The 534,013-nt window shown below is 43.2% G+C and overlaps 8 protein-coding genes, 1 long non-coding RNA gene, 3 other non-coding genes and 2 pseudogenes across 32 annotated transcripts; 6 read left to right on the top strand and 8 right to left on the bottom strand.

Annotated features, from left to right (window-relative positions):
* Positions 1–16,612: 16,612 nt before the first annotated feature.
* On the top strand, positions 16,613–29,919 carry LOC138446840 (uncharacterized). Its single transcript, XR_011259571.1, has 3 exons — positions 16,613–16,839; positions 16,934–17,110; positions 28,201–29,919. It is a non-coding gene; the product is annotated as an uncharacterized lncRNA (long non-coding RNA).
* A 6,670-nt stretch (positions 29,920–36,589) lies between these two features.
* Positions 36,590–41,244, top strand: PCDH8 (protocadherin 8). 2 transcript variants are annotated; one of them, XM_069602165.1, is made up of 3 exons: positions 36,590–39,431; positions 39,616–39,823; positions 40,283–41,244. In XM_069602165.1, the coding sequence occupies exons 1-3, from the start codon at positions 36,804–36,806 to the stop codon at positions 40,657–40,659; spliced, it is 3,213 nt and encodes a 1,070-aa protein (XP_069458266.1). In that variant the 5' UTR covers positions 36,590–36,803; the 3' UTR covers positions 40,660–41,244. The 2 variants fall into 2 exon arrangements, with proteins under 2 accessions (XP_069458266.1, XP_069458267.1); XM_069602166.1 differs by having other exon boundaries at positions 36,721–39,137.
* Positions 41,245–115,393: 74,149 nt separating this feature from the next.
* Positions 115,394–116,025, bottom strand: LOC138446970 (nuclear cap-binding protein subunit 2 pseudogene; annotated as a pseudogene).
* CNMD (chondromodulin) lies at positions 115,445–204,661 on the top strand. Of its 2 annotated transcripts, XM_069602168.1 has the most exons (11): positions 115,445–115,569; positions 118,404–118,462; positions 118,575–118,735; positions 120,707–120,864; positions 171,259–171,950; positions 172,383–172,523; positions 177,902–178,042; positions 188,161–188,274; positions 193,311–193,464; positions 199,072–199,241; positions 204,070–204,661. In XM_069602168.1, exons 5-11 carry the CDS (start codon positions 171,561–171,563, stop codon positions 204,283–204,285), a joined length of 1,326 nt encoding a protein of 441 aa, XP_069458269.1. In that variant the 5' UTR covers positions 115,445–115,569; positions 118,404–118,462; positions 118,575–118,735; positions 120,707–120,864; positions 171,259–171,560; the 3' UTR covers positions 204,286–204,661. The 2 variants fall into 2 exon arrangements, with proteins under 2 accessions (XP_069458269.1, XP_069458270.1); XM_069602169.1 differs by lacking the exons at positions 115,445–115,569; positions 118,404–118,462; positions 118,575–118,735; positions 120,707–120,864 and having other exon boundaries at positions 171,294–171,950; positions 204,073–204,661.
* On the top strand, positions 127,674–127,745 carry TRNAG-UCC (transfer RNA glycine (anticodon UCC)). Its single transcript has one exon. It is a non-coding gene; the product is annotated as a tRNA-Gly (tRNA).
* Positions 204,662–219,355: 14,694 nt separating the features above from the next.
* Positions 219,356–259,587, bottom strand: SUGT1 (SGT1 homolog, MIS12 kinetochore complex assembly cochaperone). 4 transcript variants are annotated; one of them, XM_069602170.1, is made up of 13 exons: positions 259,484–259,568; positions 259,062–259,243; positions 258,910–258,967; positions 251,861–251,930; positions 250,781–250,851; positions 248,315–248,368; positions 247,928–247,944; positions 247,108–247,142; positions 245,497–245,593; positions 243,522–243,629; positions 232,285–232,375; positions 228,044–228,225; positions 219,356–219,481 (listed from the first exon to the last, which is right to left on the bottom strand). In XM_069602170.1, exons 1-13 carry the CDS (start codon positions 259,551–259,553, stop codon positions 219,380–219,382), a joined length of 1,137 nt encoding a protein of 378 aa, XP_069458271.1. In that variant the 5' UTR covers positions 259,554–259,568; the 3' UTR covers positions 219,356–219,379. The 4 variants fall into 4 exon arrangements, with proteins under 4 accessions (XP_069458271.1, XP_069458273.1, XP_069458272.1 ...); XM_069602172.1 differs by lacking the exon at positions 259,484–259,568 and adding an exon at positions 252,573–252,663 and having other exon boundaries at positions 259,062–259,313; XM_069602171.1 differs by lacking the exon at positions 243,522–243,629.
* Positions 259,588–269,089: 9,502 nt separating this feature from the next.
* Positions 269,090–386,901, bottom strand: ELF1 (E74 like ETS transcription factor 1). 4 transcript variants are annotated; one of them, XM_069602177.1, is made up of 10 exons: positions 355,028–355,178; positions 348,288–348,512; positions 329,549–329,848; positions 298,057–298,237; positions 291,166–291,273; positions 289,497–289,664; positions 281,806–281,889; positions 280,854–281,046; positions 278,913–279,356; positions 269,090–271,140 (listed from the first exon to the last, which is right to left on the bottom strand). In XM_069602177.1, exons 3-10 carry the CDS (start codon positions 329,618–329,620, stop codon positions 270,546–270,548), a joined length of 1,845 nt encoding a protein of 614 aa, XP_069458278.1. In that variant the 5' UTR covers positions 329,621–329,848; positions 348,288–348,512; positions 355,028–355,178; the 3' UTR covers positions 269,090–270,545. The 4 variants fall into 4 exon arrangements, with proteins under 4 accessions (XP_069458278.1, XP_069458277.1, XP_069458275.1 ...); XM_069602176.1 differs by lacking the exons at positions 348,288–348,512; positions 355,028–355,178 and adding an exon at positions 386,324–386,901; XM_069602174.1 differs by lacking the exon at positions 348,288–348,512 and having other exon boundaries at positions 355,028–355,314.
* Positions 312,712–317,509, bottom strand: LOC138446848 (molybdopterin synthase catalytic subunit-like). Its single transcript, XM_069602193.1, has one exon. The coding sequence runs from the start codon at positions 313,337–313,339 to the stop codon at positions 312,737–312,739; it is 603 nt and encodes a 200-aa protein (XP_069458294.1). The 5' UTR covers positions 313,340–317,509; the 3' UTR covers positions 312,712–312,736.
* Positions 318,254–318,326, bottom strand: TRNAK-CUU (transfer RNA lysine (anticodon CUU)). The gene has a single exon. It is a non-coding gene; the product is annotated as a tRNA-Lys (tRNA).
* Positions 360,115–360,237, top strand: LOC138447023 (small nucleolar RNA SNORA70; annotated as a pseudogene).
* On the bottom strand, positions 386,222–386,293 carry TRNAE-UUC (transfer RNA glutamic acid (anticodon UUC)). Its single transcript has one exon. It is a non-coding gene; the product is annotated as a tRNA-Glu (tRNA).
* Positions 386,713–409,560, top strand: WBP4 (WW domain binding protein 4). 12 transcript variants are annotated; one of them, XM_069602188.1, is made up of 11 exons: positions 386,973–387,145; positions 388,057–388,129; positions 388,285–388,390; positions 390,528–390,590; positions 390,680–390,803; positions 392,720–392,887; positions 394,110–394,156; positions 394,614–394,689; positions 396,492–396,697; positions 400,847–401,064; positions 408,296–409,560. In XM_069602188.1, exons 5-11 carry the CDS (start codon positions 390,743–390,745, stop codon positions 408,504–408,506), a joined length of 987 nt encoding a protein of 328 aa, XP_069458289.1. In that variant the 5' UTR covers positions 386,973–387,145; positions 388,057–388,129; positions 388,285–388,390; positions 390,528–390,590; positions 390,680–390,742; the 3' UTR covers positions 408,507–409,560. The 12 variants fall into 12 exon arrangements, with proteins under 12 accessions (XP_069458283.1, XP_069458282.1, XP_069458290.1 ...); XM_069602183.1 differs by lacking the exon at positions 408,296–409,560 and adding an exon at positions 405,583–407,464; XM_069602178.1 differs by lacking the exon at positions 386,973–387,145 and adding an exon at positions 387,960–387,984.
* A 31,119-nt stretch (positions 409,561–440,679) lies between these two features.
* LOC138446849 (kelch repeat and BTB domain-containing protein 6) lies at positions 440,680–445,375 on the bottom strand. 2 transcript variants are annotated; one of them, XM_069602195.1, is made up of 2 exons: positions 445,268–445,375; positions 440,680–445,069 (listed from the first exon to the last, which is right to left on the bottom strand). In XM_069602195.1, the coding sequence occupies exon 2, from the start codon at positions 444,779–444,781 to the stop codon at positions 442,955–442,957; it is 1,827 nt and encodes a 608-aa protein (XP_069458296.1). In that variant the 5' UTR covers positions 444,782–445,069; positions 445,268–445,375; the 3' UTR covers positions 440,680–442,954. The 2 variants fall into 2 exon arrangements, with proteins under 2 accessions (XP_069458296.1, XP_069458295.1); XM_069602194.1 differs by having other exon boundaries at positions 440,680–445,371.
* Positions 445,376–522,749: 77,374 nt separating this feature from the next.
* LOC138446443 (kelch repeat and BTB domain-containing protein 7) lies at positions 522,750–527,305 on the bottom strand. The gene has a single exon (XM_069601222.1). The coding sequence runs from the start codon at positions 526,040–526,042 to the stop codon at positions 524,000–524,002; it is 2,043 nt and encodes a 680-aa protein (XP_069457323.1). The 5' UTR covers positions 526,043–527,305; the 3' UTR covers positions 522,750–523,999.
* Between the last annotated feature and the right edge of the window lie 6,708 nt (positions 527,306–534,013).

A 534,013-nucleotide genomic window follows, 5' to 3' on the forward strand; every position in this document is an offset into this window, starting at 1 on the left:
TTACTCCTTGGAAGAAAAGTTATGATCAACACAGATAGCATATTCAAAAGCAGAGACATTACTTTGCCAGCAAAGGTCCGTCTAGTCAAGGCTATGGTTTTTCCTATGGTCATGTATGGATGTGAGAGTTGGACTGTGATGAAGGCTGAGCGCTGAAGAATGGATGCTTTTGAACTGTGGTGTTGGAGAAGACTCTTGAGAGTCCCTTGGACTGCAAGGAGATCCAACCAGTCCATTCTGAAGGAGATCAACCCTGGGATTTCTTTGGAAGGAATGATGCTGAAGCTGAAACTCCAGTACTTTGGCCACCTCATGAGAAAAGTTGACTCATTGGAAAAGACTCTGATGCTGGGAGGGATTGGGGGCAGGAGGAGAAGGGGACGACTGAAGATGAGATGGCTGGATGGCATCACTGACTCGATGGACGTGAGTCTGAGTGAACTCCGGGAGTTGGTGATGGACAGGGAGGCCTGGCGTGCTGCGATTCATGGGGTCACAAAGAGTCGGACACGACTGAGTGACTGAACTGAACTGATTCTTTCTCAAGTTCTTCTCCCTCTTAGATTGTTCCATAACATTGAGCAGAGTTTTCTGCCCTGCTCAGTATCTTGACTCTAAGGTCTCACAAGCCACCTCGTGCTAGGTGGCCATTATCTTTGTCCATCCACATCCTCTTGTTATCCTTTGTTCAAGAATCCATGGTAGGGGGACGTCCCTGATTGTTCAGTGGTTAAGACTCTATGCTCCCAATACAGGAGGGGTGGGTTCAGTCTCATGGCAGGGAACTAAGATCCCACATGCCACACAGTGTGGGAAAAAATAAAAACATATTTAAGAATCCACGGACAGGACTTCTGTTTCCCATAACTAATCTAGACTAGTCCTCCTGCCAAAGCACTTTAAAACCAGAAAAAACATTTGCTGCAACTTGTTTTCACAAATCACATGTGTGAGTTAGTTGCTCCAGTCGTGTCTGACTCTCTGTGACCCTGTGGACTGAAGTCCACCAGGCTCCTCTGTCCATGGGATCTCCAGGCAAGAGTACTGGAGTAGGTTGCCATGCCCTCCTCCAGGGGATCTTCCCAACCCAGGGACTGAGCCTGCGTCTTTTACATCTTATCTGCATTGGCAGGCGGGTTCTTTACCACTAGTACCACCTGGGAACACATAGAAAATCACAAAGCTGATTTCTTGAAAGAAGGGAAATTCACAAATTTGCCCCAGCTCTATATCAGGGAAGAGTTTCCTAAATGGGTGGCAGTAAGCAGGAGACCAAGCAGAGTACAGAAGTCCCCGTGAGCTGAGTAGACAGAGGCCAGAATCTGGAGCAATGGGGTGGACTCTATGAGGCAAGGCACAAATTGAAGAAGCCGTACAGAGGGGACCTCAGAAGTCCATGCAGAAATCCTCACACGTGCTGAGCCAAGAACTGAACAGCACATGTGCAGAAAGGGCTTACCTAAGGGGAGCCAGAACTCAGCTATTCTGGGGTTGTGAGCAGAATAGAAATACTCTTAGAGGATAAGGAGAGGTCATGTCTGTTGTCAACAAGTGTGGACAGACCTTAATAACACCACTCACAGCCCAGGCACCCAGCTGAGATGCTAGAAATACTACTCCTCAGGAATAAGAATCATGCCCCAGAGTAAAGGTTAAAGAAACCTGTCCTAATAAAGTCTAAAACCAGAAGAAACAATAAATCTGTGAGTCCAACAAGTTATAGTTTTTTGCTTTGAAAAATGTTGGGATTTTCACAGAAGTATTTTCACCTACGAAATCAGAAAACCAAGCCTTGAAAAGTGAAGTATTAGTCCTTCCATCATGTCCAACTCTTTTGCGATCCCATGGACTATGGCCTGCCAGGCTCCTCTGTCCATGGAATTCTCTAGGCAAGAGTACGGGAGTGGGTAGCCATTTCCTTCTCGAGGGAATCTTCCTGACCCAGGGATCAAACTCAGCTCTCCTGCGTTGCAGGCAGATTCTTTACCATATAAGGCACTAGGAAAGCCCCCAAACCAAATCTTACACAAGTTCAAAGCCAAGTCATTCAAGTTCAAGGGTGATGTGCCAGTAATCCTGCTACCTACTAAAACAAAAATCAGTAGAGGAACATCACAAAACCCACTCTGGACACTGATTAACCCACAACACCCAGTATTCAAATAAAAATAACTACACATACACAAAGTGAAATTTACTGCCTAGTCAAGAAAAAATATCAGGTAGTAGATGTCAAACTGGAAGTATTCCACATGAGTAATTTATGAGACAGAGAAGCTGTTAGAAATATAGTCAAAGAATTAAAGGAGGACGCATCCAAATCATAAAGGAAAACATGGATTTAATCAATGAAAAGATAAATAATCTCAGCAGAGAAAATGGAAACCATTAACAAACGGAAACTCAAGAACTTAACAGTATTAATAACAGAAACGAAAAACTCACTGCAAGCACTTTAGCGATTTGAAAGTGGCAGGAAAAAAAATCCAGGGAACTTGAAGATAAATCAATAGAAATTATCCAATCTGAAGAAAAAAAAGAGACAATTAAAATGAAGTGGGCCTCAAAGATCCAAGGATAATAGTAAAGAGTAACATGTGTAATTGGAGTCCCATAAAGAGAAGAAGGGCTTCCCAGGTAGTACCAGTAATAAGGAACCCACCTGCCAGTGCAGGAGATGCAAAAGACACAGGTTCGATCCCTGGGTCAGGAAGATCCCCTGGAGTAGGAAATGGCAACCCACTCCAGTCTTTTTGCCTGGAAAATCCCATGGACCGAGGAGACTGGTGGGCTACAGCTCGTGGGGTTGCAAAGAGTCGGACATGACTGAGCAGCTAAACACAAAGATGACGGTGGAACTGAAAGATCGTCTGCGGAACTGTCAGAGTGTGGCTGAACTGGGGGAGAGAGAGCTGGGTTGTCTGGTGTCGGAGAAGCAGATTAAAGCAGTGAGCCCAAAAATGAGAGAGTTAAGCCTTTAATCACTTACTATGATGGTATAAGCAGGAAGTGAAATCTGGAGCAAGGAGAAACTCTCCTTTATTTTTCTCCATGAAATGGCATAGCAGGCAGGGGTCAGGTGGGTCAGAGCAGACACGGAGATCGTCTCACTGTGGAGAGAGGCTCTAACACAAGCCTGCAATTTTCTGGGCCTTGGGGTCACGTGGGAAAAGCCAGGACTAGAAAAATACTGGGCAGCGGGTCAGAATGGGAAAAATGTCTCCAAGGTTTTTTTGTTTTTGTTTTTTTTTAAATCTTGGCTTCACACGGAGAGTTCAGCAAACGCAAGTCCTCAGATAAACAGATCCAAGAGTGAAGGTAGGGCCGGGGCACAAATATTGAAAGCATGACTGGCCAGGGAGCCTGGGTCCTGGGATGCAATGCCCTCTAGGTTCCAGAACGCACTGCCCGCACACCACGCACGTCTGGGCAGAGAAGGCAGCCTCTGCAGAAAAGCATTTATGATGGTCCAGGGTCAGCTCTGAAAAATCACACCCAGGTTTTTAACCATAAGTTGGACTCCTCAGAAATAATAGCTGAAATTTTTCCACGTTTGCTGAAAAGTGTCAGCTTGAGGATCCAGGAAACTCAATCAGCCACAACCAGATTAAAGACCGAGAACACCACGCCTAGACACAGGCGTACTTTTTTTTATTTCAGTTCGTTTTATTGAGCTTTGTATGTATTGCGTTTTGTCACAAATTGAAGGTATGTGGCAGCCCTGTGTCTAGCCCATCAGTCAGCACCACCTTTCCAACAGCACTGGTTCATTTCATGTCTCTGTGGCACAACTTGGTAATTCTTGAAATAGTTCAAACTCTTCATTATTAGCTTTGTTGTGGTGATCTGTCATCAGCAGTCTTTGCTGTCATCGTCGTAACTGTTTGGGGGTGCGACAAACAACACCCATACCCGTTGGTGACCTTAGTGGATAAATGTGTGTGTTCTGATTGCTTCATCATTCTTCCCCCATCTCTCTCCTTCTCCTTAGGCCTCCCTAGTCCCTGGACCACAGCAATATTGAAATTAGGTCAATTAGTAACTCTACAATGGCCTCTTCCTTTTAGAAGAGTCACACATCTCTCACTTTAAATCAAAAGCTAAAAATGATTAAGCTTAGTGAGGAAGGCATGTCAAAAGCCAAGAGAGAGGAAAATTAGGCCTCTCCTGCTAAACAGCCAACTGGTGAAAACAAAGGAAAAACATTTTGTGAAGGAAATGAAAAGTGCCACCCCAGTGAACACACAAGGGATATGAAAGCAAGACAGACGTATCGCTGATATGGTGAAAGTTCGAATGGTCTAGAGAAAAAATCCGATCAGCCACACACTCCCTTAAGCCCAGTCCTAAACCAGAGCAAGGCCCTAACTCTCCTCAATTTTAGGACTGCTGCGGGTGGTAAGGAAGCCACAGAAAAGTTTGAAATTTGCAGGGGTTGGTTCCTGAGGTCAAAGAGAAGAAGCCATGTCCTTAACTAAGGTAAAGCAGCAAGTGCTAACGCAGAAGCAGCAGTGAGTTACCCAGAAGGTCTAGTAAAATAACGAAGGTGATTGTACTAAACAATAGAGTTTTTATGGAGACGAAGCAGCCTTCTAATAGAAGAAGATGCCACGTATACAGGGCTTTTATAGTTAGAAAGGGAAAACCAATGCCCATCTTCAAAGGATAAGCTAACTCATTAGAGGCCATTGCAGCAGCTGAGGTTAAGTGGAAACCAGCACTCATTTACCATATTGAAAATCCTAGGGTCTTTTTTAAGAATTATGCTAAATCTACTCTGCCAGTGCTCTACAAATGGAGCAACAAAGCCCGGAGGATGGTGCATTGATTGACAACGTGATAGACATTTTAAGCCCATTGCCACTCAGAGAAAAAGATTCCTCTGAAAATAATGACAATTACTGCTCACTGACAATGCATCTGGTCATTGAAGGATTTTGATAGAAAAGTACAATGAAATTAATGTTTTCAGTCCTGCTAACTCAATATCCATTCTGCAGACAAGGAGTCATTTGGACTTTCAAGTCTTACTATTTAAGAAATACATTTTATAAAACTATTGTTCAGTCGCCGAGTTATGTCTGACCGTTCATGACCCCATGGACTGCAGCATGCCAGGCTCCTCTGTCCATGGGATTCTCTGGACAAGAATACTGGAGCGGGTTGCCATTTCCTTCTCCAGGGGATCTTCCCGACCCAGGGATCAAACCTGGGTCTCCTGCATTGCAGGTGGATTCTTACTGTCTGAGCCACCAGGAAAACCCCTATAGGACTATAGCTGCCAGAGATGGTGATTCTTCTGACGAATCTGGAAAAAGTAAATTGAAAATCTTCTGGAAAGGATTCACCACCCTAAATGCCACTGAGAACATTTGTGATTCATGGGAAGAGATCAAAATAGCAACATTTACAGGAGTTTGGAAGAAGGTGATCCTAACTCCCATGGATGACTTTGAGGGCTTTGAGATTTCAGTGGAGGAATAACTACAGATGTGGTGAAAGGAATAGGAGGCCTAGAATCAAAAGTGAATCCTGAAGATGTCAGTGATCTTGCTGCAATCTCATGATAAAACTTCAGTGGCTGAGGAGTTGGTTATTACGGATGAACAAAGAAAGCGGTTTCTTGAGATGGAAACTATTCCTGGTGACAATGCTGCAAAGATTATTGAAACGACAGCACAGGATTTATCTTAGTTCACAAAAATAGCTGATGAAGTAGCAGCAAGTTCTGAGAGGACTGACTCCAATTTTGAGAGGATTTCTGCTACGGGTAAAATGGTACCGAAAGGCATTGCATGCTACAGAGAAACCAGTTATGAAAGGAAGAGTCAACTGATGCAGCCAACTTCACTATTGTCTTAGTTTTTTTTAATTGCCACAGCCACCCCAGCCTCCAGCAACCACCACCCTGGTTACTCAGCAGCCAGCTGAGGCAAGACCTTCCATCAGCAAAAAGATTATGACTCACTGAAGGTTCAGGTGATGGTTAGCAATTTTTAGCAACAAAGTATTTTTAATTTAGGTATGTACATTGCACACTTATAATAATACACCATAAACATAGCTATTGTATGCACTGGGAAATCAAAAACCTCAAGTGACTGTCTTTATTGTGATATTCACTTGACTGCAATGTACTGACCTCAGAGCTCAAGAGAAGAGTAAGGAGAGATAAGAAGGCCTTCTTAAATGAACAGTGCAAAGAAATAGAAGAAAACAATAGAGTGGGAAAGACTAGAAATCTCTTCAAGAAAACTGGAGATATCAATGGAATATCTAATGCAAGGATGGACACAATAAAGGACAGAAATGGAAAGGACCTAACAGAGGCAGAAGAGATTAAGAAGAGGTGGCAAGAATGCACAGCAGAACTGTACTAGAAAGGTATCAATGACCCCGGTGAGCACCATGGTGTCGTCATTCAGCTAGAGCTGGACATCCTAGAATGTGAAGTCAGCAGGCCTTAGAAAGCATTACTACAAACAAAGCTAGTACAGGTGATGGAATTCCAGCTGCACTATTTAAAATCCTAAAAGACAGTGTTGTTAAAGGGCTGCACTCAGTATGTTTTCCCTGCCAGCTCAGTCAGTAAAGAATCTGTCGGCAATGTGAGAGACCTGGGTTCAATTCTTGGGTCGGGAAGATCCTCTGGAGAAGGGAATACTTGTATACTCCAGTATAACTTGCCTGGATAATCCCATGGACAGAGGAGCCTGGCAGGCTACAGTCCATGGAATCGCAAAGAGTCAGACACGACTGAGCAACTAACACACACACACACACACTCAGTATGTCAGAAAATTTGGAAAACTCAGCAGTGCTCACGGGACTGGAAAAGATCAGCTTTTATTATAATTCTGAAGAATGGCAATACCAAAGAATGTTCAAACTATTGTATAATTCTGTTCATTTCGCATGCTAGCAAGGTAATGCTCAAAATCCTTCAAGCTAGGCTTCAGCAGTATGTGAATCAAGAACTTCCAGATGGACAAGCCGGGTTTCTAAGAGGCAGAAGAACCAGAGGTCAAATTGCCAAAATTCACTGGATCATGGAGAAAGCAGGGGAATTCTGAAAAACATCTACTTCTGCTTCATTAGCTATTCTAAAGGCTTTGATGGTGTGGCTCACAACAAACTGTAGAAGATTCTTAAAGACATAAGGGGTCCCAGACCACATTACCTGTCTCCTGAGAAGCCTGTATGTGAGTCAATAACCGATGGTTAGAACCTTACATGGAACAGTTGACCAGCTCCAAATTGTGAAAGGAGTACAACAAGGCTGTATACTGTTGCCCTGCTTATTTAACTTCAACACAGAGCACATCATATGACATGCCGGGCTGGATGCATCACAAGCTGGAATCAAGATTGCCAATAGAAATAACAACAACCTCAGATATGCAGATGACACCACCCTTATGGCAGCAAGTGAAGAGGAACTGAGAGCCTCGTGATAAGAGTGAAAGAAGAGAGTGAAAAAGCTGGCTTGAAACTCAACATTAAAAAACTTAATCACAGAAGACTTAAACATAGAAAGAGAAAAAGTGGAAGTAGTGACAGATTTTATTTTCCTGGGCTCCAAAATCACTGCAGGCTGTGACTACAGCCATGAAATTAAAAGACACTTGGAAGAAAAGCTATGACAAACCTAGACAGCATATTAAAAAGCAAAGATATCACTTTGCTGACAAAGGTCCACATAGTCAAAGCAATGGTTTTTCCAGTAGTCATTTACCAATGTGAGAGTTGGCCCTTAAAGAAGGCTGAACACCGAAGAATTAATGCTTTCAAATTGTGGTGCTGGAGAAGACTCTTGAGAGTCCCTTGGACTGCAAGGAGATCAAACCAGTCCATCCTAAAGGAAATCAGTCCTGAATATTCTTAGGAAGGACTGACGATGAAGCTGAAGCTTCAATACTTTGGCCACCTGATGTGAAGAGCCGACTTACTAGAAAAGACCCTGATGCTGGGAAAGAATGAAGGCAGGAGGAGAAGGCGACGACAGAGGATGAGATGGTTGGATGGCATCACTGACTCAATGGACATGAGTTTGAGCAAGCCCCGGGAGACGGTGAAGGACAGGGAAGCCTGGCGTGCTGCAGTTCATGGGGTTGCAAAGAGCCAGACACGACTGAGCGGCTGAACAACAACATATAATACATAAGTATAAATATTTCTTACATTATGTTTTGTTAAAATGTGTTTATTATGATGTACATGGTATGATATGTTACCTTCTAATCTACTGTATGGTGCTCCCTTGATAACTCAGTGGTAAAGAATCCACCTGCCAATGCAAGAGACGCAGGTTTGATCCCTGGGTCAGGAAAATCCCAGAGAGAAGGAAATTGCAACCTACTCCAGTATTCTTGCCTGAGAAATCCCATGGACAGAGGAGTCTGGCAGGCTACAGTCCATGGGGGTGCAAAGAGTCGAACATGACTTAGAAACTAAAGAACAGTAACAATTTGCTGTATATTATTGATCAACTATCGTAAATCACAGAATTTCTACCATGGGCTTGGGGAAAAACAGGCTTGTGACAGACAGTGAGAATTCCCAGCAGTCAACGCAGCAGTAAGCACACAGAGGCTCTTCACCAGTTCTTAGAAGCTAAGCCCTGGTTAGTGTAACCTGGGAGGAATAATGGGATCATGATGACTAAACATTAACTCAAAACTTGAAGCAAAAACAAAAGAACTTGCTGGTCAAACGCACAGAAGCAGAGAGTAGAAAGGCGGTTTCCAGGGTCTGGGGGAGGAAGTAATGAGAGATGTTGACCTAAGAGTACCAATTTCAGTTGTCCAGTATGAGTAAGTTCTGGAAATCTGCTGTACAGCACAAGGCCTGTGACCAACAACACTTAAAAATTTGCTGAAGGGATAAATCTTAATGTTACTACAAAAGGAAAACAGCAAAAGTCATATGACAACAAATAGATGAGGGGAAACTACAGGAGGTGACAGAAATTTACGGTCCAGATCCTGGTGATGGTCTCACAGGAGCGTGGTGGTGGTGTAGGCGCTCAGTCGTGTCCGACTCTTCTGACCCCATGGACTCTAGTCAGCCAGGCTCCTCTGTCCAAGGGATTCTCCAGGCAAGAATACTGGAGTGGGTTGCCATTTCCTTCCCCAGGGGATCTTCCCAATCCAGGCCTTAAACCCTGGTGTCCTGTACTGCAGGAGGGTTCTTTACCAACTGAAGTACCAGGGAAGCCTCACAGGTGTATGCTTCCCCGCAGACACGTGAACTTGTACACATTACACACGTATAGCTTTTGTATGTCAATCATTCCCCAAAAATAGGGCTGTGACTGTGCTGGCGAGAAGTTGCTGTGGAGCACAGGGAGTCTGGCAGTCTGTGATGACCTAGAGGGATGGGGCGGGGAAGGGAAGGGAGGCTACCGAGCGAGGGGATGTATGTATAACTACAGCTGATTTGCGTCGCTGTATGGCAGAAACAACACAATATTGTAAACATCTTTTTAATGTATTTAAATTTAAAAATAGGAGAAAAGAAGTAATAGTAGGCCAGGAGAACTGAAAGAATAAGTGAATGAAAAAATGAATAAAATACGATGTACAATGGCCAGTACCCATCAGTCAAGCGTATCCCGATGTGCAATGGCCAGTACCCATCAGTCAAGCGTATCCCTTTTGTCTACCTTCTCCTTCCCCCCATCAACTACACCAGTCTTCCCACACCCTTCTTCACTCTGTCCTCCACCTACTCACCAGTCTCTTTCTTGTCCATTTCGTGGTTTCCCCAGATCTCTGCTCTGAGCTTTCTATAAACCTTAACTCCATCCTCCCCTGGGGCCAGCCATTATTTCTCAGAGCCTTTCAGATCCAAGTTCATAATGTGACCCCTTCCCGAGAGACCATCCCATTCCGCAAATATAAATCTGCCACCATGAAAGAAAGATTTAGGTTTTAATCTTTCCCTTTCACTCTCTGTTCCTGACGACTTTGTAACTGGAGGCTGGTGAATTCTCTTAACAGTGTGTCTGTGCCTTGATGAGTCTGTTGTTTTGATGACGGAGAGAACTCCAAACATTTTATGAATAGCCCACTTCATTTGGCCGGCTTTTGAATTCCCTAGATGTCAGGGAGCCAGTTAAAATAATTTCTGATGGCCTGAGCCTGTTATCACTTCAGGCCTCGAGCCCAGACCTTTGCAAATCAGTCAGCAGAGCCGGCAGCTTGCCGTTTCCACTTTCTAAGGTTTCTTTGGCTGATACAGTCTGACCGAATTTTTTTTTGCTGGAGAGGCGTGAGATCAGTGTTGAGACGTCTGACAACAGCTTTTCTTCATCGTCCCCAGGTGTCTGGGGAATTGATGGGTGAACTCCGCCTGCACGTCTTCCCGCTTCCTGGCTTTCTCTTGCTGCCTCTGCCTCCAGTCATTTCCAGGGCCAGAAAAGGGAGGGATGCGGAGGAGGGCGGGCATCATGTCCTTTCTAATCTCTACCTATTTTTATTTCTCTCCTGTGAAGTGTGCGTCCACCCACTTCTAACTCATTTTTAGCTTTTGGTCAATAATTTCCTCAAATATTTACGGAGCATCTTCCAGGCACAGGCATTGGGCAGCAGCAAATCAGAGCATGCATCACACGAGGAGGAAGGGTGTTAAACAATGAGCAATTCCATTAACAACCGTGATTACAGCGGTGAGAAGGGTTAGATGGGAAAGATTCGATGAGTGCAGGTGAGCCCTGTCAGGAATTTCAGGGAGGGCTGCCATGAGGAAGTCACTCTGAGCAGAAATTAAGGAGCAGAGATGCTACGGGAGGAGACAGAGGGAATCAGAGGGGCAGGGCAAGAGGTGGGAAGGAATGCGGCCCTTGGAGACCATGAAGCAAGGGTCGGGGGTGGCAAGGGTGCAGAGAAAGGGGAGACTCACAGGACAATGGGGTGAAGCAGGCAAGGGGCAGGTTCTGCAGCATCCAGCCAGCTAGGCTAAATATCTGGGACTCTCTCTGAAGTAATGAAATTTGAAAGATTCCCAGTCATCCATGTCATCAATTTCAAAGTCAGCTCAGTAACCAAAGAAAACAAACCCACGGATGCTGAGACATTGCCCAGTTCCTAATGCCACTGACAGTTCATAGGGAACTCTAAATTCTGAAGCAGCTGCAGCTCCGAGACTCTGCTACCCTGCTCAGAATGTTCGAGGTTATCTCGTGCTAACTGAAACAGTGCAGTCGACTGTAGCCTGGCTGAGGAGGCTGAGTCTGGTCCCACCGTGGCTGGGAATGAGATCTGCCATCGAGCCAGCATCACTTCTCAGTAAGCCTCGCTCTCTAGTGCACAGCTGGACAAGTATAGTTAATGACACATTGTTCAATACTGGAAATTTGCTAAGAGAGGAATTTCCATTGCTTTTGCCAAAAAAAAAAAAAAAGATAACTATATGAGATGATATGCAAATTGGCTTGACTGCAGTAATCATTTCTCCTCATATATGCTTATCAAATCATCATATTGGGACTTCCCTGGTGATCCAGGGGTTAAGACTCCCGTGCTTCCACTGTAGGGAACATGAGTTTGATCCCTGGTTGGGGAACTGTGACCCCACGTGCCCCAGAGTGTTTGTTGTTTTTTTTTTAATCTGTACCTGTTTCTACTTTTTCCCCATCTATTTGCCACAAAGTGATTGGACCGGATGTCATGATCTTCATTTTTTGAATGTTGAGCTTTAAGCCAACTTTTTCACTCTTTCACTTTCATCAAGAGACTCTAGTTCTTCTTCACTTTCTGTCAAAAGGATGGTGTCATCTGCACCTCTGAGGTTATTGATATTTCTCCTGGCAGTCTTGATTCCAGCTTGTGCTTCATCCAGCCCTGCGTTTCGGATGCTGTAATCTTCACATACGTTAAATAAGCAGGGGGACAATATACAGCCTTCTAATTAGAAGGCTTGACTACTCTATTTCAGCCTTGACGTACTCCTTTCCCAATTTTGAACCCGTCGGGTGTCCCATGTCCATTTCTAACTGTTGCTTTCTTGTCCTGCATGCGGGCTTCTCCGGAGACACCTTAGACTTATGCAATGTGTACTCCCTAGACATACACATTTCTTTTTTAAGTTACTTTAAATTTTGAAAGGAGGTAAAAGTCATCCACCTCCCACCGAGGGCACAAATAGCTGCTCTGGTTGTCGTTTAACACCTGGTCGCTGGACAGCCCCGCTCCACAGCCGAGCATCACTCGGAAGGGAGCTGACTGCTGGCCGCAGGCGATCCTCCCTGGAGAGCAGCGGGAGCATCTCCGGCAGCCTGGCTTCTGAGCAGGCCACCTTGCTTCAGCTAAGAGCCCGTGGTCTCTCTGGCTTCTTTCCACGCCGGCCCACGTCCCCGGTGCCCTCCAGCCCTCGGTGCGTGTATCAGACGTCTTCCGTCCACTCCTCTGGATCCACTGTGCCCCTCTCAGCCCGTCTCTGCAATGGGGAGCCCTTTCCCATGGAGACGAGACCGGCGAGACCCCTTGCCCTCTAGTTTCCAGCTGAAGTCAGCCCTCGGGAAGCCGCAGCAGGAAAGAAGAGAATGAGGCTGAGCATGCCCTTCCGCCCTGAGATGTGTGTCGCCTGGCCTGACCGCACCCTCGGTCGAAGCGGACTCTCCATACAGCTCCCGCCCCTGCTCCGCGGGGACTGGGGACGGTGATGTTTCTGATGCCGCTAACCCCTTGAACACGGCACTGCCCTTCTTGCTCTCCCGACGCTCCACCCTCCTCATTTTTTTAATATGATTTTATTCCTTTATTTATTTGGGCCTCGTTGGCCTTTGTTGCTGCGTGGGCTTTCCTCTAGAGGCGGTGAGCGGCGGCTCCTCTCTGGTTGCGGTGCGCAGGCTTCTCATTGCGGTGGCTTCTCTCTCGCAGGGCACGTGGGCTCAGGAGTTGCGGCTCCCGGGTTCTAGGGAACCAGCTCAGGGGTTGTGGCGCCGGACTTTTTATTGCTCCCCGATATGTGGGATTTTCCTGGACCAGGGATCGAACTCTCATCTCCTGAACTGGCAGGCGGATTCCCCTCCACTGAGCCACCAGGGAAGCTCTACCCTCCTCTTTGTAAATAGTCCTGGGTGCTTGGGTGCTAAGTCGCTCCAGTCGTGTCCAGCTCTTTGCGACCCTATGGACTGTAGCCCATAGGCTCCTCTGTCCGACGGATTCTCCAGGCAAGAACACTGGAGACGGTTGCCATGCCCTCCCCCAGGGGGATCTTCCTGACCCAGGGAGCCAACCTGCGTCTCTTCTGTCTCCTGCATTGGCAGACAGGTTTTTAAGACTAGCGCCACCTGGGAAGCCCCTTTTGTAACCCTTATGTAACTCCCCAGGCACCTAAGTGAAGGGGCCCTGCTTCCTTCTCTACCCTGACCCATTCAGCAACTGACTCAGAGCGCAGAAGTCTAAGAATTCCATCCCCATCTTCCGCCAGTGACTGCCTTTCTTTTCTTTTGGGGCAGAGTTTGACTCAGATTCTCTGGTGACTGACCTGCGCAGACCCTCCAGCGGGCTGAAGGGATTTAGCGAATGTGGAATACAGAAAGACACGTGGATGACGCTCTGCCCCGGCCCTTCCTTCAGAGACCCCCCCCAAATCTCTGCGCGCCCCCTGCCCCCGACCACACCGGTCCCGAACAGCAGGCACAACCCACCTTAGGCTTCACCATTCTTGTTCCCTCTGTCCGGAATATTCTTTCTCCGGAAATCCTTGTATCTAATTCCCTCATCAGCTTCTGATCTTTTCCTCCAATGTGACCTTTTCCACTAGACTTCCCCGCCATCCCTCCTGAAAGGAGTCCCCACCCCCAGCCTCTTCATCTCCTTCTCTGCTTTATGCATTCCATTCTTCAATTTCCAATATACTCTTTCAGTATTTATTTTATTGATCACATGTATACACCCTTGAATAAACCCTCTATGAAATGTTCCACGAAGGCACAAATTTTTGTCTGCTTTGCACAATTATATCCCCAATTACCAGAACATAATCTCCTATGCTATTTTTTGAACAAGCAAGATCCTGTTTCCAGAGGGAGATATAGATTCCAGAGGGAGATAGAGGGTAGAAGGGATTCCACCCCAGTGACCATTTTTGTCTCCAAACTTCTGATCAGTCTCCACAGGAAGCCGCTTCCTGCCAGTTGAGTCTGCGCCTCACCTACAACTTTCCACAGAACAGAGAATGAGAGCTGTGCTGAGTGGCATGTCCAGTCACATCCAGTTTGGCTGCACCCACGAGGAGCAGATGAGTCGCTCTTTCTTGTCTCCATTTCAGAAACAGACGATGTGCCGGAACAATAAAGCCTCTCTTCGTCTGGGACTATGACCCCACTGACACTGGCGTGAAACATACGCTTTGAGCAGATAGCCCCGTTCACACTCTAGTCATTTTGAAAGCTCCTACTACATTCACGGCTTTGCGCCCGAAACTGAGGAAGCAAAGATGAATAAAATATGGTCCTTTCCCTCTGGGGGTTCTGACATACCATGCCAGACTTCTATGAGGTTAAAATATCAAAGCCTTTCTCTTCTGTAATGCAGAATCCACACACTCAGCTTAGCCACCAACAGGTGATGCAACATTACTAAATGCATGGAAAAATGTTCCATACCCAAAGGAGCCAAGCCTTGACCCTGACTCTCCAGGCTCTGAGAAATCAGAGATGAGGTCCATTCCAACATCAGAGACCCAGGGAGAGAAAGCCTGAAGTTGAGTGGGTTGTCACCACATTCTGGAATGCGCAAAGACTACAAATTCCCAGAGTTAGAACCAAAATCATTCCTTTGGCCCGGAAGGGGCAAAGTCACTGTCAAAGAGATATTTGTCAAGTGAGTGAATGAGTGAATAAATGAATGAATGAGAAAAAATAAAAGAGCTAAAGTAAGTGGCAGGGTAAAGTCTCCGGTAAATCCAATAGTTTGTACCTTGTCCACCCTTTCTAAACTCTAATATCTGGGGTTGCCCATGTGACCAATGAAATTGGTGGACTGAAAGGCTGAGCCAAAGATGGGTTCAATATTAGGAGACTAAGCTCAATGGTAAAGATGAGCAACAGAGAACAAATCAGTGAATTTAGTTCAGGGTTAGTGTTTGGCCCCTCAGGTGTCAGCTGAACATGGATTATTCATTAGATAATACAATTGCTCTCAATAAAAGGCACAGCAGGAATGCTGGATGGCTTTCAATATCCTCGTTTGACTATTTGGACCCTTTGGGCATGTGTGCTCTGTGAGAAACTAAATGTGATTTCTCAGAAAGTTTGCCCAGATACAGCTTTTTAGCATAGCTATCAAATTGGCCCAAATATATCAATCTTTTCGCATGCTTTCCATTCAGTTTCGGTAACTGTCTCCAAGAAGTTAGATTCCAAAAACCAGAATCAAGGATGCAGGCTCCTCAATGGCCAAGGAATGAGAGGTGGGTCACCAGGAGGCCTTGTGCGGTGAATTCATTCTCCAAATGCTGGGCCCAGCCCCCCCGAAGCCTGGGTCCCACAAGCCACTTCCGGCACAAGCCTGCACAAGCCACTTCCTGCACAAGCCTGCACAAGCCACTTCCTGCACAAGCCTGCACAAGCCACTTCCTGCACAAGCTGCACAAGCCACTTCCTGCACAAGCCTGCACAAGCCTGCACAAGCCACTTCCCTACTGTTGTTGACTTGTCTCTGCTGTTCAGATGGGTTGATGAAGACTCTTAGTCCTCTGCATCTCAAAGTGGCACCAGGAGGACTTCCCTGGGGGTCAGCGGATGGGAACCCACCTGCTGGTGCAGGGGGCACGGGCTCAATCCCTAGTCCGGGTAGATTCCACATATCGCAAAGCAACTAAGTGCGCCAAAACCACTGAGCCTGCTCTCTAGGGCCCGAGAGCCACGGATATGGAATCCAAGCACCGCAACTGCTGAACCCCTCAAGCCCTGGAGCCTGCAAGCTGCAACTCCTCAGCCCAGGCGCTGCAGCTTCTGATGCCTAGGCACCTAGAGCCCGTGCTCCACAACAAGAGAAGCCACCGCAATAAGTCCATGCTCCACAACTGGAGAGTAGCCCCCAGCTGCCGCAACTACAGACAGCCTGCATGCAGCAAAAAAGACCCAGGCAACCAAAAAAAAAAAAATTTTTTTTAAGTAGCACCAAGAGGTCCCCAGGGGTCCAGTGGTTAAGACTCCATGTTTCCACTGCAGGGGGCACAAGTTCAATCCCTGGTCAGGGAACTAAGATACCAGCAGGGCCAAAAAAAAAAAACAGTAGCCCTAGGAACCTGGTTATCAGGTAACTTATATGGAAATGATCATTTCATGTGCAAGGCAGATGTGTGTGCTTCTGCCCTGCCTTAGGCATATGCAAAATTTACAGAGTATCAACACTGCAAAGCCACTCTTTAAAACACAGTACCTGCTCTAATTCTGTTCAAATGTCCGAAATGATGGTTGGCACAGTCCTCCTGTAATTGATTCCAGAAAGCTCCTATCAACTCCCTTGCAGATGCTTTCAGTCCTGAGTATTTCCAGAAAGAATGGGACTTTTCTCTGAACAGCCTGCCAGCTGGTCTGAGCAGAGCAGCTGCAGATTTTTAAATGCCATATGTACTCGAGTACCCTCCCAGCTTCCCCGCCTCCCCTGCCACAATTTTGAGAAGGGAGTTGTTTTTTATTTTCTTCTACACCAGTTTCGCCAAGACCGCTCTGGTCAAAAGCAAGTTACAAAAACAATGAAAAGTGTTAATGCTTTTAGTGATTTGAACATCAAAGTGGATTTTCACCATTTTCTGCCTGAACTGCTGTCTGTGTTCGAGGATCCGTCTAACCCATGAAGACTCACCAAGGCTGTTTTGGTGAAGGTAAGAGGAAAGGTAATGTCTATTTCATGGGACAAGTAGCCTAAGAGGCTTCCCCGATGAATCAGCGGTAAAAAAAAAAAAAATCTGCCTGCAGTGCCGGAGATGCAGGAGACTTGGATTCCGTCCCTGAATCAGGGAGATCCCCTGGAGGAGGAAATGGCGACCCACTCCAGTTTCTTGCCTGGAAAGTCCCACAGACAGAGGAGCCTGGCAGGCTACAGTCCACGGAGACACCAAGAGTCGGATATGACTGAGCAACTGAACACAAACGGTAGGCTGAGAATGACCTTGTGTGTAATTGTCTGTGCCCTCCATTCTCCTTGGAATAACTGAGGCAGGGAGCTGGGTGGAATATTGCTTTGTGGTCTTGGCATCACCGCCTCCTACCAGCACACGAGATTTTTCCACTTTGTGCGGGAATGAAAATAAAATAGCGAGGTCCCAGCTATCTCTGATACAAGTCTAGAATAGCAACTAGAGGAATAAACAGCTCCAACGACTCTTGCTTTGCTCTTTCAGGTAGAATCCTATTACATTTAAAAGTATCCTTTGAAATTCTGATTAGTTGGAAGCCTTTGAAAGTAGACACTTATGCAGCAGCTGAGCTAAAGCAGAATTCTTTTGCCATCTGACAGCTCCCCAGCCTTTTGACCCTATACTCTCTGGAAGCTTCTGGTCAGCCTCCTGTCTCCAGGACCAGGCATCTTGGAGCTCACTGAGGTCCAAGCCCCCTCCTGATGGACATAAGACCCTGAGGGCAAAGGGCAGAACTAGTCATGTTAGGAAAATCGTTATACAAATAGATCTGAGAGAACAGATAGTTCCAATCTAAACACAACCAAAGGGACCGTCACTTATCCATTCATCCTACAAATGTTCACTGAGCATCTACTACTCACCAAGTCCCGAAAGGATATGATATAGAGGAAACCAGATATGGCCCCTGCCCTCTAGAAACTTACAGTCTGGCGGGCGAGACAGGTATTATGCAGGGGATCCCATAAACCATGAATAACAGCTGCCGAGGCTAGAGTGACAAAGCGGGGTCCATGGGGTCCTAAAGGAAATCAGTCCTGAATATTCGCTGGAAGGACTGATGCTGAAGCTGAAACTCCAATACTTTGGCCACCTCATTTGAAAAGACCCTGATGCTGGGAAAGATTGCAGGCAGGAGGAGAAGGGGATGACAGAGGATGAGATGGATGGATGGTATCACCGACTCGATGGCCATGAGTTTGAGCAAAATGCGGGAGTTGGTGATGGACAGAGAGGCCTGGCGTGCTGCAGTCCATGGGGTAGCAGAGAGTCGGACACGACTGAGCAACTGAGCTGAACGGATGAGGTCCTGAGTGTATATGCTGAGGGTTTTAACTGAGCCAGGGAAGGCTTCCAGAGAAGGCTCTGCCCTGAGATCCAGAAGACGAAGACAGGAAGGAAGGAAACGAGAAGGGGGAAGGCCTTCACAGTGGAAGATGTCAAGGTCCTGGGCGCCATCCAGCCTGCACAGACGCCAGATGCTGACAAAGCTGCCTCCCTTAGGCTGACAGTCTGAACTGCCTGGGGCTGACGGCATCTCAGCTGTTTTTCCTCGTATTTTATAAGCATCTGCTCTGGGTAAGACACTTTATGCACATTATTACATCCATTCCTTACAGCATCCCTGGCATCTCAGCAGTGCTCACATATGCCAGCCGAAACAGGTGGAGGATTGGATTTGGCTTGTAGGTCATAGTCTGCAGGATCGTGGCATGGGATACATGTGTAGTGGCTGGAGTGAGAGCAGCCATCTCCGACCATGAGGTAAAAGTATCTACCGAGGGTGTTAGAGAAATAAGCTAGAAGGAACCCGATTCCCTGGTTCTCACAGGGCTACCCTGTGAGCCAGGGAATGAAGGTGTAGAGAGGTTGAACAGCATACCTGAAGCCAACCAGCAAGTGAGAGGCTGAGCCAGGACGTGCATCTGGGCCTATGTGACTTTGTAGTCTGTGCTAAAATATGGGCAACAGTTTATCCACAACTGTCTTATTAAGTACTACACACACACACACACATGTATATACACACACACACACCCCCTTAAATGCTAGAAGACTGGCCACATCAACACTCCACCTTCTCCTCTCCAGGAATAACAGCCCCAAGCCTCCAAGAAAGCACCCCGGCCTGCACCCTGGAACAGCCGCACCATTGCCTGAAGCACAAGAGTGGGCAAAGCTCCTAGCAAGGGATCAGCTGCAACTGCCGGGCAATGGTGCAGTCAAGTTGCAGGGTTTTCTCACAGCTCTTTAATTTTCAATTACTGTGTTTCTTCCAATTTGACTCCCAAATTTTACAAGCTGGGCTTACGGATTTACCCAAGGAATTCAGCAGTCAGTCCCTCGGACAGAAGACATGGAGTCCTGGGAAGAGTTATTAATACTAAAGGGCGGGAGAGGCTCACCCAATACCACTGATTTCAGGGACAACGTCTGATTGAGACCTAAACCCTACCCCATTCCCCAAAAAAAGTGCTAAAACTCAGAGCACCTGCATTCACACTTTGTAAAACTCATTAGCATCTGTCTGTGCTGAGTTCCTGTGTGTCTAGCTGGCAGAGAGGTGGGACACTGCGTCCTGCCATGCCCAGAGCTTGTCAGTGACACTGACTTTCACTACAAGCCCCTCACCGCCTGTGGGTCACACAAAGGTCAACCCAAACTTTTAGTTGTGCCCTCAATTGATCGAGATGAGTAGAAAATTTCAGAGGTATATAGAGTATACTCACGGAAAATGCATGCTTCATTCCTAGTTAGATCTCTGATCTTATATTCTTCAATAGTCTCCTGAGCTGGTGAGTTGGACTTAACCACGTGTGAACGGTGTATTAGTCAGGATTAAACTTATTTGCAACTGACATTGACTTAAGCAACATAGAACTTTATTTCCCTCACATAAATGGAAACAAGAGGGCTCACAGGGTGGCTTTGTGAAAACCAGGCACTCAGGCTCCTTCAAGCTTATTTCTCTGCCATCCTCAGCACATGGCTTCTACCTCATGGCCCAATATGGCTGCTCTCCCTCCAGCCACCAGATATGCATCCCAGACCAGGGATGGGCAACCAATCACCCCCAAGTTAAATCCAACCCCCCTCAACCTTTTTTAGTAAATAAGATCTTCCTGGAACTCAGCCATACCCATTTGTTGACATATAGTCTGTAGCTATTTTCAAAGTTCAACACCAAAATTAGGTGTTTGCAACAGAGGTCATAAGGCCCACAGAACTGGAAATACAATCTGCTCTTTTACAGAAAAAGTTTTCTAACTCCTAGTCTAGACAGAAAAAGAAAGAAAGACAAACAAGGTCGTAAAAGCTATCCAGGTCATTTCCACAAAATCACACAGGACACTTATTCTCATATGCCAATGCCAGAACTTAGTCTTATAGCCATATCTAGCTACAGGAACAGCTGAGAAATTCTAGATGGCCATGCACCCAGCTAAGACTTAATGTTAGTTGCTCAGTCCTGCCAAACTTTTTGCAACCCCATGGACTTTGGCCCACTAGGCTCCTCTGTCCATGGAGTTCTCCAGGCAAGAATATTGGAGTGGGTTGCCATTCCCTTCTCCAGGGGATCTTCCTGATCCAGGGATCAAACTCAGGGCTCCTGCATTGCAGACGGATTCTTTACCATCTGAGCTATCAGGGAAGCCCAGCTAAGGTTTAAGGGTTGTATTACTGAGGCAGAAGCGGTGAAGGGATGTGAGACTTTGATTTGCCCAACTCACCCTTCAGGGATATTGTTTGTGCCTCAACTCAGGACCTGAACAAAGAGAGGCTGATCAGCCTTCTTGGCCCCCATCCCTGGTCCACAGACTGATTCTGGCCCCTGGGTGTTTGCTCTGAGACAGGGCAGAAGGCATGGGAAGAGGTCTGCATGAAGTCAAGCCCCTGGCAGAGCTGCCCAGCTGGCTTCTGAGCCACTGCTGGTTTCGCCTGGACTTTACAGAGAGGGTCCCCTCTTGTGGCAGGCGACCGGGACCCAGACTCTCACATCAGTCACATGGGAGGAACAACTTTAAAAAGGAGAGGATCTGGGAGGTGCAGGCAGAGATAGCTAGAGATGCAAGAGAGAGGCCTGGAGACAGCTTTAAGGTGAGTGTAAAACTCTGTACACAAATACAGGTGTCAAAGATCTCTTCTGTTTTCTCCTTTAAGTTCAGCTCTAAAACACCGTCCTCCTGAACTGGTCAGGAGCTCCCTGAGGTCAGAATTGGGTGTCCTCGGCAGTTCAAGCAGAGGTCCCTCTGGCTTCTGCAGGCATCGCTCACATCAGTGAGTCACATCAGTTTCAGCAGGACATCAGACACTGGGACATCAGCTAGTCCCTTCCTTCCGGTGAGGCTGGCAGACCCAGAGAGCCAGCCTCTCCTTGCCCCCCACGGCGTGATCCCCTCCCAAGGGCCTGGCCGCCTGTTTGTTCGCTATCAGAGCGACACCACCGAAGGCACCCCCATCCACACCCCCAAACCTACCCCTCTCTTTCCTCTCTGGTTCTTCAAGCAGCTTCTGTTTTCTGCCCAGGTTTGCACCTCACAATCAAGGAAACACCACGATCTTGACTTGTGTAAACAGAAAGTAGTAAGAAAAAGTGTGAGTGTGTGTTCCTCGCCATCGGTAGTGTCTGACTCTTTGGGACCCCGAGGAAAAAGAGTAAAACTTGGTTTGTAGAGAGAGTGAGGGCCAGGTTTAACATCTGTGTTTTAGTATCTCCCCTAGGCCGTATGTGCCGGTGGCTCAGAGGTTAAAGCGTCTGCCTCCAAAGCTGGAGACCCGGGTTCAGTCCCTGGGTTGGGAAGATCCCCTGGAGAAGGAAATGGCACCCCACTGCAGTACTCTTGCCTGGAGAATCCCATGGATGGAGGAGCCTGGTAGGCTACAGTCCGCGGGGTCGCAAAGAGTCAGACACGACTGAGCAACTTCACTTTCACTGTAGGCCGTATGTAGACCATTTGCATGTCGTTGTGGATCTCCTTCGGAGAAGGCAATGGCACCCCACTCCAGTACTCTTGCCTGGAAAATCCCGTGGACAGAGGATCCTGGTGGGCTGCAGTCCATGGGGTTCACTAAGAGTTGAACACGACTGAGCGACTTCAGTTTCACTTTTCACTTTCATGCACTGGAGAAGGAAATGGCAACCCACTCCAGTGTTCTTGCCTGGAGAATCCCAGGGACGGGGGAGCCTGGTGGGCTGCCGTCTATGGGGTCACACAGAGTCGGACACGACTGAAGTGACTTGGCAGTGGCAACAGTGGATCTCGTTAGGTCTTCACCCCAGGCTGGATGTCCTCCTGCGGGTGTGTGACTGTGTGAGGTGGAATGACGGAGGTCCAGGGGAGCGGCGGACAGCTCGAGCGCCCCCTGGAGGCATGTCTGCAACCAGCCTGGACTTGCTCGGATTGGTGGGGGCGGGGGGGGGGGCAGGGGGGCGGAGAGGGTGGGTGTGAGTGTGAGTGTGTCTGTGCGTGCGCGCGCGCTCAGTCACTCAGTTAAATTTAAGCCTATCCTAAAACAGTCATTTGTATTTCAAGTCCTTGTTGTCAACAGAAATTGATGACTGCTAAGTGGTAAATATCCAGACATCATTGATAGATGGGGCGGGATCTCAACCTGCGGCGTAGCATAAGCAGAGTTCATATTCAGCCGGTGCACAGCAAGAAAAGCCATGCCAGCTGTTAAAAGACTGAAATCCACTACACGATGGGTAAACATCCACTGCTGTGGACTTCCGAGGGCCACCCTAGCCTCTTCCCAGGGACCCCATGGTTAGCAGTTAAAGAATCCTTGTCTGCTCAGCCAGAAGCCTGTAGATCCTGCTCCCATTCTGATAGGTCAGTTGCCAAATATTTTGAAATAGCCCTAGATGAGAATGTTTGGAAGAGGGAGAAACTTGAGGGGAGGAGAAGGCTCATTTCTGGGGTCACCATGCACAGTTGTGCAGGCTGTTCGCTGTACAAGTTCTCCTGACTGAGGTAGCCAACGGTGAACTGAGTTAAAGCCTGTGCTCTGCTTGCCAAACCGTGTGCCCTGACATGGGCCTGCATTCATCCAAAGAAAGGAGAGCCTTTTTCTCATCTGCACAAAGGTGCTGTGTGTTCTAGCAGCCGGCTCCCTTCAGACGCTACTGTGTTTCAATCATCCAGGCCTGAGTGGAAGAGGCCTCGCCTAGGGGGTGCTATAGATCTGGGAATCAGAAGGAGACACAAGAGAATTTTGGAGCAGAACAAAACCCTTCAAAAAGATGATGGTTGCAGAGAATGAAGGAGCGCGAGCATACACAAACCTGAGTCCTACCTGGGGACTGAAAGACAGTTTGTTTACAACAGAGAGAATGATGGAGCGGGGGAGAACCAGCTGGAGAAGTGACAGGATAGCTTTGTTTCCTCCTGCTCTAGGAGATCATAGCTGGGTCTCCAAACAAGGTGCCCAACTAAAAGACACAGAGGAACGCTCAGGAGAGGGGCCGGGGCTGGCGACGGAGAAGCTGAGGTCTTCACACGTGGAAACCTCAAAGAGCCCCCGGGAGGACAAAGGGACCAAAGGAGCAGATGTTTCTGGAGAGCGAGATGATGGTCAAGTTGGGGTATAACTCCATATACTAGAAAGTGCACCTTTAGAACTGAATTTCACTGTTTCCCTTCCCATGAACCAGCTGGGAGCCCTTGCAGGCATTATTTAATTTCTCTGAGCCTCAGTTTCTTTGAAATTTGTCATAATAATATCTGCTTTATAGAGCAGTTGAATTAAATTAAGTATGTGAACGGCCTAGCACAATATGTGGCACGAATCAAGTGTTCCGCACTATAACCATTATTAGAAATATGACTGCTGTTATTATCGAGGGCTGCATTCTAAGTCTTGGGAATACCTGCAGAGCAGAACAGGATACACGGTGAGCCAGCCAGGACATATATAAAAGGATGCGCAATAAGGGACAAACATTCCGAGACGCGTGCAGGCCTGGGTCCCATTCTCCGAGAGACGAGATTTAATGTATGACGGTGATCTTGATAAATGGCATGTAATATGAGCTTATCTAGGAATGAACTAGAATCACATCTAAGCCAGGTTTGGCATCAAGAGACCTGAGAACAGGGAAGTGGTGACACCAGAGAAAACCTGATGAAGAAGACAGACGCCGATGACCAAGCCCAGATCCTGGAACTGCCTTGAAGATCCCGGAGCTGCCAAGGGATGAATGGGAGGCAGCCAGCCCTGCCCCAGGGAGCTGGAATCCATCTGCACGTTCTCAGGGAAGAGGGGTGAAACGTTTCCCCGGACGGAACCCGGAGCAGGTAGAAGGAGCAGGCCATCCTTCCAGTCTGGAACTGAGGCATTGCATCGGTGGCATCCCGACTTCCTGGGAGCGCTGTCCAAGGCCCAGCTGCCTCTTGTCCTGGCCTGAGCAGACTTGAGATGTCACGTCATCGTTGGGTTGAACCTCAGACCCCGGGTCTGCCCTGACGACCTCTCCCAGTCCACACTTAATTGAATTAACCAGGAGTCTTCGGTGTATGTGTGGGAGTAGGGCAATGAAGGACATCTGTTTCATTTATTCATTCCAACACAGATTTATTGGTGACCTCTTTATGCCAGACTCTGAGGATACAGCAGTGAGCAACCCCCTCTCTGATGCCTGTCTGGCCTCTAGCTCCTCCATCCCCAGCTGAGCAGATCTGTGCCTGCCTTCCTTTACCTGCCCCCTACCTCTTGGAGCGAAGGCACTGAAAACCTTCCCGTGGACTTCAGCTCTAACCTGTCTCTTGCCTTTCAGCAGCTGTCCAGCTACTTCCCTGCCTTCATCATCTCCTGCTCACTACATCTGTCTGAAAAACCAGCCCAGCGTCCCTTTAGTTTAAGCCTCCCCATCAGCGTAAACTGGACTTAATGTACACAATGCTTCACTATTGGTGAAGGGCTTCTGTGTTCCTTATATTGCAGAACCCTCACCTCAACTCTGAGATCGGTGGGAATTACCCTCTTCATTTAACAAATTCAGAAACAAAATGCCTAGACCAGGATACCAGCATCCTGGCTCCTCAAATTCTCTACATTCTAACTTAAAATAATGTAGCGCTTCCCAGGTGGCGCTAGTGGTAAAGAACCCTCCTGCCAATGCAGAAGACGTAAGAGTCAGGTTCGATCCCTGGGTCAGGAAGATCCCCTGGAGAAGAAAATGGCAGCCCATTCCAGTATTCTTGCCTGGGAAATCCCATGGACAAGGGAGGCTGGCAGGCCCCAGTCCATGGGGTTGCAAAGAGTCGGACACGACTGAAGCAACTTAGCACGAAAGCATACCTCACCTACTTCCAAAAAAGATGTGACTATTATATTATTCATCTTGAATAGGAGATATTTTATTTTCTGGGTCTTTTAGATATTGACAAGTAGAGTTTGGGAAGTACACAGTGGCAGTTATCCCTACCCTATGCTTATTCCCAAGTCCCAAGTCTGGCCTAAAATGACCCCTCTTTCTCACAAGGAGCTCCCCGAGCCAACGCCTCACTTTTTCCCTCATGTTTGCTTATTTATTTGGCTGTTCCAGGCCTTAGTTGCAGCATGTGCAATCTAGTTCCCTGACCAGGGATCGAACCTGGGCCCACTGCTTTGGGAGCACACAGTCTTAGCCACTGAATCACCAGGGCAGTCCCTCTTCCCCTTTCTTAACTGAGCTCCTAGAACCTGATCTTCTTTCCTGGGCATTTAGCTCTATTATCATCATATATCATCATGCTATCATTTTATTATCACTATTTATTACTAACCCATCACACTGAAAGTATGCAATAATACAGCCGTCCTCCCCACTAACCATTAACATCTCTTATACCCCAGGGCCTCCCACGAGAGACAGCACCACAATAATGACCTAAATACTCCTGGTTCGGTTCTTCCTAAAAATCACTCATGATCCCCTCTTTATTGACAATCCTGCAAGATAAAAAATCATTCATTCTCCAAAGTTTCCGGTAGTGCCCACACCCACATTCATATTGTGCTCTGTATTTCTTTGCCTGTCCTGACCACATGATCATAACCCCCAAAAGGCAAATGGTTTAACCCAACTGCTAAGCCCGCAGCAGAGCATACTTCCACACTCTGAAAGTTGCTTAGTAAAATGTTTTTGAGCCTGGTAGTCAGTTGACGGTGGTAAAAGTAAAAGCCATTAGGACTGTGATTAATGAAGATACCTATATGCAAGTTTCCCCAAGCACCAGTGAGAGGACGTGTAATTCCATTACCAATACTCAATCTTTCACTCTTGGGGGATTTCCTCACTAATTAGTCTGAAGCTGTAATTTAGCCTATACTTTAAGGAATGTGGCACATGGGGACACTTCTAATTTATTTCTGACCTTCCTTGAATTTAGAGGCACATATGCCTTTGACCGGCATTTCTCCCAACTGCTATTTTCTTGCTACAAAAAAAAAAAGTAACAATTGTCCAATACTTGAGAAAGGGAGACCAGCTCAGACTATGTACCCTGGCACTCAGCCTGTCTAAAGGTTTTGTCCAGCCCTCTTGCTGTTCCTTCAAGCCTGCCATCTAATAACCATGCAGAATGAGATCTGTACTAGATTACAGGGTCTTTGAAATGAAAGAGGAAATGTAAGCAGAAGTGAAGTCGGCACACCAATGCACAATTTGCTGTATTCCTTCTTCCTTCTGCCGTGTCAAGGAGAAAGTTCCAGATGGCGGCTTCTCCATCAGTCTGGGTCCCCAAGGAAAGACAACAAATCCCCCAGCCTTACTGAGATGGATATGCAGAGTAAGCAAGAAACATACCTGTGGTTTTAAGTCACTAAGATCTGGGGGGCTGCTTGTTGGTGAAGCGTAACCTAGCCCATCCTGACTGCTACAATTATCCCAAATTAAGGAACTCCCATCACAGACTTCAACAAGTTATATTTTGCTATTGCCCCCTGAATTTCCTCCTGGAAGCCTAGCTCTTCACTTGACCTCAGTGAGCAGCCTTTCTCATCCCTATAGATTCTACAGCTCCTTAGCACCATAATCCCCCTCCAAAAATGTTCTACTCCTGATAGTCCACTCCTGGAAAAAGCCACTCCAGTCCTCCTCTTCCAAAAGTCCAGCAAAAGCCTCCACAGGGTTAGATGGAAAGGTGTATAATCCATCACATACCCTACATTGTTCCTTCCCCCTAGCTCCCAGCCCTGGAGGGTCCAGGGCCCGGCAGGGCCCCCCGCCACACAGGGAACAGGAGTCACCCAGTCGCCATGTCCTGACAGCTTGTCACATTATTTTGCTCTGTGGGAGCTCTGATCCCTCCATCCAATCCCTCCATAGACCACGGGCCATACAAGTCCCTTCAGGGAAAGCAAAGCAAGATTGATGCCCTGCAAACGGCCAGCCATGCCCAGGAGGGCTCTGGGTTCAATGCACGGAGAGGCCCATTCTTCCCCACCTCAGGTTCCCACACTGGAGGCCAAAGCCGGAGCTCAGAGCCAGGACAGCAAGAATTCAACCTTTATTTATCTTGGAACACAAATAAGCCACCACACTCCCCTAACCACTCTAGCCCCCTCCCCTCCCCTCCTCAAGGTCACTCTGAAGGCCCTGGGCCTTCTTGAGCTAACCAGTGAGTCATAGTGCCCTTTGCACAGAGGAGCGGGATCAAGAGAGGATTCTGAAAGGTTGGGGAAGAAATATACTCATTTCCACATTGGCTGCAGAGCCGCCCATCTCTTAATCCTACTCCCACCAGTGTTCTTCTTTCTCCTCTGTGCTCAGTCGTGTCTGACTCTGAGACCCCGTAGACTGTAGCCCTGCAGGCTCCTCTGCCCACAGGATTCTCCAGGCAAGAATACTGGAGTGGGTTGCCATGCCCTCCTCCAGGGGACCTTCCCAACCCAGGGATCCAACCTCTATCTCCTTTCTTGCCTCTCCTGCATTGCAGGTGGATTCTTTACCGCTGAATTATGGGGGAAGCCCTTCTTTCCCCACTAGTCCCTGTTAAAGCAAATTGTGTATGAGCCCTGAGGCTGAGTTAGGCTGACCACAGATCAGCATTAATGCCCCTGGTCATATGCATCTCAGTTCCTGCAGTTAAAAGCCGCCAATGGGTTTAAACCTAAGAGCAGAGTGCTGGGGACCGTCAAGCAGTACATATAAGAATGACTTCATCTAAATTCCCTGAGAGATTTCATAGACCAAAGCACCTCTGAAGGACAAAAAGACAACTGTAAAATTACCTGAAAATAAATGCTTCTAAAGTGTTCAAAAAGAATCCAGGGTGAGGGGGACAAGGAGGCCGATAACTAATCCATCAGCTCATTTTTTTTTTTTTATCCCACCTCTAGACTTTTTTTTTCCAAGGCCTCAGCCTGTCACCATGCAGTTTATCAGCTGTCACTCCATCTCGATTCTGGGTGACATGAGATCAATGGCCTAAAACTGCTGTCAGATCTGCAGAGAAATTTATAACACCAGGCTCTGCCGTATCCTGCCTGGGCCCGGGTCCCAGGGCTCTGAGGGAGAGGCCGACTTCATTTCCATTTCAAAAGTGGATTGTGACCCACTTGGAACCAGAGAGTTCAAGCCATCAGATGCAAAGGAAGGCCTGGGTCAGAAGTCTTGCACACTTACACTCACCAAACAATGACTTTGAGGAATGGAAAAAAAAAAAAAGACTAGTCAATGATTAAAATTCTCTCTGCCTGGATAAGGCTCTAGCTTCCTGCTTAATTTCTTTGGGGATTTATTAATATCAAAAGCTAAAATTTGCAGCAACATGTTTTAGACTCTGAAAGCAATTAGTTCATCCCATTTATTTAACTGCAGAATTCTTGTGCATGATTTGAGCAGAGATTTATGGGGGTTTTGCTTCTCATGGAAGGTTCCTTTGGTTTTCTATAACCTTTCTTTTCCATCATAAACTCTGTAATTGGTTTTAATTTGGTCTCAAAGTGGCCAGGCTTCCCTGGTGTCTCAGATGATAAAGAATCCATCTGCAATGCAAGATACCTGAGTTGGGAAGATCCCCTGGAGAAAGAAATGGCAACCCACTCCAGTATTCTTGCCTGGAGAATCCCATGGGCAGCGGAGCCGTGGGGTCGCAAAGAGTCAGACACGACTGAGCGACCAACACTTTCACTTTACAAAGTGCCCATGAACCAGAAACAAGATCCCAGGAGCCCAAGTCATATCCCATACCCCGCACTTTCTAACCAAAGGGTTCCAGAAAAAAAATTTTTTTTTATCTTGGCCACGCCAAGAGATGTGCAGGACCTTAGTTCCCCAACCCACGGGTGTGATCAAACCCATGGCCCCAGCTTTGGGAGCTCTGGCTCAGAGTTAACCACTGGACCTTCAGGGAAGTCCCTCCATGGAAATTCCAAATGCCTCCCTGCCATAGGAAATCCTGGGGTGATAAGGGGGAGGCCAGCTCTCTTCCCTCAACCTCACCCCAAGATGACGCCAGCTATGGAACCGCTCCATGCCCACCACCATTTGGCTGGACAGATGCCCAACAGAAGGCACGCTGAGGGGACTCCAGACTTGCCCCTGGCTAAACCCAGAGAAACCTCAGCTTTCTGAGCAAAAAGAAAACCCTCCCTCTCACTGCTATCCACCCGCTTTCTGCTTGCAACCAGACATCCAAGAGGAGGTCCCCAGAGGAACGGTATTCTGCAGAGGACCAGTCATGGCTGGAGCTTCACCAACCAGCTCCTCCCACACCACTGGCCTTGGCAACCTCTGACTCACAGAGAAGGCAGCACTGAACCATCAGGAATCATAGTCCTCTGGCTGAACGCACACAGCAGGCACCATCTCAGCCCACACCTCCCTGTGCTGAGTCTCATGGGAATCCGCTGGAACGCTGACCCCCAGTTCACAAGGGCACCTTGAGACAGTAGCCTTTCACCTTCCTCCCAGACCAAAGTCCACCAGTTCAGGCTTATTGCTCCCTTCCCTGCCTCTCCTTCCCTCTCCCTCTGTTCTGGTGACCCCTCTGATCTCAGGGGTGACATCTTTCAACAGCCCCCCATTGCCTTAAGAATAAAAGTGACATTCCTTAACGTGGCGTGGGAAGTGCCTGCACACCCGTCCTGGCTTTCTTCATCTTTCTGCGGTACCCCAGCCCCTCATGGCCCCCTGCACTCCAGCCCTCCGACCCTCGTGCCTCTGAGTTTGTTGTTCCTTCAGCAAGAAGTCTCATTCACCTCCACTCTGCTTCCTCCCTTTCTACCCTTTAGCTAATTTCTACTTATCCTTCAAAACGCAGCTTAAATGTCACCTCCTCCAGGAAGCTTTCCCTGAGTGCCTCCAGTTCCCAGTGCAGTAAGCCCCGCCCCCTTCCCCTGGGCTCACCGGGCAGGAAGTGGGCCCCTGCACATGACCATGTATTCCACCCTGAAAGGACTGTGCGCAGCACCTGGGGACAGCAGCTGCACTTCTCACTCCCGTTCTGTCTCCTCCCTCTTGTCTCTCCCCTGCCTCTGGACTGGGCAGCAGTTTCTATCATTTCTTTTCTTCTTTTTCTAGATAACCTTTATATTAAAACCATTTCAATTTACAGGAAAATGGTTATGATAGCACAGAGAGTTCCCCTCAACTCCACACCGTTTCCCCTGCTATTAGCATCTTACACTGGGATGGTACAATGGTCACAATTCATGAGCCACGCTGATACATTGTTGTCATCTGAAGCCCATCCTTTACTGAGGTTTCCTTGGTCTCTCACTGGTGTCCTTTGGTTGTTCTGGGGTGCTCCATTGCCCTCAGTTGTCATGCCTCCTGCCCTGTTTCTCTTAAGAGGGACAGCTTCTCAGACTTCCCTTGTTTTTGATGACCTTGTCACTTTCGAGGAGTCCTGGTAGGGTATTTTGTAGGATATCCTTCAGTTTGTGTTTGCCTGATGTTTTTCTTATAATTAGACCAGGATTCTGTGTTCTGGAGGTGAAGCACCATTTTCATCGCATCTTATCAAGGGTGCATACTACACACATGATCTGTCCGCGCTGATGCTGACCCTGATCTTGCGGAGGAGGAGATGTTCTTCCATTTTCTGCGTGTAAAGTCCCTCGTTCTCCCTCCTTCCCACACTGTCCTCTTAGGAGGGACGTGCACAGCTCACAGCTGAGGACGGGGGCTTCTTCTCAGCCTCCTAGAAGGGAGAGTAGCTACATAAACTACATGAAAGATTGGTCTCTTCTCTCCCATTTATTGATATCACTGTGGATCGTTTGTTTCCTTTTTTAAGTCCCTTGTCCCATGACACATACCAGAGTCTGGTACTGAGTGAGTTCTCCATAGGGTTTGTTGAGAGAATGAGGGTATATGAAGCCAGTGATCTGTGTCCCTTCAAAATTCTTATGTTGAAACCCTAGGTTCTAATACCACAGAATGTGGTGATATTTGGAGCCTGGGCCTTTAGAGAGGTTTTTCAGGTCAAATGAGGTCATAAGGGTGGGTCCTAATCCAATATAACAGGTGTCCCCTGTAAGAAGAGGAAGAGATACCAAGCAAGTGCACACAGAGAAAAGACCAGGTGAGGCTCCGCAAGCGAGGAGAGAGGCCTCAGGAGGAAGCAGTCCCACCTGCACCTTGATCTTGGCCTTCCAGCTTCCGGAACTGTTAGGAAATAAATCTCTGTTGTTTAAGCCGTGCAATCTATGACATCTGTTAGGGCGACCCTAGGAGGCTACACAGGATCAGACATCGTATCAGCTCCACGTAAATCATAGGAGGTCACCATGCTTCTGGGCATCCTAGGAGGGGCAGTCCTTTGGAATATTCTTCCCCCCTCCCCGAATTATGGATCACTGTCCATTAAATATTTGTACCTGTAAGTGGTTTCAGTGATGACACAAGGCTTCTGTGGAAATCTGTGGTGAAAAGTTTACGGAAAACTCCTTTCTTGCGACCATCTGATCTCTTAAACCAGAGAATAAGGCACCAAAAGATTTTGAAATGACATGAGGGCTCAAAAGTTACTTGAAGCCTCAATGACCATCTTTTTCCTTCTGGGGGATCTGTGCACCTACTACTATCTGTACACCTAATACTATCTACTATTAGTTCCAGAAAGGGGTCCAGGGTCAGGGACAGGAAACCAAAGCAATGTAAATAGGAAATGGGAGAGGTTTTATTTTTCTCTATTTTCTGAACAAATCCCTCACCTATAAGAGACTTAAGATTATATGGCCTATGATTTTTCTTCCCTTTTGCTTTAAAAAGAGATAATAACTACCATCATCAGGGTTTCCTAAGTACCTGATACGATATTATCTTACATAGTCCTTAAGACAGTCTTGAACATGAAAGTGAAATTGCTCAGTCGTGTCCGACTCTTTGCGACCTGGTGGACTGTAGCCCGCCAGGCTCCTCTGTCCATGGGATTCTCCAGGCAAGAATACAGTGGGTTGCCATTTGCTTCTCCAGGGGATCTTCCCAACCCGGGAATCGAATCCAGGTCTCCTGCATTGCACGCAGATGCTTTATCCTCTGAGCCACCAGGGAAGCCCTAAGTCTTACAAGATACTGTTATTATCCCCATTTTGCAGATGAAGCAACTAAGATACAGAAAGATCAACTAACTTGCCCAGAGCCACACAGCAAATCAATAGTCACGTTCATATTGGAACCTAAGCAGGATGATTGCAGAGCCTGCAGTCAAGAGCCATGTTTTGTTTCTTTTCAGGTTAAGTGGGTATCCCAGAACATCCTGATGCACAAAAGGATGAGTGGCCCAGGACCTGGAAATGGTCTAGGGTTTGTGAGCATCTGGCACTGGGATCAATCCAAAATCAGAGTTTAAACACCACTTACCTTCACCCCCACACTGTCTCATTATCTGACTGCTGAGTTTCAATCAGCATGCTGAGGAGTGTGTTGCCCTGTGGTTTGGTATAAATGTTTAAATTCACTATGCCAGTTTTGACAGACCAACAAATGTGGTTGGAGGGGGGTGTGGATCTTTCTTTAAAATACAAGTAAGCAGTCGAAGGAAAGAGCTTGGTTGCATTTCTAGAGACCAAACCCCAGTAAAACCCAGCGACTGAGTAATTCTAAGAGATGTCTACAAAGTGTGCTTTAGTTACAAGAATGAATTGGATGCCTCTGAAGAGCTGCCTCTGTTCTCTGTTTGGACAAACACTTTCTGCCAACTTCCCTGGAAGCTTTATCTGATAGAGTGAGCCTGTTGGAAAAGAAACGGTGGGCTCTAGCTTTTTTCTTTTTCTTTTAAGTTAAAAGGCTAAAAAATAACCCCTGTCTCCATCCATCCTTAGAATTACACTTTCCTGCACAGTTCTTTTCCTGGTAGATATAATCCTAATTAAAAATAAATTACATGCTGTATAGAATTTGAAAGGGAAAAGATAATCCTATTACGTATGAGAGTATATCCCGATTTTCCTTCCCGCTAAACTGTGGGAGATATCAGATCTGGCTGCACCCCCCCATTGTCGCGGCTTTGAAAACTTTCCTGGAGCCCTAATCCGTCACGTGACGCCCGTGTCAATCTCGGGGACTGCACGCGAGTTTCACAAAGCGGGCATTAGGCTGGGTCCCGGGGGCGCAGCTCGGCGGGGCCCGCAACATTTGCATGCCGAGAAAATGCCGCCATTGTGGGGTCGCATTTGTTCTCAGGATTGCGAGAGACAGTTGCCGGCTAAGTTGCTAAAAGCAGGGGCTCCTTTCAGCCAGTCCCGGCCTTTGGTATGAAAACAAGCGGATTGGAGAGGCTTTGTGGGCCGGTCGGCGCCCGGGGAAGGCGAGCGGCCGCCCCTCCGCCTCCGCCTCCAGCCCCACCTCCCAGGACATTTTGCTTCCCGGGGGAGGTGCGGTAGGCGCTGATGTGCTGTTTAAATCGTATTTCCATAATCTGGAGGCTGCCGGCGGAGGGTCTCATTCTGCTCGCGTGCCTTCACACCCCCACGGCCCAGCTCGGAAAGGCCTCCGCGCCCGCCGCGGCGGCTGCTCGCAGCCCTGCTCCCGGGCTCCCGACTCCCGGCTCCGCTCTTCCTGGCGTCGCGGCGATCGAGCCGCGAAGGAACCGGCCGTGGATGAGATGCTTTTGGCTCCTATCGTCTCCATACCACTCCTCCCGTCCTTTGGTCTTTCCCTCTTCTCCCTCGTCCCCGACCCCACCACCTGCACGCCCTTGGGCCACCAGCCCAAGTCTTCAGAAGGAACATGATGACGTGCAAGCGCTTTGACTAAAAATATTGGGGAGTTCCCATTCTCCAGCCAAGCCCCAAACCCAAATTTAAACAGCGCGCCCTGGGCTCCCACGGTTCAGCCCTGTACCGACAAGTGCGGGGGGCGCAGGGGGGCGCGGGCGTAGGGTGCGGCTCCCAGCCACTGGGCAAGTGTCTACTCACGGGAACCGCCGGAGAGATCTTTTCTCCGCGACTCGGACCCCGATGCCCTCATCCATTCGCCCCCTAACCCCCTCCCCTGTTCTTGGCCCTGCCGCCCCGCAGCAGCCCGGGGCGGATCGGAACTCTCTGGGTTACGCCGGGAGAGGCCGCTATCCTGACGCCGAGTTCTGAATCTGCTCGCTTGGCGTCCGTGCCGGCCGGGAAGGGGACGAGGAGCGAGCGCGAGATCCCGGGAGTGCCAGAGGTCACCAGTAGGACCCCAGGCCGGGGTGGGAGCCCCGCTCGGGGAGAAGCCGGGAAGGGGTTTTAACGTGCATCCTCTCCGAGAAATCTCTCCAGGGCCGGAGCAGAGAGAGAGAGAGCGAGCAAGCTACGAACTGGCAGTGGGAAGGGGGAAAGTGCAAGAGAAAGCTGGAAATCGGGCTCCGGTAGGGGGCGTCGCGCTTTCCGCGTTCCTGCGCGGCTGCGTCTCCGATGCATGCTAAAACCTCTTCGCTTTTGGCGTTCCTAGGGCAGCAGGACGGGGCAGTTTGGGAAGGGAATCGAGAGGCACGATCGCGCTGCACGGTCCACCGCACAGGGCACCCCCACCTAAGTCTCAAGAGCTTCTACGAGGCCTAGGGCTGCATCTTTTGCTCTCTGGCAACTCCAGAGCCCCCGTTACCCTCACTGCCCAGCGAGCTCCTCGGTCTCCCTGCTCTGGGAAGACTCTTGTATCTCTTCCGAAAAGACCCCAGATACAACCCCTCGGGTTTAGGGGGAAGGAAAACACAGATAGGCTGTCAGCAGGACTATAATCAGGATTCAGAAGAACGTTTACAAACTCCAGTCTGCTTATCAAATCTTTCGCCGTGGAAAAAATAAAGAAAACTCCCTGTGGGTGACTTTTGTTTTTAACCTCTTGTCCTTCGTGTATATTTGCACACCCTACTCAATAAATCTCTTCAATAAGCATCAGTAAGAATCTGTCTTGTGGGTGACTGGAGGCCCATCTCCCAGATCTTTGGGGATGCTGGGGGTTGGGGGATACCTGTGGGTGCAGCGTACGCCTGGGGCCAGCCGGGCGCGGGGGCGGGGGGGGGGGGGCGCCGCCCAGCTCAGAGCTGGCAAAGCCAAAGCTCCACACTTTCGCAGGCAGATGGTTAAGTTTCCCCCCAGGTTCGTGCCAGGTTTCAGCGTCCTGCTGTGATTTTGTTCTTCTGGAACGGGATGAGTATTGCTTCCCAGAGTGGCCCTATTAGAACAAAAAGAAAATCCTCTAAATAGGCGGAACAAGGCATCAGGAGGGAGAGTTCTCTAAATGCTCTTTAATACGAGCTGGGTATTGTGTGGAATTCAGCGCCCATCACCGTTTAGCAGGAGAGTTATGGCAGTGATTGGGGATGAATAGAGGAACATAATGGATACATGTGGCGTTTGCTCATTATATTCAAGTTAGCCCAACTCCGCTGTGGAAACTGTTCAACTTTCTCTCCCCTTAGCTTGTCACAGTTAAATAATACAGACATTGGGGCCTCCAACGGGATCGCCTGCCACGCCATTCTATTTCCACTACTAACGAGGGCTTCATAAGCCTTTGATACAGTCTGATCTTTGAAACCTTTCCAAATCTCCTCAAGCTTATGCTAAATCCTATTTGGAACTTTTTTTTTTCCCCCTTGCCTGCTAGCGCCCAGGGCTTAAGAAAGCCATTTGGACAGTGACATGCATACTAACACGTCTCAGAGCTCTTTTCTGAAAAGGAAGGGGCAGCTCCGATCACCGGGGCTCACACGAGCAAAACACAATTGCGTACACAAATTTGAATAAATCAATTTCCCCTTATCCTTCGAGCTCCTCAATCTAGAGGCTATTTCCGAGCGCCGTGGGAAGTTGGGAAAGAAGGCGAACTGAGCCTCAGCCGGCAGAGCAAGTATGAAGGGGGGGGGGGGGGGGGCCGCGAGCGATTTCAAAGCCTCTGGGGCTAAAAACAAAAAACAAAACAAAAAAATACAGAGTGGGTGTGGGGTCTCAAGCCACGAGGGCGAAATCCCAGTGCGATTGCTCTCGGTTCAAGCGGCCGATACAGGAGGGGCACAATTAACAGAACCATCCGCTCCTGTAACGCCGGCGACCTGTGCCAACTCCTCTGCACGCAGAGCGCTGACAGGAGATGAAAAAAGCCAAAGGAGTTAAAGAAACAAAGGAAAGATTCTCTATTTTCCCTTTCTTGTTTTCCCCTCTAAGCCCCTCCACCGTAAAGCGATCGTCAGGGGCTGGCGTAGCGGCAGCGCTAGAGCCAGGCCGCCATTGGCTGCCCAGCTCGGGTGATTTGCATTTCGGCGGCTATAAAAGCGGAGGCAGCACACAGCCGCGCAGCTCCAGCCCGAAGAGTGAAGGGGAAGGTGCCGAGTGTGGGCGGGATCCACGCGTCCTCCGAGCCCGCCGGAGCTTCGGAGCTGCAGCCTGCAGACTTCTCCTGCACACGGCTCGCAAAACAAGCGTGCACTTGGGAGCCTGGGACTCAAGCCCGGACCTGCAAACCACAGAGGAAATCGCTCGCTCAGCATTTTGGAATAGCGCTTGGGGCTGGCGGCATGAGTCCAGCCAGGCGCGGGGGCAGCCCCTGCCTTTTCCCCTTGCAGCTCTTCAGCCTCTGCTGGGTGCTCTCGGTGGCCCAGAGCAAGACTGTGAGATACAGCACCTTCGAGGAGGATGCCCCCGGCACGGTCATCGGGACCCTGGCCGAAGACCTGCATATGAAAGTGTCCGGAGACACAAGCTTCCGCCTGATGAAGCAGTTCAACAGCTCGCTGATCCGAGTGCGCGAGGGCGACGGGCAGCTGACCGTCGGGGACGCGGGCCTGGACCGAGAGCGGCTGTGCGGCCAGGCCCCTCAGTGCGTGCTGGCCTTCGACGTGGTCAGCTTCTCCCAGGAGCAGTTCCGGCTGGTGCACGTGGAGGTGTCGGTGAGGGACATCAACGACCATGCGCCGCGCTTCCCCCGGGCCCAGATTCCCGTGGAGGTGTCTGAGGGCGCGGCGGTGGGCACGCGCATCCCCCTGGAGGTGCCCGTGGACGAGGACGTGGGCGCCAACGGGCTGCAAAGCGTGCGCCTAGCCGAGCCCCACAGCCCCTTCCGCGTGGAGCTGCAGACGCGCGCGGACGGTGCCCAGTGCGCCGACTTGGTGCTGCTGCAGGAGCTGGACCGCGAGAGCCAGGCCACCTACAGCCTGGGGCTGGTGGCCCAGGACGGCGGCCGACCGCCGCGCTCCGCCACGGCCGCCCTCAGCGTGCGAGTGCTGGACGCCAACGACCACAGCCCGGCCTTCCCGCAGGGCGCCGTGGCCGAGGTGGAGCTGGCTGAGGACGCGCCAGTGGGCTCGCTCCTGCTAGACCTGGACGCGGCGGACCCCGACGAGGGCCCCAACGGCGACGTGGTGTTCGCCTTCGGGGCCCGCACCCCGCCCGAGGCGCGCCGCCTCTTCCGCCTGGACCCGCGCTCCGGCCGCCTCACCCTGGCGGGGCCCGTGGACTACGAGCGCCAGGACACTTACGAACTGGACGTGCGGGCGCAGGACCGCGGCCCCGGGCCCCGCGCCGCCACCTGCAAGGTCATCGTGCGGCTCCGCGACGTCAATGACAACGCTCCGGACATCTCCATCACCCCACTGGCCGCCCCGGGCGCGCCTGCTGCCTCGCCCTTCCCCGCCGCCGCCGCCGCTCTTGGTGGGGCGGAGGCCACCTCGTCGACCGGGCCTGGGACGCCAGAGGCGGGCGCCGTCTCGCTGGTGCCGGAGGGGGCGGCGCGCGAGAGCCTGGTGGCGCTGGTCAGCACCTCGGACAGGGACTCGGGCGCCAACGGGCAGGTGCGCTGCGCCCTCTACGGGCACGAGCACTTCCGGCTGCAGCCGGCCTACGCGGGCAGCTACCTGGTGGTGACCGCCGCGTCCCTGGACCGCGAGCGCATCTCCGAGTACAACCTGACGCTGGTGGCCGAGGACCGCGGCGCGCCCCCGCTGCGCACAGTGCGGCCCTACACGGTGCGCGTGGGCGACGAGAACGACAACGCGCCGCTCTTCACGCGGCCGGTCTACGAGGTGTCAGTGCGCGAGAACAACCCGCCCGGGGCCTACTTGGCCACGGTGGCCGCCAGGGACCCGGACCTGGGCCGCAACGGCCAGGTCACCTACCGGCTGCTGGAGGCCGAGGTGGGCCGGGCTGGGGGAGCCGTGTCCACTTACGTCTCCGTGGACCCAGCGACAGGGGCCATCTACGCGCTGCGCAGCTTCGACTACGAGACGCTTCGCCAGCTCGACGTGCGCATCCAGGCGAGCGACGGGGGCTCCCCTCAGCTCTCCAGCAGTGCCCTGGTGCAAGTGCGGGTGCTGGACCAGAACGACCACGCCCCGATCCTGGTGCACCCGGCGCCAGCCAACGGCTCCCTGGAAGTGGTGGTCCCCGGGCGCACAGCGAAGGACACGACGGTGGCGCGCGTGCAGGCCCGGGACGCAGACGAGGGTGCCAACGGGGAGCTGGCCTTCGACCTGCTGCAGCAGGAGCCGCGAGAAGCCTTCGCCATCGACCCCCGCACCGGGGAGATCGTGCTCACCGGCGACCTCTCGCAGGAGCCGCCCGGCCAAGTCTTCCGGGCACTGCTGGTCATATCCGACGGCGGCCACCCCCCTCTCTCCACCACTGCCACCGTCAGCTTCGTGGTGACGGCGGGCGGCGGACGCGCGCTGGCGTCGCCGGCAGGCGCGGGGAACCCGGAGCGCTCTCGCCCGCCCGGCTCGCGGCTCGCGACGTCGGGGCCGGCGCTGCAGTGGGACACGCCGCTGATCATCATCATCGTGCTGGCCGGGAGCTGCACGCTGCTGCTGGCCGCCATCATCGCCATCGCCACCACCTGCAACCGCCGCAAGAAGGAGGTGCGCAAAGGGGGGCCCCGCCGGGAAGAGCGGCCCGGGGCGGCGGGCGGCGGAGCCTCGGCTCCCGGCTCCCCGGAGGAGGCCGCGCGGGGAGCCGGGCCCAGGCCCAACATGTTCGACGTGCTCACCTTCCCTGGCAGCGGCAAAGCGCCCTTTGGCAGCCCCGCGGCCGACGCGCCCCCGCCCGCGGTCGCCGCCGCGGCGGAAGTGCCGGGCTCGGAGGGCGGCGGTGCCACCGGGGAAAGCGCCTGTCACTTCGAGGGGCAGCAGCGGCTCCGCGGCGCGCACGCCGAGGTGAGGCCTTCCTTCGGCCGGGCGCCGCGCTCGGTGCCCCGCGGACAGGCTGGGGGAAGGGACTGGAGGGGCCTGGGGGTGCGTGCGCGGGAGACGCCTAACCTGTCGCACTTGTGTTTTTTTGTTTTGTTTTGTTTTCTGTCCAACCCTCACCCCTGCTTGCTGCCCCCATTCCTGGCTGCAGCCCTACGGCGCCTCCCCCGGCTTCGGCAAGGAGCCGGCGCCCCCTGTGGCTGTCTGGAAGGGACATTCCTTCAACACCATCTCCGGCCGGGAAGCAGAGAAGTTCAGCGGCAAAGACAGCGGCAAAGGGGACAGTGACTTCAACGACAGCGATTCCGACATCAGCGGGGACGCTCTGAAGAAGGACCTCATCAACCACATGCAGAGCGGTGAGGGCTCCTCCTTCGCGCCGGTTCAGCGCGCCCTCCCCCACGCCCCGCCCTTGCTTTCCCGCGGGGCCTCTCTTCTGCATCTCGGTTCCCAGACCCCCGCTCCCCCCGTCCCCGCATTTTTCTGTCCTTGAGTTCCGGTTTCCAGGCTGCCTCAAACGGTGAATGCCAAAATGCCACGTTGAGACAGCGCCACCGCCTAAATAAACCCCCCATCCTGTTAAGTTATTAGCTGAGAAGGGGAATTCTTTAATTTATTTATTTATGCATTGCTTCCCTAAAGCGTAGGTAGCTTCGTATTAAGGTGGCCTTACAGGAAACAGGGCTCATTTCAGATCTAGATCAGGGCGTTCATCTTCTTACACGCTTCCCTTCTCAGCCGCCCTGCCCCTGACCGTTCGTGTAACCTCAGTAACCATCGTGCTTGTGTTTCTCCCTTGCGTTTCTCTTTTCTGTTAGGCTTGTGGGCGTGCACCGCGGAGTGTAAGCTCCTGGGCCACTCTGACCGCTGCTGGAGCCCCTCCTGCGCTGGAGGGCCCAGCACACACGCCTCGACTCACCCCCCAGCCCAGATGTCGACCTTCTGCAAGAGCACGTCCCTGCCCCGGGATCCTCTGCGCAGGGACAGCTACTACCAGGCCCAGCTGCCCAAGACCGTGGGACTGCAGAGCGTCTACGAGAAGGTGCTGCACAGGGATTATGACAGGACAGCCACTCTGCTCTCCCCACCTCGGCCAGGGAGGCTCCCAGACTTGCAGGAGATCGGGGTGCCCTTGTATCAGTCCCCCCCTAGCAGGTACCTGTCCCCAAAGAAGGAAGCCAATGAAAATGTATAAACCCATGCTGCATGTTGTCACTCATACACAGGCCACTCCAGAGACGTCCCTAAGTTATTGACCGGTTTCAGTGTTGTATATAGAAATATGCAAGATGTGCCTTAAAATGAAGTTGTTGGAAGCTATTTCCAATCACATTGGTACTGTTTGGTATTTGCAAACAAAAATGTAGTTAATGTAATTTTTATGAAATGTGTGCAGTATTTAATTTTTTCTTATCATGCTATTGACTTTCATTTCCCTTGCGGCTTGCCATTTTCTTAGTGTTTTTAACCTGTACATGGTGTAATGTAATGTTTGTATATAATGAAATTTTGTTATATTTTTATATAATAAAAGCTAAAGTGGAAGTTATTGCCAAAGGAACTGTCTGTTAGACAAAAAAAAAAAAATATGTTGGGATTACTTAATGGAAATTTATCTTTCACCTGAAACAACCTAGTGTTTGAGAAGTTTTGCCTGGCCAAGTATAACTTGTATATCTTGAGTCTGTGGTAGATTTCAATTGTTATTTAATTACATTTGGTTTTCTGTAAACCGTGTCACTTATAAGCACAGTAATAAAGGATTTGTCATGTGTTTGAAGAATCTGCTAATTGCTTTTCCTACAGTTGCCTACAGTCAGGCTTTCACAAATAATCTGAGTAGCAGAATTAAACTTTTTTTTCAAGTGCTAATTATTTGGGCATTATTAGTGTTCACAGCAACTTTAAACCTGTGGGATTTCAAGTATTGGCATCTCAGTCAAGTATATTGGTTGCTTTTGTAAAACAAATGCCTCTCCGTATATGTCAGGCATGCTATAAAATTCCTGCCCTCATTGATTTACTCAACAAATGTTTACGGAGCATCTACTAAAAAGTGGAGGAAAACTGAGTTTGGACTGTTCTTTCACTAATTAAGCAAACCTCTGTAAAGCTTTTACTAACTGGTATAGCTCCTAAGAACTGGGGTTCAAGATTAAGATGAGATAGTCCCAAGAAGCTCTTAGCTCAAATATTAAGGATTTCAATACCAAAAAGAAACTCAAACTTATGGGTGAAATGATGCTTGGGATGTGTTTTACAATAGTCTGGAGGAAAGCACAAGGCTACATGTCACAGACTGAAAACATACTGGTCGTGGTCAGTGCTAGCATGGGATTATGTGTGTGTATTTGTGTTTGAAAATGTACGTAATGAAGGTTTTTAAACACACACACTAAAGACTTACACCTGTCTTATCCTCTGTGCATTCATTTTATTAGAAATTAATAATGAGAGCTAACATTGCCTGAATGAGCTTTTATATGAGTGGAGCTCCTTACAAAGATACTCTGCATCTCATTTAATCCTCAAACATCCTCCATGAGATGGGAACTATCATTATCTCCACTGTACAGATAAGGAAGCAGGGACACAATTTAGATAAAACACCCAAAAGTCATGAAGCTAGTAAGTGGCCAGGATAAGATTTAACCAAGATTATTCAAGGCAAGAAAATAAAATGAAATAATGAATTTCTTTTTCTTTTTAACTTGAAAAAAAACAAAGAGTTAAGTAGAACAGTCCCAATGCACTGCCTTTACTGCCTGATTATTGTTTAGCACTTTATATTTGTGAAGTGCCTGTGTTCCTTTATTACTAATTATAGAGAGTGAGGCTCTGTAATGAATAGTGGAGCCCTCAAAGCTGCCTGTTGAAGTCCTAATTGAAACCAGTGGTGGCTCCAAGCTGAACAGCAGGGTGGGCACACACAAGCGCCCTGCTCCTCATGGCCTGTGCAGAGTTCAGTGGTTTCTGCCAGCAGTTGAGCCGAAAATGCACTTGACGAGCTCGAACAGCCCAGACAGACCTAAGCTCCTGGAACAAAATGCTAGATGTGGCCAGACCCCAGCTAGACCTCCCATTCCAACATCCAAAGCTTTCTTCTTGAGCCAGTCTCTTCAAACGCAGAGCAGAAAAATGAATAATCCCTTATTAGCAGCCTAAAAGCGTCCAATCTCTGAATGCATTTGCCAGCTCTTCTCCTTCAAAAGCAAAATAGTGTCATTGTCGTCTTATTTCGTTATCTTATTTTGTGCTCTGCAAACTTGTTTCAATCCCCCCTAGATTTCGTTTTCAAAATCTCTTTGACTTTACTGTCCTATCTTTCCCTAGAGGAATGACCATTACAAGACCTGAAGTTGCTTGGAACTTAAAAAGAAAAAATTTAAAACAAAATTCAGCCCTTAAAATTGTCTAAATGAAAAAAAAAAGAGAGAGAGAGAGAGAGAGAAGGTTACAAGGGTACTCATCTAAGAGTTACCAAAGTAACTCTCAGAGAAACAAGAGCTAGAGGAAAGAAGCGCTCTGTTTTTCCTTGAGAAATTATAATTCTCAAGCATATTTGTCAGGAAGTATATTGCTTTATTAAGTTAAATGGGATAATATACATGCAGAACACATAGGACCATGTCTGGCCTATAGTAAAACATCCTGTCTTCCTCCTTTCTTGCCTTCCTCTGGAGCCAGTCTCTACTATATTAGTGCAGCCCTATCTGCAATGCGGGAGACCTAGGTTCCATCCCTGGGTCAGGAAGATCCCCTGGAGAAGGGATTGGCTACCCACTCCAGGCTTCTTGCCTGGAGAATCCCACGGACAGAGGAGCCTGACAGTCTATGGTCGATGGGGTCACAAAGAGTCAGACAGCACTGAGCGGCTAACACACACATCCATCCACTCAGGAAGAGAAAACAGACTCGGGATGTCTGGTCTTGTTCAGAGAAGGGTTTGCAATCTTCGTCTCTTCCAGTTTCACTGTGGAGACCAGAGCCTCATATGCAAGTATGGCTAAAGCAAGTATGGCTTTACAAGCAGCACTCTTCAAGCAAGTATAGCCCTCAGGTTTGTGATGGTTCCACAAATCCGTCTTTGGAGGTGGAGGCCTACAACCCTGGAGTACCTCCACAGTGGACATTGGGATCTGGAAGGCGCTTGGGGACGTGGGAGGTCACCTTGATAGAGAACTAGAGCCAGACTTTACCTATCTCACTTTTTTTGTCTGGCCCCATTGACTTGGATGTCCTACACTTCCTATAATAAAATATCCATCAAAGAAACCACTTCAGAAAATTAAAATGTAAGTGGTTTCCACATCTATTGAAAAATACATTCTGAAATAGAGCGAAAACAGGATGCATGTCTCTAGATACAAATATACATGTACATGGAGAGGAAGAAATATGCATGTATATAAAATCAGGACGAGTTCCGTGCCACAATTAGCTAAATATCTGGTTTATCGCACTTGGCAAATACAAGCTTTTATCATCTAAAACTTCTACTTTAGAAAATAAGCATATTCACTTTAGTCCTGGATTCAGTAACCACAGGATAATTGGAACGCTGTTAAGTTTCGAAGGCAAACTGAAGCAAAGTAATATAGTACTTGATGGGGCACTGTGCTTTGCAACAATTCCAAAGGGCTTTGAAAATGCTGTCTAGTTTTCAACAGCCATGCAACAACTCAAGAGAGTATTTATCATTCCATTTCTTCAGAGGGAAATAATCTGCAGTGGAATTCGCCAACAGGTTCAAAGTCACCTAATAAGAGAACAGCAGGCAGAAAGAAACAACAGGCTGGTTTAAAAGCCATCACGTAAACCACCAGATTAAATGCACTTCTGCGGCAGGGGCAGGGGAAATCGTCACTCATCAGCAGAATGCAAGGTTTGCTCCCATAAAACTTGTTTCAGAAAGTTCAACATATCAAAGTGAAGCCTGCATAGTTTAATGGGGAATTAGGAAAATTCCATTTGCCTATCCAGTATGACCCTTGGCTAGATCTCAGATACCTCGAACTCAACACGTCCAAATCAAAATCATTCTCCCTTCTTGGCCACCAAAAACTACCCCTCTGGCAACTGTTTTAAACTCTGCATTTTTCAGACCAAGCTAAATATTTGGTATTTAGACCAAATATTAAAGTCATTTTAAGTATTTAGACCAAACAGTAAAGTCATTTTAAGATGCCACCGAATTTCTTACTTCTGCTCACCAAGATCCAGTGATTCCATTTCCCAGCTACTGTTGAATTGTTCCTTCGCTCCACTGCAGCAGGTAGGAAGCCCTGCTTACATCCCCGCCGCAGCCCTCTGTGTTCGCTCCAGCTTCTGCTTGCCATGTGAGTCTCCATCCAGACATTGGCCTCTGCAGCCTGAGACTTTGCTGAGAGCTTGGGGCCCCACCAGTGTTTGGGCCCACAGAAGTTTATTCAAACTGTGTACAGAGAAGTCTGGAAGTACCAGGGATTTAAGACCTACAGAGGCAACCCTCAGCTTATCAGGGACAGGCGTTGGTGGATAAATACCCCGGCTTTCCCACCCCTTGGAAGGACAACTCTGAGCTGTGTTCTGTACAGTGTCCCTGAGGGTCGCAAGAGAATCCAAACCTGGGTGGCAACTCTCTCACTGCCTGTCTCTTTCCCCACTCAGTCACTTGTGCTTCCTGGGATCAGCTCCCGAACAAACTTCCTGCACTCCAGTTTTTGCTTCAGTGCTTGCTTTCAGGGGGACTGTCCAAATCAGGATGGATGCAAAAGAATAAGAGTAAGGACTCCAGTTTTTAGTGATCACTGTGTTTTACGCACTGCACCAAGCCCTTTACAGAAGTATTCTTGCCTGGGAATTCCCGAGTACAGAGGAGCCTGGAGGGCCATAGTCATGGGGTCGCAAGTCCGACACAACTTATCGACTACGTCACCGGCTTACGTATGGGGAAAGTGAGATTTGAAGGAGTGCGGTAACTCGTCACAGGTCACACAGCTACTATTGGGAAGAGTTGAGATTTTAAAAAACTCTTTCTGGTCCGAAGTGAAGGCACACCACCTTAGCCACACTCTCGTCGCTTCTCTCCCGGGTTGCAGCGTGAGTCTCCAACCTGCTCACCCTGGATTCACTACCGGCTTCCCTCTGTTCATCCTCCGTGCTGGTCATGAAGACCCTTTCTAAAATCTGCTTTCATCACTCCTCTGATTACTGCCCTCCTGACTTCCCACAGCCTTTCGGATAAAGTCCGCAGTGCTCCATGGCATCCCAGACCCCCAGTCCTCTGGCCCTGCCTCTGGCCCCAAGCTGGACCCTGCTGCTGTCCCTTTCTGGTCCACCCGCTACTCCATCCCATCCCTACACCCCCCACTCTCACTCCAACACCCACCCGGCGCTTTGGCCAGAAGAATCTGCTTGTGTTTCGCCCTGCTCCCTGATCCCGCTGCCTGCAATGACTTTCAGCTCCTCTTCCTCTGTCCCCACCCCAGGCTTTTCCTCTTCTCCAGCCCTTTCTTCTTATCCATCAGAATTATTCACGGATCACGCCAGCCCCTCTCCCAGCCACCAGCTGTGGGCTTCCTCAACACTTACCAAACTGTCCCTCACCTATGCTGCCCCCTCCTCAGCCCCCACCAGCCCATGAAATCAAGGACTGTCTGCGTCTTTCATCTCTCCATCCCCAGTACCTGGTGCATTGTCTGGTACATAATGAGGATTCAATGAAAGCACTTGCTGAATAGCATGATTCACTGAGCCAAGCACAAAAGGTCGTGGTTACACTCCACAGCCAACAGACTCTGCATCTACAAGTTAACAGACTTTGCCACAGGGGGTCTGGGCTAAATATGCCTGCAGCATCAGAAGGGACCGAGAAATTCAGCATCCTATCCACCCAGCTAGTCAAGCGAGTGCTCAGAGAAGGCAGAAGTTGTCCCAGCCTGACCATGTGTAACGTCTCCTTACCTTCTGAAGGCGAGGCCCTCCCCATCTTCCTGTCTCAGTCCCTAAGCAGCTAGCTCCCGTTTCCACACCAGGCAAAGTGGGTACCAAAAGACCCCCAACCAGGGACATAACTCCACCCCTCCCCATAGAAATCTGTGAGCACCAGAAGTGTGTGAGCCCACTACCTCTAGAGACTTGATGTGGTCTTAGTCCCCGCTGATACCCGAAGCCACGTGGCCGGAACACTCCAGAGAGCTGTCAAACCTCCACTTTGTTCCAGGCAAACACAGCAAACAGTGAAGCTGATGAAAGCACTGGCTCGCTTATTACGCTACTAACTATGCCTTTCGGCGGCTAGCATGTGATGGTAGCCTCTTATTTTATTGAATCTGTCTGCTTGGCCAAATGTTCTCCCTGTCATTCCTAGGAATGCATGAATGCGTGTGAGTTCAGTCGTGTCCGACTCTTTTGCCACCTCATGGACTGTATATAGTCTGCTAGGCTCCTCTGTCCATTGGAATTTTCCAGACAAGAATACTAAAGTGGGTTGCCGTTTCCTACTCCAGGGAAACCTCCCAACCCAGGGATTGAACCTGTGTCTCCTGAGTCTCCTGAATTGGCAAGCGGATTCTTTACCAGTGCACCATCTGTGAAGAAGCCCTTATTTTATTAAGCCTGTTTTGCCAAACTTTCTCACTATCAGTTCCAGGAAAGTAGTGTTGAGGTGCTGCTAAAGAATGTCACTAGAACCTCAGAGGAAAGGCTGAGCTGGTGGTAATGGTGAATAAGGGAGTGAGAATGGAGTCTCAATTTTATTCAGCAGCTAACTCTCTGCCAGCACTTAGCCTCCCTGTGATTCTTTCTGCTTATCTACCAAAAGCCCTTTATCACCAGCCTCACTGGAGGGTGAGAACAAGCCCATGAAGTCCAGCAAGAAGGCTGCGCCCTGGGTCAGCCATCTTCCTGCACCAAAGAAATTCAGGGTCACCACTCCGTCCATGGAGCTCCTCCCTGTGCATCCGGCGGAGCATCTCTCAGGCATGCAAAAGCTAGTAAAAAGCACATTCTCCTAATTATCTAGATAAGTTTAGGTCCCCATATGGGACTCTAAAACATCTTCATAAATCCTTGGATTCTTCCCTTTTCTTGGGTGACGGTCTTAACTCACATGGGTGATTGAGTCAAGTTGCTGAGCAGCACAGCTTGTGATGGGGAGTCTCGCGAAAATCATTTATTGAGAAAATGCTCTCAGAGGAGGAGAGAAGCCAGCAGGAGACCGCAGAGAAAGGGAGCTTCAGCACAGTGGTGTTCTGTTTCAGCCTGGTCTCATGGGAGCTTGGGAGCACAGATTGGGCCTCTCTGGAGACAACAAGCCAGCCTTTCCTACCTTGTATCAGTCATTGATTTCTGGACAGAAAAGGGGGTACGTTGCATTACCTTCCATAACAAGGAGGCTTCTGTTAGGGTGGGGGTAATTCTCACGAGAAGGGACCCATTCTGGAGGCTTCGGCAGCCTTACGGTAGCTAGGAATGAGCATACAGGCTACACGTGGGGGGGGTGGGTGGGGCAACAGCTTCCCCTCTATTTGTGGGTTTCAAATCAGAATCACCAGGAGGGCTTGTTAAAATAGATTGCTGGGCCTGAAGCCCAGAAGTATCCGATACAACAGGATTGGAGTGAGGTCCTATACGTGGAGCCCTAGGTGGAGGTCAAGGGCAATATATCCAGAATTAGCCAAGCTCATGGTAACCATCGTCACGAGCCACCCTGTCCCTAACCAGTCAGCTCCCGTCTCCACTTTAGGCCAAGTGGGTACCAAAAGACCCCCTAACCATGACTTCACGCCTCGCCTCCCCATTGGAGTCTTCTTTGTCCCGAGACTATAAAAACTGGCTGCAAGCCCACAGAAGGGGTCCGCGCCCCCTGATCTGTCAGGAAGTCAGCCCACTGTCCTCGCAGAGCCCCTCACTACCTCAGCCCTTCGTGTTCAATAAATTCTCTCTTTTCTAAAATACTCTGTGTCTGGAAATTCTTTTCCAGCCGCTGCTCGGACTGCCACAACACCGTAGTTCGCGTTTCTAATGTGGTCCCGGTTCTAAGAAGGCCTAATGCTGCTGGTCCAAGGGCCGCCCTGCAGAGCCGCTGCACTACAGAGACAGTGTGGGGCTGGGACATACCTCCTGACCTGCTGCGACCCTGTCAGCACTCACCCGGGAGAGTTTCAGACTAGTATCATCAACCAGCATCTGCAGAATGTTCAACTCTGCAGTGACCACAAACACAAAAACCAGGCCTACACCCCGCGCAGAGAGAAGGTAAAAGGGTAAGAGTGGAGATGACAGCTTAACAGGCAGGGCCCTGTCTCACCTACCAAGCCGTCATCGACACCAGGTTCCCTGCCTCACCCTCCTTCTGAACAGCACACAGGTGAGGGTGGGACAAACGGGGGCGGGACCCAGGCTGCTGACAGGTGGTTAGGCTCCCTCTAGAGCGCTGAGTGATACACCTCACCAGGGACCCAGACCACTGGGCATATCCAAAGACGATGGCTTAGGAGACAGGTGGACTTATTGCAACAATGTTTCATGACAGAGAGTCAGTAAACAATCTATCAAGATGCAAGATACTCAAAGGAAGAAAGGCTACCTTCAGTTCAGTTCAGTTCAGTCACTCAGTCGTGTCCGACTCTTTGCGACCCCATGAATCTCAGCACGCCAGGCCTCCCTGTCCATCACCAACTCCCGGAGTTCACCCAAACCCACGTCCATCAAGTTGGTGATGCCATCCAGCCATCTCATCCTCTGTCGTCCCCTTCTCCTCCTGCCCCCAATCCCTCCCAGCATCAGAGTCTTTACCAATGAGTCAACTCTTCACATGAGGTGGCCAAAGTTCTGGAGTTTCAGCTTTAGCATCATTCCTTCCAAAGAAATCCCAGGGCTGATCTCCTTCAGAATGGACTGGTTGGATCTCCTTGCAGTCCAAGGGGCTCTCAAGAGTCTTCTCCAACACCACAGTTCAAAAGCATCAATTCTTCGGCACTCAGCTTTCTTCACAGTCCAACTCTCACATCCATACATGACCACAGGAAAAATGATAGCCTTGACTAGACGGACCTTTGTTGGCAAAGTAATGTCTCTGCTTTTTAATATGCTATCTAGGTTGGTCATAACTTTCCTTCCAAGGAGTAAGCATCTTTTAATTTCATGGCTGCAGTCACCATCTGCAGTGATTTTGGAGCCCCAAAAAATAAAACCTGCCACTGTTTCCACTGTTTCCCCATCTATTTCCCATGAAGTGACGGGACCAGACACCATGATCTTAGTTTTCCTTGAGAGGTGGAAACTCCTTGTCACTGGAAGCTTTCAAGCAAAGACATGACAGTCAGCTGATGGAATGAGTGGGGTAGATGATCTGGATTGGGATTGGATCCAGCAGCCTTTAAATGTCCTTCTAAGCCTATTATTAGTTTATGCAAATTCCTGCCCTTTCTTCCACTCTGAAGATGCCCTTAGAATTCTCTCCTTCTCTACCTGATCCTCAAATGATAGAATGTTGAGCCTGCTAGCTCTTATTCCAGTTGGCTCGTAAGAGCCCCTATATCCTTTCCCGTTTTCTGAGAAGAGTCGGAGTCATTCCTGCATCCCTGGTTGGAAGTTTAGTTGGAGACTATGTCTGCTGTTTCCTCCTTGCATGGTATAAAGCCCAATGCTTGATGCTGTGAAGTTGCCTTTAATTTGTTGTAAGATCCCCTGGAGAAGGGAATGGCTATCCATTCCAGTACTCTTGCCTGGAAAATTCCACGGACAGAGAAGCCTGACTTTGGGGCTTCCAAGGTGGCGCTAAAGAACCCCCCTGCCAATGCAGGAGATGTAAGAGACGCAGGTTTGATCCCTGGGTCGGCAAGATCTCCTGGAGGAGAACATAGCAACCCACTCCAGTATCCTTGCCTGGAGAATTCCACAGGCTAGGCGCCTGGCAGGCTACAGTCCATGGGGACCCAAAGAGCCGGATACAACTAAGCAACTTAGCAAGAGCAGCCAGCCCCTTTCTAAATTACATGGCTCACAGTGACAGCCTCCTGAGAGCAGATCATGACGAGCGGCTTCATTTTACAGTGAGGGAATCTGAGCAAAAGGTCACCAGGACCAGGTGTCTTCCCAGCCCCTTCCCTAGCCCTACCACCTCACCCCTCTCCTTATTGCCTGTTAAATGGTGATATTTATTCACAGTAAGTCCCCAGGCTTATGTTGATTTTAAATCATTTAAGAATTGAGTCACCAGTGCTGTGTTTTGACCGACCTCCTGCATTCACTCATCCTAGACCCATGTTCTAGAATACAAAGGTCTGGTGATTCATTTCTGCTCTTCAGCTTCACTAATCAGAGACACCCATTGCTCTTGCCATGCGCTGAGTGATATAATGGACATTTCTAGGCTGAGGGCATTAGATTCAGATGCAGCAGGAAAAAAAAAATTGTCAGGCAGCTTGATTTACTGTAGCTGGAGAGATTGGGAAGAAAAAAAGAGCAAGACTGGCTTGTTTGTGCTCTCTCTTACTCCTGACTACAGACTCAGACAACTGCCAATTTGCTTGACCAAGTCATCCGTGTGGGCATTGCTAAGACCCCATAACTCCAGCCAGAAAAAGGAGAATGAACAGGCATGGGCAGTGCACAGAAGCTCAGTTTATAAGGAGCATCAAAATCCCCATGAAATGCAACTAGATCTGGAAAATCATAGTTTCCAATTTGCTGTTGTTGTTTAGTTGCTAAGTCATATCCGACTCTTTCGAGACCCCATGAACTGTAGCCCACCCAGCTCCTCTGTCCTCCACCATTTCCTGGAGTTTGCTCAGATTTATGTCCATTGAATCAGTGATGCCATCTAGCCATCTCATCCTCTGTTGCCCCCTTCTCCTTTTGCCTTCAATCTTTCCCAGCATCAGGGTCTTTTCCAGTGAGTCAGTTTTTCACACCAGGTGGCCGAAGGATTGGAGCTTCAGCTTCAGCATCAGTCCTTCCAGTGAATATTCAAGGTTGGTTTTGACTGATTTGATCTCCTGACTGTACTAGCCTCTCACACGCAATTGTAAAAGAGAAAGATGGACAAATCAAAGTATGCCCTCTCTACTGCCTTTAAATTCTTCCAGTCTTCCCCCACCACTGCACCACCCACTTGGCCCACTTCTTTTTCCCCAAGAGTGCTACCCCCACCCTGCCCCTCACCTTGTGCCCCTGCCATTCAAGGCCAGCCCACCCAGGAAGCCATCAGAGCCACAGTGGCCTCTGGAACCCCTGCACCAGTTTCCAGATCTCCTTTAAAAAGAGTCATGCGTGCAATTGGCATATTGGGATGTGGAGTGGTTCTGGTGTGGACTGGGGAAAGATCAGCTGCTAAACTGCCTTCTAAGGAGCATTTATGCACTGGCTGTGCTTTCTGTTTGCTGAATGGGACAGTCAGGTCTGGGGAGAGCTGAACGGCGGGGAGGAGGAGAGAGTAACTGTCCTTCCCTGCCCTTCCCTCACTGCCATCCTTCAACACAACCCTGAAGTGAATCCTTAAAGGACATAGCTTAGAGAGACTTCAGTCTTGTTTGTGATGTCCTATTTCATTTATTTAAGTAGATCTGCAAGGAATACGACAGAAGATTAACATTTGTCAATTCTGGTCGGTGAGGCACAGGCATATTTATTCTTTTTTTTTTTTTCTTTGACTACAGCAAAATAATATGGCTTTGAAGAATCACTCTATATATCGACTTGCCTTGGGCTTTTGTGTGTCTTTATCCCACAAGATTACCACTGCCACCATCCCTAGCTGCTTGTACTTCTTGCCACTGCCACCATCCCTAGCTTGTACTTCTTGTTCCCAACTGAACACTGCTGTGGGCAGGATTGCTGTTGTTTAGTCACTAGGTTGTGTCCAACTTTTTGAGACTGCATGGACTATAGCCTGCCAGGCTCCTCTGTCCACGGGATTTCCTAGGCAAGAATCCTGGGGTGGGTTGCCATTTCCTCTTCCAAGGGATCTTCCTGACCCAGAGATTGAACCTGTCTCTCCTTCACTGGCAAGCAGATTCTTTACCACTGAGCCACCAGGGAAGCCCTGTGGGCAAAATAAAGATCGACATGTGAGTGGTGACTACAGTCACAGACGTACGGACGTATGGACTCCGTGGGCAAAGAGAAGCATATAAGGGTCTGAGATGCATGGATAATGCCTCAAGCAACTCACCTCTCTAGAAGGGACCAACTCACAGTCACCAACCTATCTGACAACCAGCTAGAGGAGAGGGGACCCCCGTTATTAGGCAGTGTTCACGCTACAGTGGGCTTGGGATCAGGCCAAGATCTCTGTGGCCAGTAAGAGCTCTGGCAACACAGGCTAGGGTGTTATCTTAATAAATTTTTAATAGTCTTTAAAAATCTTAATCAATTTTGAGAGCATAAAGAGGTTGAGACCAAAACCTTTGACAACCACTGGATTAGGGCATTACGTGAAGACTTAGTTAATACACATGAAGTGTGTGACTATGAAAAGTGCTCAGTTATAATACTAGACGTCTGCACATATTTACTCTGTATAGACATTGTTAGAAGTGTTTGCTTAATCCTCACACGCCTCTATAAGTAGCACTATTGTCTAAAATGAGGCACAGAGAGGTTAAGTAACCTGCCCAATGGTGGGTCTGGAATTGGAACCCAGGTAGTCTGACTCCAAAATCTGGGCTTTTGGTCCCTGTGTGATACTGTTGATGTCAGTAGTGGTAACTTAGATTCTTTGGTTTCAGGTTACTAACTGTAATTATTTTCCCCAAGCCTTTTACGAGGTCTTATTTAATATTCCAGATCATTCTCAAAGCTACTACGGGACTGGAATAAAGGGATGATATCAATAGAGAGATCAGTACCCTCCCACTCCTGAGACAGAAGCACTATGCATTCACAGAGCTCAGAAGAATCAACTGAAAAGTCCAGCTGTCCCTCCTTATGGAGAGATTTCCCCTCCACAGTCAACCTAAAGGACCCGTATTGCATTTGTTAAGTAACGTGGTACTCGGTCTTTCTACGTGGACCAAAGCCCTCCAAGAAATGACAGTCTAATTGAAGGGGATAAAACAAATACATGAAGCAACAGCTAGAACAGATGACAGTTCCTAATTAAGTGCTAAATTACAAGAAACCAGATTGAACTTTTTTTTAGAAAACTTCTCTTAGAGGATTCAGAAGATACTTTAGGATCTACAGTGCCTCTGGGTCATAATTACGAACAGTAATTATTACTGTACTTCTGATGTCACCCAACTCTGAATTAAAATTTTCTCACATTTCAGTTTGGCGAGCCTTTCCCCTCAACTACAGATCCTGGCTCTGATTTTCAGTTTCCCCCATGCCCACAATAAAATGTTATTTTCTGGGACATATTACATCAGCCACCAGCCCTGCACTCAGGGGAGCTTTTTCTGTACTCCTTTGGAATATTGTTGAGGACTTTCATTATAACACACAAAGCTATTTTTATAGGTGATGCCTGTTAGGCACTGGTACCAACAAGGGCTGGGCGTTTCTGGGCTATTTTTCTTTCATGCATATCATGGATTCTGTGTCTGACCTGATCTCCTCTGTTTTAACAAACATATCTTTAGAGCCAAGTTCGTGGTTTGCAGTCTTCTTGGTATATGTTTCTGTTTTGACTTCATTCCCAGGTCTTCTTAAGCTGTTTGCTTGCTGTTTTTGCTCTTCATCGTCATTTTGCTATCTTGTGCTTTAGTTAACCTTGTAAACTAAGTCGTTTGCAAGAATAAGGTGGGTTATAAGAAATAATGTAGACAATCTTTTTTGCCTTTCTCTGGTGGCTCAAGATGGTAAAGAATCCACCTGCAATGTGGGACACCTGGGTTCGATCCCTGGGTTGGGAAGATCCCCTGGAGGAGGGCATGGCAACCCACTGCAGTATTCTTGCCTGGAGAATCCCATGGACAGAGGAGCCCAGGGGGCTACAGTCCAAGGGGTCATAAGGATTGGACACGACTGAGTGACTAAGCACAGCACGTCTATTCTGCCACCCGCTAGCAACATGGCCTGAGCCAGACCTCCAGCTCTGGGCTTCTGTCTGTAAAATGCTCACCTCCAAGGGGCCTTCCAGTTCCATTTATGACTCTTAGTAGTGGACAATGGAGAATTAGGGCAACCAAGATGTTTCAGGGCCAGGGTTACAGACTGAAAGGTTCACTAAGGAAGAACTTGCTGGGTGTCACGGGAGTCCAAGCGTGGGCTGGAAAAGACTTTCCGGACACAGAGTATTGGAGGAAGGAGTGAATTTGTTAAGAACAAAGAGCAGAGATAAAGAGGGCACTGCCAGCACCATGGGCCAGCCTCCTGACAGGCTAAAGAGGGCCGACTATTAGGACAGCTGGCCGGCTCAAGAGGGAGCCGATGCTTTTCCTGGGTTAGTAGCCAATTTTCACAGCCTCGAGACAAAGGAAATCCCTGCTGGAAGGGTGGCATTGGGTGCTTGGTTAGGGCATTATGCCAGGGTGGGTATTTTTCATAATATGGGGTCAGCAAGCTGGCTGGTAAGGATCAGGGCGGCTTTTGGCAATGGGGCTCAGTCAGTTCCAAAGATGACTTTGGTTCTGGGCTCTGCTCTCTGTGATCTTGGTGTACGGCTCCACACCAGCGTCCTTCTCAGATATTACCAACCAACAAGTATCATCTGGTTGTTTGTTTTAGTTGCTAATTTGTGTCTGACTCTTTTCTGACCCCATAGACTGTAGCCCGCCAGGCTCCTCTGTCCATGGGATTTCCCAGGCGAGAATACTGGAGTGGGTTGCCATTTCCTTCTCCAGGGGATCTTCCTGAGCCAGGGATCAAACCTGTCTCCTGCACTGGCAGACAGGTTCTTTACCTCTGAGCCACCAAACGGTTTTCTAGACAAGGATGCAGAGAGCAGAAGGTGGAAACCTTACCGCCACAATCCTTCCCTCTTGTCCTGACCTGTGCCAAGGACATTTTTGCTTGTTGAGCACCTACTTTGTTCAAGGCAGGATGCTAAGAGCAGAGAGAGGAAACAGAGGAGGATCTGGTCCCCGCATTTGAGAAGCTTGGCAAGTAGCCTGGCCTTGTGTAGCCTATCCCTTCTCCAGGGGCATCTTCCCGACCCGGGAATCCAACCGGGGTCTCCTGCATTGCAGGTGGATTCTTTGCCAACTGAGCTATCAGGGAAGCCCTTCGGCAAGTAAGGGAGACCAGCTCTTGGGAAGAGAACCCAAGGAGGGTTGATGTCGGGAAGAAGTGTCAGGTGAGGGCTGCTTAAAGGGCCAGAGCTGCTCTAGCGCGGCCAGCCCTGACTCCCCAGACTGGGAGAGCAGTGCCGGGTGGGGGAGAGGGCCCTGCTTGGCCGCCCTGAGGCCGCAGCAGCAGCGGAGCCCCTTGGGGGAAGGAGGCTTCTCACCTGGCTGCAGGTGTCGCACCTCCGCTCCTGCAAATCCACAATAATCGTAACTTCACATGCGAGTTAACTTCTCTTCCCCCGCTCTGCCAAGCTTCTGTGCCAGATGGTGCTTGCCTCTCGCATCTGATTTACTGTGGGGCAGAGCAGCTGTGCCTCCGCCCAGGGCAGGCCCACATCTGGCGAGCAGTTGGTAAAAGTCTCTGCAGATGACTCTCTCCCTCACAGCCTATTCCTCGGGGCAAGTCTCTGTCACGGATTTTTATATGCTTTCCTCTCTGGGCTTATTTCTAGGACTGAGTTGAGGATCTGTCAGCCACAGATCTGCGTAAGCACCTTCATGCTGAGGAAAGGCTCTTGCTGCGATATATACACGGAAGGCTACTACCGTATTCTGTAGGAAAAACACTCATGGAGAAAGTGCAGAGACAGACGTGTTGACTTCCTACCCAAGAGCCATCCCTCCCTTTTTCCCTGTGTTTGTGGGACCCTGATTTTATTTCAGGAGGAAGTTTGCTCCATCCAGAAAGGACCTCAGCCCCCAGCTTCAAAGGATGAGAACTGACTGCTTCAAAGTGACCGCATCCCTCTTTCCAGTAATTGGATTGGGGGTGTGAAGATGAAGCATGAGTAGCCAGTGCTACATAAATGAAAATCTGCTGGGAGGCTTCTGCGAATAATTTCACTCTATCTCTAAAAGAGAGAGAGAGACGCCAAGATAAATAAAAACATATGTGCACACAAATACTAGTACCTGAGTGTTCATAGCAACTCTATTCCTAATAGCCAAAAACTTAAAACAACCCAAAAATCTACCAGAAATTGAATGAATATATACAACTCATAGTATATTCAGACGGGCTTCCCTGATGGCTTAGCAGGTAAAGAATCCACCTGCAACGGAGGTAGACGTGGGTTCAATCCCTGGATCAGGAAGATCCTCTGGAGGAGGAAATGGCAACTTTAGTATTCTTGCCTGAAACATCTCATGGACAGAGGAGCCTGGAGAGCTTCAGTCCATGGAGTCAGAAGAGTCAACATGACTAAGCACGTTTATTCAATGAAATTAATTAATCAGCAACAAAAAGGAGTGAACTAACTGATGTATGCAAAACATTGATGAATCTCAATGTCTTTATGCAGGATGAAGAGTCCGTACTCTGTATTCTATTTCCATGACGATCTAGAAAATATAATTTAATCTATAGTGGTAAAAAGCAGAAAATAGTTACTGGCCCTTGGTGGGGGGGTTGACTGGGAAGAGACTCAAAGAAACTTTTAGGGATGATGTTCTATGTCTTGATTGCAGCGATGATTATACAGATGTACATATCTGTCAAAACTCCTCTGACCATACACTCAAAGTAGGTGCAATTTATAGGATGAAATTATATCGCAATATATTTGAAATCAGAAAGAAACAGCACTCACTTCAGCAGCATCGATTATAAGGGGGAAAAGTCAAACCAAAAAGAGAAAGAATAATCTACGTGTTCCTCAGGAACCCTTTGAGTTTCATTTCTGTGTATTTGTATGCAAATAGCTGTAGTTGGTATGTGTGAAGGAAAAGTTGCTCAGTTGTATCTGACTCTTGTGAAGTCCATGGAATTCTCCAGGCCAGAATACTGGAGGGCGTAGCCCTTCCCTTCTCCAGGGGATCTTCTCAACTCAGGGATCGAACCCAGATCTCCCATATTGCAGGGGGATTCTTTAGCAGCTGAGCCACCAGGAAAGCCCAAGAATACTGGCGTGGGTAGCCTATCCCTTCTCTAGAAGATCTTCCTGACCCAGGAATTGAACTGGGATCTCCTGCATTGCAGGTGGATTCTTTACCAACTGAGCTATAAGGGAAGCCCCAGTTAGCATGTGTTTCTAAAATAAATGCAGCAGCTTGTAACTTGATTCTTTTCGTTTATACTCCCTTGGAGAGCAGGGACTGACTGAAAAAGAGCCGAGTGGTATACAAAAGGGCAAGTCAGCACACCATAGACACAATAAAATTTTTTTTAATTTCTAATAATTTTGCTCTCTTTCTCTGCTCCAATTTTTGCTCCTGTTTTTTGCTCTCTAATGTCTTAGGGACTTTTTGGAAAACTACTGCTATATATTGCGTTGTGTGAGTATATTATTCCATTGCTGACGGATATTCAAAGGATATCCAGTTTTTAAGATAAGCATCATTTTGGTAAATATCCTCATAAATTGCTTTCACACAAGGTGCCATTAATTCTGTAGCAATGATGCCTGGGAGTGATGATTCCAAAAATGTGTCATTTTTATGTTTTGAAAAATACCAGGACTTCTCCGGTGGTCCAATCGTTAGAATCTGCCTTCCAAGGCAGGAAACGAGGATCCAATCCCTGGTCAAGGAACTAAGATCCCACGTGCTGCTGGGCAGCTAAGCCTGCGGGCCACAACTACAGAGCCTGCACGCTCTGGAACCCACATGCCATGTGAGAAGGCCACGTGTCACTACTAAGACCCAACACAGACAAATAAATAAATGTTATTTTAAAAAGAAAAATATCAAATAACTGTACCAACTCTCTCTCCCATTCACATGAGAATACCAGTTTCCCATGTGCTTGTTAGGAACGTCACACTGATCAGCTTCTCAGATGAAGAGGATAAATCCAAGCAAGTCCCCTCCTGAGACGGACTTACGGCTGGGCAGGGGACCCAGTTCTGGGCTAATGAAACACAAAGAGGAGTCTGCCCAAGGAAATGTCGGGGAAGATTTCCTCGTACCTAAAAGGGTCACAGAAAGATTCCCCCTTCCTCCGAAATTGATCAGGACTGACTGTGCTACCTGGAATTGCCTCACCCTTCTTGCCACTAAGGGGAGTAACCTTAGAAAAATAACTTAGGCAGAGCAAAGAGAAGGAACCCGGGTTCCTGATGTTATGACAAACCAGCGAAGTTACCATTCCCGGAGCTGGCTGTCCCTCTAGACTTTTGGTTATGGTAGATGACAAATTTCACCAACTCCTCAAGGCAGTTTAGGTCATTTTGTTGTTATTTAGTTGCTACCTCCTGTCCGACTCTTTTGTGACCCCATAAACTGTAGCCAGGCTCCTCTGTCCATGGGATTTCCTAGCAAGACTACTGGAGTAGGTTGCTATTCCTTCTCCGGGGGAGGTTTCAGTCATGTCTTTATATTATTACTTGCAGCCAAAAGTCTCCATGGGCCCTTATAGAAACGTTTTCACTTTTTAAAACTTTTGTCAATCTTATTATGGGTATAAATATATATCACAGTCTTATTTTAATTTGCATCTTCCTTTTATTAATAATGCTGAGTATTTTTTGCATGCATAGTGACCTTTTCTATTTCTTCTATTGTGAATTGCCTGTTCATATCCCTTCCTCAATTTTCTGTGGAATTTTCTGTTGATTTATGAGTTAAGTATTATGTACATTAAACTTTTGTGTATTTATATCTTACAAACTTTTCCTTCACAGAGAAGTAAGGTTGTTTTTTTAATGTAGTTAGATCCAGCAATGTTTTCTGATTTGTTGGTCTGTGTCTTATATAAGAAGGCCTTCTTATATAAGCTTTTATGATTTATATTTTAAATATATTCATATAAATTATATTTTATGATTTTAGATTTTAGATTTAGATTTTATGATTAGCTTTTTAATTCATCACTAATTTACTTTTGTGATGGCAGAAGATTGAATTCTAACTTTCTTTTCCTGGATGAATAGTTTATTATCCCAGTGCTTTTGAGTATCATTTCCCCACTGACTGTATGACGTTTTTATCATAAACTCCTATAAATTGATTCATCTGTTCCCAGATCTCATATTCTGTATTAGTGATGTATTTGTCAGTTTTTACATCAACACCACACTGTTTTAATTTTTAAACTTTGGGAGCATATTTTCATATCTGGTGTGGCGAGCCATTCTTCCTTTACTTAAAGTATTTCTCACACTTAAAGGGTCCTCCTGTTTTTTTTCCTCCCATAATAATTTTAGAATAAGTTTAGCAAAATCCTGGGATTTTTATTTGGGTTGTACTGACTTTGCAGGCTGACTGGGGAGAACTGTCAGTTTTACAATGTAGAGTTCTTCCACTTAGGAAGTATGAGTCTTTTTTTCATTTAGGGTTTGTTTAGTTTGGCTTAACAATGTTCTCGGTTTTGTCTTATATTTCGTCTCTCATTACCAGCCTGGCCCGTTTCTGGTTAAGATTACTGTGTCAGTATTCTTGGTATTTTCTGGAGTTTGTTGCTACTGTGAATGTTACTTGAATCTTTCATCCTTTTAATCTTCTAATTGGTTATTATTACAAGCATATTAAAGAAGCTATTAATCTGTGCAGGTTAATTTTGTATCTTGTCCCCTTACTGACTGCCCTCATCGGTTCAGTTGATTTGCTTGTGCTTCCCAGCTGAAAGGTCATGTAAAATATTGTTTTTGATTCACTTTAACTCATTTGGCCTTGAATTTTTTTATCTGATACTAATATTACCATACTTGCCCTTTGTGTCCGTCTTTCCCTGGGAAATATTTTCCCATCCTTTTATTTTCAGTCCTAGTGAATGTGCGTGTGGTGTGTGCAGATTGTTTGATTTAGCTCTAGGTTTTCAACAGAATTTTTTAAAAATGATCTTAGAATATAAGTCCATTCATTCATTCAACAAATATTTATTGAGAGACGAGGCACCAAGCAAAAAACCAAGGAAGATCTCTCCTTCCTGGCGGCCATGCTACAGCCTGTAACCTACTCACCCAAGGGTCATGGTTTTTCCTTGTTTTATTACTATCTGTTTTTTTTCCCTCTTTAATGATCTGGAAATCACACTTCTTATTTCTGTTTTTCTAGTGGTTGCCATTAAATTTTGACGAATCATCAAATTTTTCTATCAATGCCTAGATTTAGCATCTGTGCTACTGCTACTGCTAAGTCGCTTCAGTCGTGTCCATGTCCAACTCTGTGTGACCCTATAGACGGCAGCCCACCAGGCTCCCCCGTCCCTGGGATTCTCCGGGCAAGAACACTGGAGTGGGTTGCCATTTCCTTCTCCAATGCATGAAAGTGAAAAGTGAAAGTGAAGTTGCTCAGTCGTGTCCGATTCTTTGCAACCCCATGGACTGCAGCCTACCAGGCTCCTCCATCCATGGGATTTTCCAGGCAAGAGTACTGGAGTGGGGTGCCATTGCCTTCTCCGTAGCTTCTTCCTAATAATGTAAGAATCTGAGTACCCAACAGCAGCTCCCTGTATGACATAGTTATTCAGACTCTTCGTTGCAGGCTCTTGCAGATATTGTTGTATTATGCATCAGTATATATTCAGATTAATTATAACCCTTGCTAATGAGTTTGTGCAATATTCTTTTCCGTATTCCACCTTTCTACTCCTTGAATTTATTTTTTCTTTTTGCTATTATACCTCCCTGAGGAATTCTTTCAGAGAAGTTCTGCGAATAGAAAACTTTCTGAGTCATTCCATGTCCTAAATATCTATTTTGTCCTCACCCTGGAATGCCAGTTTAAATCTACCGTCTAGGTTCAAAGTTACTTTTCCCTCATTAACAACTGAATAAAAAAGAAAACCTAAAATAATTTTAAACTCCTGAGAAACATTATTTTCCCTCATAATGTTGAATGTTTTTCTGCATCTGCAGCGTTTATCTTCTAGCATCTGTGTAACTAGTAAGAAACCGGGGGTCTTCCCTGCTGGTCCAGTGGCTAAGACTTCACCTCCCAATGCGGGGGGTGTGGGGTCAATCCCCAGCTGGGGGGCTAAGATCCCACATGCTCTGCAGCCCCAAAAAACAAAGCATAAAACAGAAGTAATACTGTAACAAGTTAAATAAAGGCCTTAAAAATGGTCCACATTAAAAAGATAATTTAAAAAAACAGAAGTGGAATATTTTTTATTTTCATTCCTTTGCAGGTATACATTACAGAAACTGAACTCAAACTAGCTTCGACTAAGTTGGGATTAAGAGATTCAAACTTGGGGAGTCGGAGGTGGAGCCAGCCTCAAACATGGCTGAAAACACTGGTCCAAACCACGTCACTGGGGCTCTTTGCCTTGTCTTGTGCCTCCATTTGTCTGTTCCTTTCTGTAAATTGGGCTCATACTGCACTCCTGTGACAAGCTTCCTCTACCAAAGGGAAGATGGCTACACACAGTGGCAGCCAACACCCCTGCAGCCGCAGAATGCAGAAGAAAGGGACCAGTCCTCCATTAACACCAGCAGGAAAGCCTGGAGGGAACTCTGAGCAGCCTTCTGAGTCACCCGCCATCCTGAGCTGCTCACACTGGCCAGGAAATGAGATTCTTTAATCGATCGAGTCAGAGTCCCTGGGTCCCAGGGTCTGAGTTTAGCTGGGGCGATGCTGTAAATTGTAGTCCCTGAGTGGCGTGGAGAGAGAAAGAAAGAAAGAGAAAGAGGAAGGAAGAAAAGAAAAGTAGGGAGGTACGGTGCTCTTCCTGGGAGGGAGAAGGAAAAGCAAACGAGAAAGGCAAAAGTATACCTACCATTGTCCGCTTTAGTACATAAAAGGCCTTTTCTCACTGAAAGTTTTTCATACTCTTCTTTTATCCTTGGGTTCTGTTAATTTCATCAGGGTTTGTTGGTATGGATTTTTTTTTTTTTTAACAGTAGTTCCACTGGCTTTCACCGGCTCCTTTGAAACAGATGGGTTGTTTGTTCATTTGTTTATTTCCACATGAAAAGCTCATTAGGACCTTGGTTGAAGTCACCTCTCTCTATTTAAAGACTCAGGTGAGAGGCTGAGAATGAAAAGCATAATGAGGTCCTTTGTCTTTTTTTTTAAGTCAAATGTGTCTGTGTTTTATTTATATTCTAATATAAGAGATAGATACACTGTTTAAAATAGATATTTATTGTTGACGTTTGGGGAAATCTAAACAAGGGACAAAGTAGAATAAGATCGTCTGCAGTTCTGTTACTAGAGATGACTGCTTTTAACATTTTCTGTACAAAAATAGATGATTCTTCTCCCTCTTTAGCTTGAAACATTTCCTCCATTTTTTCCTTCTTTCCCATGTATCTGTTCTCTGGAATTCCAGTTCAACTGGTGTTTGAGGCCTTCCTTAACCATCTTTGTCCATAAACTTTTCCCTGTATTTCCATCTCTGTGTGTGTTTGCTCTAAATTCTAGTCAATTTCCCAAGCCTTATCTTCCAGATCACTAGTTTGGCCTATTCTTTGCTGAGTTCCTTCACTGCATTTTCCACTTCATTTTCTTTAAAAATTTTATTGAGGCATAGTTGCTGTTCCAGTTCATATTTTTAACTTTCTAGAACTATTTCTTGCTCTCTGGGTCTTGCTTTTCAGAGCAGCCTATTTTTGTTATTGTTTTAGCAAGTGCACGTCCCTCACAGTGTTTTTTAAAATTTCTCTTCTGTTTCCTGAATTGTCCCCTTTTCCTCCTAGATCAGCACTTCTTGTTAATCTTGGTACTTCTTTTTCACGCTATTGGTTTTCCACAAATAGCTGATACTTATTCTTTGCCCCTTCACATTTTGATGACTGTGGTAGCTGGCAAGTGTTTCTTCTATGATTGTGTTTGATTGGTTTCCCCAAAAGGCCTTTCCCCTGAAAAGGTTCTCTGTGAAGAGGACACCCCAGCAAGGAAGTCTGGGAGGCAGACAGGCTGGGGACCCCTCCCCAGCTGCCTAAATGAAGAGGACTCTACTCTCTCAGTGAAGATCTTCATGAATCCCCTCCTGGGAAGGGTGTCTTTCCTTCTTCTCTTTCCTTTGCGCATGGATTCTGGAACTTTCTTGAGATCCTCTTGGTTATTTCACTCCCAGGTCCTCCAATCGCCTGAGAAATCCCCCTCTCACACACACACACGCACACATACACACACACACACACACACAGGGTACTTAACTTTCCTGTGGTTTTGGGGGGTTTTTTGGTATGAACTCTCTCAATATTTTATTTAGACAATATTAAAAGTTATTGCAAGATAATGACTGTCCTCTGTGCTATATATCATATTCTTCCTGCTTATTTATTGTATATGAAATTGTTTGTATCTGTAAACCCCATTTCCCTAATTTTCCCACCTTGCTCCCCTCTTTCCTTTGGGAACCACTAGTTTGTTCTCTATGCCTGGGGTCTGCTTCTGGTTTTTTTTTCATGTATATTTGTTTGTATATTTTTTAGATTCCACAATTAGAGTTATCATTCTCTATTTGTCTTTCATTCTCTATTTGTCTTTCTCTGTCTGACTAATTTCACCAAGCATAATATTCTCTAGGTCCATCCATGTTGTTGCAAATGGCAAGATTTTGTTCTTTTTTATGGGTTATATATGTGTGTGTGTGTGTGTGTGTGTGTGCGCGCGTATTAGTTGCTCAGTAGTGTCCGACTCTTCGCAATCCCTTGGACTAAAGCCCACCATGCTCGTCTTCCATGGGATTTCCCAGGCAAGAACACTGCAGTGGGTTGCCATTTCCTTTTCCAAATATATATGTATACACATACATGGAGAAGGAAATGGCAACCCACTCCAGTGTTCTTGCCTGGAGAATCCTGTGGACAGAGGAGCCTGGTAGGCTGCTGTCCATAAGGTCAAGCAGAGTTGGACACGACTGAAGCAACTTAGCATGCGTGCATGCATTGGAGAGGAAAATGGCAACCCACTCTAATATTCTTGCCTGGAGAATCCCGGGACAAAGGAGCCTGGTGGGCTGCCGTCTATGGGGTCACACAGAGTCGGACACGACCGAAGAGACTTAGTAGAAGGAGCATCACATACATTTTATATATATATACACATATACATGTATTTCCCCCTCAGTCAGTCTCTCCCATCAGGAAGCTTCCATAGCCTCTTATCCTTATCCGTCAGAGGGCAGACAGAAAGAAAACCATAATCACAGAAAACTAACCAAACTGATCACATGGACCACAGCCTTGTCTAACTCAGTGAAACTATGAGCCATGCCGTGTAGGGCCACCCAAGACAGATGGGTCATGGTGGAGAGTTTTGACAACACGTGGTCCACTGGAGAAGGGAATGGCAAACCACTTCAGTATTCTTGCCTTGAGAACCCCATGAACAGCATGAAAAGGCAAAAAGATAGCGCACCAAAAGGTGACCTCCCCAGGTCGGTAGGTGTCCAATATACTACAGGAGATCCGTGAGGACAGGAATGAAGAGACGAAGCCAAAGCAAAACAACACCCAGTTGTGAATGTGACTGGTAATGGAAGTAAGGTCCAATGCTGTAAAGAGCAATATTGCATAGGCGCCTGGAATATTAGGTCCATGAATTAAGGCAAATTCGAAGTGGTCAAACGGGAGACGGCAAGAGTCTCCCCTAGAGTCCCGACGTTTTAGGAATCAGCTAACTAAAATGGACTGGAATGGAGAATGCGCTGGTCGTAGAAAACACCCTCTTCCAACAACACAAGAGAGGACTCTACATATGGACATCACCAGATGGTCAACAGCGAAATCAGATTGATTATATCCTTTGCAGCCAAAGGTGGAGAAGCTCTATACAGTCAGCAAAAACAAGACCAGGAGCTGACTGTGGCTCAGATCATGAACTCCTTACTGCCAAATTCAGACTTAAATTGAAGAAAGCAGAGGAAACCACTAGACCATTCAGATATGACCTAAATCAAATCCCTTACGACTATACAGTGGGAGTGGCAAATAGATTTAGGGGATTCGATCTGATAGACAGAGCGCCTGAAGAACTATAGATGGAGGTTCGTGACACTGCACAGGAGGCAGGGATCATGAAAATCTCCAAAAAAAGAAATGCAAAAAGGCAAAATGGTTGTCTGAGGAGGCCTTACAAATAGCTGAGAAAAGGAGAGAAGCTAAGGCAAAGAAGAAAAGGAAAGACATAAGCATCTGAATGCAAAGTTCCAAAGAATAGCAAGGAGAGATAAGAAAGCCTTCCTCCGTGATCAGTGCAAAGAAATAGAGGAAAACAACAGAATGGAAACGACTAGAGATCTCTTCAAGGAAATTAGAGATACGAAGGGAACATTTCATGCAAAGATGGGCTCGATAAAGGACAGAAATGGTACGGACCTAACAAAAGCAGAGATATTAAGAAGTGGCAAGAATACACAGGAGAACTATACAAAAGACATCTTCAGCACCCAGATAACCACAATGGTGTGATCACTCACCTAGAGCCAGACATCCTGGGATGCGAAGTCCAGTGGGCCTTACGAAGCATCACTACGAACAAAGTTAGTGGAGGTGATAGAATTCCAGCTGGCCTAGTTCAAATCCTAAAAGATGATGCTGTGACAGTGCTGCACTCAATATGCCAGCAAATTTGGAAAACTCTGCAGTGGCCACAGGACAGGAAAAGGTCAGTTTTCATTCCAATCCCTAAGAAAGGCAATGCCAAAGAACGTTCAAACTAAAGCACAATTGCACTCATCTCACACACTACTAAAGTAAAGCTCAAAATTCTCCAAGCCAGGCTTCAACAGCACATGAAACGTGAACTTCCAGATATTCAAGCTGGATTTAGAAAAGGCAGAGGAACCAGAGATCAAATTGCCAACATCTGTTGCAGATGAGAGTTCCAGAAAAAACATCTACTTCTGCTCTATTGACTACACCAAATCCTTTGACTGTGTGGATCAAAACAAACTGTGGAAAATTCTGAAAGAGATGGGAATACCAGACCACCTGACCTGCCTCCTGAGAAATCTGTATGCAGTTCAAGAAGGAATAGTTAGAACTGGACATGGAACAACAGACTGTTTCCAAATCTGGAAAGGAGTACGTCAAGGCTGTATATTGTTACCCTGTTTATTTAACTTATATGCAGAGTACATCATGCAAAGTGCCAGGATGGATGAAGCACAGGCTGGAATCAAGATTGCTGGGAGAAATATCAGTCAACTCAGATATGCAGATGACACCACCCTAATGGCAGAAAGCGAAGAACTAAAGAGCCTCTTGATGAAAGTGAAAGAGGAAAGTGAAAAAGTTGGCTTAAAATTCAACATTCAGAAAACTAACATCGTGGCATCCAGTCCCATCACTCCATGGCAAATAGATGGGGAAACAATGAAACAGTGGCAGACTTTATTTTTCTGGGCTCCAAAATCACTGCAAATGGTGACAGCAGCCATGAAATTAAAAGAAGCTTACTCCTTGGAAGAAAAGTTATGACCAACCTAGACAGCACATTTAAAAGCAGAGACATTACTTTGCCAACAAGCATTCATCTAGTCAAAGCTATGGTTTTTCCAGTGGTCATGTATGGATGTGAGAGTTGGACTATAAAAAAAGCTGAGTGCTGAAGAATTGATGCCTTTGAACTGTGGTGTTGGAGAAGGCTCTTGAGAGTCCCTTGGACTGCCAGGAGATCCAACCAGTCCATCCTAAAGGAAATCAGTAGTGAATATTCATTGGAAGGACTGATGCTGAAGCTGAAACTCCAATACTTTGGCTGCCTGATGTGAAGAATTGACTCACTGGAAAAGACCCTGATGCTGGGAAAGATTGAAGGCGGGAGGAGAAGGGGACGACAGAGGATGAGATGGTTGGATGGTATCACCAACTCGATGGACATGAGTTTCAGTAAGCTCTGGTAGTTGGCAATGGACAGGGAAGCCTGGTGTACTGCAGTCCATGGGGTCACAAAGAGTTGGATACAACTGAGCAACTGAACTGAACTGATATATATATATATATATATATATATATGTATATATCATATCTTTATGCATTTGTCTATTGAAAGACTCTTGAGTTGCTTCCATGCCTTTGCTATTATAAATAGTGCTGCTATGAGCACTGGGGCACACAGATCCTTTCATAGTGATGTTTTCATTTCTTCTGAATATACACCCAGGAGTAGAATTGTTGGACCCTATGGCAGTTGTATTTTTATATCACCTCCATACTGTTTTTCACTGTGGATGCACCAGTTTACCTTCCCATCAACAGTCTACAAGGGTCCCTTGTCGGTCATACCATCTGCATCCTCTCCTGCATTCTTTAGCCAAACTTGCTGCTTGGCAAGAGGATGGAGAAAACTGCAACTATCTTTCCTGGTCTGAAAGCAGTTCTAAATTCAGCTCCTAATGATGCCTCTAGAACTCTCTTCCTGCTCATTGCATCTGCTGAAGCTGAGCCCAGAGTTTTCCTCGTTCAGCCCTAACTTAGTAGTTTTCCATGAGGTGGCTTTGGACTACGGTTTTCTTGGCTCTTCCCAATCCCATCCATTTGAGGAACTCCTCTCAATTCCTGGTGTGAACCTCCTTTCACTGCATTCAGAAAGAGAAGTAGCCTCCCATGCTCTGACCCACTCCTCTGTGTGTTCCAAAGTATCCATTACATAATTATTTTATGCCTGAACTCCCCAGGAAACATTGAAAAGAAACCAGCTTGCAAGGATTTGATTTGTATACACAGGAGATATGAACAAACTCTTTTTTTGTTGTTGTTGCTTTTAATATGCAGGGAGTGTCAAATGTCATGCTAGTCATTTTATATGTATTTCCCCATTTAATGTAATTCTCATTTTAAAAATGTATGTAAACCAGAGATGAAGGCTGAGACGGGGAAGATGAAGAAACCAATGATACACAGAGCAGTTGTGTAACTTGCCCACAGTTACGCAACTAGTAAGTCACAAAGACAAACTCCAAACCCAGATCACTCCAGTGAATACCAAATTCTATATATACTATCTCTAAACACATGGCCAGATTTTTTTCCAAGGGGGGAGCAGACTTACATGATAATGTAATGTTACCATCTGAATGTTGAATTCAAAGAATTACTCACTGAATTAAGTGAGTTAGAAATTAAAAGACGCTTACTCCTTGGAAGGAAAGTTATGACCACCCTAGATAGCATATTCAAAAGCAGAGACATTACTTTGCCAGCAAAGGTCCGTCTAGTCAAGGCTATGGTTTTTCCAGTGGTCATGTATGGATGTGAGAGTTGGACTGTGAAGAAAGCTGAGTGCCGAAGAATTGATGCTTTTGAACTGTGGTGTTGGAGAAGACTCTTGCGAGTCCCTTGGACTGCAAGGAGATCCAACCAGTCCATTCTCAAGGAGGTCAACCCTGGGATTTCTTCGGAAGGAATGATGCTAAAGCTGAAACTCCAGTGCTTTGGCCACCTCATGAGAAGAGTTGACTCATTGGAAAAGACTCTGATGCTGGGAGGGATTGGGGGCAAGAGGAGAAGGGAATGACCGAGGATGAGATGGCTGGATGGCATCACGGACTCGATGGACGTGAGTCTGAGTGAACTCCGGGAGATGGTGATGGACAGGGAGGCCTGGCGTGCTGCAATTCATGGGGTCGCAAAGAGTTGGACACGACTGAGCGACTGAACTGAACTGAACTGAACTGAGTGTACATGTGTCTGCTATGGAATTTAATTTTTTGCAATAGCGCTTAATGGAGTCTGCAAAAGAAGGCCTTCCAGTTCTCAATTATCTGACATGTAGGAGAGTTGGAACATGCAGAGTGTTGGGAATTAAAAGCAAATTAAGTTCTTTTCCTCCTCGGGCACTTTTGCATCTTTGAGTGCAAGTCATCCTCTCTCTTACTCTTGCCTGGAAAACCCCATGGACGGAGGAGCCTGGTAGGCTGCAGTCCATGGGGTCTCGAAGAGTTGGACACGACTGAGCGACCTCACTTTCACTTTTCACTTTCATGCATTGGAGAAGAAAATGGCAACCAACTCCAGTGTTCTTGCCTGGAGAATCCCAGGGACGGGGGAGCCTGGTGGGCTCCTGTCTATGGGGTTGCACAGAGTCAAACACGTCTGAAGCAACTTAGCAGCAGCAGCAGCATCCTCGCTCTGCTTAAAATACTTTTTAGCACATCCTTCCCACCACTTTTTCATGGTTGTTTCCCGCAACCTCCACTAAGGAGTCAACTTCTGGGAGCAGTCTTGCTGTGCATGGGCACTTAATCACTCAGTCGTGTCCAACTCTTTGCAACCCCATAGACTGTAGCCCACCAGGCTCCTCTGTCCATGGGATTTTCCAGGCAAGAGTCCTGGAGTGGGCAGCCATTCCCTTCTCCAGGGGATCTTCCCTGCCCAGGGATCAAACCGGGGTCTCCCGCATCCACAGACGGGTTCTTACTGCTGAGCCATCAGAGAGGCCCTGTCCTGTAACCGCGCCTAAGATGGGCTCCCCTCCTCCTCAAAGCATCTCTCTAACTCAACACAGTGTTTCCTCTCTTCACGCAGCTTGTAATTATTTTGTTTACTTGTTTTAGTTTTTTTGTTGTATGTGTCTGTACAGGGTTTGTTTTTTTCTTAATCTGTCTTTCCCACTAATGTGTAGGTTCCAGGAGAGAAAACTACATTTCTTACATCAGACCCTGTTAAACTATTAGTTAAACCACAGTGGTTATTAAGAAATAAAGTGAAATGTTTTTTCCCAAACCAACAGGCAATGGTATGGTTGAGGTTAAGAAAAGAAGAGAGATGTAACAGCAAAGGACCTGGAAAATTTGCAAAAATCATTTCGGAAAGGGTCAAGAGTTAAATGTTGAACCAGAGATGTACCATTTCTGTGCCCTCCGGACATTTTCTTTCTGAGAATCTGGTCCCCAGCGCCCTCTGAGACCCAGCCAAAGATGATTAGTCCAAAAGGGGTTGCCATGGGACTTCCTTGGTGGCCTGGCGATTAAGAAACCACCTTGCATTGTGGCGAGTGTGGGTTTGATCCCTGATCAAGGAACTAAGACCCCATGCACCACAGGCAACCAAAATGCCATGTCCCCGTGTGCTGCACCTAGAAAGAAGCCTGCGTGTCATCATTAAGATCTGATGCAGCCAAAAATTGATCAATAAATATTTTAAAGTAAAATAACATTGGTCACCTGACTGGACCATGCTGGTTGGACCGATTTGGTTATCATCTTTGGGCCAATCTAAAGGTCAGTCAGCAATGGCACCCCACTCCAGTACTCTTGCCTGGAAAATCCCATGGATGGAGGAGCCTGATGGGCTGCAGTCCATGGGGTCGCTAAGCCGGACACGACTGAGCGACTTCACTTTCACCTTTCGCTTTCATGCATTGGAGAAGGAAATGGCGACCCACTCCAGTGTTCTTGCCTGGAGAATCCCAGGGACGGGGGAGCCTGGTGGGCTGCCGTCTATGGGGTCGCACAGAGTCAGACACGACTGAAGTGACTTAGCAATAGCAAAGGTCAGTCAGAGCCACTGATCTGGGGAATTTGGCCTTGGAACCCTGTGCTAGACCAGAGAAGGGGAAGGTACGCTTGGTACACGTGTGAGCAAAGGAAAGCAGCCACCGGAGGAGAAAAGTGAGTCAGGCCAACAGAGGGGAGCCGAGACCCTGCCCTGAGCAGCAGAACGGACATGAGTTCCTCGACTCAGCCCCTCGACCCCAGCCTGGGAGCCCCACTGCCATCCCTGCTTCTGGACTCTGTGAGACAAATTCTCCTCTTTGCCTGAGCCAGCTTGAACAGACAGAGCAAATGGTCCCTAATGAAGACAAATGTAAGTGATTGTTATTCCTCACCTCCTTCCTCTGTGCGTGTGTGTGTTGAGCGAGGGACTGTTCAACCTCACTCCAGAGGCCTCCCTATTCACCAGATGGAGATGACGAGATGTTTTCCTGCAATCAAATGCTGTCTTATGCACAAGCAATGTTAAGCCATAGGCTATGAGTGCTGAGATCCCAAAGGTCTTTTGCCCTCTCCCAAACTCCACTACAAAAATGGCACCATTATAAATGAGATCCTACTGGAGAGGACAGGGAACTTATTCAGTACAGTGATAAACCATAATGGAAAATAATATAAAAATGTATACATGCATATGTATAACTGAATCTCTTTGCTGTATGCCAGAAATTAACACAACATTGTAAATCAACTCTACCTCAATACAATTTTATTTTTTTTAAAAAAGCTGCACCATTGCCGGTTAATTCTTGGGCTTAAGCCCTACTTTCCTGAAAAATGGTAGCACACCCAAAATACAGTGGCTTTCTGATAAGCAGAGACTGCTGCTGCTGCTGCTGCTGAGTCGCTTCAGTCGTGTCCGATTCTGTGCGACCCCATGGACTGCAGCCCACCTGGCCCCGTTCATATTTAAGTCTTCACTGTATATAGGACGGCACAGGAGTAGAGCCTGGCACACACTCCTGCTGGAATAAATGAATCAAGTGGGGAAATGTGAGCAGAAGGGAAAGGGGGCAGCAACGAACTGAGATGTCTTCAGCTTACCGTTTTGAGCAGGGTTAGTTCCAATCATAGAGGAGCTGTCAGACGACGGTTACAAAGAATTGAAAAACCCTGAACTACATGACAGACTCCACAGTCATCTGTGTGGTTTCCATTTACTTTTTACAAGCATTAATGCCACCTGGCCAGATTCATTTCAACCAAGAGGAGCAGAAAGGTTTACATGTTCTGGGAGATTGAAAGGCAGAGAGGGGAAATATAGGAGAATTGCCAGGCAGAAAGGCGGAGTTGTCAGAATCTTCCCCTCCTGCTTTCTCCTTTCCTATCCTGGCTCTATTTTGTAAGTTTCATTGCTGTCCTGACATTATCCAAATTATGATTGGAAATGCACTCAAGCAGATGAGTTCGTGGTTGTATTTGTAAAATTTGAAAAAGCAAATTTAATTTCTTTCTTAAGAAAAAAAAAAAACTGCAGTGTTATAAATACAACTAAGGGATTTTCTTGCGCACCCAGTGACTGGAACAAGCAGATACATGGTTTTAATATCCATTTTCATAAGCCTGGAGGTTAGCCTCCCAACAGTACTCAACAGGATTCCATGCCATCTTCTCAAAGCGCTTCCATAATGAGCTGCCATCAGCTGTGCAAATAACCCTGTGAGAAGGAGGGAAACTGCAGCAGTTCCGTTTACAAATGAGAAGCTTGAGATCTGGGGAAAGGAGCTGAGTTTTCCCAACTGCACAGCCGACTCGTGGTGAGTCTCAAAGCTCTGCGATCCCCTGAGCCAGCTTCCTACTCGAAATGAAACCCCCTCAGGCAATTAATTCTTAGATTCTAGCTGGGGGGAGGATGGACACAGAAATGCCACAGGTAGAGATTTAAAGCATGTGTTATACAGCATCCATGCACATATACACATTTAAACTATTTTTTTCACATGGTTCATGGACAGAGGTTTTAAGAAAAACCATGGCGGTCTCAGGAAACGCCTCCCTCCTAATGAACACCAACGAGACATTTTCCGCCTGTATGTAGGGCCCAAAGAGTATTTCTGTGTGCTATTCTTGGTCTAGCACAGGATGTGAGTCTAATTGGAGCTGTTTTGGTCCACATCTCGAATTTTCCAATGAATAACCCATTGCTTAATTGGCCCCTTGAGTTAAGCAAGTGGTTGCTGTTTTGATGACTGAGTTTTCCCTTTCAGTAACAACATTTTACTCCATCCAGTTCCACATAACGTTTGTGGGCAAGGAACAATGCTGGCTGTTGGTCAAGGCAAGAAAGGAGAGAGGAGATGGGGAAGAAAGATAGATGGTCTGTTCCTCCAGGAACACAAAGTCCATTTGTATAAGTAACTCACTTAGTTATAAAGCAAATGGAATTAGATGCTACCAAAGAGAGAAAGTTATCAGAAGGCGGGGGAAGAACCAAGGAGTGTTTTAACAGGATGGCAGCGGCAGGGGAGGCAAAGTATGAAGCTTCATCAAGGAGACAGCATTTGAGTTGGGGCGTGAAGAATGAACAGAGCATCAGTGGAGGCAGATGAAAAGGGGATTCCAGACAGAGGGGACAGCATAGCAAGGACAGAGCTGGAGTAGGAAGGCAAAGACTGGGTAAATCAGAACTGCAGGTTAGGGCCAGGTTGTAAAGGACCTTGAATTTGGTTCTGTAGGCAGTGGGGAGCTATCAAGGGTTTTAAAGGAAGGAGTCAAATGTTCGCCTGTCAGCCTGAAACAACTGGGTTACTTCTTTATTAAATTCATTTTAACACCAAAAACATTTTGTGTCAGGGTGTAGCCGATCAAAAATATTGTGGTAGTTTCAGATGCACAGCAAAGGAACTCAGCCATACGTATACATGTATCCATTCTCCCCCTAACCCTTCTCCCATCCAGGCTGGTACATAACATTGAGTTCCACGTGCTATACAAGAGGTCTTTGTTGGTTATCCATTTTGGATATAGCAATGTATACACGGCCTTCAACTGGGCTACCTCTCATGAAGAAATAAGCTATCTTATTTAAACCATGGTATCTGGGGTCCTCTTTGTTACAACAGCTTAGCTTTACTGTCCCTAACAAAAATGTCCTCATTTTACAAATGAGGAACCTGAAGCTTGGAGAAGACCAGCGCCTTAATTAGCATCATGTTACCAATCTGTGGCAGAAAGAGGACCAGATAAGAAAATTTAAGTTGGGAGAGCCCTCTGCTTCAAAACATGTGGTGATGGGGAAATTCCCTGCTGGTCCTGTGGTTGGGACTCCGTGCTTTCACTGCCGAGGGCTTGGGTTCAATCCCTGGTCAGGGAACTACGATCCCACAAGCCTCGCAGGGTGTGACAAGGATGGTGCTGATGACGACGGTGGTGATGGCAAAGATAACGATTGTGAAGGCGACGGTGGTGACGGAAATATGGTGATGAAGATGCTGATTGTGGTGGTGTTAGTGATGATGATGGTGGTAAAATACTGATGCAAACGACGGTGGTGGCTGTGGTGAGAGTCTTTCTTTTTGATAAGCCGATGTTTGGCGGTTTTGTTTTGAATCTCCTTCACATTTTTCTATTTTTTTGGTGTAAAGTCACACAACTGATCATCCACGTAAGCACTTTAATCAATTATCTATGAGTGACAACTTCCCTGAAAGTTAATTAGCAAAGTTGTTTCCTAGACCAACATTATCCTACAGCATCATCTAAAAGTAGCCTCAGAAAGACAGAGTAATTCATTAAAAGTCCTAATGTCTGCAGGGTTTAAAGAAGCAACGTGCTCATCTGGAGAATGAGAAAGCGACGCACACCGGCTCTCGCCGTCCGGGTTTGTCATGCTCTGTGTGTGGGGAATGACTCAGGTTGCTAAGGCCCAAGTTTAATTAATATGCTTATTCTGTGGTGGAGCTTCCATTCTAACAAATTAAATGTTTAAACAGCCAGTGCAAACATTTAGATCTAAGTCAAAATTGTTTGCAGTCTGCCAGTTTAGGCATTTAATTTATTATAATCCTTTCCGTAATACATGCCTTGAAAGTCATTTTTTGCACTGAAAAATATCGTTAGTATTTCAACTGATGGTATTGAGTCTGAGACTCTCAGAATGTGATGTGAGAACTAATTTGAACTGTAATCAGGGGCAATGAATGAGATGAGAAGCGAATCTTCATCTGTCCTGACGTCCCCAATTGACTAGGTGATAACCATGGCAAGTACCAACACGAGGCCTGACTTTTGCCCCATAAATCTCCACTCTGCAGAGAGCTGAGACAAGGATCTTGCAAGCCTCGCCAGCATTTCATCTTGAGAGTCCTTTCCTAGATCCTGACCCCTTACCTCCCCACAGATAATTTTTCAGGATATCGAATTTTGCTAGCTTTCAACAGCTTCCCCTTTCCTGGGGCCAAAGAAAGGGGAAAATGCACTGGAAAGAAAAATGCTAACAAAGCTCCACGGACACCATGCTGACTGCACGGACAAAGACCTCAAAGTAGCCAGAGAAGTTTGACAGACAGATGCTACCGAAGCGGTGACTCTCCGTGGCTCCAGGGACCACAAGGTGGCAGTGGAGGTCTTCTTCGCCCTGCCCATTGGCACCGCCCCCCAAACCCTGAACCTCAGACACCTGGCCCCCTCCCTCCATCTCCCAGGGAAATAGATAGGTGTACCCAGATCTGAAGAGCTGACACTTTTACATTTTTAATAAAGATGCTTTTCTTTTTTGATATGAAGAACATGGAGACTGGAAAATGGTTGGAAATTCCCTCAATAGCTCTTGCTTGAAGAAAATGGAGCATCGTGTTGGAACCAAGAGGAAAGCATCAAAGAGTAATAGATGCTGGTCACGCAAACTCATTAAACTAAGCTTCCTCATCTGCCGGGTGAGGCTGTTGACCCCTCTCATCCCTGAAATTTCTTGCAGTGGTCCTTCCGGACAGAGAATAGGAGGGATCAAACTCATGGAGAGAGGAAGAGGGTGAATGCCAGGAGACAGACAGCCAACAAACTTTGCTGGGTGCTAATCAAGGTCACCAGAAACTGAGAACCTGAATTCATTCATTCTCTGGCTTGTCAGCCTTCCATTTCCTGCTGGGAAATCTTTCAAGGTCTTCCACAGAGCATTCCAGATTGTTTAAACCTGGAGACTGAATCACATAGAATCAGGCTTGGTCAGGTTTCATAATGAGATTATATCTATCCCAAAATTGGCTGATGGGAGTAGGGAGGAAAAAGTTGAATTTGGTCAATTTGTTATTTCTAAAAGCAATCAACTCAGATCAGTCCAGCTTTGTTTGTTTCTCCAAATAGTTTGGGATTTTTAGACACTCAAGAGCATTTTCTCACGGAACAGCTCCAGAAACTACTCATTCAAAAGGCTCTGTACGATGAGGGTGAATGCCTGCCCCTCCTCACATATTTACCATTTAAATGCTGGGAGAGTTAACTGAGAAATAAATGATGAAAATAATTTCTCATTGAGCACTTATACAGAGGCTTTTAAAATTTTTTTTATTAGAGTATAGTTGATTTACAATGTTGAGTTAGCTTCAGGTGTACAGCAAAGTGAATCAGTAATGAAAGTGAAAAGTGAAAGTGAAGTCGCCCTGTCACATCCGACTCTGCGACCCCGTGGACTGTAGCCCACCAGGCTCCTCCGTCCACGGGATTCTCCAGGCAAGAATACTGGCGTGGGTTGCCATTTCCTTCTCCAGAGGATCTTCCCGACCCAGGGATCGAGCCCAGGTCTCTCGCATTGCAGGCAGACGCTTTAACCTCTGAGCAACCAGGGAAGCCCTCAGCAGAGTGAATCAGTTATACATACTCGTATATCCACTCTTTTGAAAGTGAAAGCATTAGTCACCCAGTTGCGTCACTCTTTGGGCTTCCCAGGTGGTGCGAGAGGTAAAGAACCCACCAGCCAATGCAGGAGATGCAAGTTTGACCCCTGGGTTGGAAAGATCTCATGGAGGAAGAAATGCTTGCCTGGAGAATCCCATGGACAGAGGAGCCTGGAGGGCTACAGTCCATAGGGTCGCAAGGTGTCGAGCGCGACTGAAGCAACTTAGCACACACCCTTTTTTTGCTGAGTTTTAATGTCTAAGGGTTATAAATAAATGAGGCCTTAGCTTTATAAAACCATTTTACAAAAATTAATCATAATAATAATTAGCATTAAGTCCTTACTGTGTGCTAGGTGGTATGTTAAACACATGCCTCATCAATTCTCATTACAATGTTGCCAGGAAGAAACTGACTTTTTCCCCTTTTTATAGATGCAGCAACTGAGATTTCAAGGGATGACGTGACCTACCCAAGGTCATGCAACTGGAAAGCGGGTATGCACACATGATTGCAGTGTCCCAGCATTTTAGCAATTTATTCCGCTCCAATTTTTAGTTTTTTCTCATACCCCTCAAGGATGAGTTCCTTTTTCTCCTGGGACTGGGAAATTGAATTCACTTAACATTTCTAAAGTGACACCCACTCATTAAGCTTTGCAATGGGAAGCCCAGACTACTTATGGTGAAAAAGATACCAAGGGTCACTTAGGGTAATTCTTGGCCTCAGTGCCAGTTACTTGTGATGGCTGTTTGTCCCTGGCTTTGCTTCAAAGTTAACACTGAAGGAGATGTCACACTCTCAGAGGTAAGGAATCCACTCTGTCTTAGTCCATTCAGGCTGTTATAACAAAGCACCATGCTTATAAACAATAAGTGTTTATTTTTCACAGGCCTGGCAGCTGCAAAGTTCAAGATCATGGTGCCAGCAGATGTGGTGTCTGGTGAAGGCCCTCTTCCAATTGCAGACTGTCAAATTCTCACTGTATTCTCACATGGCAGAAAGCAGGAGAGAGATCTCTAGGGTTTCTTTTATAAGGGCACTAATCCCATTCATGAGGGCTCCACCCTTGTGACCTAATCACTTCCCAAAGGCCCCATCTCCAAATACCATCACACTTGACATTAAGATTTCAAGATATGAATTTGAGGGGAAACAAACATTCAAATCATAGCACCCACCAGTAGACTTGGCTATCAGTTAAGTGCCTTTTCCTCCTCTTGTCTTAATGCAGACATGGGTTTGATCCCTTGGTTGGAAAGATCCCCTGGAGAAGGAAATGGCAACCCACTCCAGGATTCTTGCCTAGAGAACCCCAAGGGCAGAAGAACCAGGGGGACTACAGTTCCTAGGTTCACAAAGACTTAGACATGATTAAGCAGGCAGACATTTTTGATCCCCTTGTCTTACTTTTCAAAGGACACAGAGAACCACCAACTATCACATTCTTTCTGATACTAAACTTGCATACTATCAAGAAAATACAGAAATCCTGAGCCCGATATGATGTCAAGAGGTCCTCCAGTCCTGTCTTCTGTTTTCTGATTCCAGATAGAGACTGTATAACCAAAAACAAACGTACAAATTACAAGATATTAACAATAACTACTAACTTTTCTGAACATTCGCTAGAATGCAAAGAACTTTAACTGTATTAACTGATTTTACAGAGGGAGAGACTAAGGTATAGAGAGGTGAAGTCACTTTCCCAAAACCACCCAAATAGAGAGTGGTGAAGCTGGGGCTGTGAGTGAACTCTGTGTGTGTGTGTGTGTGTGTGTGTGTGCGCGTGCACACGTGCACGCACCTGTGCCTGAACGTATACGCTCAGTTGTGTCCAATTCTTTGTGGATTCCCTGCCAGAATCCTCTGTCCAAGGGATTTCCAGGCAAGAGTACTGGAGTAGGTTCCATTCGCTTCTCCAGGGGATCTTCCACGGACTGAACCCGCATCTCCTGCATTGACAGGTGAATTCTTTATCACTGGCACCACCTGGAAAGCCCGCGAATGCATTCTGCCCTGTATTTAATCTGTTAAATCCCTGCTTCCCTTCCCTGGGCTGCACTCAGGCATAGAGGGCAAAGCAGGGCAACTGCAGTGATAGAGTCTGGGCAAAGCACAGAAATGGATCAAATGACGCTGTTTCTTTACCTGAGTCCCCTCACCTATCTGGGTCTCTGATTTCTCATCCTCCAAATTCCCTAAGGACCCTTTTTAAACTCTAGAATTCTAGGATGGAGGTTCAAAGAGGGTAATTGAGTTGAGAAAAAGAGGCAGGAAAACAGCAAGTTGGGAAACCAAAGGAGCAGCTGGGGCCATAGCTTTCCTGTTTATTCTGCAGGAGTTTTGTGCCAGCCAGGAACTTTTTCTTCCATCCTCCACATTACGCATTCAGCATTAGACCTCTGTTTTATCTTCAGCATGTTAGTATTACACATTTATATTTTGCCAGTTATCTCTTCTATTAACCCGGGCAGTCCGCAAAATGACTTGTCATTAATAACGTGAACTGGCTTTTTCAGTTTAGACAGAAAGGAAGATATGGAATTGAAGGAACCATGCTATCTAATGCATTTTCAAAGAGATTTGTTTGGAGAGAGCGTTTGTGAGAAATACCTAAGCAGAGAGCATCACATCTTTGACAAAACATATTTTAGAAATATTGCTTAGAGGACTTTTGGGGATTAAAGTCTACCAGCATGCACTGCTTTAAATTTCCTGACAGCACTGCAGCAGCAACTGTATTAGAATCTTATAACCATCAATGCCAACGCCTAAATCACCGATGTCAGCCATGGTGGGTGTGGATTCGAGGGTGCATTTGTCTAGGGAGATAGTTTTGGCTTCTTCAGGCCACCACTGCCATCTCTTTAGGCTGCTGACAAAGGTCCGTCTAGTCAAAGCTATGGTCTTTCCAGCGGTCATGTATGGACGTGAGAGTTGGACTATAAAGAAGGCTGAGTGTCGAAGAATTGATGCTTTGGACCTGTGGTGTTAGAGAAGACTCTTGGGAGTCCCTTGGACTGGAAGGAGATCAAACCAGTCAATCCTAAAGGAAATTGACCCTGAAAATGCATTGGAAGGACTGATGCTGAAGCTGAAGCTCCAATACTTTGACCACCTGCTGCAAGGGCCAACTCATTGGAAAAGATCCTGATGCTGGGAAAGATTGAAGGCTAGAGGAGAAGGGGGAGACAGAGGATGAGATGGTTGGATGGCATCACTGACTCAATGGTTATGAGTCTGAGCAAACTCTGGGAGTTGGTGATGGACAGGGAAGCCTGGCGTGCTGCAGTCCATGGGGTCGCAAAGAGCTGGACATGACTTAGCGAATGAACAATAAAAAATTTTTGGCTTTACTGTTTAGCTTGTTTACTTACTTTTATAAAGGCAGGCACCGAATTTTAGAATTGGGAAGGATGAGGTAGATTACTACCCAATCCCCTTGTTTATAGATGAGGTCCCAGATACAAGAGTGTCTCCGTGTCTCCAAATCACCTCCCTAAACAAATGCACCCTCAAATCCACACCCACCAAACAATGCAAAGCCTGTACTCAAAGCAGCTGCTTGGCTCCTAGGCCCTCACTTTCCCTGTTCTGCCAGCTGTCATGTTCCACAAAAGGACAGAGCCAGTGTAAAAGGGCCTCAGAGGACAATGTATTAGTTGTCATCTCTGAGCTTAGAGATGGAGGTCCCATGGTGCTTGTCGGACCCCCAGAAAAGGGTAAATAGATCTGATCCAGGGAAGCTCTGCAGACTGGGGAGCAGCTGGAGGCAGGGGCTGAGCCGGTACCTGACACTTCAGGCGGAGACCAAGCCTGGTGACCCACTTGGAAACACAGAAATATCCAGAACACGCATCTGATCACAAAGCTGTCAGGCCCTTCAACAGCAATGCCGTGTGGAAACACTGGGACGTGGAGTCCTGGGAGCTGTGACCGTGAACCCTACCTCTGCCTCGCCCTGCCTGTGACCTTGGGCCATGATTTCACCGTATCCCTCTGAGCCTCAGCACCCCCATCTGCAAACTGAGCCAGTTCTGTGTGCTGTACAGCTGGGGATGTGTGCCTTTTAGTATGTGGCTTACATCCGTAAGCTTTTATAATGCAGTCAGCAACCAGCCAACCAACTGCGATTTGCCTTCATTCCAAGGGCACAAGCAGCAAATTCTGACTCACGGAAATGAGACTGGGCTTGGATTCCTGCAACCAGAGGTGGCCACAAATTGTGCAGTGTTGGCCTGGACCCCCAGACCAAGCTTTCCCTCCCAACCACCAGCTGCTCTGCCTATGTTTGTTTAAGTTAATTCAAACACCACCCAAGCCAGGGAAAAACACGGCCGCTCTTGTAAGGAAGCTTGGGACTAACGGAAAGAATGCACTGAACATTCCTGGCGGGCGGCTGGGCTCTGCTGTGCATGTGCAGGGGCGAGCCTGCAGAGGCAGTTGTCCCCCATGGGCCGGAAGGAGCCTGCCATGCCCCTGGGCTTGGGGGCACACAAAAGACAGCTGGCTGCCCTTCTTGAAGCACAGCCCTGTAAGACCCCACTGTTAGGCTAGGTTTCCACAGAGAACCCAAAGACAGCCCCAGGCCTTTGGGGGTCACATCTGCTTTCCACGTGCCTGTGTGATGTGTCAGCTATGGAAACCAGGAGACCTCAACTGCAGAGCCTGTCTGAGGGCAGATAATGAGGCAGGAAAAAAGGCCAAAGGGATCATTAAGCCCAGAGGAAAAGCCCAGAAAACTTCACAGACTAGTGAAGGGTCATTGCGTTAAAAGATAAACTGAGGCCTATTACAGATGATAAGAGTTTGCTTGAGCAAAAAAAAAATCAGATCAGTCCCAATCAAATCCAATCCCATCCAGCAGAGAGAAACGGACTCCGAGGAGCTCTATAAAATGAAAGACATTTATAGGCAGAAGGGAGCAGGACGAGGAAGTTCTGCTAGAAAATTCTTACGCTAGGTTGTGACAAGGTCACTTTCCTTTAGGAGAAGGTAGGAACCTATCAGGCTTCCCAAGTGGCATAGTGGTAAAGAATCTGCTCTGCATTGGGAAGATCCCCTAGAGTCGAAAATGGCAACCCACGCCAGTATTCTTGCTTGGGAAATCCCACAGACAGAGGAGCCTGGTGGGTTACAGTCCATGGGGTCACAAAGAGTTGGACATCACTGAGCAGGCATGCACAGGAGTCTATCAGGCAAATGACCTCGCAATTATGCTGATTCCTAATTGACTCGTTTAAGTCTTCATTTCTTGGAGAGGCTGAAACTAATCAAGTTAAGTCTGGGTTTTGTCAAGTGGGGTTTCGCATAAGTGACTTCATTTGGGGGTCAGTTTTCTTGTTTTTAACCATTGTCATGGAAAGATCATTTCCCGCCTGGTAGAAAGCCTGCAGTCCTAAAAAGACCAGCCCACACAATGGGTCTCGGTGTTTCTCATACATAAAAGGCAAACCCTCAACTCTACCATCTTTTGGTTATTTTTCAGCTCTCACACCAATTGTGTCCCTCATTCTAAGTAGAAAGAAACATACCAGTGGTAAGCAAGCTAAACAAGTGAGTCTGAAATATTAATCAGTCACGCTTTTCTTTTTTGTGACTCTTTCTTGATCAGTCACAGTCATCCGTGTGGCCCCAGGGAGAATTAGAAATGCATTCGTGTGGATGCCAAAGGAAAGAAATATCTTTTTACTTTCAAAACGAGCTTTTAGATCTCAAAGTGAAGCTCCCAGGGAAACTGGGAAGAGTCTTTGTTATAACAATGGGTTGGAAAGAGGACGAGTGGTTACTGGGTGAGGAGTTACCTGAACTGGGATAGGGATCAAGATCCGGGATCAGATATCAGATGGGGTCAAGAGGACTGCAGGCTAGGTGGGAGGGGACAGCACCCCAGGAAAGCAGTTGTCATCATAAATGGGGACCAGACCCAGGGAGTCTTGTGGAAGCCAAGCTCTCCTTGACTCCTGTCTTCACTCACACCCCACACTGACTCCATCAGGAACTCCAGACCTACCTGCAAAATGGATCCAGGATCTGACCGCCTCTCACCACCACTGCTACCACCCTGGTCCCAGCCACCAGCACCTCTCACTTGGTTTATTACATACCTCCCAGGGGGTCTCCATATTTCTCTCCTTCCTCCCTTCCATCTATTCTCAGCACAGCAGCAATCAGAACTGTGTACAATGTAAGTCCGATCATGTGATGCTTCTGGGCAAATCCTCCAATGACTCTTCATCTCAAAGCCCACTTAAGACCGCCTTGGGACTCCTGTTACCTCTGTGACCGCCTGTCCTTCTTGCTGCAACCTGAATGTGATGGACACGCTCTCAGCAAGGGCCTTTGCGCCAGCCCACCCCTCTGTGGCTGCTCCTTGCATATCCTCCTGGCACTGGCCTCACCGCCTTCAATCTCTGCTCAACTGCCTGCTCTCCTCCTGTGGCCAACTGCCTCCTGAACACTCCTAACTGGGCTTGCCCTTCTCCTATTGTTGTCGTTTAGCTTCTAATGTGTCCGCCTCCCTGTGACCCCATGAACTGTGGGACACCAGGCCCCTCTGTCCTCCACTGTCTCCCAGAGTTTGCTCGAATTCATGTCCATCGAGTTGGTGATGCATCTCATCCTCTGCAGCCTCCTTCTCTTGCATTCAGTCTTTCCCAGCATCAGGGTCTTTTCCAGAGAGTCAGCTCTTCTCTACTTTCCCCCTTCATGCAGCACTAATCACCTTCTAACATACTACACTATTTAAGAACTCATTATATTTGTATGGATGTTTGTCCTTTTGCTTATAGAGATCTTTTTTTTATTCACTAATGTATCTCAAGTGCTTGATAAATATTTGTTGAATAAATGAAGGAATGAAGACCATCCCGTTACTCGAGCATCATCTGTGTGACCCAGGCAGAACAGCCAGGAAATCACTGCCGGTAGGAACCTTTAATAGACAGCCTCTCATAGACTAGCCAGTATGATGAGGCTCACCTGGATGCCGAGACTTTTGTGAACCTTGTTCAAACTTATCCTTTATGAATACTCCCCATTTAACTGCTCAAGAGGCTATGGTAAGGAGGAAAGGAGGCAGTCTGGTGATGAAGCACATCCCAAGGCTTCATGTCTGATGGTGCCCTTTTGATCTATTTTATGCAGGAAAATTTTACTGACTGTGGAAACCAGTAGTGCAGTGGTCAGGACTATGGAGAAATTTTTAGTTGAGTCCACACCAGAATATATAAAGGGCTCTTGTAAACCAAAAAGGAAAATCCAATAGAATCCAATAGAAAAGAGGGCAAATGACTTAAACGCTCCTCAGAATATGATGTCCAAATGGGCAATAAACATAAGAAAGGTGTCCATTAGTCATAAAGGAAATGCTGACTACGGCTGCAACGTGATACCAGTAGACCCCACCAGAATGACAAAAATTAAAAGCAGGAAATTGCCATGAGTTGGCAAGAGATCAGAGCAACTGGAACTCTCATACAGTAATTGGGGCAATTACTTTGGAAACTGGCAGTACCCTGTAACAGCAGATATGTTCATACCCCGTGGCCCAACAAGTCCACGCCTATGTATGTCTCCAACAGAAGTGTGCCTCTGTGTTTACCAACACTTAGGAACTTAGACTGTTCACAGTGGCACTATTTGTAATATCATAAAACTGGAAACTACATAATTACGCATCCACAGTAGAATGAATAAGTAAATGATGGTCTAGTCACACAGCGAATACAAAAAGCATGGCCTACAGCTACATCAAAACAGAGAACACAGATGATTCTCTCAACACCCAGAGACAAAAGAGCACACACTATGTGGTTTTATGAGCAGATTATGAGAGTGGGCAAAATTAATCTGTGGGAGTGAAAGTCAGAATGGCGTTTCTCCTGATGGGGTAGTGGCCGGAAGAGAGCGTGAGGGGGATTCCAGAGCACTGGTTATGCTGTTTGTTGATCTGAACACTGCTTACACAGGGGGGATAAGCTTGTTAAAGTCCATCAGAGTAGCTGCTCACACTGTGTGCACTTTTCATTGGTAAGTATACTATACTTGTTAAGAGAAAACCTCAGGTCCAAAATGGTGTCCCTTCCGCTAAAGCCCATGACACCAAGCCAAGGCTTAAGCCCAGGACACCAAGCCAAGGCTTAATGCATGACTTAACCAGAAATGTCATCTTAGTCAACCAGTCTGGAATTTTCTGGGCAGTGCCATGTGGGCCCTCTCCGTCCCCTGCCCCCCACCCAGAGGAGGAAGAGCACTCTGTCTGCTGACATCCATGCCGTTCCCTCCTCCCCTCTCCCCATGAAGAGATGGCCTGAGCTAAAATTAATCCTTTCTCTCTTTTTTGCTAATAGCGCCCTTGCCCCAACCTTCTTCCTATAGAAACCTTCCATTTTGTACAAACGCCTGGAGCACCCTGCTGTTTACTAGATGGGGTGTGTGTGTGTGCGTACGCATACTCAGCCATGTCCAACTCTGCCACCCCAGAGCCTGTAGCCTGCCAGGCTTCTCTGTCCATGGGATTCTCCAAGCAAAAATACTGGAGTGGGTTGCCATGCCCTCCTCCAGGGGATCTTTCTGACCCAAGGATTAAACCCAGGTCTCTTCCATCTCCTGCACTGGCAGGCAGGCTCTTTACCAGCTGAGCCATCAGGAAAGCCCCTTACGAGGTTGTATGCCACCCATTCAGGGATCATTGAATAAAACCAGTTAAATCTTCAAATTTACTCAGTTCAATTTCTTTTTTTAACATCAGTCAGTTAGTCAGTTCAGTCGCTCAGTTGTGTCCGACTCTTTGCAGCCCCATGAATCGTACCACGCCAGGCCTCCCTGTCCATCACCAACTCCCGCAGTTCACTCAAACTCATGTCCATCGAGTCAGTGAGGCCATCCAGCCATCTCATCCCCTGTCGTCCCCTTCTCCTCCTGCCCCCAGTTCCAGAGTCTTTTCCAATGAGTCAACTCTTCGCATGAGGTGGCCAAAGTACTGGAGTTTCAGCTTTAGCATCATTCCTTCCAAAGAAATCCCAGGGCTGATCTCCTTTAAAATGGACTGGTTAGATCTCCCTGCAGTCCAAGGGACTCTCAAGAGTCTTCTCCAACACCACAGTTCAAAAGCATCAATTCTTCGGCACGCACTCAGCTTTCTTCACAGTCCAACTCTCACATCCATACATGACCACAGGAAAAACCACGGCCTTGATTAGATGGACCTTTGTTGGCAAAATAATGTCTCTGTTTTTCAATATGCTATCTAGGTTGGCCATAACTTTTCTTCCAAGGAGTAAGCGTCTTTTAATTTCATGGCTGCAGTCACCATCTGCAGTGATTTTGGAGCCCAAAAAATAAAGTCTGACGCTGTTTCCAAGTTGCTGTTGTTTTTTAAATGAATTGCATGTGGCAACTTCCTTCTGTCAACTGAACAAAAAGGCACAGTGTGAGAGTTATGAGTTGTTTTATTTGGGGGTAAAATGAGGACTATAGCTTAGGAGACAGCCTCTCAGATAGGTCTGAAGAGCTGCTCCAAAGAGGTAGGGGGTAAGTCAGTATATATGTGATTTTGATGAAGTGAGATACATGTAATCAGCATATTTCGGCCGAAGATTGCTGCTAGCCACGAGGAGCTAATTTCAGTGCTTTTCTAGATATGAGGAAATTCAAGAATTTGAACTTACAAAATCTTCTCTTGAAAATATCTAACTATCTGAAGACCTGTTCTGACAGGTTTTCCCAGAACACAGACTGCCTCATTCCTGATCTCTGCCCTGAACTCCTTTCAAGGTGTATTGAAGGTCAGAGACTGCAGTGGCTAGTGACTTAATCTCTGAAGAGGCAGACAGCAAATATCCATTTTTACTTTAAAGAATTCACATCTAAATAGAGCTATAGGTGTAGGAAATACACTTATGCTTACCAGGGGTAAGGGTGGGGGAGGGTTGGAGATTGGAAGGTTAGGATTGACATACACAATCTATTTTATATAAAATAGGTAGCTAATATGGACCTACTACTTATTGCCCAGGGAACTCTCCTTGGTACTCGGTAATTGCCTATGTGGAGAAAGAATCTAAAAAAGAATGGACGTATGTGTATGGGTAACATTTAGTTTGCTGTACCCCTGAAACTACTGTGTGTATGTGAGTTCAGTCACTCAGTGGCGTCCAACTCCACACGACCCCAAGGACTGTAGCCCACCCAGCTCCTCTGTCCAGGGAATTTTCCAGGCAAGAATACTGGAGTGAGTTGCCATTTCCTTCTCTGACACCTGAAACAAACACAACATTAAATCAACTGTACTCCAGTTAAAAAAAAGTTTCATAAGTTAATTTAAAAAAAAAAGAAAGAAGTCACATCTTAGGAGAGGGACAGACACACGGGCCACGGGCCGTGCTGTAAGGAGGAGCGAAGTCAGCAAAAAGCGCAAGCAAGTGATGCAATGAGAAGACCAAGGATGGGGAGGGCTGCTCTTAGAGGAGAGGCGGCTCACGCGGGAAGCCGGGCTCGAGAAAAACACAGAGAACAGACGAGCAGAGAACCAGGCAGAGCTACGCGTGCAAGGGCCAGAAACACACCGTGGCGCCCAGCTCACGTGTGGACCGAGCGCAGAACGAACAAGCTGGAGCAGAGGGTGGGCAGGGGAGAGAAAGCGCACGCAGGCCACCTCCTTGGTCCTGCTCACCCCAACACTCAACACCTGCCCCTGCGCCATGTGCCAGCTCGCCCTGACTGCTGTAGAACCGCGGCACGCTCATAAGCACTGAAAAAAACCCACACTTGGCCAAAGACATTTAGAAAACACTGTCCAATGGGTCGCGGGGAGACTGATAGCCCATTTGAGCCTATAAAGTCGGTGCCATCCTGCAGCCAGGAAGCCTGTTGAAGTCAGTGTTTCCCTAATGTAGCTGGCCAGCAAATCTCTTTTATTTCTTTTTTATAGTGTACTTACTAAGGTACTGCCCTGTCACATCGAGTGCGTTTGTTAGGGTAAAGCCAGCTGCTGTAACAAGAAGCCCTAAAGTTTCGGTGGTTTCCTCAATAAAAGTTTACTCCTGACACACGGCGCTTTTAGCACAACACAAATGCTAGTGCTCAGTGGGTGCCCTTCACGAGGTGACCCAGGGCCCAGGCCCTCTTCCAGGCTTTTTAAAAAATTGAAGTACAGTCGATTTACAATGTTATCTTAGTTTCAGGTGCACAGCAAAGTGATTCAGTTATACACATATTTTTTAATATATTCACATTCTTTTTCAGATTCTTTTCCATTAGAGGTGATTACAAGATATTGAATTGAGTCACCTGCGTTATACGGTAAATCCTTGCTGCTCATCTATTTTTTATACAGTAGCATGTATCTGTTAATCCAAAGCTCCTAATTTATCCCTCCCCAGATTACTTCCATTTTATGGCTTTTCTCTTGCCTAGGGTGCAGAATCCTCAGAATCCAAGTTAAGCAGATGTGGAAGGAAAGAGAAGCAGACTCAGCTCTTGAACACTATGCTGCTGCTGCTGCTGCTGCTAAGTTGCTTCAGTCGTGTCCAACTCTGTGTGACCCCATAGACGGCAGCCCACCAGGCTCCCCCATCCCTGGGATTCTCCAGGCAAGAACATTGGAGTGGGGTGCCATTGCCTTCTCCAATGCATGAAAGTGAAAAGTGAAAGTGAAGTTGCTCAGTCATGTCCAACTCTTCACGACCCCATGGAGTGCAGTCCACCAGACTCCTCCATCCATGGGATTTTCCAGGCAAGAGTACTGGAGTGGGGTGCCATTGCCTTCTCAGCTTGAACACCTCAACTAGTACTAATCACGTGGTCCACCTATATGCAAAGGCTCTAGGGAAATATAGTCCTGGCTAACCTAATCTATGGCATTAAAGAAACAACACAAATTTTAATGCCCTATCTCTACCAGATCCAGCAACTGAATACATGCCCTAAAGCATCACTGTTTATCATCCTGCCTTTAATCATGTCATTCCTCCCGCCTAGATAGCCCTTTATGCGCGCGTGCTACGTTGTTTCAGTCGCGTCCGACCCTGTGACCGTATGGCCTGTAGCCCGCCAGACTCCTCTGTCCATGGGATTCTCCAGGCAAGAATACTGGAGTGGGTTGCCATGCTCTCCTCGAGGGGATCTTCCCACGTCTCTTTCGTCTCCTGCATTGGCAGGCAGTTCCTTTACCATTAGTGCCACCTGGGAAGCCCAGATAGGCCTTCACCTCCCGCAAATCCTCTTTCTCCAGTGGGCAAATTCTTACCCACCTCTGGGGCCAGCTGAGAGGTCAGTTACTCTGGGAGCCCTTCCTGGACTTTGACTCCATTTCTCTTCTCTGTGTTCTTATAAGACTTTGGAAAGTGACCATCAAAGCCCAGCATCTATTTCCAATCAAAAGGGGACTCCTATATGTGCAGGCTCTCTACCTCAGTCACCTTCATATTGCCAGTGCCCGGAGCTGTGTTTGATGAAGAGTAAGCCTGGAAGGAAGGAGCAAGGAGAGGAAGAACATGTGAAGAAGCCTGGAAGGAGGGGGGCAACACCCTCCTCTCTGTCACTCTGTAATTAACAAGGGCAAAGCATTTTTTTAAATAAGAGTTTTACTCTGCTTAAGAGCCCAGGAGTTAAGCATATGCCACTGTCGGCAACTTATGCTCTCATCCATTTTTTCTGTGTGTATTTTTATAGATGGCCTTTAACACGATGCAAATGAGTGCCCCTTCGTTCTTTCAAACTCGTGATAGATTCAAATGTAGTGAACAATTGTTGAAGTTCCATATCTGGACGATGCCTGGGCTATTGTTTTGCTCTGAATGCAGTCAGCCTGAACCTGATGGTATGTAATTTGAAAAAAAAAAAAAAACATAAGTAAAAGAGGTTGAAAAATATCTGGACCAGATTTACTGCTACCAAGAGAAGCCTTCCGAATGCACTCTCACAATCTCTTGATTGATATTCTTGAGATAAAATATTACGCCCAGAGAGGGGTGTCAGTCTCTCTTCCCCACTTACCAGAGAGGCACCCGACCCAGGGGCCTTGCCTGCCTCAACCCAGGGTGACGTGGGAGCTGGCTGTCCCCACCCATTCCATCCCCCAGAAGCCTTGTTCCAGATTCAGAGTGCATACAGATCAACCAGGATTCGAACCCAGAACCACAGAATGAGCCCTTGTCGGGGCTTACACTGAGTTAAAGATGAAATAAAAAGTGCAGGTCCCGAGGCCAGGGAAGTGGGCGATGGGATTCCTGAGGGGCGGCGGGGAGAACAAATCAGGTCCTGGTCTTGGTCCTGAGCTTCCCTGGCCCTATTTCCCTCATCTTTAAAAAGGAGCTAACTGGGAATTCCCTGACGGTCCAGTGGTTAGGACTCAGTGCTTTCACTGCCGGGACCTGGGTTCAATCCCTTGTCGGGAACTAAGATCCCTCAAGTCATGTGACACAGCCGCAAAAAGAAAGCTAACCATTAATATATCATTCCTTCCAAATCAGATTGTAAATTTACACTAAGTCAGGAGAGACCAGGGGCTTCCCAGGTGGGGCTAGTGGTAAGGAACCCACCTGCCAATACAGGGGATATAAGAGACCTGGGTTCAATCCCCGGGTTGGGAAGATCCGCTGGAGGAGGGCATGGTGCCCCACTCCAGTGTGCTTGCCTGGAGAATTGCATGGACAGAGGAGCCTGGCAGGCAGTCACATGGAATCACAAGTGGGATCACAAAGAGTCGGACGCGACTGAAGCAACTTAGTATGTAAGCACGCAAGAGAGACCAGAAAGAAGGGGCGAAATATCCAGATATCCTTCCAAACAGGGGAGCGTGCCACCCTCACCCACCCTAGAGCGTCCCCTCTGGCATCTCTGTTTCTACCCATCCACACAGAAACAACCCATTCAGAAGTTCCACCATGAACAAGGAGCCTGACTTGATTAATGGCGCTCAGAACTGACAGCGGATGTGTCTGACCAGGGTGTCATGCGGAGCACTGCTGATAGCGGCATCCTTAAGGCCTGATCCCTCATTCCACATCTTGACCCGATTTTGAACAGAGCCATCTACCAAACAAAGTCAGTTTGGTCTGATGCTTGATGCCTTGTTCTCGGCAGCTTTTCTTCCCAAGACACACTGGCTTCATTGATAAGTGTGGCTAGCTCTTTATCTACATCATTTTAGAATAGGTTGCCAAGGCAACAGGATACAGAAATGATTCTCATTACTGTACATTCCCCAACAAATGAGTGTCTGCATTTATGCGGTCTCAGCAGGCATTAGCTCTCCCCTCTCTGAGATAGAATGCCAGCGCTTACAGTTTGCAGCACACAATTCAATGTGTAATTATACATTGTCTCCTAATAATTATACATTGTTTTAGTGAACAAAACAGCTGCGGGTACCCATGCCAGCCCACATTAACACCTCCTACATTAACACCCTCCCTCCAATGGGCCAATAATACACTACTTTCAGATGCCATGAAGAAAAGTGAGATATTCCTAAGAGTGTGTTTATAGACCAAACCTGCGCTCTGATCCCTGAGCACTGCCTCAGTTTCTATTATGTGAAATGCTATGATTCCCAGTCCTGGAATGGACCAAAATTTTTACTGTTTCCTTTTACTCATTGCTTTCCCTAAAAGGAAATAACATTGCTCTTGGTGTAGCCAGGGTTTGACAAAGACCTAGGGAGCCAATTCAGTCTAGGACAGATTCTTACATATTTTCGCAAAGTATGGAATGGGGCTGAAACCACAATGTCAAAACAGCCTCCAACGCCATTGTGGATGCTTCATTTGAGTCACGTGCCTGCTCTGTACTCCAGACTATGAAACCCACACTAGTATCTAAGAAACGCCACTCTGCTTTTCCTCTCCTCTGGGCTGTCAAGGAAATCCATGGTGACAGTAGAGCTGAAGGGGGAAAATAAAAAATAATTTTAAATCTCTCTGTAGATTATAATACAGGTCTTTCTCTCTCCCTTACCCTTTTCCTCCCTTTAAAAGCAAGCTGAGAAGGAGATAACCAGGCTACAGAAGGTCTGGGGTTGTGAGCACTGAGTTGCATTTTAAAAGAATTAGTGGCTCCGGGTCATTTTAATCAAGTTGCATGTCAGCTTGCAAATTTTCCAAATTAGCCATAGCTGGAGGAGAGCAAGATGCTGTTCTTTCCTAAAGAATAAAAACAGATTGTTGTGACATGTTCTCAGTCATAATGACAGATTGGAGCCGCTGTTTGCGGTACAAGTCAGAAAACAAAGCAACTTTTTCCTCCCAAAATCGTAACACTTGATTGATTTCTGCTGAGATTTGGGCATCTCTCACTTTGTCAGCGGTGTTGATGAAGTTCACAAAAATCTTGCAGGCCAAGTGCAGACACAGAGGCTGCTTTAAAATGAGGTTGATTTTTCACGGGGAAAAGAAGCCCCTAGGTCTTGAGGACAAGGCTCGGGGATGCTTCTGTTGGATCGCATTGCTCCATTGAAGAGAAAGGAGGGTAGTGAAGAGGGGATCACTGACTCCCCCTCATCCCAGGTGCCTCTCTGGTCCTGAAGCAGGAACACTCCTGACTTGTTTGTCAGTTTCAGCCATCCTGAGTAAGGATGGCTCTGCATACCACGTGGAGGGTCACTGCCCAAACAGGGGTCTGAGAATTCTCCCCTGGCTATTCAAAGGCCAATCCTACATCACATCTAATCAACATGGCCGGGGCACAGATGATGGGTTTTCACAAACCAAAGAGGAAGGATCTAGAACTGTCATTCATCACTCAGGCAACCAGTAAACAACATAGCTTAAGACTATGGTTCCAGAAGCCAATAAAATGGAATGTTTAATTAATACTTATATAATGTAAGACAGGAAACAGGAAGCCAGGGAATGAATAACCATGGGATACACTGGCACAATCCCTTAAAGTGCTGAGAAACTCAGATGTAAACTAGCTCTTTCCGTATCGTCTATATCTCAGTTTCCTCTACCAACTAAGTCTTCTTAAACCAACTCCGAGTCCCAGTCCAGCCCTCTTACTCACATACACCTCTTTGCCTGAAGAAAGCAAAGACCAAATCTCATGGAAAATGCAAGGGTTTTCCTTCTTAACTTTTTGTATATATTTACAGTGAATGGGAAATCTGATAGTTTATTATTTGGCCAAATTGCTAACAAATCTTTTTTAAAATGTATTTTTATTGAAGTATAGTTGACTTCTAATGTAGTGTTAATTTCTGCTGTAAAATGACTCACTGATGCACATATACATCCTTTTTTATATTATTTTCCATTATGGTTCATCCATTAGTGAAGGATTGACTAAATATAGTTCCCTGGGCTATACAGTAGGACCTTATTGTTTATCGCCAACAAATCTTGATTGAGATTGTACTGGAAGCAGCACAACCTTCTGGTAGATGCTCTGAGGGTATAAAGGAATGCAGGATACAGTCATTACGCTCAAGGAGCTTCCAGTCTTTGGGGAAGACTGGCTTCCACTGACCAGACAATTGTACATGATCAAGTCCATTAACAAAAGTCTTGGAGCGTGAGTGCTGCAGGCATTTGAGTGTTGGTGAATTACCAAGGGCTTAAAGAGATACTAGGAGCATGAGGAGGAGACCTCGTGGGTGAAAGGTGAAGATGGATATGAGCAGGGTGTGTCTGTAGAACACAGAACCCACCTGGAACAGAGTGAGCAGGTGAGGGATGGGATAGCAGATGAAGAAGACAGGTGTGGATTCAGATCGTGGAAAACTTTCTCCTACAAAAAACAGTGAAGACATGAAGAGCAAATAAAACGAAGGCTCGTAGAATATTACTCTTGCAGAAAAGTGCAGGCTAGATTGAGTGGAAAAGCCTAGAAATAAGGATACCAGGTCAAAGCCAAGTGCACCAGCCCAGCCTGAATCACTAGGTAAAGCTGAAAGGCTCGGAAAAGGAGGTGTGAGATGCGGACACAAGATGGGATGCAGGAAGGAGAAATATGTCCAGAAAACTCGAAAGTCTTCAGAATATATGGTCAGTAACACTGACCAGGCACTAGCCAAAGACCATTATGCGTATTTTTTCAATTAATCCTCACAACAACCCTGTGAAGTCAGTTTGACGATTGTTCTCATTTTACAGACAGGAAAACTGAGGCAGTGAGGGGTTCAATAATTTGGCCTCTATCACATGGTTAGAAGGGCAAGACAGGCTTTGAACATAAACAGCCTGACTCAGCGCTTACACTCTCAACCATTCCTCTTCCTGACTTGACGTGATAACTGTGCTGTGGATGAAGTCAGCTCAGCTTTGACCACCCGCACCTTGTGACATGTTGGAAGCCTACCCATGTGGAAAGACTCTTGGAGTTTTTTGAGACAGAAGTCCATAACTTGGAAAATAAGTCAGACTAGAGATATAGCTGGAGAAGGCAATGGCAGCCCACTCCAGTACTCTTGCCTGGAAAATCGCATGGATGGGGGAGCCTGGTAGGCTGCAGTCTATGGGGTCGCAAACAGTTGGACACGACTGAGCGGCTCCACTTTCACTTTTCACTTTCATGCATTGGAGAAGGAAATGGCAACCCACTCCAGTGTTCTTGCCTGCAGAATCCCCAGGACAGGGGAGCCTGTTGGGCTGCCGTCTATGGGGTCACACGGAGTCAGACACGACTGAAGTGACTTAGCAGCAGAGATACAGCTTGGAGGGTCACCCACCCACAGGGCTCGTAGACATGAGTTTTGAATGAGAGATAAAACCAGTCAGAAGTTTGGAGAGAGCTCAGAGTTGAGTGTCATAGAGGCCCATGGAGGAAAGAGTTCCAAGGAAGATGGGTTGTTAAGAGTCTTCATGGTTATAGAGCACTGAGTGATGAGCATGGGGCAGCTCGACCTTTGGAGGGACACCTCTGACCTTCAGAGGTGCCATTTGAGTAGATTCTAGGGGAGGTAGCCATTGAGGGTCTGAAGGGGTAAAGAATCCATCTGCCATTGCATGAGACATGAGACAGGCTCGATCCCTGGGTTGGGAAGATCCCTTGGGGAAGGGAATGGCACCCTACTCTAGCATTCTTGCCTGGAAAAACTCCATGGCAGAGGACCCTGGCAAGCTACAGTCCACGGAGCCACAAAAAGTCAGACCCCACTGAGCAACTGAGCGTGGACACCAAGGGGTGAGAAAGCCATGGCAACTGCTGCGGGTGACTAGTTAAGCGGACAGAAAGTGAGACTATTCAGCCTAGAGGAGAAAACCCAAGACCTAGGCCAAAAGAATGGCATCAGAGGCTGCCTCTGGTGAAGCGAAGGCCTGCTTCATCGTCTAAACCTGGAAACATTGGGGAGAGGGGGATGATAAACCAGAGATGTGCTATAGTGGAAGGGCGATGTCCAGGGATCACTCCAGAGAGTCTCAATCTTCTTGGGAAACCAAAGGCAAGGTCATCTGCTGAGGTGGGACTGAGTGAGAAGTACATGGTGAGAAGGGAACAAGTTTCCAAACACCTTGGACGGAACAGAATGGAAGGTGCCAGAAGAAAGTTATAGCATCAGACGGTGAGGATCAGATGAAGAATCAAAGTGAGCTGAGTAGGAAAATAAATACATTTTAAAAACTCAAAAGATCAGCAGTGGAAAATACTCCCAGGTTCCCCCCACCCCCACCCCCTACCTCCCCCCACACTTCCCACCCTTCTCACACTGGCCTCCAAGGAGGGCACCATCCAATCTTGCCTCCTCGTGGCCAATAACTCAGGCACACATGGGCTGCCCCTCGTCCGGGCTCAAGCCCTGGACTCAAGCCTCGGTGAGTCACCTGCTCCATATTCTCCACTTCGGGCCCTTGGCTTTCTGGGACCTCAGTCCACTCAGCTGCAAAATTGACTTAGGGGATCATGTCAATCGCCAGCTGCCGCAGAGCAGACCCAAACAGGCTGATTTCTGCAGGTGAACGAACTGCCTGAAAGGAAATGAGCAATGATTTCCCAGGGAGTCTCTCCTGAAATGTCGTTATAATGTCAGCTTCTGACAGCAAAAACGATTTCAGCGGAGACTCTGGAGTACTCGGGCAAGTGCTGGAGCCTTATTAAAACGATGTCGGTGCAGGCCCCGTTTCACGGCTCACACACATCAACATCCCAGGGTGGGAGAACTCAGCCGCTCCAACGAGCCACCGTGATGCCCAGACCCTTGTGTGCATTTGGCTTGTTTTGTCCACTGTTGTCCCTCAGAAGTCTCAGGGGAAAGACCATCAACCCTAGGCTCAGAGAGTCCGCCAGCCCAGAAGGGGGCGCTCTCGGCTTTAGCGCCAAACGCCAGTTTGGGAGAATATTGTGAAGGTCTTCCATTTTGCCGCCACTGCATTCTTTCCGGGCAGTAGAGTATGGGCTGTGCTCACTGTGGGATTGGAAACTTATGTTGAGGGACTTCTTGGCAGGCTCTGCTCTAAGCTTTGCCTACATGAGCTCATGTTATCTTCACCACCATCCCATGAGGTTGATATTATCATCCCCGTTTTCACAGACGGGGAAGCTGAAGCTCAGGGGGATAACCAGTGAGGGGAAGGATTGAATTGATGTCTTCCTGACATCAAAGTGCCTTCTCTTACCTCCTATGCTCTGGAATCATGATGCCATGGTGGGGGCGGGGGGGGGTGGTGGGCGGTAGGTCCTCTTCTTGGGTGGGGGTGTATGAAACCCAGTACTCTGTGCCCTCTGAGAGCTCTGCGGCCACATGCACGTGAAAGCTATCCGAAGATGCTGTGTGAAGCTTGTCAGGTCCCCTAGGATCTTCTAGCAGGGGAAAGTGAAGTCGCTCAGTCGTGTCCGACTCTTTGCAACCCCATGGACTATAGCCTGCCAGGCTCCTCTGTCCATGGGATTTTCCAGGCAAGAGTACCGGAGTGGGTTGCCATTTCCTTCTCTAGAGGCTCCTCCCGACCCAGGGATTGAACCTGGGTCTCCCGCTTTGTAGGCAGACCGTTTACCATATGAGCCACCAGAGAAGTCTAGCAGGTGAGGGAGCGCCATCTGTAGTAGGATCTTGGAGAATCCCAGGGACGAGGGAGCCTGGTGGGCTGCCATCTATGGGGTCGCTCAGAGTCGCACACGACTGAAGTGACTTAGCAGCAGCAGCAGTGGGTGAGGGAGCACCGTCTTGTAGTAGGATCTTCTAGCGGGTGAGGGAGCACCGTCTGTAGTAGGATCTTCTAGCAGGTGAGGGACCGCCGTCTTGTAGTAGGATCTTCTAGTGGGTGAGGGAGCGTTATCTTGTAGTAGTGTGTCTGTCCACGAAAGGCCTGCCCCTGGTGGGCACCAAAGCTGTCTGCATCCCAGGTCCCCAGCGTCATAACGTCTGTCCAAGGAAGGTTCCTGGCAGTCCAAACACCAGTTGGAAAAGAATTTCCAGACGCACAGTAGTGCAGAAAAGGAGTGGGTTTTTTAAGAACAAAGAGCAGAGATAAGGAGGGCACTGTGAGCACAGCCAGCCGACCTCCTGACAGACCAGGGAGTATCCACAGGACACTGTTAGAAGTGTCTCTCAAGGGAGAGCCGATGCTTTTCATAAGTTAGTAGCCAATTTTTATAGCCTGAGACCAAGAAAATTCCTGCTGGAAGGGAAACATTAGGTTAGGGCCTATAGGATGAATACCAAGGGCACCAGGGTGGGCATTATTGCCTAATATGGGGTAAGGACCTGGCCAGTGACTCTTGGTGGGGGGGCGGGGGGTGGGGGTGGGGATGGCTTCTGGCAATAGTGACAAAGGGTCTCAGTCAGTTCCAGAGATGACCTTGCTTCCGGGCTCTGCTCCTGTGGCCTTGGTACAAGGCCTTGCACCTATGACCTTGGAGTGGGACTCCACGGGAAGTGGATAAGGTGGGCTAGACTTGGAATCTGAGTACAAGCAGGTTGCCATCCACCCCCGAGGTGTCAGCTTAACTTCCCCAGAATCCCAGGGCAGCTGTGAGCAGCCCCAGCCAGCTAGGCCTGGGCACGATGCCTCCCTGCCCAGGACTCACATGTGCCCTCTTGGTATAAACAGGCAGCAGTCCAGAGATGCTGCCGCAGGGCTGGGCAACGGGGTCCCCTGTCTTCGGCAATCAGGAGAGAGAAGAAAAATAGCATGTGCAAACACTTGGCAATATCAGCCCGTCTACTCTCCATAGCAACCGGGAGGCTATTATGGGGACTGTAGCATTAATGATGAGGAAATGGGGGCTCAGAGAGGTGGGATCATGTGTCCAGTGTCCCCCAGCTGGTCAGTGATAGAGTCAGAGTTTAAACCCTCAATTTTCTGGCTCCAAAGCCTAGAGCCCCGGTCCCATTCTCACCCTCCCCGTGTTGTTGTTCAGCCCCTCAGTCATGTCCAACTCTGTGACCCCATGGACTGCAGCTCGCCAGGCTTCCCTGTCCATCACCAACTCCTGGAGCTTGCACAAACTCCTGTCCATCGAGTTGGTGAAGCCAACCAACCATCTCTGTTGTCCCCTTCTCCTCCCACCTTCAGTCTTTCCCAGCATTAGAGTCTTTTCTAATGAGTCAGTTCTTCACATCAGGTGGCCAAAGGATCGGAGCTTCAACTTCAGCATCAGTCCTTCCAGTGAACATTCAGGACTGATCTCCTTTCAGGTGGACTGAGCCTCCCCATGGACTTGCCAAAAATTCAGCTCAGCTCAGAGGCTCCGTGCTCACTCTGGCCTTGACCTTCGCCCTTCAGGAAGTGGACTGGCCTAAGATGAGCTAATTCAGTATCTGCGTCAACTGCTCAATAAAAAACTGATCTTTTTTTTCAAAGCACCTTCCAGGCTATGAGGAGAACCCAAAAGAAGTGATTGTGTGTTGCTTGAGTCTAAACAGGTGATGCCAGGATGCAGGGCACAGAGTGGCACGTGGAAACAAAAGAAACCAGGCTGGCACTGTGTTCCACGGGGCTGGGTTGGAGGCGGGCGCAGAGGTTGGGGGTGCGAGGCGGGGGCAGGTGTTGTTTGGAGAGTCAGCAGCATGTGGAGGAAGGTGATTGGAGCAGGGGTCTGGGGCCGGGCCCTGACCTGGAGGGTCAGCAGCAAGTGGAGGGGGGCAGATGGGACGGGGTGCCATCAGCCCTTCAATATGGCTGTGCTCCACTTTCTTGGGGAAGGTGGCATGTCCCAGGGATGCAAATGACTCTGGGAGAAAAGAGGATTTAGGGGCAAAAGGTAAATAGTGTAAAAGAGGACCAAGGAGAAGGTGGAGGCAAAGAATGACAGGGACAGGGGAGAGGAAGCTGAAGGAGGGAGAGAGAAAAGGCCTGCCCTGGGAAAGACGTGAAGGACTTGGGATTCAGTCACTGAGCTTGTGTTCTCAGTGCTTCAGCCGCGGGGAGGGGGGCAGAAGCTTTTTTCTTCAGAAAAGTGCAAGTGAAGTCACTCAGCCGTGTCCAACTCTTTTCGACTCCATGGACTATAGCCTACCAGGCTCCTCCATCCATGGCATTTTCCAGGCAAGAGAACTGGAGTGGGTTGCCATTTTTCTTCAGAAGTGGGGGCATTTGTAGTTTCCTTCTTGTCTCTAGGACACCTTGAAGTCTCCTTGCTCAGAGAAGATTCTTGTGTTGAATAATTTGCATGCCTGGGCACTGACCACTCAAGATCCATCCTGGACCTGACAACCCTACAGCCAACCAGGGTGTGGCACCCCGCATTAGGCCTGGCTGCACATGTGCCCTGCACACACGTGCACACACACACTCACACACACATTCATAGCACTCATGCAGGAAACGCTACCCCAGCTTACTCATCACAGAAGGACTGAATACCACACACATTTCCTCCAGTTTAATTAAGTGGGGCTTTGCGATTGTCTAAAATTAATGTTTCAAGTGAAGGTTCTTAACCCTCCCGCTGCATCTTTTTAGACACAGCTCCTCTGACCTTTTCAGATTCTTGCTACACAGTTCGCCTCTTGCTCAAATAATTTGCAATTACAAGACACCAACTGGTTGCTGATAAAGGCTAAATGTAAAACACCCACGGTATCCAACTTCAAAGTGGGGCTTAAGATCAGAGTGGTTACTAACAGTAACTACTAGGACCAATGAGATGGAAGAAAAAACCTTGAGTTTAATGATCTATGAGTGCCTCACAGCTCTAAGACATGTGCCCCAGCTACCAGCAAAAGAACCCAATATCACCCACTCTCTGGATGGCAACTCAAATCCATAGGGTGTATATATAATACCAGTTTTCTTAGGCTTCCTGGTAGCTCACATGATAAAGAATCTACCTGCAATGTGGGATGGACCCAGGTTTGATCCCTGGGTCAGGAAGATCCCCTGGAGAAGGGAATGTCTACCCACTGCAGTATTCTTGCCTGGAGAAGCCCATGGACAGAGGAGCCTGGCAGACTACAGTCCACGGGGCCACAAAGAGTCATAACTGAGCGACTAACGCAACACACACAGTTCTTAGAGCTACGCTGGCAAATTGCTATTAGACTAGTTGGAAAGAGCAGACACTGGGTGCCTGACCCGTGGTTTTCTCATTCCTCCACCCTCCTGCCTTCCCTCCTCTCCTTCCATGTTTCTCCTTCTCTTCTCAGTGTCTCTCTCTGCCTCTCCCTCTTTCTCCTTATTTTTTGCCTGTGTTTATAATTAGGTGGGTGCTGTACTAGACAGTAGGGATGTAAATAAGAATAGCTATTCCTGCCCTTGAGGAACTTGCAGCTACTGGGAGGAAAAGACACAGGAAATTCAAATACCATTTGAAGTACAGAGACCTCCAGGAACACCGAAGAAAGATACCCTAATCAGACAGTAAGGTCAAGCTCTGGCATAAGGGAAAGCCCCTGAGGAAGGCCCCAACCTGAGAAGGCTCTGGAAGGACAAGCCTGCACTGAGTGCTGTGAGCACAGGGCTCCAGGCTCTGAAAGATCTCAGAAGCAGAGGCAGAAGGCAGAGGTACCACCAGGAAGATGCTTGGTGTCCTCAACCCAACCTCCAAGGCGAGACAAAGCCCAGTCAAAAGCAGCAGTGGGGACTTCCATGATGATCCAGTGACTAGAAGCTCCACGCCCCCAGTGCAGAGGGCCCAGGTTCGATCCCTGGGCAGCAACCTAGATCCCACATGCCTCAACTAAGGATCCCACATGCCTCAACTAAGACCTGGCCCAGTCAAATAAGTCAATAAAGATTGAAAAAAAAAAAAATCAGCAGTGCCCAACCACTGCAGCAGCCCTACCCAATAGCTCTACCAGAAAGCTTCAAGGTATCCGAAGCAGCAACCTTCTGTATCTGGAAGGTGACAGAAGGCTGAAAACATGGTGGAAACTGCTGTTCCATCTGAAATTCCACCATTGGAATGTCATTCTTTGGAAGGGAGAAGACTTGCTTTAATAAGCCTTTAATTAGGCAAAGTTGCCTGGACAGCCTTGGCCTCAAGTTAAGAGAGGATGCCCCTTGAAGAGGTGAGCTGAGAACAGTGAGACTCCAGGGACATCAGAGACACCTAGGAGGGTCCTTGGAGGAAAAGAGGAAGCTGGGCAGAGTGGGTTGGGCTAGACGTATATTGGGTTGGCCCAAAAGATCATTCGAGTTTTCTCTTCAATCTTTATGGAAAAACCCAAAAGTACTTTTCAGCCAACTCAATTCCTTTGGAAGCCAACATGAAAAGAAAAGGCATTTTTCTATAATTTCAAGAGGTGTTTGCGTGGGTGACAATTTGTAGTTCTCCCCTTTATCTCCACCTGAAGCAAATTATAGAAGCTTAAGTCTCACTGCTTCGGAGCACTTCATCCTGCAGACTTTATGCAGCACCCACCATGTGCCAGGCTTTGTGCCAGGGGCTGGGGGCAGGAGCAGGGGTGTCTGGAGGGCTTCTTCCTGCTCTCCCATCACTTGGTGGGGTTGAAGGGGCCTCACGGGGACCCAGATCAAAGGTGCCATGGTCGTGGGTGGTGCCCTGCAGACAGGCTCCCTCCAGATGACCTCTGCGAGAGACCACGCTGAGAGCACCCAGCAGAGAGGGCTGGCTGACCACGGGACGCATCTGAACTCAGCACTTTGTCAAAAGCCTCACCTGAAGCCCAGTGCCTGCCGGTTAGAAAAATAAACCAACAGGTGAAATGAACATTATAGCAGCAACCTGCCAAGCCTCTTAATCTGTCACTTATATGTAGAGCTTTCAGCTATAATTGAACATCCTACTGAGACTATTATGAAGAGGAGGAGGAGGAGGAGGTGTCGAAGTTGCGGCTTAGGAGGGCGGAGGAAAATAAATTTCCCTTCAAAACTAGTCAATAGCAATGCCTTTGTGTTGAAAGAATGGAGTGCTGGACCCGTGGCTGCGGAGGAAAACAATACATCCGCAGCACTCCGGAGGCAGCTGAGTCACTACCCAGGCTGCCAGAGGAGAGCTGAGAGCCCCCGAGACTGGAAAATTACCACTGCATCTTGAAAACCTTAGAAAGAAGCAGCTTGGGAGATGGCTATAAGCATGCTGTTGTTTAGTCGCTCAGTCGTGTCCGTCTCTTTTACAACCCCATGGACTGTAGCCCGCCAGGCTCCCCTGTCTATGGAATTTCCCAGACAAGAGTACTGAAGTGGGTTGCCATTTCCTTCTCCAGGGGATCTTCTCGACCCAGGGATTGATTCCACGTCTCCTGCATTGAAGGTGGATTCTTTACCACTGAGCCACCAGGGAAGCATGTTATTAAGAAAAAGAAAGAAAAGGAGGAAAGGGAAGGATGGAGGGAGGGGGGAAAGGAAAGAAGGAAGAAAGGATGCGCTACATCATATATCTTCAGAGAAATGCGAATCAGAACAGCAATGAGATCCCGCGAATGGCCAAAATTTGGATCACTGCAAACACCAAAAGCTGGCAAGGATGTGGAGCAACAGGAGCTCTCGCCCATTGCTGGTGGGAATGCAAAATGGTCCTGCTGTCTTGGAAGACCTCTTGGTGGTTTCTTATAAAACTAAACATACTCTCAGCATACAGTCCAGCAATTGGGGTCCTTTGTGTTTACACAAAGGAGTTGAACGCATATCAACATGAAATCTGCACATAGATGTTTATAGCCACTTTATTCATAATTGCCAAAACTTGGAAGCAACCAAGATGCCCTTCAATAGGTAAAGGGATAATGGGGTCCATCTAGACAATGGAATTTTAGTCAGTGCTGAAAGAAATGAGCTCTCAAGCCAAGAAAGACATGAAGAAATCTTAAATGCATATTGATAAGGGAAAGAAAAGCTGAAAAGGCTACATACTGTATAATTCCAACTACATGACATTCTGGAAAAGGCAAAACTATAGAGACAGTGAAAGGGACTGGAGGGGAAGGGAACAATGACTAGGTGGAGCATAGAGGGTTTGTAAAAATATTTATTTGGCCGAGTCAGATCTTAGTTGTGGCACACGGGATCTCAGTTGCATCATGTGGGATCTTTCACGGCAGCTCACTAATCTCTGGTTGTGGCATGGGCTCCAGAGCATGCAGGCTCAGTAGTTGCCATGCACAGGCTTAGATGCTTAGTCCTAGATCTTAGTCCTCTGCATTGCAAGGTACGTTCTTAACAATTAGGCACCAAGGAAGTCTCCACAGAGGGTGTTTTAAGGCAGTGAAAATACTCTGACTGAGAGCATAATGATGTCACTATACATCTGTCCAAACCTATAGAGTGAACACCACCAAGAGTGAACCCTAAGGTAAACTAATGACATTGGATGATTATGATGTGTCGATGTCAGTTGGAACAAATGTTCCACCCTAATGGGAAAGGTTGATAATGGGAGAGGCTATGCAAGTGTAGGGGGCAATCTCTATACCCTCCCCTCGATTTAGCTGCAAACCTGAAATTTCTCTTTTTAAAAAAGCTTCAAAAAAGAGAAATGGAAGGGAAGGGAAGGAAGAAAAAAGAAAAACTCTCAATAGAAGAGAGCATCAAAAACTCCATTTACTAGCTCTGAGAAGATCACAGTGTGTGGGGATGGTTTTGTGAAGATCGAAGACCATCAGGTTAATTGCACCCAGCCTCCTGGAAATTCTCAGGTGCCTCGCCTTCTGGAATAAGAGGGACTCTTCGAAGCATCCCATCCTTCTGGAAAGGCAGTGTGACATAAAGACAGGAAGCAGTTATGGTGCCTGTATTACTATTATTAGTGGACTGAATTGCCTTTGAGAGATTGTTCTGCTGACGAGGAGAGAAATTAGACTGAGGGGTGAATTGTTTCCCAACATTTCTTCTTTAGAGAAATCGGGCTCCTGGGGTCTGAAGAGGCATAGTAGGAGGGCCTGGCAGATACCTCAGCAGGCATATTCATTGTTTCCTAATCTTCACAGAGAACCAGCCTGAGCGCTGGATGCCTGACCTTGTGAGAAGTTGGGTGGAACTCAGTTCGCTGTCACTCTTCTCAGAAAGGATCCAACAGCAGTTCACTCCTCTTATCAAAGCTTCCCCCAGGAGCACCAAGCAAGGGCCACTTTCCTGCCCATCCACAGTCGCTGCCTTTCAAATGACCAGAGCAGATGCTGAAAAAGTCCAGATTCGTGGTCTGACTCAAGGCTAGAGGAGAGCTGGCTTCCTTCAACGCTCCTGTGAAGAAATGTGAGCCACTCAGAACACCGCCCTCAGTCCTCAAGACAGAAATACAACTGTCAGTGGCTTGTACACAATTCAAATCTTAATTCTCACCTCCTATAACACCTCATTGATTCCTTCATTGTCAGGGGATGAGGCGTTCTGCAGGAGTGAATGTGCCTTGTAGTTTAGGCTTACCTGTTAAAGCACTTAATCATAAAAAAATAAGAAGATTGGCTGAACTGCATATTTCACTGCTAGAATAAACAGTACCTTTCGTACTTGAAATTTTATGATTCAGGCCATCATCTTGATTGAGAACTACATGGTGTGGTTGTAATTCATATATGGTAGGTAATAAAAGGTTAAAAGCAGTGGTGATTTCTGCCTGACTGGCTGATGCTTTCATGTAAATAACTTGATTTCTAAGGCATTACGTGTTATTAAATTCTTTTCTCTATGTCTGCTTCAGGTTTATCAGGGTTTGTGAAGCAAGTGTTAAAAAGACATGTCACAGGTAAGGGGCTGCATTACAGAGATTGTAAACTGTGCTAGTCATTAGTTTCCAAGGACATCTGAAAAAAACGTTCTTTTCTATAATAATGGTGGTGGGACAGTAAGTAAGTGTATCAGCTATGATTCTTGGGTGTAAGCAACAGAAACCAACTCTGAGTAAGTTAAACCACAGAAGGGGTGTATTGAAAGAATTCTTAGTAGGTCTCAGTGCTGGCCCTGGAAGGACTGAATCAGGGCTGGCCCAGCGAACTCTAGGGCTTAGACATTCTCTGACTGCTCCCTAGGCACTTCCAGGGCCTGTCTGTCTCCACCCTGGAGACAGCTGCTGGGAGGAAATGACCTAACTGATCCATCTAGGGTCATGGGTCTACCCCTGTGGCCACGTGGGTGAATCCTGTGAATCTTGTGCCTGGCAGCCCCTGAAAACCCCGGAGAATGAAGCAGGGAAATTTCCAGCAAAGAAAGGAATGCTGGGTGGACAAAAACAGCGGTCCACTAGAGACAACCTCATCAGCCCAATATATACATAATCACAGTGCCTAGGGTCCAGTTGCTCGTGGTTTCATAAGAGTATGGCTTCCTGTCCCAAAAGTTTGCCGATGCCTACTCTGCCCTAGAGGCTGCAGGAGGCAGAATGCACCCCTCCATGTCCTAATCCCCAGGGTTTGTGAATGGGGTTCTATGAAGATGTGGTTAACAGACTATAAAATGCAGAGATTTGCCTGGATTATCCAGCTGGACCTGTCATCATCACATGAATCAGACAGGTGCAGCAGAAGAGGAAGTTGGAAAAATTCTTAACTGTGGTTGGGACTTGATCCCCTGAAGTTGCAATAGGGATCACACAGAAAATACAAGAAGAAATTCAAGCAGCCTCTAGCAAGGATCTCTAGTAAAGATAGGCCTCTGGCTGACAGCCAACACAAGGACCTCAGTCCTACAACCTCAAGGAACTTAATTTTAGCCAACAATCTGAATGGCCCTAGAAGAGGGTTCATACCCAGAACTTCCAAAAAGGAGCTTGCTAACTTCATGTTTCATCATTTTGAAGCTCTAAGCAGAAGACTTAGTTGAACCACACTGTGCCCAAATTTCTGACCTACAGAACTATGTCACAATAAATTTGTGTTTTTTTAAGCCATTAAATTTGTGGTTATTTATTCTGGCAGCAATGGAAAATCGATGCAGAGCTCATGAAGATGTTTTACCTTCTGCAGCATTCATACTTTCGTCTTATGATTTTCTTGCTGACAAGCTGGTGGGTTAAGCTCTCTGGGTTTATCAACCTGGCCATAGTTCTTTTGCATCTTCGGCAATTACAACAGTTGCCAATTTTGTTTAGCCATTAAGTCATGTCCAACTCTTTGTGACCCCCATGAACTGCAGCCCTCCACGCTCCTCTGTCCATGGAGTTCTCCAGGCAGGAATACTGGAGTGGGTTCCCATTTCCTTTTCCAGGGGATCTTCTCGACCCAGGGATTGAAACTGCGTCTCCTATGGATTCTTTACAGCTGAGCCACCAGGGAAACCCTATCTTCAGCAATAACAATTTTTTAAAAAGCAACCGAAAAAGTATTTACTCAGGGCCTATCATGTGTTAAGTACTTTATAGCCTTTACCACATTAAATCATCGCCAAAAAAAAAAAAAACTTTTTAACAGATTAAAAGGCTCTGCATATCACTGCATCCTGGAACATGGGAAGAGTGCTGATACATACTTCATCAGACTTTTCTAAGGACTGAATAAGATATTGATACAAATTTACACAAACAGTAAGAAGTAGAGCTGGGATTAGAGCCCTATTCTGTCTGACCCAAACCCTTGCTCTTTCTACCACACTCAACAGCACCACTGTGAAAGCACCCAAAAAATCAGTTCAGTTCAGTCGCTCACTCATGTCCAACTCTTTGCAACCCCATGACCTGCCACATGCCAGGCTGCCCTGTCTGTCACTAACTCCTGGAGCTTACTCAAACTCATGTCCATCGAGTCTGTGATGCCATCCAACCATCTCATCCTCTATCGTCCCCTTCTCCTGCCTTCAATCTTTCCCGGCATTAGGGTCTTTTCCAATGACTCAGTCCTTCGCATCAGGTGACCAAAGTATTGAAGTTTTGGCTTCAGCATCAGTCCTTCCAATGAATATTCAGGACTGATTTCTTTTAGGATTGACTGGCTGGATCTCTTTGCAGTCCAAGGGACTCTCAAGAGTCTTCTCCAACACCACAGTTCAAAAGCACCAATTCTTCAGCACTCAGCTTTCTTTATAGTCCAACTCTCACATCCTTACGAGACTACTGGAAAAACCATAGCTTTGAATAGACGGACCTTTGTTGGCAAAGTAATATCTCTGCTTTTTAATATGCTGTTTAGGTTGGTCATAGCTTTTCTTCCAAGGAGCAAGCATCTTTCAATTTTATGGCTGCAGTCACCATATGCAGTGACTTTGGAGCCCAGAAAAATAAAGTCTGTCCCTGTTTCCATTGTTTCCGCATCTATTTGCCATGAAGTAATGGGACTTGATGCCATGATCTTAGTTTTCTGGGTGTTGAATTTTAAGCCAGCTTTTTCACTCTCCTCTTTCACTTTCATCAAGAGGCTCTTTAGTTCTTCTTCACTTTCTGCCATAAAGGTGGTGTCATCTGCATATCTGAGGTTATTGATATTTCTCTCAGCAATCTTGATTCCAGCTTGTGCTTCATCTAGCTCAGCATTTCTCATGATGTGCTCTGCATATAACTTCAACAAGCAGGGTAACAATATACAGTGTTGATATACTCCTTTCCTGATTTGGAACAAGTCTGTTGTTCCATGTCCAGTTCTAATTGTTGCTTCTTGACCTGCACACAGATTTCTCAGGAGGCAGGTCAGGTCGTCTGGTATTTCCATCTCTTGAAGAATTTCCCACAGTTTGTTGTGATCCATACAGCCAAAGGCTTTGGTGTAGTCAATAAAGCAGAGGTAGATTTTTTTTTTTTTTTTTTTAGGAACTCTCTTGCTTTTTCGATTATCCAGCAGATGTTGGCAATTTGATCTCTGGTTCCTCTGTCTTTGCTAAATCCAGCTTGAACATCTGGAAGTTCACGGTTCACGTACTGTTGAACCCTGGCTTGGAGAATTTTGAGTTTTACTTTGCTAGCGTGTGACATGAGTGCAATTGTGCAGTACTTTGAGCATTCTTTGGCATTGCCTTTCCTTGGGATTGGAATGAAAACTGACCTTCTCCAGTCCTGTGGCCGCTGCTGAGTTTTCCAAATTTGCTGGCATATTGAGTGCAGCACTTTCACAGCATCATCTTCTAGGATTTTAAATAGCTCAACTGGAATTCCATCACCTCTGCTAGCTTTGTTCATAGTGACACTTCCTAAGGCCCACTTGACTTCACATTCCAGGATGTCTGGCTCTAGGTGAGTGATCACACCATCATGACTATCTAGGTTGTGAAGATCTTTTTTGTACAGTCTTTTTCTTGAGGATGGTCTTGATCACTGCCTTCTGTACAATGTCATGAACCTCCATCCATAGTTCTTCAGGCGCTCTGTCTATCAGATCTAATCCTTTGAATCTGTTTGTCACTTCCACTGTATGATGGTAAGGGATTCGAGTCAGGTCAAACCTGAATGGTCTAGTGGTTTTCCCAACTGATTTCACAGTGCATGCACAGGACCTTTTGAAGGAGGTCGCCATTATCTTCATCACCTCCGCCTTGGCCTCAGGTCAAACAGCAAGGAGGGAACACAGCCCCGCCCATCAATAGAAAATTGGATTAAAGGTTTATGGACCTAACAGAAGCAGAAGATAGTAAGAAGAGGTGGCAAGAATACACAGAAAAACTGTACAAAAAAGATCTTCATGACCCAGATAATCATGATGCTGTGATCACTCATCTAGAGCCAGACATCCTGGAATGTGAAGTCAAGTGGGCCTTAGGAAGCATCACTACGAACAAAGCTAGTGGAGGTGATGGAATGCCAGTGGAGCTATTTCAAATCCTGAAAGATGATGCTGTGAAAGTGCTGCACCCCATATGCCAACAAATTTGGAAAACTCAGCAGTGGCCACAGGACTGGAAAAGGTCAGTTTTCATTCCAATCCCAAAGAAAGGCAATGCCAAAGAATGCTCAAACTACCGCACAATTGCACTCATCTCACATGCTAGTTAGGGAAGTTGCTCAGTCGTGCCCAACTCTTTGTGACCCCATGGACAGCAGCCTGCACCAAGCTCCTCCCTCCACGGGATTTTCCAAGCAAGAGTACTGGAGTGGGTTGCCGTTTAATGCTCAAAATTCTCCAAGCCAGGCTTCAGCAATACGTGAACTGTGAACTTCCTGATGTTCCTGCTGGTTTTAGAAAAGGCAGAGGAACCAGAGATCAAATTGCCAGCATCCGCTGGATCATGGAAAAAGCAAGAGAGTTCCAGAAAAACATCTATTTCTGCTTTATTGACTATGCCAAAGCCTTTGATTGTGTGGATCACAATAAACTGTGAAAAATTCTTCAAGAGATGGAAATACCAGACCACCTAACCTGCCTCTTGAGAAATCTGTATGCAGGTCAGGAAGCCACAGTTAGAACTGGGCATGGAACAACAGACTGGTTCCAAATAGGAAAAGGAGTACGTCAAGGCTGTATATTGTCACCCTGCTTATTTAACTTCTATGCAGAGTACATCATGAAAAACACTGGACTGGAAGAAACACAAGCTGGAATCAAGACTGCCGGGAGAAATATCAATAACCTCAGATATGCAGATGACACCATCCTTATGGCAGAAAGTGAAGAGAAGCTAAAGAGCCTCTTGATAAAAGTGAAAGAGGAGAGTGAAAAAGTTGGCTTAAAGCTCAACATTCAGAAAACGAAGATCATAGCATCCGGTCCCATCACTTCATGGGAAATAGATGGGGAAACAGTGGAAACAGTGGCTGGCTTCATTTTTCTGGGCTCCAAAATCACTGCAAATGGTGATTGCAGCCATGAAATTAAAAGACGCTTACTCCTTGGAAGGAAAGTTATGACCAACCTAGATAGTCAGAAGCAGAGACATTACTTTGCTGACTAAGGTCCGTCTAGTCAAGGCTATGGCTTTTCCTGTGGTCATGTATGGATGTGAGAGTTGGACCGTGAAGAAGGTTCAGTGCCGAAGAATTGATGCTTTTGAACTGTGGTGTTGGAGAAGACTCTTGAGAGTCCCTTGGACTGCAAGGAGATCCAACAAGTCCTTTCTGGAGGAGATGAGCCCTGGGATTTCTTTGGAAGGAATGATGCTAAAGCTGAAACTCCAGTACTTTGGCCACCTCATGCAAAGAGTTGACTCATTGGAAAAGACTTTGATGCTGGGAGGAATTGGGGGCAGGAGGAGAAGGGGACAACAGAGGATGAGATGGCTGGATGGCATCACTGACTCGATGGATGTGAGTCTGAGAGAACTCTGGGAGTTGGTGATGACAGGGAGGCCTGGCGTGCTGCGATTCATGGGGTCGCAAAGAGTCTGACACCACTGAGCAACTGAACTGAACTGAACTGAGCATGGCCTCTCCCATCAGAACAAGACCCAGTTTCCCCCTTAGTTAGTCTCTCCCATCAGGAACCTTCTATAAACCTCTTATCCTTCTCCATCGGAGGGCAAACAGACTGAAAATCAGTCACAGAAAACTAACTGATCTGATCACATGGCCACAGCCTTCTAACCCAAAACAATAAGCAGCTATAACTGACAGCCAGTGTCGCATCATGGCCTCGAGATTCTCTGGGGCCTGCAGTGCATGGGGCAGTGGGGTGAGCACTGAACCAGGAGTCGCCTGGCCATGTCCATCCCTCTACCAGTTAGATCTGTGTGGGGCTGAGAAACTAACTGGAAGTTGCAGTCAGATCTCAGTTCTCCTTGATGCTCGGTGTTCCCTCTCCTGGATCTCTCCCACGCCTGCATAATGGCCCAGTCCAGGAACACATGGAGAATTCTCCGAACTTCTCTGTAGCACTCTTTCATCTCCAGGACTTTCCCAATGAAATGTCTGGCAGGGCTGCCGCTCACTCCAGCCAAGAGCGCAATTTGGGGTTAGCAAAATCTCAGGTTTTCCTCATTCATTCCCTTTGGAGTCCTCCACTTTCAACCAGCAAAAACACAGGATCACACACACACGCACACACACACACACACACACGCACGCACGCACACACACATATATGCAGACACCAAATGGAGTCTGTCCTTCCTGCAAGAAAATTGCCCGTTTCATGGCCGGCCCCGCACTCTGAAAAGCACAGCGCTCTGGCCAGTCTGGCTGGCAGAAGGACCCGGCAGGAGCCCCAGGCCAGGAGGCCACAGTCTCCTGCTGTGCTCCCCCAAAACTCCAGCAGGTTTTCAAGAGTAAAAGCTTGTCAATTTGTGTGCTTCGGTCAATTTACAGTGCTTTGAAATGGTTGTTCTGGAGAATTTTTCCAGTTTTATGCTCATTTCATAGAAAGGAGCCACCGATGCCCAGGCCACTGTTTCCGGAAATCTCTGCCCCCAGCTTCTCTCAGAATGCTGGTACGAAGACTCAGGAACTGCCAGCGCTGGGGCTCCCCGTCTGCCCCATATGCCTTTGTATCTGGCCAGATCTGCCCCAAAAACTGCTCCAAAGAGGTCCCTGGCCTTCAGAACCTTCTGCTGGGAACTCCTCTTCGCACATTTCCAGCTCTGCGGTGGGGGAGGCAGGACTCTGTCGCTTGAATTCCTTCCATCATATGTATATTATCCAAGCTTAGAAAACGCACAAGTCTGGCTGCCTAAGCTTCAGCTTTGACTGTCACTCTGTGACAGTTTTTGGCTGCAGTTAATGAACCCTAACTGCCCCCAAATACTCCGGCTTTCAGACTATCGGAGCCAGCATTCCCAGCTGGATATCGACTTACCATTGCATTTATATGGAAGAACAAGAAAGAGCTCTGTGTGTGTTTTTTAGCTACTTAATCCTCATTCCTTTTGGCTGAGAGCTTCTCCTCAGACCATTTCAGAGAGAGGACCAGAGGGATTTAGCCTGCTGATCCTTTTTATTTTTATTATGTTATCTCTGTATTAGTATCTTCCTTTTGGAATGCTCAGAAAACAAGGGAAAACAGCAACAACCCCCTCCCCCATGGACATGAAAGTCATCTAGCAAAGTGATGAGTTATCGCAAACTGTTCATGAATCTAAATGCCAGCCAGACATTATTTGAAGTCTGAATGAATCATATAGGTACAACTGCTTTTTGAATGCATGAGCATCTCCTTTATAAACTGCTGGTCTGTATACAGTAGCTAGTATTATTGTACATTTTCTTTAACGTTGGATATCTATACATAGGCTGCAGAATCTATATCATCCTGGAAGTGGGGGACTGAAACTTATTGATGTTATTAATAGAAAGTATTCCTCACTCTCAAAAAGATGGGGAATCGCTACTCCCTAAAAAAAGAAAATAAAAATAAGGAATTCTCTGGTAGTGCAGTGGTTAGGACACCGTGCTTTCACTGCAGGGGTCAGGGGTTCAATCGCTGGGGAGGGAACTAAGATCCCACAAGCAGCATGATGTGATCAAAAAAAAATTCTTTTAATAAAATTAAAAAAGAACTTCCTAGGTGGTCCAGTGGTTAAGAATCCACCCACCCACGCAAGGGATGTGGGCTTGATCCCTGCCCTGAGAGGACTGCACATGCCGAGAGGCAGCAAGCACCCCGTGCACCACTGACTGCTGAGCCTGTGCGTCCCGGAGCCTGCACCCCGTAACAGGAGCAGCCCAGCATCACAGCTAGGAGCAGCCCCTCTCACCGTGACCAGGGAAAGCCCACGCACCGCCATGAAGACGCAGAGGAGCCAAAATAATAAAAATAAATAAGTAAATGGATAAATAAAATTAAGAAATAAAAATAGAGTTACCGTACAATTCAGTAATCCCACTCCTGGGCATATATCCAAACAAGAAAAAGATGAAAACTCTAAATCAAAAAAATGCGTGACCCTAATTTTCAGAGAAGCACTATTTACAGTAGCCAACACACGGAGGCAGCCTGAATGTCCACCTACAGATAAACAGATAAAGAAGATGTGGTGTATTTGTACAACGGAATAATACTCAGCCATAAAAGCAGTGAAATAATGCCGTTTGCAGCAACGTGGATGGACCTAGAGACTATCATACTAAGTGAATCCAACAGAAAAAGACAAATGTCACCTGATATCACCTGTATGTGGGCTCTAAAATATGACACACCATGGCTTATTTACAAAACAGAGATATATTCACGGACATGGGAAACAAACTTACGACTACCAAAGAGGGAAAGAGGAAGAGGAATAAGCTGAGAATTTGGGATTAACAGATACACACTTACATAATAGATAAAAAACAAAGTTCTACTGTATAGCACGGAGAACTATATTCAATATCTTTTAATAACCTATAATGGAAAAAAATCTGAAAAAATATGTATGTATCACTGAATCAGTTTGCTGTATGCCTAAAACATTATGAATCAATTATAGTTCAATATATATATATTTTAACTGGGAATCACTGTTTCAAGGAAATTGGATCTCTAGCAAACAGCCTCTCTCCCCTTTATGGGGAAGGAAAATACCAGAGACAAGTCCCTTCTCCACCCCCCACTGGCTCATGCTCATGACCCAATGCTCATTGGCCCAATGTTGGGTGTGGTGCCCTCGAGGAACAGGCAAGCTACTGTCTGCATGTCTGAACATTCAACTCCTACTCTGAGGTCTGCTATTGACTGGCTAAAATATCTTGGGTTTTTCACTTCACTTTCATGGGCCTCCATTACTTCATCTATAAAATGATTTCACAAAAGGTGTCAAAAACTCTTGCCAGCTCAGCTATTCTTTGACTCAACACATTGTAATTCTAGGCACCTTGCACACATGTTACTGCTCATAAACCCTAAAATGGCCACAGGTCCTTTACAGATAATTGCATTTCCCAGCTAAGAGCCAACAGGCTCTTCATTTGACTAGTGACTTAAAAAAAAAAAAAAAAAGATGCAAAGGGCTGAAAGGATTAGGGCTCAGGCTAAGGAACATGCATTGCCTCACATGTTCCAAAAACAGCCACCACCTACCCAGCACTTGCTGTGTGCAAGGCACACTGAAAACACTTTCTGTGGATTAAATTATTTGATCCACGAGATAACCTTATGAGATATCATCTGTTACTTATCCCCCTTTACCAGTAAAGAAGCCCAAACCCTTCTCTGGTCCAATTCTGTATCATCTTTGTATCTTTGAGATCATCTTCCCCTTACTGAGAAATAAGGAGTATATTTGTTCTTAGAATGTAATTCATAAACACATAAGCCATCACCATGTGGGTCTCCATCATGAAACGCAGCAAGATGCAAGAAAGAAAATAAAAGGCTCATTTAGCTAGTCCCATTTAATATTTCCTTCTCTGAGACAAACATTAAGTGTCTGTGTAATTATCCTGAACTCTCACTGGGAGAAGGGAAGAATTCAATGATTCAAAGTTTGCCACTTTTTTTTAGTTAATCTTAAAGGGAGAACACATAAAACAGTGGGAAAGACTTAAATTGGACTAAGTTCTTGGCAGCTAGAGGCTTTCAATGATGAGAGAAACCTTGACCTGCATCCAAGTCAGCCCCATCCGTAACCTTTTTGCTACCTGGCTCACCAGTATCCAAGCCAAAGAAAACTAGCAACACATTATACATCCTAATTAGAGCAAACATCTGCAAAAAATATCAACATACTAGGTTGGTGACATTGCCATAAAAAGCCACCCTCCGTATAGCATTCTTGGGTATATAATATGTATATGACTAGATTGGTGCAAATTTTGGAAGCCAAAATGACAAAACTAAACAGTTCTCAGCAAGGCCACTCCTGAATGTCTATCCTTAGAAAATATACCATAGAAATACATCAATAAAAGCAGAAAGAGGGCTTTCCGGGTTGTCCAGTGGTAACAGTTCATCTGGCAATACTGGGGACACAGGCTCAAGCCCTGGTCTGGGAAGATCCCACAGGCCTCGAGTCTACTGAGCCTGTGCTCCACAGCAAGAGAAGACACCGCAATGTGAAAGCTGCGTGCCACAATTAGAAAGTAGCCCCTGCTCGCTGCAACTAGAGAAAGGCCCCCACGAAACAATGAAGACCCAGTGCAGCCAAAACCAAATTAATTAATTAAAAAAACAACAGGAAGAGTTATACATGTGAATGTCCATTGCAGCATTATCTACAATAGCAAAATTGTAACACAAATACAATTTTTTCAATGTTTATCGAACAGCTATTTTGCGCCAGGCACTATGCTGGACCCCAACACAGCAAACATGAGTCTCCTAAAGTATTGTGCTGAATAGGAGGCTGTTTTTCTTTCTTTTGGATCCTGTTCTTAATCATTTTTAATAGGAAAACCAAGAAGGGGCTTCCGGCTCAGTAGAGACATTGATTAAAGCTTGGTAAAAAAATGGGCAGACGTACAGATCTTGGGTAACACAGGTCAAAGTCAACAGACCAGAGTGCAAGTTTTTATGATGGAATTCTCACCACCCACTGGTTTGGGGCCGGGTTTTCATAGCCACCCCGCCCAGCGTCATAGTCCTAAGGATACTCACCTCGTTCCTGGCTCCCGGAACTCCCACGGTCAAACTGCCTGCCCTCGTTAAAGCCCGCATCCCAGTCTGCGAGAATGATCGATCAACCAGGTAAGTTCCATTAATGTACCGCGTGGTATTTTCTGCATCTGCTCTTGAATCGTATCCCACAAAGCAGAACACACACGCTGTCTTCTTCATTTTATCCAGGCCCAAGATGATTTTCTTTATGTCACCACTTTTGCTGAAGAGCTTGTAGGTTTGTTCTTCAGCTGTATGAAAGGAAAGATCTCCTACATACAAGGTGCCGTTTTTCTTCAGTAATTTCCCCTGTTCTTCACTGTCACCCCAGGAGGGCTGGTCTCGGTATTGGCTCAGGTCGACATAGAAGTTGCTGGGCAGTGCCTTCAGGAGGCCACCTGACTTCAGTGCAGACAGGTGGCCAAGGGCACCATTTGGAGAATGAGGCTGTTTTGGTTTTTTGTCTGTTTATTTTGAGAAGTCTGTATTCACTTCTTTCTGGTTCTCTGGTGTATTACAGGGTTGGGAGGAGGTTGGGAACTCCATGGTATATGGGCTCCGGGATGCAATGTGAATTCTGCCAACAATGTGTGTTTGTATGAGATTTGGGAGGCAGAAAGAAGGCGAGAGGACCTAGTCTTCTTTCTCCAGAATGGACACATGAGTTTTGTCAGATGTGAGTTTTTGCAGAAACCAGTGAAGCTCTTAGCAACCACCTACCTGGGTGTTGTGGGGCAGCTGGGACTGTTGGCATTTTCTTGCAGCTTTCTGATCTTTGCTCTAAGCAGTAACCCCTGATTCTCTGAAAGTCGGCAGTAAATCTGAAAACCAAGAAAACCCATCCCCCACATCCACTTCCCTGCTGTTGATTTTTATTCCTCCAGTCTTAGCTTTGTAAGCTCCTAATTCCCTGTGTTAAATCCCTCTCTGACTCAAATACCTAGAGTGAAATATATTTTCCTTAATCCTTAACTTATTGCAGTGAAGCAACAATCTAGAACAGCTCTGCCCAGTAGGAAACTAATGTAAGTCACACATGGGAGACACGTGTAATTTGAATTTTTCCAGCAGGCATATTAAAAAAAGTAAAAAGAAACAGGTGAAGTTAATTCAACAATATATTTTAGTTAACCCAATATATCCAAAATATTATCATCTCAATGTGTAGTCAATATGAAAATATGAATTAGATCATTTCCTTTTTGTACTGTCTTCAGTATACAGTGCATATTTTATCTGTAAAGCACTCTCCAGACCAGCCACATTTCAAGCACTTAATAGCTACATGTGACTAGTGGCTCACCTACTTTCTAACATAGATCTATATAAGGTGTGCATGCGTGCTAAGTTGCTTCAGTCGTGTCTGACTCTTTCTGACCCTATGGACTGTAGCTTGCCAAGCTCCTCTATCCATGGGGTTCTCCAGGCCAGAATACTGGAGTGGATTGCCATGCTCTCCTCCAGGGAATCTTCCCGACGGAGGGATTGAACCCATATCAATTACCTCTCCTTCCTTGACAGGCAGGTTCCTTACCACTAGCACCATCTAGGAAGCCCTCTGGCTCAGTCTGCCTGAAATCCGGGAGACCTGGGTTTGATTTCTGAGCGGGGAAGAGCCCCTGGAGAAGGAAATGGCAACCCACTCCAGTATTCTTGCCCGGACAATCCCATGGATGGAGGAGCCTGGTAGGCTACAGTCCACAGGTCGCAAAGAGTCGGACACAACTGAGCGACTTCACTATAAAGATAATAGAGTAAAAATGATAGCAGATTATTGTACTGCTATTTGAACTTTGGGACTTAGTAGGGGACTGTGTTTCTGCTAGGTTTGGCTTCATCTCCCTACCCAGTCCATCAGGTGTGTGTCAAATAAGATCTGGTTCTCACCCAAGTTGAGTTGAAGGCAGCCTTTTGGGTGGGGAAGGATGGAGTGCTGTAAATGCCCCCAAACTGCATGGGAAGTGGCATTGCACAAGAAGGAGCCAGGACCTGGGTCCGAGACGGGTTTGCCTTGGTCTGGGGTGAGCTCAGTGTCCGGGTGGGAACGGGGCAGTTCCTGAGCTGGGTGGCTCTGCGCTGAGACAGCAGACGCACCAGTGTGAGGGCCTCCATCATGCCCGCTGGGAACAGGTGGTGCGATGAGAGTCAGCAAGACTTGTGCTGAGAGGTGCTGAGCCGGCCACATTCGCCCAGAGCAAGAGCCTTATTTAGAGGCAAGTCCAACTGCATGAGCAAGAGAACTCAGCTGTGGAGGCCTCTCTTGCCAACAGTGAATCTGAATCAGAAAAAGGAAAAAAAAAAAAAGATGTGGGATGGATCCTGGAAAGAGCCACAGTTCCCAAGGTCAGGGGCAGCCAGGGTGGATGCATGTAGACGCTGGACTCCAAGAACAGGAGAACTGAAATACTGCCCGCCAGGCCAGTAAACAAAGGAGGTTGCAGCCATCAAGCCGTTACATTACAGCCTCCCTGATGGTGAGCCCTGAGGGAACTCAGGACGAGACCAGCGGGCTGCCCACTGCCAAGCCCATCCAGCAGCCAGCCGCTGCAGCCTCCCCTGACAGTGAGCCCTGAGGACACGCAGGGTACTGGCCCCAGACAGCTGAGGTGCGTGCCAAAGGAATGGCTTCAGCCGGCCCAGACTCTCGGGTCTTCCCATATTCACAGAAAAGAGCTCAATTCCTTAACTTGAGAGATCTGGTTTTCTTTCATTAAAAGTGATCTTTTGATCTTCTGACCGCTTGGTGTTTTTGCAAAAAGGCCTATATATCCCGGCTTCCCGTCACCACCCCCCTCCCGCCCCCTTCCTCTTGGAAGAGATTCTCAGTGTTATCTGAGATACCACATCCCAGGCCTAAGTCCTCAGATCTGTCCACCAAATAAAACATAACTCTCAACTTTCAGGCTGTGCTTTTTTTTTTTCAGTCAATAAACAGAGGAAGAGCAACTGATGATCCAGCTACTAGAAACGATTAGAAACCAAGGCAAGTGTGGATGGATCTGGGTATGTATGTGTATGGCCTCCCCGAGACTCGATCAGGCAAGGCGTGTGGCCGGAGGTACCTGTTTCTGCCAGCTGCCTTTGTGTTGTTTCAGCCTCAAAGACCTACGCACAGCTTCTAACACATAATAATAACGATGGGGAGCTTATTTCTTACTGCAATCCAGACACTGTGGCAAAACTTTGCACACACAATCCCAGCTGGTCTTCGGTGAAGCCCTGTGAGGAAAGTGCAACTATAATCCCCATTTTAGAGGTAAGAAGACAGAGGACTCAGAACCTTTTGTTGTTGTTCACTTGCTCAGTCCTGTCCGACTCTTGGCAACCCCATGGACTGCCCAGCCTTAGGGTCTTTTCAGAACCTTACTTGAGGGCATCTATTTAGTGAAAACGTTAAGCTGCAGTCCAAGCGCAAAACCCTGACTTGGGGAGCCTGGGCCTGGTTGCTATGCCAGCGCCCCCTTTTGGTAGCACATACACTAATCCCTCTGCCACAGTGCTTCAGAGACTTAAACTGGAAAAGGACAGATGTGAAAAGCAGGGAGGTAAACTGCCAGAGTCCCATTTCGCAAATCCACAAAGACTGTGTTCAGCTTGGACCTGGGCAGGGGACAGCGAGCAGCGACAGGAACGACACTGTCCACCGGGACCGCGGCACACCCCGCCCCCAACGTTCCAGAAACGACCGCCTGCAACCACAGCGACCTGGGCTGGGGGTGGGGATTGCAGGCACCGCAGGCCTCCTGAGAAAAAGGAATCCTTCTCAGGTAGGAGAAGGCGCCGTTGCCATGGCGACCACAAAACCTTGGCCCAATCCTAGGGCAGTAGCCAGAGTTTTCAGAAAAATAAAATGAAATTGAAAAGAATCAGCCTCTCTCGGCCACGGCAGCCGTCCGCAAAGACACAGTGTCTCCGTCGGGCCCCAAGTCTAAACAGATGAACCTCAGAGGCCCGGAGGTCGATGAACCTTGCGCAGGGTTGAAGCATCCTTTCATACCGGGCAGTCCCAAGGCCGGGGCTCAGCACAGCTCTGCCAGGCGGCTGCCAGGGTAAACACAGCGCACCTCTCCGAGCGGCCCACATTCCAGCCGCGGGCCTCCCGCAGCAGCCAGCAGCCAGCTCCTCACAATGCTGGCTTTTTCCCTACGCGTCAACCCGCATTTCCCCCACCCGGCAAAGCCTCGAAGCCCCGGGTGACCCCCTCCTCAGCCCTCCCTGAAGCTCAACGCCTGCACTTTTCAACAGTTTGAAGCTCAACGCCTGCACTTTTCAACAGAAAAGTGTCAGTCGCTTAGTCGTATCCGACTCTGCAACCCCAAGGACTGTAGCCCCCCTGGCTTCTCTGCCCATGGGATTTCCCAGGCCAGAATACTGGAGTGGGAAGCCTATCCCACCTCCAGGGGATCTTCCTGACCCAGGAATCGAACCGGGCTCTGCCGCATTACAGACAGATTCTTTACCGTCTGAGCCACCAGGGAAGCCGGTTGTAATTCCTCTCAAGCAATGGTTCCCCGATTAAGGCCCACACGCGGAGTCCTGGGGCCACCGCCCTGTCCCCGAGGTCACCTGCTCATCGCCAGGCACAGGCAGCACTGTGCCCACACGGGGAGGGGACTCTCAAGACCCGGACCCACACTGGAGAAACTCTCCACCGCCATCATGCTGCTCCAGGGCACGGCCACCTCCCAGAAACTGCATAAACCCTGCCCTGCGCTAACATCCTTTCTCCCTGCAGTGAGGTGCTAGCACAGAGTACTCAATGCCTAGACTGAAAAAAAAGACAAAAACAATGAAAACCTACCCAAATCCTAAAGTTTCCTGTATCTCAGAGGAGTTCAAAGGACTGACGGATGCCATCTAGTTAGAACCTGTTGATGATAGGTTTCATTATCCTTTACTTTTACATTATCTTACATTTTTTTTTAATATTTATATTAATTATTTGGCTGCACCAGGTCCCAGCTGCAGCCTGCCGATCTTCTAGTTGCATGTGGGATCTAATTCTCTGACCAGATATCAAACCCCAGACCTCCTGCATTGGGAGCTCAGAGTCCCAGCCACTGGGCCACCAGAGGAGTCCCTTTATATTTATAGTTTGTTTCATGCAGAAATTATGGAAGCATTAAGCAGAATTTTTAATAGGTGAAAGAAAACTGTGTATCCCCCAATGGGTTAAATTACTTTCGTTTGTCTGCATTCCACTGTTGTTGCCTTTTTATCTTTCCAGAGAACTTAGACTATTATATCCTGGCTGAAGTTTAATTAAGCTCATCAGAAGAGAAGAATCAGCATGATTACCCCCATTCCATAAAAGAAGCCCCGGTGACATAACCAAGGTCAGAGGCCCAGCTGTTCTCTCAAGATCGGGACCAGAGCACAATCTAGGTGAGTCTAGGTTTCTATCCAACTTTCCAGAATACCCTTTGTATCAGCAGGGCTCCTGTCCTGAGCTGAACCGAGGCCTGAGAGGATTAGGGAGACAGGTTTCCTTTCATAAACGGGAACAGTGATTGCTGATGAAAGGGGAACCGGGTAGCTGGAGCCTGGGGTGAGGGGGAGACTTTCTTTTCACTGCCTTTGAATTGTGTACCATATGTACGAACCAACTCTTCAGAAAATAACTAACTTTTAATTTTAAATGTTAGCTTAAATGTAATTTAAAATTTAAATTAAGTTTAAAACTTCCTTTTATAAATCAATTTTATTCTGCCCCCAAACTAATGGAGTTGAAACGTACATTGTGAATACTGTGGTTAGAGCCGTGCCTGGGAGGGCCCACAGTCAGGTTCAAAGGGAACAGACTGGGACAGGAGATCCTGGACCCAGAGTGACCCCTCTACATCCTAAAAGGTGCATTCTTCAGTGAAAATTAAATAGCCAGGTCTCGATTATCTGTGTTAGCATAGAAAAGTCCTGGCATTGGTAGTTTAAATGTTGTTGCTCAGTCTCCCAGTCTCTTTGTGACCCCATGAATTGCAGCACCCCAGGCTTCCTTGTCCTTCACCATCTCCCAGAGTCTGTTCAAACTCATGTCTATTGAGACAGTGATGCCATCCAACCATCTCATCCTCTGTCGTCCCCTTCTCCTCCTGCCCTCAATCTTTCCAACCATCAGGGTCTTTTCAAATGAGTCAGCTCTTCCCATCAGGTGACCAGAGTATTAAAGCTTCAGCTTCAGCATCAGTCCTTCCAATGAATGCAAATTAAAAGTTATATTTAATTTATGTTCCGCATTGAGTGTCTCTGCATACCTTAGAATATGGATCTCTTTCATGCCTTGAACTTAAAATGCTGCAAACTGAAAAAAAAAAAAAAAAAAAACGAATAAAAACACCCAAACACTGAAATACTGGGACACTGTCCGTATTTTCCCTTCGTATTCATCAAAATGATCTTGGCTGCAGGAAACAAAACTCCTGACAGAAGCTGACTTAGACAATGGGGAAATTTACTGTCTCACGAAACAGAGAGAACGCAGGTTTGCTGAAGTAGCAGCTCCGCAGCGTCCTCAAGGCCCGGCCCTCTGCTCGGCTGTCCTCGGGCCGCCTCCTCCTCAGGCTTTGGCAGGACTTCCCGGCATCTTCTCCAGACACGACAGGCTCAAGGGGAAAAAGGGAAGCAGTCTTTCTGTAGAACAAGGAAAAAGCCCATCTTTCCAGAGGACAGGGAAGCCTTTCCCAGAATGTTCCTGCCCCACATGACCCCAGATGTCCCCGCAGGCCTCGTTTCCCCTGCGCCAGAGCCAATCACTAGTGGGGGGATGGGGTCACTGTGATGGGTTTAGACTAATCAAAGGGAGGAGAATGGATGCTGGCCTATAAAACAGCATCCGCTGCCTACACAGTCATTCCCCCAAGAAGCCCCTTCCTACAGCCACGTCAGGAGAGGCGTCACAGGGGAACAGGCTGAGGTTTTTGAGTAACACTAAGTATCAGTTTGGGCTTCCCTGTTGGCCCAGACGGTAAAGTGTCTGCCTGCAGTGCAGGAGACCCGGGTTCGATTCCTGGGTAGGGAAGATCCCCTGGAGAAGGAAATGGCAATCCACTCCAGCACTCTTGCCTGGAAAATCCCATGGACGGAGGAGCCTGATAGGCTACAGTCCATGGGGTCGCAAAGAGTCGGACACGACTGAGCGACTTCACTTCAAGTATCAGTTTAGATCAAGATGCCTCCCTCCCACGTCCTTCTGAGATGGGTTGGGACCTGGGACCCTTTGCTGCAGTGCCTGTACCTGGACAAACATCCCCTCAAGCAACAAAGTACAAAACAACTGTAAGAGACTAAAAAATAACCTCGAACTTCCCTGGTAGTAGAGTGATAAGAATCTGCCTGCCAATGCAGGGGACATGGGTTTGATCTCTGGTCTGGGAAGATCCCACACGCCCTGGGGCAAGCAAGCCCGTGGGCCACAGCTGCTGAGCCTGTGTTCAAGTCCTTTCTACCTGTGTGATCGATGTGATAGGTAGGTTTGGTCACTCAGTCATATCCAACTCTAGTGATCCCATGGACTGTAGCCCACCAGGCTCCTCTGTCCATGGGATTCTCCAGGCAAGAATACTGGAGTGGGTTGCCATGTCCTTCTCCAGGGGATCTTCCAGGACTGAACCCGGGTCTCCTGCATTGCAGGCAGACTTTACCGGCTGAGCCACCAGGGAAATCCGTAAAAAGAAAGACAAAGCTCACATCACTAAAAAAAAAGCAGCTTAGGTGGAAAAAGTGGAAGTTTAGTAAGCCATTAAAAGCAAGATTCACCATGAGGGAACACAGAAAGCCGCCAGCCCGTGTTCAAGGTGAATGTGTCTATTAAGATGGGTACCATGTTCATTATTGTCATTTCCCAGAAATCTACCTGAGCCAAACGTATCTTTTAAGGCTACTGAAATGTGTCAGATGAAGTGTGTAGGATCCAGGTATCAGAAAAGCGCCTCATTGACTCAAAGGTTCATTGTGCTGAGGTCTCGCCCTTAGCAACTGCACCCTCCCTAGCAGCTCAGAAGTGGATGCTTAGGGAGTGCTCTCATTAAAGGCATACAGCCCCTGGGAGAGGGGATGGATTGATGGCTGGCTGAGATAACAACCACTTCTGCCACACAGAGCCCCAGTTAGAGGTTAAGAAGAGAATTGCCTACAAGCAATTTACAAGGAGCAGCTAGGAAATAAAACACAGTGTCAGATGGGCCTTTGAAAACCAATGTGGGAATCTGTTCCTTTTTTTTTTTTTTTTTCTGGAAAGAAACAGAAGGTACAGCCACTGGCTACATTTATTTTTGGAGCAGGGAGAAGGGGAAAGAAAGGGAATATATAGAAAAAGATGTAGAATATGGATTGATCTGATTCAATCCTGGAGAAAAACATCCATCTCCATGTGTCAGGGTTAAGGGTCACATACTCGTGAACTTGCTATCAGAAATGCATGGCTTAGTCTTATTTTTTAATAGCAGAAAAAGCAAGAATGCTGGCATGGGGTCATTCCAGAATCAAAAATGGAAACATACGAATGCCTGATTCATCTTCCACCTTACACAGCCACACTGTGTTCCAGAGCAGTATTCCTCAAGATTTACTGTATAAATCCCCCAGGGACCTTGTTCACATACAGATTCCAACTCAGATGTGGAGCAAGACCCAGGATTTTGCCTTTGTAGCTGTTCCCAGGGAATTCCCTAGCAGTCCAATTGTTGGACTCTGCGCTCTCACTGCCGAGGGCCTGGGCTCGGTCCCTGGTCAGGGAGCTAAGATCCCACAAGCCAGACTGTGTGGCCAGAAAGAAACCAGGTTCCCCGGGGATGCCGATGCTGCCAGCCCAGGACCACATTTTGAGTAGCCAGGTTCTCACTGTGATTGAGCATAAGGTTTATTGAATTAAGAGTAGGTGTGATTTTAAAATGCCTAAAGGTTAAAACAGAGAGGAACCTTTAAGAAAGTCAGATAAGTCAGGTTACTACCCAGCGTATGTAAATAACTCCTACAACTCAACAGCAGTAACAACAAAAATTTTTAAATGGGCAAAACTTGAACAGTTATCACTAATCATTAGGAAAATGCAATGAGACACCACTTCATATATGTTAGAGGGGATGTTATTTCTAAAAAAACAGAAAATAACAAATACTGGGAAGGATGTGGAGAAACTGGAACTCGTGCACTTTGCTGTCAGGAATTTAAAATGGTATGGCTTCTATGAAGAACATTCTGTAGTTTCTCAAAAAAATTAAACATAGAGGATTTGGGGGAAATGGAGACATAAGAGGCACTTGATATGAAGAAATAACTCATTGGAAAAGACCCTGATGCTGGAAAAGATTGGGAGCAGGAGGAGACGGTGTCAGAGGATGAGATGGTTGGATGGCATCACTGACTCAATGGACATGAGTTTGAACAAACTCCGGGAGAGAGTGAAGAACAAGAAAGCCTGGCGTGCTGCAGTCCATGGGGTCACAGAGTGGGGCGTGACTTAGCCACTGAATGATGACAAAGAGGCATCAGGAGAAAATAATCTGAAAAAGAACATACAGATTCTTTTTTAGATTCTTTTATATAGATTGATAGATATATCTGAATCTTCTTGCTGTACACTTAAAACTAACACAACATTGTAAATTAACTATATTTCAATTTTTTAAAAAATCAAATTAAAAAAAAAGAAGCACCAGGAATATTTCTCTTCACCTAGACAACAACTGCGCTGGCAGAATCTATCTGATACAACTATTTTGGAACTCTGGAGTCTATCGAAGGCTTGCAAATTCTGGGGGCAGACTTGGGTGGTAAATTGCAGTTAATTGCAGTCAATTTCAGTTTGCAGCAGCAGCAGCAGCTACCTATCCGCCAGCTCCAGCCATTAGGCAGGCAGCTGTGCGTGTGTTCCTGGCGCAGCTTGGACACAACTTCCTAGAGCCAGGGTGGGCAAAAAGGAGCCTGCCCTCCAAATATCAGTGCTCTGTGCGTGGGTCACCGACTGCTGCTTCTGATCACAGAGGTGCAGGCAAGAGACAGGCAGCCCTAGCTGTACCTCCCTACCCCCACTGTTGCAAGCCCCTCCCTCTCCAGCGAAAGTAACCAGGGAACTTAAAGGGCCAAGGCTCTTTCCCCCACGACCTTCATTTCTCTCTTTTCTCGTGTTTGGGAGCCAGCCATTAAAGAGTAGGATGTTCAAAAACAACTGCATATATGAAGAAAATTAGAAGGTAAACTCCACATACCCAGTAAAAGGCTCAGAAAAGACCTAAGAAGGTTTTTAGTTTTCACCTCAGGCTGATTCTCCCCACAGAGACAACTTGCAATAATAAAAAGCAATAACAAAGCCTGGAGAAGGGGGAGGATTTGACTTCTAGAATTACCTCATTATTAAATTCAAATGTCCAATTTTAAAAAAAAAACACAATGCATGCAAAGAAACACAAATCCGTGGTCCATTCAAAGAGGTAAAAAAATCAACAGAAATTGTTCCTGAGATAGACCTGATAACTAATTAACTAAACAAAGATGTTAAAACAATTATCTTAAAAATGCTCAAACGAAGTCAAGAAAATGATGTAAGAATAAAATGGAAATATCAAAAAAACAAATAATAAACCTAAAAAGAAACTGAAAAGAAATCCCAAAGCTGAATAATACAATAATTGAAAAATTCACTTGGGGGCTTATCTGGTTGCTGAGACAGTAAACAATCTGCCTACAATGCAGGAGACCTGGGTTTGATCCCCGGGTTGGGAAGATCCCCTGGAGAAGGGAAAGGCTACCTGGAAATGGCTAATCTTGCCTGGAGAATTCCATGGACAGAGGAAGCTGAAGGGCCACAGTCCATGGGGTCATGAAGAGTTGGACATGACTCTCTTTCACTCACTCAGAAGTAATTCAAAGGTGGGTTTAAACAGGCAGAAAAAGGAAGCAGCGGATGTGAAGCTGAAGAATATAAAAAGTGAACAGAGCCTAAGGAACCTGTGGAATGCCAGCAACCAGATCAATATACACATTGAGTTCCAGAAGGAAGAAACGAGAAAAATATGTGAAGAAATAATGACTGAAAACTGCCCAAATCTGATGAAAGACAGTACATACTTACAGTGGAGCGTTGCTCAGCTTTTCAAAGCTAGGCACTTCTGCAATATGCTACGACATGGATAAGCCATCAGAACATTCCACTCAGTGAAATACACCAGTCACAAAAAGACATAAACTGCATAGTTCCAATTGTATGAGGCACACAGAGTAGTCAGAGGCGCAGGCAGAAAGTACGGTGGTAGTTGCCAGGGGCTAGAGCAGAGGGCGACAGGAGTTAGAGGTCAGTGGGCATAGAACTGCACTTTGGGAAGATGGTAGAGTTCTGGAGATGGATGATAATGATAGCTGTACAACAATGTGAATATACTTAATGCGGCTGGAACTAAAAATTGTTACAAAGGTGAGTTTTCTGTTCTTTAAATTTTACCACGGGGGGAAAAAAAGAAGGTTAGCCAATTTAATCCCCCAGTTTCATGTGTGAAGAAGGTAAGACAAAAGATTATTTTGAATGACAAAGAAGATGGCTTAGATCAATTCATAGGCATAGCTGGCTGGTGATGGAACCCTGAGACCTAACTCCCAAGTCCAAGGTCTGACCTCAGAATTCTGATGCTATGCTGGTCTCGAATGGGGCACAGACACAAGCTTGAGTAGTGAAGAGAGAAAAGTAAGTCTTGAGTCCAGCTATAATTCTGCCATTGTTGACTGTGACACATTAGATGAACCCGTGACTTTCCTGGGAGAGTCCTCTTCTCGGTAAAATATAGACGCTGATGACATGCTCATCAGCAAAGTGAAGAGAATATCTCCCAAAATATTTTGCTGGAGATACTGGTCTCAAGAGATATCTGTGAGCAGGGGCAGGGAATATGGTTTTGTAGTCAATATTTGAGAAATTCTGCAGACTGAATCTCTCTTGGATAGTCACAAAGTACATTAGCATGTTAAAGACTCTGGAAAGTTCTGTAGTAAAGAAATCTGTTTGTTTTTTTCTTTAATCAGCAATTTTACTTGGGACTCCCAAAGCAGATGATGAGACAAAGATTTGAGTACAAGCAGTTGATTTGGGAAGAGAAGGGAAAAAAGGTAAGGAGATTGAGAAGCAAATAGGGAAGGGAAGGCATCCTTGAAGGAGGCATTATTAAGCCAGCTGCCACTGGGGGCAACTGGACCTGAGTCCCACTGGGACTTCCCTGGTGGTTCAGTGGTTAGGACTCTGTACTTCCACTGCAGAGGGCCTGGGTTCAATCCTAGTCAGGGAACTTAGATCCCACATGCCACATACTGTAGCAAAAAAAAAAAGAAAAGAAAGAAAGAAACTTAGGTGATGCCTGTTCATAGCTAAATTATCATCTAGTCCTAAACATTGACCCTCCTCTTGCATGCTACAGAAGGCTGACCTCCTTCAAGGGCCCATGGCAACAGACTCCATCCAGGCTTGGCAGGTGGGAAGTCTCAGAAACAGGCCCCGAGCTCCCATCACTTCATCCCTGGGATGTGTGGGTATCTGTTTCTCAGGCTTTCCTCCCAGAGGTGACCCAAGAAAATAAGCCATCTCATCTTTCACCACATTCATCCTTTGAAATGGAGAGGATTCATCTAGGTTCTCAAGCTTGCAGATTTGATTTTTTTTTTTTCAGTTCTATGTGGACCACCTGAACTATTTGCTTGTGTTGACAGAGAGAATTCTTACCTGAGCCTGTGGAAAATCTGAGGTCAGAGATCAGTAACTCAGGGCTAATATCATAGCTGTTGGTACCAAAGAAAAAAAAGAAGCACCAGTCCTTCATGAAGAAATGTGGTCAGCCCTCCAGACAGATGGACGGCCCCTAATGAAGCATCTGCTGAACAGTCAGTCCGTCCAACACCGCTGTCAGCGTCCAACCTCACAGCAAGGCAGCCAGAGCCTCACTTTGGGTGGAAAAAATTACACTGGCCTCGGTTCAAGCCTCCTCACTCTCTTTAGCTGACAATTTTAAAACGAAATCAAGAACCAGAAAGAATTAGAGGTTTGCCAATTTTTTTCCTCATATCCAGAGGCTTTCCTGCTCCTAGGAAACATGAGGTTCATTTTGAAGCTCTGTTTCCGCCCTGCACAAACATATCAATAATCGTCCAATGATACACATACCTTGACTGTATTTACAAAATGTGAATATGAATTACCTGGCAAATCATATTAATGTGAATATACTTAAGGATGTTTGAGTGAGACAATGAACGGACCTGTTTGTAAATACCAGATCCCAATGGGCAATCACTTCAGTGGGTTCATCCAAGAGCCTGATGCTGCTGTGCTGAGGGGTAAGGAGAGAGTAGATTAGCTTCCTTGGAACTGCTGTTTCTGCAGCAAAAGAGGGTCAGAAATCAGCCATTTAGCACATTTCAACTTCACACAAAAGTGAATGACACAAACCCTGGGTTCAAGGAGTCAGTGGCTCAGGAGAAGAGATTAACATGTTAAAAAGCCAAATTTGGGACTTCCCTGGCAGCTCAGTGAATAAGAATTCACCTGCCAATACTGGGAACACAGATCTGATCCCCAGGAAGACCCCACATGCCTTGGAGCCGCTAAGCCCATGCACCACAGCTACTGGGCCCGTGGTGTTGCAACTACTGAAGTCCTCCCTACAGCCTGTGCTCCCCAACAAGAGAAGCCGCCGCAGTGAGAAGCCCACACACTGCAATGAAGAGTAGAAGCCCACACACTGCAATGAAGAGTAGCCCCCGCTCGCCGCAACTAGAGAAAGCCTTTACAAAGCAACAAAGACCCAGCACAGCCAAAAATAAATAAAATTATTTTAAAAAGAAGTTGAGGACATAAACAAGAAAAAAAAATTTGATATAAGAACTTAGGTACAGGCAGCATGCTGAGGGTCTGGAGAGTTGATGGAGATGTCCTAAGGAAGTAAAATTTTTGCCTTTTTGTAAAAAAAAAAAAAATCAAATGTTACACAAATATTGAGAAAAGAAAAAGTTTGCCAGTCTTAACCTCCAAAGATGATTCATGTTACCAATAGTTTGGTGCATTCTAGACTTTGCCTATGCTTTTATTCTTTAAGAAAGTTTGTTCTTATAGCCCATCTTGTTTTACAGCATGTTTTTCTTTCACTTGACCATACATCTTGAACATTTTTCTCTTCTGTAGCAATCTCATTTTTCTCTGACTGTGCATGGTCTTCCATTGTGAGGAGGCGCCGTGACTTATTTCACTCTCCCCTACGGATGGATGTTTTGATTGTTTCCACTTCAGGACATTTCCAACAAAGTTGCAGTGAACGCCCTTGAAAGGACATGTCTTTTTCTGGTTTAAAATCCTAAAAGTAGGTTTGCTAGATCACAAGATACAGACGTTTTATGTGTAACTAACATTGTCAGACTAGAGGAAACAAATTTTAAGTTGGCCTTGAGGATCAGAAGAAATAGGGGAATCAGATTTTTCAGACTTAGGTCAGTGTATGAGAAAGGACGTAGAGCTGAAAGACGAAGCAACAAGCCAACTCCTGTGACCTATGATTTGGGGCAGTGGCTGATGAGACCAAAACAGTAGTTTGGAGGCTAATTGTACATGGAAGGACTGGGACCCTACAGCTCCTCACTGGACCATTTCCATCTCTGCCTTTTCCTCAAAACTCACACCCACCATCAGCGCTCATACACACTAAGCTGTGATCACTCTGGAACAGTGGACGTGGAGAGGTGCTAGATATATGATGACTAATTTTTCGTGTCTGTTTGGCTGAGCTCAGGGATGTCCAGACAGCTGGTAAAAGCATTACTTCTGAGAGTCTGTGTCAGTGTCTGCAGAAGAGACTGACATTTGAATTGGTAGATGCATCTCCATCCCCAGTGTCAGGGGACATCATCTAATCCACTGAGGGTTTCAGTAAAACAAAACAAAACAAAATGAGGAAAGGGAGAATTTGCTGTCTGTGCTTGAGCTGAGATATCCGTCTTCCGCCCTTGGCCGTCAGACATTAGCCCTCCTAGTTCATCGGGCATTCAGATTCACACTGGGATTCTCAAGTTTGTGGACCTGAACTTAAACCATTGGTTTTCTTGGTTCTCCAGCTTGCACAAAGCAGATTGTAGGAATTCTCAGCCTTCATAATCCCATGAGCCAATTCTTCTAAGTCTCTAAGTTGTGTCTGACTCTTTCCCATGGTTGTTTAGTCAGTAAGTTGTATCTGACTCTTTCACGACCCCATGAACTGAAGCCCACCTGGCTCCTCTGTCCATGGGATTCTCCAGGCAAGAATATCGGAGTGGGTTGCTATGTCCTCCTCCTGAGGCTCTTCCCAACCCAGGGATTAAGCTTGCGTCTCTTCTGTCTCCTGCCTTGGCAGGCAGGTTCTTTTCCACTAGCCGCCTTGGAAGCCCACATCTGCCTATCTCTATCATGCTGGTTCTGTTCCTCTGGAGAGCCCTGTCTGTCGCAGGAGATGTCAGCCATGGCGAAGGGTTAATGAGACAGACGGCAGCTTGCCTAGCCCCCTTGTTTTGCTTGAGGGCTGTGTAAAGGATCTTTCCTTAAATGTGAAGGAGGAGAAGGTATTGAGAGAAAGAGAATTTGAGAGACAAAACGTAAGTGATGATACAAACGCTCAGGAGTGCATGGGCTCTGAGCAGACGGACTTTGAAGAGAGGGTGTGTGCAGAGAGCCCTCTTTACCATGGAGCCCGAGTCTTGGGTGAAACAAAGACTTCCAGAGGGCACGTGGGCACAGATGGTTTAGGCGGAATGCAGGTCTGTGCTGGCCACTGCCGTGCAAACTCCTTCCTGGAACTAGTCTGCCCGAGTTTGTATCTGCAGCTAAATACCCTGGAGGTTTTCACTCCCCACCTCGCCTTTCCCAAGCGCCCATCTCCCATTTTTAGCTCTTATTTTGTCGTTGTTAACCACTCCCTAAGTGCCTGTATTTTCTATGTTGGGGCATGATTTTGCGCAGAGGGGAAGTCTTGCAAGATTGCCACAGGGAGAACGAGAAATGGATGTGCTCGTAAATGTCAAGAAGCCAGAAGAGGTTTTCTGGCATCCTGGGTGTGGTGAAAAATAGCCAGATCAGGCTTTCATTACACTCCGTCTGATCAGCGTATCAGAAGGGATCCTAACACACAATGGGCTGCATTCTGTGATCCATGAGAAGTTGTCAAAAATGATTTTTTAAATGAATTGCTTAAGCTACCTTGTGCCCTGAGAAAAATGGCCCTGTATTCAGAAAAATCTCATTTTTTAAAGAGGCAATTTCAGTAGCTAAATATTTGAACGTGGTTAAATATTTATAGATTCACAGCGTTAAATATTCAGGTTCCCTCTGGTAGGCAGATGACTTTTATCCTCCGTCATAGTCTCACAAACTCACGTATCTCTCATTACCTGCTTCCTTAGCTATTCTTGTTAGCCCTTCTGAGTCATCTAATTGCTCCAGCAACCAAGACATTTCTATCAACTCCTGCTCATTAAAAGGCTTGGCTTCCAATGATCCATGCCTCGAGCCAGAATCAAAGCTACAATGAAGTATCACCTCACACCGGTCAGAATGGCCATCATCAAAAAGTCTACAAATAAATGGTGGAGAGGGTGTGGAGAAAAGTGGACCCTCCTACATTGTAAGTGAGAATGCAAATTGGTGGAGCCGCTATGGAAAACAGGATGGAGATACCTTAAAAAACTGAAAAATAGAACTACAGCAATCCCACTTCTATCTGGAGAAAACAATCATTTAAAAAGATACATGCACCCCAGTGTTCATTGAAACACTATTTACCATAGCCAAGACATGGAAGCAACCTAAATGTCCGTCAACACAGGGATGGGTAAAGATGTCATACATGTATAGAATGGAATATCACTCAGCCACAAAAAAGTATAAAATAATGCCACCTGCAGCAACATGGATAGACCTAGAGATTATCATTCTCAGTGAAGTAAGTCAGCCAGACAAAGACTAATATCACATGAGATCACTTATATGTGGAATTGTTTTTTTAATGACTTCCCTAACTGTCCAGTGGTTAAAACCCTGCACTTCCACTACAGGGGGGCGAGGGTCCATCTCTGTTGGGGACCTAAGATCGTGTGTGTTTTATGGCATGGCAAATTTTTTTTATTTTAAATAAAAATAAATGCTATAAATGAACTTATTTACAAAACAGAAACAGACTCACAGAATTTGAAAACAAGCTTATGGTGACCCAAGTGGGAGGAGGGATAAGTCAGGAGCTTAGGACTAATATGCATGTGCTACTGCATAGAAGCTAGATAACGAACAAGGACCTACTGTGTACCACAGGCAACTCTACTCAATACTCTGGTCTGACTGTGTGGGGGAAAGACTCTGAAAAAGAATGGATATATGTATAACTAGCTCACATTGCTCCATGCCTAGACCCAGAGTTAGCTCTGAACTGGAACCTTCCCTTCCGCTTTGCCCTTCATCCCCACCCCCACTCCCTGCGTCCACCTTCACCGTGGCCACCAGCCAGCTCCAGCTCCCTCCCTAGCTCTCTGCTGCCCATTCCTTCTAAAGCTCCTACACTCCTCTCCATCTGAAAAAGGAAGGGACAGCCTGCCCTATGGGCTTGCTTCCTCCCCAGAAGCCAGAAGACATGATTAGGGACTCTGAGGAGTGTCAAATAAATCTTGCGGTTTGGGCCAAAAGTAATAGGATTGAGACTTGGCATCAACTTAATCACCTTAGATGACCATGTGTGACCCCGATGAGTCCCCACACACTCTTTCATCCTTCTCTTTACTCAGCCTCCCATCTTTTTTTTTTTTTTTAAAGTTATCTCCCAAAGAGACGCAAGATAAGTGGCCATCAGGGTCCGCCGACATAGAGACATGTTGAGTCCAAGTCGGGAGGCCCCTGAAACTATCTGCTTCATTCAAGCTCCTCTTCCATTCTGCGGGGTTTCCCTGGGGGCTCAGCTGGTGAAGAATCTGCCTGCAATGCAGGAGACCCTGGTTTGATTCTTGTGCAGGAAGATGCCCTGGAGAAGGGATAGGCTGCCCACTCCAGTATTCTTGGGCTTCCCTGGTGGTTCAGCCGGTAAAGAATCCACCTGCAATATGGGAGACCTCAGTTGAATCCCTGGGTTGGGAAGATCCCCTGGAGAAGGGAATAGCTATCCACTCCAGTATTCTGGCCTGGAGAATCCCATGGGCTGTATAGTCCATGGGGTTGCAAAGAGTTGGACGTAACTGAGTGACTTTCGCTTCAATTCACTTCCATTCTGGAAACCCATGTCCTTCCAATAAGTCCCCTTTCTGTCTAGCTGGGTTGAGCTAGATTTCTGTTCATATTCCACATGCTATAATAATCCATGAACGTGTGTGCAGTGTAGAAACTTCTATTCTTGGGCTCTGTATTCAATGTCATTATTGTTCAGTTGCTCAGTCATGTCCGATTATTTGAAACCCCATGGACTGCAGCACCCCAGGCTTCCCTGTCCTTCATCATCTCCCAGATTATTCAACATCTTATGATAAACCATAATGGAACAGAATATATATATATTTGTATATGTATATATAGCAGAAAGTAACACAATATTGTAAATCAGCATCAGTTCAGTTCAGTCGCTCAGTTGTGTCCAACTCTTTGTGACCCCATGAATCGCAGGACGCCAGGCCTCCCTGTCCATCACCAACTCCCAGAGTTCACTCAGACTCACGTCCATCAAGTCAGTGATGCCATCCAGCCATCTCAACCTCTGTCATCCCCTTCTCCTCCTTCCCCCAATCCCTTCCAGCATCAGAGTCTTTTCCAATGAGTCAACTCTTAGCATGAGGTGGCCAAAGTACTGGAGCTTCAGTTTTAGCATCATTCCTTCCAAAGAAATCCCAGGGCTCATCTCCTTCAGAATGGACTGGTTGGATCTCCTTGCAGTCCAAGGGACTCTCAAGAGTCTTCTCCAACACCACAGTTCAAAAGCATCAATTCTTCAGCGCTCAGCCTTCTTCACAGTCCAACTCTCACATCCATACATGACCACTGGAAAAACCATAGCCTTGACTAGACGGACCTTAGTCGGCAAAGTAATGTCTCTGCTTTTGAGTATGCTATCTAGGTTGTTCATAACTTTTCTTCCAAGGAGTAAGTGTCTTTTAATTTCATGGCTGCAGTCACCATCTGCAGTGATTTTGGAGCCCAAAACAATAAAGTCTGACACTGTTTCCTCTGTTTCCCCATTTATTTCCCATAAAGTGATGGGACCAGATGCCATGATCTTCGTTTTCTGAATGTTGAGCTTTAAGCCAACTTTTTCACTCTCCTCTTTCACTTTCATCAAGAGGCTTTTTAGTTCCTTTTCACTTTCTACCATTAAGGGTGGTGTCATCTGCGTATCTGAGGTTATTGATATTTCTCCCGGCAATCTTGATTCCAGCTTGTGCTTCTTCTAGTCCAGCGTTTCTCATGACGTACTCTGCACAAAAGTTAAATAAGCAGGGTGACAATGTACAGCCTTGACGTACTCCTTTTCCTAATTGGAACCAGTCTGTTGTTCCCTGTCCAGTTCTAGGTGTTGCTTCCTGACCTGCATACAGATTTCTCAAGAGGCAGGTCAGGTGGTCTGGTATTCCCATCTCACTCAGAATTTTCCACAGTTTATTGTGATCCACACAGTCAAAGGCTTTGGCATAGTCAATAAAGCAGAAATAGAGGTTTTTCTGGAACTCTCTTGCTTTTTCGATGATCCAGTGGATGTTGGCAATTTGATCTCTGGTTCCTCTGCCTTTTCTAAAACCAGCTGGAACATCAGGAAGTTCACAGTTCACGTATTGCTGAAGCCTGATTTGGAGAATTTTGAGCATTACTTTACTAGTGTGTGAGATGAGTGCAATTGTGCAGTAGTTTGAGCATTCTTTGGCATTGCCTTTCTTTGGGATTGGAATGAAAACTGACCTTTTCCAGTCCTATGGCCACTGCTGAGTTTTCCAAATTTGCTGGCATATTGAGTGCAGCACTTTCACAGCATCATCTTTCAGGATTTGAAATAGCTCCACTGGAATTCCATCACCTCCACTAGCTTTGTTCATAGTGATGCTTTCTACGGCCCACTTGACTTCACATTCCAGGATGTCTGGCTCTAGATGAGTGATCACACCATCGTGATTATCCAGGTTATGAAGATCTTTTTTGTACAGTTCTTCCATTTATTCTTGCCACCTCTTCTTAATATCTTCTGCTTCTAATTTAAAATTTTCTATTCCTTTATAATCACACTGGTAGAAGATCTAAGGGGGCCTTAGTTTTGTTTCCCCACAAAACAGTAAGGTACTCACGAGATGCACTATATGCCAGGACTGCAGATGTGAATGATACTCGCTCGGTGGCGCTCGTGGTAAAGAACCCACCTGCCAATGCAGAAGACACAGGAGACGTGGGTTCAGTCCCTGGGTCAGGAAGACCCACTAGAGGAGGAAATGGCAACCCACTCCAGTATTCTTGCCTGGAGAATCCCATGGACAGAGGAGGCTGGTGGACTACAGTCCATGGGGTAGCAAAGAGTCAGACACAACTGAAAGACTTAGCACGCAGGCAGCACGCACCAGAATCCACAGATGTTTTCTGAGGGCCTGGTGAAAATCACTGCCCTCATGAGCTGGCTCACCAAAGAGGACCCTCACCGTGAATTACGATATATACAATGAGAGAGGAGCAAAAGATTTGCCATGCTAGTTCAAAACAGGAAAGATGGTATCCCACTGTGGGGACAGGAAAGGCTTAGGGAAGGAGAAGCCATTTTTAGCCAGGTCCTAAAGATAGCTAGAAGGTTCCAGAAGGTGAAGACCATGAGAAAAAAACATTCTAGCCAGAGGACTTGAAGAAGCAATTAAATGCAAAGAAAGCTTCCAAAACAGTGAGTACCCCAGCGGGCGGAAATGTTGGGTGTGTGACTGTGAGCTGCGAAATAGAATGTAGGAAATGGAAGATAGAGTGCAGGGGTCTGCCTCGCATCATGCCAAGAGTGTTTGCTTCATTTAATAAGCAATTTAAAAGACGTCACAGAATGTTTCTGAGCCAGGGAATAACGTGGTCTGAGCCGCACTTAAAGAAGATAAATCGGGCAGCATTATAAGGCACAATTTCAAAGGCAGAGAGAAACTAGTAAAAACGCAGATGCCATCATCTTAGGCAGGAGACAATGAGGGGCTCAACTGGGGTGGCAGAGAGGGGAAGGGGGGAGGCGATGGATGGGAGAGAAACCGCAGAGGGCGAAAAGCAACAGGATCTGACACCTCTGAGTAGGAAGTCCTTCACAGATGTGTGGGCCATTTGTATTTGGTGTTACTTAGGGTGGTCAAGATTCGCAGACCATCTGTCACTGATGCAAAGGAGAAAGTCAGCTTTCATCCCCACTGAAAGCAGGTTGTCAAAAACCAGGGAACCCAAGGCTCACAGGATCGTGCGGCAGGGAGGAGTGGCAGAGGACCTGTCGCCTCCTCAGTGCAATGCCTGGACCTCATTGGACCTTCTGGACCTTCAACACACCCCTAAGTGGACCATCTCCCTAGGTGCCAGAGCTATCCCGGTGTTCATGAATTGTGCAGGGCTCCTGTAGGGCTGCGTTGAACTCAGACACGAACCTGCTTCAGAGGCCCGCAGACCCAGGGCTCCGGGCGGACAGAATATAAAGGAGGTGGGAAGAATATTAGGAGATGAGAAGTAGGGCTGTCTGTATGTTACCCGCTCCCCATCACCAGCACAGAGCCTGGCATATCACAGATGCGTGGTCCATGGGTACAGGAATGATCCAGTGACCAAATGACTGAAGGATTCCTGAACTGCTATGGAGGCTTCAGTGGCTCCACCAGTAGGGTGGCACGCCCCGTCCCTCTGAAGCTCCCCAGAAAAGCTGAGCTCTCCGTGGCTTCAGCCACACCCCAAGAGGGGGCAGAAGGGGACCCCAGCTCTGGGGGAGAGGAGAGGGAGGTGGCAGGTGAGCCTGACAGAGACTCGCATCCAACACTCTACCAACTGGGAAGGTCACAGCACTGGTTCTCAGGAGTAGACAGAGGAACGCAGCACATTAAATAATCATTTTTTAATTTCAGTCCGTAAAGCAATGGGGAATAGCAGTAGCGTGAACCATTCTCACAACCAAATAACATCCCAGGCGCCCACCACGGTAACTGCTGCTGTCTCAACACTTGTTTCCTTCCTTCTCATCTCTCTATTGCTTCCAGCCACGATTTGATGAATCTCTGCACCAGAGAAAAACAAAACTTATTAAAATTATGCTGTCAAACTGTTGTAATTTTACTTCGTCTTGCTTTCAGCTGTTCTTTAAAAAAAGAAAAATGTTCCCTCCTCAACCCTAGAGCTTTAAGCTTAGAAATGACACCTGCCTCAGGTCTTTCTGCTTCTTTCTTGCACAAACAGAAGTGTCTCCTAGATAGTGGGGTCTATGCGGGTCCAGAGAGAGAAAGCTTTTTTCCTCCCCCATCCTCTGACTCCATGAGGATTTTTGTTACCATGTGTGTGAGGCATTTTAAGATTGAGAAATTACAGAGATCAGAATTCTGCCACACACTCCAAAGGTGTGTGTCTCTGTGTGTAAATATATATATTTATATAGATGTGTCTGGTGGTGGTTTAGTCGCTAAGTCGTGTCCAACTCTTTCGAACCCATGAACTGTAGCCTGCCAGGCTCCTCTGTCCATGGGATTCTCCGGCCAAGAATATTGGAGTGGGTAGCCATCTTCTTCTCCAGGGGATCCTTCCCACCGAGGAATTGAACCCAGGTCTGTTGCATTGCAGGCAGATTCTTTATCAACTGAGCCACAAGCGAATCCCCGAAGTGAAAGTGTTAGTCGCTCAGTTGTGTCCGACTGTTTGTGACACCATGGACTGTAGCCTACCAGGCTCCTCTGTCCATGGAATTCTGCAAGCAAGAATGCTGGAAGGAGTAGCCATTCCCTTCTCCAGGGGATCTTCCCAACCCAGGGATCAGACCCAGGTCTCATGCACTGCAGGCAGATTCTTTACTGTCTGAGCCACCAGGGAGTCAAATAGATGTGTATACTCCAGACAAAATGGGCTTCCCAGGTGGCATTAGTGATAAAGAATCCGCCTGCCAATTCAGGAGACACAGGAGATGCAAGTTGGATCCCTGGGTCAGAAAGATTGCCTGGAGAAGGAAATGGCAACCCCCTCCAATATTCTTGCCTGGAGAATCCCATGGACTGGGGAGCCTGTGGGCTGCAGTCCATAGGGCTGCAAGGAGTTGGACATGACTGAAGCTGCTTAGCACATAAGACAAAAGTCCAAAAGCCTTAACCTCTGTTGGGTCGTGGCCATGTCAATGACCTTGGTCCTGCAGATGAGCTGAATGGAAGAAATTCAGTAACAAGCAAAGTGATCCTACTGGATATGGACAGTGGAAGGTATGGGGCCTGTCAGTCCCTTGCAGGTAAGAGGGGACCGTTCGATATTAAGCTGTGATGGTGTCCTCCTTGGGGATTACGTGGCTGCTGTTGGAGCCTCAAATTTCATGATCGATGAAATTAAAACTACCTACAAGTAGGACCAGTCTCAAGAATGAGCTTGGGAAAGCACCCCTGGGAAATCATAGCAACTGATTCAGGCGAAAGAAACAAAAATTCTGAGGGCCTGCCAAACAGTCTCAGCCAAATGAGTCGGCGAAGCCAAGATAAGGAATCAGCAGTCTGTGATCACGTTCATTTCCTCAACTCTTGTGTTTCTCTGTTGTCTGGTTGGGATTTGCGTTTCCATGCATTTCCTAATATGATTCCTTTAGGGAAAGTCCAGCTGAATGAGAGGATGAAAGGATGCAGAGAGCTGGGCCAATCACCACCAGAGCTGCTCGGAGCAGTGGTGCCCACAGCTGCAGTTCAGCTGGAAGCAAGGTGCGAGGGGGAGGAGGGAAAAGTGGGCCCCGGGGTGCTGCCTCTCGCCTTCTTAGCTCCGAGTCTCTAACCTTCACTGCCTGTACTAAAGCATGTGGCCTGCGGACTGGGGAAGAGGGAAGAGTGTTCTAGGCATGGGCTTGGCATTCATACAGATGGACTCTGAACGGTCACGCTAGACCCAGTCACCTGGGACACGATGTGGAATGTCCCCAAGCCTCGATTTTCCTCATTTGTTAAAAAGGAGTAACAGCAGTCGTTTCATGGTTGCTGGAACTGTATGAGACAGTAGTATACGCAAGAGTTGAGTGGGATTCTATTTCTCAGCCAGCCTCTCACCCCATCTCCCCTGAGAAAAGCACCCTTACTCTTTCAGGGAACTAGTTAGAGGAACTAACAAATCAGTAAATCCAGAGCACTCTCATCTTAAACAACTGGTTTGTTAGTACCTATAAAACAAAAGTCAGATTAACCTAAGAACTTTTTTGAATGAGAAAAGCTGGTTTAGGAAGCTTCATTGAGGCCTTCTCAATGGGCCTTACAGATGCTAATAAGAACAATTAAGAATATCAACAAAAACTTGAAAAAACAAAAAAGGTCTAGCTATCATTTCAAAGAGGCAAAAAAAATTTTTTTTCCTTTGGAAAAAAGGAGTTACCTCAGGTGAATTAAAAAAAAAATTCTTTGGATGGTTATTTAGAATGAGATAAATAAAATAGACACTTATGTGATTAAAGCAAGATTTGATATTACTGCGCCACCTATAGTTGGCTTCCCTGGTGGCTCAGACTATAAAGAATCTGCCTGCCAATGCAGGAGACCCAGGTTTGATCCTTGGGGTCAGAAAGATCCCCTGGGGAAGGGAATGGCAACCCACTCCAGCGTTCTTGCCTGGAGAATCCCATGGACAGAGGAGCCTGGAGGGCTATAGTCCATGGGGTCGCAGAGTCGGGCATGACTGAGTGACACTTTCACTTTCCACACCCTCACCTTGGCGTCCACATGGGAGTCGCTACCTTTTCCCATGACCTTGACCACAGTGACTAACCAAGAGGTAATCTCCCTTCTAAATTATGCCAGACACAGTAGGAACTCCTTAACTATAGTGATTGATCTAGGGATGGGTGTGTGTCCCCAGCAACTCCCTGGGACTCTTCGAAAGAAACAGGGAACGCACATGTTGAAGTCCCTGGCTTCACCCCACCCTTCCACGGTCTGGCTATCTGCTGATGTGAATTTTGTTTGTGTCCCATGCAACTAAAAGAATTCTGTATAAGCCAAGAGTGGAGAGTTCAAAGATCCTAAAATGTGCATGGTCTGAATTACGGTCAGTATGGGAGTTCTAAGGTATGCAAATTCTTGACATGCCTTCCATCAGGAGGAGAATCTGTCTGCTTCCCCTTGACACTGAGCCAGGCTTGGTGACTGCCTCGATGAACAGAATATGGCGGGAAAGACAATGTGTGATTTCTAAGGTTAGGAGGAAATGAACCAAAGGGCTTCTGCCAGTTTCTTCTGGGACACTAGCCCCAGGAGCCTTCAGTGGCCGCATAAGAGGTTCGGATTCCCAAGGCTGCCAGGTGGAGCGACCACGAGGAAAGAGAGCTGCCAGAGTCCCAGCAGTTCCAGCCCCAGTGACTGGAGTCTTTCCAGCCCCCCAAACCCCTTATAAGATAAAGATACTTCTGAGAAGACCCCAGCCCTGGCCATTGTCTGAGACAGTCAAGACTGTCTCACAACAAAAGTGATTGTTACTGGCTTAACCACTGGAGATGGTTTGTTGCTTGGCAACACTTATAAAGGCAGTCAGGATCCCTTCGTTTTGTCTTTGGTGGGAATCAGTTAAGCTGTTTGTTCATCGATTGCGTGCCGTGTCTGGGGACTCACCCGCCTGAGACTATAGCCTTGGGAACTTGGGTAAGTTCAGAAAGATTAAATGTTCATGTTGCCTGTAAATTACAGGAGCAGAAGAAGCTATATACAGAGCTGATGAAAAGGAGTGGACATCACCGACGATGTGGAATTGTGGAATGGTGCAGAGTAGTCGGGAGCATTTCAAAGGATGAGGAGATAAGCGTGTCTGCAGTTCTGCATAGGATAATTGCATTTTTGGAAATGTCTCAGATGGAGAGAAGAGAGAGGGGACGAGAGAGAAACAAAGAGAGAAAGAGAGGGGAGGAAGGAGCGCACATCTGTGTGCATACATGCCTAGGTACTGAGCAGCCAGGGGTGGACTGTAATGGGTCTGTTTTTCTCTTTGCCCAGCATTCCTCTCTCCCTCCTCCCTTACAAGGGTCCTCCCTCCCTCTCCTCCTTCACTCTGAGGTCTGAAGCCACCATCACCATCTTCTCACAATACCCACCTCACTATCACCATTGATCACGTGATCAATGGGTGGGTAAAAACCTTACCCACACCAGCCATTGTGGGCCCTTTCCCAGCCTTGCTCACATTTGAACAGGGATGGGAACAGCGGGGTTTGAGGGAGAGATCGCTCCTTTCTAAACTCTCATCTATAAAGATGGAAGACCAGATCTGACATTTGAAATTGTTCTAGCCTCATGTTGAACGGCGTCTTTGTGTTGTTCAGTCACTAAGTCGTGTCTGACTCTCTGCAATTCCATGTACTACAGCACGCCCAGCTTCCGTGTCCTTCACTATCTCCCAGCATTTGCTCAAACTCATGTCCACTAAGTTGGTAATGCTATTCAATCTTCTCATCCTCTGTCACCCCCTTCTCCTCCAGCCCTCAGTCTTTCCCAGCATCAGGATTTTTTCCAGTGAGTTGGCTCTTCACAACAACTGGCCAAAGTATAGAAAGTATAGTGGCCAAAGTATAGAAAAGAGTTAATGAGAGACCACGGAAGCCTGTACGGTGCTTCAGTCCCTGCCTTTACCATTATTTATTGGTATTAGCTAAAAATTCTTTACCAAAGCTGTTTGATCCTATCAGCTGGAACGAATAGAGTCCTTAATTCAGTCCCAGGAACATAGAAAGCAGCCAATAAGTGCTTTTCACACTCAGCTGTTTCTCATTGCTGTGCTTCCAGCAAGAAGGAAAGAAGTCAACTGTACATGAAAAAATTGCTCAAAGCCACACTCCATTGGGGCCCAGTGAGCCACCGATTCGGCTCACTGCATCACTCTACTGGGAGCCCTCAAATTGTAGATCACTTCAAGAAAATTAGAGATGCCAAGGGAATATTTCATGCAAAGATGGGCACAATAAAGGACAGAAATGGTATGGGCCTAACAGAAGCAGAAGATATTAAGAAGAGGAGGCAAGAACACACAGAGGAAACTATACAAAAAAGATCTTAATGACCCAGATAATCATGATGGTATGATCACTCACCTAGAGCCAGACATTCTGGAATGTGAAGTCAAGTGGGCTTTAGGAAGCATCACTATGAACAAAGCTAGTGAAGATGATGGAATTCCAGTTGACCTATTTCAAATCCTAAAAGATGCTGTGAAAATGCTGCACTCAATATGCCAACAATTTGGAAAACTCAGCAGTGGCCACAGGACTGGAAAAGGTCAGTTTTCATTTCAATCCTAAAGAAAGGCGATGCCAAAGAATGCTCAAACTACTGCACAATTGCACTTATCTCACATGCTAGCAAAGTAATGCTCAAAATTCTTCAAGCCAGGTTTCAGCAATACATGAACCAAGAACTTCCAGATGTTCAAGCTGGTTTTAGAAAAGGCAGAGGAACCAGAGATCAAATTGCCAGCATCCACTGGATCATCAAAAAAAGCAAGAGATTTCCAGAAAAACATCATGGCATCTTGGCATCTGGTCCCATCACCTCATGGCAAATAGACAGGGAAACAATGGAAACAGTGACAGACTTTATTTTCTTGGGATCCAAAATCACTGCATATGTTGACTGCAGTCATGAAATTAAAAGACGCTTGCTCCTTGGAAGGAAAGCTATGACCAACCTAAACAGCATATTAAAAAGCAGAGACATTACTTTGCCAACAAAGGTCCATCTAGTTGAAGCCATGGTCTTTCCAGTAGTCATGTGTGGATGTGAGAGTTGGACTATAAAGAAAGTGAATGCTGAAGAATTGATGCTTTTGAACTGTGGTGTTGGAGAAGACTCTTGAGAGTCCCTTGGACCGCAAGGAGATCAAACCAGTCAATACTAAAGGAAATTGGGTCTTCCCAATCCAGAGATCTAACCCAGGTCTCCTGCATTGCAGGCAGATTCTTTACCAGCTGAGCTACCAGGGAAACCCTATAGAAAGTCAACCCTGAATATTCATTGGAAGTACTGATGCTGAAGCTCCAATACTTTGGCCACCTGATATGAAGAGCCAGCTCATTAGAAAAGACCTTAATGCTGGGAAAGATGGCAGGCAGGAGGAGAAGAGGATGACAGAGGATGAGATGGTTGGATGGCATCACTGACTTGATGGACATGAGTTTGAGCAAGCACCAGGAGATAGTGATGGACAGGGAACCCTGGCATGCTGCAGTTCATAGGGTCACAAATAGTCGGAGATGACTGAGCAACTGAACTGAACTGAAATTGTAGGCGCATCCAGATGCTGCCCCAGGCTCCTGCATGAGAATCTTCAAGATGGGACCTGAGTACGGGGTTATTGTTAACATTCCATGGATGAACTTCTGATACAAAAACACAGGTGTTTATCTCCACTCATCCTAAAGCCTGATAAAATGGCAACAAAAGAATCAAAGAGCTAAAAATATTACAAAATAGGAAAAAAACGGAAGAGTCAACAGCAGATGAGAAATGTCAATAACGTTCTGTTGTTGACAAGGAGAGTCAAAAAAGAAGGCTGAGACTAAGTGCCTGCTGGGGAAGGCAACCAGAGGCAAGTGCATTGTACCCTGGGACCACAGAAAGGCTCAGGAGTTGATAATACCAGGTGCCCCTGAAGGCAGAGGTGAAGAAGGGGACGACCGATGGGAAGGCAGCGTAAGAGGAAGTTCGTGCGGCAAGTGCCCGTCCCTTCCAGGCAGCCAGGTAACAGCTCTTCCTGAGCCAGGCAGAAAACAAGGTGCTCTCTGGGAGGATCACCAAGCTGGGGCCAGGAATCTGAGGCTTAGGCACAGATGAGGCCAAGATGAGCTGCCTCTAAGAAAAAGTGAAAGTATTAGATGCTCAGTCGTGTCCAACTCTTTGTGACCCCATGGACTGTAGCCCTCCAGGCTCCTCTGCACATGGGGATTCTCCAGGCAAGAATACTGCAGTGGGTAACCATTCCCTTCTCCAGGGGTATCTTCCTGACCCAGGGATTGAACCCGGGTCTCCTGCATTGCAGGCGGAATCTTGACCATCTACACCACCAGGGAAGCCCAAAAGGAGAATTAAAGCAGATAGTGCAGGCCTCAGGGACAGAACCACTAGGCGCTTTCCTTTCTTGAAATGGAGCAGGACCCTCTGGTCCTTGCCCCCGCCCCCAACCATGGCCTCTGCCTGCCTTTTGTCTGTGGAAAAACTTTAGCCAAAGAATGAGTAAAATCAGAGACGTGAGAACATCCCGAAACAAAGGAAAACAGCCAAAGGAGGCCAAATAATAATAACGTAGTCATGAAGCATAGTCAAGGATCTTTAGTTCCTTCTCATGGGCTATAGATGATGTTCTGAATCATATCCTGGGAGCTGTCTTGTAGAATCTGAAATATCCAGGTGGAAGAAGTTAACTACCTGATGACTAGACTGTAGCCGTGACATAAGCAACCACAGTTCTGAGAACTGACCTCTAGGAAATAGGAACAAATTGACCAGGGAACTAAAGTTTAATTATACTTCAAACAATCAAGATGGCACTGGTCAGACCACCGATGATCATTCTGAAGAGGACTGTCAGAGGTGACTGTGCTGTTTCTGCATATAACCCCCTCCCTCCGTCCATAAAAGCCTCCTTGATTGTCAGGGAGGGGAGTCAGCCTTTGGACAGGCGTCCACCATTCCTCTTTCTGGTTGCCAGCATGCAAAATAAAGCAAACTTTCCTTTCCATCAACCTGGTCTCCTTACTGGCAATTGTAGAAACAGTGATTGAGCAATCAGATACCATTTTCAGTTACATTCTTGTTTCCCAAATGCTGGAACTAAACTGGAATTCTCAAGAGTATATAGAGGAATCCTAGCTTCCCTGGTTGCTCAGATGGTAAAGAATCTGCAGGAGACCTGGGTTTGATCCCTAAGTCAGGAAGATCATCTGGAGAAGGGAAAGGCTACCCTCTCCAGTATTCTTGCCTGGAGAATCCCATGGACAGAGGAGCCTGGTAGGCTACAGTCCACGGGGTCGCAGAGTCAGACATGACCGCGCGATTAACACTTTCTTTCTTTTCTTGTCTCCAAGAAAAGTTATGGGCCCAAGGGAAAACCCCCAGATAAAAACATGTGGGTGTTCCTGACAAAAAACCAAGTATCCATTCATCTTGCATATCAGCTGATAAGTCCTGCTCATACACAGGGAGCTGCCATTCAGTTCTTAGGACCTCACACTTGAGTGGTGTCAGTGAGAGCCAAGGATACCAGATAAGTGAGGAAAACTACTACAGGAAAGGAGGGTCTAAACCAACACACCAGACGAAGAAATCTGGAAGAAATAGACAAGGCAGGGAGGAGAAGAAAAACACCTTTAAAAACTGTAATTCATATCCCCACAGATAGAAAAGAAGGTATTACAGCAATGAAATTAGACCAAAATGCTATTTTTAAGTATCATTTGAGAACAAGAAATATGATAGCAGACTAAAAGAAGTGGAAGATAAAGATGTGAGAAATTCACTGAAATTAGAATTTTTAATGGGAAATAAAAATGATGAATGATCATTCAAAAGATATTCCAAAAAGTGGAGACCTAGGGAGAGTAATCGACCCCGAAAAAGGACAAGAAAAATTCTTCGAACTGAAGAATATATGTTTCCCTTTTATGATGCTGTAGGAAGCAGTTAACCCAATCTCAAAACCCAAAAGTCACTGGATGACTGTTCGTCTTATCTCTACAACACTTACATTCACAGGAAATGCATGGGAATAGCAAAATAGCTGTCCTTACGAGGGCTTGCTCTATGCCCGGTACTTGCTGTGTTTTCTATTCCTTATATCTCATTTTATCCTCACAGCGATCCTATTAAGTAGGCACTATTATTTTTCCCACTCACAGGTGAACAAACTAAGACTCAAAGAAGTTAAGTAACTTCGGGAGCTATGATTCAACCCAAAACTGTCTGTCCTCCTAATGACTACACTCTTCTGCGTCTTGTCTGTTAATGACACCAGGGTGTACGTACACAAGACAAAACACACACACACACACGCAGATCTTTTCTCCCCTAACTTTTAGTGGGTTTTATTATCGTTTTATTATTATTTTAAATTCTCCACTCCCCCAACTCTATGCCACTGTTACCAAATTCTTTTTTAAACCATTCCAACTTTAATAGAAACAATTTAAAATCAATAAACCTCTACTATTCAAGCTTAGTCATAAGTGTAAATTTTCTCTTTTTTACTAGTATATTTATTATTTAATTTAATTTAATAATTTAATTTAATTTAATAAGTTCATATTGAAAACATGCAGTATAAATTCTACCGTCTTACAGTTTATCCTAAATTTGTTATTCCACGTTATGCATTATTGAAGAATAACTTTTCCTCTTTTAGAGACAGACCCAGGTCATACCCCTAGAAGTGAGCGCCTGTTCATTGACCTCTGCCTCTCCTCGGGACGGTCCCTCATTCAACGCACTGTTTTGCTCTCTGAGGCTATGTCCATTGACCTCAGTCTCTCCCGAGACCAGATTCTTTTGTTTTTTATTGAGTTGAGGTTAATTTAAAGACTGTGTTAGTTTCAAGTATACCGAAACAACCCTTAAATATATGCACATATATTCTTTTTCAGATTCTTTTCCATTAGAGGTTATTACAAGATATTGAGTATAGAGTCTGTCCTAAGCTGTGTAGTAGGTCCTTGTTATTTACCTATTTTATATATAGTGGTGTGTATATGTTAATTGCGCCCCCCCCCACACACACACACATAGATCTTTATCTATGCCATCCTTTGCTCCCTCCACATGGGTAGAAGCTAACAAGTCTTATTATGTGCTTTTCTGGTGGTTACTTTACTTTTCAAAAAGGCGTAGTCTTTTGTGCCCCTTTATATTTTCAAGTTTTAACTAAATTGCTCATTTTCTGCTTTTCATTTGGGAGCAATGTGAAAAACAGATCAATCCTTGGGACAGTCACATCAGCTCATATGGCCTTTTAACCTCCCAGTCATTTCTTGGAAGTCAAAATCCCCTAGAAAAGAAAAATCTTTTTTTGTCCTGTTTGGTGAGGTAGGAAGCTGCTAAGGGACGGCTTTACAGGGACAGAGAAAAAGTGTAAATGCTTGTCCCCCACATTCTCTGTGAAAGGCAAAGACCAGCTTGGCAGCCGGTATTGATAGATCTTGGAATAGAAGCAAGACCGCATTTCACCAAGGACTGTTTTATTGAAATTGCAAAGATAATGTCAACAGTGTCTGTCTCTGGACTTTCTTCTGAAGGAAGAGTATATGTTCAGCTGGGCTAAGCCAGCCCTCTCCAGATAAAGGCAATAATGACAGACTTTCAAGACATGTTGGCTTTTATGGAGCACTATCCTGCATTAGCCCTGAAAAGCATGGAAAAGCTCATAAAATGCCTCAAAGGCTACATTTCATGATTATCTTTAACCCTCATTTCACCTTACGCATTCTTTCTTTCCATCAGTCCCTCAGTGGGGAGCTATATCCTCTGTCATATATTCAGAATTTATTTTTAAATATTTTCAACTTTATTGAGGTTACTCTTTACACAACAGATGAAGCCATTTTAAGTGTAAGTCAATGAATTTTAACAAATCGATACATATATCATTCTCACAGCCAAGCCTTTAAAGATGCTCCCATCCAAACCAGAATCTTTCTTTGTGTCCCTATGAAGTCAATCTCAGCCTCAGGCTGCTTCCTGTTACTGCAGAGTAGACATTTCATTTCTAAATTTCTAAAGTTTATTAATGGAATAATACAGTGCTGACTTTATGTCTGGATTCTTCTTCTGACTATAACCCTGTAGAGACGTATCCATGATGATACACCCATCAGCAGTTAATTCCTTTTTATTGTTGAGTAGTATTCCGCTGTCTAGACATGCCACCATATAGGTATCCATTGACCTACAATTCTCATTGAGTTGTTTGCAGTTTACTGTGAATAAAATTGTCAGTATTCATTGAAAAAAAAAAAGGACTGTCTTCAAAGATGCACATATATGCAATTGCTTACGTTCTGTCTGTCCATCAAAGTGTTCTGAGAATATTTGTTTCCATAATGTCTCTGATGCGTTCCTCCACTCCCCAAAGGTTCAGCATAAGCAATGCCCGACGGCCAACAGAGACCATCTCTTCCAATTCTCAAAGGGTGGAAAGAGCCATAAAGGAACTGGAGTTGGCTCTGGGCCAGTATGGACCAGTGTCTATTGCTGAAGCAGATAACAGGGAGACTAGAAAATAGGATACAGCTGCCAGAAGGAGAAAACGTGGGTACAATGATAGCCGGCTTTCAAGAGGTAATTGCCCTGTGAGGTTTGGAAAGCAACTTTTTGGTAACACAAGAAAATTATTTTCTTAAGTCACTAAACTGTAATTATGACATTGACCACACAAAGGATTATTAGCATCTTGGAAATCACCTGTAGATGCAAAGAATAGAAATAATTCAACCATCTCCAAATGGACAACACTCAAAGGCATTTCACTTGAATATTTTTAAATTAATTTTTTTAAGTTGCTAAAGAAAGTAGGTTGCTATTTACCCAAGTTTTTCAAGTTATTTCATTTTGAGTTTTAACTTTATGGACTGGAGAGGCCTGCCTTGACTCTCTCCACTTTACAAAGAAGGAAACCAAGGCTCAGGAAAGCTAAGAGGTTGACTCAAGTTCCCACAATTAGTAAGAATAATGGCTAAATTAGTACAGTACTTTGCAAAACACAAAGCCCTTTCAAATGTGTCATATTTCATGCAACGCTCCTGTCATGTGAGAATAATGTTACTGGTAGACTCATTGCTCAGAAATAAACTGAGGCTTTGAGTGCTGAGAAGGATTTTCAGGGTTGCTAACATTGGTCCATACAAGACCCACATATCATATTTCAAATCTCACCCTCTTTCCATTCGAGTTCAACCCCAGCTCTATCAAGTACAAATCCACTTCATTTTCTGCTAAACCATCCACCCTTGAAGAAGACAGAGAAATAAATCTGTTTCCTCTTTAACTGACAATAGTTGAGTCAAATGTTTTGAGAGCTTTAGCATCCTTGGGTTCTGTGTTGACTCTTTCAGCTCAGAGGGTATTGAAGCAATAGTCTACCCAGCAGTCAGTTTAAACTGATTTACAAATGGAAGATGCCTGGGAAATTGTTGAAGTCTTAACATGCCCTTATATAGCACAATATTTGGCTTTGAGATCTAGCCAAGACTGTCTCTGGCTTTAGAACAGCTAAATGTGTGTTGGAGGGCCATCACTAAGCTCTGAACCAGACCAACATATTTGAAATGAAAGGGGGTAAATAAGGTGTAAACTAAATACAAACCTACAAGTTGTGAACTTTCAAAGGTGTGAACACGCATTGGCAAGTCCAATCACGTAAGTCAGTTCACGGGTCTGGCATACACTGTCACATGCGTGCATCCTCCACAGGTGGCTGTGCTCTTGTGAACTCTGCTGTGCAGTGCCGTTTGGTGTACAGCAGTACAGCATCTTTATTTCAACCCCGGGCTGTCCAGAAACCTGTGTAGCAGCAGTGGCGACACAGCTGGGGCCGCAGAGAGGAACCAGCTCTTATACTCTGAAAGTGAAAGTCACTCAGTCCTGTCCGACTCTTTGCGACCCTATGGACTATACAGTCCATGGGATTCTCCAGGCCAGAATACTGGAGTGGGAAGCCTTTCCCTTCTCCAGGGGATCTTCCCAACCCAGGAATCCAATCCAGGTTTCCCACATTGCAAGCGGATTTTTTACCAGCTGAGCCACCAGGGAAGCCCAAGAATACGGGTGTAGGTAACCTTTCTCTTCTCCAGTGGATTTTCCTGACCCAGGAATTGAACTGGGGTCTCCAGAATTGCAGGCAGATTCTTTACCAACTGAGCTATGATGGAAGCCCATTATACTTCACTACTGTACTTTTCAAGATCCTGCACTGTAAGATTAAAAGTGTTTTCTTTTTGTGTCTGTTTTGTGTTTGTTTTTTATAATACTTTTTGTGTGAATATTATTATAAACCTATTACAATACTGTATAGCCAACTGTGTTAGTTGGGTACCTAGGCTAGCTTTATTGGACTTACAAATTGGATATACGAACGCACTTTCAGAATGGTACTTGTTTGTATGTAGGGGACTTACTGTACTTTCAAACCACACGATACTCAAATGGCTATGGATTAAATGCCCAGCTGTACTGTGAACCCCCAGACACCCTTTTCTTTAGAGTAATCTACATTGGGGTCCAGTGTGGGAGCAAAGAGTGTGTCCCTACTAACAAAGCCCAAAGGTTATTAGTCTTAACTTGGCATCCTGTCACTTTCCTTATTTTCTCATTCAGAGTTAACCTTATTTTGGCATTGATTTTGGTGTCTAATTTCATTTTTCAAGAAAAATTTAAAGACTGTCATTTCCACACACATGCACCCCATGAGAAACAGCTCTGGTGACAACTTCTTTTATTAAATTTCCTCGTGACCAAACAATAGTGCTTCATTCATCTGAATTGAAAGACGAGGTTGTCAGAAAATCTGTAAGCTATTTCTACACAAATCCTGCAAGTGTTGTGAATAGACCCTCTGTCCAGCCCCCTCCACAGATCTGGCATTGGCACAAAACTTGGCTCAGTGGGTTTCTTAAAACGAATCCTGAGCTGCCATACATGCCCGGTGGGTTTTATATTGACTCTGAAAATACCATATGTTTACCTTGCGTTTCATCTTTTCATGCAACACCCTCATTGCTTCAGTTTCCACATTCCTGAAATATTAGAAGTTTTGGGGGTGTTCAAGTTCCACTTTGAGACATTAAAAGTGGCTGCTTGCTTTTTTAAGTCCTGTACAAAACAATAAGAGCACTTTCAGCATTCTTATTTTCCTAAGCCACGAGAAACCAGGACGAGAAAAGGAAAACTTAATATTGAGTTGCAAAAGTCTCAAGTTTTTCTCTTTTTGTTTATGGAGTTCTTGGGTAACTATGAAGAGAGTCTTTGAATTCATGTCGAGTCTCAAAGTCAATGGAAATCTTAGTCCCAGGAGAATTGCTAGGGCTTTAAAACAGAAAATGGTTCCCATGACATGTGTAGCTGGTTTGAGTCTGAGAAGCCAGCTTATTAGGGAAGTTACTCTTTGAATCGTAGCAAGAAAGGCTGCTCTCCCGGCTGTTCAGGGAAGGTAGAATGAGTGCCTATGGTGATTCTCAGATTATGCATTTGATATATTTTTTGCAATTAAATAAGAAGTCAGGAGCCTCTTGATTGCTCGAGTTTGCTTTCGGTTCAGCTGCTCCCAGGAGCAGCGGGATCTTCACCATCTGTGAATCAGCAGCAACTCCCAGCTTTACGTCGTAGCATATGTTAGCAGCCATTTCCTGTTGCTGGTGCACTTCATATGTTCCTTGAAACCCCGTCTAAAACTCACTTCTCCTGTGCTTCTGTGTGTGTAAGCCCACCACCTTGCTAGTGGGTCACTATCGTGTGTCTCCATTTAATTTCAGTTCAGTTCTTTTCAGTCGCTCAGTTGTGTCCGACTCTTTGCGACCCCATGGACTGCAGCACGCCAGGCCTCCCTGTCCATCACCAACTCCTGGAGTTTACTCAAACTCATGTCCATTGAGTTGGTGATGCTATTCAACCATCTCATCCTCTGTCGTCCCCTTCTCCTCCTGCCTTCAATCTTTCCCAGCATCAGGGTCTTTTCCAATGAGTCAACTCTTCACATCAGGTGGCCAAAGTATTGGAGTTTCAGCTTCAGCATCAGTCCTTCCAATGAACACCCAGGACTGATCTCCTTTAGGATGGACTGGATGGATCTCCTTGCAGTCCAAGGGACTCTCAAGAGTCTTCTCCAACACCACAGTTCAAAAGCATCAATTCTTTGGCACTCAGCCTTCTTTATGATCCAACTCGCACATCCATACATGACCACTGGAAAAACCATAGCCTTGACTAGATGGACCTTAGTTGGCAAAGTAATATCTCTGCTTTTGAATATGCTGTCTAGGTTGGTCATAACTTTTCTTCCAAGGAGTAAGCATCTTTTAATTTCATGGCTGCAATCACCATCTGCAGTGATTTTCGAGCCCCCAAAAATAAAGTCAGCCACTGTTTCCACTGTTTCCCTATTTACCATTAAGTGATGGGACCAGATGCCATGATCTTCGTTTTCGCAATGTTGAGCTTTAAGCCAACTTTTTCACTCTCCTCTTTCACTCTCATCAAAAGGCTCTTTAGTTCTTCTTCACTTTCTGCCATAAGGGTGGTGTCATCTGCATATCTGAGGTTATTGAGATTTCTCCCGGCAATCTTGATGCCAGCTTGTGTTTCTTCCAGTCCAGCGTTTCTCATGATGTACTCTGCACAAAAGTTAAATAAACAGGGTGACAATATACAGCCTTGACATACTCCTTTTCCTATTTGGAACCAATCTATTGTTCCATGTCCAGTTTTAACTGTTGCTTCCTGACCTGCATACAGATTTCTCAAGAGGCAGGTGAGGTGGTCTGGTATTCCCATCTCTTTCAGAATTTTCCACAGTTTCTTGTGATCCACACAGTCAAAGGCTTTGACATAGTCAATAAAGCAGAAATAGAGGTTTTTCTGGAACTCTCTTGCTTTTCCGATGATCCAGTGGATGTTGGCAATTTGATCTCTGGTTTCTCTGCCTTTTCTAAAACCAGCTTGAACATCTGGAAGTTCGCAGTTCACGTATTGCTGAAGCCTGGCTTGGAGAATTTTGAGCATTACTTTGCTAGAGTGTGCGATGAGCCTGTTCCTCTCCGTACTCTCAACAACCTTCAAGGATAGGCTTTTTTTCATGTTATTGAAGTATAGTTAATTTACAATACTGTGTTCATTTCTGCTGTACAACAAAGTGATTCAGTTAGACATACACTCTTTTTTCATATTTTTTTCCATTATGGTTTATCACAGGATATTCAATATCAGACTTGTGGTGTATGTACGTATATATATGTATAAATGGTATATATTCCATATGGTATATATGTTCCTTAGTGATGCCCCAGGTCTGCCTGGAGCAGGAGAAGCCTTATGAACAATGAAAAGGCTCAGCCACATGTGTATAAAAGTCACACAGATAATGAGTGATGCTCATAGATTTGTATATACTATGGTATATACATATATATATAGTGGTTTATACCACCATATATGTCATTGTTTATCAGTTCTATATATAACAGCTGTATCTGCTAACCCCAGATTCCCAATCCAGCCTTGCCCTACCTCTCACACCTTTGGGCAGCCAGAAGTCTTGTCTCTGCGTCCGTGAGTCTGTTTCTGTTCCATAGATAGGCTCATTTGTGTCATGTTTGAGAGTCCACATGGAACTAATATCATATGGTGTTCATTTTTCTCTGTCTGACTTCCTTCATTCAATGTGATAATCTCTAGGCCCATCTGTGTTGCTGCAAAATGGCATTATTTTATTTTTTATGACTGAGTAGTATTCCATAGTGTATACAGGTACCATATCTTTTTTATTCATCTGTCGATAAATATCTACATTGTTTCAATGTCTTGGCGGTTGTGAACAGGGCTATTGCGGACATAAGGACACGTGTATTTTTTTTGAACTATATTTTTGTCTGACTATCTGCCCAAGAGTGGGACTGCTGCATCATCTGGCCACTCTAGTTTTTTGAGGAACCTTCTTACTGTTTTCCATAGTGAGTGCACCAACTTACACTCCTTCAGGGATAAGTTTTGATGTCCAGGTTTGATAGATGAGCAAATGGAGGTTCAGAGAGGTGAAGAGTAACTCAGCCACAGTCACAAAGCTTGTCAGTAGGAAAGCTGGAGTTCGCCCTCCGAGTCCACCTGAACACAGGGCCTGGCCCAGCCCTTCCCACGCTCTGTTACTTAGCAGCCCCCCAGGCCTGCCCGCGACAGGAGATGGCCTGTGGGCAATGAAGAGCCTCAGCCACACGTGTATCAGTCACCCAGAGGACACATAAGGCTTATAGACTCAGTCAAGCTCCCAGATCACCTAGTTCAAACTTCCACCCCAATCAGCAATTCCCTCCACAGCAGTCCAGGTAAACAGTTTCTCAGCCTGTACTAGACTTGTTTCTAAATGAAAAAAAAAAAAAAAAGATGGTAAATGGCCATGGCGAGGATCACATTTGCGTATAAATATTCACCCAGTGTTTGCGTTTCTGTAGCAACGTTCTATTTGGGAACAATTGTGCAAACAGCCACGATCGGGCTGGATCAGCGTATTCCCCCAGCAGAGCCAGGCCCCCAGGAGAGAGCCGGCAGTAAGGTATAATCAGGAATCACAGTTCTTGGTGCTGTTTATGTGCCTTCCTGGGACTGACAGTCTCGAAAGTGGACCCCAAAGGGCGGAACAGTGTCCTCTTGAAACTGCACAATCAGCATGACAAACAGCACACAAATGCCCCAAACAGAGCAAACGCCCTCACGTCCCCACCAGCAGCGCTAATCACCTGTTTTCACTCTCCTTGCTTCCTGCTCATCCTCGCCATGTGTAAGCATGATTTTTCGGGCTGTAACGAGGTATATGTGCAATTGGCTATTCCGCTTTGCGTGCTTAACATCATATCATAAGCATTTTCTGTTGCTGCACAGTTTGCCTGATTCTAATTTGTAGTGACTGCATGATAATCCATCAAATTGACACAACGTAATTTACTTAACTACTCACTCTTCGGCTGTTGCTAGGTTTTCTTTATTATTAATTACTCCACAATGATCATTTTCATTTTTATTGACTTTTATTGACTTTTCCTTCTTTCGGATTCTTTCCTTGGAGTCAAGAATCCATTAGGCTCTTTAAAAAATAAAGTCAATGCGAATGGATTCTGGGTTGACTCTTGTGACATATGACAGGTGAAAATCCTTAGTAGAATTCACATCAGGTGTGGTTGTTTGTCCACATATTACTTCGTATAAAGGTGTCTAATCACTTGTGTCATAGATGAATAAAATTCTGCTCACAATGAGCTTACTCTCTAAAGGAAAGTAAAAGGGGAGTGGTTTTTTTTTTTTAAGACTAAAACAATTTTCAACTCTCCCCACCCACAAAGAAAGGTTTTTAAAATTTCTGTTATCTTTCCTTTTTAACTTCTATCGGATATATGTCTTAAAGCTTTCAAGCACAGTTTTTTAAGCAGGAGGATGGGGTCATTGGATCCGCTATTCAGACAGATCATTTTGTCCCCAGCATGAGAGGAGGCCTGGGCAAGGTAAAGGAATAGCAGGGGTCCAGTTAGGAAGCCCCAGCAATAGTCCTGGGAGGGCAGGGTGAAGCTTTGAAGCAGGTATAACATATGTGATGGGGGTGTTCAGGAGGCCAAGGCAGGTGATGCTTAGAATGGTCAGGGCTTGAAGGCCAATCAGGTATGCAGGGTGGACAAGTGAACCAGTTGGCAGATTTTGGGAGGTTTTCAGATGCATGCTCCTGCCTTGGCTTAGGTATAGGAAAGACATACACCTGCCAACTTGAAGTCCTCTAAGATACCCCCCAATCTGAGGTCACCGGCCAAAAATGCTGCCATAGGAGAGTCACTCATTGGAGTTGACACCCTTCTCATCAGCCTTCTCTCAGGTTACGAGGTGACCTGCTTTTGGGTGAAATGACACATTATGACATTATCCACAATGTGGGTCTGGGAAAGGAGTGCTGGGCTAAGCGCATCCGAGAGTGGAGTCCTCATCCTCGCTGTGTGGTCACGGGCAGTCACTGGCTCCTGCCAAGCCTCAAGTTTATCTTTCTGTAAAATGGGGATAACAGGCACTGTGCTTCCTGTTTCACAAGTTGGTTTTGAACATCATGAGAGATCACACGTGTGAACTCTCTGTAAACTCTGATATCCAGCACAGATGCGGGAGGGTGGGAGGGCGAGAAGGGGAGGCGGGAAGCTGACTGTGTCACCAGCTGATGCTGAAGGGCAGAAGAAGAGCTTTCAGTGAGTGAGATACGGGACAGGAGATGCTGACGGGTGTGCCTGGAGGGTTGTCTGAAGAGTATCTGTTGAGGCTGCCACGATGAAACACCACCGTCAGGGTGGCTTAGGTAACACACATTTATTTCTCATAGTTCTGGAGGCTGGAAAGTCCAAAAGCAAGTTGCTGGCAGATTCCATTCCTGGAGACCCTCTTACTGCCTTGCAGATGGCCTTCTTGCTGCGTCCTCACAAGGTGGAGAGTGAGCTCTCCTGTCCCTTCCTCTTCTTGTAGAGTCACTGATCCCATCATCGGGCCCATCATCATGACCTCATCCAGACCTAATTACTGGGTTATCCAAAAAGTTCATTCAGGTTTTTGTAAGATGTCATGGGAAAACCCAAACGAACTTTTAACCAACCCAGCTGCTTTCGAATTGTGGTGCTGGAGAAGACTCTTGAGAGTCCCTTAGACTGCAAGGAGATCAAACCAGTCAATTCTAAAGGAAATCAATCCTGAATATCCACTGGAAGGACTGATGCTGAAGTTGAAACTCCAATACTTTGGCCACTTGATGCAAAGAACTGACTCATTTGGAAAGATCCTGATGCTGGGAAAGGTTGAGGGCAGGAGGAGAAGGGGGCAACAGAGGATGAGATGGTTGGCTGGCATCACCGACTCAATGGACATGAGTTCAAGCAGGATGTAGGAGATGGTGAAGGACACGGAAGCCTGGTGTGCTGCCATCCGTGGGATTGCAGAATCAGACACCAGTTAGTGACTGAACAGCAAAAACATACTTTCCAAAGGCCCTGCTTCCAAGTACCATCCCATGGGGACCAGAACTTCAACATGTGAACTGGGCGAGGGGGAACACACAACGTTTAATTCATGGCAGAGCACTGGAGACGGGGGCACTAAGAGAGACAGAGCTAAATGGGAGGCGGATGGGTCTCTGAGCATCTGGAACATGGGGATGCCTGAGGATAGCACATAAGGCTGGAACCCTGGCTCTGTCACTTTCTAAAGCTGGGCAACTCAGACAGGTTACTAACTGTGCCCCACCTCAGCTGCCTCCTCTAAAATGAGGACTCAACCATTCAGCCACCGGATTTTATTAAGCAGCTACTATGTGCCGGGAACTATTGTAGGTATGAAGGATAAACACGTAAATAGAAGAGTCCTGGGAAAGCATAAATCCCCAAGGGATGGTAACAGTGTCCCATGGGGTTACTCTGAAGGGTCCTAGGTATAATCTGCATGGCATTGTGATTTTGCAGACCAAGTGCACTAGAATTGTTAGCTGCTGTTATCTCATCTGTTTCGCTATTTTTCCTTGGATAGGTCCTGTTAAGGTGCTGTTTTAATGTTAATAGAACAAGCGGATAGGAATCAGGGGCAGTACCCAGAGGTCCATTCATGCGTCGCATCTGTTTGTATTTGCTGCTATGGATTGGACTTCCAGGGTCACCCCTACGCCGCTCATCTCCCTGGACAGCCAGTATCCATGCAGTGTGAACATTCTCTGGGCTCCCTTCTCCAGCGAGTCCAGAAGGGCATTGCTTATTTAGGGAATGACATGTTCCCAGTTATTAATACATTCCAAATATTAAAATTTCAGTCGAAGCACTGGGAAAATCATGGCAGGCTCATAATTTAGGGAGGCCAGGTGGCTAATGAATGCTTGGTGCCCAGGAATATCTTAATTCCTCTGCCCCTCTCTCCCAATTAACAAAAGCGCTGATGATCTCAGGGCTGTTTCTGGCCATCTGGGATAAATCAGCCTGCTGGCAGCTGCCCAAATGATGTATTTTAAGGGCACAGGCCATGTGGCTCTCTATTGCAAAGCAATTGGGGTCACCGTGTTTGCATATGGATTAACTTGCTGTGCAGGGATCCTACCCTCTTACTGCACCCGCTGTGGGCTGACCCGCAATAGCTGTTCAGCAATGATAAAAAGGAGATAGACCTTACGACCAACCCTTCAGGATGCCCCCATCTTCACTGCTCTCCATTCCTGTTTTTATTACTCTCCACAAAGAGACTTCAATTGGCTCTCCCTATCTATTTCCACAGTCCTCCTTCTTAGAAGGAATTTCCCACAATTCATATGAAGACGTATCTGGATGAGTATGGCGGGAGGACCATAAAAACCCATATGGATGGGACTTGAAAGTCACCAAGTTACTTACCAAAATCAGTACGGTCTATTTTCCTTAGTGATGCCAAGGCAAGGTGTGTTAGAGTCATTTTAAAGAAACTATTAATTGGATGAGCCATTCTCTGGGGGGAAACCCAGGGCAAATCACAGTGAATGGGCCCAGGTGGTAATTGCTCTGTTGTGAAGAGTGTCTAGAAGCTTCTGAGTTTCCTGTCTCCATTGCCCTGAGCAATTATGTTCAACACAGAGATGACAGACTTATTCCCTATTCAACCATCATCAATAAACATTTACCAATGACCTACCATGTTCGACACACAACACTGAACACTGGAAGGGTCCAGAGATGTACAAGACAGTCCCCAGCAACACGAGGTCGTACAACTTAGATGCCAGTTGCTCCCTGCTCCTTGTGATCCATGATCATAGGTCCTGGACTTTTTAGGCTAGTTTTAATACTTCATTTTCTATATCGTTATCCCCATAAATCACTGAAGCAGTCCAGTAGTCAGCATCCAAACTACATCTCTCAGACTACCTTGGTATCTCAGACTACCTTGCCTATAGCAAGGTAAAAAATTCTATAAAACCACGAGTTCTGGCTTTTAGCTAAATCTGATGTTCACTGAACACACAAGTAGCTCCTGCCGTAAGGTCGGTGACCATTCATAATTCTACAAAGGCAATTAGCGAGGAGCATGAACCTTTCCAGCAAGATTTTCTAAGGTATGACTGGCCCTTGCACGGCTTCTCCCTTCATTAATTAATTAACTATGCACCTATCCAATGAACGACAGTGAGTAAGACACAGTCCTGACCCCTGAGAAGCTGACATGACTGTCTGGTGGGGGAAACAGACAAATAACGAGACAGAGAGGCAATGGGGAAAATGGCCAGAATCTTGGATGTGCTTTGAGGGACGCTGGACTTGACTCTGGGCACTGAGACCCACTGTGGGTCTTGAGCAGAGGTGGGAGGAGATGTGAGTTGCACTTTAGAAAAGCTGATGTAGCTACGGGGCAAAGAGCTTGAAGGGGGCAAGGCTGGAGGGAGGCAGGCAGACACACAGGACGTTCCTACTCTATCCCAGGGCTTACTGCCACATAAAGCTCCACTGAGGGAGATTTCAGTTCTTGAGAGTGGAAAGGTGAGGCTGAGCCAACGAGCCAAGAAATAGCCGCCTAGAGAGGCGGAGCGACAGACTGCAGCTCCGGTTACCTATACACGATGCTCGGCATGTCTTCTGGACACGCTGGTATTCAGATGAGGAGAAGGAGGTGGCTTAGGGGTGAGTAGTTAAAAATCATTTGAAAATTAACCTATCTACATGGACCAAGGAAAATTCAAGAGACTCAAAATTGACTAAAGGGAAGGTCACCCTGCTTTGCCGATCCCAAAAGGCAGATAATAAACCCACCCCTCGTATTTAGCATTGGAATGCAACTTTTTTTTTTTTTCCTGGAGCGTATCTGCCATCAATGCATTTTTTTTTTCGTCAATATAAAAATATTCCCCACACTAACTCCAGACTGGCTGGACAGCAGGAAGCGAGAGAGGAAAAGCAGACAGAGCTCATGAGCCAGTCCACGAGCACAGGGAAGCAGGGACTGGAACGCTGTGCCGAGAGTTGACTGCCCGTGACAACTGTGACCCTCTCAGCCCCCTCAGTGGACCTCAGTGTTGTCACTAGAAAGTTCTAGAGAGGTGCCAGCTGCCTGAATGGAGTGATTGTGTTTTAGTGACACCATGGAATTCCTTTTTTCCCAGTTTTGTTGAGAAATAATTTTCACACATCAGTGTATGAGTTTAAGGCAAACAACATGGTGGTTTGGCTTAAATATACTGTGGAGTGACTGTCACAATAGGTTCAGCCAACATCCATCTTCTTGTATGGATGCAATAAAAAGAAAAGGAAAATCATTTCTCCTTGTGTTGAGAATTCTTAGGCTATACTCTGCATTTGTCTTTATTTGTTGTTTAGTCTCTCAGTCATGTCTGTTTTGCAACCCCATGGACTATATAGCCCACCAGTCTCCTCTGTCTCCAGGATTTCCCAGGTGAGAATACTAAAGTGGGTTTCCCTTCCCTACCCCAGGGGAATCTCCCAACCCAGGGATCTAACCCATGTTTCCTGCAAGTCTCCTGCATTGCAGGCATATTCTTTACTGCTGAACTACCAAGGAAGCCTCTGTTAATATTGGGTTGACCAAAAAGTTCATTCAGGTTTTCCATGGGGTCACAAAGAGCTGGACACAACTTAGCGATTGAACAAGAACAACCACCACCATCATCTCTTGCTTGGACCACAAAAGAGCCTCCCAAAATATCTACCTCTTTTATTCTTGCTCCCTCTCCAATTTAGACATTCTAGTCCACAGAGGTCAAAATGATGTTTCTATTATCTTTTATTTTTTTATATCTATGACTCTCTATATGGAAAAACATAGACTTACAGAAGGTCACCAAGCCAGGCTTCAAGAATACATGAACCATGAACTTCCAGATGTGCAAGCTGGTTTTAGAAAAGGCAGAGGAACCAGAGATCCAATTGCTAACATCTGCTAGATCATCAAAAAAGCAAGAGAGTCTTAGAAAAGCATCTATTTCTGCTTTGTTGACTATGCCAAAGCCTTTGACTGTGTGGATCACAACAAACTGCGGAAAATTCTTCAAGAGATGGGAATACCAGACCACCTGATCTGCCTCTTGAGAAATCTGTATGCAGGTCAGGTAGCAACACCTAGAACTGGACAGGGAACAACAGACTGGTTCCAAATCAGGAAAGGAGTACATCAAGGCTGTATACTGTCACCCTGCTTATTTAACTTATATGCAGAGTACATCATGTGAAACGCTGGCCTGGAAGAAGCACAAGCTGGAATCAAGATTGCTGGGAGAAATATCAATAACCTCAAATATGCAGATGACATCACCCTTATGGCAGAAAGTGAAGAGGAACTAAAAAGCCTCTTGATGAAAATGGAAAAGAAGAGTGGAAAAGTTGGCTTAAAGCTCAACATTCAGAAAACGAAGATCATGGCATCCGGTCCCATCAGTTCATGGCAAATAGATGGGGAGATGGTGACAGACTTTATTTTGGGGGGCTCCAAAATCACTGCAGATGGTGATTGCAGCCATGAAATTAAAAGACACTCCTTGGAAGGAAAGTTATGACCAACCTAGACAGCATATTAAAAAGCAGACATTACTTTGCCAGTGGTCATGTATGGATGTGAGAGTTGGACTGTGAGGAAAGCTGAGCACTGAACTGTGGTGTTGGAGAGACTTTTGAGAGTCCCTTGGACTGCAAGGAGATCCAATCAGTCCATCCTAAAGGAGATCAGTCCTGAGTGTTCATTTGAAGGACTGATGTTGAAGTTGAAACTCCAATATTTTGGCCACATGATGCAAAGAACTGACTCATTGGAAAAGACCCTGATGCTGGGAAAGATTGAAGGCAGGAGGAGAAGGGGACGACAGAGGATGAAATGGTTGGATGGAATCAGTGACTCAATGGACATGAATTTGAGTAAACTCCGGGAGTTGCTGATGGACAGCGAGGCCTGGTGTGCTGCAGTCCATGGGGTCACAAACAGTTGGTGAACTGAGCTGGTCACAAAGAGTTGGTCGCAACTGAGTGAGTGAATGGAACTGAACTGATAGAAGGTCACAAATTGAGAAGTTTTTAGACTTTCCTTTCATCGTAAAGATGAGAAAAAAGAGCACCAAAGAAATGAAAAACCTTATTGGAGGTCACACCACAAATATATGGCAAGTCTAGGAAAGAAGAGAGGCTTTTGAATTTCAGGTGGAGCCCTGTTCCATAGTCAGGTAAAGTATTTCCCTATATATAGCCCAAGGCCTAGACTACCGGGAAAAGGTGTCTGAAAACATACAAAATGATACTAACAGAAAGTATTCAGGTAAAAAATGTATCATCCGTTTGTGTGGGTTGTAATAAAAACGATGCTTTTAAAATGCAAACCTGATTATGCCATTCTGCTGTTTCAAACCCCTTGGGACCTCCTAATACCAAGGGGAAAAAATCCAAACCTTAACACGGTCTTGTCTGAGATGACTGCCTCTCTGCAGCCTCGCCTCCTACCACTCTTCCTCTCATTCTCCAAAGTCCAGCCTCTCTTCTTTCAAATGCCAAACTGTTCAGCACCGCCAGGCCTGCTAACCGTCTCTCCACGCTTCCCACACCCCGCCCCTGCCCCAAACTCAGAACGGCTGCTCTTCCTTCAGTCCTCACCCAAAGCACGCCTTCCCCAAGGACTGCCCCACCCGAGGCAGAGCAGAGGTTACCTATCTCGGGGTACCTATACTTTTTCCTTTCATTGTTTTATTTTTATTGGAGTATAGAGTTATTTTCTATATCTATTTCTATATTTATCTATCCATATTCGGTCGGTTCGGTTCAGTCGCTCAGTCGTGTCCGACTCTTTGCGACCCCATGAATCGCAGCACGCCAGGCCTCCCTGTCCATCACCAACTCCCACAGTTCACTCAGACTCACGTCCATCGAGTCCGTGATGCCATCCAGCCATCTCATCTTCGGTCGTCCCCTTCTCCTGCTCCCAATCCCTTCCAGCATCAGAGTCTTTTCCAATGAGTCAACTCTTTGCATAAGGTGGCCAAAGTACTGGAGTTTCAGCTTCAGCATCATTCCTTCCAAAGAAATCCCAGGGTTGATCTCCTTCAGAATGGACTGGTTGGATCTCCCTGCAGTCCAAGGGACTCTCAAGAGTCTTCTCCAACACCACAGTTCAAAAGCATCAATTCTTCAGCGCTCAGCCTTCTTCACAGTCCAACTCTCACATCCATACATGACCACAGGAAAAACCATAGTCTTGACTAGATGGACCTTAGTCGGCAAAGTAATATCTCTGCTTTTGAATATACTGTCTAGGTTGCTCATAACTTTTCTTCCAAGGAGTAAGTGTCTTTTAATTCCATGGCTGCAATCACCACCTGCAGTGATTTTGGAGCCCCCCAAAATAAAGTCTGACACTGTTTCCACTGTTTCCCCATCTATTTCCCATGGAGTGAAGGGACCGGATGCCATGATCTTCGTTTTCTGAATGTTGAGCTTTAAGCCAACTTTTTCGTTCTCCTCTTTCACTTTCATCAAGAGGCTCTTTAGCTCCTCTTCACTTTCTGCCATAAGGGTAGTGTCATCTGCCTGTCTGAGGTTATTGAGATTTCTCCCAGTGATCTTGATTCCAGCTTGTGTTTCTTCCAGTTCAGCATTTCTCTTGATGTACTCTGCATATAAGTTAAATAAGCAGGGTGACAATATACAGCCTTGATGTACTCCTTTTCCTATTTGGAACCAGTCTGTTGTTCCATGTCCAGTTCTAACTGTTGCTTCCTGACCTGCATACAGATTTCTCAAGAGGCAGGTTACGTGGTCTGGTATTCCCATCTCTTGAAGAATTTTCCACAGTTTATTGTGATCCACACAGTCAAAGGCTTTGGCATAGTCAATAAAGCAGAAATAGGTGTTTTTCTGGAACTCTCTTGCTTTTTCCATGATCCAGCGGATGTTGGCAATTTGATCTCTGGTTCCTCTGCTTTTTCTAAAACAAGCTTGAACATCAGGGAGTTCACGGTTCACGTATTGCTGAAGCCTGGCTTGGAGAATTTTGAGCATTACTTTACTAGCGTGTGAGATGAGTGCAATTGTGCGGTAGTTTGAGCATTCTTTGGCATTGCCTTTCTTTGGAATTGGAATGAAAACTGACCTTTCCCAGTCCCGTGGCCACTGCTGAGTTTTCCAAATTTGCTGGCATATTGAGTGCAGCACTTTCACAGCATCATCTTTCAGGATTTGAAATAGCTCCACTGGAATTCCATCACCTCCACTAGCTTTGTTCATAGTGATGCATTCTAAGGCCCACTTGACTTCACTTTCCAAGATGTCTGGCTCTAGATTAGTGATCACATCATCATGATTATCTGGGTCGTGAAGATCTCTTTTGTACAGTTCTTCTGTGTATTCTTGCCACCTCTTCTTAATATCTTCCGCTTCTGTTAGGTCCATACCATTTCTGTCCTTTATCAAGCCCATCTTTGCATGAAATGTTCCCTTGGTATCTCTAATTTTCTTGAAGAGATCTCTAGTCTTTCCCATTCTGTTGTTTTCCTCTATTTCTTTGCATAACAATCATGAATTCAGACTGATGTCTCTAATTACAATTCATTACTACGTGGTTTATTTTAGCCTTCCCTTTTTTTTATTTGTCTATAGACTTACTCTATATAGTCAAAATGCTGGGGGTTTTTTTTCTTCTTTTTTTTCTTTTTCCTCTTCTCATTGGGTGAGTTCCTTTATACTATCTTCCAGCTCACTTTTGTAATTCTGTATGAATTTTAAGGGCTTCCCAAGTAGCTCAGTGACAAAGAATAAGCCTGCCAAGCAGGCCTGGGTCAAGAAGATCCCCTGGAGAAGGAAATGGCCACCCACTCCAGTCCTCTTGCCTGGGAAATCCTAAGGACAAAGAAGCCTGGCGGGCTATAGTCCCTAGGGTTGCTAAAGAGCCAGACACGGCTTAGCAACTAAACAACAGCAATGAATTTTCAGATTGTTTTATATCTGTGAAACATTTTATAGATATTAAATTGGAATTTTTATAGGGATTGCATTAAACCTGTAGGAATACAGTTGATTTAAAATGTTGTGTTACTTCCTGCTGTACAGCAAAGCATATCAGTTATATATATATATACACACTTTTTTAGATTCTTGCCCATACAGGTCCTTGCAGAGTATTGAGAAGAGTTCCCCGTGCTATATAGTAAGTCCTTATTAGTTATCAATTATATATATAGTAGTGTGTATATGTCAATTCCAGTGTCCCAGGTTAACCCCTCACCTTTCCCCCCAGTAACCATAAGTTGGTTTTCTACATCTGCGACTGTATTTCTGTTTTGTAAATAAGTTCATTTGCATCCTTCTTTAGATTCTGTATGTAAGTGATATCACGTGATATCTTGTCTTTCTCTGACTTACTTCACCCAGTATGACAATCTCCGAGTCCACCCCTGCTGCTGCAAATGACATGGTTTCATTCTTTTTTGTGGCTGAGTGATGTTCCCTTGTATGTAGGCACCACACCTTTATCCATTCCTCTGTCACTGGGTATTTAGGTTACTTCCCTGTCCCGGCTCTTGTGAATGGTGCGGCAGTGAATCCTCGTTACCGTTGATCAGGAATGTGGGGACACCATTATTTTGTGACTGCTTGCCTTAAGATTGTCTTTTCCACTCCACCATAAGCAGGGTGGCGTCTCCTTTGCTCAGTGTCAAGTCCCCAGACCTGGCAGAGTGCCTGGCACGAGGGCAGAGTTGGGGCCTGAAGCCCAGGAATGAGCCCAGGGATTAGAGGCAGGAGGCGGGTGGGCAGAGGGGAGTGCGCCTGTGAAATGGGGACCCCTACACCCCCCTTCACCCCAGACCTGCTGCTAGGCTGCTGTTTCTACTGTCTCTTCATCGCTCTGGACCGTCATCGTATAAATGTGTAACCTAACAACTGTTGGAAACATGCCACTTTCGGAGAATGTGCTCAGAGAATGCAAGCGGTCTCCCTGCCCACCCTTCCCCCTGTCTTTTGAGCTCCGAGCAGCTACGTTCGGGGCCGCCCCTGGAACAGGCATCATCTGTTGTGTGAAGGAGGCAGGGTCCTGCAACCCACCCCACTTCCCACCCTCTCCTCAACGTCACTCTCCTCAGACCAGGAGTCCCCTGAGCATCCACATGGTCGCTTACTCCCCCAACCCTCTCTCCTTCTCAGGGCTGACCTTCTTGCTTATGTTTGGGTCCATCCCGTCCTTTCCCATCCCCCTTCAGCTTTCAAGTGTCTCTCCACCTGGGAAGGCTGGGGAGGATGTCCTTGGCCCTCCAGCTCCCTTGGTCTAGCCCCCTTACTTTCTTCTCCTTAAATCCAAAGTTCTTAAAAGAATTGTCTCCGTTTGCAGCAGTCTCTTCCTGCCTATTCACTGTTATTTGTTATTTTATTCACTCATTTTTTGGACAAATTTAGATTTTATTTTTAATTTATTATTTTTAATTAATTTATTTTAATTGGAGGCTAATTACTTTACAATATTGTAGTGGTTTTGCCATACATGAATCCTCCACGGGTGTACACGTGTTCCCCATCCTGAACCCCCCTCCCACCTCCCTCCCCGCCCCATCCCTCTGGGTCATCCCAGTGCACCAGCCCCTAGCACCCTGTCTCATGCATCGAACCTGGATTGGTGATCTGTTTCACACAAGATAATGTACATGTTTCGATGCTATTCTCTCAGATCATCCCACCCTCTTCCTATCCCACAGAGTCCAAAAGTCTGTTCTCTATATCTGTGTCTCTTTTGCTGTCTCACATATAGGGTCATCATTACCATCTTTCTAAACTCCATATATATGCATTAGTATACTGTATTGGTGTTTTTCTTTCTGACTTACTTCACTCTGTATAATAGACTCCAGTTTCATCCACCTCATTAGAACGGATTCAAATGTAATCTTTTTAATGGCTGAGTAATACTCCATTGTGTATATGTACCACAGCTTTCTTATCCATTCATCTGCTGATGGACATCTAGGTTGTTTCCATGTCCTGGCTATTATAAACAGTGCTGCCATGAACATTGGGGTACACGTGTCTCTTTCTATTCTGGTTTCCTCAGTGTGTATGCCCAGCAGTGGGATTGCTGGGTCATATGGCAGTTCTATTTCTAGTTTTTTAAGGAATCTCCACACTGTTCTCCATAGTGGCTGTACTGGTTTGCATTCCCACCAACAGTGTAAGAGGGTTCCCTTGTCTCCGCACCCTTTCCAGCATTTATTGTTTGCAGACTTTTGGATCGCAGCCGTTCTGACTGGCGTATGCACCCATCTTTTGAACTGTCAGTCCGTGCTCACAGCACAGAACCCACAGCGCTCCAAAAGGCACGGAGTGGAGCGTCTTTCTCCCGTGGGTGTCCCCGCGCCCCTGTCTCTCCCCAGAGGCAGCCCCCGCCGTCGGCCTCTGTGAGTCTTTGCAGAGGGCGTGCGCACTCTCACGCTCTTTTTATTCATCTGTTTGGCGCACTGGGGTTCGTTGCTGCGCGCGGGCTTTCTCTGCTTGCACTGAGCGGGGGCTTCGCTCTAGCTGTGGTGCTCAAGAGTCTCACTGCGGGGGCTTCTCTGGTTGTGGAGTGTGAGCTGTAGAGGGCAGGCTTCCAGAGTCGCGGCACACCAGCGCAGTTGCCCTGCAGCGTGCGGAATCTTCTCACAGCAGGGATCCAACCCATGGCCCCTGCATTGGCGGTGAATTCTTAAGCACTGGACCACCATGCAAGCCCTGCATACGTATGTTCTTGTTTGTTTATTTATTCATTGGCCATACCATGCGGCTTGTGGGGTTTCAGTTTACCAACTAGGGATTGAACCAGGGCCCTTGGCAGTGAAAGTGCAGAGTCCTAGCCACTGAGTCAGCTCAGTTACCCCATGGACTACAGCACACCAGGCCTCCCTGTCCATCAGCAACTCCCGGAGTTTACTCAAACTCATGTCCATCGAGTCTATGATGCCATCCAACCATCTCATCCTCTGTCGTTCCCTTCTCCTCCTGCCTTCAATCCTTCCCAGCATCAGTTTTTCCAGTGAGTCAGTTCTTCGCATCAGGTGGCCAAAGTATTGGAGCTTCAGCTTCAGCATCAGTCCTTCCAAGGAACATTCAGGACTCATTTCCTTCAGGATGGACTGGTTGGATCTCCTTGCAGTCCAAGGGACTCTCAAGAGTCTTCTCCAACACCACAGTTCAAAAGCATCAATTCTTCAGCACTCATCCAACTCTCACATCCACACATGACTACTAGAGAAACCATAATTGGACTGGACAGACCTTTGTCAGCAAAGTAATGTCTCTGCTTTTCAATATACCACTGAACCACCAGAGAATTCCCCTGTTTGTATTTTTTATACAAATTTGGCCACTTTGGCCACCGGATGCAAAGAACCGACTCCTCGGAAAAAACCATGACACTGGAAAAGATTGAGGGCAGAAGGAGAAGGGGACAACAGAGGATAGATGGTTGGATGGCATCACCGACTCAATGGACATGAGTCTGAGTAAGCTGCGGGAGTTGCTGATGGACAGGGAAGCCTGGCGTGCTGCAGTCCATGGGGTCACAGAGAGTGGGACACGACCGAGCGACTGAACAACAAATACAAATGGAGGCATTTAGATACATTTTCTACCCTTTGCCTTTTTCACTTAAAATATCTTAGGTGTGTGTTCTTACATCAGTATATTCAAAGCTGCTTCATCCTTTCAAATTGTTGCCAAGATCCCTTTGTGAGGATGTGCCAGGAATTCTCTGCTGCGGACACTGAAACCGTTTCTAGGCCTTTGTTCTAACAGACACGCTGCAAGGAGCAGCCTTGCATAGAGAGGATTTTTCCAGCCTGTGAGCCCATCTGTAGGATAAATCCACAGAAATGAAATTACACTTTGCATTTTGGAATCAAGTTTTCTCCATAAAATTTGCACCAGTTCAGCCACGCACAGCAACGTAGGCCTCATTTCCCCTCATGCTCTCCCATAGACTGTTCTAACAAGGGTGTTTATTTTCACCAGCCAGATAGGTGCAAAGGAATACTTTAAATGTGCATTTCTTTTTATAAGTGCTGTCAAGCATTTTTCTTATGTTGAAGAGTCATTTGAATTTTCCCTTCTGTGGAATCTCTGTTCCCATCCTTTGCCCAGTTTTTCCATCGGTGGTATTTTAATGATTCCTCGGAACTCTCCTGGTCTGCGGTATGAGCTGCAAATACTTTTAGTCACAATGATGCTTTGGAGCATGTGTTCTGTGCCCAATAAATGGAGCAAACCAAACTGCTGTCTTATTGGCTCCGGCGCCCCCCTCACTGAGGAGTCCCAAGGCCTTTCTGTGTATTCTCTCCTTCTCCCATGATGTCAGCATCTGATAGTGCGGATCCATCCTTCCTGAACTCGCCTTTTCTTCCTGCATCACTACTTCATCTTGGGTCTCCTCCCACTTCTCTGGCTGGGACTTCTCTTATTCCTTCCGAAACGCCCATTACAAGCGCCCTGGGGAGAGGAGGTCTTGAACTCAGCATCAGTGCCTCCGAGGGCTGAGCCTCTGCAGGCTGTAAGGAGGTTTTCCAGCGCCTTCCACCTCTTGGAAGATGCAGCCAGTGGCATCTTGTCTGAATCCAAGGCAGGCTCAGGATGGTCCCCGGGCTCTTCTTTACCAGCCCCCCATGATGCTTTCAAACTGGTGTTGGAGAAGACTCTTGAGAGTCCCTTGGACAGCAAGAAGATCAAACCAGTCCATCATAAAGGAAATCGGTCCTGAATTTTCACTGGAAGAACTGATGCTGAAGCTGAAGCATCTAGTACTTTGGCCACCTGATGCGAAGAGCCAACTGATTTGAAAAGACCCTGATGCTGGGAAAGATTGAAGGCAGGAGGAGAAGGGGACGACAGAGGATGAGACGGTTGGATGGCATCACTGACTCGATGGACAAACTCGATGAGCAAACTCCAGCCACGGTGAAGAAAAGGGAAGCCTGGTGGGCTAGAGTCCACGGGGTTGCAAAGAGTTGGGCACAACTGAGTGACTGAATATCAAGTTCAACAAGTCTGAAATTAGTCTTATATCGGCTCTCTCACAACTGCTCCTCCCAACGGCCTCCTCTCCCCTGGGCTCCCACCACTCTCCCCGTCCTCCTAGGCCTGAAGCTTCAACCTCCCCAGCCCAGCAGCAGAGACACGCAGTCATTTCCACCCCTCAGCCCTGCCCGGCCCCGCTGTCAGCACACCCATCTCCAGGTGCCCCTCTCATCAGCGGGAGCCCACACTTCCTCCTGCCGCAGCCCTGCCCAGCCCCCTCCCTCTGCTCAGGAGACCCGGGCCCTCTCCTGCAGCACCCCCTTACTCCTCAGGCGGGGACTCTGCACACAGCTAGAACCTGACACCAGTTCATGAAGCCTGGATTCACATGAGGTTACATGTAGCCCTGGTGGGCTTCCCAGAGGCATCTAGTGGTAAAGAACCCACCTGCCAATGCTAGAGACCTAAGAGGTGTGGATTGCATCCCTAAGTTGGGAAGACCCCCGGGAGGAGGAAATGGCCACCCACTTCAGTGTGCTTGCCTGGGGAATCCCATGGGCAGAGGAGCCTGGCAGGCTACAGTCCATGGGGCCGCAAAGAGCCGGACACTTCGGAAGGGACTTAGCATGCACACACGTAGAGTCCTAGTACTGGCAGAAGGCATTTCCAAAAGCAAAAAAATGTCTCCTGTTCTGCTGTTAAAATACATATTAATACTATATATCTCTCTATATAGTATAAAATGTATACTATATATATAGTATACTATGTGTGTGTGTATATATATAGATACTTGGCTATTTCTTTAGACATAACAGTGTTTTTGGTGTGTTTGTTGCCATTGTTGTTTTTATCTCTTTGTTTAACTTATTTAGTTAATCAGCCAGAACCTATTACTCTTTCTCAGCTTGGCTTCCAGTTTCCCTGCTGAGCCTCCTGCTAAGGCTCCCAGAGAAACCTGGGACGAGAGCCCATCGCTAAGACCTGGGTCCCGGGTCCACCCAGCAGGACCCGCCGGGCGTCAACCCCGCAGACTTTGGCCGGCGTCCCCCATCCACCCCACGACCCCGCCGTCTGTGTCCTGTTCCGCCGGCGCCCCCAGCACACACACAAGTTCACTGCGGGAAACGGGCCTCCAGCCAGGCGCCCAGCAGAGCCTCAGACACCCTGAGTGCTCCCGGACGGTGGAAAGAGTCCCGGGAATCCGGCATGTCGTGGGGTCGCGGGGCTCAGCACCCGTGGATTCCTCCCTCTCCCCCACCCTGCCACACTCAGACTCACGAGGGGCTTGGGGGAGGGCGTGCGCTGCGGAAAGCTGGGCGCGTCCACTGCTGCTCCGGGGCGGGCGAGGGGAGGCAGGGCAGAGGTGAGGCGCCAGGAGGGGTGGGGAGCTCTGGGCCGGCCCAGGCGGAGGGCACGGTGTGCGCGCGCGTGCCCCGCGTTGAAATGCCCGGCACGTCGGGGCCGCAGGCCAGAGCCCAGGGCGCCAGCCGAGCCTCCCGGTGTCCTGCTCCGGCGGCCGCGGTCATGACGGAGAACTCGGACAAAGTGCCCATCGCCCTGGTGGGGCCCGACGACGTCGAGTTTTGCAGCCCCCCGGTGAGTACCGCTCGGGGGCCCCCAGGCCTGCGGGGGCCCGGACTCCGCCGCCCCGGGTCTACGATTTGCACCGAGCTTGGGAGGTGGGAGCCAATTCGGGCGCCCAGATGTGGGCTTGGGGTGGCGCCCCACGCGGGTGCGGGTGCAGAGGCCGGGGCATCCCCAGATGCGCGCGAAGAGGACGGTGGGCAGGGAGCGAGAAGGGGGCGTCGAGGGGGGAAGACATGGCAGACCCGCGGGGCGGCGACCTTGAACCGCGAAGAGTCTGCTCAGCGCCCATCCAGGCCTGAGGACCAGGGACCCGCGGCGAGGGGAGCGCGGAGAAACGGGGCGCCCGGAGGAGCCCGGGGCGCTGTTCCCCATTCCCACCCGCGCCCCGATGCCGCGGTCGCTGCGCGCAGCCTTGACGCGTCCTCTCCCGGCCGCCCGCAGGCGTACGCCGCCGTGACCGTGAAGCCCTCCAGCCCCGCGCGGCTGCTCAAGGTCGGAGCCGTGGTCCTCATTTCGGGGGCGGTGCTGCTGCTCCTGGGGGCCATCGGGGCCTTCTACTTCTGGAAGGGGAGCGACAATCACGTAAGTCCGGAGGCGCACGGGGCGGCCGGGGCCCCTGGATCACTCGCGTGTCCCCCCGCGCGGGGGCCTCAGCAGATGCTGTCCCCTCGGGGGCCTCCCGGGCACCTCGGTCCCTTCTTCCATCCAACTCCACGACGTGGCTTCCCACTGACAGGCAACTTTGCAGAAAAGCCAGTCTGGGCTTCAAAAGCTGTGTAGCCGGGGGATACAGTGGAGGGTTTCAGGGAAGTCCTTCGCAGGGAAGGCGCATCGCAGCCTGGCGCCTCCACTAAGCAGCTGAGGGACCACCTAAGGCACGGCCCTTCTGGCCTCGCCTTACTCACCCTTAGGAAGAAATGAAACTATGGCCTCTGCCAGCTGAGAAAAGCTGTGAATTGAAGAATCTGGGACAAAGGTAGCGGAGGAACATTCAGACCTAATAAGGGGATGAACCTGACCTCCCACTAGCGTCCTCTTTTTCTCTCTCGCTCCCTCCTTTTCTCTCCTCTCTCTCTCTTTTCTCTCTCCTCTCACTCCTCATGCTTTAATTTGCCCTACTCTCTCGCTGTAAGGGGAAAAAAATCTAACTTCCTTAAAGATAGCCAATATCTTTAAAAATCATTTCTGGCCTGGTCACACGTGACTTAATGGTCAATGTTTTACTAACTCCCGCCCTACTTTCTATGAACGCCACTCTTTATGTTAAAGCTCGCTTGGCTCTCAAGGAATATAAAAAGTGCTTCTGACCCGAATGGGCAAGATTCCAGGGTGTTCATTAAATACTCGGAATTTTGTTCACTTATCTAAAGGAGGAGGAGCATTTTATCTTGATGACCATTGCCAGGCCTGGTGTAAGCTGATTTCAACTAATGGAAAAGAATTCCCTCTCCAGGGTGCACACAAAGGGCTGTTTCTTAATCACTCCCCTCAGAGAAGCCGTGACTGCTGTTTTCCCCTTTCTCTCCCACCATGAAATTCAAAGCATGAGCGAATTCCAGTACTTAGAGAAAATGGTGCTGAAAGCAATTCAACCATTTTACACACCACATCTTCTGCAGCCACTGCATAATTTGTATTTTTAACTCAAATGCCTAATGTAGATAAGCATGCCATTTAGCAGAGTCTGTTTTAGAGACTATATCAAATTTACAAGCATCAATTTGTACGATCAGAATTGCACAGTGTTTTATGTGTATTTGAAAAGTGCCTTAATGTATTTGTGTATTTTAAATATAGAAGCCGGGCCAGATGCTCATATTTGAAAGCAGCATATCTGAACATTTCTGTATCTCCATCTCCATTAATAGCAGGGTTTAGACTGTCACCCCTTGGGAAATGTAAATGCTATCTTTTAGATGACAAAACTTCCATGGTATGAGTCCTTTGGGGACAAAAATAGCTTTGCTTTTTTTTTTTTTTTTTGGTAAAGATTTGGGTCATGATATATATTTAAATGGGTACCGTTTGGCATTTAATTATTCAAGGCAAACAGGGTTAACTGACAAGCTTCTAGAAAGAGAGATTGAAAGATCATCCAAAATGAGTAGGGCCTCCTTTTATCATAACTTTTACTTCACTGCAAGATGGTGGGTTGTCTGGTTCGAGAGAGTGGTATTAAATTCTAAAAATACAGAGGAAGAGTGAATCACGTTTTATTGCCAACAATACAAGTTACTGCTGTCTCTTCTGCAGGTAGGAGAATGAAGAAAATGGTGGTAGGGTTTTTGTGTGTGTGTGTTGTGTTTTTTTTCAACTCCCAAAATATTCCATGCTGATCCATATTACTTAAGTCTGAAAAACAAATCACAAAATACTAAGTAGAGTAAATTTGGTACCATCTACGCATAGCATATGCACAGGTCTGCTGAATTCAAATCTAAATGGCCCGAACGAAACATAATCAGAGAAGGTCAGTCTCTGTCCAACAGACAGAGATATCCACAGCCAGTGCAGCACCCACTCTTTGGAGATTACCCATGCCTCTGTCCCTCTGTATTGGTTTATAGAGGAGAAGCAGCAGTAATTCACCTCCTGTGCCTTTCATGTGGATAAATCCCCTTAGGACAGGTTTACTGGAAATCAGCTAGAGGACTCTGAAGCACTGAAGTGTTAATAATGAGGGGACAAGTGACTGGGCTCAAATATTGAGGTCATGTTTCATCCACATTATTGTCAATGGAACAAGGCATTGAAATATGGGAAATTCCCACCAATATGAGATAACTGACAACCCAAGAGCCTGGGATGAGGGGATGAGATCATTGCTTGGGGCCTTTATTCTCAGCCTGATTTTTTGAGACGTTGGTCCCAAACATGATGTAATTATCTTATGAACCCAGGCTGTATTAGAAACTCATTAGCAAATCTCCTTGGCTGTAAAAGGCACCATATTGAGCAGAATTTTGGCACATAATAAACTTTCTTTGTGCTTGAATAGAAATAGCCTTAGGTGCTAACAGCTCCATCAGTTTAGAGCAGATATTGTGATTACTGCTTCACCAACCCAGCCTTCTCCTGAGCTTGGGGCTCAGTACTCTTTACCAGTCTCCAACCCCAGGCACTTCAGGAAGACACAAACCCCCTCTGCTGCTCTGGGGCAAGCAGGGGCTGCAGCTCCATTAAAAGGATGCAATACCCAGGCCTGGTTAGGTAGGGTGTTTTGTTGAGGGGGAAGGTGGAGAAGGGTGATGATGGAAGAAAGTCAAGTTAGACGCACAAGCCACTGTTCCAGTGTTACGATCTTGTCTCCTTAAGATTTTCTAAGAATTTGGAAATAGTTCATTTCTTAAATCCAGGATCACTTTAGTAGTAAAAAGTTTATGTGCAAGGCTTAAAAAAAAAAAAAAAAAAGAGCCTCTTATCTCCTGAGTAAAGGACGGACACTTGTGGCAGCAGAAACTCACACACGCATTGTCCGCCTCGCACGCCTTAACAGCCAAAATTAACTCAGATGAACAGTGGCTGCTCAGAGAGCGCAGGGGCCAAACAGAGCCCGCTTTCTGAGCCTCACCTGCAGGGAGCCCTGGCTCAGCCAAAGAAAACAGGTTTCCCCAAACAGGCTGATGGTGAGCACCACCAGGGTGCAAAGTGAAAAGAGATTGGTGGGCTCCGCTCCCACGCCCCTAAACCAGAACCCCTGGAAGTGGCTGTCATGATCAGCTGAGCTGGGGAGACAGTGTCCTGCAGGAAGTGAAGTTCATCAGAAGGAGGGGAGGACCTGTGCTCAGAGGTGGTGAATGCCGGGATTTTCTACCCGGGTAGAAAAATGCCTACAAGGGTACCAGCTACCGTTTCTACATCTCTGCTGATAAAACAACGCTTTGTGGGTCTTGCAATAATGAGTTTTCTATAAGTAATGATCCAATAACGACAGATACTTTCCCCAGGGTTTGTCCATGGGGGCAGTCAGCTATTTCTCATAACTGACTTGAATTGAATTTTTCAAGTCCGAAAAATCTGACTTGAATTGAATTTGAGCTCTTTGCAGTTCTGACCTAGGGACCTGACACTAAGTAGCTAATGGCCCTCATCAGTTCCCACTTCTTCTACTTTGAAGAGTGTATATCTTATACAACACATAAGAGATACATTATGTACCATATATGGGCCTCCTTGGAGGCTCAGATGGTAAAGAATCTGCCTGCAATGCAGGACACCTGGGTTCAGTCCCTAGGTGGGGAAGATCCTCTTGAGAAGGACATGGCAACCCACTCCAGTACTCTTGCCTGGAGAATCCCATGGACAGAGGAGCCTGGCGGGCTACAGTTCATGCGGTTGAGAGAGTCAGACACAACTTAGCCACTAAACCAGATATCATACATAAGACATAGTGTGTTAGTCACTGAGTCATGTCCAGCTCTTTATGGCCCCATAGACTGTAGCCCACCAGGCTCCTCTGTCCATGGGATTCTCCAGGCAAGAGTACCGGAGTGGGTTGCCATGTCCTTCTCCAGAAGACATAAATATATACATATATATGCTTCTAAGTCAGAAAATGGAAGAAAAGAGAAGAGCAGCTCACCTCCTACCCCACAGCACAGAGAAGGTTCTTGCAGAGCAGCAGTACGCTGGTCAGGAGCAGCGTGTAAATCACTTTTTTAAATCAGGGTCCTAACCAGATGTCTAAACTAAGAGAGCCCCGTTGAGGACCTCCCTGGCGGTCCAGTGGCTAAGACACCATGGTCCCAAAACAGGAGGCCCAAGTTTGATCCTGGTCAGGGAACTAGATCCCACACGCCTCAATGAACATTGAGGATCCTGAGTGTCACAACTTATTTGGCACAACCAAAGAAATAAATAAATATTTTTTTAAGAGAGAGTAAGAGAGCCCTTTGGATCCTGTAATTCAGTGGTCCACTGTAAAAAGGGTTTTTCGAATGGCAGGATTTTAAACAAGATGTTACTCAGAAAGGCAACATGTGAAACAGATCAGAAGCAAAGCTGCTCTGGTCAAATTGCAGATGAACCACTGGTGGGAGGGACTCAGATAAAGGAACCTCACAGTCTGTGAACCTGCTCTGGGCTACCTCTGTGACACCCTGGAGCTCTGATGACATAAATGAAAATCCCCTTTGAGGTTCCCACTTCATTATTCGGCATTCAAGGCAACTCCCAAGAGGCAGAGCTAAATGGTGTAGCCAGCTGTTTTTCTGATTCCTGGCCCAGTGCTCCTGCACAATGCCAAAACTCTCCCCCTCCCCCCACACATCTCGTAACAACGCCTTATGACACGTTATGTCTGTCCCACAGCATCATTAATAGGGGTCCCTCTTATTTTGAGCGAAGGCAGACATACACGTTGACCTTGCTCTCTGTAATGTGGCTGTATCTCAGGCATACCCTAGTCCTGTCCACAGTCCTTACTGTATACCACCCTCCATGCCAAGTCTTGACTGAAGGATTTTTTAAAATACCTTCACATTGAGGTGCCACTGCAGATTTGTTTGGTTAACAGCCCAGGGAACCCTCTGCCTCTTCAACGTCCATTTATCCATCAACAGATCTCAACTCTGGCTGCAGAGTAGAATCGACCTTTAGAGAAAGAAAGATCTGTGCTCAAGCCACATCCCCACAGGTTGTGATTTGATCCATCCTGTGGAGGCAACCCTGGTGTGATAGCTGAAGATTCTCCTTAGATGTGTCTATGTGCCGCCAGGATTGCAAACCACTGAGCTCTTCAGATTAGTATCAGAGACGATCAAAGCCTTTACGTTCAAGATATTGTTTAAGAAATCATTGTATTAAGTGATTGGTGGATGAATGAAGTCCTCCCAGATAAATGTCTTACTATTAAGGATGATTCAGTGTATCTCTGAGACACAGGAATGCTAATTTATATAAACATAAGCCCTGAATTGCTCTAAGAGGAAAACATCACTAATTCTGGTGTTCACTTCCAGATTTACAATGTCCATTATACCATGAGTATCAATGGGAAATTACAAGATGGGTCAATGGAAATAGATGCTGGGAACAACCTGGAGACCTTTAAAATGGGAAGTGGAGCTGAAGAAGCGGTTGAAGTTAATGATTTCCAGAATGTAAGTATATTTCATGCATTTAGGAAGTTTAACTAGGCAAGCCTGGGAGATGCCTATTCAGGGAGAAGGCAAGCCCCTCACATACACCAAATGGGAACTGCTTTTTATGGCAGTAATGGTGCCGCTAACCTCCTTGAACCATGTTGCCTGTTCTCTCTGAGAAAGGATCACTGTCTGTCCTTGACATTTTCAAAATGAAAAAACAATACCTTAGCACTGAAAAAAACAAGTTCTTGGAGCTATCAAAAGTCTTGGCAGAAAGACTTGCAAGAGCTATTTTTCTCTAAGCAGCCTTCTTAACACAGTGAATAAAATGCCCAAGGTCTCCCAGAATGTGGCAAGATCTAAAACTGGCAGTTATCGAGAGGAGGGAAACTTTAATGACCTAATAATCTAATCAACAGCAGGTGGGATCTATTTACACACGTCTCAGTGCTCCAGATTTCCCGTTTAATCCAGAAAATGAGCATGGAGAAATTCGCCTAGTGTATCATCTGCTGTTTGAACAGAGCCCATTACAGATGAAACATTCACGTCTCCTTTGCAAAGGACACACATGTTTGTTTTCAAAAATTCAATTTACAGACAGTTGGAGACATCAAGCCATGCATGGATGCTCAGTGGACATCTGTGAACGCAAGTGTCACTCCAGGCCTCCTCTCTGGCTGGCCACCATAAATATCTCATCCTCTTTCTTGTTCTAGGAAGAGAAAGAGGCATCACTGTTTGTGCTCTCCTGTTAAATCTATAGATGGAGTAGGTGAGACTTCCTCATGAAAAAAGGCTCTTAAAAATAATGTCTCTTCTGATAGTTTATTGGCCTACAAACATCTCACCGACTTGTCTTCCTCTGATTGATGAGAAAAACTAGAGATGCTTTTCATTTGAATGAAAGAACTCCCCTTGTTGATACCCAAACACACTTCACAAGCCCTTTTGAATATCAAACAGAAGCTAACCTTAGAGCTCGGCTGATATTAGACATTATTTGGTGATGACAAGGGCTGGCTATGTTTGGCGTGGGCTCTGCCCTGGGGACAGGCTCTGCAGTCCTGTGTGTGCCCAGCTCCATTTCGTTTGGTCATAGCTTTGCAAATGGTTCTGGTCGAGTCCCAGAGATAATTTCTCTAGACCTATTAAAGGCTTTTACTGCAAGACCCAGGACAAGGTAAAAGGCGTTTTTTTCTTTGCACTGCTCAATATAAAATCATAAAATGTGACTCCCACACATACATCTTTCATTCAATCCAGAACAAAATTGAATACGCAGGATATGCTGCAATATCAAGATATGCGAAGGTAGCTATGCAGATAAATAAGAAAAGATCCATCTCGCTCAACATGTGTATATATCAGGAATGTCCTTTTAAAATATTTAATCCCAAACGTATATTTCTGTTTTATAAACCTTTGGTTCTAATAATGGTATTGATTGTGTTTTGTTCTTAGAGGCCAATGGGGCCACAAATATTTTATAAACTGATCAATTCTCTTTGATAGCTTCCACATTTCTCTAAGTCAGAACTGGTGAGCAGAACATTTTTTTGATGGATAGAACCTGTTATGGGTTTAAATAAGCCTGGACTTCTGAAAACACATGAATCAGCCACTGTGGTACTTTCTCCTGTATTACAAACCGTCAGTCAAATTCAGGAAGCGTGTGCGGGAGCTGACTATCTATGCGCAAGGGATGGTGTGAAGCACAGAGTATGCAGAGACGACTGACACTTGTCCCCTCTCCCAAGGACATTAGGAGGTGGGCATCCACAGAGAAGTGGCTTCGGGTCAGGCTGGGAAGCAGCTATGAACAGAGCTGGGGGGGCCTCGTGGAGGAGACCATCGCTGCCCGTGAGGGGGTGGAGCAGGTTTTGCAGAGGTGGCAATGAAGCCAAATCCAGCCTCTGAGCTCTTAACACTGAATTAATATTCAGAGACAGAGTTCTGAGTGAAGTAGCAAAGGGAAGCTGCTCGCTTTGCCAGGCAAAGGGGACCACAGTGGACTAATGCCCTCAAAACTGTGTGTCCCAACCTGGAGGGGCTAGTGAGAGGTTTCAGGGTAACGGTTCAAAGAGGGTGTGATTGGCTATGGGCATTCTTTTGATTGGTTGGTGGTAGGGTAAGTGGGAGTCAGCATCATCAACCTTCTGGTTCCAACTGATGGGGTCTCTGTACTTGTGGGCAGCCCACCAGGAAGGGGTTTCAGTATATGCAAAACGACTCACAGATATTGTTATGTGTATCCCTTGAGGGGGAGCTGGACCCTGCCCCAAGGCTGCACCACTGTTTCTCTGGACTGTCCCTCCCTGGCGTCTGCATCCTCTCCCTTCCCTAATTAAAAGCTGTTTGAACCCGCCCACTGGAACTCAGGGAAGGTCCTAGAGGTTGAATGAAGCCTATTTCCTGTAGTCAGAGAAATGGGGGACACGGAAAGCTTTTGTGTGCAGGAGTCCTGCATGGTCCTGCTCGCTATCGACAACAGTTGAACCGGGTCTGGAAGAATGGTTAGGATTTCAAACAAAGAGAGGCAGAGGCAGGGCCTTCCAGGCCCAGGGAAGGATACACCATACCTGTGCTCAGGTCTGCTCCCAGGGTCTAAGCAGGGAGCTTAGAAAGTGAGGAGGGGGAGATGGAGATGCAGATGGGCCCAGAGCAGGAAAGTTTCTGAACTGTAGGTGAGCAGCCTCCCCTGCTAACCCCACCAAGACTGTACGGAGCCAATGGTGGGAAAGAGCCCCCGAAAGGGAATTTGCACTGAATGAAGGGCTCCAGGCCCTACACCATTGGAGAAAACAGTTGTTCGGGTCCCTTGTTGCAGAAGGTAAGGCAGGCTCCATTCAAGGGAGGCTACCACTGTGGGGTTTTGTAGTCAAGGAGAAAGAGCGGGCTCAGCTCGGAATACAGTAAGGAAAACGGGTGTAATAGCCACAGAGCAGGGTGGGGTGCTGGTGGATGGGAGATTACTGAGAGGTACAGTCATCCTTCGCTAAACTGACCTAGCGGGATTTTTGCTGCAGGCAGGTCAGGGGGATCAGATGTCCAGTTTGATCAGACTAAGGCTGACTCAGCAGGATTCTTGCTAAAATTGGAATAAACCGGCCAAGACAGAGCCCAGGGTTGGGGCCTAGAGGACTCAGAGGTGCCTGACTGGAGTTAGATCAAGAGAATCTCTGTCAAAACCCTGAGGAAGATAAAAGCTAGTTCTGTTCATGATGTATGAAAGTTGTACCCTCAAAAGTATCAATGCTGTTGGTTTAAGTCAACCCTCTCAGCCCTAATGACCCACAGATATAACAGAAATCCTGGTTAGAAATTAAGATAGTTCTCCAAGAAAACACCAGAGCAGGAGAAAATAGAGACAAAGAAAATGGCTTCCAATTTTGGAAGATACATTTTCATAAATATTAAATAAATACATCTAAAACTAAGAATAAGATAGAATGGTGGATATAAACAGATTTTCACTATACAATTCTTTTGACCTCGTGTATATTTGAAATTTTTTAATTTAAAAAGCTGGAGGGAGGGACTTCGTTGGTGATCTAGTGACTGGGACCCCATGCTCCCAAGGCGAGGGGTCTGGGTTTGATCGCCAGTTGGGGAACTCACATGCCTCAACTAACACCTGTTGCAGCCAAATAAATTAATTAGGTAAAAAAAAGAAAAAAAAAGAAAAGAAAACTGAAGGGGAAAAAATGGACAGCACAGCTTATCTGATAGGTAAGTAGGTTATTGGTTTCAAGAATCCATTTGGCACCTAAGTATAACACAAAGAAAAAATAAAGTGAAAGTAATTTATAATACAGTTAGAACTTGAACCTGATGTACCTTGAAAACGTCATAGTCACATGCTTGGGTCACTGTCTGTGTCACAGCCTAAAATGCAGACTGACCTAAGTGTGTGCTGAGAAATTAAATATCAGGGACTTTTCTCTAAATGGCTTCCCTAGTGGCCCAGTGGTAAAGAATCTCCCTGCCAATGCAGGAGACGCAGGTTCCATCCCTAGGTCGGAAAGACCCCTGGATAAGGAAATGGGAATCCGCTCCAGTATTCCTACCTGGGAAATCCCATGGACAAAGGAGCCCGGCAGACTATACAGTCTGTGGGATCACAAGAGTCAGATACGACTTAGTGACTAAACAACAAAATCTTCTCAAATAGTAAACAAAAGTAACATTTTCTCTCCATTTTCATAATAATTCCATTCCTAGGAAATCCTTTGTACGTTAAGACTGCCAAAAATCATGTTACATTTACATATAAAACAGTGTTAGGTTCCAGGCTCAGGTGCTTACAATCCAGGTTTTCAGCCAAGATTCTGGGCAGTTGGTCCTGCAGAATTCCACCAGGCTGGTCAGGACCCGGCACCCCTGGGCCATGCCCAACAAAGGGCCAGAGAGCTCCTAGTTTCGTGACAATAAAAAATTCCCTCAAAAGTTTCCAAATCACCCCCCTGGGGGAAGATCCCCTTACCCTCCTTGGGAATTTCTAGTTTAAGCCACAGAAATAAATGAGACCCCTAGAAAGAAAAAACTGTGTGGCTAAAATGAGATTAGCTGACTTTGGATAAAAGGATGTTAGAACACTGGGATCCTCACTCACTACCTTTGTTAGCAAACATCTTCATTATCACCAGCTTCGAAGGTCTTGTTTGTTTGCAAAACCAGGAGATTTGCCTGCCTTTCTTATGCCGTTCCCTTCCCTCTGTTTAATCTTTTTTTTTTTTTTTTTTAGTTTTTTATTTTTTAAATTTTAAAATCTTTAATTCTTACATGCATTCCCAAACATGAACCCCCCTCCCACCTCCCTCCCCATAACATCTTTCTGGGTCATCCCCATGCACCAGCCCCAAGCATGCTGCATCCTGCGTCAGACATAGACTGGCGATTCAATTCACATGATAGTATACATGTTAGAATGTCATTCTCCCAAATCATCCCACCCTCTCCCTCTCCCTCTGAGTCCAAAAGTCCGTTATACACATCTGTGTCTCTTTCCCTGTCTTGCATACAGGGTCGTCATTGCCATCTTCCTAAATTCCATATATATGTGTTAGTATACTGTATTGGTGTTTTTCTTTCTGGCTTACTTCACTCTGTATAATTGGCTCCAGTTTCATCCATCTCATCAGAACTGATTCAAATGAATTCTGCAAGCAATAAATGCTGGAGAGGGTGTGGAGAAAAGGGAACCCTCCTACACTGTTGGTGGGAATGCAAACTAGTACAGCCACTATGGAGAACAGTGTGGAGATTCCTTAAAAAATTGCAAATAGAACTACCTTATGACCCAGCAATCCCACTTCTGGGCATACACACCGAGGAAACCAGAATTGAAAGAGACACATGTACCCCAATGTTCATCGCAGCACTGTTTATAATAGCCAGGACATGGAAACAACCTAGATGTCCATCAGCAGACGAATGGATAAGAAAGCTGTGGTACATATACACAATGGAGTATTACTCAGCCTCTGTTTAATCTTTTAGCGTTTCTGGCTGCTTGATATGGATTTGTAGCTAGATAGGGTGGTTAATAGGTGTGAATTCCTTCCCACGGGACCCATCCCCATGGGGTTACAGTTTTCTTTGCAGCCTGTAGACTGACTGTCAGAACTAACTCAATACTAGGCACATTCAGTGCTGGGAATCCTTCCATAGTCAGTTCTCCCCCTGGGGATATGGTCATGGCTAGACGGTTTCCTCCCCAGCATCTCATCTCAGAAGCTACAACGGTTTGAAGTCAAGAGAAGATATAACATGGGCGGTGGGGGGTGGGTGGCTGGCCAAAATCTTGGCTTTCTCCTCTCACCAAAGCCAAATAAAAAATATGGGTGGAGTTTGGAGGAAATAGAAAGGTGACTGTAATTCCCAGCTGGTAGAGAGGGGAACACAGTAGGTTCACGCCTCAAGTACTGTGCCCACTCTCCCCTCAAGAGGAGTCTGTGGGCTTAAATAAGATAAGGACTCCCATTTAGGAGCCGGTGATGAGGAGCAAAGGTGTTAGCATCTTGATTCCTTCCTCTTTCATTGTTTCAAAGACAGTCAGTCATAGGCTGGCGTCGTTAACCCAGCATTTGAGTCTGGCAGTTAGGTGGCTCTGTGGCCTTCTTTCTGATATGTAAAAAGCTAAAGCTAAAACTCCAATACTTTGGCCACCTGATGCGAAGAACTGACTCATTGAAACTTGACTCATTTACCCTGATGCTGGTAAAGACTGAAGGCGACGAGGGAGACAAGACTGTAGGCAATGAGAGACTGAAGGCAAGAGACTGTAGGGGACGAGAGAGAATGAGATGGTTGGATGGCATGACCGACTCAACAGACATGAATCTGAGCAAACTCCAGGAGATAGTAGAGGACAGAGGAGCCTGGAGTGCTCCAGACCATGGGATTGCAAAGAGCTGGACGTGGACAAGACTGAGCTACTGAGCACCAAGCAACAAGAAGGGGAAGCGCGTTGTAAGGGTAAACACCAGATACAGGGTGTATTTAGCACAGAGTCAAAGGAAGATGGTGTGGAGTGTAGTTCTTGCAGAGTTAGGGGGCAGAAAGGCGAACTTTGTTGCAGACATGCAGCGTTCAGTTCAGTTCAGTGCAGTCGCTCAGTCGTGTCCAACTCTTTGCGACCCCATGAATGGCAGCACACCAGGCCTCCCTGTCCATCACCAATTCCCGGAGTTCACTCAAACTCATGTCCATCAAGTCGGTGATGCCATCCAGCCATCTCATCCTCTGTCTCCCCTTCTCCTCCTGCCCCCAATCCCTCCCAGCATCAGGGGCTTTTCCAATGAGCCAACTCTTCACATCCGGTGGCCAAAGTGTTGAGTTTCAGCCTCAGCAACAGTCCTTCCAATGAACACCCAGGACTGATCTTCAGAATGGACTGGTTGGATCTCCTTGCAGTCCAAGGGACTCTCAAGAGTCTTCTCCAACACCACAGTTCAAAAGCATCAATTCTTCGGCGCTCAGCTTTCTTCACAGTCCAACTCACGCAGAGTTAGGAGCAGTTGAAGTAAAAAACTAGGAATGTTCAGGCCTGCTCATTGTTTTCTTTATCTTCTTTGTTCTCAGGAAAGGGAAAGAAAAAAACCCATTCCTCTTTTTTTTTTTTTTCTTTTCACTGCAACAGAGGCAGTGATCCCCCTCCCCAAACTTTCATTTTTCAAACCATGTGCCATAGATTTACATGTAGAATAAGCACAACTGACCTTGGGGAGACAGCATGGTGGAGAGCAGTGGTTCCCCAAGTGTGTTCCTTAGGCCACCAGCAGCAGTCGCACCTGAGAGCTGCTTAGAAATGCACGGTTTAGCGCTCACTCCAGACCCCCGGATTCAGAAACTCTGGTTGGGGGACCAACACAGTATTTTGTTTCATGAGTCCTCCAGATGATTCGGCTGCAAGGAAAAGTTTGTGAGTCACTAGTACAGAGGGAACTTGGGTCCAGACGCTGTGCCTTAGTGCCCCGAGGCTGCTACACAAATTACCGTGGGCTAGGTGACTTCTACACGACAGAAGTGTGTGTCTCATAGTTTGGAGGCTGAAAAGTCCAAGTGCCAGCAGGTTGCCTGTCTAGGGATGGTCTTGCTTTCTAGCTCATGGAAGCCTGTCTTCTCACTGTCCTACTCACGAGGCAGAAGGGGAAGGAGCTCTCTGGGGAAAGGACGCTAATCCTATTCACAAGGGCTCCACCCTCATGACCTCGTGTGTTCTAAGTTGCTTTGGTCGTGTCCAACTCTTTGCAACCCTATGGACTGTAGCCTGCCAGGTTCCTCTATCCATGGGATTTTCCAGCAATAATACTGGAGTGGGTTGCCATTTCCTTCTCCAGGGGATCTTCCCGATCCAGGGACCAAACCTGAGTCTCTTATGTCTCCTGCCTTGGCAGGTGGGTTCTTTATCACTAGTACCACCTGGGAAGCCTCATGATCTCTCCCTTCCCAAAGACCCACTTCCAGGTACCCCTATGGGGCGTTAGGTTTCAACATACGAATGTAGGTGGGGCTGGGAGAGACGCAAACATTCGGTGCAGAGCAGGCTATTTCAGTTACTTTAAATCTTTGTGGATTCGATCCAGGGGTCAGGAAGACCCCTGGAGAAGGAAATGGCAACCCACTCCAGTGTTCTTGTAAATCCCATGGACAGAGGGGCCTGGCAGGCTACAGTCCAGGAGGTCCCAAAGAGTCAGACACGACTAAGAGACCAAGTGCACACACACACACAGACACACACACACACACCCAGAACAAGTCTCTTTCTCCCCAAACTGGGGGTCCTCAACCCCAGCTGACATCATGAATACACGGGGAGCTTTTAAGCATGCCAATGTCTGGGCACAGCCGCAAGCCCGTTAAATGGGAATCTTTTAGGAGAGGCCCAGGCATCTGCGTTTTTAAAATCTCTCCATGTGATTTTGGTGCAGCATCGAGAGCCTCTGCAGTAAGCCCAGAGCTCTTCCTCTGTCGAGGTTTGGGGATGGGGGCTCATGCCTCCTCCTCCCTCTGGGTGAGAGGTGACGCTGGGAGGAATGAGATGCGTTACACACGCGTGTGGTCGGTCAGGCCGCAGGAGAACTGACGAGGAGCTTCAAGAGGAAGGAGCCGCTCCTTCTCCCGTCTGTCGCCCACCCACGTCTGCAGGACGCCTGGCTCTGAGATTCCATTCGGTGTAACTTTCCATGAAGACCCTCCAGCGTGACTGACGTGTGACTTCATTCTTCCTTTAGGAGGGCTGAACGCTGGGACTTCTCTGCTGGTCCTGCGGTTAAGACTCTGAGCTTCCACCGCACAGGGAACAGGTTCAACCTCTGATCAGGGAACTAAGATCCCACGTGCCACATGGCAAGGCCAAAAGAAAAAAATATTGGAAAAAAAAAAAAGGAGGGCTGAATCCTGCCCCTCGATTTCTAAAGGCTTTTCTTCCTCCCACTCCCTGGTATTGATATATTAGAACAAGCTCTGTGTCTTCCTGACATTCGTCTCAACCCAATAGAAGACTGACCAGCTGAGAATTTCAGATTCGTGTTGGTGCCTACGTTGTTATGGCATATAATTTGTAGATCTTAATACTGGTTCTGGCCACTCGCTAGTCATGAAATTAACCAGAAATGAAAGTAAACACCCTTGGGTCAGAACATAACGTTACGCCTGAGGCACTCTGTGGGCAGAATCGGTGCCGAGCTGTCAGCTAAGACCGGAGCCTTGCGGCTGAGATTTCCCTGGAGGCCAGTCCCTAGGCAGACGGGGAGACATTGTTTATATCTCACGGGACAAAAACAAAACATCCAAGTCCTTGGATAAGCTCTGGGAGCAAACTTCAGCTCCCAGTGTGATAGAAAGCTACTGTTTCCTCTGGGTTCAACAACGTTAAGAAGAATCTGAATTCACAGAATTCGTTAATTGGACCAGCATCTTCTGAGAACTTCTGTGGGAGCATCAAACGAAAACAAAAAAGAGATTCAGGTTGATCTCAGGCTTAGAGATGAGTACGGAGGTGACATTCACAAGACACAAGGGCACTGAGAACTGAATGCCAAATGAGGGGGGGAGATGGGAGGGCTTTCGGAAAGTCAGAGGAAAGGGAGCCCCCTTAGCCCGGGCTGGACAGAGAAACCTGTAGGGAGAAGATGGCATTTCATCTGAGCTTGCGGGATGAGTGAGCAATGAACGCACTGCCTCTCGGCGCAGAGTCAGACCTTGACAGAAGCCTCCCCGTTGGACTGTCTAAAGGACCATTCCTAGGACGTTCCTGGCAGTCTGGTGGTTAAGACTCCATGCTTCCACTGCAGGGGGTGCATAGGTTCGATCCCTGGTTGGGGAACTAAGATCCTACATGCCTCACAGCATGGCCAAAAATAAAAAATAAAGCACCATCTCCTGTCACTCCTATTTCCACACTCTGCTTTATTTTCTTCCATAGCACTTAACGCCACCTGACTTTATCTCTATTTTTTGTTTTTGGTAAATAACACTGAAAGGTAAGCTCTATGAGGGCAGAGATGCCATCTGTTCTGTTCATCCCTGTACCTGGCACCTGGAATAGTACGTAGCTCACAGTAGATGCTCAATACACTGCATAAATGAACGGATGAATAGAGGATGGATAAACTTTTGTTTCCTAGGGCATCACAGGAATCCGTTTTGCTGGAGGGGAAAAGTGCTACATCAAAGCGCAGGTGAAGGCTCGCATCCCGGAGGTGGACACCATGACCAAGCAGAGCATCTCCTCTGAACTGGTGGGTACCAGCCGGCTCCACACAGCAGGCATGTTGGGCACACACAGAAGGCACACCCCTCCTGTCTCTAGTTGCTGGACAGGTCTGTGACCAGAGCATAAGCTCTCTTTCCTCCCTGACAAAGAACTTAAATTACTTTGGTCCTACTCGTTGGTTCCAAGTGATCATTCTTACATGAGGTTGTGTAACTGAAGGTTCTGGAAAACCAGATTTTAAAGTACATAAAGGGTAACGGGTCATGACATGGCCCTTATTTGCTGATGCTAGGATTTCCCTGGTGGCTCAGACGGTAAAGCATCTGCCTACAATGCGGGAGACCCAGGTTCAATCCCTGGGTTGGGAAGATCCCCTGGAGAAGGAAATTGCAACCCACTCCAGTACTCTTGCCCGGAAAATCCCGTGGATGGAGGAGCCTGCTAGGCTACAGTCCATGGGGTGGCAAAGAGTCGGACACGACTGAGCGACTTCACTTCAGGGACTTCCCAGGTGGCACCTGCTAAGGAAGGAGATGTAGGAGACTCGGGTTCAATCCCTGGGTGGAGAAGATCCCCTGAAGAAGGAAATGGCAACCCACTCCAGTATTATTGCCTGGAGAATCCTATGGACAGAGGAGCCTGGTGGCCACATAGGGTTGCAATCCATAGGGTGGCAAAGGGTCTGACACAACTGAAGTGACTTAGTGCGCACGCAGGGGACTGATCAGTGGTTAGCACAACTTAAAGGACTTTAGGTGTTGGGATCATTAAGGGGCTCAGGAGCCCGAAGCCTCACTCTGGCCTCAGTGCAACTTAGCCGGGGGAGAAGTCTTCCTGAAAATTCCCCATAGCTGATCACTCAGCCTCTGCTGGAAGCATAGACCAGGCTCTCCTTTCCTGTGTGTCAGGCAACATCTTGGGAGGAAGTTCTAATTGCTTTGCCAACATTGAGCTGAATGGCTCCCCCTACAATTTCTTCCCACCAGTTCAAGTTCAGCCCAATGAGGCTATTCAACATATATAGAATTCCTTCCTATGTATCAGGCTTGTGAGGTTCTTTAAACATATTTCATCCATTTATTATTAATAGCTTGCCTTTGAGCTTGGTTTTATGAACGCTTGCATTAAGAATTGCACACAGCATTCTAAAGACATATTTAACAGTAATACCTTACACTGATTCGGTGCTTTAGGGCTTACGAAGTAGCCGCATTCATTGTCATCTTCCATTTGAGTTGTGGCAGGGCAGGGCCTAAGAAAAATGGACTTTGGAAATCCAATGTGGGTTCAAGTCCCAGCCCCGACACTTGCTGTGAATGTGGCATCAAGTTTTTAAGCCTCAGTCTTGTCGTCTGCAAACTAGGGTGTGCACTCTGTCCCCATGGCCCTGCACTCGCTAGATAATGAGTAAACGGATGCTGCTTTGAGTCTTAATTTTATTATGATCACCTCTGATCCTTCCAGGATCCCCAAGAGGGAGGTGAGCCAGGCATCAGCTCCCAAAAGGCAGGTGAAGAAAACTAAGAGTAAGCAGAGGTGCCTGGAAACTGCTCAATTGTTTGCTCTCCTAGGAGTAGGCCCAAGTGTCTCAACACACTGTGAGTTTTTCAAGTTGGCCAGCATGTCCTCAGTATCTCCTCTGCTCCCGACTTCTGCAGCCATTCACCCCTCCCATCACTCTCCTCTGATCACGAGCTCGTTTGTGGCCCCTGAACTGCACCATTCGGGACACAAGTCTAGACCCATGCATACAGAGTCTAGAAATGAGACTGAGACTGCCTATTCTGACCTTGCACATCTCTTATCGCATTACGTTTTCAATGGTCTTATCACTCAGCTTCTGTTATGAAACCTTTAATGAACTGTAATCCTCAACGTTTCCCTCATGAGTAGACATAAAGAGCCAATTTCCCAACCAGATCTTAACTGACCAAGATCTTATCGTAAGTTTGCAGCAGAACAGGGACTTCCCTGGTAGTCCATTAGTTAAGACTCCACATTTCCAGGGCAGGGGCGTGGGTTCAGTTCCTGGTCAGGGGAATCAAGATCCCGCATGTCCTGAGGTATAGCATAAAAAAACTTTGCAGTACATTTTCGGATTTTTTTTTTAAAAAAAACAAGGCCTTGTTTTGGTTTTTTATTTTTCTGATTTTTAAAAACAACACTTTGTTATTATAGAAATTCAGGAATACATCAAAGGAGAGAGTAGAAAGTCACCCAGAGATACAAAATCCATGGATAACTAATATTAGTGTTTTGGTAAACTTTCATGTACAATGTGTGTGATATGCTTTTTATAATTGAAGTTATACTGCTGCACATCCTTATTAGTTTCACTTAACTTTCAGTTCAGTTCAGTCACTCAGTCGTGTCCGACTCTTCGCAACCCCATGAATCACAGCACGCCAGGCCTCCCTGTCCACCACCAACTCCCAGAGTTTACCCAAACTCATGTCCATAGAGTCGGTGATGCCATCCAGCCATCTCATCCTCTGTCGTCCCCTTCTCCTCCTGCCCTCAATCCCTCCCAGCATCAGAGTCTTTTCCAGAGAGTCAACTCTTCGCGTGAGGTGGCCAAAGTACTGGAATTTCAGCTTCAGCATCAGTCCTTCCAAAGAAATCCCAGGGCTGATCCAACCAGGATGGGCTGGTTGGATCTCCTTGCAGTCCAAGGGACTCTCAAGAGTCTTCTCCAACACCACAGTTAACTTTAGGTCTTCCAAAATGTAGGTGATAATGGATTATTGTATGTTATCATATGATTATAATTTCTAATCGATATTAAAGCTTGCCTGGTGTTCCAGTAGCTAAGACTCCAAACTACCAATACAGGGGCTATGGTTTGATCCCTGGGCAGGAAACTAGATCCCACATACCGCAACTAAGACCCAGTGCAACCAAATAAATAAATATTTTTTAAGCATTTATATGAATGAAAATTTAAAATTATAATCATATGACTATAATTTTAAAAGGCTTTTGCTCTTGAATATCGGTATCTTCAAGTTTCCATTCTCTCAAAAATAATAATTAAAAAAAAATTTTTTTTGAATGCAGATATAATTCGCCTTGGTGAAAGGCTTTGCACTTAAATCTTTGTCTCTGATTCTTTACTGAGGTCACAGAGGTGAATTCTGTTCCCCGTGTTTTAGTTGTTTCTATGGGGCGTGGTGGACAAAACCAAATTCAGACAACATGTTTGCATGAGCTAGGAATGTGTTGGCTGCCAGTAGCTTCCCTAGGTGTTGCAGTGGTAAAGAATCTGCCTGCAATGCAGGAGATGTGGGTTGGATCCCTGAGTCAGGAGGATCCCTGGAGAAGGGTGTGGCAACCCACTCCAGTATTCTTGCCTGGAAAAGACAGAGGAGCTTGGGGGTCTGCAGTCCATGGGGCGGCAAAGAGTTGGACACGACTGAGCTTGAACACACACACACACAGCTGAGCATGACACTTAGAGATTGTTTTTTTTTTTCTCCTTGGAAGTAGGTGACCCCAGGCATTGTCTCCATGGCCAGCATCTCTTATTTTTGCAGCCTTTTACTTCCAGCTCTAAACATCAACCACGCAGTCAAGTAAGGAAGGCAGGAAGATGCTGAACAGCGCCAACCATGCTTTCTCTGGACCCAGGAAAAGCAGACAGCTTCACATTCCCTCCACACACTTTAGCATGGATTGCATTGTCTAGAACTGGTCACACGGGCACCCTTAGCTGCCAGGGAGTCTGAGAAAGCAGGTGTCTCTCCTGGGGCCTCAAACAAAAGCAGGATTGTGTTGCAAGAGAAGGGAAGGAGGAAGGAGATGGGGTAGCAACTGGAAGTATGTGCACGGACTTTTCTTTAAGGCTCCTAGCTTGTAGGTTTCACGCATATGCATTCTCCCTATCACCCCACTCTGTCCCCATGCACTTCAGATTATGATGGGGTAGATTTATGCACCACTAGCTCTCATGCATTTTTCATCAGTTTTGTATAACTTTTAAAAGCTACTCTACCCAAAGAGCATTCATTTCCTGGATGGAGCCATTTAATTTCAGGTGAATAACTGGATTACCTGCGTGTTCGCTGCCTCCAATAACTTTAAGTTGTTTTAATGCTGCCAGAAGCCTGAGGGAGAAAGCATAAATGAAGTGTTGCTTTTAGCTAAAAAATCAGGAGAAAACATTTTAATTTCTCCAACCTATTGCAAACTAATAAATACATGAAAGGCGCAACCTGGCAAAATAAATTTGTCTCCCGGGCTATCCAACCATTCTCAGCATCTCGCTGCAGAAGAAAATCCAGGGTTTAGCTTTGAAATCTCAGTGGTGCGCTTGATGCGAAGAACATCTGAGATACGTTTTGTTATAGCTGGGAAATGCAGAAATGGTTTATGTTAAATACTACTTTGAACTGAAGACATTAAAGAACCAATCACTGGCTCTTTCTATTGTGGTTTGGAAGCAGCAGAACAAGGCCCCAGAGGACGTTGACTTCACACGAAGGACGCCTCTCTCCTCTATTGGATTCTAGAGTCCGTTCAATCGCTTTTCCTCCAAAGCATCTTTGATCAGAAATATCAGATTAACTGAAATCTCAAAGTTGACATCAAGTAATTTTCACTTCTACTTAAGACACTCAGATTCACACCTTCGAATTATCCAAAGGCAGGATGGCATGAGGGCTGTGGAATGTTGTGAAGAGAGCTACAAAGAGATGAGGACTTCAGAGTCTGTGTGTGTGCATGCCTTTGGAATCTCGTGAAGTTTTCTTCTAAATTTGATTGAAGTATAGTTGATTGACAAAGTTGCGCTAATTTCTGCTGTACGCAAAGCGGCTCAGTTATACATATATCGGTTCTCTTTCCTACTCTTTTCCACTGTGGTTTATCACCGGATAGAGAATATAACTCCCTGTGCTCTACAGTAGGACCTTCTTGTTTATCCATCCTGTATATACTAGTTTGCATCTGCTAATCCTGAACTCATTTTTATAGGGCAGAATAACCTTTTACCAACACACGAATCTTCATACACAGCGTGTTCCTCTGCCCTCTCTGATCCACGCATTTCCTTTTCATTTACAGGAAGGCAAGATCATGCCAGTTAAATACGAAGAAAATTCTCTCATCTGGGTGGCTGGAGACCAGCCCTTGAAGGACAACAGCTTCTTGAGTTCCAAAGTCTTAGAACTCTGCGGCGACCTTCCTATTTTCTGGCTTAAACCAACCTACCCAAAAGGTAACGTTTTAAATGCTCTGGAAGCTGCTTGGACCGCTCCCAGCCGGCGTGGGTTTCCTGTGAGCCCCTGCACAGGTTCGAGCACGTGACAAGGAGCTAAGCCAGGCGCACCGCTCAGGGTCTCAGTAATCAGCACAAGACACCAAAAAAAGGGAGGGAAGGGCGGCTGTGACTGTCACAGGGCAGGGCCGGAGCAGCGGGCAACGGGATGCAGGTGGGCCCGGGACCCCTGGGCCTTACCTGTGGGCTTTATTTATGACACTCCCGCTACTTCTGCTCTGCCTGCCTCTCCGTTATTGCACTTTGCAATTTTACATTTTTTTATCCCTAACGCAGAGAATCAGGGGACTAAGAATCTAGCCTACTGCCACATCTTTTTTTTTTGGTAAAAGATTTATTTAATTATTTTTTGATTGTGGTGAGTCGTCATTGCTAAACGCGGGCTTTCTTCATGGCGGTGCATGGGCTTCTCACTGTAGTGGCCTCTCTTGTTGAGGAGCACAGACTCTAGGCACACAGGCTTCCCGAGTGGCAGCATGCAGGTTTAGTTGCCCCGTGGCCTGTGGGATCCTCCTGGACCAGGGATCGAACCTATGTCCCCAGCCTTGGCAGGCAGATTCTTAACCACTGCACCACCAGGGAAGCCCCTGCCAAATCTTAATTATGCTCAAACCTTGCATGGTGGGATAACCACAAGCAGCTGTGGACACAGGCTGAGATTCCTCAAGGCTTGTACAACCACTTCCAAGTCCAAGAAAAATAAATGAAGGGCTCCTGGTTTCAGAGCAGGTCGGAGTACACCTGGGGCTGTTTCCAGGGCAGGTGAGCCCTGCAGCCAGGCTCCTCCCCGGGGTTCCGTCTGTTCCCAGCGCTTGCCGTTGTTTAGTCTCTCAACTGTGACGGACTCTCTGTGACCCCAGGGACTGCAGCCCACCAGGCTCCTCTGTCCATAGCATTCTCCAGGCAAGAATCCTGGAGCGGGTTGCCCTGTCCTCCAGGGGATCTTCCCAACCCAGGGATCAAGCCCAGGTCTCCTGCATTGCAGGCGGATTCTTTACCACTGAGCCACCAGGAATATCTACTGTCTTGATTTCCACCACAGTCACCCCACTGACCTCCCAAAGGCCAACTTTGCACCTCCGGTTTATTGGTGGGGAAAAGGCCTTCTTCTTAGCACAGCTTAGATGGGCTACGTTCTCAGAAAGTTACGTTGAACACAGAGAACAGCATGGAAATACAGAGAATTTGGGGATTAGAACCACCAGACTTAGGAGAGGGGGACAGGCAGTGACTGTTTCATGCGTTCGGCCTTCAGTTGTGCAAGATGAAAAAAGCTTGGGACATAGATGGTGATGATGGTTGCGGAGCAGTGTGAATGTACTTAATGCCTGACTGTATCCTTTGGTTAGGATGGTGAGTTTTGTATATATTTTACCACAATTGACAAACACACACCAGGCTTAGAAAGTCCCGGCTTCTCATTCTGCCATGGCTAACTCATTCCACCAGTTCACAAGTCGTATTCAGTTCCAAAGCCTGGATAAAGTGGTTACATTTTAGTCCAGGCAAAGCAAATAGGATGCAGTTTGTAAGCCACTGGCAGCAGCTGTCTGGAAGAGCAGGTTCAGAATTCTGAGGCCACGGACAGGCTCAGTGAGAGAGAATCCTCTGCACAGTGTCTGCTGCACCCTAGGGGACTGGGAAGGAGGGCTGCCAAACGGACCATTGCTTTTGCTGTCCTGGGTCTAACCCCGGACAGAATCCCAAGGACAGAGGAGCCTGGTGGGCTACAGTCCATAGGCTCGCACAGAGTCAGACATGACGAAAGCAACTTAGCACAGCACATCCTGGGTGTTGCTCCAGTGAGTGTTCACACCTCTGGCCACTTACAACTTCTGGCTTTTTATTCCCCACCTGTCTTCACATGGAATGTGCCTTCCATCACCCAAGAACTCCTTCTCCAATACCTTGTCACCTTTTCCAATCAAGGACAAAAGTCTCGGAGTTTCCCTGGTGGTCCAGTGGTTAAGACCCTGCCTTCCAATGCAGGGGGTGCAGGTTCAACCGCTGGTTGGGGAACTAAGATCCCACATGCCTTTTGGCCAAAAACCAAAACATAAAACAAGCAATATTGTAACAAATTCAATAAAGAGTATAAAAATGGCCCATATAAAAAGTCTTAAAAAAAAAAAAGGACAAAGTTTCCAACTCTGCCACCATGTAGAGCTCTCTCTAATCACTTTCTGTTTGAGGACATGCCTCTTACCCAGAGACTTCATTCATTCATTCGACGGTGATTGGCACATCTATTATGTGCCACTTACTTGTTCTAGGCACCTGGAATGCACTGATGAACCAGGCCCCCTTGGAATTTTGCATCATAGCTAGGGGAAACACTGACTATACACCGAAATATGAAAATTGTTCAGTACAATCCAAGGTGCTATGGGGGGGCTTCCCAGGTGGCACTAATCATAAAGAACCTGCCTGCCAAGGCAGGAGATAAAAGAGACGTGGGTTCAATCCCTGGATCACAAAGGTCCCTGGAGGAAATGGCAACCCACTCCAGTGTTCTTGCCTGGAGAATCCTGTGGACAGAGGGGCCTGTGGACAGGCGGGCCATAGTCCATGGGGCTGCAAGAGTCGGACACGACTGAAGCAACTTAACACACACTGTATTCTAACAACTGTCCAGGTAACTCCCCATTTATAGATGAAGAAACGAAGGTCAGAGATTGAATCGCTCTCTTGAGGTCATTGATTAAAAGAAGAGCAACTGATTTTTTTTTAATTTAATTAGAAAAAAAAAGAAATCACAAAGTGTTGGACACGACTGAAGTGACTTAACGCACACAAGGTGCTATGGGAAAAGGACAGAGTGGGACAGGGGGTCTGGGGGCAGAGTTGGGAGGACGATGCTATTGGCACTGCTGAGGATGGCTGATAAAATGAGAACCTTCACCCTCTGAAAAAGAGCTGTGACTTGTTTCCTCACACTCCAACAGCGTGATCCCTTCTGAAATATTCAGTAATGTATCATTAAGTATTAATCACACATCATAGGTATTCAATCATCACCCCATCCATCCAAGAATTACACATATACACAACGGCAGAAAAGCAGAAATCACCTAAATGCCCCCAGATTTGAAAAGAATTAAATTAAATGTTGGTGTAGTCACAGGATGGAATAACATAGACATTAAAAGTGAGGGATTTTCTTTCCAGTCTCTCATAAATGCAGTGTATTTTACAAGAAAGACAACAAAATAAACCCTTTCCGAGGATGCCGGGATGCCCCCCCCCCCGCCCACATAGTTCTAATAGAGCCTCTCAGCACCAGGGTCCAGCAGCCCCTGCCCTCGGAGCTTCATGCTGGCAGGTCGTCAGCATCACAGAGCTGAACCGTCAGAGCCCTGGGAGTGACCAGACCAGCTCAGAGAGAAGTGGCGGGGAGCTGAGGTCTGCTGCCCGTGGGCTGTGTGCCACAGCTTCCCATTTTGTCCTTATTTCATCTTTACCAACAACTACCCAGGCTTCCAGGTGGTGCTAGTGGTCAAGAACCCGCCTGCCAAGGCAGGAGAGGTAAAAGACGTGGGTTTGATTCCTGGGTCGAGAAGATGCCCTGGAGAAGGGAATGGCAGCCCACTCCAGTGTTCTTGCCTGGAGAACCCGTGGACAGAGGGGCCTGGTGGGCCACAGTCCATGGGGTTGCAAGAATCGGACACAACTGAAGCAACCTAACACACACTGTATTCTAACAACTGTCCAGGTAACTAGTCATACTCTTTGTTTATAGATGAAGAAACTAAGGTCAGAGATTGAATCGCTCTCCTGAGGTCATTGATGAAAAGAAGTGGAGGTGATTTTAAAAAAATTTTTAATTAGAAAAAAAAAAAAGAAATGGAGTCTGAGATTTGAATCTAGGTCTCCCCAATGCCTCTCCAGCCCTGCCTGAGAAACCAAGAGGCTACCCTTGGAAGCTATCCACAGCTGGGCACACAACCACACCCTCACAGATAACATGGCATCATATCATCATCCCCTAACATTCGAGGGCTTATTCCATGCCAAACACTATGCTAAAACCCTGAGACAAAATTCTCATGACCTCTGTCGCTACCCTGTGAGCTAGATACTACTATTATCCCCATTTTAGAGAAAAAGAAACTGAGGCTCGCAGAGACACCAAAGCCACCCCTGTGGTCCTCTCTCCATTCTTGTTACTCAGCGGCCATGAGGACCCACAAGGCAGAGTGGAGAGCAAAGGCACCGAGCTGGAAGCCAGAGACACTCACGCCTGCCACCGGTTCTGTGATCTCGGCTGAGTCACTTGGTCTTTTCAAGCCTAACAACTGCATCTTCTATTCTGCATCTGCTAATCGGATGCCTTTGTGTATAAAAGTGTTTGCTTATTCTACCCCAGAATTTGTAAAAGAATCAACCAAGGACTTCCCTGGTGGTCCAGTGGTTAAGTCGCCCGCCAGTACAGGGGACACGAGTTCAGTCCCTGGCCTGGGACGATCCCACATGCCGTGGCCAACTACAGAGCCCATGAGGAGCAACAAGAGAAGCCGCTATAACGAAGAGGAGCCCCCACTTTGCTGCAGCTAGAGAAAGCCCAAGAGCAGCCGTGAAGACCTAGCACAGCCAAAAATAAATAACTTTTTCAAAAAAGAATCAACCAAAATAATAATAAACCTCCTGAAAAAACTATAAATTTAAAACTGTAAATTATACATATATTGTAAATCCAGGAGGAATGCATAGGGCTGCAAATAACAGGATAGCTAACCAACAGTGATTTCAACAAATACATACAGGTTGACTATTTTCATACAGCTAGAACCCTGGAGGTAGGTTTTTGGCACTGTCATCAACTCTCTTTGTAGCTTACTGTCTGCTACGTGAGGCATGCTGGATTGTCATCCTTCTATCACTTCTAGTCACATAACCCAGATATCACGTCTACATTCAAGGAAGGTAAACCAGATGGAGGAAGCTGTGTCCATCCCGTTCACCAAGAGAGCAAACACTTTCCTGGAAACTGCAGTAGCATATTTTGCTTAGGTCCCATCTGGCCAGTCCTAATTGCAAGGGAGGCTAGGGGGAAAAGTGCTACTTTACTTTCTCAGCCCCTAAGGAGAAGCAGGGGATTCCCTGGTGGCTCAATGGTAAAGAACCCACCTGCCAAAGCAGGAGACTCGGGTTCAACCCCCGGTCCACGAAGATCTCCTGGAGAAGGAAATGGCAATCCGCTAGTATTCTTCCCAAGAGAAGCCCAGGGACAGAGGCGCCTGGGGGGCTATAGTCCAAGGGGTCACAAAGAGTAGGACATGACTGAGCCACTGACCAAGAAGTAGATGCCTTACACCATCTGCCTCAGCATTATAAACCAAAGTCTGGTTACCTGATGTTAAACCCCAGCCTGAAACGTGCTTCGGTCTTAAGAAAATGTGTATATTTAAATAGGATAGGATCTACTCATGTGTTTGTTTTTATATCTTTTTCTTATGCTTTTCACCCTGATAAACACAGAATTTGCTTAACGAAATAAAGGAAATAACTCACAGCAGTTTTATTGTTGTTGTTTTCATATTTTTGTAGAAATCCAGAGAGAAAGAAGAGAATTGGTAAGAAAAATCGTTACCACAACGACCACAAGAAGACTACGCAGCGGCCCTCGGGGCACCCCAGGCCCTGAAAGACCGAACAATGGAACCAGACCCAGCATCCAGGAGGACGCAGAGCCCTTCAACCCAGACAACCCTTACCACGTGAGTGCCGGCGTCTGCCCCACAGCTCACCCAGGCGCGTGAAACCCAGCGCCAAAGCTGCGTGGCGCTGCTTGAGAGCTCAAGGCACTCAGCAGTCAACGGAGACTTCTATTCGATTATTTCGCATACATCTTAATTTGCCTATTGCAGAGTTTATAAGTGAGGGTAACATCACTTCTGTAGTGTAAAATCCTGATGGGTTGTACTCCTTATTCAAGGTTGTTTTCTGGGCTCTGCTCGTTTGAGTCACAGGCAAATTCATGATGACCTATTCACATCAGGAATTTGATTATTTAAAAATATTTCCAAGCATGTGCCCTGCAGGCAGCACACAGATTGAAATACTCTTTCCCCCTATGTCCACGATAGTCATCCAGTCATCAGATTTTTGCTGAGAAACTGCTCTTTTCCAGGCCCTGTGCACACAGGAGTAACTTCTGCCCTCGAGGGCACTCAGTCCATTCGGGAGACAGACTCACACAGGGATCGAACGCTCCAGACAGAAACCTTGAGAACTGGTGTTTGTAAGGATGACACCAACATGCTAAACACTTCTCAAATCTTCAACAAAGTGTAGTTTATCATTACTATACTTTGTAGGGAGTGAAATCAGAAAAATAAGTACTTATGTGTAACTAGTGTTTTAACTAAATAATAAACTAGTATTTTAACTAGTTAGCAAAAAATACATGCATTTATTTTAAATGTATACAATGAAAAGTGAATTTACCTTCTACCACAGATACCCTCCTCCGAGCAGTCTATTAACAACGGCTGTTTGCCCACTTCCTCTGCATAAGTGTACACACACACACACATTTTTAACACAAAAGAGCGTACATAACTTCCTTACTTTGCTGTCTCTCCAGTTACAATACAGCATTTTAGGAATTCCACTGTATCTCTTACATGGATCCACCTCATTCATTTTAATGGTGACCTTGTATTTCATTGTGTGGATACATGTATAGAAATTTAAACAGTTCTGCTTTGGTGGGCATGTAAATATTCCTCCAATACCATTAATAGGATATACCTAGTACCTCCTGCACAGGGTATGGGAAAGAAGATGTGAGGTCATGCAGATGAAGCTGTTAGCACAGTGCTCGGCACATAGGAAGTACGAACTTGCTCCCTGTTAGCTATTAGTCTTATCCACACTTCTTGTACATGAAGGGAGTATATCTTTAGCACAAATGGGGCTTCCCTGGCGGTGTGCTGTGCTTAGTCGCTCAGTCGTGTCCGAGTCTTTTCGACTCCATGGACTGTAGCCCGCTAGGCTCATTTGTCCATGGAATTCTCCAGGCAAGAATACTGGAGTGGGTTGCCCATACCCTCTTCCTCCAGGGGATCTTCCTAACCCAGGCATCAAACCCAGGTCTCCCGCATTGCAGGCGGATTCTTTACCAGCTGAGCCACTAGAAAAGCCCTTCCTGGTGGCTCTGTGCTGTAGGCATTTAAAAAACTGCAAGTGCAGAGAGAGTCTTTCTCTGAACTCCCCTTATCTGCCTAAAGACAAATCCTCCAGAAGGAATTCTATTGTCATAAATCCCCTCCCCGGGAGTTTCATTAACCAGGGAAGATGGACTCATCACAGGAGGAGAGTGGAAGTCAGCACCACATTCAGACAAACTTCATACCTCCAATGTGTTCTTCTAAGGGTCCACTCGTCTCTCCTAGAAGTCACTGACCCTGCCATAAGAGATCTACATCCCCATCTACCCTTTCCTATTCAGATGATATTTAATCCTGAATTTTAAGCTGCCTGGGAGTTACTCTTGTCCTGGGTATCTTCCATTCAGACGGTAAAGAATCTGCCTAAAATGCGGGAGACCAGGCTTCGATCCCTGGATTGGGAAGATCCCCTGGAGGAGGGAAAGGCTACCCACTCCAGTATTCTTGCCTGGGGAAGCCCACGGACAGAGAGGCCGGGCAGGCTACAGTGCATGGAGTCGCAGAGTCAGGCACGACTGAGTGACGAGCACTTTCTCACTTTTTAGCGCGAGTACTGACGCATGTGGGTTTACTGGGTCACAGTAGATGGGAATTTTGCATTTTAATGGAGGACACTAAACTGCCTTCCAGGGAAGGCAGCTGCAAGTCTTCAAATGTAATGCAAGGCCTCATTTATTATCAAACTTTGTAAACAGTCTTGGGTGTAAAACTGCGTCTCCTGCCTTGGCTAGTCTTCACTCATCTGTAAGGCTGAGCATCTTTTCACACACGGAGAAGTCATTTGCGCGTTTTCTTTCCTGTGTAGCCTATTCAGTCCTTTATCGTATCACGTGTTGCAAGTTATTTTCTAGTTTGTCATTTTAGACTAATATTTTAAAAAGACGTAGAGCAGAAAGTATTTTTGAAGTAACCCAAGGCTTACTAGAAAATTCAGGACGCCACGGTACTTCCTTCGGTAAAGCTCAAAGAACAATAAAGGAATTGAAGAGACAAACAGAAGTTGGTTTACTCTCCAGGCAGCTGGCCTCCCTGCACCTGGGTCTAGGAGGGGGCTTCAGCCCCTTTACAGGAGGTGGGTAGGATGCGACTGCGCCCTGCTTCTGGACTTCAGGGATCTGTGTTCCTCAAAAACTTCCACACAGCAGTTTCTTCGAGCTTGTAAGCAGGAACATCTCCCTACGACTTCCGTCCTTCCCTTATCCCTTTAAGGAAGTATCTCAGAAATATCTCAATAACCAGAGATTTCTGCCAACTTCTTAATCCTAACAAACTTTTGTTGGCCCCTCAGGTCAGATGCCTCAGCCGGCAGGCTTGTTGGCTCCTCCCACCCTGTGTGTGCGCGTGCGCTCAGCCGTGTCCGACTCTGCAACCCCGTGGACTGGAGCCCACCAGGCTCCTCTGTCCGTGGGATTTTTTAGGCAAGAATACTGGAGTGGGTTGCTGTGTCCTTCTTCAGATCCTCCCAACCCAGGGACTGAACCTGCATCTCCTGAGTCTCCTCCATTGGCAGGTGGATTCTTGACCACTGAGCCACCTGAGAAGCCCCTCAAATCGGGGTTTTTTTTATTTTGGCCGTTCCAGGTGAACCTTTTCCAAGATATAAAGCTGGAGGAGGAAAGTCTGCAGAATTTGAAAAAACGAAACAAAACAAAAAACCCTGGTGTTAGTAAGACAAATACTTTGATGACAAAATGTGAACATAAGCTTTATTGGATGGTGTTGAATTGTTAAGTCTTGTGAGGTGTGGTAATGGCAGTGTGGTGCAGGAAAATATCTTATTTTGGAGAAACATTCTAACATATTTATGGGTGAAATGTCACAATGCTCTCTTTAAATTTACTTTAGAATTTTAAATACTTTAAAAAAATCAGATTTGACAAAAGGTTAGCAATTGTCAAATCCAGATGATGTTCAAGTACACAATTTTCTCCACTTTTCAGTTTGGTCTGAAATGTCTTATAATTGAATGCCCCCCACCCCTAAAATAGCTGAATAAAAAAAGTATACCAGAAAAGGTGATAGGGTTGCTCAAGTTCACTTGGCTCATTGAAGTCTAACCTACGTTGGTGCTTTGGTGCTGTCTCCCCACCAAGTTGTTCCTCCAGGAAAGAGCTTTAAATTGAATAAAGTATTTCCATTATTGATACAGACTCCCCCCCACCATTGTAATGCAATGCCATAATAAAGAGACTATAGAATCTATACCCCTAGAAATTCATGAAAAGGAAACCCAGATACACAATTTGGCAGGTGCCAAATTTCTTCCAGTTCTGTGGTCTTTCCAGCAGTGAAAAGGGCTCTGTAGGTGACCCTGGGACTTCCCAAGTGGCTCAGTTGTAAAAGAATCTGCCTGCTAATGCAGGAGACAGAAGTTTGATCTCTGCATCGGGAAGCTCCCCTGGAGAAGGAAATGGGAACCCACTCCAGTATTCCTGCCCAGAGAATCCCACGGACTGAGAAACCTGGCAGGGTACAAACAGTCCACGAGGTCACAAAAGTTGGACACCACTGAGCATGTGAGTAACAAGGTGACTTTTAACTTCGGTACAAGTTTGTAGTTAACTATCATCATGGCACACACAAACTAGCAGGTAAAGTTTGAGGTCTTCAATCTTTACACAGTAAATGGTGCCCTTTCCCGAGGGTAACAGACTCTTACATTACACGAAGGCAGAAGCGAGATGACTTGCTAAGTGTTCTCAGCCAGTGCAAGTGGAATGGGAATCTGTTGTTAGCCTGGACCAGTGAATTCCAAATATGCTCCCCAGAGCCCTGGAAACCATCATTACAAGATGCCAGGGGGCCTCAGCAGCAGCAGAAATGCTACTTTTGAATCAGGCTTCCTTCCTATTTTCCTACTTAGGACAAGTTGAGCCACTACTGAGTGGTAACCATGGCTCACTGAAGGCGTAAGGGAACTTCACGCGTGCCGAGTCGCTTCAGGCATGTCTCTTTGTGCCCCCATGGACTGCAGTCCGCCAGGCTCCTCTCTCCATGGGATTCTCCAGGCAAGACTGGGGTGGGCTGCCATGCCCTCCTCTAGATCTTCCTGATCCAGGGATGGAACCCCTGTCTCTTTTGTCTCCTGCATTGGCAGGTGGGTTCTTTACCACTAGTGCCACCTGGGAATGGAGAAACTTTACCATAACATTAAAAAAAAGATTCTTCCTGTAAGTGACCGATCAGGCAGGGTGGAAGTTCCTTCATGTTAGAAGAGTTTCTGAATGATAAGGTTTTAAAGATTGAAAGCGCCTTACGGAAAACAGTGATTGCTGGTACCACCAAGACATTTAAGACCTTATTTTAAAATAATGTGTGTGCTATAAACGTCTCCTCATGAAGGAAACACAAGTAATTCTTCCTTATTTCACAGCAGCAGGAAGGAGAAAGCATGACATTCGACCCCAGACTGGATCATGAAGGAATCTGCTGTATAGAGTGCAGGAGGAGCTACACCCACTGCCAGAAGATCTGTGAGCCCCTGGGGGGCTACCACCCATGGCCCTACAACTACCAGGGCTGCCGTTCAGCCTGCAGAGTTATCATGCCTTGTAGCTGGTGGGTGGCCCGCATCCTAGGCATGGTGTGAAAGCACTTCAGGGAGCAGGTGCTGTGAAGAAGTCAAACTCCAGAGACAACCAAAGCTTGGGGCATCTTGAAGCTAAAGGGACCATCAAGTATTTTATGTTCCATCTGAGCAATGTTATTCGAGACACTGAACAGAATACTTCTCAACTGCTTTACAGAACTTTATTCAGAATTGCACATGTACTGAGAGGGTAGTTTTAAGTCTAAAATATCATAATAATCCTTTTATTACTTGCTATTGTTTTGCTTTTCTTTGCCAGGAAGGTCTGCTTTTAAGCCTTCCTTACCAAGCTATTTTGAAATAACCATGAAAAATTACTTACAATATATCTCAACTGTACACTTGAGTTCCTTTTAAATCAAGTCACTGACTAAAACGATTGGCTTCTGTTGTTATTTGCTCAGAATTCCTCAGTTTTTCTTAATCTTTACTGTTCTTTCCTCGTCTTGCAAATGTGCCCCCCGAGTTCCCAGATAAAAATAAGAGACAAAATAAGATATCTAATGAAATCTACCTGGGAGTAAACCTAACCCTGAAGGTGGCAGCTCACGGGAAGTCCTGGGAATAGGAGGCTGGCCTGTTGAGAGTCACGTCCAAGAGGAGAGCACCAGGACAAACAGCAGAGTGCAGAGCAAGGCTAACCAGACTTGTGGGGCAGCACCTGCACCGACATTCTGAAACCAGGTCTGCACATCCCTCGCAATCTGCTTTCAGTTACGTGGTCTTCAGGCTCGCAGCAGCATAATGACTTCTACCTTTGTAGCACAAGCTGGGCTGCTGACATAGTTCAGTTACCAGCTGAGTTACTCTCCTAGTAACACGGGCAGCGCTGTCTGATAGACACGGCTGAGGAGGGATGGCAAATCTCAGGACCAAGGACTGTCTTTAAAAATTGAGACATCAGGAAGATGAACAGGGATTTTGTATTTTTGACATTTTAGTTTTGACCCTCATAGTTTTAAGAGATTAAAAACCTTCCTAAAGAAAAGTTTTCCAAAACAATGCAAAGATTCAGAGAAATTAAAGGTTGTGATACCACAACAGTCCCATAGTCTAAAGACACCTTACTATTGTACATCTAGTTTTCAAACTTGGTTATCAGACGAATACCCATATACCTACATTAAATGGGATGAACAGCAAGTTAGGTCTTTGGAGAAAAAAGGGATGAAGGACAGACACACTGACATGTATGGCCACACTGTTCAGGGGGCAGCAACTTCCTGTAGCTACAAATTTTACATTTTCAAAATGGCTGCCCCTCTACTAAGCAAGTCAGTGCCAATGGTTATACACACCACCTCCCACCTCATCACCCAGCAGCCTGTATGTCCTTGCCTCTGCAAATAAAAGAGGAAAAAAGACAGGAGTCAGTGATCCCACCCCAAAAGTGCTTGCGCTCTCATGAGGCAGATGACTGGGCTGCAGTACACCGAAGGCCTTGATAGACTTGGGAGCACTGGGCTTCTGGGGAAGAGAAGGCCTTCAATGGGTCTTCGAGGATGAGCAGGAGTCGGCCAGGCGGTGATGGGAAGGGCATTCCAGGGAGAGAGAGCAGTTCCGGTAGAGGCATGACGCTGTACGGTTAAGCAGGGACGGAGCATTCAGGCTGAGGCGGGCGTGTCAGGACGGAAACAGAGGCAGAAGCTCCAAACAATACTGCATGTCAACTTTGAGTTTACTGGGGGAAACGGCAGCCCACCCCAGTACTCTTGCCCGGAAAATCCCATGGACAGAGGAGCCTGGAGGGCTCCAGTCCAGAGTCACCAAGAGTCGGACACGACTTAGCTATTGAACACATACACACAGAAGGCAAAGGAAACCAACGGAAGGTTTTGGGCAAGGAGGGGGCTGGTCGTTTCCACTTTACATGGAGCCCCTTGGAAGCTTTCCATGTGGGAACTGAAGGGTGCCAGACTTAGCGGGGAGGGCGGGTCACAAGGGAACGAAGGCTGCCTCCTGACAACGTGCTCCCTCTTCAAAGCACCACAAGTAAATGAAATATAGGTGCATAACTTATTTAATAGATAATGGGATTATGCTGTTATGAAAGTCACTTGGCACCTAAGGAATTCAACACAGCATGGATATTTTAAAGACAAAAAAGAAAAAGTGTAGTTGCTTGGTTGCGTCCAACTTGGTGACCCCATGGACTGTAGCCCACCTGGCTCCTCTGTCCATGGGATTCTCCAGGCTGGAACACTGGAGTGGATTGCCATGCCCTCCTCCAGGGGATCTTCCCAACCCAGGGATCAAGATCAGGTCTTCCACATTACAGGCAGACTCTTTACCATCTGAGCCAAAGCTCTGAGCTTTTTAAGGACAGAGGGGAAAGTCAAAGTTGGATTAAATGCAGGAATGACAAAGAGACTCAAATTTTTCAGTGAAAAAAACCTAAAGGTCTACTTTGAAAGAGAAGAATCGAGTGTACAAAGAATATTTGGTTAAGGGAGAGAGGACACTGCAGAACACAAACTTTTCACAAACTGCTCCTAATCCCTAAGGGACCTCCGACCTGGTCAGTCCAAAAGCTGCAAATGCTGCCCAGTTTGCAGTGCTGAACCTCAACCTGTCCTTTAGCTAGTCCTCAGTGGTGAGGCAGACCAATCCTTAGGACACCACAGGTTCATTTTCAAGGTCCTCAAGTCCCATCTTGATTCAGTCGCCTTAGATGTGATGGGTGCTGCTGTGTCAGCAGAGAAGATGAAGAAACAGTACTGCTGGGTTTCAGCAAGTGATCCACGTCACATTTACATACCTCATTGAACAAATTTCCTCTGCAACGTTAAAAACTTCCTTAACCTCATCCTTAAACCTCCTTCCTACCATCACCTCAAATAACTGTTGACACTAAAAAAGCAAATATATTCAGAATAATCACTTAACCCACTCAACAGTTGTTCTTATACCAGATTTTATTACAGTCTGAAATACAAGCTACATTTTTACAAAGTAGAAATTCCTTGTGTGGGAATAATTTTTATTTCTGCATAAGCTGAATATGCTGATCTGATTTGTTTTATGTACATTTATTTTATAGAAATGTCACATTTTCTCTTAAGTTAACTGACTTATTGAGGGGAAGGAGGGAGTCAACAAAAATCTACATGCAGATAGCCCCAGTAGCATATGCAGACAGAAAGGTGCAAATTTGAGTCAACTATGCAAACTTTAGCAAAAACGTTTTACAAGCAGAGTGAGTTTTGCTGTTTATAAAAGAAAGCTGAATTCCTTTTAAGGGCTTTTGTACATATATGCATGCTCGTATTTTATATGCATATACAGGTTTCACTTTGAAAAAGCCCAGTATGTTAGAATCAAATTTACAGAACCGGTTAAGTTAGTATTGACTGAGTCAACCACAAATTTTATTTAAAATGCTTACATTCAGAAGTAATCAATTTACATACAATTTTTAGGTACTTCCTGTGTAAAGGTAAGTACATCTATATATGCATTTGCGCATGTATTGATGTAGCCTAACCTAGCAATAGCTAATGCTATTTTCTAAGGTATTTTGGTTGACTGAACCTTTACTATGTCTTCATAGTTTTTAAATCAAATATACAAGAGTCAGTCTTTATTAGGATCTATGTTATTACCATAGGTTGATAAAGATCAGTAACAAAGCTATGAAGAAGTCCCTAGGTTAACCACCAAGTTATTAAATACCATTTGTTTTAAGAAGCATACCCCACTGTAAGCTCCCTCTATGAGTTTGCTAGTAACGTTACAGATGTCACGTCACATTTCTGTTCTGTGCTTGCTCCTGTGCAAAAATTCTCTTCCTATCAAATTTCTGCAATTGAATCAGTCTCCTTTTTCTCATCTGTAACATGGCTGCAGAAATCTTAACAGCAATAAGATAGTCTGGAAGAAATACTCTCTATACACTTTTTCTTAAAACTAGCATTATATTTGCACATTTACTTGCAGTTTCTTAAAAACATGATTTCTGTAGCTTCCTGTTCTTCAGCTTCCCAAGGTGTGGATTATTTACCAAAAATTTTCTTTTCAATCGCCTATTTATTTCCTTAACGTAGACCATTATCCATCTTTTTTATGATGGATTTACTTTATACTGACACAGTCAAAGACCTGGAATAAACTTAACCAGCATAAACTTTCTCTCAGCAGGAAATTATGCTTTTAAAGGCAAGTGGTTTCTTTTTCATTAAAACCATACTCCTGCCTAGAAGGTGCTCAGGAAACTACAGCTACAAAGTGAGAAAGATCTCCGCTCCAGAAAGCTCTCCCCTAACACACATCCTACTTGACTTAATCAACCAGCATTATAATGTTTAATTCATTTAGCACCTATGTGTAATCATACAACATCTGAGAATATTCCAGTTGCTAAAGAAGTTGCCTTATTTAAATCAATACTATGATATTCCATATATACTCCATGGATACTGACTACTCTAGTATTCTCTGCTCCATTTTAATAATATCTCAGCAACAATAAATAGCATATTGTCCAAATGGTCTCAATTTGCTTCACTCGACTGAAAAAGATTTTCATCATGTGCAGCACCACATGGTTATATGGATTCAATGACTTGTATCATAATGACCGTAAGGTTCTGTTGACAGAGGAACAAAAATCACCACTAAGCACTCCTCTGCCTCACATCTACATAGAGGGAAACAGATTCTTCACAAGGACAAGATTCCATGTAGCTTTTCACCTGTCTCTATAATTTTTCAGAAATAAGACATCAGAGATGAAGAGCGCTAATAACATCACTTTTCAATCTTTTACTCTATGAAATCGCTTTCTTAAGGGTAAGGTCCCAGGTCACATACTTTGACGTCACCAGGTCACAATAAACAGATTTACTGGGCCCTACAAACCTACTGCGTCAAATCTCAGGAGGAAAGCAGTGAGAGCCTACATTTTAAGAAACAAGCTTCCCAGGCAAAGGTCGTTCACCCTCAAGCTTATACAGAATACCTTCCCAACGGTGTAATTTTTAGTTGCCTGGCATTTGGGACAGTTGTCAGAAGATGAGCTCAAGACTGGGGTAAATAGCTTAAGTTTTACATAAGTTAAATTCTATCTGTGTAAGTGAAAGAACACTTATGAAGAAAGTATATGAGTGTGTCTGAGAAAAAATTTCTTTGTAAAACTAAAGATTTAGACTAGTAAGTATTTAAGATTCATTCTGGCTCTAAAATTCTGATTTTTGTTTTGTCTCATGTTGACAAGGAATGGAATGCAAATACATGTTTAAGGGAGTCTAGGTCCCAAAACTACTTCTAGTCTTGCCAGATGGCCCATAAAAACATGCCTGCTGATCTTTGACAATTCTATTCAACATCTAATCCTGTACCACACTAAGTTTCTCTTCATCATCAGCTGTTCTAATTAACCCAATTTCACCTCAGTATCTAGTCTTCTATACTTAAGACTCCAGAATAGGAAACAGCTTTGCTAAACAAAGATTAAACTGAAATGTAATATCACCTATAATGTGAAGAGAACAGAAATAAATATTTCAATAAAATACTGACTCTAAGGATTTCACATATAACCATTAAGTCATAAACTGTAGCTCAACTTCATTCACAGCATCAGGTGTTCAGAGTAAACTTCCACTGCAATCCCCGTTAGATTTATAAACTACATTTGACTGCATGTACATTTAATAAAACTGAAGACATAAACTGTGACAGCACCGAGAACAACAGGGTTCCACATTACGCTGGGGCGAGCCCTGGCATTAGCTACCGTCGCCTCACCAGGACCACCCGCAAGGCCCTAGGTGATGGAGGCCCCCACCACCTCCACCCACCCCATCTCCCCTCACTCACTCCGCCCCAGCCCCGCCGCCTCCCCAGCAGCCGCTGCTGGCAGTGCTGGTTCTCAAGCATCTTCCTGGCTCCCTCCACTTCCTTCAAGTCTGTGTTTAGGCATCACCTGCTCACTGAGTTCTCAACTGGGCTCCTACATCAAGTGTCAACCACCGACTGTCCTCTTCGCATATGCAGTTTTCTCCCTTAGCATCTAGTTAACACCATTAACATGCACCCTGCCTATTTCCCCCATGAGCTAGGCTCCATAAATGCAGAGAATTCATTCACCAGTGCATCCCCCTGGTTTGGAAACCGTGTCTGGCACATACCTGGCCTTCAACGTTGATAAGAATGGGTATGATGCCATGAACATGAAATTTTCACTTATCTATATTACCCTACATATTATTCCATTACCTATATTACAGTGAAAACCCACCCCAAGAAAAAAAGTATGGCTTTTGACAGAAAGACTGCAAAGGTATTAATATTGTTTACAAAAATAAAGTATGCAATTCTCACCAAAGTGGTTCATATAGTATTCAGTATCTCAGCATTTCTCTGGGGGTTTTCCAGAAAAAAAAAGTACTAGTAAGCAGTTCAAACGTTCACCTCCAGAAGCTGGTATGCTTGTAAGTGAAACTGCTTGATCCACTCTTGGTTTCTAGACCTGTGCACATCTCCACACAAATTCCTAAATTCGCAAAACTCTGGCCTCTTTTACTCTACCTAAGTTTCTTGGGCTCAAAATCTCTTCTCAAAGAATAACTAACCTAGTAAGAAAGTAAACGTCAGTCCATTCTTTCAGGAAATCCACGTATTTTGGTTTTAAAACACTGAGGGGAAAATAAAAGGAAACTAAAAATTTACATTAATCACAAAAATACCTGAATATCAAATGGATTTTGATTAGTTACGTAACTGCTATTCCCTCTAGTGATGAAGATAACCGAAGAACAAATCAGATTTTCTCATGACCAGAGGTTAATCATGTTTTAAAAATCACTACTTTATATGCAGATGAATAAATAATATCAAGGTCACATATCAAAAACAAAGTACAATTTTAAAAAACTGTTTAGTCTAGTGTAAAACAACAGCTCCAACACTTGCATATCTACTACGTAAAAGGCATTATGCTCTGCATCAAAGATCCAAAAGTGAGTGAATAATGACGTAGGACACACAGGGTAGAACAGATACCACACAACTAACCCTAAAAGCAGTGAAACTCTGGGAGGCGCCTTACAAAGGCATCCCTGAGGCACCTCACATCACAGCTGGAGCGGCAGTGAATGAGCGGGTGCGGAACGGGTGACTTCACAGGACTAATCTAACTGAGGACACTTAAAGAATGAAGAGAAGAAAATAAGGACATTTCTCTCTGCAGCGTGCACCATGAAGACCATTTACCAAACTGTGAAGGGTTCTTCTCTATGCACCAGGGAAGTACTGCAGATACAAAGCTGGAAGCCAGCCCACCCCCCCCTCCCCAAAGCAGCCCAGTCACATGAGCGAAGAAATGAGGCAACTGTAGTGACTTGATAAAAGGCAGATCAAACTCGCAAACATGTTCACATGCTACGGTGGTTTTGGTTTGCTCTATCAATGGCTCTAACAGGTGCCTCAACCGTAAGCAAACAGCCTGATCCAACTGCTGCAAAGCCAGTGGTGGACAGAGCGGCCCAAGATTACACAGCCTTCCTGGAGGCAGCATGGGAGACAAGTTTTGACACAACAGTAGGCAACAGGCTTTCCAGGTTGGGTGGAAGGGGTAAAAACACACGGGATATTGAGAGACAGCAGAAGTCTGCAAGCTAAAAACAAGAACATGCAGTCGTCTTTATGTGGCACACACAGTCTAAAATATTCACTATAAGGCCCTTTACATGAAAAGCAGGCAGGCCCCTAGCCTATTCCTGTGTGCCTGGATCTTAGGTACACCGTGAGGCAGTGAGAGATACAACTGAAGAAATTTGTATATTTATGGCTGAGGCTCAATTACAAAAGCCCTTGAACAGCACAGGTAACAGATTGGTTACCTTCTTCTTAGGAATTCCAATACTCAACAGCACTGAGGGGAAAAAAATTAATCAAGGACTTTATACTTAACTGGCACTTGTTGGCCACACTCTTTTTGAGTCAGGACAACTGAGCCCTCACAGCCCTGTCAGGTAATCAGCATCCAGGGCAAAAAAAGTTCAGAAGGGTTAAGTCACTGTCCTCAAAACACCATTATGAACATCAAAATAGGGATTTTAAGATTTCAGATTCATGTTTTAGCATCCTTTCTGCTGTAAAAGATACCTCTGTGGTAGTCAAAATGAAAGAAACTGATCACTTTGCAACTAATAAACAGCAAAAGAGTTAAGTAGTAATTCCAAGGAAATATATTCAATTTCTTAGCATATTTCATAGGCACTACATTAAACCAGCTAAATTAGCCAAGTGTTCATCTGTAGTAAAATGGGTCACAGAAAGGGTCAATGCTAGAGTACAAATGATTGACAAGAAGTGGCAGTTGAGAGAGAAGCCCCCTGAACTTGAGTCTATAGTTGAGTATACAGTGTATATACAAGGTACTGCACAGACATTCTGCTCCCCACTGACCATCTGAGGGGCAGGGAGCAGGGGAGAGAAGGAACAGACCAATGAACTAACTCTTGCAAAAAGCAACTGTCAGCCTCTGTACACGGATGGAAATAACAGGACAGAATGTGTGGGCTCCAAGGGCTGTGATCTTGCAACTTGCTTTTATAAGCCCTAATAGTTTTCTTGTCTTGAGATTTAAATTAAAATGGAATTAAAATCAAAGAACTTCTGAAAGGAAGTCCCTTAACGGTCTACACCCAGTCCGTATATTCTGGCCACACTTCGTGATTCTTTTTAAAGCAGTGCTGACAACACGTGCATATTTAAGCTCTGCTTAAGTAAAATAACTACTGATTCAAAATAAAAGTTTTTCAATTAACTTTTATGCTCTTGCTGTAATTTTTTAAATTATACTAATTATTTTTAACTAGCTGATATACCTTCTTCAGACAGAATCCTGAATCTTGAAGGACTGAACTTAGGAAGGCTTTCTATAGTATTTAAACCTCTCAGCCTAAAAGCATGTTGATGTTATCCGCAACATTAAGCAACCACTCTCTGCACTTTACATATATAAGTACATATAACCCGATTCAAATACTTTGGGGCCAGATGTGTTTGTGAATTCAGAGATTTTAGAATGTAATATAGATATATTATGTATTCTGTAATAACCTCAGCAGGATCTGCAGTAGCATTAGCATTCTGTGAACAAATGAGTATTTCTGCAGCAAAATATATGACTATCCATATTGTAAGTTTAGATTTTATTTTTAACCATTGAGTCACACACACACACACACGTTTAGTTTTTAGAACCATCTGGATTAGGAGAAACAGTTGTAGAATTATCAACGCCCACGAGATGGGTACTAGCCCAGTTTCATAAACAGGAAGACTGGGGCGCAGAGACATTAAGCACTGGCCGGCTGTCACACAGCTGGCAAGCAGTGTAGTCAGGACTGATCTCAAGCAGGTGCTCCTCAGAGTCCATGCATTTAACCACGATGCAGTACTGCCACTTAGCGCACTGAACGGAGCATCAAGCACAGAGTATGTGTACTAGTTTCCTGCTGTTCACAGCTTTCACAGCTTGTGCTGTGGAGCAGTATAGATGCAAATGCCCATCTACAAGCACTGAAGACTATTTTAGTCCTATTTTCCTCCATGAAGACATGGAGGAACTTCTGAATGACACAAGGCTCTTGAAAAAGTTTAAAAAAGGCAAAATTACTGAAGAGGAATCTGAGAAGGGGCTGTTGACAAGTGGCAAAAGATCAACGAACACAGCAGATTTGGGGATCTCAGATCTCGGAAGATGACTGCTGATTCCCACCCCTCAGGTGAAACACACAGGAGTGGGGAATGCGGGGTGCTGGTCCCCCCTCAGCAGAGAGCTCAAGCTTCCTTCTACTGAACATCACAACTTCGGCAGCCGTTGGGGAGCTGCTGTTGCAGAAACGGCAGATGTGAGGGGTTTCACACTCCTGGGCATTTTACTAAAAACATACCAGCCGTGAAGTCTTAACAAGAAAATGTAAATTTACTTAACCATAAGTAACAGGTGTCAATATTTACTTTGATGGGTTACTTATTTGGTGGCTACTTTATATTTATTAAACTTACTTAATATAAAAAAATCATTTTGGGGCCAACAATACTGTTTTTGAAACATTTTTTTATAACTGAACCTTGTAAGAGAAAATAAAGTCAATGAGATATGTATGAGAAGTCTCAATGCATATGTAAGAGTTAAAAAAAACCTAATTTGAAAGCACAGTAAAGGTATTGGAAGATTCCAGACAAGCCAAACTTCAGAACATATGTAAAATGCTAACATGATTGGAGCAAATGGACTAAATCTGAATCATTTCAATTTCACTGAAAAACTCAGGGATTCACTGATCTTAATATGTGTAACTAGGTAGGAGAAAAACCTTAAGACAATTTTAGCATTTGAACAAGGAAAACTAGTGTGAGCTCCCAAGTTTAATGAACAAGAATATGTCAGGAATAACATGCTAGACTTCTTTCAACTGTATGGTTGTAAGTATATCTTGTTTCTCTGTAATTATCTGCATTTGAGAAAACAAAAATCTTCCACACAAGTCAGGACCACTTGCTTCTAATTACCTCCTCAAAGGGCAAGAGATCTAGACTCCTAGTAACCTTCCCTACTTAAGTAACTGATGATGATACTCTGATCTTTAAGAAATATACTTCCCAGCCCATTTATAAGAATTTAAAACTTCAACTTGCACATTCTCCGCTTCACTGTCAGTCAGTTGATGCATTAATAAAAATCACTCAGTTACCCAATTCATTCAGCTGTAAAAAGCGTGAGAACTCAAGTCTGATGGGCCGTGCTCCGTTCAAATTCCAGCTCCACCGCTTGTCAGTGGCGTGAACGAGGCAAAGAACCTAACTTGGGCCTGACTTCTCTGATCTGAGAGGATGGCATCACTACCTCACAGGACTGCTACAAGGCAGGATAGACAGAACACACCCAGCCCGTAAACAGCCCGAACAGCTGGCACTGTTACTGCCCTCACGGCTGAGCAATGTGTATGACTTTGGCTGATTTGGGGGCATAAGTTTACTGAGGGAGGAAGAGAGGCTAAGAGTTAAATTCATTTCAGAAGCAAATCGGAAGAGTAGCCCCCAGTAGTTACCCTTTTGAGTAAATCACTATTTCTGATTTACCCACAAGTTCCCGAGTGTTTCCAAAGTAAAATCTCGGGGTACGTCTACGATGATTTTACAGGAGAATATGCACTGTTAGAGAAAAAACCACCTGGATCAATGCTGACAACCCCTCATGTAGAGCCACACATGGGGTCTTCTCTGCTATTCCGGTGGCTAAGGCACCCTGCTTCCATTTCCGGGGGAGCTGGTTCGGTCCCTGCTTTCGGGGGAACTTACGATCCCACATGCACACAGTGCAGCCGAAGATAAAAACTGACGGGACCCTCCTGGCACAGAAATCACTATTTTGTCCTTTCAGTCCTTTTGGCACAGAAATCACTATTTTGTCCTTTTAGCTTTTATATTTCCTCCCCCTTGGTTCCTCCAATGCAGAGATAATGGATATATACATATATGTATTATTTTTTTTGGATGGAGGATGCAGTCATCAAGATATCCATAACTCTCATGGAGCTAAAATAGCAGGCAAGAGTGTAAAGGTAAACTTTTTATAGCTAGCTGGTACAAAAAAAAGCAGCTTGAGTAACAAACAAAAACACACACGAAACACCCAGAAATGTTCACCTGTTTTTGGAAATGTCAGTTAATAGGGACAAGTCAGAAACACGCACTCTAATTTGGATAACGAAGGTCCCCATAAAATGAAAGTTCACTGGGCAGATCAGAGGTCATTTAATAGGCAATACTGCTCTGGGTCAATGATGTATAGCTCTCAGATCAATGACCTAATCTGATGTGTAGATAACTAGGGAAGGAGAGAAAGGTAAAAGAGGAAAGGAGAGCCAAAAAATATTTCAGTATTAAATTAAAATGTCTATCTAAACCATTCATAATAGCATAGTGACATAACTTCATTTTAAATGTTCACTTGAAATTTATCTAAACAATTTATTTAGGACAGGTCAATTATTTTCTTCCTTATCCTATACAGTTAACCTGCTAAGAACATACAAGTTTTTCCAAACTCAGGGAGACAACAGCAATGATGAATCAATGTCTCGCGGTTAGTGACCACCACAAATCAAAGGAATGAAAATGCTGGGGTCAGAGGAAACTATAATAGTTATTAGTACAAACCAATCTTTTTCTTCTCTCCAAATAAAGATAGAGAAACCAGGTTATTAAAGGAGCCACTAACTGCCTTTGTTAAAGACTTGAACTTGCTAGTTAGTAACTCTGAATCATTAGGACACAGGACAGCAAGTTACCAAAACTGACCCTGGTGTTTCAAACCTGTTGGTGTAGCCACCTAAAGAGATTACTTTATAGCAAAATTTAAAGCAGCAGATTATCCCATTCAACACTCTTTGGAGACAGTAAAATTCTGGGAAGTCATCAAAGTGCAATTAATTACAGAAATTAGGAAAAGAGAGGGGCTTCCCAGGTGGTGCTAGTGGTAAAGAACCTCCCTGCCATGTGAGAGATATGGGCTCAATCCCTGGGTTGGGAAGACCCTTGGAGAAGGGACTGGCAACCTGGAGAATCCCACATTTGGACATGACTGAAGCAACACGCACACGCACACACACACACACACACACACACACACGAGATAAAGAACCTAAGGAAAAAAAACATATTCCAAGACTAAACATCAAAAAAGAAAACACATGCTAAGAGGAAAAAAAAGTATGTTCTGAAAAAACAAAAGCATAACCAGAGTAGGAATGAAGACCTGAGAACTGAAATAGGAGTGCCGGGGTTTCCTGGCAGCTTAGTGGTTAGGACTCCAGGTTGTACAGCCGTGACCCAGGAGGGAGGGGAGGGGGAGAAGAGGAGGGGAGGGAGCAGGCAGGGAGGAAGAAAATGGGAGCCTAGAAACAAAGTGGGACCAATTAATACCCAAGCTGAGAGAGTAGACTGTAAGTTAAGAGGCTCAAAATGAAGATTTTTAACTTTCTGGAGTCATAAATTTTCACTGCACAGAGTGGTAAAAGAGAAGCAGTACTTTAGCGTGTTACTTTAAGGCAAGCCATCCAAACCACTGCTTAAAATTCCTTTCTTCACCCATAAACCTACTGTATTTAGACTAGGCATTGTGTAACACAGTCACGTATATTAGGAACACCAAGTGGCTCAGCAAAATCCTGAATCCCACATCGTTAGGCAACAGAAAAACAAACTTTAGATAATACATCCTTCAAAATGCAAGCAAAACTATTAATAGTACTAGAACCTTTTCAAAAACCTGACTTCTGTTCTAACAGTGTCATTCCTAAAAAAGCAGCTGCTTTTAGGAGGCAAAAATGCTTCCGTATTTAGAATCATGGACTTCTAATTAAACTTTAAGACCCTATAGACTATTCACAGATTAAGGACCTAAGACACAGGAAGGCTGTCAGCCTGTTAAGGATTTTAGAGCTAACGGGTGGCAGGGACTTGCTGGAGCCAGGAGTCTCAGCTCGGGGTTGTGCTGCAGGCCTCTGACTTCCTAACTTTGCAACGAGAGCCCCTGAGGACTAATGGTACTGAGAAAACATCACTGGCTTGTTTCCCAAGCAGAAAATCTTAGAAATTCATACATGCAAGAACTTCATTTTGCCTCTTCTTTCAGTGTTCAAGAACAACAAAAAAAGGAGCCCATAACTCGAAGGGGCAGAAGGACAAGTGAAAACTGCGGCATGCATAAACAAGCAGTGACGGCAGGCCGAGGTGTGGCCAGGTATCACCCCAACTCACCTTCCTCGAGAACTCTCCTACACATCACGTCAAATGACTCAAATCAAAAGGCTGAGAACCCACTCTCTTTGGACATGATGGTTAATCTGCCTCCCATTTACGCCATCCTCTGCTGTGAGGGTACATGGTACTGCTTTGCCACAAAATGTCAGTAAGACCTAACAGACACCAACCTCGAGGGCACTATGGCTCCGAAACCACAGCGGGAAAGCCGATCAGGGCTACAGGTCATCCGTGGCCTCTGCTTTGCAACAGCTTAGACTGCCAAGAATTTTAATCATGGAACACTTTTTTGATCTCACACCTCTATTTATAAGTTCACCATTCAACCATTCCTTCATGAATGTTAATTTTCTCTCTCCACTAGATTATAAAGTCTTTGAAGTTAATGATCATGTCTTTTGGTTTTTGTATTCCCGTGGTATCTATCTATTCTAGAAACAGAATACACACTAAATATATACATATTAATTTACCCTCTCAACAGCTGCCCTAAACCACCAAAAGTAATCATGGGGCTGTGAGAAGAGAGATTTTCTAATAAAGAAAAAAAACATAAAAACCAAATCAAGCCACCAGTGCTGTAATTTCAGGAATCCTGCTGTGGCAAAAGCAGCAAGAAGTGGAGCGGGGCTCTTCTAAATGACTGTGTGACCCAGATTTACAGATTAGACTTCAGTATAGTTAATTTACAGAATAGAAAACTCAGGTATCAATGTTTTACACAGGAATTTGAAAGGTAAGGACCAAAATTCTCAGTGCAATTACAAATATTTCTCATAAAAATAATCAAATGGGAATTCCTTGTGATAAATAATTTCTCAAAGTTTTCATTAAAAACTTAAGAAAAAGGTAAATAAACCAAACTTTTTCATAGAAAAATTGTATTTACAACTCCATTCAAAAGCAGTTTTTAAAAGCAAACAATCTAACACTGAAATTGAGAAATCTATGCTCACCCAAAGTTGCCAGGTCTAATAAATTATTAATAGAATACTGCATCAAAAATAAGGCAATAACCCAAGATATAACCATTAATGATTTCTCCACTCCCACTACTAGGTAGAAATAATTTGTCTAGTAGCAAATGATACTTCACTCCATTTTAGCATATCTGAAATCCTTAAGGACAAAAGTGATAAAATGCAATCTTCATTAGACTTTCAGAACACTAGAAAATAATTTCTAAAGCACAGAGAGGTAAAGAGGTATAATCTCTGAAAAGATGTACTCAGTGTTCAAAATTCAAGAATGCAATATTAATACACAATGGGCGTTAGGTGAATATACGCAATACAGTGATAACAAATTAATTTATTTAGTACTTTTTCCATTCCATATCATCAGGAGGATTGATTTCAACTTTCCTTTTACCTACATCAGACCAGTTGGTACTCAAAACTGTACCACCAGACTCCATCTGCAATAAGAAATAAAAATAGATTAATTCTTGGACCATATAATCCAAACGATTATTTTTCAAAAAATGTTCCAAGCACAGAGCACCAAACACAAGCTATGTTTGGCTCAACACATACAACACAATATGTTAATGTTAGGCTTTCCAGGTAAGTTACTATACTTTGTAAAAATCTGAAAAGGAAACTCTAGTTATGTAGGAGGACCATGTCCACAGACACTGCCATATAGAACACCATGTCTCCTTGCGGATCAGCATAGAGGTATATATGGAAAAACTACCTTCAGATGAAACTGGCTCCCAAGGAAAATGATGATATAATCTCTTTTGCAGAGCTTAATAAAGATTTTCCAAACTAAACTCTTTCTGGTTGGACAGAACTCTAGGAGTCTCTTAATGTTCTATGTCAAATACATGCAAGTGTACACTGGAATTATTTTTGAATCAAGGTACATACACATACAGATATAGTGTCTCAGGAAAGAATCTGCCATCTATTTACTACCCACTGACTATTACAGCTACCAACAATCTTAGCATATTCATAAATACATTAAAAAAATAAAGCTCTAGATACTGTTATCTTGGGGCTTCTCAGGGGGCTCAGTGGTAAAGAACCCGCCTGCCAATGCAGGAGACACAGGTTCAATCCCTGGGCCAGGAAGATCCCCTGGAGAAGGAAATGGCAATTCATTTCAGCATTCTTGCCCGGGAAATCCCATGGACAGAGGAGCCTGGCGGGCTACAGTGTATGGGGTCACAGAAGAGTTGGACATGACTTAGTGACTAAACACCACTACCATTTATAATCTTACTGCAATTAAAAAAAAAAAAAAAAAAACACTGACTTGGATCACAGCAAGTAAGCTGCTAAAAATCTACACATTTAAAAATAACCAACCTGTGTTATTGGTGAATGTATAGTTGTACAGGCCACCACTACAGTGAAGCCTCTAAACAACGCCAGTGCCCCACACTCTCTGCCAAGCTCCTTCCCCTGGGTTCCTCCGCACGGATGTTCTTCTCCCACGGAGAGAGATGCGTGACATGTCATCCTCCAAGCTTGACATGGCACTGTCTCTCTGTGGCCTCCTTTGACCCTATTTAGGACTCTAGCTACTTCTTCTCGTAAGATTTGTCTACTGGGTGAGCAATATATAATATAAATTGGATGACACTGCATTGTTAAAATTGTAAGGATCTGCTTTCTTACACCTGCTTCCCACCCCTGGCTTCAAACTAGAGCTGAGAGTTTCTAAAAGGCAAGGAGCATATTTTACCAATACTTACATGCTAGATCAATACTTCAGCATACATATTTTTTACCATATATTACCAATACTCAAATGCTAGATCAATACTTTACCATACACACCACACATGGTTATTAATACTTAAATGCTGTAGCCTGGCACATAGTAGGCTTCAAATAAAATACTGAATAAAATGGGACAAGTCTGTATAATAAATTACTCCTAAGAGAACTGAAAACAGCTTTAATTTATAACCTGATCATGTCTGCTGATGACATTTATCTTCCCCTTTCTGCTATGGACTGCAGTGCATCTGAGCACTTCCCTGATTTATTCTGTACACTTGGTCTTCTTGCCCAAGTAGACTGAGAGATTACAGATGAGACAGTTTGCTTCTCTGTACAGGCAGACCTTATTTTATTGTGCTTCCCTTTATTGCACTTTGTAGATACTGCATTTTTTACAACTTGAAGGTTTGTGGCAACCCTGCATCAAGTGAGCTGCTAAGTCACTTTTCCAACAGTGTGTGCTCACTCCATGTTTCTGTCACATCCTGATAATTCTCTTCTATTTCAAACTTTTTCATTGTTATTATATTTGTTATGAGAATCTGTGACCAGTGATCTTTGATGTTACTCCTGCAAAAAACTACAACTTGCTGAAGACTCAGATGATAAAGTTAGCATATTTTAGCAATAAAGTATTTTTAAATTAAGGTACATACACTGTTTTTTAGACATGTTATTACACTCTCAACAGACTATAGCATAGTGTAAATGTAACTTTTATACAAACTAGAAAACCAAATGGTATGACTCACTTTATTGCAAGATTTGCTTTAAAATGGCAGTCTAGAATTAAATCCACAGATCTCCAAGGTATGCCAGTATTCCCACAAGGACAGAAGCCAAGTCCTTGCTATGTTCCAGATCAATGTTGCCAGACAGAGGGCTTATTTATGCATGTGTATAGTTCAATTACAATTAGCAAAGTTTCTATATGAAAACGGACACAGATTCCGTATCTCTGAAATTTTACACATTATTTTGTCTAGCAAGCTCTTAAAAAGTCAATATTTAATCTAATTTCTGGGAATTACCTGGGGGCCCAGAGGTTAGGATTCCAGGGGGCATAGGTTTGATCCTTTGCTAGGAAACTAAGATCCCACAAACCACCGAGTATGTGTGTGTGGCAGGGGGGGTACTGCTTTCTCCTTCTGGAGGCATTAATATACTTTTTCCTATTCTTTCTACTAAGTACAACTAAAAACCTTGAATGTCATTTAAATAACAAATGTAAGAGGACACGTCAGCTAGAGACCCTGGGACCCAAGGAACAACATGGTGGTGAGTTCTTTGGGTTTTCTTTTGCCTCATTTTTTCAAGAGTTGGAAGTGAAGAAGCTGGAAATGCCAAAGGGTATGACCAAAAAACCTAACAAAAGGCTGCTTTCTCTAGCCAAAGGATGAAGACCAATAGGAAAACAGAAAGCTTTTAGACAGTAATCACTCCAGTCAAAACCACAGTGAAGACTGTGGTCCATCTCCACCCAGGCCAGCACCATGAAGAGCCTAGACTTTGACCCATGCTATGGTACCATGATCTGGCCTCCTCTGTTGACCGGGCTCAGTGGAAACCACCTGGGCAGCTGAACAGCTGCCTATTCCCAGCAGTAACAAGGAGTGGCCCTGGGGGGTCTACAGAGGCAGAGCGGGATACATGGATTTCTACCTCCACCTGGCGATAGTGAAGTGGTTAACTTCCCTTCCTTTGCCAGAGTGGTCGTCAGAGAAAGCTCCTTCACAAGGAAGGTTTAAATAAGATCTACAGTTTTGTAACATGAAAATGTCCAGGTTTCAACTAGGTACCACTTGGCACTTATGAAAAACACCAAGAACCAGAAAGATTTCAGACTATATGTTTAAAAAGAGAAGACAACCAACAGATGCTAACACAGAGATAACAGAGAAGTTAAAATGATCTGACATGCTTTTAAAGCAGTCAGGGTAAAAATGTTTCAACAAGAATCATGAACTAGCTTGAAACAAATGAAAAAACAGAAACCTCAGTAAACAAAGATATAAAGAAGAACCAAATAAAAGTTTTAGAATTGAAAAATACACTTGAAACAAAAAGATTGGTGAACGGGCTCAAGAGCAGAATAGAGAAAACAATCAATCAGTGAACTGGAAAACAAACCTATATAAACCTGAGTGACAGAGAAGAGAGGTAAAATGAAGAGCCCTAGGAATGTGCAGTGCTGTAACAAACCATGCAGTATCTGTGTCATCAGGTTCCAGGGAGAAGAAAACAAAGAAGGCAGGTCTGAAAAGGTACTCGATACAATGAATGAAAATATCCTACAAGTGGCAAAAAACATAAATCTATGGTTACAAGAAACTGAGCAAATTCCAATCAGTATAAACCCAAAGAAATCCCTGCCAATACAGAGAGTTTGTCATGGACAGATCTACTCTGAAAGAATGCCTTAAGGAACCTCTCTAGACAGAAAAGAAACAGTAGAAACCAGAACCCTGAAACGCAGTAAGGAAGAAAGGCCACAAGATGGGGGAAGACAAGAGAACTTGCTTTTCCTCTTGTAAGTTTTCCAAATTACTACACTGTATGATGTGATTTCTAAATGTATGCAGAGGAAATATTTAAGAAATTATAAGTGAGAAAAGGTAAAGGTACATAAAGAGAGGTAACATTTCTAAATGTCACTCAGTTTCAAAAAACGATACCAGGAGACTAAGAGAAGTATAATATAGCTAATATAAAATCTAGAGCTACCACTAAAAATGCTATACAAAGAAAACACTAAAAAATACTACATAACTCAAGATGAAATTCTAAAAAATGTTCATGTAATCACAGGAGAACAGGAAAGACAAAAACAGAAATACAGAGCAAAGAGAAAACTTCTTTGGCAGACATAAGTCCTAAAGTATCAATAATTAAACGTGAGTGGTCCAAATGCATCGATTAAAAGAGACTGGTAGAGCAAATTAGGAGAATGAAATGGCCACCCACTCCAGTACTCTTGCCTACAGAATTCCATGGACAGAGGAGCCTGGTGGGCTGCTGTCCATGGGGTCGCAGAGTCAGACTCGACTGAAGCGACTTAGCAGCAGTAGCAGCAGAGTAAATTAGAAACATGACACGAATACATGCTGTCCAAGATACTTTACCTATGACTTAGGAATCTGAAACAGAATGAATATGTGTGTGTGTGCATATACAGCTGAATCACTTTGCTGTAAACCTGAAATTAATACAACATTGTAAATGAACTGTACTCCAATAAAATTTTTAAAAACGAAAATTTAAAAAGTATGACTTAGGCAGACTGAAAATAAAAGGATGGAACAAGATATATCATGCAAAAATTAAACAACAGATATAATCAGCTATATTAATATTAGCAAAAAAATTACCAGAGCTAGAGAATGACATTGTATAATGATAAAAAAGCAATCCACCAAGAAAATGTAACAATCCTAAACACATATGGACTAAACAGAGCTCCAAAATATGTGAAGCAAAAATTCACAAAACCTAAATATGAAATCAATAAATCCATGATTATAGCTGAAGACCCTCTGTCAACAATGAATAGAACAGTAAGACAGAAAATCAACTCAGAATATTTTTTAAAAATTCAGTAAGAATATCAATCAATAGGATTTAACTGACATCTATAGAACACTCCATTCAATAAGAACAGAATATACATTCTTTCAAGTGGAATATATACTTAAAATAAGAAGTTTCAAGTGAAATAAAAATATATATTGAACTGAATAAAAATGAAAATATAAAATAAAAATTTGTAGGAGACAGCTAAAATTCCTGAGAGGGAAACATAGAGCATAAACACATATAATAGAAAAAAGAAATTAAAGGGTTGAATCAATAATCTAAGCACACATCTAAAACCTATTAAAAAAAGGAATAGCAAAATAAACCCAAATCAAGCATAAGGAAAAAAATAATTAAAAGCAGAAATAAATGAAATTTAGAATAAAAAACAGGAAAAATGTAAGATCTACAAAAAAAGGTGATTCTTTGGGGGAACCAAAAAAAAAAGAGGGTGAAGTCAGTAAAATTGACAAACCCTAGCAAGACAAAGAAAAAGAGAGAAACGACAAATTAGTATCACAGGAATGAAATGGGTTATCACTACAGACCCTGCAGCCGTCAAAAGGCTAAGAAGGAAATCATACCAACTAACAACTTGAACAAAACAGACCAATCCCTCAAAAACAAACTACCACAAGTCGCTGTATGTAAAATAGATAACCCGAACAGTCCTATAAGCTATCAGGATAATGAAATTCATAATTTAAAACCTCCCCAAAAAAGAAGTATCAAGGCCCAGATGGCTTCATTGGTTTAAAGAATCTTTAAAGACAAATTATCACTCATTCTACAAATCCATTCCCCTCAAAACAGAGGACTGGGCACTTTCCCATTCATTCTATGAAGCATTACCCTGATACCAAAACCAGAAAAGAATGGCACCAAAAAAGGGAACACTACAGACCAATGTCCCTCATAAATACAGATACAAAAATGCTTAAAACATCTGAAAACAGAACTGAATAATACACCACAAAAAGAGTCACACACTGACCAAGCGGGGTTTATCCCAGGGGTGCAAAGCTGGATCCATGAAGAAAATAATCATAGTAATCATATAAAATCACTACTTAAACAAGTTAAAGGAACGAAAAACCTACCTAATCATATTGATTCAAAGCAGAAAAAACATTTCACAAGTCAACAGCCATTCATGATAAAAAAAATCTCAGGAAAACAGAAACAGAGCAAAACTTTCTTAACTTGATAAGCATCTACAAAAACCTACAGCTAACATTATACTTAACAGTGAAAGATTGAATAGTTTTTCCCTTAAGATGGGGAACAAGGCTTGGATGTCTACTCTTATTCAACGTAATAATGGGAGGTCTAGTCAATCAGTACAGCAATAAAAGCAGATAAACAGCACACATATCAGAAATGAAGAAATTAAACTGTCCCTATTTGAAGACTGTCTACACAGAAAATCACAAGGGATCTACCAAAAAAATCTCCCAGAACCAGTGAGTTCAGTAAGGTCACAGAAGACAAGATAAACATTAAAAAAAAAAACACCAAAAAACAAAGTCCTGTATTTCTAGATATTAGAAACAAACACATGGGTAAGAAAATTAAATATATAATTCCATTGACAATCACTCAAAGAAAGAACCAAATACTTTGGTGTATCTAGTAAAACACACACTGGATTTACATGCTGAAAAGTGCACAACAATGATGAAAGAAATCAGGGATCTAAATAAATGAAGCTGGAAGATTCGGCACAGTAAAGATGTCAGTTTCTCCAAATTGGTATACAGCTCAATGTAATTCCTAACAGGACTTTTTCCACATTAGACAAACTATTCTAAAATTTATAGAAAAGCAAAGGAACTGAAATATCCAAAACAATTTTGAAAATGAAAAATAGAGTAGGGGAAATAAATCGGTCCAATTTCAAGACTTAAAATAGCAACAGTAACTTAGACTGTGGCATTAACAGAGCAACAGACACTCAGAACAGTGGAACAGGGACCCCAGAAACAGACTCAACGCTAATACGCTCAACTGATTTTTGAGGAAGATGAAAGGCAATTCAAGGACGGAAAGACAGCCATTTGAACAAATGGTGCCAGGGCAACTGAACAAATACAGGTCAAAAAAAAAAAAAAAGCTTACCCTGCATCTCATACTTCATATAAAAATTAACTCAAAATGGATCATGGACTAAGATGCCATAAGTAAGAAAAACCTGTATTAAAAGAAAGAACGCAGGGACTTCCCTGGTGGTTCAGAGGTTGAAAGTCTGCCTTGCAGTGCAGGGGATGTGGGTTCAATCCCTGGTCAAGGAACTAAGACCCCACATGCCACAGAGCAACTAAGTCTGTGTACTGCAACTACTGAAGTCTGCAGACCCCAGTCAGAGAGTCCATGTGAGGCAACGAGATATCGCAGGATGCAACAAAGATCCCACACAGCCAAATAACTAAATTTTTTTTTTTTAAAGGAACACAGAAGACAATCTTTGAGATCTAGAACTAAGCAAAGAGTTCTTAGAACTCGACACCAAACCCATGATCCATAGAACAAAAATTGATACATTGGACTTCATCAAAATTATACCTCAGTTCTGCTAAAGACTGTTAAGAAAAGAAAAAGACAAGCTACAGACTGGGAGAAAATATTCGCAGACTCCATATCAGACAAACTCGCCAGATTAGTGGCTGCCATGGGCTAAGGACGGGTAGGAAGAAAGGGTGTGAACATGGGTATAAGATGACAACGATGAGGGAATCCTGTGGCAACAGAAATGTTCTCTATCTTAACTGTCAACACCATGGCTGTAATATTAATTCTGCCAGATGCTTCCACTGGGGAAATCTGTAAAAGCTAGAAGGCATCTCTTGTACCTTCTCCAACTGTATGGGAATCTACAATTATCTCAATGTAAAACGTTTAATATAAAAAAATTCTAAAGCAATAGTGAAAACCACAGTCATGATCAGTTACCACATGGTAACTTGATATGGAATATCTCAGCCTCAAACACACTTATTACCTCAAACACATTTATTAATTAAATGTTAGTTAATTTTAATTATTAAATATTAACTTTAACTTTCTACTGTAAAAATAAATACCTTAAAAGACAGTGACATTTTCAGAGCTACAGGCGAAAGTCCAATGATTACAGCTTCAAGCAAAATCTACATGGTTCTACAGAACTGAGGCCTAATTCAGGTGGTATTCATGCCCTGGCAAAGAGCCTGAATTTTCCTAACAGAGAAATTATTAACAAACCAGTGGATAATCAACGTGCACCGACCACTTGCCCAACACTGTTCTGGAAGTCTCCCTTCTATATTCCTCATCCTTGACACTGAGACTACATATGGCACTAGATGGAGAACACTGGACGCCCACTCAGCTACTGTGATAAATCTGACTAGAGTAACTCCTAGCGCCCACGCTAACCTTGGGATCTCAAGTCTCTCAAGTTCTAACTCCCTGTTGAAAAAATTTATGTGGACTACATATACCATTTGTTTCTCACCTCTTCCACAAGTTTCCAACTTTCTCATAAAGTTTCAAGCAAGAAGAAGTGGTCAGACAAAGCCCATTTAAAATGGTCTCCCAACTACAGTACATATAATCTGATCTCTTTACTTATATTTTTAATTTCTGAAATTTACAACTATAACAGATTTTCTTAAAGTTTATGTTCTTACAAATGATTTGTTCATGGCACGTTTCACTTCATCAGAGCCATCTGAATAGATCTGCTGAAATAATTTGTTTAAAGCTGCATCTCCCTCCAACTTTTCATTCTTTTCTTCTTCTTTGATCTCACCGACCAATTTATCCCAATTTCTTGTATAATGAGATGATGATGGATATAGGTTTTTTACATCTATGGAGTAAAAAAAAGAAGTGATTAATCAACATGTGTCGATTATGTCAAGCACACGTAACTTTGTGACCATGGTGTTTACATCTCAGCAAATAGTTTAAATCATTAAATTTCATGTTTGTAATAAATGTCTTCCTGACATATAAATCAATAATTAACATTTAAAACCTCTAAAGACTGAATTGGTAAGCATAATGTAAAATCTGGAAATTTCTTTTGAGCAAAATAACTCATAGTGTAAACTTTTGGTACATTATGCAAAACTAGATTAACAAAGAAAGCCTACATGTTACTAATAGGAGAAACTGTGAGGAGCATACAGGAACTTCCCTTCTAAGACCCACTATTTTTACTTATTTCTGACTGTGCTGGGTCTTCACTGCTGCAGGCTTTCTCTAACTGCGGTGACTGGGGGCCACTCTTGCCGTGTGCAGGCTTCTCACTGCAGTGTCTTCTTTTGTTCCCGAGCTCGGGCTCTGCGCATGCGGGCTTCAGTAGTTGTGGCAAACAAGCTCAGGAGTTGCGACCCATGGGCTCTAGAGCGCTGGCTCTGTAGTTGTAGCTCACAGGCTTAGCTGCCCCACAGCATGTGGAATCTTCCCAGATACAGGATCAAACTTGTGCCCTCTGCATTGGCAAGCAGATTCTTAATCACTCACTGGACCACTAGGGAAGCCCACATACAGGAACTCTTATGTTTAGAGAAAAGGTGCAAAGATTGTACCAACAATTCTAAAAATACTGACTTTTTAAAATAGATGCTTCATTAACAAACTGTCTCTAAACACAGCTTTAACAAATGTTAGAAAATACAGTTTCTAGGGCTTCCTCAGTGGCTCAGTGGTAAAGAATACACCTGTCAACGCAGGAGACACCGTTTCTATCCCTGGTCCGGGAAGATACCACATGCCACGGGGCAACTAAATCTGTGCACCACAATTACTGAGCTAGCGATCTAGAGCCCGGGAGCTGCAACTACTGAGCCCATGCTCCTCGGCTACTGAAGCCTGCCCACCCTAGAGCCAGCGCTCCCCAAGAGGCAAAGCCTGCGTATCACAACTGGGGAGCAGCCCCCACTCGCCACAACTAGAGAAAAGCCGTGCGCCAACAAAGACCCAGCAAAGGCAAAAATACATGAAATGATATTGATGTGTGTGTGTGTGTGTGTGTATAAAGTAGCTTCTCCTGAGGTACTTATATCTTTCAGAGTAAAATTAAACTGAAAACAATGACATGCCATTTGACACTGCCATGCCATCTGACAGTGAGTTAAGACTCCATCCTCTCACCACATTAAAAATATCAGATTACTTCAGCAGAAGAAAACAATAAAGAATTCTTGAATGCTGAAAAATAGTACACGATGACCCAGAGGTCAATGCCCACATCACGTGCACACAGGAAATAATATTACTTGGAGGACACATTGGGATTAAACAGAGGCTGCTTGCAGCCAGAGAGGCAACCAACCCAGGGAGATTCAGGGCACTGCCAAAACTGCCCCAAAGACCAAGGGAATCAAGGTCTTGACACACAAATAGTTTAAAAGAAACTAACCAGATTACATAAGAACTATAAGAGCAGATCTGTTCATTATTCAACGGAAATATAAGCCACAAATATGAGTCACAAATATAATTCTAAAATTTCTAGTAGTTTAAAAAAACAATCAGGTGAAATACATTCTAAAAATGTCTTATTTAGCCTAACACATCCAAAACAGTATCAGTTCAACATGAAATCAATATAAAAATATTAATATATTTTATATATCCTTTTCACACTAAGTTTAAAATCTGGTATGTATTTTACATTTAGAGCACATCGCAATCCAGACTAGTCATATTCCAAGTGGTCAATAGGTACAGGTGGTTTGCAGCTACTACACTGGATGGTACAGCTAGATAGCCTAAAAAAAAAAACAAAAAAAAAACAACTTCCCTATGAATTTAGAATTTCCCTGTGAATCAGGACACATTATGCTAGTCTACACATCCCTCTTCCACTATTGCCACTATATGTCCCCCTTCTCAAAAGAGATGAGAAACGAATCGTTCACTCTGTTTTCCATCCTTTCTCTTCACCTCTCCCCCTGCCCATCTCACCACCCAATCCCTAACAAGACAAACGACAACACACCAGTTTTATAGAGGGCAAGCAAACTGTTTTCCAAATTCTATCCACCTGTCCTCCACCAGTAATCTCTTTCTTTTGTACATTTTCACTAGGAGCCAAGAAAACAAAAAAACGCATGCCAATGGTAAATTAAGAACTTAGGACACACGGGTTTAATTAATCCTAATGCTGATCTGCCAGATGGGACCACAGTTCTCATCTCCATTTTACAGATAAGAAAGCTGGCACAGATAGGTTAACAACTTGCCCTTATCTGCCCTTATCTGCAGTCTCCAGCTTGTCAAACAATCTGATAAGCACATTAACCCCTTACAAAAAATATAACCGGTCAGGAAGAATACCATCTTGAATATCCAAGGCATTGAGTTTAAAAAGAGTTTGTAACCATAACACCAAAAAAATCTTTAATCTCAGAAAAACATTAATACCTGCAGGTGGCAAATGAACTACTCAGAGACAGGTAACCTAACTTCTTGCTTATTCACTCTCACATCAACTAACTGCAAAGCTACTCATGTCAGCAGAGACTTCCCACTGTTAGAAAACGCAGCAACAAGCAGTATCACACATGGAGTACAAGAACCAGACCCAGACTCTGAAGACCTGGATTTAGTCCTGGACAATGAAAACTGCGGGGTAATCTCAGGCAAGCTGTTTAACCTTTCTGAGCCCGTAAGATCAGAGGAACAATACGAGGTCACTTACTATACAGGGCTGCTGCTAAAACTAGGTGAGATACTACATTTAAAATATGTCTTAAAAACATGCTTTAAGCTATATATAAACCTCAATCCAAAAATCTCTGGGAATCAACCCCATAAGAAGCATATAACATCTTTACCAAACCTTTCACATACAGCAGGGCACAGAAGCTTAATAAACAGCTCATATACCAACCTAAATCATTTCGATTCCTAAAAATTATCTGGGAGGGTAAATTTCCTGGCTCTGCTAATTATGCTGTAGGTTAGCTATGACAGTGTCATGCAGGGAACTGGGTGAAGGGTACATGGGAACTCTAAATTTCTGCAACTTCTATTAGAACCTAACGTTATCTCAAAATAAAATTTGAAGATGAATGCTCTACTGGTAAACTTGGCATTTTCTACAAGGTGCCACAATGAAACTGTATTTTATACTACAGAAGAAAGCAGTGAAAAATCAAAAAGTAGCTGAAACAAAGTTACCTCATTTTGGTCATCAAATCAGAGCATTATCTCTAATCAAAAGGTAATCTCTCTCCATTCATTAATGAGGTCATTGCTATAAAACAGCCTTAGACTTTAGGTCTAAGCGTGTCCCACAGATTAATCACTGCGTTAGAAAAACACCTGTCTACTGCCTATGCTTAGAACTGACCCCAACATAAAGCAGTCTTTTCCTTAAAGGATTAAGCAATCAACCCTTGTTTTCTACTCTACTCATAGGCTTGCCTTAGGCCTTCGTCAGCTGTCTGCCTCCACCTCTTAGAAAAATAGTGAAATGTGCTAGATACTTTTCTCTGGGAAGCCCTGAAATTCCAGGAAATTAAGAGTTGACTATATTAGAAGAAACAGAAAGGCATAAATAAGAGGGGAGAAAGGAAGAGTGGGAAATTTATCAGCAGAGTAAAACTATTACACATAAAAAACGGGAAAGGCCAACACACAAAAACAACCCCCAGCCAATGTCACAAACTGCCACGGTAAACAATGAACTCCACTTCCCTCTGGGCTCTGATGCCATTCATTTGTATTCTTATGGAGTTTAAGAAGTTAGAACCACCATTAAGAAATAGTTTGTATTCATTACAGAGCAACATTATACTCCATGTATTTTATCTTGAGAACATAAATAATGAAGTAGAAAGAATACTCATCACTATTTAATTTCAACTATATAACACAACATGAATCCAAAGCGCATCAAGGCCAGAAAACAAACCTGCTATGAACGGTTTGGGGTTAGGCACATCTCCTTGCCCCTCTAGCTTTTCCCATCTCACAGCCTCTGGCTTTTTCATTTTAATTTCAATCTGGAGGAGACACCAAAAAAAATCAATTATTCAATGTAAAATACACAGAACAGTTTAAAAAAAAAAGCAATTTCCTTCAGTTATCAATGTTTCATAAGAATTAATAGTGTCCTTGCTTCCAAAGCTAAATTACAAAGCTAAATTCGGAGAACTCTGAAACAATTACTTTGTTTCTACTTAAAAGCCACCTTCAAAAACAATATACATACACACTCTAAACTACAATTAAGAATCTAGAAATCCACATGCTTTTCTTCTTTTAAAGCAGTGTCCTCAACTGGGGTGATTTTGTCCCCGAGGGGATATTTGGCAATGTCTGGAAACACTGTTGGGTCATCACAACTGAGGCACAGGTGAGGAGAGGCTGTGTGTGTATCTGCTCAGTTGCTCAGTCCTGTCCGACTCTGCAACCCACAGACTGTAGCCCACCAGGCTCCTCCATCTAAGGGATTTTCCTAGCAAGAATACTGCAGTGGGTTGCCAGTTCCTCCTCCAGGGGCTCTTCCCCACCCAGGGGTTGAACCAGTGTCTCCTGCATCTCCAGCATTCGGAGGTGGCCTTTTTTTTTTTTTTTTTTACCACTGAGCGACCTGGGAAGCTCCTAAGGAAAGGCAAGCGGTGCTACTAAATATAAATATCCTATAACATACAGGGTAACACCCACAACAAAGAATTACCCAGCCCCAAATGTTAACAGTGCTCACCACTGTTCTAAAGGAGTTACTATGTATGTGTATACATTAACCTGTTTCAGAGTAGAAAAACTTATTTCATTGTATAAAAATATCAAAACAAGTAAAACTAAGTCATGAGTTAGATCCCTTAAATTATAACTTGCTTAATAATAACATCCTGCAACTTGCCTTTATTGACTAAAGTCACTTTAATTGTTCTTGCAAATTGCATACCCTCCAAGTTTCATGTAGCATGAAGACACTTTTAAGCACCCACTATATACAACACCTCCGATGTATGGGTCATTATATTAGTGACCCACTGGTGAAAAACCAACTGCAGTTTTGGACCATGAAATTTTTTTTTTTTTGACCATGAATTTTAAATCATTATAACTAGGTTCAAACACATCTGTATCAATCAAAATAGGAACCATTACAATCAACACATTTTTGCCAACAAGAAATAAGTTTGTTTATTCCTGTACCATAAAAATCAGTGCTTCAGGATTGAATGAACTCTTGAAAGCATGTTCTGCCTCCTGCTGGTTGTGGAAGCATTTTTCCTTCAAAAAGCTGTCGAGATCCTTGAAGAAGTGGTAGCCACTGGTGAGTGGCCAGGTGAATATGGCAGATGATGCAAAACCTCACAGCCCAATTCGTTTAATTTCTGAAGTGCTGGTTGTCAATATGCAGTTGGGCACTGTCATGCAGACGAACTGGGCCCTTTCTATTGAGCAAAGCCAGCTGCAGGCACAGCAGTTTTTGGTGCATCTCATCGATCTGCTGAGCATACGTCTCAGATGTAATGGTTTCAGAAAGTTATAGTCGATGGACAGGCAGCAGACCACCAAAAAGGGACCCTAACCTTTTCTGGTGCAAGTTTAGCTTTGGGAAGTGCTTTGGAGCGTCTTCTTGGTCCAACCACTGAGCTGGTCATTGCCAACTGTACAAAATCTACTTACCATTCGTCACAATCCACTGAGAAATGGTTCACTGTTGTTGCAAAGGATAAGGGAAGATGACACTTCCAAACAATGGTTTTTTGATTTGCAGTCAGCTTACGAGGCACCCACTTATCCAGTTTTTTCACCTTTCCAATTTGCTTCAAATGCCAAATGACCACCGAATGGTCGACACTGAGTTCTTTGGCAACGTCTCACATAGCTGAAAGAGGATCAGCTTCGATGTACATCCATTAGCAGTTTCTGGGCCAAATGAGTTGTTGATTTGAGTTGTCTCTGCAGCTTTATGACCCATTTTGAACTCAAATAAGATAATTGCTCAAATTTTTCTTTTTATCTAACATCATTTCCCTAGTCTAAAATAAATATAAACAGCAAGTAGTAAGTCATTAGCAAAAAAAAAAAAAGGGAGAAATGTGCATTAAAATGATGTATAACATATCCACATTTATATAAGAAGGTGTTCTAATATCAAAAGGCAAAGTTCAACAATTCAAAACCACTATTACTTTTGCAGACGGTAAAGCATCCGCCTGCAATGCAGGAGACTGGGGTTCAACGCCTGGGCTGGGAAGATCCCCCAGAGCAGGAAATGGCAACCCACTCCAGTATTCCTGCCTGGAGAATCCCACGGACAGAGGAGCCTGGTGGGGGGCTACAGTCCATGGGGCTGCGAAGAGTCAGACACAACTGAGCGATTAACACACAACAGTAATGGCAACTTTTCCTGGAACATAGAGCTAGTCATGCCCAGGCCACTGACCATTCAACTGGGGCTCCATGAGTGTTTGACCTCAGAGGGCCAAAATATGTCACCCTCAGAATATGCTAATGCCATTTTCTGAACATGCATCTCACGAAGAAACGTGTAACTCAGATATGCCCCTGCAGGACACCAATGACTTCACTTTATCATCCTTCCCTTCCCCCACCCCTCAGATCACCTTGCTTCTTTATCCCATAAATATCCCAAGTCTGTCACCTCTGGAGAGGCAGATATAAGATTTTTTGTTGTTGTTCTCCTGTCTCGTCATTCAGCTGCCTCAAGAATAAACTCTCTTTTGCAAATATCAGTGTCTTAGTGTTTGGCTTATTGTGCATTGGACCTGCTTTGATAACACAAGTAATGATAACATTTTTACAATCATTGGTTCAGTAATCATCAAACATCTACCGTGAGCAAGGTATAGCCTTCAGAAATGTGAGGGATTTTTTTACATATTAAAAAATAATATGTGGTCATCCCTGACCACTCAGTAGTGTGTGAAGCACTTGAAGAAAGGCAACTAAATGTTCTAAACACTCAGGAGAGATCACACTGGCTGTGAACAGGAAGGTTTCCAGGCACCTTGAGGGCTGTGAGAAGCAGGAGCATTTACAGTGATGGCAAGGGTCTCCAGAAGCAAAGCGAACTGTCAAAAACTGGAGCCCCGAGGTGAGAAAGGACAGTGTTATCAGCCAGTGAAAAGATCAGTTTGTCTCAAGTCCAGAATTTTTGTTAAAGCAGAGAAAAATACAAATGGAAAAAGGTGTAAGACAGACTATGAAGAGCTTCTGAGTGCTAAACTAAGGCCGCTTATTACAACGAAATGTTAAAAGCTTCCTAAAAGAATCCTTTACTCTCTAATCAAGGCTGCTCCCCCAGAATCTACCTAACACACACTCACAGAGCACTTATCACCTTACGTTCTCCTTATTCAAATAATGCTCAGCCCCAATTTGAGCCTAGCAAAAATCAGCATTTATAGTGCTGGTAAACACAGTAATAACCATTATGCAAATAGTTTTAAGAATCAAGTTAGAATTTTATATTCTAATGTTTCTTCTAAGAAAATAATTACAACTTTTTAAGTAGGAAAAAAACCCCAAAGACAAGCCTATTATGTCCACTTTGGTTCTTTGATCTTTTTGGTGAAGATGAGTCATTTAAAGTAGCAATTGCTGGTAATCTTTCTACCAAAAGAGTTTAGGGAGAAAATCCTTAAAAATCTTCATTTTAAAATACTTTAACAAAACACTAACAGTAATCTGCCAGTATTTTCAGTCAGATATGAAGTGATGGGTATAAAAGGGGTGTGGACCTTTTCTTAAGGTGCCCAGAAATGTAACAAAAAATGTTTAAGAGAAAAAACATGAGACAAATCTCACTGGAAAAGAAGCAAAACAATCAGTCTTTTACATGTAATGTATGTATTTTAAATTCTACATGAATAAAAACAAACATTTACAAGATCTCCAGAATTCTGTAAAGTGAACTATGACTTAACTTTCATAAAGCAAAATACTACCAATATTTTCTCATACACAGTATGAGGACTCTGGTCATTTTCAGTTGTCACTGTTGAGATCTTTATCAAAAAGGGACAGAAATCCAATAGTCAGGAATGACACAAAATCAATTACTGAAAAGGACTATTAATATACTAAAATTTAAAACTGCATCTAACTGCATCTTGCTCCTTTAATTTTCAACTTATCTAGAAATGGAGACTTCACAAGCAGTGTGTACATCACCAGTATCCTTAACTGACTTCAGTCATGGGGCACCCCATGCTCACACCACGTTTTCCTGTACTAAGAACTGCCTATAAAAAGTCCCTCGCTTCACCTGAATAGCAGCACACACTAGCACCGGCATCTCTGAAAGCCACTACAACCTGAGTAATTGTGCATTATGAACAAAGAGGCCTTTATAAAGCCAAAGTCAGAGCTCTAAGTAACAACCTATTTCAACTGAGACAAGCTGCCTTGAACTTGAAAGTATGCTTACTCCATTCATTAAAAGAAATGCACAGAATAAAGCATTTAAAGCGGCTTTCTTAAAAGGCAAAAGGGGAGAGACTAATTTTCTATGAATTCCTTTTTATATCTACTTCACTTTAATGCTTATATATGCTCTTAAAAGTGATTCTGACAGATACTTTGACAGATACTTTGCAAAATACCACCAGTCCAACTTCAGATATTTTTACTGGGACTATTAATCAGCCATTCTATTTTCATTTAAGTCAAAAGTAATTTAAAGATAACTTAAAACTTTGATGATTTGCGTGAATGCAGCTCTCATAGGCACAGAGAAGGCTTTCAATGTGCCACAAGGTCCCAAGCAGTACTAAGACTACTAGTAAGAATCCCTGTGTGCTGGGTTGTCAGTGTTCAATATTATGCGTACCACCCCCCATTTCTAAGCTCTCCTTTGCACAGCAGAAAATTTAATTTTTTCCAATGAAAGGAAATTTAGATTTAAAGAAAAGCCATTACTTCTAAAGGGTCACGGCATCCAGAGACCATCTTCTTAAAAAAAGGTGAGTCTTTACTTACTACAGATTGATGGTGAAGGAATCTTTACCAGAGACTAGAGAGCTGTGCAGCTTACTGGTCAACTTTTTTTTTTTTTTTTTTGGCAAACTTTTGAGAACCATCTGTTTCAAAGATCCAGTCATTAGTGTTCCTTGATCTTTAGAACGCAGCTTTCCCAATGTTCTCTCACTCAGCTCTTTGCACATTTAACTTCTGTATCAAAACTCTTAGAATAGCTCAGTCTCCCTGAGGCCAGAACGTACATCTGCTGTCTTTATTTTTATTTTCAAATCATTTTATAACGTTTTTAATGCAAAGGATGGTAATGCATGAATCACCTTCCCCAATGTTCTAACAGCACAGCTCAAACGAGTACTGAGTGCCTACTGTGAGCCAGGCACTATGCTGGTGCATAGGGCCCCTCACCACCTTGATTCTTCTTGAAGAAATCAATCAGAAGAGACACTCCCATAAACAAAAAATTCCAGTGTCCATTCTGTAAGCAACAGACCTAAGTTTTGGGAAATACCTAATTATCTGGAAGGAAGTATGCCAAAATGTCATCAGTAATGAGACATTACTTTCTCAGGTCCCTAATATTTTTCCAAATTTTCTATGATGTGCATTTACTGATTTTAAAACCCAAATAAAAATGTAAATAATGAAAATTAAATAACAGCAGCAATACTTATTGAGCACCTGTTACATTCCCCAAGTACTAAGTGCTTCATGTACCTCACCCAACAGAAAAGCCCCGTAAGAGGAAAACCATCCACATTTTAGAGAGGAGGGAGGACATAAGCAGAAGTTGTGAACAAGTCAAAAACAGCCAGTAGTGTAATTCTACAAGAGAAGAGTCAAATAGGTGTCACTTGCTGGATGTACGACAAATCTCACTGAGGTCTAGTTTCTCGTGTAAAATGGGATTAATAGGGCCTACCTATTAAGAAAGTGAAGAGGAACTAAACAGCCTCTTGATGAGGGTAGAAGAGGAGAGTGAAAAAGCTGGCTTAACACCAATACAGTATATTAACGCATATACATGGAATTTAGAAAGATGGTAACGATAACCCTTTATGCAAGACAGGAAGAGACACAGATATAAAGAACAGACTTTTGGACTCCGTGGGAGAAAGCGAGGGTGGGATGACCTGAGAAAATAGCATTGTATATTATCATATGTGAAACAGATCGCCAGTCCAGGTTCAATGCATGAGACAGGGTGCTCAAGACTGGTGCACTGGGATGACCCAGAAGGATGGGATGGGGAGGGAAGTGGGAAGGGGGGTTCAGGATGGGGAACACGTGTACACCCATGGTGGATTCATGTCAACGTATGGCAAAACCAATACAATATTGTAAAGTAATTAGCCTCCAATTAAAATTAATTGATTATTTAAAAAAAAAAAAAACCTCAGCATTCAAAAGCTAAGATCATGGCATCTGGTCCCATCACTGCAAGGCAAACAGATGGGGAAAAAAGCGGAAGCAGTCACAGATTTTCTTTTCTTGGGCTCCAAAATCACTGCAGATGGTGACTGCAGCCATGAAATTAAATGACGCTTGGTCCTTGAAAGGAAAGCTATGACTAACCTAGACAAGAGTATTAAAAAGCAAAGACATCCCTTTGCTGACAAAGGTCCATATAGTTAAAGCTATGGTTTTTCCAGTAGTCATACATGGATGTGAGAGTTGGACCACAAAGAAGCTGAGCATGGAAAAACTCATGTTTTCGAACTGTGGTGCTGGAGAAGCCTCTTGAGAGTCCCTTGGACTGTAAGGAAATCAAACCAGTCAATGCTTAAGGAAATCAACCCTGAACATTCACTGCAAGGACTGATGCTGAAGCTGACGCTCTAATACACTGGCCACCTGATGCGCAGAGCTGACAATGGAAAAGACCCTGATGCTGGGAAAGACTGAAGGGCAAAGAAGAGAGCGGCAGAGGAGATGGTTAGACAGCATCACCAACTCAATGGACATGAATCTGAGCAAACTCCGAGATAGTGAAGGACAGTGAAGCCTGGCGTGCTGCAGTCTGTGGGGTTGCAAAGGATTACATGCAACTCAGTGACTGAATAACAGGGGCATAGCTCACTTAAGGTTCTTATGAGGAATAAACAAAACCATATATGAAAACAATGTAGCACTGTGTCTGGCAAGTAAGTGAATGCTATTAGGAGTCTCTTCATCACTGCTACAATTAGCTCAAACATCTGAGCACATTATTTCACATCTCTGGGCTCGGTTTCCATACCTGTAAAAAGGTAGTGACAATACTGGCACCATGTAGTAACTGTGAGGATTTCATAGGATAATACACAGCTATCAAAACAGTTAGCTACTGTAATTCTTTACAGGCCACACAACCTGGCACTGGCTCAGTAAGCTATAGTAAATGCATATGATGAAATACTTTGCTGGAAAACATCTAAGAGCACGGGAAAAAAATCCATACTGCACACTAAATTTAACAAGACAGCTACAGATAGCATGGACAGTGAAATCTTTTCTTTTGAAAATATACATACATCCATTAATAGAAAAGGCAGCAAGAATATACTCCAAGATCTGCAATTTGTGGCTATCAGCAACTAAACAGTTATTTAAAAAAAAAAAACACCTTATTACCACCACTACCACATCAAACAGCACTAACAAAACAATAATCCAAAACTCTACACACATCTGTGTTTAAAACAGCAGGAGTATCCTGACCAGACACCTCCAATCCCATCATATCATAATTAAGATTCTTACACGAATATTTTAAAAAAGAATACTAAAACTTGTAAAATTTTAGTGTGTTAAGAAGGGAGAAGGAGGCTACCTGTCTCTAAGACACACATCTTTTTTTCCCACAATTCCAGTTAAAAGCTTCATATTTTATATTGACATAATACACAAAATTACTGACTAAAAATAGGAACACAAGAACATTTCTGCAACAGCAATTTTTCTTGGAGTGAATATTAATCTTTAAAATGAGTATTTTACAGCATAGCTGTTACTGAAGATAAATCCTATGGTTGTGTTGAGAGAATACTGTCATGAGATTAACAAAATGAAATTTAAAAATTAAGTTTCTTAATTTTAAAAACTGGATCAGCAAGCAGATATATAAGCTGGTATTCAGTAGAAGGAAGAAATAACCATCAGTGGTACTAAAATATATATATATATATATATATATATATGAATTCTGACTTTAAAAAAAGACATTAGATACTATATTGTAAAATATTTAGTTAAGGGAAATTCCCTGGCACTCCAGTGGTTAGGACTTGGCGCTTTTACTGCTGGGGCCAGGTTCAATCCCTGGTCAAGGAACTAAAATCCTGCAAGCCGTGTGGCATGGCAAAAAAAAAAAAAAAAAGTTAAGAAATGCTATTTCAATAATTGAAGGGTACTAACACTTCCTATCTTCACTGCAAATTATATTTCATTTGAATAACACTTAACCAACAGTTATACATAAATATGCAACATGCACTATTTATTTGAAAGTAGGAAAGAAAACAGGATTCTCAAAAGGCAGAGAAACAGCCCTTTTAAACCACAGATTTTACAGAATCTCTAATATCAAGCAGATTTTCCCAAGCAAAATGCACCCTTTTCTCAATCCACCTGCAAACATATGAAAAGAAAATTACTATTTTCCCCTTCTAGTGACATCAATAAAGCCTCAGTAACCCAGAGAAAGATTTTATTTTTAATATTTTAATACTGACTCCCTCTGCTGTATAAAAAAGGATTCAAAAATGTCATTTCCCTTAGGATCTAATTAGGTACAATTCTTTCTATTTGTTTCCCATAAAACACAGCTTAAAAACAGATAGCTTAACAAAGTAAAATATATTACTTTGGGTTAGAACAGTGAAAATAATCATCCTCCAGAATATATCCTTCAAATCTAAATTTTTTAGTCCAGAACTTAGACAAACCTAAGAAAAGAAACAAAAGTCTAAATATTCTTCCTGGGCCATGCTGAACAATTCAGTAACTTGAAACTTGGGGAAAGCATTTAAAGTCCATGAACCTCAGTTTCTTTTTACCTGTAAACCTAAGCATGAAGACACTTATTACACTCTGCAAATTTGGTAAGGCCAATATCAGAATGCAATTTAAATTCATTCTCTGAATAATTACTGACCACCTACTCAGGACATACAGTGTACAGGGCTAGGATTGCCAAATTTAGCAAATGGAAGGTATTTGTATCTTAAAATTATTTACTGTATGTAAAGTTAATTGCACATCCTGTACTTTAGGGCTTCCCTCATAGCTCAGTTGGTAAAGAATCTGCCTGCAATGCAGGAGACCCGGGTTCGATTCCTGGGTTGGGAAGATCCCCTGGAGAAGGAAATGGCAACCTACTCCAGTATTCTTGCCTGGAAAATCCCTTGGACAAAGGAGCCTCGCAGGCTACAGCCCATGGGGTCTCAAGAGCCGGACACAACTTAGCGACTAAACCACCACCACCTGTACTTTATCTGGCAACTTTTCCTGAAGCACATACAGAGATTCAAGTAAGACAGCTTCTCAGCTTTAGAAGACTTACAAAAAGTAAGAGAAATAAATGTATATATAAACAAACTACCATACAGAGAAGGGTAGTAGCTATGTAGCATTTAAAGAAAGGACCAAGGGGGGAGAAAGGTCAGCTGGGAAAACAGCAAGAGGGCTTCGGGGAACGGTCACAATCAAGCACTCACATGATCCAAAGGGGAATAAAAACTGACAGTGCTCAGTTACAGCCTCCATTCTGGCCACACAGGCCTGTGCAGTCACCAAACACCCTCTTGCATTATACAAAGTGGAAACAGGTTTTGAAGTTACTTGCCATATTTTCACACAAATCAATTTAAATTACTTCAAAGAGACATGCATTACAACCTCTCAATAGAAAGATGTAAATGCCAGCTCCTAATATTCTGACATCTCCGCGTCAAATCGAGTTGTAGTTCTCTGCTTATTTTACCCAATATTATTAAACAAATTCTGTCCAATGTAGACGGGGCCAGTAAGACTAAAATCTTCAGAAGATGTCATCCTTTTTCTCACTTTCTGTCGTCCAAGCAACTGTTTCCTGTCTCTGCCTCCTAAATAAACAGCTCTGTATGATTCACTCTTCAGATAGTTTTAAGCAGATCATTTTTAACTAGATGCAAAAACTACTGCTTCTTTACTTTGCACTTCCTGCTCCAACCCTCTGCAGATGCTCTCTTCTTTCTACAAGACCCAGTTATCATTCTTCGTGACATAAGCCAACCCTGATTCTAGACGAGTGGAACATTCACACAGCTCAAAAGTTAAATAACCGACTACACTGCAGAACATGTGTATAGAAAAGGTATAGTAATGCAAAAAATTTATTTATATCATTCTTTATCATACACCCTCACACAATCTTACAGGTGAAAAGATTTCAGAGTTCAGAGTCCACAGCTCTCTCATTTTCGCAAGATGATGGAAATCATGCCCTGTGATCATGTGTGATCACGTGATCACATGTGTGATGTGGATCACTAGTCTACACTTACAGAGCAAGCAAGGAACCAGAGACAGATTTTTTTATTTTCAGTTCAGTATTTTTTCTGCTAAATTACACTTCTGTCCTACTATACTCTTACTACATCTTCTGACTGGTACCTGATATATTCCATGAATTTTAATTTTATTGCATATTTTTACTCTTTTTGAAAATATAAAGAAATCTATAGATTAGTTTTTCAAACTGCAATTAATCCCTCATAACACAGTAACCTAAAATTCAGCTTAACTAAGAAACAAAACAGCAGATTCATCTTTATAATAGTCTGTATTTTTAACTCCATAAGGAAGTGTGAGAAAAGTATTTATATATCCCAATGGACCAAACTGACAAGTCCAAGACAAGAAACACTATCAGTATCGAATCTTAAGAAGATGCTGATCATTGTATCTTTAGTGGAAGCTGTTTTATCAAGAAGTACTATACCTATCTTAGTAAGCATATAAATACTGCTGAGGTTAGATTTTTAAACTCCATTTTCCTAGAATCAGAGGAGGGGAAAAAACCTATTATTCAAAAACTACTGTTCTTATTTAATTTAAACATATATGGCTAGAAGAATCTATAAGTTTACAACCACAGGGATAACTAGATGACCAATGTTCCTGTATTTTGAAAAGATTACCAGTGACAACTCTTTTCAATGGTCTTACCTTTGTTGAAAGTACTTTAAACGTGCTCTGCTCTGGTATTATAGGATGAAGAAGTCTCAGTTTCAAACTGTAATCCTCTCCAGAAGGAAGTTTCACCAAAGCAGACAACTAATGAACATAAAATTAGTAGCACATTTTATAAATTAACTTAAAGAAGGGTAAAGTACTTAAACTGACTATAATTACAGAACTTTAGCACTGTTGCAGAGTATTTTTAAAACCTTATATAGAATATAAGATTTAAGAATCTCAAAATAATCCTTTCTAAAAATCTGGTATCCTTCATAATTCAAAAGGACACATGTACCTCAATGTTCATTACAGCAATATTTACAATAGCCAAGACAAGAAAGTAACCTAAATGTGCATCAACAGATGTATGGATAAAAATGTGATGTGTATATACATACATATATGTGTGTGTGTGTACACATATATGATGGAATATTACTCAGCCATAAAAAGGAACAAAACTGGGTCATTTGTGATGTGGATAGATCTAGAGTCTGTCATAGAGTGAAGTCAGTCAGAAAGAGAACAAGAAGTATCCTGTATCAATGCATGTATCTGGCATGTAGAAAGATGGTAACAGATGAGCCTGTCTGCAGGGCAGGAATAGAGAAGAAAACATACAGAACAGAGCCGGGGACATGGCAGGGGGTGGGGAAGGGAGGAAGCGGAGGGGAGACGAATGGGAAAGCAGGTTAGACATGCGTGCTATGGCGTGCGAGACGGCTGGCGGAAGCAGCTACACAGCACGATCAGGCATGCGTGCTATGGCGTGCGAGACGGCTGGGGGAAGCGGCTACACAGCACGATTAAGCATGCATGTTATGGCGTGCGAGACGGCTGAGGGAAGCGGCTATGCAGCACGATCAGGCATGCGTGCTATGGCGTGCGAGACGGCTGGGGGAAGCGGCTACGCAGCACGATCAGGCATGCGTGCTATGGCGTGCGAGACGGCTGGGGGAAGCGGCTACGCAGCACAAGGAGCTAGGGAGTGAGACGGGGAAAGGCAGAGGGGGTTTAAGAGTAAAGGGATGTGTGTATACATATGGTTGATTCACTCTGTTGCACAGCAGAAACACTGTAAAGCAATTCTACTCCAAAATTAAATAGCGCTGCCCATGACAAAAAAGGAAAAAAGAATGTGAATGGACTAAATGCGCCAATCAAACAAAAAACAAAACACAACCTGGTATTCTTCACAGAAACTCTTATATACCTAATTAAAGAACAGAGTATGTTTCATAACATATACTATACATTTAAATCTCAAGGAAACTCAAGATACAAGGGCCAAATAGCACAGCATGTAACAAAAAAAGCATTCTTGTGCAAAACGTCTAGTTCTGCCACAAACTCTCTTAAATATCTATCACAAGGTTTTCCACTAAATGCTAAGAAACCAAGCTATTAAAAATCATACTCATTTAATATGGTTAAAGTAATAACAAAGAAGCAGGCCTTTTCCATTAAGTGTACCACACAAACGTAACCAAAGCATGGTTATAATGTGTCTAAAGTTCCCTAATGTGTCTTTTATATTTACCAACCCACTTTGCTTTAAATCCCAAATCTAAAGAGGAAACAAGGCACATGAGCTATAACCTACAGTATATATACTCTTGTCTCAAAACTTAAAATGATCCAAATGGAAAAGGAATGCTTCATATCTTCATCAGCATATTCATATCATCTCAGGAAGAAATGATACATACTTGACAGATCGCTATAAATTATTCTGCAATATCTATCTATATTTACAAACTGGAGTAGGAAATGGCAACCCACTCCACTATTCTTGCCTGGAAAATTCCATGGACAGAGGAGTTTTGTGGGCTACAGTCCCTGGGGTCACAAAGAGTCAGACTCAACTGAGTGCACACACACACACATACACACACACACACACACACACTTATAAATAAAAGTATTTAATCTCAATAAAAAATAACTCAAAGACTATAATGACCTCTTTTTCTGAAAATTCCACCTTTACATCATTCTTCTGAACATTCTTGATCATAAGTGTAATGATTACTTGAGATTCTGTTTGATACCAGTCATACCTATTAAAAAAGAAAAAGGAAACTTAGAGCTTCTGAATTTCTTAAAGTTGTTGCTTCTTTGCTCTGTCAAGATAAAATACAATCTGATGAACAACAAGAGCTCCACCTTGAGGAACAAAATAGCAAAGCAGCTGCTGGCTCACAGAAGTAATTTTATGTAACCAATTCCACATGATCTGTACTGATGGAAGAGAAAATCAGGTAGATGATGCCCCAACTCTCTCCAGTGGATTTAAATACTTACATAATTTTTTAGGTTCTAAAGGATCCTCAATAGTGTTGTTAAGCTAATTTTTCTTCTTTTTGGCCACGTCACGCAGCATGCGGGATCAGTTCCCCAAACAGGGATCAAACCCATGCCCCCTCAGTGGAAGCTAGGATTCTTAACCACTGGACCGCCAGGGGATTTTAAAAATAAACAATAAAATTTATTCTAAACAGATCATAGTTCTAATACATCAGCAATAGTTTTACCCTCTCATTTCAACCTAATACTAAGAAGTAAACAGTTCTATCCCAATTTTACAAAAAAAAAAGAAAAAAAAAGGCTCAGAAGGATGCGGCAATCAGTTTAAGTCAGTAGCAGGTGATATACTGGACCCAACCCCATATTCCAGGATCTCTTTACCAAAGCTGGGGGCAGTCCTGAGCTCAGGGAGCAGGAGTAAATGAGCTAAAATTAAAATAATTCAACTCATTCTGTCAGGCACAGTATTAAATACAGCATCTACCTTCAATCTCAAAGTATGTGGGAAGATTAGTGTGTTGAAAGATTCTAATCATATGTCTCTTTCCCTCTGAAAGCTGGGATCCTCACTTTCAAATTAGACCAGATTAACCCTGTGAGAGAAGAGCTATTGATCTATTCTGCCACTATTACATTCCCAGGATGAAGCATGGTGCCCTGATATGTGGTATATTTATTAAACCATTGTGGGGTTATCTTATATATATTCTATACTCCAAACACCATAATTATTATTTAAGTTAGGGGTAGGGTACATAAATAATAATTACGGTATCTGGAGTATAGAATATGTATAAAATAATCCCACACTGATTCAATGAACACACTATGTATCAGGGATCCTCACTTGCTACTTATATTCACAACTGTAACTGCTGCCTTCAGCAAGTAACTTTCAATTCATGCAGAATTATTCCATGAAAAATTTGCTCCAAATATAAAAGGCAGGTAAAGTTACATTATCAGGTCTACTACTAACTTACTGACCTATGTAATAATAACTTAAATGTAAGAGGTTATTCTTAATATATGGAAAGATGACATAATATGCAACCATGTGAAGCCAGTTTTAAGTTAACCTTAACAGGAATACTAATTCAAATTGGTTAATGGTCTTACAACTACAGCTTTTCAAGGCTTTAGTAAGATTTATCTTAAAAACTAAGAAATACTTAAATCACAGGTAGGGACTTGCTTACTATTAAGTGACAGGGTTTCTTTTCCCTTTAGGCATATTTATCATGCATTATGAAAAAGAAATCCTTACTTGATTTTTGACTGATGAGTCCTCTGGGATGCAGACTGATTTGGGCAAATCGAAAGAGAAAGATTTTTACGAGTTAGTTTAGTAACTGCATATTAAAAATGTATGTATTATTAATTTACCCAGTACTATAGTTACTTTGATATGGAATAATTACATGAAAACTTCCTACAAAGCATGGTATACATCAATGTTAAATAATATTCATCTTCACAAAAATCAGAATATTCAACATTTTAAAAATTTTATGAGTTTCCATTTCAAAAATCATTTTTCTTCTAAAACAAAAGCAGCAAAAAAAAAAAAAAGAATTTCAGAAGATATGTTTGAAAAAGATTACAGATACAATGTCCAGTTCCAAGATTCAGCAATGCTCTAAACTGAAAATAACAGTAACATTTAAAAAACCATTTTCAGGAATGTAGTGTTAACACCTCCAGGCTTAATAATAGCAAAACTGCCCTGGAGAAACCTATGGAGGAGTACCTGCATGGTGCCTCCCTGATACCGCCTGATCCTGGTTCACCGTCTCTCTGCAACAATCTATGTTGACCACTGAGAAACAAAGTGACTCTTTTTAACCAATTCAGACCTTCCTAAACTACTTATTAATAAATCTAAAGGACTTGCCCTGGGTCACTGGTGGCCTCTAACTTGTTCTTAAAGAAGAAGGGAAGAGACAGCATTTGGAGGAAGAAAATAAGTAAAACTGTCCTACAGACCTGCAGAACTGCCCGAAAGTGCATTCGGAATACTGTCTCAAATACATTCAATAGTAAGATAATTAAGTAAAAACACAAAGGATTAAAACCTTTGGACTTACCACCTCGTGCTGTGATCCTATTAAAAACATAAAAAAGAAATATTTTCAGATAACAGTACATGTATAGACAAAATTACATACATGATTTCTAAGGCACAAACATATTATTAAGGAAACCAATTCTCCATGCATATCTAATAAGACAAAGTGGTTTAATTTTACAGTCTGGAGTCACTTGAGACTCCTCAGTAATTTCTTACCATTGCAAAACAAATCCATTCGAATCTCCCTTTCAACATAAAGAACCAGGTAAAAAAATCAAAATACCTTTGGAAATCCCAATCTAATAGAACACACACTACTTAAATTATAAGTAATAAAGATCAAAACAAAAAAATGACATTGACTTTTTTAAACTGAAAGACCATGGGAAATCTGCACACTTACCATTCTGAGCTTCTTGACACCTTTTAATCCAAGCAATGAAATCAGCATCTGCACCTAGAAAGAACAAACTATAACAACACTCATCTGCACAACCTAACATACTCACTCAACAAATGCTGACTGCATACCTACTAGCTTACAAACAAGGTTCTAGAAACTATGGATCCAACAGTAAGTTAAGACAAAATCATCTGTCCTAATAGTGTGTAGCTATCCTTAATATTATAGCTACTAGTTAGGTTTAATATTTATTTTGTTCATCCCGAAGAATTCTGACTTGTAAAAAATCAGTTTTAACCAGTCAGCCTTATTGGTTCCTAGATTCAGTAATCTCCATTTCTCCTCATCCCTTTCCTCTTAAAAGAGCTTCCTCTCACAACAAAATCACACCTGAATCAGATTCCTAATATGCAGTCAGTTGGGGGAGGACCCCAGAAGCCTCTGTCCACCTGCCTGCTGTCTAACGCAGTTGCTTATCCTATCTACTATTTCTTCAGCAGCTTTACTTATCATCATGCCTTCAACAACAAGAACCATCTTTATATTCTGCAGAGTTTTGTATCTCTAAGTATCTCCAAGTTCCTTGACAACCACTGACACTACATACAGTGAATCACAGTTCACTGCACAGACAGCAAGGCAAACATGTACATAAGCAAATTATTTCTGAAGACTCAGGGCAATGACAGTATCTAAAAAGTCATAGCATCTAATAAATTATAATGTTAAGAAAAATTATTAGAAGTGATCATAATAAAAGTTTACTAATTTAAGCTAACTGCAGGTATCGTTATTCTGAAAAACACCAAGTTTAAAATTTCTTAAAATGAAATTTTCTAATTCATTAATTTACAGACAGAATTCAACTATACAGGCCTTAAAATACATACACACACATTTTAGAGGTGAACATTTATATAAAAATTCTAAATGTGAAGAACCGATTATTCAAACTAATCAGTAAATAAGCTGATTCCTATCATATAAAGAGGGAAAAAGGTAATATGGAGTTAAAAATTTTTTACCCTAATAAAACGGAAGCTGAACAGTTTAACATAAGATTTTCCTGGAATTAAAAGATGAATTTGATTTTAAATTAAATATCCTCAACAGAAAGTAAACCAAAGAGCAGACACCCTCTTCTGAGGCCACCTCTGAAATAATTCTAGGATAAAAGTCAGTGGCATGATAATAAAGTATCAAGGAAGGAATTTAGGCAGGGAACTTTCTGTTGCTCTTAAAAAAAAAAAGAAAAAGAAAAGAAATAGGGCTTAGAAATCTAAACATGAAGTGACTTATGTCTCATCAGGGTTTTCAAGTATGTAACAAGACACCAAGAAAACTGGACTCTAGAATTTGCGAAGTGTATACATGGTAACTTCGTAACTGAATAGCCCTATTATTCACATACCATGCTTGGGATAACCAAGTTTGAGAGTACCTCCTATTGCCTAGATCTCGTCTTTCCTAATTTGTAGGTTTTGTTTGCAAAGTTGGGCTTGTCACCCTTCTCAAGTAGATACACAGCAGAAAAGCAAATATTCAAAGCAGTATATATTTTATTGTATAATCATGTATGACTTTTGTATGAGGGTTTTCAACCTCAGCACTACTGACATCTGGGACCAGATGCTTCTGTTGTGGGCACTGTCTTGTTCAGGATGTTGAACAGCATCCCTCACGAGCTATCAATGATATACCTCCCATCTACCAGTCAAGAGAGTCAAAAATCAGTGCAGACACTCCAAACATCCCCCACAGAGGAAAACCATCCCCAGCTAGGAACTACCACCTTAGAGAACTGTGGTTAACACTCTGTCATAAGAGGGAGATAAAATGAGAGAACACAATTAAGACCATGTTGTCTATAATTATCTACGAGATTACTGACAACATTTTGTATTTTGAAGATTTTTTTTGATACTTGGCTTTTAACAAGTTCTATATATTATACATAGATATCCACACTGTTGGGATAATTTTCATCTATTTTTCTCAAAAAGACAGTTTAGAAATTCACAATATTCTCAAAGTTCCATGTTTCTTCTGTACCCTATCATACTTTACCCAAACTTACACTTCACCTCTCAATAAAAATCTTTCTTCTAAGACTTCCTTATCTCGGCAATCTGAATAACAACTTAAATAGACTTCAGAATGTGAGAGCAAGTTAAACTTCCACTTGTCCATTAGGAAAAACTAAAAAGCCAGACCAGTACTGGGAGTACACCGAGTGTTTAAACAGTTCTTTTGTTTCTAAGTTTTTCTGTGACTTAAATGCTAAGAAAGGCCAATTTAATCAAATTTTAAGTAAACTCAAACTCTGCAATCAACATGAAATGTCATTAAGAGAGAAAAAAGTGTTTCTATAATTAACTTTAGATTATACTAACAAGATTCAGCTATGGTATTTAAGATACACAGATATAATGGACTAGTTTACTAACATATAATTATAATACTTACTATTTAATTTCTGTCCTTCTGTAAAAGTTTCTAGAGCAGCAGCATAGTTTTTTTCATGGTATTCACATATCCTGTATGAGCATATTAAAAACAAGCACATACATATAAGATCATGAAACATAGCTTTCTTTCTTAAAAAAAAAGTTTCTCTTCTTTTAAAAGAATTTAACCATGTTAATAAGCCAACAGATGTTCTAAAATACTCTACTGTAACATCTGTGTGTGTGTCAGTCGCTCAGTGGTGTCTGACTCTTTGTGACTCCATGAACTGTAGCCCGCCAGGCTCCTCTGTTCATGGGATTTGCAAGCAGGAATACTGGAGTGGGTTGCTACTTTCTCCTCCAGGGGATCTTCCTCACCCAAGGATTGAACCCAGGCTCCTGCACTGCAGGCAGATTCTTTACCATCTGAGTCACCAGGGTAACATCTAATTCCCATTAAAAATGTGGAACTCATTTCAGAAGGAATTTATTAATTATACATACTTGCTTATTCCAAAATATAGTTACACTAAGGAATTAAAGAAGCTTCCGACTCTTAAAGAATAAAGTTACACTTATTAATAGAAACAAGCTGGGATATAAAGGACACAGACACAGTCATCTTTAAGTGTAGTCTGTACAGCTTAGGTGAGAAATAGATGTTCTCTAGTCAGTTAAACACAGTAAATTTCAAATGATGACACAAAAAAGGGATTTGAAATCATTCAGTTTCATCTATACCCTGCAGTTACTTCAATCATCACTAAACTACACACACACATACAAACTGTATCTCATTACATACTGCAGTTAATAAAACAGAAGTATGAAATATACCAAAAATTGAATCCTATCTCAGCTATAAAATGTATAAACACAGAGCTTACTATTTATATAAAGTTCACAGGGAGGGTAAGTTCAGGATGAGGGGACATATGTATACCTATGACTGATTCATACTGATGTATGGCAAAAACCATTACAATATTGTAAAGTAATTATCTTCCAACTAAAATAAATATTTTGGGGGGGGAACTTACAATAAATTCATTTAACCATATATAGTCCTGACCCCACAGGAAGAGTAGTTGCTGCCTACCCCTTTCTCAGCAGAGCAGTGGAACTATTTGGATTAAGTTCAAGCGATTTTTTTGCATCAGCAACAGCATCTGCAGATGAAAAAGTTTTTTGGTCAGTTACTTATGGATCCTAAGAAATACTACACACAAAATTTGAATTAATTTTTAAGTTTTCAAGCTAGCGAAATGGACAAATGACTTTAAAATAAGAAAAGCTAATCTGAGATAAAATTACCTTCATACATTCCTATTGACCAAATCTTCAACCTCATTTCCTAATGAATAAAGCTCTGTATCACAAAGTCCAGATAATTTCGTTAACATCATTCACATTGTTTGACTCAAGGTATTTACTTTTTCCCTACTCAGATTATCTATCCAGAATAATTAAAATTACAGAATATCGAATACATTTTTTCATAAAAAATAGAACAAGAGAATTCATTCAAATGCTCTGTAAATTAGCAAATGTGATGCTATCCTTTATTAGCACATCCAAAACCAAAACTGAAATCTTACAAATTCTACACCCACTACGGAAAGAATGGACAACCGTAAAATTTAAATGAGTGATGCGCAACATAATGCTTGTCATATTTTGGCTACTTCACCTTGCATGAAAGATCAAGTTAAAAGTCCTGGAAGATAACCTCTATTTTATTTGATTCACTGTATCTTGGGCAAAGTGTGTAAGTTACTTATGGAGACAGTATACTTTGTAAGGAAAGTTACCACTGTAATTCCCAAGAAGAATGTGACAGTAAGCTCTTTGACAGTAATACTGTGCATCATCTGGTTTCTGCTCCAAAGCCTTAGTCAGCTCCTACAAATACAAACATGCTGAGTGTCAGTAAATGTTTTTTAAAAGTCACTGAACTCTAATTAAACATGATCTTTAATAAAATAACCTATTATCACAAGCTATTTGGAGGAAAGATAACAGGGAAACAAGCTTGGAGCCTTTCTATGCCAGAGGATCAATATCCCCTCTTCTCCCCTTGAAGGTCCACAATCGAATGTAATATCTATGCAAAGCACTTAGCAGTTTCCAGCCTACAGTAAGAACTCAATAAATGGTAATTATTATCACCTCATTTATTCTGAAGAGCTTAGTTGATATACATTGACCATCACTGATTTTCTCCTTCTAATGTGGAGAAGATTCAAAGACCATGTAGAATTTAAGATCCCTAGAAAACATGAAGCTGTCCAATAATTTTTAAGAACTGAAAGTTAAATCTAGAGCTCAGGAGGTTAGTGGAACCAATAAATACATAAGCAAGCTTACCTGGCCCTCTCCTATCCTCTTGTCAAAGGCCTAAGAAATTACAACATTCTGTCAAAAGCCCAGCCAGATACAGTATCTCATAGGTAGCTACTATCAACCGATCAAGAATTAACAGAACAATGAAAACCTTTGCCACTCTGGGCAGTCACAGTATGTGTTAGCTGGCACAAAAATGATGCGAGAAGAGAGAGCATGATCAGTGAGGCCAAGGACAAAAGCGGGCAGACAGGAAGGCTCTGGTCCAGCAGCCATATGCCCACACGTCCTAGGGGTTCTGGTGGCTCTCTCAGTTAAGCAGAACTACTCCAACAGCCACACATGGGGCTCTGCTTAAGCCCTGTAGCGTGACTCTCGCAAAGCAATGTATATTATACTTGGTAATTATACACCTACAATCCAATATACCTAAGATCTAAACCAATGTTTTACCATCTTAACCCCTATCACCATGATTCAAGCAGTAATGAAAACTAGATCTTGTTACTATATCTCTGTTCAAAACTCTCTGATGCCTTACCAGCTGACTCAGAGCAAAGGCCCAAGTGCTCCAATGATCGGTTAAGGCCCTCCTTGACGGAACCCTCCGGTCTCTTATCTCTTTAAAACTCTTCTCCTTGTTCCACAATGGCCTCCTCGTTGTTCCTCAAACATCTTCTGACCCTCCACTTTCTCACTACAGTGCTCTTCACACTACAGCGTGTGGCGAAAATCCATTCCCTCACATCCTGGTCAGGGACTGTGCCAGAGACAAGATTCAAGTTCACATCTGTCTGACTCCAAAGCAAATTTTAACCACTATACACGGCCTCCTGGTAAAATTCCTTTACTCCAAGTTTCTTTCACACACCATCTAACATCTGTATTAACACACTGGTTCCTAATGAAATACTTAAGCTAAAAACACCATCTTGCACTAAACTGTCAAGCAATTTGGAAAACAGCTGATGGCTTCTTATGTACCTACTCCCTAAATCAAATTTCCAACCTCTCCTCACCAAGAACAGGTATACTATAGGTCAAAAAGGCTGTCATATTATAACAACATCAGGCTCATCAATTCAAAAAGTATTTTTAAACATATAGTTTGGAATAAACACAGGCCAGACACTGGAGGTTCACAGATGCATAAAATATTCCTTTTCTTAAGGAGTCAGGTATAAACTTTTGAATTTTGAACAACCCACTTGCAAATGACCTTTAAAAACACAAACTAATTGTTGGGTAAGAAGAACCAACTAGGGTGATTAGGTTAAATAAGCAACTGACTTACTTCAGCGTTAATAAAAAAAAAAGTTACCCCAAATCACCCAACACAAACTGAACTTTATAACACACCGACTTGTACGTCATGAATAAAACACAACAATAAATTTTTATTCTGAATAAGGAATATACAATATAATAAAGCCAAAAAAGGTTACGTTAAAATAATTGTGCTGTCTGAACTACCTCTGACTTGGGGCATGTTTTCAGTGTTGCTACTGTTTCTGTGACAACAGCTGCTACTCATTGGCTGCTGACTGAAGGCAGGTATAACAAAAGGCAAGGACGGTGCCGACGCTTGAATCACACCAGCAAAAAGGCTATTTAATGCAGACTTACATGAAACACATCCAAAGATGTAGTATTCCTCACATGAGTTATAGTTGAGCAATTCATCGTTCTCAAAAGTAATGAAATCTATTGAAGCGTAAAATATAATTACACTGAAATCTTTACCAGGATAAAGTACAGAAAATAAGTACCCTGATAACACAGAACTACAGGGGGAAAACTACTTTTTAAGGAATTAACATTGTGTAAGATTTCGATCTTGGAAAACTAACTTCCAAATCTTTAGGGCTTTAGGCTCTTTTAAAATGCTAACCAGAAAGGTAACTTGTTCAGATTAAAAGCAAAAGCAGACTGCTCAGACTGACCGCATGTCTGAAGGCCTTCAGCTCTAGGTGTCTCAGGCTACCTCCACTTTTCACTTTCTTTCAGTCACAGCTAATCCCCAATCATGAATAAACAAGAATACCAAGACTTTTCCCTTCCAAAATCACATAATCATGTAGAACTGGCATGTTTTATTCCAACCTGCTATGCCCTCAACAAAGCTATCTGTGGTCAGCTACTTCAAAGTCAGCTCACAAACATTTAATTATATCATACACCTCAATCCTTACCCACTCCTCCAGAGGATCAGCTTCATGCCCTGAACCCAAGACTCACTGCTTCTAAACTCGATAACCCGAGTAAGTTCATCTCTTGAGCCTAAGCTTGTTAGTAAAATGCACTGCACAGCTGCTCCAAGAATTACAGTAGGAATCATTTAATACACCTGAGTGCCTACCACATCGCAGGCACTACACTTAGAAGACAGTGGTAACCAGGTACACAAAACCCCTGCTCCCCTGAAGCTTACATTGGGGCCTCATTCAGATGAAGGAGTCAGAAAAGACAGGTTCCTTGAGGTGACATTTCAGCTGAAATCTAAAGTGACAAGCATTTCTAACCACAACAATAAACAGTCAACAGAGAGGACATTCTAGGCAAAAGAACTGCTTCAAGTCCAAAGGCCCTGCGCCAGGCCTGAGTCCGACACACCTGAGTAACAGAAAGAGAGCCAGTGGGGTGAAAACCTAGAAAGCAAGGCTCTCCAAGATGCCTACCTCAAGGGCCTCACCCTTGGACCTTACATTACCTGTCATTATAATCATCCTTTCCAGGGGTCCCAGTTAGTCCCATTTTACAGACAGGAAGTCTGATCAAGAAGAGTGATGGCCAGAACTTTCCTGAAACCAAGATATGGTAGACCCAAGCAGTCTGATTCCAGAGCCAGTGCTCTTAAGTACCACTCATATTGGGCCTCAAAAGATCCTTATAATCCACAGAAACGTTTTCTCTCTCTGCTGAATTGAGACTTCCTCTGCAAAGATTTATTTTTTTACTTCCCCAGTTGGCCTCTATTTTACTGTACCTTATACACCACTCCACTAGAGCATTTATCTTATATTCTAATGACCTGCTGACTTGCCTCTCTCCTCTAGACTGCAAACTCCCTCACTACAGTATTTTCATCTTTAGATTGCTGGCTCCCAGTACAGCCTTCTACACCAATATACATTGTTTAATGAAACATGTAATCAGCTTGATACACTTTTTCTTTATTCTTAATAGGATGGTGTTGTATAAAAATGTGACATTTTACCTGCTATAATATCTAGTGACCTTAATTTCAAAACAGTTACTTTTAACCAGCCCTTGGGGAAAGCGAAGGGGAAACTGACTCTTTTCATCAAGGTTCCTGCCCTACTCATTATTACCAATTATCTAGTAATTAACATTCACCTGTTTAACGCAGTGAGAAGATCATCTCAAGATTAAAAAAAGGACATTTCCTCTTAACACAGGCTGGTTCTTATCATGACCATCCTCCCGACTCTGGGTTTCGGACTCAGGTCCATGGCAGGTCCTGAGAATTCACATTTCTAACAGACTTCCAGGTGATGCTCCTGCAGAGGGTCTGGGGTAACACGTGGAAACCACGACAGCACCAGACTGGGAGCAGGAGTCTCCTGTCCTCGGGCCCCTGTCCTGCCTCTCCCTGGCTGTCCACACCTGCCTGATGGCTCATCTGCATTTCCTTGGGCCTGTTTCCTGCTGTAAAAAGGAAGGGTAAGGGGTACCAGCCTACAGGAGCCATAACTACATTCAGAAAATCTGCAGCGGGGAATTCCCTGGGGTCTTCACTTCCGCTCCAGCAGGTATGGGTTCCATTCCTGGCTGGGGAACTAAGATGCCACATCACGTACTGCCCACCCCCCTAAGAGGAAAGAAAAAGAAAATCTGAGGGAGGGGGGCATCCGAGAATTTGCATTTCTAAGGAATTCCTCAGTGATGCTAACGCTGCTGGTCCAAGAACCACACTTTAAGGACAAATGTACTAAAGCTAACCACACACCTATAATATCCAAATTCACTCCTAGAAAGAAAAAATTGCACTCTTAAAAGAAAGGAGTGCATGTGTTCAGCAAAACACATGTATAAGAAAATTCACAGCGGTTTTACTCATACTAGCTAACAACTAGAAATATCCCAAATGTCCACTGTTAAACAGTGCTATATTAATACAGCGAAATACTACACAGCAATGAAAAAGAATTATCCCGTCCCATAAACTTATGGATGTATCTCACATAATGTTTAAAGCAAGAGAGAGTAGCTACACTCAATTAAGTATGACGCTGTTTGATACTGTATGATACTGTTTGTATGAAGTCCAAGGAAAACTAATTGATGGTGATGGAGTTCAGAACAGATGGGTAAGAGGAATTATTGGCTGGGAAGAAACTTTAGATTTGTGTTACATACCACACGTCAATACATAATTTCAAGTGTAAAATAAGTCAGATGTAAAATGACAAAGAATCCAGTATATTAATATTTTTTAATAGTAACTATTATATAAACTAGATTTCCAAAGGAGGCACAGGGCCTAAGAGGACCATACAAATGTAGACTCTGAAAACAGATACTGAGCTGAAATAAGGAACTGTAGAGAAAAATTCAGTGCCTCTGGTAACATTATTCTAACAGTGACCCCAGAAGAATCACTAGAAAACATCCCAGCACAGGAGTAACCAACCGCTTCATTTTAAGGTCTTCATATCCCAACCCCCCAAAAAACATAGCTCAAGCTACAGATAAAAGGCACCGATGGATTCGGCCCCGGCTTCCTTTCCACCTCCTCTCACTCCGTCCATCCCACTCTAACCAAACTGGGCTTTCTTGCTGCTCCCTGTTTAGGCCAACTTCACTCCTACTTTAGGATCTTGACACTGGCTCCTCTTCCTGCCTGAAATAATTCTTCCGCAGGGCTTCCAAGCTCGCTCCCTCGTGCCTCTTCTCAAATGTCACCTCCTCTACTAACCATGAGTCAACTTCTTTCAGAAATCACAGCCAAGAGAAAGGTTCTCTTGCCTCAAATCCCTAACCTCACATCTGTTAGATTAGAACAGCAAAACAAAGTCTCCTCTCTTTTTAAGCTTCAAAACAAGAAACCCCTGGCTGATTTTGAGACCCACTGCATCACGTATAAGCTTGGGCTCTCTGTGTTACTTCAAATTATTACTTAACTCACTCTTTCGGTTTCCTTTACAGCTTTATAGCCTTTCACTGCACACAAAGTGCTTTGTAAGTCATTTAACTGTATAAATTAAGACTTTAATCCATAGCAACCAATGCCTTCCACACAGCAGCGCTCCCCCCCCCCCCCCAAGAAACTGTTTTGAGAAATAAAACAAATGAGTGAATAATGAACAGAAATAGGGACGCCTGGAAATTTTCAGGCACACAAGGGGAGAAGGTTTCTGTCCTCGTGGTGTGAGTTCAGACAGGCACTCAGCACCTGGTACTTAAAAATAATCAAGGATGACCGCCAAACGAAAACCCGAATGAACAAACATCGAACTGAGATTTCACTTTTTGTTCTAGTCACAAATGCCATTAAAAAAAACCCACAAGCCCCTTGAGGCCCACGATGCAGGTTAACTCTACCCCTAAGACAGAAGAAGGTTACGCTACGGAGCTCCAAGGATGCATAAAGGGACCAGGGGTGGAAAGGGGACACGACGAAGGATCTAATGTAACCAGGCCGCCGCGGGGCAGAAAAAGAAGGGGCGGAGGCTGTCAACACCGGAGGTTGACCCAAAGGAGAAGCAGCGGCCCCGACCCCCGGAAGACAAAGCCGGGAGGAAGCCGACGCGACCGCCTGCCCCGGGGCAAAGGCTGTCTCACCTCTAACGCCGCCTGGGGGTCCTGCTCGATGAGGGCATCTGAGAAACTCCGGAACAACCTGCCAGGAAAAGAACGACTTCAAGAAGGGCTCACGAACCAAAGAAAGGGGCGGGGGGATGCCAATTACACCAAACAGAAGGAAAGACACGCACCTCGCGGCTGCCGCAGGGCCCGCCGCCGCCGCCGCCATCTCTAATCGTCAGGGTTCCCGCTGCCGGAGCCGCTCTTCCCGGGGTTACCAGCGCCGCCACCGCCGCCGCCCAAGGGGGAAACTTCTGGAGAATCACCCACCGAGCTTCCGTCCTAAGTAGCCAACGAGCAGCCGCGCAGCGTGCTGAGGGGAGGAGGAAGAGGAGGCGAAACGCGGGCGCGGGGCGGGCTGGGACCTTGGAGGACCGACTCTCCGGACCCCGCCCCCCCGGCCGCTGACCGACCGCGCAGGCCCCGCCCCACCGCAGCCATGGTTACGGAGGCCGCGGCGGGCCACGCTCGCCCTCGGTCCTAGTGCTCGCGCGCACTACCCGAGAGCCTCCGCGCGCGGTAACTCAGTAGGACCCTTGGACCATACAGTTACCCTCAGGAACCTGTGGCGTTTGGGAGACGTTTGTACGTTTGTCAATTACACACGGCACGTCGAGCTCCATTTTCCCCTATGGCTCTCATCATGGCTCCCCAGAGGTAGCCATGGCTTTCGCGACCCGTGACGCTCTCGGCTACGTGTTCTTTTCCGGGAGCCACTTCCGGAGGGTGGCCCGTTGACGCCGGGATCCTGGCGCCGGGAGCCCTGAGGGCCTCGGGCTCGCCGGGAGTCGCTTTGCCCTCACAATGGCTAGATTGGAGTTAACGCCTTTTGATTCCGGTTCGGGCGGACCGCGCGGTTCCCCAGAACTTCACAGGCTGAGGCTTTCTCCCCACTTGACTTCCAGATACAAGAAAAATGTGTTCGATCCGAAGGCGCTGAAGGGAGAAAGGGAGCCTGAAGTTTTTCTCAGTGGCGCTCTACTTTCCACTCAGCGGGTCCGACCCTCCTCCCTCAGTGCCCCTCGACCCGTGCAATTCCAACAGAAGAAACTTAGAGCTAATTCCACCGCGGCGGGAGCCGGGGAGCAGGAAGGCGTGGGAGTGAGCCGCTCGTTCATAGAGACGAACAAGGAACTGAACTGGAGTATCTGCTCCATCCGAAATCTAAACTTAAAAAGTCCGGGGATTCAGTGGTGGTAACACCCTCCAGTTTTGTTCTAAAGGCTAAAAATGAAAGGGCCGTAGTCATTGATGTGATAGCAAGGAGGGACACAACTGAATATAATGTATACGGATGGAGTCCTCATAGGTTGTAAAACTGAGCCTCAGTCTGGTAAGAAGACTAGTTAGTGGAAGGAAAGGGAAAAGGCAATTCAGACAGAATAGGATGCGTGTTAGAAAGTGATGATGTGAACTCAAATTGTAGAGCCAAAATTCAAGCTAGAAGCAGACTGGAGAGGTAGGTACATGCTAGGTCATAAGGACTAGGTGTACTCCGCTGAGAAGTTTGAATGGAATTCACTTAAAGATGCTAAACCATTATAGGATTTTTACTCGAAAAAGGCATTAACGGTTAAATTTACGTTTTTGTTTGTTATTCTGTCTGTACTATGGAAGACGCACGACTGGACAACAATAGAAGAATGATTAAAGGGAACAGAACAGTTGTTGGGAGACAACTGCTGTACTGCAGGCCAATGTATGCTCACTGCTCAGTGGGGTTTGACTGTTTACATCGCCAGGGACTGTAGCCGTCCAGTCTCCTCTGTCCATGAAATTTCCCAGACAAGGCTGGAGTGGGTTGTCACTGCCTTCTCCAAAGGATCTTCCCCACCCAGGGATCGAACCCAGGGCTCCTACACTGGGAGGTGGATTCTTCACCCCTGAACCAAAATGTCTCTTAAATAGGTCAGTGATTGTAGGGTGTGGTGAGAATAACAGAAATAATTGAAGTAAAACTGGATTTGCTGATCTTTCTTTTTTGTGATCGATACTCTCTGTGTCATACATAAAGCTTTGCCTGCTTCAAAACCGTGAAATTAGTTACCTGTGTTTTCTTAAATGCTTTACATTTTTACCTTTCACAGTCAGATTTATTCATTTTTATAAAAGGTTTGAAGTCAGGATCAAAATTCCCCTCCCCCCACCGCTATGGATATCCAATTGACCCAGACCTATTTACTGAAAAGACTGTCATTTGCTCTTTCCCCCAGTAAATATTTATGGCACGATTGTTGTAAAGTAGATAACCAGATATATGAGGGTCTATTTCCAGGTTCTCATGCCATTGGTCTGCCTAACCGTGTCCCACACTATCTTAATTAACGTAGCTTTATAAGTCTTAAAGCCCTATAACTTTTTCAATATTGCCATGGTAATCTTGGCTAGTCAAAGTCCCTTGTATTTATATTATTTTATATATTTTATAAAACATTTCCATTTGATTGTAAATTTTAGAATGAACCTGTCAATTTCCAAAAAAACAATTATAAAAACTCTACTAGGATTTTAATTGACCTTACATTGGATCTATAGATCAATTTATTTGGGGAAAACTGACATCCTAGTATTTTTTAAAATTGAAATATAGTTAATTATGGCGTCATGTTACTTTCTGTTGCACACAGGTGATTCAGATAGATAAATATTCCTTATTTTTCCCTCCTCCACTTTCCTCTTTGGTAACCATAAGTTTGTTTTCTATGTCTGTCAGTATCTGCTTTTTAAATAAGGTCATTTGTATCATATTTTAGATTCCACATATAAGTGATGCCATATGATATTTGTCTTTGCCTGACTTCACTTAGTAGAGTAATCTATGTAGACCTGTCCATACTGCCGCAAAAAAAAAAATGGCATTATTTCGTTCTCTTTTATGGCTGAGTAGCGTTCTATTGTGTATCTGTATACCACATCTTCTTTATCTATTGATCTGTCAATGGACATTTTGGTTGCCTCCATTTTTTTTCCTGACATCTTTGTATTTCTTCCAATCCATGAATGTAATATACTTCTCCATTTATTTAAGTAGTCTTTAATTTCTCTTGGCAGTGTTTTGTAGATTACAGTGGAGAGGTCTTACATATCTTTCATTATATTTATTCGTGGGTATTTGGGGTTTTTTATGCTTTTTAAATGGCATTTTAAGTTTTTAATATTCTATTTGTTTGTTGCTAGTTTTTGTTAAAACACTGCTGATTTTTACATATTGACCTTATAGTCAACAATCTTGATAAGTTCATTTATTATTTCTTATATGTAATTTCCCTTATTATATAATATTTTGTAGATTCTTTTAGAATTTCTGTCATTTCACTGTCTTGTCATCTGTGAATAGATGGGTAAACGTCTTCCTATGCAGTCATTATACCTTTTATTTTTCTTGCTGGTTGTCACTGGTTTGGATGTCTACTATAGTGTTGAATAGAAGTAGTGATGATGGACTTCCTGTCCTGGTTGTAACACTTAGGAAGAAAGCATTCAATATTAAATGCTTTTTCTGCCTTGATTGAAGTGACCATGTGTATTTTTCTTTAGTATGTTAATGTTAATTAGTTTGGTTGGTTTTCAGTTGTTCTCAAAATGGCCAATATGCATATGAAAAGAAGTTCTACATCAATAGCTGTATCAAGGGACAGTAAAATAATAATTTGGTACTAAACACTCCCACCAAAATGGCTTAAATTAAAAGGAGTTCCAGTGCCAAGCACTGACAAGGATATGGAGCACCTATAACTTTCATATATTGCTAGTAAGAGTATAAATTGGTATTGCTACTTTAGAAAACGTTGACACTATCTACTAAAGCTAGTCATACACATACCATCTTGCCCAAGAATTTTACCAGTAGGCATATGCCCAAGAGAAAAGAATTCTTGCGTTCATGTACAAAAATACTGATTGTAGCATTACCAACAAAAATTGGAAATAATGTAAATGTTCTTTCGCAGAAGAAAACTACTACAGAGCAAAGACTAAGAATAAATTATCAGTACACACAACAATATGGATGAACCTCACACACATAATATTGAGTTAAAGAAGCCAGAGTACATCCTAGTTGAGTCCCATTTATATAAAGAGGAGAAACGTTGTGAGGGACATCAAAGAATGATCTCATGGCTGGGAAGGGCCCTGAGAATGACTTATTGATGTGGGAAATGTTATACATCTTGACTAGGGTGATAATTACATTAATGATGCAGGAGACCCAGGTTCAATACCTGGGTCAGGAAGATCCCCTGTGGAAGGGAATGGCTATCCACTTCAGTATTCTTGCCTGGAGAATTTCATGGATAAAGGACCCTGGTGGCCACAGTCTATAGGGTTGCAAAGAGGCAGACACAACTGAGTAACTTTCATTCAGGTGTCAAATTTTTCGAGTTACACATTTATGGCAGAAAGTGAAGAAGAACTAAAGAGCCTCTTGATGAAAGTGAAAGAGGAGAGTGAAAAAGTTGGCTTAAAGCTCAACATTCAGAAAACAAAGATCATGGCATCTGGTCCCATCACTTCATGGCAAATAGATGGGGAAACAGTGGCTGACTTTATTTTGGGGGGCTCCAAAATCACTGCAGATGGTGACTACAGCCATGAAATTTAAAGACGCTTACTCCTTGGAAGGAAAGTTATGACCAACCTAGACAACATAATAAAAAGCAGAGACATTACTTTGCTGACAAAGGTCCATCTAGTCAAGGCTATAGTTTTTCCAGTAGTCATGTATGGATGTAAGAGTTGGATTATAAAGAAAGCTGAGCACCGAAGAATTGATGCTTTTGAACTGTGGTGTTGGAGAAGACTCTTGAGAGTCCCTTGGACAGCAAGGAGATCCAACCAGTCCATCCTAAAGGAGATCAGTCCTGGGTGTTCATTGGAAGGACTGATGTTGACGCCGAGACTCCAATATTTTGGCCACCTGATGCAAAGAGCTGACTCATTTGAAAAGACCCTGATGTTGGGAAAGATTGAGGGCAGGAGGAGAAGGGGACAACAGAGGATGAGATGGTTGGATGGCATGACTGACTCAATTGACATGAGTTTGGGTGGACTCTGGGAGTTGGTGATGGATAGAGGCCTGGCATGCTGTGGTTCATAGGGGTTGCAAAGAGTTGGACACGACTGAGCAACTGAACTGAACTGAACACATTTAAGATTTGTGCACGTTATGCTTCAATAAAATAGGGAGAAAAGAGAAAAACAAAGTCAGCAATGAACAATCGATTTGAAATTTTAAAAATGATATCTGCAATAGCATTAACTATTAAATACTGAAAATTAAACCTGACAAAAGATGTACAAAACATATACATTGAGAATTACAAAATGTTGCTGAGAGATATCAAAGAACACTTAAACAAATGGAGAAATAGTCTATGTTCATGAATATGAGACTCAATATTAAAATGTCAGGTCTTCCCAAATTGATCTATTGATTCAACCTGATCACAGTCAAAATCTCAAAGACTTCTTCCATTTTATAAGTCGACAAACTGATTCTGAAATTCAAATGGAGATGTAAAAGACTCAGAATGGCCAAGTAATAGGGTTGGAGAATTAACACTAGCTGATTTCAACACATCCACCTTGTGTGTTGGTACAAAGACAGGCAAATCAGTAGCAAAGAACAGAGTCCCTAAGTAGACTCATATGAATATATACAACTGATTTGCAACAAAGGTCCAAAGGTAATTCAGGGCAGAAAAGATTGTTGAATAAGTTAGTCTTCTCAGACTTTTCAATTGAAAAGGTTGATCTTTTCAACAAATTTGGTACCAAAAAAAAAAAAAGTGAACTTCAATTCATACCTTGCATAATCTACAAAAACTAACAAAATGGATTATGGACCTAAATGTTAAAGCTGTAAAACTTCTAGAAAAAACATGTCTGTGTTTCTCTCTGTAAGAGAAACCCAAGTAAGATGGTAGGTGTTGCAAGAGGCATCAGAGGGCAGACACACAAACCATAATCACAGAAAACTAGTCAATCTAATCACACGGACCACAGCCTTGTCTAACTCAATGAAACTAAGCCATGCCGTGTGGGGCCACCCAAGACGGGCGGGTCATGGTGGAGAGGTCTGACAGAATGTGGTTCTCTGGAGAAGGGAATGGCAAACCACTTCAGTATTCTTGCCTTAAGAACCCCATGAACAGTATGAAAAGTATTATAGTATAATCTGCCCAAATGAGAGAAGTTAAAGGGCTCTCTGGGAATTCTCTGGTGGTCGAGTGGTTAGGACTCCATGCTTCCCTGCTGGGGGCCTGGGTTCAATCCCTGGTTGGGGAAATAAGATCCCTCATAGTTCATTGTGTGGCTAAAAAATATATTTATGAAAAAAGGGCTCTATGACAGTAGTGGGGAATTTTTAGGAACTCAGAGAAAGCTCTCAGAGGAAGTAATATCTAAGTTGAGGCCTGAAGAACGGATGGGTGTTAGCCAAATAGAATGAGAGCAACAGTACCAAGTGGGGTGACAGCACGTGCAGAGGCCCAGGAAGTAAAGGGGGCACACAGAGTGGGGAAATACAGCCCCATCAGACCCTCTAATCTCGTGTTCTCATTTTCTGTTTTCCCCCTCACCCATCCAATCACCAAGCTGTGTATCCCACAGAAATCTGGGTTTGCCCTGAAAGAGGGTATCAGTCATTCTTTGGGGTAGCCAATCACATAAATTGGTAGTTAACACAAGGAGTCAAGGAAGTACTTGCTTATTCTCTCAGGATGAAGCAGCACTTGTTTCAAGATCAGATTTTTGAAGCAGTAGAGATAGCGGTACAGAGTTCAGTGTTCAGGCGCTTTGCCAACAGTGGCTACAGGTAGACCAGTTGTGCAGTACAGATATGTGATTTGTTCTTAGCTGTGTGACTCAGATTGACCTTGATTCTCTAGCCTTTCTATTCTGTGAACTGCACAATATTCTTCTGATGAAGTTTCTTTTATACTGAAAATACCAGAATCCATCTCTGTTGCTAAAAACCAGGAACCGAAACTGACAGTTAGGTGTTCGGAAGTGTGATGCTACAGAACAGATTCTGGTATGTATAATCAGGCAGATGAAAGAGGCAGGATGGGGGACATTGAAGACACAACACACAAGGGGAAAGGGTGGCCCTGAGATAGGACATCAAGCTTACACCATCAAGAAATGTATGCTAAAGCTGAGACGGCTTGGGAAGAGATTTCTCCCCAGTGCTCATACGAGGTGTGGCTGTGGAAGACAAGAAACCAGGGAGACACAGCCGATCTGAAAAAGAGGACTGCATCACCTCAAAAGATCCCGGTCCTGAAACTGGGTCAAGTAACTGGGTGAGGTAACTGGCTGATCTCATAGCTCCAGGAAACACATGAGAGAAATCATGTTTCCTGTAGGTGTGAGCATTTTTGGAAGTAGATGTATGGGCTCCATCATCCCTCCCGTATTCCTTGCTGTGGAGCCCAATTGTGCTTGACCGCCTATCTCCCCAACACATTGACTAACTCATCTGTGGTAATCCTGCATCCTTGCCCAGCCGTGGTTAGCCTTAAGGAGTATATGACCAACCTAGCTCTGAAAAGATGGCTGCTTAGGGTGCTCTGGGAAAGGTTTCCTTACTGATAAACAGAAACACAGAAGAACTACTGTAGATATCTTGCATCCATAGCAGGTGCCATTCTGGAAGCAAACCCCAAATAATAGGGTGGTAAAGCAGGAAGAGGGAAGCAAGCTGGTTGCTCAGGATCACTACTGTGCTCCTGAATTAGCCAACTTGGAAAACTTCTAACGAGTTTTGTACTGTTTCATAATTGTGAATAGGATTTTTCATTCCTTGCAATTAAAAGCATCCCAAACCTACTTGCGGAGAAGGCAATGGCAACCCACTCTAGTACTCTTGCCTGGGAAATCCCATGGACAGTGGAGCCTAGTAGGCTGCAGTCCATGGGGTCTCGAAGAGTCAGACACGACTGAGCGACTTCACTTTCACTTTTCACTTTCATGCATTAGAGAAGGAAATGGCAATCCACTCGTGTTCTTGCCTGGAGAATCCCAGGGACGGGAGCTTGATAGGCTGCGGTCTATGAGGTCGCACAGAGTCGGACACGACTGACATGACTTAGCAGCAGCAGCAGACCTACCTGATGGTATGATTTGGAGAGTAAAATTTGAAGATACTTGTACTGGGATCCAGAAGAGGTGAGACCAAGGGGAAAAAAAAAAGGTGAGACCATGCAGGCCCTCAACTCCATCTGAAGACTGTAAAGAACCACTGAATGGCTAAGTATAATTAAATATATATCTATTTCTATCTATTTATTAATATGTTCACCTGTTGGGCTGGAGAAGAATGCACTGAAGAGGGACAAGGTGAAGACACAGAGACAGAGAACAGTGATCTTTAGATAAAACTTGGGAGAACTCTGGCCTTTGAGAGTCTCTGGAGCAGCACTAAGAAATGATTATGAAGGTAAGAAGAGGACAGGAAAGAGTCGGCACAGTAAAGGCAATAGAGAATTGAAGAAACAGTGAGTTTTAAAAGGTTATCAAATATTGGAAAGGTCAAAAAAGAGAATTGGCAATATGGAAATTGATGGCTATTTTAGTGACCTTTGCAACAGTAATTTCAGGGTAATAGGGTAAATGAACTACTACAGAGGGTTAAGAATGAATGGACTAAATGTCCATCAACATATGAAGGGATAAAGATGTGGTACATTATATACAATGGAATACTAGCCGTCAACAAGAATGAAATAATGCCATTTGCAACAACACAGATGGACTGAAAGATTGCCATAGCAACCAAAGTCAGTCAAAGAGAGGAACACAAGTACCTTATCGTATCGCTTACATGTTGAATCTAAAATATGGTAAAAACCAGCAACATCTACAGAACAAAAACAGACTCACAGATAGAAAACAGACTAGTGGTTGCCAAGGGGGAAGGGAGCAGGGGAGGGGAAGAGCGGCAGTTTGGGATTAGCAGAGGCAAGCTACCCATTATAGAATGGATAAACAACCAGCTCATAATGGATCGCATAGGGAAGTGTTTTCAATATTCTGTGACATAACGCAATGGAAAAGAATATAAGAAAGTGTATATATATATTACACTTTGATCACCCATCTCCCCAGTACACATATACATATACTAGGTTTGATGAAGAATGGAAAGTTGTAGAAAAACAGTGGAACAGAAGGGTATAAGCTAAGGGTAGTAAACAAGAAAACCAGTGAGGCCTGCTCCTTCACATTTTTCTCTGCTTCCATCTTCAGAGATAAGAATGCTCCTTTCAAAACCATATTTCAGAAAAATATTAAGTGACATGAAGAAATGACTAAGTGGAAGTTACTACTAGGTATAGTGGCATTACTTTGCTGACTAAGGTCCGTCTAGTCAAGGCTATGATTTTTCCAGTAGTCATGTATGGATGTGAGAGTTGGACTATGAAGAAAGCTGAGCACTGAAGAATTGATGCTTTTGAACTGTGGTGTTGGAGAAGACTCTTGAGAGTCCCTTGGACTGCAAGGAGATCCAACAAGTCCATTCTGAAGATCAGCCCTGGGATTTCTTTGGAAGGAATGATGCTAAAGCTGAAACTCCAGTACTTTGGCCACCTCATGAGAAGAGTTGACTCATTGGAAAAGACTCTGATGCTGGGAGGGATTGGGGGCAGGAGGAGAAGGGGACGACAGAGGATGAGATGGCTGGATGGCATCACGGACTCGATGGATGTGAGTCTGAGTGAACTCCGGGAGTTGGTGACAGACAGGGAGGCCTGGCATGCTGTGATTCATGGGGTCGCAAAGAGTCGGACACAACTAAGCGACTGAACTGAACTGAACTGAACTGACAGAGGTATTGGATTGAGATTTTCATTTTCTTACATTTTTCTGTTTCTATGTTTTCTGAGTTTAACAATTAACTGATCTAATTTCTAATTAGAAAACTTGTCTTTTTAAGTGTGTTTAATATTATTGCTGGGAATATTTTATTTTCTAATTTTTGGAGCCTGGTAATCCATGGTGTCATGTCTGGAAACTGCCATTTGGCACAGTAGAAAGGAAAACTGAGAAGATAACATTCCGCAAATCTTATCTGACTATTATATAAACATTTAGTAACATTGTTATACTAGTAACATTTTGTATTAAGAAACACTAGCTTGAAAACAAAAAAACAGAATTTTTACATGATTTATTTAATAATAAACCAATTAAAGATACAAAAACGTTTAGAGGATTCCAAAATTTAAATTTTTGTTTAAATACAAATTCACTCTGTAATATGAAAACATATAACATTAGACCTCTAAACACAATGATTTTTTCACCTACAAAAATTGCTTTTTGCTATACTAAAAAATTTGCAGGAAACAATTTTTCTTGTGAAATTAAATGTACATTATTTACAGATGAAAAAGTAATCTAAAAAGTAATCTAGAAACATGGATATATAATGTATATTATCTTTGTATGTAATTCCCCCTCCCCCACTCCCAATTAAAAAAAAGATCCAAAATACAAAGCAATTATGGTTTTATTGCAATTGACTACTCAGTCAGATTAGCCAAGGCTTGGTTGCTTTCTGGGCCCTTAAAGAGCCCTGACTCTTTCAGGATAGCAGTATATCATTTAGCACTCAGAACATAAGTTTACTAGTGGATCACAGTGCACAGGGGCCTAAACAGTTAAGGAACAAACTATTTAGGAAGAATTCAGGTTCATAGCAGGTCTTACAGATAATAGAAAAGTGAATTTTTTTAGGACCATTAATTTTCTGTAATATTTTAGTTATATTTACATTAGGAGATAAGCTGATAATGTTTTAATTGATACTAAATGATAAATTTGATAAATTGATAAAATGTAGGAGTTAGAATCATAAAATTTAGAACTAGATGGGAAATTGGAGAACTAGATAGGAACTAGATAGGAGTTGGAGTCTAATCCAATACACCATTCCTCTTAGGAGGCCCAGAAGATCAAATGGCTTGCCCAAGGTTACACAGCTAGTCAGCAGGAGAACCACTCTTAGGCTGATGCTTTTCTATTATCCTGCTTCTGAAACAGGTTCAGCCCTATCACGGGCACATTTCGGTTTTTAAAGTTATATTTTACATAGGCATAGCTCAACATAGAGTGCAACAAACTAAAGTCGATCTAAGTGAAATCATAATTTTAACAAAGCATAAAATAGGTGTCTTGCATTTCAAAGAGTCAAGACTTAACCTGTGATACGAGTGGAATGAAAACAGCTCCTATATAAATTTCCTGATGTCTTACATTTAAGTATTGTATTTACAAAAGAATCAGAAAAGCTAATGCAGTATAAAATTTAAAATGGTGCTTGTAAAATGCTTATCATATAACCACTGGAAAAAAATCTCAAAAGACTGTCTTCATAGTATAAAATGCCTGTTCCTTCACAACTGAATTGTGAAACATTTAGAGAACAAACAGAAATATCTGGGTTTTCCCCCCTCATCTAACAAATTCAAAATTAACTGTTACTAATTTTTAACAAGTAACTACAAAATGAGGAAAGTTTGGAGAATTTATCTTAGAATCAATAGTTTGCATACAATCGAAAATGTTCAGTTAAAAACCAGCCATCTGTAATTCCTTTGGCGTCTTCCTCAGAAGGAACTGGGCTCCAGGAGTTCGTTTTTTACAGCTGCCTGAGAAGGAAATCCATTGGACACCACCATCACGTAAGGCTGTGGCTGCTGCTCAGCGTCTTCAGTGCCTTGTTCCTCATTATCTTCAACCTCCTTTTTCACTTCTTCCTGTATGTGAGTTTTTGCTTCTTGAGCTTTGATAACTGAAGTGATTACAGTGCCAGGTGGGTGAGCAACCAGCTGTGAACTGTGATGAGAAAAGGTCACCATGGGCGTGGTAGCACTGAAGGACGGTGACGAAGCCGCGCTGACGGTTCCGTTGCAGACGGGCGGGACACTGCTGGTGAGGACCTGCTGCATGTGGGCTGGGCTCAAGACGATGGAGGGAGGGGAGCCCGGCTTCTGTGACTGGAGCACCACGTTTTCTTTGAGGACTGTCATGGGCTGTGAGGATGGGATGGCTTGTAAGATGAATTTCTGAGATCCAGCAGCTGACGATGGATCTGCGCTGGCTATCACTGTTGTGATTGGCACTGTCTGGAGTGTTACCGTGTGCAAATGCTGATTCCCAGGAGATACCACCACTGGAACTTGGGCTGGAGTCTGTATGGTCCTATTGAGATTACGAAATAAAAGTGAGGAAATAAGCATATTCTAGATTGTTGAAAACAACACTTGACAAGTCACTTGAACAAAACATGAGTTATTCATTTCAAATGCTCCTTCCTGTTATTGCCAACGCAACAAAAACATTGTGCCAGACCCAGCATTAAACACTGCACATACAGAAATGGCCAACAAAAAACTCTCAGTCCATTAACTATAATGCCATCTGTGAAAAAAAAGTCTGTATAAAGCACTATATTAACACAAATGGGGAAGCAATTTTTTGTTGAAGGAGGATATCAAAATGTCTCCCAAAGAAGTTATACATAAGCTGCCTGACTTAGGAAAAAAAAAAAAAAAAAAATATATATATATATATTTTTATGCTGCACCATGCAGCTTGTGGGATCTTAGTAACCTGATCAGGGATCAGTTCTGGCCTTTGGCAAAATGCAGAGCCCAAACCACTGGACTGCCAGGTAATTTTCGAAAATTAGGAATTTTTAAATAAACACTGGATCCACTATCATTTTAATATTTGAGGAATAATGTCACCTATAAGTCCAACCAGATTACCAAACTTCACATGATTATAATTGTTTTCAACCTGTTTTGGCTCAGACGGTAAAGAGTCTGCCTGCAGTGTGGGAGATCCGGGTTCGATCCCTGGGTCGGGAAGATCCCCTGGAGAAGGAAATGGCAACCCACTGCAGTATTCTTGCCTGGAAAATTCCATGGACGAAGGCGCGTGGCAGGCTACAGTCCATGGGGTCGCAAAGAGTCGGACACGACTGAGCGACTTCACTTTTCTATTATATAGAGAAAACACTCAATTAACTAAAATTAAACAATACTTCAACCTTACATGTATATGTGATAGAATTATGAGAAGAATTTTAATAATTCACGGCTCATATTACATAAAACAAGTCATGAATATGATTAACTCATGAGGGTTCTTTAGGACGGCAGAGAGAACAAAAGGTAAGGCCAAATCTTGGCAAAAATAAACAAAGGTTGTTTTAGAGGTGTGTTTTCTCAGCTCGAGTAATCTGCACAAATTTTAATCATAAAGATACAATTTTAACATAAAATCCAGTTTAAGTTGTTAACTCTATTTATTGAAGAAAAGAGGTACATAAATGGTATTACAAGTCAATCTAATTTTTAAAGTTCACAGCTGTGAACTTTATATACTCACGGCTATTGTCAGTACAAAACAAATGTTGAACAAACTCAGCATATGGATCTCAACTGTGTTTCCTCTGAATTCTGTAAAGCTATTTTACAAAAGGGAGAGGACTGCTACTTCAGATGGCTAAGGGCCGTATTAGTCCCCATAAACGAAATGCCAATGATTGCCAGGAGACCATCACAGGTAAATTTTAGCAAGTGACAGTTATGTGGCCTGTCTCATATGAAAAATGAAATTCTAGAGCAGAAACCAAGTGGATAAGGTGGAAGATGGCTCTGTACAACTCAGGAGAAACTAAGAGGAGGCAGAAAGGCCCGGACTAGCTGGAGCCCACACCCACACCTGCAGGATACTGTTCCTCAAGTTCAGTCTGCCACCACAGTCACCACTGTGAGAATCCGTCCACAGCAGGATGTCAGCAGCCCTTTTGAAGGACACTGCTAGAAGAGAGTGCGAGTCAGGTAATGGAGATTTACTAGGTTGGCAGGGTACGGCCAGGAATAAAGGCCAGGTATACTAATACTAGTGGGCAGGCAGTGATGAGTTGGAAGGATATAGAATAACTTTGGGAACTAGGGCACTTCTCCAAACTACACTGTACCTCTCTTTTTTCCTGCCTGCCTAAAATCAGGATATCCTGGGTAGAATCTAAGCCTGCAAATGGTAACTGACCCTACAGACTGATACCATTTTTTAAATAAAAAAGATCCAAGAGCTTCCCATGCCAAGAGCTCATGTACCCGTACAATACAGATAAAATAGAATTTGGCACATGGAAAGCATACAGAATGTGTCTATGAATATGCATAGCCTGGCCACCAAATCAGTATTATTATCACAATTTTCCACATGAAAAAATTAATGCAGAAAGAAGCTGAACAGCTCGCATAAGGTGAGCAGTTAGATAAGAAAAGGGATCAGCCAACTACAGAGCCTATGCGCTTAATCGTTACAACATACTGTCACTTCAGTCCTGAATAACTTCAAGTAAAGCGGGATGCTTACTATTAGATTTTTAAACAGCAGGGAGTTACAACTCTAATACGCTCACACACCCCTTTCTCTTTCCCTCTCTCAGGTATGGCATAACCAATAATCTACTTGGAAAGGTTCCATGTTGTTAATCAGGGCTACCACGAGACATTCAATGCCTTTTATTGAAGTCAGAAAAAGAGGGCCCTTTCCTGGGCATCTGACTGCCATCTGCCAGGAAATATATACACTGACCCAAAATACCTGCAATGTAAATATACTGGCTATTTGAACAAATTATAAAACAATAAATTTTCACTAATAAAAAATTCAGAGATTAAAGGATTAAATATTATGCAGCCTTTTCCCAACCACAGGAATTAAAACTATTTTTTTCTTAGTTAATTATTAAACTGTCAGTTGTGTCTGCTTATAATTATATTGCACAACAAAGGTTACATTACAGTTAACTACTTCTAAAAAGCCCAAGCTGCTTGTAACCAACTGGTACAATATTGGTTATTTAAAATTCTTCAAACTTTCTGAAGCTAACAAAGATATACAATATAATATTTGGCTTTTGCTGAATATCTACTCAGCTGTCAGGAAGTGTCATTTAATTGTTACAACCACCTGTCAGGTTAAATAATATCATCTTTAGTTTACAGATGAGGAAACAGAACAGTTGGTTAATATAATCCAATGTCATATCTAATAATTGACAAGGATTGTAGGGCGAGAATTTTATGCTCAACAATTCCTACTCCATTATATGGCTTTTAAAGTAACCTATACATTATATAGGAGCTCCCTGGTGGCTCAGATGGTAAAGCGTCTGCCTGCCGTGCGGGAGACCTGGGTTCGATCCCTGGGTTGGGAAGATACGCTGGAGAAGGAAATGGCAACCCACTCCAGGAATCTTGCCTGGAAAATTCCATGGACTGAGGAGCCTGGTGGGCTACAGTCCACGGGGTCGCGAAGAGTTGGACACGACTGAGCAACTTCACTTTCACATACATTATATATTGATATTTTTAGAGGCTAATTTATTTAAAAGACCCAAATCCCATGGATGGAGAAGCCTGGTGGGCTGCAGTCCATGGGGTCGCTAAGAGTCGGACACAACTGAGCTACTTCCCTTTCACTTTTCACTTTCATGCATTGCAGAAGGCAATGGCAACTCACTCCAGTGTTCTTGCCTGGAGAATCCCAGGGACGGGGGAGCCTGGTGGGCTGCCATGGAGTCGCACAGAATCGGACACGACTGAAGCGACTTAGCAGCAGCAGCAAGACAAACTAAGTGCTTGGAAAAACATTGTAGAGAAACAAGTTATACTTGGTAGGTATATGGACCTCCAAGTTTACCAAGGGACAATTTTAGGAAAATACTTTACTAGAGGTTTATTTTTGTGAAGCCAAAGTTAAGATTTGTAAACCTGAATACATATACCATAAATCAATTAAGAAAAGTTTAATCAATTTCAACATAGACACAGTCGGCCTTCCATACTCATGGCTCCACATCCACGTATTCCACCAACCTCCCCCAGAAATATCCATGTGAGTCTGGATATCCCCAGGTGAAAATATCCAGCCTCACCTCCCCCAAAATTCCAGAAAGTTCCAAATTGCAAAGCTTGAATGATCTGCCACATGCTGGCAACTATTTACATAGCATTTATACTGTATTAGGTATGATAAGTAATCTAGAGATAATTTAAAGTATATGGGAGGCTATATGGAGGTTATATGCTAATATTAGCCATTTTACATAAGAGGCAACCTCAGATTTTGGAATCTGAAGGGAGTTCTGGAAATAATCCCCTGAGGATACTGAGGGATAATTCTATGGGCAATTGTGTGAGATAAGAAGAAATGAGTAAAGGAAAAAATGGAGAAAAAATATGTTGCTACTTCTCTGTAAATAAGTAAATAATTCTTGTGATTGTGTGAATTAACTGAGAGTATATCAGATCATTAAGTTCACTGATTTAGACTAAACTGCTTGTATTAAAACATTATCTCCACCACTATCTCCACCTGTGACCAGGCTCCTTGGCCTCTCTTTGCATCGGTTTCCTCAACTGTAAAATAGGAATACTGAATATTACCTATATCTCGTTGTGCAATAAGGATTCTATATTTTAATATACATAAAGTATATGAAATATAGAGTGCTTTGAAAGTTATCAGTTCCTGTTACATTAATTTAATAATTAATCTAAATTTAATTCATAAGATGGTGATTGCAGCCATGAAATTAAAAGACGCTTACTCCTTGGAAGGAAAGTTATGACCACCCTAGACAGCATATTCAAAAGCAGAGACATTACTTTGCCAACAAAGGTCCATCTAATCAAGGCTATGGTTTTTCCAGTAGTCATGTATGGATGTGAGAGTTGGACTGCGAAGAAAGCTGAGTGCCAAAGAATTGATGCTTTTGAACTGTGGTGTTGGAGAAGACTCTTGAGAGTCCCTTGGACTGCAAGGAGATACAACCAGTCCATCCTAAAGGAGATCAGTCCTGGGCGTTCATTGGAAGGACTGATGCTAAAGCTGAAACTCCAATACTTTGGCCACCTCATGCGAAGAGTTGACTCATTGGAAAAGACCCTGATGCTGGGAGGGATTGGGGGCAGGAGGAGAAGGGGACAACAGAGGATGAGATGGCTGGATGGCATTACCGACTCGATGGACATGAGTTGGGGTGAACTCCGGGAGTTGGTGGTGGACAGGGAGGCCTGGTGGGCTGCAATTCATGGGGTCGCAAAGAGTCGGACACAACTGAGCGAACAAACTGAACTGAACTAAGTTGTAAGTATTGTACCTTCTCTCAACTACAGAAAAAAATATTTCAAAGGTCTTTGGTTTTTTAAAAAACTAGCCAAGAAAGATAGCCTAATTTCTGTAACTTTTCTTAGGAGTGATAATATGGTTACTTGGGATGTCTGTATTCTTAAAGAGCTGTACATTGAAATATTTAGGGGTGAAATGTCATGGTGATGTCAACTGACTTGACAAATACCCAAACAAACAAAAAAAGGGCATCGATAAATATTGAGAGAAAGCAAAGAAACAAAGATCAATTATAAATCCAGATGGATGGCAAACAGGTGTTCAATGTACTATTTCAACCCTTCCATATTTTGAAATTTCTACAGTTAAAAGTTGGCATAATTACAGTGAAGATAAGTAGGACTTGAGGGAGGAAAATAAAATACAACCAAGTGAGAGAGAGAATTGTTTTAAAATCAAACAAATGATTAAGAATGTATGTGGATATAACTGATTCACTTCGCTGTACAACAGAAACTAATAACAGTGTAAAGCAACTATACCCCAATTTTAAAAAATGAATGTAGATACACAGATAGTCAGATAAATACATGATAATTTCTACAAGAAGAGATTGTTCTGGAAATTCTCTGGTGGTCCAGTGGTCAGTTCTTAAAACTTCCACTGCCATGGGCCTAGTTCAATCCCTGGTCAGGGAACTAAGATCCCTCCTGTGAGCCACAAGTCATGGTCAAAAAAAAAGAATAAAAAATTGTGTTTTAAAGTTTGAAGAGTTAAATTTTGTATTTGTTCATTTTATAAGTAGTCCACTTAGAGAACTCATTATTCTGAAAGGAGATAAAGAATCATATATACTACTTCCAAACAAATTCTACGAATATGAAGGAGCATTCTGTGTCAGACTATGTTAGGTGCTAGAAAAAGGATAGTGGATAGAAGGTAGCTTCTACAGATTTAAATGGATAGCAGGAGACAGGCATTAAAGTTACCTGAAAACCTGGATTATGTACTAGAACATGGTAGAGGGAAGCAGTCAGCTTCAGCTGGAAGGAATTCTGAGCAGAGCAAGAGCTGGCAGTGGAAGCTACAGAAACTGGACAACTCTCTGTATGCAACACAGACCTAACAAAAGCAGCAAGAAGGCAATACCACAAATGCTGGCTCTTGACCCATTAAACAAAGGATGGCTCTGGTCAGAAACATCACATAATGAGAGGCATCGATAACACAGAGGTTGGAAAAGAAAAAAACAGGAGAAGGAGGAATCAGGCAGAGTCCACAGAACTCTTTTTTACCTTCTGGGCCACAGGGGAAGCCCATAGAACTCTCAGAGAAGGTAAAAATGAAGCTTCTGAAAGGTATACCAAAGACAGCTTGAAAATCACAGGAAGTTTTTTTATTACAACCCTTTAATACCTGGCACTGAGTCTTATTCAGAAACTGACATTCACAGTAATAAAGTATCCAATACAATATCATAATTTATAATCTTTCTGAGCTAGAGCTGTGTGTTTTTGTTATTGTTGTTTTTCTTCTGGTTTGTTTTTATTCTCAGGGTCTAAAAAGGAACCTTTGGTCAGAGATGCTAAAAAAAAAAAAAAAAAACTGAATCCATCCAAGAAGGGAGTCCCAGCGATCTGCATGTTTGTTATCAACACAAACAAACACGACGACAACAAAGAGGGACACAGAGCCTAGAAAACGATGGGCGGAACCACATAATTCCAATCAGATATTCAGTCATCGTAAGTAACCAACAGAACTTGGAGGAAAACAAATATTAAAGGGAAAACATAGTTAAATAAGTACTTGTTTAATTAAGATAGGAAAAATGTGACCTACACCCCTCATACGTCAATAATTTAAGATATAATTCAATTCTCTTAAACTTGTCAAAAGTTTACTGGAGCATACAAGGAAGACTGAATGGTCTAATAGGTCTGTTTTGATTCTAGGTAATGCTTACTTCAAGGTCAACTGAATAAAAATCCAGCATTTATACTCGAGAATATACAACTGTAAGACAGGAGTCAGCTAATGAAAAATAATCAAAAGAATCATATTTATTGGATTTGGAAGGGCTCTTATAAGTCATGTTCTGGAAATTCACAGCAGTAGAAACTAAAAAACAGAACCCTGAAAATGTCCAACTAATTTTCTGGCTTTCTCCTTTTTCCCCATTGTAAATCAGTCAAAACCAGTCAAAAGTTCCTGCAAAAAAAAGTCTAAGTTGTTGTTAGACTTTGTTAAGATATGTCGTCTCTAGGGTTATGAGTCAGATTTGATTTGATTAAACCAAAAAACTATTCCTCCAATTCTGCCACTCTACAAACCTGATTCCTGGACTCCCAACCTGTTTGACTATTCTGGATACTATCTGAGAAGACTTATCTTCCCAAGGAATAATGTGAATTTCTTAGAACTCAATGCATCCCAAAGGGTCATTATACGTAAATTTATGTTAAATTTTCACAGCTTCTAACTTTGTCCCCAAAAAGATCTGAAACCATTCCCTGGATTTTCTTGTATGTGGATCTCTTCTTATATAGATCAATCAGTTATACAAAGCTATATAGGACTGATTCAAATTGGGAGAATCACATCAAGTGCTATCAAAGTTTAAAAACAACAAATCACTGATAAAATCAGAGGACTGATGCCTTGCTGCTGAAACAATCTGTTGACCAAAAGTTCTAGCTTGAAATCATTTTTATCATTTTTATTTCCACTTCTGAATCCTGACACATTTAACCAATAATGACTCTTGTCACAGAACATGACGCAATGATCTGCGCTGGTCACTTTAGCTTTCTCACCTAATACTCGGAACGGAAGGATTTAACGTCTCCTCTGGCATGCTGCTGGCTGCTTCTGCCTCTGGAACAGCTTGTACCGGCTGCACCACGTGAATAGTCCGGAAGAGCTGGGTAGGATACGGAGTCTGTGTGGACTGTACTGTCCTCAGAGCCTCGGACGGCTGCACAGCTTCCATGGGATCTTTGGGTTTTGCAGCTTTCGAATTCCCTGGTTTTGGAACTGTAGTGGCGCCTCCTTTTATTCCTGGACTTGAAGATGCTCTCGATCGACTTGCTGGGTTCCTACTCGAAGTGGTTGTTGACGACAGTGATGGATCTGAAGACTCTATGCTGCAACTTGGATCTTCATCATCTATATAAATAAGGTCTTTCGGCATATCCTTAAACTGATACACCAAGCGCTGACCTTCTACTTTTGCCAGAATACCCCTTTGGTAATAGTACCTATTCGAAACAGACAATTTCATCAATATTGTATTCGGTTAAACATAAACAATATTCAACACAGCAAAACTTTTGTAATCATGAACAAGAGTTTAAAGTTGGAAACAAACAAGTGAGAAAAGAATTTCTAAATGAAGGGTAGTTATTTTCTCTTCCATAGCTTACTATAATGTCCCTACCTGTTTTAAAGTCGATTCAGTAAATCTGAAACAATTTTCTATATAAAACTTAATGTACCCCAATGTTCATCGCAGCACTGTTTATAATAGCCAGGACATGGAAACAACCTAGATGTCCATCAGCAGATGAATGGATAAGAAAGCTGTGGTACATATACACAATGGAGTATTACTCAGCTGTTAAAAAGAATTCATTTGAATCAGTTCTGATGAGATGGATGAAACTGGAGCCGATTATACAGAGTGAAGTAAGCCAGAAAGAAAAACACCAATACAGTATACTAACACATATATATGGAATTTAGGAAGATGGCAATGACGACCCTGTATGCAAGACAGGGAAAGAGACACAGATGTGTATAACGGACTTTTGGACTCAGAGGGAGAGGGAGAGGGTGGGATGATTTGGGAGAATGACATTCTAACATGTATACTATCATGTGAATTGAATCGCCAGTCTATGTCTGACGCAGGATGCAGCATGCTTGGGGCTGGTGCAAGGGGATGGCCCAGAAAGTTGTTATGGGGAGGGAGGTGGGAGGGGGGTTCATGTTTGGGAATGCATGTAAGAATTAAAGATTTTAAAATTTAAAAAATAAAAAACTAAAATTAAAAAAAAAAACTTAATGATGTACAAACAGATGTGATTCAAGTTTTGTCACTGATTCTACTTAGATCAAGAACCTAACAACTGTGAGCTAAAAAATAAAATGCAAACTGTAACTAAATAGTTCTAGTTTAAAAAATTATCAAGTTATCAGATTTGGATGTTTCCACTAACTTTTTCTCAAACATATCCAGATCTTGACGACTAAATGACATGATCAAAGGAAAACAAACTAAAAGTGGGTTGAAGAGGTATCTCTGTTCAACATTTTCACAATGGTTAACATTATTCTTGAAGCATTCATTTATTCCAACATAATGTATCATACCTGAGGTTCATGCTTAAAAACGCACCCTCTTATAAAGTACCTGCATTACCAACATTTGTTATTTTGTGCTGAATTTAAGTTTAATGGCTCAAAACATATGAGCCTTGTGGTCAATGTACAATGCCTGATGATAGTTTAACATTTTCTGATCTCTTCATAAATAAAATATCCATTATTTGCATGAAGATTTTGGGGGGAAGGAGAACGTTTTTCCAGACTGAAATAATATTTCGATTTAAACACCCACTTCTATAAGTAGTGGGGTTTTAGCACTTCAATAGTAAAATTCACCATTTCTAAAGAAAACCCTCTGACTTTTTAGAACTTACCTGCTTTCTAGTATTAATATTCTTCACACAATGAACTACAGAAATTTCACGTACCTGAGAGCTCTTCCCATGGTCTCATAGTTCATGTCAGGTTTGTTTTTGTGCTTCCCCCACAACCTGGATACCGCTTTAGAATCTACCAATTTAAAAATGCCTTTTTCTCGCTGGGTCCATTTGATGTATTTAGGACAAGTAGCTTTGTCCTGAAGCAGTGCCAGTAAAAACTCCCAAAGATAAATTGTGTTTCCTGAAACAAAAGCAATTTCTTTTTAACTGAATCAAAACTTTATTTGAAAGGGCACAATAAAACACAACTAAAGGTCTTATTAAGTTCCATTTATAATTATATAAAACAAATTACACAGCTCAGTTAGTACTGGTGATATAATGGTCATAATTTCTAGAGTCTAATATAGATCTTTTTATTAGTCCCACATAAGTTATTCAAATAGAGCAATTCTGCCAATTAGATTTGTGATGACCTAGGGAGAAAGCATTGTAAGAAATTTTCTTTCAGCCTCTTTAAGAAACATTATTACATAGAAGAAAAGGAAAAAGAAATGTAAAAAATCTTTCAATAGTTGTTCTTTTTATATCAAGAGCCAGCAGATAAGCCTTAACAATTTTCTTCAAATTTGGGAAGCAGTTATGAAAATATTAAAACTCCAGGACAATGTAATAAAGTGCCTATGAACTGAAAACCTAATGTGGCTGAATTCTTCCAAGAGACTCATTATTAAATGAAAAGATAGACAATTTTGACAGGGAAGTGAAAATCTCCTAATGGATTTCTTGTGCTACATTACGAGTATTTCTACAGAAAGTGATAACTGTGTATGTGGGAGGTGGCAGCAATAAGATCCATTTCAATAAAATCTGGTGTTTTTTACTTATAGTATACAGTTATTATTAGTGGTTTCTACTTACAGTATGTAGATATTTTAGAGCAATCTGAATGTTACTTGATCTATAAATATTGTAAGGAAATTACAGTAGTAGTACTTACCCTTCCCATCTTTGTTTTTCTTCTTCACAGATATGTTTGGTGTAGTGGCTGGGGAATCTGGACGTGGTGGTTTAGTTTTTCTCCCTGAAATCACAATGGCTCTACGTAAATATTTGCCCTCAAAAGTGAGAGAGAATGGATAATTTAGCTGTTTATAAAAGCTTTTTTGGTCACTAATCTTCAATTTCAAGTGCCAAGTATTTACACATGGAACACATATTGGTTTCCTAAATACTACTTATTAAAAGGAAAATAACTTCAGTAAAAATTTAACATTAACATAGGTTAGATCACAGACACTTTTATGTAGGAAACAATACTTTGGCTCCTTTGTAAAAATGAGATTAAGTTGAAACTTTAATTTTATCTTTCAGGTGACAATTCTTAAAATTTGGATGAACAGTACTGATATTGATAAAACTTGGGCTCCAAAATCAGGCCATATAAGTCTGTCTGCCTCTTGGTTGGTTCTCAAATACTGGAAACTACCCAAAACTTCTAGATATAAAAAAATAAGGTAAAAGTGAGGTTAAATTTTCGTGAACCACATACTCAATTTTTATTTTGTGTATTTTAAAACATCTTATTCTATGTTTCTTCCAATTTACAGTAAACAAACTTTATGGTTATCCATCACCCAGCCCCAGACAAGTCAGAGTTAAAAGTGTATTCTGTTCAGCCTTAGTCTGGGTCAACCGACTATTCTAAAGCCATGTTTGTGATCTCTTCTCCCCTTACCTAGAGCCGAAACCTGGTAGCAATGCTGCCTATGACTTAGCTTGGGACAATGATGCTATCTGAACAGGCTACCACCCTGCATGGGAGAGGCAATGGAGATTAAGCATAAATGGATGCTTCAGTTAGTACTTCTAACCATGACGTTCTTGAATTTGACTCTCTCTGATCTAGATCACAAGGGCAAACGCTGAGGTAATTTAGGGAAGTGACTTAAAAAAGAACTCTTTAGGGCTAAAGTCACAAGATTAGTAGCAACACAAGACAAGTTCAGTTGCTCAGTCGTGTCCGACTCTTTGCGACCCCATGGACTGCAGCATGCAAGCCCTCATTGTCCATCAGCAACTCCCACAGCTTGCTCAAACTCATGTCCATTGAGTCGGTGACGCCATCCAACCATCTCATCCTCTGTCATCTCCTTCTCCTCTTGCCTTCAATCTTTCCCAGCATCAGGGTCTTTTCCAGTGAGTCAGTTCTTCACACCAGGTGGCCAAAGTATTAGAGTTTCAGTTTCAGCTTCAGCATCAGTCCTTCCAATGAATATTCAGGACTGATTTTCTTAAGGATGGAATAGTTGGGGACTCTCAAGACTCTTCTCCAACACCACAGTTCAAAAGCATCAATTCTTTGGCACTCAGCTTCCTTTACGGTCCAACTCTCACATCCATACATGACTACTGGAAAAACCATAGCTTTGAATAGACAGACCTTTGTCGGCAAAGGAGTGTCTCTGCTTTTTAGCATGCTGTCTAGGTTGGTCATAACTTTTCTTCCAAGGAGTAAGTGTCTTTTAATTTCATGGCTGCAGTCACCATGTGCAGTGATTTTGGAGCCCCAAATATAAAGTCTCTCACTGTTTCCATTGTTTCCCCATCTATTTGCTATGAAGTGATGGAACTGGATGCCATGATCTTAGTTTTTTGAATGTTGAGTTTTAAGCCAGCTTTTTCACTCTCCTCTTTCACTTTCATTAAGAGGCTCCTTAGTTCCTCTCTACTTTCTGCCATAAGGGTGGTGTCATCTGTATATCTGAGGTTATTGATATTTCTCCTGGCAATCTTGTTTCCAGTTTATGCTTCATCCAGCCCAGCATTTTGCATGATGTACTCTGCATATAAGTTAAATAAGCAGGGTGACAATATACAGCCTTGATGTACTCCTTTCCCAATCTGGAATCAGTCTGTTAATAGCAATACATCCCAAGACAGACTGAATGGGAAAGCACTTCTGAAGTTAAGGTGGTAAGAGTCAAGGAAAGTGAAAAGTGAAAGTCACGCAGTCATGTCCGACTATTTGTGATCCCATGGAATTCTCCAGGCCAGAATACTGGAGTGGGTAACCTTTCCCTTCTGCAGGGGATCTTCCCAACCCAGGAATCAAACTGGGGTCTCCTGCATTGCAGGCGAATTCTGTACCAACTGAGCTATGAGGAGAAGAAAGTCAAAAGAGTCATTCTTCAGGTCTGGTCCCTCCTGAGACTACCAGATGTATACACGTGGAAAATAGGCAGCCTGGTGCCTCAAATGCCATCACTGCAGACATCTGCAGAGAACCTAGAGATTTCTAGCTAACTGTGTTCATGACTGTGAGGATTAGAAGCCAGGCTTCAGTTAGCTGCTATCCTTCTGTTTTATTTTCTCTAATGTTTTCTCTTTTAAAAAAATATTTATTTATTTGGCTGCACTGGCTCAGTTGCGGCATGCGGGATCTTCGATCTTCACAGCAAATGCAGGAACTTTAGTTGCCGCATGTGGGATCTAGACTCCTGACCAGGGACAGAGTCTGGGTCCCCTGCATCGGGAGCTCAGAGTCTGAGCCACTGGGCCAGCAGGGGAGTCCTGATAGTACTGTTTTCATCCCGCTGCTTTCCCCTACTAGTGTCAGTCACGGAAGATACTGTCAGCAGCCTACCCAGCATCCATCCTCTCCACTGTCTTCCTCACTGTTCACGGCGACGATGCACACAGCATCACATGAACTATAGGTTAATTGGTATATAAATTTTGTGAAGTTATTTCTCTTAATACTTTGAACATACCCAGCCCTTCCAGCCTTTCACGGGAGCTTGCGGCCAATTCAATAATCAGTCCTCATCAGGTAATGCAGTTTCCCCCTGATTGGTCCATTTCTTCCTCTTTTATTTTTTTTTTCTCTTGTTTTGGCTGTGGGTTGCAGGGAGTCTTTGATGTTCCACATTTTTTTAGCATAATCTATTCTGGCCTGCATCTGTTTTACTTATGCTACTCAGGATTCACTATGCTGGGATTAACATCATTCTGGAAAATTTCTCAGTCATCATCTTTGAATATTGCTTCTTCCTCACTCTACACATTCTCCCTTCCTGGAGCTCTGATTAAACGTGTAGATCTTCTCAAGCAATCCTCACGTCTCTTAACTCTTTTATTATCTTTTACTCTACATCAGCTCTAGACTGGAGCTCACTGATTCTTTCTTCAGCAGTGACTAATTTGCTATTTAACCCAAATATTAAGTGTTCTATTTGGTTCCTTATCATGTCAGTCTTTCTCCATTAAGTAGGATATTAGTCTTTTACTTTCTAAAAACAGCTTTATTGAGGTATAACTGTCATACAATAAAACTGCTTATGTTTAAAGTTTATAATCCGATAAGTTTTGACATATGTATACACCTGTGAAACCATCACTCAAGATAATGAACATATTCTTCACTCCCTAGAGTGTGTTTGTAATCCTCACTTTCCCCACCCTGCCCAATCCACAGGTAAGCAACCACTTGTTTTCTATCATTACAGATTTACACTTGGTACAATTCATATAAACAGAACCATACTCTTCTTTTATGGCAGGGGGGTGGGAATCTGGCTCTTTTCCCCTAGTATAATTATGTTGAGGGTCATCCATTTTTGTCTTATGTATCGACAGTACATTCCACTTTATTGCTGAATGGTCTTTCCCTGTACGGGTATAACCACACGTTTAATCCGATCAGTAGCTGATGAACATTCATTCATTCATTCATAAGTTTTTCTCTTAAACATATAGTTTCATTTCTTTTGGGTAAATACTGAGCAGTAGAATGGCTGGGTCACGTGTTAAGTATACATGAAGTTTTTTAAGGAACTGCCATACTGTTTTCCAAAAACTATCTTCTCCATGCAGGAAGGTGGGGTAATCACACCTCATTGGTTTCCTATTTTCCAAGGATCGCTGGCTTTTGTTGACTGATGTCCACTTTCTTTAGAACCACTGATTCAGATACTTTGTTTGTGGTTTCAGTTGTTTCAAACAGGAGGGTAAATCTGGGTTCTGTTTTTATTTTTTCCAGTTTTATTGATATATAATTGACATATTGTATACGTTTAAGGTATACAACACAATGTGATATACGACATACTCCACTCCAGCCCTCTCGATGATGAGACCCAACAAATGATTCAGAGGTGAGATAGATTTTCCAGCATATTTCAAAATGCCAGCCTCAAAAAGCAGCTCGAGAATACACCCCAGCTCTCAGCCTCCTTAGGAAGGGGTTTAAAAGCACCGGAGAGTGGAAAAAAAGGGTGAAGAGACAGTTTCTTCACATCATTTAAAAGCAGTTCAATGTCCCAATCCCCCTTCTACCAAATAAATGACTCTTCGATTTTTTCCTAGCCATCTTATGGTGTGAAGAGATATCTTAACTGTGGTTTTGATTTATACTGCCCTGATGACTAGTGATATTTAGCATCTTTGGTTGTATATGTTGGCTGTTTGTATGTCTTCTGCAGAAAAATGTCTATTCAGGTCCTCTGCCCATTCTTTAATTGGATTTTTTTTTTTTTTTGCTATTGTGTCATATGAGTTGCTTATATATTTTGGATATTAATATATCATATATCCAATATACGATTTACAAATACTTTCTCCCATTCTGCAGGCTGCATTTTCATGTTGCTGACTGTTTCTTTTGTTGTGCAGAGACTCTGAGTTTATTGTAATCCCACTTATTAATTTTAACCTTTGTAAAGCTTGTGCTTTTGGTGTCATATCCAGAAAACAGTTGTTACATCAAGAGCTGTTACTCCATCTTGACTAGAAGAGGAAGTTTCACCTGGTATTTTTTAATAGTCTCATTCTTTGACCATATTTTCTATTCTTTTGCATTAATAATTACAATAATATTCATTGGAAGTTTCTATTTGATAATTCTATTATCTGAGGTTCATAGTGAACTAACCTTAGGATTTTTTTTTTTTAATTCTGGTTTATTTTTGGACAACAGTGTTTCACACACACATCAAGCAGGCCAAATAATAATCATAATAATAAACCACAACTTCATAGTCAAGGAAAAAAAAGAAAACTTTATCACTGGCCTTTTTAACCATCTCATAAAAACCAGCTACTTATAGTACAGCTACATACATGCACAAAAGGGTTACTGGCATTCTCGAAATGAGACTGATTTTTTGTTGTAGCCTTTGCTTTTTTTTTTAACAACATTTTCTTTCTCCTTTGAGATTATAATGAACATGGTCACACCACAAGGAAAGTCAGAAGTAAGAGAGAGAATGCTGGGAAGACTGGTTTGCTCATCTGAGATCATTATTAAAAATGGCTAACCCCTAACAATATATACAAATATATAAAATGTAAATATAAAATACCAATTTTCCATTTAAAAATACTTTAAGGAAAAAGTACTTTTTCTTGGAAGTTTCGGCTTCTTTTTCCTCTCCTGTTGCAAATCCATGCTGTGTGGCTCTGGCTGGACGGTGGAGAGCCCACGGTGGGCAGGCCAGACTCCACCTGGCAGTTTAGGGTCTGAGGCGCGAAGAGGAGGGTGAATGGGCTACAGCAGCCTTTTCCGTGAGCTTCACTTCTCCGTTTTTGCTGCTGGTCATCCTCACCCATCTTCCGCTTCTTTGTGTCAGTGTCCCCATCCCGGTCATCTTCAGCTGCTGTTCTGCCCACAGCTGCTGCGGATGCCTCATCTTCCTCACCATCCCCCTCCTCCTCCTGTTCACCCACCTCACTGTCAGCCTCCTGTTCCCCATTTTCCCCATTCTCAGCATTCCCATTAGCAGGCCCTCGCTCCCATTCTCCAGCTCCCCCGCAGCTTCTCTCTTTTAAGTCCTTGGTAGTGATCTTGGCAATGGCAACCCACTCCAGTACTCTTGCCTGGAAAATCCCATGGATGGAGGAGCCTGGTAGGTTGCAATCTATGAGGTCTCTAAGAGTCGAACACGACTGAGCGACTTCACTTTCACTTTTCACTTTCATGCACTGGAGAAGGCAATGGCAACCCACTCCAGTGTTCTTGCCTGGAGAATCCCAGGGATGGAGGAGTCTGGTGGGCTGCCGTCTATGGGGTCGCACAGAGTCGGACACGACTGAAGTGACTTAGCAGCAGCAGTGATCTTGGAGTTGGTGTCCGTGGCTGCATTTGGCACGATGGGGCCAGTGACGTTATGCAGCAGACTGAAAAGAAAGCAGGAGGTCGAGAACCCTGGCCATGAAGCTGCCGGAGTCCACAGTGGAGGCGGAACTGGAGGTGGTTGAGCGAGTGAGGAGCCAGGCAAGGGGACAATGCAAAGACGGCTCCTGAGAGCAGCCAGTGGGGGAACTTTAGAATTTCCTATGTCTGCTGCTTCTCATTCAGGAGGTATCTTTCTTATATGTTCTGTGATACTGAAATGTGAGTTCACCTTCAACAGGGTATTATTTGAAGAAATACTGTGCAGCCTGGATTAAATATATGACGTGGCAAAGCAATTCTCCCGGGGCCCAAAGTTACTGCCAGTCAGGGGCCATTGTTATCTTAACTACCTGGCTGGAAATTTCTAAAGTCAGTGATAATTCAAAATCTAGTCATAAACCTAGGTGAAGGTAAACCTAGGATTATGAATTTTCAAAAGAACAATTTTTCCACCCAGCTACAAAATACAAGTTTCCTTAACATCTGTCTGTGCCAGTGAGTGGACTGTTTTCCCCCTTAGGGTATAGTCTTCCAAGGACCCCATGAATTGTATGCTGAGCTCTCTAATACCCCATTTCGCTTTGGACCAAGGCTTTAGCATGTGCCTCTACCTGGAATATAAAACCAGGACCCCTGGACTTCCAGACTACATATCCTTCTCAGTCCTTCAGAGCTGTTGCAGTGTCAGCTCACTCTTACTGTTGTTATTTTCCTCTTCATCTTTGGCTCTTGAAACTTACCTTAATTTCATGTGAAATTAGGTTACACAGTGGCTGGTGATGCCATAAACCAAGATATTAAACTCAACATATTAAACAAGCTGGAGCAGAATCAAAAGGCAAAGAAAGGGAAACGTGTCACTGTTAGGATGAAAGTATGGTTCTAATTTGTGAATACTTTAAAATTCCCTCTGGCACGTTGTATCCTCTTCTATTACTTACCTGCTGATTCACTACTTGTATTCTTTCCACTGGAATCTTTTATTAGAATCTATGCTGGTGGTTTTCAAACTATGTTCTCCAGGAGAAAACTGAACTGGTCTTATCCCTGAGCTCTTTTGGAGCTTGGATAAAAGGCTTTAGATACAAGACTGAGGCTTAAAAAGTTGGGAAAATCCCTTTTCTCTAAGACCAAATATTTTAAAAGTATAATTCCTTTTTTTTAAATGTATTTGTTTGTCTGTGCCAGGCATTAGCTGTTACAAAGATGATCTTCAGTCTTTGATGCAGCATGTGGAGTCTTTAGTTGTGCCATGTGGGATCTAGTTCCCTGACCAGGAATCGAACCTAGACCCCCTGTGTTAGGAGGACAGAGTCTTAGCCACTGGACCACCAGGGAAGTCCCTAAAAGTATAATTCTTAAAAAATGGATCTAATATGAAGAAATAACTCAATTTGCTTTATACCAATTTTATCTTACAGAAGTTTTAATTGGTGTAGAAATACCCTTGACTAAAAGTTACCTTGAGATTCCACATCAAGAGTGGACTGTTTTCCCTAAACAGATTAACCGCTTACCTTTCTTTCTCTTAGGCTGTTCTGGTGATGAGGGTCCTGGTGAGTGTGCATAAGTCTCTTGAACGTGCTGAGTTTCCATCACTTCAGGAATCCCATCTAATGTGACGGACACGTGGGTGACTGGGGCAACAACAATGTCATCTTCAGAGGAACTAAATATATTATTATCTAATGGGAATAAAATCAACTTTGTATTATAAATCAAAATAATTTCATAACATATTTCCTATTTCTTTGAAGATTAAAGGAGAAATGAAATCTTGAATCTAGCCCCTGGTTTTTACTTCCTCTGCCCTAAGTCAAGTTCCCTGGATCAGTACAGGTTTGACTGGACCATTCAATGTCTTCCTGACTTGACTTCCTATCCCCAGTCCATCCCGGCGCTCTTCTGCGTTTTTAGCATTGCCGCTAAGGTTTTTCTCCACAACCTAACTCTGACCTGACCATATCATTCCTCTCTATAAAAACTTTACAGAGTGAAAATTAGAAAGAAAAATAAAACTGACCTATCTTCTTATTGTTTACAGGTGGGAAAAAGAACAGCCAAATTCCATAGCATACCATTTTGAACATCCACAATATATAACCCATTACGAAACATTACTTCAGTCATACCAAAGCATTTTGAATCTTAAACATTTCATTCTTTCACAGATCTATGTCTTTGGTTCCATCGACTCCCTCTACCTTGAATGCCCTTTCCTGTCTTCTTCTACACATGAAAAGCTTATTTGTCACTAACAGCCCAGGTCAAAACATTCCTTCCAAAAAGTCAGTCACCAGTATTTTCAGCTAGATAAATCTCTCCTTCCAGAACACTCTGCTATCCCTCTTTTGGCCTTTATTTTTGGCTTTAACAGTTATTTACATAAATAACTATCTTCAAAAGAAAACTGTAAGCGTGAGGAAAGAAAAAAAATCTATTCATTTCTGTATCATGTTATTGCCTAATTTATTGCTGTGCATACAGAAAATCCTCAATAAACATCTTAAATTGATTTAATCATAATTCATTTTATCAGTCTGACTACTTTTTTGTCAGAAAAGTCCAAAGGAGAACATGGATTTAAAAGCAAATCAATAAATGTGGTAGGAAATTTTATGCCATGAAGTCTTAGAAAACATTTCAATGGATTTTTGCCTATTCACTGATGAATACTGACAGAAATCACTAAATTTTAATTGTTTGGACCCTAAATACACTAATACTTCACCAATGAGGTTAAGAAGATAACTCTGCATAACCTCTCTGACACCTAAATTACCTTTTATTTTCAAAGTCTTCATTCCTCAAATCTAAAAAAAAAAGTCCTGTTTGACTGAACACTTTAGTAAAGGTACCTTAACCGGTACTATAGCTTACAATGCACTTAGGATGCTAAAAAAAAAAAAAAAAATCACTCTGGTCTCTTTCTGTTTATCATCTAAAACAGAGAGATGACAGGAAAAGATTTTCAAGTATATAACCATAGTTCTACTGTAGAACATAGGAAACGACATTCAACATCCTGTGATAAACCATAACAGAAAAGCATATGAAAAAGAATGTATGTATATGCATATATGTTACTGAATCACTTTGCTGTACAGCAGAAATAAACACCACATTGTAAATCAACTACACTTCAAAAAACAAAAGCATGAGAACGTGAACAGCCATCTCACTCACTCATGCGCTTTTCATCCAGCATAGGGCCAGGAGAATCCATGTTGAGCAGTGCCTCAGCAGCCTCGATGGTTTCAATTGTTTCATCCCCATTATGACAAGAAGCTTCAACTATAATACATTTAAACAGAAAACAGAATTAGCATAAGACATCTGTTGTTCTAAAAAACACAGATTTGGGGATTTCCTGGTGGTCCAGGGATGAGGACTCTGCTCTTTCACTGTGGGGGCCCAGGTTCAATCCCCGATTGGGGAACTAAGATCCAGTTCCTCCATAACAGTTAAAACCAGAAAAGATAAATACCTCAAAAAGCCTAGTAAAGTTATTAAAACAGGACACTGTAACACTTCCTATTAAAAACTGAAGCCTTCTATTTAAAATCTTATAGATTTAAGGCATAGTAGAAAAGGAGATTACTCTTCTGTCAAGGCTCTGGAATTCCATGAATTGAAGGAAATATCCCACTAAAACCAATTTTTTCCTAAAAACTCAGGCAAGTAAGGCACAGATAAGTCAATAATCAATTACCATCTTCTAAACATTTATATAACTCTAGCTATTCATTTATATAAGCTTTATAAATATTTTAAAGTTCTGCTAGGTAGATGAAAATGATGAAATCAGTTTATATAACTATTTAATTACATAGCAATTAAGAAAATATTACAAGAAGAATTTCAAGTCACCTCTTTGTCAAGCTTTTATAATGAGAAAGAACAAACATACACAAAAGTAGAGGAAATCATACAATGAACTGAATGTATCAAGGACCCAGTTCAATATTTAACAATCAATTTTCCTTGATCTATACTCCCCAGCTCAGGAAAGACACAAGATTATTTCAAAGTGAACCTCAGACAGCCTGTCATTCGTTGTAAATATTAGCATATACAGACAATACCATGGTCACATCTTTTACAAATCAATTATTCTTTAAATCAGATATCCATTTAACACTGAAATTTCTCTGTCTCAGATTTTTTAAGAAGTTGGTTTGTTCACAACAGATTTCAAGCAAAGTTCATGCGTTACACTTGGCGGCATGCACCTTCCTTCCTATTTTTTGTTGTTGTTGTTGTTTTGCTGTTTAACTTAACAGAAACAGGGTCAATCTGTTTGCAGTTTCCCACATTTTAGATTTTGCTGATTATATCTCTGTGGTGTCACTTACCACAGCCCTCCCACATGTATTTCCTGTAAACTGGTAGATATTTCTATAAGAATGACTTGATTCACATTCAATTTCTCGCCAAGAATACTTGAAGGTAATGCTGTGTGATTCTATGTGCTTTTTTTGAAAGTAGGTAGTCTTTCCTCAGTACTGCTAGACTGAGAAGCAGTTTCAAGTGTTGCCAGCCTGATCCAGTCATCATTAAATTTTCCAACAGCCTTTCATCTAAAGGCTTTAGCAGTTATTGATGACAGTTTGCCTAGATCCAAGAGTTCATTAGGGATTCCAAAATGGTGATAATCATAATCTTATCATTCCTCTCGCATTTATTAGCTAGAATTTCTACAAAGAAGAACTTGCTGTCATCAACTATCTGGCTACCCTGAGCCACGGTTTATACCATAAAGGCAACTTAAATGCTTGGATCTTTTCCTGTTATTCACTAATTTTCAGAGTAAAAAACGGGATCTTTCAAAAGTGACCACTGAGTTTAAAAGATTTTTATTAGTTTCTAGTTTATGTTTCTATGTTTAAATATAAGCAAACACATACATATCATTTTTATTCTCTCCCTTATCTTAAATAATAAATAACCACTCATGCTGTACTGACCCTTGCTTTTTAAACTTCATATACACTAGAAATCATTCCACAGCTACATACAGAAATCAAACTACCTTTTGAATTTCAAAAAACATAAAGCAAATTTAGTATCAGTGATCTAATTTGTAAAAGTCTGTTTATTACACTCAGCCTCAGTGCTCAGGGCAGGAAATGCAAAATAAATTGGTGAGTCCTACATAAAACAGGAATGAAAACCAAAAAAATAGTACAACTAAGCTTTTAAAAACACAGAGAAAATGTTCTCCCATCATTAAATGGATTACAAAAATTTCTTGCAGGCAACACTCAAACCCACGAGCTTTTTTATTTCTCCCAGTTTTACTGAGATATAATTGACATGCAGCACTGTGTGAATTTAAGGTGTACAGTATAATGATTTGATCATTTCAATCATGAAATGATTATCACAATAAGTTTAGTGACTATCCATCATTTCATATCAATATAAAATTAAGGATACAGAAGAACTTTTCTTGGGATGAGAATTGAAGAATTACTCTTAATTTTTATATATAACATGCCTCAGTGTTACTTATATTTATCATATTGGACGTTATATTCCTAGTACTTAATCTTCTAAATGAACATTTGTACCTTTTGACTTTGTCCAATTCTCATTCCCCTCTCCCCCACCTCTGGTAACCACAAAGTTGATCTCATTTTCTGTGAGTCTGTTTGCTTGTTTTCGAAGTACACCTGCCCTACAACACTGGTATTTCCTCAACATAGTGACTTCTGTACATTTCTAAATGATCACTACGATGCCCAGTTATGAAATGTTACCATACTAAGACACTACACAGTTATTTACTATACTCCCCACACTGTACATAGTAATACATATATATATATATATATATATATAAAGCTATTCATCACTTAAGTTCAAATGCATTTTAACAACCCTGTATTTTAAAAAATTAATTTATTTAAATTGGAGGTCAATTACTATATTGTAGTGGTTTTTGCCATACACTGACATGAATCAGCCATGGACAACTTGCATTTTTACTCCCCAACTACATGTTCACTGTTCTTTGACATCCTGCTTTACATATTTTTGTTCTGTGTATCTCAACTACAATTATTGTGGATATAGATAATTTCACTACGCTTGTCTTTTAACCTTTCTACACGCCTAATTTACTATCTTTGCCTTCCTTTCATGATTTCCATGTTTCTAGTTGTGGCCTTTTCTTTTTCAGTTAGAAAAGTAACATTTCTTATAAAGTTGGTTTGTGGGTGCAGAACCCTTTTAGCTTTTGCTTGCCTGTAAACCTTGGTCTCACCACCGAATGTGAATGAAAGCCTTGCTGGGTAGAGTGTTCTTGGCTGTAGATGCTTCCCTTTCACCACTTTAAATATTAGGAACCATTCCCTTCTGTTCTGCATGGTTTCTGCTGAAAAGTCACCTCGTGACCTTATGCAAGTCCTCGTTTGTAACTTGCTGCTTTGCCCGTGCCGCTTTTAAAATCCTTGCTTCATCTTTAATTTTTGCCACTTTAATTATAGTGTGTCTTGGTGTGGTCCTTCTTGGGCTGATCTTGTTTGGAACTCTCTCTGCTTCCTGGACCAGGATGTCTGTGTCCTTTCCAAGATTAGGAAAGTTTTCAGTTATTATGTCTTCAAATATGTTCTCTGCCCCTTTCTCTCTCTTCTCCTCTGGGACCCATATAATACAGATATTAGTACACATGATGTTTTCTGAGAGGTCTCTTTAACTGTCTTCATTCCTTTTCACCATTTTTCCTTTTTCCATTCAGCTTCAGTGATTTCCAACACTGTTCTCCAGCTTGCTAACCTAATCCGCTGAATCATTTAATCTACTGCTGATTCCTTCTGGCACATTTTCATTTCAGTTATTGTACTCTTGCTCTGTTTGGTTGGTCTTTACATTTTCTAACTCTGGCAAAAACTTCTAACTTCTTGCTCTATGCATCCATTCTTCACCAGAGTTCCTTGAACAAGTCTACAATCATTACCTTGAGTTCTCTATACGGTAGATCACCGATCTCCACTTGACTTAGTTGTTCTTCTGGGGTTTCGTCTTCATTGAGAAGATTATTTCTCTGTCACCTCATTCCGCCTAACTTGCTCTTTTTATTTCTGTGTATCTGGTAGGTTGGTTACATTTCCCAGTCTCAGAGAAGTGCATCCCTCCTGTGCATCCCAGCAGCACGCTCCCCTCTGGTCACCAGAGCTATGAGCTCTGGGGCGCCCTCTACAGGACCTGTGGCTCCTCCTCTTGTGACAGGCGGCCTATTGTGAGTGAACTGGTAGTCGTGGCTGGTGCTGGGTGGGCTTCCAGGACGAGCCTTGCACAGAAGCTGCCAGAGACCCCAGGTGGTCCCAGGACTAGTGCTGGCTCACAAATGATCAGAGTCAGGTTCTAGAGTGGGGGAGTTGAGTGCTGGCTCACAAATGGTCAGAGTCAGGTTCTAGAGTGGGGGAGTTGTGGGGCCTGGGGCCCCAGATCTAGGGTTAACCTGCTAGAGGCAGGGCCAGTTCCTGGCACAGCTGCTTGTGGGTCCAGGGTTGTGTGTCCCCTAACTGGTGTTGACCCACTGGTGAATGGGGCTGGATCCCTGAGCAGCTGGGCTGATGGGTCTAAAGGGGCCCATCTCCTTTAACAATTTCACTTTCAGATCCTCAAGACTGGTAAAGAAGAAGAATCTCTACTTAGGAGTTCTTAGTCAAATGCTTTTCAAAACATTTTAACCACACAAGCTTGTTTCAAAGGAAATTTTATATAAAACCCCAACATATAAACATATTAAAGTGGTATTTTCACAGTGCACATTTCATAGGTTAAAACAGTGTCTATGAACAGGAAAATTTGAAATCAGGGCTTATAGATGACAGCGGCCACCTAAGGTAAGTCTCACATCCATAAAAACAGTTCGATCTTTTTATTATTAAAAATTTCCAACGGAATCAAAATTCTGGGACACAGTAAAATGAATTCTCACATATCCATTCTCAGGATCACTTGTTATCAATACATAGTTAATGTTCTTTCATCTCATGCATCCTCCACTTACTGCCCAAGGACCCCCCTCCCCACACACTCTGACCTTCAGGATTTTTCTGAAGGAATCTCTGACAGCATATTTTATCTCTAAGTATCTCAGCATATGTATCTGAAAGATAGAGTCCAATACAATGCTATTATCATACCTAAAAATGTTAACATTCTTTATCATCTGAAGTGCTACCTAGGTCTCATAATTACAGCTTATAAACTGCTCTATCCCCTCACCAGCAGCCCTGCAGCCTCTCAAAAGCGTGGTACTCTCCCCTCCCCCATTCTGGAGTAAGGGGAGCTATAACATCCCTTCATTTCTCATGACCTGACTCAGACAGGTATGGAAGAGTTAAACAGAGGCTTGGGTTGGAAGATAAGAAAGGTAAGAGAGAATGAAAACAGCAAATCTGTCAAAATATGGGTTATTTTCTGGATCTAGGCGCTTGTCTGCATCTCATCGATCAGCTGCCTTCAAGTCCAAGCCCAGGAGTGAAGCACTGAAAGGAAGAAATGATTCCTTCTCCTAAAGACACAGGATCTGCTTTCCTAGTCTGTTTCTCCTCTGAGGACCAGTATCTTCCTTGGCTGCTAAAACCAGGAATAAACACTCCTTCAGGGAAGACTCTGGTTCCCAACTCACAGAGAGTGTGGCCTCACCCTAATGCAGCAAGAAAGTAGATCAGAACGCACTGCAAAAACCATGTTAGCTACACAACACACCTATATATGCACAGAGGTGGTCACTCTGTTATACAAAACCCAAAGATCACAGTCGGCGATGAGTGGAAACCTCTAATTGAAGTAATCTAATTCCCTTATTGATAAGGGAAAGACAAGTCTAGATTCATTAAAAACTTTCACTGAGCTGCTCTGAACAAAGATGTGAATATATGAGAACATGCTTTGCAAAATATAAGAGGACAATACAAAAATTAAGTGTCGCTGGTCAATGTTCTCAGTGAGGGTGCAGTCACTTGATGTGCGACATTAGGCAAGTCACTGAACTTCTTTCATTTCAATTTCTTTTTCTGCTGAAAATTAAGTGAGACAACGTACTTTTACAAAGATCTACTATGTTAATATGATACAATAAGAAGTAGACAGTGCCAGTTTGGCGGTACTGTTGCCCCCAAATGCATTATCACATTCCATCATGAGAAAACATCACAGAAATAGAACTGAGGGACATTCTACATGTCTGACCAGTACTCCTCAAAGCTGTCAGGGTCATGAGAGACAAGGAAAGACAAAGGAACCATCACAGATTGGGAGTGCCTAGGAAAAAATGACTACCAACTAGTCGCAGCGTGAGATTCTAGACAGGATCCTGGAACAGAAAAAGGACATTAGTGTGAAATGCGTGGGATACAAATAAAGGCCAGGTTTAGTTGATAATACTGTGAAAAATGTTAATTTCTGGGTTTTAAATTAATAATAAATATTCAAATAATTTTTACTTCCAAATAGTTTATTTTCTCAAACACCTCCAACATCCCTGGCCAAGATAAAGGAAAGTTTAAGTGTATAAAAATAAAAATGCATGCATCAGTTTCCAAAACTGATGAAAAAAAGTACCACCTCAACACTTACACAGTGAACTCTTTGGTTTGAAATATCCTGCTAGTTCTGACTGAAGAAACCTTCCTGAAACCCCAGCACCCTGTCCTACACTTGGGTCATGGCCTCCTATTCTGCCTTCTGCGGCAGCAGTAACAAAAGAGCTTTCCTATCTTTGGCCCCACAGGCAACCTCTCGCTGTTACCAGGAGTGCAGAGCTAGGCACACACACAGTGCTCAGTGAAGACCTGGTGAACTGAGCTGGTTTGGTTCCTCTCACACACCTCCTCTCTTGTCGCGTTCATCTCCGTCTATTTAGGAAAGAAGAAGGGGGAGGTGAGCAGGTGCTATGAACCACAGGCAGACCAGAAGGGAAACGGCACTGCTTTCTCCCTGCAGGGCTCTAGCTTCTGCCACTAATGACGCTACTCAAAACCGAGTCGGGAACGTTCTTCCAGCCCCCAAGTCACAGAGAGAAGCCAAGGCCTACGATGACGCTGCTCGGGATGCACAGACCTGTGACGGTGATGTCGTCCTCATCCTCGTCAATGATCTCCTCCTCAGCGACGTCCAGGGAGCTCTCGGTGATCATGTCATTGGGCTCCTCTACACAGGCCAGACCTGCATAGCTGTTAAGAATATCAGCACCAGGAACATGCTCCACAATGACGGCGGGGAAAATAGCTGGATTGCCAAGCTGGGAAGGCAAGAGGGGAAAAAGATTAACCAAGCTTTGCTTTTACAACCCAAACTGTTTCATACTGGACATCAATTTAGTTTTCACATCATCAGCTACTTGTACATTGACAATCCTAGGCTACAGAGAATATTCATCTACTATGACCAAATAAAACTTTCATTACTCAATTTTGGGCCTTTTTTTTTTTAAACTTTTCACTTTGGGTTGGGGTACAGTCGATTAACAATGTTGTGACAGCCTCAGGTAAACAGCGAAGGGCCTCAGCCATACATACACATGCATCCGTCCTCCCCCCAAAACCCCCTCCCGTCCAGGATGCCACATGACACGGAGCAGTTCCCGTGCTTCACGGCAGGTCCTTGCTGGCTATCCATTTTAAACACAGCGGAGAACGTCCCGGTGGCTCAGTCGCGCCTGCCATTGCAGGGGGCGTGGGTTTGATCCCTGCTCCAGGCAGTTTCCACATGCCGCGGAGCAACTAAGCCCGCGCACCGCAACTGTGGAGCCCGCGTGGTCTACAGCCTGTGCTCTGGAACACGAGAAGCCCCTGCAGCGAGAAGCCCGCACACACCCCCGGAGAGCAGCCCCGACTCGCCACAACTGGAGAAAGCCCCGCCCGCAGCAACGAAGATGCAATGCGGCAAAAAGACAGACCCCGTGTGTCATAACTAGGACTCAGTGCAGTCAAATAAACTTTTAAAACAGATCAATAAATATAGCAAAGTGTACATGTCCATCTCTAACTCCCTAACTATCCAATTTGGGGTCTTAATAGCCAAGTTTTCACCAGGAATGTCTATAAAAGTATGTTTTTAAAGTGAACTAAACTAAAAACAAAGACTAGTACCATGAATAAGTGGCATACGAATCAGCATACAATTAAATAAAACCTCAACCAAAGGTTCTTGGTCAGAAAAAGATCTGTGAGCTTAATAAATATTACATCGTCACTTGGCACACAGGCCGTGTTTAACAACTGCTTTTGACTGAAATGGGAAAATCAACTTTCACTTTCTATTCAGTCATAAGATCAGGGAATCTGAGAACTGAAAGAGCTCTATTCCAGCCATCTCATTTCACAGATGAGCAAACTGACCCAGAGAGACTTTTTAATACCCTACTCAAATATCAGTTAGTCATGAAAAAAATTCAATATTAAAGTGAAAATCAAATAAAATATGCTTTCTAAGTATTTCGTTGTTGTTAGTCGCTAAATTGTGTCTGTCTCTTGCAACTCTATGGACTGTAGCCCGCCAGGCTCCTCTGTCCAAGGGATTTCCCAGGCAAGAATACCAGAGTGGGTTGCCATTTCCTTCTCCAAGGGATCTTCCCCACCCAGGGATCGAACCTGCGTCTCCTGCATTGGCAGGTGAATTCTTTACCACTGAGTCATCAGGGAAATCTCGTATCTAAGTATACATGAATCATAATACTATATAATAAGGGCTGTCTATAAAATAATTATTTCTTAAAGTAAAAAGGCAGATACTTTTTGTTTCATACTGCTCTCCTTGTCATATGGTAAGAGCATTATTCGTTACACTTCATATTAACATTTCTCTGCAAATCATCATCTCCTAAGCCACTGCTGCTGCCACTGCAAAGTCACTTCAGTCGTGTCCGACTCTGTGCGACCCCACAGATGGCAGCCCACCAGGTTCCCCCGTCCCTGGGATTCTCCAGGCAAGAACACTGGAGTGGGCTGCCATTTCCGTCTACAATGCATGAAAGTGAAAAGTTAAAGTGAAGTCCCTCAGTCGTGCCTGACTCTTCACCACCCCATGGACTGCAGCCTACCAGGCTCCTCCATCCATGGGATTTTCCAGGCAAGAGTGCTGGAGTGGGGTGCCATTGCCAAAGCCACTAATACATATTGAAGTCTATTGATTTAAAAAAATCAATTAGTGATAGACCTCATTAAGTTTCTACCTTTTATTTTAAAAATTAAAAAACTTCAGACTTTAAAAAGTTGTAAAAGTAGCACATTCTCTTACAATCTCTGTAAAAGTAGAATTCTCTTACAACCTTCATTCATATTCCTCAAACATTAATACTTAATCACATTTATCGTCCTCTTTCTATATTACTCTTTCTATATCTATAGGTTTTAGGATTTATTTGAAAGTGGAAAACATATTGACCCTTTAACCTTAAACACTTTAGCATATATTTTCTAAATATATGATCATTATCTTATATAAAGATAGCACAATTATCAAAATTAGGAAAGTAACCTTGATACAGCACTATTATCTAATCTATAGAATTTACTTAAATTTCTCCAATTGTCTCACTAATGTCTTTAACAAAATTTTTTTTAATTGAGATCAAAATCATAACTTTCATTTGGTAAATATCATGTTTCTTCATGACAGCTTCTCTAATTTAGAACAATTCCTTTCTTCTCCTTTAATCTGGAGCAGTTCTTCAGTTTGTCTTTCATGATCTTGACACTCTGGAAAAATAAAGGCCATTTGTTTCATAAAATGTCTCCCAATTTGGGTTTGTGTGTTAGTAACTCAGCAAGAATACCAAAAAAGCAACGCTGTGTCCTTTCAAATACACCTTATCAGGAGGTCCAAAATACCGTTTAGTCTCACTATGAGTGACATTAACTTTGATCACTTATTTAGTTTGGATGCAGTCTACCAGACTTCTCTACCATTACTGTATTTTCCTTTTATAATTAGTAAATATCTTATGAGAAGACAGCTCATGTAAATATCCTTTTTCTTAAAATATGTAGGGTGAAAATATTATTTATGACTTCATTATAACTTAAGCATCCTCAATCTTTAAAATTAATATGTTTGTAGCAGTGCACAGAAGTTAAACAGTACTTCAATCGTAAGAATTTAATTTACCCAAATTAAATATATAATATCATGGGTACTCAATACCATCCATGCCTTCAAGAATGCTATGTTCTGAAATTTATAAATAATATTAATACCAAAGCATATTTGGATGGTTTTATTTTCAAATGTTTCTTCCTATTTCAAGAGGAAGTTAGTGAGAGGTAACCAGCTGTCCAGATCCTAAGTTTTGAACAGAAAGAGGCTCAAACATTACAAAGAAAAACACACAGGGAAGCGCTAGAGGGAGTATCACATAAAGGGCCCCAGGACAGCCACTGCCTTGCACTTCTCTCTTTTGAGAAGGAACTGTCACACAAGCAACCCAACCCAGCAGGGCATATGCTTGTCACAACACTTCTTTTCTTCTCTCCTAAGAGCTCAAGTTAAGCTCCTCATCTAACAAGGCTAAGCCCAGAGTGAGTTGATTTTCATGAATTCATTTTATGCCACAACAACTCTACACATCAGGTAAGGATATGGCTTACTATTTCTATCTATTGGCAAATGAAGAATTAGACTAAGAAATTTTCCCAAGCGGATATCCCTAGTGGTCCAGTGATTAAGACTTCGAGCTTTCATGCAGGGGACACAGGTTCAATCCCACATGCCATGCTATGTGGCCAAAAAATGAAAATATTTTAAAAAAAATTTACCCAAGATTAGCACTAAGTCTGGAGAAGGCGATGGCACCCCACTCCAGTACTCTTGCCTGGTAAATCCCACGGACGGAGGAGCCTGGAAGGCTGCAGTCCATGGGGTCGCTAAGGGTCGGACACGACTGAGCGACTTCACTTTCACTTTTCACTTTCATGCATTGAAGAAGGAAATGTCAACCCACTCCAGTATTCTTGCCTGGAGAATCCCAGGGACAGAGGAGCCTGGTGGGCTGCCATCTATGGGGTTGCACAGAGTCGGACACAACTGAAGCGACTTAGCAGCAGTAGCAGCAGCAGCACTAAGTCAGAGACAGAGGCAGTTCAATGCAATTCACAGGAGAATCCCTCAAATGGAAGCAAAGAATTCCTCCCTACCCACATGTATTTGGCTCCTGAAATTTGGAGAGTGAGTATTTAGACTGTGGCTATTAAGAGGGATAGCTCCAAAATTTTTCTGAATCCATACAGTTCCCAAGTTTCAGATAACTACAGATGCTTGTTACTACTCTACCTCATCCCAGTCCCTTATCCTGGAAGTGGATTGGAGCTGACTGCTCTGTGTTAGGAAACACACAGTCATGTACTCCTATAACCAACACTGCTTCCCTGGTGGCTCAGATAGTACAGAATCTGCCTGCAAAGTGGGGAGACCTGAGTTCAGTCCCTGAGTGGGGAAGATCCCCTGGAGCAGGGCATGGCAACCCACTCCAGTATTCTTGCCCGGAGAATCCCCATGGACAGAGAAGCCTGGCAGGCTACAGTCCATGGGGTCGCATTGAGTCGGATGCGACTGAGCGACTAAGCACAGCACAGCAGTGCCCCTCTCCAGAAGCAACCACTGAAGCCAGTATCTTTGTTCCGTAACAGAGGCAGTCTATGCATAGTCAAGTATATTCTAATTTGCTTTAGACAATCATTTCTAGGTCACTTCCAGGTTTTAGTGCACCGGCTTGCAGCCACCTGCGCTCAGATATGCAGATACCACCACCCTTATGGCAGAGAGTGAAGAGGAACTAAAAAGCCTCTTGATGAAAGTGAAAGAGAAGAGGGAAAAAGTTGGCTTAAAGCTCAACCTTCAGAAAACGAAGATCATGGCATCTGGTCCCATCACTTCATGGGAAATAGATGGGCAAACAGTGGAAACAGTGTCAGACTTTATTTTTTTGGGCTCCAAAATCACTGCAGATGGTGACTGCAGCCATGAAATTAAAAGACACTTACTCCTTGGAAGAAAAAGTTATGACCAACCTAGATAGTATATTCAAAAGCAGAGACATTACTTTGCTGACTAAGGTCTGTCTAGTCAAGGCTATGGTTTTTCCTGTGGTCATGTATGGATGTGAGAGCTGGACTGTGAAGAAGGCTGAGCACTGAAGAATTGATGCTTTTGAACTGTGGTGTTGGAGAAGACTCTTGAGAGTCCCTTGGACTGCAAGCAGATCCAACCAGTCCATTCTGAAGGAGATCAACCTTGGGATTTCTTTGGAAGGAATGATGCTAAAGCTGAAGCTCCAGTACTTTGGCCACCTCATGCGAAGAGTTGACTCATTGGAAAAGACTCTGATGCTGGGAGGGATCGGGGGCAGGAGGAGAAGGGGACGACAGAGGATGAGATGGCTGGATGGCATCACGGACTCGATGGACGTGAGTCTGAGTGAACTCCGGGAGATGGTGATGGACACGGAGGCCTGGCGTGCTGCAGTTCATGGGGTCGCAAAGAGTTGGACACGACTGAGCGACTGAACTGAACTGAACTCCAGGTTTTAAGATGTACTTTAAAGGCACGGATATGAAAACTGTCTGTTTACAAGCTTACATCAGAAGAGATTACTCATATTTAATGGGCTAAACGCGGGGGGGTGGGGAGGCAGTCACCTACACACAGTGGTCACATACCTTCTGGCTTCGCTACTGTTATTAGCTGATATTTATTAGCACCAGGCATTTTGCTCACTGCTTCACACAGATTACCACCTTATGTCATCATCACAGAAACCCAATAAGAAAGGCACATCCGATGATTTACCTTATACACAGGAAAATGAAGTCTCAAAGAGAAGGAAAACAGTTCACTGTAAATGGAAGAATCTTAACCTAAAGAGGACTCCAGAGACCAAGTTCTTTGCCTTTTCACTATTATAGCCAGTCTGAAGCTTGATGCTGTTTTGTTCTGGAACTTTTTTTTTTCCTTTTACGTATTTACTTAGCTCTGTTTAGAAACACAGAATAGGTGAGGAGCTGTGTTTGGGGCATGACTTTCAATGTTATCTTTTTCAAGGACTTCTCCAATCCAACTCTACTATAAACCACCTTGAGGGCACAGCCAGCTCCTGCCACTCCCCAGGGACTTCCCAGGATCACTCCCAATCTGGCCGTACTGTCTTCTCCTTCTAGACACTGGCTCGTCTCATGAAAAACACAGGCCACTCTTCTCTAGTCCACTGAGATGTGTATTCACAGTTGTTCAACTCTTAATTTCTCCAGGGTGCTGTTAATTCATGTACAATAAACAGACTAACTCTGCGTCTCAGGTAACCAGCCCCAATCTGTATACGCAAAATAGATCCAGGAAACCCTTCTCGGGTGACTGGAAAGACCCTTCCACTATAACCATAAAGAGAAGGAAAACAGATACTCCAGAAACGCCTGCTGCGGATCTGGGCTCATGGTAAACTCCTGCCTTATAAACTGATTGACTAAACTCACTGACTACTAACTGAGTCATCAGGAACTTTAAAACTTCATAACCACACGTTCTAAAATTCCTTGTAGAGCATCCCTGGGGGCTCAGTGGTACAGAATCTGCCTGCCAATGCAGGAGACACAGGTTCGATACCTGGTCCGGGAGGATCCCACATGCTGCAGGGCAACTAAGCCCCTCGCCGCAACTGCTGCAGCCCAGGTGCCCTGGAGGCTGAGCTCCACTGCAAGAGAAGCCCGCACGCTGCACCTGGAGGGCAGGCCCCGCTCGCCACAAGAGAAAAGCCGGAGGAACAATGCACGCCCGGCACAGACAAAAATAAATTAGAAACAAAAGTTGCTTTAAGTAATAAAATCCCTGATAAAGAAATGGACCCTAATCTCTTGAGTGAAAAAAAAAGATGGTAAAATTTCACATACTGAATTTTCTAGTTTTACATTGTTAAAAATAAATAAAATATGGGGACTTGTATTAATTTGCTGTAGCTGCTGTAACAAAGGACCACAGGCTACATGGGCTGAAACAGCAAAAATGTACTGTCTCTCAGTTCTGGAGTCTGCATGGCTGCTGTCACAGCAATGGCAAGGTCAGTTCCTGAGGGCTGTGAGGGAAGGGTCCATCCAGGCCTGTCTCTTTGGCTTGTAAATTGCCCTCTTCATGTTCACACAGTGCTCTCCCTGCACGTGTCTCTGTCCAAGTTTTCTCTTCTTATAAAGGCACTCATCATATTGGATCAGGGGCCCACCTTATTCCAGTATGACCTCACGTTGTATCCACAACAATCCTATTTCCAAGTGAGGTCACATTCTGGGGGTAAGGGCTTCAACATTTGAATTTGAGGCGTGAAGGGCAATTCAGACTATAACAAGACTCAAGTTAATTTAGCTTTAAGTCTCTCATTTGACAACTAAGTCCCTCGACCCTAAACAATCTCGATAGCTTATGGCAATAAATGCTAGTCTCAGTCGTGCCCATGGGCTGTACCCAGCCAAGCTCTTCTGTCCATGGAACTCTCCAGGCTAGGATACTGGAGTTGGTTGCCATTTCCTTCTCCAGAGGATATTCTCGACCGAGAGGTCAAACCCAGGTCTCCTGCATTACAGGTGGATTCTTTACCATCTTTATGGCAATTAAAATATATACATATATATATATATATATATATAGCCATGACATTAAAAAATGCTTGCTTCTTGAAAGAAAAGCTATGACAAACCTAGACAGCGTATTAGAAAGCAGAGACATTACTTTGCCAACAAAGGTTCATATAGTCAAAGCTATGGTTTTTCCAGTTGTCATGTATGACTGTGAGAGCTGGACCATAAAGAAGACTGACCACTGAAGAACTGATGCTTTTGTACTGGGGTGTTGGAGAAAACTCTTGAGAGACCCTTGGACTGCAAGATCAACCCAGTCAATCCTTAAAGAAATCAATCCTGAATATTTGTTGGAAGGACTGATGCTGAAGCTCAAATACTTTGGCCACCTGATGTGATAAGACTCTGATGCTGGGAAGGATTGAGGGTGTGAGGAGAAGGGGATGACAGGGAACGAGACAGTTGGATGGCAACACCAACTCAATGGACACGAGTTTGAATGAGCTCCGGGAGGTGGTCAAGGACAGGGAAGCCTGGTGCGCTGCCCTCCATGGGGTGGAAAAGAGTCAGACAAGACTGAGCAACTGAACAACAACAAAACAGTAATTCAGGAATAGTAACAGGAATTGTTACAATAGTAACAATAGTAACTTGTTATAACAGTAAAAAATAATTCAGGAATGTAACAATAGTAACAATGAATACATTCATACATATTCTACATATACCATAAAAATAATATATAAGAATATATATAAAATAATATATTCAGAACACATATAAGACTATATAGACAGAATATATATTATATATATACTATATAAGAATATATTATATAACATGTATTATATGATATATATAACATATTCTTATATATATAAGAATGCATTCTTATATAAGAATATATTCATATATATATATACACTTATTACTATTCCTAAATTAAGATTAGATAGTATCCTTCAAGTTTCTTTGCTGAAGACCATCAAAGTCTATCTACCTAGTTTTGCCATACCATTTCAACCAGACTCCTTCCTAAGATTTATTTAAAACAAGAATTTCAGGAAGGTCAGAGCTAACCATAAAATGGCCACATTTCTAATAGTTAGCAATAAGATGTAAACTTCCTTTAAGAAGTAAGGGACTCAACACTTTACTGATGATCAAACAAAAATACCACATTTTATTTGGCTGGCTACTTAAAAAATCTTTTTCTCCAAATCCTCTAAATCAATTTTAAAACCTCTCCTCTTTTAAATAATTGTATTAAATAAGCATCTCCTCTTCGGTACCTTTCACTTGAATCGGGGAATCTAAGTAAACTCTATCTGTGGGTATCAACCCTGACTATACACTGAGAAACATCTAAAAATATCAGTACCTTACCCTGCTGCTCCTGCTAAGTCGCTTCAGTCGTGTCCGACCCTGTGCGACCCCAGAGACGGCAGCCCACCAGGCTCTGCCATCCCTGGCATTCTCCAGGCAAGAACACTGGAGTGGGTTGCCATTTCCTTCTCCAATGCATGAAAGTGCAAAGTGAAAGAAGTCGCTCAGTCGTGTCCGACTCCCTGCAACCCCATGGGCCGCAGCCCACCAGGCTCCTCCATCCATGGGATTTTCAAGGCAAGAGTTCTGGAGTGGGGTGCCATTGACTTCTCCTACCTTACCCTATATGGGACCAAATATATCAGAATATCTAAGCATTATGACCAGCATATGTTATCAAAGCTTCTCAGATGATTCCAATGAGAATGCAGAGGTCAGAACCACTGCTCCTGAGAATTACAAGATTCTAAACTGCATTCCTGGGATTTCCCTGGTGGTTAAGACTCTGCCTTGCCATGCAACGGACAGGGGTTCAATCCCTGGTCAGGGAACTAAGATTCCACACGCCACAGGGCAACTGGGCCCAAGCCCAAGTGCAACAACTGAAGAGTCCACGCGCTGCAACCGAGACCCAGTGCAGTCACATAGATTTTAAAAAATTTAAAAATAAACTGCACTCCCTAAATTGAGTCAACTCTTATTATTGATGCCAATGTCTGCTTTCCTAGTAATCCAAAGAGATAAGCAGTTATGTTATTATGTTATGAGATCTTTCGCTATTTGGCACTTGCAGATTACTTTCCCATTTGCTTTTGAAAGAGAATCAAAATAAATCACAAACGATGGGTGGGAAGAGAGAGGGAAGGCTTCTGAGAGCTGGTAAAGAATCTGCCTATCATGTGGGAGACCTGGGTTGGAAAGATGGGTTGGGAATCCCTGGGTTGGGAAGATGCCCTGGAGAAGGGAAAGGTTACCCACTCCAGTATTCTGGCCTGGAGAATTCCATGGACTGTATAACCCATGGGGTCACCAAGAGTCCGACAGACTGAGCGACTTCAACTATTTCCATAAACAAATTAAACTACAGTAATAAACTGTAGTAGAAGTAAAATGACTAATACAACAACAAACAACAGACTGACTTTTGACTGTTTTGCAGCTTTAGTGGAAGTGTTAACAGCTCCAGACAGAAAAATACAAATACCAGTTTCCCTTTCTATTAATTTCAGGTAAATTTATGACACGTGATGAAAACAAAATTAATAATCTTTTTAGCAGCAATAATAAAAATCAAACCAACTGTTAGCAGAGAGACAATTCCCCAAATTTCAACAGTGTCCACTATACAGTGACTATTTGTTGTGGTTGATGATATATGTGGCAATACCATCAAGTTAAAAAAGAGAAGATACCAATCTCTAAGCTGTATGGTACTACTCTGAGAGAGCTTGCTTATTTCCCCAGTATACCACAATCCAAGCCTTAGGCAGATATTTAAGGAACTATGGATCACTATTCCAACTCAATTATTAGGTTTATTCAACAAGTTTTGGGATATAAAAAAGCAAAAGAATTTTCAGAGAACTTGTTTGCCAAGCTTCTACAACAGCAGAGCTCAATCTTGTCAGAGGCTGTTGTGAAACATCCTGCCAAGATCCCTTATGAAATGGCTTAAAATGAAATATCTATCAAATGCTTTCCTAAATGAAAAGCTGGTTAAAAACAGTCTAAAAATCTCCCCAATGCAGGGACTTCCCTTGCAGTCTAGAGGTTTAGACTCTGCACTTCCACGTAAGGGCCACAGGCTCAATCCTGCATGCTGTGCAGAGTCAAAAGAAAAGAGATTCCCCAATGAAAACAATCCTTCTCAAAGGTAAGACGCAAAATGAGCACACTTCCAAGCTGCTTCTACCATTTCTTGGAACTCCAGTCGAAGCAATACTGGGAATAGGCTGGGGGCCCACTACTCCCACTACTCCACTACAGCCTTCAGCGGCCCGCTGCACTCCGAGGCCACTTCAAAGAACACACAAACTAATCTGGAGCAAGTGCACTTGCTCCAGAAACCTCTCTTTAAGAGAAATTCCTGTGCCCTCTTTTCCAATCAGAACGCTGTCGAAGCCTCATCCTATGAAGACACCACTTTGAAATGACTTCCTTCACCTTTGATTTAAAAAACAAAAACCCGAGCCCTTGCTATATCAGAACAGGATCTGACAATATTCACCATGCAGCAAACGCACCAGAAATACACACGGTGAAAACTTTAAGTGCTCAGGCTCTAGAGTCAGAAGGACCCTATTTAAGGCCAGATGGCACAGCGTGGCCTGGGTTCTCGAACTCAGGCAAATTATTCAGTCTCTCTAGGGTTTAGTTTTTGTGTCCAACTAAAATAAGAGTATCTTCAAGCTGTAAAAATTCAATAACATGTAAATATATCACTTATACTGCATGGCATATATTAAGCATTCAACATATCTTCTTGATAAAAATCCTTCAATATTTGATTTAGATAAAAACAAGCACTCTAAAAACTTGACTTACCACACACATATATATATGCACACACAAATATATACACACATATACAAATCAAATCACACTGTACACATTTTAACACTGTTATATATGTAAATTGCTTCTCAATATAGCTGTTTGTTGTGGGGGAGGGCGGAGCCTGACTTACTGAAATCTTACACTGACAAGCATGGTTTTTGTTTTGTTTTGTTTTGTAATGTGGCCATGCCACTCCACATGTGGGATCTGAGTTCCCTGACCAGGGATCAAAACTAAGCCCTCTGCATTGGAAGCGTGGAATCTTAACCACTAGATAGCCAAGGCAGTCCTTTTTGTTTTGTAGTAAGAATAAGTCCTCTCAGAAGACTAGTGCATGAAATACTATCATCTAATGTGGCTATAAGTACCAGCTAACAACATTCGGCTTCAACTAAAAGCAAAAGCTGGATACATATGTGTGCTCATGTTACGCAAATTTATCAAACTGTACACTTAGGGCCTGTGTATCCTTGTGTTTATGCCATGCTCCGATAGAAAGTTTAAAGAGCAGAGGTTCATATGCCAGGAGAAACAAAACTTGGAAAGGTCTTTAACTCAGTATTCTCTAGTTCCCTCAGCTCCGAGCACTGTTCTCCCACAGAGGTGAAAGGAGCGCAGCTAGCGGGAGGAGACTGAGACCAAGCCAAACACTAGAATAACCTTCCTTCATCCCCTCCTATGAAACGCAACAAAATGCAAGAAAATCTTTAGCCACAGCACATCTTGGTGAATACACATGCACAAAATTAGGGTGACTGGGGAACAAAATGAGTCAAAATCATAATCCTTTATACAAGCTCCCATGGTATATTTTTTTTTAATTATTCTGGCAGACTTCCCTGGTGACACAGTGGATAAGAATTCTCCTGCCAATACAGGGGATGTGGGTTTGATCCCTGGTCCGGGAAGATCCCACGTGCCATGGAGCAACTAAACCCATGGGCCACAACTAGTGAGCCTGTACTCCGGAGCCCATGAAAGCAACTACTCCAGCCCGCGTGCCTTACAGCCTGTGCTTGGTAACGAGAGAAGCCACTGCAATGAGAAGCCCTCGCAATGCAACTAGAGAAAGCCTGCGTGCAGCCCAGCACAGCCAAAAATAAAATAAAAAGTACTATTTTAGGGGACAGATTAATATATGAACATATCTGTATTCCAAGAGTATAAAACATCACCATCCCCCTTTCTATATAGTTCCCATCACCAGTAACTTCCACTGTTACCAATTTCCAAAGTGCATTTTAAATGTTTTCAGGAACTGATGCACATAAAACAAGCCAGGATTGTGCAACTGGTCTCTGGGACCCAGCAATAAGTCCTTGGAAAAGGATTTTTCACAGCCAGATTCTCAGCATACTTTCAAAATCTGTCATTGAAACAGCTTCATTACCTGCAAGTGAAACACTTCTGTTGACTGGCTCAAGCTTTCTTTATAGGAACTGAACCCTTCTAGTCTCATTTTAAACGAAAAGGAAAAGCTGTTTCAGCAACCAGGCAGCAAGTCTTGGGGAGCTGCAGTGCACCACACGCTGGTCTAATTTATAAAGTTTTCCTGCCTGAAAATGTAGTGCATAAATCTAGTTATTAAATTTTTTAATACTTAAATGTACTGAGAGAAAAGCAAAAATCCTACTTATCACAAGTGTAATCCTATAAAAGGCTATCTACTTAATATTCTTCCAGATTCTGTTTTTCCTTCAAGGTTCCTTTTTATCGCTTATATAGGTTAAGACTCTGGACTTTCTCAAGTCAAAGACTCCACTCCAATGCAGGTGCTGTCACTTTACAGCTGTGTTTCTGGGTAAATATAGCCCTTAATTCTTCCAGAGATGCCTCTCTACAAAGATGCTCTTTGGTCATAAAAGGAAAAAAATCAGTTGCCACGGTATGTTGTGAGGATCAAAAGAGAAAATGCACACTGCCTACAGGACCTGTAAAGCCAAGAGACAATGAACAGTACTGTATATAGTTAGATGGGCTTCCCTGGCGGCTCAGACAGTAAAGAATCTGCCTGCAATGCGGGAGACCCGGGTTCCATCCCTGAGTTGACAAGATCCCCTGGAGGAGGAAATGGCTTACCACCTCAGTATTCTTTTTTTTTTTTTTTTTCAGCAAAATAATGATTTTATAAATTATAAATAGATCATCAGCATAGTTTAATGTTATGAAGTCATTAAAATAATACTGTAGGAAAATCAAGGTATATTTAAGAGATAATATATGTGAACACTCCAGTATTCTTGCCTGGAAAATCCCATGGGCAGAGGAGCCTGGCAGGCTACAGTCCATGGGGTCTCAAAGAGTTGGACATGACTGAGCAACTAACACTTTCACGTAGTTAGACAAATATCCATCTTGAAATTAGCCTACTGGTCACGTGTGTATGCATATATTTTGCCAGGTTTTGGAATACTGTGTTATACTGGTTCTGTAAAAATGAATTAGGGAACTTCTCTCTCTGCCTTGAAACTGTTTAAGCGATTCACTAAAGTTTAAGATAATTCACCCACCAAAAACTCTTTGGGGCTACCAGTTTTATGCATATGGAGATTGTTCCCTGGCAATTTCTTCAGGTTGTTGTTACTAGTACATTTTCTTTTTAAACAAATTACCAAATATTGATTACTATTGCACATTGTAAAAAGTTAAAAATATTTCAATGCACTAGCTCAAGCTGTGTATAAAACTCCTACACAGTTCTGTCTCATCTTTTTTAAAAACCTTTAATATCATGTTTATTTAGCTTATTTTTTAAAGATATAAATTCTAAAAATATATCAAGAGTATCTGATAAGGACTTTTTATAACTTTCAGTTCTGCCAACATTCCCAAAGTGCATCCCTGACAACAATATTGCTGGGCATAGGGGCAAGGGGGTGGGGACAGGGTGCGGGGGCAGGAGGGGGGACAGAGGGGGCAGCCTGAGATAGTCACTGATGAGGGGCCACCCCTCAGTGTGAGTCAAATTACAACTGGAACTCAGTCATAGAACTGTTTGTCCACCACAGGCGTCATTCCTCACACTCAAATTATTCTTCCATGTTTCCCCCTAAAGCTTTTCTTTCCTCTGTTTCTAGTTCCCATATAAGCCCTTGTCCTAAACACTCACTTATTTTGCTTTCTTTTCTCCTCTCTTTTGTTCCACTGGTATAACATAAGAGATCAGCTTCATTAAACTATCTTCTAGAGAAGAAGAATGGAAATATGATCAAAGATAAGAATTTACCAAGTCTAAATTTTAGGGCTCTAAAAACCTAAGTGGTTTAAACACTGGTTGCCCAGAAGCATTCTTTGTTTCTTTTCTAAGATGATGATGATTCTTCATACATTTCCTTTTTCCACATGGGCACCCAGGCTTTTAAAGCATCAGTGGCATGGCTCACAGCTTCAAGGGATGCAGTCCTGTGGGCTGAGGACACAGCAATGATAACGCTTGCTTCTGTCACTAGAACCAAGCCAAGTCGATGAAACGCTGCTATGTGTTTGACTGGCCATTTCTGTCTAATGTCACTACAAATTTTTCTTATCCCATTTTCTGCCATTGGTAGATATGCTTCATACTCTAAGCTAATGACTTTTTTCCCTTTGAAAGTATTCCTTGTAGTCCCTACAAATAGGGATATTGTGCCACAGAGTGGAGAAATCACCAGCTGCGAGACTTCACCTACTGAAAGTTTCTCAGGTGTGAATTGTATTTTATCTTCAGATTTCTCTTCAACTTCATTTGTATCTTTTCCAGGTGGCTCAAAAGTACTACCCTCCACTAATGGAAGGGATAACGGCAATTTCATCTCCTGACTGAAGCAGGAGGAGCTGATCTCCAAGCTCGACATATTCTTGACAAACAGCAAATATCTCCTGATTTCTGACATCAGCCAATCTAGGATGGCGTGTTTCTGTCCCATTTCACAGCTGCAATGCTTTTTATTTCTTGCGGCACAGAAATGGTCTCTGAGCAAATTCAGTGCTTTTTGCAAAATACAACACTTCCACCTGGCATCAGGGGACCATCCTGTCAGGGAAGTCTCCCCTGGTATCCCGGCTGCGGAAGCCTATATCATCTCTTAACAGAAATATAAACAAACAAATCAAGTTCTGTCAAAAAATTAATAAGGAAATAAATAAGTGGATAATAAGGCAAACTATCCACATTCTAAAAAAGATGCTATTAAATCAGAACAGGAATCCAGATAACCTTAGTAAATAAGCCAGGTTACTTTGAACACAATTCTGGGTACCTCTGTAACCCTGCTCTAGGAATCTATTACAGGATTCTAATAAGTTCTTCTGGTTATCCAATAATAAATTTGAGATGACAGTCTACTAGAGAAAATGCAAAAAGCACTATATCACAGGGTGATTTGTGAGAATCGAAGTGTATGTGGAGAAGACTTTGTAAGCTATATAGACTCCTACCAAAAGTTAGGCAGCGTTATTCTTACACTTTACAATACAGCAGGTAATGTTTTCCTGGCACAGAGATTAATATCCAAAGCAACATCAGGGCCCAAAATTTTCGTACATGCTTCAAGATTTTTTTTTTTGACGTGGGCCATTTTTAAAGTCTTTTATTGAACCCGTTACAATATTGCTTCTGTTTTATGTTTTAGCCACAAGGTACGTGGGATCTAATGCTTCCCAGGTGGCACTAGTGGTAAGGAAGCCACCTGTCAATGCAGGAGATGCAAGAGACGTGGGTTTGATCCCTGGGTTGGGAAGGAGGAGGGCAGGGCAATCCACTCCAGTATTCTTGCCTGGAGAATCCTATGAACAGAGGAGCCTGGCGAGCTACAGTCAGTAGAGTGAGACATGACTAAAGCAACTTAGCACGCACACAACTCCCCAACCAGGGATCGAACCTGTACCCCCTGCATTGGAAGGTCAAGTACTAGACTACCAGGGAAGTCCCAATATATCCCTCAATCAGTCCCCTCACTTCTCCAGTGTCCTAGTCTTTTAATAATTACGTACCTTCTATATCATGATGTAGATAACTATTACATTATAGCCAGTGGCTTTGTATAAGGGAAAAATGATTCAAACTCCTGGCAATAATTACCACAGTCAAAGTCCTTCCTTAATCTGATTAAAAAGAAACTCATTACGATGCTGGGTAAAAAGTATCCTCTGGTTTCTACCTTTGAGAGCTCATCACTAAACGATAAACTAGAATAAAATAAAAATAAAATGATATTCTTAATATGGAGGCGGTAAGGGTGGTGATAATGATGATGAAAACCGTTACTATGTTAAGCACTTCATGTGGCTCATACCAGTTACCCCCACGACACTGTGCTGCTGTTCTGCGGACACTCGTCAGCCAGAGGCAGAGCTGAAATCTGAACCCAGGCAATCCGACTCCAGAGTCCACAAGCTTAATCACTGACAGACTACAAGTACAGGATCCTACAGATAAATTACAGTCATAATGAAAGTTTCATCACAGCTACAGTATGGGTTTTAAATACACACACACACACACACACACACATTTCCTAATGTACACTGCGTTAGATCCATAGCTGAAAACATTAGTTATTTCTGTTGGCTCCAGTAGAGACAAGTGTTTCTAAAGAAGACTTTTCTCTTGCACAGCACAATGAAAAATAGAAAGGTCAAAGTAAAATGTTCTTTTCTCCAGACCTCCCCAAGATAATGTTTGAAATTCCACTGTAAACCCCTGTGAAGTTGACTTAGCTAAGCCTAATCTCATTTTTTAGGTCTTTCATGACAATTGGCCTTATTTAGTCTTTGCCCAGAGTTTTCTCTTTTCAGCCAGGATAAATTACAGCTTGGCCATGCATCTTGAAAGAAGTAAAATAATCACTGAAAGCAACCTTAGGGTTTTTTTTTTAAACTAGAGTGCCCTCTTAAAAAGTTTAATATACTGGTGGGGGGTGTGTACATGTGTAGGTGTGTGTATCTGTGTGTGTGTAGCTAGCTAAGTATGAACAGAGTCAGTTATGGGTTTAAAAAAAAAGGTAAATTTTGGGAGGTGTAGTAAGTTTTAACCAGGTTTAAATATTTACTTGCAAACTAACTAGGCAACATCACAACAGTCACTACTAGACTGATAAATGTTCTAAATATGCAGATTCTATATAACTCAAAGAATTTAAGTATAATCATATTTAAAGAGGTAATTTCTACTTATAAAAGATGAAGTTTGACAAGACTCTTACATATGCATAATTCATAAAATAAAATGAAGCACAGCATTTGTGAATATAGTAGTTTGCCTACAACGAAACTAAGAATGAAATGTCACACTAGCTGATCACAGGCAATGACAGAAATTAGTCACTCTGAACAATTCCAGATCAAACTATGTCAAAAGCAGCTTAACATGTTACAGTGTCAAAGGAGAGTGCTCCCCTACAGAATGAATCTCCCAGATTTTTAAAATCCTGAATGACAAATTTGTTGGCTTACCCTAGAAACACATCAGTCATATTCAAGTATCAAAGAAAAAATAAGAAAACATTTTTTTTATAAAAAAGGGGTGAATGAATTTGCCTGGTATCCAAGTCATAAAAACTGCCTTCATTACTTCCCTTATCCAAGACAACTGAGGGATAGGGAGCTCGGAGTGCAACATGACTAACTTGAACACTTTTTTGTTATTTAACTCAGGTCATTAACACAGCAACTACCACATTTATTGACTGCCTCCTTTGTGCCAGGCTTTTACTAAATGTTTTACGTAAACATTTAAAGCTCATAACCTTGGGACACAGCTTTCACTTTTGGTAGAGGAAATCAGAGTTCAGTGCAATTTAAAACCTTGTCTCAAGTCACATAGCGAGTAAGTGGCGGAGCCCCGTTTCCAAGTTGATACTCTTGATGTCACATCACAAAGACTCTTCATTGACAAGAGGTGGGAACAGATTAAACAGATAAGCTCACACACAGATCGCTGGTCATCACAACTCTTCTTTCCAAGAAAGTAATTGCATAATATTAAGAATTCCGGTTACTGTGTTAAAAAAAATTCTGCCTGTATTCTACTTATTTAACATCAGGCATATTATAGATTTATGAACATTATTAGGGGCATCGCTTTGTTAAATTCACATTTTAACCAACCTTTAACAATCAGTTTTCTATTTCACTAAATCAAGGACATTATCTTCATCAATAATCTCCAAATAGTCTTGAAGACGACAATGGCTTTAAAAAAGGGAAAGGCTAGTAACACAGTAATACCATCTGCTTATAAAATGTCTTATTCTATATGCATTATGTGTTAAGTGAAATAGAAAGGGGGCAAAAAGTTTCAAGATTACATAGATAAACTGAGTTACATCAAAGAGGTACTATTCACTCAGCAAGGCTGCTCTGGGTGACAGAGTACTTACTTTCTGGGAGATCAGAGATTGCTAATTCTATTCTTTCTCTCTCTCTCTGTCTCTCTCACATACACACACACACACACACACACACACACAAATCTGATCAACACAAACCTCACTGGAAAAAACAGCATTCTTTTGAAAGGTATATAAAGTGTATAACTGCAATGTAGTATTAACAATACAATGGAACATTAGTAACAAAAAGAAGGCGGTACTGATTGATGCTAAAACAGGGATGAACTCTACACTCTACTAAGTGAAAGAAGTCAGTCATAGACCACCTACTGCATGCCATTATAGAAATGTGCAGAAGAGTCAAAACCACAGAGACAAAAAGCAGATTAGTGGTTGCCAATGGAGGGGGGACATGGAGGGAAGAATACCGCATGAATGAGTACAGGCTTCTTGTGGAGGTAATAAAAGTGTTGCAAAGTTGGTTACAGTGATGGATGCACAACTCTGTTTACATACTAAAAGCCACCGAATTACACATTTTAAATAGGTAAATTATATGCCATATAAGTTATATCTCTATTAAACTGTTATTTGGGGAATTCCCTGGTGGTCCAGTGGTTAGGACTCTGTACTTTCACTGCCAAGGGCCTGGGTTCAACCCTGGTCAGGAAAGTAAGATCCCTCTAGGCAGGTGGCGCAGCCAAAAAATAAAAAGGCAAAACTGAAGAAATCCTTGTTATCAAATAGAATGAATAGCACTTTTCTTTTGCTAATATAAAAAATGCAAAATATATAATTCTTCCACATTTAAAACCTTTTTTTTTTTTTTTTTTTTACTGTTTACGTGTATCACAGGCTGGCATTATCCAAATACAGTTGTATAAGCCACAAGCTGCCTTGCAACTCCAGGCTTTAGTATTTGTAGGCAAGTTGCTCTCCTTCTCTGAACCTCACTTATGTGGGGCCCTACCTGGGAAACCTTAAAAAAAAGGGGCTAGCTTTTGTGGTTGGAAACCAAGATGGCATCCGGCGAAAGAGACAGGAGCGTGGTCAACGTTAAAGTTTTTGACTGGCTCTCTTGACTTCCCTACAGATGGACAGTGTGTGATTACCATAGACTCCTGTTAAGCTCATGACTGACTTGACCTTATATGCATAGTATAATTTGACCTTTAACGTGATTGGTGCAACTATGCATACTATAATTTGACCTTTAACGTGATTGGTGTGACTATGGCATATTATAACTTGACCTTTAACGTGACTGGTGCAACTATGGGCAGTCCCTCACAGAACCCCCTTGCTTGCCTATATAAACCAAGAGTTTGTGGCAATAAACCAGAACTGCTCAGATGGAACCCCTGTGGTGTCTGATTGTCTCTCGCTCACCGAGGGGCTGGGTTGGCAGACAGCAGGCTCGCCTCTCCTTGGGACCCCTTGGCTTTGCTGAGGGAAGTTCCACTGCCTCTCTCTTTCCGCGGAGCGCCCCCCAACCCCCGCAGAAACTGGCGCCCAACATGGGGCTCGAACCCACGACCCTGGGATTAAGAGTCCCATGCTCTACCGACTGAGCTAGCCAGTCCTGGGTCGCACTTATCCTTCTGTAAAGTAAGAATTAGAATACTTATTTCAAAGATTGTTGTAAGGATTAAATAGGATAATCTCTGCAAAGCACATAGCAGAGTATGCAGAGCAAAATGCTAAGTGAACACCAGTTACTAACAATCAAAACTGAATGTTTCTGGAGCCAAACTGGTCCATGTCCTACCCTATACAATGATCTCATCCATATTCATTTTAAGACGTTGTCACAGGGCCTCAGTGTGATGGTTAGAGGATATTTAGAGGAAATCTCTGCAAAAGAGAGTAATAAGTTCCTACTTCCCTCACTAACTCTTCTTTCTTACCAACTATTAGCTTCCTTGCTGCCAACAGTTAGGGAGATAAAACAGGCCAAACTCCAGGCCACAGGTAGGGTTGGCCCTTCACATAATCTGCTTTATTCAAAGTCAGACTTTTCCAAAAGATAATAAGGCTTGTCAGTGGGGGCTCTATTGCATAACCCCTTTGATAGAGGCTTTGCAAAATGTACAGAACAAGCAATCAACATTGCCGGTGGCACAGTGGATGAGAGTCCGCCTGCCAGTGCAGGCAGGTTCAATCCCTGGTCGGGGAAGACTTCAAATGCTGCGGAGCAACTAAGCCCGTGTGCCTCGACTACTGATCCTGTGCTCGAGAGCCCAGGAACTGCCATTCCCGAAGCCCGTGCATCCAGAGCCTGTGCCTGCAACAAGAGAAGCGACCACAATGGGAAGCCCGCACACTGCAACCGAGAGGAGCCCCGCCTGCCCCAACAGCTCATGCAGAGCAATGAGGACCCAGTGCAGCCAGAAACGAAAACCTGTTCAAAGAGGAAAAGAAGGCGATCTCTGTATGTTAGTTTTACAGATGGTCAAACTCTTCATATATCTGATAAATGTGAACGGCCAAGATTAAGAATGAGGATGACAGGAACAGATAGAGCAGTCGGTATACCTGGAATCAAAGTAAATAACAGAGGATCTAGCCTATCCATGTACAAGTGAGTAACCACAACACTGGTGCTGAACAAGCCACACACAGAACACTGTCAACACAGTCCTTCCACTCTAAGGCCGACTAACTTCCTGGCTTAACAGAATTTTACCATTTCAACGAAAAAATGGCAGGTTGGCAGGCTCTATACTTTTCTCAGCAAACAAAATATGACCTTATTCTCAAGGCACAATCATGTCAAAAACTCCCTCTCTACAACTTGAATGAGTATCTCAAGAAATATGAAAACTTTCAATGGATACTTACTTCCTGATAATTTCAATAACAAAACTTAAGTTATACGAGGTGGCTTTCACTAAACCCATTTAACAGAATAGCTCCAAATACGTTTTCAGAAAACAAAACAGAACAAAACTCCACGAATGTTTGTTTCTGGTCTCGGAATGGTGCTGACATGCCACACTGCCCATGCACTAAGTGAGAATGCAGGTCCCAGAAAAAAAAAATGTAGTCAAGAGACCTGTGGGGCAAGATACCACCTTTCATTCAAAGGCCTTCTGATGTAATAAGGGCCATAACATAAACATACATACATAGCCCACATCATATTGCCAATAGGATTAAGAGAAGAAAAATCTTTAAGACAACTCAGCCAATCAACGTATTATCAGATCAGTCACTCAGTTGTGTCCGACTCTTTGCGACCCCACGGACTGCAGCTCGCCAGGCTTCCCTGTCCATCACCAGCTCCCGGAGCTTGCTCAAACTCATTTCCATCGAGTCGGTGATGCCATCCAACCATCTCATCCTCTGCCATCCCCTTCTCCTCCTGCCTTCAATCTTTCCCAGCATCAGGGTCTTTTCCAATTGAGTCAGTTCTTCCCATCAGGTGGCCCAAGTATTGAAGCTCCAGCTTCAGCATCAGTCCTTCCAATGAATATTCAGGACTGATCTCCTTTAGGATGGACTGGTTGGATCTCCTTGCAGTCCAAGGGACTCTCAAGAGTCTTCTCCAGCACCACAGCTCAAAAGCATCAATTCTTCGGCACTCAGCTTTCTTTATAGGCCAACTCTCACATCCATACATGGCCACTGGAAAAACCATAGCCTTGACTAGACGGACTTTTGTTGACAAAGTAATGTCTCTGCTTTTTAATAGGCTGTCTAGGTTGGCCATAACTTTTCTTCCAAGAAGCAAGTGTCCTTTGATTTCATGGCTGCAGTCACCATCTGCAGTGATTTTGGAGCCCCGCAAAATAAAGTCTGTCACTGTTTCCATTGTTTCTCCATCTATTTGCCATGGAGTGATGAGACTGGATGCCACGATCTTAGTTTTTTGAATGTTCAGTTTTAAGCCAGCTTTCTCACTCTCCTCTTTCACTTTCATCAAGAGGCTCCTTAATTCCTCTTCACTTTATGCCATAAGGGTGGTATTTTTTGAGTATCTAAGGTTACTGATAATTCTCCTAGCAACCTTGATTTCAGCTTGTGCTTCATATAAATTATTTTAAAGGCATGGAGACTACCAAGAGAGGAAGGCAACCCTTTCTTCAAGTAGCACTTATCTGGGAAGTTAATGTATATATAAAAAATTTAACATGGCTAATGTATAACAATGACAATAAGTCATGGAGGAATAACAGAATAAAGTTGCTAATTACTTAAGAGATGACTTTAGGGTAAGCTCCCAGAATAAGTAGGTTTTGCCCTAAGATTCTGAAAGATGGTTAGAACTTAGAACAGGCAACAGGTATGGACGTGGAAGGTCAAACAGTGAGGAAGCAGGAAAGCATCTGGGAAAATTATAGAGTAGGCTGGCAAAATTAACACAGCACAAGAAAGAAAAGAGCCTGAAACAGTCGCACTATGAAAAGCTTCTAACCGAAAGTTAAGATGTTTAGATTGATTATACAGTCAAGAGAAATCTATCAAAAGTTTTGGTATATTTTACTCTTTTGAAACATTTCCTCTTCTTCATCTGTCAAATAAATGAGATCTTCCTTCAAGATCCAGCTCACCAAATGTAATCTCCACAGGGAAGCTTTCCCAAAGTTGCAGTGCAGTCCAAGGTTCCCTTCTCTGTATCCACAGCACTTTGGGCTAACCTCTGCTACACTGGGTATGAAAGTGTTAGTCACTCAGTCATGCCCATCTCTGCGTGACCCCATGGACTGTAGCCCACCAGGGTCCTCTGTCTGTGGAATTTTCCAGGCAAGAATTGACTGGAGTGGGTTGCCATTTCCTCTTCCAGGGGATCTTGCTGACCCAGGGATAGAACCCATGTCTCTTACATCTCCTGCGTTGCAGGCAGATTCTTTACCAGGGAAGTTACACTGAATAGTGATTCCAAAACACTGCATGAGAATTAATGGGCAGCTTGGTGAAAAGACAGCAAGCATGGTTTATCCTTTAGCCTCTGGGAATCAGCAGTCAGACCACACTAGTTTATACCCTAAGAACAAAAGCCATAAGGCCGTGTTCTTACACAGATGGGATTTTATAAAAATATTAGTTTCACTTTCCCTAGCATGTCACCAACCTTCTCCCTGGTGGAGCTAAGTTTATTAAGCACAAATAACTATGGTATGCTAAATTCTACTTTTAGAACCAACAACTAAAAAACCAAAGTGTAATTAATGTAACAAAATTATAAAAAGCATTAAACTACCAGCTGTTTTTCACACAACTAACTTCTGGAATATTTGAGCATAGAGTCAATTTTCCTTCTCTTTAGAAACTTATGTCTACAACCTTCAGCTTTCTTTTTATTCTTATATATTCACCAGGCAAACATCCCTGTTCAATAAGGTCAAACGAGGCACCTTCAAATAAAAGTATACTGTAATCCACTACTGATGGTGTGGCTCTCCCACAGAAGTACCTTATCTCACCTAACAAACAGACCTAACTTGAAACAGACCTAGCTTGGAACAGACAAGCTACAAGAATACACTTCCAAATGGCTTGTCAGAAATACTGTATATTAATGCATATATATGGAATTTAGAAATACCGTAACAACGATCCTACATGCAGGGTAGCAAAGGAGACACAGATGTAAAGAACAGACTTTTGGACTCAGTGGGAGAAGGCGAGGGTGGGATGATTTCAGAGAACAGCACTGAAACGTGTATCACATGTGAAACAGATGGCTGCTGCCAAGTTCAACGCATGAGGCAGGGCACCCAAAGCCAGCACTCCAGGGCAGCCCAGAGGGATAAGGTGCAGAGGGGAGGGGGAGGTGGGTTCAAGATGGGGCGAGGGGAGAACACCTGTGGCTGATTCATGATGATGCATACATGAAAAAAAAACCATCACAATATTGTAATTATCCTCCAATTAAACAATTAATTAAAAAATAAATATATGGCTTGTCAGGATCAACAATATTGATATTTCCTTTCCAATACCCCCTTCTTCATCCCTGCCCAAAGGAATCCTTCCATGCAATTCTGAAAAGAGTAGGAATTGATATAAGGGGAAACGATCAAGGTGGTTGCAACCACACATTAATGGTGTCAGTTTCTTTAGACAAATACACTAATAACCACAAACCGTAACTAAAAGCAGGAAATATATTCTCATCTGGTGCCTTCAAAACAGTGATTTTATAAAGACCAACTAATCAAGCCAATATAGGATCAAAAAAATAGAGCAAATTATTTTAAGGACACAATATTTTTTAACTTTGGAAAGTCAAAATCCCAATAGAGCTATATAACTTAACAAGTCAGTCCTAAAATTCATTCAAAACTCTACCCCAATTTTTGGAAGGGGAGGAAGAATATCTGAAAAGATATCAAACCTATGAAGTGATACTAATAAAAAGCAATGTGATATTGGCACAATGCAAAACAGGTAAATGTAATAAAATACACTAGACAAGTTCAAAATGAGTCTATACGTATGGTAATTTACTCTATAACAAGAGCAGCAGTCTAAGTGTAGAAACCATAAAACTCAATAAATGGTGAAGAGCCAATATCCCCATTTGTAGGTGAGGAGAGTTGTCATATTCCTATACCTGGCATCCTATAAAAGCAGTTTTCATTAAACTGCAGAGGCATTAACCCTATAAAATATAAAAAGAATAGTCAATAGTGTTAAGGGTAAGTAAAGCTTTCCTAAAGAAAAATCGCCCCCCAAATTGGTAAATTTTATGATATAAACAGGCGTCTCTGGTGGCTCAGACTGTAAAGAATCTGCCTGCAGTGTGGGAAACCTAGGTTTGATCCCTGGGTTGGGAAGATCCCTTGCAAAAGGAAATAGCAACCCATTCCACTATTCTTGCCTGGAGAATTCCAGACAGAGGAACCTGGTGGGCTACAGTCCATGGGATTGCAAAAAGTCTGACATGACTGAACAACTAACATAGGATGGAAATATTTTAAATTTCCACAGGGCACAAGACACCATGTGGCAAAAAGACAGCACCAGACGGGGACGATATATGCGCACTGTGTCACAAAAAGGGAGTTAACCATTAACTGTGTAATGAATTAGAAGACAGTGACACTGATGTAAATTCAGAACATATAAAAAACTCCTACCAGGCAAAAGGATATGAGCAATTCAAAGAAAACATGAACAATCAATAAAGTTAATGGAGCATCCATAACCTCACTCCAGTTCAGTTCAGTTCAGTCGCTCAGTCGTGTCCGACTCTTTGCGACCCCATGAATCGCAGCACGCCAGGCCTCCCGGTCCATCACCATCTCCCGGAGTTCACTCAGACTCACGTCCATTGAGTCAGTGACGCCATCCAGCCATCTCATCCTCTGTCGTCCCCTTCTCCTCCTGCCCCCAATCCCTCCCAGCATCAGAGTCTTTTCCAATGAGTCAACTCTTCTCATGAGGTGGCCAAAGTACTGGAGTTTCAGCTTTAGCATCATTCCTTCTAAAGAACACCCAGGGCTGATCTCCTTCAGAATGGACTGGTTGGATCTACTTGCAGTCCAAGGGACTCTCAAGAGTCTTCTCCAACACCACAGTTCAAAAGCATCAATTCTTCAGCGCTCAGACTTCTTCACAGTCCAACTCTCACATCCATACATGACCACTGGAAAAACCATAGCCTTGACTAGATGGCCCTTAGTTGGCAAAGTAATGTCTCTGCTTTTGAATATGCTGTCTAGGTTGGTCATAACTTTTCTTCCAATGAATAAGTTGTCTTTTAATTTCAAGGCTGCAATCACCATCTGCAGTGATTTTAGAGCCCCCCAAAATAAAGTTTGACACTGTTTCCACTGTTTACCCATCTATTTGCCATGAAGTGATGGGACTGGATGCCATGATCTTCGTTTTCTGAATGTTGAGCTTTAAGCCAACTTTTTCACTCTCTACTTTCACTTTCATCAAGAGGCTTTTTAGCTCCTCTTCACTTTCTGCCATAGAGGTGGTGTCATCTGCATATCTCAGGTTATTGATATTTCTCCCAGCAATCTTGGTTCCAGCTTGTGTTTCTTCCAGACCAGCGTTTCTCATGATGTACTCTGTATATAAGTTAAATAAGCAGAGTGACAATATACAGCCTTGACGTACTCCTTTTCCTATTTGAAACCAGTCTGTTGTTCCATGTCCGGTTCTAACTGTTGCTTCCTGACCTGCATACAGATTTCTCAAGAGACAGGTCAGTGGTCTGGTATTCCCATCTCTTTCAGAATTTTCCACAGTTTATTGTGATTCACACAGTCAAAGGCTTTGGCATCGTCAATAAAGCAGAAATAGATGTTTTTCTGGAACTCTCTTGCTTTTTCCATGATCCAGCGGATGCTGGCAATTTGATCTCTGGTTCCTCTGCCTTTTCTAAAACCAGCTTGAACATCAGGAAGTTCATGGTTCACGTATTGCTATAACCTCACTACTAGTAGTCAATGCAAATTAAATGGAAAAATGTAATTTTCACCCAAAAGACTGACCAAAAAGAAGAAAGGATTTATTAGTGATATACTGTTATGGTACTCTTAGAGAGATGGGAATACCAGCACCACCTGATCTGCCTCCTGAGAAATCTGTATGCAGGTCAGGAAGCAACAGTTAGAACTGGACATGGAAGAACAGACTGGACCAAATTGGCAAAGGAGTACATCAAGGTGATATACTGTCACCCTGCTTATTTAACTTACATGCAGAGTACATCATGAGAAACGCTGGGCTGGAGGAAGCACAAGCTGGAATCAAGACTGCCGGGAGAAATATCAATAACCTCAGACATGCAGACGACACCTCCCTTATGGCAGAAAGCAAAGAACTAAAGAGCCTCTTGATGAAAGTGAAAGAGGAGAGTGGAAAAAGTTGGCTTAAAGCTCAACATTCAGAAAACGAAGATCATGGAATCTGGTCTCATCACTTCATGGCAAATAGATGGAGAAACAGTGTCAGACTTTATTTTGGGGGCTCCAAAATCACTGCAGATGGTGACTGCGGCCATGCAATTAAAAGACACTTACTCCTTGGAAGGAAAGTTATAACCAACCTAGACAGCATATTAAAAAGCAGAGACATTCCTTTGCCGACAAAGGTCTGTCTAATCCAAGGTATGGTTTTTCCAATAGTCATATATGGATGTGAGAGTTGGACCATAAAGAAAGCTGAGTACCGAAGAATTGATGCTTTTGAACTGTGGTGTTGGAGAAGACTCTTGAGAGTCCCTTCGATAGGAAGGAGATCCATCCAGTCCATCCTAAAGGAAATCAGTCCTGAATGTTCATTGGAAGGACTGATGTTGAAGCTGAAACTCCAATACTTTGGCCATCTGATGCAAAGAGCTGACCCATTTGAAAAGACCCTAATGCTGGTAAAGATTGAAGGCAGGAGGAGAAGGGGTCGACAGAGGATGAGATAGTTGTATGGCATCACCGACTTGATGGACATGAGTTTGAGCAAGCTCCTGGAGTTGGTGATGGACAGGGAGGCCTGGAATGCTGCAGTCCATGGGGAGTCAGACATGACTGAGCAACTGAACTGAACTGTTATGGTAGCAGAAACTGATAGAGCTTTCTCAAGAATGATTTGGTAATACGTTTAGCTTATACTTTTAGTAAACTCAGTAATTCTACTTTTTAAAATCAACTACAGAAATAGTCATACAAGTGTACAAAGATATACTATACATACATGTGACACACGTGTGTAATAATGAAATGATATGGCTCAGTTAATATTACTACATGCTAGGCATGGTTCCAAGAACTTTATGTGCATTGATTCATTTAATTTTCATAATAACTCTACCTTTAGAACCAAGTCTGTTATTATCATCTCCCTCTTGCAGATAAGGAAACTAAGACACAGAGAAGTTAAATAACTTGCCCAAAGTCACAGAGGTAATAAGCAGTGGAGAAAGAATTCAAATCCAGGTGCTCTGCCTTCAGTATCTGAGCTCTTAACCATTATAAGTTTACTGCCTCCCAAACCAGGATATTCATTTATAATATAATAGCAAAATATTGGGACTAGCCAATTGTCCGTGATCAAATACTGGTAAAATAAATTATGATCCATCCACTGTGCAGAAAAACAAATGACACAGTGCTGGCGTAGGTACACGCAAGTATTTGTAATACATTAAGTGAACGCATTGAAGAAGAGGAACGCAATGGCAGCCCACTCCAGCACTCTTGCCTGGAAAATCCATGGACGGAGGAGCCTGGTGGGCTGCAGTCCATGGGATCGCTAAGAGTCGGACACGACTGAGGGCCTTCACTTTCACTTTAGTGCACTGGAGAAGGAATGGCAACCCACTCCAGTGTTCTTGCCTGGAGAATCCCAGGGACGGCGGAGCCTGGTGGGCTGCCGTCTATGGGGTTGCACAGAGTCGGACATGATTGAAGTGACTTAGCTGCAGTAGCAGTAGCAAGTGAAAATAAGTCACAAAAAAGATACTGCATTCTTTCATTTGTATCTTAAAAATAACTTCTGTATATAGGTTGGTATGTATATATATTGTTCTTTCCTTTAGACATTTGTTCAAAAATTACATATCAAATAGTTAATGGTATCTTCTGAGAACAGGATTAGAGGGAGTAAGTGAAAAGGGATTTTCATGATTTACTTGGTATCTTTGTATTAGGCTACTTATTTTATAATTGGCATGTTCTTACTTTTAAACCAAAAACAAACTGAAGCAAATGAAAAGCAATGAAGTAGAGCAGTATCTACCTAATAGTTAAGATGAGATGCTAATAAGCCTGATACTACTTATCTGATGAGTCGTTAAGTTTCCTATGCTCCTGGCCACAGATGGAAAAACCCTAAACCTGGCCAGTTCATTATAATACTGTACGATCAGCGTTCATCATGGTAACAGTATTCAGCATCATTAATGAGGTCAAACTGCTTGGGTTCAAGCTGCAGCTCCACTGTTTACTAACAGTATGACTTCAAGTCAGTCAACCTATTTTCTCAATTTCCTCATTGTAAAATAGGGATGAGAGTATTTGCCCACGTTTCATATTTGTAAAGTCCTTAGAGTAACTTCTGCAAAAACTAATAAATATTCATTTTGTTAGACAAAAAATAAATGATGTTGTCGTTCAGTCGCTAAGACGTGTCCAACCCTTGGTGACCCCAGGGACTGCAGCACTCCAGGCTTCCCTGTCCTTCACTGCCTCCCGGAGTTTGCTCAAATTCATGTCCACTGAGTTGGTGATGCTATCTAACCATCTCCTCCTCTGCCGCCCTCTTCCCCTTTTGCCTTCAATCTTTCCCAGCATCACGGTCTTTCCAGTGACTTTTAAACAAATAAATAACTTAAGAAAAATCATATACATTTGAAGGTATGTGTATATCTCCCTACCCAAAGACATTACTAACCTCTCCAAGTTAAACTAAGTACACATCTCATATACAGTAAGGGTCGGTACTATCTTGTTTCCTAAGGCTATACAGACACATGTATGAATACCTCACCGTAACATACAACGTGTTTCTCATGGTCAAAGAGCATCAAAGCCAGTGCAGTGGCAGTGTGCTAGTGAGCGGCTCCGAGCTCTGTCCCAAGAGCAAACCTCACCACATCAAGCCTCAGATCTCTCATCTTCCAGGCCTGCACAGTAAACACACTGTTTTCAAACCTTAACAGAAACATTCTATTTTAAGACCAATTCAAAACACTTTTTCCTCCGAACATGTCTTTTCTATTGTTCCTAGATAAAACTATTTTTCACTGGGATGCAATCCCTTCCCTCACACTCTTTCTTTCCCTAGCAAAAGTTCATCTTGATTTTAAGGCACCTTAATCCAAATTCTCACCCTTTGTAGGTTTACTTATAAATTTTTCTTCTGTCTCTTCATTCGACAGTACAATAGCAAGAACTAAGAAATTACAATGCCCTGCCAAAAGTAAGAATCACCTAGAATAAAAGCATGGTATGTTACCATCGGCCTATTAAAATCAGGTATTTAGAATTAGGCTTATTTCAGTATTTATATCAACTTTATAGACATATTCTAAACCTACCAGCTCTCAAAATATTTTTCCCAGTATACAGAATCTCTCTTACACATGATTTCTCTCACATCACATCTTACATTTCCAAATAACCTGTTCAAAATGAAGTAGATTATAAAGTCCAAAGAACCCCTGGGAAGGGAGAGAGCAGAATTAACTCAGTCCTTTTCTCATTGTCTCTTGAATCTTTTTCATTCTAGAAGCAGTAACTCTCACATCTTATATAAATTCAACAAAAGAAAGCCAATTTAGAAATTCTCCCCTTCAATGCCCTCATTCAGCAGGTGATGAAATCAGGATCTAGAGAAGTTAAGTAACTTCCTCAGAGTCACATGCTTTGGACTGAAACGATGTCTGATGGTGAGACTGCTAACATCTTTCCATCCAAGGAACAGTCCAGTATTAGAAATCGTAACTAACCACATACATTAAAACTGTGTATTTGCAAGCAAGTATTACAATCACCAGTCCTAAGAAAAGTATACGTGTCTTGTCAGTATGTCATCTAGAACTTTTCAAAGTATTTTGAAATAATGACTTAAGATATTTACTGTTAAGTTCTCATTTTACAAAAAAAAAACGAGCTAACCCCCGAAGTACTATCCTTGTTACCACATCAAAGCTAAGGATAAAATTCTTTCTTAGTGAATTAACTAGTACTTAACACATAAAATCACATTACTTTCACATTTTAGATATGAGTGCTTATATTAATAAAGTTTCTCTTGCTTCTTTTAAAGGAAGTAATTTTGAGACAAATAGAAAAATCATTGTAATACTTTTATGAAAATCCAATTTTCTCTAAGTATCATTCATACCTGTTGTTCATCCTCCATGATGTTACTAGCAAATTCAAATACTAGGTCGTTCTGTTGGACCACAGCAGCCATAATAAAGCATTCCCCTTAGATCCACATGAGAAAAATTCCAAACAGGCTCAAGTACCAGGCAGCAGAGACCAGTGAACAATCTGCGTAAATAAGCCCAGCTAGACCTGTGAAGTTACTGTATGCCCAGGTTTTCTTTAAGGAAGGTTCTTCAGATTTTCTTGCTTCACTGAGATTTTACTTAAACTTAGGCAATTCTTCTGAAATTTTTCTTCTCTGGAACTTCTTGACCTGAAAAACATAAAGCTTAAATTAGTTATGAGAAAGCAAGCATATTATTTAGAATATAACAGTCAATACAGATGGCAATGTCTCCAAAGTATTTTTTAATGTTTTTAAACAAAAGTAACATGACTAGTGATTTTTTTTTAAACTAGATATGTATTTTCTTTTAAGATTTCATTCCTGCTAAGAAAATGTCACCTCTCATTACTGAAAATGAAGCCATCCTTCCTCCAACTCCCTATTAAACTACAAAGTACTATTAATTAAAAACAAAAAAATCCCACCCAGCCATAACTAGGTTCTTGTAATTGCAATAAAGGATACATAAACAACTTCTTTCTACTAACTTAGCAAACCACACACACAGGAATTGGTACTCCATGAGTAATTTCATAATACATATTTTTTGCCTAAATAGAATCATTCAGACAATATCCTCGTTAGGTCTGATATAAGCATTCAGACAATACCCTTGTTAGGCTTTAAATTCGGTCTAATACATTTAAAGTTTAACAAGTACTGTTTTAAGAGCTTTTAAAAATAAGCAGAAATTAAAGCCCGCTCTTTCTGTTCTCTGGAAAGGTTTCTGGTGAGTAGAATGCTTTACCATGCTTAAAAGTCTGTCTTCAGTGGCTTCTTCTTAACGCACTGAAATGTGCCCTTATCTCCAGCACAGGCTTGCGAGCAACAGGAAGGAAACAGCACTTGACCACGTCATGGCAAATTAGAACATGCAAAGAACTGCACTTTACAATAGAAAAACAGAAGCGCAACTGAAGAGTGAAAACAATTTCACAGTGGAGGGAGAAGAGCTTTGCAAAGTGCCTGCAAAGACGTCTGTCTATTTCATGCTTTGTTTTTTAAAGTTACTATTACTAACAAAAGCCAAAGGAAAATTTAATTTAAAAGTTGATCACAAGTTTGTTACACACTGCATCATATGGTTATGGCCACAAATATGACATAAAGAGACAAAGATATACAAATAATCACATTAGATAACATCTAGTTCTTTGAAACATTATCTACAATTTTAATTTTAAAGAGACAGGTTCAGGAATGAAGCTGATCTCACGAATCACTTTCCCTGAAAACCAGCCAGTGTGTGCTAGCTAAATCACACACTCATTTTCCTAATTTCACTAGTCAATTCCCTATATAGTCCAGATTCTAGGGGTTATCATGGATGACTATGGTTTCCCTAACAGGAAATTAAAAAAATTTTTAAATACATTTTAACGGTTAAGAAGTCAATTCAATTCAGGTGATACTCATTAGCTTCTTACCCAGTGGTTTCCCATACTCACCTAGTCCACTTCTTTTAATAATGCGTTCAGCTTTAACGTTGGGGGAATATTTTTAGCACTACTATTCAGACAGTTTTACATTTTTTAATTGGAGTATAATCGCTTTACAATGCTGTGTCAGTTTCTGCTGTGCAGCAACATGAATCAGAGCTATGTATACATAAACCCCCTCCCTCTTACGTCAGGCAGGTTTTGAGAAATGCGCCAAGTATAGAGGCGGGAAGAGCCCCTGCCAGACAGATATGCAGAACACACACACAACGGTTTCCTTTAAAGTCTCACCCAATTCTTCTGTACTAGGCTTGTCTTCCCAGATTGTTCACACAAACCACATTCATTCTTGCCTCCCTTCTCAACTTTTAGTATCACCTACACCTGGAATTCCTCTCCCACGTCTCAGCAGCCATTTCTATGTTCTCCATCCTTCAAAATGCTCAACTCAAGGCCCATGTCTTTCACAGCCTCCCAACCTCCGTGACTTGACCTACACGGCCCTTCAAAAATACAACACTTATTGCCCCTACCACAAAATTAGCACTAACTGTATACTGTCTCACGCCTAAAAAGTATGTCCCCCTAATTCAACTGAATACACGTTTCAGTGTCTATTATTTGCAGAGCAATGTGCCAGGCACCGTGATAATTAGAGCAAAGCTTCTCTGGGTAAGTAACCACTTTAACATTTCTTCTGTAACTACCAAACCTATGCGCCCATAATAAAAGATAGATATTGATGACAGATAACTGTTTTCTGTCATCAATCTATCATATGTTTACAACCTATCATAGACGTTTAAACTCTTTCTATGTATATTCTTTATAAACAATGACTATAATACTTTTGATAAGAGGAAACCAATATTCTAAACTTGATGAACCATAGTAAGAATAACCAGATAACCAGAATCAAGGCATGCTTCCTGATTTAAAAAGTTGTGGGTTTTTTTTCTGTAAAAGGTTGGATTCCAAAAGACTAATCCAAAATCCATTTATTTGTAAATATAAAAGTGACACTGTTCCAATGACCAATGTGAACACATCTAAGTGAAGTTTCACTTTCTTTTCCACTGCAATCACAAACTTTTTCTTACAAGCACTTCCACAGTGCTATTATTTTTAGAAAATTTTTTTAATTTCAAACACAGGGACAACCAATCAACATATTTACAAATTATAGTACGTCCTAGCAACCAACAGTAGTCAACCAAAACTGAAATGATCGCCCATGATCACTAAGACTTTGTTAGGGTAGAAAGAGCCACCATTATTCTGGTGAGTGGCTTTTGTTCACTTGTATACTTTCGTTCACATACTGAGAATGCGTAAGTAAAGGAAAGCCCCTGCATTCTTTTATTGGCTTTATTAGGCCTCTGACCCTCCGTCTTCTTTCACTCTATCCCACTGCTCTTTCTTTTCTCTGAGTAGGTATACAGCCTGCAGCACCAAGGGTGTTCTTGGGAAGAGTTTTTCTAATTCCCGATCCAGAGGTATTACCCTATACATATTGCTGTGCCGTGCTCAGTCATGTCCAGCTCTTTGCGGCCCTACAGACTGTCCTATGGATAGCTCCTCTGTCCATGGGATTCTTCAGGCAAGAACACTGGAGTGGGCTGCCATTTCCTACTGCAGGGGATCTTCCCAGCCCAGGGACTGAAGCCACACCTCTTGTGTCTTCTGCACTGGCAGGCAGATTCTTTACCACTAGCACCACCTTGTAAGTCTACCCACCCATATTAGATGTACTTAAACTAACAGTCTCAGTGTATTAACATTTTTTCAGTAAGAGATGAGACAAGACACCTAGATCGACGATTCAATTTTTCACGACTGAACTAAGTCTCTGTGCCCAAGGTGTCACAATCTGAAAGCACAAAAGAATTACAACTAGAACCTTCATCTCCTAAATTAGGACTCTGTCCATGACTAAAGTACACAGTGTCTAAATCTACTCAAATCCTTCATGCTGTAATAGCTAAGAACACAGTTTCTTTCTTTTTTAATTTTTTTCTTTCTTCTTAGTCATTTATTTAGGCTGCTCTGTGCAGTTTGTAGGATCTTAGCTTCATGATCAGGGATGGAACCCATGTCCTGTGCAGTGGAAACTCTCAGTCCTAACCACTAAACCACCAGGGAATTCCCTAGGACACAGGTTTCTAAGTAAACACATGTATCAAATTAGAAAAAACAAATCTCCATCTCTTGTTTAGCTCTAGATGCCTAAATCTACTCACTAGATTATCTACTGGATAAGTCCATGTCAGAGTTAATGTGTCTAAAACATTCAAAACTAAGCTTATCATTTTTATTCCTCAAATTTACTCTAGTATGGAAAAAACATGGGTTCTTAGGATAAAGCAGGGGCCTTTTATCTACTTCAACAAAATTATAAGGTCTTCAGTAAATTTTAAACATGGTTGAATTTACTAACCATTAGTTATATGTATTACACTCAGGAACACTCTGCAGTATTAATTGCTACCAAGGAATTAATTAAAGTTATTCCATAACTTTCCCATTAATTAAAGTTATTCCATTAATTAAAGTTATTCCATTGATTAAAGTTATTCCAGAACTTTCAAAGCATCAGTTAGTCTTTATAAAATAATAAGCAAAAAGTGAAAACAATGCATTCAGCACAAAGACAAAAACAGTTAACTTATCTGCACAGTTTTGAGAGGTCATCTAGTTAGGAATCCACCAAATAATGAAAATTCCCTGAGCTGGCTCTCATCTCTTTCAAGTTGGGAAGGACCGTATTCTTACTCTTCAAGGAGCCGTGCCAGAGAAATACCTCATCAGTGAGGTTCCTCAGCTCTTATGGTCAAACTAAGCTTCATATTTAAGGTGAAGCAGTAGGTCAAGCAAAAGAGAAGAACACGGGCTCTGGTATCAGACCACTTGGGTTTGACTCTTCTGCACTGTGACTATGGACAAGTTACTCACTTAGCATCAGTCCCTTCTTTCTGCAAAACAGCTATACGCCACAGTTTCCTCACTCTGTAAAATGACTATAACACCACCAAAATCTAGATTTTCTATGAAGGTGAGATGTAAATGTATGTGCAGAAATGCCTGGCATATAAATTTTACTCAATGGAAAGATTAGCTTCACTGTAATCTAAGTATAGTGCAAGAGATAATGTAACAGGTGCTTAAGTCTCATATCCATACTCCCTGGGAGTCTCCATTAACAGTTATTTGCTAGACTGCAACAAACAACACCGTAGCCCTATATCAACAGAAGTATACTTCTATTTCAGTGCCTAAAAATTTGGCACCTATTTGATAAATTCAGTCGCTTCAAGGTTGGGACCACACCCTGTCTGGCAAGATTCCCTTAAGACAGAGTTCCATTATGCTCCTAATCCAAACAAAACAAATTTACTGACTGCAAACACAAAACCCTCAGCCACAATACTGGCTACTATAGCTAACTCAAGTGGTTAATTTTTGAATAACTTATTATAAAAGATTTCAGATATAATAAACATATGATAGTCAAAATCAGTTTTTAATACTTTTTCACATTTGCTTCCTTAATCCCTAATGGAATACAAATTTAAGCTTCCTTCAAAGGGGCTTTAAACATAGAATCTATAAATCTATCAATTCATCAATTAAAAAAAAATTACTGCTACCCTTTGAAAGTTACTAGGCCACCAACTCATTACGCTTAACTTGAAAACTGATAAAGGGAACTAATTAAACAAAAAAGCAAAAAGTTTTTAGATTAGACAGCTCTGGCCCAAAGAAGGTAAAATACAACAGCTTAGAGCGATGGATGGTTGAATGACTGCTTTTAATTCGAATGACTATCTCTAATAAAGCATTCAGACTGTGTGTGTGTGTTCATAAGGCTGGGGATATTTAAAGAAGTGGAATTACGTAGTAACTCCAGATGCCAAGTACCTTAATGCAAAGTATTTTTATATGAAGTGGTAACCAAATAAACTGCTTTTTTCAACATATAGACATACTCATCATAATAGTTTAGAAAAACCATGAAACTAGAAGAAATACAATGAAGACTTTTAAAAAGAATGAGAAAAGTGAGAGAAGAAAAGCTATTTAAGTTAGAAATGAGAAGCAAGCAGTAAGTCCATAAACTGTAGTGAATGGAATGATTCTTATGTAACAGATCATAGTTAGGCTTTTTCAATCTTTTTTGAGTATGGTAGAATGCTTTCTATTATCTCTCAGCAGAAATGAAAATAAGAAATCAGTGGTATCAAGATAAATTCTATATAACCTTCCACAGACCTGTCTATTCTCAATCTAAAAAGTATGGAATCACACACTTTTAGGTGAAAAGAATGTATGGATTACCTAGGAAAATGTATTCACTGAACACTTAAGAAAATTTGGGCCCAGAGCAGTCTGACTTGTCCAAGGTCACACACAGTTAGTTGACGGCAAAGAAAGCAACAATTCTCTGCTTTTCTCCAATTCCCAGCCCAATTCTCTATTCAGGCCTCTCTATCTGCATTAATAGAACTTCATTAGTATTTTTCATTAGCAAAGTATCTGGACAGGTAAGAAATCCATTACACAAATATCTATATCATTTCAGTTCATTCTCTCCTTAGTGTCCAACTCTTTGCGACCCCATGAACAGCAGCACACCAGTCTTCCCTGTCCATCACAAACTCCCGGAGTTTACCCAAACTCACGTCCATTGAGTTGGTGATATCATCTAACCATCTCATCCTCTGTCGTCCCCTTCTCCTCCTGCCCTCAATCTTTCCCAGCATTAGGGTCTTTTCAAATGAGTCAGTTCTTCACATCAGGTGGCCAAAGTATTGGAGTTTCAGCTTCAATATCAGTCCTTCCAATGAACACTCAGGACCAATCTCCTTTAGGATGGACTGGTTGGATCTCCTTGCTGTCCAAGGGACTCTCAAGAGTCTTCTCCAACACCACAGTTCAAAAGCATCAATTCTTCGGCACTCAGCTTTCTTTATACTCCAACTCTCACATCCATACATGACCACTGGAAAAACCATAGCCTTGACTAGATGGACTTTTGTTGACAAAGTAACGTCTCTGCTTTTTAATATGCTGTCTAGGTTGGTCATAACTTTCCTTCCAAGGAGTAAGTGTCTTTTAATTTCATGGCTGCAATCACCATCTGCTATGATTCTGGAGCCCAGAAAAATAAAGTCTGACACTGTTTCCCCATCTATTTGCCATGAAGCGATGGGACCAGAAGCCATGATCTTAGTTTTCTGAATGTTGAGCTTTAGGCCAACTTTTTCACTCTCCTCTTTCACTTTCATCAAGAGGCTCTTGAGTTCCTCTTCACTTTCTGCCATAAGGATGGTGTTATCTGCATATCTGAGGTTATTGATATCTCTCCCGGCAATCTTGATTCCAGCTTGTGCTTCTTCCAGCCCAGCGTTTTTCATGATGTACTCTGCATATAAGTTAAATAAGCAGGGTGCCAATATACAGCCTTGACGCACTCCTTTTCCTATTTGGAACCAGTCTGTTGTTCCATGTTCAGTTCTAACTGCTGCTTCCTGACCTGCATACAGATTTCTCAAGAGGCAGGTCAGGTGGTCTGGTATTCCCATCTCTTTCAGAATTTTCCACAGTTTATTGTGATCCACACAGTCAAAGGCTTTGGCACAGTCAATAAAGCAGAAATAGATCTGTATAGTATCTGTAGAAAAATATCTGTATAGTATAGTCCAGTTTCTATACTATTCTGTGCAACCCCTTTGATACCTGGAAAATCATTTTCAGTAATATTTTTACATTGAATAACTGAAGCAGAGGAGTTTCTAGATCTATTATTGTTTTAAATCTTACAATTTTACTTTAGTTGTTCTTTCCCAAGTTCTATCATATCCTGCTATTTTGCTTTACCTTCATTCAGCCTAAAGTGAAAAGGAAACACTATTAAGTGTTTCTATAAAGCTACCACAATTTAGTAGGTCATTAAAATACTGTAAACTCTAATTGACATTTTTCTTACTTAGTTCTTTGAATACAATACTGCTATCACAACTAAAATACCGTAGATGAGAAAAAATTACTAAAACTTACCAAAATGTAGTTACAGTTAAGTAACCAGACTTAACACTTCCCCAAGCAAGGGTGGTCTCTAAGTTCCTACTGAATGAGGAAACAAACAAACAAAAGACATCAATTGTAAAAATAAATCTCATTGCACAGTCCTCTCTAAACCAAGGAGCCAGATTCAATCCCTGGATCAGGAAGATGCCCTGGAGAAGAGAATGGTCACCACGCCAGTATTCTTGCCTGGAGAACTCCATGGACAGAGGAGCCTGGTGGGCTATAGAGCCCATGCAGGCACAGAGCCAGACACGACAGAGCAACATAAACAAGATAGTGGAGGAAAAAATACAAGTGAACATCACAAGAGGAGCAAATCATTCCCTGCCACATTCACAGTTCTCTGAATTCAAAGAGAAAATGTTCCTATACTCCAACCTTTAAATTTAAATTACTTCAAATATTCAAGAACTTAAGAAAACAGAGAAAAAGGTAAAAGGGTACAGTCCACGGGGTCGCAGAGTCGGAGCCGATTTAGCGACTGAACAATAATCTGTTAAGTAGCTCCCCAGCTTTAGGCATCTTTCATTGAAAGTGAGGGGAGGCAGGGGAAGTGAAGTACCTAGATCGTCTTCCAGAACATAGTTTTATTTCCATGTGAATAAAACCCAAATTGATGTTTTCTGTATTCTGATGACATCTGCAGAACTGAAGCATGCCTAAGAAACCTGAATAAGCTCACCTTAGCTTCAACTACGTTAAATGAAAAAAAAAAAGAAAAGAAAACCCCAAACCCACAAAGTCAATATGATCAAGGAAACAGGCTGAATTCTCTGTGCTTGGCCTCTTCGCTGACACCCCAGGACAGCTCCAGGACTTGGAGGGCAGGCAGCAATTGCTCACTCACCCAGACCTGAAAGGCCAGTTCTTTCACATTGCTCTCCACTTCCCACCATTGGCCACTCGGGCCTGCCTGGTGTCAGGTTACACTCAGGCAGCAGTCACAGAACCTTGCAAAACCAGATCACATACCTAGACCTGTTCATACCTGTGGTCTCAAGATTAACCCTTTTTCTGAGCCTGTTCTGAAAATAAGACAATGGAAAACCGAAGCGAAAAAAATAAAACCAATGAGAAATACTCAGCAGTAATCAGGTATTGTTTTAATCCTGGGTCATGAAAAAGGTTTTACTTTCTCCAAATGACTGAAAGTGATCATTGTCAAAATGTCATTAATTGATGCTTTTATTATGCCAATAAACTGAATGAAGGAGTTTTCTTTCCTCCAAGCAAGCTAAATCTGAACTCTGATGAAAACACACCAGCTTGGGAACACAAATATGCTGAAATGTGCTTATCAGCAAGACCTGTTCGGGTAGTTAACAATTTTCTTCCTATAACAAACAAGAAACAGCTTGCAAGAAAGCTGTTTCATTTATGTGGTTGTTTAGACTCCTGTTTAACATTTTCATCTTCTTAAAACAGACATGCTCTACAGCAGCGGGTCCCCCATTCCAGAAGACAGCACTTTCCCATCCAAAACACTGCTTCTTTCTGGCCCAGAGTGAAGGCGAAAAGGCCAGGGATACTGCTGAAAAGCCCACAGGACATCTTGCTAAGGACATGCCTCCCCCCACCTCCAACTCCCACAATGCGCAATATTCTCCTAGAAGAGACTGTTAGTCTGTCCTAAGAAGTTTTCACTCTTAAGGAAGAGATACACCATCAGCTGAAAACAAAATTGAAGGCCACAAAGAAAGTTTAATGGCCACAGACTGCATTATTAGGTGACAGCTGCTCCATGTGTTCAACTGAGGGGTTCTTACTACCTTTAGTCTGGTTCCCCTTGCGGCTCTTCACCCTGCAATAGGAATAATTCACCAGGAATGAAAGTAGAACCAACCGACTTCTCCACTTAAAAGTAATCAACATAACACTGTAAATCAACTATACTTCAATTTTAAAAAACTAATCAGTGGCTTCCATTGCCTATAAGAAAAACTTCAAGTCCATTAACAAGGCTGAAGTGGCTCTTCATGATGCCCCAAAAGGTATGAGGACCTGCAGCCATCAGATGCGTAAAGCAGGATATCCGAACACGTGCGCAGAAGGGTGAACGGGAATCGTTCACAGACCAAGTTTAAAAGGACACCCAGGCCACAGTATTACGGCCCTTCAGTCCCATCTCAGAAACAAGTACACTGGCATCTCTGCAGTTCACAGCCCCTCCTGGCCCGCTGCCCCACCCCTGAAGTGAAGAAGCCAGAGTCCGTCCTGCTCCAGTTCCCCCAGCGCCCATACGTCCCACCCTGTCCCAGGCTTGCTGGCCCAGTTCAGAGCTTTCCACATCTTCTTGAGTAATCATAGCCTTTTATACCTGTGGCACTTTAGGGGCCTCTCCCAGGTCACACTGGGACCCGAGTCAAGGACATAAACTCTCGAGAAGCAAAGCACGTTTACCTTTTCCCAAGTCACCAGTAAGTCCGATGGACACATCCTCATGCACAAAACGTCCTGGTCACTATGCGTGAGAAGGTCTCCAGTTTCATAGCACACCCCTTTCTTCTTGGAACAATAAAAATCGATTTTCAATAAGTTTGGCTATAATCAAACGATCCTGGTGCTCCATGTCAGGATCCTTAAAATGGGATTCTTTCTACAATCATCCTCATAATGACCTGGCTCGTGCCTAAGATGGTAAACTCAAGGACACCAAAAAAACTAGAAGCAGCAAAACCCCAAGATAAGAAATGAGACAGTGGAAGGGCATGGGCTGAGTATAAATTCCATACATAACTTTATATTTTCCTTTTGCACAAATCTCAGATCGAAGCAAACTTTAAATACCATTCACAGTTTATATAAAGATTTGTAACACAGGGAATTCTCTGGCAGTCCAGTGGTTAGGACTCCATGCTTTTCACTGCTCAGGGCATGGATTCGATCCCTGGTCGGGGAACGAGGATCCCACAAGCCATGCAGTGTAGGGAAAAAAAAATTATAATACATAACAGTTCAATTTTTAGGCCTTCTTACAACATCCATTTTCACAAGAAACCATGCTCTCTACTGATCAACTTGGCAGTAAAAAAAAAAAAAAAAACACCAAACACAACTGATGATACTTAGTGAACTTCCCCTAAACTCAGCACTGTGGGAAAGACAAACAGATAACGCATGGGCTGCTTTCTATGGAGCTTACAATCTAGTTCAGGAAACAAGACCAAGAGAGAAAATAACTGAACACTGAAAGTCAGTATTTAATTAAACGTTAATAAAGCTGGTCAATACTGCAGCATCTCCGAAGAAAGGATGGTCAAATGGGTCAAGGAAACACTTTAGACAGTGAAGAACCTAAACTCAACCTTCAAGTGAGGCAGGATGTGGAGAGACTGCACGGAAAGGGAAAGACAGCCAAGTACAGTGTGTGTGCACACGTTTCCTTAGGCAGGCGTACATGTGTACATGCGTGCACATGTGCATGGACGCGCATCTGTGTGAAGGCCGAGACACAAAGGAATAAAGAGAATTAAAACCAACCCAGGTGGGCATCCCTGGTGGCCCAGTGGTGGAGAATCCACCAACCAACGAAGGAAACACAGGTTGGATCCTTGACCTGGGAGGATGCCCCAAGCCACGCTGAGGAGCAGCTGTGCCCACCGCCACCCCGGCACAGCCGTCCTCCAGCCACGGAGCTCAGCCGCTACAGCTCCTGAGCCTCACACCCGAGAGCGCACGCTCCAAGAGGGGCCATCACACCGCAGCCGGAGAGCGGCCCCGCTCGCTGCAACCAGAGAAGAAAAAGCCCCAGCAGCCCGAAGACTCAGCATGCCCAAAACAAAAACGAATGAATGAATGAATGAATGAACAGAACCCAATGACCAAGTAAGTTTGGAGACAGTTAACAGACTGACCAGAGCTAAGAGCTGACAACGGCAAACAGTAGAAAATGTGAACCAAAGCAAAACCAAATTATGGAGAGTCTTGAAAGTCAGGCAGTGGAATGCAGGCTTGATTTGGAAAGAAGAAGTGGAAAGTTCCTGGAGGTTTTCAAATCCGGTTGCAGCAACACTGTGTGGTCCCCAAGATTACGAAGCCCAAAGCAAGGGGGTCGGGTAACTACCATCTAAAAATGATGAGGACAGTTTAAACAAACATCCCATAGCTTGACTGCTACACTGGTATTAATAACTTCTAGCCACTGATGTGTATACTATCCTCCTTAAATTCTTCATTAATTACATATAACAGAGATTCTCCACAATGGTTTATAAATCACCCAGGGTATGGGAAAATTATTTAAAACAAGCAAAAATTACTTCAGTAGTTTACATCAAGTTTTTATTCTTTGCCTAAGGATTAAAAGAAGGCAGAAATAGAAAAATTAGATTTTAAAAAAGATATGACTCATTACCATACAACTTCTCTTATAAGTTAATCAACTGAACCTCAAAACTGTCCTATATGCATTTGGACACTACAGAAACTTTGAAATATATGAACTCGCTGCATCTATGGATGACTGGATATTGCTGTTTATAGTATTAAATATCCTGAAAAGATGATGCTGAGTCAGTTATTCAGTGAGAAAGGATATGACATCCATGACTTAGGAAAGTTTCTTAGTCATTTAATAGAGACTTCTAGCACCAACTTTCAATGAATCTTTACTTTCTTCCAGGGCAATGTTTAGAAGAAAGAAGTTCCTGTAAAAATGTCTATTTGCATTAAACTTGGCTCTTTATTAGATGTATTTTCTGCTTTGTGGCTTTGCTTGATTCTTCAGAAGTTCAAGAATTCAAAGTTGCTTTAGTAGATATAGTGGGAACTTACTAGATTTCAAAAAATACTTTAGCATGAAGACACACTTAGAAATTTTACAACAGCACAATAAGGTCCATTATATTATAATTTCTTGGTCATATCTAGTGCCTAATAAATGCCTTACAATTTACAAAACAAGACATATCATACCACGCGTGCTAAGTCGCTTCAGTCAAGTTCGACTCTTTGAAACACTATGGACTGTAGCCCACCAAGCTCCTCTGCCCATGGGCTTCTCCAGGTAAGAATACTCGAGTGGGTTGCCATGCCCTCCTACAGGGTATCTTCCCTACCCAGGGATCAAACCCACATCTCTTGCATTTCCTGCACTGGCAGGCAGGTTCTTTACCACTTGGGCCACCTGGGAGCCCGACGTATACATACTACTTAATTCTTAAACATCTTTACAACCACTGACATTGCTATACAGACAAAAAACCATGATACTTATCCTCAAGGAATTGAGAAGGGGATAATAATAACAGATTAGAAAAAAAGTAAGAAGAAAATAATAGCTGCGGGTGGCAGGCTTCATATGAAAGTACTTTGCTGTATCTGTCATTTAATCGTCATGTCGGTAACAACCATGGCTTCAGAGACCAACCACATAAGGGCATGGACTTTATTAGGGTCACCACCAAACCCCCACAGCTCACCCAGATGGTCATGAACAATATCTGTCAAAGAAATACTCAAGATGCTCAGAGACAGTTTGATACGTGTCTGACCTCAGTTCACACTCATTCACTCATGCATTCAACAAATATCCCCTGAGTACCTACAACATGTCAGACTCTGTTCGATGTGGCAGGAATACAGGAGAAAACAGACCATTTCTGCCTTCATAGGGTTTCTAATCTAGTGATCTTGATGATCCCCCTCAACAAATTCTGCTTTAAAAATGGGGGACTGTCAGGCAATATGGCTGTCTTACAACCCATAAACAGAAGCCCTGCCCCTCTTCTTCACATCTAACTCCCAGCTACCTCCAAACCCCTGTCAACCGGACACAGAAAATGTGACCTCTCTAAGTGGACAGGAAGAGCTGTGGGGTCACTTCTTACCTTTCATAAGGAGAGGGGAAGGGAAAATTTGAGGTGAAAATAGATACAGCGAAATCCAATGGCCAACTTCTTACCCGCAAACCTCAAGGCCACTACTTCCCTTTAATTTTTAATTTGACGTTTGAGTTTATTGAAAGTTAACAACAACTAAAAGGCTTATGCAGAAGGGCATGGCAACCCACTCCAGTGTTCTTGCCTGGAGAATCCCCATGGACAGAGGAGTCTGGTGAGCTGGAGTCGCAAAGAGTCGGACATGACTGATCGACTGACAAAAGGTTTACTGGGGAGTTTTCTTTTTTTTTTTAAACCATTCCCTTCTCAAATATAAACACTTCAAGGAGAAGAGTACATTTTCCCTGTATTGTCTTCTCCTATATACCAGGAGCCTTCAGAAGTCATATTAGCACTATCTGCATTCTTTTATTTATTTCACAAGGACTCACAAGGGACCTACCTGCTAGACACCGGTGAGTAAGGGGCACAGGAAAGAGACCAGTAGCTAAGACACTATGGGCAATCCGTCTATCAGCTGAGATCAGAGATGCAGCAGGATTAGACACAAAACTCATTTTCCCATGTTATTCAGTAATTATTTGCTGGGGGGACATTCTAGATAGAAGGAGCTACGGTAAACCTAAAAGCTTAAATCACTGAATAAAGATGAAATGGGAATTTAATGAAAACAAACTTTTTCCTAGAAGCACACAGGATCTGGCATCAGAAGACCTGTGTTCAAATCCTAGTACTGCCATTTAATCACTTTATTTCCCTGGGTAAGTCAACCTCTGTGACCTTTCTTTCATCCTCTTAAAAGCTGTACCTACAAAGATTTTACTTTGTAAACCACCAAGTGCTCTAAAAGTTTTAAAGAATATTGATACACCAAAATACAAAAAAAAAAAAAAGAATGTGTATCAAAATTTGAGTCCAACATATTAGCTTATCATTTCATATTGAAGGCCAGTTTTTTATGACCTACAAACATTTCACAAAAAGTAAACACATTTTCATATTTTTTCTATCTAACTGTGATCCATACAATCCATATAACACAAAACAAGCCTGTGACATGCCTAGAATCAACAAGTGACAAAAGTTTAATGAACAAGCTTTATATACTTGACGTGTCCCCCTAATGGGAAAGTAGAGCAGCAACTGTACATCTGTGTCTCCGTTCCTCTCATCGTGGTTTAACTGACAGGAAGCAGAGAACAAGATATGACATACAAACATCAAGTACTTCCTGCCTTCTCTGCTACATCTTTATGTCTTGTTTTATAAATAGTCCCATAGTCTATGTGAAAACGCATCAAAGCCTGGTGCCAGAAGCATAAAGATGCAATTGGTGAAGCCTGTTTATGAAAACAGAACAAATAAAAAGGTATTCTGAGGTGGGGATCTAAGTTCATTTCACACATGAAGACTCATTATTCATAGTTTTCTCGAGAAGTATTTTTAGGAGTAAACACCTTACAAATTAAGACTTGAAAATCACAATGACGGACTACAAAATGAAATGTCTGAACAACAGAACGGCCCTCAAACTATTTTACCCAACCGGTTAGATAACTAACACTTGACTACATAGATAGAAGACCTTCCCATTCAGCTTCTACCTCTCATAAAAGATAACCACCACTCAAAACGGAAACAAAAATCCTTCCAACAGGCAACTCAAAACAGCAGTACGGATACCTTGCCTCTCGGATCTCCGGCCATTTTTGCCGTGGCTTCTGGTAAGCACTTTTTCCAGATCACCATTCGTGTCCCCTCTGCCAATCACACGATCTCTATCCCCTGGTTCTCTTCTCAGAATACCCAAAACTTGACTCACATCATTTATTCACATATGTTCACCCATCAACTATAAACAAACCAAACAGAACTCCATTCCTAATAGGTCAAGTCTTGCTGTTTTAAGCAAGTCATTTTAAGCAAGCTTTCAATTAATTACAACTAAAACAGAGATGTTCACTTTTCATCAGGCCTAGCTGCCTCCCCAATGAATAATTCCTAAGAGTCACCTCAATTCATCACTCACTTGTCTCATATTCCATAAAAACCTACAATACAGTCATCTTTTCCATTCATAATGGTCAATTCTCACCTAAGCTATAAGCTACTGCAACCACAATTTCACCAGGCAGTAGTGTTGTTTGTCTCTAGGTCAGTGTCCCTAGTGACTCAATATTTTACTGCAAGCAAGCTCATCTGCGGGTTTTTTCTTTAAGAGAATTTAATATACGCATAAAAAATCAACTCTAAGCATGGCACCATGCTCCTAAAGTAAGTAACATTTTTTAAAATGAGTACCCTGGATAACAACTGCGTTTCTATTCAGTATTTTTCAATGAAAATACTCATGTATACTTTTCAACAGTGTAAGAGTCTAGTGCCTTCCCAGCGTGTCTGCAGTATATCTCTGCTCTTGCTTGTGAGTGTATTGCCCTCAGCTGTCCCCAGTGTCTAGGGAATACATGCTCCCTGAGCCTTAAGGGAAGTGTCCTTTTCCTTACACATCAGCTCCCTTCCCACAGCCTGGGGCTCTGATGCTCTGTCAAACCACCCCGTGTGAGGGTGCTCAGTCACATCCAACCTTTTGCCACCCCGTGGACTGCAGCCGCACAGGCTCCTCTGTCCATAGGATTTCCAAGGCAACAATACTGGAGGGGGTGCCATTTCCTATTCCAGAGACTCTTCCCAACTGAAGAGATCGAACCTGAGTCTCCTGCCTCTCCTGCACTGGCAGGAAGATTCTTTACCACTGTGCCACCTGGGACGCCCTTGAACCACTCTAAATGGTGAGGAAAGTCTCAGGACGTCTGCAGAGAACCTAGTGTGTACCACCTTCTTGACAATCATTTGCTAACAAAGGCAGGCAACTGTTCTGTTCTACCAAGTGCAGATGAACAGTACATCTTCCTTTCAGTTTATTTCTAAGACTAACAGGTTATAAATTATCTGAAAACAACCACATATCTGTCTCTGGTCCATAGACAAAAGGATCAAATGTAACACCCAGTTTTAACAGTTCATACCATAAAGTATTTCGAATAAACAAATAACTTACACAAATCTTCTGTTTCTAAATACAAATTGTCTTAACTGTCTCTGAAACTAAAACACATATAACTTTAAATCTGATTAATTCTAATTTAAATCTAAAATCTTCACATTTTTCTTCTTCATGCTTTAATATACATGTGTGTTTTGTGTGGTATATGTTAAACCTTATATAAATAGTATCATACTGTATATATTCTTCTAGCATACTTTAGCAAGCTTCTTTAAGACATAAAATTCTGAATAAATACAAAGGTTACTTGGAAAGGAATTTTAAACATTCGCGAGGACTTAGTGCTTAGAAAAATATTATTACCAAAGAAAGATAAGTCATGATTATTTGGCTTCCACTGTAACAAAGAGAAATATCTTAGATACACAAAGCAGCCCATCTTCAGTGATGCCTCTCGCAACACGTTCTGACCTTCTGCAGAACAAAGGTAGCTCACCTTAAGAATGTCATGTGCAGAGATCGTAACAAGAAGTTCAGGGGGCTAACCCCAGCAGTCTCTGTCTAACTTGTGTGAAAGGTGCAGTCTACATACCACCACCAACGCTGCATCGGCCCCGTCAGTATGGCTATGACCTAAACTGCAGTAACAGAAGCTCTGGCTGCTATATTCCCCAGCATCAAGAATACTACAGGCAATGAACAATTGCTGAATGAATCGGTGAATTACATAGGAGGAAGAGTAAGATAATAAAAGAAATCCAGGAGACCCCTGAATTGCATGCCTTATGAGAACCTTTCCAATTACATAAATCCTGTGACTTCTACTTCCATTTGTTCCTCTGTGTTCCTCCTACTACAAATAGAGACACCGTGGAAAACAGCTCAAAACAGAGAGCCAGGGCAATTTGATATTTTGAGAACTTGATGAAAACTTTGATTTCTTTCTCCCCCCTCCCCCCAATGCACACATATGCAAAGGTGTGTTTACTCAGGGCTTGCATTTCTTTGATAATAAACCACTGTGTTTTCATTCCCAATTAAAAAAAGAGAGAGCGCGAGCCAGGGATGACTATGAAAGAAAGGTCCCTGTTTCACTTTTTATAGCAAATCCCACATTTACATTACTGAATTTTGGAAATCTTACATAAAGATTCCATATCAAGTTTATAACTAAAGATGCAAGAATTACTATCATTATAAGTAAGAATTTTAAGGAAACAAGATGAAACACATATCAGGAAGTAAGACGAAACACTAATTATGGCAATAAATCTGGTTAGATGTAAAAATCTAATTCAAGGTATTTGCTAGTTAAAAGTTTATCAGTATATTGGTTATACCCCAATACAAAATAAAAAGTTTAAAGTTTGGGGGGAAAAAAAGTTTATCAATGTCAATTAACACTGTATTAATTTATGTTCTAAGAATCTTTGTTCTAAAATGCAATTTTGAAAAATATTTTAAAGTGATGATTCTAAAGGCTAAATTATTTTTAACAAACTATTATCTCCAACTGGTTAATGGATGTCAACGGGAAATTATCATTTACTCATCAGAAGTATGCCTAGAGCCATCTTGTTAGTTATAGGGGACAGATACACAGTCTTACGTATAACTTAATTCTGAATCTAGCTCATCTCCTTCAACTGAAATGATGATTTTTTTAAACTGATGTAGGGTTTACTCACCACTTCTTTTTAAAAAATCAACTTCTGGTCCTCATCAAATTAAACATTATTTCTCAGTTACACATAAATGTGGAGGGAAAATAATCTACCCCTTACATAGCACAATTTACTATGAAGTAGTTCAACCAAAGAAAGAATGCAATGACATGCCCATCACCCAGCTTTATATTAACATTTTTCCATAATTTGTTTCAGTCTTAAGAATAAAAAGGTCAAATATAAATATGCATATATCCCTCTCCAATCTCTTCTGACCATTCTAAAATTGCTGTTGCCCAACTGCCTTTATTTTTATAACTTTACTTCACATGTATCAATGATAGTACTGTTTTTATGTACGTAATAGGGATTTTAATGTATCTATCACAAAATTTTTACTCAAAATTGTTTGAAATAAACTGTACTTAATAAATGGGAGGCATGCTAAACTGCTGAGTGTTTAGTGGTCAAATGTGCTAATGTCCACAGCTTATTCTAAAGACATCACCTGCCCACTTGTTCAGGGTCCTAGCTTCCCTGGTGGCTTACCGTGCAGGAGATACAGGAGACTCAGGTCCAATCCCTGGGTCAGGAAGATCCCCTGGAGAAGGGAATGACAACCCACTCCAGTATTCTTTTCTGGGAAATCCCATGGACAGAGCGGCCTAGCAGGCTCTGTCCACGCGGTCGCAAAGAGTTGGACACGACTGAAGCAACTGGGCGAGCACACGCTGGAAGGTTTGAGCCCCCAGGGCAAACAACCATGACAAGAGGCTGAATGGGCAAGAAGGAGAAACTCTAGATTATCTTTAATTTGCATTCTCCCCATACACTTTGTAAACGCTTCATATACCTCAGTGTGATGATATAAAAATATGTTCCAAGAATTACATCAAGAGTGTTCTCAAACTGGACATAATCTACCACCATCAACAAGATGGTAAGTACATTCCAGTACAGACAGACAATGCAGTACTATACCGCAATTAAAATTAATTAAGATTAATCTCATAGAGTTAAATGAAAGAAACAAGTCACTACAGAGTGTAGATGGTACGATCCATTTCAGTAAAATCCAAAGGGGTAAAACTATAAAGAAAGGGTTATCACAAAAACTAGAATAATAGTTATTTTTAAGGAAAAACAAACATGGGCAGAGTTGGGGATTTTTATCTTAATAAACATGCTCTATTTCTTAGCCTAGGCTGTTGTGACATGGGTAAACACTATGTAATAACATTTAAACTGCATATGTTTTATACATCATCCTACGTTCACATTTCACAGTTTTAAAGAAAAAAGGATAATGAATTGCTTTACTGCAGCACACAGGTTCCATTTAGTATTTTGATACAAAAAATAAGACGCACAGTGACTAACAGGTACTAAAGCAACAGCTCATTTTTATTGTTTTGTTATAAAATCTTCTAGTTTCAGTGTTTACAGGACTGTGTTCTAAAACACAAAAAATAACCAATTTTCTTTCATTTGATTTCTAAAACCATACCATACAACTCTGTACAAATACCATGACCACTGTATTATTGGGCACCTACCACATAGATTATGACCTCTATGTGACTTGACATCACTTAAAGGCACACTGGTTCCTGCTACCTTGAAGAACTTCTATTCTATAGGGTAAAAGATAGGGAAAAGATAGATCCAAGAAAATACAAATTTGAAAAATCAAAAACTTGTGTAAGTGGCTGCCTCTAGGCAGCAGGACTGAGATGGGGAAGGGGTAGAGGATAGAGGCTGCTTTCCACTAAAGGCTTTTTATTAGATTTTTAACAATGTGCAACACTTTGATAGCTTTTTAATATAAAAATTATTAAATCAATCTTCATAACTCTAGAAGGCATTCATATTGTTTACACTTGTGCTTTTTTTTTTTTTTTTGATGCCAGCAATCAATCTCAAGCTACAAAACATGGAGACAGAACAGAGCTGCTATCTTGCTAGGCTAGGCTAATTTGCTTCAGTCATGTCCAACTCTGCGACCCAATGGGTTTAGCCCACCAGGCTCCTCTGTCCATGGGATTCTCCAGGCAAGAATACGACAGTGGGCTGCCATGCCCGCCTCCAGGGGGTCTTCCTGACCCAGGATAGAACCTGCGTCTCTTATGCCTCCTACATTGGCAGGTGGGTTCTTTACCACTAGCACCACCTGGGAAGCCCCTGATACCTTGCACGCAGCATTAACAGGCAAATGAAAAGGCCTCTGAATTCCAACAGGGGTAAGTGAACGAAGGTGAAAAGACAAGTTTAGGAAGAGTTTTCTGATGATGACAGTGGGGTTATTAATTCAGATACTTATTACTGGAAGAGAAGGAATAAAAAATGTTTCTGCAGAAATTTATACAACCAAAGCTCAGCTGCCGCATTTATCCCCTCTACCAACAAAACAAACTGCACAGGAACTATTTTTTTCAGAAAGGGTGGATTCCTATACATTTATAGTATAGATCAACAGCCACTTTTACTCTAGTTCACAGATCAACTGACAAGACACAAAGACAGAGGCAACAAATAACTTTCCCATTAGGAGTTCCTCTTTACTAATGGGACAAAGATTGCTCCCAGAGTTGAAAACTGCCCAAATCAATTAGGTGACTCAATGGTATTACGAATTTAATCCTTACCATTTGAAGGAAGCAGCTCCCAAGCAAAGGAGCAAAATATTCTGACCAACTGATGGAGGCAAAATTACATTCAGATCACTCAACTGATGGGACTCTTCTTCTCATTTAAGAATCTGTGCAGTCTAGACAATATGTCATGCAAAGCCTACAAATATGCAATCCATTATGCAGTTAAACGTCCAAAGACATTTCAAAAACCATATTCAAGAATTACATGGCAAAAAAAAAAAAGTTACTCCCTCCTAGACTCAAACAATAACAAATAATAACCGTGTCTCTGAGGAAAGAAGAGTTTTCAAAGACTGTAAATGTTACCCCACATCAGGAAGGGACCTTTTTTTTGTTTTTCGCCCTACCCCAAGGAAAAGGGAATGGAGAGTTACCATGAGGCACCAAAGGGAACAAAAAAAAAATACTAACATTGGGAGAGTGATGGTTCACTGAGAGATAAAGAGGCTAATTAAACCTGAAAAACAAAAATAATTAGATTAATTATATAATGTGGTCAAGATGGCTGTGAGTGGACAGCCAGAGGAAGAAAAGCCGAATTAGAGAAAAGGACACAGAAAGAGCCACATGTTGAAAGACAAAGCCCAGCAGAAAACCAATGGAGAAAGGGAGCGCGGGGCAGGGAGCTGAGGCTCCCTAGTCATTTTTCTTATTAATACTTACTAGAGCCTGTGAGTTTCCAAATGCCACTGTTCCTTAAAAATTCAGACATTAAAATGCTAAGTAACTGATTAATCACTCTTCACAGCTCTTAAACCTGCAAACTCTCTTTCTGAGAAAGTCATCTAGGGTACTTATTAAAATTGCAGATGGATAAGCCAAACCCCTGGGCCTAATAAACCAAAATCTCTAAGTTGAAACCAGGTGATTCTCTGTTACAACAAAGGTCAAAAATTACTACTTTAAATGTAGCATATTACCAGGCAGGTGTTAATTATTTCTGTGGTTACAATGTGTATGCATCAGAGATTAAGCTAAGGGCCACATGTCCTTTAAAGGTCTGCTACCACTATAGCAGACCTTGGAGAAGGCAATGGCACCCCACTCCAGCACTCTTGCCTGGAAAATCCCATGGATGGAGGAGCCCAGTACGCTACAGTCCATGGGGTCCCAAAGAGTCGGACACGACTGAGCGACTTCACTTCACTTCACCACTTTAGCAGGACCTGCCCAACCAAGTAGCAAGGGTTTAATGAGCAAATATAATAGTAACGGCTTGTACACTTGTGCCTCTGTCAAAGGCTGAAAAAGATGGAGAAACAGAATACAACACCTCTGCTCTCTAAGAATTTACATTCTTATTCTTTTTTTAAATTTTGGTTTTTTAAATGTTTGGTTTAATGTTGATTTAATGTGTTGGTTTCTGCCATACAATAATGCGAATTATTGTATAATAAGACAACCGCAATTCGCCACACAGCCCCTCCTCCCAGCCTCCTCCGCCCCATCCCGTCCCTCCAGGCCGACAGAGCGCCAGGCTCCCTGCGCTACACGGTGCCTTCCCACCAGCTCTCTACCTTACACCCAAAGTGAGCGTGCGCTGACGCCACTCTCTCCATCTGCCCCACTCTCTCCCTCCCCCGCTGTGTCCCCAAGCCCATCCTCTACATCGGGGTCTCCATTTCCTCTCTGCAAATAGTTCCATCAAGACCGTTTTTCTAGATTCCATATATATGTTAATACGCTATATTTGTTTCTCGTATACATTCTTACTCTCATTGAAGATACTCTTCCAAACCTGCACAAAGAAATGCTACTCATTCTTCAATACTCCTCAAGACTCACAGACCTTTCATGCTCATTTTAAGACTCGGTCACCTTTCACCTCTAGGCAAGCAATCTGAACCAAAATTTAGTAACTTTGTGGTTTTGTTTCATTCTTCATTTATTTCACCTATGTTACCACACCCTATTTTCCCGGTAAGACTCTAAGTTTGTGAGACTAGAGCCCAGATTTTGTAGACTTGTGTGCCCTGTGTATTGTTTAGGATAATGATGACCACCACGTTGTGGAAAATTTGATACTGAATTAGGTTAGGGGACTCAGAAATTTAACAGATTCAACAGTCATATGAAAAGCAATTTAAAAATCCAGATTTCAGACCTAAAGAAAGGCAGATCTAAGGTAAATTTCAACCACCACAATAAAACATATCAAAAAGTTAACAGACAAAGATTCTGTATTCCCCAAACAGTTCTAAGAATCAAGTGCCTGGTATGTGAAGTAAACTTTCAAAGAAGAAGGTACAACAACTGGAATGAGATTATTACTTATGGGAAAGTTAAATTCAAGATTATACTTATGTTAGAGTTTAGAGACCTCCAGGTTTTGCAAACATATGCAGTTTCACACACACTTTAATAGAACAAGGCATCATATGAAACAGAAGATGAGGTAAGATTAAAGTGGAAATAAATCTGTCTTCGTATCTAGGAGTTCAAAGCAAATTCCCATCTTCCTTAGCCCCATCTTAAACAGGTAATGTCACAAAGCTTCAACTATGAAAAAATTCTAACAGTGAGAAAAAAGCTGCTGTAGAAATTAAACAAATGCCTCATCCTCTCTCTGATGAAAAAAGAAACTAGTCTGAACAAATTTTCAAAATCATTAGTTAACTCATTTGGCCATACCTTATCACCAAAATCATCACCAAGGAACTTAATGTAAGATTTTATTCACTCTTGAGGCAACACAGGCCATTTCAAACAAAGCATCACTTGTTGGTGGGGGCTCAACTGAGCAGCTTCAGACTGGAAGGCCTGCAGTCCAGCGCGACCTAACCTTGAGCAAGTCACAAGACCTCTCTGGGCCACAGTCTCAACTTTAAGTGTGAGGCAGCAGAACGATCTTCAATCTTTTAATGCGAAGTTCTTCAAACTGGTCATTCTAAGTTTAATTCTGATGACTCACTTTAACTTCTATTCAACTTTATGAAAGGAAAAGGGTGGGAAGGGGACTACATAATAAGTCATACTGGTTTGCCTTTGCTTCTACGTTTTTTTTTTCGTTTTCCCTCCCTCTCCTTGAAGGCCCACTTCAGTCTTCTCCACATAACAATAAACCCCACATAATACAAAAACGATTCGTATTTATCTTTATTTAAATCGTAATGGTGTCTTAATTTTAATACACTAAATTCTACTTTAATAAATGAAATCTTAATTATTTACTCATTTGTGTGCCCCTTGATTTTTCTCTGTGGGTCACCGGCCTTAAAAACTCAATAAAAAGAAAGGAAGGCAAAAGTTTCATTAAATTTTTCACACAGAGCAGACCAGAAGTAAATACAGCTTCTGCTTACTCAAAAGCTGACTAAACCAGCAATATGCAAACAAAGATGATAGCAAATGGCTCAGAGCTAAACTGGTAAAATGTCTGCTTATGCCTGTCAATTGAGATCTGATAACAGGAACAATCTTTTCAAAGAGTAAGAAATAATAATTGACTGCCTTTCTATCTTCCCTTTCATCTGACAGGCCTTCAGTCACTTATAAAAGTTATTAACAGCAAATCCTCGATGAACTAGCTAAATATCATCACAGTCAACAATAAATGACTTGCCAAGTTTGATTTCTGAAAACTGCATTTGTCATCACTGCATATTCAAACTTTACTGTCATTTAGATTTTAGTTTCACAAAATAACTTTTTAAGTAATATACCGCTTCATCCAGTTTTCTCAGAGCACCTGGAACTTGAAGGGACACCATTATATACACTTGACAAAATCTCCTAATTTCCATAATGAGAACTATCTCAGGAAAAGACTAAGTAATCTTTTATTAGTTTTTAATTTTTAATTCAAAACAAGCAAATTTGAAGAATAGTTGTATAGAGGGAAGGTCAACATTCCTTTTTTTAACACAAATCAAAATACTACATTTCCTCAGAAATTAGCTATGCTTCTAAGGTTGCTACTCTGAACAAATTTCTAGTGTGAATTATAAAACTTTATTATTTTTTCCTAACTAAATGAATCATTCTAGCCTTTCTTCCTCTTTAATAATCACTTTTACTTGTTATCTAAATGACTGCATTTTATCCAAACTTACATTCAGTTTCAAAATTAAATGTTTAGCATAAATTTCATTACCTTTAAAGAAACAAGAAAGAATTATTACAAAGAATATTACAGTCAGTGAGCAACACCTATGACTGAGTTGTCTACAAACTTCCCCTTAACTAAAATGCCAAAACAAAACCATCGCCCTTCAACTTCTTCCTTAACACTCAAATCACACACAAATAATTGTTTGCTAACTGTAATTTACAGAGCACCCTCACAAATATAGTCACATTTTTAAAAATTAGAATTTGACCTCGTTTCCTTTGTGGTATTAAAAAAAAAAAATCAAGAAAAGTCTCCTTTATTCTCAAGTCACACAGAGGGGGAAAAAGAAATCACAGAAAATAAAACAACTGCTTCATCAAGAAGATCTCAAAGCTTCCAGCATTTGAACGCTTTGTTTCCCCCTAGTAGCAAAGTGCAATCAGGCATGGGACCCCCGACACACATTTTTTCCAGAGAGTTAAAGATCACATTCAGCCATGTTCTTCGCCAGGTAAGAAGCACCCTCCCAGTTCATCAGCCCAGGAAACAGTCAGGAGCAGACACGCAAAATCTTAATGAGTTACCTTCCAATATTCTCGTTCTCTTTAGACACTGTCCTTTGGGCTGGAAAGTAAAAAGCTATCCGGCAAGTTTTGTGCTGTTAAAATGGCTCCTGTAGATTGGGGAAGTGGTGTCTGTGCTTCAGCTTATGAGTCATACGTGAAACTGAGTGTTTCTGAGGGAGGCACGCCCATGTTGCTGTGGACCCAGTTACTCTGCTAGGTCAAACATGCAAATCCACAGGTAAAAACGGGGCAGAGAGACAGAAAAGGGGGAGAGGGAGAGCCAAGCAGCCAGACCTCCCTTGATTAAACTATTACTCAGTCCAGGTTAATCACCATAATTTAAAATTCACAATAAAACAGAGTCAGAATCTATAAGGAAGCAAAATGAAAAACCTGCATGCTGTTTAAAAAAAAAATACAAATCGCAAATTTTAAAAGTTATTTTAATATAGCAACTAAATACAAAGATGAAAGGGAAGAAAAGGAGGGGAGGGGATGGAAGGGAGACAGCAAACTTTCTGGCTTTGAATGTACAACGCCCTGGGAAGCCTAACCTGGCTACTCATTAACGCTTACAGAAAAGGTGTATATTGCTATGTAATCTGGAAAAGCCAGCACGCCGCAATACCAGATGCAGATTTATAAATTCACTAAACAGATAAAATCCACTAGAAAATTCAAGGTTCAGTGGAAAAATAAGCGTGAATTACTAATCTGGTTTTCAGACTAAAAAAAGTAAACTTGGGGTTAAAAAGGAACTGAAGTCCAATACAGCAAAATGATTTTAAATAAAACTGCAAGCTTGATGAAACCCTATTTGAATCAGATTACCAATACAATCGTGTTTCATAACTCTACTGCTTCCAAGAGGCAGCCACAGTTCTCTTTACCTTTCAAACAGAACTGTCCACAAATAAAAGCCAACCAGGTATGCCCTGGAGAGCCCCAGGGTGTCAACATGTGGCCAGTGAAGTTCTGCTCTCCAAGCCCCTGTCCATCTGACAAGGTGCCCAAGCAGCTGAAACTGCAGTCACTACAGATATTTACCCTGTCCCTGGCTGCGTATATATTAATTTCTTCTAAGAGCTTAAATTGATCAGAATAGCTTGAAAGCATTAAGCACTTCCAAAAGTACTTTAAAAGCACAGCTCACTGGCTAGCCTTCATCCTAATCTTTTACAAAAAATAAATAGGATTTAGCAAGGTCTCCTCCCCTCAGTTAATTACTTGGAAGTAATCATTCTGCCCTACTAGAGGCACAGCTGAGGGGACAAGCTGTCACTGACTTAGGAACTTTGTAAACTGCTACAAAACGTAATGACTGTAAACCAACTTTCTGCCCACTAAGTGCCTGTTTATTCCATGTCACTGAACACTGCCTGGCTAATGTTTTTACTAAAATAATCTCCATGATTTAATAAATTATTAATAAAAGTTAGGCTAAAAAGAAAGAGGCATCACATGTTCTACCATCAAATATCATACCTGACTTGATTTAGAGCTCATTTATCCAGAAGGACTCTTTGGAACCCAAACACCAAGAGAGGCCCTCTGAGCAGCCATGGGAGATTTTCACTTGGAAAATCCCCAAGTTGTTTCCCAGAGTTAAAATTTATCTTAGATAATATCCACATAAGCCTAATTTGATTATCTTTTAGCCAATCGAATTATAAACGGTGGAAGAGGGACTAGTGAAAGGGTGATTTCAGAACTGACAAGTGACAGAGGGGATAATAAGAAAAGGGTTGTTGTCGTTGTTGTTGTTGTTTTCAAAAAGTCAATCGCTACAAATGTAACTTAAAAGTACTGGAGTCTGGGATAGTTAGGGAGTTTGGGATGGACATGTACACACTGCTATTTTAAAATGAACAGGCAACAAGGACCACTATATAGCACATGGAACTCTCTCTGCTGGATGTTAGGTAGCAGCCTGAACGGAGAATGGATACATGAATACGGATGGCTGAGGCCCTTTGTTGTGCATCTGAAACTATCCCCACAGTATCAATCGGCTATACTCCAATATAAATTAAATATTAAAAAAAGTACCGGGGTCTGAAGCCGCTCTGAAATATCAGAGGATATTCAGGATATCTGAGGATGTCACCAAAGAGTAAGCGCCTAGAAGTCAGCATTATGATAAAGGTTTTTAAAAAACAAATGACCAACATTAAACGCATAAACATTTTTATGAAGTATAGATACATAAAAGGGTAAACTTCTGCTGTTTAGAAAATCCATTTATATACAGTACTTCATTACCTGATAATGGCAGATACTTGGACTGTAATTTAAAAGAAGTACTTTTGGCCACCAGTAGAAGAGATGTGAAGTAAAAATAATTAACTTTTTTCAACAGAAACAAACAGCTGTTCCCAAAGAGGTGATGCAGAGTTGCTACTGTAATATATGGCCACTCTGCTCAGGGGTGTCTCCATAACCATTATTTCACCACCAACAGGAACTGGATCCTGGTTCTATTCACAGTCCCCCATAATCAAGCTCCGCCAAAAAAAAAAAAAAAAAAAAAAGCCTGGCAAACAGTTTAGCACAGGATGGGTTCCAATACCAGCTCTGCTTCCTATTAGCTGTGAAATCCTGGGAAATTACTAAAACCTGTGCCTAAACTTTCTGATCTATAATTTAGAGTAAGAGTACCCACCTCAAAGAATTATTGTGAAAATTAAAGTCAGTTCATATACTACTATTTGGAACATGTAAAGAACTTTCACAACTCAAAAATAAGAAAACAAACCAACTTTTTAAATGCTCAAATGATTTGAACAGATACTTCACAAAAGAAGAGACACAGATGGTAAGAACAGAAAAGATCTCAACATCATTGCTCAATAGAGAAAAGCAAATTAAAGTCACAGGCCCACTACACCCATTAGAGCAGATTAAAAACACCACCACCATCCACAATACCAAGGGCCAGTAAGGATACAGAACAACCACCCCTCCCACACACTGTTGGTGGGAATGCCCATTTGGAAAACAGTTTAGCAATTTCTAACCTAGGGCTTCCTTTGTGGCTCAGCTGGTAAAGAATCTACCTGTAATGTGGGAGACCTGGGTTCGATCCCTGAATTGGGAGGATCCCCTGGAGAAGGGAAAGGCTACCCACTCCAGTATTCTGGCCTGGAGAAGTCCACAGACTGTAAAGTCTATGGGGTCGCAAAGAGTCGGACACAACTGAGAGACTTCCACTTCCACTTTAGCAATTTCTTACACAGTTAAAAATATACTTATCATACAATCCTGCTGTCCAACTCCTAGATACTTACCCAAGAGAAATATATATATAAGCTTCTACATAAATATTATCACCAAATACTGGAATTGCAAATGTCCAACTGGTGAACAAATAAACATGTGGTATATCCATACAAGAGCTTCTGTGGCGGCTCAGCAATAAAAAACCACCGGCCAGTGCAGGAGACATGGGTTCAATCCGAGTCAGGAGGATTCCCTGAAGGAGGAAATGGCAACCCACACCAGGATCCTAGCCTGGAAACTTCCATGGACAGAGAAGCCTGGCAGGCTACAGTCCACAGGGTCACAAAGAGTGAGCCACGACCGAGCAACTAAACAATAACATGTCCATACGGTGGAAGGCTATCAGCAATAAAAAGGTATGAACTTCTACACGGGATGACGATACAACACAGACGAATCTAAAAGCGTTCGGCTAAGTTAAACAAACCAAACTCAAAATGCATACTGTAGGATTCCATGTATGTGACATTTTCCAAAAAGCAATACAGACAGAAGAAATCCTATCCATGGTTGGGAATGAGGGGAGTGGGTTGACTACACAGAAGAACAAGGGAACTGTTTGGGGTGATGGAAATATCTCGTATGGTTGGTTGCGGTATTGGTTATAAGACCTGTACCTGTCAAAAATCACTACATAACTAAGAAGGGCAAACTATAGAGTATTGTAAACTACACATCAATAAACCGGACTTAAAAAAGAAATCCAGTTCATGGGTACTACAGTGATTAATACAGTAGCAGGTGCTTAGTAAACACTTCATAAATATGAGCTGCTATGACTATGCTTCACAGTAGAAGCCACCAGTATCAAATACTTCAGGAAGACAAACTTTAGATCTCTAAATTTCTATGTAAATAAAATGTGGCATCTCAGATTTGTGATGGAAATACAATGTACCTGTATATACTGTGCATGTTTATTTCTAAAATTAGATATATATATCAAAGTCAGTATATATCTTAATATAGAGTTGTCACATCTGGGGGAATTGCCAACATTCATATTCGAACTATTAGCTGAGAAAGATTTCAACTAAATGAATGTATTAAATGCCAACTAAAGTTAAGACACTGTTTATTTCTTTAAGATGGAACTCATGAAAAGAATTTACTGTGTAAGCAAGCACTCTCTTCTTCCTTTTTATTTTTACCTCTTCTCCTTGACCTCAAATTTGAAAACTTCGAGTATATAAAAATACAGAACAGTCTTAAGTTTCATATCTAGGAAACCTGGCCTTTAAAAAAAAAAGGTATGATTTGAATCTTTCTGGGTGAGCAGCTAACATGCTTCCATTCAGAGATGGAAGAAGAAAAGATCAAACCATTAAAATGACAAATGACTAAAATCACTCTCCTCTACTATTTTTATATAAAAATAAAAATTTAAAGACTGAGATTCAGTGTTAGACCAATCTTTCAGGGGGACAGCATTAGTTTTGTTGATGCTAACACCTCTCAAAGGGTAATGCTAGGTTCTGAGCAATGTGTTCAGTTCAGTTCAGTTCAGTTCAGTCGCTCAGTCGTGTCCGACTCTTTGCAACCCCATGAACTGCAGCACGCCGGGCCTCCCTGTCCATCACCAACTCCCGGAGCATTCCCAAACATGAGCTTAAATGTAAAACATAGTTAATTCTCCATTGTCTATCGCTAGATTTGTTAAACCAAGGCCCCCTCCCCATTTCTGCACAGATTACCAGGACTCATCCACAAGAATGTTCTCCTGGTCAAGTGTCTATGTGTTTTCACAGGCACGGTGAAGGTGAAAGGACCACAGCTGCGTCTGGCTTTGCTCATTACTACATTCCTACCACTAAGACAGGGTCCATTTGCAGCCAATTAAGTGGACTATGTTTGCTCCCCATGGGGATGTAGTGTGCCATGGGCACACACAGAACCCTCCTCAGTGTGTATACAAGTGCAGGTCGCCCTAAGGGACCCCGGAGACAGTCCTTTTCACTGGACATTCCTGACTGGCATGGTGTTCCCAATCTATGCTCCAGATAGGGATATATGTGGTGCTTTGGAAAGCCCCAGGGCACAGGGGCCAGGGTCTACATTGGTCAAGCCATAAGGTCCATCCTCACTAAGCAGAATAAAGAGCATATGATTGAGGCCCTCTGCTGGGCCAAGTCCAAGCTCCCTGGCCACCAGAAGACACATATCTTCGAGAAGTGGGGATTTACTAAGTTTAATGTCAATACATTTGAAGACATGGTGGCAGAAACGTGGCTCATCCCGGACGGCTGTGGAGTCAAATACATCCCTAATCGAGGCCCTCTGGACAAATGGTGGGCCCTGTAGTCATGAGAGCCTTGGTGCTATCCCCTCCTTACTCATGCCCACGGATAAATCCTACTTTTCTTTCAAAAAAAGAAAAGGACAAGGTCCAACACATAGCAGAAACTCAGAGACATGAATACTATCCCAACCACACACATCCATCAGTAGACACTTACTTTGAACCATGATTCGATACAGCAGAATTCACGTAACTATGTTACCAGATTCTCCTGTAGGCACTGCTTTGGGTGTTAGATTTTCCTTTCTTGTCAAAAATAACCAAGATTTAACTGTACAATTATATTCTTTTTGATGCTTCCAAGTAACAGGCTAACTGCAAATCTCAAGTTTCGTATCATAGGAAATTGTATCTCTTACAATCTAAAATTCAGTATTCCAGACAGTGTGTCTTCTCCCTCAGTGGACTGTGACCAGGCATGCTCCTCCAGATTACCCAGTCTGTGAAGACGCATGCCTACTCCCAGGAGCAGAACCAGCGGTATGGGCGGAGCCCAGGCTTCTGAGAGCCACGGCTCTGCTGCTCTGCAGCCCTAGACCCAACGCAGTCGGTGCTCTTCACCCGGCAGCCACTCCGAAGGACGGCCACCTTACTGCTCAGCAATCTCCAAATGTTGTAGAGGGGAAATCTTCTATTTTTCAATCTGAGATTAGAGTGTGACTCCAGTTCCTCCTGTGCTACTCTTCAGGTAAAAGTAACATCACGGGAAAATAACATCTCAGCAACATCCTAACTGTCCCTTTCTCTACCACCATCTACTTTCAATTCACCTTTCACTATTGTCAGAGAAATCTTCCTGAAGAACAACTCTGTGAGTGATGTGATGATCACTCACGGCTGAAAAACCAACTTTGATTCCCTACAGGCAGAAAGCTGGACCACCTATCCCGGTGTTCAAAGTTCTCACACTGTGACTTCAATCACCTGTTTCCGGCCCTGTCTTCCCCTCTCTCCACCTCCCCACTGTCTCTCGTGGGGCTCTTTTTCTCTCTGTCCTTCCCTCCCTCTGGCCTCCCCCTCCCCCTTCACTCACACACACACACACTCCAGGCTTACTGAAACCTTTTGGATTGTTCCATTCCTGTTCGTTTGCCTTCTGTGAGCTTGGAAAGCAGTTGCCTTACTTCCTACCCTTTCCCTTATCTCTGCCTACTCATCCATCCTTCACAGTCTCAGTTCAAATGCCTTCTCTGCATGACGGTTCCCCCGTGTTGCTCCACTTACAATTATTATTACAAGAACTGACCACGAGGCTGAAAGAGAACTTCAGAGATCCTCTTTTCAGTCCACTGGTTTTTAAACTTCCCTGTTAAGTAGCTGAATTCTTATAAAAGTCTTCAAGGAACCTTACTACTGCATTTGTCTTTGGTGTGTTAAGAAAACCTGTAATACCGATACAATCCAGTCTCATTTAAAAATAGGGAAAGGAGGTCTGTGGGGTCACAAAGAGCCGGAAATGACTGAGCACACACATACACAAAGCAGGGCTACAGAAAGAAGTGACTTGACCAATGTCAAGTTAGTATCAGAGGTGAGGTACTCTTAGGCACTCATTCATTAGCAAATATTCACTGAGCTCCAGGCCCTTTTTATACAGCAGTGAAGAAAGACACCTAGGTGATAAATGATTTCCACTCACAGGGTACTTACATTCTAGCTAGGAAGAAAGAAATGTTATGAGCTAAATACACAGTATGGTGATTACAAAGAAAAGATACAAATAAAATGTATAGTATGTTAGTGATAAGGACAAATTAGAACAAAATAAAACAGCAATGAGAAGAATATGACAGTTTAGACAGCTAGTGAGGAAAAATTTCCCTTTGCCAGATTACTTCTAAGTAGAAACCTCAACCCATACCTAAGGAAGAACATTCCAGGCAGAAAAAGAGCCCATGCAAAGACAAACAGGGAGCTAGCCTGGTAAGTTTTAGGAAACCAAGAAGGCCAGTGTGGTTCCCGAAGAGAAAATAAGGAAGAGAAATAACAGGAGGAGGAAGAGTACTAGAAACTAAGGGAAAGCCTCACTGTTTAGACTTCAGCTGGACAGTTTTTGAGTAGCTGAGTCATAAGACTTGACTGCTGTGTTGAAAAAAGTCTGCAAACAACCAGGGATGGAAGAAAGAGGAGCTTATGCAATAGCAGAGAAGATGACAATGACTTAGAGGCGGCAGAAGAGGAAGATGTGATTAAATTATGGGTATGTTTCTAAGGAATATCCAATACGATTTTTTAATGGATGAAAGTGGGTTGTTGGGGGTGGAGGAGGCGGAAGGCTTCAAAACTCAATTTTTGGCAACTGGAAGACTGCAGCTGCCAAAACTGATAGGTTTGGAGTAAGGGAGTATCAGGAGTTACTGAACACAAAAAGGTGAACACAGATGGCAACGATTTGGGGTAGGAGGAGATCACGAGTTATGAAACACATAGAGTTTGAGAAGCTTATCAGCTATCCAAGTAAAAATGTCAAAACGAGTATACTGTCATGGAGCTGAATATAGTCCTGGAGCCTGGGGTAGAGGTCTGGGTTAGGTATACAAATTTGGGAGTCATTAACATATATGATATGAAAGGTACAGATATAAAAGGAAACAATGACAGACTCTGGGACACTGTACTTTGTAGAAGTAGGGAAGACGAGGTGGAACTAGCGAAGAAGGCTTTTTGAAAAGGAGTACGCAGCAACACAGCAGGAAAATAAGGCAAATGTGGTATTACCCTGATATCTGAGGAGCAGTATTTCCAGGAGGAAGAAACTGTGCCAAAGGCTGACAAAAGATCAAACACAAGGAGATCTGAGAAGAAAACGACAGCTGATTTAGCAACACAGACACGACTGCTGATTTTGAAAGAATTTTCATGGTGTGATAGAGGTTAAAAAAAAAAACCACAATATCAGATGAGAGACAGTTTAGCAGAGAATGAGAGGTGAGAAACTAAAGACAAAGTAATTTTGTTGTGAACAGGTCAAGAAAAGATTTTAGGGGTGAGAGGACACCGCTGTTTAAGAAAAGCAGTGCTTCTCCCATTGCCTAGAACATTCCATTTTGTATTGCAGTTAAGTTTGTACAACTCTGTGTCTCCATTTATAAACCAGTTATCCACTTGAGGGCAGGACTGTATCATACAGCTTCTACAACCAACTGTGACTGTGAACAGCAAGTTACTTCACACCACCATGGGATTTCAGTTTCCGTTTTTTGTAAAATACGGGGAGAATCTAGAGATCTGATAATTTTGAAGATCTATTTTAGTTCTGACATTTTATTGTTCCATAGCCTCTCCAAGTCCTCTAAATAGTGTTTGGGGAACTGAAAACAAAAATCACATTAAGGCTACATTTAAAAGAGAAGTTTCCTCATCAAATTTTTACATAGCTTACTGAAAGTAATACACAAAACTATCAGATATTCAGAACAACCTGGAAACTTTATAAAGTCCTCCAAAAATTCAATTTCACTTATTACACTTTATTAATAAAAGGTTGTGTGTTTGTTTTTTTTTTTTTAAGTGAAAGTCTCTCAGTCGTGTCTGTTGCAACCCCATGGACTATACAGTCCACGGAATTCTACGGCCAGAATACTGGAGTGGAGAGTCTTTCCCTTCTCTAGGGGATCTTCCCAACCCAGGGATCGAACCCAGATTTCCCACATTGCAGGCAGATTCTTTACCAGCTGAGCCACAAGGGAAGCCAAATCTATACTAATATTCTAGCAACATTTTTTTACCTTATGGTAGTAGGACATTTAAGTAAATAGTCTTCTAACACAAGTCCAAAACAGTTCATCTTAAAATATGCCAAAATTCCATGCTCTTAAAAAAAGACAACTATCTTTTCAAAAAATTAACTAATTAATTAAATTTGGGTCTCAGGTGTGGGATCTTTGTTGCGGCCCACAGGCTTAGTTGCCCTGCAGCACGTAGGATCTTAGTTTCCCCGCCAGGGACCAAACCCGTGTCCCATCATTGGAAGGCAGATTCTTAACCAGTGGACCACCAAGGAAGTCCCTGACAACTATCTTTTGCCATTAGTAAATTTAAGACAGTATGACAGAGGTCAAGCCTCTTATTTTAACTAGCCTGATTTAGACTATGTCTATTTTTATTTGATATTTATTATTTATCTATAAAACAAATTAAAGGTTCTACTTACAAAGAGATTAATAAAAAGTATTATGGCTTTCTTACAAATAAATGGACTCTATAAATTCATCACTGTTTGTGGACCGACAACTTATTTGGTTTGACCTTTTGCTATAGGCCTGAATCACACATACAATGCTTAGCCCTGAAGATTAAAACCCAGCAACATGAAAAAGATTACCTTGTTATTATTTTTGCTCTTTAATAAAAAGAAAAGCCAAATATAAACAGAAAAGTAGGGGCATTTTAGGATATGTTAAAGAAACAAGAACTTCAATTTCTCTTAATTACACTGCTGGTCAAAACAGAGATAAAAAGCAACTAACCACGTAAATCCACAAAAAAATGACTTAAACTGCTTATTATGGTGCCAGGACACATAATGTATTCTCAAATACCTATCAAAAAAAGGAGAACCACACACATACTAATCGTACATCCATACTAAGCAATACAATGAAATGAACTATGGATAAATACAATTTGGATGACACTGACAAGCACTATGTTGAGTGTCAGAAGGTTACATACTATAAGACTCCATTCACATGACATTCTTGGAGAGACAAATCTATAACGATGGAGAACAGATCAGTGGCTGAAAGGGATGGACTGGGGGAGCACGACTGACCACAGTAACGGAGCATGAGGGAGTTCTGAGGGTGATGGAGCTGTTCTGTAACCTGATTGTGGTGATGCCTACACAAATTTACACTTGCATTAAAGTTCACAGAATTGTACAGCAAAAAAATACCGATTTTACTTCCTAAGTTAGAAAATGAAACAAAAATTATTTTTAATTCCAATACTCCAAAAACTCTACTCCAGTCCACAGTCATTAGAAAATATGAAAGTCAAATTGAAGGGCAGTCTCTACAAAATATCTGACCGGTACTCTTCAAGAGGTCATGGTCAAAAAGGACAGGAACCATCACAGATTCAAAAGGATGCCATGACAACTAAATACAACGCGTGTATCCTGGGTGGGTCTTAGGACAGAAAAAGGACATTAGCGGAAAAACTACCAAAATCGTACCGAGGTCTACATTTAATTAATGGCACTGTACCAATGCTAATTTTTAAATTTTGATCATTTATTGTCACTGTGTAAGGTGTTAACAGTAGTGTAGGATGGATAAAAAACACACAGGAACTCTCTGTACTTTTACTGCTATTCTTCCGAGAGCCTAAAATCATTTCAAAATAAGGTAAACGCCGAAACTTTAAGAAAAATGCTTGCAATAATTTCATAAAGCAAAAATACATTTCTCTTTCAAAAACAAATCAATGCCATCCTGCATATTTTGATTACTTCAGCGTAGGTAAAGTAGTGATTACCTAGTGTAGGTCATACCCACACTAAGAGCATACATGTTCTCTGAATGAGAGAAAATAGATTCTACCATAAATTATATGACTTACTAGTTGTGCCAACCTTCAGGGTACATATTTATAACTAAAAGTTCTATCAACATTTGATTTCCTAATTGAATAATGGAGTTCTTTCCAGAAATTCCCCAATGCCAGCAGTCAGGACATGGTGCTTTTGCTGGGACCCAGGTTCAATACCTAGTTAGGGAACTAAGATCCCACAGACTGCAAGGTGCAGCGGGAAAAAAAAAAAAAAAGTCCTTCTTAAGGAATTTCTCATAAATTCTACCTCCTAATATTCTTATTTTTAAAAATATAAAAATTCAATGGTCTACCAACACCCACAGAATAAATTCCAATACAAGATATTTCTGCATTTTGACTTTGGTCTACCATATTACAACCTCATCTGTGAATAGGCCACCTCCCAATGTTCACCCTATAATTCAGCTTTGCTGAACTTATTAATTCAGATCATGTCATGTTTTCTCACCTCACATTTGCTGGCCTTCTCCACCCAGGAAATCTCTTGCAAAACCCCTCTCTCCTCCACCACTAGAAGGAAGAACTGGTCACTTCCTCCTTATGCTCCCATAGTATTTTGTAAGTGATCAACAAATCACATTGCTTACCCATTCATACAGAAATTTATGAAAGGTTACAATACTCGAAGCACTCTAGGTTTGGGGGACCTCAAGGTGAATTGATTTCCTTTAAAATTCCTCCCATCTACTCCACTGGAATTTCTGGTGAAGACACTGTTTTCGTTTTTAACCATTTATTTACATGTCTCACTGGTTACTTATTTCAGCTAAATAGCATTCCTGACTCACAACAGTATTTAATAAATATTTGTTGAAAGAAAACATTCGAAGGTTCAAGTAAACACTGGTTCAGTGATAAATCTGCTTTTTCTCTTCCACACAATCCATGCCATTTTCAGGTCATTTCTGCAAGTCGAAATGACACAAACAGCAAGGCCCCTTTCTCCCTTTCCGGAACAGTCCAACTCGTATGAATAAGTTGGTTAAGCTGGCTCTGGCAGCCCCATTTAATGGACAAGCCCACAGCAGTAAAGCTCTGTGTTTGTTAACACAGAACAATTTCCAGATGAGTCCCCGTGCTTACACCTGAATACCTCATTATATTAACAGTTGACAAATAAAATTAGAGACAGAGAACAAAGGAGGAGACGCCCAACAGATTTGGACCAATTAGCCAAATGTGGCCCTTTCTTTCAGCTTCTGGGTCTTCTGTTTCTTTCAGGCTTTTACTTACACAGCCTCCTGTCAACAAACTTCTCAAATTATAAATAAGTTAGTAAATGTTTCAGTAAAAGGAATATTCAAATAAAATATTTAGACTGCAGGCTTTATTCGTGTTCCACAACACCGTTCGGATGAACAGTTGATGCCTTTTTGCACTGATTTAATATCAGCACAAAGGACACACTTGAGCTACAGCAAGCTGCCCTGCTACTCCTCTTTCACACCTGAAACCACACCGCTGGAATAAATGGAACTTGAAAGTTTTAAGAGTATTTCAGATGTATCATTTTATGAAGTATTTCTTGGACATATGATGCTAGTATCTCAATGTTCTCAAATTCCTATTTTCAGGTCTCGCTCCTGTACCACACAGGCTGTTCTGCCCAAGCTGACAACTCCATTCCAATGTCTGATGGACAAATTTAGCATGTCCAAACCTGAATTCCTGACCACCCCTCCAAAATGTACTGTACCCACTTTTCTCCAGTCCTCTTGGTGGCCACTTAACACTTCTAGCTGCTCTCACCAAAAACCTTGGCTCCTTCTTGACTGTCGTAGACCTACATTGAATCTGAAAGGAAACACTGTTAGTTCAGTTTTCAACCTAGAACCCTGTCACCACTGAACTTCACCGTGACCGTCATCTCTTACCTGCACCGCTGTAGTCCAAGTGGCCTGATGTATCTTTTTAAATGGATTATTTCTGATTTTCTCTACAATCTACTCTCAAAGCAGCAATCAGAAGTAATCCATTTAAAAAGATACATCCAGATCATATTACTCTCCTGTTTCAAAACCCTCCTATAGCTCCTGTTTTCACAAAAAAATAAGTCATCACTAAAGTCTTCACAAACTGTTTACAGGGCTTCCCTGGTGGCTCAGTGGTAAAGAATCTGCCTACAACGCAGGGGTTTTGGATTCAATCCCTAGCACAGCAAGAAGACATGTACTTAATACAGATACTAGGTTATCTCAAGTAGCTAGGTGTAGTAATAAATAGATTAAATAGAATACGATATTTTGAAAGAGATATCTGATGCAAACTGTTCTATACAGAAGAGATAAACAAGGTCCTGCTGTATAGCACAGGAAACTATATTCTATATCCTGGGATAAACCATAATGGAAAAGAATATAAAAAAGAATGTATGTATGAGTATCACTGAGTCACTTTACTGAACAGCAGAAATTAACACAACATTGTAAATAAACTATACCTTAATAAAATAAATTTTTTTAAAGATATGATACTATATACAAATTTAGGCTATAATAAAAATAGCATCAACAGAAACATTAAATTTGGTTTTGTCTGGAGGGAAAAACCCACAGAGGGGAAGAGTGTTCATTAGACAGTATTAGCTAATAATTTCAAACCACTGATACTCATTTTTCTAAAAACAGCCTATACCATATTATTCCAATTTAAAAAGGAGCAAAAGAAAATATAAGCATTTATATACTATCCAGAGCAGACATGCTAAGTCACTTTAGTCATGTCTGACTCTTCGTGACCCTATGGGCCAAAGCCCGCCAGGCTCCTGTGTCTGTGGGATTCTCCAGGCAAGAATACTGGAGTCAGCTGCACATCCTCCTCCAGGGGATCTTCTTGACCCAGGGATCAAACCCACGTCCTCTGTGTTTCCTGTTTTAGGAGGCGAGTTCTTTACCACTAGTGCCACATCTTTCTATACGATACAAAGGGCAGGAAAAAAAAAAAAAGATAAGGAAAAGAATGGCATTTGACTACCTAAAATTCTAAAAGCACCATAACCAAAGGTAAGGCAAAGGATAAACTAGGCGGAAAATATGACATTTTAAAAACAAAAAAATAAGTAAAAAATATTAGTCTAAGGTTTGGCTTACCCTGGCAAATTAATGTGTTGAAACTCAACAAATGCTTTACAAAAAATAAAGTTGCTGCTCCATTCAAAAAGCCAATTAGAAATCTTAGTCTATATAATGTGGGTGTGTAAGAAAAACAATACAACACGGAACTGCAACAATGGGCTTATTCTCAAAGAAAACAGCCTTGTCTCTTCAAAGGTTGACCAATGAACATCCAATTCTGTTTTAAATTAAAATAAAATGTTTAAACTAAAAAAGATTCGTGCATTTAACTTAATGCAAATTGTACCTCACAAGGAAAAAAGTAAACAAATATTGAAACTATAGTCAGTGATAAGGATGCTAAAGTAATTAGATGGAAATGCACTAATGTCTGCAATTCACTTTAGATAGAAGGATAAAAGTGTGGTAAAACAAATATAAAAAGTTAATGCTAAAATCTAAAAGGTGAGTATATGGGTGCTCATTAAAAAACTTCAGCTTTGCTGCATGTTTAAAAACTTTTATAATAAAATGAGGAAAGAAACAACTATTATTGATTGACCCAAACACTCTAATAGAAAAATGGACATTGGGCATGAAGAGGCACTTCACAGAATACGGCCAAACACAAGAGAAGATGTTCAAAGATGTTCATTCTCACAACCTCAGAGCAGAGAAACAATAGCATTTTTCATCTATTAGCAAAGAGTAAAATGAATGGAGAAGGTATAGGAGAAATAAATGGTCTCACACATTCATCGGTGTACAAAAATATAACTCCAGAAGGCAATTTCACAACCAAAAGGACTTAATGTATTTTTTCAGTCCCAGTAATTTATTCTAACAAATAAGGTATGCAAAGATTAGAGAAATTCAGTACCATTGTTCAAAACAGTAAAAAACTGGAAATAAACTGTTACAGAAATTAGGTGTTACAGAAATCATATTTCACTATATGGAGCATACTGTATTATTGAACTGTTAAAGAATGATTATCAATATAAAGTAATATACCAATAAAAATCTCCCTTGCTCCTTAGAAGAAAAGCTATGACCAACCTAGACAGTATATTAAAAAGCAGAGACATTACTTTGCCAAAAAGGTCCATCTAGTCAAAGCTACGGTTCTTCCAGTTGGACTATTAAGAAAGCTGAGCACTGAAAAATGATGCTTTTGAACTGTGGTGTTAGAGAAGACTCTTGAAAGTCCCTTGAACTGCAAAGAGATCCAACCAGTCCATCCTAAAGGAGATCAGTCCTGGATATTCACTGGAAGGACTGATGCTGAAGCTGAAACTCCAATACTTTGGCCACCTGATGCAAGGAGCTGACTCATTGGAAAAGACCCTGATGCTGGGAAAGATTGAAGGCAAGAGGAGAAGGGGTTGACAGAGGATGAGATGGTTGGATGGCATCACCGACTCGATGGACATTAGTTTGAGTAAGCTGTGGGAGTTGGTGATGGACAGGGAGGCCTGGCGTGGTGCAGTCCATGGGATTGCAAAGAGCTGGACACGACGAAACTGAACTGACTGAAAAAATCTCCACTATATATGTAAGTGAGATACACAAGTTAGAAAATAGTGTGTTTCACTGCACAATCAATACTTATACATACAAGGTCCACTTATACATTTCAGTATCCAAAGTAATGATCAACTAAATACAGTACATATGCTAGTTAGCAAAATTCTTATGATTTGCACTATTTGTCTGTGCTATTTGGTATTTAAGTAGCTTCCATGTGCTGAGCACTCTTCTGTAGACTCAAGACATAGTTTACCTATGGAATCAAGTAAACAATTCTGACACAGACCCTGCCCACATACGAAGGAAAGCAACAAAGCAACATAAAGAGTGACCAAGAAAACCTTAGATAAGGAAAGGCCTCTCAGAAAATGTGGCAGCTGCTCTGAGACCTAACGATAAGGTGGCAGGCATGTAAAACCAGGAGGCTGGGGCAGAGCATTATCAGCAGAGGAAGTTGTAGGAGCAAAGCAACAAGAGGAAGCGCCATGGCCCTCAGAGAGCAGGGAGGAGAGAAAAAGTACGCAAAGTGGCTGGAGAAGTACATACGCTAAACAAGCATCACCCTTACAATCAGGAAAAAAGGTCAAGCTAGTTTCATCCTAAAAAACAAACGAACAAAAAACCTTTACCACTACCCCAATCATAAAGGTGGACAAAATTATAAAAATCTTTCCTTGCTGAGGGCTCGACATGTGCTGTGTTAAGTCGCTTCAGTCATGCCCATTTTCCAGTCAAGAATACTGGTGTGGGTTGCCATGCCCTCCTCCAGGGGCATCTTTCCAACCCAGGGATTGAACCCGCACCTCTTAAGGCTTCTACACTGGCAGATGGGTTCTTCATCACTAGCGCCACCTGGGAAGCTTAACATAAATATCTTGTTTAATCCTCATAATAGAGCTATTCAAAAGCATTCAGTGATAGAAAATAATAGCAAATGAGACAAACGACAAAGGATTAATCTCCAAAATATACAAGCAGCTCAAACAACCTAATCAAAAAGTGGCCAGAAGACCTAAACAGACATTTCCCAAAAGAAGACGTACAGATGGCTAATAAACACATGAAAAGATGCTTGACATTGCTCATTATTAGAGAAATACAAATCAAAACCACAATATCATCTCATACCTGTCAGAATGGGCGTCATCAGAAAGTCTACAGACAATAAATCCTGGAGAGGGTGTGGAGCAAAGGGAACCCTCTTGCACTGTTGGTGGGAATACAAACTGATACAACCAGTATGGGAAATACTATGGAGATTCCTTTAAAAACTAAGAATAAAACTACCATATGACCCAGCAATCCCACTACTGGGCTCACACCCTGCGGACACCATAACTGAAAAAGACACGTGTACCCCAATATTCACTGCAGCACTGCTGACAACAGCCAGGACACGGAGGCAACCTAGATGTCCATCAACAGATGAATGGATGAAGACACGGTACACAAACACTATGGAATCTTACTCAGCTGTACAAAGAAACACGTTTGAGTCAGTTTCCATGAGGAAGATGAACCCAGAGCCTATTACACAAAGTGAAGTAAGTCAGAAAGAAAAAGACAAACATCATATATTAACACATATATACGGAATCTAGAAAGAAGGGACTGATGATCCAATTTGCAGGGCAGCAAAGGAGACGCAAAGATAAAAGACGGACTTTCGGGTGCAGTGGGGGGAGGAGAGGGTGGGATGATTTGAGAGAGCAGCACTGAAACATATAATTAGCATATGTAAAAATAGACAGTGGGCATTCCTGTATGATGCAAGGAACCCAAAACCGATGCTCGGCAACAACCTAGCAGGGTGCGATGGGCAGGGAGGTGGGAGGGAGGCTCCAGGGGGAGGGAACATGTGCATACCTATGGCTGATTCATATTGATGTCTGGGAGAAACCAGCACAACGCTATAAAGTAATTACTGATCACAATATTGTAAGGTAAGGTAATTATCATCTAATTAAAAGTTTAAAATAAAAATTAAAAAAAAAAGCATTCAGAACACATCAAAGTATCAATAGAACATTCCTGGGACCACAGTTCTCCAAAGCCAGTCCACAGAACACATGAATGAGAATTATCCAAAGACACATCACATATACAACACATACACTTCTAAGTCCTACACCTAAGATTCAAACTAGTAGCTCAGAAGGGAACCCAAGATTCTCTGGTTTTTATTGCCCAGATGATCAGAAATTAGTATAGTGACAAACAGACCTTTGTACCTCAGCAGGCAAACCTGACTGCACCTGTGTAAACACAGTCCCACAACTCTGTACCCAGATTAAGTCAGTGAGGTCACATTTGTACTCAGTAGATTCTATTCAGAGAATCAGCAAGGAGTGTGATATACTTTTCAAGTATCTCACAGATGTAAAGAAAATTTTTATTTTAATTCAAGCTTTCTTAAAAAAAAAAAAAACTGCATTACTTGACACCCCAAGTGCCACATACACCTCAATCCCTTCTAACCTTGCTTCTCAGGGCCCTTCACTGCCAGCCTTCCTCAGGGATTTGCCTAACTCCACTTCATTTCCCGCTCATTCCAGTCTGTCTAGCCTAACCCTGCCCCTACTGAGCCACTAAACCTGCCCTAACTAAAGTCGACGACCACACTGGGCTAAACCCAAGGAACACTTTCGGAACCTGCTGTGCGAGACCAACACGCGCTCCTTCCTGGCTCCCCCCGTGCCATGCTCCTTCTCCTGCCCTCTGGGCCCACCTCCTCCACCTCACGACTGAACACCGGGGTCCCGAGGGCTCGGCGGAAAAGCCTCTTCTCACTCCAGACTCTCCCTGGGCGAAGACATCCACTTCTAGGATTTCAACTATAAAGGTGAAATTCACCTCTGCTCAGTTGCCCTTCACAATCCCCTTAAATCCACCCTTTAAGTACATTTTACCACATTAAAAGGCCACGTGCGTGCCTACCCAGTCGCGTCCGACTCATTGAGACCCATGGACTGCAGCCCGCCAGGCTCCTCTGTCCATGGGATTCTCCAGGCAAGAATACGGGAGTGGGTTGCCATGCCCTCCTCCAAGGGATCTTCCTGACCCAGGGATCGAACACCCTATGTCTTGGGTGTCCTGCATTGGCAGGTGGATTCTTTACCACTAGGGCCACCTGGGAAGCTCCTACAAGTTGCATATAAAAATACAAATTCAGATTTACCTTTTCAAAAAAGCACATGGCGAAATTAATCACTGAAGTGTACCGTTCAGGAATAGCAAGTACTTTCACAGTGTTTCTCAACCAATCTCCAGAATTCACTTTATCTAGCAAAACTATAAGTCTGTACCCACTGAACCGCTCCCCGTCCTCCCTCCCGCCAGTCTCTGGCAATCAACATCCTACTGCGTTCGCTATCATTCTGACTACCCGAGGTACCGCAGGTAAGTGGAATCATGCAGTGTTCGTCTCTTGGGGACTGGTCCGTCTCACTAGGAATAATGCCCTCCAGATTCACCCATGTCATAAGCTGTGTTGGCGCTTCCCTCCTCCTCAAGGCTGAAGACCATTCCACCGCACGTGGAGGCCTCGTTTTGTTTGTCCACTTGCCCATTCATGGACACTTGGGCTCCTTCGACCTTCTCACTACTGTCAATAACGCCGCTAAGAACATGGATGCACAGCATCTCTTTGAGATTGCTTTTAATTCTCTGGGGATAACCTAGAAACAGAATTGCTGGATCATTTGGTAACTCTATTTCTAAGTTTTTGAAAATTAGAAATTGTTTTCTAACCAAACTGTTTTCCACCAAACTGTTTTCCACAGCGACTATACCATTTTACATTTCCACGAACAGTACTCAGGGGCTCCGCTTTCTCCACGCCCTCACTAACTCTTGTTGTTTAGGGCTTTGTGTTTGGGGGTTCTTGATAGTAGCCACCCTAATGAGTGCAGGTGGAAGATTTGCTGGTTTTTGGCTGGGCTGGGTCTTCACTGCCGCACGGGGACTTTTCTCTAGTCGCGGTGGGCAGGGCTTCTCACTGCAGCGGCCTCTCTTCTTATGGAGCACAGTCTCTAGGGTGCAGGGGCTTCCCCAGCTGCAGCTCGCGGGCTCAGGAGTTGTGCTTCCAGGCTCTGAAACACAGGCTCAACAGTTGTGGCACACAGGCTTAGTTGCTCCGAGGCACGTGGAATCCTCCCAGATCAGGGATCGAAACAGCGTCTCCTACACTGGCAGGTAGATTCTTTACCACTGAGCCACCAGGGAGCCCTAGACTTGCTTTTACATAAATTTTGTGTGCTTTCTTTCTGTTACAAACATGTGCTAAAAGCCCTCTAAGATATGCTCCACGAACTAGCAAAGGACAACTCCAAAAGGTATTGAAAGTAATTCAGTTCAGTCGCTCAGTCATCTCCGACTCTTTGCAACCCCATGGACTGCAACACACACAGCCTCCCTGTCCATCACCATCTCCCGGAGTTCACGCAAACTCATGTCCATCCAGTCGGTGATGCCACCTAGCCATCTCATCCTGTGTCGTCCCCTTCTCCTCCTGCCCCGAATCCCTCCCAGCATCAGAGTCCTTTTCAATGAGTCAACACTTCAGATGAGGTGGCCAAAGTATTGGAGTTTCAGCTTCAACATCAGTTCACCCAGGACTGATCTCCTTCAGGATGGACTGGTTGGATCTCCTTGCAGTTCAAGGGACTCTCAAGGATGTTCTCCAGCACCAGTTCAAAAAGCATCAACTCTTCGGCGCTTTCTTTATTGAAAGTAGAAAAGAAGAAATAGTCTTTTAAAGCAGGATATAAGGGACAATAAAATTGTGATTCATGTGAAATGGCCAAAAAAAAGGAGAAAAAATAATGGGAAGGCATATCCCATTCATATGTGAAATTTTCAAATGCCAACTGCCTGCATGGCCTTCTGAATTCCTTAAGCTGGTGTTCAGCCTTCCATTAGAAGGCTTCCTTTCCCCTGCTGCCTGCTACCTGTGTGCTGGGACAGTCCCCTCCCGTGATAGTCTTCCTTTCTACCTCAGCTCCGCCCAGCCACGGGGTCAGTGCCTGCCTGACACACAGGATGACTGAGCGGCAGGGCTCTGTCGTTCCCAGGTGGCAGGGTCACTGGGTTCCTTGGCATTGGAGGGTATCAGTGATAAGCACAGACGGTAGGAGAGCTGGGGCAAAACAAATCCCATTACAACCCTGAAAACTTGAATTAAGTGCCTAATTAAATTTGGAAACATAAAAAGCTTCACACAAAGCAATACATCAGCACATCCTAAATGGGAAATATATCCTGGTCTTGGGATTCCTTGGGTCTAAGGAATCCAAAGGAAAACTTAATTAAGTAGTAAAGAACTTGCCTGCCAATGCAGTTCAATCCGTTGGTTGAAAAGATCCCCTGGAGAAGGAAATGGCAACCCACTCCCGTATTCTTGCCTGGAAAAATCCATGGACAGAGGAGCCTGAACGGCTGCAGTCCATGGGGTCACAGAAGAATTGGACACGACTTAGAGACTAAACAATAACAAAGATTTCAGACTATCCAGAAGATTCCCTGGACCTAGAAGTCACTAGCTAAGTACCTCCACAGAGATCTAAAACAAAGCCAAAAGAAAAAAAAGTTTCAAAACAAAGGTATGCATTTAATAGTGAATGGTTTGCATTCAAAAATAAAAGACCTATTAAGATTTGTAAAGACACACCCAGCAAACAGGCAAAACTTATGAAATAGTTGTTATTGCTTCATCAAAATTTAAGTCATCGATGCTGGAATTATTTTTCAAAGAACAAAATGTTTTATACTTGCAGTTATGAAAATAAACCCATGTGTAAAAACTAAGTGTGCTAGTCACTCACTCATGTCCAACTCTGAGTAAAAACTGAAAGGGAGTATTACTTACTATTAATCCTAAAACAATCACCATTCTACTATATCACACAACAGATATCACATAATAAAGTTTAAGTGGAGGCTAAATATTAAACTAAAAATTTCTTTACATAAGTTCAGGGTCATGATTTTTAAAATGGTATGATAATGACACCAATAAAGAAAGTTACAAAACAGAAATAGGTCTCTAATTTTATTGACCCTTTGTTCCAATACTCAGAAAAGGAGACCAAAAAAAAAAAAAAAAAGAAGTATTTTGAAAGTTACTTTCCTTAAACAAAATCTAAATAATACTGTTTTTTATATGGTAACATACCTTAGGGACCTAGATTAAAGATTTGTATTTTCATCATTAATAGTCTATTTCACTTAAAATTACACAGTATACTTCAACTAGGGCATATAAGATATAAACACAGCAAAAAACAGTTCAGAAAAGTCATTCACAACTCATCGATTTACTTCGAAAAGGGTAAATGAAACCAAACACTGAAAGTACATTATCGGACTTCACTGGTGGCGCAGTGGATAGGAATCTGCCTGCCAATGCAGGGGACACGGGTTAGATCCTTAGTCCAGAAGATTCCATATGCCGTGGAGCAACTAAGCCCCTGCACCACAGCCACTGAAGCCCGCTCACTTAGAGCCTGTGCTCCACAAGAGAAGCCACCACGGCAATGAGAAGCCTGTACCTCGAAACAAAGAGCAGCCCCCACTCTCTGCAACTAGAGAAAGCCTGCACGCAGCAACCAAGACCTGGCTCAGCCAAAACTAAATGATTTAAAATATTTTTTAAAAAATAACAAATTTATCTAAAAACAGAAAGTATGTTATCATACTACACTTTTGAGAAAAATAACTGAGAAATATCTGAATATTTAACATCATTAGCATTATATTTGAAAATCTAACCATGACCAACACTTAAGGTCCCTGAAGTGAGGGGGGGTCAGCAGGTGCGCCATTCATTCTCTCCCTCAGTCTGGATATCACGTTCAGAAAAGATGTGTGACTGTGACTTCAGAATGAGGCGTCGGCCCACTTCTGCTTTATTGCTAACACAAATTTCCATGCCTCCAGACACCTTAGGGAAAACAAGCGTGTAAGCCCTTTACAACATTAGACTGTAAAGAACTCATCTGCTGGGAAAGTTCCATTTTGCAGAAATCTAGACAGAACCACTTTCTGAGTTGCAAAGAGCAAACAATCTCTTCACAACCACCATTTTATTTTGACTCAAGCTAGCTTACCAGTTTAATTTGTGAACACTGTCCTTCTAGATAAACAACCTAAAATAAAATCCAAGTTATTTACATAAATACAATGAAGGCAATTCATCAAAGCATGGCTAATTTCGAACAATAAAATCCAACTCTACAAAAATGAGAAGGGAAAGCCACTTTCACTTAGGGGGAAAAAAACGATGGAGTATGGGTTCACCTATTTTTCAAGAAATATCACTCTCAAGGAGACACATATAAAATAGAACAAAAAATACAATAAGAAAAAATACCATTTTATAATAGGCATACATGGCACAACATTTTATAAAAGCACACTCTTTTAACATTAAATTTCTAGAGAAAGAAGTATGTCATCTAAAAGGCATTTTTTTTTACTTTCTTTGCAATATTTTAAAGCTGTTGAATTCATTTCCATTCATTTAAAAGCTCCAGAAAAAGTCAAACTAATTTCAACTTTTTATTTAACAAGCCTAATTACATATACCAATATGGAAGAATCATAATCAGTTCTATAATAGTAAACTTCAAACGAATGAAGTTTTATTATAATTTTTGAGGATTTTAGTTCTAAGTTATATTATCCACAGGGTGGCAGTCTCACAGTCTTAATTTTATCTCCAAATTTAAGGTACAATTTCAGTGTTCAAAAAGACACACACACAGGTGAGCAATAACACTTTACTGTCTGATCAACAATTGCAAAAATTGTCCCTTCAAAAAAAAAAAAAATCTACCCTTCATAATGTCCCTATTCTTTAAGGAGTATTTACTTTCTGACATCTTAAATTTTTCTTTCAATGTACCTCTTCTATCTCATCTTTTCTATTCTGCTGCTACACCCTATTGAGGGAGATACTAGAGTCAAGGCAAGCTGTTGGATTATTACTATATGCAGAAGACCTCCCCAATCCTGGTCAATGTGGACACCACAGACACAATCCTTTCATGCTCCAGTTCATCTTACTCACTGCTGGCAAATTAATTTCATCAAAACACTCATCATATTATCCAAAATTCCTTCTTCCAGCTAAGTAACTCCTTACTCCAAAATCCAAGGGCCTTCACAATCAGAATCTTTCAAAATCTCCTATCTCAAAAATGCTCTGCAAGTCAAGGTGGAGGGACTTCCCTGGTGGCCCAGCAGCTAAGACTCTGCACTCACAATGCAGGGAGCCCGGGTTAGATCCCTGGTCAGGGAACTAGATTCCGTACGCTGCCACTAAGACCCCAGAGCAGCCAAATATAATAAATGAATAGGCAAAAATAAATATTTAAAAAGTCAAGAGGATTTGTGAAATAAACTTCACTTTGAATATACCTTGCCATTTCCTGCTTTTCCTTCATTTATTCATTCAAGTATTTTCTGAACGCTCACTGAGTGCCAGATACTGTTTCAAGTGTTGATCATACAGAGACGGGAAAAGTGCCAAAGTCCCTGCCCCAATGATACTGAGAGCTGTTAGTGGAAGAGGGAGAAGCCCCCAGCACCTCCAGGTCTCTGCTGGTAAGGGATACAACTCTTTCCAAGAGTGAGCCATGAGAAGCACACTAATGGTTGGGGGGCGGGCGGCGGGGGGGTGATATAAAGACCTCAGAGGAGATCTGCCACCGGTGACACTGTCTGCTACAGACCGGAGCCGATTTTTGCCGTCTTACACTATGCTATTATAGTACCACCACTGCTGCTGCTGCTGCTGCTAAGTCGCTTCAGTCGTGTCCGACTCTGTGCAACCCTATAGACGGCAGCCCACCAGGATCCTCCGTCTCTGGGACTATCCAGGCAAGAACGCTGGAGTGGGTTGCCATTTCCTTCTCCAATGCATGAAAGTGAAAAGTGAAAGTGAAGTCTCTCAGTCGTGTCCGACTCAGCGACCCCATGGACTGCAGCCCACCAGGCTCCTCCGTCCATGGGATTTTCCAGGCAAGAGTACTGGAGTGGGGCGCCATCGCCTTCTCTGACTGCCGCGGCTAGTCCATTCTTAACACAACTTGTATTCAGTTCAGCCAAACTGTGCTAACAACTATTAAAGAAACTCTGCTCCTGTTTGCTTCCTCATTGCCTTGAAAAAGGTGGAAGTCTTAGTCACTCAGTCGTGTCCGACTCTTTGTGACCCCCTCTGTCCATGGGGATTCTCCAGGCAAGAACACTGGAGAGGGAAGCCATTCCCATGTTCCGGGCCTCCTGCATTACAGGCAGATTCTTCACCATTTGAGCCACCAGGGAAGCCCCCTTATTGCCCTGCCTCCCACCAAATCACCTCTACTAGCAAAGCCTAACCAGCCTTCCAAGCCAATCTCAAATGCTGCCTCCTAGAGGCCTTTTCCCACTTCCTTCACACAAACCCAGACCTGATGTTTTAGAGACCTTCAAACCCCTGGAACCCTTGGCTTGGTCTCCTCTGGACATTTAACACACTATGCGCTGTATCATAATTATCCGTATACTTTAACCTCTTTCATCTCTTATTTACTGAGCTCTTTGCTACATTCCTGGACTATCTAGAGCTGTAGTGTTAAATCATTCCGTTTTTAGATATTCAATATTCAAACGGTAAGTGTAAAATGTAGACAAAATATTCCATATTTTTTAATTGCCTCAATCCTTTTTAAGTTTTCCTCAGATATCATTTATATAACCATGAGGTTCATCCACGCAGTAGAATTCAATCTTTTTAGTATATTTACAGATGATGCAACCATCATCACAATGTAATTTCAGGATATTTCTGTCATCCTAAGAAGAAACCTTGCACCTAGAGTAGCAGTCTCCATCCCTCTGTGTTCCCCTCCCTCCTTCCTTCCAGTCCTAGACAACGATAATCGATCCCCCTTCTCTATAGATTTGCCTATTCTAGGCATTTCATAGAAGTGGAATTATATCAGGTGTGGTCTTTTGAACCTGGCTTCTTTCGTTTAGCACAATGTTCCTGAGATTGATCCACGATGTGGTATATATCAGTATATATCCTTTCTTATTGCCAAATAATATGTGATTGTATGGATACATGTATTCATCAGATGATGGACATTTGGGTTGCTTCCACTTTCTGCTTATGAATAATGCTGCTGTAAACATCTGTGTACAAGTTTATGTATAGACATGTTTTAATTTCTCTTGGGTATATACCTAGGTGTGGAGTTTCTGGGTCATACGGTAAGGTGGCGCTAGTGGTAGAGAATTCACTTGAGCCAATGCAAGAAGATGTAAGATTCAGGTTCAGTCCCTGGGTCAGGACAATCCCCAGGAGGAGGGCATGGCAACCCACTCCAGTAATCTTTCCTGGAGAATCCCATGGACAGAGGAGCCTGGCGGGCCACAGTTCATGGGTTATAGAGTTGGACATGACTGAGCGACTTAGCACAGCACATGGTAACTTTATGTTTGGCATTTTGAGGGAACAGCCAGTTTCCCAAAGTCGCTGCACTATTTTACATTTCCACCAGCAACGTATGAGGGCACCAACTTCTTCGTTACCATTTGACTCTTACAAAACAGAAGTGATCTTACTATACAGTATCCTCACCCTCATGGAATTTAGGCCTTCCATGGCGGCTCAGTGGTACAGAATCCACCTGCAATGCAAGAGACTCTGGTTCATTCCCCGGGTCAGAAAGATCCCCTGGAGAAGGAAATGGCAACCCACTCCAGTATTCTCGCCTGGAGAACCCCATGGAGCCTGGAGAACCTCACGGACAGAAGAGCCTGGCAGGCTACAGTCCATGGGTTGCAAAGAGCTGGACATGACTGAGTGACTAAGCATATATATATGGAGCTTATATTCTAAATAGAACAAGTCAAGAAATAAACAGGAACAAAAATGTTTATTTTAGATAAGAAGAAAATAAAACAGCATAAGGTAACTAGACAGTAACCAGAAAAGGGAGACTCTCTGGTACCCAGGGTCTCTCTGATAAGGTAACACCGACAAGAGGGAGATGGGCAGAGCTGCTGCAGGCAGTGCAAATAGCAAGATACAAAACCTGGAAAAGGACAAGTTTGGCACTTTCAAGAGACAAAAAGGAAGAAGCCAGTGTGGCTAAAGTACGATGAAAAGGTCAAGGTAGGAGGTGGCACTGGGGAGGCAAGCAGAGGTCAGACAATGTTGAGCTCAGAGACCACGGTAAAGGTCTTCGGGTTTTAAAATGACATCATAATTTTTTAATCCCGTATATTGCTTTAAGTGCTCATTTATGCAAACACTTACTGATCTGCCATACATTCTAACTGCTACAAACAGTAGCAAATAGTACAGAGACTATCTGGATAATTCACATCACTTAGTATGACTTTTTAGTGTGGCCCAAGAGAAAACATGTAAAACAAGACTACCAATTGTGTTCTGGAAACAAGGCACAAGCATATGAGTGAATCCTTACAAATGTATTACCTAGTATTACCTGGTCCTGACCAATGTATTACCTAGTCTTGACCAATTTAAGGTGTATACTTCCCAGACAGTAACTAGCAGCTCTGTTTTAGAATATTAAGGTCATTTTCAATGAAGCAACTCAGTAAGAATATAATGCGGATCATTCTCATAATTTAAACCTAGAATCGCTTCTTTTAAATGTAATTCTAGTTGACTGATTTTTCTCCATTCCATTAGTTAAAACTTGGTATCTTAACTGCTAAACATAAAACATGAGCACAAAACGTTCTACATGTTTCTATATAGTTTGACTTATAAAACAACAAAAGTTTCTCACATATTATGCTATATTTAGTTTTTTCAAAGAGACAAAAAATGTTTTAAAAACTCTACTGACATAAATTTCACTCCCTTAAAACAATTTGGGTTGCTGTTTGGTCGCTCAGTCGTGTCCGACTCTTTGCAACCCCATGGACTACAACACACCACCTTTCCCTGTCCTTCACTATCTCCTGGAGTTTGCTCAAACTCGAAACAACTTGTTACTCAGTCAAGTTATCCAGGTAAAACTCTCTTTTAATGTCTCAACCTGATCCCAGTGACGCTCCCTCTGGGTACTGTGTACTCTCACCCAAGCAGGCTACTTGCCTGCCTCATACTCCCCCCCACCCACAAGCTGAGCTTTGATACACATTCCCCATCACGAGAAATTCAACCCATTCTTCAACGTCCAGGACAAACACTCTTCTCTCCTTGTCGGGACTCTAGTCCTCTTCCCTGAGAAGAACTGATTTCTCACCCATATGCTCCTGAAGCAATTCTGTAACTCAGACACTGGCCTATCCAATTCTGCCTGGTACACAACAATATATAAATCTATGTCTTTTTTTTTTTTTAATTTTTGGCTGCATTAGGTCTTCATTGCTTTGCAAGAACTTTCTCCAGTTGCGGGGAGCATGGTCTACTCTACGTTGCAGTGCGAGGGCTTCTCATCACAGTGTCTTCTCCTGTTGTGGAGCACAGGCTCCAGGGCGATTGGGCTTCTGTATTTGCGTCACACAGTTCAGTTCCGTCGCTCAGTCATGTCCGACTCTTTGTGACCCCATGAATTGCAGGACGCCAGGCCTCCCTGTCCATCACCAACTCCCAGAGTTTACTCAAACTCATGTACATTGAATCGGTGATGCCATCCAGCCATCTCATCCTCTGTCGTCCCCTTCTCCTCCTGCCCCCAATCCCTCCCAGCATCAGGGTCTTTTCCAATGAGTCAACTCTTCGCATGACGTGGCCAAAGTATTGGAGTTTCAGTTTTAGCATCAGTCCTTCCAATGAACACCCAGGACTGATATCCTTTAGGATGGACTGGTTGGACCTCCTTGCAGTCCAAGGGAACTCAAAGAGTCTTCTCCGGACACCACAGTTCAAAAGTATCAGTTCTTCGGTGCTCAGCTTTCTTCACAGTCCAACTCTCACATCCATACATGACCACTGGAAAAACCATAGCCTTGACTAGATGGACCTTTGTTGACAAAGTAATGTCTCTGCTTTTTAATATGCTATCTAGGTTGGTCATAACTTTCCTTCCAAGGAATAAGTGTCTTTTAATTTCATGGCTGCAATCACCATCTGCAGTGATTTTGGAGCCCAGAAAAATAAAGTCTGACACTGTTTCCCCATCTATTTGCCATGAAGCGATGGGACCAGATGCTATGATCTTAGTTTTCTGAATGTTGAGCTTTAAGCCAACTTTTTCACTCTCCTCTTTCACTTTCATCAAGAGGCTCTTTAGTTCCTCTTCACTTTCTGCCATAAGGGTGGTGTCACCTGCATATCTGAGGTTACTGATATTTCTCCCTGCAATCTTGATTACAGCTTGTGCTTCTTCCAGCCCACTGTTTCTCATGATGTACTCTGCATATAAGTTGAATAAGCAGGGTGACAATACAGCCTTGATGTACTCCTTTTTCTATTTGGAACCAGTCTGTTGTTCCATGTCCAGTTCTAACTGTTCACACAGTCTTAACTGCTCCCAGGCATGTGGAATCCTCCAAGACCAGGGATCGAACCCATGTCTGCTGCATTCGCAGGTAGATTCTTACCCACTGTGCCGCCGAGGACGCCCTATAAGTCTATGTCTTGGACATAGAGAAACGGTCATCAAACTACTCCTCTCAGCATACTCTCCAGTACATATAAAGCCATTTGCAATTATAGCTGGTACTCAGTTGAAAATCACATCCATTTTAGCACAATTTGGTACAGTATAATAGCAAGTCATTAGGAAATGCAAGATCAGGAATGAAGCACTATGGAAACAATTAAGGCAGAGTTCTTTTCTTTCTTCCAAATTCGAGCCTCAGTAAATGGTTTCTGAACAATGACACAATCCTCTATTTAAACAAAACTTTTCCACTCTTATTACTGACACAAGAATTGCTCAACAATTCCTGAAGCTCTAAAGTTTGTGAGTGATACGCTTTATCAAGAATTTATGGCTCTAAACCCAGAGCATAAGGAAGTGAAAGAGCTACACAAAGTTATACTGATCAAAGGAGCCAAAATATACGTTTAGTATTCTCTCCACAACCTCCTCACATTAAAAAAAAGTGAACATCAGTCAACTTTCAAAATATCTGAGGGTGCTTGGTGTAAACGTCCAAATATTTAAATTAATAGAGACGATCTAAAACATATTTAGCTGTGGAAGTTTATTTACAATGTGAAAATAATTAATCCTTAATCATGCAGATCACACTAACAGATTATTCCAAAACTCATTGTACAGCTAAAACGATCAAAACAAGAGTTTGGGAAGGCACGTACAACTCAAGTTTCTGCTGCTCGTCACGGCACTGCCCAGAAACCCATCCACAAGAGCCACTTCTTCCCGCTTCATTTGTTCCCAGAGGCCCAATAGGCTAAACATTATATAGCTCACCCCATTTTCTCATTTCAGCTTGCATTTAAGATAATGCTTTTGTTTCATTTACAACTCACATGCTGCTGACGCAGCTGCCCCTTCTTTGTAATAAACACAGGGCTTCTATATTTAAAAATACAGTGAAACTTTGTTATAACATCCCCTCCCCAGGCTCCGGCCAATTTTCTCTCTTCCGAGCCCCACCACCACGCCAGCATTTGCTAGCCGCGGCGCTCAAAACGTTATAGACCCTTTGGAGAAGTCACATTTCTTCTTGAAAGACATCTCATCCCAGTGGTTATTTTTCTTCTGCAGAACGCGCGCGCGCGCGTGTGTGTGTGTTGGGCGCGGAGGGGGGCGCGGAGAACCGGACGGATGCCCTCGCCCTTCCCGAGCCAAAGCACTCAGGTCTGCGGCTCCCGAGTCTGGGGTGCTTTCTGTGAACCGCGGCCGGCGCCCCACATGTCAAGCCGGGTGCCCCCGGCGCGGGGCTCGGGCGCCCCGGGGGGACCCGCGCCGGGCGGGCGGCAGCGGCGCGGTCGGGAGAGCGCGCCCGGGCCGTCGGGGGTCCCCGGCCCGCACCCCGCCCGGGGGCTGCTTTGTGTCGGGGGCCCGGGGGGCGGGCGGGGTGTTTCTAGTGAAGACCCCGGGGGCGATGACTCGGGGCTCCGAGCCGGGCGCGGGCGAACACGCCCCGCGTCGCTCGGGACCGTCCGAGGCGAGGGTGTGTGCCTGCCGGGGGCGCTGGGGGCCGATAAGGCGAGGCCGGGGTTAATCCTCGCCTCCCGAGCTTTGGGGAGGGGACGGCCCGGGCCCGCAGCGGCGGGAGGACGGCCCCGGGAGAAGCGGCGCCCCGCGCCTCTGCCCCGCCGGCCTCCCGCGCGAGCAGCGGCAGCCTGAGCGCACCCGCTCCTCCCGCCCGCCCGGCTCCGCACTCGAGGCAGCGCAGATCTCACCGCAGGGCTCTAGGGCGCGTTCTCCACCAAAATCACCTGGATGGGGCGGTGGGGGGGGGGGGGGTGTCAAGAAAAAAAAAGAGCCAGAGCCACTGGAAATAAAACAAGTCGGTTTCGCCTGTCAGTTTCTGAAAAATATTACCACGTTCCCATACCGGGAGTCGAACCCGGGCCGCCTGGGTGAAAACCAGGAATCCTAACCGCTAGACCATATGGGAAGTGCTGTGAGAAGCTCCGCGGTGACTCACCTGACAAGAGCGAACGCCGCCGCCGCCGCCGCCCCAGCTCCACCACCCGCAGCCGCCGCCGCCTCGGGGCCGCCGCCGCCTGCTCCCCAGCTCCCCACGCGCTCGCGAGCCCGGGAGCGCGCCTGGCAGGAGCGCGCGGGCGACCCAGCGGTGGGGCGGGGTCGCTCCGCCGGCTGAGGAAAAGTTCTGAGGCCAAGCCCAGCGACTCTCGGCCCCGAAACCAGCTCTTTCACCTTTCTTTCTTTTTTTTTTTTTTAAACTCCGCCAACGGCCCCCTCCCCAGCCTACGGGTCCGGGCTGCTCCGCCGGTCAAAGTGCGTGCGGACCAGTTGGCAAAGTTGAGGGCGGCGACGTCTCTGGGAACAGCTGTTTGCGTTCGGGGCGGAGGCGGCGCGCGAGCTCCTCGGGCCCCGAGCCAGCGAGCCTAGAAGGAGGTGGAGGTTCTGGACCTCGGGAGGGGAAAAGAGAGAGAGAGAAGGCGAGCTGACGCGGGGACGCGAGACTCGAGCGTGCCCCCAAGTCCCGTCGCGCTCTCGCCCCTGGTCGGCGACCTCAGCCCCTTATAACGACCCCACCTCTCGGGGAGCCGGAGGCCCGCCCCTCGAGGAGGAGCGCAGGGGAGGAGAGCGCGAACGCGGATTGGGTCGCCGGGGCACCCGTAGTCGGGAGCGGCGGAACGCGGGCCCCGGGGACGGCGGGAGGCGTCCGCGCTCCGAGGCTGCGGAGGGCCTCGTGGTGAGCTGGGGCCTGGTTCTCCCCGCGCGGAGAACGCGAGCCTCGCCCGGGGCCGGGGGCGGCCCGCGGAGCGCCTGGTCCAGTCATGTGAGTGGGTTTCTCAGGCTCTCAAACAACGAGGTCTTGTTTCTCCGGGCGGCCCTTCTCCCGCCGGGTCTCTCCCTCCGCCACCGCCCCTCTCCCCCCGCGCGCCCTCGGCCAGGGGCGTGACGGAAGCGCCCTTAACTCGCTCGGGGCCGGCTGCGGACCGGCACGGCCGGTTCTCCCGTCCCGGGGTGGGGACGCGCGGGCTCTGGCAGGGAGCCTGGCGGCCCCTGCAGGTAGGACGGCCGCCGTGGAGCGACAGAGGGCTGCCGCCGCCTCCACCGTCGGGGCCCGCGAGCATCCTCGTTCTGGCGGCGCTTGAACCGTGGGGTGTTGTGAAACCGGAGGGTTGGACTGCGGCCACCGCTGCCGCCTCCGCCTGCTAGAAGCGGCCAGCCCTGGTTAGCTTATGACTTTAATTTTTGGTCTTGCCAGCTGAGAGATCCATTGGCTTTTCCAACTCTCTTGCCTTGAGGCTCAAGAACAAACTATTAACTGATGGTCTCGGAGGAGCCACAGTCTCCCACCAGAAGCGTCTTATGTTTAGTTCTTTGAGTGGAAATAACGATTTAACGTGAACTTTTTGAGTTTCTTCAAGTCTCCTCACCTCCGAAAAGGCCAGAAAGGAATGGATGATCTTCTCCAACATGTTCCTTATTTCTTAACACTGATGACAATAACAAATGATACATTTTTAAAAGCTATTTTGTTGAAGGGAGTTTTAAATACGGTGCAGACTTTTTTACTCTAGTGGCAACAATTTCAGTTGACTGCTTTCAATCGGCTAAATGATAAAGCAGGATGCTGTGTGTAACAAGATTGTGAAGCCTGCATGTCGGATTGTAAGTTGAAGATGTAAATCACGCAAAAATTACCTTTTTAGGTTCTAAATAAACTTGTTTTTTCTTTTCCAGGGCAGACTACTGGAAGTCACAACCAAAGAAATTCTGTGATTACTGCAAGTGTTGGATCGCGGACAATAGGCCTGTATGATGATTCCTCTGTTAGAGAGTCTCCTGATAACTGTGTTCATGCGAGATGTTCTTTGTTGATCTCAACTGAGAGCTTACAAAGTACTTTCATATGCGTTGCTCTTGATTTTTCAAAACATCGAACAATTTCTGTGTTTTCATTCCTTGTAGGAAAGTTGTGAGCCTTCTTTATCATCAGCCCAAATTTGATTATCTACTAAGCCAAATTATTTCTCTCTGGCCCTTCAGTCACATTCAGGAACTGGACATTGAGTTGGTAATCACATTCATGTTTATGAAACACCTAGGTTATGACGGTGCTGTTTGTAATATTGTTGTATACAAAGAAAAGTAAAAGCAGAAAGTCCTTAACTGTAAAAAGAAACGTTATTGTAGTTTTTCTTGTATATTTCTGCTCTATAGGTAGTTAAATATTAATGTAGAGCTTTATATTTCTAAATGCTTAAATTTGAAAGACATCATTATCTTTGTCATGGAATATGAAAACAACAAACTTTAAGCACATTGTTAGTATATCTTTTAGTCCAAACTCACCTTTTAAGACCTAAAAGGAAAGACACCATTGATTTTTTTCACCCCATCTCATGCATGTCTGTGTACTATGTATGTAGTAGATAAATGATAGGGTATTTTTTAGATGTATATTTGTATCCATATTACTTGGTAGAGGTGGATGGGTAAAATAATAGTAACACCATCTGTAACAATGTTATGTTTCTTTGGTAGACATTTATTATTATCTGAAAAGAGTTTGAGTATATTTTTCAGTTTTGTCTTTTTTTATTTCTTCCTGAATAGTTGGTAAAGTTCTTGACTATCTTGTTTGATTTTGCCCATCCTTACCAAAAAAGAAAAGTCACAAGTTTTTAAAACTATGCAAATCACCGATAGCCTCTCTTCCTTGGAAGTATGCAAGCAATTCAGTTAAGCTTTTGAGTTATTTAGAGAAAATAATTCTTTCTAGGATTGTCTTTCTTCATTTCCTTGAATGGCTAATACACATTGATTTAACCTTTAACTAGAAACAATTTATTTTTGATTGGGCCTTTAATATTCTGTGTATAGTAAAATCAACTTTAGGAAACCAAGATATGAAAAATAGAGGATGAATATTTGCTTTACGAAGTCACACTTTAAAGAGGAATTCACAGCAGTACTTTAGAGTAACTCAGCAAGTGCATTAGGTAAGAACTGATTGACAGAACTTTGCAAAGTTAACCAGAAATTTCTTATTTCATACAACACATTTGAAATTTAGAGAGCATTCTTGCTGTTAAATAGGTAATAATATTCACTCCTCAGCTCAGTCCCCATCCATCCAGTTACCATCATTCCTCATAGGTTACCCCTGTTTTCATATTCTTGTCTGTGCTTCCATATTTGTATCTAAATGTTTCTGTAGATTCCAGTGTGCATAGAAGGTAGCATGCTGTTTACACTGTCGTGCACCACAGTTGTTTTATTTTTTTAATTGGATAGCATATCTTGATGCTCTTTTATCATCAGTGTATAAGGAGCTCCTTTGTTCTCTATTACAGCGTCCTAATTTTAGGTTGCCCCGCATAGGAGTTTTACGTTTTATACCATTACCACATTGTATGATAGTATTTGTTTACAATTTGAAAGGCATTTTTTAATGCCTGCTTTTCTCTCAATTTGGAGAAGTTGAGAATCATTGTTTATTCTTTTTTTTTTAGCATAATGTGGCAAATAGAGCAGTACAAATTCTAGACTCATCGGTTGTGACATTTTATGTTGACGGGTGTTTTTCTTTGTTTTTTTAATTTAGTTTATTTCTTTTTGGCTTTGCTGGGTCTTTGTTGCTACACTCCGACTTTCTCTCGTCGTCACGCGTGGACTTCTCGTTGCAGTGTCTTCTCTTGTTACGGAGCACAGGCTCAGTAGTGGTGGTGCACTGACTTAGTTGCTCCTCAGCGTGTGGGATCTTCCCAAACCCGCATCTCCTGCATTGGCAGGCAGGCTTTTCACCACTGAGCCACCAGGGAAGCCCCAAGAGGTGTTTCTTGAAGTGTGAAGTTTGTTTTTTTTTCCACTCCTCTTTGGGCTTCGTGTCTTGCTCTAGCCCTCATTACAGTTGTATTCAGTAGATTAGTCATCGAGGGTACCTTGTATACTTCTCTATTAATATGGTTGTCACAGTTTATTTTAAGCACCAAAGGAAACCTTGTCAGAGGGCATAATAATAAATAATGTGGTTTAGTTCCTTAGCATCATTTGATTAAAAGGGCCAGTTTGCATGAACATTAATTTTATCTTTTCTGCCAGCTGTACTTCAATTTTGTTATGTTCCATTTCCCTATTTACTGTTTCTTTGCTATGAACATTATGATGTGTAGTTTTCCTTTGTGTTCTTTTTTTTTTTAACCTTCAAGAGCATTGAATTTCATGAAAGAGGAAAGAATCATAAAGAAAATGTGGCGAAGAGGATCAGTGAGGTAATCTAGTTTGTTTCTTTCTTTGCCGGTTTTTCTCTGTAAATATCAGCCCTCTATCTAGCATTCACTTTTATATGTGTCTTACACAGATTAAACAGAAAAGCCTGGATAAGGCAAAGGAAGAAGAAAAGGCCTCAAAGGAGTTTGCTGCAATGGAGGCAGCTGCCCTGAAAGCATACCAGGAGGATTTGAAAAGGCTTGGCTTAGAGTCAGGTAAAAAAGCAGCCAGCATGTTTTAAATGTAACATCACAGGTCGTGCTAAGTGAGCTCTTACTGTTTCCATAGAGAAGTTATACACTCGGTATACTCTTAGTGCTTTGCCTGTGTATCACATCCCTATTTAGACTGTGGGACTTCTGCTCATGCACTTTTCATTTTGCTTTTGAAGCTTCATCTTTCAATACCTCCGTTCACGACAGCTGTATTACGCTAGGGGTTACCTAGCCCTTGCTCTTAGGCCAGTAGTTCATTTCAGAGACACTTGAGTTTTCATGGATCCTAATTTTTTGGCTAAATGGATCTATTCATTTAAAAAATAGGCCTTGCCTTATAACCCCAGTTCACTTTATCCATACCTTCAAAACTATGAATCATGTTTATTTATGTAGTTGAACTATAGTGAATTAAACTTTTGTGGACAGATAATTGACTTTACTACTAGAAAGTCGTTTTGTTTTTTGTTGTTTTTTTTTTTTTTACTTTTTAATTTTTTTATTGACTGTTAGACACATTATGTAAATTTAAGGTTCACAGTATGGTAGCGTGATAGATTGGAGAAGGCAATGGCACCCTACTCCAGTACTCTTGGGGTCGCAGAGAGTCAGACAGGACTGAGAGACTTCACTTTCACTTTTCTCTTTCATGCATTGGAGAAGGCAGTGGCACCCCACTCCAGTGTTCTTGCCTGGAGAATCCCAAGGACGGCGGAGCCTGGTGGGCTGCCGTCTGTGGGGTCGCACAGAGTTGGACATGACTGAAGCGACTTAGCAGCAGCAGCATGACAGATTTATTGTAATGTGATTGCATCATAGCAGTATTTATCATATTACATATCTATGATATTATTGTCTATATTCAAACTGTGCAGTAGATTTCTGGGTTATTTACTACTTACTGCAAATCTGTACTGTGTAACAGCGTCAGTCTTATCCCTCTACCCCCCATCCCCTGGTAACTACCCCTGTTTGCTGTTTTTTACAAGTTTGACTTTTCTAGGTCCCACATATAAGTGATAACGGCATTTGTCTTTCTGTTTCTGGCTTCTTTCACGTAGCATAATGTGTTCAGGGTTCGTCCGTGTTGTTGCAAATGGCAGAGTCCTTTCTGGTGGCTGAATTGTATATGTGTGTATGTGTATATACATGTGTGTATTAAAATGCCGTAGTTTATGTAATTAGTCTCTTCCTGATTAACATTTAGGATTCTTAAAGTTTTTCGCAGTTAGAAAGACTATTTCAGTGAGCGCCCTTATGCAAGCATGTTGTCACAATTTATATCTGTAGGCTTAATTTCAAGAAGTGAAATTGCAGATTTGCAGTGCAAATGTTTTATAAATTGATGAAATCAAGCTGTCGTCACAAATGTTGGGCTGATTTATACTTTTTCTAGAAATAAAATTATTTTATTAACTGATGTTGGAAATAACTATTCCTTTGGAAAAAAGCAAAGCCGTAAAAACTACCTATTTTTTACACCCGTGTAAATACCTGATGGATAAGACTGACTAACAGTGGGTTTGGTTTCATTGTTGATCTAATGCAAAAACAATTGTATGTATTTGCATTTCCTTGATTATTAGTGAAGATAATGTTAATTCTCTGAGTTACCTTTGACTTTTTGCTCATTTTTGAGTTAGAAAGTTAGATTTGTAAGGGATCTTTGTTAGGAACATTAACTCTCTGTCGTATTTGTTATAAAGATTTATTGTTTTGTCTGTCTTATATATATATTTTGGGATGTTCTCCTGGATAGTCTTATATTCTTGCATGTTTCATTTTCCAAATAGGCTTTGTAGTAATGTATCAGGTTCCTAAAGGAACCTTGTCAAGCTTTTGATTGAAATAAAATTATTAAACCAGAAAGGAAAACTTGACATCAGCTACTTCACCCTTCCTTCATCTTTCTCTAGAGATCTCAGAGCCAAGCGTGTCACCAGTAACCAGCACGGTCTCACCCACCTCTGCATCAAATCAGCAGAAAGAAAAGAAGAAAAAGAAAAAAGACCCTTCAAAGGGCAGATGGGTAGAAGGCATTACCTCGGAGGGTCACCATTACTATTATGATCTTATCACAGGAGGTGCGTCATTTAGGCGTAACGACAGTAGAAAATGATAACTGACAGTTTATTTTGTGTTAGAACTTCAGTCATTATCAGAGCACTTTAACAGTGAGAGACTAAACTTTGCATTTTTGCCACAATGGTTAAAAAAAAACAACTATGTGCCCTTTAAAAATGTACCCTTTTCATGGTGATTCAAGGTCATCACTAAAGACTCAATAGTGGGTTCCTTATACACTATAAATATAAATAAATTATGTAGCTTTATATTTTCTCGCTAAAACTTTGTAAATATTTTAACTTTTAGGGGTGTATGAATCACATGGAGAAAGTAGAGAACAAGAAATAGAAAGGGTGGGTACATATATTCAGGGAATGGGTAGAAGAAAAGTTAGGAATGGTTGGGAAGGTAGGAAATGAGACTAGAGAGTTAATGAGGAAAAAAGCCTTGGGCTACCAATATTGCGGGAATTATTAAGATCTCTAGTCACAGTCAATTTTTGACTAGCAGAAACGGTAATAATCTCTTGAGAGTTTGCACTGAGCTGTCAGTGAAGTGCATGTTGTAGTTCAGCAGTGAACCATAAATAATTATATGCTAAATATTGTCTTTGGAGAAGGAAATGGCAATCCACTCCAGTATTCTTGCCTGGAGAAACCCATGGACGGAGAAGCCTAGTAGGTTACAGTCCACGGGGTCGCAAAGAGTCGGACAGGACTGAGCGACTTCACCTAAATATTGTCTTAAATTTACATAGTAATTACTTATTAATTACATTTTCCCCTTTGTGCAGCCTATTCCCTGCTGCCTTTGTCCACCATCCTACTTCATATACTGTTTCTCTTAGCAATGCTTGTTTTTAATTCCTGCATATTTCATTTCTGTCTTGAGTCATTCATTCCATCTTTCACTCTCCCCTGCCCCAAGATGTCAGAAGGCCTTCTCATGCCTTCAAAATTTATCAAACCTGAATTCTAAGAAGTCTTTACGAGACGCCCTACCTGGCTCTAATACTTCTTGTGGACGCACCAGTAACTTCTTATCCTTCATTCTGTCCTCCCTTCGTGGTTACATAGCATTCACATGTATGCTACACAATACTACTCGGGTGTATGTTGCTTCTTTTATTTTTGAATTATGTTTTAAACTACAGACCATAGTATTCATGTTGCATATATTATAAATATTTGCCAAATTATTTTGGAAAGATTTCACAAATACAGTATATTTTGCTTTAAGCATCTCAGTGGGAGAAACCTGAAGGATTTCAAGGAAACTTAAAAAAGGTAACTGAAGCACATTAATAGTATTTTCTTTAGTCTTTAAAGTGATTGTCCTTTGGGATTTTTGTTGGGTTTAGTTCATCGGATTTACTTACAGATAAGCCTCCCAGTCCCCCCAGGCACTTTGCTCCTTTCTTTCTATAATCCTTTTGTTAAAAGGGTGGATGGAAGTGGAAAAGTGTTGTCTACCCTAAGTCTATGCAGGGTGAATGTTATTAGTTGATTTGCAGTCAGTTGCCATTTACATATCCCAGTCAGTCTGCAAAGAACTGTCCAGGTGTTCAGAAGTGAGATATTCCATTCATGAAAGGTGGCTCATGACTAACACAAACGAGCTTCCTGGCCATGATCAGTACCAATTCCCAGGTTTCCATAGGAAAGGAAAGGTTGGCTGACTATCTTAGTTATCTAATATATAACCACATCTTCAATTTATGTTGGGTTTTTTCCCTCCCATTAGGCAACAGGAAAGACTGTGTGGATAGAAGGGCTAAGTGAAGATGGCTATACCTATTATTATAATACAGAAACGGGGGGTAAGTAATACTTTGGATGATCTTTTAAACTGTCTGAAATTGTGCCTAATACTGCTCATTAGCCTGCTGGTGAATTGTCTGAACTTGAGAATTTTAGTGTGCTGCTGCCGCTGCTGCTGCTAAGTCACTTCAGTGGTGTCCAACTCCGTGCGACCCTATGGACAGCAGCCCACCAGGCTCCTCTGCCCACAGGGTTCTCTGGGCAAGAACACTGGAGTGGGTTGCCATTTCCTTCTCCAATGTATTATTTTTTATAATTTAAAAGCATTAATACAGTGGAAAAGCAAAGAGGTTTCTATAATATACTGAGCTGTACATTGTTATTCTCAAGTAACACTGCATTCACAAATTTTACTTCGAAACTCATTTTTACTTTTTCCACTATGATTGGTTTTATCATGATTATTTTAGAAATACAGTCATTACTTTGGAAGATCACCTCATTCAACTTGCCCTCTCCTTTTTCCAAAAACAAAACTGAAGCTACTTTAGCAGCGGTGAAGTCTGTCTAATTTTCACTTTTACTTTAATAATTTCCAGTTACATAAATATTTAGAAAATGTGTAATTATTATTAACCTAATTATTATCTAAGTTTTTCAAATTAAGATTTTATCTAATTTAATTTCATAAAACTAGTCTTCGCAGTAATTATAGTTGATTTCTTCTGCAGTTAAATTTACCAAAATAGCTATAGTGTTGGTGTAACCCTGAGATGGTTGTTTTTGTTGTTTTTTGATTCCTGCTACCCAAAGATTGCTACATAGCATTAAGTCTTTTAGGAGGAAAAGGCCCTTTTCATCTCCAAGTAGATACCCAGTCTGCCCAGTGGTGACAGTGGTTCTATCTCAGTAAACCTGATACACTAAATCTGTATAGACGATATAACTTATAACTCAGGGGTTAGATCTGAGTGAGCTCAGCACACACCTTCTTCCCTTACCAGCTCTGTGATTGTGGGCAAGTCACTGAACCTACAGTTGCTTTTAAGTAGAGTCGATGGTATACCCTGTGAGGTCATGATAGTCATGTGTCTGGAAGGTTCCCCAGACAGTGCCTAGTACATATTAGATGCTTAACAAATTTTTCATGAAAGCTCTTTTGTTACTTGTGTGAAATAGAGGCAAGGAAAAGTAGTGTTTTTCATTATTGTTAGAAAGTTCCCTGCAGATAATAAGGGACTGGACCAATGTGGTTATTAATACAGCCCCTTTTACTCTGAAAACTTTCCCAGTTGAACAATAAATTTTAGCATCACTTTTATTAAACTGAAAATAGAGAATAACTGCAAGATAATTAGAGCTGCTGTCATTTTACTAAAAGCCCAAGAAACCACTGGGTGGCAGTATAGTTCAACTGAGGGTTTTTTCTTTTCTTACGATAAAATGACGAATTTTATTTATTCAGATCCTTGCCATATTATTTCACTTTGTAAAGATCCCAGGGAAAATTTCTGATAAATAAATGTCAGAAAATCTCCTGTGTGTCCATTACCACATTTCCTGAAATTGGTGGTGGTTAAATTTTGAGTCCTCAGAATCTATTACCCAGTTTTTGGGTCTCTTTCCATTGGGGCTGTAGTTGATACATCTAGTGAACCCAGATTGCTTGAATTTAATTTCTGAAAGCTAATAGCAAGATCTTTGAGAATGCTTATTATCTTCTTGATCAAGTGATAGTGTGAAACAGATGCAGTGTTGTCACTTAATAATATCTTGTAAGTGATAGGAAACATTATATTGGAAATTACTTTTAAATAGAGTTGGTAACTAAATAAGATGACTGTTAAAATGTGTTGAATAGAATCCAGATGGGAAAAACCTGATGATTTCATTCCACACTCCGGTGATCTGCCTTCTAGTAAAGTCAATGAAAAGTCACTTGGCACCCTAGAAGAGTCCAAATCATCAGATTCACATGGTGAGTCTGATGGCGAACAAGAAGCAGAAAAGGAGAAAAAAAAAGAAGAGATCCCAACAGAAACACAGAAGCTAATAATAAAGTTTAAGGTAGGTTCTCGGTTCTTTACAACAGTTTGTTAGTTTATAAAAAGACTTATAGACTCTTCAGCTTTCTGGTAGAAGGTGGAAATAAAACCAAGATATGCATGACTTTTGGCACCTGGATAAATGATAGTGGCAAGATAGTAAATTGATTTTTAGACCTCCTTAGTTTGAGACGCCTCTGTAACATCCAGAGAGCTGTCTGAACATGCACGGATGAATGTCTAAGTCTAGAAATGTTAACTTGAGTATCATCAAAATACTAGTAGTAATTTAAGTCTTAGAACAGGTGAAGTAACCTAGAAAAATTACTTTGGGAAACATTAAATATATAAGTGTAAGGGAGAGAGAAGCCCACAAAGCAGAGTGAGGAAAGAATGATTAGAAAGGTATGCAGAGAAGCAGAAGAATCCAATATCCCAGAAGCGTGCATGCCAAGTCGCTTTAGTCGTCTCCGACTCTTTGTGACCCTATGGACTGTAGCCCGCCAGGCTCCTCTGTCCATGGGATTCTCCAGGGAAGAAAACTAGAGTGGTTCAGTTTAGGTAACCCAGGGATTGGACCTGCGGCTCCTGCGTTGCAGGCGGATTCCTTAGCGCTGAGCCCCTGGGGAAGCCCTGGAGTAGAGAGCATCAAGGACTGACTTGGTCTAGAAAAGAAGAAAATGTCCTTTGAATTTTGCTGACAGGGAGTCCTTGATATCCTTTTAGTGGTTAGACCAGAGTTTCAGGAGGTGAAACTCAGATTACAAGAGGATGAAAAGTGGTGCACAGTGTGTATGTGGTTGGGATATGAAATGAAAAGCAGAAATTATAGGATGGTGGCTACACACTCACTTTTAATTGTGAGAGAGCTGTAGTGGTGATGTTTTCCTTAAGAGGAACTCCAAAAGAATACCAACAAGGGTAAGTGAATAGGTTACTCATTCTCTGTAGGAAGGTAGGGCTTTCATTTTCTATAAGGTTTGACTGTAGATCAGTTGCTGTCAGCAAAGAAGTCATGCCTTTTAGCCTCAGCTTACTCGTCTGTAAAGAAATCAAGATTGTTTGCTGAGAGGAACTTTGGGGAGCTTGACAACATTAACAGACTCAAATAATCCCTGAGCCAGGGTGGGAGAGGAAATGACCAAGAAAGAGGATTGACAGGCGGTGCTGCTGAGTGTCCAGCCGTGGTGGGAAAGTAAAACCGACATTTTAATAGTGTTAATAGTATTGCTGGACTTCCCCGATAGCATAGCACGTAAAGAATCCACCTGCCAATGCAGTCTCTTGCAGGAGATGCAAGAGACTTGGGTTTGATCCTTGGGTTGGGAAGATCCCTTGGAGCAGGGCATGGCTACCCACTCCAGTACTCTTGCCTGGGAAATCCCATGGACAGAGGAGCCTGGCGGGCTGCAGTCCATGGGGTCTCAGACACCACTGAGCACGCTCGCTCACAGTAGTATTGCTCGTCCTCCTGCTTTTGGGACCTTTCTGGGAACAATCAGGAGCCTGGATGCCAAAGTGGACAAGATACGTATCATTGATCCACGGTTGAGTACTGGCCTGAGAGGTGAATGAATATCCAGGATGCTGGAGAGAGGGCACTTGTGGCCTTCCCTAGGGTCTTGTCTTTGCCCGCAACTTCTCTACCCACCCCATAAATCTTGGTGGAACTTAGGGTGAAGAATGTATCCAGTTTGTAGAAGAGCAGCAGCAACGCTTTTTGTGTAACATCTATCTCAGTGTTTATAGTTCAATTTAGGTAACCCAGCATCCAATTTGGGACAGATATTATTAACCCCAGGCAAACAAAATATTTCAAAGTATCCGGCCACTTGCCAGAGAAATCAGTAAACACCTTGGTGTTACTGGTCTATAATATTTCTATATTCAGATTTGATCATTGCTTTAAGCAAAATATGGAGTCATACTGTAATAAGGTTTTATTATCACTTTGCAATTTAATCTGTCACAGAGAATATCATTAAGTCTTCATCCACTGAAATAAGGGGTGAATAGTATTCCATGATGTGAATATACAGTGATTAATTCAGCCCTGTGGAGCTGAAATTTTGAATAATCACTAAAGGGACCAGGAGAAGAAATAACTGGAGGCATGTTACTTAGCAGTGTTAGTCTCTGCTGAAATTGGATACCATAAATTCTGAAGGCTCATCAGTTTGTATGTTGTGTGATTCTTTTTTGGTAACACTTGACAGACCAATGGTTGGATAGACCTGGGTTGGAGATTTTTAGATCTTTTACAATAGACAGGCATAGGGACAAAGATATTTAAGGGAGCTAGCAAAGGAATGTCTGTGAAGTGATTCTCTGTGGGCTGCGGCCTGGTAATGAAGAATATGAAGTCTAGATGAGACCAGCAGACTCAGAGCACAGGAAATTAAGGTAACAGAGATAGCAGCAAGGTTGAACAGGAAGTAGCGTAGAAGTAAGGGAGCCAGAAAGCCAACGGAGTGACATTGCATGGGACTTGGAAGATTTCACAAATTATTGTTGAATTTTAAAATCAAATGTAGGAAAATCATGAATAAAGCATATTTTTGAAGGAAATGTTATTCAGCAAAAAAGAAAAAAAGATTTCACAAGTGGGGCATTTCTGAGTGATGACCTAATTCAAATTAACAGGAACATAAACGTGAGGATTTAATACTTGAATACTACCTATGCCGCAGGTGCTACATGTGAGGAAAAACCTTACTAGGTTACTAAAATATAGTGAAGGCCAAAGTCAATGGTTTTGTGCATCACAAAACTGGGTCGGGAATTTTTAAGCTCAAGGATGACCACGAGAGCTTGAGTAGAGAGCACACGGTGCCTGAGTTGCCACTGTCGCCATGTCCATGGAGCAGTGGCCAGAGGTCGTTAGATCACCAAGGATGGAGGACAACGCATAGAAGGTGGTACAGGTCTCAGACGAGGCGTTTAGTAAAACGTTCTCAGTAAAAATGTTTCATTTTAAAAATGACATGGTCTGGAAGCACTCATGATTGCTAGAGAAAGCTGATGCTGTGTCCTGGTTCTGTGATAGCAGCAGCATAAGAGAATGCATTAGCATCCATTCAAAGAATTGCAAACAGAACAGTCCCAGGACTGCCACCCGTGGTAGTACAGTTTGCAGAGAGGCTAAACCAAGCCACAGGGCTTTGTTATCCCAGTTGAAGGAGGCGCCATAAAAGCACCAGCTCTCCCCAGGGGCTCTGCAGAAGCTGCTTCTCCTTCAGGGATGTGTCTTTTCCTAATTTCATGTCATTACCAGTTGTATAGGCCAGTAAATTTCTGGCAGTGTCCTCAACGTGCAGATGGATTTCAGTTAACTCTGATTGGCTGAATGTTAGTTGTTCAGTCGTGCCCGACTTTTTGCAACCCCACGGACTGTAGCCAACCAGCCTCTTCTGACCATGGAATTCTCCAGGCACGAATGCTGGAGTGAGTAGCCATTCCCTTCTCCAGGGGAACCTTCCCAACCCAGGGATCAAACCTGAGTCTCCTGCATTGCCAGCAGATCCTTTACCATCTGAGCCACCAGAAGTTCTTCTCATAGGTAATGGGTATAGAAGGGCCCAGTGACATGGCAGTAAATTCAGAAGGGGCGCAGTATAAAGGAAGGTCACTGTTGGACATGTGAGGAAGGAGAGAAAGCTGTAAAGTGGAGAAGAGAGGATAAATAGGGCCTGTGCTCATCTCTTAAGTGTGAAACAGGTAGAGGGGTCATGGTGTATTTTAACAGCCTTGGCCGTGGTATGTTAGCATTTTAGACATAATGAAAAACCTAATCAAGCATTAAAGAAGTCCTTTCATGTACATTTGTTGTGTTATGTGCAAATTTGAACTATTGTGTTAATGTATTATTATTTATAGATCAGTAACAAGACTGTGGGGTCGCTAAGAGTCGGACACGACTGAGCGACTTCACTTTCACTTTTCACTTTCATGCATTGGAGACGGAAATGGCAACCCACTCCAGTGTTCTTGCCTGGAGAATCCCAGGGACGGGAGAGCCTGGTGGGCTGCCGTCTATGGGGTCGCACAGAGTTGGACACAACTGAAGCAACTTAGCAGCAGCAGCAGCAGAAAGACTATATTAAAGAAATTTTTGACCCTGGCAGTTTTCTTTGAGGTTTGTTACTAATATTTCTTGACTTTGACATTCCAGGAAAAAAATAAAAATAGTAATAAAAGAACTGAACCAGAAACACAGAAAGAAAAAAATACCCAAGGGAAGAATTCATCAGGTCCAAGTGAAGAAAAACCCAAAGAAAAAAATACCCAAGGGAAGAATTCATCAGGTTCAAATGAAGAAAAACCCAAAGCTCATAAAAAGCCAAACCCATATGGAGAATGGCAGGAAATTAAACCAGAAGTTGAGTCCCAGTAAGTACCTGAAACTTAATCCAACATATAAGTTAATCCTGTCCCATATTATTGTAAGTATTTTATGTCTCAGTACTTCCGTAAATTGTAGTACTTAATTTCAGGAATACGGTGCTCATTAAAAAGTGTAGCTCATTTCTTTTATTTCTAGAGTGGTTTTATTTTCTCTAATTAAATATTTTAAAATGTAAACTAATGTTTATTTTTTAAAGTAAAACTAAGCATTGCTTTCATTCTTACCAAGACAAGACGTTTCTGTTGACCACACCAACATGCCATATACATAGGAGTATTTTCACACTCACCAGGGTTATTCTATCAGAGAAGCAAATGTCTGCATATCTAGTACATGCCTCATGGAATCTATCTAAAGGCAAGAAAACAGCCCTTGTTTTGTTAATGTATTGAAAACGGCTTATGACACTTCACCCAAGGTTTTAAGTTTTTATTTATAAAGCAGAGCAGTTTTATCAACTAAACAAGGTCATGGTAGAAATGTTACCTGGTTTACATGATTAGCTTATGTGTTCATATCACGTATTGTCTTTGGATCATTTACACAATGAAAGGAAAACGTCACCCACACTTTCACACACTGGTGTTTCTTAAATGCTTAAAAAGTATCTGAGTGGGAAAAAAGTATCTGTATGAATTAAACAGTTTTTCTCCAAAACACTAGTGCTGTGGAATCTTTTATAGTGAAATTATTCATTGTTAGACTGTACTGTGATGGAAAAGTCATATTTTCACAAGGTGGAGGAGTGCAAGTTTCAGGCAGCTTTATATACGGTGCTAATGAGAAGTGATTCCTTAGTGGTAGCATACAGGATATACCTGAACTATTAAAGTGTCTTTAGCAAATATTCAGGTTTTATTTATGTTATTTAATGAAACATTAGGAAGTATGTATTTAATGCTGCATAGTGCCAGGGACCAAAGTATATTGACTGTATATATTGAAGTTGCAGAAATAATAGACTGCGTTACTTACTTGGGCTCATAAGTGATTTACAATAGGAGAATGGTCTTCTTATACCAACATCACCTATACTTTAAAGTTGAGATTTCTTAAAATTTGAGTATTTTGTTTTCCCTGTGATAAGTTTACTGAGAAGCCATTCTTCTTAACGTCAACCAGTTTAACAGGTGATGGATTGTGTCTGACTTCCTAAGTAGATTTACTGGTGAGGTTGAAACTTTTTTTCATATGCCTGTATTTATTAGTGTTTTGTATTTACTCTTCTGTGAATTATCTGTTCATATGCTTTGCAAATTTTTCTGTTAAGGTATTAGTCTTTCCTTACTTGGATAAGATTTCTGTGTAGTGCAGAAGCTAACCATTTATTAGCAGAAGAACTTGTAGTTTGACTTTTAGCTGTGCTTATAATGGTTTTAGATGTGTCGGATTTTGTAATGTTTAACTAGTCTGATTTCTTTTCTTTTCCTTTGTGATCGGTTTTATTGCTATTACACATTTTCATCTAAAAGTCAAGTTTATAATTATATTTCCTCCTGATTTGTATGGCCTTACTTCTTTTTTGTGTAATTATTTAATCCATCTTTAATAATTTTGATACATTGTATGAGATAAGATTCTAAAATAATTTTTTACCTTCCCTGGCAAACCAATTCTGCCAGTACCATTCTTCCCCCCCGCCTTTTTTTTTTTTTCGTTCTTCCCCATTTTTAAGTGGCCTTTTTTTAATCTGTGTTTAACTCTTAAATTTATCAATTTGCCTCTGACTACCTATTGTTCCATTAATCCATCTGTCTTTGTGACAGTACCATAAAGATTTAATTACTGTGATTTAATATATCCTTTTATATGATACATATTGATATCTCATGGTTTATCCTTGTATTTTTTTTCCAAATTTTATTAAGTAGTCTCTTCCTGTTTTTTCCAAGTTAGTCATTTGCAGGCGTTCAACAAGTATAGAATCTATATAAATATTATGAATAAATTATGGCAACAATATTGTTTTCAGTATTTCATATTTTCATCAAAAAACTATTGTTCCCTTTTACTGTTTTTACTCATGGCATTTTGTAGAATTTTCTATCCAGCTTTTGTCTGTAAGCCTCATGTTTGCAACCCCAGGACTAAAAACAGTGACGGGCACATAATAGGTGTCTGTGAGCTCAGTCACTCAGTCATGTCTGACTCTGGGGCTCCATGGACTGCAGTCCGCCAGGCTCCTCTGTCCATGGGATTTGTCTAGTGGTTCACAGGGGCACGTGGCAGCCCTGGATCCAGGGGGTGTGTCACCACTTTAGCTCCGGGCACTAGGATCCCACGGCTGTGTGGTCATCAGCAGACACTACCGGGCTTCCCCAGGGGCTGTTGGGGTCTTCAGGAGCACTTCCAGGTTCAGCAGCCAGAGGCCGGGACAGGCAGTGGCGGTGTCTGGCTCTGGCCGGGTTCAGAGACTCAGCTGCAGGGCCACCTGAGATGCTTGTGGGTATAGTGGGCCGGCAGGCAGCAAGGGCCAGGGTCAGCTACAGGTTCACCGGCAGCTTCAGGGACCCTGGCTATTGGGGTGCTTCCTCATGGCTACACAGTCTCCCCCTGAGTATACGCACTGTGGTGGAGGATGGCGTCCGGGGTCAGGCTGGGGGAATGCCAGTGTGCTGCCACAGGGATTGGTTCCTGAGGAGCAGGGCTGTGCAGGCCAGTGACAGAAGACAGGACCTGATTCAAGCCCACAAGCCAGCAACTGCAGAGACCCGGACTGTTGGCATCATCTCCCGTGTGCATTGCTCCCCTCTGGGCAGTGGAGGCTGGTGACGGGTGGCAGGGCAGCAGCATGCAAGCACACCGCTGGAGGAGCTCGCCTCAAGCGTGCCAGCAGCCGTGGCGTCAGCCGTGGGAGGGCAGTCCAGGGTGCCATCTTGCACAGCACCCTGAGCTGACTGCAGTGAGGAGGGCGAAGGGACGGAGGCAGCTGGCATCAGCGAGCACGAATAGCTGTGCACCAAGGTACCTGCTGAAATCTGGGGCGTCCGCAGCAGCTGTGAGGTCTCTTGGCGCTCTCTGCAGCAGCAGAAGCGGCTTGTTTGTCCATAGCACAGGCCACTGCCACTCCTTGTCTGCTCTCTGTAGTCCCGGGGGTTTTTTCTCTTTTCCTATCCATCTCTGTAGGTCCCAGCTTCGCCACTGTGGGTGGGGTGAAACCTAAGCAGGATGTGGCCCAAAAGACTGCATCAGCTGGTCTTACCCCTCTCGTCTTTTCTTGGTGAGGGGAGCTCTTTCCAGCTGGAAGGTTTCCTCTTGTCTCTGAGCATTGTCGGCCTGGGGAATGGGATGATGCAAACAAAGGGAGGTTGTCTTTTTTCTCTTCTTTTGCAATTATTCTCATGGTGTTTCATCCCATTATGTTGCTTAAGTTTCCTAAATGGACTCAAGCAGTTTTTCTTCATGGATAGCTGTCTAATAGTTGATCATTTTGTGGGGATGGAGACTAGGTTTTTTAAATGTTTTTCCTTATTGAATCAGCCCTTATTTTTAATTGTCTATTGAATTACATATCCATTTATTAATGGATTTTTCTGCTGCTTCATTTCTACCTCTAATTTTCTTCCTCTGACTCCTCTTAAGTTTCTTTGTGTTTGTTCTTTATTCAGGTGAACACTTAAGACTGTTGTCGGGGTGAGGAAGGGGTCTGTTCTTAGTTCTTACTGAAACTGATTAAAGCTATATTGTGTCTTAGTATAATTCTGTCCGTATATCACATAAACTTTGAAAGATGCTTTCTTGATTTCATTGTATTTGTAATAGTTTAATGTCATGTGTTTGCTTACTTTTTTGACTTGGTGGTTTTCCAAAAGGACTTATTTTTCAAACTCTTATGTAGGTTGGTTTGTTTTTTCACCTTTATTACATTGTGTTCAGATACTATAACCTTTACAATGTTTGCATTTTTAATTTGGAAATGACTGTGGTTTTGAGGAAGTGCTTATGTAATTATTTTTGAAGTTATTTGAAAGGAAGGTATATTCTCTGTAATATATTTCATTTATAGTCTCTTACCTTTCTTTCAGACATCTTTTCCTCTGATTATGTCACAAGGGTTTATTCCCTACTTCATTGACACTTCTGTTAGCTTCCACTTAGGAATTTCGTAGGACCATGATTTCAGAAACAGACTCATTCTTTCTCTCTCTCATAATCCTAGTTAGGAAGTAATACTATGATTTGATCACTTTATCAAAATACAACACAAAACACCAAGATTGTGAAGTAAGTGAGTCTGTCATAGACTTTCTTGGATAGAGATTCATTTGTCCAGCCATCAAACCCTTCATTTCTCAAATCTTTCTCTGCTTAGCTAATGGAATATTTTGGTTTCACCTGGAAGCAGAGGGGTCTAGGGGAAGGAATATAGGTTTTAGATAACACAGGCCTAGGTTTTTTGTTTGTTTATTTTTATTTATTTCTTTGGCTGTGCCAGGTCTTCATTGTGGCTTGCAAGATCTTTAGTTGTGGCATGCAAATTAACGAAGCATGTGAATTCTTAGTTGCAGCACTTGGGGTCCAGTTCCCCAACCAAGGATTGAGCCGGGGCCCTCTGCATTGGGAACACAGAGTCTTAGCCACTGGACTGCCAGGGAAGTCCCTGGCCTGGGTTTTAATCCAGGTAATATTACTGCCGTAATGGTTTGGTTGACCAAGTTATTTAACTTCTCTCTAAGGCTCAGCCTCCGCCTCTGTAAAAATAATGAAAAGCCAAGAATGAATACCCCATCAACTTCAGGGGCTGCTAACCTTCTTGGAAAGCACCGTTGTTGGCAATCTAAGGGAAAGTAGCGAAGCAGGAAAAGCCAATAAAAGTTGCATTTGTTGTATATGTTTAATACAGTAAAGAAAAGTTTGGAAGGCGTCTGTATTCAGCACAAATCAGATTTAAGACCTATTCCAGTAAAAGCACACCTGTTTCCTGCATCCCCTCATCAGATTTTGAGGAAATGTTATATAACATCAGGATCTATTGAGATAGCTTCTTCCTCACGTTTGTATTAGTTTTTAGTTTTGCTTTTTCTAGTTTTGAACTCTGCATTACAGATCTGAAATTTTCTTTGTTCTTATATTCTTTGTATTTACATATTTTCTTTTATGTTGTTTTTTGCAGTCCTAGCAAGCTTCCTAACTATTTCAGTTTTTAAAATTATTACAGTGCTCAGAGATCTCTTTTAAGGCTGTGAGTTTATCTATGTGTATATAGAATGGACCATGAAAAGATCTCTCAATACTGTCACCATGGACCTCTCTGCACAGTCTATGTGAGAGGGAAACAAACTTGTTCACATGTCCTTTTAAGATAATTGAATGGAAGAGCATATATTAAATTTAAATTCTAAGCAAACACATAAAAATCATGTGTCTGCAGTTATCAAGAGCCATAGTTAATGAGAAATCACTGTGAAGGTCTCTGACTTTTGTCTCCGCTTTCCTCTGACTTGCCTGCCTTTCTCAGGCAGGATCTCCCCACTTGGTAGCAAAGCTTTCATCTTATCTCATACTGACAAAGATTCCAGCGATAAAGAAGTGCTGCTTTACCAGTTCCCAAAGTGGCCCTGTTTAGCTTTCATCAGATACCCAGTTCCCTTTCCTGAGCTAACCACTGTGAATTCTGACTGGACATGAGCTGAATTAAGCTCAAAACTCAGAGAAGAAGAAAGAGGTCGTTTCCAAAAGGGGGGAAAAAAAGAAAACTTAAGGCGTTCTAGTACTAAAAAAGACACTAGAAAAGCCCAAACAGAGTATTTTTACTCCAGGTACCTGGTGCATAGTCTGGTTTACAGTATACATTCAGTATGGACGCTCCTGTTAGAATAACTACTACTCGAGGAACTTGCCTAACAGTCCAGCGGTAAGCCTCCATGCTTCCGATGTTGGGGATGCCAGTTCAGTTCCTGGTCAAGGAACAAAGGACCCCGCATGCCACGTGGTGTGTCCAAAAGGAAAAAGGATAACTACTACTCTAGATCTGCCGTTACCTTTCAGACTGCTCCTGGCCCCTGGGAAAGGTTTTCCTGTTTCCAAGGATCAAGATGAATGACTACATTACACGGGTTCTTCTGAGATTGGAGGGGTGTGATCTTTACTAATCCTCATTGTTCTTAGATGGGGAGTTCTCAGTTCTTGATATCTGAGACTTCTAACATTTAAATCATCCCTTTGCCTTTTTATTCCTTTTTCTCTCCTGTCATCACTCTTCCTTTCATGCTGACCAGGTAATCTTTTGGTTTCAAGTGAAAATTTTGAGTTACTTTAAATTTTAAGAAGAGGTTAATGGAACTTCCTGGCAGTCCAGTGGTTAAAGACTCTGAAATTCCACTGCAGGGAGCCTGGGTTCAACTCCTGGTTGGGGAACTAACATCCTCACAAGAAAAAAAGAAAGGAAGAAGGTTATTAGTTCAAAAATTCCCAGAAAGGTTCTCCCTACAAGCCACAGGAGAGGTGGGAATTGGGCTGGGCCTCACAGATAGCTGGAACCAGGCCTGAGACATTGGCAGGATTCTCCGTCTCCCATCCTGCTTTTCTTTGCCGGCCTTATTCTCGTATCACTACAGAACTCCTTTCTCTGAGTAGGAGAATGTATGGTCCCCAACAAGTTTTATATGCTTAGCCACTAGAGACGTAAATATAATGGTCTTCCTGGTCCATGTTCAAAAAGCTCATGGCTGGAACGAATGGCTGTGGTGTGACTTAATGCTCTTTCACAGACCAGTTGACTATGTCAAGGGTAGAGACTATGATAGGCTCATACTAATCGGGTACTGATCTCTGGACTAGTCATCTGATTATTTATAACAGCCAAGTAGGTAGTCCTGCTACACCAGGACATTGAGAGTCCATGGTTTTCGTCGTGTGCTGTGAAAGCCTTCAGAATCCTTCTCCGTCCATGGCAAAATCCCTTTTCATAGATGCTGCTCATTTATATATATTCTCATATATAAGTACAAGTGTTTCCTTCAATGATATACCCAATAGGAACAAAAGAATAGAAGGGATTTTTCCTTGTATGTCCACCTATATGGATGCTCAGTATCTTAAGTAATATTATAAAATCAGTATTTTAAAATAATCACCTTCTCCAAAATGACCAGCTTCTAATTTCCAGTATTATCATTAGAAAGATGACCTTAAGGTTTTGGTGGACTCATATATTATGTAAAAGTTTGTTTTACATTGTCAAATAGTGGTTTTATTTTTTTCTTTCTGTTCCAGTGAGGAGGTAGATTTGGAGCTTCCAAGCACTGAAAATGAATGTGTATCAACTTCGGAGGCTGATGCTGCTGGGGAACCCCAACTGGTTTTTAAAGAAAAAACAGTCACTTCTCTTGGAGTCGTGGCAGATGGAGTGGCCCCAGTCTTCAAAAAGAGAAGAATTGAAAATGGAAAGTCTAGAAATTTAAGGCAACGAGGTGATGATCAGTAATTATAAGAAAGCGCTTAATGTGTGCTTTTCGGACATAATGGAGACTGTACATCTTTAAAAGCTCCTTTGTGTTTGTTTTACATTATTTAAGTGATAAAAATTTAGACTTACTCTGAATGTATTTTATGTGAATTTAAAATAAATCTTTTTCATGTGAAATTGATTTTTGTTCCTAAAATGGAAGCCTACCACATTGCTTTGTAATACAGTGTATTATCTTCAGTGTCCAAAAACTGGTAATTATGTCATAATATAAGATGCTATGTATCTGTTATTTAAAACGTTTATCCCATTCTTCCTCTTATGAACATACTTGTACTGCACTGAAAATGAATTACCTTTGCACACTGATATTATCCAGGAAATAAGAATTATACCACAAAAGAGAAGATTCGTAGTCCATGATGATTCAGTTTTGAGGATCCTGTCAGAAAGGCTCATGTAGAAAGTATATGCATATCTTGCTTACTTTTTTCAACTTAAGGTCAAGGACCAAGAACCAGGACTGTAGCTCAGGTAGTGGTTAATAGGGAATGAAAATCGGACCAAAGGAAGATAAGTGTGTCTGCCTGGTTCAGTGCAAAGCAATAGCCATTGCATCAGCATTTTCACCTTCAGCCAGGCACTGTGCTAGGAACTGGGGGTGTGACGGTTCTTCACAAATTCTCATTCAAACAGAATCCTTTTCCCCAGTCGTGCACTCTGTGCACCGGCCTTCTATGTACTGGAAAATATTTTTTAGGGTTTATTTAAAACTCCGTAGATGAAGTCGTGAACAAAAATAGTAAGGTCTCTGACTTCGGTGAAAAGTTTTGGTGTTTCTTCAGACAGATTGGAAATTTCCCATTTCCTGGTTAAATTTCTTGAAAAGTGGAACTTTCTTATTTAATCCATTTGAAATAGGTACCTTCCCTTTATTATTCCAAATTCTTAAGATTATATTTTTTATAAGTTGTACAGTAGTTAACAGTTGGCAGTAAATATTTGTCTTTTTAAGGTTACTAGTGTACATGTAAGAAAATTATAGCTTATTAAAAACTTTTATGAAAGTCAATTAAATAGTTTTTATTTTTTCTTCTAATACTGATCAGTGTCAACTTAGCATTGGTGAGAGAGTATTTGGAGACTTGTATTTGTTTAGTGTACTTATTTGAGTATTTCACGAATGTATAGCATTATGGAGAAGTACATTCTAGAAGCCCATTTGTCATCTAGCTAATAAGCAGTGCGTTTTGGTACTAGGCTTTCCTCAATTGGAAAAGATAGTAAGACCATAAATGGAATACTGCTATGTTTTACACACATATTTGGCTTATATAAAATATGCGAATTTAAAGACATTTTCAAAACCACACCTTATTCTGTGAAGTGTTTCTCTTTGATACATTCTTTATCTCCTTTGCCTTTGCAAGACAATATTCCCAAGTTTAAAGGTCAGTTTGCCTTAAACAGAGACTAGTTTTAAGGATTGCTCAGGAAAGACTTGACAAACACAACAATTTTAGTAAATCCATGAAAAATAATACTTTTCTATTTGCTTTGAAAGAATAAGTAGAAAATATACCAGCTTTAACTTCTTGGATTTTTGCAGAAGTTAAATATTTGATACCTTTTCTTCCATTACCTTTCTATTACATTATTTTGCATGTGCTTTTCTATATATATGCATATGCAGAAGCCCAGTCATGTCCAACCCTGTGACCCCATGGACAGTAGCCCACCAGGCTACTCTGCCCATGGGATTCTCCAGGCAAGGATACCGGACTGGGTTGCCATGCCCTTCTCCAGGAGACTGTCCTGACCCACATCTCCTGTGTCTTCTGTGCTAGCGGGTGGATTCTCTATCACTGCACCACCTGGGAAGCCCTTGTGTGTGTGTGTGTGTGTGTGTGTGTGTGTGTATGTAACTACAAAATCAATGTATTTTTATTATATATATGTATATAAACAGAGAAGTAAGTGGTTTTTTTTTAAAAGAATCCCAATAATCTATGACCTCTTCCCCTATTGCCACGTACATGTAAGAAAATTATAGCTTATTAAAAACACTGTGGGTACAAGTGGATAATCCTTAGGGCACCTGGATCCATCTCAGCACGCAGGCTTCTCTAGTGGTGGTGCTCGAGCTCTAGAGTGTGCGCTGAGGAGTTGCAGTATACAGGCTCTGTAGTTGTGGCACGTGGGATCTTAGTTCCCCAAAAAGGGATTGAACCCAGGTCCCCTTCACTGGCAGCAGAATCTTAACCACTGCATGACCAGGGAAGGTGAAGGTGAAAGTCGCTCAGTTGTGTCCAACTCTCTGTGACCCCATGGACTTAATCCATGAAATTCTCCAGGCCAGAAGGCCTTTCCCTTCTCCAGGGGATCTTCCCAACCCAGGGATCCAACCCAGGTCTCCCACATTGCAGGCGGATTCTTTACCAACTGAGCCACAAGGGAAGCCTGGATGACCAGGGAAGTCCCCCAAATTTTTAAGGAGTAAAAAACTATAATCAAAGTTCAGTTCAGTTGCTCAGTCATGTCCAGCTCTTTGCCACCCCATGGACTGCAGCATACCAGGCCTCCCTGTCCATCACCAACTCCCAGAGTTTACCCAAACTCATGTCCACTGAGTCGGTGATGCCATCCAACCATCTCATCCTCTTTCGTCCCCTTCTCCTTCAGTCTTTCCCAGCATCAGGATCTTTTCAAATTAGTCAGCTCCCAGCATCAGGTGGCCAAAGTTAGAGTTTCAGCTTCAACATCAATCCTTCCAATGAATACTCAGGACTGATCTCCTTTAGGATGGACTGGTTGGATCTCCTTGCAGTCCAAGGGACTCTCAAGTCTTCTCCAATACCACAGTTCAAAAGCATCAATTCTTCAGTGCTCAGCATTCTTTATAGTCCAACTCTCACATCCATACATGACTATTGGAAAAACCATAGCCTTGACTAGATGGACCTTTGTCAACAAAGTAATGTCTCTGCTTTTTAATATGCTGTCTAGGTTGGTCGTAACTTTCCTTCCAAGGAGTAAGCGTCTTTTAATTTCATGGCTGCAGTCACCATCTGCAGTGATTTTGGAGCCCCCCAAAATAAAATCTGCCAGTTTCCACTGTTTCCCTGTCTATTTCCCATGAACTGATGGGACCAGATGCCATGATCTTAGTTTTCTGAATGTTGAGCTTTAGGCCAACTTTTTCACTCTCCTCTTTCACTTTCATCAGGCTCTTTAGTTCTTCACTTCCTGCCATAAGGGTGGTGTCATCTGCATATCTGAGGTTACTGATATTTCTCCCGGCAATCTTGATTCCAGCTTGTGCTTCATTCAGCCCTGCATTTCAAAGTAGTGATACTTACTTACACACGGGTACCTCATATTTAAACTGGAGTTCGTTTCTGGTTCTCCGTTGTTGTACCAGTACCACACAGATGGCATTCTTACGTCTTCATAGTATGTTTTAACATCCGGTAAAGCAGGTACCCCTCATACTACTTTTCTGTTTCAAAATGCTCCTATGTATTATTTCAAGTTGCCACCTCTGCCTGGCCCCCAAAATACTCTTCCCATACCACAACCTATTGAATTGGTAATAATTGCCATCATTGTTTTTGACATTAATTCTTCTCATCTATCAACACTGTCTTTTCAGTTAGTGAGGTTTTTTTTTATGTCTCTCTAAAGTCGTGTCGTTTTCACCCTAATGGGCCCTATATATACAGTTCTTGATATGTAAGCTTCCTGAGGGCAAGGGCCTTGTCTATTTTGTTCACACATCGTAAGTACCTGGCCTATTGTAAGCACTTAATATTTTAGGGAATGAATGAGAAAAATAGTAGAAGAAAAGGAGGGAAAAAATAAATATAGATGACTCAAAATTACAACTGACTGTCATTTTTCACCAGATTACCAAACATCAGTTTGTTAGTGTTGGTGAAGTTGTGGGAAAACAGGTGATCCTGTATGCTGTTAATTAAAGCCTATGCAATAAATTTTTTTTCCTGTATTTTATGATGTTCCTACATCTTAAAAAGTCTGCAGCCTGGAGAGACTGCTTCTCCCAGGATTACTGCTGCTGCTGCTGCTAAGTCACCAGTCGTGTCCGACTCTGTGCAACCCCATAGACGGCAGCCCACCAGGCTCCCCCATCCCTGGGATTCTCCAGGCAAGAACACTGGAGTGGGTTGCCATTTCCTTCTCCAGTGCATGAAAGTGAAAAGTCAAAGTGAAGTCGCTCAGTCATGTCCGACCCTCAGCGACACCCCCTTAGAACAAAGGGCTTGCCCAGGAGCACATCTTTCACATACACAGCAGCTAATCCCAGGTCTCTTGCTGCAATCACCTCTTTACTGAATTCTCGCTCACCAGTCCAATATTTCCTCTGCCCTAAGGCATCCCAGGGCAGGATACCAGGCAACTAGAGACCACTTCTATAGCTCAAAGTCCACTGGAATTGTTCAGACTGAGTGAGTGAGTGACTGAGTGAGTGAAAGTCACTCAGTTGTGTCTGACTCTGCGACCCCATGGACTATACAGTCCAAGGAATTCTCCAGGCCAGAATACTGGAGTGGGTCCCCTTCTCCAGGGAATCTTCCCAACCCAGTGATCAAACGTAGATCTCCCACATTGCAGGTGGATTCTTTACCAGCTGAACCACAAGCGAAATCCAAGAATACTGGAGTGGGTAGCCTGTCCCTTCTCCAGGGGATCTTCCTGACCCAGGAATCAAACCAGGGTCTCCTGCATTGCAGGCGGATTCTTAACCAACTGAGCTATCAGGGAAGACCTATTGTTCAGACTAGCCAATCCTAAATTGTTTATTCTCCCCTACCTTGCCTTTCCCGCACAAACCCCAATAAAGACCTTGACCTAGACCTTTCCCTTGCTCCTGTGCTCTGCCAGAATCTGGTGCTTACCCTGTAGCCCCAAGTGGCATGTGGTCACCTCCACTCTTGAGATCTGTCAGAATAATAAACGTTGTCCTCCCAAGCCTCGGTCTCATGTGGCCACACCTACTTTTACTACGTCATATCCAACACGTACATTTGTAGAACAATACAGATGGATACAACCTCCAATAGAGCAAGTTTTCAAAATACCAAGGTTTAAAAGCACATATCTATTAATGTAATTGGAGAAGGAAATGGCAACCCACTCCAGTACTCTTGCCTGGAAAATCCTACAAACGGAGGAACCTGGTAGGCTACAGTCCATGGGGTCACAAAGAGTCAGACACGACGGAGCGACTTCACTTCACTTCTTCATTAATGTAATAGCGGGTCATTCCACTTCAAAAAATTTATTATCCTATAGGTGCTCTCACACATGCTAGAAATGACAAGTATAAGGTTAATCTAACATTATTCCTAAATCAGATTGGAAGCATCCTTAGTGTCTCTCAATATAAAACTGGTTAAATCAGTTGTACTTCTTTAACAATGAAACTCAGAAAGGAAAAGCAAAAAAAAAAAAATCCCTTTTAAAATTGCATCCAAAATATATAAATAAATAGTAAAAATACTTAGAAGTAAGCCTGACCAAGGAGGTGAAAGACTTATAAGCTGAGAACTATAACGTGTTAAGAAAATTGAAGGTTTTAAAGAAATGGAAAAATATCCCATGCTCTTGGATCGGAAAAGCTAATATTGTTAAAAGGGACATACTACCCAAAGAAATCTATAGATTTAGTGTGATTCATGGTCAAATTACCCATGATGTTTTTCACAGAACTAGAACAAATAATCCTAAAATTAACTTGGAAACATAAAAGACACAGAATTGCCAAAGCAATCCTGAGGAAAAAGAACAAGGCAGGAGGCATAACCCTCCCAGACTTCAGACAATACTACAAACTTAAAGTAATCAAAATGGTGTGGGATTGGCACAAAAACAGACATATGGATCAATAGAACAGAGAGTCCAGAAATAAACTCATACACCTACAGTCAATTAATCTTTGACAAAGGAAGCAAGAATATACAATAGGGAAACGAGTCTCTTTAGCAACTGGTGTTGAGAAAGCTGGACAGTTGCATGTAAATCAATGAAATTAGAACACACCCTCATACCATACACAGACTCAAAATGGCTTGAAGACTTAAAGCATTAAGACATAGACTTAAAGACATAAAGCATGACATCATAAAACTCCTAGAAGAGAATATTTTCTGACATAAATCATACCAGTGTTTTCTTAGGTCAGTGTCCCAAAGAAATAGAAATAAAAGCAAAAATAAACAAACGGGACCCAATCAAACTTTTAAAGCTTTTGCACAGCAAAGAAAACTATAAACAAGCTGAAAAGACAACCTATGGACTGGGAGAAAATATTTGCAAATGATGCAACCAACAAGGGGCTAAATTTCCAAAATTTGCAAACAGCTCATACAGCTCAATAACAACAACAATAAAACCTCCACAAAAAACAACAAAACCAATTTTAAAACAGGCAGATGATCTAAATAGACATTTCTCCAAAGAAGATATACAGATGGCTAACATTCATGTGAAAAGATGCTCAACATCAGTAATTATTAGAGAAATGCAAATCAGATCTAGAGAATGCAAATCAAAGGCAAATCAAATATTAGAGAAATGCAAATCAAAACTACAATGAAGCACCATCTCACACCAGTCCGAAAAGTACCATCTCACACCAGGCCATCGTTAAAAATAACAAATGCTAAAGAGGGTGTAGAGAAAAGGGAACCAACTCTCCTGCACTGCTGGTGGGAATGCAAATTGGTGCAGCCACCATGGAAAACAGCATGGAGTTCCCTCAAAAAACTTAAAAAAGAATTGCCATATGACCCACAAACCATATATCCAGACAAAACTGTAATTCAAAGAGATACATGCACCCCCCATGTTCACAGAAGCACTATTCACAATAGCCAAGACATGGAGACAACCTAACTGTCCATCAACGAGTGGCTGATGTGGTGCGGCATTTTCATATATATACATGAAAGCTACCCCCCTGGAGAAGGGAACGGCCCCCCACTCCAGCAGTCTTGCCTGGAGAAAACCAAGAACAGAGGAGCCTGGCAGGTTACAGTCCTTTGAGTCACACTGAGTCAGACACAACTGAGTGACTAACACTTTTTTTTCATGAAAATTACTCAGCCATAAAAAAAGAATGAAATAATGCTATTTGCATCTACATATATAGACTTAGAGATAATCATACTAAGTGAAGTAGATCAGAAAGAGAGACAAATACCATACAATATCGCTTACATGTAGAATCTAAAAGAGGACACAAATAAACTTCAAGAGAGAGTCGCTCAGTCATGTCGGACTCTCTGCAACTCCACGGACTATACAGTCCATGGCATTTTCCAGGCCAGAATACTGGAGTGGGTAGCCATTCCCTTCTCCAGGGGATCTTCCCAACCCAGGGATCCAACCCAGGTCTCCCACTTTGCAGGTGGATTCTTTACCCACTGAACCACTAGGGAAGCCAAATAAACTTACCTGTTGTTATTGTTGTCACTAAGTCATGTCCAACTCTCTGCGACCCCATGGACTGCAGCATGCCAGGCTTCCCTGTCCTTCACCATCTCCCGGAGCTTGCTCAAATTCATGTCCATTGAGTTGGTGATGCCATCCAACCATCTCATCCTCTGTCACCCCCTTCTCCTCCTGCCCTCAATCTTTCCTGGCATCAGGATCTTTTCCAAACCTATCTCCTATGAAGCAGAAACAGACACAGATATAGAGAACAGAATTGTGGTTGCCAAGGTGGCAGGGGGAGTGAGCTGGGAGTTCGGGATTTGCAGATGCAAACTATTATATACAGAATGGATAAGCAGCAAGGTCCTATTGTATAGCACAAGGAACTGTATTCAATATCCTGCAATAAACCAGAGTACATAGGATATTTGCTTTGTCAAATAAATTTGTTATTATGTTGGGCTCAAAAATATTTTAAAATATCTTGTAGTCCATAAAAAGTAGGCATTAAAAAAGTAAAAATATTTAAAAACCATAATGGACAAGAAAAAATATTATATATATATATATATATATATATATATATATATATATATATATATATATATATATCTGGTTAAATTAAAAAGCGTTCTAAAATGAGCTCTCCCTGGGGACTTCCCTGGTGGTCCAGGGGTTAAGACTCTGTGCTCACAATACAGGGGCCACAGGTTTGATTTCTGGTCCGGGAACTTAGGTCCCTCAGGCTGCAGCAGGAAAAAAAAAAAAAGTGGGAAAGAGCCTTTCCTGTGGTTTTGGATTGATCTGCAAGATACACTGTTAGGTAAAAAGAGCAATAAGGTTCAGAAAAGAAAGAAAGGTGTGCTGGTTAAAGACAAAAGATTTCATGCCAGACCAACTCACCGCCAAATCCTATTTTGTACCAAATGGACCTTGGTAAGAACTCAGGGAAGTTATTTAATCCCTCTGTGCTTCCATTTTCTTAGGTAAAATGGATTTTTTTAGAACAGTTTTTTTAAGTTCACAGCAAATTTGAAAGGAAGGTACAGGGAGTTCCTCTGTAGCCCTGTCCCTACACACGCACAGACTCCAGCGTTACCAGTATCCTTCACCGAGTGCGACACTGTTTGCAACTGATGGACCCATGGACACCTCATGATCACCCTCGGTCTGTAACTTCCATTAGCGTTCGCTCTTAATATTGTACTGGTCTCTGATATTCTGTCCCAGGGTTGTGGCTGTGATTGGTTGTTTGTTTTCATTTTATGCCTCTGCATTTCACTTTGGGAAGTGAAATGGACATACCTTCAAGCTAGCTGCTAACTTGACAATGTCCAGTCTACTGATGAGCCCATCAACTTCTTCATTTTACAGTGTTTTGTGTTCTCGGGTTTTTTTGTTTTGTCCATGTTTTGTGGCATGTGATATCTTAGTTCCCTGACCAGGGACTGCACTCACTCCCCCTTCACCAAAAACACAGAATCTGAGCGCGGCCGCCCGGCGCCGCAGCGGGAAAATCCGACCAGGTCTCCCAGGCGGCGCGTCTTTCTGTCCTGGCGCGCCTGCCAGGATCCCCCTGTGGTGATGACGGAGGAGGAGGAGTGGTCCGAGGAGCAGCAAAGCTTCTCTTACCGACAGACATGCGAAAAGAAGCACAGTTAACACTGAAGACGTGAAGCTCTTAGCCAGGAGGAGTCATTCACTGCTAAAATACATCACAGAGAAAAATGAAGACATCGCTCAGCTTAACCTGGAAAGAAAAGCAAAGAAGAAGTTGGAGGATGAAAACAGAAATTCAGTGGAGTTAGCAGAGGCTGGTGTAGAAGAAAGTGAGAATTAAACCCTGTTGCTGTTTGGAGAAAGCAGCCTTCAGCAGGCAGAGTGGCTAAAAGCACATATTGCCAATAGAGGGTTCTGAAAGGATAAGTGGAGATTAAAAGACAAAAGGTTTGTGTGCTTTTTGTATTGTACTCTCCAAGTCATTGACTACAAAAGCTGGTTTAAAAGAGAAGTGGAAACTCTTAAGCAAAATAGTTCCATGCCTTAATGAAACGCATGAAAAGGGCATGTGTTTGAATGGTATATGTTGGAAATTGTATCTATTGTATTAATAAAATTATGTTAGCAAAAAAAAAAAAAAAGAAACACAGAATCTTAACCACTGGATCGCCAGGGAGGTCCCCATCTTTACCGTGCCTTTATTTCTAGCATTTCCTTTGGGTTTTGTGAATTTCCATCTCTGTTTACATTACTCATCTGTTCCTGCAAGTTGCCCACTTTCTCCATTAGAGCCATTAACACATGAATCATAGTTATTTTAAATTTTGTTCAGCTAATTCCAAACCCTCTGCCCTATTTGTGTCTGTTTCTGACGTTTGCTTTGTCTCTTCAGAGTGTGTTTCTATCTTTTAGCGTGCCTTTTAATTTTCCATTGAAAGCCACATAAGGTATATTGGATAAAAGAAAGAAGTAAGCAGAGCTGCAGTGTGAGATTGTATTTTATTCACTAGGAGTTAAGCAGTGTTTTAATGTTTCCTAGAGCTGTAAGTCCCCACTCGAGTCCTCTTGCCTGGGAAATCCCATGGACGGAGGAGCCTGGTAGGCTGCAGTCCACGGGGTCGCACAGAATCGGACACGACTGAAGCGACTTAGCCGCAGCAGCAGAAAGCAGTGGCTTTCCGAGATAATACTAGTGGTAAAGAACCCACCTGCCAATGCAGGAGACGTGGGTCTGATCCCTGGGTCGGGAAGATCCCCTGGAGAAGGACATGGCAACCCACTCCAGTATCCTTGCCTGCGAAATCCCATGGACAGAGGAGCCTGGCAGGGGACAGTCCATGGGGTTGCAAAGTCAGACATAGCTGAAATGACTTAGCATGCACACACGCAAAGCTGTGTCAGTGGTTTCAATTTGCTCAAGTGCCCTTGTTTTTGCTTCCCCTGTTGTCTTGGGTTTCTCTAGAAATTCCCCACCTGACTTTTTTTTTTTTAAACATTGGATTGTTTTATTATTTTGTTTTACTTTATCTTAATTTATTGGCTGCACAGCATGTGGGATCTTAGTTCTTTGAACAGGGATTGAACTCATGCCAACTGCTATGGCAGGGCTGAGTCTTAACCACTGGACCGCCAGGGAGAGTCCCCTAGAAATCCTTCCTCAAATAGAATCTGAGCCTTGCTTTTCTTTCAGCTGTGATCCACTGTTACTGTACAGGAACCTCATCAACATGGTGGGAACGGAAGCAGTCTATAACCTACCTGATGAGTAAGTCTCAGTCTTTCTGTGAGCCTGTTGCCCTGGGTTGTGACCTTCACAAATGCTTCTCAGTTTCCCCTCTTCCCCGCTTAGGTGACATGGGAAGACTGGAGGGCACTGGAGTTGGCTGTTTCCCTCCTCCTCCATTAGCTATGGGTCTGATAAAACAGTTTCCCTTGACAGCAGGTCTTAATGTGGAAAAGGGAAGCTCTCGGGGGTATTTCAAAATACTACTTTCTCCCCTTTTGCATATTTCAAAAGAGTTAATTTTCCCTGGCCAAACAAGAGGGAAGTTTTCTCACTATGGTCTTCACTATGAGGCACATTTGGTGCGTGCATGCTCAGTTGTGTCTGACTCTTTGTGACTCTTTGGACTGTGACAGCATCTTCTGTTCATGGGATTTTTTCTAGGCAAGAATACCGGGTAGTTGCTTACCATTTCCTCCTCCAGAGCACCTTCCTGACCCAGGGGTTGAACCGAGTCTCCTGACCCAGGGGGTGAATTGAGCATTGTAGGCAGATTCTTTACCCTCTGAGCCACTGGGAGTCTTCACGGTGAGAACTGATAATGTTCTCAGAGGCAGAGGTAAAATCAAAGACTGGGTTCCCAGGAGTCAGCTCTAAACGAATCCACACTCCAGCCACTTGCCAATTACATTCTGAGTGTTTCTATAAGACCTGGCTCCAGCGCTTTTTACGATATTTCAGGTAAGCTGACTTCTGTTCTCTGTATTTGTCTGTCTCTCCAGTTTAGGGAATCGTGGGTTGTCCTCTGACCTCAGTTTTCTGATTGATCTAAGTTATTGATTTTTAAGTTTGTACAACTTATTTCTCCTTGTGATAGATGGAGTGATGACTATAAGCTCTTTACATGTTAAAGCTATAAAAAACTCTACCAATTTTATTTTTCACTTATATTGGCAGAGGAGGGGAGAGGATTCAGAATCTTAGTTCCCTGATCAGGGGTCAGACCCATGCAGTGGAAGCAGAGTCTTAACCACTGGACTGCCAGGGAAGTCTCTAGCTTGACCAATTTTAAATGACATTTGTTACAAATAGAATCATGTTTCTCTAAAATGAATATATTGAAGCCCTAACCCCCTAGTACTTCAATATTACTGAACTTGCAAACAGGGCCTTTAAAGAGAGACTTACTCACTCACTAAGTTAAAAATGAGGCAATTAGCATGGGCTATAATCTGTATGACTACAGTTCTTATAAGAAGGAGGTTAGGATATACAGAGAGAGACCCTGGATATGCACAACCACAGTTCAGTTCAGTTGCTCAGTCGTGTCCGACTCTTTGCGACCCCATGAATCGCAGCACGCCAGGCCTCCCTGTCCATCACCAACTCCCGGAGTTCACCCAGATTCACATCCATAGAGTCAGTGATGCCATCCAGCCATCTCATCCTCTGTCCTCCCCTTCTCCTCCTGCCCCCAATCCCTCCCAGCATCAGAGTCTTTTCCAATGAGTCAACTCTTCGCATGAGGTGGCCAAAGTACTGGAGTTTCAGCTTTAGCATCATTCCTTCCAAAGAAATCCCAGGGCTGATCTCCTTCAGAATGGACTGGTTGGATCTCCTTGTAGTCCAAGGGACTCTTAAGAGTCTCCTGCAACACCACAATTCAAAAGCATCCATTCTTCGGCACTCAGCCTTCCTCACAGTCCAACTCTCACATCCATACATGACCACTGGAAAAACCATAGCCTTGACTAGATGGACCTTTGTTGGCAAAGTAATGTCTCTGCTTTTGAATATGCTATCTAGGTTGGTCATAACTTTTCTTCCAAGGAGTAAGCGTCTTTTAATTTCATGGCTGCAATCACCATCTGATTTTGGAGCCCCCCAAAATGAAGTCTGACACTGTTTCCACTGTTTCCCCATCTATTTCCCATGAAGTGATGGGATCAGACGCCATGATCTTCGTTTTATGAATGTTGAGCTTTAAGCCAACTTTTTCACTCTCTTCTTTCACTTTCATCAAGAGGCTTTTTAGTTCATCCTCACTTTCTGCCATAAGGGTGGTGTCATCTGCATATCTCAGGTTATTGATATTTCTCCCAGCAATCTTGATTCCAGCTTGTGCTTCTTCCAACCCAGCATTTCTCATGATGTACTCTGCATATAAGTTAAATAAGCAGGGTGACAATATACAGCCTTGACGTACTCCTTTTCCTATTTGGAACCAGTCTGTTGGTCCATGTCCAGTTCTAACTGTTGCTTCCTGACCTGCATACAGATTTCTCAAGAGGCAGGTCAGGTGGTCTGGTATTCCCATCTCTTGAATTTTCCACAGTTTATTGTGATCCACACAGTCAAAGGCTTTAGCATAGTCAATAAAGCAGAAATAGATGTTTTTCTGAAACTCTCTTCCTTTTTCCATGATCCAGCAGATGTTGGCAATTTGATCTCTGGTTCCTCTGCCTTTTCGAAAACCAGCTTGAACATCTGGAAGTTCACGGTTCACATATTGCTGAAGCCTGGCTTGGAGAATTTTGAGCATTACTTTACTAGCATGTGAGATGAGTGCAATTGTGTGGTAGTTTGAGCATTCTTTGGCATTGCCTTTCTTTGGGATTGGAATGAAAACTGACCTTTTCCAGTCCTGTGGCCACTGCTGAGTTTTCCAAATTTGCTGGCATATTGAGTGCAGCACTTTCACAGCATCATCTTTTAGGATTTGAAATAGCTCAACTGGAATTCCATCACCTCCACTAGCTTTGTTCATAGTGATGCTTTCTAAGGCCCACTTGACTTCACATTCCAGAATGTCTGGCTCTAGGTGAGTGATCACACCATCATGATTATTGTGGGTATACCCCACGTCCAAGGTAAAAGAAACCCAAGTAAGACGGTAGGTGTTGCAAGAGGGCATCAGAGGGCAGACACCCCGAAACCATAATCACAGAAAACTAGTCAATTTAATCACACTAGGACCACAGCCTTGTCTAACTCAATGAAACTAAGCATAACCACAGAGGAAAGACCAAACCAGCACATACCAAGAAGGCAGCCATCTGCAACCTGAGAGGAGCCTCAGGGGAAACCAGCTCTGCTGGCACCTTGATCTCAGAATTCTGGCCTCCAGAACTCTTAGGAAATAAATCCCTGAGAAGCCACCCAGTGTGTGGTATTTGGTTATGGTTGCCCAAGCAAATTAATGCAACACTGTAATTTGAGACATTTGAGAAGAGTTTTTAAGGTCCTAATTCTTTAATTTAAGATCTCAAAAAGTATTACACATGCTCATTGTAAAAAATGTCAACAACAGTCAAGTGTATGAGGGGGAAAGCTAAAGTGTTTTCCTAAAGTCCCCTGTCCACTTTTCTATCCAGAAGTAACCAGCCACTGTTTAGGATGAGTCCTTCTGGTATTTCTTTTAGATACCTACATGCATGTGATTTTGTTTTGATTTTTTAAAAATATTTATTTATTTGGCTGAGTCGGGTCTTAGTTGCAATACATGGAATCTTTAGTTTCGGCTTGTGGGATCAAGTTTCCCATCTAGGGACCGAACTTGAACCCCCTGCATTGGGAGCGCAGAATCTTAGCTACTGGGCCACCAGGGAAGCCCCTGTTTCGATTTTTGTTTTCATGAAAATAAGAATCACCAGGGATTTTCTGGCGGTTCGTGGATAGGACTCTACTGCAGTGGGCGGGGGGTGGGGGCGGGGGGCACAGGTTCTATTCCTGGTTGGGGAACTATGAGCCTACAAGCTGGATAACAACCAAAAAAAAAAAAAAAAATTAGAATCACTATAAGCATATTGGGACTTCCCTGGTAGTTCAGTTGGTAGAGAATCTGCCTGCAGTGCAGGAGACCTGGGTTTGATCCCTGGATCAGGAAGATTCCCTGGAGAAGGAAATGGCAAACCATTCCAGTATCCTTGCCTGGAAAACCCAGGGACAGAGGAGCCTGGCAGGTTGCAGCCCATGCGGTCACATGACTGAGCAACTAACACACACACACATAAGCATATTATTCCCTGACTTGATTTTGCTGTGAACAATGCAACACAGACGTCAAACCAGTCCAGATTCTTGGTTGCAAAGAACAGAAACTCCCTCTGGTAAAGAAAGAAAAAGTAAAGAAAGGAATAAAGACTGTGAAAAAAGAATTTGTTGGGAAGGCAAAGAACCAACTCAGAAAATGTGCAGGAAGACCAAAATTTCTCAAGCAGCCAGAACTAAAGGTCAAAATAAAGTCAGAGCAAAATTAGTAAGTCTAATAACACATTGTGGGGAAATGGCATCACTACCCATTGCTGGTGAAAGCATAAATTGGTATAAATTTACTGAGGAGAAACTTTGTAAAACCTCATCAAAATTCCAAATATTCATATCCTTTGAGAAATTTATCCTACAGGTATTTTGGCAGAGGCATGGAAGATAGCAAGTACAAATGTACTCACAACAGCATTATTTGTAAAAGCAATAGATTGTAGGTCAGCTAAATGTCCACCAGTACAAACTGATTGAATTATAATAATACATTTGTAAAGCTATGATTTTTCCAGTAATCATGTATAAAATTAAGAGTTAGACCACAAAGAAGGCTGTGGCGCTGGAGAAAACTCTTGAGAGTTCCTTGGACCAGCAAGGAGATCAAACCAGTCAATCTTAAAGGAAATCAACCTTCACTGGAAGGACTGATGCTGAAGCTGAAGCTCCAATACTTTGGCCATTGAGGGCAGTAGGAGAAGGGGGTGACAGAGGATGAGATGGTTGGATGGTATCACTGACTCAATGGACTGAGTTTGAGCAAACTCTGGGAAATAGGGAAGGACGGGGAAGTCTGGCATGCTGCAGTCCATGGAGTCACAATAAGTAGGACACGACAGAGCAACTAAACAACAATAAATGTAATGTCTACTCTGTAGCCATCAAAAAAGAGCAAACAGGCTCCTGACTTAGGATATAGAACGTGCTCCGAGATCAGAAGCAACTTACATAGTATGATGCCACCGTAGTTAAAAAAAATAATAATAATGGGGGAAAGAGAAAGATATATATGCTGTAATAAGTCCATGAAATATTTCTAAAGGGATACACACACAAAATTAAGAACATTGGAAAAGAAAATTAGGTGTTTAGGGGCTTCCCTGGTGGCTCAGTGGTAAAGAATCTGCCTGCCTATGCAGGGGACATGGGTTCGATCCCTGGTCTGGGAAGACCCCACATGCCATGGAGCCACTAAGCTCATGCACCACAACTACTGAGCCTGTGCTACTGCTGAGTCCACATGCTGCTACTACTGAAGCCTGCAAGCCCATTGCCCATTGCCCATGCTCTGCAACGAGAGAAACCACTGCCAAGAGAGGCCCTTGCACCACTAGAGAGTAGCCCCTGCTTTCAGCAGCTAGAGAAAAGCCAAACAGCAACAGAGACTCAGCACAGCCAAAAATAAATCTATAGGATTTTAAAAAGTGACTGCTTTAAAAAAAAAGAAGAGAGAACTAGGTGTTTAGGGAACAGGGATAAGAAGGACTGGAGGAAACAGGCAGTGCGGCGGGGGGACTTCTCCTTTGCACTCGTTGAATTCTGAACCAACCGAACATGATACCAGGTGTTTCGTTTGTTTGTTTGTTTTACTGCTTTTTTCTTTTTTAAATTGAAGTAAAATTGGTATATAATATACTGGTTTCATGTGTGTGGAAATTGTGTTAGTCGCTCAGTGGTGTCCAGCTCTTTGCAACCCTGTGGACTGCAGCCCACCGGGCTCCTCTGTCCATGGGATTCTCCAGGCAGTGATACTGGAGTGGGTTGCCTTTCCCTTCTCCAGGGGATCTTCCTGACTCAGGGACTGAACCCAGGTCTCCTGCACGGCAGGCAGATTCTTTACCATAATTAGACATTTGTGTACACTGTCACCACAGTGAGTCTAGTTACCATCTGTCACCATATAAATGACCTCCTTCACCCATATCGCTCTCTCCCACAACCTCTGCCCCTCTGGTAACGAGCAATCTGTTATCTGTATTTATGTTTGGTTTTGTTCCTTTATTGTTAAAATCTCACGTGTAAGTGGTATTTGTCTTTCTCTGTCTGACATATTCACTTAGTATAATCCCAGTGTCCACGCTTGTCAGTAACGTGCAACACAAATATTGAAGTGAAAAGTCCCATTAAAGGGTCTTGTTAACACGCTGCGACTCTCCAGCCCGAGAACACAGACGTTCTTTCCACTTCTGCTGCCATGACCAGGAAGAACTCTAAATACCCTGCTTCTTTGTGTCACTTCTCGAGACTCAAAGTCCTATAAAAGACTACACACTCAGGAATTTTGCCTACAAGCTCTCTCTGCCAGGAGTCTGAGAAAGTACCTGCCCTCACACTTTTTCACTTTTGTAGAAAACACCTGGTCCCTTGGAGACTTCACAATGTCAGGTTATCCAAACAGGAAGGGGTTTCAGATGCCACACAGGCCAAACAACAAAGTCTACACCAGTTTCCACTTCAAGACACACAGACCCACCGCATTCTTTTTAATGGCTGCACAAGATTCTGTAGTATAAATGTCTGTTTACTGAATTTGTATTTATAAGTTTAGGATCTGAATGCTTGTTGATGAACATTAATGACTTTTTAAATATAATGCTATGAAGCTACAATACTTTGGCCACCTGATGCGAAGAGCCAACTCATTGGAAAAAATTCTGATGCTGGGAAAGAGTGAAGACAGGAGGAGAAGGGGACAACAGAGGATGAGATGGTTGGATGGCATCATTGACTCAGTGGACATGAGTTTGAGCAAACTCTGGGAGATAATGAAGGACAGGGAAGCCTGGCACGCTGCAGTCCATGGGGTCACAAAGAGTTGGACAGGACTTAGCATCTGAACAGCAATAAGGTAATTAAAAACACTGTAATAAGCATCCTTGTATATATAGGATGTATACAAGCATCTTTGTATAATATGCTTTATCATATTAGTCTGCACACATGTACAAATGTGTTGGGAGAAACTGTGAAATAAGATAGTATTGCAAAATCACACAAAATCACGTGTATAGGATGATCTATAAAATCCATGCAAAAGAACATCTTCAATAGACGGCTGGAAGGAAGTATGCCAAAATGAAGGTAATCCAAACTAGAACATGAAAGAAACATGGAACTGTAGATCCATAAAATCTTAATTGTTCCCATGATGAGACAAGGATGAGGTAAAGACCTTGGTTAAGCTTCAACACACATATACGAGTCAAAAAGGAAATGATCTTCAAATTCAGCAAGCAAATGACCAATCAAGAATAGACTGAAAAATGCATGAATGTTTTGCTTTGAGTGGTTAAATTTTATTGTCTTTGAATATCTCTTTAATACACATATAAAAAAGTTTAATTTTGCCCAAAATTTAAGATATAACGTGTTACTCCAAAAAGAATCTGTATAATCTATTTCTTTTATTTTTTAAATTTATTTTTATTTTTTATTGGAGTATAAGTTTCCCAAGTGGCTCAGTGATAAGAACCCACCTGCCAATGCAACAGACTCAGGAGACGCAGGTTCAAGTCCTGGGTCGGGAAGACCCCCGGAGAAGAAAATGGCAGCCCACTCCAGTATTCTTGCCTGGAGAATCCCATGGACAGAGGAGCCTGAGGGCTGCAGTCCATGGGGTCCCAGAGAGTCAGATGTGACTTAGCACACATGCACACACACACATAGCTGATTTACAACGTATCAGTTTCAGATGTACAGCAAAGTGAGTCAGTTGCATACACACATCTATGCACTCTGTCTTCAGATTCTATTCCCATATAGGACATTACAGAGCATTGAACAGGGTTCTACACATAGTCGAAATCTAAAACTAGCAAACCCTCATGAGACCTCTTCATTCTCCTGGAATTGAATCCATCTTTCCTCAAGTATAGCATGAAAACATAAATTTAAAATTAGTATAATACTCTTAATTGTTCTGATTTGTTTTGATACAACAATATTTGCTTCGATGAGAAGTATGATATGTTTACTTTCCTACGGGCTCCTGTGCTTCACAGGTGATTTAATCATAACGCTGAATTATCACATGTGGCCTACCGGGATCATTATCTACTTACTCACATTATGGCTTATCATCGCTGGGTTGTTTAAAATAATGACACAGGAGGTCTCAAAATTGAAAAGCACTATCAGAAGCAATCATTTCATGAAATCTTTGCCGACCTGATTTTTCCAGTCAATGATACAGCTAATAATCTACACCGCTTTCAGCAGATGACAGAACAGTGTTCCTCACGTAAAACAAATAATAACAAGGCGAGTGGATGGGTGGTGCATCTAGTGGTATCCTAAACCCTAGACTCCATCTTCTTCCTCAAGCTGGAAAATCTTGTGGGGTTTTTTCCTTTTCTTTTCTTAATCCAAGCAAGGAGACACAAATTTAGAAGAGTGAAATAATGAACTCTTGGGGAATTCCCTGGTAGCCCAGTGGTTAGGATTCCAGCTTCCACTTGCAGGGTCCCAGATTCCATGACTGGTGTGGAAATGAAGATCCCACAAACCATCTGGTGCAGCCAAAAAATTTTAAAAAAAAAAGGAGAGCCTTCTTCAAAATAATGAATTCCCTGTCACTGGCAGTATTCAAGCAAAATATGAACCTATTAGGAATGCCATGGAAATGAAACAGACAAAACTGGTTGGTCAATTTTTAGGGTAATTTCTATCATTCTGAGTGTTTTGGCCACCTGATGTGAAGAACTGACTCATTGGAAAAGGCCCTGATGCTGGGAAAGATTGAAGGCAGGAGGAGAAGGGGACGACAGAGGATGAGATGGTTGGCTGGCATCACCGACTCAATGGACATGAGTTTGAGTAAGCTCTGGGAGTTGATGATGGATGGGGAAGCCTGACACAGTGCAGTCCCTGGGGTCGCAGAGAGTCAGACATGACTGAGCCACTGAACTGAACTGAGTGTTGCAACGTGAAAGTGTTAGTCCTTCAGTCATGTCCAACTCTTTGCAACCTCACAGGCTGTAGCCCACCAAGCTCCCCTGTCCATGGAGTTCTCCAGGCAAGAATACTGGAGTGGGTAGCCAATCCCTTCTCCAGGCAGTCCAAGGTTAAGACTCTGCACTCCCAATGCAGCGCGCACAATTTCACTCCCCAGTCGGGGACCTAAGACCCCGTAGACTGCACAGTGTAGCCACACACACACAAAAGTGAAAAGATAACCAGCGGTGTACTGGTTTTCTGGGGTTGCTATAACAAAACACCACAGCCAGGATGGCCTGAATAACAAAAATAAATTTCCTCTCAGTTCAGGATGGAGGTGCCAGCAGGTTTGGTATTTTCTGGGCCTCTCTCCTTGGCTTGAAGATGTCGCCTTCTCTGTGTCTTCACCTGGTCTTTCCTTATGCGTGTGGATCCCTGATGTTTCTTCGTGTGTCCCAATCTCCTCTTATTATGAAGACACCAGTCAGATTGGATTAGGGCTCAACCTAGTGACTTCCTTTTAACTGAATTTCCTCTTTTAAGGCCCCATTTCAAATACAGTCCCATTCTGAGGTCCTGGGAATTAAGCTTTCAGATATAAATTTTGGGGCTTCCCTGGTGGCTCAGACGGTAAAGACTCTGCCTACAATGCAGGAGACCGGGTTCAATCCCTGGGTCTGGAAGATCCCCTGGAGAAGGAAATGGCTATTCAATCTCGTCACATTCTGAGGTACTGGGAGTTAAGTTTTCAGATATAATTTTTAGGGGGACATTATTCAGTGAATAACCGCTTACCATCTGGACCCCCAAATTCACGTTTGTCCCACATGCAAAATATATTCACCCCCATCCCAACAATTCAAAAATCTTAACTCATTATGGCATCAGTTTCAAATCCCAAGTTTCCCTAAATATCATCTAAATCAAGCGTGAGACAGACTTGAAGTTTAATTCATTCTGAGGCAAAAAGCCCTCTTCGGTGCTGAACCTGTAACAGCAAATTATCTACTTCCAAAATAAGTGGGACAATGGTGGGACAGGCATACAATGGACATTCCTGTTCCAAAAGGGCGGAATTGGAAAGAAGGGCCCAGGGAACCCAAGCAAGCCCAACACTTGGTAGGAAAAAAATTCCCCGATTTTAAAGCTCAAGAATATTATTCCTGGGCTCGATCCTCCCACCTCAGGCCCGCCCAGGCAGGTGCCACCCCGTCAATTCCAGGGAGCAGCCCCACCTCTGAGGCCGGGACATTCTGGCCTGCTGAGAGGCGGAGCCCAGTGGGAATGGCTGTCCTTTCAGTTTGGGAATCACCCTCAGGGCCATTCTTCCCTTTTCTTGCAAGATAAGGTGTGTTCACAGAGATTCGCCCTGTCATCCCTTCTGAGAATCTCAGTTCAATAACCTCCCTCCACTGTGTCTCCTTCCTGGAGTCTGAGGACAGGCTGACTGAAGCCAGAACTCACGTCCACATTTCTTCATCAAGGGATTGTTTGGCTGTACCCTTGATGTTATCTCTGGAATGTTCCTCTTCATATTTTTGCAAAAAGGATAGGCTGAGAACTTTCCAGATCTTTTCACTTTCTGGTTCCTTTTTGCTTAACATTTTCTTCTTCAGTTCTCTCCTCTCACATTTTACTACAAGCAACAAGAGAAAATTGAGTCGCACCTTGAACCCTTTGCTTAGAAATGTCCTCAGATGAACCCCCAAGTTCATCACTTATGTTTCTACCATCCACAGAACACTCCAACACAATTCAGCTAAATTCACTGCCCTTTTATAAAACGATTATCCTTCTTCCAATGTCCAATAACGTGTTCCTTATTTCCATCTGGGGCTTCCCAGGTGGTTCAGTGAGCAAAGAATCCGTCTGCAATGCAGGAGACATGGCTTTGATCCCTGGGTTGGGAAGATCCCCTGGAGAAGGGATTGGGTACCCACTCCAGTAGTCTTGTTTGGAGAATTCCATGGACAGAGGAGCCTGGCGGGCTACAGTCAATGAGGTTGCAAAGAGTCAGATACCACTGAGCGACTAACACTTATTTTCCTCTGAGGTCATGAAACCAAGTAGGACCCTGAGGGGATCCTAGGGAAGAAGCCTTTCTCTGTTCCCTGTTCCTTGTTTGTAGGGAATAGATTCCAGCTGCCATGACCTTCCATCAGTCCCAAAGGGCAGGTTCAAACAGCTGCTAATCAGGGAAAGGAGGGTATGCAGAGACCCGGGAATAACAGCCAAGAACCAACAGTGCAGCCTTGGGGTAGGATCCTAGTTCCACTGCAAGGGATGCACGTAACAACATCTTTAAACCTTCTATAGAACCACCCCCCCCCCCCCAACAAATGGATGGGCTTCCCAGGCAGTGCTAGTGGTAAAAAACAAAAACAAAAAAACCTACCTGCCAATGTAGGAGGCAAAAGAGATGAGCGTGCAATCCCTGGATCAGGAAGATCCCTTGGAGGAGGAACTGGCAACCCACTCCAGTGTTCTTGCCTGGAAAATCCCATGGACAGAGGAGCCTGGCGGGCTGTGGTCCACACGACTGAAGCAACCGAAGCGACTTAGCACGCATGCCTAACGTATCAGCATTCTTCCTTCCAAAGAAGACCACCTGAGGCCAGATTAAAGGAACCAGAGAAACTCAGGGAAAAGATTACCTGAGACCAGATAAAAGGAGTACAGGCCCTGCACACATCCTAATCTTATCAGCAACCCCACCCTTGAACCTTTGCTATAAAAACTTCTCACCAAATCCTCCCAGGTGGGGATACACGGTTTTCGAGGCCAGGACCCTGCTGTGTACCCCTTTGCCTGGCAAAGCAATAAAGCTATTCTTTTCTACTGCACCCAAAACTCTGACTCCAAGATTCTATTCAGCACTAGAACACTGAGTTTTCTGCATTAATCTCACCAGAAGCACCTTTAACATCCATATTTCTACTGATAGTTTTCTTGAGGCAACCTAGGCTTTCTCCAACATGAACTCAAAAGTCTTCCAACCTCTACCCACTACCTGGTTCCAAAGCTGCTTTCACATTTTTTAGTATTTGAAACAGCCATAACTTTCAATATCAAAATACATATTAGTTTGTAAGGCTGCCATAGTAAAATACCATAGCCAGGAGGGCCTAGACAACCAAAATGTTTTTTTCTCACAATCTGCAGGCTAGAGGCCCAGTGGCCAGCAAGTGTGGCTTCTACTGAGGTCTCTCCTTGGCTTGCCAATGGCCACTGTTGCAGTACATGCTCATGTGGCTTTCCTCTCTGCACACGCATCCCTTGTATTTTTATGTGTGTCATAATTTCCTCTTTTTATAAGGACACCAGCCAGATTGGAGTAGGGTCCATCCTATGGGTGGCCTCATTTTTAACTTAATTACCTCCATTAACGCCCTATCCCCAAACACAGACACAAAATGAGGTCCTGGGGAATTAGGGCTTCAACATATGAATTTTGAGGAGGACACAACAGCCTATATAACGTATAGAATGCAATAAAATGTTTGCAAATCACACATCTGATAAGGCAATAGTATCCAGAATATACTAAGAACTCTTCTGTGTGCTTAGCCGCTCAGTCATGTCCGACTCTTTGCAATACCATGGACTGCAACCCTCCAGGCTCTTCCTCTCATGGATTCTCTAGGCAAGAATACTGGAGTGGGTTGCCATGCCCTCCTCCAAGGGATCTTCCCAACTGAGGGATCAAACCCACGTCTCTTACGTGTCCTGAATTGGCAGACAGGTTCTTTACCACTAGTGCCACCTGGGAAGCCCAGGTGGGCTTAACTCTTACAACTTAATAAAAAGAAAATCCAATTCAACAATGAACAATGGATCTGAGAAGACATTTCTCTAAATAAGATATACAATTGATCAAGAAGCACTTGGAAAAGTGCTCAGTGTCTTTAGCCATTTGATACCAGGTAAATCAAAACCACAATGAGAATGCACTTCATACATACTAGGTTGGCTATGATAAAAAAGACAGATAAATAACAGTTGTTAATGTGGAGACACCAGAACCTTCTTACATTGCTGATGTAATTGCAAAATGGTGCAGCAACTTTGAAAAAGTTTGGCAGTTTCTTAGAAACTTAAACACATATGCCTAAGAGAACTGAAAGTATACATCCACACAAAAAATTGTACGTGAATACTCATAGCAGCATGACTCATAATAGCCAAAAAGTGGGAAGAGCCTTAATGTCCATCAAAGGAGAATGTATAATAAAATATGGTTGTTGTTGTTCAGTTGCTAAGTCATGTCCGACTCTTGGTGACCCCATAGGCTGCAGCACACCAGGCTCCCCTGTCCTTTACTTCCTCCCAGAGTTTGCTCAAACCATGTCCATTAAGTCAGTGAATCAGCTGTAAGTGTGCATATATCCTCTTCCCCCTGAGCCTCCCCCCAACTCCCCATCCCACCCTTCTAGGTCATCACCGAGTGCCCGGCTGAGTTCCCTGTGCCGTACAGCAGCTTCCCAGTCGGGCTTCCCAGTGGGAAAGAATCCACCTGCAATGCAGGAGACAAGGGTTCAATCCCTCATCAGGAAGTCCCCTGGAGTAGTCAATGGCAACCGGCTCCAGTACTCTTGCCTGGAGAATTCCATGGACAGAGGAGCCTGGTGGGCTACAGTCCATGACAGAGAGTAGGATGTGACCGAGCAACTGAGCACACACACACACAGAGTGTATGTGTGTCAACTCCAAACTCCCAATTCATCGCCACCCTCATCCCCCCAACTACTGGGACCACATATCTATTCTCTGTGTCTGTGTCTCTATTTCATACGGATTTAGAAAGTAGACTATTGGTTGTGTAGGTCTTGGAGAAGCAGGGGAAGTCGAGGGAAAATGGGAAATGACTGCTAATGGATACAGGGTTTCTATGTTAGAGTGAAGGGAAAAAATTAAAATTACATTTTAATTGTAATGATGGTTGCACAACCCTAAATATACAAAAACTATTAAATTATATGCTATAAGTAAGGGAATTATATGGTATATGAATTATATCTCAATAAAACTATTAAAATATATAAGATCACATAGAAAATCAATTAATTTAAAAGTTATTAATTAAAATATAACTAAGATGGCAACCCACTCCAGGACTCTTGCCTGGAAAATCCCATGGACGGAGGAGCCTGGTAGGCTACAGTCTATGGGATTGCAAAGAGTCAGACACGACTGAGTGACTTCACTTTCCCACTTTCAAGATAAGATAGTATCTCATGTTTTCTGTCTCTTTGATGAAAGTCATGCATTCTTTATTCATTCATTTTTCTCCTGACCTTGTGAGCATGTTTATGACCAGTATTTTGAGCATTTTATCATGTAAATCATTTATCTTCATTTCATTAAGGTCTTTTCCTGGGTTTTATCTTCTTTTGTTTGGAATATATTCCTTTATTTCTTAGTTTTCTTTGACTCTCTGCACTGGTTTCTCTTCATCAAATAAAGCAATCATCTCTCCCAGTCTTTTGTTTTTGCTACTTAGCTTGTAGGATCCTAATTCCCCAACCAGGGATCGAACCTGGGCCCCCAGCAGAGGAAACTCAAAGCCCTAAACACTAGCCCACCAGGGGATTCCCCTTCCCCAGTCGTGAAGGAGTGGCCATGTGTTCAAGATAAATCTTGTCAGTCAGCATGACTTGAGCACCTGGTCGCCTCTCCAACTTTTGCGGTTATCTAAGTCAGTGTTTGTTCTTGGTGGCTTCTAGATCAGGATGTGCCAAGATGAGATATTCCACCAAAGGCATGGAAAATACCCACATACATGTTCAGGCTCCCAGAGGACTGTATTAAATGTTTGTCCCTCTGAGTCCCCAGTGCAGGCTAATTGGAAGCCTGACTTTCAGGCAGCAACTGGGAAGGTCAGGATGTTAGGTATACAGTGTTTGTAGCCCTGATCAAAGGGAGACCAAGAGCTGGGTATTTCAGCCTGCTTGCTCTGTGCTCAGCCAGAGGGAATCCCTGCCAGAAACACCTGTGCACCCATAGACAATTCTGTTCTCTGTCGTCCCAGGGGACTAACCGCTGAACCCCATCAGCTCCCAGAGCTAGGAGACTTAGCAGCCAGTCCCTCAGCTTGCAGCCATAGAAGATGGCATGCTAGACATGTTGAGAAGCGCGTCTGGAGACTTGGCTTCATGGCTGGGCTGAGCTACAGGGAGAAGACATAAGAAGTCGCCACAAGTCCATTCAGTCCCTCAGACGGTGACTAACTACATGTCCATCAGCTCCCAGATACGGGCTAATCTGAAGCCCAGTCCTTGGGCACAAGCTGAAAAAGTATGCGAACACCTTCTAGGAAGAAAATGAGAGCCTCGCAGTTTTGTCAGTTTCCTCTGTGTTGAGCCGGCTGACATTTTTGGGTCAAATTGCCCCTTAGTTTCATGTGGCCCAGGGTAGTTGTGAAAGCTGGGTGCTGTTGGCTTCCAGAGCAAGCTGACGATGTGGGAGCTAGGCCCTCAGGTGGCACAAAGATAGTTCGGGTGCTGCATGTGTAGACAAGCTCCTTCCACAGAGAAGTTGGAGACTTGGTTTTGATCACTGGAGCAAGCTTTAGAGAACACGCAGGAGGAGTGCTTGGGGGCTCCTGGGAGAATCCCAGATGGCATCCACACAAAGGCCCATTAGAAGCTGGACCTTCAGGCAGTAGCTGGGAAAGTATGTGGTAAAGCGCCTTTCAAGGAGAAACTAGAGGAGGGGTGTTTTTGCCTGTTTCCCCAGTGCTGACCTTGGGAGGTGACTAGCCATGGAAGTGCTGGAATGCCCATTTGAAATTGCTCCTCTGTTTAACGTGGTCCTGGAGGACTTGCAGAGGACAGGGCTGGCTGGCTGGCTGGCTCCCCAAGCGTCCCCATGTGATTTGGGATGCAGGCTCTTGGGTGGCATCCTTCAAACCTGGGGTACTCGATACTTGATCCAAACTCTTCACTTGCAAGGGAGGAATTGGGCAGTGGGGCTCCCGCCTAAATGCAAATGCTCCATTTTCTAACTGCAAGTTAGTGTATCCATGACTTTTATATATTTTATATATATATATATTATATATATATTAATTATATATATGTTATATATATATATATCAATGACTTTTATATATTTGCTTCTTGACAGTCTGGTTAATCTGATTCAGTACCCAAATCCAATGAAATCAAGGTGCAGCAATTACTGAATATCCTAACTTCTAGCGAAGAGAACAAGACTTGGGAAAAAGTGATTTCATCAAAAATTGTTGCAAGATCTGTGTGGCTGGACATCTGATCCTCCCCTGATAAAACCTTCCCTTCCACTGGGCCATTTTCAATTTTTACAATAGGCAGATATCTGGGCTCATCTGTCTCAAAGTTTTGACAGATGAGATCATGTTTGGCAGGATCCAAAGCTTCCTGAAAATAATAACAATGCCTGGAAATTTCTAGAAGACTAAAATAAAGTTCTCTAAAATATGTAAATCAAAATACCCTGGCTGTTCAGGTACCAAAACCTGCAATCTTGACATCACACTTGATACCATATTCCACATTTTTCTCTTTATCCTCCTGACAGTATCTCCATTATATACTATTTGTTAAAGATGGCTGAATTTACTAAAGTCTTACATTTTTATAAAGTCAAAGCCCAATAGGTAAGTTAAACGCAATATCACTTCTTTTACGTAAAGTTATGGGAATGTTTACTGGTGAGTATTACAGCTGTGTTATGAGAAAAACATTAAACTTGCCCAGAGGAACGAGGCATTAGATCTGCACAGAGGAAGTGAAGTATTTATTATAGGATCTACCTGGAACTACGTGGTGCCTGACTCTCCCTATAACGTGACCAGAACCTACAGAGAAAACAGAGAGTAACATACATGTACAATCCCCTTAAGGCATCCACCATTAGAAAACAACTCTGCTGGGAATTCCCTGGCAGTCTAGTGGTTTAGACTCTGAGTTCTCATTACTAAGGATCCAGGTTTAATCCCTGGTTAGGGAACTAAGATCCCACAAGTTGAGCAGCCAACAAAAGAAGAAGAAAATAGATTATTTCACTTAGAAACTACATTCATTAAAAAAAAAAGAAAGAAACTACATTCATGGTTCATTGAATGGGCTGGAGAAATCCTGTTTTATTGAGTTTTTCTATGATGACTAACCCAGTTTAATAAAACTTTTCTTAGTTCTTGCCACTAAAATGTGGAAAGAAGAACAGGGTTGGGGAAAAGCCTGATTTTGAAACATTTCAGAGCAAATATCAACTTTTGCAAGCCTATTATTCACTAATTTAATATGACAGTTAAGTAACAAGCAAGGACTGGGAATTCCCTGGTGGTCCAGTGTTTAGGACTCAGTGCTTCCACTGCACGCATCACGGGTTTGATTCCTGGTTGGGAACTAAGATCCAGCAAGGCTCAGCATAGGCAAAAAAAGACAAACAAGCAAGGAGGAGGAAATGAGAAAGTATTTAAGCTGCAACAGAGCTTTTTTAGAGTCTGTCTTGTAGCAATTAACTTTCCAAACTTCCTTAACAACTTGGTTAGAAAACCCAAATGAATTCACAAGTGCTTATGGAAAGTGGAGAACTTGGAGGAAATATCAAAGGGTTGAGAGAAGAGATATGAGTCATACTGCTTTATTTCCCCCAGCCTTTGTTGATCTCAACAGATTTGCTTCCGTTCTAATTCTCTGCCATCTTCATAAAAGACAGAGAAATATATAGTGTCAGAAATGTGATTTATAATAGCATCATTATTCCATAATTGAAAACACTGCGTATTTGGTTGTCTAGGAGAATATGCCCATCAGAAATAACCTGTAGCTCTGGAGGCCAGTGGGTCGCTATGGCAACCAGACAAAAGAGTTTAATAATAGCTCTCCTTCATAGCTGGAAAATTGACAAAAAGATGAAAGCTCTGAATGCGAGTGTTTCTTATATAAATGCAAACAAGCACAACATACATTTATTTCTTTGTTCAACAAACAGTCACTGAATGCTGACGATGTACCTGGCGCTAGGTTAGGAGCCGTGGAAAAATCAGATGTGGTTTCTCTAAGAAGAGTGCACATTTTAGTGCATGAGACATATAATAAAGAGCAAACAAATCAATACACGGAATAATGACAGCATGTAAGATGGCCACACGAGAAAGTAATGAACCTGAGATACTAAACAAGTAGAGTCGTTGTTCTTCAGTTGCTCAGTCGTGTCCAACTCTTTGCCACCCCATGCACTGCAGCAGGCCAGGCTTCCCCGTCCTTCACCAAGCAGTAGCTAGCACAAAATACGGAGAAGAGCCCAGTCACAGCACACATCACAAATCTTGTGTTTAGACAAGAAATTAAATAGAGAATGGGGTCTTATAGTCTTCATTAATGTACTAATGTAATCACTCTAATGGCAGAAAGCAAAAAGGAACTGAAGTTTAATGAGAGTGAAAGAGGAGATGCAAAAGCTGGCTTAAAACTTAACATTAGAGAAACTAAGATCATAACGCCGACACACTGGGAAATATTCTGATGCTGGGAAAGATTGAAGGCAAAGGAGAAGAGGGTGGCAGAGGATGAGATGGTTGGATGGCATCACTGGTTCAATGGACATGAACTTGGGCAAACTCCAGGAGATGGTGAGGGACAGGGAGGCCTGGTGTGCCATGGGGTCACAAAGAGTCAGACATAACTTAGCTACTGAACAACAACAACAATGTACTAATGGAATACAACTACTAACAGAAGTATTACTTACTCTTCTTGCTGGCAGGGATTAGGGTTACATATGAAAATAGGGCTGTTTGAGGGTGTTTTAAAAATAAGTATGGATACTTGTAATGAAAATGATGATGATCAGTTACATACTTGATGGATACAATTATTCAAAATGTTCTCTGGCAGTTGTTTTGAAGTTTTCACAAACACAAAACATAACACTGTATGTGTATATTGCATGAACTATGATTCACCTGAGGTCAGTTACAAAGTTCAGCAAGACACTAGGTTTTGAATAGACTATTGTGGCTAATTGGTCTGAGCTTCAACAGAGGGGGAGAAGCACAGCACAGAAAATGCAAGAATGTTGCTAAATAGCTCATTTTGTTCTAAGAAATATTCCCTTTTCATCATTACTGTATAATTGATATTCCACATTTTATTTTTTAAATTTTTATGTTTTTATTTTGGGGTGCACTGGGTCTTCATTGCTGTGCGGGGGCTTTCTCTAGCTGCGGCGAGTGAGGGCTTCTCATTGCAGTGGCTTCTCCTGTTAGCACAGGCTCAGCAGTTATGGCACACAAGTTTAATTGCCCCGAGGCACGTGGAGTCTTCCCGGACCAGAGATTGAACACATGTCCCCAGCACTGGCAGGTGGATTCTTAACCACTGAACCACCACAGAAGTCTGATACCTCACATTTTAAATAGAAGCAACACTGCCATTGATTATTCAGAGCCATTGTCTTGGTATTCTTTTCTTTCCTTTTACGAAGCTGGAACATTCCCTGATACAATGAATACTAGACTTTGGCTCATGATCTAGGGTACCAGTACACACAGAGTCTAGGAGGCTTTTCTTAATTAGACCAAGATGAGGCACCCTTGCCTTTTCTGTAGAGTAGCAGCAAGAGCCCAGGGAGCTCTCTGAGTGTTTCTGGGGTGGGAGGCCTAGCCCACGTTGTTTTGATGGCGGCAACTCCTGGGATGGTGTGGTCATCCTGGCTGCCATGTGACAGAACCTGGCCTGACAGGTGGTGTAATACTGTTGTTTAATCTAACAGCCTTTCCCCCCATTCCCTAGGAAGGAACCTTTGAAATTTAACTAGATACATGCTGACCCAAAAAAAGACTACCTCTCTGAGGCCCTCCTGCAGCTCTGTATGTCTCTGAGTTAGGATCTGGCCCATGTCATGTGACTGAAGCAGTGTTCATAACCTCCCTCACACGGAAGGGTCATGCCCTCCCCTCCCCTTTCCTCTCCTTTTAATGGCTGGAATGTAGACACAAGGGTGAACCAGCTTGGGCCATGTGGATTAGAACAACACCCTAAGGGTAGCAGAACAGAAAAACAGAAAAGCCTGGGTCTCAGTCAACATTCTAGATAAAATAACAGATTGGACTTTCATAGGAGAAACTTCATATTTATACAACTATGGGTATCTATTACCAATATATTCTAACCTATGTAGAAAGCAAGGGAAAACATTACCCCATGATATATTCTCTGTATAAAGAAAACCCTGAAGACATTGAGACTCTGGAGCAAGCTGTACCTGAAGTAAGTGCCATGGCTGAATTTTTCAGCCACAATATACAAAAAAAAAAATTCTATTTTCTTAACATGATCTAAATTAAGGTGATGCTGTATACAATTGAAGAGTTCTGGCTCTTCTCTTTCTTTAAGGCACAAACATAGCTGTTTTGGAAGAAGTACTTTGCCTGACAATTACCAAGTCCTTTTAAACCGTTCCCCCACAATTAATGGTCTGCCCAAAAGAATATTCTTGATACGGAGATTCTATGCATCAATTTTAGATTTAGAAGTGACAATGAAAAACGGTGACGCCATCAGAGACAGGCGACTCCCCACAGATGAGGCTGCTTCAGGACAAATATCTCAGATATGGATGAAATGTTACACAACAGTATCTGTCACTTCCCCTCTCCTTTGTCTTGCACCATACTGAGTTCTCAAAGTTGCAAATGTTTGATGGAATGGAAGCTTGATGAAATGGGTGAGTGACAATGGCTCAGAGTAAAAGAGAGGGGGCCCTGCTCCTATTTTGAACAAACCTACTGCCTCCATGGTATTCTCCATGGTATTCCCGAGGTTTGGCAACTTCTGTGAAGAGTGTCTTTTGTTTTTTATTACTTAAAAAAACCCAAACAATCGGCTTGTATATATTGAACCCTCTAGTTAGTTGTAAAAATGACATTGATCCTTTCAAGTTTCTACTGATGGTCACATTTTCTATAACCAAAGCTGACTCCTAACACTTCCTGGCTTTATCATATTATTTGTAATAATAAATGTTCCTTTAAATTCAGATAAAATGATGAAAAGGGTTAGAGCTTTTATGCAAGTATGGGGAGGAGAGACTGTCATGAGTACTCTTATCTTAGGTCTGATGAGCTTCAGAAGTCGTCATACTTGTATGATTTCAGGGATGTTGTGACATCGGCCTTTTTCTTAGAAGTAGATCAAAAGTGTTCCCCAGATTCTCAACAAGATCAGTACAAATACTTCTGCTTTATCCTTTTGGAAATCCAAATGCCACTTATCTTTTGAACTTAAAAGAACTTGAAAAAATTTGGGTCCTTTGACAAAGCGTTTCAGCCGACAGGGATAGATACAAAAGATAATTAAGGCCATTCTGAAGCTTACAAAGAGCAGGCCTATAAACATATTTACTAAAAGATGTGCTGATTAATTGGAAAACAGGGACAAGGGTACTTTCCTGTTAAGAATAGATTTCAACACAGCTAGTTGCCATTCACTGTACAAGCAAGGGTTTTATACACTTAGTAGAACACAATGAATTGAAAACTCAGAAAACCCTGGATTCTAGTATGTTTTATTGTAACTAATCACATACAAATCACTTATCCATAAAATAATGATTAACAACTATTCTCTAGTTCACAAATATAGCACAAAATCAAAGTTCTTCCCAGGAAAACCTCTTTGTAAACCAAGATATCACCACTATTTAGCTTAGGCTTTAAATCAAAGGTTGAAAATAACAAGTGGAAAACATCATGTTTTTTATCAATCAGTTGCATACCTTAATTCTGCAGAATTAAGACCCGGTTGAGATCATCACTGTTTTATTTCAACCCGATAAAAGGAAAAGCTATCAACAAGAAGTAACTGGCAAAGAAAAAGTTGGCCAAAAAATAATCCTATGGATAAACAGCTTTGTGTTAAGGACAGTGTCCAGAAAAACCCTGACGTCAAATGAAACAAAATTTAGCCTTAAGCAACTCAAAGCAGTTTGCCCTTCTGAAGAAACACATACTGGTTGGACAAAGTGAGCATCTTAACTAAAAATGTTGAACAGGAATGTCTTGTAGAATCTTCAAACAGCCCATTAAAATGTCTAAGAACAACTTGTAAAAAACAAAAATACCTTTTATGTCTTCCTCTTTCTGTTTTCATCCTAGGGTATTTCAATAAAAAATCCCATTCCCTATCAGAAAGATTGCATTCCTCTGTACTCTCTGCCAGGGTGTAAGAAATGTTAGCACTCTGTCACTGGAGAAAAAACAGAAGAGGAATTAGCATGTCACTGAATGAAGATTCAGAGAGAAAATTCTGCCTGCGTGTAGAGAAAGTTATACATCATAAGCGTTTGATGACTTATCATGTGTATGTATCATGACAATTATATCCAATAAAACCTCCAGAGGAAAGCACTTACATTTTCTTGTATTTAACAATGTAAGTTTTGTGTCATTTCTTCTCTGTTTCTGGACTTTCTTTCCCTTACATATGTTGACAGAAACAAAGACTGAAGCAGGGTTCATAGAGAAACACAGGACAGGTACAAATACCATAATAAAATAGCCTCGCACACCACTGCATAGAGAAATATTTTAGACGAAATATACTTTCACTACTGGCCCCAAATGCTATCATCCACTTATGTTATTTAACTGTAAACTTTTAATAGAAAAATACCTTTAAGCTGATAATAACATTTAGCGACTTACAAAACTGACAGAATTTTTCAGTGCTACACAAAACAATTCTATACATGACTTAAAGTTTGAAAATTCTTTGCTGGCACTTGATTTTGAGAGTTGATAGACACAATAACTACTGATTTCAATAAAATACTGTTCTTAACCGGTATATACTTTCAAAACCAATATTACTCACAAAACAGTAAAGAATAATCACATCCTGTTGACAAATCTAAGATAAACACCAAAACTATACAGCCAAAATATTTTAAGAATCACATAAACTTTTAAAGACAACGGATAAAAATTTTCACAATCATGTCCAGTGAAAAATTATTCCTCTGATTCAATGAAGCATTTGTCAAGTATAGATTTAAAATATGAACCTACAAAGCAAGTTAGTTTTTTAAGATTTTTAGATAATTGGTGACACTATTAGAATGGAACTTTTTTAGATGGGAAATTGCTCACTATTTGCAAATACATGTTATGTTACAGATTTAAACTGAAATTTCTGTTCAAACAGAATCATGTTTTTTTGTTTTTACTTTCAGTAAGTTTATGATTTCTATACATTGTCACAAGTGAAATCACCATTTAGTTACATTAAACATATATATAATTTTTTTCCACAAAAGAGGAGAAAACAGAAATAAAACTTAGCAGACTATATTTGTTAGAACACATTTTGTAAAAACCCACTACTTTAAAGTTTTGGAAATCTACTACACTGCTCTGAAGGAAAATATATGCTTTCCCACCCCCATAATTCCTATCCAATCAGTTTTTTAGTGTAGAAATTAAAATTCAAGTTGAAACACTTGTGGCACAAGACAATGTAAGATTTAATCATAGAAGACTACTGATTACAATTAACTTATATTGTCAAACATAAACATACCAAACAAATCCACACTGGACTTTTAGAACAGTAAATTATTAAACAGGTTGATTTCTTTTAAAGATGTTTAAATTCTGTGATATTATATTAGTATTTCAAACAATACCCTTTCTAAGCCAAACTTGAAATTAATCAACTTTTTTTTTTTCCTTCCAGCAAAGAGAAAGGGTATCTCTTTAAGATACTTTCCAAAGCAGTAAAAATACCTTAGTGTTTCAATTTATCTGTAACACACTCTGCTGTGCATTTCACTGAGGGGCTACCTGAACCCACAAATCATCATCAGATAAAGAGCTTGAGCTCCCTGATTCAGAATCCAACTCACTGAACCCACCTAAATCCCACTCAGTGCTGGATTCACTAGGTACTTCTTCCTCCTCAGTGAGAAAACTCTGACCGGGTTCAAGACAGGAAGGATAAACTCGAGCTGAGAGGCAAAAAAAGTTAGAATCGAACTGGAACAGGCCTAATGTGGTACCTATATTAATCCACTGGTCACCCCTAACATCGTATTCATACACGGTCACCCGGTTCTTCTTCCACTGCGGGGTGCGGGAGGTGATCAGCAACAGTTTTTGGCCATGATTGATAATCCGGTAGTTGTTAGTCTCTGACACCAAGGGGATGTTATTAATCTGCCTCCACTCTCCTCTGACTGGATTGTACACCTTCATGACAGGGATGTCGCAGATGCAATAGATCTCATCGTTGAAGACACAGGCTTCCTGAAAATCATTGCGCTTCAGAGAAACACACTTCAGCCACATATTGTGGCTGGGATCAAAGCAGAACATGCGCTTACTGTTGAGAGCGTACAGATAGTTCTGAATGACCATCAGGTCAAAGGAAATAAAGGAATGGGGCAGCGGAGCCACCAGTGCCCACTGGTTTCTCTGGACACTGTAGCACTCCACCTCCTTCAGTTTAATGCCGGTAATGGGGTCCCGACCACCCAGGATGTAGATGTAGCCATTGAGGTATGCCACGTCCATGCCCTCCCGGCAGAGCAGGCGGTCAGCAAGCTGCTGCCAACTATTCTGGGCTGGTTTATACACCCAGAGATCCTTCCTGGGCTGGGCGGCCAGATAGATGTCATGGTCTGGAGAGACACAGACAGCTAAGGTGGTCACAGTCCTAGTGTGAGCAAGGCAGGTCAGAGGTGATGGCACTTTGTAAATGTCCCCCGAGTATGGGTCACAGCACAGAAAGGGATCTCTGGGATGGCCAAAGAAGATCACCATCTTCTTGGCATACACACCTAGCCTCTGAGGTGGATGATCAGCCATGGGCACAACGGAGCTGCTGCTTCCGCCGCCAAGAACAACGTTAACGACACTGCTGCTGCCACCGCCACCACCACCTCCACCACCACCACAAGCAACGCAGCTAACAACGCCACTGCCACTGCTGCCACCACTGCTCTCTGGCTTGGGCACCAGAGACTTGCACAATGTGTCACCATACCGCATCTGCCGGGCCCCTTCAATGAGGTCCAGACAGTACTTCTTCACCACGGTGTTGGTCAGCAGCTCTTCCAGGTAGCCCCGATCTTCGTCAGTGAAGTGGGTCCAGCGGACACACTTGAAGACTTCTGCAGCGCTGGGACCCCGCTCCTTGGGAGCCGCCTCCAACCACTGCACCGCCACATGACACACGGTCTGCTCGTGCTCGATGTTGAGACTGTCCAGGCGCAGGACGGTCAGCAGCTGGGCCAGGGTCAGATCTGCCAGGGACTCTTCGCGAATTGGACTCATCTGGCTGAGATGCTTGAAGTTGTGGGCTATAAAGGACTGGGCCTGTGATCGCAGCTTGCGATGGCCGAAGGCATCAGCAAACTTGAAGATGGCTGTGCAGTTGGCCAGGTCAAGGCGGCGGGCTAGGAAGGAGGCACAGGCTTCCCGCACGTACTCCAGCTGCAGCATGTCGGAGGCTGCATAAAGGCGCTCCACGTTCGATTCACTCAGGGACACGCGACCGGTGTAGCAGTAATCGACCAGGACCTCGAAGGACTCGGCGTCCACGTCGTGCATGGTCACGTTCGTCTGATGGCTCTCGTACATGCCGCCGGTGAACATGCTCTTGAAGTAGGGACACGCGGCCGCCAGCACGTTTCGGTTGCAGGGGAAGAGGCGGCCCGTGCCGGGCCCGCTGCCGGGGGTGACCACCTCGATGGTCACATCGCAGAGAAGCCGCGCATCGTAGAAGGACTTGAGCTGGGCCAGCAGAGCTGCAGAATGGCCCGTGTCCTTCAGCTCCTCCGGGCCAGTGAAAAAAGCCGAAACCGTGGGTTTGTGAACCCTTTTGGGGCGCTTCCCGCCGCGGGGACTGGCGAGGCGGCGAGAGCGCGAAGCTTCTTCCCGGGACTGCATGATGGAGAGAGCGGCGGAGAGCGAAAGATGAGAACGGATGCAAGGACCAGGTTCTGGCGCCTCCTCACCCTCTTCTCGCTGACGCTAAGACCGCGGTGTCTCCGGAGAGACTGCAGCACTGGTCCATTTATTTAAGTCAGCCCTCTGCCGCGGTGCCGCCTCCCTCGATCGCGTAGACCGCGTCCCACTCACCGGGTTCCAGTTCCACGCCCTTTCTCCGCCTCAGCTCGCCCTCAGAGGACCTACTGGCTGGAAGCGAGCGATCCGCCACCTCCGCACCGGCACCACCACTAGGCATCCAGGAGAACTACGGCTCCCAGATTGCCTTTCGCGCCTCGAGGCATGCCGGGACCCCGCGGACTCTGCGGCACAGGCTGCGGCACCTGCTGCGGCACAGGTTGCGGCACGGAAACCGCTTTGCATATCGGGAGTAGTAGTAGCTTCAATAGCATCGCGAGATTTGTTGCCCGTTCATTGTTTCGGACGACGGAGTTCGAAATGGTTAATTCTATTCCGTTCGGCTTTATGGTTTCGAACTTTGGGTTTGGAATTCAGACTAAATGCCAGTTGTTGTATTTATCAGTTGTCTGGCTTCTGTCAGAGCTGCCGCTTGTTTTTTAAAAACGTTAATGGCAGTGGTACTTCATAGCATTGTATGACGATCGAACTAAATTGCGTAGATGATACACGCATAAATCGCGTAGGTGATATACGCATTAAATCGCGTAGGTTGGCTCTCCTTGCTTTAAATAAATATTTGTTGATTAGCAGAGTAATGTACTTATACGCAGTACCCATGATATAAAGGCTTAATGAGTTTTAGCTTTTCTTCTAGCGTTCATGAAGAATGAAGCACCCTCTCATTTGAGACCATGAGCCTGTGGGGAAATTTGAAAAACCCTACAGGTTTCTGCAGAGATACCTTTTAAGTTTTTTTGTTTTTGCATTTAACAAATAGATTTTTAAGACCAGTCTTAGGTTTACTAGAAAATCCAATAGAAAGCTGCAGAAAGCTCTCATATACTCCACCCCCTCTCAGTTTCACCTGTTTACAACATCTTGCATTAGTGTATGCCCTTGTTAAAAAGTTATGAACTTACAGTTATCTATCATTAATTAAAACATGTAGTTTATATTAGGATTTACTCTGTTGTACAGGCATGTCATGTATCTATATAACATGTATGTCGTGTACATGTATGTATGATGTACATGTATGTCATAAATGTATGTCATGTACCTATCATGACAATAATACACAGAACAGTTTCACAATCTTAAAAAAATCCTCTGTTCAACCTATTTATGCCTCCCTCTCCTTGCCTCCCAGCCCTTCAGAACCATTAATTTTCTTATTGTCTGGTTCTACCTTTTCCAGAATATCATGCAGTTGGAATATACATTCTTTCACTTGGCAATATTCAATTCAGATTAATAAAGCTTTCTATTGAATTTTCTAATAAACTTTAAAATCTGATTTTAAAATCTATTTATTAAAAAAAAAAAAACCCAAAGCTTAAACCTGCAGGGTTTTTCAAATGTCTTTTCATGGCTTGATAGTTATTTATTTTCATTGAATAATATTTCATTGTATACCAGTTTACTTATCCATTCACCTACTAAATGGCATTTTGTGTGCTTTGAATTTTTGCAGTTGTGAATAAAACTGCTATAAACACTCGTGCTGGTTTCTGCATGGACATAAGTTTTCAGCTCATCTTGGTATACACCAAGGAGTGTGACTGCTGGGTCACACGCTAACACTATGTTTAACTTTGTAAGAAAGTGTGAAAATGTTTTCGAAGGTGGTGGCTCTACTGTTTTGCATTCCCACCAGCAATTAATAAGCATTCTGGCAACCCACTCCAGTACTCTTGCCTGGAAAATCCCATGGACGGAGGAGCCCGGTAGGATGCAGTCCATGGGGTTGCTAAGAGTCGGGCATGACTGAGCGACTTCACTTTCACTTTTCGCTTTCATTCACTGGAGAAGCAAATGGCAACCCACTTTAGTATTCTTGCCTGGAGAATCCCAGGGACAGAGGAGCCTAGTGTGCTGCCATCTATGGGGTCGCACAGAGTTGGACACAACTGAAGTGACTTAGCAGCCACAGCAGCCTATTGTTCCACATCTTCCCTAGCATTTGGTATTGTCAGTGTTTTGGATTTTATAGTGTACAGTCTTTAAACTTGCCTCTCTGGAAAAAAATTCTGAAAGATCTGATCATATTTTAAACATCTAGCAATATCTACAAGGTTGTTCAATTGTGGTGCCAGAGAGCAGTAGGTATGAATTCTCCCAAATATGCAAATCAAGAATATTAATAGATGCTTTGGTGGTCTCATAAGGTCTGTTTCCTGTTCTGGAAGTATTGCTAAAGTATTTTCATTAATTCTCTTCATAGAAATGCTCATAACTAGTCCAATACAGCTCCTTTCACTACCATCCCCAAATTAAAGATTCTGGAATTCTAGTTATTACAGAGAATTTTAAATAAAAATACTTAACAAAGAGACTTTGTACTGAGCCAGCTCCTAAGAGCTCAGCATCATACATGCCCAAACATCCTTTGAATTAGTCTGGTCTAACGTATGCTTTACAAAAGTGTTTTCATATTTGTATTTGTCAACACTGCCTCACTATGTTGTTGTTTAGTTGCTAAATTGTGTCCAACTCTTTGCAACCCCCACGGAATGTGGCCCACCAGGCTCTTCAGACCATGGGATTCCCCAGGCAAGAATACTGGAGTGGGTTGCCATTTCCTTCTCCATGCCTCATTATTGTTGTTGTTACTCAGTAGCTCAGTCACGTCTGACTCTTTGTGACCCCATGACTGCAGCATGCCAGGCTTCCCAGTCCTTCACTAGCTCCCGGAGCTCCTCACTGTAAAATCCTCAAAATAAATTGTGCTCAGTCATCAAGTTTTAACTTTTTCATATATGCCTTTAACAGTGTTAATTGCTTTTGATTGCTTTTCACAAAAAGCAAAATATTTATTAGACACTGTGCTATATGGCCTATAGCAGTCTTGTTCAATAAAATTTTCTGTGATGATAAAAATGTTCTGTTTCTGTGTTATCCATTCTGGTAGCCATGAGCCACATGTGGCTCTTAAACACTTGAAGTGTGGTTAATGCAACTGAGGAACTGAAGTTTTAATTTTAGAAACACAGCATTGGCAGCAACAAATTCAATGGGGAAAGGAAAGTCTTTGCAACAGGGCTTCCTGGTGGCTCAGACTGTGACAAAGATGCCTGCAATGAGGGAGATCTGGGTTCGATCCCTGGGTTGGGAAGATCCCCTGGAGGAGGGCATGGCAGTCCACTCCAGTATTAAAGAAGGAAATGGCAACCCAGTCCAGTATTCTTGCCTGGAAAATCCAGCAGCATTGGCAGCAACAAATTCAATGGGGAAAGGACAATCTTTCCAACAAATACTACCAAAACAACTAGATCATAATGAAAAAAAATTCACCTTGAAACTGACAGTGTTGAAAGGTATACCTAATCCCTGTACCACAGAAAAACATTGATAATTAAGAAATATCTTCAACTTCTCCCACCCCCTGGAAATCATCCTGCCATTTTGTGATTGGAAATAGGTAACCACAGCAAGAGCCGACTCATTGGAAGAGACCCTGGTGCTGGGAAAGATTGAGGGCAGGAGGAGAATAGGGGGACAAAAGATGAGATGGTTGGATGGCATCACTGACTCAGTGGACATGAATTTGAGCAAACTCTGGAAGACAGCAAAGGACAGGGAAGCCTGGCACGCTGCAGTCTACGGGGTCACAAAGAGTCAGACACAACTTGGTGATTGGACAGCAACCACAGTAAACCATCTTTTCCCACATGACTCATATTAGAGTAATCGTCCACTCTTTCTCACGACTACCATAAGGCTCACAGAAGATTCCCTCATGCACCTGTGAGAAGGTTAAACACAGACCTTTCCATTTTTGCCTGAACCTACCAACAAGGCCAAACACAGGGTCTCTGTCTCCCAGTCCTTTGTCTTAATGATGTCTTAATGATGAACTGAGATTAGAAGGGCACCACCCATGGTGGGGGACTCCCTGGTGGTCCAGTTAACCACTGGACTCAGCTCGCTGGAGCGTGGGTTTGACCCCTAGTCGGGGAACTAAGATCCCACAGGCCCTGCAGTGCAGCCAGAAAAAAGTAATGGACCCAAAGTAGCTAGACACCAAGATACACATTTCCTAGTCAGCTGACCAAGACATCCCCAAGTTATTAAAGCAATTCTAACTGTAAATCACTCTATCTATAATTTGTCTATATCCTCCCTATAAAAAAAAAATCTAAGGCAAACTCACCCCATTTTAGATCCAAACTGTTCTCCATAATGGAAACAGTCTGAATAAACTCAGTTTCCTTACTTGTTTGGCTTTTGTCTTTGACAGTTTGGTGCCACTGTGTTAGTAGCTCAGTTGTGTCCAACTCTTCTGTGACTCTGTGGACCATACCCTGCCAGGCTCCTCTGCCCATGGAATTCTCTAGGCAAATACAGGAGTGAGCAGCCATTCCCTTCTCCAGGGAATCTTCCCAACCCAGAGACTGAACCCAGGTCTCCTGCATTGCAGGCAGATTCTTTACCATTTGACCACCTTGTTTGGTTTTTGTCTTTGATGGCACTTTGGTGCCATTACTGGGATGGAACTGGAAATCCATCTCTAGGCCCCCGTCTGCTCTACCCAGGTCCTGAGGCTTTCTGAGCCTCAGTGCAGTGTCCCTGAAGTGGTTTACGCTGGAGTCCAGCTCCTGATCTATGTACTCCAGACAAGTGTCCACAGTAGCATGGGAAGGATTTGAATTTGGTTTAGGGGAGGGGGGTTGCCATCTCTTGGTTTGATTTTGTTGCTAGCTATTGTTTTATAGCTCTGTGGTGATGTAAGTGGGAAGGAAAATCTAAAAAAGAGTGGACACACATACAATTGATTCACTTTTCAGAAACTAACACAGCGCTGTCAAGCACTATGTGGTTGTGTTGAGTCATTCAGTTATCTCTGACTCTTTGGCCACCCCATGGACTGTAGCCCGTCAGGCTCCTGTGTCCATGGGATTCTCCAGGCAAGAATACTGAAGTGTGTTGCCATTCCCTTCTCCAGGGGATCTTTCCAGCCCAGGGCTCGAATCAGCATCTCCTTCATTGGCAGGCGGATTCTTTACCACTTAGCAACCAGGGAAGCCGCTGTAAAGCAACTATACTCCAGTAACAATTTAAAGAGAAAAAAAGACCTGTGGAGGATTCATGTCAATGTACGGCAAAACCAATACAGTATCGTAAAGTAAAAAAAAATAAAATGAAAAAAAATAAAAATAAAGAGAAAAAAAGACCCCTTCCCTGAGACCAAAAGACAACCCCGAGAGTTTCTGGGATTAGGTAGCTATTGCTGAGCCCAGTCCCTTCTCTTTGCATGATTGCCTCTCCCTTCTACGCCACAGCAAAGAAAACAACACTGATCCACTAAACAGTGGACTCCATTTCCACATCAGTGTTTTGAAATCTGAAAAACTCTAACCTCTTCTCCCACCTCTGGACCCCTCAGTTACTCATTACCCTTTTCCCTTTCTATACACAAAAAAGAAGGACATGTATAGCTTTGTTTGGGGGATGCTTAGAAGCCTTTTTTTTTTTTTTTCTGTAAACAGACTACTGCCACAACTGTAGCTAAGCTGGTACCAGAAAGAATTTTCCACATATGGGGGCCCCTTTCTTCCTCTCTAGTGACAAAGGAACTCACTTCAACAGTCAGGTTACTCAGGATATTCAATAAGTACTTCCACCACCCTCCATCCTCTAGAAAAATAAAGCAGACCAACTGTGCTCTTAAATTCAAACTAGCCAAACTACCTGAGGCACCCAACCTACCCCAAATCTTGCACTTGGTCCTAGTGATCCTCAAATCCTTCCCCTTTCAGGCAACACTGATTATTCCCTTGTGAATAATTGTGTATTATGAAAAAATACTGCAGGTCAATGAAGATTTCTTACCTCTTCTGAAACTTAAGTGACCCTAATTTGATCTAATCTAGTATTTATCCTTATATCACTTCACATTGGTCAGAATGACTAGCATCAAAAGTCTATAAACAGTAAATGCTGGAGAGAGTGTGCAGAAAAGAGAACCCTCCTACTCTGTTAATGGGAGTGTAAATTGGTACAAGCACTATGGAAACAGTATGGAAGTTCCTTTAAAATTAAAAATAGAGTGACTATATGATCCAGCAATCCCACTCCTGGGTGTCTATCCAGAGGAAACCATAATTTGAAAAGATACATGTACCCCAATGTTCACTGCAGCACTATCTTTAAAAGCCAAGACATGGAAGCCACCTAAATGTCCATAGACAAAGGATGGATAAAGATGATGTGGTATACCTATTTAATAAAATATTACTCAGCCATAAAAAAGAATGAAATAGTGCCATTTGCAGCAACATGGATGGACCTGGAAACTATCATACTAAGTGAAGTGAGACAAAGACAAATATGATATCACTCATAAGTGGAATCTAACTGTAAAACAATTAAACAAGTGAACTTATTTACAAAACAGAGACCGACTCACAGGTTTTGAAAACAAACTAATGGTTACTAAAGGGGAAAGGTGGGAGGAAGGAGGAATCAATTAGAAGCTTAGGATCAGTTTATACACAGTACTATAGGTGATGCTAGTGGTGAAGAATCTGACTGCCAACGCAGCAGACACAAGAGACTTGGATTCAATCTCTGGGTCAGAAGATTCCCTGCTGTAGGAAATGGCAAACCAACCCAGTATTCTTGCCTGGAAAATTTCATCCACAGAGGAGCCTGGCGAGCTACTGTCCACGAGGTCGCAAAGGGCCAGACACGACTGAGTGACTAAGCACACACACATATATAAACTAGATACATAACTAACAAGGCCCTATTGTATAGCACAGAGAATGCTACTACAACCTATTTGGAAAATAAGCTACATGGGAAAAAAATCTGAAGTTACGTATGTATAACCGAATCACTTTGCTATACATCTGAGACTAACACATTATAAATCAACTATACTCTGATAAAAAAAATTTTTAACTATCTATCCTTAAATACTGTTTTATCAACTACACTCTTATTTATCATCAACAGGACACGTTTCCTTTCCCACCACAGCCCCTACATGAACTCCAAATTGGAGATTCAGTCTTCCGGAAAAAAACAGAGACCAATCTTGAACCCAAATGGAGGAGATTTTATGCTGTGTCCTAACCAACAATACTGCTACAAACCTACACGGAGCACAACGTGTACTTTATGTTTCGCAGTTTAAAAAATTGCAAAACAGGCACCCTGGGAAGAGGCAGAGGCTTATTCCTTCTGGGGTCCCCTTCACGTGCGCAGCTGGGAGGGTGGAAGCTCAGTATTTTCTCCAGCAACTAAAAGAAGAGCGAAGTATGCTCCCCCAAACCCTCCCTTCTAGGTTCTGATAGAACGTTCTGAACCTCAAGCAAAAAAAAAAAAAAAATAGGAAAACCATTCCCCTTTCTCAGTTAAGAGCCTAGAAGTCACCACTCTGCCCTAATAACAATTAAAAAGCTGAATGGACTGAAAATCAACAACTCTCCTTGGATCCTGGAGGGAAGGGAGGACACAGGGCACGCTCCTGTCTCCATGGACTGCTGGCTTACCCGAGCACAGAGCCAGGAGTAGGGGCCGAGGCAGGAACCGGTGCTGACGTCAGAAGACTCGAAATACAGTTGCTAAATTTCTAGATGCTCCGTGTGGATAACTGTAGAGTTAAAAAACACCAGAGAATCCAGTCAAAGCAGGGGCACCTCTGACTCCCACTGCTTGAGAGTTTTCACAGTAAACAATCCCCTCATACCTCCAAAGGGTGAGGGGAAATGGAACCTGTCCTTAAATACCCCAGGGCTCTCTCTTAATGAGGCCTGCCCTCAGGAGAAATTAGTTAAATCAGAGTCTGCTGGGGTCTTATAAGAGCCTCACCTAGGGGAGGAGAAATAACCAACTCCACTTAACCATAGCCTTCACACGGGAGAAAGGAGCTACACAGCTCCAGCCCACTCAGTCCGATCTATGGGGAAGAAGCGAAAGTCGCTCAGTCGTGTCCACCTCTGCAACTCCATGGACTGTGGCCTGCCAGGCTCCTCTGTCCAAGGAATTCTCCAGACGAAAATGCTGGAGTTGGGGTGTCGGGGGTGGGCTGGGAGGGCAGCAGGGACCCTACCATCTGAGCCACCAGGGAAGATCACCCTAACGGGAAGGAAGACAGTTAAAAAAAAAAAAAAATCAAAACACCTGAAGTTCACAGTTGAGGGGCCTAGGTGACCTAAAAGGCTGAAACCTCATCGGGACCAGTAGGACTTCCCCTGCCCCACCTGGCCACCGCATTACTACAGGCCTACTCAGAGCAGTTCCTTTTACTTAGCACATCAAGTCTGGCTAGCGAGGAAAAATTTTAAAGGCCAAACCACACAGTTTTTTGGACTGGGGGGAAAAGTGTATTTTAATTGTATACTCAATCCATTTGGACTTCCCTTGCGGCTCAGCTGGTAAAGAATCTGCCTGCAATGTGGGAGACCTGGGTTAGATCCCTGGGTTGGGAAGATCCCCTGGAGAAGAGAAAGGCTACCCACTCCAGCACTCTGGCCTTGAGAATTCCAAGGACTGTGTAGTCCATGGGTTCCAAAGAGTCGGACATGACTGAGCACTGTCACTTTCACTCAGTCCATTTTGTGTATTTCAAAAGGCACAATATTTTCTACATTTATCAGTGAAAAAAGAAAGTAACTTTAAAAATCAGCTAATGGCAAACAAATTTCCTTGCGAGCTACAGACACATACATAGTGCCTCCTAAAACAGGGGAGGAGCAAGACAGCTTCTCCCCACTTTCATAAGTTTCATTAAACACTGGACCTGCTTAAGGGTCAAGAGAAAAGGCAACTTTCACAGAGTATATATTAATATATCTTAGTTCCACCGACCGGGGATAGAATCCGGGGCCCACAGCAGTGAAAGCACCAAGTCCTAACCACTGGACTGCCTGGGAATTCCCCTAAAGGATTATATTATTAAATGAGGCATTTACTGTACTCCTTTCTGAGAGTACCATGTGGGGAACATGTTTTCTAAACTAAATTTAGGAAGTAGAATGTAGAATCAGTCCGTCCTCCTCCCCTTAAGGGCTGTCCAATGGTTAATGAATTAAAAACACAAGACTAAATAAAACCAAATCCTAAACACACTTTTTGCCCCACACCCCAGGAAAAGGAAAAAAACACCAAGATTCCCAGGTGGCTCTAGTGGTACAGAATCATCCTACCAAAGCAAGAGACACAGGAGGTGTGAGTTTGATCCCTAGGTCAAAAGATTCCCTAGAGGAGGGCATGGCAACCCACTCCAGTATTCACGCCTGGAGAATTCCATGGACAGAGGAGCCTGGACGGCTCGCAGAGAATCGGACGCACATCCTAGATTCCTTTCCCGAGCAGAACTCAGGAACACCTTCAACCACCCAAATCAGTCTGTTACAGAGCCATCACAAGTGTGCCTTGCTTTTAATCAAAGCAACAGCAACAAATTCTTTTTGGAAATAACAAAACAAAAACTAGCACTGATCATTTTTCTGACAATCCACGATTACACAAAATTCACTGGTATTGAGAGAGGGAAGGAGGCCGTATCTATGGGCCTTGTCTCACATAAGCACACGCAGGTAGGTGCAGTTTTTGTTATTATTGCATAAACAAATTTTAATTTGTAATCCTTAGTTTGGTTGAAACATTGCTTGTAGGAGCATCTGGACGTGAGCTATGCAGAAACAGCCCTGGAGAGTTGTTGACCACAGCACACACCTGCGGCTGTTCGGTTCTGGAGTCTCCAGGGCAGCCAAAATTGTTTTGTTAAATACATTTTTTATGCCTTTCTGTGTGAGCACAGGACATGCCACATACTTGGCAAACTTCAGGCCACACAGGCCAGTTTTTCAGCAATCTCTGAGGCGATGGGATTCTATTCATTCTTGGCAGATTTCTCAACAGGAGAGGGGTCATCTCTGAGGTCAGTTTGGGGCCTAACAAGCAAGAAAGGAGTGGTGATTTAACTCTGGCACTCACTTTTTAAAAAACATTTATTCATTTGGCTGTGCTGGGTCTTAGTTGCTCCATACTGGATCTAGTCCCCCAACCAGGGATGGAACCCAGGCCCCATGCATTGGAAGCACAGAGTCTTAGCCACTGGGCCACCAGAGAAGTCCCACACACGCATTTTTCTCTCACATTTTCAAATGAGGATGAAGAGCCCACTGGAAGACAGACTAGAAATATATCTAAGTAGGTAAGTGTTAGTCACTCAGTCGTGTCCAACACTTTGTGACTCCATGGACTGAAGCCAGCCAGGCTCCTCTGCCCATGGGATTCTCCAGGCAAGAATACTGGAGTGGGTAGCCGTTCCCTTCTCCAGGGGATCTTCCTGACCCAGGGATCGAACCTGGGTCTTCCACATTGCAGGCAGATTCTTTACCATCTGAGCCACGAGGGAAGTTAGAACTACATTTGTTTGTGGGTAACTCAGATCATTGGAGAAGGTGATAGCACCCCACTCCAGTACTCTTGCCTGGAAGATCCCATGGACGGAGGAGCCTGGTAGGCTGCAGTCCATGGGGTCACACAGAGTCAGACACGACTGAAGTGACTTAGCAACTTAGCAACAGCAACTCAGATCGTAATCTGTTATCATCCTCTTGCCCTGCAGTCCAAGAGTATATGACTGTCCACTGATCATAACTGTTGACTGTATAGTTGTCAAGAACAGCCAGTACATACTCAGATGGAAATTTGTTTGTTGTGTAGGATATCAGAAGACATGTTTTGCCAACAGCACCATCATCCACAGCAACACAGTTAATCGTCTGCACTGATGAAACACTTGTGTATCTGCTTTAAGTATTTCACATCTGATGATGACTTCAGCTCCTCTGCCCACAAAAACCACATGTTGATGAGACAGAAGAACCAGATATGGCAGGAATGTTGGAATTTATCAGTCCAGGAATTGAAAACAACTCTAAATATTATGGTAAGGTCTCTAAGGACAAAGTTGACAGCATGCAGGAGCTGGGCAACTGATGGGTAAGCAGAGAAAAGCAAATTCTAAGAAAGAACCAAAAAGAAGTGATAGGGGTTCCGATTCAGCACGGTTACATAGGAGAATCTTGACTTCACCTCTTCCACACTGAATTGATTTTTATTTCTTTGTAATTTCTTCTTATTTTAATGTTTGGCCACACTGCATGGCACACGGTCTTAACTCCTTGACCAGGGATTGACCAGTGCCCCCTGCATTGGAAGATGGAGTCTTAAACCACTGGGCCAGTGGGGAAATCCCTTTATTATTACCATTTCTTTTGAGATGCCGACTTTATGTGGAACAACTTCCTCTGAAAGAAACCTAAAAACCGGCAGAGAAACCCTTCACACCTGGTAAACAAGAAAAGCCACAGTGAAGCAGATGGGAAAGGTGGAGACATGGTCTCACCATAAGCCCCTCACCCCCAGCGCGGGTACCCACAAAGGGGGGATCTCAACACCTGGAGCTTCTCACTGAGGAGTGAAGGGTTTGTACCCCATATTGGACACCCCTGCCTTTAAGACCTGCTCCTGAAAGACAAGCCCCCACAACATCTGATTTTGAAAACCAGCAGGGCAGACCACACAGGAGACACAGGGCTCTAGCAAACTGAGGGCTGGTGCGCTGAGCCGCCGGTGCCAGGGCCCAGTGCAGAAGCAGCCCTTTGAAAAGTGCCCAGGCTTTTTGTGAAAAGGACTTTGCTGCTTTGACCACGTTGGCCTGAGGGGCAGAGGCCTGCTGGGAAACTCCGGGGATGGAGGCTGGCAGCTGCGATCTTCCTGCTCTCCCTCTTTTCTCTAACTTTCATTTCTGCCACTTTTCTTTCTTTTCTTCCTCTTTCCGGTGGATGCCATCTTTGCTTCCCCCGACTCTTGCCACCTTGCTCCTGCCGGTAGGTGGATCTCCACCCTGCGGCACTCCAGAACACCAGTATCTCCCAAAGGGGCACTTCTACATATGTCCAGCGTCCCTGTTTGTATACGAGCTTCCCAGGTGGCACTAGGGGTAAAGAACCTTCCTGCCAGGGCAGGAGACGTAAGAGATGCAGGTTCGATCCCTGGGTTGGGAAGATCCCCTGGAGGAGGAAATGGCAACCCACTCCAGTATTCTTGCCTGGAGAATCCCATGGACAGAGGAGCCTGGTGGGCTACCGTCCCTGGGGTCGCAGAGAGTCAGACACGACTGAAGCGATTAAGCACGCACACCTGCCCGTTTGTATTGTGTTTTTGACCTCTATCATTTCTTTACTTTTCTCTGTTTCATTAAGGCTTTTTCCTGGAGGTTTTCTCTTGCTTTGTTTGGAACATGTTTCTGGGTTGCTTCATTTTGCTTGACGTTGTGTTGCTTTCTGTACATTAGATGCCACAGTCACCTCTCCCTGTCTTGCAGGGTTGGCCTCGTGTAGGAGATGAGAGCTTTCTTGTTCGAGCTGCCCTAGCTCTTCATTGTTTCTCAATTCCTTTGTGAGTCAAGCACTATTTTACTTTTAATAGCTCCCAGTGGTTGAGGGTGTGCCAAGACCAGCCAGTGCCAAAGGTGAGGACTTGCATTTTGGGGCCCCACAGGACTGTAACAATCAGTTCTTGGCAGGGAGCTGCACCGACAGCTGACTAAAATACTTCTCTAGGCTTTCTGAGAAAGAGACCTGTTTCCTTTGCTCAGGAGTTTTGGCCTAAAGGATGGGCTTCCACTTTGACTCGCTTGTATGGGCCTATGGAGATGCTCTTGGGGAATGGAGACCCATGAATGCAATCTGCCTTCCCCCTCTGTCTTGCTCCAGCTCACCAATATCTTCCAAAAAGGAACCTGTACCCTCCTTGTCTGGTTCCTGCCTTTTGCGGCTGCTGCTGGCAGACTCCTGATTCTGCTGGCCAGTGGGGTTTCTGCTCCAGGAGTACAACAGGAATCAAGGAGAAAGAATTCGTAAACCTCTACCATCCCTGGGGCATGGTCAGAGGCAACAGACCCAAAAGCTTGGTCTTTCTGTGGGAGAGGCCTATCAGTTTATCATCATAGCTGCTGCCTGAGGGGCAGGCTTCTAATGAAAGGCACATCTAAGGCTGACCTTAAGTCCCCCCTGAGATCTTGGAGGGTGATGCTATCTTAGAATTTACCTCTGGTCAGCTCCTTTGGGTCAGCATCTCTTCGAGAGGTGCTCTTATGCTTATCTGGTGCCCCAGTTTTTACCTCTGGTCCTCTGGTTTCGGCAGCTTGATTCCTTGGCTCTGGTGGCCAGGGGCCCCTGTATTCCTGCACGCACAAGAATCTAGCAATCCGGTAGACAGCTCTTGGCAGGCCGCCACCCCCAGGGTACTACTCAGAGAGCAGCCTGAAATACACCCCAGGGCTTTCGGAGAGAGAGGCCAACTTGCTTGTCCTGGAACTTTGATTTAGGAGCAGGCTTGCTGTGTGGCACACGTCTAGAGGCATTGAGGGGGCTTCCCTGGCGGCTCAGTGAAGAAGCTGCCTACAATGCGGGAGACCCGATTCGATCCCAGGGTTGGGAAGATCCTCTGGAGAAGGAAATGGCAACCCAATCCAGTATTCCTGCCTGAAGAACCAATCCCATGAATAGAGGCGCTTGGAGGGCTACAGTCCAGGGGGTCACAAAGAGCGACTAACACACACACAGAGGCATCAGGAGGCTATGGAGGGGCTCAGGGAATGTCAGCCAGGGGACCCCACCTTTATACTTTCCATTTGCCTGGGCTTCCCTGGTAGCTAAGACAGTCAAGAACCCACCTACAGTGCAGGAGACCTGAATTCGATTCCTGGGTCAGGAAGATCCCCTGTAGAAAGGAATAGTAACCCACTCCCCTATTCTTGCCTGGAGAATCCTCATGGACAGAGGAGCCTGGCTGGGGCTATATAGTCCACGGGGTGGCAAGGAGTCGGACATGACTGAGCGACTTTCACTTTCTTTCACTTTCTGCCTGCCCGCACCTCACTGACATCTCCTGGAAAGGAACTAATGCACTTGTCTGGACCCCTGATTTTTGCGACTGTCACCCAGAGGACACCTCTGGATCCCTTGGCTCTAGTGGCCAGTGGGGCTTGTGCTTGTCACCCCACAGGACTGTATATATTTGCATTCTGTAAAAGCCACTTCCCTGGGGATCTGGCTTCCAATCAGCTTGAATCTAGGTGCTGACTAAGATCTTCTCCTTTGGCACCGACTGGTCTTGGCACATCCTCAACCACTGGGAGCTATTAAAAGTAAAATACCGCTTGACTCACAAGAAAATTGAGAAACAATGAAGAGCTAGGGCAGCTCGAACAATAAAGCTCTCATCTCCTACACGAGGCCAACCCTGCAAGACAGGGAGAGGTGACTGCGACATCTAATGCATAGAAACCAACTCGGAGCATCAAGCAAAATGAAGCAACCCAGAAATGTGTCCCAAACAAAACATGATAAAACTTCAGGAAAAAACCTTAATGAAACAGAGGAAAATAAAGAAATGATAGAGGTCAACAACACAAACAGAAATGCAGAAGGCCTTGATGGGCTTGTTCGTAGACTAGATGCAGCTGAAGGAAGACTCACTGGGCTGGAGGATGTATCAATCCAAACTGAAAACTGAGGGAACTTCCCTGGTGGCCCAGGGGCTGACTCCACCATTCCAAAGCAGGGGGCCTGTGTTCAGTTCCTGGTCAGGGAAGTAGACCCCACATGTCAACGAAAGATCCCACGTGCTGCAACTAAGACCCTAAGACCCAGTGCAGTCAAATAAATAAAGAGATATTTTCAAAGAAAAGAAAACTGAAAAGCAAAGAGAATAAAGACTGGAAAAATAAACTGGATCAGAATCTACAAGGGCTGTGGGACAGTTACAAAATGTGTCATACACAGGGGAATAGTAGGAAGGAAAAGAGAGAGAAGGGAATAAAGGAAGAGAACAGTAATAACCTAGAATTTCTCCAGCTTACTGCCAGACCCTAAACCACAGGTCAGGAAGCTCAGAGACAGTGGGGGATTTAAGGAGATGTTAGTCAAAGGAAACAAATCTCAGTGAAAAGCTTAGTAAATTCTAGAGATCTGATGCACAGCTTTATTATTATAGTTAATAATACCATATTATATACTTCAAATTGGCTACAAAATTCAATCTTAAGTGGTCTCACCACCAAAAAAAGAAATGATAATCATGGGACATGATGGAGGTGTTAGCATTGCGTGGTAACCTGATTGTAATCTCTACATATCAAAGCAACATGTTGCACACCTTAACCTTACCCAATGTGACATGTCAGTCATAGCTCAATTAAAAAAACAAATGTTAAAGAAGTTCTTTAGAGAAAAGGAAAATCATATAGGTCAGAAACTTGCATCTCACAAAGATAAGAAGAGTGTGAGAGAAGGAGTGAATGCAGGTAAAATAAAATATTCATTTTATTATTTTGAATTGATCTAACAGATAAATGTTCCTAGGATGACTGCAACAGGCTTTGTCATATTAACTGTACGGATAGATAAAATGGATGACACCAATGTTCTAAGGGAAGAAAGGAAGGAATTGCTAAGGGGTATAGGCATTTAAAAGTGGACTTAAATTCGTTTTAAATGTACATTGCACACTATAGAAAAAACACTGGAAACAGTTTTGAGAAGACTGTTATGCCAGGAGAGGAGAGAAATGGACTTATATAAAATGCACTTCAGTACTTCTCTGTCAGTAACTGATAGGTCCAGCCGGCAGAAAAGACGTAAGGATACAGGTGAACTGAAAGGCACCATCAATCAATGGCTCTAATTGATATTTAAAGAATACTTCATCTTCATCAGCAGAATATACATTCCTTTCAAATTCATACGTGAAGCTAGGCCACATTCTGAAACAGAAAACATCCCTGAACACATTTGAAAGAATAGAAATCATAAAAAAGAATCCCCTGGTGGTCCGGAGGTTAGAACTCAATGCTTCCACTCACCAGGCCTGGACTCAGTCCCCGGGTGGGGGAACGAAAGTCCCGCAGGCCATGAGGTATGGCCAAATATCCCCACATCGCTGTGCATGTACTAGAAATCAATGATAGAAAAATAGCTGGAAAATCCCCAAATGCATGACAATTAAACAATACACTTCTCTCCCATCCCCAGCTTTATTTGAGGTATGATTGACAAGTAAAAATTTTATATATATACTAAGGTTTTGCAATATGATTTTTTAGTCAATTTATTTGTTTTAATTGAGGCTAATTACTTTACAATATTGTGGCGGTTTTTGCCACACATCGACAAGAATCAGCCATAGGTGTACATGTGTTCCCCATCCTGAACCCCCCTCCCCCCTCCCATCTCCCTCCCCACCCCATCCCTCTGGGTTGTCTCAGAGCACCAGCTTTGAGTGCCCTGCTTCATGCATTGAACTTGCACTGGTCAGCTGTTTTACATACAGTAATATATAACTTTCAATGCTATTCTCTCATATCAACGCACCCTCGCCTTCTCCCACAGAGTCCAAAAGTCTGGTCATTACATCTGTGTCTCTTTTGCTGTCTTGCATATAGGGTCGTCGTTACCATCTTTCTAAAGTCCATATATATGTGTTAATATACTGTATTGGTATTTCTCTTTCTGGCTTACTTCACTCTGCATAATAAGCTCCAGTTTCATCCACCTCAGCAGAACTGACTCAAACGTGTTTCTTTTTTATAGCTGAGTAATATTCCATTGCGTATATGTACCACAATTTCCTTCTCCATTCGTCTGTCGATGGACATCTGGGTTGTTTCCATGTCCTAACTAAGGTGTATAACATGACGATTTCATATATTTTGTGTCATTATAACCACAATCAAGTGAGTAGTAACATCTCAAATGTTTGAAATTTTTTTGTGGTGAGAACACTTAAGATTTCCTCTTAGCAGATTTCAAGTACACAATACCCTATTATTAACTATAGTCCCCTTGCTGTACATTAGATCCTCAGAGCTTATTCATCTTACAATTGAAATTATGCACCATTTCAAATCTCTCCCTATTTTCTTCACCCTCAACCACTGGCAACCACCATTATACTACTCTTGGGCTCTATGAGTTTGAGAGTTTTATCAATACATTCCTCTTATCACTGATATCATACACTATTTGTCTTTCTGTGCCTGGCTGATTTCACTTAGCAGAATGTCCTTCAGGTTCATGCATGTTTCAGATGGCAAGATGTCCTTCTTTTTCATGGTTGAGTAACATAACATTCTCTCCCCATATGCCGCCTTTTCTTTATTTATTCATCCATCAAAGGACATTTAGTATTTCTGTTTCTTGGCTATTGTGAATAATGCTGCAATGAATGTATAAGTGCAGGTATTTTTTCAAGCTACTGATTTCATTTCCTTTGTGTATGTACCCAGGAGTGGGATTTCTGGATTACATGGTAGCTTTATTTTTAATTTTTAGGAGAACCTTCATACAATTTTCCATATTAGCTATATCAATTTAAGTTCCAAACAGTACTGCTCAAGCATTCTGTTTTTCTCCACATCCTCAATCAACAGGTTTTCTCATCTTCTTGATGACATTCCAACAAATGTGAGGTTGTATCTAACTGTGGTTTTGATTTCCACTTCCCTGAAGATTAGTGATGTTGAACATCTTTTCATATACCTGCTGGCCATTTGTATCTCTTCTCTGGAAAACTGTCTATTTAGCTCCTTGCCCATTTTTAAATCCGGTTATCTGAATTTTAGCCAATGTTTTTCTGCATTGGTTGAAACGACCATATGATTTTAATTCTTCATTTTGTTAATGCGCTGTATCACATTTATTGATTTGTGTATGTTAAGTCAACTTTACATCCCAGGGATAACTCCCACTTGATTATGGGGCCTGGTTTTCTAGTTTCTATTTCATTTATTTCTGTTCTATTTTTCTTATTTCTATTCTAATCTTTCTTACTCTCTTTCTTCTTCTTTTGGTTTAGTTTGCTCTGCTTCTAGTTCCTTGAGGTATAGTTCAATTTGGGGTTGTTTATTTGAGATTCTTCTTTTTTCTTAAACATTCATCGCTATAAACTTCCCTGTTGAACTACTTTCAGGAGTTCTCCAGTGGTCTGGTTATTAGCACTCATCACTTTCACTGCTGTAGCCCAGGTTCAAAGCTTGGTTGGGAAACAGATTGTACAAGCTGCGTCATGGCCCAGAAAAAAGAAAGAACTATTTTCATTACATCCCATAAATTTTGGTATGTTGTGTATTTATTTTCGCTAGTCTTAATTTTTTTAAATTTTCCTTTTGATTTCTTCTTTGACCCAGAATGCATTGTTTAATTTCCACATATTTGTGAATTTTCCAATTTATCTCTTGTTATTGATTTTTAGCTTCATAATATCATGGTCAGAAGAGATACTAATTTTTTTCCATCATTTCTCTCTCTTCTCTTTCTGGAATTCCCATAATACCAATGATAATGGCCTTTGATGGTATTGCATAAGTCCTGTATGCTTTCTTCACTCTTTTTTTTTTTTTTTTTTGTCCTTTGATCTTCTGACTGGAAAACTTCAAAAGACTTATCTTCAAGTTCACCATTTCTTTCATCTGACTGTTGAAACGCTATTGAATATTTCACTTCATTCATTGCATTCTTAAGTTCTAATCTGATCTTTTTTAATGGTTTCTGTTTCTTTGCTGGAATTTTGTTTATGTGTTATTTTTCTATTTCATTTAGTTATCTATGTGGGTTTTGGGGGGGGGGCTTCAGTGAATTTCTTTAAGAGTTTATTCTGAATTCTTTATTATAAAATTCACACATGCATACACGCTAAATCCCTTTAGTCATGTCTGACTCTGTGATCCTATGGGCTGTAGCCTGCCAGGCTCCTCTGTCCACAGGATTCTGCAGGCAAGAATACTCATGTTGGGTCGCCATGCCTTCCTCCAGGGGATCTTCCCAATCCACGGAAGGATCAAACCTGGTATGTCTCTTGCAGTGGCAGACAGGTTCTTTACCACTGGCGCCACCGGGGAAGCCCTATACAATTCACAATTCCACATATTTTAGGGTTTCTGGAGCTTCATTCCTTTCCTTTGATGGTGCCTTGATGATCTTCCCTGGTGGCTTAGACGGTAGAGCGTCTGCCTGGAATGAGGGAGACGTGGGTTCAGTCCCTGGGTTGGGAAGATCTCCTGGAGAAGGAAATCGCAACCCACTCGAGTATTCTTGCCTGGAAAATCCCATGGACGGAGGAACCTGGTTAAGCTACAGTCCATGGGGTCGCAAAGAGTCGGACATGACTGAGCGACTTCACTCACTGTGTACCTGATTACTTGCGATTCTTGAATCCTTGCCCTGGTATCTTCCTATTTGAGGAAAAAGGGTCTTCTTCCAGGGTCTACACATTCACTTTGGCAGAGAAAGCCTTCACCAGTCCACCCAGTCTGGGGTTCAATGGGTGTTAGCTGGCAGCCCCCACAGGCCAGCAGGGCTTGCTTTGGGGTCTCTAGTAGGGCAGGGATGTTTCTTGTGCTAGTCTAAGGCTGGGGCAGGGGTGGGGGCAGGTGGGCCTCTGCTCTGCTGTCAGACAAGGTCGCCATCTGGGCTCCCTGGTGGGGAGCCTATAGACTGTGCTCCACCACTGGGCAGGGTTGCCAACCTGGCTTCCTGTCCAGGTGGGGCCCCAGGCTCTGCCCAACAAACGGGAAGGGCCATAGGCGGTCATCATGCGGTGCTGAAAGCGGGCTCTACAGATGGCGGGTAACGTGTAGGCTGCTCAGGCTGCCCTGGGTGCCTGGGGAGAGACACCGCGCTCTACATTTGCGCAAGGCTGCAAGCTCGACTCCCTGTCCAGTTGGGGTGGTACTCCCTTTGGCTGGGCTGGACTGCTGGCTGGATACAAAAACTGGACAGGGAGCCCTGGGCTCAGATGGGGGCGGGGGATGGCATCACTCCCCAGGAGCCCCAGCTCAGATGTGGGGGGATGGCATGACTCCCTGGGAGCCCCAGCTCAGATGGGGGGATGGCATCACTCCCCGGGAGCCCCAGCTCAGATGTGAGGGGATGACATCACTCCCTGGGAGCCCTGGCTCAGATGTGGGGGGATGACATCACTCCCTGGGAGCCCCAGCTCAGATGTGGGGGATGGCATCACTTCCGGGGAGCCCCGGCTCAGATGGGGCGGTGGCATCACTCCCAGGGAGCCCCAGCTCAGATGTGGGGGGATGACATCACTCCCAGGGAGCTCTGCTCAGACATGGGGGGATGGGATCGCTCCCAGGGAGCCCTGGCTCAGATAGGGGGGTGGCATCACTTCCGGGAGCTCTGCTCAGTGCACCACCAGCAGGAACACTGCGGTGCCACAATGTGACCCCTGCACTGGCAGTCGGGTGCCCTGTTCTCCTGCTAGGTTTCAAGCTGGCCCCATTTGGTGTAGCCCTGCTGATTCCCCCAGTGTTTCCTGGGAGATGAGACATAAGTGTGTCCTCTGGGGAGGCCCTCCAGAATCCCGGCCAAACTGGATGTCAATCTCGGGCTCTCCCCACTGGAAAAACTGTAGGCACAGAGGTACGCTGTCTGTGTGGCGCTGTACCAGGCTGGGAGAGTGGTGGTCAAAGGGAAACCACTCTTCACACCCTCCTAGTGTGGCTTTGCTCAGTTTTGTTGTTCAAAGGGTTCTTCATCCTCCCTGCTGGGATCTAGAATTTTCACACAGCCTTTTTTTTTTTTTTTTTTTTTTGCTGTATCACACAGCTTGTTGGATCTTAGTTCCCCCACCAGGGATGGAACCCAAGTTCCCAGCAGTCAAAGGGCTGAGTCCTAACCACTGGACCACCAGGGAGGTCCCCACACAAGTGTTCTTGCCTGGATAGTCGCTTGTTGGTTTTTCTGTGAGGGAGTCTAAAACCTGGGGACCCTTAATCTGCCCTCTTGCTTCTGAAGAGAAAATAACAATATTGATTGAAAATAAGAGGTAATTATCTTTCCACTCAGGAAAAAAAACTAAAGAAAAAATAAAAGAAAGCTTTCTTCACAGAAGAATAGCAGCTTGTAAACATAGAGTCAGGTAATAATAGTGGAATGTAAAACCAGGAGCTGAACAGCTTGGGGTAAATGTTCATTGTTGCAAAAACAATAACACTTAAGTTCAGCATCTTTGAAATAAGCAATGTTTATTACCCTATAATTTCTGCCCCCCCCCCCCCCGGAAACCTCAGAAAGATTTAGGTGGGTTTTCCTAGCTCCCTGTTTCTCATAAGGTCGTAACGAGCTGTAGGCCAGGGGTGCGGTCATCTCCAAACGCAACCTGCACTGCAGAATCTGCTCTTTCTCAAAATTGTTATTAGGTTTCAGTTTCCTACATATTGTTGGAGTGAGGGCCCTAGATTCTGCCCATGCCATGCCATCCCAGTATGGAAGGAGAGACAGAGGGAGAAGGAGAAAGAGTGAGATGGAGCCCACGTCACACTTTTCCCCATAACCTGATCTTGGGAGGCATGTCCCGCTGGCACGGTCATATTCTTTCGTTAGAAGAAGAGATTTATTACAAGGAATGGATTAAACGAATATAGAGGCTGAGCGATCTCATGAGCTGCTGTGTATAAAGCTAAAGAGCCAGGAAAGCTAGTGGTGCAGTTTAAGCCAGAGGTCAAAGATGAAAAAGAAGCTCTCGTGGCACAGATCCCAGCCAGAAGGCAGGAGAAGATCCATGCCTAAATTCAGCCACACACAGTGAATTCTTGCTTCCTCTGCTTTTTTGTTCTGTTCTGGCCATTAGTGGATTGGATGATACCTACCCAGGTGGCAGGCTACCCTGGTGCTCAGCTGGTAAAGAATCTCCCTGTGATGCAGGAGACCTGGGTTCAAGCCCTGGGGAAGGAAGATTTTTTGGAGAAGGGAATGGAAACCCCCTCCAGCACTCTTAACTGGAGACTCCTGTGGGTAGAGGAGACTGGTGGGCTACAGTCCATAGGGTCTCAAAGAGAAATGTCTGAGCAACTAACACTTTTTCACCCTAGTGGTGCAGTGGTAAAGAATCCACTTGCCAATGCAGGAGACACTGGGTCGATCCCTGGGTTGGGAAGATTCCTTAGAGAAGGAAATGGCAATCCACTCCAGTATTCTTGCTGGGAAATTGCATGGACAGGGGAGCCTGGCAGGCTACAGTCCATGGGGTGGCAAAGAGTCAGACACAACTGAGCCACACACACTCATCTATACGGAGTGGGCAATATGTGTTACTGTCTACCATCTCCTCTAGAAACACCCTCATAGACATATCTGGAAAAATGTTTAGCCAACTATCCAGGCACCTTGTGATCCACTCAAGTTGACACATAAAATTAAACATACGGTTACAAACACTATGAGGAAACAGCCAGACAAATCCAGAATGGACAGTGTTCTACAAAACGACTTTGCTGGACTGCTCAAAGAGTCAGTGTCATGCAGAAACACAAGTCAAAACTTCAAGGAAGCACCGCCTCCCATTGGTCAGAGTGGCTATTATTAAAGAATCTACAAGGACTTACCTGGTGGTCAAGGGGCTAAGACTCTGGCTCCCAATGCAGGGGACCTGGTTTCGATCCAGAGAAAAGCATAATCTGAAAAGATACATGCATCCCAATGTTCAGTGCAGCACTGTTTACAATAGCCAAGACGTGGAGGCCACCTAAACGCCCATCGACACAGGAATGGATGGAGAAGACAGGGCACGCGTGCATTCAGTGGAATATTACTCAGCCATTAAGAAAGAATGAAATAATGCCATGTGCAGCAACAGGGATGGGCCTAGAGGTTCTCATACTGAGGGAAGTAAGTCAGAGAGAGAAGGAGAAATACCATAGGATATCCCTTACAGGTGGAATCTAAAAAGAAATCATACTTGCAAGACAGAAAGAAACTCACAGGCTTAGAGAACAAACTTATAGTGGCCCAGGGGAAGGATGGGAGGAAGGGATAATTAGGGAGTTTGGAATGGATATGTATACACTGCTATATTTAAAATGGATAACCAACAAGGACCTACTGTAGAGCCCATGGACGCTACTCACTGCAGCCTGGGTGGGAGGGAAGTTTGGGGGAGAATGGGCACATGTATACGTTTGGCTGAGTCCCTTAGCTGAAACTATCACAACATTGTTAATAAGGCTATTCCCCAACACAAAACAAAAAGTCAAAGAAAAATTTAAAAAATGAAAGAAGCTGGTGAAAATATCTCTTGTGCGCTTAACTCCACAGGGCTGAAAATAGTTTCAGCTAGTCTTCGGCACGTATTCCCTCTCTGAGAAATGCTTCAAATAACAAACTTTGCCTTACTCACTCAAAAACATTCCTCAGGACAATTGTTACATTTATCATGCCACATTGTTGTAGCCGATTACTTTCATAGGAACTCAACTGGAAGCTCCTGAAGGGAAGGACTACACTTTGTTGATCACTGATATTTCCATAAAATGACACAATAGAGTACTTATTAGACTGCATACTGATGCTTATTCAGTTAAGCTAAAGAAAAACAAGAATAAAAGTGAACCAGAGAAGTACAGCTGGGCTGTTTGTAGCGACATGGATGGACTGTCCTACTGAGTGGAGTAGGTCAGACAGAAAAGGACACATATTTTATGATATCACTTATAGATGGAATCTTAAAAGATGGTGCAAAAGAACTTATTAAAAAACAGACATAGAGTTACGGATGTAGGAAACAATCTTATGATTCTCAGGGGGCAAAAGGTGTGTGTGGGGGGGATAAATTGGGAGATTGGGACCAACATATACACACTATTATATATAATATGTAAATTATTTTATATATAAAATAGGTAACTAACAAGGACCTACTGTATACCACAGGGAACTCCACTCAATATTCTGTAATGGCCTATATGGGAAAGAAAATCTAAAGTGAGTGGATATATGTATATATATAACTGATTCACTTTGCTGTACAGCAGAAAGTAACACAACATTGTAAATCAACTATACTCCAGTAATGTTTTTTTTTAAGTAGAGTTTGGGCCAACACTGTATTTTTTAATTTATTTATTTTTAATTGAAGGATAATTGCTTTACAATACTGTGTTGGTTCCTGCCATGCATGAATGTGAACCAGCCACAGGTATACATATGTCCCCTCCCACTTGAGCCTCTCTCCCACCTCCCATTCCACGTTGTCACCGAGCCCTGGTTTGAGTTCCGTGAGTCATATAGCAAATTCCCACTGGCTATGTATTTTACAGACGGTAGTATATACATTTCCATGCTATTCTCTCCAAGGCCAATACTTTAAACATCCTTGTTGGCTCAGACAGTAAAGAATCTGCCTGCAGTGCAGGAGACCTGGGTTCAATCCCTGGGTCAGGAAGATCCCCTGGAGAAGGGAATGGCAACTCACTCCAGTATTCTCGCCTGGAGAATCCCGTGGACAGAGGAGCCTGGTGGGGTACAGTCATGGGGTCGCAAGGAGTCAGACACGTCTGAGTTTATACTATATAGAATTCATTCAAGTGCTAAAGAACCTTATAGTCTGTATCCTGGAGCTGCTCATTGTTCTTGAGTGACTCAAATTCTTCATAATTTGTTAATACTCCTTTAATCCAACCAGTCCATTCTGAAGGAGATCAGCCCTGGGATTTCTTTGGAAGGAATGATGCTAAAGCTGAAACTCCAGTACTTTGGCCACCTCATGCGAAGAGCTGACTCATTGGAAAAGACTCTGATGCTGGGAGGGACTGGGGGCAGGAGAAGAAGGGGAGGACAGAGGATGAGATGGCTGGATGGCATCACGGACTCGATGGATGCGAGTCTGAGTGAACTCCGGGAGTTGGTGATGGACAGGGAGGCCTGGCGTGCTGCGATTCATGGGGTTGCAAAGAGTCGGACACGACTGAGCGACTGAACTGACTGACTGACTGAAAATAAAAACAGCAACTCTTCTCGATTTGATCTATAGTATTCAAGCAATTCCAACCAACATCTCAGCAAGTTATTTTCTGGATAACAACAAACTGATTCTAAAGTTTAAGTGGGAAGTGACATCAGCGTTAGAGTGGTGTAAGACATCACTGGCCAGTCCGCCACCCATTGACCAAAGCTCCTCTGTGCCAGCGGAAGGATCCAGCCCCATCTGCCGACGGACACAGTAGGAATGTCTTGCTCACCTGCGCATCTAGTGATAGGCAGACAGCCCTGGGCAGGGGCGGCAGACACAGCTAGAGCTGGTGAACCTGCCTCCAGGTGGCGCTAGTGGTAAAGAACTCCCTCGCCAATGCAGGCGATCTGAAAGACGCGGGTTCCATCCCTGGGTGTGAAAGATCCCCTGGAGGCGGGCATGGCAGCCCACTTCAGTATTCTTGTCTGGAGAATCCCATGGACAGAGGAGCCTGGCAGGGTATGGTCCAGAGGGTCGCAAAGAATCGGACATGACTGAAAGGGCTTAGCACGCATGCACACAACCCCTCCAGGCTGCAGCTGGTAAAATCTGGAGGATGCTGACTTGGGCAGAAACCTAGAGATAACAGAGACTTTGTTGAAGTAAACCTTCCCAAGGTGAGATTCCAGCACACTGTTGCAGCAAAATACACACAACACACACACACACACACACACACACGCATGAGTCTGGACACATAGGAAAGCGCTAAGAGGAACTTAGTCACTGCCGCCACTTGCCCCAGATAACACTGTGGAACCAGCCATCAGCAACACCTTGCACAGCGGTGAGAGAAAAGCAGTGTTTGCGTACTTAGTTTCTCCAGCTGTCTAGGAGGCTGCTGCAGAGACCCATTTCTTTCCAGCACCCAGAGTACTGAGGTGGGACATGCATAACTGGGGGAAAGGAGATTGGGAAAGATAAAGAATATCAAAGGGCATTAAAGAAACACAGTTTCTACTGACTGCACCCAGGATTTCTGTAGGAATTTCACCCAAGACCCTCTAAGAGTACTTCACCCTATGACTACTGCACCAGGCTCACTCAAGGACAATGCGCAGTTCCAGGATACAGATTATAAGGTTCTTTAGCAGTTGAATGAATTCTATACAGTATAAGCTATAAACCATTAAGTATTGGTACTTTCCTAACAAAGGTCCATCTAGTCAAAGCTATGGTTTTCCAGTAGTCATGTATGGATGTGAGAGCTGGACCATAAGGAAGACTGAGTGCTAAAGAATTGATGCTTTTGAATTGTGGTGCTGGAAAACACTCTTGAGAGTCCCTTAGACTGCAAGGAGATCCTAAGGGAATTCAACCCTGAATATTCATTGGAAGGATTGATGCTGAAGTTGAAGCTCCAATATTTTCGCCACCTGATGTGAAGAACTGACTCACTGGAAAAGACCCTGATGCTGGGAAAGATTGAAGGCGGGAGGAGAAGGGGACGACAGAGGATGAGATGGTTGGATGGCATCATCGACTCAATGGATATGAGTTTGAGCAAGCTCAGGGAGATAGTGAAGGACAGGGAAGCCTGGCGTGATATAGTCCATGGGGTCGCAAAGAGTTGGATACAACTGAATGTTTGAACAACTAGCTGTCCTTTTTTTTTTTTTTTTTACTGGAGTATAGTTGATTTACAGGTTGTTACCTTTTGCTGTCAGTTCCGTTCAGTTCAGGTCAGCCACTCAGTCATGTCCGACTCTTTGAGACCCCATGAATCACAGCACTCAAACTCACGTCCATCGAGTGGGTGATGCCATCCAGCCATCTCATCCTCGGTCGTCCCCTTCTCCTCCTGCCCCCAGTCCCTCCCAGCATCAGAGTCTTTTCCAATGAGTCAGCTCTTCCCATGAGGTGGCCAAAGTACTGGAGTTTCAGCTTCAACATCAGTCCTTCCAATGAACACCCAGGACTGATCTCCTTTAGGATGGACTGGCTGGATCTCCTTGCAGTCCAAGGGACGCTCAAGAGTCTTCTCCAACACCACAGTTCAAAAGCATCAATTTTTCGGCGCTCACCTTTCTTCACAGTCCAACTCCCACATCCCTATGACCACTGGAAAAACCATAGTCTTGACTAGATGGACCTTCGTTGGCAAAGTAATGTCTCTGCTTTTGAATATGCTATCTAGGTTGGTCATAACTTTTCTTCCAAGGAGCAAGAGTCTTTTAATTTCATGGCTGCAGTCACCATCTGCAGTGATTTTGGAGCCCAAAAAATTAAGTCTGACACTGTTTCCACTGTTTCCCCATCTATTTCAGATGCCATGATCTTAATTTTCTGAATGTTGAGCTTTAAGCCAACTTTTTCACTCTCCTCTTTCACTTTCATCAAGAGGCTCTTGAGTTCCTCTTCACTTTCTGCCAAAAGGGTGGTGTCATCTGCATATCTCAGGTTATTGATATTTCTCCCGGCAATCTTGATTCCAGCTTGTGCTTCCTCCAGCCCAGCATTTCTCCTGATGTACTCTGCATATAAGTTAAATAATCAGGGTGACAATATGCAGCCTTGACATACTCCTTTTCCTATTTGGAACCAGTCTGTTGGTCCATGTCCAGTTCGAACTGTTGCTTCCTGACCTGCATACAGATTTCTCAAGAGGCAGGTCAGGTGGTCTGGTATTCCCATCTCTTGAAGAATTTTCCACAGTTTATTGTGACCCACACAGTCAAAGGCTTTGGCATAGTCAACAAAGCAGAAATAGATGTTTTTCTGGAACTCTCTTGCTTTTTCCATGATCTAGCAGATGTTGGCAATTGGATCTCTGGTTCCTCTGCCTTTTCTAAAACCAGCTTGAACATCTGGAAGTTCATGGTTCACATATTGCTGAAGCCTGGCTTGGAGAATTTTGAGCATTACTTTACTAGCGTGTGAGATGAGTGCAATTGTGTGGTAGTTTGAGCATTCTTTGGCATTGCCTTTCTTTGGGATTGGAATGAAAACTGACTTTTCCAGTCCTGTGGCCACTGCTGAGTTTTCCAAATTTGCTGGCATATTGAGTGCAGCACTTTCACAGCATCATCTTTCAGGATTTGAAATAGCTCAACTGGAATTCCATCACCTCCACTAGCTTTGTTCTTAGTGATGCTTTCTAAGGCCCACTTGACTTCACATTCCAGGATGTCTGGCTCTAGGTGAGTGATCACACCATCGTGATTATCTGGGTCGTGAAGATCTCTTTTGTACAGTTCTTCTGTGTATTCTTGCCACCTCTTCTTAATATCTTCTGCTTCTGTTAGGTCCCTACCAGGTCTGTCCTTTATCGAGCCCGTCTTTGCATGAAATGCTCCCCTGTGGCTCAGCTGGTAAAGAATCTGCTTGCTATGCAGGAGACCTGGGTTCGATCCTTGGGTTGGGAAGAGCCCCTGGAGAAGGGACAGGCTACCCACTCCAGTGTTCTGGCCTAGAGAGTTCCATGGACTGAAGACTACCTTCTGCTGTACAGCAAAGGGAATCAGTTATACACATATGCACTCTTTTTTAGATTCTTTCCCCATATAGGCCGTGACCATCTTCCACAGATTTGTGGCTGGCTCCTTGTGTGTGTTCCTGAACACAGCAATGAGCGTGAGCTCTGTCTGGCAGCGCTGTTCAAAAAGTAAAACAGGTCTATGGACAAAGGAGGAACCCACAGACTTGAGCTGTAACTCCACCTGCTGGAAAACAGAGGAGCAGTTTTCAGCAGCCAGCCTGGTGAGGTATAAGAACCTAGAGAATGGTGGGCCAGTGGTTAGGACTTGGAGCTTCCACTGCCATGGGCTGGGGTTCAACCCCTGGTTGAGAGCAAAGATCCGTCAAGTTGTCTGGTGTGGTCAAAAACAAACAAACAAAAACAACCGGAGAAGATAAAAAGTGCCTAAGGATGCTGCCTTGAGAGCGAGCGAGCAAGAAGCGCAAAGCAGGTGTGCCCGTACAAGGTCAGAGAAAACCTCTGATGTAATAGGACCAGCAAATGATATATCCCACCCCAAGGCAACCAGTAAAGATGTGAAGAGCTGTCTGCTACCTCCAGTTCGAAAGGAGAAAAATGCAAAATGCAATGCAAAACTACAAGGGACATAAAGAGACAAGGAAACATGTCAGGAAAAAACATGATAACAACCCTCCGAAAGCCAAAATCAGAGGCACATAAAGAATTAAAAACAGCTGTTTTGAGGAGACACAAGTAACTAAAAGAAAACACAAGTAGCCAGTTCAATGAAATGAGTCAAATAATACATGAACAAAATGAGATATTTAACAGAAATATAAACAATGAAAGGGAATTAAGCAAAAATCCATGGGCTTCCCTTGTAGTTCAGTTGGTAAAGAATCTGCCTGCAATGCAGGAGACCTGGGTTCGATCCCTGGGTCGGGAAGATCTCCTGGAGAAGGAAATGGCAACCCACTTCAGTAGCTTGCCTGGAGAATCCCATGGACTGAGGAGGTTGGCGGGCTACAGTCCATGGGGTCGCAAGAGTCAGACACGACTGAGTGACTAAACCACTATCAAATATACAATACAAATATTAGAATATTTAGGCTTCTGGAAGCAGAAGAGTGGGGAAAGTGGTCAGAAATTTTATTTAAAGAATTGAGAAAGTAGCACTGACATAGACACAATGCTGCTACTGCTGCTGCTAAGTCACTTCAGTTATGTCTGACTCTGTGCGACCCCATAGACGGCAGCCCACCAGGCTCCCCCATCCCTGGGATTCTCCAGGCAAGAACACTGGAGTGGGTTGCCATTGCCTTCTCCAATGCATGAAAGTGAAAAGTGAAAGTGAAGTCACTCAGTTGTGTCCGACTCTTAGTGACCCCATGGACTGCAGCCTACCAGGCTCCTCCATCCATGGGATTTTCCAGGCAAGAGTACTGGAGTGGGGTGCCATTGCCTTCTCGTGTATTAATTAGATAGCTAGAGAGAAGCAGCTATTCTAACACAGGGAGGCCGGCCTGTGCTCTGTGATGACTGAGGTGGGGGCAGGCAGGAGGAAGGCTCAAGAGAAAGGGAATGTGTATATAATTATGACTGATTCACATTGTTGTATGGCAGAAACCAGCACAACATTGTAAAGCGATTATCCTCCAATTGAAAAATAAGTTAATAAAAAAAATAATAGCCAAGTATGTCCCAATCCTGGGTAGAGAATCAGACATCCAAGTTCATGAGATCACCCTATTTTCTCAACGCAAAACAACCTTCTCCAAGACACATTATAATGAAACTGCCAAAAATCAAAGACAGTGACAGAATTCTAAAAAGAAACCAGAATAAAAAGATTATAATCTACAAATGAACCCCATTGTATATTGTCACCCTACTTATTTAACTTATCTGCAGAGTACATCATGAGAAACGCTGGGCTGGATGAAGCACAAGTTGGAATCAAGATTGCTGGGAGAAACATCAATAACCTCAGATATACAGATGACACCACACTTATGGCAGAAAGCGAAGAACTAAAGAGCCTCTTGACGAAAGTGAAAGAGGAGAGTGAAAAAGTTGGCTTAAAGCTCAACATTCAGAAAACGAAGATCATGGCATCTGGTCCCATCACTTCATGGGAAATAGATGGGGAAACAGTGGAAACAGTGACAGACTTTATTTTTGGGCTCCAAAATCACTGCAGATGGTGACTGTAGCCATGAAATTAAAAGATGCTTGCTCCTTGGAAGACAAGTTATGACCAACCTAGACATTAAAAAGCAGAGACATTACTTTGCTGACAAAGGTCCATCTAGTCAAAGCTATGGTTTTTCCAGTAGTCATGTATGGACGTGAGAGCTGGACTATAAAGAAAGCTGAGTGTCGAAGAATTGATGCTTTTGAACTGTGGTGTTGGAGAAGACTCTTGAGAGTCCCTTGGACTGCAAGGAGATCAAATCAGTCAATCCTAAAGGAAATCAGTCCTGAATATTCATTGAAAGTACTGATGCTGAAAGCTGAAACTCCAATACTTTGGCCACTCGATGTGAAGAACTGACTTGTTTGAAAAGACCCTGATGTTGGGAAAGATAGAAGGCAGGAGGAGAAAGTGATGACAGAGGATGAGATGGTTGCATGGCAGCACCAATTCAATGGACATGAGCTTGAGTAAGCTCTAGGAGTTGATGATGGACAGGGAGGCCTGGAGTGCTGCAGTCCATGGGGTCGCAAAGAGTCGGACATGACTGAGCGACTGAACAGAACTGAACTGAACTGATTGAACCCCATTAGTCAGAGAGCAGATTTTTCAGGAAAAACTGTACAGGCCAAGAGAGTGGAATGACATATTCAAAGTATTGATGAAAAAAAAAAAATGCCAGCCCAGAATACTCTATCCAGCAAAGTTACAGGAGAAGTAAAGACTTTCTGAGACACAACAGCAGAGAGAGTTTACCACCACTAGACCTGTCCTGAAGTAAATGCTGCATAGAGTTCTTGAAGCTGAAATGAGAAGATGCTAATTGGAAAGAAAACACATGAAAGTATCTAACACATTGGTAATGGTGTATATACAGATTTCAGTTCAGTTCAATTCAGTCACTCAATCATGCCTGACTCTTTGTGACCCAATGGACGGCAGCACACCAGGCCTCCGTGTCCATCATCAACTCCCAGAGCTTATTTAAACTCATGTCCATTGAGTCGGTGATGCCATCCAACCATCTCATCCTCGGTCATCCCCTTCTCCTCCTGCCTTCAATCTTTCCCAGCAAGAGGGTCTTTTCCGATGAGTCAGTTCTTCACATCAGGTGGCCAAAGTATTGGAGCTTCAACTTCTGCATCAGTCTTTCCAATGAATTAGAAGATGGTGTATTAATCCCTTAACTGTAGTATAAAGGTTAAAGAAGACTTAACCAGTACTACTTTCTCAATTCAGTGGTTGAGAATCTGCCTGCCGATGCAGGAGATAAGGGCTCGATCTGTGGTCCAGGAAGATCCCACACGCCATCGAGCAACTAAACCCATGCGCCACAGCTACTGAGCCCACACACTCTGGGGTCCCTGAGCCACAGCGAGAAGCCACCAGGATGAGAAGCCCGCACACCGCAACCAAGAGCCCGCTTGCCACAACTAGAGAAAGCCCGAGCGCAGCAACAAAGCCCCACTGCAACCAAAAATAAATAAGTAATTAAAAAAAAAAAGGTTAAAGGAACAAAGTAATAAAATAACCATAGGTACTAAATTGATTAATGGATATAGAATTGAAAAAAGAGGTAAATTAAAACATCAAAAATATAAATAGGTGGGGCAAAAGGGTGGAGCTTTGGTATGTGATTGAACTTAATGTGCTACTCGCCTATAATCGACTGCTTTATCTATCAGAAACCTTATGGAAGCCTTATAGTAACCACAAAGAGAGTGGGATTTCCGTGGTCGTCCAGCAGTTGGGAATCCACCTGCCAACGCAGGGGACACAGGTTTGATCTCTAGTCCAGGAGGATTCCAGACGCCCTGGGGGAACTCAGCCTGCACGCCAAAACTACTGAGCCCATGAGCCACAACGGCTGAGTTCCCGCAGCCCGGAGCCCATGCTCTGCAACCAGAGAGGCTACCCCGGTGAGAAGCCCGAGCATCACGACCGGAGGAGCTGCCGCTCACTGCAGCTGGAGAAAGCCCAAGTGCAGCAACAAACAGCCAGCTCGGCCAAAACTTAACCAATTACATGCAGCAAATAAAGAAACCAAAAGCCAAAACCCTAGAGCGGGCTCACAAATGATAAAGGGGAAACAGAGCCTGCCACTGTGCGAAATCGCCAATTTACAAAGGCAGGCAAGAAACAGAGGGAAAAGGAAACGACGGAGCGACAAAAGGCCAGAAAGCAACGGCCAGGAGGGCATCAGTAAATCCCTAACATCAGTTACTCTAAACATAAATGGATTGAAGTCACCCGTGAAAAGGATTTTAAAACACAAGAATCCATTATATGTTGCCTGTAAGAGACTCTTCCTATTTAAGGACACATAAGGTCAAGAGGAAGAGATAGAGAAATTATAAATGGGTAATGGGGATGAAGCATGCGGATATGGTCAGTAATGCTGTAATAACTTTGATGACAGATAATAACTAGCATTATCATGGTGACCATTTTGTAATTCATACAATTATTGAGTCACTGTGTGGTACATCTGGAACTAACAGTGTTGTCGGTCAGTTATCCTTCAATTAAAAAAAAAAAAGAGGAAGAGACAGCAAAAGAGAAAAGATCACGTGAGGACACGGTGAGAAGGCCACCGTCTCCAAGCCAAGGAGAGAGACAGCACCAGGAATCAGTCCTGCTGGCATCCTGATCTTGGACTTCTAGCCCCTAAAACTTTGAGAAAATACATGTTTTGTGTGTGTGTGTATGTGTGTGCACGCTCATTCTCCAGGCAAGAATACTGAAATGGGTTGCTATTTTCTTCTCCAGGGGATCAGCCCGACCCAGGGACCAAATCCATGTCTCCTGTGTCTCCAGCATTGGCAGGCAGATTCTTTATCACTAGCGCCACCTGGGAAGCCCATTCTGTTATTTACATCACCACCACACCCCTCTCGCCCCCCTACCCCCTGCCAAAAAAAGGGTTTCCCTGGTGGCTCAGATGGTAAAGAATCTTTCTGCCACGTAGGAGAATCCCATGGACAGAGGAGCCTGGCGGGCTACAGTCCACGGGGTCACAAAGAGTCGGACACGACTGAGCGACTACTACTTTCACTTTCTTTCCCTCAAAAAAACTCCAAACCAAAAACCACACACACACTCACACACACACACTTCATACCACTTCCTTCTGCTTTCCACGGTTTTAAAAAGAGAAAGTCTCCATTATTCAAATTGATGTTGTCCTACAGGTAATTTGTCATTGTCCTCCAGCTACTTTCAAGGTTTTTTTTTTCCTTTGCTTTGGTTTCAAGAAGCTTAATTCTGATGTATCTTGGAAGGAATTTCTTTAGGTTTTTATCATTTGGGGCTTGCTCAGATTCTTGAATCCATAGTTTTGTGTCTTTTAACAAGTTTTCAGCAATTATTTCTTCCAATATTCTTTCAGTTCCATTCTCCTCCTCCCCTCGTGGTACTTGAAATGATACAAATTTTGAACATTTTGCTAGTGTCCCACAGGGCTTAGAGGTCCTGTTCATTTGTTTCCTAGTCTATTTTCCTGTTTTTTAGACCAGGTAAATTCTATTGATATGCACTGATATGTACTGAAGGACACACTGATTCCGTCCTCTGTCATCTCCACTGTACTGTTTGGCCCATCAGGTAGAGTAGTTATGATATTTTCTAATTTTATAATTTGAACTTAAAAAAAATAACTTCACTTTGTTTACTGAGATTTTCCGGTATTCAGTTATTTCAAGAGAATTTATAGCACCTTATTAGAGCATCTTTAAGATGGATGCTTTAAATCTTTGTGAGATAATTCTAACATCTGACATGCTGAACCAGTTGATTGTCTTTTCTTATTCAAGTTGTGATTTTCTTGTTTGTTGGTCTGACTAATACCTGTTATTTTATGTTGAACGTTTTCTCCATAATATTATGAAGCATTAATATTTTTGATCTACTTTATATTAAACATTTTATCATAGGCTATCATGTATTATTTATTTAATGAGACTAAGATACCCAAAGATAAATTTTGCACAAGTTTGTACAATTACTACATTTATACACAAAGAATAATTTTGCTTGACACTTTTGTGCCAAGATTTTGTTTTAGGATTTCCACTTTAAATTCAGCTGAACATAGTAATTAACCTTTCAATATTTATATGTTGCAATCATGGAGAAACAGGATGGATTATGTTTGATATTTCACTAAACTTATATCCAAAATCATATAGTCAATCCATCTCCAAATTTATGAAATTCATCATATACACAATCATAAAAGATGCCCTTCCCTGTTCCCTCTGCATAGTGACATTTCACAAAAATTAATACTAAGATGACCACATCACTGATACATAGTTAATGATACGCTAGTGATGGTTAGTAAGAGATGGCAAGAGTGAATGTCAACATTCTAGGAATCAGCGAACTAAAATGGACTGGAATGGGTGAGTTTAACTCAGATGACCATTATATCTACTATTGCGGGCAGGAATCCCTCAGAAGAAATGGAGTAGCCATCATGGTCAACAAAAGAGTCCAAAATGCAGTACTTGGATGCAATCTCAAAAACGACAGAATGATCTCTGTTCGTTTCCAAGGCAAATCATTCAATATCACAGTAATCCAAGTCTATGCCCCAACCAGTAACACTGAAGAAGCTGAAGTTGAACGGTTCTATGAAGACCTACAAGACCTTTTAGAACTAACACTCAAGAAAGATGTCCTTTTCATTATAGGGGACTGGAATGCAAAAGTAGGAAGTCAAGAAACACCTGGAGTAACAGGCAAATTTGGCCTTGGAATGTGGAATGAAGCAGGGCAAAGACTAATAGAGTTTTGCCAAGAAAATGCACTGGTCACAGCAAACACCCTCTTCCAACAACACAAGAGAAGACTCGACACATGGACATCACCAGATGGTCAACACTGAAATCAGATTGATTATATTCTTTGCAGCCAAAGATGGAGACACTCTATACAGTCAACAAAAACAAGACCAGGAGCTGACTGTGGCTCAGATCATGAACTCCTTATTACCAAATTCAGACTCAAATTGAAGAAAGTAGGGAAAACAGCTAGACCATTCAGGTATGACCTAAATCAAATCCCTTATGATTATACAGTGGAAGTGAGAAATAGATTTAAGGGCCTAGATCTGATAGACAGAGTGCCTGATGAACTATGGAATGAGGTTTGTGACATTGTGCAGGAGACAGGGATCAAGACCATCCCCATGGAAAAGTAATGCAAAAAAGCAAAATGGCTGACTGGGGAGGCCTTACAAATAGCTGTGAAAAGAAGAGAGGCTAAAAGCAAAGGAGAAAAGGAAAGATATAAGCATCTGAATGCAGAGTTCCAAAGAATAGCAAGAAGAGATAAGAAAGCCTTCCTCAGCGATCAATGCAAAGAAATAGAGGAAAACAACAGAATGGGAAAGACTAGAGATCTCTTCAAGAAAATTAGAGATACCAAGGGAATATTTCATGCAAAGTTGGGCTCGATAAAGGACAGAAATGGTATGGACCTAACAGAAGCAGAAGACATTAAGAGGTGGCAAGAATACACAGAAAGAACTACACAGAAAAGATCTTCATGACCCAGATAATCATGATGGTGTGATCACTCACCTAGAGCCAGACATCCTGGAATGTGAAGTCTAGTGGGCCTTAGAAAGCATCACTAAGAACAAAGCTAGTGGAGGTGATGGAATTCCAGTTGAGCTGTTTCAAATCCTGAAAGATGATGCTGTGAAAGTGCTGCACTCAATTTGCCAGCAAATTTGGAATACTCAGCAGTGGCCACAGGACTGGAAAAGGTCAGTTTTCATTCCAATCCCAAAGCAAGGCAATGCCAAAGAATGCTCAAACTACCGCACAATTGCACTCATCTCACACGCTAGGAAAGTAATGCTCAAAATTCTCCAAGCCAGGCTTCAGCAATATGTGAACCATGAACTTCCAGATGTTCAAGCTGGTTTTAGAAAAGGCAGAGGAACCAGAGATCCAATTGCCAACATCCATTGGATCATGGAAAAAGCAAGAGAGTTCCAGAAAAACATCTATTTCTGCTTTGTTGACTATGCCAAAGCCTTTGACTGTGTGGATCACAATAAACTGTGGAAAATTCTTCAAGAGATGGGAATACCAGACCACCTGGCCTGCCTCTTGAGAAATCTGTATGCAGGTCAGGAAGCAACAGTTAGAACTGGACATGGACCAACAGACTGGTTCCAAATAGGAAAAGGAGTACATTAAGGCTGCATATTGTCACCCTGCTTATTTAACTTATATGCAGAGTACATCATGAGAAATGCTGGGCTGGAAGAAGCACAAACTGGAATCAAGATTGCTGGGAGAAATATCAATAACCTCAGATATGCAGATGACACCACCCTTATGGCAGAAAGGGAAGAGGAGCTAAAAAACCTCTTGATGAAAGTGAAAGAGGAGAGTGAAAAAGTTGGCTTAAAGCTCAACATTCAGAAAACGAAGATCATGGCATCTGGTCCCATTACTTCATGGGAAATAGATGGGGAAACAGTGGAAACAGTGTCAGACTTTATCTTTTGGGCTCCAAAATCACTGCAGATGGTGATTGCAGCCATGAAATTAAAAGACGCTTACTCCTTGGAAGAAAAGTTATGACCAACCTAGACAGCATATTCAAAAGCAGAGACATTACTTTGCCGACTAAGTTCTGTCTAGTCAAGGCTATGGTTTTTCCAGTAGGCATGTATGGATGTGAGAGTTGGACTGTGAAGAAAGCTGAGTGCCGAAGTACTGATGCTTTTGAACTGTGGTGTTGCAGAAGACTCTTGAGAGTCCCCTGGACTGCAAGGAGATCCAGCCAGTCCATCCTAAAGGAGATCAGTCCTGGGTGTTCATTGGAAGGACTGATGTTGAAGCTGAAACTCCAGTACTTTGGCCACCTCATGCAAAGAGTTGACTCATTGGAAAAGACTCTGATGCTGGGAGGGATTGGGGGCAGGAGGAGAAGGGGACGACAGAGGATGAGATGGCTGGATGGCACCACCAACTTGATGGACATGAGTCTGAGTGGACTCCGGGTGGTGGTGATGGACAGAGAGGCCTGGCATGCTGCGATTCATGGGGTCTCAAAGAGTCAGACACGACTGAGCGACTGAACTGAGTGATGGGTAAAGACAGTGTATGGAGGCCAGAAAAACACGTAGGTCCCCCAACCTCAATACACACAAAAAGTTGGAAATATGCGTAGTCAGTCACTCAGTTTGTCTGACTCCCTGCGGCCCCATGGACTGTAGCCCACCAAGATCTTCTGTCCATGGGATTTTCTAGGCAAGAATATTGGTGCCAGTCACCATTTCCTACTTTGAGGGATTTTCCCAACCCGGGGATCGAACCAACTCTCCTGCATCTCCTGCATCGAGAGGCAGATTCTTTACCACTGAGCCACCTGGGAAGCCTGTTCTGTTATTTACAGCCCCTCTCCCACCGACAAAAAACCCCCAAACCAAAAACCACATGCACGCGCGCGTGCACACACTCACACACACACACATTCAGTCCCACTTCCTTCTGCTCTCCTTGGTTTTAGATGAGAAATCCTCTGGTATATACACACACGGCCCTCAAAAACTTCAGTTGCAAAGAAAATAATCAGAGAAGATATGCAATCTTAAAGAGGCGAAGAGATCCCACTACACAGCTTTACTATGAGTCTGATTTAGTATATAATGTAGCTGCAAAAATGATGTGAAAGGAGAACAGTAAAATATATGGCAACCAGAGGGGTAAGGGAGGAGTTCCAATATAGAAGCCTAGGAGAGACTTAACCATGCCTTCATGGATATTACAGATCCTGCTCTATCCAAAGAAACTATCCATGTGTTGGATTAAAGACCTAAATGTCAGGCTGTGCGTTGCTAAGTAGCTTCAGTCATGTCTGACTCTTTGTGACCCTATGGACTATTGCCCACCAGGCTCTTCTGTCCATGGGATTCTCCATGCAAGATTACTGGAGTGGGTTGCTGTGCCCTCCTCTGGGGGATCTCCCCAACCCAGCGATTGAACCCACGTCTTGTACGTCTTCTGCACTGGCAGGCAGGTCCTTTTCCACCAGTGCCACGGTTAGGCTAGATACTAATAGAACTCTTAGAGGAAAACAGGCAGAACACCCTTTGACAGAAATTACAAGATCTCTTTCAATCCACCTCCTAAATTAACGAAAATAAAAACAAAAGTAAACAAATGGGACCCAAGTAAACTTAAAAGCTTTTGCACAGCAAAGGAAACCATAAACAAAGCGAAGAGACAGCTCACAGAATAGAAAAAATATATATATTTGCAAACAAAGCCACTGACTAGGGATTCATCTCCAAAATATACATACTGCTCATGCAGCTCAATATCAAAACAAAACAGAACCCAACCCAATAAAAATTGGGCAAAAGATCTAAATAGACATTTCTTCAAAGAAAACGTACAGATGGTCAAAAAAGTATATGAAAAGATGCTCAGCATCACTCATTATCAGAGAAATGCAAATCAAAGCTATAATGATGTATGGCCTCACACAAGTCAGAATGGCCATCATCAGAAAGTCTACAAACAATTCAGCCTGGAGAGGGTGTGGAAAAAAGTGAACCCTTCTACACTCCTGGTGGGAATGTAAACTAGTGCAAGGCACTGTGGAGAGCAGTAGGGAGGTTCTTTACAAACTAAAATTGGAGCTATCACATGACCCAGCAATCCCACACCTGGGCATATACCTGGAGAAATCATAACTCGAAAAGATCCATGCACCCTAATGCTCACTGCATTCTTACAGGAGCCAGGACATGGAAGCCACCAAAATATCCCCTGACAGGAAGGGATAAAGAAGATACAGCACACACATACAATGGAATATTATGCAGCTGTAAAAAGGAATGAAATGGGGCCATTTTCAGAGAAGTGGATGGACCGAGAGGCTGTCATACAGAGTGGAGTAAGTCAGAAAGGGGAAAACAAATATATATTATCACATATGTGTGGAATATAGAAAAATGGTTTGGATGAACTTGAAATAGAGACACAGATGTAAAGAACAAACATATGGATACCAAAGGGGGACGAGAGGGTGGTATGGACCGGGAGATTGGGGTTGGTGTATATACACTGTTGTGCTCAGTCGTGTCCACCTCTCTGAGAGCCCATGGATTGCAGCCCATCAGCCTTCTCTGTCCATGAAATACTCCCGGCAAGAATACTGCAGTGGGTTGCCACACTTCCTACTGTAGGGAATCTTCCCGACCTAGGGACTGAATCCCTGTCTCTTGTGTCTCCTGAATCGGCAGGCAGATTCTTTACCACTACGCCACGTGTAAAGCCATATATACACTGCTGCTGCTGCTAAGTCGCGTCAGCCGTGTCCGACCCTCAGTGACCCCATAGACGGCAGCCCACCAGGCTCCCCCATCCCTGGGATTCTCCAGGCAAGAACACTGGAGTGGGCTGCCATTTCCTTCTCCAATGCAGGAAAGTGAAAAGTGAAAGTGAAGTCGCTCAGTCGTGTCCGACCCTCAGCGACCCCATGGACTATAGCCCACCAGGCTCCTCCATCCATGGGATTTTCCAGGCCAGTGTACTGGAGTGGGGCGCCATCGCCTTTTCCGATATATACACTGCTCTGTATAAAATAGATAACTGATGAGCACTGACTATATAGCGCGGGGAACTCAATGATCCGTGGTGATCTAAACGGGAAGGAAATCTAAGGAAGAGGGGGTTATATGTATACGTGTGGCTGGTTCACTTTGCTGTACAGCAGAAACTGACAAACACTGTTAAGCAATTATACCCCAATAAAAAAATAAAATAAAAAATTTCTCAGTGCCTGTCCCTAAAATGAGAAGAGAGGCAGAGAGAAATACCTCACCTAGGAACTTTTCAGAGCAAAATTCAATTTTTGTTAGACTCTTAACTTACTTCACATGACATTTTTCAAACTAATTTTATTTGTTTTTATGTTTGGCTGTGCTGGGTATTAGCTGCCGCGAGGGCTGTACTCTAGCTGTGGTGAGCGGGGGCTACTTTGCAGTTGTGCGGGGGCTGCTCGTTGCGGTGGCCTCTCTTGCTGCGGAGCGCAGGCTCTAGGCTCTGGGGCTCCAGTGGTTTAGGCTCCCAGGCTCTGGAGCACACGTTCAGCAGCTGTGGGGCACGCACGGGCTTAGCTGCTCCGAGGTATGTGGTGTCCTCCCGGATCGAGGATTGAAACTGTATCTCCTGCGTTGGCAGGCAGATTCTTTACCGCTGAGCCACCGGAGAAGCCCCTTCACATGACATGTTAAAGCAACACCAACAAGGAGGAAAACAAGAAAATATTTAAGCTGTAGCAGAACTCTTTAGAGTTTATTTTTCAATATTTACTTTTCGAAACTTTGGTAATAATAGAAAACTAAACAAAATTCATGATGCTTAGGGAAAGGTGGAGAACTTGGAGGAAATAGGGAAAGATTAGCAGTAAAGGTGTGTCTCATACTGTTCTGCTCTTCCTAGCATTTATCAGTATGGACAGGCTTGTTTCCTTTCTAATTGTCTGCCATTTTCAGAAAAGATAAAGTGAAAACCCCACAGTGCCCCTTTTAGTATGAGAAATGTGCTTTATAATAGCGTCATTATCTCATAATTGAAAATACTGTTGGACTTCTGGGAAAGTAAGTGTGTCAGAATTAACTTGTAACTCTGGAGGCCAGTGGGTTGCTATGACAACCAGGGAAAAAATGGTGCTGTAATAGCGCTCCCTCAAAGATAGAGAACTCACTAAATGATGAGATCTATAAATGCAGGTGTTTGTCATATAAATGCAAATAAGCCCCAAACACATTCACTTATTTCTTCTTTCAAGAGCACTGGCTCCATGTCTGCCAATATGTTAGGAAATGCTGAAAAAGACAGACATAGTCTCCCTTATAATGCAGTGTACATTCTTGTGGAGGAGACAGATAATCAAGAGTGAAAGCTGATACACTAAATAATTCCAACCTGTGAAAAGGCCATATGGATGCTGTGCTCAGTCACTTCAGCTGTGTCTGATTTTTTGCGACGCCATGGACTGTATAGCCCGCCAGGCTCCTCTGTCCATGGGATTCTTCAGGCAAGAATGCTGGAGTGGGTTGCCAAGTCCTGCTCCAGGGGATCTTCCCCACCCAGGGATCGAACCCGTGTCAGGTGGATTCTTTACCCACTGAGCCATCTGGGAAGCCCTAATAAAACCCTGGGCCTTGATACTAGACGAAGCAGAGAACGGCTACTCTAATACAGAGCATACAGGTGTCATAAACCTTAATTTTTAAGGTATATGAGCTTCGAAACTGTTAATTGCTCTGTCATGTTCGACTCTTTGCAACTCCATGGACTATAACCCCCCAGGCTCCTCTGTCCATGGGATTTTCCAGGCAAGAATACTGGAGTGGGTTGCCATTTCCTCCTCCAGGGGATCTTCCTGACCCAGGAATCAAACCCAGGTCTCCTGAACTGCAGGCAGATTCTTTACTGTCTGAGCCACCAGAGCTTTAGTAAAGTCAAGAAATAAAGAATGAAGTATTTCAGCCTTTATTAATAAAAATAAGTTTTAAAAACACAAGTGCTAACTGATTATTATAATTGCTATTATTTTGGCTTGAAGTCCCCTGAAGTTGGGTTGATTTAATATGAAAATAAGAGTTGTTTGTATATTTAAAATTTTTCATATCAAGCAATATTTCTTTATTCATGATAGCCAAAAATGGAAGTAAATCTGAAGGTCCTTCAATGGGTGATGTTTGAACAAATTGTGGTGCATATATCCTATAAAACACTATTCAGCAATAAAAAGGAAATGAAGTCTTAAAAAAAAAAAGTAACAGGGACTTCCCTGGCAGTCCAGCGGTTAAGACTCTGTGCTTCCAATTCAGGGGCCTCAGGTTGGATCCCTGATCAGGGAACTAAAATCCCACAGGCCATGCTGTGCTGCCAAAAAAAAGTGTGGGGTCCTTCTGCTTCTTCACTCTGTGTGGTTCCCACCTGCCATTTGTAGGCAGCTGCCAACCAAGGGCTCAGAGTTTCTGGTGCCTGGGTATATATATTCAGCAGTGAGAACCTTGGATGGGAGAGGCGGGTGTCTGCAAAACACTGGTTGAATAAAATCAAGAGTTTCATTTATTTTTTAAAAAATAACAGAACAACAGTTTTATTGAGATAAATTAATATACCATCAGTGAAAGTCTTTCTGTCGTGTCTGACTGTGATCCCAAAGACTATAATCAGCCAGGCTCCTCTGTCCATGGAATTCTCCAGGCAAGAATACTGGAGTGGATTGCCATTGCCTTCTCCAGGCTATCTTCTCAACCAGGGATTGAACCTGGATCTCCTGCGTTGCAAGCAGATTCTTTACCATCTGAGCCACCAGGGAAGGAGTTTTCCAAGCAAGAATGCTGGAGTCAGTAGCCATTCCCTTCTCCAGGGGATCTTCCTGACCCAGGGTTCGAACCCCAGTCTCCCGCATCACAGGCAGGTTCTTTATTGTCTGAGCCACCAGGGTAGCCCTCACAAACATAAAGATTGTCTTTTTAAAGTCTACAATTCACTTTTTTACCCTACAGTCATGATATAAAAATTAGATATATACATGACTTAGATAGTCATACAATAAAGGCTAATTCCAAAATATTTTCATCACCCTCCAGCAAAGAAGGTCCCTGCATATTACCATCACTATTTGTTTCCTCCTCACTTACCATATATCCAGCTCTCAAGACCTCTGCTCTACTCTGCTCTGCTAAGTCGCTTCAGTCGTGTCCGACTCTGTGCGACCCCATAGACGGCAACCTACCAGGCTCCCCCGTCCCTGGGATTCTCCAGACAAGAACACTGGAGTGGGTTGCCATTTCCTTCTCCAGTACATGAAAGTGAAAAGTGAAAGTGAAGCCACTCAGTCGTGTCTGACTCTTCGCGACCCCATGGACTGCAGCCCACCAGGCTCCTCCGCCCATGGGATTTTCCAGGCAAGAGTACTGGAGTGGGCTGCCACTAATCTTTCTGTCTCTATGCATTTACTTATTCTGGATATTTCATACAAATGTAATCACACAGTATGTGCCCTTTTTTATCTTACTTCTTTCACTTCTAATGTTTTCAGTGTTCATCAGGCATGAATCAGAACTCTTTTCCTATTTCAGGCCAAATAATATTCTACTGCACTGATATTAACATTTTTCATTCATCAGTGAATGGGCATTTTTTTTCCTACTTTTTGTCAGTTATGAATAATGCTGCTATGCACTTTTGTGTAACAGTGTTTTGTTTGGACGTATGTTTTCAATTCTCTTGGATATTCCTAGAAGCGGAATTGTTGAGTCATATGGTAACTCTATGTTTAAGTTTTTGAGAATCAAAACTGTTTTCCAAAGAAACTGTACTGTTTTACATTCCCACCGGCAGGAAATGGGGGTTTTAGTTTTCCCATATTCTTGCGAACACCTGTTATTTTTCATTTGTTGCTGTTGAATTTTGCTTATGTATGTATGTACATAAAGGATAAAGAAGTTGCTCAGTTGTGTTTGACTCTGTGACCCCATGTACTGTAGTCCGCCAGGCTCCTTCATCCATGGGATTCTCCAGGCAAGAATACTAGAGTGGGTTGCCATTTCCTTCTCCAGGGGATCTTTTTGACCCAGGGATCAAACCCAGGTCTCCTGCATTGCAGGCAGGCTCTTTATTGTCTGAACCACCAGGGAATCCCATGTATATACACATATATTTAACAAATTTCCAGTCTGTTTTTGTTCATATTCACTAGATTTCCAGAACATGTGTCCTTCAAGTTCTCCTTCACTTTTATATGAGGACTTGTACATTCAAAGACTTAGTTCAGTCTTCAGGGATATAAAAACTTCCGGGTTGCCTAGGACTTGCCCCAGGCCTACACACTTTTGAGCTCTGACTGCAAATTCACCCGCCAGGTTTCCTCACCTAAGCACAGCCTGGACTCCAGCTGAATGCAAAGTATCCATCAAAGATTACTATTGTGTCTTCCGGTTGTTGGCTCTGCCATCAGTATTTGTCACTGTGATGAGAATTATAGTTCTTTTTAAAACATTTTTGCATTGGCCTACAGCTGATTAACAGTGTTGTGATAGTTTTAGGCGAACAGTGAAAGGACTCAGCCATACATATACATGTATCCATTCTCCCCAAAACTCCCCTCCCATCCAGGCTGCCATATAATATTGAGCAGAGTTCCATGTACTATACAGTTGGACCATGCTGGTTTATCTATTTTAAATATAGCAGTGTGTACCTGTCCAACCAAAACTCCCTAACTATCCCTCCCACCCAGTAACCATTGATTTATTTATTAAGTCTGTGAGTCTCTTTCTGTTTTGCAAGTATGTTCATTTGTATCATTTCTTTTTAGATTCCACGTATAAAGAATGTCATATGATATTTCTTTCTCTATCTGACTTATTTCTCTCAGTAGGACAATCTCTAGGTCCATCCATGTTGCTGAAAATGGCAGTATTTCATTCTTTTTAATGGCAGAGTAATATTCCATTGAATATATACCCTACACTGCCGAAGAGTTGATGCTTTTGAACTGTGGTGTTGGAGAGGACTCTTAAGAGTCCCTTGGACTGCAAGGAGATCCAACCAGTCCATTCTGAAGGAGATCAGCCCTGGGATTTCTTTGGAAGGAATGATGCTAAAGCTGAAACTCCAGGACTTTGGCCACCTCATGAGAAGAGTTGACTCATTGGAGAAGACTCTGATGCTGGGAGGGATTGGGGGCAGGAGGAGAAGCGGATGACCGAGGATGAGATGGCTGGATGGCATCACGGACTCGATGGACGTGAGTCTGAGTGAACTCCGGGAGTTGGTGATGGACAGGGAGGCCTGGTGTGCTGCGATTCAGGGGGTCACAGAGAGTCGGACATGACTGAGCGACTGAACTCAACTGAACTGAACTGAACTGATACTGTAGTTCTGGACTCTTGATGGCCTCAGTTCGACTCTTATCTCCACGGTCACTTTCACCTTTTGTGAAATGGTGAAGTTACTGAACTCATTTGTGCTCCAATATGCTCATTTTCTAGGCCCTCACTCGCTCCTCTTCCCATTATTCAGGGATGCACTCTGACATCTACAGTCACTGCTTGGAAACTGCAATCGCAATGTTGCCTCCTGGAATTTCCTGACTGTGACTTTCCAGGCTGTGACTTTGCTGGGGAGATATGTGGTTAGATCCTCTCTTATGGAGATGCTATTTAAGGTCCTCTTGGAGAAAATCAAAGATTTATCAACAGGGAGGGAGGAATCCTTGCTTCTTTCTATCCACTGGCACTTCAGTGGGGCCATTCCTTCCACACTGGCTGGAGCAGGAGCCTTCAGATGGATGGATGCCCGCCCTCACTGGCCCTCCTCTGCCGTGCAACTGTCCTAGCAGGAAGGTGCTGAGGCACCAGCCCTGTTGGACATGAGTGGCCCACACTGTTTTATTTTGCTTTATTTTTGATTATAGCAATCCAAGCACGTGTGAAGAAGTATAGCATTGTAATTTTGATTTGTTTTTCCCTAACGGCTATTGATGTTTAGCATCTTTTCACTGCTTGTTGACCATTTGTGTATCTTCTTTGGGGGCTTCCCAGGTGGCTCAGTGGTAAAGAATCTGCCTGCAAAGCAGGAGACTAAGGTTCAATCCCTGGGTCAGGAAGATCTCCTGGAGAAGGAAATGGCAACCCACTCCAGTATTCTTGCCTGGGAAATCTCATGGACAGAGGAGCTTGGCAGGCTACAGTCCATGGGGTCACAAAAGAGTCAGACACAACTTAGCAACTAAGCAAACAAACAAAACAAAGCGTATCTTTGGAGAAATCATGGTACAAGTCCTTTCTCCCTTTCTGATTGGAATATTTTTATTTTCATTTTTGAATTATATGAGTTCTTTACGTATTCTAGACACAAACTGCAAGTTATATATATCAGATATATAGCTTGCCAATATGCTCTCCTTTCTCATGGGTTGTCTTTTCGCTTTACCGATCCTATCATATGAAGCACAAGTTTGATTTTGATTAAATCCAATTCATCTATTTTTTCTTTTGTTGTGCCACTGATCTTTTATTTTCCTTTTTGACAAATGCTGGGTATGTCAAGCTGTTTCCACAGAGTGTCCTCTGAAACAGGTCAAATAAAGACAAGTACTGATTAAAGAGCTTTTCTGTGAGCTATCAGACAAGTCAACCAGCGACAACTCTCTAGGGATGGGCCTTTAGAGAGCTCCAAATCCATTCTGTCCCTTACAGTAGCTGCTAAACTACTGGTTTTCACAGCTATTGTCATTGTGAAGCTGTTGACTTCCAGGCTTCCGTGGAGCTGGGGAGAGGGGTGTAAACAAAGAACACTGCCTGCCATTCCTGTCCTACAAGAATCAAGCCATTAGGGACTGTGGTCACACACCAAGTCACCAAGTCACTGTGCCAAGGGAATTTAGGCTGGAGGAAAATTGGAAGCATTTTGTCCTTGGATACTCGTTCTATTTAAGATGCATATTTAGGGAATAATTTCAGTGAACTCAGATTCTTTCATCTTCGCACACATAGAACTTTAAAAGCATTAAGTTGAGATGTCTGTTCTTCTTGATTAGCGGTAATCTTTTAAATTTTGACTACATGGTTTGTTTTTTTTCCCCCTGTGGGGAGGGGGCAGAAAGAAAGTGAAGTCATTCAGTCGTGTCCAACTCTTTGTGACCCTATGGACTGTAGCCTACAGGCTTCTCAGTCTATGGGATTTTCTAGGCAAGAGTACTGGAGTGGGTTGCCTTTTCCTTCTCCAGGGGATCTTCCCGACCCAGGGATTGAACCCAGGTCTCCTGCATTGTGGGCAGACGCTTTACCCTCTGAGGCACCAGGGAAACCCGGGGCAGGGGGAATCCTATATATATCCTGGGTCTTCTTGGAGCAGTCTCCCAGACCTATCTGAGAGGCTATCTTCTGGGCTATAGTCCTCAATAAAATGCCCAAATAAAACTTAACTCACAACTTTTAGGTTGCAAGTTTTTATTCAGTAGATAGTTTTAGCAATCACGAAAGGATTCAGAGTGGACTTTGGTCCTTTGCCTGAACTCTATGAGGATCTGGAACCAGCAGAGGCCTGCGGTGCCCACATGTCTCTAGGTGAGTTCTGATGAATTTGGGAGATCCTGGGTTTTGGATCTCCTGTTGTTAGCTGGTGATCCTAAATTTTATTCTGTGGTGGACAAACTCCTTGCTGTGAGGAATAGGTTTTCCTTGAACTTAGTTTCTAGAAGAGGTTACCCCATTTGAAAAACACAGAAGATTTTGCTCAGTGAAAAGATACAGGGGGTTACCCCCATTGAGCTGTGCTGTCCTTAGTCACTCAGTCATGTCCCGACTGTTTGTGACCCCATGGACTGTAGCCCACCAGGCTTCTCTGTCCATGGGATTCTCCAGGCCAGAATACTGGAGTGGGTAGCCTTTCCCTTTTCCAGGGGATCTTCATAACCCAGGGATCGAACCCAGGTCTCCTGCATTGCAGGTGGATTCTTAACTGGCTGAGCCACCAGGGAAGCCCATGAATACTGGAGTGGGTAGCCTATCCCTTGTTCAGAGGATCTTCCCAACCCGGGAACTGAACAGGGGTCTCCTGCATTGCAGGAAGATTCTTTACCAGCTAAGCTACCAGGGAAGCCTACCCCCATTGAGAGACAATGGCAAAACAAAACCCCCAAAAACAAAGACCAAAAATACTCCTCAAAACAAACAAAGACATTGGGATGATTTTACTCAGTTCAAGACATTGAATGGGTTTGGACTGAGTGGTTAGGGAGGAGACTAGCCTATCAATTTTCCTTGAATTGGCTATTTGAATAGAGTTTGCTGGAATAAATGACAAAATATCACACGAGAGCTTTCAGCTCTGAGTAACAAAAGGAACATCTCCATCTGGCCTGCAACAGCTTTCTCAAGCAACCGAGAAACCTACAGGAGTGGTGGAGGCAGTCCCATAGGCAACCCCCTCATTTAATTTAAAAACTTCTTGTCCGTATCTAAGAGCTGGCCACCAGTGTTCTGAGTACCCGCAACAGTTTTAGACCGTGGGAGTGAGAAACCCAGACACGCTGAAATGACTCTAGGGTGACACCTAGAGGAGCTAACAAACAGCACATTGGTCCATCACACAGTCATCACCACCAGCACTTATTGACATCTTGACAAACCAACCCCAGGACAGGAAACAAAGCTGTCAGAACAAAAGAAAAAAGAGCAACAGGTGGCCAGCCTCTAACAACACCCAAGCCAGGGTCATGTGCTACGTATGAAGAATTTATACTTGCAAATACTTAATTGGGAAAATCATATTAAAAGAGATTTCAACCTAAAATTACCAAATTGAGGTTCTTTTGACATTTCAAAATTAACTTTTTGTGTATGCAAAGCTGGAGGAAGATGGCAATGAGATCAGATAGGCTGAATGGAATGCTTATTCTGATCGGTATTCAGAGGCTTCTAAAAGAGGAAACGATAAAGTAATTTCTTTGCAGGAAACAAGCAAAAAAGGGATCGAAATGATACTGGAGTTTTAAGAAGTCACTAGTGTTAGCCCAGTCTCTTCCTCTGCCCCTGTCTCATACCCTCTTTTATCCGAACTGCCTGACCCAGACACCATCCCTTTCTCTCTTCTGCCACCTCTGCCAACTGCTGTTTCCTCTCCCCCAGTGAAGGAGGACATAAAATTGGAATTATGGTGAATAAACTATATTTTGATTAAAAAATTTTTGTACAAATGAAGTAATTACAGTCCCATTTGAGGAGATACCTCTTACAACCCGGGAACCGTCCTTGGTACTTATGTATACAGTCTTGCCATGAGCAGAACTTACAGCTTTGGTTAAGGAACGTCCTGGCCTGAGTTGAGATCCATTGGGATTTGCTAAGGAATCTGAGTTACCCAGATTAATTATCAATGACTACAATTAATACAGCTCTCAGTTCAGAAAGTAAGGCAGAGGAATAGATAGAGAAAGCAGAATGGACACACCCCTTAACAGATTCTGATCTGCATAGTCTAGAGGCTTGAATTGAATGCAAGAAATTAGGTCATAAAATGACTCAGATTTATCCCCCAGCTCTTTCCCAAAACTGTAGGTAGGACAAAGATTCAGCAGTATAAAGAAAAACCAGATGAATAAGTTGTGGACTATTAGGAGGGGTTCAAGAAAACTTTTAAACAATATTCTGGCATGACATCGGAATCATTTTCTCATCATGAAAAAGATCCGTTGCTTAATTCTGCTGTTTCAGAAGGCATAGACGAGAAATTGGCTATTCCAATTAAGGGACACAATTCAGGGACTTCCCTGGTGGTCCAGTGTCTAAGACACCATTCTCCCAGTGCAGGGGGCCTGGGTTCGACCCCTGGTCAGGGAACTAGGTCCCACATGGGGCAACTAAGAGTTCACATGGTACCACCAAAGATTCCTCATGCCACAGGAAAGAAACGAAGACTCAGTGCACCCAATAAATAAAATAAATACAAATAAATATTTTTTAAAAAGACATGATTTAGGTTCGTCTGCATTACATATCGGAGAAGGCGATGGCACCTCATTCCAGTACTCTTGCCTGGAAAATCCCATGGGCAGAGGAGCCTGGTAGGCTGCAGTCCATGGGGTCACGAAGAGTCAGACACGACTGAGTGACTTCCCTTTCACTTTTCACTTTCCTATATTTTTTAAAAAGACATGATTTAGGTTCATCTGCATTACATATCGGAGAAGGAAATGGCAACCCACTCCAGTACTCTTGCCTGGAGAATCCCAAGGACGGGGGAGCGTGGTGGGCTGCCGTCTATGGGGTCGCACAGAATCGGACACGACTGAAGCAACTTAGCAGCAGCAGCAGCAGCATTACATATAAGCACCCTTATCACATTGGCCAACCAACTGTACAAAACCATTAAAAAGTAGAGGGACTTCCCTGATGGTCTAGTGGGTAAGAATCTGCCTGCCTAGTCCGGGGAGATCCCACATGCTTCAGAGCAACTACTGAGCCTGTGGTCCACAGCAAGAGAAGCCACTGCAATGAAAAGCCCACGTATTGCACACAAGAGCAGCCCCTGCTTGCTACAATGAGAGAAGGCCCGCGCACAACAATGAAGACCCACTGCAGTCAAAAATAAATAATTTATTTTAAAAAAAGAGAGACAGAGATCCAACTCTTAATATAAGGATTATAAACTTTCAATCATCCCAATTAAGAAATCAAGGTCAGTCACTGGTTAACAAACCCCTGTTCAACCCATGGCTGACAAAGGAATATAGAACTTGCTTTTGTTGTAGAAAATCTGGTGATAAGAGAAGGCGTTGCAAAAAAATTTGGAAAGATTTCAGGGGAAAACAGAATTTCTAACTAGAATTTCAAGCTAAACACAAATGAAAGGCTGCTCCTGGGGAACACTGGTAGTCTTTCCTCTTCATTTCTCTAAAACCCTGGGGTAAATAGAAGTGAAAATACAAGGGGAAACAATTAAAGCCCTCATAGACACAGGGTCCACCTTTTCAGTTTTAAACGTTACCAAAATCATTGGCTCCCTCAGAGAAATATTTCAGTGCACACAGTAGGGGTTTCCAATGCACCTATTCAGGCTCTTGGGCTTCCCAGGTGGCACAGTGGTAAAGAATCCACCTGCCAGTGCAGGAGATGCAAGAGACACAGGTTCAATCCCGGGGTCGGAAGGATCCCCTGGAGTAGGAATTGGCAACCTGCTCCAGTATTCTCGCCTGGAAAATTTCATGGAAAATTCAGGCTACAGTCGATGGGGTCACAAAGAGCACAGCACAGCACACACACACACACACACACACACACACACATTAAGACTTTTAAATCATCCCCTTTAGAATTTTACTTGGGAGAATTTAAAGGAAGGCACTGCTTTCTCGAAGTAGAAACTGCCACTATTCACCTGGTAGGTAGAGTTTACCAGAAACTTATGAAGCCCATATTTCTTTTACTCCTAAGGGGGCAATATTTTTAGCACTGAAGGATCAGTAAGATTCTCTTCATGATATGTTTGTGACCCATAATGAGGGTGATGCAGAACAAGAAAAACTGCTGGGCTCAGTACCTGAAGGATTACAGGCAATGAATCTTACTGACATTGGAAAAATACATCCCACATTACCCATTACAATTACTATAGACCTTGGGGACTTGCCTGGTGGTCCAGTGGCTAAGGCCAGTGGTCCGAATTCCCAATGCAGGGGGTCTGCCCGATCCCTGCTTGGGAGCTGGATCCCACATGCCATAACTAAGAGTTCGAATGCCACAGTTAAAGATCCCACATGCCGAACAAAGATCCAAGATCCTGTGTGTTGCAACTAAGTCCTGGCACAAACAAACAAGTATATGAAAGTGAAGTCGCTCAGTCGTGTCCAACTCTTTGCGACCCCATGGACTGTAGCCTACCAGGCTTCTCTGTCCATGGGATTTTCCAGGCAAGAGTGCTGGAGTAGGTTACCATTTCCTTCTCCAGGGGATCTTCCCAACCCAGGGATCGAACCCGGGTCTCTCGCACTGGCGGCAGGCACTTTAACCTCTGAGCCACTAGGGAAGCCCAAATAAGTATATAATATAATACAATTTTTTTTTTAATTACCATAGACCTGAATAACCCTCTGCCCAATACCGGTCTGCACCCACTGAGGCAGGAGGCCAGAGCAGGATTAAGATCTTTGACATCAGCTAACAGCAAGGTAGCTCAGTTGGTAAAGGGACTGCCTGCAATACGGGAGACCTGGGTTCGATCCCTGGGTTTGGGAAGATCCCCTGGAGAAGGAAATAGCAACCTACTCCAATATTCTTGCTTGGAGAATTCCATGGACAGAGGAGCCTGGTGGGCTACAGCCCATGGGGTCATAAAGAATCGGACACGACTGAGTGGCTGCATTAAGGAAGGGCTTATTGTACCTTGCACCAGCCCTTGCAGCGCTCCCATCTCCACCGTTAAAACACTTAACGGCAAAGGTTGGAGATTAGTGTAGGATCTGAGCTCTATCAACACTATTATTATTCTGTGCTATTCTGCAGTGCCAAAACTCCATACTTTACTGTGCTATATTCCTGAAGATAGTGACTTCTTTGCTGGCATAGATCTCTGAAGTGCGTTGTTTAGTATTCCTGCACATCCTGATGACCCATATCTTTCTGCCTTCACTTGGGATGAACAGCAATATACAGGGACTTGTAATGCCACAGGGCTATCCTGAAAGCCCCACTTAACTTTCCCAAATATTAAAAGCAGACTTAGATGATCAGGATTTTTCACATACATCATTTCTGATACAATATGTAGATGATTTGTTGTTGGGTTCAAAAATTCTTTGATAAATAGTCAGCAAGATACCTTGTGTTTACTTCAGAAGCTAACGTCAAAGGGACTTTTAATTGCTCTAGATAGAGTGAAAGGCATTTTGGTATTGTTCCCTACTTTGAGGACAAAAAGGCAATGAAGGGGCTTTCAAGGCCTTGCAGAAATTGGATTTCAAATTTTTTTCTTAGTGGTTCAACCATTATATGGCTTGCTTTAACAAGACCAACCTGAACCCTCTCTGCTGGGAAATGAACATTCTGAAGCCACGGAGAACTTCAAAGCCTCCTGGCAAAGGTCTCAGCCCTGGGGCATCCAAATTATGATTTTTTGTTGTTGTTGTTGTTCTTTCGGCTGTGTGGCTTGTGGGATCTTAGTTCCCTGATCAGAGATTGAACCCTGGCCCCAGGCACTGGGAGTGCTGAGTCCTAACTACTGGACCACCAGGGAATTTCCTACCTTTTTTCCTTTTTAGAAAAAAAAAAAGGAAGAAAATGAACGTGAAAACATCAATCACTCAGTGAATGTCTGACTCTTTGTGACCCCGTGGACTGCAGCCCACCAGACTGCTCTATCCATGGGATTCTCCAGGCAAGAATACTGGAGTGGGTAGCCATTCCCTACTCCAAGGGATCTTCCTGACTCAGAGACTGAACCCGGGTCTCCTGTGTTGTAGCAGATTCTTTACTGTCTGAGCCAACAGGGAAGCCCCATTTTTTAGACGTGAAAACAAAGATGTTGCATCAGTGTTGCTGGATATTAACCCAGCAGTTAGCACCCACCAATAGGATATTACAGCCAACAGCTAGGCTAGGTAGCTAAGGGCCTTTCTTCTCGTCTCCAGGTTGTCACAGCAACATCTGTGCTGTGTCAGTCCTCAGAAGAAACAGTCATGAGTCACCCTTCTCACCGTCTTTGTTAAAGCTTTGTTAAACTCTCAGCACACACATTATTCAGCAAGCTAATTAACTTCTCATAAAATTGTTTTGCTCTCATTGAATATACTTCTTCACAGGTATAACAAACTTAGTCCAGTCACCTTGCTCCCAGAAGAATCAGAGGTCAAGAATGAAAAACATGATTGTTTTAACTGACAATCTTTTATTGCCTAGGATGGATCTTCAAGAAAGCCCAATAAGTAGTTCTGATTTTATATTTTTTACTGATGGGTCCTACCTGAGAGGACCTCTTGGAAAGTACCAGGCTGACCTTGTCACTGTTTCTCCTGAATCTATCCTTGAAAATGCTCCCTTGCTTAATGTCTTTGCTACCCAACAGTCTGAGTTAACAGCACTAACAAGAGCCTGCCAGTTGGAAAAAGGAAAATCTGGTAATATTTACACACATAGCTGCTACCCCTTTGGGGTGGCACGTGATTTTGCCTAGCTTCTGAAACAAAAGGGATCTTTAACATCCTCAGGGCAGCCTATTAAAATTGGGAAACAAGTTGAGAATTATTAGCTGTAAATCTGCTTCTGAGCACACTTGCTATTATTAAGGCATCGAATCATTCAAAGGCTGACATTGCAGAAGAAAAAGGAAATTAGCTGATCATGCTGTCAAGAGAGCGGCTTTACAAAACAAAGCAATCAACTAACAACTGTTTTTCACTTTCAGCCTCCCGGTAACTTTACTGACATAAAGTTTCAGGGAATGGCACCAGAAAGACACCTGGTCACAAAAAGGAGGAAGGTTCAGCTCCTGCAAAGAGTGTTGGATAAACCCAAACGGAAGGCCTATCCTTTCATCTGAGGCTCAGTCTATTGAAGTTAACTCACTGGAACCCAGATAAGCTCATCTTATAGGGTAAACAGTATTTTTGGAAGCTTTATTTTACAATAGTCCAAATGGTCTATTCAAGATGCACCATTTGTCCAAAATAAAACCTGAGGAAGTCATTGCACAGCTCTCAAGGAAATTTTCCGTTGCCTGCAAGTCCCTTTGAAATTTGGCAGGTTGCTTTTATACAAATGTTTCCCTCTCAAGGTTAGCAGCATGTTCTTGCTTTGATGTGCATGTTCTCACACCTGCGGCAGAAAGGCCACAAGCACAGTGAGTAGGGAAACTGATTTTAGAAAGAGTGATTCCTATTTGGGGAGCCCTTCAGAACCGTAGCTATGGAAGAGCTCACTTTACCTGACCATCTGTTAAAGAAATTTGTCAGATTTGGTTGATTATGTAGCACTTCTGTTACACTTATTGCCACCAATCTTCTGTGTTTACTAACAGAATAGCTAAAGAACAAATGGGACAGCTTAAACCCAACTGGGGACTTCCCTGGTGGTCCAACGGTTAAGAATCTGCCGCCAACGCAGGGGCCGTGGGTTCCGTCCCTGGCCTGGGAAGATCCCACATGGCCCAGAGCAACCAAGCCCACGCACACAACTGCTGAAGCCTGTGCCTACAGCCTGTGCTCTGCAACAGGCGACGTCTCGGCAAGAAGCCCGCACACCGCAAGCAGAGAGCAGCCCCTGCTCACCGAGACTGGAGAAAGCCCAAGAGCAGCAGCAAAGACCCAGGAAAAACAAAAATCAATTAATTTTAAAAATCCCCAATTGCTTGGGACGTCCCTGGCAGTCGAGTGGTTGAGATCTCACCTTCCAGTGCAGGGGCTGCTGACTGGAGCCCTTATTGAGGGCTAAGAACCCACGTGCCCTGGGGCCAAAAAACCCCGAAACATAAGCAGTGATATTGTAACAAATTCAATAAAGACTTTTAAAATGGCCCACATCAGAAAAATCTTAAAAAAAAAACAACAACCCAATAGACTAAGATTACGAACACTTATTCCTTACCCTGGCCTAGGCCCTTCCACTGGTCCTCAGCTTCAGAGACACTTCTTTTGGCAAACATCATTTGTCTCATTTTGAGATAATCATGGGGAGACCTCTGAGACTGGATGAAGGATTGTATGAACCCATATTGAAAGGGGATATGTTATATTATTGTGGGAATCTAACTGAATTATTAGCAGGACATTCTAACCTGGTTTCTGAAGCTTATCACAGTAATTTATCTTTAAATGGAGATCGGATAGCCCATGACCTGCAACCAGGAGACTCGGTTCCGTCCCCGGTCTTGGAGGATCCCACATGCTGCAGAGCAGCTGAGCCCGTGTGCCGCAACTATTGAGACTGTGCGCTCCGGAGCCTGGGGGCCACAGCCACTGAGCCCATGCATCAAAACGATGGAAGCCTGCACGCCCTAGAGGCCGTGCTCCACAAGACACGCTGTCTCACTGCGCCTGGAGCGTAGCCTCCACTCACTGCAGCTAGACAAAAGCCCACGCAGCAACAGAGACCCAGCACAGACAAAAATAAATAAATACATGAAATTCTTTTTCAAACGACATTCGAAAAGCAAGAAAGATACCCATGCCAGGACAAGATGAGGGCATCAGAAGCAGACAATTATCCCAAGGTGCCAAACCTGACCTGTTTGATTATTTATAATGTTTTCCTGATATCTTGGGCTTTTGAGCATGAAACAATTATTCTTCTGTTGTGGGCACAGTCCAACGCAAGTTTTAGAAATCAATACAATTGATGGGTCTCTTGTCAGTTATCTATGTCCAATATTTCTGGTTTACTTTGGTGGGTTTCTCCTCTCCAAGGCTCTGATTGGATGGACTTTAGAAAATTTATTTTAGAAGAAAGCAGTTATAGTTATGTCTGGGTCACTGTTGATATTACTAAGATGGGACCCCTCACTGAGCCAATCAATCATACTTGCTATGACCCTGATCAGAAATAAGAATTTTCTTTTAAAGCTACTCAAGCTCCATCAGAAGAATGAGCTAAATTTCACTGAAAAAAATATAACTTACCAATTATTATAAAGGCCTATCTATCAGTTATGGGAAGGATTTATACGGCTAACACCAGACTGTGGTCACTTAAGGGCCTCCCATGTTGGGAACAATTAAATCATACTACAGATTGTCAGCCTAATAATGACTAGAAAATTAGGCAGGGTGCCTTAAGAAAATGCCAATATATCATTTCCTTTAAAGATAGCAATTGGTATGACACAAATTGGATCAGGTGACTAGGAATATATCGAGTAGGACCTAACGGAACTCAGTGGTTTTGCAGGACCAATCTGTGGCTCTGACTTCCACCAGGATGGACAGGAAGGGGTATTCCAGAATTCCCTTAGGTCAAGGTTACGTGTGTGCCAATTTAGATGTGACTATGGCAAATTTGCTTTCAATACGAGCCTGATGGACCAAGAGATCTGTATTACAACCATTTAGCAGCTATTTTTGTGACTTCACTAGGATCAGAATATGTAATTGCCTACATGGAAGCCTTAAGAGAATTCACCGTAAAGTCCTTACATGACAGTAATCAGGCCCTTAGCCTACTGAATTCTGAGGATGCTATGATGAGAAAACTGATATTACGAAACTGCATGGCTCTCAATATTCTCGGCACCTGTTATGATTCAAACTGAATGCTGCATTTTCGCACAGAAAAATCAGCGTTTGTCTGTGCATATAACATTTAATGACCCAGGTGAAAAATCATATTTCTGCCTTAAGTGATCCTCTTCCTAGTCTTGGTGATCTTTTAGGGAGCTAATTTAGTTCTCTAAGCTCAAGGCATAAATTCCTATGTAAGACTTTATTTATGTTACTAGCTATATTACTTTGCCCTGCTTCATTCTGTACTCCAAGGCCAAATTTGCCTGTTACTTCAGGTATTTCTTGACTTCCTACTTTTGCATTTCAGTCCCCTATAATGAAAAGGGCATCTTTTTCAGGTGTTAGGTCTAGAAGGTCTTGTAGACAGGGCAAAAGCTAATAGAGTTTTTCCAAGAGAACGCACTGGTCAGAGCAAACGCCCTCTTCCAACAACACAAAAGAAGACTCTGAAAGACATGGACATCACCAGATGGTTAATACCAAAATCAGATTGATGATACTCTTTGTAGCCAAAGATGGAGAAGCTCTATACCGTCAGCAAAAACAAGACCAGGAGCTGACTGTGGTTCAGATCACAGCCTCCTTATTGCCAAATTCAGACTTTAATTGAAGAAAGTAGAGAAAACCACTAGCCCATTCAGGTACGACCTAAATCAAATCCTTTACAATTATACAGTGGAAGTGAGATTCAATGGATTAGGTCTGATAGACAGAGTGCCTGAAGAACTATGGATGGAAGTTCGTGACATTGTACAGAAGGCAGGGATCAAGACCATCCCCAGGGAAAAGAAAGGCAAAATGATTGTCTGAGGAGGCTTTACAAATAGCTATGAAAAGCAGAGAAGCGAAAGGCAAAAGAAAAAAGGAAAGACAGACCCATTTGAATGCAGAGTTCCAAAGAATAGCAAGGAGAGATAAGAAAGCCTTCTTCAGCGATCAATGCAAAGAAATAGAGGAAAACAATAGAATGGGAAAGACCAGAGATCTCTTCAATAAAATTAGAGATAATGAGGGAACATTTCATGCAAATATAGGCATAATAAAGGACAGAAATGGTATGGACCTCACAGAAGCAGAAGATATTAAGAAGAGGTGGCAAGAATACACAGAAGAACTATACAGAAAAGATCTTCACGACCCAGATAATCATGATGGTATGATTACTCACCTAGAGTCAGACATCCTGGAATGTGAAATCAAGTGGGCCTCACTACAAACAAAGCTAGTGGAGGTGATGGAATTCCAGTTGAGCTATTTCAAATCCTGAAAATGATGCTGTTAAAGTGTCAATATGCCAGCAAACTTAGAAAACTCAGCAGTGGCCACAGGACTGTAAAAGGTCAGTTTTCATTCCAATCCCAAAGAAAGGCAATGCCAAAGAATGCTCAAACTACTGCATAATTGCACTCATCTCACACACTGGTAAAGTAATGCTCAAAATTCTCCAAGCCAGGCTTCAAAAGTACATAAACCATGAACTTCCAGATGTTCAAGCTGGTTTTAGAAAAGGCAGAGGAACCAGAGATCAAATTGCCAACATCTGCCAGGTCATCGAAAAAGCAAGAGAGTTCCAGAAATACATTTACTTCTGTCTTATTGACTATGCCAAAGCCTTTGACTATGTGGATCACAACAAACTGTGGAAAATTCTTCAAGAGATGGGAATACCAGACCACCTGTCCTGCCTCTTGAGAAATCTGTATGCAGATCAGGAAGCAACAATTAGAACTGGACATGGAAAAATAGACTGGTTCCAAACAGGGAAAGGAGTCTGTCAAGGGTGTATATTGTTACCTGCTTATTTAACTTATATGTAGACTACATCATGAGAAATGCTTGGCTGGATGAAGCACAAGTTGGAATCAAGATTGCTGGGAGAAACATCAATAACTTCAGATATGCAGATGACACCACCCTTATGGCAGAAAGTGAAGAAGAACTAAAGAGCCTCTTGATGAAAGTGAAAGAGGAGAGTGAAAAAGTTGGCTTAAAGCTCAACATTCAGAAAACAAAGATCATGGCATTTGGTCCCATCACTTCATGGGAAATAGATGAGGAAACAGTGGAAACAGTGACAGACTTTATTTTTTTTTTTGGGGGGGGGGGGAGGGGGCTCCAAAATCACTGCAGATGGTGACTGTAGCCATGAAATTAAAAGACACTTGCTCCTTGGAAGGAAAGTTATGACCAATCTAGACAGCATATTAAAAAGCAGAGACATTACTTTGCCAACAAAGGTCCGTCTAGTCAAGGCTATGGTTTTTCCAGTGGTCATGTATGGATGTGAGAGTTGCACTATAAAGGAAGCTGAGTGCCAAAGAATTGATGCTTTTGAACTGTGGTGTTGGAGAAGACTCTTGAGAGTCCCTTGGACTGCAGGGAGATCCAACCAGTGCATCCTAAAGAAGACCAGTCATGAATATTTATTGGAGGGACTGATGTTGAAGCTGAAACTCCAATACTTTGGCCACCTGATGCGAAGAACTGACTCATTTGAAAAGACCTTGATGCTGGGAAAGATTGAAGGTGGGAGGATAAGGGGATGACAGAAGATGAGATGGTTGGATGGCATCACTGACTCAATGGACATAAGTTTGAGTAAACTCTGGGAGTTGGTGATAGACAGGGTGTTGGAGTCCAGCTCCAGCAGCCAGAGAATCAGCCTGAAGGGATGAGTGGTGTCCGCAGAGAATGACGTAGCCTCTGACTCAAGGTGCGGGACTACATGTTTATTTCAAGCTTCAGGTTTTCTTTTATACTTTGACAAAAGCATTAGGTCAGAGGTTTGACATTTTCAGTTTCCCCCAACCCAGATTTTTTGTCTCCAGAAATCATTGTTGCCCTTCAAACAGAGTTCCTGCTTCAGTGATTCTCTCAGAATCAGCTTTACTATCTGTTATCTACTTCCTCTTATGCGTCCTATACTTAACTTGTGATTACATTGTAACTCACGCCACATTCCTCAGTTTATTTATCTTTCTAAATCCTGTTTGCCCCTAGTATCTTAAGATTAGTATATCCTAAAAAGGCTTCTATCTATTAATATCTCTAAAATTCCTAATCTCTATAAGCTTTAGTAAAATATGCTAATACTACAACAGTCCTTAAATTTTTAGCTTCTAACTATTCTTAATTATTCTTAAATCCTAAATTCAGCAAACTTCTTTTGCCATAAACATTCCCCTCACAAACAGGTCTCGGAAAACAATCCTTCACATGGCCTCAAGCTGCGGCCTACATGCTTATTCTGGAACATTCTTGGTAAAGATCCTTGAACAAATGTCAGTGGTTAACTTTATGGAATATTCTCTGGGCACAACTGCAGAAGGTTTTGTGCCTTCTCATGCTCCTCTCAAGAACAATAAGCACCTTAACATTCTTTCCAGCCAATTCAACCGAAGAAAGGAAAAAACAAGTCAGAATCACAAGACCTAACTCCTTCATCCCGGGACCGTGCCTGCAGGACGAGGAGAGGGTATTGGGGCCATGCCTCCATTTTGTCAGTAATGCCTAACGTGGCTCCCGACAGGGAGGCCTGGCGTGGTGCAGTCCATGGAGTTGCAAAGAGTTGGACATGACTGAGCAACTGAACTGAACTGAACTGTTATTACTTACATCCTGTCCATGTTATAAGATTGCTGTCTCTTGCAGTACTCAATGTGTCATCAGGCCTCTGACAATATGAATGATGGTTAATTGAGGCCAGTATGGCAACTAATGGCAATTTTGAGGCAATTGATTACTCATTTAACTATATGGAATAATTGTAATAGTGCAAGTGCAGATGTGGAAGAAACAAGGGAAATCATTTCCGGGATCATAAGAGACTAGTAACACAGATGATCCAGAGGATTTTAGGTAACCAATAAGGTCTAATCCAAAAACAGCACACCAAGTGGCCTAACAATGAAATCTTCTTGTGATCTGGGAACGAGACTTCCTAGTGCTATGGGACAAATGGATCATCAAATTCCTCCCAAATGTTGGTCTAATTTATAACCAACAGGGAGCACTGTAAACAAACAAACAAAGAACTGCTTCCATTTCTACAAGGATCAAGCCATTAGCTACTACAGTCGCCCACTGGCAGTGCACTCTGACCGGAGTTCAAGGCAGAAAAGAACAGGAAGCATTACTGTGCTTTGGATACTGGCCCTAGATAGTAAAGATGCATATCTAAGGAATAATTCCAAGGAACCCAGATTCTTGTATGTTCCCATACCTAGAAAAGCACTAAAATCATTAACTCGAGATATGATTTTTTCTGATTATCAGTAATCTTTTGATGTGCACCTACATTTTTTTTTTCCAGAAAAAAAATCTCATGTATATACTGGCTCCACCCCAGTCTCTTTGGAGCAGTTCCTCAGAGCTATCTGAAACATTGCCTCCCAGGCTAGAGTCCTTTGTAAGACCCCTAACTCATAACTTTGACGTTGTGCATTTTTCTTCAGTTGACAGAAGGATGTGTGGTGGGCATGGTAAGAAAATCACAAAGCTCACTGTTCTTACCAATATTTAGCTGTTTTTCTTGAACAAACACTTCTCGGAAGAGTGCAAGCCTTTAATTTCCAGAGTTCTAGTAAGTTTATTTTGAGAGTTTTTGTTGTGTTCTCACTGCTTTTATGGAGAAACAGATTTTGGGGTCGGGTGGGATTGTTACTAAACCATTTGGAATGCAACCCGCTCCAGTATTCTTGCCTGGAAAATTCCATGGACAGAGGAGCCTGGCGGGCTACAGTCCATGGGGTTGCAAAGAGTCGGATATGGCTGAGCAACTGAGCACACACACACACTCCCTGAAATGAATCACTGATACACAAGATAACTTGGATAAATCTCAAGAGAATTATGCTGAGTGAAAAAAAATGACCTCAAAAGTTTACATATCATATGATTTCATTTATGTACCATTCTTTAAGTTAAAAAATTAGACAGATGGATTACGGACTCTGTGTGGAAAAGGTCAGAGAAATGAGGAGAGAAAAAGTTGTGGTTATAAAAACGTAGTACAAGGGATACTTGAAATAAAACAGTTTTGTATCTTAATTGAGGACTTCCCTGGTGGCTCAGACGGTAAAGTGTCTGTCTACAATGCAGGAGACCTGGGTTCGATCCCTGGGTCGGGAAGATCCCCTGGAGAAGGAAATGGCAATCCCCTCCAGTATAGTCTAATTTCATGAATTAAATATACACTTGCATGCATATAAAAGTAGTTTTAGCTGAAAACTGGGTTCACCTCTTGGTAGGTGCCAAGTCAAAAGACATAACCAAGCACACACAGATCAGGAGAAGTGAAACCAAGCAGGAACCTGCGGGGCTCCTGGGCATAAAGCTTTTCTCTGTCCTTTTTTCTTGCTTGTAGGAAATAGATTTCAGACACCATAACCTTCCCTGAGTTCCAAAGGGCAGATTCAAATAGTTGCTAATCAGAGAAGAGAGGGGATGTAGAGACCAGAAAGGAGCAGTCCAGAAACAACAGCGTAGCTCTGGGACAGGGTCCTCTGCCTCAAGGGATATGCATAGCAATATCTTTGAGCTCTTCTGCAGAACTAAAGCCGCCGATAAATGAAGATGTTAACTACTTGATGAAGCATTCTTCATTCCAGAGAGAAGGTTACAGTTTGAGAACCTTGAGAACCACAGAAGCTCATCAGGAGACCACCTGAGGCCGGATTAATGGACTGCAGGCCCTGCACATACTCTGACCCTTATATCAGCAACCTCACCTCACCTGGAACCATTGCTATAAAACTCTCCACTAAATCCTCCTGGACTGGGATACACAATCTTGAGAGCATGTGTCCCCTTTGCCGGCAAAGCAGTAAAGATATTCTACTTCACCCAAAACTCTGTCTCTGAGATTTGATTCAGCACCAGTGCACAGAGGTCAAGCTTTTGGCATCAGAAGGAAGAATTTATTACTTGCAGCAAGTAAGGAGAACACTGGGAATACTTCCCAAAGCAGTGTCTCCCTGAAAAGAAGGTTGGGGGATTTTTAAGCTAAGGGTATATGCATATTCATGAAGGGGCTTGGGCAGTCAACAGAGTAGAGTGTTTACTTGATTGAAGTTTAGTTGAGGGTCGGAAAAGACCAACATCACCACCCTTAGGTCCCAGTTATCTGGGAGTTGAGTGTTTCAGGCTGATTTTTACCATCGAAATAGAACTGGGACTGTTCACCACAGATACATTATTTTAGCTCTTGTTACTTCTTTTGCCTACTAACAGTTGTTTGCTTCTGCATTCTTTCTTCCCCTTAAGATCATTAATTATTGAGACCTGTTCAAAGTCAAGCCAGGTTTGGATCACAAGATGGCTTAAGCCAAAAACAACCTCTAATCTGCAAATGAGACCACCCTTATGGCAGAAAGTGAAGAGAAACTAAAAAGCCTCTTGATGAAAGTGAAAGAGGAGAGTGAAAAAGTTGGTTTAAAGCTCAACGTTCAGAAAACGAAGATCATGGCATCCGGTCCCATCACTTCATGGGAAATAGATGGGGAAACAGTGGAAACAGTGTCAGACCTTATTTTTTGGGGCTCCAAAATCACTGCAGATGGTGACTGCAGCCATGAAATTAAAAGACGCTTACTCCTTGGAAGAAAAGTTATGACCAACCCAGATAACATATTAAAAAGCAGAGACATTACTTTGCCAACAAAGGTCCATCTAGTCAAGGCTATGGTTTTTCCAGTAGGCATGTATGGATGTGAGAGTTGGACTGTGAAGAAGGCTGAGTGCCGAAGAATTGATGCTTTTGAACTGTGGTGTTGGAGAAGACTCTTGAGAGTCCCTTGGACTACAAGGAGATCCAACCAGTCTATTCTGAAGGAGATCAGCCCTGGGATTTCTTTGGAAGGAATGATGCTAAAGCTGAAACTCCAGTACTTTGGCCACCTCATGCGAAGAGTTGACTCATTGGAAAAGCCCCTGATGCTGGGAGGGATTGGGGGCAGGAGGAGAAGGGGACAACAGAGGATGAGATGGCTGGATGGCATCACTGACTCAATGGACGTGAGTCTGAGTGAACTGCGGGAGTTGGTGATGGACAGGGAGGCCTGGTGTGCTGCGATTCACGGGGTCACAGAGTTGGACACGACTGAGCAACTGAACTGAACTGAACTGAACTGAATCTGTCAAGAAAGCCATGCCTGATTCTCTTTCTCCAGGGAACTCCCGCCCTTAGGCTAAACGTGGTAATATATGAACGTCAATGATTTGAATCAGTGTCATTTTCTTGGTTGTGAAACAGTGCGCCTCAGATTGGGGCTTGAACCCATACACTGAGATTTGAAGCCAACCAATACCTTAATTGGGAATGAACCCATGGTCTTTTAATTAGAATCACTCACCTAGTGGACTTCCCAGTGATAAAGAATCCACCTGGCAATGCAGGATACATAAGAGATGCAGGTTCTATCCCTGGGTCAGGAAGATCCCCTGAAGTAGGAAATGGCAACCCGCTCCAGTATTCTTGCCTGGAGAATCCCATGGACAGAGGAGCCTGGCGGGCTACAGTCCACGGGGTCGCAAAGAGTCGGACACGACTGAGCAACTTAGCACACATGCACCTAGTGCCTACTTACTGAGGCTCAGGTTCTTTGTGTCTCAGCAGAGAATGAATTCAACAGGAGGTAAAGTGACGGGCAAGTAGTAGGTTTATTAAGATAAGATATTTGTGAGACCGAGAGATGCAAACAAGCAGGCAAGAGAGCTCTCCCCCAAGAATTAAGTGGGCTACAATTGTATAATCAAAGGAAAATGGGAGAGGAGGGAAAGGCTTTTCTTTGAGTAGAAATCAGGCTTACTAGCCCCTCCTTCATATCAGGTGGGAGAGTGTCTGACCCTATGAGGTCAAACTAGGATTACCACGGTGCTTATTCAAATCAGTAGAACAGTAGTAACCCTTTTCTTTGACCTAACGGCCTGGGGCATATCTCATGCTTTTATTTATGGCTTCATAGTTAAGCAAGTATATGAGGACTATACATACTTAGAGGGATTTAGAGAAGTTACATATTTAGAGGAATTCTTGTTTTAGAGATATTAGTATGAGTTCATCAAAAAGACGCCAACAGTTAGCTCAGTTTTATTTTTTTTTATTTTTAAAAAAAAATTTTTTTTTAGTTTTTTATTTTTTAATTTTAAAATCTTTAATTCTTACATGCGTTCCCAAACATGAACCCCCCTCCCACCTCCCTAGCTCAGTTTTACCTTAAAAAAAAAGGCTATGGATTAGTGAATTCCCTAGCAGTCCAGTTCAGTTCAGCACAGTTCAGTCACTCAGTCATGTCCGACTCTTTGCGACCCCATGAATCGCAGCACACCAGGCCTCCCTGTCCATCACCAGCTCCTGGAGTTCACTCAGACTCACGTCCATTGAGTCAGTGATGCCATCCAGCCATCTCATCCTCTGTCGTCCCCTTCTCCTCCTGCCCCCAATCCCTTCCAGCATCAGAGTCTTTTCCAATGAGTCAACTCTTCTCATGAGGTGGCCAAAGCACTGCAGTTTCAGCTTTAGCATCATTCCTTCCAAAGAAATCCCAGGGCTGATCTCCTTCAGAATGGACTGGTTGGATCTCCTTATAGTCCAAGGGACTCTCAAGAGTCTTCTCCAACACCACAGCTCAAAAGCATCAATTCTTCGGCACTCAGCCTTCTTCACAGTCCAACTCTCACATCCATACATGCCTACTGGAAAAACCATAGCCTTGACTAGACGGACCTTAGTCGGCAAAGTAATGTCTCTGCTTTTGAAAATGCTATCTAGGTTGGTCATAACTTTTCTTCCAAGGAGTAAGCGTCTTTTAATTTCATGGCTGCAGTCACCATCTGCAGTGATTTTGGAGCCCAGAAAAATAAAGTCTGACACTGTTTCCACTGTTTCCCCATCTATTTCCCATGAAGTGATGGGACCAGATGCCATGATCTTCGTTTTCTGAATGTTGAGCTTTAAGCCAACTTTTTCACTCTCCTCTTTCACTTTCATCAAGAGGCTTTTTAGTTCCTCTCCACTTTCTGCCATAAGGGTGGCATCACCTGCATATCTGAGCTTATTGATATTTCTCCCAGCAATCTTGACTCCAGCTTGTGTTTCTTCCAGTCCAGAGTTTCTCATGATGTACTCTGCATATAAGTTAAATAAGCAGAATGACAATATACAGCCTTGACATATTCCTTTTCCTATTTCGAACCAGTCTTTTGGTCCATGTCCAGTTCTAACTGTTGCTTCCTGACCTGCATACAGATTTCTCAAGAGGCAGGACAGGTGGTCTGGTATTCCCATCTCTTGAAGAATTTTCCACAGTTTATTGTGACCACACAGTCAAAGGTTTTGGCATAGTCAACAAAGCAGAAATAGATGTTTTTCTGGAACTCTCTCGCTTTTTCAATGATCCAGCGGATGTTGGCAATTGGATCTCTGGTTCCTCTGCCTTTTCTAAATCCAGCTTGAACATCTGGAAGTTCACGGTTCACATATTGCTGAAGCCTGGCTTGGAGAATTTTGAGCATTACTTTACTAGCATGTGAGATGAGTGCAATTGTGTGGTAGTTTGAGCATTCTTTGGCATTGCCTTTCTTTGGGATTGGAATGAAAACTGACTTTTCCAGTCCTGTGGCCACTGCTGAGTTTTCCAAATTTGCTGGCATATTGAGTGCAGCACTTTCAGAGCATCATCTTTCAGGATTTGAAATAGCTCAACTGGAATTCCATCACCTCCACTAGCTTTGTTCACAGTGATGTTTTCTAAGGCCCACTTGACTTCACATTCCAGGATGTCTGGCTCTAGGTGAGTGATCACACCATTGTGATTATCCGAGTCATGAAGATCTTTTTTGTACAGTTCTTCCGTGTATTCTTGCCACCTCTTCTTAATATCTTCTGCTTGTTAGGTCCATACCATTTCTGTCCTTTATCAAGCCCATCTTTGCATGAAATGTTCCCTTGGCATCTCTAATTTCTTGAAGAGATCTCTAGTCTTTCCCATTCTGTTGTTTTCCTCTATCTCTTTGCATAGATCGCTGAAGAAGGCTTTCTTATCTCTTCTTGCTATTCTTTGGAATTCTGCATTCAGATGCTTATATCTTTCCTTTTCTCCTTTGCTTTTCACGTCTCTTCTTTTCACAGCTGTTTGTAAGGCCTCCCCAGACAGCCATTTTGCTTTTTTGCATTTCTTTTCCATGGGGATGGTCTTGATCCCTGTCTCCTGTACAATGTCACGATCCTCAGTCCATAGTTCACCAGTCACTCTATCTATCAGATCTAGGCCCTTAAATCTATTTCTCACTTCCACTATATAATCATAAGGGATTTGATTTAGGTCATACCTGAATGGTCTAGCAGTTTTCCCTACTTTCTTCAATATAAGTCTGAATTTGGTAATAAGGAGTTCATGATCTGAGCCACAGTCAGCTCCTGGTCTTGTTTTTGTTGACTGTATAGAGCTTCTCCATCTTTGGCTGCAAAGAATATAATCAATCTGATTTCGGTGTTGACCATCTGGTGATGTCCATGTGAATTCCATGTTTTCATTGCCAAGGGGATGCGTTTGACCGCTGGTTAGAGAACTAAGATTCCACTGGCCACAAGGTAAAGAAAAAAGGAAAAGGAAATGCAGTATTGTTGACTATAGTCACTATAATGTACGTTAGATTCCCCAGAATTTATTCACCTTCTAGTTGCAACTTTGTACCCTTTAAGAACATCTAATTCCCCCATTTTCCATCCACTGGTTGCCACCATTCTATTCTATACCAGTTTGCCTTTTTTAGATTCAACATTTAAGTGATAAGTGATACCATACTACATATGATAGGTTCTGTCTGGCTTATCTTGCTTAGCATAATGCCCTCAGGTTCCATCCATGTTGTCACAAATAGCATGATTTCCTTCCCTCTCACGGCCGAATAATATTCCATTGTATAGATATGTATCAATCACATCTTCTTTACCCATTTTTTCACTGAAGGACACTTGGGTTGTTTCCATATGTTGGCTATTGTGAATAATGCTATAATAATAAACACAGAATTGTACACACACTTTCAATATCCTATATTCATTTCCTTTGTATATATACCAAAAAAGTGGAATTGCTGGATCATATGGTAGCTCTATTTTAATTTTCTTTTTTGAGGACCCTCCATACTGTTTCCCATAGTCCAGAACCAATTTATATTCCCACCAACAGGGTACAAGGGCTCTCTTTTCCCCACGTCCTTGCCAACACTTGTTGTATCTTCTCTTCTTGAAAATGGCCATTCTGACAGATGTGAAGTGATATCTTATTGTGGTTCTGATTTGCACTTCCCTGGTAATTAGCATCTTTTCTTGTATCTGTTGGCCGTTTATTTGCATGTCTTCTTTAGAAAAATATTGAGTCAGGTCCTCTGCTCAATTTTAAATCAGATGTGATTTGTTATTGAGTCGTACAAGTTCTCGATGTATTTCATGTATTAACCCTTTATCCAGTATACGGCTTGCAAACATTTTCTCCCACTCTGTAGATTGTCTTTTCATGTTGTTGTTTCTTTTGCTATATAATTTGATTTTTTTTTCTTTTGCGCTTTTGGTTTCATTGTCAAGACCAATGTCAAGGAAATTGTTCCCAATGCTTTATTCTAGGAGTTTTACGGTATCAGGTCTTATGGTTAACTCTTTAACCCATTTAAAGTTAATTTTTGTGAGTGTTGTATGCACATTTCCTGATTTCAAACAAGTGAAAGGGCAAGGCGTTCAGTTCTATGTGACTCTTTGTGACCCCATGAACTGTAGCCTGCCAGGCTCCTCTGCCCATGGAATTCTCCAGAATACTGGAGTGGGTAGCTGTTCCCTTCTCCAGAGATCTTCCCAACCCAGGGATTGAACCCAGATCTCCCGCATTGCAGGTGGGTTCATTACCATCTCAGCCAACGGGGAAGCCCGATTTCACACAATACTGGAGTAGGTTGTCATTTCCTTCTCCAGGGGATCTTTCTGACCCAAGGATTGAACCTGCATCTCCTGTGTCTCCTGCATTGGCGGGCAGATTCTTTACCACTGAGCCACCTGAGAACCCCTATGTAATAGAAACCAATAGGAACTTACATGGTGGTGTAAGTCAATTATACCTCAAAAACAAACTCATAGAAAAAGAGATCAGATTTGTGGTTAACAGAGGCAGGGAGTAGGGGATGGGGAAATTGGATGAAGGCAGTTCAAAAGTATAAATTTCCAGTTATAAGGTAAATAAGTATTAAGGAGGTCATGTGTGTGTGTATGCTCAGTCGCTTCAATCGTATCCAATGCTTTGCAACCCAGCTGGACTGTAGCCCGCCAGGCTCTTCTGTCCATGGAATTTTCCAGGCAAGAATACTGGAGTGGGTTGCCACTTCCTACTCCAGGGGAGCTTCCCACTAGGGAATGAACCTGCATATCTTGCATCTCCTATATTGGCAGGTGGCTTCTTTACTGCTGAGCCACTTGAGAAATCAAACAGCACCAGTGACATTCTAACTGCCAAGTCAGATTACTGCGATGCGACATGGTTGACCGTACCCTGACAGTGACACGGAGAAGATGTGTTACTGAGTTGATCACTGCTGGCGGGAGACTGGGGCTGAGTCTAGCAGGGCGCCCTCTGAGGATCCACACAGAATGCATTTCCGAATTGTCCCTTTCTTAAAGTTGGGCTACTGAGGCATGTATCTACCGATATCCATCCTTCGCTGCAGGAGGACTACCCTGAAGGCATTAACTTCCCTTGAACTTTTGTGCTCTGGTTGCAGGAGCACTGTTCGGAGAATGAGCCTTCAGAGAAAGCCCTAAGGCAGAAAAACAGCGTGTCCTGTTACCACTGCCTGAGAGTGCACAGCCTGGTTACAGCAGGTCGGAAGTGCCCAAGGGACACCACATCATCCCCTGGTGTCTATGAATCCTCCCTGACTCCTGTATTCTCAAACTCAGTTCATTCTTTTTTCTCTCTTTTGTAATAGTGGGAATGTTGTACAGATGAGTAAGAGGACTACACTGGTAAGCTCCCAGAGGAGGAAGGGATTGGAAGAGCTTAGGCATTTAGGCAGAGAAACCTAACTCTGGAGGCTTAAGTTCTGTTATTTCTAGGAATACTTGAACTGAGATAGGACTTAAGGGCAAGGATGTGACAAGCGTTCGTATGTGTGTGTGTGTTAAAGGCATTCAAGGATGCATTCGTTTGTGAAACAAATTATTTTTGTCATTATTCAGCATTCGGTTCGGTTCAGTCGTTCAGTTGTGTCCAACTGTTTGTGACCCCATGAACCGCAGCACGCCAGGCCTCCCTGTCCATCATCAACTCCCAGAGTCCACCCAAACCCAAGTTCATTGAGTCGGTGATGCCATCCAACCATCTCATCCTCTGTTGTCCCCTTCTCCTCCCACCTTCAATCGTTCCCAGCATCAGGGTCTTTTCCAATGAGTCAGCTCTTCATATGAGGTGGCCAAAGTACTGGAGTTTCAGCTTCACAATCAGTCCTTTCAATGAATATCCAGGACTGATCTCCTTTAGGATAGACTGGTTGGATCTCCTTGCAGTCCAAGGGACTCTCAAGAGTCTTCTGCAACACCACAGTTCAAAAGCATCAATTCTTCGGTGCTCAGCTTTCTTCACAATCCAACTCTCACATCCATACATGACCACTGGAAAAACCATAGCCTTGACTAGATGGACCTTTGCTGGCAAAGTAATGTCTCTGCTTTTGAATATGCTATCTGGGTTGGATATAACTTGTCTTCCAAGGCGCAAGTATCTTTTCATTTCATGGCTGCAGTCACCATCTGCAGTGATTTTGGAGCCCAAAAAAATAAAGTCTGACACTGTTTCCACCGTTTCCCCATCTATTTCCCATGAAGTGATGGGACCAGATGCCATGATCTTCTTTTTCTGAATGTTGAGCTTTAAGCCAACTTTTTCACTCTCCTCTTTCACTTTCATCAAGAGGCTCTTTAGTTCCTCTTCACTTTCTGCCATAAGGATGGTGTCATCTGCATATCTGAGGTTATTGATATTTCTCCCAGCAATCTTGATTCCAGTTTGTGCTTCCTCCAGCCCAGCGTTTCTCCTGATGTACTCTGCATATAAGTTAAATAAGAAGGGTGACAATATACAGCCTTGACGAACTCCTTTTCCTATTTGGAACCAGTCTGTTGTTCCATGTCCAGATCTAACTGTTGCTTCCTGACCTGCATATAGGTTTCTCAAGAGGCAGGTCAGGTGGTCTGGTATTCCCATCTCTTGAAGAATTTTCCACAGTTTATTGTGATCCACAGAGTCAATGGTGTTGGCATAGTGAATAAAGCAGAAATAGATGTTTTTCTGGAAATCTCTTGCTTTTTTGATGATTCAGCAGATGTTGGCAATTGGATCTCTGGTTCCTCTGCCTTTTCTAAATATTCACCATTATATGGAATTTAACTTTTTTTGGTTGTGAACTTACTATAAAAGGAGGGTTAGGGAGATTTGAAATGACCATCAGAGTAACAAAGCTTGAATGTTGTGAATTGTCTACACTTGAATACAGGAAGTCTGGCACATCTGTATTAACATCTATTCATTTATTCATTTATTTAATAACAGAAACCCTGAGTTTTAGCTGGACATATACTATTCATCTAATGATATTTCTCAGGTAAACATGTGGCTGGATATGGTGATATGATGAAATTCTCCCCCGTGAAAAAATGGCAGAAGTGGTGTAAAAGCGTTTTAAAAAGGAATTTCGTGTTCTCCATTTCCTCTCTTTGCCCATCCCTGCAGGCTGCAACATAGATGTAACCCTGGTGGGTGTGCTTTGTCCATGAGAATGAAGACAACTCACTTATTAGGAGCTATGGGGACAGTGCTGAACGAACCCAGGCTCATGAAGAACCTCACTGGGCCAGAACCACCCTGCCAACACTTCACAGCTCACTTCTGAGCTGGAGAGAAGCCAGTCTCTGCCTTACATCTTACGGCGTCTTTTGTATAGAAGTTTGGCCTGTACCCTCACATGATATGCAAGCTGGAAGCTTAGGAAATAGCCTGTAGTCCTTCCTGTCTCAGATTCCTTTCATATTTCCTTTCTCAGCTCTCTCACCTCTAAATATACAATTACACATCTAGCTCAGTCTCTCTTATGCCTGACCCTTCCTCATCAAGCCCACAATTGGGCTAGGAGACAGTAGTGAGCAGTCCTGAAGAGAGATCTTAGTTCCCTGCCCAGGAATTCAGTCTGGGTTGGCTGTGTGTGCTGTGCTCAGCAATCCCAAGGACTGTACCCCACCAGGCTCCTCTATCCATGGAATTTTCCAGGCAATAATCCTGGAGTAGGTTGCCATTCTCTACTCCAGGGGATATTCCCAACCCAGGGATCGAACCCTTGTTTCTCATGTCACCTGCATTAGCAGGCAGATTCTTTTACCACTGGGCCACAGGGGAAGCCTAGATGCAAATGAGGAATCCTAGCCACCAGATCACTAGAGGCTAGAAGCTAGAAGCAAAGTGACCCTGGCTCTTTACCCCATTTGCAAATAAAAATGTTTCAAGGAGGCTAAAACTGTAATAGGTACAAAGTTTATTATTAGAGACAGCATAACATCTGGGAGAGTACACAGAAATTATTTAAGACAGAAGCTAGGGAGAAATACACACCCAGAGAGAAAAGGTATGGGCATCCTCTCTAATGAGAAGCACAGCAAGTCAGAAAGTAGGGAGAGATATACACCTGGAGAGGAACACAGGCATCCTGAGTGAGGAGGAACAGAGTTATTCAGAAACCAGGCAGAGACACACGCCCAGAGAGGAGTGCGGAGTCCTGAACGAAGACTGCAGCAGTCAGAAGGCAACTTCAATCACTTATATAGGACAGTTCTTCTGGGTCTTTGTTTACGTTTGGCCAATTATCTCATTTCTTTCTCCGCACCTCACTTGTCCTTGGACCCTACCCAAGATGCATGAGCAACTTTTTGCTAAGATGGTTAGTGGGTGCCTGTCCACACTTATGGAGGTGGGGCTCTCTCCCTTTTCAGCCCCCAAGGAGCCTTTCTGCACATGTGCAGGTAGAGAAGTTTTCCTTGATCTCAGGAGTGGGTACTTTACCTCTTTACTTTAGCAGTGCTCAGCTCTTGCCACTAGCTTTGTCCTTGGAGTGTCCAGGTGAGAACGAAGCTTGACCTTTACTCCACTTGACAAACACTGGCTGTCTGGCCCAGGAGCCAGCCCATCTGTCTCCTACCTCAGTCTCACCGTCTGGACTCCATCTGCCTTCCTTTAACTGGTCTTGCCCCCTCTGCCTTACACTGTCAATACCTCCAGGAGAGGATTCTTGACAAAACAGATTCAACTGTCAAGTCTCTACTTAAAAATTCTCAATTTTTAATTCTCAACCCTCCAATGCAGGGGGTACAGGTTCAATCACTTGTTGAGGAGCTAAGACCCCACATGCCTTGAGGCCCAAAACCCAAAAATGTCAAACAGAAACAATATTGTGACAAATTCAATGAAGACTTTAAAAATGGTCCACATAAAAAAAATCTTTAAAAACCCTCAAAACTATAGGGTCTCTGTTGAACAAACCACACACAGATCCCTAACTGAAGTATAAAGTGAGAGGAAAACATGGCCCCATGATACCTTCTCTGTACAAAGACAGCCATACGCATACTGAGACTAGATCAGGCTGTGCCCTGAAGTGACAGCCACTGCTATTTGCTAATTTCCCCAGAATTAATGGATAGTTTGCCACCTCTCCCCACCCCCAGGGTTGTTAAAGAAAACTCCTAAGAGTCCCTTGGACTGCAAGGAGATCCAACCAGTCCATCCTAAAAGAAACCAGTCCTGAATACTGGAAGGACTGAATATTGGAATATTCATTGGAAGGACTGATGCTGAAGCTGAAACTCCAGTACTCTGGCCACCTGATGGGAAGAACTGACTCATCGGAAAAGACCCTGATGCTGGGAAAGATTGAAGGCAGGAGAAGAAGGGGATGACAGAGGATGAGATGGCTGGATGGCATCACCGACTCAAGGGACATGAGTTTGGGTAAACTCTGGGAGTAGGTGGATGGACAGGGAGGCCTGGCATGCTGCAGTACATGGGGTCACAAAGAGTCGGACATGACTGAGCGACTGAACTGAACTGAACTGACACAATGTATTGTCTATCTGGTACTGGAAGACTTGGCAGCTTCTGTGAACACTATTATCTTGTTTTGCTTTGTTAAAATTGTTTGTTTGTATACATTTATCAATCTCTGTGGTTCTAAAACAGTTTATCAATAAATGCTCTTAGAATTGCTAGTTAGCCATATTTTATACAAACAATTTTGTTTCCTATACGTTCCTGCTCTATCATATTTGCTATAATAAATATTCTTTTAATGTTATGATGAAAAGATGCTGACACTCTTAAGCACATATTGGAGAGATCAGATGAGAGGACTGAGTAAAGTAAAACAGCCAAGAAGCAAGAGACAGATTTTAGGATTTCAAAGACAAGTTAACTTTCAAGTTTAGGGGACTGACATAGAACTACGAACTTTTTATATTTCCAGTTCATGAACATTAAAAAAAAATCAATTAAATACTTTTAGTTTACAACTTACCCATTGTTTGGGCTTCCCTGGTGGCTCAGAGGTTAAAGTATCTGCTTGCAGTGCGGGAGACCTGGGTTCGATCCCTGGGTCAGTAAGATCCCCTGGAGAAGGAAACGGCAACCCACTCCAGTATTCTTGCCTGGAGAATCCCATGGACGGAGGAACCTGATGGGCAACAGTCCATGGGGTCGCAAAGGGTCGGACACAACTGAGCGACTTCACTTTACCCATTGTTTTATCTATTTTCCTCATTCAGCACAAATTGGTGAAAATGACATCAGGCAAAATACTGGTTTCTAGTTTAATGAACGGTGAATAGCAAATTTATATTTTTAAATGATATCTTAAAATAAATTCCTTATGGGTAGATGCCCTTTCCAAGCACCTGTTTACCTGGTCATTATGAGATAAAGAACTTGTAATTTAGATACCTAATAAACAGCTGTGATATCAAGTCTGAAATACCTGCAACTTATAATTTACTTTGAACCCTAATATATATACAGTCTTCCTAGACAATAATCCCTGGACTTCCTTGGTGGCTCAGATGGTAAAGTGTCTGCCTACAATGAGGGAGACCCAGGTTTGATCCCTGGGTTGGGAAGATCCCCTGGAGAAGGAAATGGCAACCCACTGCAGTATTCTTGCCTGGAAAATCCCACAGACGGAGGAGCCTGGTAGGCTACAGTCCATGGGGTCTCAAAGAGACTTCATTTTCTTTCACTTTAGACAATAATAATATCACACGTCAAAGGTTTCATATCCATTAGCTCATCTGACCCATTTCTTTAAGTCACTTACATTTAGTTACTTAACTGTTCTCAGGCATAACATCATGAGGAAATTTGAAATTCACCAAGTGCCAATTTTGTCTTTGTTCTGATACTCAGATCCCTTTCAGGTGGAAAATGCAAATGATTTCTTTAAGCTCTATTTTAATAATGCCCTTCCCCCCTCAGAAACATTTGAGCAACATGTCTCTTGCAAAATGCGAATTCCTTTTTTGTAGAAGTGTTCTTGGGGCTGTTACAGTGTTCTTACCCTGGGTGTGCAAATGAACTGCAGAAATGTCTAACACCTTTGAAATTATGAAAACATAAACATGTACATTTCTCTAGGGAATGGGTCAAAAGATTTCATCAGATTATCAATAAAATCCAGGTATGAAACGGAGTAAAAATAAAACAACAACAACAAACACACACACAAAAACACTGCTCGACTAGAGGATATAGAAGGAAATTATAATTTAAATTTAATCCTAAACCCAAATTGTTTACTAAATTAGTCCCTTTTTTTTTTTTGTCCTTTTGAAAATACCAATGCTAACTGTTTGAATATTTAAATTATTTGAAATAATTTGGGTTCTCTGAGCTTTTCAGACTACAGGCAGATAGACACAAAAAATAAGATCATTCTTAAGTTTTACAAACAGTAATCCTGCAAATGACATTATATTAAGCATTTGCTAAAATCTTTGTTGATTAACTGTAAAACTGAGACAAAGGAGCTTTCCTGTGATGAAGGGATTTCAACACTGCTCTGGTAGTTGTGTCACTATGTAAGCAAGGGTTTCGTATATTTAGCACAAACTAAATCAAGAGGTCAGAAGGCCTGGGGTTCTAGTGCCAGTTTTATTTGTAACTAACCATGTACAAATCACTTATCTATAAAAAAAAAAAAAAAGGTTAACATCTATCCTTAATTCACAAACATATTATGAAACCAAAATCCTTTCTAAGAAAAGCTCTTGGTAAACCAATATTTTACTATTAATTAGCTTATACCTAACTCAAGAGGATGAGAATGACACATGAGAGAATGTCTCTTATCAATTGGTCGGACACCTTAATTCTGTAGATGGATAATGTGGTTGTGAACAGCTTGTTTCTATTTCGATCTTACAGAACAAAAAACTATCAACAAGAAGTTACTGGTGAAGAAAAGTTGGCCAAAAAATACAATTAAGATAGAGCTTTCCATGTTAAGAGCAATGCTTGTTGACATCCCTCTATGGAACAAAAACTAGAGCACTGTTTGCTGTTTGGAAGGAACATACGCTGCTAGAGTAAGAATCTTATTTCACTAAATAATGTTAGACAGGAACCTCCTGTAGATTCTTCCAGCGGCCCATTGAAATGGCCAAGAAAACATTATTTGTGTGTCTGGCTTTTTTAAACCATTTTCTCTCTCTCTCCCTTTTCTTAGTTTCAAAATTCTGTTCTCCAGAATATCCTCCTCAGTACTCTGCCTGGGTGAAAAGAAATGTCAGCATTTGGTCACTAGGGAATAAATATAGAAGAGGAATTAGTATGTTATTGAACAACGACTGAAGAAGATAAACTAAGTGAGTATAAAAAAAATTTCTAGACCATAAGCATTTGTACATACACACTATTTATCATGTATATGTTTTGTGACAACCATATGTATTAACAGACCCTCAAAAAGTAAGCACCTATATGTTCCGGTATTTAACAGTATCAAATTTGTGCAACTTAAGTCTCTGTTTCTAGATCTTCCCTTATTATGGTGATATAAAATGAAAAAAACAAAAATCAAACTGGAGCATGGTTCACAGAGAAATACAGGAGAGATACAAATGAGTAAAACAACTAGGTACACCGCTGCTTAGGGAAGTATTTTAGAGGAAACATACTCTCACTTTTGGCCCCAAATGTCATCATCCACTTAGGTTATTTGTCAACTTTTAATATAAAAATACCTTCAAGCTGATAATCATTTACAGTGACTTACAAAACTGACAGAAAATTTTAATGCTACATAAAACAATTTTATACACAGCTTAAAATTTTAAATTTCTCTTCTGGCACTTGATTTTAGAGTTGATAGACACAATAACTACTACTGATCTCAATAAAATACTGTTTTTAGCTTATACATATCTTCAAAGCCGTATCACCTCACAAAAATCACTTCCTGCCAAAGAATTCTCTAAGACAAACACCAAAACTATACAGCCAAAATGTTGTAGGAAAGCATATAAACTTTTTAAGACAAGGCATGACCAATGGATTAAAACTTTACATTACCCAATCACACGTCCAGTGAAAAAAACAATTGTTCCTTTGATTCAGTGAAACATGTGTCAGGTATAAATGAAGAAATATGGCAAGTTATCTATTGTTTTTGGTTTAGAAAGGTCTAAATAGTGTTACTACTAGAATAGATGCTTTTTAAGACAGAAAAATGGTCACATTTAGCAAGTACACACTTTATATTCCAAAAATAAAAATTTTTTGTAAGACAGTGGAATCCTGATTTTTTTTTCTTACTTTTTGTGAGTGCTTAAGACCATTCTGTCCATTATCAAAATGAAATCACTCTTTGATAACCTTAATTATATGTCCAATTGTTTTTCTTTGCAGAAGAGAACCAAACCAAATTTTAACAAACTATAAAGAATACTAAAAACTGACTATGTGAGAATTTGAGAAATCTACTACTTTCATTATTCAGAAGGAAGATAGAAATCTTCAAAACCCTGCCAACAATTTCTAGTCCAATTTTCTACACAAAAATGAAAAAGCTAACTTTCCCCCCACAACACTAAACAGAATTTAAAAATGAACAGAAGACTAAATTAGATAATCAAAATATAAACCGTGTAATTAATGAAAACAATTCACTAGTGCAACAAATTCTTGAACACAGAAAAAAAACCAGCAAGCATTCTAATCAATTACATGGTTCATTTTTTTGGGGGGGAGGCATATTTTAATCTCAACTTTCAGCACAGTAAATTATATAGCTGATTTCATGGACTGTTTACATTTTATAACATTACATTAGCAATTCAAACATTACCCTTTCTAAACCAAATATGCAATCCTAATCAAAGTTTTCTTTTTTCCCCAGAAAAAGGAAAGGACATCTTTTTAAGATATATTCATAGCAATAGAAACATCTTAGTATTTCAAAATATTTACAAAGAACCCTGCTGATCCTGTGCATTTCGCTGAGGGGCTACCTGTACCCAGACTTCATCATCAGAAAAAGAACTTGAACTTCCTGACTCAGAGTCCAGTTCACTGAACCCATCTAAGTCCCATTCAGTACTAGACTCACTCCGTGCATCATCTTCCTCAGTGATGAAACTCTGACCAGGTTCAAGGCAGGAAGGATAAACCCGAGCACAGAGACAAATAAAGCCAGAGTCAAACTGCAGAAGACCTAACATGGTCCCTATATTAATCCACTGGTCTTCCCTTGTATCATATTCATACACAGTTACCCGGTTTTTTTTCCACTGAGGGGTTGTAGAAGTGATGAGGAGCAACTTTTGGCCATGATTGACAATCTGGTAGTTGTGGGTCTCCGAGTCCAGGGGAATATTGCTAATACGCCTCCATTCTCCCCGGGCTGGGTTATACACCTTCATGACTGGGATGTCACAGATGCAGTAGATCTCATCATTGAAGACACAGGCTTCCTGAAAGTCACTCCGTTTAAGAGAAGCACAGTTCAGCCACATATTATGGCTAGGATCATAGCAGAGCATGCGCTTACTATTCACAGCATAAAGATAGTTCTGAACCACTATGAGTTCAAAGGAATAGAAGGAATGTGGTACAGGAGCCACTAAGGCCCACTGGTTCCTCTGAACACTGTAGCACTCCACTTCCTTTAACTTCACTCCAGTAATGGGGTCACGCCCACCCAGGATGTAGATGTAGCCACTGAGGTATGCCACGTCCATGCCCTCCCGGCAGAGCAGGCGGTCAGCAAGTTGCTGCCAACAATTCTGGGCTGGTTTATACACCCAGAGATCCTTCCTGGGCTGGGCAGCTAGATAGATGTCATGGTCTGGAGAGACACAGACAGCTGAAGAGGTGACAGTCTTAGTGTGAGCCAAACTGGTCAAAGGTGATGGCATTGTGTAAATGTCCCCCGAGTATGGGTCATAGCACAGAAAGGGATCTCTGGGATGGCCAAAGAAGATGACCATCTCCTTGGCACACATACCCAGCCTCTGGGGTGGATTTTCTGCTATGGACACAACAGAGCTACTGCTGCTGCTCTCTGGCTTGGGCACCAGGGACTTGCACAACATGTCACCATATCGCATCTGCAGGGCCCCTTCAACAAGGTCCAGACAGTACTTCTTTACAATGGGCTTGGTCAGCAGCTCTTCCAGGTAGCCCCGATCTTCGTCAGTGAAGTGGGTCCAGCGGACACACTTGAAGACTTCTGCAGCGCTGGGACCCCGCTCCTTGGGAGCCGCCTCCAACCACTGCACCGCCACGTGACACACGGTCCGCTCACTCTCGATGTCTAGACTGTCCAGGCGCAGGACAGCTAGCAGCTGGGCCAGGGTCAGATCTGCCAGCGACTCTTCCCGAATCGAACCCATGCGGCTGAGCTGCTTGAAGTTGTGGGCTATAAAGGACTGGGCCTGTGATCGCAGCTTGTGATGGTCGAAGGCGTCGGCGAACTTGAGGATGGCCGTGCAGTTGGCCAGGTCAAGGCGGCGGGCTAGGAAGGAGGCACAGGCTTCCCGCACGTACTCCAGCTGCAGCATGTCGGAGGCCGCGTACAGGCGCTGCACGTTGGCCTCACTTAATGACACGCGACCGGTGTAGCAGTAATCGACCAGCACCTCGAAGGACTCGGCGTCCACGTCGTGCATGGTCACGTTCGTCTGATGGCTCTCGTACATGCCGCCGGTGAACATGCTCTTGAAGTAGGGACACGCGGCCGCCAGCACGTTACGGTTGCAGGAAAAAAGGCGGCCCGTGCCAGGCCCGCTGCCGGGGGTGACCACCTCGATGGTCACATCACAGAGCAGCCGCGCGTCGTAGAAAGACTTGAGCTGGGCCAGCAGGGCTGCAGAATGGCCCGTGTCCTTCAGCTCCTCCGGGCCCGTGAAAAAAGCCGAAACTGAGGGCTTGGAAATCCTCTTGGGACGCCTCCCGCCGCGGGGGCTGGCGAGGCGGCGAGAGCGCGGAGCTTCTTCCCGGGACTGCATGGTGAAGAGGGCGGCGGGGAGAGAAGGACGAGAACCGGGCTCTGGCGCCTCCTCGCTCTCTTTTCGCTGACGCCGAGACCGCTGTGTCCCTGAAAAGACTGCCGCGCTGACTTAAGTCAGCCCCGCTCCGCGGTGCCGCCTCCCTTTATCGCGTAGACAGTGCCTGACTCACCCGGTTCCAGTTCCACGCCCTTTCTCCGCCTCAGCTCGCCCTCACAGGACCTACAAACTGGAACCAAGCGGTCCGCCACCGCCGCGCTGGCAATACCGGTAGGTGCCTAGGAGAACTACAGCTCCCAGGTTGCCTTTCGCGCCTCGAGGCATGCCGGGACCCCGCGGACTCTGCGGCTTAGGCTGCCTCACAGGAGCCGCTGTGCATGTTGGGATCAGTAGTTCCAGTAATATCGCGAGGCTTCTGGGGGTCTACTGCTTTAACAGAATCAGCAAGCGTTTATTCCAGATTTGATGGTTTAGAGCTGTGGGTTTGAAGTCTAGAGTGGAAGTCCCGTTTTAATATTCACCAGTTGTGTAAATTTTTTGTCAGAACTTTTCCCTGTCTGGAAATTGGGCATAATAGTATTTCATAGGATTCTGGGAGAATGGAATGATCTAAATTTCATAGGACATAGGATGCTTCAATAAATACTTGTTGATTAGATTAATAATTGTTTACACTGTGACTGAAATGCAAATATTGAGTAACTGTTGGCTTTTCATTTAGAATTTATGAAAAATGAGGCATCCACTTATTCGAAACCATGAGCAATTTCTACAAAGAAAACTTTGTGTTTACTGTTGCTTCTTGTAAGGCTCGGAGAACCGCGCTCTGAAAGGAACATTCAGGGACAGCCTCTAGTGGACTGACAAAGTTGATTATCCAGCTGCGCAGTTTTATAATTCTCAGGGAATAGAGCATAAGGCAGACTTGCACGTAAGCCATTCCAGATAAACATTAAAGCATTCAAGCATAAAATACAGTTCCCACCACCTAAGACATAACATGACTTTGGCAAAACACTAAAGGGAGTCTTATCGTGAAACAACAGTCCTTGCTCCCAGGAAACAGGTGGTCATAAGGAAGCCTTTGAACGCTTCAAGGCCGGGCGTACTGACCCTTCGTCATCCGTTTCCAGCCTCAGGCACTCGATGCACGCTCATAACCCTCCGTTATGCTCGTTCCAGCTCCCAACCTTCGTCATAAGTGGAGCAAATACATTTTCCATGTCTGCTCAAAGCCTTCCAGCTCCTCCTTATCTCCTCCCTTTTTCCTTAAGAGCAAGGACTGCTGCAGCCACAGTTACTCCTGTTTTTTGGGCGGAGGTGACTCGGGCACATAACGTTCGGAATCCTACAAGAACAATAACAAACAATAAACAGATCAGCGCATAAGTAGCCATCGTATGGGGTACCCAATTTTTTGGATTTAGAAAGGAGGTACTAGTGGATAGTGCATTATAGAAGTCAGTGTTCACACAGGGGGAATGCTGCTGAAGGTAGATGTGATTTGTTGCTTCGATTTTTCTATATCTAGACTAATGTTTGATTTTGAACCTAAAAGATGTAACTTTATTTGTTCCCAAGGATATTCAGTGGCATTGTAGGGCATATTGGTCAAACAGAAAGTAGTGAAATTCCAGTGACACCGCAATTCAATTGTACCTGTAAAGCATGCAGATCATCCCCCGCATACATAAGGGCGGCTTGTAAGTCATCTAAGCGTGTTTGAATTTGCTGATCTATCTGAGCTTGCCGGGCCCAGAGATCATGAGAGTCCTTTTTTCCAGGCAAATCATGAGTCTGAATAGAATTGTACAATGCCATTCCAGAAACTATACCAACGGTTACAACTGAAATAATACCCACTATAGCAGCTATGATCCAGCCCAGAAAGCGTTTGCTTCTTTTTAGGGATTCTCTCAGAACAAAAGACAACAACGTGGAACCTGACCAGGGTTCAGAGATCTGGACTGGAACCCACAAGTCAGTCCTTTGCCGGACTGAAAAAAACACTGTCTTTAGTAACATTAATTGGCACACTATGATTTAAACAAGTATACAAACGACATTCAGTACAGGACAGAATTGAGCCATTACTCCTAAATTGTCCAATAGCAAAAAGATAGGGCGCATTTACACAAGCATGAACATAACCAGTATAATTATACTCAATAGTATAATTTTGTGGGATGGAAACATGTGCATAAGCATATGAGACACTAAACCGGGACAAGCAAGCAGGAATTTTCCAAAGATGCCAGTGTTCAGGCCCTAGGACAGGACTGATTATCTGGGGTCTGGGAAGTGAAAGACCTCCATTGTACCAGTTCAAAAGTTCATCACGTCGATGCCAGAGTCCTGTTTGTGTTCTGTTAAAATGTGATGCTGAAACATTATACCATTGGCATGTGTTATTATTTTCTTGAGATTCTGAGCAATTCACAAAGAGTCCATGAGGCCCCCAGTCTACAAAAGTCATGTTGGCATGAACAGAGACTTTTCCAAACCTTCCTCTACAGTTGGACCAGTCCATTCCCGGCACAGACAATTTTTTCTTCCAAAATACGTTGTCACAAGGAGGCTCAGAAGGCCTAAATAGATAGTGAGTGAAGTTGGCTATTTGTCCACGGTAGGTAGTCTCTGTCCAGTTGAGAACAAAGGTCATGGTAGCAAACATTCCAAGACGGAAAGAGCCATTTGAGAAAGAGTAAGCCCACCATTGTGGATACAGATGGAGACACAAAGGGAGGGCACCAAAACAGATGGGGAGCACTGGATGTATGTGTTAAATTAACTGTTTTTCCTTCTTCTTTTACTCGTGGTCCTAGATCTGACCAGTGGGCAGGAAAATGTAAGCTATCATTTGTGAAAACCACAGGAGATGATTCTGTCCAATCGACCACTTGTAAGAGAGGTGGGTTGGAGATATAAGCCCAATAGGTGTAATTACCACTTACCCTAGAAGCGCAGGTTAAAATGGCCATCATAGCCAGCAACAGTTTTTCCGGTGTTACCTCACTGTTGGTCATCAATAGAGTATCCCCAGCTCGTCTTGACAGATTTTTCATTTGCGCCCAGGTTGGAAAAGGCGCATTATGCCGGGGACGTTTCATTTTCTTGCTGTCGTTCAATGTCATCTGTTGCAGTTTCTGTTTTATTGCTGTTACCGGTCGGGGGGTGTGGAGCAAGGCCTTTCCGTCTTCTGACTTTTCTGAGTGGGACCCACTGCACGGTTCCATCATCTAAAATGACAAGACAATATCCCTTGCCTAGGAACTTAAGTGTCCCTGGCAGCCATTGATCAAGGCATTTAACCCAAATGGCAGTTTGTTCAGGCATATGCGAGGGTGAATCAGAAAAATGTCACTCTGCTCGTGTTTCCTCACTGTGTAGAGGCAAATTAAAATAATTGATTGTTAGAAGGGCTATAGGTAAGATGGCTTTAGGTCCATAGGAGTCCCTTAGTTTATTCCCCCTGTTTTGTTTATGAAGAACGAGCTTGAGTGTACAGTGGGCCCGTTCAATGATGGCTTGGCCTTGAGGGTTGTACGGGATGCCAGTAAGATGGCAAATACCCCGTTGATGCATGAAATCACGAAAAGCATTGGCTGTAAAAGCAAGACCATTGTCCATTTTAATGGAGGCAGGGATCCCCATCACTGAAAAACACTGCAGAAGAGCTGTGATGGCAGCTTTAGCGGTCTCAGTGGTGGAAGGAACTGCCCAGATGAAGCCAGAAAAGGTATCTATGACTACAAATAACAATTTAAAGGGGGCAGTTTGTAATGTGTAAAATCAGCTTGCCATAATTCATTTGCTTGTAAGCCTCTAGGATTAGTCCCTTGGGGACTAGTGGGTAAATGAAAGGGGGTACATGTAGTACAGTCCTGAACAATTTTTCTAGCCATTTGTAACGGTATCTTATACTGAACGTGTAATCTATTAGTGTTGGCATGGAAGAGCTGATGTTCCTGTTCGGGGGAAGAAAATATAGGGGCAATGAGGCGATCTGCCAAATCATTGAGGGGTCCTGGTAAATGGGAATGAGCATGAATGTGAGTAATGAAGAAGGGATGGAGTCTAGCTCTTATTTCTTGCTGAATTAATAAGAACAAATGTATAAGATCACTTTCATTGGATATAAAATGAGTGTTACGAAGGATGGAAAAAGATGTGCTACATAGCGAGAATCAGTTAAAACATTCAATGGGGTTTTTATTAGAGTAAGTAAACAATATAAAGCGAATAATTCTGTTTTTTGAATGGATTGATAGGGACTTTTAATTTTTTTTTTTTCTGCAGGTTGGGACCTATTATGGCTGCCCATCCTGCCTTATTTCCATCTATGAAATAGGTGCATTCGTGAGAGGATGTTCAGAAATAATATTATTGATAATAAAGGAAGTATTTTGCAAGAAATTCCACAATTTTCCTTTAGGTGGGTTGGCCAACAATTCCCCCGAATAGTTGGCAAGGGCTATCTGAATGGTAGTGGAGACCTGGAGAGCATTATCAATTTCTGTTTTTGCCAAAGGTAGGTAAATCTTAGTAGGATCATATCCAGTTATAGCACGTAAACAAGAGCGTGCAAGAAAAATGATTTTCCCTATCAAGTCTATATAGGAAACAATGCGTTTAGTCTGTTTGGAATGGAGATATACCCATTCAATGGGGTGATTATCCTGCACTAAAATGGCAGTAGGTGATATCTTAGTACCAAAGACATATATCTGAAAAGGGGAATTGTAATTAATATGGTAAACAAATGCTTGTTGAATTCTCTGTTCTACCAACTGTAATTCTTTCTCAGCCTCAGGAGTAAGTTGTCGGGGACTATTCAAATCAGAGGAAACTTCTAATTATTTGAATAAATTTTGTAAAGCATATGTGGGAATCCCCAAAGTAGGTTGTAGCCAATTAATATCCCCAAGAAGTTTCTGGAAATCATTAAGTGTTTGTACATTACCCCGTCTGATAGAGTTTCTGTGGCTTTACAGCGGAGCGACCCATAAGGTATCTAAGATATTTAAAAGGGGAGTGGTGTTGCAATTTATCTTCTGCTATTAGCAGCCCATGATTAGTTAAATTTGTTATGACCTCATTACCTAATAAACTCAAGGGAGTTGAGGGAGAAGCCAATGAAATGTCATCCGTGGAATGAATGACATGTGCTTCAGGACATTGCTGTCTGATGGGTCGCAAAATTTTATCAGCAACGAATTGACAGACCGTGGAGGAGTTCATCACACCTTGGGGTAGGACCTTCCATTGATACTGTTGAAAGGGAGATTGATTATTAATAGAAGGTATTGAGAAGGCAAAGCGTTGCCTGTCATCTGGATGGAAGGGTATAGTGAAAAAACAATCTTTTAAGTCAATAATCATAACAGCCCAGTCCTTAGGAACCATAGCAGGGCTCGGGAGTCCTGGCTGTAATGCTCCCATAGGAATCATTATAGTGTTGATATTCCTTAAATCTGTTAGCATTCTCCATTTACCTGATTTCGTTTTAATGACAAAAACTGGTGAATTTCACAGTGATTGAGTAGTTTCTATTCTATTTTGTTGTAGTAGTTCAGCCACCAAAGTATGCAAAGCGGACAGTTTCTCTTCTGATAGGGGCCACTGAGCTGTCCAGATAGGTTTATTAGACTTCCATTCTAACTTCAGTCGCCTTATCTCAGTGACCCCTAAGAAAATGTTTCATTCAATTGTATAGTCGCTTGAGCTTGTTGTAGAAAGTCTCTTCCCTACAAATTTAATGGTAATGGGGCAATGTACGGTTTAATGTAAGCAACTAATTGATCAGGGCCCAGGGCTTGTAAGTAAGATGAGCTAACATAAGTTTGGGCTGCATCTGCAGTTCTTACTCCCACCAACTGGTGTGAGGCTAAAACCGCAGGCCAGTCCCAAGGCCATTCCTCTGTTCTTATGATGGAGATATCCGCCCCAGTGTCTAACATTCCTTCAAAAGTTCTTCCTCTGACTTTTAATTTTAACATGGGCCTATTAATTTCTTTTATAACAGTTGAAAGGGCTGCAGTAACGTGAGTATTCCCAAAGCCACCTGTTCTGGTATCTTCCTTTCTATTAAGTGGGGGGCACGTAGGGTAATAGCAATAGCTGAGCAAATCTGTCACCCTTTTGTAAATACAAGTTGCGAGTCACATGTAACATCACTGCAATTTCACCCATGTAATCTTCATCAATGATTCCGGTATGTACAATTATCCTGCGCATGGTGTTGCTGCTTCTTCCCAACAGGAGGCCACAGTATTTTTTGGTATAGGGCCAAAATGTCCAGTTAAGATTTTCATAGGATTATTTACCATTAATAATTCCATATCTCGGGGAGCAGGGATGTTTACACATGCGCTATGTCTGGTAGCCGCTGTTAATTCAGTAATATTTGGTTGTCCTCCTTGTTAACGGGGCTAGAGGAAAACCCCTGTCCTAGTTTCCCGAAGGAGGTGTCTGGATGGGTAAGGCATTGCCTTGTTTATCGAATTTAGAGCGGCATTCATTCAGCCAATGATTCCCCTTTTTACACCTTGGGCAGAGCCTGCGCGGCGGGGGTGGGGGGTGGGGGTGGGGCTTAGTTTTAATAGCCCCTCCTTTGTCAGGAGAAAAACCTGTTTGTTGAGGCAGGCGACACTGCCTCTGCAGGTGTCTTGGCTTGCCGCAATTAAAACATTTAGCTTTGGATTTTGGGGAAACATTTAAGGTTTCTAGAGCGGCTATTTTAGCTTTATGTTGAATTGTCCCCACATTCCTGCAAGCTTTCAAATATTCCATAACTCTTCCTTGCTCCCTAATGGGTCTGATAATGGCCTGACAATCTTCATTAGCATTATCAAAAGCAAATTGTTTCAAAATGATTTCTCGCAGAGATGCATCCTTAAGACTGCGATCAATGGCCTCCTTCAATTTACCAATAAACAGAGCATATTCTTCAGTTGAGTTCAGTTCAGCCACTCAGTCGTGTCCGACTCTTTGCGACCCCATGAATCGCAGCACGCCAGGCCTCCCTGTCCATCACCAACTCCCGGAGTTCACTCAGACTCACGTCCATCGAGTCAGTGATGCCATCCAGCCATCTCATCCTGGGTCGTCCCCTTCTCCTCCTGCCCCCAATCCCTCCCAGCATCAGAGTCTTTTCCAATGAGTCAACTCTTCGCAAGAGGTGGCCAAAGTACTGGAGTTTCAGCTTTAGCATCATTCCTTCCAAAGAAATCCCAGGGTTGATTTCCTTCAGTTGGTCCCTGCAATATTTTTACAAAGGATCCATCAGAGGTAGAACTGTCAATTTTAGCCCATGCTCTGATAGCTACTTCCTTAATCCAGTACAACATGGGCAGGGGCACAAATTGTAATTGCGCAGCAGTTTTAGCCATAGCTCCAGTGCCGGTGAGAATTTCAAAATTTAGTCCAGCAGGGTTTCCCCTGCTTTGCTGTTCTTGCAAGATTAATTTGGCGTCATCTGTGACCCACATTTGCCACTGTAGTAGCTGTTGTGGAGTCATAACCATTTTAGCAACTGTAAAAAAAATCTGCATGAAGCCACTGATCCACTTAGCCCCTAAGGGTGAGGAAGGTCCATACAACCTACATGCCTTTTAGGAATTGTGTGAGCAAACTGAAATCAGGTGATTGCCACTGATTATGTCCAGATTGAGGATTATTAAATTGGACTGGAAAAGCCCATGCACAAAGAGGCATGTCCCGAGGAGGAATGCTAGGAGACGGGGGAGCAGTAGCAGCAACGGACAGCATCGCAGCAGGTGGAAAGGCCGGAGGAGGGGCAGGGGTTAAAGGCTTGTTAATATGAGCTCGCGAAAAGCAAGGTAAAAGCGGATCAGGGACTTCTGGTAAAGTTGATTTATTTAGCTGCTTTCGGCATCGAGGCAGCTTGTGACTCCTGTTTGTCCATAATCTGCCGTAGCATTACATTTTTCTGATTTAAAACCTCTGATA

Source organism: Ovis canadensis, chromosome 10 (genome assembly GCF_042477335.2).
Source record: "Ovis canadensis isolate MfBH-ARS-UI-01 breed Bighorn chromosome 10, ARS-UI_OviCan_v2, whole genome shotgun sequence".
Lineage (NCBI taxonomy): Eukaryota > Metazoa > Chordata > Mammalia > Artiodactyla > Bovidae > Ovis > Ovis canadensis.

What these genes read in the sequence shown, in the direction of transcription:
- LOC138446443 (XM_069601222.1), bottom strand. Translation starts at nt 526,042, where the DNA reads ATGCAGTCCCGGGAAGAAGCTCCGCGCTCTCGCCGCCTCGCCAGCCCC.
- CNMD (XM_069602168.1), top strand. Translation starts at nt 171,561, where the DNA reads ATGTCGTGGGGTCGCGGGGCTCAGCACCCGTGGATTCCTCCCTCTCCC. An exon ending in GGAAGGGGAGCGACAATCAC is followed by an intron (nt 172,524 to 177,901) that starts GTAAGTCCGGAG and finishes GTTCACTTCCAG; the next exon opens with ATTTACAATGTCCATTATAC. An exon ending in ACCCAGACAACCCTTACCAC is followed by an intron (nt 199,242 to 204,069) that starts GTGAGTGCCGGC and finishes CTTATTTCACAG; the next exon opens with CAGCAGGAAGGAGAAAGCAT.
- LOC138446848 (XM_069602193.1), bottom strand. Translation starts at nt 313,339, where the DNA reads ATGGGACAGAAACACGCCATCCTAGATTGGCTGATGTCAGAAATCAGG.
- WBP4 (XM_069602178.1), top strand. An exon ending in GGATCGCGGACAATAGGCCT is followed by an intron (nt 388,130 to 388,284) that starts GTATGATGATTC and finishes CATTCCTTGTAG; the next exon opens with GAAAGTTGTGAGCCTTCTTT. An exon ending in AGGAACTGGACATTGAGTTG is followed by an intron (nt 388,391 to 390,527) that starts GTAATCACATTC and finishes TTAACCTTCAAG; the next exon opens with AGCATTGAATTTCATGAAAG.
- SUGT1 (XM_069602170.1), bottom strand. Translation starts at nt 259,553, where the DNA reads ATGGAGCTCGACGTGCCGTGTGTAATTGACAAACGTACAAACGTCTCC. An exon ending in ACTGCTCTGCTGAGAAAGGG is followed by an intron (nt 250,852 to 251,860) that starts GTAGGCAGCAAC and finishes ATGCTCATACAG; the next exon opens with GATATGTGAATACCATGAAA. An exon ending in GTGCCATGAACAAATCATTT is followed by an intron (nt 219,482 to 228,043) that starts GTAAGAACATAA and finishes TTCTTATTGCAG; the next exon opens with ATGGAGTCTGGTGGTACAGT.
- LOC138446849 (XM_069602194.1), bottom strand. Translation starts at nt 445,075, where the DNA reads ATGCAGTCCCGGGAAGAAGCTTCGCGCTCTCGCCGCCTCGCCAGTCCC.
- ELF1 (XM_069602176.1), bottom strand. Translation starts at nt 329,620, where the DNA reads ATGGCTGCTGTGGTCCAACAGAACGACCTAGTATTTGAATTTGCTAGT. An exon ending in GGACGACATCACCGTCACAG is followed by an intron (nt 291,274 to 298,056) that starts GTCTGTGCATCC and finishes AATGTATTATAG; the next exon opens with TTGAAGCTTCTTGTCATAAT. An exon ending in GAAAAACAAAGATGGGAAGG is followed by an intron (nt 281,047 to 281,805) that starts GTAAGTACTACT and finishes CTTTTGTTTCAG; the next exon opens with GAAACACAATTTATCTTTGG.
- PCDH8 (XM_069602165.1), top strand. Translation starts at nt 36,804, where the DNA reads ATGAGTCCAGCCAGGCGCGGGGGCAGCCCCTGCCTTTTCCCCTTGCAG. An exon ending in TCCGCGGCGCGCACGCCGAG is followed by an intron (nt 39,432 to 39,615) that starts GTGAGGCCTTCC and finishes TCCTGGCTGCAG; the next exon opens with CCCTACGGCGCCTCCCCCGG. An exon ending in CATCAACCACATGCAGAGCG is followed by an intron (nt 39,824 to 40,282) that starts GTGAGGGCTCCT and finishes CTTTTCTGTTAG; the next exon opens with GCTTGTGGGCGTGCACCGCG.